Here is a 576716-nt window from a genome sequence, read left to right on the forward strand (position 1 = left end):
GGAAGCCAGACTTGCAATCAGCGAGACCACTGGCTGGCCAAAGGTGAAAGATGCTCTCAGCGCAACTGTGCCTCAGTGCATCATATACAAGAAGCTCACTGTATTTGTGTGTGTCTTTGCTGCTAGAGAGATTCCTACGACCAACAATTTTTTTCACAGCAGGAAGCTCACAGGACTCAGATCATGTTTGACTAAGCAGGTAAGTCCCTTGGATTAGATGGCATTTAGCCTGGACTTCTGAAGGGTCTCCAAGGTGAAGTTACTGAACTTCTGCCTGTGCAACACATTGAAGATCACTGAAAATGTGAATGAACAGAGCTGGCTTGGAAAGTTTCCACCACTGCAGTGAGATCCTGCCTTTCTCTTCTGCTTGAGTTTTATACATTCATCAAAGAACCTGTAAAAAGAAGTTTTAGTTGGCACACTGTAGCTTGGATCTTCCATGTTCAGAATGCCAACCTAGATGGACTATTACTCTAACCCAACAGGGTAATCCTTATCCTCTCAGACACAAGGTTTAAACTCTTGTAAATGTTTGCAAACAGAATGAATTCTATGATGCAGGGCGCTGTGCAGACTGAAGAGCTGTTGTGGGTTGGTGAAACAGGATGGAGTCTTTCTCCTCTTGGAGTCTACCTGCTCATAATGCAGATAAATGTTTATTCTTGTTTTCTCTGACTTTGTCTGGATGTTGGACAGAGGAAAAACTGAGAATTTACAGCTAGTTTCCCCAGATTAACAAATCACCAAATGCAATTTGCTTGCTGTTAAGGATTGGCAAAGATGCTCCAGCAAAAATGAACTTACAGAATCCTTCAGAGCAGCATGTGTTGTTAATCGGTGTTTAGTTACCTAGGCATTTCTTGAAAACAAAAATGACAGATGGTTCATCCAGTTTTTAGTGTACTGGTGGGGAGTTTTGATACTGGGTGGTGAAAGCAACTGGGAGGGAAACTCCTTAAAGATTTATTTCTTGCTAGTAGGAAGAGTTGAAAAGTTTATGCTGAGAGCAAGTAATATGATGGTGATCATGAAATGACACAGTCTATGGTGTGTCTAAGAGAATAAGAGGATGAGAATAAGAGGACAGCCAGGTCCTGGACAACTAGAAAATTACAAGACATACTAATAATTACAAAAGGGGAAACAGATGAATTATTTTTAACCAATCAGTTATGTTCTCTGATTAAGTCTGAAACAAATAGTTATGTGATATTTTGTAGGCACCCTTGAGATTGCAAAGTAAATACTATCCATTATGAATTTATCATGATCAAAGTGTTAAGCCAGTCTAATTTTTTGTTTTGCAAAATTGTAACCCGTTGGCAGGTAAGAAAGAATCAGCAGGAGCTGGCATTTGACACTATTTCACATGTATATATAAGTAAGCTTCAGAAAAACGGTCAAAATGAAATTATTGAGGTGTAGGATCAGAACTTATTGAGTACCCATTTTCTCAGGTGGCATCAAAGGTTTGTAATCAAAGTGATAGGATGGATCAGCTGGGGATTTGGGTAGTATATCCTGGGGTTTCCTCCTTTTAGGATCCCAAAGCGTTTTGATAACTTGGAGGAATTGCTGAGAAGTAGTTCAATAGAAACAAGTTCAAGGTACTACCCATAGGTAGTTAATAAATGGAAGCAGCCAATATTTACCCTGAGACAGTCAGCCAGCATGTGCACTAGTTGAGGCAGGGATGAGAAGGGAGGTGAATGCCAAGGTAGCAGCCTGCCACAAGAGGATCTGGGACTTACAGAGAAGCACAGACTGAACAGGATCAGCTCTCCATGTGAAGAAGGCCAGTGCTGCAGCTGGTGTGGGAAGGAAGGTGAAACACCAGGAATCAACCAGATACCTGCTGCTTTTTCTGAATAGGCCAGGGCAGGAGCTTTGCACCTCATTTTGGGTGATAAGCTTGAGGAAAAATGAGGACTGCCTGGAAGGATGAATGTGTAGAAACTGTGAGAATGATTAGAGGGCTAGCAAACATCACCTGCTGGGATGGAAGAATAGGGTAATCTGAAGCAAAGGGATGGAGGGGAACAAGGGAGCAGTTTCTGAATACGTGAAAGGCTCTTGCAAGGAAGAGGAGGAAAATAAAATATTTCCACAGTTACGGTACCAAGGGCAAGCGGTAGTGGTGTTGACTCTACTGGGAGTGCAGCAGAGATAATTCAAATAAGACATTAGGAAAATCTTTCTAAAATGAATATAGTAAAAGACTGAAATAGATTCCAGATCGATGGCAATGTACATTAGGAAAATCTTTCTAAAATGAATATAGTAAAAGACTGAAATAGATTCCAGATTGATGACAATGTTGGTGATGGTTCATCACTACAAGAATTTAGGACAGGTTAGCCAAATCTGTCCTGAAAAATATAGAGGTACAAGGTATATTCTGCTGTGGGACAGAATTGTTCTGAGACTCCATTTTCTTCCTAACCTATGTTGTTCTGACTTAGTATTTTTAAATTGAAAACCTTTTCTGTACTGCATTCCCTTCCTCTGTGCTCTATTTTGTGTTCTCTTTGATGTGATATGTTCTTTGAATAGAGTTGCTGACACTTTTCTGCTCATCTGCTTTACCCAACTCAAAATCTTAGAAATTGTTTGCATGACACTTTTATTCCTCGTTTGCAAAAACAATCTGATACCTAATGCAATAGTCACCTAGGAGCACAGTTGTTTCGATGAAAAGTTTGGCAAATAGTTAAGGAATTAGAAATACGTTTCATTGTTTGTTTTCTGAGTATACCTTGGCTTTTTCAGGATTCTGCCCTCTAAGTATTTTATTCTTTATCTCTTCTATCTATAACTGTTTTATCCTGTTCTCCAAAACTACTGAGTTTATCAGCAAGGCATTTCTTGTTTCTTTTACTTGCACAGTCCTGTTACCTCTCCATAAGTACACTGCTTCCCCCAGTGTTGCTTGGGCTAAGTAATGGTGGAACCTCATATAATTACTCAATGAAGTTGGAGAGAGTTTTATGTTGTTGTTATCTGGGACTAACTTAGGTGTTTGTTATACTTCTGTCTGAGCAGAACAAGTTAGATGGATAAAAAAATACTGTCTGGTCTCCTGTGTGCATTGTTTTACTCCCACGGAAATATTTTTCCTTTGTTAACAAGCATGTGCCTACCCACTCTTTCTGTCCCTCATATTAGGAGCAGACAGAGCAGTGAGACATGTTTCTCTCTTCTGTGGGGAATTATTGAACTTTCCACAAGGCTTTATGTCGTAAGATAGCGTGGTGAAGCATCTCTTTCTGTCACCATAACCTGGAAGTTTTGCCTGGAAAAACTGCTATTTGGTTCTGCTTCTGGAAAAAACTTTTCAGTTATGAGACACAGGGAACCTGTATGAGAGCCACCTGTTTGAAGTAGACTATCAAAAAGCTATAGGGGGGTATCTCACCACTCAAATGGGGTGTTTCAATTAAAGGATGAAATATGAATGGGACTTCCAATGAGCAGAGAGCACAGGCAGTCTGTACCCTCCAGCAGGCAGCAAAACCACATCCGTGCCTCAGGCACCCCAGCTACAGGCCTGGATGGATTGGGCAGGTGTTGCAGAGTGTTGGCACCAGTGGTCGCCTCAGCAGCCCTGGGAATAGACAGCTGCAGCTGAACCTCTGTGCTGATGAAAGATATAGAAGACAAAATAAGTTTACTGAAGGGCAGATGAAAAGATTTTAGTCTTAAAATATTTGCTTGTCCCTTCTGTCAGGGTTTCTCACCGCTGGAAATGAATGGGATATCCCAATGCGATTTGGGTTGGTTGCAAGAGCGACTGATTTTCACCTTCTCTGCAATCTCCATCACAGGGGCAGCAGCTCAGTAGAGGACAAGAAGACAGTTGTGCATAGAATAGCCAGAAACAGTTTTTAAACCACTGAAGGCCATGAAAAATCTTGTCTCTGTCCTGAATGTCAAAATCACAATCACCAGAAAGATGCCTGATCACTGGTAAATCCCTCTGGGTCCATTGCACGCAGTCTTTGCCCTTGGGTTTGGAGTGGTTGGTCAGACTGGCCGCTGTTTTCCTGGTAAGGCAGCTTTTCATGAAGGTGCACATGGGCTGGAAAGGGGTTTTATTCTCTGCTCGGTCCATTTGTTGTATAGCTACACAGAAAGCAGACCAACAAAAGATTCAATAGTGTGACTTTGAATGGAGAAAGGGCTCTGATGTAGATGTATGGTTGCATCTGTTTAGTCTTCATGCTGCAGTGGTAATGTTCATCAGGGAGTATGAACTGCTTGGCAGATGCTGTTGTCTTGGAGTAAGCGTTAACACTGATGTCTTGCTTATCGCTAGTTTTGATCAATGGTGACAGTAATAAAGCAATAAAGAGGAATCAGTGTTTATCCATTAAGATTCCTCTGTAGGGCAAAGTATGACAGACAGATAATAGGCCTTGATGGGTAGTCACCTTTAGTTTTCTTAATAAATGCAAATCAATTGTATTCCTTATCCAAAGACAAACCAAGCAGATAACTACAAAAGGAAAGGACTCCTATCCTTGCACCCCAAAGTATGCAGAAAGCAGGTTGTGCAGAGAACACAAGCACCCAGGTTGCTCCTGGTGGGAGCAGGGAACCATGGTGTGGGGCCAGGATGGAGTGAGCATGTTGATTGCACCATCAAGATGGGAGCACAGAGGCCAAATTGGTAAGATCTCATGGAGAGAGGGCGATTTCTGAGCCCCTCTTTTCCATGAGTCAGCTCTTCTGACTGTTTCTGTCTTGGGGGTGGGGGGGAGAAGGATGGTGGTCAAAGGCAGGAGAAATTAAATTATAGCAACTTGGGATAGCAGAGTAGCATTTGACATGAATTCTGAGGCTGAGATTCTTATAGAGATCACAACTGGCATCAAAACGTCTGAGCTTGGGGAAATGAAAATTATTTGTGTTGCTTAGTTCTTTGTGACAGGGAGTTTACTTCCTTACACTCTAAAAATAGGCAAGACCTCCCCCCTCTTTGAACAGCATCATTTTAACGTATTTCCCTTCACATAGCCCTATTTCTCAATGGAAGGATTTTCTTCTATAGATACCATTTTAACTTTACCATGCAAGAGACGTGTCAAGGCATTTTCCCTGTAACACTTATTATTAAATACGATTTGACTTGAGAAACCATTATGTGATCTCTTTAGCACTGAAGCCTCCTATTTCTTTCTCACTTTTTTTTTTTTTTTTTGAGAGGGGAAATACCCCAGATCATTCATGTGTTATAATAAGATGCTCATTCAATGATTTCAGACAAGCAAGTGCTTCCATTCTGAGGTTTTGCTTTGATTAGCACCCATTAGAATGCTTCTGTGCATGAATGCATTGTATTTTTCTTTAGTCCTCAAGAATCTCATGCTGTTTGGGCAGTGCTGTAAGAAAGAAATGGACCTCTTCTTTCAGTGTGTGCATTGAACGAGATAGCAGTGTTTTAAAGCATGCCTTAGAAAAAGCAAGAAGTCAGGGGACTCTGTGAATTGCATTCATAAAACCACGGGACTGGCACTTTGTGATGCTCTCTTCTGGGTGATCCATTACAATTCCAGGCATAATCCCTCCTGCTACCAATGCCATCCTGTGTGACTTATCTAGATCTGCTCCTATGCAGGGCTTGCTTCTGCCTATGTGAGAAAGGAATCAGGTACGAGTGTTCGGATTTCGATATAAAGAGAGCAATGGGCTGATGCAGAATATGGGTCTCAGCTTATGCTGTAAGGCAGAGCAGCAAGCCACTGCTGGGATCCAAGAGGGATGGGGAAGGGGAGTGTGTGTGCGCATGTGTAGGAAACAGGGACAACCAGTTATTTTGTAGGAGGACTGATGCATATTCAGAACTTGCTGACCTTGAGATGTGCTAGAGAGTCTGGAGGTTTTCCCTTCAGAAGCAATAGCACAGCCAAATAAAGGAACAGTATAAGCTTTTTGTATATATTTCATCACATTGAGACAGATGAATGGGTGAGGCATGCTCAAACCTCTGCAGCATTTCCCGCTAGCTTAATCCACAGGAAACAATATAGAGTTTTATCACCTTGTTAGTGGCCTTTAGCATCTCCTGTTTAAATTCCTGTATCTTACTTGTTTCTGTAATAAATGTGGTGCTGCATTTTCCAACCATGTTGGAAAACGTTCAGTGCACTGTTTAGTGCATTTTTTTACATCACAAGGAACAGTGCTTTAGACTTAAATATGTGCACTGAAATAATACGAACTATATATTGAGTCAATGACTCCTAAATAAATGAGGTTCTAGTTCCCACCCCTGTGAGTTATTAAAGATTTTTATATTCAAGACCAACTGTATTCCAGGCTTCAAGCTGAACTTAGTGCAGAATATTTTTGTTAGAGAGTAGTGTTATTAGATAAGTTACATGTTAGCAATAGGCTGTCAGCTTAATTATGGTAGCTGGCTGCTCTTAAAAAAACAGTGATGTTTTGTTTTGGATGGAAGTGTCTGTGTGATAACCTTCTCCATCTTCTTGTAGTTCTTGAAGTCAGCGCTGCAAGGCAGGAAAATGCCTGTGGCAAAACCCTGCTCAGATGCCTTATTTATAGGTTCCTATTAGCATTTTCTTTTTTGACATGTGACACAACCATTGACTGAATAACGGGATGAGCTCCACAGCTACTGAGCCACAGCTCTCTGACACGGCACTCAGAGATGCTCTGCCATTCACTTGGCTCAGCTGTTCAGTTGTTGTTTCCTTTTTATCAACCATTTCATATCAATGCCCTATGTGTGAACATGAGGTTGAAATGGTCACAAAGCAAGACTTGCATGAAGCTTCCTGGAGATATTTTTTGCTCACTGTTAGTTCTTTAAAAATACATTGATTCAAAAGTGAATGTGTGGCTTTTTTTCATGGACTTGTGCTCTGGGATTCACTAGCTCCTCAATTCAATTGCAAGTCAGATCCTCTGTCTGCTTCTGCACAGCCTCTTTCCTTGCTTGCTTCAAGGACCTGAGATGGAGATTATCTTTCTGGTAGGAATAACTAGGCTCTCCAGCGAAGGCCATCACCAACACTGGGTTTCTCGATAGGACTGGTAGTAGAAGCATATTGCACAAGCGTCTTATATTCTAAAGCAATTATTATAGTGCTGTTTTTAAATGAATCTTGCATACAGTCATCTCTTGCTTTTCAAGACTAGGGTTAAGGCAATAACCAAGAGTCACAAAACCTGACTGGAACAGGGTACCAGAGCCAGGGCAGTGGGAAAGGCACTTGGAGGCTCCTTCAGGCAAAGTGCTGCAAAGTTTGCTCAGGGAATGACCTTGTACTGGCTGCTTGACCTGCTATGCAACTACATGACCAGGCTAAATTCTCCTGACAAACTTTTACTTAATGGCAGCTTTGCTGTCTCTCCCAAACAGCGCTGAATGAAACCTCTCTGTCTTTGCCTCCTCTTCATTCCATTTGACCATTTATGTGAAAACATCGGGTTCCTCTGGCATTGGATTTCTCCTTCCTTCACTAATGTTAGTTACTATGGGAACTGCAAAATAGGAGAAAAATCAGTCCTTTCCCCAAATACAATATGAGACCATTTCAATGTTATGTTCCTGTTAAGTGCTGACTATCTAGATTCCTGAAGGATGGATATATGAGTGACAATTGTGTGAACAGCCTGTAAATGCTAAGTAAATGACGTGTTGCTCTTGCCTTTAATATATCTGGCATCATAAAAAAGTGTTCTAGGACTTTTGTTTCTGTGTAGTCTGTGTCATATAGTAGAGGAGTTTCCTTATGAAATCATACTTTACCTCAGTTTCAAAATACTTGTAATATGCACATATATTAGTTAGCTGTGACTGGCATTTTTAGGGTAATGAACAAATTCGAAGTTTCACAGAGAAAGCATACTCAGATCTTAACCAATTACTTGTTTTGACCTGAGGAGAGACAAGAGGCCAGTGAGACTCCCAATGGGTCCCTTGAATGTGGTGTCAACTGCTTTTATGTGGAGGATGGCACCAGGCCACTGTTTGGAAACACGAAATAACTTTTTTTTTTTTTTTTGTAAGTAGAAGTTACAAATGATTAAAAGAGATTTCAAGTGTGAAATTTCCACTTTTCATTAATGTGTAATTCATTAGTTTCCTTCTTTGGTGGTAGTTTTCTTATAGAGGGCAAACTAAACAGAGAGAAGAAACTGCTAGCAGAATTTTCAGAACAACCCAGCACCAAAGATTTTACCAGCTGAGACTGCTGGTAATCCTAAAGACTGGCTTCCAGGTAGCCAGTGGCTGGGTCATCCTGCTTGATGTGCTGAAGAGGAGCGGGTGCAGCTCTGTAGCTTGCCTCCTGCAGACCTGTGCCACACTACCATGAAGCAAGGTTGAGTTCTGTCTTTGGTGCCGACTTTGTTCAGACACTGATTTTAGATATGATACAGGTTTGGTGCATGCAGAGGGAGTTGAGGAGGAAATGGGGCATCTGTTGCAGTATTGTGGTTCAACCTTCAGCTTGCCCTTGGGGTGCATTAGATGTGGATTTCTGGTCTAAATTCAGGAGACGGTACTTATAAGATTAAAAAAAATCTCCCCCCTCCACCTCCATGTCCCAGAAAATACACATACACATAGAGAAAGCAAGCTGCAGTGGAGGAGTTTGTACAAAAAGCTCCCCAACCCCTCCCCAATATCTATACTAAAAAATGTGATTTAGAGGTCTGTTTTTTTCCAGCCAAGCAAAAAATATATGTAAGCTTTACCTGCTTGGCCCAGCCCTATTTCAGTTCTATATAGAATTTCTTCCAGCTGACCTTTCCCAATTCAGCATTTAGGTTTTGGGAGGGATTTTATATCTCCTTGAATCCCTCACCCTTATCCTGCCTCCTTCTGTCACTTACATCACACTGAGATGGCTAAGCCAGCATGGAGTCCTTTTTCCCCTCAGACTAATGGAGAAGTAAAAGTTGGAAGTTGTGCAAAATGCTGCTACTCAGTTTGAAAAGGCCCCACCTACCAGACCGTATGGGGAACAACGAATGATGAAGCGCAGGGTTTCCAGGTGGAAGTCCTTGCTCCTATCTGCCTGCTTTTTCAGAGGGCTGGCAGCTCAGGCTGGAGAGTTACTGCTGTGGCTGTGTTCATGGATGCAGGATGAGGTGCATGCCTCAGCTATTCTGTGGGGTTCCATGCAGGGCCTCTCAGTTTGTCTTCCCCAATCCTTCAGTGAAAGTTCCAAACTACAGTTCAGCCCAGGGAATTTCCACATCCAAAGAAAGTCATCCCAAAGCATTAAAATATTTCATTTGCCCCTTTTTGTTTCAGGAGAAGAAAAGATGCTCTTGTTTTGAGTTTTTCCAGTGTGAATGGCGATGGAGCATATCCTGGGCCAGGAGCATTTTTATGACCCCAGCTTTACCCAAATGTAGCCAGCTTGAAGGGCTGTTTCAAAATAACTATGAGAAATATTTGTGGGTTTTTTTGTTGTTGTTTTTTTAATTGCATCTACTGTAGAGAACCTTCCCATTGTCTGCCTCTGATACTGATATAAAGCTCCTCTAAGGTTTTCTAAATGTACAGTCTTTCACTTTTTATATAGTAAGAATTCTGATTGAATACTTCACTGAACCACAGATAAGATGAATGGGGAGCTGCTGGCTAAGAAAAGGCTCTCACAATGTGCTTTAGACCTTTAGACCTCAATGTGCTTCAGTCCCTGAGCACTTGATCTATTGATGGGTTTTGTAATGCTGTTATCCTGCTGATAGAGTTGCAGGATTTTACCTCATGCTGCAGAGCACTTGCAGAAGACAAAAGGGAGGAAGGAGTAGCGGTGACCCAGTTTTTCTCACGTGTGTGCACACAGTATGTCCTGGATGCCCTACAAGTCATTTTGGTGGACAGCATTCTTTGTGCTGGGGCTAGTCTCAGGGTTCGTTACTCCTACATTTATGAGGAAAAAGTAGCAGGACAGAGTGGGATGGTATGCTCTGTTTGAAGTATATCCTGTAAAGCTTTATTTGGAAATATCCACAGCTGTGGCCCTTGTACTACCTTGTAGTAGGTGAAACTGGATTTTTAGTGCTGCTTTAGGAATGTCCTCATTGAGGACATTGAGACTTAATGCCCCTTGATGTGAGCTGTGCAGAGAGAGGGAGGGAATTGGTTTTAACAGTCCTCTTAAAAAAATTGTGGTGGCTAACCATCAGAATCCTAATGCTGAAATTGCATTTAGTTTCTTCCAAATGCTTTCTCAAAGTATAAACTAAATATTCTCTTGGAGGGAAACCAGAAATATTTTTAACTAGAAGAAACCAGGCTACAGGGAAGGGGCATTTAACCCCAGGACTATGAGCACTTAGTGCTACTTCTTGGCTCCAGCCTTCCTGAAGGGAATTATTTGCCTTTGTTTTTTTACCAGTGGGGCGATACAGTATCAGTAACAGCCTCACTACATCCTGAAGTTCTCCCAGCCTATATATTTCTTTAAAACATAGACTTACTGGGCCAGATTCCAAGTAGTGTACCACTTATTAGATATGCACCCATATGGATCATTTACATTTCAGGCACTCTCATTATGCATTATTCTTCATGAAACAACTGAGAGAAAAACCAAAACATTAACTACTATCATGATATCCAAAATCTGTACAAGTAATGAATGTTTTGGTCCTTAGAGAAATCTGGTCTCATTTCACAGGCAGGAGCTATACTCAGTCGGACTCCACTGTGCAACATTTGTGGAAAATTATGCGTGACTGACCCAAAGCAAGATCCTGTTCACGTTCATAGCAATCTTGCCATTTATGTCAGTGGTGACAAAATTGCAGGGCTGATGTGTAGCTTTCAGTGTCTGTTAAAGTTATTGGGTTTTTTTGGGTTTTTTTGTCAGGTACAAAGTGCAGTTCATACCTATCTCAATGCCTTCAACAAGTTTTCACAGCTGGCATGTGAATACACATATATCAATCCTTTCTGGTAACCCTGGCTGGCTGCCAAAGCAGCTGAACACAGACATGGCCCTGTTTGAATTTGAACACCCATCTTGCATCCTCTGAGATGCTAATAAGGCATGAGCAGTTGCAAGAGTCAAACTGGAATTTATCTACCCTCTTGAAAGTTGTGCTTGGAGTTCTTCACAACTTCCCAGCACTCTGTAGGTTTTCTGTAGGGCTTCTTGGTGAAATGTTTTTGCAGGGGGCAGAAAATCTCTACACAATAATTCTGGGGTAGTGCTGTGAGAGACAAGTATCTTCACTAAAGTTTTATAGTAGGATCACTGGTTTGGTTGCAAAGCTGAACATCATTGTTGTTTGGTTGGGGTTTTTTTGTTTGTGGTTTGGTTTTTTTTTACTGCCTCAATGAATTGATGCTATCTGGTCCTAAGGTAGATGGCCAACAAGAGAGACCTATCAGGAGTCACTGGCTTGCCTAACCTTCCCTTCAGCAGCAGTGGCCTGGGACATCCAGATTTAGTGGCTCAGGACATTGGAGGAATTATATTATCTGCCTGGCTGGTCTGTCTGTACCTTAAACAGAAATACTTGCAACTAAAATTAGATGATGAGGATCACTAGGGTAAGTCTCTGTCATTGGCATTACATTTACATGTAGTAGCTGGCCTTATTCCAGAGAATATGGACATATCGTAGCACAGAAACAGATGTGTTTGAAAATATTTCAAAACTGATGCTTGCCAATATACGTGTTCCTTTCTGATCTAGACATCAGCCTTTGAAGTTACCAAGAGAGCTGAATGAGCTTTTCTTCTAAGTGGGGCATTTTTTAGCTTCCTTCTGTGGGGCTTCCCTGGTTTCTAATCAAATGTATATTAAGCTAGAAGAAGAAAAGGTCTCTTTTGTTTGTGGCTATTTATTATGATTATCTGTTTTCAAACAAGTGTAAATAGCTGAAAATTACTGAGACTGCTTAAAGGCATTTTGCTCTCTTGTCAAATTTTACTGAATTTCACCTGTGGGTTTAAGAAACCCATAGCACATACACACACACAGACAGTGATTGCACTGGCCGTGTTTCCAGGAAAAAATTAGACTAAAAAGATCAAGCTGTTTTTAACCGTGGGGTCAAACATCATAGGTTGGAAAATGTACTTCTGTTCTTGGTTTACTTCTAAATGAAGAATATTATTTGTTTCTAACTTCTAACAATTCCTAGCACTGCAGTGTTTCCCTACTTTATTTAAGGTTTTCTGCAATTAGAAGAAAATGAATAATGCAAAAATGATTTGCAAATTAATAGGTTGAATTTATGGTGCTAAAAATGAGGCCGCATTTTGAATTATTCATGTATACCTGAATAAGCATTAACTTTTCTTAAAATGTTTGTGAGGTCCAGAAGATTCAGAGTTTCTTTCTTCACCAAAATAGTTTTCTTGGTAGTCAAAAATAACAGCATCAAAATCGCATGAGAATAACAAAAAAACCCCCAGATGAAATAGATTTTATGAGTCACAGTCATTAAATATGTAGAAATGCAATGATCTGTTTTAAATACAGACTAAATTTGAAGGAAAAACATAGTCTAAATATCATACAAATCAACATAGATGTTAGTCTTTGTAGAAAGAAAAGGTTGTTAGAGGGTGTCATGAGTTATTTGTTCAGAAACTTATGTTAGGAGATGTTTAAAAAGGTTCAGTATATTTTACAAAAGAGCAGAAGCCATATTGCAGCACAACTAGCTGAGTGATACAGCCAGGTTTGGGATCTGAGAGCAGTTATCTATACAGTTCTAGCACACCTGGCTTCTGTCAGTGCTGGAGTCCCAGTCTGCTGTGTGCTGGGCAGTGGATGACAAATTGTTTTACATTCTAATGAAGCCAAGATACTATGAATGGACAGGGCAAACTGTTGAAAAGAACAGAGAAGCATGAATGGAAAAAGCAGCTGTGGGAACAGATGTACACTTGCAGACCAGAAGCAAATGTAACTAAGAGGCTTTGAATGATTTGTAGTACTTGCATACAAATATCACCTCTCTAACTTGCTTTACTCACTTTCTCCCTAGATGTCAGCATGTGGCCTATCAGATGGACACTGAAGTGGAATTTTGTACAAAAGGATAGAGGAAGTTCAATATTCTAATTTTGTTACATCTGAGAGACTCCTTACATCTGTTTTCTCAAACACTAATTTACAGGAGGTTTTCCAAGTAGGAAGAATTTGGTTGATGCCGAGTTATTGCTCTGTCAACATTGTGGGGATTTGAAAAACAGCTGTGGGTTGTATTTGAAGCTAGAAGGAGGGGAGAGGAGCAGCGTTAGCTCTGGACTGGGAACTACTGAGAAAAGCAATAATTTCTAAATCACTCCTTTTCTAAAATGGCTTCGCATTAGAGACACTAACTCTTTCTGAAACATCTCTGTTCATTTTTCCCTTTTGTAATACTAACCCATTTCTGAGACACCTCTTCTCTGGCTTCCTCCTCTCTCTCTCTCTCGTGATGTTTGTCAGTGCTTTTGCAGCCTTTGGCAGCTTCCCAGCCAGAGCAGGTTCCCTGCCAACAGCCTCCCCTCATGGCAGCTCGTTTTATAAAGGGCTCACTGCTTTGATGGATGATAAGGCTAAGTAGAATAAAGGAAAAAGGGATTTTTTAAATTTTTTTTATTTTTTTGAGAAAAAAGTCCCTCTCACTTGCATCTGAAAGACTCATTGTAAATAGAGTCAGTCAAAACCTTGCATGGTTTTATCTAGAGGGAGCCCATCAGGGGTGAAAGCCATTTCTGTAATGCTCTGTGTGTGATACCGGGTGTGGGAAGTAGAAACATTAAGGCAGAAAAGGTTAGGAAATTAAAAGGAAAACAAATTAGAATCTTAGGCTGTGAGAGAAAAATACAGTGAGTGGAGAGAAGAGGAAAATAATCAGTCAAGGGAGAAGACTGAAACAAAGAAGGAAAGAAGTTGGAAAGTAGACATGGAGAGAGAGAAACAAAGTCTGAAAGCAGAAGAGAGAAGCTGAAGAGAAGTGCTGGAGGAAAGCAAGATTGGTGGATATGCAACCATGTGTGCACACTTGGTAGAGGAATAGGGAAGAGCTGAAACTAGGTCAAAAAATAAATCATTGGAAAAGATAAAAAAATCTTTCTGCTGATCTCCCTTCTCACGAATCTAGCTTGTACCATACAAATGGAGCTGGTACTCCTCAATGTTGAATTACTATTGATGTTTATCTCTGCAGATATCTGATTGAGCCTTAAAGGTCTTGATTATATCCGTCTTGTGGAGATTTGCCTCAGTGCTCATAATTATTGCAGACACAGAAGGAAATACACATTTCAAATCAGTTTCCTTCATTTTGTGTGTCCTGGCTGGATTCTGATGTTGGCAATTAGTTCAACTTTGCTTACCTTACCTTACCAGTTATATCGTTTACCAGTTATTCGCATCTTAAGAACCTTCTGTGCAATGTGAACGTCTCTTGTGGACTGTTTTTCACACCCTCTGGCTGTAGAGGGTAGGAACATAAAACTGCACGTTCCCAGTGTACATATGATCTTGCAGCAGCAGCATCAGTATGTCACCTCATTTCCTTGTTCATTCCAACAAAACCGCTCTTGAATGCGGTTACTCGGGAGCATGTAAATTGCAACTTAAGGAAAAGACCTCTATAGATGTCTGGGCAGGGGCAAACCTGTCCTGTATGCTTGTTTGCTTGCGTAAAGCTCGCTCAGGTCTCAGTCTAGACTAGCTTACTACAAACTCTGCATTTCACATTGCCTTTTCCAGAGGCAATGCACTGCATATTAATGGTTGCTTTGTTAAAGACTTTTTCCTTTCCTCTCCTTTTTTTTTTATTTTTTTATTTCATTTCCCCCCAGCTGATGGGGACTGCAGGACTATCATTAATTCAGGATAGTGTCTAGTAATAGAGGTAATTCTGTCTTTTGAACACCTTTTTTTATCTACACTTGTAGCTCTTGGTGGTGTTCCCATCCCATTCACATTTACTGAGATAGCACAGAGAAATGCTCTCTAAAAATGATGCATCAAGTCTTCTCTTTTTCATGGTAATTTTTCTCTCTTTGACACTAGTTGTTGTGTTCTCTATTTCCACACTAAGTCAGTGGTATTGCCTATCTGCCTGCTGCAGGCTGTACTGTAGAGGTTGGCACTCACTCCACCGCTAGCCTGCGGCCAGTGGGAATGGCCACGGGCCCTACTCTGCTGGAAATGGCTGTAGCATAAGAAGGGAGCAGTTCCAGTAGAGAGGGATTGAAACTGGGTTGAAGCAAGCTGTACTTTTAAAGTACAGTGACTTTCTGACTACTTGTGTTGAATCTGGAAAAAGGTCCCATTTTTTAAGTTTTGTTTCCCCTCGGTTACTGATTGCAGTGTGTTACAGTGATCAGATAATGTGTTTATACCTCAGCCTGGTTTGACTCTCGTTATCCCCAACCCTCAAGATTTTGTCTCTGCTTTTGTCTTTGATCTATGCAAGTTTACAAACCAATTTCTTTAGGATATAGATAGGACTTCTGAGGTTTAAGAGGCAGTTATCTGCTCAGTTGCCATTGAGGTTTTATGGGCCCAGGCTCTGACCTGGGCTCTGGACTTCAAAACCAGTCCCTGGATTCTGATGAAGGTGACAGATGCTGACCCTTTCATGCTGAAATGTAGGCATTCCAGCTTGTTCTCTGAGTGACATATACATGCAGATCCTTCCCACCACTGCCTGGGTGCTGGAAGAGTCATGTCTTCTGGGATTATGCAGACTTCAGTTTCAAATGAGTTTGGCGTGAGCATCTAGTCTGACCTTCTATATTTCAGTCTTACTCCTATAGAGTAAGCCTGGAATAATATAAATAATGTAAATAAGTTTTTTTAAAAAAATCTAACAGTAAACGTGAAATTCTTTGTATTTTGCCTGTGCTTATTTTGTGGATCTTTGCTTCCTCTATCAATCAAAAAGAGATTACGCTTCCTCTCTTGCTTAATACTTGGTTAAACATTACACAGTCCATCGGCCCCAGATAAATGTGTCCCCAGTTACATGGGACTTCTACTAATAGAACTCGAATTAAGTAGTAGTCATTAGAGTAAATCAAATATCCCAGTAGAGTGGCCTTCAGCTGAAGTTAGGTGCATGCAATCATGGCCTTCAGGGCATGGGGCTTGATTGCTCATAGCCTTGCATGTTTCTTTCTATAAGTGCCATTTTCTAAATGAAAAATGTCTTTCTTTATTTTTGCTGTGGATCCTTTTGATTCATAATAAACAACCTGAAGTACTTTTTGAAGCCTCCTTGAGGGAATTCTATTTTTACTGGGATTTAAAAAATGGAAATAAATGGGAAAACAGGGAGAATTACTGTGTTTCATCTTGCTCACCAAAATCTCACCTTGTTTGAACTCAGCAGTCAGAGTATATTCAAGCATCAGAGAAGCAGAAAGTGTTCAAGTTTGTGGAATAATAGCTTTAAAAAATTCACAGAGTACTAAATATTGAATGATTAGCTGAATGAAATTTCCAGACCTAGAATGTGGAAAGATTAGTCAAACTTCCCAAAGGATATGAACTTTGTGCAGCTACACAGTCTTTCTAAGCTGCCTATCCCTCCTCCCCCAGGTGTAAATTCTGAGCCCATCAGTCACTTAAGCAGATCTGATAGAAGCACAAGGTTTCAAAAGACATGGAGTTGTTCCAGGTTCTGTGAAGATGGTTAGTCAGAGGGGAGGAATCAAAGAGGCTCTGCAGGAGGATAGCAGCTTCTCCATGCAGCACATAGGGCAGCAGATTCTGCCCCCAGTTCAGCAGCCCACAGCAAGCAGGATGAGGTGGGGGGATGTGGAGAGTTCCAGGTGCATGCGGGGAGGCTCCAGAGGGTCACTGCGGCTGAGGGACACCAGGCTGGAGGTGGAATGCTGTAACCAGGAGGTTGCTAGGACTGTAGAACATCAACCATCAGGAAACCAGCTTCATAAGTCTTTTCAGGAATGGGACAACTTGTCAATGTTCTGTGAAGGAAAGGAAAGGGGGAATGAACCTAAGACCCTGAGCTCAGTTGTTTAGAGCCTGGTGCTAATAACACCAAGGTTGTGGATTAAATCCCTGTATAAACCATTCACTTAAGAGTTGCACCTAATGATCCTTGTGCGTCCCTTCCAACTCAGAATATGCTGTGATTTTGTGATATGTGTGCATTTATATGGACAATTTTAATGTGTATTTCAACATCCAACGATGTAAAATATTACTTGAGCTTCCTTCAGTCCGTTCCCTGCTTCTGCTAATAAAGTGCTTGAGGAAGAAACAGGGATGTTAGAGCAGAGCAGGCAGGACTGGGAAGGCACAACTGGGACTATGCAGGGGGCACCCCAGGAAGGTCTGGGCACTGCAGCCCTCCTGCATCTCAGTTCAATGCTCCAGGGACACTGCCTGCACCATGCTGGGCCCATGGCTGCCACCAGAGTTGTCAACTGGTTACGGGGGTCACCTAGTCCCACAATCAGGACCTGTAACTGCCTCAGGGTTTTTTAAAAATCTCCTTCCTTGTCTTGTTTGTTTGTTTATTTGTGTTTATTTTGTGCATTTTAATTAGTTGGGGGATTGTTTGTTTATTATTTTGGAGGGGGGGTGGTATATGTTTTGTTTGGTTTTTATTTGTTTTGTTTGGGGGTTTTGATTGGTTGTTTTTTTTCCAGGGGAAGAGGGTAGGATACTGCTGCTAAGCAGGAACAAGATGCCTTCCAGTTACAGCTGCTCCTGCAGAAGCTCTGCCTGATGATGTTTTGTCTGTTATCTTCCCTGTGAGGACTGTGAGAAGCGAACCAAAAATACCAAGTGAGTTCTGTTTTAAGGGATAACCTCTATGATATCTCTACTTTTGCATCAGAAATGTGCAAATAGGAAATGACAGCATTATTTTCCTTCTCTTCTTGCTGCAGTATGGTTTCTACCCCACCTGGCACACTGATTTGCTGGAGAATACAGGCAGCAATTATTAAGTACAGGCAGGACTTGCTCAGCACTGCATCATGACAGGACTTTTAGCAGCACTTAGTTTACCCCCACCCCTTGAGATCTCATAGCACTACATGTGTAAAATAACATCACATTTCAACAGTGTTTCTTTTTTCAACATTTAGCCAAGCCAAACGACAATAGCTAACAAATAATCTCATCAATGTCTTAGAGAACTTCCTCATCCTTATGTGTGCAACACACATTCTTTCTCAAGCATTTTTGCATACTTGAGACAGCATGTCACAGTGCCAGGATATTCTGGTTGCAAGGCATTTTTTTATTTAAACTGAACTTTGCATAGAGCTTTACTGCTGCTGCCAAGCCTTGAATTCATCAGGAGAGTAGCCTAGAAGTTGTCAGTTAAGTTAAAATTGTGATCGTACTTTTTTTGTTTGTGCTCTTATTTCTGAGCCCGGGAGGTGTAGTCAAGCTTGCCTCCGCTATGAACTTTTTAAAAAGGTGCAATTCAGATAGAATTATAAAATTTTGGGGGAAGTAGCAAAGGAAAATTGTAGATTTAACACAGAACCTCAGAGGTGAGTTAATCCATAAAGATGTTGAAATTCCCTTACAGGAGAAATTTTAATGCTTTTAGAAGATAATATTAGTTCACCTAGCCCAGAGTGCTGTTTCTGACTGTGTCCATAGGTGAAGACCTATGAAAGAGTCTGAGCAAGACAAGTATGTGTGACACTTGATGTTCTCCCAGCCTTCACCTTTTTGAGCTCAGAAACTTCATGGCTAGATATGGTCCCAGGGCAGTTCCCCTCTGTGAGAATATATCCAGTCTTCCCTTGAAGCCAGAAAAACCTGTATCATCTGCAGTGCCCTTTGTCGAGGAGCTCCTGCTGCCCTTTTGGCTGTTATTTAGGCTCCTACAAGCTTTAGCTGATGACCCCATATTGCTGGTACTGTTAGGGAAGCAGACAACCAGTCTTTTTGCAGACTTTTTTCTGTATACCCAGAAGCCACCTCTTTCACAGACTGATGTGTCCTACCTCACTGATTTGTTCCTGGTACAGAAGCTTTCTCCGCCTTTGATCTTCTCTCCTGCCACTGTCTGAACTTTTACCAGTTCTGCTATAAACCTTTTGAGTGATTTTCTTGCTCAGTCGCGTATGATTCCTCTGTAATTCTTCACAGTTGGTGCTAGTCCTTACTATCCTGAATAACTTTGTATTCCTGGTAAGCTTTCTCACTTCACCCTTTCCTAAGTTGCCTGTAAATACAATGAACAGCACAGACCCCTCTTGAACTGTTGCTTACTCTTCATTGAGAAAATACTGCTACTGTATTTCTAATTGTGCAAGAACCTTCCATGGATGCTTGGTTTCTTCTAAAGCTTTGGAAGATGCTCTTTTTGAAAATCAGGGCAGTCAAAGCCAAACAAATCACCCTTATCTTCAGGTTTGTGGATCCCTTTGCAGATCTGCAGGGAGAGTAAGGAAGACCTTCTCATTATAAAAGTCATACAAACTCTTCCTACTGTAATCATCCCAAATAGCTTGTGCTTCTGTAGCTGCCCGCTAATTTTAGTCTCCATTACAGCTCCTCCTAATTGTCCTGGTTCAAAGGTCAGGCTACCTTTCTCATATCTCTTCTGGTGATTTTCTAAAAATTGGTGTCACTTCCAACCACAGCCATGACTCAGTGTTGTAATGCATCCTGGAGCTGAAGAGATGGTCTCCAGGATCTCAGCACCCTGCTGATGTTTTGGCCCCTTTTCTGGCCAGTATATGGGACACATCACACTGTTCTCAAATTTGTTCTCAAAAACTGTGTGCTCATAGACAAAAAAATCTTAAAGCATAGATAGGTAACATAGGCTGGGTGCTTACATGGCATGGGGGTGTTCAGTCCCTGCTGTGTCTCTCTCCCTGCATGTGCTGTGGGCATAGTGGTATTTTGCTGGCTCACAGATTCAGGGTTGGATAAATAGACTGCAGACAGCAAGAGCCTTATTTGCTGCTGGAATCAGTGCCCTAGTAGAGCCAAAAATAGGTGGTTGAGTGTATATACAGCACCAGTGAAGCGTCGCTAACCTTGTGTGACAGAGCGAGGGCTAACACGCAAGAAATGAATGTTGTGGGAAGGGAGTGGGAAAGCCCTGGCTGAGCACAGCAGGGTCAGCCTCTCCTGATGGAGAAGGTGCTGAGTTCCCTTGTGAAAATGTTGCCTTAGGCAGGACTTTTTAAACAGGACATTTTTTGTCTGACTTGACCCTTTGTGTGTGAACTTTTGGACCATGCTTAGGACTGTGAACCCATACCTTCAGACATGCTGATGATCAGAAAGAAAGTTATTCATGGTCTGGAGGTGAAACTGTAATGGTAGAAAGGGTCATGCCTTGTGAAGTGCAGAGCAGCAGGAAGGGACTGTCACAGACAGGTATGTTAGCCACGAGTCTGCGAAGAGTAGTTAAAATTGGCTGGAGTACAACTTTTCCTTATGTTGCACTACACCTCTAATTTAAAATTCCACTTGGAAATTACTTTCAGTGGTTAGTGATTTGCAGAAAAAAAAAATAAATTGTTACATTTGATATTATGAAAGTTATCTCAGGCTGTCTGAGGCACATCGGAGTGTGTGCTCTCCCTACTTCATGGAGTGTGCATTAGTCCAGCCACACCTAACAGAGGCATTTGCATGAGTAATTAACTGCCATTTCCTGCAAATCAAATTACTTGAAATTAGAATTTAAAATTACTTTCCAATTACTGAACCATACTTGTTAATGAGAGAGAGAGCAATGTTTTTATTGTGCCGCATTTAGAAAGGGGCAGAGGCTCTTAACTCTTTCAAGAGAACAACTATTTCTAAAAAGCACAGTGTGTCTAGGGATCCCAACCTTATTTGCTTTATGCTGCTAACAACTACTGGAGCTGATGATGCTGCTTTCACAACTGAGATAAATTAATTTGCTTCTTAAACCTTATGAGTAGAACACAATAAAATGTCCTTTATTAGTGTCATATTTCAAGGACAGTTTTATAGGCTTCTGTACAAAGTTGTTCTTGTTTTTAAAGTATACAGCAAGGTTGTTCAGAGCCTTTTCCTGACAGGCTATATGACTGTATGTGCAGCTGTGCATATAATTCTAAATGAAGATGTCCCTATTATCACTTATAGAATCAATTTAAATCGCCAATGGGAATGTTCCACTTATATCAGAGAATAGTATTTCCTAAGAATATTCTCTGAGAAGTTTACAGACCCTGAATTTCCTCATGCCTTGTGTCAGACGATGATCAGAGAGATTGTCTGTCTTTCTGTCTACCTGAAACACAACTAAATAATAAAAGGGATTATGTAAAGCTGATGAAGCTAGGACATCTTATTTTGAAGTTGTGCTATGGATTCTTTGGCTGGTATTCTACATCAATGCATTGAAGTAAATAAATGTATTCATGTTTCTTGGTTCCTGCAAACTAGATCTTGCATGTAACTTAAATGACTTCCTGGCTATCTATTGTGATTTCAGAGAGTCAAAACCTTATTATGAATATCTGCTTGAAGAACACAGTGCCCTTTTAACTGTTAATAGGAGTCAATGAATCCTGATTGATTAAGTGCCCAGGGAATATTTGATGTTCAAGATCATAAAATTTTACTATCCACTGCCTAGAAAAGGAATGGATTTAGTTAAAAGAAATGGATTTAGTTAAAAGGAATAGTAGAAGTTTTGTATTGTTTTTTTGTTTGTTTGTTTTTTATTATAGAAAAACATAATGACATTGTGTAGCTAACTTGAACTAACAAGAGCAATGAAAAGTAAGGTTAAGATTCATACTGCTCTGGGGGTACTGCAATGCACTAAGCAATAATACTATGGAAATAATGAGACCAATATAATTGTAAACCAGGGTGCTGGAAAAAGGAGAGCTTGACTAGAACAATCCTTTCTGAAACCAATAGAGGTCCCCAGATTAACAGCAACAAGAGAATTTGCCTTAAATTTGCTTCATCTCAACCCGAATGCCACCTTTAACTTATCCTATCAAGTTAGGGGATGGGCTTACTAGGTGACTGATGACAGGAGAGGCATTTCATTAGTACTATCTTCTTTCTTTTGCTCAGGGGAGGTCTTCTGCCAAACGGTGCTGCTCCGGGGAACCTGCAGCGCTTCCAGGAAGGCATGCATGGTATGGAGGTGACTGCTGAAGGTGAGTTTCTCTGCCAGCACCCAGGCAACTTGGGTTAGGATTTCTCTGACTCTTAAGTCCTAATTGTAAAGGAAGGCAATCTTTGGGATGTTAAAGAGTGTTTGGACATGTGACAGAGGCTGAAAAGGGAAGCGTGTTATGAAGTTAGACATTAGAATAAAAGGAGAGGGAAGAGGCAGGATAGCATGGACAGATGGAGCAGATGAGCAGGCAGACAGAAAACGAGAAGAGCTGTTTGCTGCCAAGCAGCTCCCAGAAGGCAATATTGGGGAAGAGAAACTTGTCTCTCTGAGGCCTGAACTTACTGCCTTCCCCTGGGCTATGGCTGCAGCTGTCAGCTCGTGTAAGCATGTTGTCAGAGTATCCTCAGGAGGATTTGATGCAAGTGTAATGAACAGTGTCGAAAAGAAACCTCTTCTTATGCCACCTACTAGCACAAGAAGCTCATCAACAAAAGTGTCATGGTAATTCAAGCCTTTGCTTTCTGAACGGAAGGCTGACATATTTTCAGAGATCACAGTGATCTGCAGGAACTGCTGTCACGAAAGGACCTGGTTTTGAAGGAGATGAAGATTTTGCATCATCTGAGGTATCTTGTGTCACCATTGCCAGGTTGCTGGAGCAGCTGAGCTGTAGCTTGGATCACCTCAGTCTGGTGCCTGTTCAGAGGCTCATCACACAGTTTTCCTGGACAATTAGCTCCCTTCTCTAACAGGAATAATGCCGGACAGAAACCAGACAGGACAGTGCTGTGCAATATATTTAGAGAGTTAAATGGTTAACAACAGAGCTCCTGTTGTGATTCAATCATGCCAGTAGCATAATGCCAGCTTCTGTCCTCATCTGACACTTTCATGCTGCTCAGAAGGAACCACTGGGGAAATATGCTTTAACAGATTGTGTACTGCCACATCCCTTAGAGCCTTGTGTAATAAGGTATCAGCTGAGGAAGTGGAAATAACCAAGTGCTGGTCACATACTACTTCTATTTTTGCTATCAGCACAACCTCAAAGGCAGCTGATACTGGGTGGGAGGTAAAGCTATTCAGAGGTCACCTCAAGTAACAGCAGATAAAGCTCTGCTGGTTTTACATTTACTGAGATGAACCTGACTAAAATGAGCAATTGGGTACTTAAGCTGCAAAAATCCACTGACAAACCTCTAAAGCAGGATCCTCTGTGTATGTGTGTACCTGGTGGCAAGCATGTTACACGATGACAGACTACCTCACAGTTAGCAGGGGCAGGGGGAATCTGTAGCACAGAGAAAACAGTATATAGGTCCTAATTATTTTTTAATTTTGGAGTGAAATCACGCTGAAAAACAAACAGTTGCACTCAATATTTAAAAATGAGCTTACTTATCTTTTTGGACAGAAGATGCTCTAGCACTGACTAACTGTAATGGTCTGCAGGGCACTGATTGCAAGGGTAAAATATGATTGATCACTGGTGGGAAGACACTTGATATTGGGGAATCACCTTGGTGACCTTTAAAAGAGCATCAGCCACGCGTGCAGAGCTGTCCTAAGCTGAACTCCATTTGAAGTAAACAGGGACTCTGTTGTTGCTGCAAGATATTCTGGGAACATCAGAAGGGCAGCAGCCTATTCTGTCGCTATATTGGTGACAAGGCAAGGTGAGGATAAGGATGCTGGCAGAATGCCTTGACCTCTGAGTTCATTCAGTCATGGTGCACATTGCATTTTTTAGAAATACCCATTCATAAACTTTTAAGTAAAATAACCTCTGTGGAGTCTAAGTTTCCTCTTCCTCATACCAATGACTACAGTTATAATATATCTGTGATGGGGCAGCGTGAGATCCTCCAGATCTTTCAGATAGCACCGATCATTATTTCTCTTTGCAAAGTTTTCCTCTGGTATCAAGGACCCTGTTCCTATTTTAGAAGGAATGAGAGAATACTTTTTTTTTCATTCAGAAAGTAGATCTCAAATGGCTGTCATGGCCGGAGCTTTTGTGTTGAGACAAAAAAGGGAAGATTTTCACAATGGGATGCAAAGTGGATTTTGCTTATGTAGTTAGTATGAACTTTTCAATGAATTTAGATCCCAAAGATCCAGAGGAAAAATTTCAGACCAACGCATTTCCGAGCTCTGTATGCTGAAATCAGATTTATGCCCATTGGAGAAACCACATGTCGAGTCCACTGGCTGGTGGAATAGCAAACTTTGAACAGTTTTGTTGTCCCATATAGTTGTAGTTTTTTGAACAGTCCATTAATATCCAGTCTTATTTCAGAGAGCAACTGTCTATAAAGAAGTGTTAGCTGAGTAAAGTGATTTGTTTGAACAGTGCTAGGATTTTGAACTAAGCGCCACTGTGAGAAAGGCTACTTTGTTTTCTGGACCACCCAGGTAAAGCTGCAGCTTCTTTCTCTTAGGAAGGAAGATGGTGAATATTAATCACCCCTTGGCAACCTGTCAGGTAGTGGACTACAACCCGAGAAGAGTGATTTACTGATTATCTGATGTGACAGGTTGTGAAATAAATATTTACACATAGGGTAAAAGTAATAGTAGAGTTGGGCAAGAGATCTGAATCTCCTGAAGTCTTAGATCAGCGATTCAGGCAGAAAAAATATTTTCCTTTCTGGTCTTAGGAAAAAAGGTGAAAATATCTTTATCAGGTTCTTTGTGGTGGTCCTTTAAATCTTATGTGTGTTTGGGATTTCTCTTTAAAAGGATCACTCATGATGAGAAGAAGATCTGTAATTCTGCGTCCCTTGGTATGTGACTTTCAAGCCTCAAGGACCCTTTGGAGCATGCTGACCTAACCGCCCAGCTATCCCACCCTCCCTGGATACCAAGATATTTGACATTATCAGACTCTCTAAAAACATCTTCCCACATTGTCTGGTGTCTCTGTGGTTTACCTGAGAGCTGGGTCAGCATATCTGCTGATCTAGACTTTGTGCATTGCATGGGCGTTTACTTCCCAGTTTCCTTTACAAGAAACAAATACTGGAACAAGGGAAAGAGAAATGCTGGAACACCATCATCCTTGATGCAGAGTCACAGTGACAATTAATGCTTGGCCACTATTGATACGATCAGAAAGGAGGAGGGGTTTCACTTGGAGATAGTTCCAAGGCGCTGCAAAGGCCCCTTAGGGAGGGAAAAGAAAGGGAGATGCTCACTATTAGGCTGGGCAAGGAGCCTGTGTGGCCAATCCACTGTCCAAGCAACACTGTGAAGGAGAGCAGTTGGAATTGGAATTGAATTGGAGCTAGTCATGGACAGACTCACCTCGAGGAAGAGAGGAGGCTGTGGATGCCCTTGGCAGTAAGGACAGGGCTTCAGCCTTGTGATAGATGTCTTCAGGAGGCTGGGAGATGAAACTCACTGAAAGCATGTAAAGAAGAGAAAAAAAAATTCAAAACAACCAACCCATAAAAGCCCCGAAATCTTTGAACACTGCTATTTATGATTTCATAGGAATTCAAGGCTTCCTTCATGTTCTAGGCTTAGAAACTGTTTTCCTAGATGAAGTTTTTAGAGGCTCAGATGTAATCAGGTAAGAAACTCTTCAAACAAACTAAGCCGTGTTTTGATTTGGTGCAAATAAAAAGTGAAGTAATAGGAATAGCTATTCCTGGAATAGTAGAGGCTTTGAAATGCTGATTTAAAATGTTCCATGCTGCCATTCAGCTGTCCTGTCATAATATTATGGAAGGAAAGACAATTTCCCTCTGTGTGAACATATGAAAAAAGATATATTAGCAATTGGAAATAAAAATCCACCTTTAAAAAGTAGGCAGTGTGTGTGTGTAATTTTTATCTTCTTATACTTTTATTCTTTTGTCTCCCTGTATTTCTTTTTCACATCAAAAAGAAAATTGCAATGTTTCTTACATCAGCTACAAAGGACATCCAGTTATCATTTCTCTACTGTTGTTACCTCACTTCACATCATGATTTGAAAAGTCTGATCATGTGGGACACGACTATAAATTTCCTATAAACACTTATTTTCCTACATCTTGAAGAGACGGGGAAGAGAGATCTGGGATGATGCCTGTGCTGCAATCAGAAGCCCAGGCAGAGCATGTACAGAGTCTGAACCTGGGGATGAAGGCTAGAGAGCTGCAGCTGGAGAGATGTCAGCATGAGGAGCTGTTTGAGTCCTTGCCTAGGGTAGTGACTAAGCTGATACCTCCTGCCTTTGACATCATGGAAACTATGTGGCTCTGATTATGGAGCTGGTTTAGGTCTACCTATGCTTATGCTTCAGCCCCACACCTCAGGCAGTATGGTCGTACAGAATCTGCCTTTTGAATTTCTGTCTCTGCATTTTGCCCTTGCCTTCCCTTCTTTGGCCCAATGTGCAGAGAATTAGTTTACTGTGATATTTTATCTGGAAGAGGCTACTCTCAGCTTGCTATGGGGGGGCCATTGCTAGCCCTCCTTCCTGTTCTCGAAGCATCCCTATTCTGAAGAGGTTATAAAAATCTTTATTAGGCTGCGCACTCCCACCTACCATGGGGCTATTCAGAAATGGCCCTTACTTTTCCCCATGGACTTGTATCAAAGGTTACTCACAGAAAAAATGAGATTTGAACATAGCCTATTATGAGTCTGTGTCTAAAAGTGATTATAGAAAAATAATATTTTGTCTTTATGTATTTATGTATCCCCATATTTGGGGCAAATAACTTTCAAGGTCTGTGTTATCTGCAGTCCCTTGGTGATTATCATGTAAGTTCAGTGGTTTTCAGGACCTCTGTTTACAGAGCTGAAAGTTTTAGTGAGTTTCTGAAAACTCACCCACACAGTTTTACTTCAATGAGTAGCACTACTATGTCCACCAGATTCCTACCGGGGGTAAACTCACTCCTACAGGTTCATGGTGGTAACATTGGTACAGCAACATCAAACTGCTCCTTCTGTTATGATTTTTGGGGTAAACTAATCTCTGGGTTAAAATCAAAGTTATTTTCTGAATTCAGGAATATTTTTAGGACCACTATTGTCCCGTTGAGCACAAGTAATGGTTTACCTGATACCACAGATCCTAATAAATGGATTATGCCATTTAGAAAGAGATTAATGAATCACATTGTCTATAGCTAGGTTATTTCTTCTGTCTCTAATACATAAACACAGGGAGCTTGCAACTTAAGGGCGGTATACTGAGGACAAATGGAAAGAATTGCTCTGTTGCATGGTGCACTGTTGTCTTGTGCTTTTGTTGCTATGGGATGTAATTGTATTACTCACTGTACTGTTAGATTTCAAAAGGGTAGTTCATAAGCACTAATAACATTTGTGGCAATCTGAGCTAAGTTAATGAAAGAGATAATCAAATCCAATACTACAGGGCAAGATATCTGATATCTCCAGGGGTCATAAAGAGATCATACAGCTGTCTTGGGGGCAAGGGGTGGTTGTATATGTGAGTGCAAGAAGAGGCAAGAGACAGCAGAAAAGTAAGGGTCACCTTGCTCAGAAGCACTGTGTGCTGGTCACTGGTAGAGGCAGGAAGGGATGTGCTAGATGAATCACAGAGATGGAGATGCTTATTAAGCTAATGATATTTTTAGTAATGCCTGATATTTTTAATACCTGATATGTAAGTTTCAGCTGATCCCAGACATTTGTCTCTATGTGTTTATGGAGAAAATGGATTAAGCAGTTCACAGGTGCTTCTGCCTTGCCCATAGCAGGTATATACCGAGTTGGGAGCTGACCATGCATGGCATTGAAATAGCCTTTGTTTGTTTTTTTCTTTTCAGTAAACACCAACTTCAGTCACAACCTTACTTCTGAAGACAATGTAGTATTTTATTGCATCTCTAGACAATACCCAGTGGTGACTCTTTCTTGCTTCTAACTATAAACACAGATTTTTGTGTGGACCCTTTCACCATCACATATTGGGATATCACTCGGAGTTCCTGACAGTGGCTTATGCACTGACTAGCAGCAGAAATAGTGCACATGTTCCTTATAGGTATGTAACTGATGATGTTCAGCAAGCAACGATTGCAACGGGAATTGCAGCCAACACCCAAAAACTTGTTTTCTCTCACAGACTTGTGCTATATTTATTGCAAGTACCTCCTTCACCCTACTCTGCACTCTTGTACATTCCTTGTTAGCATTCTTTGTTTCTATTACTGCTTTCTTTTATACAGATCTGCTTTTGACTACAGTAATACTTCTCATACCAAGTCCTAGCCATCTGAGGACATTAAGTGCTATAACCCTTGATGTGTGTGTACATGGCCAAGGATAGGTGATTAGGAAAAAAAGAAGGCTAAGGACTGCACAAAAAGGTCTCTCCATCCATATGTCTTCCTCAATCTCAGAGGCTTCCTATGTTAGGTGTTTTAACTACCATACTTTGCATTTGACAGTTAATCCAATCTGAATAGATGTATTGAATACCTTTTTGAATGTCTAGGTATTATTATTTTTCTCCAGCATCCAATAAGAAGTCTTAAGAGTTCTTCAACAAAGTACCAATGGAAAAAGACAGTTGGAAAGACTGTGGGGGCTGCTAGTTTTGGTTCTGCCCAACCATTTACAGTCTCTTTACCTGCTACCTCTGCGCATTTATGTAGCTCACATTCACCCACTGATAATTCTTTGATAATTTGTGCATTTGGAGGATCTCCTACCACTTAGGTCTTTTGTGTAGCTCTTCTTTTAGACCTCATATGCATGTAAGAACTCACCAAGAGACTTGCTCCTCCCTAGCCATGAGACAATCTCACAGTAATGCCATAAGACTGCTCCAAAAAGGATGAAAGAGGTATGCTGAGGTCTCAGAGAATGACGGGAAGAACCAGTGGGAAGCACCCAAAGCACAGGTGGAGCTGCATAATTTAGAGCTCACATCTGAGTGCTGAAAGGTGGTTTGGAATCATACGGTGCATCTACAGTAGGATGGTAAAATAGGAGAAGTAGTAAGTCCACAACCTCAGCACCAGAGTTGCATGAGCTTAGTGCAGAGCTAACATGGTACCAACTTAGGTAGGCATGTTTTAAACACTCTTAAAGGACACAGACCATAATATTAAAAGCTTTTGGATCGAAACTTCTTTTTTTAATATTTCCCATGAAATTCTGTGCATGGTTGTTGTCGTTGTTCTGAAAGAAAAAAATGTACTCAGTATCAAAAGTAAAAATGTGTGATGAGGAAATGCCATTTATAGGCTACAAATGTCATAGAATCATAGAATTAGCCAGGTTGGAAAGGACCTCTGAGATCATCAAGTCCAACCCTTAATCCACTACTGCCGTGGTTACTAGATCATGGCACTAAGTGCCACATCCAGTCTTATTCTAAAAACCTCCATGGACGGAGAATCCACCACTTCCCTGGGCAGCCCATTCCAGTGCCTGATTACTCTCTCTGTAAAGAATTTCTTCTTAATATCCAACCTGAACCTCCCCTGGCAGAGCTTAGGACCATGCCCTCTTGTCTTACTGCTGGTTGCCTGGGAGAAGAGACCAACCCCTACCTGGTTACAACCTCCTTTCAGGGAGTTGTAGAGCGTGATGAGATCTCCCCCGAGCCTCCTCTTCTCCAGTCTAAACAACCCCAGCTCCCTCAGCCTCTCTTCATAGGACTTGTGCTCGAGTCCCTTCACCAGCCTCATTGCCCTTCTCTGGACCTGCTCCAGCACCTCAATATCCTTCCTGAACTGAGGGGCCCAGAACTGGACACAGTACTCAAGGTGTGGCCTCACCAGCGCTGAGTACAGGGGAAGAATCACTTCCCTGGACCTGTTGGCCACACTGTTCCTGATCCAGGCCAGGAAGTCATTGGCCACCTGGGCACACTGCTGGCGCATGTTCAGCTTCCTGTCAATACAAACTCCCAGGTCCCTTTCTGCCTGGCTGCTCTCCAGCCACTCTGTCCCCAGCCTGTAGCACTGCAGGGGGTTGTTGTGGCCAAAGTGCAGGACCTGGCACTTGGCCTTGTTGAACCTCATCCCACTGGAATCAGCCCATCTCTTCAGTCTGCCCAGGTCCCTCTGAAGAGCCCTCCTGCCTTCCAGCTGATCGACACTCCCCCCCAACTTGATGTCATCTGCAAATTTGCTAATGGTGGACTCAATCCCCTCATCTAAATCATCAGTAAAGATATTAAACAGGACTGGGCCCAACACTGATCCCTGGGGGACACCACTAGTGACCGGCCACCAACTGGATGCAGCACCGTTCACCAGCACTCTCTGGGCCCTGCCCTCCAGCCAGTTCCTAACCCAGCACAGAGTGCCCTTGTCCAAGCCGTGGGCTACCAGCTTTTTCAGGAGTATGCTTTGGGAGATGGTGTCAAAGGCTTTGCTGAAGTCCAGGTAGACCACATCCACAGCCTTCCCCTCATCCACCAGGTGGGTCACCTGATGATAAAAGGAGATCACCATTGTAGATTTTGTTTAAGTTAATACCAAAGGGACTTACATTTAGCTTTCTTTCTTTCCCTGTTCTATAAGAGAAAAATTAATATCACCTTTAAGGAAGTCACAGGTATTCCAGAGGAGGGAGCAATTACAAAGTTCCCAGCATTCCAAATAGAGGTAGTTATTCCAAATAACATCATTCAGCCATCTATATTGCTTTTCTCTCTTTCAGCACAGACTTTTCTCTCCACGGGATGGAATCTCAGCTGCAAAACATCCAGATCCTAGTTTATGTGTATGTGAATATTTAAGGTTAATATATTCCATGTGGGAGAAATAGTCAGCACCATTCAGACCACATTCCCTTTCCCTTTCTTGCTACAGAGTGGGATGTTGAAAATGTGCCTTATGAAATTGCAGGTTCCTTCTCTAGTTGCATGAATGAATTCATTGTTTCTAATTAGAATAAGGTGAAGTACTTCTCCCCACGACTGGATGTCCAGAAGGCAGGACAAATGAGTTTAAATAACTACTCTAAATCAAAGATAGAGAGGATAAATTTCCATTTGTTTTTTTCCCCACGTGATAATTTTTGTCCTTTCTGTCCCTGTACAGTGTATGTGTTTTGGGGCTTTTTATATATGCAGCCCAGTATCAATGACTCAAGCATGTGTCCTAGGTCACAAATTGACTGGAGAGCAGGAAAGTCAAGACTCATGGCTTCGGTTATCAAGCAAGTCGTCCTCTTAGCCAGAGGTAGGTGCCAGTTTGTTGCCAACTTTACTGGATTAGATTAGAAACCTAAGCACAACTTTTGTATGTCCTCTTTATTTCATCTCCGATGGACTTGGGCGAACACTTGGCTGGTCCTGGGGCTGCCCCTGATCCCTGGGGATCTAGACAGATCCCATACATTGCCTGGAAGGACTAGTACCTACAGGGACCAGGAGCCTGTGTGTTGCAGTAGGTTGCACTACAACAGCAGTAACACATTTATTCTTTTTTTGAGCTGGGCAACTGAGAAAGCCCAGCCTGGGTACAAGTTGTGAGGTAGTTTCATTTTGCCTCTAAGTATGTCTGCACACTATGTGCACAGCTGAGCAATTTTCTTGGCCTTGCCCTTTTAATAAAAGGAGCATGACTGGACTGTTAGCCAGACTATCATTGTGTGTGGCCAACTGGCATGGCCACACATTCCTCTTCCTTTGCAGCAGCTTGGTCATTAATCTGTGCTTCCCAACACACAGACCAATCTTCAAGGCAGCTGGCAGTATCTGCTGAAGCATTGGAAGATAGGGAGCCTTTTGACTGACAATGTCAAATGGGACCAATGAGGGTGTGCCCAGTACTGCAAAAACAGCAGACTGAGAGATGTGAGTAGCAGGGTATGAACTGAGAACCTGTCAGGATGAAACCTGTGCATATCCCAACTTCTCTTTCCCCTGTGTGTCCTGGTTTTCACATTGAGGAAACCGGGAATGCTTTAGGCTTGACCTGCAATGCCCCCTGCAGGTGCCTGTTGCAGTGCGAGATGTGCCAGGGCCCTGGGGCTCACCATCTCATGGAATGGTTACAGCCAAGACTCCTCCCTTTTATCTCGGGTAGGCTTATTCAAAACGCAGATTAATTTGCCGTGGATTGGCATGGGATTAACTTGCTAGGACTTCAGAACTGACCTCCTATAGCACGGGATAAGGCTTGGCAGGGCTGGTGCTTAGCTGATGCTAAAAAGGGCTGATGGGCACTGGTGACTGCATGCAGTCAGTATCCCTTTACCCTGCTCTCCAGAACACTCTTCAGCACCTACTGACATCTGACATTTCATTATCCAGTATATCCCAACAGTCCCAGATAAAGACATCAATTCCATGCTGCTGTGTTGATTCAATTCCCAAGCAGCTGGCTGAAGTAAAAAATGGGTTAAACATTTAGACATTGACCATTATTGTATTAAACCAGGATCATATTGATTTTTAATCTTTGATAAGAATTTGATAAAATTTACTGCAGCCCTCAAATATTTTTTACTTTGATTCCCTGTATTCTTCTTTTTAGTTCCCCCAGAATATCCAGCACAAATACAGAGTTCTGTGAATCATCTCATTCATACTTTACACAGAGGAAATGCTACCACTGTTCTATTGACCTGTTTACATAGCCAAAGGTGGTGCTGCAAGCTGGTATTCAATTGGTAATATTCTGATTTCCCAGGACACATGTAATACAACTAATTTTATGAATTAAAAATTGAAGAGATGCCATCAGTTTTTAAAGTCATATTCCCACTTGGCTCTTCTCAGAATCATTGTTACAAGAAAGATTACTGGGACGACCATAGCAATACAAATAAGAGGGGAGAAACCTTTTGCCTTAGTCTGGGGTTTTGAAAGGTGGTAGGCTTTTAAAATTTATTTTGCACTGGACAGCATTTATGTGTTTGTATATGGTTAGTGCCTCTGCATGCTTTTTATAAACTGTTTCTACCCAGAAAATATATAAGCCTGTGTCTGGAGTTTGTTTAATGGCATGAGCTGTTTATTAACAGCAGGAGCACATTGCAGATAAGATTGTGGGGGAGGTGACTGAAAAGTAGAAGCAGGATATGATCGAGGACTGAACCTTGGGTCCACCCCTTTTTGCTTACTGCTGTTCTGCTCTTTCCTCTTTAGCCCTTCCTTTCCGTGAGAAACTACTGAACTTGAAATAAAGGCTCCATATTTCCATAGTCATGACACTCTTTTCTTCCCTCACCCCAGTCTTTATAGCCATTATATGTGTTTTGATTGGGGTAATAATAAAGAAAACTAATGGAGAGAAGGAAAAACGTGATGTTAAAAGCAAGCTGACACCTTGCCCGTGGGTGGACGAAGATTTAAAAGATGGTACTGACCACACCTTGGATGAAGAAGGTAAGAAAAATCTTATCCATCTGAACACTTCATTGTTTGAATTTTGTCTGCTGATATGAATAAAGGAGATGTAATCCTCTGGACTTCTCCACAGTGACAGTAATGTATAATGCTATTCTGCTACTGTGCCCTGAGCTTGTCAGCTCCCAGGAAGGAGGCAGTCCTCATGTCATGTCACTGTTGGTGTAAACCTCTAATTCCTCCAGGTCCAGGTCAGAGAGCAAAAAGAAAACACATTTTCAAAGACCCCTGTCTGTTCCTCTGAACAGCAGATCTCAAACCTATGAGGGACTTTATGGGCAATATAGGGAAAGAAAGGAGATCCTACTAAAGTCCCCCCAACCTCTTCCCAGGTCTTATAAGCAAAGGGAAGACCTGAGCAGACAGTTTATATCTGCAAGTTGATTTTGTAGACATCTCATCCCACTTTACCACCCAGTGCTACATATTTGGTCTCAACACCCCTAAAAAGTTGGAAATGGTTTTAAGTCCTCCATTTGTGGCTTATGAGAATGTCCCTGAGAGCTTTAGCTGAAACTAGAACCATTTGAAAGCTATGTTGATCAAATACTCAAGAACAGAATGTGGTGATGCTGCTAATCTGTTCACTCAACTGCCTATTTGAAACCGTACAGAATGACTCTTATTTTCAGTAGCTGTTTCTGATGCACAGCTTGGACAAAAGTCTAAACACTATATGTACCCTTCCTTCTTCTTGCTTCCTAACTATCCTCCATAAACTGCCTTTATTTCCTTGTGAAATAAAAATCTACAGAGTTCTATTCCTATGAAGCTTTTAAAGTTGTAGTTAATACAGCTCTCTTTTTTTTTTTTTTTTTTTTTTTTCCCCTTTTCTTCAAGCTGGCTTCAAAGGCTTTTTGTGGGGATTCTTTTTTTTGGTGCCGTATGACACATTCCCTGACTCCACTTCTAGAAATCTTGAAACATATTGTTCTTCTGTACATATACTTATTCCTAAGATCCATTATTTCTCTTCCTTTCTCAGTGTTCAGTGTACTTTGAGTTAGTGTTTTGTATCAGTTTCCAGAAACAGCTGATACCTGGAACATTTTAAACCATGTTGACTAATTCCCAAATACATAAAATTTCTTTAAAAATTACTTCATGTGCTGTATCCTCCTTTTTTCAATGCAAAATAGATTCTGCATAAAATTATCGCATAATTCTTTTGTCACTGATGGCTTGCTAGTTCAGTTAAATTGCTGCAAATTAAAATTCCTGAGGGTAGTTCAAATGATAATTTATGAATCATCATCTCGGACTATGCTTGTTTCTATCAGTTTAAAAATTTAGATCCTCTAAGTAAGCAAACCTATTAGTTCTTAACAAGGAGCCTCACTGCCACAGCTGCATATATAAAGTCATTAATTTCTGTGCTAGTTGCTTACCATTTTATTCAGGTGCTAAATTCAAAATTGTATTAGTTTCAAATTCCTTGCAAAAAATTTGACAGGTAGACATATTGGTGCTGTTGCTAAAAGATTTATTTATTTTTAAATAAAACCTTTCTCAATTTACCATGTCATTCAATGTTAAAATCGGTTTTCTTGCTATTTTGCTTTTAATAATAAATAATTATCTTTCCCTTAATGGTATGTGATTCAAACCATGTCTTTTATCTCTAGAAAAATTAAAATAATTTCATCATGCTCTGGGAAGTTTTTCTTCAGCAGGGAAAAGTCCAGCTTAAGTGAGAAGAGTAGCAATGAGAAGTAGAAGAGCTGGTAAGGAAATTTGCTAAGTAGAGATCAAAATGTATTCCCCTTGTTAAAATTTAACACTTGTCAGTGTTAAAATTTTCACTGACTGTACTAGATGCTGAAATGGAAACATGGACGTAAACAGAGATATTATAATAGTAAAGAATATTTTACATGCTGTGTAAATTCTACTTTATTAGCGTATCTTACGGAAACAAGCTCGTTTCTATTTAAATGTCTCGAGCTGGCTTGTATTTAAAGATAAAGTTCCTCTGAAGAGAATTGGAGTTAGGTGAGATGAAACATTCCTAAGGCCTTGTCTAAAGCTAGAATCTAGGGCTGCCCTAGGTGAACAAGCTGAATTTTCAATAGACTCCGGAACAAGAAGGGATAGCTTAAGATCAAGTTGTTTGATTTGTATCCATTACCAAAACAAGGTCTATTTGCCAAGCATGAGAAGCACTCTGTAAGAAAAGCACTGACCTTATTTGTAGATATCACGAACCTTCACTGAAGTGGCACCGTCAGGGATGTTTGACCTGAGAGGGGCATACCTTTGAGTAGGAGAGCATTTAGTGTAATTAGCTGAACTGCTTGGGCAGACTCAGTAAGGTCACTTATTGGCAATGAAGGGTAGAAGTGCTCTGGAGCTTATGTGTGTTCTGCTTTCAGTAGCTGAAGAGATGAGTGTTTCTTGGAGCAGATAAAAACCCAGTTCCTTCACTAGGTGCAAAGCACTCAGTCAATTTGTTTAATGCTTTAACTGGCAGCACTGCAGCTTTGTTTACATGCCTATCTGTCCTGTAACTTTCCCCTTCATTTATAAGATCCAGAACAAGCGATTGTTGTGCTGTGGATTGGCAAGAATGGTCTGTGTATGTATATGTCTGACTGCGTCTTGCACTAGGCCATTGCACTACCAATTAGATACAGATGAAAAAGGTGTTTCTTTAGCCTTGCCTTGAATGATGAGTCACAAGGACTTTCTAATAGTAGTGGGCATCTTGTCCCAAAGTGGTGGTACCTCATCTCCCACTGATTCAGATTTACACAATTAGATCTGGACTACTGAAAATCATGTCCAGTCTTCATGTATATCAATCACTTTCTTGATCATATATTCAGATCCGTACAAGTGATGGATAAAGTAAAGACCCAGTTTACAGCGGTGTGGAAGATGTGGTTGAATTATATTTGTATCCTTGTTATTCCGGGGATCAGTTGCACAGATTAATAACAAAGATATTTTATTACTATATATTTAATTGTGGAGACATTGGCAATACACTCTACTTAAAGAATACAAAGCAATGTAGGAAGTTCCAAATATTCCTTCTGAAAATGCACTGTTCATTGCTTGTCATACTTTTCATAATAGACCTCTTCCACTTAAAAGCATTTCTCTTCTCCCCAGTTTCAAAGACTTCCCATATCTTAATAATACTACTGACATGAATTAGGCAGTAGCAATTTAATTTTCCATTTCAATAACAGTTCATGTTTTGTGTCATTTAGGAACACAGGACTCAGATGTACATGATGCATTACTGTGTTTATCTTCCTACTGCTGCAGACAAATCCAGCCTTGTCATCAGCAGAATGAACATGAAAACTGGCCATTCATGACCCTATTTCTTTAACCTTGCTGGAAGGCTGGTCCAGAACTCCATGCTATAGGTTAAAAATCCTTCTCTACCTGCTTGTCTGCCCAAATTTATTTAATACTACTGTATACCCATTTTTCCTGTTCCTTCCTCTTCATATTTTAAAGGATACTCTTCCAGCCCTGGTATATATCCTCTTGTGGTTTATAGATAGCAATCAGATCACCTCTTAGCTTTCCATTTACTAGGTAAAACAGCAAGTCTTCTCTTTATAAAACAGCCACTCAATTTCTCTGAAGATCTTAAAAACCTTCTGTAACTATATTCCAGTTTGAGGTAATTTTCACAATATTTTGATTCTGGCTTCTTTCTTCCAGAGTCTGCCTCTCCACTTGCTACTTCTTTTGCTTAAGTTCTATAACCAACTCTTGGGGTTTCCAAGATCAGCCTGCTAGGCACTATTTATAACCCACTAGTAAGGCAATCCATCTCTTTTAGTTCTCTTTTAGCCACACACTCAGTTCAAGATTGGATTCACTACTGGGATTCCTGTAGTGGCAGATTTTGTAGCAGTCTGCCATTAATCAAGCAAAAAACCACAGGGTCAGTTACCCAGAATTTTATGTCCAAAGATCTGAAAGCTTTCTTTGCATTTATTTAATTGTTTTCCTATGCATCGTCTTTACACTGGAAAAGAGATTTGCAAAGGAATTTTATGCTTAGGAAGCAATTCCTTAGAGAAGAAACTGAAAGAGCTTGTTTGGAAAGTAAACGCATTCCTCTAGACTGAAGTTTCTCAAGGATCAGTTTCAGGACCATTTGTTAATATTATCTAGTGGTCTTTGCATAAAATCAAGGAGGACACGTGAAATTTCTTAATGATATACGAGTGGAAGCCAACAATACAGGGAAGTGTCAGTGTAGGTAAAATAAGTGGCCAACAGAAATGAAATGACAAGTTGTTGCTCTCAGTGTGAGCTTATGTTACTAGGAACTCATGGTAAGATTTTTTGCTACAAAATGAGGCAAAATTTATTATACGATTTGTAGGCTGATTATAACCTCCCATATGAACTGCTGAGAAGATCGCAGTCATCATCCTAAAATGTATCCTGAGAGAAATTTCTGATAGTTAGAGAAATAGTACTTCTAAAATGAGATTTCATTAAAACGAGATTCATGGGATGCCTGAGCCAAAACCATTTCAGATTTTCATAAAAGGCAGGAAGACTGAAGACTACTGTAAATGTACAATGGAATCGATGGCAATCTTGAGAATGTGGGTAACAAGGTAATAGACTTACCAGCAGGATGTCTGTTGTCCATCAAGTCATGGAATACACAGAGATGTAAACAAGACACTTGTAGTATTGTATAATGTGACCATACAAACAGGAGTATGTCTAAACACAGCAATTAAAGATATAGAGAGCATACACTAAACAGATGGTCCTGATAATGATTTTATCTTAGCATATGGATAATGTTAACTGCTAAGAATGAATGGTAGACACATGGTAGAGGAGAATAAATACTAGATGAATTTATTAAAAAAAAAATTGCCAGGAGAGTTTTGATTTTGTGTGTCAGTTCCCTCAATTCTGGGTTCTTCTCCTCCCTCTGCCAGTATTCCCAGTTGGAGGGTATAAAGGTTTTTCATTTTCACTAGTTGCCTCACCTTTTTTCCATATTCAAAATCTTTGAAAGTACATTTCTTTTTTTGCCTTATTATTAAGTTGAGGTATCTTGACCAAACAGCAATTCCACTTCTTTTCTTCTCTTCTTCTTTCATGGGAAAAAAACCTCCACACCACAAAACGAGCACACATTCATCACTACTTTACTAAATGTAAACCACAAAGGGAACATTAGGAAGAGGTACCTTTTTACTTTTCAGTTTGATTGTACAAGATGGTCACAAAAATAATTTTTACAGCAGGTCGCTGCTTCGCATTAACCTGGAGTCAGGTCCTTGCAGACTGTGACCAAGAGTGCTCAACAGAGGCATGAAATGCTAAACAAAGAGAATTCTCTGGGTATGCAAAATGAAATGTGTGTTGTTTGGGAACCAGAATAATTCTGTCTAAATTCAATGTATGAAAGTGGATTTATTTCACCCTCTTGCACATGCTGAAATACACTTGTGAATATTTCACTGCTGTTTATAAAATGAACAAAGAATCAGCCTAGTCTCTAAGGCAACTTCATACTACTAAAACACAGAAATAATTGCTGTTTGAATTTGCACTGGAAATTGCTATGATTCTGGAATAATAGACTAATGGTGACTGAAAAAGAACCGGAATATTTTTCCTGACTCAGCTCTCTGTTGCAAATTGCTCAATACTATCGACTAGTCAAAATGCAGCATTTAAATGGCTTTAACTTCCACATCATAGCTGCAAAAAATGCTATCTCTGCTGATTCTAGGAATAAAGGGGAGAAAGAGATCTCAGAGACAACAGAAGATTCATTTTGTGATATAAAAAACCCCAGAGAGACAGATTTCAGTGAAACGGGGAACCATTTAGAGTTCTTAATTTAAAGATAAGAAACACGTCTTATATTTGATATATTGTTATCCTAACTATAGATGCCTGTCATCCATTTTGTCTTATGCTGGAAGTGTTGGGAAACCAAAGAGCTTAACCACAAAGTCACATTTCTGCAGAGCTAAGACTTGCAGTGCTTTGGCTATGAAACATGAATATTGAAAAAGTTGACATTCATCTCTTCAGAGGAGATTTTTCACATAATGGTAGTTAAGCTCTCTCCTTAACTTCAGTAACTAGACTGGTTTTTTTTTTTTTCTTATTAGACTGCTCAAGAAGGAACATACGTATTCACATTTACTTTCTGAGAAAAGTGGGCTGAAGGCCTAGCCAGTTTTTCACTGCTGTTTCAGCTTGTAACCCATTTTTGCAGGCAGGCTTGCAGGCAGGCAGGCAGGCTTGCAGGCTGAAGTGGAGAAGGTAATGACTTCTTTGTGGATCACACTTGCAACAGCCAGCCAGGACCCTCGTACCTCTTGGTATTTAAACAAGATGTTTATTTAGCAGCTGGAGCTAGGGATCAATGAGTTGTGTCAACTGGAACCTCAGACTTTGCCTTAGGAGTGATGTAGAAGTAAAGTGTATGCCAATGCAGGACAAAGTGTGTTCCAGTGGTGAATGCCAAGGATATCAACAGCATTCTCCAGCAAAAAAATCCCTAACCACTTGTGTTTTCTTGCAGATGTTGATGAAGAGTGGCAAGGACTTGAAGAAAATGTTGCCCATGTCCCCTTCACTCCAGAGCGCTACTCTGAGGCTGAAATGATTAAAAGGTCACAGACATTTTATGAGCTTCTAAATAAGAGGCGATCTGTCAGGTTTCTTAGTGATGAGCCGGTCCCCAGGGAGGTTATCGATAATGTCATCAGAACAGCAGGTATGGTACTGAGTGGTTCAAGGTCTGAAAAAAACAAAAAAAGGATCACCATTGTTGTTCAACTGTGTAACTGTGAAAAGGTGGTGTGGAAAAGCCAAGAAAATTGGCATTTTGCTTATGGTTTTACCAGATTCACCTGTAACTGGAATGAATTAGCACCCATTGATCGGTCAGAAATTACTCAGCTTGAACAACAAACCATATGTTGGGGAATTGTTTGGAGCATTCCCAATTCCTTTGTGTTTGCAGTTCACCCATAAGGGAAGAAGAGCATTTCAACAGCATGAAGCAAAACACTTAATTTTCAACCTTTAAAAGATGTTATTTAAAATAAAATTTGTGTATGGTTTAGTGAGACATATTTCAAATAGAAATATTAAAGTGTTTTCTCTTAAAAATGTCAAACCATGTGTACTTCGCATGCTTTAAAATGCAATGCATTATAATATCCAGTGTGGGTTTTGATGTTTGGGTTCCCCCCACAAACATAGTGATGACATTTTCTTAGGCAAGCAAAATATTTCAGGTGATATAAATGGTTGGGGTTTATTATAGAAAAAGAATTTCTGTCTAGAACAAAAATCCTTTTCCAGTCCTTCTGACATCAGTCCAGATTCTTGTTGCATATGACTGGAGTGTTATGATGAGGACCCTGATCAAGGTTATTTGGTGGAACGTCAGAAATTGATTATTTTGTTGTTGTTGAGAATTTATGCATTTCAAATCATTACTGTCATGTCCTGGCCTAATCTCATCTCTGCTTTAGTAACATTGACTTCACCTAGAAGTGGTTTTGACCCTCATTATTTCTCTTATTCTCTGAGCCAGCTGCTCCTGCTGTAGAAAATATTCCAGGCTGCCTTAGAAAACAGCTCAGTGGCCTTTAGCAGGATTAATAATATAAAGATTCTCAACATTTGAGGTGCATTGTTTTCCCTTTAAAAACTGTAAGCAGCTTTGTTGCTGCACTGTAACGAGTCTCTGTCTCCCTCTAATTAACTAGGAGTCATTAAAACACTGAGCATGTTTTGGCAAAAGCAGCAAAGCGAACAAGCCTGGCGTGCAGATGAAGTACTTAGTAATCCTGAAAGCTTTGGGCTGTGTAGAGAAAAAGAAAACAAAATGAAGCATAAATGTCATCAGTTTTTACCCAAACCTGAGGAGAGGCAAGGTTCACAATAAAAAAACATTTTAATATATAAAGATAGTTCAAGCTGCTTATTCAGTGTTTCTCAAGCTAAAATCAGTCCTTAGGTAAGCAACTATTGTATGTGTTGAAGATCTTCAAATATTTTTGAATGTGTGTGAGGGATCAGAGAGATCTAAGCAGTCTTTTTAACCCATATATATGTGAATCTGTGCAGATAACTATATCCTTCAGCTTCTGGTTTTCAACCTCTAGGCAGTTAAAATATTCTCCTATGGTGGTGGTGGGTGAGCAAGTGCAGACTTTATATGTGCACATCTACATACACCAGCAGCCTTTGGGACAAAAAACTCAAAGCTGTATGCTGTATGGCAGATGTCTTTGTTGTGCAGCTCCTTATCTTAGTCAGTTAGTGACAGGTTCCTGCGCGTGGTCACTTAGCCATGTTTTCCTGAAAGCCACTAGTTTTGTCCTTTAGCTAAAATCAGGTCTCAGAGTTGGCTGCATATTCAGACAGTGCATTGCTTTCCATATAATTGCTATGGGCGTATGCTGCACCATGTTACTGTTTCATCATAAGAACCAAAAGGAACTTTTAGAAATCCTTAACTTACCCTTCCTGTAAGATTGCTGTATGAAAGGACTAATCTCTGTCCTTGAATGGGACTTCTCATTCTTTAAGAAAGAAATGAATAGGATTGTCTGCCAGAACTTGCCTCAGTCCTTTTCCTCCCGTCTCATTCACTTGCTTTCCCATCACTCTTGGTCAGCCTGAAAGCTCACAAGGAATAGCTAAAACCTCTCACTGCCCACCCTCCTTCCTGGGTCTTCATCTTTCCCTGTTTTTGTATGAAGGTACTTCACCTAGTGGAGCACACACTGAGCCCTGGACCTTCGTGGTAGTGCAAGATTCGTATTTAAAACGTAAGATTCGTGAAATTGTAGAAGAAGAAGAGGAAATCAACTACAAAAAAAGGATGGGAGACAGATGGGTTAATGACCTGAAAAGATTGAGGTATGAAAAGTCAATTGGCTAAGGAGTTTGAAAGGAGATATATTCTAGTCTAGGAAAGACTTATATAATTTTCAATTTCTTCTTCCCTCTCACTTTTAATATATTTCTAAGATTCACACTTGGAAAGAAAAACTTATAAATATGCATAGAATTGTGCCTTGGTGGCTGGTTCATAAAATTGCTTCCAGCAAAAGGTATTATATGCTCTTCATCTTGAAAGTTTTCCAAGCATTTGGCTCCATCATTATTTTTTCCTGTGTAACCTCTGTTGCTGAAACTCTTGTCCCAGATTTTTCCTGTTGTTTGCCAAACAGTGAAGCTCCCGAAGTCATTGGAAGCTTTGCTACTGACTGAGGTAGCCCCAAGGCTTGACCCTATCCAGGTGCTGAATTATGCAATATTTAATTGTTCCAAATGCCCTCCGAAGTCTGACTGACTTGCTTAACTTCTTGCAATGGGAAGATGTTTACTGAGTCTTGGCTTGTCAAATGAAACATATGCACAAAGCTTTGTAGGGTTTATGTGCCCTACCTATTTCATAATGTTATTTTACATGTGCTTAGGTGCTATGCAAATTTATGGGCTATGCAAATGACTAAACCCCAGTATTTTTTATATTTTGAGTGCAAACAGTAGAAAGTGCACATTTTCTTCTCTGAATCCTACATCATAATTAATATATTTAAATTTTCATTTAAAAAATTGGGAGCCAAATGAATTCTAACAGGGCTGAAATACTCAGAACCAAAGTAACATTTTTTTTTACCATGAGAATACATTTAGGTTTAGATCGAAGACAAAGAAGTTTTGAACTTTTTTGCCAGCAGTTTTCCCTACAATCACAAAAAAGTTGGCACTGCTAGTAACAAGCAAATCTGCAAAATTCCAGGAATTAAATAATCTCACGGGCAAATACCCATGAGGCCAGTCATAGATAAGAGGTAGCTTATTTGTATGCAATTCTACTCTTCAGAGTGAGCACATCAACTCCTCAGCCAAATCTGTTAAAATTGAGAACTCTATTCAAGCTTTTTTTTTCCCAAAAATGTTTCTATTTAAGCTGATAATACTTAATCCTTTGCAGTAAATGTTCTAAGCTTTAGTCTACTGCTATAATAGTCATGTACCTTTAGTCCCCTCTGCAGACTGTAAATGTGGCTTATGGGAAAATGAAAAGGTTGTAAAATAAATGTCTTAAACATTCTTTTGCAGAACAAACTGGATCAAAGAGTACTTGGACACTGCTCCATATCTGATCCTCATTTTCAAGCAGGTATATGGGCGGCTTCCAAATGGCAAGAAGAAGACGCATTACTATAATGAAATCAGTGTTTCTATTGCCTGTGGTATCCTGCTTGCTGCACTGCAGGTATGTTGACAGAACCAACACACTAGGAGTCAGTTTATTAGCTTGGACTACATACCAAGACTATTCTGCTCAAATGAGAGTGGAACCCAATTTAAATTTTAACATTAACAGTCCTCTGGAATACTCCAATTCCTGGCAATATGTCTTAGTTTTGAGTTTTAAAGTTATCCCATATAGGTCTGTATCTGAGAAGGTAATTCCTATCATCAGTACTGGTTAACAAGAAGAAAAATGTAATGTAGCTTCCAGAGTTGTCACTCTTTTCTAGGCACAGACTTCAGCTCCTGTGGTTTCTGCCTTATGCTAACAGGGCTGACAGGCTCTGCAAACTACCCAAGCATGGCTGTGTGGTGCCACACTGGCCCCTTTTTTTCAGTAATCCCTAAAAAACAGCCTGACACCAAATCACTTTTAGTACACAATTCTGGAAAAAATAAAAAACTAGGGACATACTCCACAGAACAGGCTGTACTATTTCAATCAGTCTTTCCAAGGCATTTCTAAAAGTGAACTGATTTCTAAAGCTCAGCATGTTTGACACCAGCCAGTTAGATTTTCTCAGTGGTTTCTCAGTGCTCAGTTCTGCTTCTTGTATCTGATGTACTCACACAAGTGTTTAAATAGCAAAGCTATTCTGATGGTTAACTTGGCCTGTCAGCAGGATAACAGTAAGGTGCCACCTCTTATATTAGGCCAATTTCCTACCAGGCACTGCCATTTCTCCTCCATTCTCTTTTGAATGACACTTCCTTTCATGCATTGCTGCTTCTCAGGCACCATTTAGCACCACCAGTATTAGCTCTTCTCCTCTTGAGAAGATCCTAGAGATTATGAAACATGAGACGTGCATTGCCTGAGCACCTTTCACTGGCTCACTTTTATATCTCAAAGACTCTCAAAATTCTCATATTACATATACGGAGAGACCGAAATCCACATATGCAGTTGTCAGGAAGTGAGTCAACTATGTGCTTATACCTTGGATGATGTCAGCTCTTTATTGTTTGTCAGATTTTTTTGGTCTTTTGTGAGATTTTGTATGAGAGGAGCACTGATATATAGACCTACTTTGCGGTTCTGATATAAGTTGTAACAATGGCCATTGTGAGAGACAGAAACAGACTCCTGTAGCAACTTTTGATACAGTGCCTGTGCCCCCTTTCCCTGTAGGGAGCAAATGTTCACAAAGCTGTAAGGCATCTTCCTGTCAGTTCTATGGAGGCAAGAACTGAAATATTTCTCTGTGCAAGCCAGGTCATAGAAGCAGAATAGTTTGGGTTAGAAGAGAGGTTTACAGGTCACCTAGTCCAACCCCCAACTCCATGGGATGATATTCCAGTAATATCCCCACAACTGCCTCTCAGCTTCAGTGTAACCCTGGGTCCCCCCCTGCGTGGAGCATTGGGGGCAGGCTCCGGCTGTATGGCACGCAGACGTGGCAGGCAGAATGTGCCTTTGCTGTGATCGAGAAAAGCTGCACTTTTCCATAAGCAAAGTAGGCTTCTTTTATGGTACCATTAAGGCTGTTAGTAAATCACATGTTCTAAAGACTGTAACAGGATCTAACGGAGCAGCATTTCTGGGCTAGTCAATAGGACAATACAGGTCTGGTGGGAACAACTGCTACACATACAGAGCACAGACCTCTGTCTCACTCTACTGCTGTCTGTCTTGCTGCAGAATGCAGGTCTGTACACGGTGACCTCCACACCCCTCAACTGTGGCCCCCAGCTCCGGGTGCTGCTCCAGCGCCCAGCAAATGAGAAGCTACTCTTGTTGCTCCCCGTTGGCTATCCCAAGAAAGATGCTACTGTGCCTGCGCTGACCAGAAAGCCGCTGGAAGACATCATGGTGGTCATGTGAGCCCAGTGCCAGGAGGAAGGAGTGCATCCCTGCTGACAGCTAGGAAGCAACAGCCTGATGAAGTTGTCATTGCTGTTTCTTTACATCGTCCCCCTATGTCACTGTTGCTCTGGCAGTTTACATCTGTATTTCTTTTAGTGCTACTAACAGCAGTGAGCAATCAAGTGTTGTGCATTTGACAGGTGCCGTTACTTATGAAACCAGGCAGTTGCTCCAGGAGACAATGGCATTTAAATGACCTTCATCGCTTGATTTTTCTCATGCAAATCTTTTCTTGAACTGGAATATATATTCTTCTTATACTTTTCTGATTGCCGTTACACAGTTATTTTAAGAATTTTAATGAAGGTTGTATTAAAAGATATAAAGAGGTCAGACTCAGCTGTCTCGATCACTGTTTAAATGCCCCTTCCCCCTCTGTGTAGAAGGATGCTATTTTTCTCTTATATGATAGGATCTCCCCACTTGGTTGATCTCAAATACCTTGTCTATACCAGGTATTAGACTGGGGAAAATGTAGTAGGAAAAAGTCATCCAAGTAATTTCCTTGTTACCCTTTATTTATACATGTTCCAGGCCCAGTTAGATCATATGGTAGCTATCAACCATGCCCCCTGTATTTGCTGCTTCCACTGGAAGCAGCCCAGAGGGAACTACTGTTCTGGTTATCCTGTTTATTATACCTACATCTATAACAGGTTAACACCCTGAAATTTAAACTGCTTTACAGACCCTGACACGTGAGAGGCGCTTTCATGTCACACCAAATCAGGCATAGCCAGGGATATTGCTTCCCACAAAAGCAACGCTCCTTACTAAAAGCGAGATGTGAGGGGCGCCAGCGGGAGCTGCGCCCTGGAAGCGCTGGTGCTGCCGATCCCTGTGCGGGCAGAGCCCCCTCGTGGGGCCGCGGGTACCGCCGGCGCTGGGAACAGCGCAACGTGAAAACGCGGAGAGCCATCGTTCCTGCAGGTCTCTGTTCTGCGAAACACTTTCCCACCCGGATCTCTGCTGCAGGCAAATTCAGCCAAATTGGCTTCAGCCCTCCTTGGGCGTTGGTCGAGATGACCCGCTGCTCCTTGTCTGAAGTCTAACCTGTGCTAGAGGAAGGTGTCCCTGCCCACAGCAGGTGGATTTGAGCTAGATGATCTTTCAGGTTCCTTCTAACCCAAACCATTCTATGATTCTGTAATTCCATAAGTCAATCCCATTTATTATCACCTGTTGTCAGCCTAGCAAGTGGAAGGGATAATGTTTTACACAGGTACAGATTTTAGCCATGTCAATGCCTCAGTCACCCAGTGGGAAAAATTATTTTTCTCTTTAGCAGACCATTTTGCTGGTATTTAGCAGGCATGCCTAAATGTGTTCACCTATTGTACTAATCTTGTTTCACATCCTCAGTGATACAGCTATGGCAGGAAGCTCTTAATGCAGGCCTAATCTAAAATGAGCTCTTATAACTAATATAAAATAAAATAAGGAAGTCCTGTGTCTACACACTTGCAAGGTCTAAAAGGTAGTCAGAGAGAGAGGGATGGGCTGAACCAGCCAAGGCTGACCAGCTACAGGTGCCCAGTTATCAGGAATACATTTTAAAGTCACTGTTGCAAGCTTTCCTTCTGTGCAGATGCTGCTCTGCCACATCAGGCCCCTTCACAAGCAGTTTTTACCTGCTGTAAAAACTATGTTTTAATTCAGAGTTCACATCAATAGAGGGAGGATGAATCTCTGTCTTGTTGCAACTTCTATAGCTACAGAAAAAAACTGCTGCTTCCTGGTCTCAGTCTGCAAAATAGACAACACTCAGAGAAGCTTTACCAAATGAATTCAGTTTCAAACAGCAGAATCTTGCATATATAAGACCATTTTTAGTATGATTTCATAATTAAAAAACAAAGAACTAAACCAGTTTAAAAATACACAGAAAATTGTCACAATAACAAGCATTGGTATATGCCATTTATACTTCTTTGCACCAAAGAAGATTAATGGTGTTTTCTTCCCCTATGTTGATTCTGGAAACTAAGATACACGTAGTAGTTGAAAAACTCAAGCCCTCACACCCTCACACCTACTAAGTCAAAAAGATTCTTCTTAGATCACACAGTGTAAGTAAAATAAGCTTCTTTTCTTTTTATTTTTCCGCTCCTGTACAAATGCTTATTCAATCAGAAATTCTTCAGTAGTATTACAGCTGCTGGTGATATTGCAGAATTTCTTGTAAATCATGCTAGTGTTCCTGTAGTGACAAGCCTATTTAGAATTACAAGTGTTCTCTAATAAGTGCACTGTCTTTACTTAAATCACAATTAAATAATAATAAATTTTGCCTTTCCGTACAGCACATTATTAAAAAATTTAAATTGTTTTACAATTAATAAGCAATACCTCTATGGTATTTGTTCAATTTCAAGGTAAAAAAATGTTTTTCTGCTATCTAATTGGAGTTTCTCATATTTCAACTTGTGTTGGTTGCCTCTTGACCTGTTGTTATGCATCTGCAAGAGAAGTCTGGCTTCATCTTCTCTGCATCTTCCAATCAGGCAGCTGCAGACAGCAATCAGGTTTCCCCATTTATGGGATCTTTCTTCCTTGAACCGTGTGGACAAATTTGTGTGCATTCAAGGATTCTCACTGTCTGAAGTTTGTCAGACAAACAGGCTTGAAGTCAGGTACAACACAGTGGGTTGCATCACAGCCCAGATGATTAAAGGAATAAGTATCACATGTTGCTGGAACCATGGCAAACTGCCCATCTCCTCCCTCTCCATGGATGGCTAAACTGGCATTGGTTTTAGTATGCCCTTGAATACAGAGCTGTAAGCTGTTGCAGTTCACCTGGCACCTCATTTGCAATCCAGCTGGCCATCAAGTGTGGCAGGAAAGCATTACCCCTGGGTAAGAACCCAGTTCACCATCTTCCTTTCCAGACAGGTGAGCCAGAACCCAAATGACTCTGCTTGAAAATAAATATTTTTTTAATCTTAGTGATTCAAAGGTCTGAGGAAACAGTTACACTGGTATATATGCTATCTCCTTCATAGCTTAGAACTCACCTATATGACTGAGTGCAAGATTCCCATAAACTAGCTGGGCTGTAGTAACCATCTAAGTGAACAGCTCTCTGCTTGAAGAAAATGGCAGGTTGTCAGCATTTAGCTTCTTTGCAAACAGTTTAAAGCTGTGTTGCTATCTTACATTTGACGGAAATAACTGCCCAAGAACAGCTACTGAACTGGTCTGAGCTGGTGCACAGGGATGTGCTGTAGTTTATCAGCTGTGTATTTGAGCACGGGTAGAGCCTTCCCCAAATCTTTGTTCGCGAAGCCTAGCCATGATGATGATGATTTGAGCATTTCTTACCATATAAATTTACACTAGTACAACAGAAGCAAAGCAAGGAAGTACTAACATGGTGCTCTGTAGCCCAGATGAACAGAAGCATGCAAGCTCCAAACTCAGGTTGTGGTTTTGCTTTGATTAAGTTGCAGCACTTCAAAGATATTTAAGCAAGTAGATGTGCAGTCAGCATCTGATTGATTTATTTGATTGCTACATAAACTTGGGCACATGAAAAATGAATCTTGAGAAATAATCCAGCTTGCACTCCAAGGCAGGATCACTTGTATTTGAATGCCAGGTACTGACAGAACATGAATTCACAGCACTAATCCACTGCTCCCAGCAAAACACTTGAAAGAAATAAAAACTCAAAAGCTAATTCTGCCAGCACATGCAAGTCCTAAGAAGTTTTTGTTTCCAGAAGGGCTCAGCCTTGGCTTCTTGTTACTGTCACTGATGAGACCTCCATGGAGATCATTAAGAAGAGGTTGGCTGCCGTATTTTTTTTAAGATTTCCACCCACCTGAGCTTAGCCAAAGAACAAACTGCAAAAGTAGAACAGATTCATGACTCAGAACTCTCAAGGCATTTAATTATTGTTTTGGCTAGCACTACCAATATCAGACATCTATGAGAGCCCAGTCTTTGCCCATACAGACAGAACTCTTCTGTGCTTGCGGATTGTAAATAATGAGAACACTTAAAGGCATGAAAGCTGGGCAACAAAATCCATTCAAATTTAAGATGGAGGAGAGTTCTTGAAGCTTGAATCAGTGCAGCAGCAAGTTACCAGTTAAATAGCACATGCTGTTACAGGTTTTGTGTGTTTAATCACTGTTAACCTTAGCTACAAGATTGGAACTGAGTTGAACTAGTTCTGGTAGAAACAACGAAGGCAGTCCAAGACTCTGGTGACACAGTCTAAGGCATGGGAAAAAAATACTGATCAGCGAAATGGGTAATGACTAAAACCTCAAGGCGTGAGTTACCAAGTTTTTCAAGACATAGCATTAAGAGAGGTTGTGTTTGAAGGATTTTTAAGAGGTAACCTATGAAGCTTGGAGTTTTTTATGAGGAGCTATCCTGTGTCTGAGGGTAAGTTCCTGTCTATTACTAAAGATCTTGTCATTGAGATCGCAAGTGACTCAGCTTGAAAGGGTGAGACCAGAGTTGGACAGTTTTGCCCTACAATGTGATAGTGTTCGTGAAGTTATCCTGAGGAACACCTCTTGCAAATACTAAGTTCAGAGTGTGTATATTGGGAGTCAGATAGCGACAAGCACAGCTCTGGAGACCCACAACAGTCACAGATATACTTCAAAGAGAGGATCTGCTTTAACAGGCTGACTTTTTTTCCATTGGATATACAGTAGAGACACTGCTCTGCGGATTATGCACTGGATTTTAAAGAAGTTTTTGTGTTATTGTTTTTGTAGTGCAAATTTTCTAAATATCAGAAGGCTTTTAGCATCTTCAAACTATTCCTTTAGCTCACTCATAGGATGGTAATTATTCATTCAGCCTGCAGAATTCTCTGTGCAACCAATGCCAAGGTACCACTCTTAGATAAAGAGAAATATGTTCTCTAGCAGCTTACTGTGAAAGACATCTCTAAGCAAGTAGTACTACCAGGTGTAAGGGGCAACAAGGACCTCCTGGGTTTACCTTCCTGGAATAAATAAATATGAGATGTGATGTAAGTCACCCCTTTTTCAGTCTGAAGATCTTAGGCTGCTTTCAATAACAGTGTAACCTTTGTGTAGCAGTAAACTTGTTTGTTGGGCTTTATGACAAGAAAAAAGAAACAAAGGAAGACAAGCCACAACTACTATGCAATGCATAAGGAGTCAAAGAGCTGAAAAGAAAAAAAAGCTTTCCTATGCTGACCAGTATGTTTGTTCCTGTTTGTAAGCTGGAATGTATAAAATTTAGAGCTCACCAAATTTCAGGATATTATATGACTCTTGAAAAATCTGTATCACTCCTGGAATTACGTGTAAAAGCTACTAATGAGTGATGACTTAGCTGCTGCCAAGCAGGATAGTTGTGGCACCACTCCTCTTTGGTATAGGGCCTTTTATTATTCAGAATACTTCTTAGACTTAATACAATACAACATCTCATTCTCTAATTTTGGTCTCTATTTCCCTTTTTGCTGGAAAATGAAGACGGAGCACATGAAGGGAGAAGAATAATTTTAAATTCAGTGAAACATTCATCAAAGCAAAAAGGTGGTATAATCAATAAGCAGAGTACTGGACAGTTATATGTAGCTTTATAAATTTAAATTTTAAATAATCACGTATTTTACACAGTTTTGCAAAATGGTAAAAAGTAAGAGCACCCTTGACTTTAAACCAGGGTGAATCATCAATAAACTTTAGTAGTAGCTGGTCCTGAAAGAGAAGAAAAACAAACTTCAAAATTACTAATTTAAACATTAATAAATACACTATCTATTTAGCAATCAAAAGCCACTGGAAATACTGACTCATTTTGATTAATTTTCAAAAAGCATGAAAAGAATTGTGATTATTTCCTTTCACTGCTTTGGAGACCAAAGCAGCATATGCAAGTGGAATCACTTGAAAGAGAATCAGGATCTGTTTCATGCTGAACTATATTTCAGATTGTCCTTGAAATGAGAAATTGTATTTCCAAGCTGTCTACTAGCCAGGATGTCAAGGCGACAACTGGTTATCTGTATGTGGGATTCCAGATTGTGTTTCAGCTTAAGGATATGTTATGTATTGAACAGGGCCTGGTAGCTCATTTCTGTGGCTCAGTGAGGTCTGAGACAAACGTGATGCACAAACCTTAAATACATTATGCCTTGCATGTCTCAGTTTGCTACAATAGCATCATAAATCAGAGGTGATCAATGGATGGTACCAGATGGAGATTTCTTGTTGTGACCACTAACTCTGGCTGTGCAAGCATGTGTAGGTGTGCACGCATAAATGGTGTATCTATACATATAAAGTATAGGTGAATAATGTGGCACAGCAGAATTGTTTTCGCCTCAAGTGGTTGCAGTTTTGCCACTTTCCCAGGAAGGAGATCTTAGGCAAAAAACAGACATTGCTGGTTTTGGAAAATAACAAATTAAGTCTAGGAAAAAAGCTCTAAGGCCAGAAGGACTGTTAAAAAGTATCTTGCATCTTACCAGAAAGTAGGAATGTTTTATACAGGATAACCCTTAACTACTGCTTCCTCCTTCTACACAGTACAACTTGAGTGCAGTCATGATGCTGTTTATTGTTTATCCATTTTCTCATGTTCTTGACCTCAGTTTCTTTTCTGTCCTTCATTTCACATCTGTCACATTTGCTATAGATACTTTTTGAGCTTTGAGCATGGTGTTCTTTTAGTAGAAACACAAAAAGTAGCATTACATACAAACCAAATGGTACTGAACATCTCATGAGTTTGACTACTTCAGGGTTCTGGAAGCTCTAAGGCTACTTGTACTCTGTTTACAGTAACTGGATTTCTTCAACTTAGCATCCCAGAATGAGAACTTGATCAGGTTGGATCCATGTTGTTTGTATGCTCACAGGTCTGACTTCTCCCTGCCTAAACATTGTGTTGTCTTGTTACTGACTAGATTCAGAACAAAAGCTGACATGTAAGAAATATGGGTAGGTCTTTTGATTCTAACCTTCAAGGCAGCATCTCTCTATATAGCTGCTGTTCTGTAATATCAAATAATACCTGATAGGGAATTTACTGCAAAGAGGACCAGAGCTATAGCATGATTCTTAGGTTTTGTGTTTGGGTTCTGGATACAAATCTCAGCCCTTCTGCATTACACAGGGTAACACTTCATGTGTTACCAACTTTCACTATGCAGCAGTCTGCTGTGTGTGGTTTTAATAACAGAGTAGAAATATCATCTTTTCCAAGCTATGGTAAGCCCACAGAGGTAAATGACTTGACCTTCTCATACTTAATGGCACTAAGGAGGGTTTTAGGAAGGATGCTGGAGGGGTATCTTGGGAAATGAAGTCCCAAAGTAGTCCCATGCACATGGGTAGTGAGATACCATGGTCAAGGGGTCATGTGTTGCTTTGAGGTGTATATAAAAGGTGATGTCTCATTTGAATAAAGAGATTTGGCTGCTGAACCCTCAGCCAAGCTGGGTCTGTATGGGTTTATTTATTTATTGTATTAATAAGCCATAATATATTGACTCCATTAGCAAAGCTGGTAAGTTGAGAGTTTCCCACATGTAACTTATTTCTGTTTAAAGGTTGCGTAAATTTACACTTGAAGCACACATGCAGAAACATTTGACAGAAAAAAGCATGGGTACTATGCAAAATGTGTTGAGCTGGCAGAGGAGCCAGGAAAACAGTAAGCACAGGTCAGTAGCAAGATCTTAACTTTTGTGTGCTTATTTCTACTGTGATTTTTCTCTCTATGTGGGTGCAGCATCTGAATTCCATTAGATATGTACCGAAAAGTGATTCTCACTCCCAAGTTTGTGTTTTCCTTTTGGCTGGATTTGTTATATTATCTGTTTATAATTTGATAACAAAACACAAGTAGAAGTATGAATCAGCTAATAAACAAAGGTTAGAGCAAACTGCTGTCAACTGTTGTCTATTTTAATTGCCACTGGAAATCTGGCAGGTACCTCCTTTCCTACAAATCCAAGCGAGTAACACACTCTGTAAATATTACCCTCCCATAATTTACTAAATTCTTCATGAACAAATTTCAAAGTTCAAGAATGTAATTATTTGGAATTAGTAGTGAATTTCTTTAACACACAATTGATATTCTGTGGAACATTTGATTAGCAGCTGAAAACAGTTTGTAATTAATGCTGTCATTAGCTAGCACAGTACTCACTCCATATGAGACTGTAATGTTATAAAGTTGGGTAGGCCCAGAATACAGAGCAATGCAGCCTGACTTCTAACTAACTTACACAGAACAAATGTTTTGTAGGAGAAGACTGCATGTTCACCTGCAGAATCAAATATAGCAGATTTGCAACCAGGTCTGGATCAGAAATTTCCTCAGATTTCATCTGCTTTTCATGGTGTGCTGATGTCAGCTGTCTGTGGACTTACAATTTTTGGTTTTTCATCTCACTAGAGGGACAGGGTAGAATGGACTAAATGTGGCTGATTTATGAAAATCCGCATGGAGAGCAGCCATGAATGGTGGAAGATCCTCTGCACAAATGCCTATTATCTGTGGAATGTTCTTCGGAGCATGACGGTCCCTCTTGACTGAAGGCTGTTTTTTTTCACCTGTACAATCATGCAGCAGACCTCTCTCGTGGAGGAACGTTTTTCCTTTCTGCCCCTTTGATCCAGTAGAGCAGTCCTCCTGTGAGCAGCTGAATGGGGAAATACGATTTTCTGCATGGATTATTCTGAGTGAATTGATGTAATAGGAGGCAGTTTTGCCTGCAGACCAGTATCCCTGCCCAGAATTAAAATACCTTGTGTAAGAAAAAAGTAAATAGTGTTGTAAATAATCTTTCTTTTCTTCAGATGTTTTAAGAACTGCATACCTAACCTGGCACTTGTGTTCTGCTCTCTAAGGGCTGGATACATAAATGCAATTCCATTGTTTAGCTTCTCAGAGTATTCATATAAAATGAGCTTTCCCTTGACCTTTTGTACATACAATCATCTTTTTTTATCCAGCTGCTTCTAATTGGCAAGAAAATACATTTAAGTGCTCCACCACGTTTGCTGACGTTCTCTGACTACCACTAGATGGCACGAGAATACCATGTAGGAACAAAGGACCTTAGCTAGGAAAAGAGTTGGCTCCTAATATCCCCTTGCTCCTGTTACCTTTAACCGTAGTCTGTTACCCAAACCACAGATCTAGGAATATGTATCTGCAAAGGACTACACAGAAAGTAAAAATTTGTCATGTACTTAAACGGCTTAAGAGTTGACTGTAAATGCAAAGGGCCAGACTCACTTATCCAAGCTGAGAGGCTTAGGTAGGTGGGATTTTTTTTCACTGTAGAAAGGACCCAATTTTATCTAGTCACATATTGTCATATGCTTTTCAATGATATAGACACAAAGTTTCACGTTAGTCATCCAGCAGGCTGTCATGTTCTCAGGTGTCTTTAAATAAGAAAATGGTCACAGCCATTTCCTTTCACTGAATTAATTCCCCATGTATTTCCCTTTCTCTCCTGTGGGTCTTCATACTTGCTTCCAGACCTCTGTAATCACGGCTGGCCAGCAGCTAAGGTATGACACTCAGGCACTTTTCTCTCAAGGAGCAGATCCAGCTCCAGTCTACTCAAAGGCTCTTGCTCATATGAAGCACAAGGCACAGTTTGTCATCTGAGTAAGGAGTGTAAAGATTTTTAATTTCTGCTGTTTACCTGAGAGAAGAGGGAGATCATTCACTTCTTCTTTCCTTTCAGATACAGATAAGTCATGAGGGAATTATGCAACGTAAACATGAGAAGAGCTGTGGAGGAAAAGCTTTCCCTCTGTCTTCTCCCATCTTGTCTCTGAAATAAATCTTCATTCACTCTCTATTTAAAGGATTTTGGAATGAGCTGTGTATGAAAACTAGAACTTCCTCTTTTTCCATAAGCAGTGTGAAAATTAAGCCTAGGACTTTAAATAAATTGTGAAGTACAAGTCACCTTTTAATATGGAGTGTGGTGGCCTTAGAAGCCTAATGGGAGATAGAAGGGCAAAAAGGTCTGGGAGTGAAACACAGATTTGAAGGCATGTCTGTAAGGCTGTGTTCAGGCTAGAGCTGTTATATTACAACAAAGAAATTACATACTGGGGGAAGGTAGGCAGGTGCAGAGGAGTTATTTGGTTGCCCAAGCAGCAAGTCAGTCAGATACTAACATCAAATGAAGGAGCATTCTCCTTATTGAAGGTTCAGCCAGGTAGCTAGAACCAAAGACTGGAACTCCTACCCGTCTAATAGTGGATAAATCACTTAACGTATTTTTTTCTGTCAGTGCATGAATGGTGGGATTTGTGCTGATAAACTACAAAGTGAATGAAGCTGAAAAATTACTAGAGCAGCCCATGATAACCTTAATCTGATAATCTCAAATTTACTGCCTACATCAGTTTCCCAAATTTCATATTCAGCTTATTAAAACTTATCTGTATTTGATCATTAATCATGAATGTATTCTTTCTGAAATAATTGTAGATGCTCAAAAGATACTAGGAAAGTCGGAGACTGAGAAAGAATAGATAAACACTGCAGAAATATTTTAACACTGGACAGCCTGGCAGCAGTGAACTTTGTGCACTTGAAGAAGCAAAGATTGTAGGTTTGAGCTTAAAATCTGTCTTGGCTTCTGCTTTCAGCATTTCAACTCCTCCTGAGGAGGATTCCAGGTTTCCACTTGAAAATAAAAAGTGTTCCCCGTTTTCCCAGATAACAGGCTTTTCCATATGTATTCTGTTCTCCTGTACTTGCAAAGAAGAACAAAACTTCTTACAAAGGCTAGGCACTAGACCACCTGCGTCTCCTAGAACGCTTCCATCAGCGCTGCCTCCGTACAATCCTAAACATCCACTGGTCAGATTTTGTGACCAATGCATCTGTTCTTGAGCAAGCAGCAGTCACAAGTATTGAGGCCATGTTGCTGAGAACACAGCTGCGTTGGGCAGGGCACATCTCCAGGATGAAGGACCACCGCCTCCCTAAGATCTTGCTCTATGGTGAACTTGCCACCGGCTGCCGCAAGAGAGGAGCCCTGAAGAGAAGATACAAGGACTCTCTGAAACAACATCTCAGCCTTGGCCATATTGATCACCATAATTGGTCTACTCTGGCCTCAAATCGGGAGGCCTGGAGACACAGCATCTATAATGCAGCTGTCTCCTTTGAGAACACACACAGGATCACTCTCGAGGAGAAAAGGCAATGCAGAAAGAACCGTGTTTTGCAGAATATACCATCTAAGGAGTCTTTCTGCTGTGCCTTTTGCAATTGGATATGTCTATCTCGTATTGGCCTCATAAGTCACCAACGTGCCTGTAAAAAATGTGGATAGAGCCTTCCTAAATCTTCGTTCGCGAAGCCCAGCCATGATGAGATGGAATATGCAGTGTGGGTTTTTTTAAAGATAGAAGACTACTTACTATGTTGTTTGTATAATGGTTATATAAATATGACTGAAATTTCTCCTATTAATGTGAATAATTTGTACTTCCTTGCTGTGTAACCTAATATGCACTGCTTTACACTTCTGTCACTAGAGGCAATACAGAGCAGTTGATGGAAAAGTAGACTTAAACAAAACACCTTTCATTTTTACCTTGAAAGAGTTGCTAAAGGGAAGAATTGAAGCAGAGGGAGCACAGTGACCTAGACAATGAGAGGGTCTTATGCATTCATAGCACGTGCGGGAGCGAGCAGTTACTGTTTTGCATTACTTGAGAGAAACAGTTCCACAGCGATCTTACCAGCTATTCTTTGGTATTTTTGTAAATTGCAGCAATATGAAATTATTAGCTGTATGTGCCCTGGGGGCAGTCACCCTGCATGTGTCACCTTACTGACTGCACCTGAAGCTGGGCAGCAAGCCAGCCCTGGCTAGTGTGGCTATGCTCCTTAAAATTAAGGAGGAAAAATCAGAACAATGCTGAGGATTGCAGGGCTGACCACAGCCTCACCCAGTCTAACCTGTGGCTCTCAATGATCGTGTGTGTGCTGGGTATCAGGCACCTATCAAAGCCTCTGGTAGTGCAAGGCAGAAGGAACGGTTCTCCCATGTGAAGAAAGAAAAATGTTTGGCTGAAGGAGGAAATAAATCACTGATTCCACAGTCTTTAAAGTTACACTCCCATGAAAGACTGAAGTGTTGATTATTTTTAGCAGGGGAGAGCCTAGGGGGAGGGCTTGTCAAAATAGATTAAACCATTGTTAGGAGCAGAGCAGAATTCTCCTGCAGCACTTTCCTTTCCATCACACCTGCATCCTGATGTGAAATAAAAAGTGTGTGCATGGTGGGGGGAAATGTGGAGGAGGGAAAAGCTGCACTTGGGAGAGCCAAAGTGGTAGCAGTTAGTGATGGAGTTGTTATTTCCTGTCACTGCTTTTACCCTATTAGTTTCTCTTATGCTGATTTCTTTCTGTTAATCCCCAGAATAGCCTCTGAGTGTTGTTTATCATCCTGGGGCAAAATGGTTCCAGCCTGCACTCACCACTCTTTCTTCCTGCACGAGGTGCTGCTGATATGTCTAAGTGTACAGAAGAGCCTGAAGACAGAGTGGGAGGATGTTTTCTCCTTTTCGTAATCTCTCCGGGCCCATTACTCTTTCTCAGCTCTGTTCTAGTTCTCCCTGCTTCTCCCAGGCACCCAGGCTGTGAGAAGCAGTGCTGTCATGCTGCAGCAAACAAAATGCTGCACAGCTGCCGGGGCATTCATCCATGCTGGGCCAGGTGCTACCTAAACTTCCCTTTTGGAATGCATGTTTGAACATTGTTCAAAGCAGTCTGGCCACAGTGGGATGGCATGGATGTGCTGGGCAGGACAGGGTATTATTCAAGGCTGCCATTTGCCAGCTAGGTTTTAGTAATTTCCTGGCTCTGCTGCATGACTTATCTCCCAGACTGGGACGTAATCAAACAGGAGAGCACGGTTGCTGCAGAGAGAGAAGGTATTTGGAAGAGCAGCTGGAGCTTCAGACAGGTGTTGTGGCAACACCTGGAGCAAGAGTGTGAGGCGCCTTCAGAGACTACAAATTATGGTACTACCCAGTTTGAGTCTGTCTTCTCTTCTGCACTTTTGTTCAATTGTTTAGGTCAGCCTTTTACAGAAGAAAATATTTTAGGTGACAGTCCTTCACAAAAGACTTCCGTAAATATTCAGGCCCAGTACCATGCACTAGTTTTGTATTGCCCTACAAATCCTCTGCTTATGGTCTTTGAGTCTAAAAGAGGAGGCTTGTACATAAAAGAACACTATATATTTCCTAGTAACTAAACTTTGGGGGTAAGGAAACAAGGAACTATACAAGTAGATAATCCATGTCTTTAGAAGCCTACCAGCATAAAAGTGGAGTCCACTGGGACCCCCAGCTTTGTACTTAGAGATAGTGTGACTGAATACTTTCTGAATACTCTAGAAAATGCTCCTTTAAACCTGCTCAGATGATCTTTCCTCCAGAAGGTCTAACTTCTTACATAACAGGTTAACTTGACTTCAGGAAGCTCTTGTACAGTCACATTAAAACTTTTTTGCCTTGTCTTATTCCCCCACCTACTTTATAATCTGAAAGGAGAGATGGGACTCCTCTACAGCCTCCAAAGTGCCTCCTGAAGGACCCAGTGGTCTTAAGTGTGAAAACCCTCTCCAGAAATGGTAGGTAAATGGCTGAGCTGTATGAAACTGAACTATGTTCTTCCCTGCCTGATGTAGGCAGCTTGTTTTTCCCTTTAACTGTGTGTTTTTATACAGTAAATTGCTTCCAGTAATCAAACAAACATTTAAAAGATTATGTATACAATTTCAGGCATCTCCAAATCCGTCACAGATGTCCTTGGGGTTTTGTATGCTCAAGGGAAAGCTTTGGCTTTTAAAGATGGAAGAAGCCGGAAGAAGCAACTCTTTCAGAGATGAAAGGGGAGAGACTAGTTGCTTTCACAGAAATATGGGAATTATCAGACCGAGCCAGACTTAGATTGTGTAGTCTGGCTTTGATACATCGAGTGCAGAAGGGGACTCTAATTATTACTCTTTGCACACACTGGTGGAGTACATGTCTTCAGTCATGTAGGCTCCTGGTGTCTGCATAGCTGAACTGTCTCCCTTTGGAGCTGGGATCCCTGCAAGCAGAACTAGAACTTAATTACTCTGGCTGTTCCTCCTGGGAAGGGATCCACATGCTGACGTCTGATAATAGCCTGAGCTAAGGGAGGAGCAGGGAAAGAGGAGCTGCTGCATTACTGTGGAACAGCTGCATTTCAGGCTCAGTGCCAAAAGTGGGGGAGGAAGACTTCTGGAGGCCTGAAGAGATAGAGAAAGGCAGATGCCTCCAGGTCTGAAGCTTCAAGAGACCAACGCTGTGTGTGGGCAGGAGCTGGGATGCTGTGTGGGAAAGGTTTGCAGTTTCAGCCAGAAGGAGAGTTTCCTCCCAGGTCTTCATGCAAACCAAGTCCTCCCTAAATCCCAGGCTTTATCACAGACTTAGTCTAGTACTCTGGGATGGGCTGCAGAGCTACAGGTTCCGCCCCTTTCCACAGACTGGCATCAGACACTGGTAACCTCTGGATTTAAATGTGTATTGCTTTTGCACAGAGGGTCTCAGAGCCGAAACCAGCAGTGGGGCCATCTCAACCCCTCCTTGGTAGCATGAAGCAGCACCATATGGGAAGCTTACGCTCAGGGCACAGAACTTGGCAAGTCTGTGTAGTGTAGCTGCCTCAGCTCTCAACCTTGCGTGCTTTATGCTCAGTTAGGTGCAGAACAAGGGTGTTCCAGTTGGGCAGGCAAATGTAGGGATCAGTAATAGTGGCGGCAGACTGCTTACTGCAAGATGTAGAGCATAAAGATATGGTCTTTGTGCATTATTTTTATTTCAGAGTGTTTAATTCAGAAAAGCACTTTGCAACTCTGCAGACATGCCTGTGCTTTCATTGACTTAATTTAGAAGTGTCCAGCCACATCTGGAGGGAGCTGTAAAGTGCTAGTCAGGATGACAGCATCTTTTGTAAACAGTGGGATTTCCTGGGATTATGTTTGAATGCTTGGTCCTCTTGGAGAGGGGGAGAATGTATTTCGTCTCTGACAAAGCCATGAGAAGACTTTCTGTGTTATGTCATTAATAAGGTCACTGACTACCATTGAGCCAACAACCTGCTTCAAACTGAATGGTTTAAGGTTATCTACATGGTTCCTTTTAATAAATTCAAGGTGCATGGGATGCAACTATATTAAAATCTTTAGTTAGTTTAAATTATGTCTTTGTCATTCTTAGTTTTGGTAAGCATAAAAAAATCTCCATAGTGAAACCAGCTAGCTGTGTGTTATTTGCAGGAATGTGTCATAGGATCGTGTTGTGACTAATCTAGGCACTTTTTCAATGTCTCCCAGCTTTCTGGTATATTCTCCATAAAACTTTCTTCATTTTTTGTATTCAAAATTTGTTCTGTCTTATCAGAACAGAATAAATACATCTTAAGGAACCCTATAATAAATATGAAGCTACTTTGGCAAACCAATTTAATTTTCATGAATCTCATTGTTAGTTGAATATCTTAAAAAAATTAGTGTGCATCCTCTTTGAGGGCAAACACTTCTTTTGAAATTAAAGCCATATTTTGTGAGCATAATGCTAAGCTCTTTTTCAGTAGCAGTGACCAGATAAACCATGCTGTTGTAGCTCTAATTTGTGGCATGTACAAGTTTTCTAACGTACACTTCAAGCAGGAAAGTACATGCTTCTTTGAATTTGCCTTGTTTGTTGGTGGAAATAGTTCTTGTGGTATTTGTCCAGTTGTGTTACTGAATCCAATCACTGCAGGAACTCACAGATATTTCCATTAATTGAGACCACTCAATACCATTTCTGAAATTCTGAGATGCCATTTTTAGGAAAAATGTTTTTTAAAGAATAGGTCTCACTTGCCCCTGTGATTGTGACTTCAGAGCATGGTGGCATGGCTGTTAGTATCATGCTGAAGTCCATGCTGATAGGGATAGGGAGCTAGGAGATAACTAGGATCTGTAGCATTGCCTATAATATTATTGGAAATCTGTTCTCCCTAGCATATACACTGTCCCATTCCAAGAAAAGTGGTTGGTTTTGATCTCCTAAGGTTATGCTGCTTCTAAAGTGGAGGACTGAAGTGTGCCATGGATGGGGTTAAAGTGGTTTTTCATTTTAAGCAGCCATTGGATTTCAGCAGTCAGAGAATTTTGGGGTAAAGACAGCTCCTTTGCTGTCTGAGCTGTATCTTTTCTGGTGTGGAATGCTAGAGATAAAATCTTCTTTATCAATATCATGAAAGGAAGTATATCTTGTTTAAGGTTGGTATCATCAGGAGATAACATTTGCTTGAGAACGAAGGTGTACTGTTCTAGCAAAATATCCTGTAATTTAAATAATTCACAATGCAATTTCTTCTGTGGTTCCAGTCTGTAAATTAAACCAGAAACTGGCATTTTAGCTGGGTGCATTCAGTTTCAAAGTACTGAATATCACACATAACTCAATAGCAAGAATTCTCATTTTCTTGCTTCATGTGATTTTCATAAGTAGGGATGCTACACTGCTTTCCTTCTCCATCTGAATAATGACACTGACTTTTTTTTTCCTTCATCATATTGGAAAGATACTGTAATATCATCATGTCAATATATTTGTCTCAGCTTACCTGGTTTTACTGTGCTATTGCCAGGCAGATGAACAAGCTAGAGTTTTGTCTTCTGAGGCAGAAACTGCCTGAGGGTACTTGAAGCTCATTGCTGCAGATTATAAAGAAATAAAGGTGAAAGAGCTTCTTCTGAGGACTGTGGTAGCAGTTGCCACAGAACACTGGAGTAAGGACCAAGAGAACATGAAAGACAAAAGGTTCAAAGAAAGGGGGTTGAGAAGAAAACTGAGTGAGATGGAGTTTGCCAGAGGTGCAATGATGTTTAGACCTTTCTCTGTTTCCTAAAGGACTCTTTAGGAAGCATCTCACACTGACCAAGGCACATGACAGAATGGTGACAGCCTTTGCTCTGTACCTAGATGTTCACTGAAGGGTAGTTTTCTTCCCTGAAAGCGTCTTGTTTAGCTGTAGTGGATTAATCATTAATCATTGTCAGTCTTGTCTCAAGGGATTATGCCCTTCCTCACTGTAGGTTTAAACTTGAGTGTGGAGACATGAGAGTGGAGTACTATGAATTTGAAGCATACTTCCGATGTGCAGAAGTAGGCATATGAATGTGGGCTTCAGAGTCAGCAGAAGATACGCTGCTTAGGGCACAGAGGAGCCGGCCAAAATCCCTGCTTTTACTCTTGCTTGGAAACTCACTGCAGAGAAGTGGACTGCCTGTGTCCATTCAGGGAAGACGACTGCCACTCAATCCTGCTTTCCTGACATGGGACCATGGAGGCCAACTTCTCTTTTAGCCTGTGCAAGCAGATATTTTGCTTGTTTGCTTCTCCAACCCATTAAGGCAGAAAAGGAGTAGAAAAGTAGCAAAATAGGCTAAAGAGAGCAGTACAAAATTAAGACAACTGAGAATGTGCAGTTTTAATGTGAATTTTAATAATGTTCCGTGCCCTTCCTAGCATTTAAGAGTAGTGTTTGCTAGTATTTTAGTTTTCATGAATAGCCTGCAGTAGATATGACTGCTGTGTCTTCTTGTGTACTTCTAGCTAATAACAGTTCTTTGAAGAAAGTGCTTTATGAACGCAGGTTCCTTCAGTGTGAAATCATGAATGATCCTGTTTGCAGAATAAACTTTTTATCTATGTTTTCTGACCCTTTCTACTCCAAGATTTTCAAGAGTATGTTTCTCTTTCAGCCCTATGTGCTGCCCTTTTACCTCTTCCATTATCTTTTCCAGTACGTCATTTTTTCTTAGTGCAACTTGATGTGGATCTGGTGATTTGTGTATATGCTTCCCTGCTGAATAACATGAGGCAGGAAAGTCTACACACTGACTAGTGACTGCTTGTTTCCTACTTTGCCTATTTCAGAGTAGGTTTAAGTCTGGTTTTTAATAGAGAGGGTTTATGCTGTGTCACCAAACTGAATGCCACTTTCACTCAGTTTTTGTGCAGGCTTCAAAGAGTGTAAGAAAACAACATGAGGAGACAGGAACCTAGCAGGTTTAGCCATAATTAGAGTTTTTTCTTTAGATCTATTATTACTGTTATAGTCCCCGTTAACAGACTACATGATACCTTCTTGTTTTTTGAACCAAGGCTTAGTAGTGTTTTGTTTATTTCCTGTGGTGACATTTGAGGGATTTACCATGTATGGTTGTACCATCTGAAAAAGATGCCAAGGCTAAAATGGATCTCGTATGTCACAGAGTTCACAGTCATCTATGTAATGTGGATTTTCCCACATATCACTGCTCTGCTCAGTGCATGGTACAGCGGATTTTCCAAGTAATGGTTTTATGATGGTACAGGCTAAGGATAAACCAAAACTGGAAGAGAAGGGAGTGATTCCCAGGTCCTGTGTAAGGAGCTTTGCTCAAGCTGGGTCCTGATTCAATTCACGAGCCAGCTTCCACATCTTTCTCTCCACATTCAGGTTCCCAAGCTTCCAGAAAAAAGAAGCCCAAGTGCATAGGCCTGAATCAGGTTTCGCTGTGTTGCAGTTAAACAGTCATGAAATTAAGACAACTGAACAAGCATTCACCCCACAGGCTAGATGTGGAAGCTATGTATTTTTTGCAAGAGGATTTTTCCCTCCGAGTAATTCTTTATTCCAGAATCAGAAACCTCAGGTCCCTTCTGAGTGGCATTCAGTAGGGTTTGGGCAAGATCGAAAGGTGGGAGCTGCTGTGCCTTCAAGGAGATGGCTGCAACTTCCAAGGATTTTGTGAGATGGCTGCGACTTTCAGGGATTCTCTGCTCCCTCCTTCAGTGGAGATTCCTGTTGTGCACAAGGTAATGAATAGCTTTGGCATATGGGAGTTGGGAGCCTTTCGTCTCTTTTTGTCTCTTTGAGAAGCAGTACGTGATTTATCTCTAGTAGGGGAAAAAAAAAATCTAGCGTGCCTTTCTGGAAAGGTTGCTGGGCCCTGACCTCCTTTGACCTGATTTAATTGAGGATTTTGCCAAGCTTATTACATGGGATGTTCTTTGGCAGCACTGACCAAACAAAACAGGCTGATCGCAAATTATCATTTACACGTGCACAGAATAAGGCATAAAAATAGCTATTTAAAAAAATAATTTCCTTTTCAGTGACATATGATAACCTTCCTTTAGTAACCTGTCAAAGACCTCAAGATCTGTATAACAAAACATCTCAGCTTCCTCAGTTTTGTCTTCCCAGGCACATTACTAACAAGGTTGAAAAATGCAAAAAATGCACATCATTTTTTTTTATTCTGTAGATGTACCCATTTTGTGTCTGCCCACCAGCAATGTCAGCCAATATTTACTGATGCACCTACTTTTGAAAAACACCTTTTACATATTCCCATGTATTTCAGGAAAAAAATGTCCTTTACATACACAAAGCATTTGCTTTGGAAGTGCTTACATATTAGTTAAATCAGGGGTGATAATGTCAAACAGAAAATAAAACATACTTGACCAATGACACTGAAACACTATGGCTTGAATCTCAAGTATCTGTTCTGACTCCATAAAATAATATATTTTTTTAAAAAATTAATACATTTGAAAAGCAAATACCTTAAACTTCCTGATCTACTCATAATCTGGCAGAAAATGAAGTTCATCAGCTCTGGGTAGAAATCAGATCGAAGAGGTTTAATTTCGTTTTTTTTGGTCAGAGGTAAGTATACTGCTCGTGAATGGAAACAGTCTGATACCACAGCCAAGAGGAGACAGTGAGTATGTAGTGGTGTTCCATCAGCAACACTGCCACTGATGGAGAGAAACAGCTGGATGTAACATATAACAAATGCTCCATCAAATTGGCAGTAAATAGTGTTTATAGGACTGATTCTGGAGCACATTGGATAAACATCTATCATATCTAAACAAAGCTCTTTGCAAGTATTAAACCTCAGGTTACTGGGCTGACAGCTACTTGCAGTGCAGTACATCACATTTCACAGCATGAATGAGTGAGACAACAGGACAGATTAAAAGGTGAAATTAGTTTTTAGGCAAAATATCATTTTTCCAGAATATTATTCATTAAGTGAAAAGGCTGTTCCACAATCTGAGAAGTAATACTTCAAGCTTCTCAACTAAGAAGAAAACAATGTTACACTGTAACAGGCTTTGGTTTTATTTGAAGAAGCAGTCCAGAAATTCTCCTTTTTAACGCCTCACCTCCTTGATGACAGTTGTGTCTCTGGGCTTAGGGCAGCATATAAAAAAAGCAAGTTCCTTGGGTGACATTTTTCATTAGCAATTTTTATTGCCCTCATAACAAATAAAAAGTGGTAAAGTCTCACAGTGACTCCTCTACCATTAACAGTTTTTCTATGTTTGAAAGCTAACAAGACTGGAGATTTTCACTTTTATGGAATGTTATTATCTACAAGACTGAATAATTTGCCAAATCTATGGAAGAAAATAATACTCAAGACTTAATGGCTCTTAGAGTTCTTTCTGGGATTAGCTTTGGTTTTCTTATTTAGGAGGTGTCTACATCTGAGCCAAGGTAACTGAGTACTGTATGTTGACATCAGTGGCATTCCTAAGTGTCAGGAAAGGAGACTAAACAATATTAATGGGCTGACAAAATTACTGAAGACTGAAATGAGAGCTGGTTTGCTTTTTTTTACCTCACCTTCTTTTTCTGCCATCTCCTGTTTTCTATTTGGCTGTTGCATGTTATAGAAAGAAACAGGTAAAGAATCACTTGTCTAGGATCAATGTAAGATTCTAAAGAGATATGGAAACAGGAAATTTCATGTGAATACAAGACTTATGCATTGCCCATCCATCTCTGCAATTTCACCAATAAATTCTAAATTTCAATCAAATTCATCAGAAGTAGAAGCTGATGGTACGTACCTAAAAAATGTCATGAAAATTCATTGCAAGGAAGAAGACAAAGGGGAAGTTTGACTTCGGTCCTTATCTTACCTCTATGATCTGCAAATGTTGCTGTCAGCACTCATGTCTAAATCAGCTGTGATGTGTGCTGCTTCTTGCCCAGTCAAACAGGTAACATTTGTGGCGGGGAAATAGGAGTATTGTGAAAATAAGGGCCAGAGCATGGAATAGGTGATACTGAGAAACTAGGCTGATTACTGTGAAAGAGTCTTTGGGATTTAAGAGCAATACGACAGTGCAGTGGGAGCTTCGATTAGTAAGATGGGGAGATAAAAGTCTTTTAGTGACTACATGGATATGTAGAAAACATGACAGCCTTGTGGTAGCAGGGTTCATGGACAAATGGTTCTCTGGCAGTGCTGTCTGGATAGCAGCTTGGATCTGTAATACTATTTCATTTTTTGCACATTTACCTCCTTAGTCACCCCATCCCTTTATCTTTTTTCTCCCTTTTCTGCTTGACAAATTTCCTCACGTCACAGCCAAGGTAGTCATAAGTCAGCTAAGAAATGAATAACTTCCTTCCCCTTGGAGCACTAGCATGCTGCTGCTATGAAACACTTAGGTTGCCTGTCTTCCCAGCAAGAGAGCAGCAAGTACACGATGAAATCCAACAACCTCACTGCATCTCTTCCCTTCGAAAGAGCCACTCAGTGGCTACAGGGATTGGGGGTTTTATATTCTTGATGAGTTTTGCTAGTTTTTACCTGTAGGATTTTTTTCAAGTAAAGTTTTCTCACAAACTCCATGTTTTCTGATATTTCTATAGAACCTTATGGGTTTTTTCTGAAACACTGCAATGTTTCTGAGCTGATGATTGCAAAGAAATAAGATATCAACAGCTCTAAAACTATGTGAATCTATAGAAACAGAACAAAACACAGAATCAAGGAGGAGTTTTAAAACAAAGTGAAAGGAGAGTTCAGAATAGAGCACAGGATCACAGCAAGGGTGGTAAATTTTAAGAAATGTAGGTTGCATAGCAAGTCTGGCCTCGAGATTGCATGGCCCATCTTGGAGATGTCAGTTTGTCAATCTCTGCGCAGTTTCACCTAGTTAGGAAAGAGGCTAGTACTCCTGTCTTCAGAAATGCAATCTTGCTGATTTAGCTCATCTTTTCAGAGCATTTTGTGATGCACAGCTAGAAGGCACTGTAGAAATGTAAACGACTGTTTGGGAAGTAGTATAGTTCCGTTACAGCTCCTGGGAATGAGTGCACTGAGGTCTCTAAGACAAAATGGAGTTCATGTCAGCTGTTGAATAAAACAAAGAAAGAATATAATGGCGGAAATGGATGAGGAGAAGAAGAAAGTATTCAAGGTATAAAGAAAACCATGAGTGAATGACATCTGCCTGAGAAAAAGAAGTTGGAGATGAATGAGGGAAGGCAGTCCACAAATGGAAGGGTGTACTCACGCAGTGGTACTGTCTACCTGTTCTTGGTGGCATACAAAGGTGAAGCTACATCTGAATGCAGAGATGGTGCCAGGTCTTGTCAGAGAGAGGAGGCTTCAAGTTTATCAGCTACTGGCACCTTGTTTGCTCCTTGGCTGACATGCAGCTCATGTGCCCTGAAACAGAAACAAATTGTTTTGTAGCCTTAGGCTGCTGGTGTAACACAGTGAACTTGACACAAATCTGTTCCAGTGTTACCAAGCTGGAGCAAGTAGGTAGTAGCTTTTGTTTTCCTATCTCTGTAGTTACTCTGCTTTCCTTCTCTGACTTGACTGGTAGAAACAAGATAATTAAAAAATGGGTCTAAACTTCATTCATGATAGACCTTAAGAAAATTTCCTGAACGTAAGTTGAGGTGATTTAGAGAGATCACCTTTTCTTAACTAGAGGTCTTTTAAGAACATGTTAATAGCATATAAATTAAAAAGGGATTGAAGGCTGGAGCTTTAACACCAATACCACAGGAAGACAAGCCAGTGCAAGATCAGGCAGATGTGGAACTAAAATCAAAGCGATGTCAGACTGATTAAGAATAAACCACATCAGAAGTGCAACTGGTAAGAGACTTAATCATTCAGTCAAATAAGGTAGGGAATACACCACTACTTGTAGAAATTTTTGTGACAGGTTCAAAATGGAAGAAAGTCCAGTTCAACATGCTGTGGTCCTCAGAGGAAAGATGAAGACTAGACTCATCCGGGCTAAATAAGAGCAGATATGGGGATGTCTAGTGGCTGAGGGTAAGTAGTTTACTCTTCTATAGCACAGGCTTTTGGGTTTTCTTCTTTTTTTTTTTTCTTTAATTTCTCCTTTGCCTTTGTTGCAGGAAGTGTCTTAACTACAGCAGTAGACTAGCTTATATTTGTATTATCCTTGTTTCATTCTGTTCCATAGAGGGCTGTGTTGTCAAGGAGCTCTAAAACATGCGCTCCACATTTTTCAGGATGGAGGACACTTCTATTTGTTGGTCTGGCAGCTGCTGTGTAAGCTTTTCAGTCCTTTTTAATCACTCTGCCTCCTGTAGCAAACTACTGTGAATTACTTCTTTGGGGCTCATTATCCAGACTTCTTTACTACACTTGAGAAGGAACAAGAGGTACTGAAGAAAACCCAAGGGGATATCCCCTGCCTAATGAAACTCTGCTGTGCCTTCATAGCCACAGCGCCAAGAGGAGGATGGAAGGGTCATGGCTGGGGTGTGTTGTGTTCTGGATGATAGCACATGAGAATGGATCAGAGCAGCAATGAAATTGCTTTGCATGACACTGGAAGTCAAGTTGGCTCTGAATGATACCAGGAAACAGAAGGATAAGGACACTGAAAACTTCCTTTACCCACATCCTCACTTAGTCTGCAGTGCTGAAATCACTGACAACTGAAAGAGCAGTAACTGGAAAGAGGAAGGAAAAAGTCCAGTATCTTTGCTTTTTCTTAGTGTTTTCTCTGATTCCAGGGAATCTGACCTTAAGTAGTATGCCAAGGCAGGGAGGTAGAGCTTTTCATAAGCACCAGTCACCCTAATTGACAGAAGGAAATGAGCTTGTATGCCCTTTTATTCCAATTGAAGGATATAACTTACCCAGATACTGCAGATTTAGAGTGAAGAGCTATCAAACTGAGATTTTGAATGAGGCTCTGTTTACCCCTCTCACTTGGCAGATATGGGGGCAACAAAGATCCTCACTTTTACAATGGAAAAAAAATTCTTCCCTGTTCTGCTTTGTGGTTATTGCATGCTGATTAGAAACCTGCTCAGAACAAGTTTTACAATATAAGGCTCTTCTCTATCATTTACTGAATCTTCTCAGTAAAGTGCAGGAAACAGTAGGAAAATTACGATAAATGCTGAAGCTTCCAACTCAACCCAAACCTCTCCATAGACTGGAGATGCATGGTGCTGTTCCAAGTTTTTTCTTCATTGAAGCTCCAGGAATTTGGACTCATTAAACACGCTAATCCCAAGATTACTTTTCAATTGTAGTTTTTAACTACCTGTTGCTCTATCAAAGTTGTGCTCACAGGGAAAAACATGAGAAAAAGAATGATGGAAAATCTGTTTCTGTGGTCTCAAGGTGTGGGGCAGTCACTGCCTGGAACTCTCTCGCTAGTTTAAGTATCCTGTGAGAGTGTGACAGACTAAAACAGTTACATCCGAACAGACTAGGCTGTGAACATCTTTATGAAGATACAGAGGTTCTCTTACAGGTACAGTGTGTTCTTGCAGCTAGCTGCATCAATATGAAGAGCGCAGAGAGGCACACCAGCTGTGCACAACTGCACTAAGTTCAGCAGCAGAGCATTTGAATGTGAACAAGGCCCTCATTTTGGTCTCGGTCCTTTCCTTCTCTCCCTGGTGAATTAATAAATCTGCTTTGTTGCTGTTTATGTGATACAAGTGAGTGAGAATTAGCGGTTTGGGTTATTAACTTGGGTTCATGAATAAACAGAATGATTGCTGCCAGAGAATTATGCATTAATTACCCTTGAGCTCTGCTGATGGAAGAATGATAGAGAAACAGCTAATATAACAGAAATATACTAAGAGCTTTTGACTATTGTTTTATTATTTACAATATTGCTAAAAGGAGCAAAACTGGAAAAAACTGCTTTTCTCTGGACTGTGAAGGGGACTGCAATTCAGGTGACCTCCTTTAGAGAGTGAACGACAGATGAGTTGTAGTTACTTTTCTTTTTATTATGATCATTACTAGCCACTCAAAATGTGCTTCTGGCTCCGCTGTGGAGAGAACAGATCCCATTCTGATATCTGGACATCCACTTGTCTTCCACAAAACTGGTAACTGAGGATGTTCATCTTAGTGCCAGCTCTGGTAATGAAGCAGTTAAGCAGACCTGCTGAAAACCCAAGAGAAGTGTACTGATTAAACACTTTAGTTTTATCTTCTACTGTTCTTCTTGCCTGGTCTTTTTCACCTTCTTCCGGCCTTGGCAGTCCGGGCTCTTGTGTTTTTCTGAAAAAGCTGGATGGGAAATTAGTAAACACTTCATTCAATTCAACATATGTAAAGGAAGTGGAAACAGCTGGGGACCAAAGGGAAAATGTGGCTGGCAAGGCAAGTTGTTATTTTTATACAGAGCTGACCTGGTGAGGTCTCTTTGTGTAGAGATGTCACTCGGCCCAGTTTTATCTTGATGCCTCCTATTAGTCCTCTTGCCTTCAAGCATTTTGTCTTACACACCTGTGTGTTTACTCACTGTGATCCACTGCAGCTTCTCCTTATCTCTCCCTTTCCTCAGCACTTTTCTCTTCCTTTTCCTCTTCTACAGCTGTTGCCACTCCTACAGATACCAGGGGCGAAGGGAGAGGTCTGGCCCAGCTTTGTCTGTCACCTTCCCAGCCCCTCCTCTTCCTGAGGGCAAGAGAGCCTAGGGTGAAAGCTGGTCTGAAGAAGAAGAGCCGGTCAACATCTGCCAAGTTTGAAGAGGCAAATCAAACATGAGTTGAGAGGAAATTACTAGGCAAGGGAGAGGACAGGGTGTCCATGATACTCAGGGAAATGGTCTCATTTAAATGATTACCTTGAAGTCATAATGAGACAGGACTGAAAACTTTATATGTGTGATATTTTCTACTCTCTATTATTATCTAAAATTATATTTATGTATTACATTATAATATATTCTAGAGTGATAGGTGATAGAGCAGAAACTCATAATCACCCGTTTTGTGAAAAGAGAGAGGCTTGAGTGATTTCATTAGGAAAACAGATATCTTGCTCTATTAGAAGAGAAAAAAGTAATGTAGTAAGTGATGCTGCATCAAGGCAAATAATAAAATCGTCTCCTCTCTTTTCCCCTGTATGTTCAAAAATTACCTTCCACTCTATTGCTGCTTATTTCTAGTAATTAATTCAGCTCAGCAGACTGACACATTTTTGCCTGTCTCACACAATGTGGGTGAAGCAAACAGATACACTTGGGCCTTGATTATACCAAGGCCACTTTATATGGCTAGAGGGATTGCTCTTGGTGTTTTTATTCAAACATCAAAGACCAAGGTCATTCTTGTTATTTCTTCCTGGTTTGCTAAGGAAAGTGATTTAACTGCAGAGCTCCTATTGGTGTTTTATTACTGTTGTGTACAAACCTTTACAAATTCCTGGGAACTGAAAAACACTTCCAAACAAAACATGATTTTGATTGTTGGCTTCTGTGTGAGAATTTTGTAGGCTAATTCCTATGTCAAAGATCACATAAGACTTATCCAGACTCCATATAACAAGACTTAACTATTTTTTTGCATCATTAACTCTGAACCCGGAGCTCAGCAGCCTTGTGAAGAGAGGAGAAATGAGGCCCAGAGCCATCTCACTGGCTCTGTTGCCACATGAGTCTTTAAAAAAGCCTTAATTCTGACAACCTCCCTGACATAGTTTCAAATCATTCCATTAAGTGTGTCACTGACAGTATTTCTCAAAATCTATTTTAATGTCTTCTAATACCTTATTTGTTGAAATATATTTAGTGTCTTCTAGAGCTCAGTAATAAAATTGCTATTTTTACTTATTTCATGTGTAAGGGTGGCCTTTTGGTTATGCAGTACCTTTAAGTGAATACAGGAACATTAAGTCTAATAGTCACAGCAGTTACTTTACCTTCTTTTTTTTAATGCTTTTGATGTGTTTACTTGTTATGTATTTATCATATGCAATCAAATGCCCCAAGAGCAACGAGCAAATATGTTAAGCTAGTGTAATAAGTAAAGCTAGTGCCAGTTAGTTTGCCATTGCTTTCTTTTAAGCTGGCATGGATCTTAACCCTGGTTGGTGCACTTCTTTTTTTTCTTTTGTTCTATTTAAGAATCTTAGGTTGCAGAAATGCTTTTGTCAGTAGGAATATGCTGTTGTTATTGATGCCAACTAATTGCTTCATTCCTAAATTCAGACGTTTTCCATTTTAGAATTCTTTGATTTCCTATCAGTCAGATGGTAAAAAGAAGAGAGAGGTTCTGTAATAAAACTTTCAAAGAACCAAAAGAAAATAAACCCCTTTAAAGTCTAACAATGTCTAACAAATTGTTGTCTTCTTTTTAGTTCAAAGGGACAAATTACCAGCAGTCTCTGAAAAACCGGAGAATGTAGAAGGCTTCATTATAGCCAACGATTTCAGGAAATATTGACAGATCTAGTTCTGAGGCAGAATTTCCTGCTTCCTGTCTTGATGGATAAAATACTGACACACTAAATTCATCTGTTCACTTTGAATATGTGCTGACAGAAGCAGTCTGACTTTCAGAGCAGTATACACTACAGGTGTACACACTTGGGATGTCCCTGATTACACAGGGCAAGACTCTTGGCATCCTGTTTGGCATCCCTAGGGTTTTACAAGAGGAAAGCACAAGCTGTCATAGACTCATGATGGCAGAGGTATGAAGGTGACACCCAGCTTTGTGTGCTTGCAGGAGAAGGAACATTGTCTCCTGCCAGCCTTAGCCCATTTCTGTCTGGATGAGAAGTTAGCTCAGTGGCTAAAGTTTAAAAGTGGTAGTACAAAGTGGTTTCTGTCACTTTCTCCACATTTTTTGGTCATTTGTTACTAACCATCTGCATCCTCTTGGTCTTCTTTCTTGAGAACTAATTATGATCATATGAAAAGCTTTTAAAGAAAGAAATCTAAACCTGGCTTGACTGTAGCAACATAATATACCTAAAAATTTATTGTGTTTTTTTTTTCTTTTGCAACTCAAATGGTTTTAATTAGTCCTAAAAATATCAGCCAACTTCTTACTACCAAAAGATTTTGGTTTTTTTCATTAACTGGGCACCAGTAGCATTGATTACACTTACCAGACTGTCTCACCCCAGGCTTTCACAACTCCCAACAGTTACTGCACGTTGGAATGATGGATCTGTTGGTGGAAACCAATGCTTAAAACAGAAGTGAGCAGGCAAGAGAGATCCCTCAGGAACATTTTCTGTCTGTAGGCCTTTAGAAAAACTTGATTTATAGGAAGTAATACATTTGCATTTAAGCTGTCTAGACATGGGTGCCTACTTTGAATTAATTTTGATGGGAGTTAGGCCCTGGGATGCTTTCCAAGTGCCAAAATACCAAAATACAAAAAAAAAAAATAAAAAAAAATGGCAGCTATGATTATCTTTCGGGGACTGTTAAAATAAATAACCTGTTCAGATATTGTGCTGACAAGGACAGTATTAAAAAAAACTAGACAGACTTTGACAAAGTAACGTGCAGCAAATGTAGTTGCGTACTTAGTGGACATACTAGAGGAGTATGGTTCTAGACTTGAGCATTCTGGGAGTGAAAACTTCCATAAGAAGATAACATTAAAGAAGCAGCAAAAGTTTGGGGTATGGCTGTGGTTGTTGACACTTCATGTGACACTTCATAAGCTATGCATCTGAAAGCCAGTCAAAATGCCTAACCTGGATAAGAGTGCCAAGGAATATTACTTTATTTGTTAACATCCTGGGCAGCTGTTGTTAGACTCTAAAGAAGAAGCAGAGAAGGCACAAAAAGGAATGAATCTAGATGTAATGTCTCTTTTGGACTGACAAATCCGTCCTCTTCTGCTTCTGAGATATTGTAAGCTTAACAAGACTTCAAATAGCTAAAAAGCTGTAATTAGAGCCATCTTCTGAAACATGCATTTGTTTCCCTGACGCTATGCAGGAGAGTTCCTGTTTTCCTGTTGTTTCCTGTGGCATAAACATTTATTTTAAATTTCTTTTGTCATCTTGGTAGAAGCTGTCTGGAGGAGACATGCTTTCATGTGACTTTCTTCCTTCCCACTGCTGTTTTTGTTGCCTCAAAGGCAAACGCAGGATATTCCTCTTCCAGTTCCTTCAATGCCTCTCCTTCTTCCAGTATCTCTGATCAATCAATCTGCAGTGATGTCAGCATTTCCAAAGAACTGATATAATTATTTGAAAGGTATGTAGAACAAACTGGCCCTGAGTTTCCTAGAAAAGACTGAAACATTCTTCAAGCTTGTATAGATTACAGAGGATTTGAACAATAATGTAAGTAAAGTATTTTAAGTACTGTAATGTAAGTATGATTCAGATGATAGTAAAATGAGATAAGGATGAACATCAAATTGACATAACTTATCTAGACCCCTTGAGGTCAAGAACAAGTTTGGCAAAACCCTCATGAGGATTTTTATCAACTGGGACAGTCCAGATAAAATTAACTCTCTTTGTACAATCTCTGATCTGTACAATCTCTCAAGTCCTTTCCTTGTTGTTCTTCTGTGACACTAAATTATATGACCCAAGTGGCTTAGCAGGTGCTATTCTGTATCAACACTAAGAATGTGAAAGATGAGAGAACTTCAATTAGCTGCTGGTGTGCACTGATAATCATATTTAAGATTCTAAGTTACCTTTCATACATAATTTCTTTATGGTTACACAGCACTCATCCATACTGAGCAGTCCAGTGGGTAAGCTGTGCTAACAAAGCATTAATGGGAAAAGTCTCATAAGTTCATAAACTGAGAACTTCAGAGAACCCACTTTAAAATTAGCTCACAGGTGTATTCCCACAAGAAGTGCTTGGTCCGATTTACCGCATGACCTAACGACTCATGACCACACGGTTAAACACTGTTGGATAATCTAGCTTAACTTTTTAATAGTTGCAGTAAATCATTTAAGTAAACCTTCAAAAAGGCAAGTGCAAAGAAAGAACTGCTCGGTTAAGGCTATTACAACCTCAAAAAACATGAAAGAGTGACATGAGGAATCCTGTCTTTTGGGATGACTTGTGAAGTCCACTTTAGGATTAACAAGGGAAGTGCTTTCTGAAGGCTGTTACTGATTAAAGCACAGAACTTTCAGGTCAGAAAAAGGAAGTTGGAGGTGGTGTGCTCTGTGTGTGCGCCTTACTGTGAAGAAATGGGCAGGAAGTATACTGACAGATCCTATGGGTTTATCTCCTATGAAGAATTTCATGGCTGTAGCTGACCTCGGCCTTCATTCGGTAATGCTCTTTCTTCTGTTATGCTGTTGGTGAATCCAAAGTTGGTTTGCTTCAGCATCCTGTGAAGCAGAGAAGGTAGTGGTAGAAAGGAAATATCAACATAGTAAACAGAAAACAGGTAGGACAGGTTTTAGATAGATGTACCCATGAGGAATTGAAGGGCATATATTAGAAGAGGTAGTGATCCAGTGATTTGTTATTAATTAATTAACACCTGTGGATAATTAACTTTTTTGCACAAAAGTCTATATTTCAATATAAAGAGATGCAGCCTGCGAAATAGAAGTGGATTTTGTTTGTGATGCAGTTATCTTGCAGCTGTTTACTACGGCATGAAGACTGTAATACGGAGGAAAGGTTTTATTTGGTCTTAGTCAAGGTTTCAGTACATAGCTGGTAAACCAGCTTGTATGATACCTGAGAAATTTTGGTTATTTTGAAAACCTGGCTTCTCCTTTTATCAAGCAATCTCTACCATATTCCTCTTCTCCTTCTGACCAGAGAATTGTCAGTATGTTAGCCTACCTTCCTAACTGCAAATGGAAGTTTTCTTTGTGTCTCTCCCCATAAATCAAATTTTCTGTCCCAGTTAAGGGCAGCTGAGGTGATAGCAAACTAACTATAAGTGTTCTTTTCCATAAAGATCTTACCATAAAGATCTCTTCTTGGGTTCTGACATTCCCACGGTATTTATAGCAACTAGCAGGGGTGTCTGGTCTTTCAGTATAGTCTGTTTTGGGTTGGGGGTGGACACGAGGCTCTGGTAGAGGAGGGCAGGGAATTGGAGGTGTGAGTGTGAGCAGTGGGGAGGAAAGGGCTGCCTATTGGTCTGCAAATTGGTGCTACAGCTCAAGGAGAAGAGGCAGCAGAGACTGAAGCAGTTTAGATAGTTGGGGTGTCAGTGGGCTGTTTGACCAGGCAATAACACAGCACCTCCATGCAAGGCCCCTTCAGTTGGGTTAGGTCTGAGTATTGACAAGTGAAGTAAGACATAAACACAGTGTGGGTGTCAGCTGCTCCTTAGTACCTGCCTGGGTACGTGTTCTTACTACCCGATAAATTTTATCTCTGTTTCAGTGATGATTCACTCTACCTGAAGGATAATGTACCTCATGTTTACTACAGAGAAGTGGTATGTAAATAAGCAGTTAATGCAAATTAGCTGGCAAAATGCAGTACTACTTATAACTTGAGAAAAGTGACCCTTTTCTTAAAGACTTAACGTATTTTTCAGTGCTATAGTGGTTGAAAGGTGTGTCTCCCCTTCCTTATGAGGCTTCTTTAACAGAAGCAGTAGGGTGTGGTTTTGCAGGGTGGAAGAAGACAGATGATGGAGTAGGAAGGAAAAGTCATTATGAAAGAGTTTATCTCTGTTGCTTCCATTACCAAAGCAGGTGAGTGTGCCATGAAGCCATCAGGTATCGGGTTCAAAATAAACAGGAGATAACATTTTCACACGCTGCTGCATGTTTAAGTTATGCAATCCTTGGCCACAGCATGTCTTGGGGTCCAGGAGTTCTCAGAGCTGCAGAAATGGGCTTTAAGGGTTTAGAGATAAAAAAGGCCTTGAGATTTAACAGGCACAAATATACCTACCATGGTTCAAGGTGTCTGTCATAAGCAAATCCCTAGAAACTGAGTACAAACTCATGCAGAATATCTGGGCTTTCTGTGCTCATTTACTTCTCCCTGGTATCTATTGCTGGCCACTGTTGAGCACAGGACATAGTACTAAATGCCATTTTTGATCCACTGTGGATTTTTTCATGTTCTCAACCACGCTGTTAGATGGCACATTTGTACTATTGCATCTATACTTGGAGAAGATGGGGGTATCTTGTACTGTTTTAAATGTTGTTATGGGAATCTGGTTTTCCTGTGTGAGTGAAGCTGCAAGAGGCATTTGAGTACCAGCATATGGGGTAGGAATAGAGCAACAGGGTGAATCAACAGTTCATTCTAAGATCTGAAGACAGGAATGTAGTAGAAAATATTTTTAAGTACAGTCTTTAATAACAAAATCAAAGTTTATGTTTAAATCCCATATAACAAAGAATACCTCTTCGGAAGAATTGCTTTTTTGAGAGTTCAGTGACTTGTTTTAAGCAAAGAAAAACACTTTAGATTTTGTATACATGGGAAAAAACAGAGGCATTCAAACTTGTCATAAGGAAGTTTTTATTAGTCTGTAGATACCCACTAAATTAATTTAACTGGGACTTCATATCCTGTTGTCCCAGTTGTGCAAATAGGAGAACAATGATGCTGCTTCTAAAGACTTGTTAAGAATGTTATCATTTTGACATGAGGTCTTAACGGTTTGCATACTGCAGGCATCAGGCTGGAAGAAACTTGGGTGAACCTGCTTCCAGACATAGAATAGGAGGTTTTCCAATTATTTTAAATGCAGGGTAACTAGGATGAAGTAAGATATTATCCTTTCTCTTACAGTTAATGGACTACAAGTCATTTTTTGCACACAAGGAGAGGGTGAAGAGGACAGTTGCACAGACTAACATTTCTTGGATCCCCTGTTGTGATGCAAGCAAGAAAAGTGGCAGATAAGGTCATGTGGTAGTGTCAGTTGACAGACACATCTGTCTTCAGGCTGGTCAGCAGGACACGTGCAAACTGCAGATAGTAAGTCTCTAAGACAGGTTATTGAATACCTTATCTCCATGCTATAGATCAGCTAAGGAGAAAGAAGCCAGGAAGGTTTTCTTGGGCTCTAGAGCCCTTCATACCTCTTGCCCAAGACCTGCACAAGCACCTTGCTGCCCCGTTGCCTTTTGCTGGGGTATCCTGTGTCCTAACTAGGACTTATAGTCCTAAGGAGGAAATTCTGCAAACCTGCACCCAACACCTTCCCTGGTACCTTGGTCCCGCATCTCTAAACAGCTTCTCTAAATGACTTCAAGGACCCTTAATGCCAAAATCCTGGGATGTAGTGTCCTGGGAACAATTTCTAACCACAAGAAAGAGCCTTCCTGTCCCAGGCCAATGCTGTTGCTGGTCCCTCTTTGCAGCAAGGTGGTGGGAATAGGGTTCTGCTTCTTTTACCTGCATAGTGACACAAACAGAGCTGCCGGAAAGGAGGCCATAAATGCAGCACTGATAGCTGAGGTGGGGAGTTCAAGAGTCTCGTTAGAACAGGAGTGCCATAGAAAGGTGAAGACTGCACTGTTCATCTCTCAGTCTTCTCGGAGGCAGCAGCCTTGCTTGAAGCTGAGGAGATCTGAACCTATTTGCTCCTGTGCAACACTCACCTCATTTTAATGTCCTACTTATGACTCTCCTATTGCTCTGTTGTTCCCAAAGCTCTGGATGCAAGTATAAGAATTAGGACAACTTGGGATAGGACAGGGTTGAGGGCTGACAGTTTAGGAAATTGTGAGAGCAAGGGGGAGGAGGATAAGGAAGGGTGACATCTTCTCAGCTTCCCTATATGCAAGCTTGCTAACAAAGCCCAGGTGCTAAATCAGTGATGAGGTTCTCAAACCTTAATGCTTTTTCTGTCTCCTTCTGATTCAGTACATGAGCACACAAGCTTCTGCATTACCGTTGGGACCATATGCTTAGAGCTGTAGAGTGAATTGGTTGTGAAGGAATACAAAAGAAAACAGCAGTTTCTAGACAGGAGGCAACACACAATTGCAAAGAGGCTCGTGTGCCATTCATTATCATGGTTCAAAGGAACCATGATGGGAAATGTGCAGGTTTGGTAAACAAACCAATAGCACTAAGAAAATACCTGACTACATATTACCAATTTTGACTCCCAAGGGAAACTAACTTCCAAAACATTGTCATTCAGCACAAATCTTAGAGGCTGTGCTGGTTTTGCTTGGTAAACATTCCCTTATTTAAAAAAGGCCATTACTAGTGAGGAAAGAAAAGGCCAGATATACAGTTGCTGTGAAGTGAAAGCCTGGGGGCAGAATAGCTGACGTTCACTTAAAACCCTATAATTCTGCTAGAGAAGAAAAGAAAATGCACTGAACTGGCAGATGAAAGGTACTCTTTTCCTTGTCTTCATGTGAAAGGTCAAGCAGAAAAAAAAATAAGGAGGTCAGAAATAAATAGGAACAATAAAAATAGTCTTTAAGACACTGCAGTGTTAACACAGTGCTTTTCTTCCTGTAGCCTGAACTCGCTGCAGAAAAAAGCCCTGGGAACATGCCAAAGCATTAAAAGCAATACAATTGCATTTTGAAGGGCAAGAAAAGCAGACTGTGTGGGTAAAGTGCTGTGCTGTTCACCTCTTATCTTTCTGACACTCACCCAAGGATCTTCTTTTCTATCATAAAGGGTGCCATTTTGAGACCACTTATGTTGCTTGGGAGAGTTATTTGAACAGTATCTATGCATTGCTGAGGTAACTTTAATTGGGTTGCTGTTTAGGTGATGCAATTAAACTATTGACTTTCTGATAGAAAAATATCCAAATGAAATAGTCTTGTTTGGGTAAGGGCTGTTAAAATGTATAGGGATTATACATAGTATTATTGACATACTTCAGGTTTATTGACCTAACCTTCTGAAGTTACCTTTTGTAATGCAGAAAAGCTCCTCTGTGCCTTGCATTCACTTCACAGTCTTTCTTACCCCGATTTGTCAGGGCAAGAGCTCAGAGCATCCTTTGCTCCCTATTTAGTGAGAGGAAGTCCCCCTGGAATTGTGCATCTCCAAAGAAATTCAGTTCTTCAGTTGAACCATGTCATAGGGTTTCATTTTAACTTGCAGAGCAACCTTTCAGCCATCTCTTTTAGGAGGAATCCCAGGTCAGATGCAGAGCACTTGATTCTCAGTTTTATATAAAGAATTAAGAGCAGCTACATTTTTCCCACAAATTAGACACGCACAGTTAGAAGAGCTTCTCATGCCACCTTGCTAGTTTATTAACACAGAAGTATTTGTGCGTTTACATTCGGTGTTCTGATCAGACATAGATTATTTTTCAGTACTTTTCTGTTTGGAGCTAATCTCCAGGAAGGAGGGATAGAAGGCTGAGACCTAGAACACGACAACAGTGTGAAGAGGGTTTGTCACTTCATAGCTATGACTGGCAGAGATTAAGACAAGCTAAATTAATTGACATTTTACTACCCAATATCTAAGGGCTACTTTCCATTCTCTACATTTTGACTAGCTTTTTTTCATCACTGCCCTGAAGATGATGTATGTGTCTCTGAAAAACACTATACAATCTAGTCTGCTTTCAACAACTATTTACCTGCACTTGATTCTCCATGGGAGAATCTATGAGCAATCTGAGGAAGAGACTTCTCCTTGGTCTCCTGTGTGCTAGAGCTGTTTGTCCTTTGTAATTTAACTTTTTTCTTTTTTCAAATCCTTGTTGTGGTGACAAATGGCAGTGGTTTTCCATCCTTCAGATATTGGGCATTTCTCTTGACCTGGCCAACTAGTTTGTTTCTTCCCTTGTTCTCCCTGTCCCTCCCCAAAACAACTCTTCTTGATAATTCATGATGCTTTCTGACTTCCTGAGCATGCCTGTTCCTTTTCCTGTGGGGTAATGAGAGCTTGTCCTACCTGGTCACTGTGAGTAGGCAGGACATAGTTTCAAGTCCTACTCTGAAGAGCTCAATTAAGGAGCTATTTTTTCTTTCCTCCTCCAACCCCAAGCTTTAGCGTGAGGCAAAAGGGAAATACGTCTGATGGTGCTTAAAATAAATTTGTAAATTTTTTATATCATACTTGCACCACAACAGACTTTCAAATCCTGTTTTTATGAAATGTATGGAAGTCTTCCAGTGGATCCAAGTCTGAGGTGAGTGTTAAACAAAACAAAATGTCAGAAAACAAAATGTAGTACGAGTTAGAAACAGACATCATCTTAAATGTTTTCTTCCCAGTTTCCTGTCAGACAGTAAGTTCCGTTGTCCCACATGTGAAACTTCTTATATGGCTGTTTTTCTGGAGAAAGTCTTGATGGGCAGTAGCCCTTTAAGTTCATGTTTTATCAAATCATTACTTGTGAATAAGGTAAAGTGTGTTTTACAACTCTAGTTTCCTGCCAGACTACCTAGGCATGAGACACAGTGACATGTCCAGAGGCCCAAAGCATTCCCCATAGTAGAAGACTCAATTCGGAGACTATGGACCACAAGATTAGAAAGAGTTTTGTCTTAGAAACTTGCCTCATTTTCCCCAAAAAGCTAAACTATGGAGTAGCACCAGGCTTGTTAAGATTATTCATCTTTTATATGGTCATCTTTTTGCTTACTCTATAAAAGTAATCACAGTCTGGAATACATATAATTTATACAACATGGAATTGGAACTCCAGGGAAAAAGATACTACTGTTCAGAGAAGAAAGGGAAGGTGGAACATCTGGACAAAATCAGACAAGGATAACCAGAACACAAGTTGGTAGAATTGCCACAGAAGTTTTATTTTGCAAGAATTCCTAGGGTGAGCTCGTGGCCTTATTCATTTGACATGCAAATTACCCTTGCCTTTGCATCTATTTATATTTTGGCCTCCTATGGTGGCCTAGGTTGAGAAACATAGTTTGAACCCCTTCCACACCCCCATTATACAAACCTAATCTGCACTGCCGGTCTGTTTTTGGGCCAGATGCCTGCAGCCAGAGCAGTGGAAGAGGAGTGTATAGGAGCAGCCCCTCAGAAAGAAAAGAATTGAAATAATTTCTGTACAACATTTCACAGGTCTTTGACCATTGCCAGAGTGGAATTAATCAGTTTTCAATAGCCCTGAAGAAATCAACGTGCCTGGGGCCTGAGCAGTATAACCACAGAAACTTGTCAGTGCAGGGGGAAGGCCAGAGCCTTCACACCAAGGGTCAAACAAGCAGCTCTGGCTGCAAGCACCACTGTTCCCCTGTGCTCCAGCTGCTCAAAGGCAAGTTTACAGAGCATATCTTCTGAATAACTCTAGACCCAGAGGTCTAGCCATCCATTGTAAAGTCACAGAGGGGTCTTCTCTGCCCTGACAGGCAGCACTGCACCCGGGAGAGCCCCAGGCTGTGGGCCTCACACAGCCCTGCTGGCTGCCCTCCCAGAGCAGGGGCTTGTGGTATGCGCTTGGGGAGTCCCGAGGCTGTTTGGCACTGGAAGCAAACTAATGCAAAACACAGTCAAAGTGCTTTCATGTGAGCTCCTGAGGAGAGGCCAGGGCAGCTGTAAAGAATATGCATGGCCCAGGGTTTGTTTACAAGGAGAGAGAGAGGGGGCTGTTGTGGGAAATGGCCACATCACTGTTCCCGTGGTGCACTGTACCTTGTTTATATGATAGTGCCAAGTGGCAAGCACAGACACACTTGTGACAGAGCACCTTCGGAACTTCAGGGCCTCCTTTTGATTTTCTTCAAATCCTGAAAAGGGAGAAAGTTGTTTAAATTTGTACTACTGTCACTGCTACTCAGCTGTTTGAACCTTTTCTCCATCCACTCATGTTTACTTCTCTCAGCAACTGTGAGTTTCTAGAGTGTATTAGAAACATCACAGGTAATGCCAATGCTTGAAATTGAGCAGCTGAGGTCACTTGACTTGTTCAGTCTGGAGAAGGAGAGACTTGACAGGAGACCTCATGGTGGTCTACAGCTTCCTTAGAAGGGGAAGTGGAGAGGCAGACACTGATGTCTTCTCTCTGGTGACCAGTCACAGGACCCAAGGGAATGGCATGAAGCTGTTTTTAGGGAAGTTAGGTTGGATATAGGGAAAAGGTTCTTCACCCAGAGGGTGGCTGGACACTGCAACAGGCTCCCCAGGAAAGTGGTCACAGAACCAAGACTTCCAGAGTTCAAGAAGCATTTGGACAATGCTCTCAGGTACATGGTGTGATTTTGGGTCTGTCCTGTGCAGGGCCAGGAGTTGGAGTTTGATGATCCTTATGGGTCCTTTCCAACTCAGGATGTTCTATGAATCTGTGAAATTCATGCTTGTATTTTCGGGTGGATGTTTTACTACTGAACCTCTGGGTAGTGTGATAATAGTTGTATTTGTAGCAATTTCTGTTGTCTGCAATTTTCCCTCTTTTAATGACACATTCATAAGTACTATTCCAGACTCAAATAAAAAGTATTTCTGTTCTTGTTTGATAAAAAAGTATCTCTGTTCTTTTTTAATAAGAGCTTAGCAAACATAGCACATTGTGTGAGCCCAGGAGTGTAAGAACTACTGGCTTTTCTATCCATACTCTGTGAATTTAATTTACCTTTTCAGATTAGTTTTATTCCCTGTAGGTACGTCCTGGACTCCTCTGTAATAATTATTTTTGATGACTCCACTAACGCCTACTGCTGAAGACAGAGATGATCTATTTCAGACTCCTCCGCTGAATGAATTTAGCCAACAATCCACTCATGACTCTGGCAGATGTTTTTGCTTTCTTTCTTTCCTTCAGGCCAGTAAAAACTTTATAAATCTTCACTCTATCATTCCAGAAATGTGATAACTTTCCCCCTTGACACCTGAAACATCTCACTGACCTTGTCTGCATACAGTAGAAATGTTTGTATATACTACAGACCCCTGAGTTTAAAATTAATAAAACCTCAACATTTAGTCTTATAAAAGCTTGATTTAGATTAGACTAGGACCCACAAAATTAGGTTTTCTTAAGAATACTTACTCCTGGTGCTCATATACCCACAATTCAAAACCTGTCAACTTGATTACCTACTGTAACAATTCCAAATATTTATGTTGGTTGTCCCTGCTGTTTATATAACATTGTATCTCCCCTCCCTAGTATGTGTGTTAGTAGCCATGAAGTTAATGGACTATTTTCAATAATGTCAGGACACGTTAGCCAAAGGTTCTACAGAAAATGCATGAGATCCTGCTCCAAATCAAGCCTGCGGCATGTTAACTACAATCCTTCCTTTGTCTCCTTTTCAAGATGCTAACTCATTCCTTGGTCTGCTTTCTTGCTGAAGAAGACCAGAGAGTTCAAAGAGGCTACTTCAGACTCCCTTTTCAAATGGTCTTTAAGGCTTATCCTTCTTCTGTTTGTTGGAACTAGAAAGCATTTAGATATGTTGATTATTTTGAGGGAAAGAGTGAGGTGAACTGATTATTGCAGTCCAGCTCTCTCTAGACTAGTGGACACATTATTTTTTGGAACTAAGTTTTGCTAAGAAGCCAAGGATTAATTGGTTATGGAGACTAAATTATCTTTTCACTTTATAATTTATTAGAAAATGTCACAGTGTTGTAACCAGAGGCTGTTAGAAGTCTTCATCATGATGAATAATTTTGACATGATGCGACATGTCTGAGGAGGAATTTTTAAAATTGCTCTAATATGAATAAATAAAATAGAGATCAGTATTCCAGAAAAAATATGCAAACTCAGAAAATTGTAAATGAAGACTGGCATAAACTTTTCTGGTTTGTTTTGTTTTTCTAAATTGTGAAGTTGTTGGAGTTTTTTCAAAGTAGTAACATAAGAATTTTTAAATTTTTTTTTTTTTTTTGCATCTTATTAGTACAGTGCTAACTGCAGCTTGTTTACAGTCCCTATAAAATAAAATTCCCATCAGGACAATACTCTATTTCAGTTTTCTTCACAAAGCAGGGGATGGTGATCTCTTTCTTCTGACAATCTCCTTGTCATTCCTATCTCAGTATAATTCTTTGTCTTCTGCTTCTCAATAAGCCTGCAAGTTGTTTATGCAGAATTTGCAATATTTGATTCAGCAAATTTGTGTTGTACTCCTTGGACATCTTACTATCTCATACTTCCCTGGGTGTTTTCTGTGCATTCTCTGCAATTGCAAATCCCAAATGCTTGTATGAATTAAAGGTTAGTATTAGTGGATCTATGCAGTGGATTAGTTCAGGTTCTGTGTTGTGCTGAGGAACAGCCATTAGTGTAAAACTCACAGAAATGAGAAAAATTATGAACACTGGCCAAAAAAGTCATTGTGTTTAAACTATCAATCCTCTATTAAGACTCAGAGCAAACAGCCAAAGCTGTAGGAGTCTCTCTACATTTCAAAAGGCACATTCTGCAGGACAGTATGCCCACTGGGAGACACCTGGGCAGCTAATAACCTTGAAATTGTCCATTCTAGGTCACCTATCCATAGGTCATTACTGCCTTAACTCACCTCCTCAGCAACAGCCTGACCACTTTCACCTGTTGTGGGTTTTCCTAGGCGTGATGACTTGTATTTGAGAAATTTGATCCCATCTTGGATTAATGGGAGTTTTATCTCTGACACCCATGAGGCAGAGTTGAGGTTTTGATGATGTGTGAGAAGCAGCAACTGCTTCTGTATTGTCCATCTGCAGCTTTTTGAAATGATTACCTAGAGAGGGCATGGGTGCTCTTGACAGAGAGCAGGTACGAAAAGGTTCTGCTTCTTTGCATCTACCTTGTGGAGAAGAACACTCCTTTAATGATTCCATAATTAAAAAGAACAGCAGAAGTAAGTCCAAACCTTTAATAGCTGCTCAGATTTTAGGCTGAGTGTTTGGGAATCTTCTAAGCCCCTACAAGTGTTTTCTGTGTCTGTCTGGCATAAGAAACTAGTAGTATTCTATCATTAATATTGTTACTGCAATCCTGTATTATTCGTCCATGTTTTACACAGGACTGTTCTGCTCCCTGAGGATTAGACTTTGGCTAGTGTTGCATTCTCATCAGTGAGGGATGGCTTGTACATCTGGGTTTTACATCAGAAATGCATGCTCTCATTTGTGTGAAACTCATTCAGAAAATTGACTGGTTTTTCAAAAGTGTGACTGTATTGTTTTATACCAATGGAGTGCCAAAGGACTTAAGTTCATGTGTCCTTGTTTCTGGTTGCAGGAAAAGACATCAATACAGAGCACATGTGAAATTCTATCTGTGTAATGAAGTGAAATTCTTTGACTACACTGTTTCCAGTGTAAACTACTGAACTTGCAAACACCAAGTTGCGTGGGAGATAAGCCAAGGTGATGAAGTCCGAGCAAGATGAGGAAGCACAAAGACTGTAAACACATTACCTTCTATTAAAGGAAACGTGTTGTAAACGTGTTGGTAAGAATAAGCTTATTTTTTTCTGATACAGGTGGCAAATTCTCCAAGGAAAACATCTACAAGAGAGCAGAGGTAGGCCAGAACATTTAACAAAAGCCTCATTATCTGTTGTTCTGTAAAGCAGAGGACCAAACGCTGGTCTCTTAAAATTAGTGCAAAACTATCTTTTTTAATGGCCTAGGAGTTTATCCCAGGTGTTTTGCTACCATAGTGACAGTCTTATCCACACATGTAGAGAGCAGTTGGTTTAAATTAAGAACTGCTGTTATCAAGGTGCAGTTTTGAAACCAAAGGACAGCTAGAGCTAAATGAATTAAATGTAAGTATTAAAAAATATATTTCCCAGTACACATTCTAGATGTAGACTAGTACTTGACAGGATACTGCAGGCATCATTGCAATACTTACGGATCACAGTAAATACAGCAAAAGTATACATAATACAAATAAGTTTTACTTTCAGAAACTTATGTCATCTAAGCCCACAAGGCTCAGTGAGCACACTAATAGAAACCAAAATAAATGTATAAATTCATATACCTATACCAACTGTCTTTAGGGCAAATGCTGAATAAATATACTGTTAGAACAGCCCATTTGTTATAAAACTATGCCAGGTATCAAGAATGGTAGATTTTCCTATAGTTTCCTTCACAAAGAGACTGCATACAAAAGAAAACTGTTTCAACTTCTGTATTGTGGGAATATCCTAAGTTCTTATTTCTTTGTGTTCTGATTCAATAAGTACTAGTACCTGTGCTGATGTTTTTCTTTACTACTTTTCAGAACAAGGCTGTCCTGAGCTAATTTATGCTCTTCATTGGAAACATTGATGGCTGGCACTGAGAGCAAAACAAGAAAACTGGGCAAATTCGGAGGATCCTGTTATCTTTAATATGTTTCTAGCAATGCCTTTCATGAGAATTTTAGATCTTCATGAATTTGAAAATAGAGGTAATAAACCAGATAAGTATAGTGAAAACTTGAAATAAAAGTGGGAATTTTAATTTGGTTCTGAAATGACCACTTAGACTAACATATTTTAAGATTTTGTATTAATTCAGTTTTATTTTCATGTCTATTTGTCATTAATTATACATAATACTGAATCCTACCATCAACTTCTGAAGCCTGTGGAAAGTGAAAGCCACAGTGCACTGATGCCTGTGGCTCTTCAGCTCAACCCATGCAAGCTACAGACACAGGTTTGCATTTTTTTTTTTTTTACTGTCATGGTCACAGGTATAAACTGAGCAAAATTGGATGTCGAGTTTTTGTGAGGCAAATGAGTCTTATTGACAGGTCTGTTTCCATATGATTTTGATTCATAGTGACTTTACACAGGCCACTTGTGACTTTTCCACTGCAGTTACTGGGAACTGATTTTTGATTCTTAGTTACTTAGTTATATTTGTTTCAATTTTTAAATAAAACATATCTTTGAATATGTTTACTGCTTCAGCTGTAAAGTCATTTAAATAGCAACAGTACTAGGGAGCATACTGGAGTATCAGACAAAAACAAAAGAATTTTGAAAGATCAGTTGAATTTTTTAAGCTCAAAAGCATCTATTTGATTCAAATCATACAATGTGTGACTGTGATATCATTAAAACAAATATCCCAAATGAGCCATCCCTCACCCTTCATACCAAAGGGGTGACATCATTTCTGTATATTGTATTGATAGTTTTTGTCATTCAGTACAGAGGTCAGGCAAGTAAGCTGGGAAAGCAAGTTGTGTTCCAAAAGGCCACACCAAGTCCCAGCATGAGCTTTTTATTTTCTTTGAATGTAAGATCATAAGAAATTAACTTTTAATCTGTTTTGTCCACCTGTGTTTACTGTAGCTAGGGGACCTATTGCTTTCCTATTGCTATTCTATTTATTTAAAGGCAAAATGAGAACAGAAGAGTATATGGGAATACTTCTAATAAGATTTGGGCAAAAGGAGCCTGTACATTGCCATCCCACACTGCTGTAGCTTCCGAGCAGACTGCTGGTTGCTTGCCTGGCTAATTTTATACTGTGCTTCTCACTTTAGGCTATGGATCCTACAGTCTCATACTTTACATGTTGTGGAAAATGGCATTTGCCTTGAAGTCAGTGATAGCTGAGTGCATACACTGCAGAAAATAAACACAAACATTGCTTTCATTGTCTCTTCCTTCCTCTATTATGTATGTTAAACTTCTACTATTGTTGTTTTTTTCCTCACAGAGATACCAGGAATACCATTGCAAATTGTCTTCCAGCTCCTTCCTTGAAGGAAGGACAAGGAATCAGTTTTTTATTTTTATGTTTTTAATAGTGGAAGAGTACCAAGTCACAATTCTGAAACTTGTTCTACTATGAAAATAGCCCTGCTGAGAACATAGCATGGCTTTGTTTTGCCATTCTGCAGGAAAAAAATCAAGAGGATGATGAGCAAATGCAAAAATATGTCTAAAAAAAAGGTCTTTTTCTTATAATATCTTACACATGTTTATGCTTAAAAACATTTGTACAAGATAGATGTCTTTTATTAAGATATGTCCTAAAACAACCCATTCACTGAACAATATATAATAGTTACGCTAAATGCTGTCTGCTTTTATCATAGTAGCAACAGAATGGATTTGACAGTGCCTGTGCTACTGTTTACAAAGAAACGCACGCAAATTCAGGCTCATACGGCTTGCCAGACACAGAATGCTTTCTTAATGGTGAGATAAATTAGTTTCCATTTTAATGCAAATTTTCCTGCTTATTGGCTACAGAGCTCTTCTGTTGTATTCGGAGGGAATGCATCTTAAGCGCTGGAGAGGCTTTGCGTTACTTCCAGATACTGCTGAGATATGTGGGGGGGTGAAAGCAATCAGAGAGAGAAATTAATGTCATTTCATTCTGTCTTCTCTGTATTTCTTCATTGAATGAAGAAACGGTGGGGTAAAAGAGATTTTGGCATCTCTAGTTTAAATAGTGTATTCCTCAGACCACTGTTATTCATACAGCTTTGTATGTAAATGCGTTCATCATTGTGTCTAGAAGATGCGAAAACCCCAGCAGAACCATCTCAGATTGCACTGTGTGGTACAGACTGTGAGGGAATGATGAACAAAAGTTGCTGTGTTCAACATAGAATGAGTTCTTTGCTGTTGGAACATTTTATTTTGTGATGTAGTAGAAGAGAGCAGAAGAAAATAGGAGAGGAATAGAAAGTCTGGCTTTAAAAGTTCTGTCAGAAGGATTGTCTGTTCATCTCACAGCTCATCTGTTGGAATACTGTCCTGGGATGCAAGTTCATGTTTCTCCTACTCCTGAAGGGATTTCAGTCACATCTTCTAAGAGATGCTATCACTTCCTAACGTTTCAGAGATGAGAGTCTTTCCCAGGCTTTGGCAGATTCCTGGGTCCTGCCCACTGAAACTGCCCCATCAGTGCTGAGCAAGAGGGATCTCAGCTTTTGCCCGCTCCCCTGGGAAGCAGGACTGTCAGGTTCCATGTTGTGCTTCCTATTTTGGATGAAGTATACATCAAAAATTCAGATAACTGTGCCATGTACACCTGTGCTCAGAGCCTTTCCTTGAAAGTTAGAAATACATCTTCAAGTTGACTCAAGCAGAGGAAGGAACGGATTTAGATTTCCAGTATTTGGGAGGAGGGTTTGTGTGCACAAGTGGGGGAAAAGAAGTTATGTGCAGTAACATACTTCTGTGATATTCCCTGGCTAGTCCGCAACCAGGTAAGTGTTGAATAGGAGACCTGGAATGGGAATCTAGAAGAGTTTTTCCTGCATGACTTCACCACATGAAAGCATTTACTTGGTATCATACATCTAATTTAATAAACCTTATGGGTTTATAATTATCTTTAAGTCTTTTAACCATGTTTATCTTTGACTGAAATGTTTCTACAGCTCCCCAAATGTTTGGGAGTGGGAAATCCGTTGATATAAGCCAGGTTTTCTGATAAAACCAAGAACCTCCTCTTCTACCGCTCTTACTTTTGTTGCTGTAACTCTCTTATTATTTTTAAAAAGCCTTTAGCACTTTTGGGGTGGGAGTGGGGGAAAGTATTAATTTGGCTCTACTGCCCATAGAATTTTTAAAAAAACAACTTCTTTCTTATTTTTAGAAGATATTTATAAATTACTCATATAGTATGTGAACTCCTGAACAGTATCACAAGATAATTATTTCAGTGCAACACAGAATTCCTCAGATTTATTAGCATTTTCTTTTTTTGACAGATTTTCAACAAATGCATGATACTCAGGTATGTCATTGATGAAATTTAAATGCTCACTATATTTTAATAGAAAGACACTCTTTTTTCCCCTATTATTAGGGAATAAACAAATTTCGTTTCCTTAAACAAGATCTATTACAGTATAATTCTAAGATAATTTCTACTGATGCGAACTCCCCAAGTGATTAGCAGACTCATCAATACTGTCCCTTTGTTTGGATTTCAGTAAAGGTGCTTTATGTAGACTGCTTCAATGGAATCTGTCGGCATTCGGCATTCGGTGTGGGGCTTGGTCCTGGCTTCAGTGCCGCGCCTGCCCCCAGGTCAGGGCCGGAGGGGGGGGGGGGGGAGGGCGGCCTCCAGGGCCCTGGCGGCCCCTCTGCCACCCTTGTGGCTCTAATTTCTACTACGACACAAGCCTTCTCTTCCAGCCTTTTAAATATGTAATTCGCAGAGGCGTTACCACAGCTTCTAATTGGCTCAGCATCGGAAGTCCCCTGGAACTAACCATGTTCAGCCCCAGGGGAAAAGACGAGTAAACCCATGACACTTAAGAAGTCCCTTCTGGAGATGTATTTTTAATCCACTCACAACTTTACATTGTTGTTTTTCTAAATTTGTTTTGAATATAAGAATAGTTATAGAAACCATCTGTCAGGTGATATAAAGCTAGATGTTTAAAAAAAAGTGTGGTCTACTTCACTCTTTATCATCATCCTTCTTATTGACATAATTACTCTGAATTTCATTTTCCTGCAATTTAAACTGATTATTTTTCCCAGGCCATATTTTTTGTTTTGTTCTTTTGTTTGTTTTTGGTTGGTTGGTTGGTTGGTTTTTTTGGTAGATTGAACTTTGTGTGCTATAGTAGAGATGGCAAACTGTTCACCATCTCACAGAAACTGGCCCAGTGTATGTGGCAGATCTTCATTTCCTCATTACATGTTTTCTCTTCTGAATTCTTTTCTATTTTTCACTGCAATCTATTTTTCATTGGCTTTTCTCTCATTAATACCACAAAAAGGTCAAACTGAACTTTCAATTTCATCTTCTTTTTTTTTTTTTCGGTGAGGTCAAAATTAGGCTAAATGAGTTTGTCTATCCCTACCTGAAAACCTCTTTTTAACATCTATATTGATAGCAGTGGGACAAAAAAATAGATTGGAGAGAGTTTTAAACTTTAAAATGTATTATCAAGTGAAAGAAGAACAGTGAAATGTGGAAATAAAAAGAAAAGCAAGAGGAGTTTCTTGTCATTTGTTTTTGGTAACTGGAGAATTGTCAGAGCTCAGAAAGACCATAAAGACTTCGTTGTGTATTTGAATCAAGTTTTAGAGCCAGATAGTTACAGGGCAAATTCATTCTCAATATACAGCCTCTGGAACAACGACCATAACATTAATCAGATGTGACAGAAATGTCAAGATCCTCATAAAGAAATCATTCACTCATCTGGGTTATTATATCAAGAGATTTTTTTGTGTGGTCTGATAAATATAGGGCATGGAAGGAAATGACTTATTTATAGTTACCTTATTATTTCATAGTGATAGTGCTCACCATCGCTCCCATACAGCTCCAGAACTCCTTAGCTAGGAAATACATAGAAATTACATGACCTGGGTCATCATACTTGCTACTAAAGAGGATAAATACAAAAGACCTGTATACAAAATAAGATCCATGCCCAGTTATGGTGCTCTGTACTCTCTTTGTAATATGTTACCATTATTTCTTTTGAATGTAATATTTAAATCCATTTAAGCAGAGATGTTGTCACTGGAAACTCCTGGAAGTACCAGCTTAAGCAGTCCCACACTGGTTGAGCATCCCATTAGCCTGTCTCAGACAATGGCCAGTACCAACAACTTAAGGAAAGAGCTTAAGAAACACAGCAATGATCCGTTCCTCTTTCCTTTCTTCTAGTGATCAGTGGTGCAGGCATTTCCTCCTCTTGATATAACATTAGGGCCGTTGTTTAGTTATCCTCGATGGACCTTTCTGCAAGTGACTTGCCTAATCCCACTTTGAACCTGTTAATACTTTTCACATCCTAGCTTAATTTAGCAGTGAGTCATACAGCTCAATATTTTGCGTGGGAAACAGTTCCCTTTGGCTTTATCTGTTTTTAAAACTGCCATTGGATAAATTAGTTTGTTTATATGGTGAGGAATGACGAACAATTGTTCCTTATTCATCTTCTCTGTCCTAGTTATGACTTTATAAACCTACTTTCCCCACACATGCAAGTCATCTTGAGCTGAAGAAAGCTAGCCTGCTTAGCCTTTGCATGAGCCGATGCTGAACCATACTTGCTCAGCAAGTGTCCCCCTTCATCCTCGTGCCCCTTCAGAATACTCCTAGTTCTACTGTAGCCTTTTGGATGGAGCGTCACCAGAGTTATACCAACACACTTGTCAAATGTGAAAAATGTGCAAGAACTAAAGGATTCCAGGACATAAAATAATAGGGTTTGTGGCTATCTACGGATTTAATGAGTAACTGTTTTGGGAATCTGTATGGTTTTGTCTCAAATAGAAGTGGGAATTTTTCCTCTCTGTTTCTGAATGTGTTCAAGCTGCTTTGCATTTGGACTAAGCAAGCTAGAACTTGGACCAGAATGTTCCCTTATAGAGGCAACCTGATTCAGCTATCCATTAAAAATTGTCTCCCTATCCTGTTATATGCCAATTTTCATCTATCAACAAACCCTCAATTTCAGAGTTTTCTGTATTTCTTTCACAGGAGCACTGTGTGGATTAATTATTGCACACTGTTGGTTGAAACTAATTAGTGCCAAAGTTTGGTTACTCTCAACACTAGTTGACTCCTATCCACAGATTGTGCAAACTAAAATTTTCCAGTCCTCTGGGATACATTTCTTATATGGGCTGTACACATTTCATAAATTAAAATGTCTTGGAGATTCTCCTTATCCTGTGAAATTTGTGTGATCTCGAAACCATAAACAAAAGCAGCAGTTCAAAAGGCTTCAGTAGAATACAGTCTGCTCTAGCAGAGTAGATACACAGGTCAGTAAACATCTAAGTAGCGCTCCTAAGTTGATACTAACTACTACTGTGTGTGCTATTTAAACAGAATTAAGAGATGAATTGCCTTCTAGAGTAGTCTCACTGTATTGAAGCATGCATATTGTATAACTCAGTGGCAGACAACTATTGTCCATTCAGTTCTGTAATGAAACATTAACAAGCTAAATGGCAACACCCCCCCCCCCCCCCCGGTATTTCCAGAAATTGACACTTGTGAGAAAACATAAGTGGAATCAAAATTGTCAGTGAAACAAATCTTTTTCTTAAGCCCAATGTCTAATGAGCATTTTCAGTTCAGTAAAATGTGGGTTTTTTCTACAGCCCTTGATGGAGTTGACTTTTGACTGGAAAGAGTTACAGACTTTACAATATAAGTTAGTGGAGTTCTTACTAGGTCCAAGGCTTTGAGAAAATGAGAGATCTATTGGATAATGAGCCAGGAGGGTCTAAAGGGACCTGGATTTAAGATCTAATATTGCTGTTGACCTGTACTATAGACGTGGTAATTTTTTACTTGTAATTTTATTCGGTTTCTCAGCTATAATGTGTTTGCAGAAGACAATTTTTGCCACAGATTTGTAGTCAAGCACAATGGAGTTCCCCTTCACTCTTGGATGTCCGCTAGTCAGATTCTCTGCTACAAACCAAGTAACACAGGTATTTCCCAAACTAAAGAACATCTTTATCCACTTTGTAAGATCAAATGTTGACTGAAGTGGGTGGCAAGTGCCTTTTTTAGCAGGTGAGGTGAGTGACTCCAGGAGTCCTTACTCTCTGACTCGTTATGTTGTTACATACTGAGCAGTAGTTCCTTGCGCAGCCAAGATGCAAAGGCGGATGACTCTTGTTCTTGCCTGTGCACATGCCACTCTGTCTGTTCCTATTCCTTCATTTCCAGACTGAGGGGAGTCTAGCCCACTAGCTCAGCAGGATAAATTACTCAGCAGAAGAGCTGAGCAGTCTTCTGACAGATTTGGGTAGCATCCAGAAGACTCCAAATGTCAAGTGGGTAGTGTGGGAGCAGAGAAGGGGAGAAGAGAAGCCAGGCCAGGGTGAGATTTTCTCTTTGTTGGCCACCATAGGACACAAGGTTTGCTCAATTGCCCATGAAACTGCAACTTAATAAACAGTCTCTTTTGATATTCTAGGATACTGATTTCCATTTTATCAACAGACTTTGTTTTGTATAGCTGAATAACATGAGACAAAGTTGAACTAATGGTCAGTTTTATGTTTACTACTGAGGATTTCAACCTTGCAGCTACAAGAGAAAAGGTCTTAAAATGTTGAAAATCTTTGAATCTGCGTAGAAATAATTACTGTTTCATAACCCAGTCATATCTTCCAACAAATACAAAGAGTTGCCTGCAGTTCTGACACCATGAACAACAATCTGTGTTCTTGTTTATTTATCTTGGTAAACCAGGAGGTTTTTTACAATACAGTGTGTATTTTGGCTTTTGGAATACAGCAAGAAGCACAGGAAATCATATGTGCTGACAAATGGATTCTGAAATTTTGTTAGGAGGAAACAATTTCAGAGCCACCACTAGGAAGACTCCACCCATCTTGATATATGTATTAATCATTATCTGTTTAATAAAAATGACTTATATGTTATCAAGGCTATGCATGTTTTCTTTTAGAATAATTTTGTGATTCAACCCCTTCTTATAAACAAAATTGCATGGATTTCACTAAATAAAAAACAGTTTGGGAAATGTTTCTGAAAAAAACCCCACCACTGTATTTAACTTCACTGTTGAGTTCTGTGTTTCTTCAACATAGAGAATTCTTCTGCTGTGTAACAGAAACGCTGCTTCAAAGTGATGACAATGATTTCTGTAGTATATAGCATGTGGTCCCTCCCTGTAGCATCTTCAAATAAGGAGAGGGTCTTTCTCAAACAGGGTTAACGTATGTTCTTACTAATCTATTTTTCTTGAAGTGATTTAAAGATGAAGGATGAAGCACTGCCAAGCACAGTGAAACAGAAGATTCTCTCTCATGGGTGAGGGACAGTCAGGAAGGCCGCTGTGTCAGGGCTGGGATTTCCCATCCATGCTGCATGCACTTGGCTGGAGCACTGACCATTGTTTCAAGTGATATGCTGTGCTGGCTCCCACACAAGGTGACTTTTTTCTATGTCACATTTACAGAACAAACTCTTCTCAGAATATCTGGGATACCAGTTCATTGTGGTTTCCACAAATATGGGGGAAATTCCTGGCATGTGCCAGGAGCAAGAAAGTTGAAGGCCCCTCAGTGACTGAAAATGGAACTGAATCTTTGTTGAAGGTACATGAACTAAAAATCTGAGAATAAAATTTACCTTGCTTCCCTTTGTGGAAAAAAAATAGTGCTGTCTTGGTCTTCTGTATGGTCTTTTCTTTAGGGCAATGTATATCTCATACATTTTTGTCACTATACAGTAAAAGTATGGAGCGATAGTGTCTGACATGGAACTGTTGTTCCTTCAAGTTTTCCTTATTCTGGAGTTCCTGATTTATAAAGGCAGCTGTATGAATCAAGGCACCCCTTCCAATGTTAAACTGTGAAAAACCCAAAAAGAGGAAACCATCAAGTGGTTTGGGGCTGAGGCTTCAAGGGGAAGGAGCATTAACTTCATATAGCCAATCTGCTTCTATTCCAGCATTGGCTTTGTCTCTTCGCTTTTGGTATATTCTTTACCTTACTCCAAGGAGAGAAATCTCTGTGGCAGAAATTAAGAAAACAGTAGAATAATGGACAGACAGTCTACAACTTTTGACTTTAGAATGTCATTTCTTATTTAATCTCACCTCTAGCCACCTGCTCTCTCTGTCCTTACATGTCAGATAAACTCTCAGGGGTCACATCTGTCATCTGATTTTGGGGTGTTGATCTCCTAGGACAAGGAGGTCAAATATATAAAGCATAATACATTGATCAATATAACGGTTGGCTGGCAAAGTTCAATTAATTAATAAAAATTATTAAAACTAGAATCACTCTCCTTATTTTAAGAATGACACTTCCATGGAACATAGAAGTCTCATTATATAAAGTTGCGGCTGCCTCTTGACCTGTTTCCTACTTCTAGATTTCCTTTTTAGCCATGGCAGGAAGATTGGGATTGTGACAAGAGGAAGGGGAAACACAGTAGTTAGTAGCAGTAAGTTTTCTCATGTTTAGAAATAGCCTCTGTGTGCAAAAACAATTGTCAGCAGCTTTCACCGATTTCAGTGATGGGTTTTGTTTTCTCAAACCTGACCACCCCCTGTTCATCAGTCTTTTCACATGCATCAGTCATGAGTCTGAGTCTCTCCGCATCCTCATGTCATTAATCAATCTGCACTCTGGAAACTGCATACGGCTCTCTATGGCAGGCAGAGCTTAGGCAGCAGGGACCAGCTCTGTTTCAGCTCAATGTAAGTACACTAAAGCTTTTCATTGACCTGTATAAGAGGAAGGATAGAAATGTAGGTTCTTCCAAATCATTTGTCTCAAGCTGCTGTCAGCCATTGCAGAGAGATAAATAAGGGAGAGTCAGGTCTGATGTACACTCGCCAGGAGTGGTATGTATACAATTATCTTTGAAGTCAGATGTAACTTTTTCATTAAGGTCATGCCTTATAACATCAATAGAAATTACTATGCAAGCTTACCAGTAGAGAACAGGGTAGTTCTGGGGATAAAACACACAGCTAGGAGTTCAGACCAGTGCTCAAATTCCAGCCTCATTACACTTTGAAATTCTAAGTTACAATTTTCTGTCATTAAACCTCTTCTATGGGTGGTGAAAGCTGAACAACAGTGAAGACTCAAACCATTGTGTCACATAGTGAACCATGCTACGCCAGGATAAAGTCAAACAATGGAATAGTAAACACATCCAAATCCCAGTAAGTTACAATGTCCACCAGTGGGACCGCAACTACACCATGGGATTCTGCATTGCAAGTCCTCAGTACAATTTTTTCACTTATTATATCAGTACAAAATGCTGTAGCGAGTGTCCAGATCAGTCATGCTTTTTCATAGCCACTAAGTTTTATAGGGTAGTGCTAAAAAATCTAGCATTTTGGTTTATTATATTCATATCAGAATGACCTACATCCTTCTCAGTTTGAGTGCATAAATGTAACTGCACGTCTGTTCATAGTTTTGATGCCTCTTGGTAGAAGAATGGTTCTGCTCTGCACAGTTCTCTCCTGCATGAGGAACCATCAACAACTTTATGCTGTGGTCATTACATGTAAAATGGAAGAAAACAATAGCTTCTTTCACACTCAAATGTAAAGTAGAGGTGAAAGGAAAGGTTTAGTTGCAGTAACCCTTGCTGCTTCAGCTGTCTGTACTAAAAGGAGTAAGGTGCTTGTGCGCATCTGCTTTTGCTTTTGAAGTGAGTGCTTCATCCTGTCTCCCTTTGGTGCTGGAGACTGGGTGTAAGGTTTGCTTTGTCTACAGGGCATCTGTCTGTTTTCACCTGTAATCAAAAGACTAATGTACCACACCCAAGGTCCTGATGAGAGCTGTCTTCCATCAGCGCATCAGACCCCAGGGAGATGTGGATGGAGTTCCTGAGTGTCAGGTGGGAGAGAGGTTACACCCAACCTAACCTGGTCTGTTACAAAGTTTTGTGACTTTGATTAATGAACTGTTCTGCCCCAAATATTTCTTGGATGTCTACATTAACATTTTCAATTGTACTAACTCAAACAAACCAGCAATCAATTAACTAGAATTACAGTATGACCAAAACTGTAGGCTAAACAAAGCCATCGTGATGAAACTGGCTTTCTGCCCAGTATCTGCTGATGATGGGATATGAAACAGCCTATTGATTCTGCAGCCCTTGAATTCTTGTACAAAAGTAGAAACAATGCTATTTGCCTTTTCAATAGGAAAAAAAAAAATCCCATTTTATTCAGTACCTCCACTTAGAAAAGACTAAGTATGTTAGTGAGCCAATTTTTAGGAGATTGTACAGAAAGTACTTCCAGCACATCAAGAAAACTTCAGCTTAGAGTTCAGTATTTTGAGCAATCCTAAAAGAAAGGCAAGAACACTAAATTTTAAACTATATTTGTATGTCCACATGTCAAAACTGTTGCACAAACTTTTTGAAGAATTTTCATCTTTCATGTACAAAGCCACTTGAGAAGACAAAACAGCTCTGTCAAGTTCCTATGCTGGTGACTGTCAGTTTATTGCTAATACTAGGATATTTAGTGCTTTTCGTTTGGCCTTGGATGACAGAACCCTTAAATGTATGAAGATCTCAGCTTTGACCTAAAAGTTTCTAGTATTCATGGTTTGGGGAAAAAATTTGGAAACTTGAAACAGACACACACAAGTGGCTTAAACAAGAAGACAAGTAGGAGCAACTGAAAGTATCACTTTCAAAATGCTCTTCTTTTTTAATTAATCCTCTGCTCTGGAGGAGCAGTTTTGTGGTTTTCCAATATGTGAGGGTTGCCAATATAAAAAGCGAGCAGTAATTGTAAAAGCAACCACCAGTCCAGCTGCATTCCCTGTGCAGAAACTGAGAGGGACAACAAGCCATAAATAGTGGTGTCACCGCCACTCTTTGCCTCAGTTAAGGAGTATTATTATTCTAAACACAAAACAAACTATTGCTTAGGCTTCAATTGGAAGTTTCAAAGCCTCATAAATCTGTCAGGTCAAAGCCAATTTTCAGTGGAATTTTGGAAAGGAACTTCTTTTCTTGGGAGAAATATCCAGGGCTAATTTTAATTTCCTTTTATTACTTGTTTTAGCAGGCTTGTCCAAAACCAAGGTTTTCTTCAAATGAAAAAATACTATTTTTCCTCTGATTCACCTCATTCTATATGTGCTGTAACTTAACACTAGTCTACTACATCAATCACAAGCAGAGTATCTACAATGACTTTATAGTTTCTTTTAGCTTGGATCTGCTGAGAACTCTCTTGGGGCAGAGATTGATTTTATGAGTGACTGCACATTAATTACTGATGGACTTTTGGTAGAACAGTGCCGCCTAAACTGTCTTCTGTAAGGTCCCAGCCAAGGCAGGTACATAACCTGCTTGGAGCTGAGTCCTGGAGGGGTCATGTTGGGTGGCAAACAGGCAATATGCAGCACATGAGCATCTCCAGTGCTGCATGACACTCAGCAGCCCAGACGATTCAGTGTCATAAAACAAAAGCAGAGCTCAGTGCAAAGTCTCTGTAGAGCAGGGAGGGGTTTGTGCAATAAAAGCTTTGGAACCGCTGCCACTGAGGAGAGTTGCTGGCTCCAAAATATGAAGAGGAAGGGTTTTATTATTTGTTTTAATAAAAAGGAAAAGTCCTTCCATGAGAGCTCAACAGACAGCTGAAGCAATTTTCAGAAAAGTCTACTCAAAAGGAAGGATGCGTGTATATGCTCACTCTCTGATTGCCCTTTCAAGAGTAATTTTTTGTACTACTTTTTCTGCTTTGGAGTATCTTTCCAGGTGGAGAAACCAGCGTTCCAGAAAGGGAGATGGAGCAGATCCTCCCTTTTCTTAAAAAATTTCTCTTCCATCCATATCCTTCTGCTATAATACTTAATTGTCTTCCTTCATGCATTAAGTATGTTCTAAACAGAAAACGTGCTTTCAGCAAAACCTGCTTGCAGCACAGTGCTTTCTAGACTCAGTATTTTATCTTTATAATATGTAGTGTTTTACGTTTGCTACATGCAAAAGAAACAAGATGGGCAATATAAGATAAAATCTGAGCTCTCTTTCTTTCCAGGGATGTTTATTCCATTTTCATGATTACTTCTGAAATTACGTTCTCTATCTGTATGAACAAATTTGGCCCCAAGCATCAATGAAAGCAGTGATAGAACAGACATGATTAGTCCAAGATCCCCACAAAGAACTTAAAAAATGGAAAAGGTGGCAAAAGGGTAGATAGCAGAGTGAGAGAGATAGATCAAGGTATTTGGTATTGTGAGACAATACTCTTTTTTTTTTTCCCTACTTGTTAAATCTTTTTCCCCAGACAGGAACAACTGATTTTAACAAGCACTTGGCTTAATTTGTTTTGTGGAAGATACAATAGGCCCATAGACTCAGCCTGTCAAAACACACGGTCCTGGGCCTAAAGAAAGGCGTCATAAAAGTGAGAGGTTTTTAATGAAAAGAAAAAGGTAGTCAAAAGGACTACTTTATATAGTTCAAGTGATTAGGGTAGAACAGAAAAATGTTCTGCCTCTAATATGGATTTCAATAAAGATATTCCTTTCCTTGTTGACTACTGTCAAAAGGGACCTGGTTCTGAGAAACATGCTGAAAAAGTGTTTCTTTGTCTGCTGTGCACATCAGCTGCCTGGTAGACAAAGAAGGATCTTTGTGATTAATTTGTTTTTATACAAAAAAGCAAATAACAGTATCTGCATCTATAGTTATTGCTTTCCAGTGAAACAGTTTAATGCTATGCCAGTCCATAAGATTTAGAAAAATAATTGCAATATCTGTTGGCTGTAACAACATATTGTGATTAAAACTGATCTTCATTCTGCAGGTAAAAAAAAAAAATAAAAATACACAGGCTGGTGGACCTTGTTTAGCTTTTTTTTTTTACTTTATGATATCAGCCCTGGGACTCTGTTTCTCCCCAGATTGATCCTGCACTTTTGGACTTGTTCCTCTACCAGAATATCTCTTAACCTTATTAACATAGGCTCTTAAAGGGAGCTCTGTGCAACAGTGTGCAACACTGACATGGCTGTCTTTTGGAAAGCACAGTTGCGAGGACCTTCATCCAGGAGTGGCAAACCAGATAGTTGTCGAGTATCAAAGCAAATTTAGGCTTCAGGCACGAGCACTTCTCACTTTGCTTTGCCTCAATATTGTGCAAGCTATAGTGGTGTTTTTTTGTAGGTGAAAAGAAATATGCAGTTGGAATGGTGTCAGAGCTTTTTCCAGCAGTATTCATGTCAATAAAACAGCCTGAAACTTTGTTTATAGCCTTGGCAAAGATATCACAGGCTGAATTAGTCACAGCAGCAAAGCTATCTGCTCACCAGTGGGGGATCTTCACGTTACAAATTTTTCGTATAAACCTCATGAGGTTTATTAGGAATTACTTTATATACTAGTAAAATCTATAGATTTTTACAGACTCTAGAGCTTGTTTGTACTCTTTCCAACACTTTGTAGAACCAAGGTGAAATCTTGTGGCTCTACACTCTCTTCTCTCTTAGCTTTTTCCCAGTTGCTGCTGCTAACTGTTCAGTCTGCATGGATGTGTCTGTGGCCTTTGCTGTAATGCAGCAGAAGTCAGTGGGGCTCAGGAATATTGCCCCCTTTCCGTGTCTCAGTGTACTTCCCAGAGTGACTGCCTCTCTAGTGAACTGTGTGGTTATGATCCCATAAAATAATTGAACAACAATGCAATTCCACAGGATAGTTTACAAATCTTTAAGATTAGTATTTTCAATTGGTTTCAAATTCGTGGACCCATATAAAGTGAATCTAAGTCTACCAAAGTAAATCTTCTTTTCCCAGTTATCTTTCCAGGACTCCTAAAAGTAGACCATAGGTTAAAGAGCATTTATCTAGAATAAAAACACCTTCCTTCCAGTGAAATTTTAGCTACATTTATTCAAAGATTCAGAACACACTCAGCTCTACTTAGATTGTAAATTCCCTGGTATAGGGATTGCCTTTTCCTTTTTTTAACAAATGCTGCAGTTAGCTCATTGGTCCCATGCCTTGTGAGCATTATTACAGTATAAATAACAAATGGCACTGTTATCTGGGGCCCTCGAAATATCACTTAGTAAGCAAGTTTCTCATCACTGTATTTGGAATATTCTGAAATTATTACTGTTAGATGCTCAGAGCCAGGATGTGTTTCATGATGGCTGCTAAACTAGAGGTATTAGGTAAACATTGTCATAGCTGACTGAGTTTGTGTGGTTGCACCCTAACTTGTACAGCTTTCATGAGAGGAGAAGCCAGGACTGAAAGGAAACATGGGAGTTTCATGGAGCACAATTTCAGTTGTTTATTCAATTATTAGCCAGTCCTGAAATGACTCACAACACAGCTGCTTAGATTTACAGGCAGTTAACAGACTTAAGTGTTCATTGGCTTTTTTGTTCAAAGTGATGTAGTGGGTCACTGTCCTGGGACAGATGTATCATAAAGTTGAAGGCTTGAGGAAAGAGAATAGACTTTTGTCTCTTTCTTGCATCAGTTGCTTTTTCTGTGGCTATGAGAAGGATGTTATGAAGGTGATTTCATCTGTCATATCTAAAGATAGCAGAGTAATCTAGTAACAGTATTCTAGTAACAGTGATAGCTGGGTATTATTGTCTCTGAGACACTCTGAAAACTCTAGGATTCTCTGATCTGCTAGTTCCAAATACTCCGATTTTTGATGTGACTTTATTTGGTAACTCTTGCATCTGTAATAATAATACAGTGTGCTGGCTCCTTGACTAGTGAAATTCTTTCAAAACATTGAAAACTGACACTCAATCACACTGTCTCAGAATTATTTGGAACTGTTTCTGTTACATTAGCATTCAGATTTCATGAACAGACAGAATAACCAGTAAGTCTATAGGCCATCTCATATAAACAAGTATTTAAAAGATGCTGCAACACCTTGCCTTTTCTAAATGATTGTTTCTGATTGAATTTTAGGTTCTTCTCCTGTACTAGCCTTCTGTGTTAACCTTCTGCGTTAAATAAAAGGAATTAACATCACCGATCGTAACACTTTAGGATTTTTGGTTTTCCTGTTTTTCTTTTTCCCTTTCTTCTATTTTTCTTCCTTATTTCATTATTTCACTGAGGTATGTTTTCTGCTCTCGATCCCCTTTGTCTGAGGTTGAGATACGGTCTTTTTTCTCTCTTCTGTTTAAAGTATTTTGCATTTTTAGATTGCTATATACAACTATTAAATAATCAAAAGCATCAATCCATACAGTAGGTAGTAAGATTTGTAAAAACTGTAAGAGGTTCTCTGTCTTTTTGTCAGTGACAGATCTTCATTTTAGGGCTTACATCCTTCTTCTGGACAGGTACTGACTGAGGTTAATGCAAGTTCCCATTTGGAGGTTAACAGCCTTGATTGCTACAACTCCTGATAAAACTTTGAGACTTCCTTTTCCTCTACCTTGTCTGCACTCATGTAGGTATGTGCAGAATGAAACCAGAGCAGGTTTGTTAAATCTTTGTCTGTCTTGATACGATCTGAAGTATCACCTCCCCTTGACCAGTCTGCAGTGGCTGAGAGCTTTTGAGTGTTAACTTGCCTGAGGGTTGTGATGAATTATACCTGCTGCCTGTGACCTGTTTGGCTTTTGCCATTCACACAATTTATTAAGAGATAGAAAAGCCTTTCCTCAAGATAGCTTTTTGCTCTGGTAGTAGCTTAGGACAGCACAGGATGCAGCTTTGATGAGGATTGGGATGGCAGAGCAGTTATCTGATAGGTGATTTGGACTGCGTGTTGCATTAGACAGCGATACAGCAAAGGAGATTACAGTTCTCTTAGCTCCTTCTTGGAAATTTGCCCCTCGGGATTCTCTCTGATCCATGTCCAGAGAACTGCCCTCGCAATCTGCCTGCTCCCTGATGGGCAGCAAACCAGACTAAATGCAAGGAAGAATCCAACTGTCCTTGAGAAAAATACTCCAAGGACTAATTGGTGGAGAGGTTAGGAGATGAATTTAGTTTATCGCCTAAAAAAAAAAGCATGTTTATTACTTATTACTGAGATGGTAGTTTAAAACAATTAGTCTAAATATTGCAGAGCATTGTGCTTTAAAAGGTACAGCTGAAAGTAGAGAACCGCAAGATTTTCATGTAAGTAGTAAAATATTTTTTTTAATAACCGGGATGAGTCAGAAGAAACCAGTGGTTAAGTGTTTGAAGAGTTTCCTTGAAGTTGGAGTCCTGTAATCAGATGAACTCATCTGCCATCTGAGCAACCTGCATTAACAATGTTGAAAAGTAACTCTTAGTTGCTGCTTAAAGCAACTCTAATGTATTCTTTGTTGTGCTCTTTAAGACCTCAGATTTGCTCTTGCCTTTTTTGCACGTGGACTCACAACAAAGAAAAAAAACCTTTTGAAAAGCATGATGTTGCAGTCCCTAAATCAAACACACAAACCAAAGGTCTCTTTGTGACATGTCTTAATACTCTTTTACTGAATAATCAATTTAAGCCAAAAAGAGGCAGCTGAATTTTGAGAAACAAGCACCTTCTGCAAGCCTGTTTGCTATGCAAGCAATGAAACAGAGAAAAGGGATTGGCTGCGTTCCTGCTCCAGCTTTATTTTGAGTGCTTTTGACTGTCCTGTCCAGAGAAAAGGGATAAGCATGCTGGAGGGGTTGCAATGGTTCATCCTTACCTGGTGGCTTTGGTATGAAGAGTATGGAATAAGTAGTGACTTTCTCCCAGAGTAAGACGACTGAAGGCCATCTTTGTCCACAAGTTTGAAATTAACTGCTCAGTTCTGGCCTTACAATCTAAAATACTCCAAAGAAAATTTCACTGGGAAGAAGATAAGCCTTTGTAAGACTGAAACATGTTTTTTGTTTGCAGGGGTGTAGGTGCAAATGTTTTCAGGAATAAGACAGAAGAAAAACTTTCTGGAGAAGAACAGATGGGAAGTGTAGAAGGTTATTATTCATCACAATGAAGAAAACGTCACTGTGGAGGTTGTGCTTAAGACCCAAGACTTCTAAGGAATTTGGGACCTGAAGGTGGTAACATAATTGTATTAGCATTTGAATTTACCAAAAGTCTCTTTCATTAAAATTGCAGCTGGTCTGTACGCTTTTTTAATGAAATACAGTTGCATTTGTGGAGGATCCAAGCAGTGCTGCTATGTGGAAAAGCAAATGATCTCAAAGATGTTTACTTCTGCATGGAAATACTCCCAGACAAAGGAGTCAAAGCCTCTCCTTAGAAAGATTAAGTTCAGTCAATTCCTTCTGTACAATATTTTGTTCTTTTCTTATGTTGACAGTCTTCATACTTGTAACCACTAAACTTCATCTTCCCACTCCCATTCTTTATGCACACTATTTGTTCCCCAAGGCAAGTGGCATGCAAAGTCATCTTGTATTTAAAGTACTTCCACTTAAACTTTGCAGTAAGATGGAGAATAAGATATTTTGAACTTTCTGTGATTAAATGTGTAGCAGCTGTTTCTGTAAAGACTTAAATATGCTTCCAATTTTTTTCACACAAATAGATCATCAACTTAGAGGTAATTGAATATGTACAGGACAAAGGCATAAAGTAGGTATGATAACATTTTATTTGATATTAATGATTTTACTGGAACATATAATTACTGGAATGATTGTGTACTCCTTGGCATTAGCATACATGAAAGAGTATATTCTATTAAACAGGAGCATAGCTCTAAAAACCCCACACTCAATACTTGCAAAGCAAATGAGCATACCTGTGCCTGCCAATTAAATTGTATCATGGGTGGAATAATTAATTTGGATGCAAGGCAAGGAGCATATTTATTATTATTATTATTATTATTATTATTATTATTATTATTATTTAAGCTGACTGAAGAGTGCCCAGGTTAAGATTATATCCATCTTCCTTGCCTTACACTCTTGTGCATGGCATGGGTGCAGCTGTTTGCTTCTACAGATCCTCTGTCTCACCAAACAATCAAATCTAGGATGTGTCTTTTTGTCTTTTAAGTGTGTGTGGAGGGTATCTTTACAAGTAGCAGTCTTCTGCTATTGTAGGGACAGGTTTTTTTTTTCTCCAGATTCTAACTTGGAACAGATAAACTTGTGCTTCTCTTCAAGCGAATGCTGAAATTCATCATCAGTCAGCAAAACTGAAGTGACAGAGATTTCTGTACCTCTAAAGGCATTGGTTACAGTTTTGCTGAGTTGCAGACAAAATGAGAAAAACATGAACACAATGATGGGTGCAATTCAGACCTGGTGATGTACGGAAATGCCGTGATGTTTGAGAACATATGTATGTGTACAAACCTATTGGTAGACTAGTTTATATAGTCAGACTTTCTAGGAGGAAAGAAAATCTCCAAAAGGGAAATAATGTTAAGTTATAGATGCCCAACTGTAGTGAGCAAATCACTTCCAAGTGGTACATGAAGGTAAGTCCTGACCACTGTTGTGAAAGACACCAGCTCAGTAGTGCAAATTTCTGACTGCAAGGGCAGCAGGAGGGACAGAGGTGAAGAGCTGGTGGATGAGGCTGTATCCCACCTTATGTATGGGGGAAGGCAGGGATCCTGCTGTGTGAGAGTATGAGAGATGCTGTGTGAGCGAGTAGAAAAAGACGTGCGCTGAAAAAGGTGAATGCAGGGGGAGCAGAGGCTTGCTTCTTGCCTGTACACAGGGGTGCTGCTGAGGGTGACTGAGCAAGCTGTTGGGAACCTTGACAACAATTTGTGCTCTCGCCTGTGCCACCGACCTTCTGGTGCACAAGCAATACCCAGGAGGAAGGTTTGCCTGCCTGCAGCCTCCTTGTCGTTCCCGCCCTTTCACCAATGGTCACCTGGATTACCTTCAAAGGTAGGAGTTCCCACAATTTGTCCATGTATCTAATTTCTCCAAAAATGGGTGGTTCTTCAGATACACTGTTTTGTGTTACAGTGTTCTAAAGCTTGACCTTTAAACCTCTCTCATTTTTTCTGCAACAATGATTGTACATTGTCAGTCAGTCGACTTTAAACTGAAGGTATTTGGTCAGTCCACTGTAATGCTATTTTTAGCACAAACAAGCAACCAGACAGGCTCATGATCAGTCCTTTGGGGAAACGGAGATAGAAGGATGAAGAGAGAGGAAGAGACTTCTCCTCTAGATTTTTCTTGTTAGTCATAGCACTGAGGAAAAACAAACTTCATATGGAACAGATAATGTAAGGCCTTTAAAACATATTTGCAAAGACTGTACAGTTTCTTAAAGGAACTTGAAATACTCTGTGGTTTGGGGGTTTTGCTGTATTTCCCATTTGAGGATGTGTGTGTATTTTCATTTGTTTTAATTTGGACCAAGTTAAATGCATCAACCAGTAGTTTGTTTTATTACCATCTTTGAAAGATCTATTAATAAAGGAAAAACATTCCCTGATCCCCCAAATGGGAAAGAGTTACAAATGCTCCTCTCCCAGTAGTTTCATCAGAGCAGCTTTGCTGCCTTTTTTCTTTTTTTTTTTTCTAATTGGCTTGCAAATGAAGGCTAACCTTTTGCTCCAGCACAAGGCCAGAGTGTAGAGTGCTGAGGCAAGTATGTGTGCTCAGCTGGATGGTGAATTCAGACATGGAGTAGCTATGCAGTGCAGGAGGTCATGACCAGTGGGCTAGGTTTAGTGGAGCTACTAGTCACATCTGAAATTACTTAACCTTTCCCCCTTTGTCCTTTGTCAAGTGACTTCGTAGAGCACCATTCCAGAATATTAACTGTGGAGTCCTCCCACGATCTGCCTTTCCTGCCTGATAGGACAGTGACGGCTCGCAAGGCAGTAGTGGGAGAGCAAGACTTATCTCTTGGTGGTAAGGTTTTTCACCCAGAGGTTGATGGTTGGGCAGTGGAACTCTCCCCAGGGAAGTGGTCACAGCACCAAGACTGACGGAGTTTAATGACTGTTTGGGCAATGCTCTCAGGTAGATGGTGTGACTCTTGGAGCTGTCCTGTGAAAGGCCAGGAGTTGGACTTGATGATCCTTGAGGGACCCTCCCAACTCAGGATATTCTATGATGCTATGATAACTATGCTCTAATTCTGCAATGTGAATAAATGTTATTGCAGAATGGCTGTCATTAAAACACTTGAGGTGTTTTTTCCTTTAGTTGAGAAGTTAATATAGTCCTAGTTGTCAAACGCAAAACTTTGTTTTGAAACATGGCCAAAATGAATTCATAAATGTGGTAATCTTTTAAAATTCGTCACTGGTCTGAAGCATGTTCAGTGTGCATGTTGGGCTTCCAAATCCATGATAGAGAAACAGACCCTGACCGAGTTTTGTTGTGTTTTTTTTTGTTTTTTTTTTTTTTTTGATTTTTTTGTGGTTTTTTTTTGTTTTTGGTGTTGTTTGGTTTGGGTTTCGGTTTTTGGGTTTGTTGTTGTTTGTTTTGTTGTGGTGTTGGTTTTGTTTTTTTTTTTAGTTGTTGGTTTGTTTTGGTTTTTTCCCTAGGATTCCAGTGAGAGCAGGTAAGATGAGGGCAAGCCCTGAAACTTCCTCCTTTTCTGAATTACTGCTGTAATTACTTGTTTTGACTTCTGAAAAGTATGAGTTGTTCTAGCCTCCCAAATTTCCTCACACTCCACATGCTGTATGTTAGCATTAGTAGAGGGAGAAACTATGTTATAGAACAAAAGTAACACAGCTTTACTGAATGTGAAATATGGAAAAAGGTTTTACAGGAAACCGAGGATTTTGTTACGGCTCAGATGAATGAGGACCACTGAACATGTATGAAGAATTCAGGCTTTATTTAAGCCATTTCTCTCTTTGTGTGTGTGTCTTTTTAATTTATTCTTTTTTTTTTTTTTTAATGTCGTGTAACTTTAAAATCACCTTTTCAAAAAAGCTGGCCCACCAGACTGCCAGGAGGCAGGTGTAGTCTCTACAACTTCTTTGAATTTTGCTTTTTATGAGTGTTTCAGGGTGGACTTGCCTCTGTGGCATTTTGGCAATTCATTCACAGAAGCTCTCTCCATTTAATACCAATGTTGTGCCTTCGATCATTGAATTTCAAACGTGGTGGCGGAGAGGAGCCAGTGGGCAGCTCGGCCAGTCGGGCATGGGGCTCGCAGCCGGGCAGACAGGCTGTACCCTGACACACGGGGGAAGGCAGGAGAGCCGAGCGCTTGTCCCTGCGCGAAAACAGTAGCGGATTTTTTTCCCCCTTTTTTTCTTCCCGGAGCTGTAATCCGACTGCTCTCTTTGGCTCGGTTCCAGAGACAAGTCCGAGTGGTTAATCTCTCTCCCACCCCCCTTTCCCAGCCTCGGAGAATGGGGGACGGAGGAGGGAGGAGAAGAAGAAGGGGAGCGGAGTCAGCTGCAGCCCGGAGCCGGGCCGGGCCGAGCCGAGCCTCCCCGGGGAGGGGCTGAGGCAGCGGCTGGGCTGCGGGAGCTGCATGGAGGAGGGGAGTTTCACAGACTCCTCTGCCCGGCCGGCAGGAGGAGGAGGAGGAAGTTTGGAGATTAAGCCGCTGCCCGGAGCACGAGCGCACGGAGGGACCGGGGCGCGGCCGTGGCCGCGGGAGCTGCGAGGTGGACACCCGGCCAGCGCCGCCGGAGGAGTTACGGGGCGGGGTAACCTCCCGCATTCCCGGCTCGCACCCCTGCGCCTGGATACTAAGCGGGAGGAGGAGGGGTGTGCGAGGGCCGAAGACGGCGAGAGGCTGTCGGTGAGCGCTGCCGGGGCAAAGCTTTGTTCAGTGGGACGCGCCGGGGAGGGGGAGGCGGCTCCCGGATCGGATCGCGGCGGGCTGGAGGTGAGTTACCCGGTGCCCTGCAGCCCCCGAAACCACCGGGAAGGAGCGGGGTGGGGGTCCGCAGGGGAGAGGGCGTTTCGTGACCGCAGCCTTTGTGCGAGCCCCGCCGCTCCTCGCCCAGCGGCGGGAGCAGGAGGCACCGTGCGCGGGGCTGCCATCGGGGCTGCGGCGGCCGCCGGCTGCGGATCGCCTCGCCCTCTGGTGCGCTTTGTGCTCGCCGGAGCCCGGGGGCAGCCTAGGCGCGCTGCACCTCGCTCAGGGGGTCTGAGGGTTTCGTTGAGTCGTTTTGGCGAGGGAGGAGGTGTTTCCTTTAAAATACTACAGAATTGCGTGGGGCCTCAGGTTTCGTCCGGATGCTTTAGCAAACCTGTGTCTTCTGGAAAAATCCGTTCCAAAAAAGACCCTCAGTCTTTGATATTTTGAAGCAACGTTAACGGGATTGTGATAAGTATGGACTAAAGAGAGTTAAAAATAAGGTCGATCTATTGTTAAGTGTCAGGAACGTTTATTCTGGGGAAGGAAGAAGAGGGAGAGGCAGTGGGGCAGAGCAGTGTCCTGCTGTCCTGTGGGACCCTGGATGCGTTTCCCCATTTCCTGCCTAAGTCTTTTCCCTGCTTTGCCCGTCGCAGTTCTTGTCCCTCTTGTTGTGGGGAAGCCCTTCAGAGCTCATCCTTGGGTTAGCGTTAACAGACACGAGGCACTCTTTTCCTTCTTTCTCGTCAAGCCACACTGTTCCAAGTATGAGGGAAGAGGACCTGAAACAAACTCAGCTGTACGACTGGCTTCCAATATAGTCTCTCTTTAGTTGGCTTTTTTTCTTTCTTTGATTATTAATTGGCAGACTCAGAAAGAGCTGTGGCCTTGCTTTTTTCTTTTAACATTTGCTGGTACTTCAGCAATTTAATATTGCTGCCTAGAGAACCTGATGACTTATAGGTGTTTTGAAAGCTGTGTAATAAGAGCCTACTAATAGTCATCTTTTACTAGTGTTTCATTCTTGGAGGGAACAATCTTTGCTGCTGGAGAGTTGCGGTTCAAATTTCCGTAAGCGTTTGTTGCCCATGCCTCTAGCTAAATTTATAAAGGAATCCTGTTAGCTTGTATGGAGCTAAATCTGGCTATAGCAACTCCTGGCTGTGCAGTTCACTGTGTTTGGCAAGGCACAATATGTAGTTTCCTTTAGATTTATTTTTAGGTTCTTTTTTTTTTTTTTTCCTGGTGTGTGTGTGGCACGTAGTTGTCATAATTTTGGGAACCCTTCATCAATATGTGTCTGGGTGCTTTGGGATGAAAATGTATGAGTTATACTAAGGTTAGAAAAGGTATTAATAGAGTGGTTGTCTTGAAAATATGAAAGGCAGTTTGAGCTCAGCTTCTTAATGAATATTGGTATTGTTCTTGGGTCCATGCAGATGCTTAGCTATTAAATTTTGACTCTACTTCTCCTCTGTGTTCTCAGTTGACAAACTCGAAATGGTGCAAAACACTCTCATAAAAGATTCAGTTTTACACGTGATCATTTATGGAAATGCTGTCTGTTTCTTACAGACCTAGAGAGCTCTAGGTAAACAATGCCGACTTGTGGCTGTACAACTGAGTTCATCTCTTCAAATGCATGTTATGATTCTAATACTAGGTGTTAATGTGTCATTTTTCTTGTTGTTACTATTTTCCAAAAAAGGGAAAGAAGAAGAAAAAAAAAAGGTGTGTAATCAAATTGGTTTCTAATTTATAGTCTTAATAACGTCTTGCAAAGACAGCAGTGACTTGATTTTTAAGTGGAAATCTTCAAGTCTGTTGGCAGCTCTCATGATTTCAGGACATCTGCTAATGTGTTCTTCTTCCTTGGGCAGGATGTGAGAGTAGAAGTTAACTGACTAAAGGCATATTTTGAGCCTAAAGTGGTTGATTGCAAGGCTGTGGTATAAACTGTACCCAGTAGGAAAGGTTTGGAGCTAAATGACTGAGCTCGATACCTTCCTGTGTGGAAGTGGGGTGGTGTTTTTGTTTAGGTAGGGGTTTTTTATGGGGTTATGTTTTGGGTTTCTTTGTGGTTTTGTTTTTTCTTATTTTATTTTGAACTTTCATTATGATCTAAAAAGTTAAAGCTAGAAAGGAAGTGAAAATATATGCTTACTTTTTTAATTAGTAAGTTAGGCGGGTTGTGAGTTTGTGGTAGTTTTTGCTACTGTTATCTGTGTAGGTTGTTATGGTTGAACTTTTCACTGGTGCAATTTTCATGTGGCACCAGTAATAGTATTTTTGTGAAGTCATTTGGAGCTGTGTGCCTGTCTGAAAGCTTTCTCGTATGCGTTTGTTTGGATTGAGTTGTGGTATACCTGTCCTCCTCTGCCTTTCTTACGCTTGTGATTTCTTAGCTCCAATTCAGGAAAGGTTTTTTAAGTCCTGCTAACCAGATAGGGCTGTAGCAACTGACAAAGGCTCATACTTGAAGTAGTGCTTTATTTTCTTTGAATGCAAACTCTGCAGTGCAGATCTGACTGTTTCTTTTACCATAGAACAATAACAGAACTGTAATTTCAATAGTGGCTTCTGTCATTTTACTCTGCTCTGTGAGAGCATCACCCATAGAACTTGTAGACTACGGTGAGTACTTTTGAGGTCAATCCAAAGATGGGGCAATTAGGAACACAGTTACAAAGTCTGCTATTAGTAATTTTGAAGAGTAGATCCACAGATAAGCTTGAGATACTGATATTTTAAAAAAAGTTTCTGTACAGAGGTGTTATTTCTAAAATTGTGCCTAAAAAAGACCAATCCCAAACCAAAACAATTCTTAGGGAAGGATACTACAAGATATGTGATGTCAGAATGGCTGGGGATTCTTTTATGTCTTAATTTTTTTAAGAAGTCCCAAATAACAATATTTTAGCAGATATTTAGCACAGCTATTAAAGTATGCCAAAGACTCATTCAACTATTGATTTTTATTTGTTTGTTTTCCTCATGTGCAATTGCCACTCCAGCAATTGCTGGGCACCAAGTCTCTCCTCAGCCAAGCCAGAGCTGCAGTTCTTGGTCTTTGGGAGCATGAGGTCATGAAGAAAGAGAGGCACCACATTTCTGGGTGGCAGCTAGAGATGACACTCAGCATGGCCCTGTCATGTACCCCAAGTCCATAGGGTCAGATGTACTGGGTCAGGAAATAATTTTAACATCCAAGGTGATGATAAAGGGAGCCATTTGCAGAACTCTGTTTGGAAGTGTTTCTCAGATTAGATGTGTGTAAAGCTGTGGCAGTTATAAATTAGAACAAAGGAATTAATCTGGTGTGTATTCCCTTTTGTATTCAGTCATGTTGAGAAGGATGATTGCTGTGTTAAAGAAACATGTTTACCGACACATTAAATTAGTTATGGCTTGAAGTTATTTTGCCATAAATTTCTTAGGGGCCAAGTGTAGTGCGCAGATATTTAGCTGGAATATATAATAGAAGATAGAATAATGAAATATGAAAGAATGCAAGTTAGTAATGTAACGTCTACTGAAGACATTTGGAATAGTTGTGATTATATAGGGCGGTCCTCCTACAATGAGCTGGAATTCTGGCTTGTAGGGACAATGAAGATGTCTTACCATTACTTACCCTAAACGGCATTTTGCTTTTCTAGTGTTAAGTGTGGGAGGTGGGGGAAAAGAATTATTGCATCCCTCAGCAAAGTCATGAATGGCCAAAAGACTTGCAGAGCTGTTGCTGAATGGTTAGTTCTGAGAACCTGCATTACTGTTGTTGCACATAAGAAAGTTTAGCTTGTAGGACTGTCAACGAGGAAAAGAAGTGGAATAAAGTGTTATTCTTGTAAACTTAGAGTGCAAAGGATGTGGAGGCTAGATTTCCCCCTCCCCCCTTTTTTTTTTTGGATTGCTTTTCAAAGCATTTCTAATAGCTGCTCAATTAATACTTGATTAAGCCTCTCATTCTGGGAGACTAACCAAAACCACCTAAAGAGCTGAGCTGCATCACTAGTCCTAAGCAATGTCTTCCAATCATGGCTCAAGCTTCCTGAACTTGTGTGTTTGGTTTGTTAGCCATTAATCCTGTAGTATTTTTCAGTTCCTTTTGGGTTTGAAGTCTATTAAAGTAATATTTTCCCATTTTTTTCGTTTTTGAAAGAAAAACTGAGATTCACATGAGATGTCATGCTCCAAGACTTGGGGCTTTAGAAAAACCTCACACATCAGAGCAGGTGGGTGAAACCACAAAACCAAGTTGACAATCAGGAGCAAAGCGAAAGAAGAGGAAAGTCAGTCTTAGTGCAGTGGCAACAATTACGATTGTGAGTACAGGAGCATTTTACATATGTGGTTAAGAATACAAGAGATGAATGTGAACTGATTAAATAATAACTAAAAGTATCAGCAAAACCTGTACGTGTTAATTCATTTTCAAAAAAAATGTGTGACAAACTATCTCATAGTTTTTTAAGTTTCTCAAATCACTTTAAGGATATAAACATTTTTTTTTTAGTTGTGGTTGTTGTATCAAATAGGTCTATCTAGTCTGATTCACCAATAGCTGAATTAATATGAACTTGGCCTAAAATAAGTTTAACTGGGAATTTGATTACAAGTGCAGGAAAAGAAAGGGGCCTAGTCAGGGAGGACTGGTGAAGGAAATAGAGGGAAAAACTACTGATACTTATCAAGGAGGCCTGAAAGAAGCAGTTGTCCAAGCAAAGTTGCAAACTCTTAAACCCACTCTCAGCTGCTGACTGAGGTGCCTTCTGAAGAACTTGGATATGGGGGTGATTCACTACCTGTATTTTCACTAACCACGATGCAGAGCATTGCTGTGAAAATACAAAGCAAGGTGATGGTTTAAAAATTTGTCTGTAAGAGATGCTTGATGCATCTGACTTAATTCTTATTTCACAGAATATTCTGAGTTGGAAGGGACTCACAAGGATCATCAAGTCCAGCTCTTAAGTGAATTGCCCATACAGGGATCAAACCCACAACCTTGGTGTTATTAGCACCGTGCTCTAACCAACTGAGGTAATCTCAGGGTTTTCTTTCTTCCTTCCTTCCTAGCCATGAGCTCCATGAGTCCTGCTTCCTAGTCCTCTACAGGACCATGGATGGTTATGCTAGTGGAAGTTGCATGTGTGTTTTATAAGTGTAGTGTCTTTTGTAAGTGTAGTGAACAAGTATAGCTTGGAGCTGGCAGCAGTTTCCCATGTAAACTTGTGACCGAAGCTATTAACTTTGAATCCTTTAAGTCTTGCTTACCTCCTCTGTCACTGAGTTTCAGACTGCAAGAGGTGCCAAACTTCGTCCTGTAAGCATGTGTTTTGTAGAAACTTGCATGTGAGCCCTACCCAGATGTTTTAAAACCTAACTTAATGATTGTTAACACGGAAATATTTGAACCTTCGTATCCATTCAGATGTTTCAGGATCACTCTCCAGGCATTAGTATCATGAAGCTAATGTTTTCTGCTGGTACGGTGTGTGTGTCCTTTCACTGGAAGTACTGAGCAGAGATAAAATGTGTGTCATGGGAACAGTGATTGAATCACCTGCTCAGTTGCTTACTCAGAGCCATTGTAGATAAAACCTTGATACCTAGCTTGGGAAGGAGACGGCTGTTTGGGTTGGTAAGGAGTGGTACTGGAGACAGCAACAGCCAGCTTCTTTTCATGGTCATGGTTGATATCTTTCAGCATTATCTGTAAACATAGGAAGTTTTCCTCGTTAACCCCCTGTAAACTCTGCTTTATTAAAGTATTTACTGATATTTACCCTCCTATATATCCCCTAAGATTACATATACTGTCTGCTGCAGCTTCGTTGTGATTTCTACATACTAGTATCAACTTGCTGTTTGGGATTTTTTGGTTTCGTTTTGTGTTTGTTTTTTTTTTTTCTGTATTTGTATTGCCTATCCCAGTGAGTCCAGGTTCATAGTTGAGGTCCCAATGCATTTCAGAAATGTAGTGGCAGAACTACTTGCTTTCGACTGCTGCCACTGATCTGTGGTACTTCAATATAATGTAACATCATGCTTTGTGTCCTTGATGCCTGACACAAAGGAAAAATTATAGTTCCTTCTTTGTAAATAATTTTGAAACTAGATGGGAGAGATGAACTACTTGTTATACGTGCCTGCAATCTTTAGCACTTCAGAATGCACAGAGCTTTCCACTTACTGTTTTAAACTGAAACCAAGTTAATATCTGGCTTGCAAACAGGTTTAGTACTGCCAAGATGAGCATGCTTCATACTCAAGTGTTTATGAAGCTTTGTCACTGTTTACTTTCCAATTCCTTGTCATTATCCTGATAACATACCTCACTAGTTGCTCAGAGAGGTGTCACACTGTAGTGTCTGAGTGATGTCATCACAGATTCAACCTGTTGCAGAAACACTGATTTCTCAGAAGAATCAGCAGTCTTAGCCTATTTGAATGGTAGACAAGGATGTATTTAACAGTAAATCATTATTGAATTTGGACAGATAGCTTACCTTCCCTCATTGTCTACCAGTTTGTAATGTCTCTTTTCCATCAGTCTATTCTGATAAATGTCAGTCTCGTGTTAGATGAATCTGAAGTGAAAAATCTCTGACTTGCTTTATCTTGGTCTTTTTGTGCTCCTGCTGCCTTGAGGAGGTTGCTGCCTCTGTCCTGCAAGAAGGCCCACTTAAAATCTTTGCCCTATCAGGTTGGTTGTGTCATGAAGGCTCTTCTCTCTTGTGGTATGAGGATATCATCTCCAACATCTCCTCCTGAGCTTGAACTCATTTAATCTGGTGAGTTTTTCCCAGATTTCCAGGGGAAAGCCACTAGCTTATTTTCTTAACATCTACCTGCAGCACCAAGCATCAGGCACAGTATAGGCTTTTTGGTAAGCCACTGAGGGCATCAATGACCCTTTAATCTCCAGGGTTTCTTTCTGATTTATAGGGCAGTATCTTGGCATGCCTCTGTTCCTCCATTGCATTAGGTGATGTTATTCCTAAATTGGTATTGGAGTTGTCTGTGCTAGGAGACTCAGTGCTAGGCCAATTTCTCAGATGAAAAGGACCAGGTTTTCTGAAGACATTCCTTTTCAGGAATCATTTTCTTCTTTCATTTAGTTTGCCAGTGGGGAAATGCAGACTAGAGCATTAAGAAAACTCCACTTTTCTTTTTGTGTGAAGGACAGAGTGGTTTGCCAAGGCACAAGCCGTACCGGGCAGATTTTAGAGCTGATTTCCTGCACGGGGACTCATCCTACTGATTTCCATTACTGCAGTCTGCACTTTGCCACTTTACCTGCAGCAGCACTCTTTGGTAGCGTGGCATGTTACCAGCACAGGCGTGCTTCCTCAGTAACGGCTGTGCGTGCTGATAATGTCATTTGAGTTCTTCAGTCTTAGAGCTAGGCTATCCTGCTGCTGCCACGCATAGTGCAGATCCAGAAGAAACCATGTTGAAGAGGTTCTTCCTACAACTCTTCAGCAGAGGGTCCTGCCGATAAACCATCCTTGTTACCAAACACGAATTTGACTCTTGCACTCCTCAGGCCCCTCCAAAGCAGTTTGTTCAGCCAAAGCACAGCATAGACACTGACTCAGATTCCCACAAGGTCAAAGCGGATTAGGGAATTTTTTTTTTCCTACTGTTCATTGGTGAAGAATTGATGTGATGGAACCTGCGATATGCACAGGTGAGGGATGGAGGAGAAAGGATTTCTCCCACGTACCGTTGCGTGCTGTTTGGGTAGGATAGGAGCTGCGTCTGCTTTTCAAGGAAGAATTCTGAAAAAACCAAAACCGTGACGATCTCATTTTCTGTCTTCAGAAGAAAAGCTGGTCATCAGCCTTTGCCGTGAAGATCTGTTGCTTGTGAGTCTCTTTCATTTCTAGGCGACAGTGCTGACATAGGTACCTGACAGATGAACCTGCCCAGCCTGGCTATGTGCATCATGCAACAGTTTGAGCTTCCAGAGGGATTTGGGTGCTAGGGCCATCTGAATGCATCTTCACCACTGACTTGTAGTGATGAGGAATCTGCCTGCTACATGTTGGTTTTGGGGTATTTTTTGGGTTCCCCCCCTTTTGATCTTCTTTGAATCAATGTCAGCGCTGCACGAGGAGTTCTTTCAATATTTAACAGAGTATCAGTGATGCCAGTATTCTAATAATTTCAGAAAAATGTACTGGGTTGGTTCCATTTGTTTTTTGGTTATAAATATTGAGTCATAGCAGGAGGTAATTAGTTCTGATACCTGGATCAGAGTTACATGTCTATGCCCATACTTGCCCAGTACTGACAGTTTGAGGTTATACAAGGGATGGAGGAGTTCTGGCAAAGATTCACTCAGCTGTTGACCTTCTCATGTAACTCAGCTTTGTGCTGTTCACTATTGCGAATGGGTAGAGTCAAAGAAACTCCAGGAGTGCTGCATGTTCTTAGTCCATGATATTGGCTTAATATATTTGGGAAAGCTCTCATCTGATTACACATGAAATAAATCTTTTTCCTTGGGATGCCGTACATTGTCCATCTGTGCATCAGTTATGTCGTGCGATGAGAAGGTGCTACAGTATGTGGCCTTCCCTTGATGCTGTAACAACAAGTTGCTTTCCTTGGCCACAAAAGTTGGGTTTTAAGAACTGGCACATAGCTCAGTAAAAAGTCATGCCAAATTTTTGCTTTACTGATTAAACTTGACAGTGGTTTGCTTTCTAAAACATGTGAACTTCTACAAATAATTTTATTCTGAGCTTTGCTTAGAGAATCAGTGTGTGGAATTGTTTCACAACAGTGTTTGTTTTAAAATGCTACAGTTGACACAATGTTAATATATCCATTGCACAATATAATCCAAGTTGTAAGGATGGAGTTTTCTGGATGTGAGGTGTGGTTGGGGACTAGGTGAGAGCAGGGATGACAATGAATGGAACAAGTGTCTTGACATCCTACCTGTAATTGAAGCAAATTCCCACATGTAAGTTTGTGGAACACAATTATACGTAATTAGGTGGCTCTGGCTTTAGTCTTTTACCCGAGCAGAAATAGGATAAGTCATCAATTGAAAGGTTTTGGAAGGCCATTGTGTCCTCTGGGGGTTAGAGAATACCTCAGGTTTTGGCTAATAATTTTACTCAAGAACTAAGAAACTGTTATTGATGAAGCTACTATTAAACAAGAGTACCCCTATAAAAATTTCAACTTCTTCAGGATTGTCTGGTCACCGATTTTCATTTCTTTATATATAATGTATGTATATATTCTATATACATAAACGTATGTATATGTTTATATATATATATATATATAGATATATATATATATAAGCGCATATATGCACACATGTATATATACTTACTCGTGTGTATATTTAAATGGTTGTGGTTGTATTGCCAGTTTATCTCTTTCTAGGGTTCTTAAAGAAACTGTTTTCTCAAGCACTTGAAATTGAGTCCTTTGACTCTGGAGGATTTGAGAGTAAGGAAACTTGCATGAACTAAATGGAAAGTAGGATGTTAATTACAGCTCACTTTGTATTTTTGTTTCACTTAATTTACAACCTGAGGTACAGTCAGGTGGTTGGGCATTTGAATGTTACAGCTGTGACAGTCTGATCACAGGAACCTGGTGAGACTACTCATGTATTTCCTCCTTCAGATTCATAGAAGTGTTAGTGTAGGCTTTTCTATATATTCAGTTATGAACAGAAAAAACCTAAATGAAGTAAATAAAATTGTTGTTATAATTGTCATTCAGTGATATCAAAAGAGAAAAAAATATACTCTTTTAGACTGTGAAATTGCCTGTAGTGTTAATTTATTGCTATGAAGATAGCATGGAGAGGAAAGATGTATTGATATTTCATTAAAAGAAAATTTCAGATGGAGTAGTTTTTGTATGTAAAAAACATCTGTAGATGAATATTATGCTGCATTAGCAAGATTAAATTGATGGTATTACTGTTGAAGTTGAAAGTAGACCAATATTTTTTAAATAGGTTTTTGAGACATAAAATTTTGCCCGTTTATGATTTGGTTCGCCTAGACCAAATTAACTTGGACACTCAGCAGGGACTCTTATTTATTCTGGCATAAGAACAAGCGTTGGGCAGAGCTTCCTGGTCTCAGAAAACTGGTGATGGTAAGAGGCCTCTGTACTGTTCCCAGCCAGCTGAATGCCTGAGGTATTTTGCCATACAGGAAATCAATTGCAGCTGAATGTGCACTGTTTCCACTCCAAGTATATAAACAGGCCTTATGATGATATAAAAAAGAGAAGAAAAAATTAAATAGTTTCTTGAAAGTTCAGAGCAAGAACATTTGATGTTTGGTTTCTGTGGATTGTTCGCTGTCAGCTTTGGCCCAGTCCATAGCACAGAAATAGCAAAGAAGGAGAGGTGAATTAATCTTGGGGTCCCCCAGAACAGGAAAATGTCTTAGAGAAATGAAAATAATAAAAAAGGTATCCTTGTTCAGTTCCAGTTGATATTCTGAAGTTGGGAAGGGTTACAAATTTAGCAAAGGAAATGAGTTCTTTCCCTCGTTAAATCAAGAATCCTCCATTTTTTAGGCTTTAAGGTGGATTAATACATTTTGCGAGAAAAAGCTGCGCCACAATTCTATCTAGATAGCTGCTTTTTGTGAAGTAGTAGAAGAAACATTATTTTCATTTGAATATTTATCATGCTTTGTTGACCTTGTAAAAATACCTAGATCAGATGGAGGTACCAGGCAGATCTTGGTGACCAATGTCTCTGATGTGCTTTAATGGCCACTGATGTTGCTTACCAGGAAAGTGAGGGCTTGCTTAAGTTTCCAGGGATTACAGATAATTAAGTTGAATATCAGTGCTAACAATTTCCAGAAGGAGTGTGGCCTGAAGCCCTTGAGGTTTAGCACCTGGGAATGCAGCAGCACTTCCTTGCTCCACCAGAGATGTACAGCACGACCATAGGCAAGCTGTCTGATCTAGATTTTTAAAGATATATAGGTAGGCAGAGGTGCTAAAGGCTCTTGATGGGATTTTCAGAATCACATTAGTGTCTAATTCCTATTCAAAATCTGACCCTTTAGCTTGTCTGAACTGGATTCAGCTCGTGCTATGTTTTATTCAGCTACTCTTTAAGTCAGAACAGGCAGGCGGTACATACAGCAAGCACGATTTAGGGGGTATACACCAGAGTGAGTGTGGACTCCCACTGAGCTGTGCAGCTGTGCTGCCTTTTATCCCTTCTCTAATGCCATAATTTCTACCCTCCTTTCTGCAGAATGCCAGAGATTCAACAGAGGAAAGGAAAAGTGACTCCACTTTGCCTAACCCAACAGTAATATATTTGGTGAGTGCTCTACCAGGTAAATTTTTTTTATTATTATTTTAACTTTTTGTTTTGTTTTTGTAATTCTAGATAGGAGATGATGTTTGCTGTACCTCTGACTGAGATGATTATTATTGCTGTATAGTGAATGTGCCTCAGGTTAACCATGAGGCTGCTAGGTATGCAAATCCACAGTAGGTCAGTGTGCTGCATGGGCCTGACATGTGGGTTAGCTGGGACAGTGGGGTTTTTTTCCTGTGCACACTAGTAGAGTTTTATGCTAATTAAATTAAATTCGGGTGGGGGCTAAGCAGTTAGGGGAGGTTGAGTCTTCATTTTTAGTCCTTGTTTCTGTAACTGAAATTTTGCTGAAGATCTGTAGCTGAAGTTTTGTTTGGTTGCTTAATTCTGTCCATTTGGAATTAAAAATGCCACTTTCATGAAGAAACAGTGGTCTGTCCGTGGGGATGGGGAGACTGGGAATGGGGAAATCTGGGATGACTGTTGTCCTGAGATTTCCTGTGTTACTCTGACATTTTAAGAAGAAATTGATGTTTCTTAGTTTATTTTTTAGGGATTTAATTTTGTTTATGTAATCTCACTGCCTGAAATTCTTGGGAGACTTGGGGAACTTCAGAGCATAGGAAAAGCAGATTTAAATGCCATGGAAATGTAACTTGATTGTAATAACCAATTTCACTCATTTGAATATCTAAAACAAATTGACATTCCTGAAATCTTCATGATAGGGCTGGCAGGAAACTCCACAGAAAATATTAAATAAGTGAGCTTTAGGCAACATCCCTTTCTCCTCCTTTCCTCCTCAGTGCTGCTGCCAACCTGAAGGAATCTTTTCTTCTCTCTGAAAAAAGCAGACATTCAGTGGGTAACAGCATAGACAACTGCTATTTGGAGAAACTTGATGCCTTATAAGTAACCTACTTCACTCCTTCCAATGCTAATGCTGAAACCAGTGTAACATGGATTAGTTTATAATTAAAAAAAAAAAAGTGCCTTATATTAATTGCTACTTGGGCTTCTGTGATCTGCAGAGGGAATACTAATATGCTATATTAGACTACTAATTAATAATTCTTTTACCTCCTGATGGTGGGGCTTTTAATATAATTTTGTATTTATCATCCAACTGTGTTAGAATTTTATAAAATTTTAGGAGAATGGCAACTTTCTTTTGGCTCCAGTGCTTTGAGATTGCATAACTGTACTAGAGAGACACTTGCAGGACTGCATAGCATTAAATTGAAACTTACATCTGACAAACATTAGTGAGATCTTACTTTCCTTTGGATCCAAGGGAAAACAGTAGGAAAACATTTTGCAGAGGCTGCAAGAGGAAAGACCAGAAATTCCTCTTCAGTGTTTTCTAAAAATAGCAAGATTTGAATAAGGTTGCATGTTTCAACATGCATTAGAGAAAAATAATTAGCATGACCTAAATTCAGTACACTAGTTCTCTGTGTTATTTACCGGTAGTTAATTACTAGAATATTTTTCATCCGTAAATGTGGATGGGCTGCACATTCCCAACTTCCACACAGGAAATCATTTTATTTATTTAGCTTGAAATTTGTGCATATCCAAATGCACGCAAAGTATTTGCCTAGTGACCTTAGAGTGAATTATTTGCACAAACATCCCCCCTTCCCTGATTTCCATTTAATTTCAAATGTGGTGCTTGGCCTTGGTTTTGAGTTGCAGTGATTTTATTGTGTTTTCATGCTGAACAGAAAAGCTAAACCAGACTGTCAGACTTGAAAAACCTCTTTTCTAGAAGCTGAAATAACATGGATTGTGTCTGTGGCCTAAGATGCAGATTTCCTAAGATTCTTTGGGATCCATGGAAGACAATCATTCACTGTGAAGTGCTTCAAAAAATTGTTGTATCAACAAAACTGGAGTATATGGGAATGTATCAACTAATGGGATAAGGCATTCAAGGGCTAGATGAAGTGCCTATAGTAAGGAATTAATTTCGTGGGAAAAAGGAAGAAACCTAAAATATGAGAAGTGGTGTTCTGTAAAAAGAGTAGCGTAATGGTTTAGGCATATACAGCTTTGGGGGACGGATGTTAAATCTTACCAAATAACCACCAATAATTTTGCAAAATTTGTTTCACATGTCAGACTTAAGTCTGGAACTTCTAAGGATATTTTCATTCTGAAAAACTTTTGGAGATGGTGGGGGAGACATTCCATGAAATTTGTTTATATTTTGCTATTATCCATTTGACTTATATAACAATATTGTCTGTTTTTAATTTTTTCAAGAAGTGAGTCATCAGCTCTTAAGATCATAACATCTGTTGTAACAGAGAAGGAAACATCAGGTCAATATACTTTGTTCTGACAATTCACGATGAGTTTTAATATGCAGTGTGTTTATGCTTAAAGTCAATACATAAAAAAATTCCTTTAGTATCTGTGCATCACTGAATGCTTTGTTTAGGCCATGCCTTTAATGGTATGAGGGCTTGCAAATCTCTGTGGGGGTGGAAAGGAATGATGCTATGCCCACGTGTGAGCTTTTCTGTAAGTCGGTTCTATTTTTGGTATGCAAGAAGCAGAGGTACAGGGCAAAACCAGGGATTCAGTTGCAATGTGGAAGCCTGTAAAAGCTTTCCTATCGTGGGAAGCGCCTAGCAGGCTTTTAGAGCCGTTGCATTAGTGTCCATGGGAATATTTGGGGTTTAATTTAGCATGCTAGATTAGGGCCTAATACCTTAATTAAGGCTAACAATTTTTAATAAGTTTCTCCCAAACCCTTTGTGGCTGACTACAGTTGTGAACCAGCCATAATATAAAGCCCATCTCTAGGGTTCTCTGTTGTTGGCAGTTTTATGAAAGCTGCCATTCTATTTCAGAGTGATGAAGCTGACCAGCAAATGTAATCTTTTTAACAGAAGGATCCACAGATCTGACTAGACTTCTTAAAAATATTAATCCAAATAACTTATGCCAGGGATATATTGAAAGTCTAAACATATAGTACATTTAGACTAACGGTTTTATAAAAATTGTGATAACTGTTTCAGAGAAGGCTTTGTTAATTGATAAAACAGCTTTTCCAGATGCTGCTTAATTCTCTTGTCAGCTCACATGTTTGGGATTTTCTGCTGTGAAAAAGATTAACTGAATCGTCTGGACAAAATCACTAATAATATAATTAAGATTTTGTATCATTTGTAGACAATGTTATTTGGTTTTTAAACATTTGTATATTGAAGTGTTGACTAAAATTTCTTATATTCATTTAAAAAAAAAATCCAAACCCACAAGCCCACTCAACCCTATCTTCCCCCCCACGGCCCCCAGCCATGCTTGCTCAGAGCGGTCGGGTCCTTTCCCGCTGCCATCTCCTATTGTTGTGGTCAAATGACCAAGGAAAAGTGTATACTTCCTTTTGTGTCCTGTAGATAGGGGTTCTTAATTGATGACCGCTGCTTTCTTTCTGACAGAAAGGAAATGAATGGGCAGTAGTGATTACAGCACATCTGTTGTTTTCTGGTGAGCATCCTGTACAGCAGTGAAACTGTCTTGAAGATTACTTTTTTTTTCTTTTTTTTTTTTTCCTGTTCAGGAGTAGTTAATAGAGGAGGTATGGGTGACATGTGACAGTATTGTTCCTTTGTCACAGGTGTAGCCAGAGCAGAAAAACAGATTGCACAATGGAAGAGAATGACTTGTTTTTAAATAAGTGTATTTTACAAAAACAACAACAACAAAGAAATCTTTCAAAGACTTCAGCAATGTACTGTGTTTACTGTGCTTGGTTGCAGGTTGTAGGCAACAAGTCTTGTCTTCGTAGTATGGTCTCTGCGTTGTAGAATTAACACTCCAAAATCACACTGAAAATGGCTTTCTCTAGGAAAGGGGAGAAATAAAATAGCATTCATACCAAGGACTCAAAAGCTGAAATATTCACGCAGCTTTCACTTGATGATGTGGTTTCTCAGTCTGTAATATCATTGTCCAACTCCTGCTTGAAAATCTTTTGCTTGATGTATTGCAGCATAGATCTTGGAAGTGCTGAGGAACAAACTGGGCAGCTCTATGGTGTGTTCCTGTCCTCCTGGAGAGGGAGGCTAGGGATGGATGAAGCTCCTTACCTGACTTTACAGGTGACAGAGAAGGAAGTTTTGGGGACAGATGAACGGTGAACTATAGATAAGGGTCTGGCCTGAGAGAAGAATGGGACTTGAAGGTAGGGAAGACAGATATCTGGGGAAATGATTGGGGAATGCCAGTAAAACAGCTGGGTGTGGTAGGGGAGTATACCACAGCTTGCCCTTCACATCACATCAGCCACAATTAATTTTTCCACAATTTTTTTTCTTTTTGACTCTTGTATTATAAAGAAGTGAAAGTGGTAGGTGCTCTATGTGTTCCCTGAGTGTGTCTTGAACAGGGGAACTTTTTGTTCTTTCTTGCCAAGAAAAGTGCTTGAAAAACCATTAATTGAAAGAGCTGTGTAAATCTGAATCCTTACCGCTTACTCTGTTGTCCTTTGTTCCTTCTTTTTGCTTTTATCCTGTTTAATTGCAGCGTTTCTTGTGAGCAAGGTGCTAGTACTCTGCTTTTGTACAGTCTGAATATATTGGTACTTAAACTAATAGAGTTATGTTGGGCTTTGATGAAGCTGGTGAACTCAAATCAGCAGACTGAGTAGTGCTGCCCTCTTTCTTGGGGGTTTGTGAAGTGTATTGGATAAAATTGAAGGTTTTTTCAGCCCCTTCCTGTCGCTTGGGCTATCCCAAGAGCTGCCCTATCCCTGTACTCTTAAGAGAGGATCTCCATCACTTAACAAAGGAGGTGTTGAGATGTTCAGCTTCCTATCCATAAGACACCATTTAGCTGAAAGCTTACAGCCTTCCTTAAGCTAAATAGATTTTTTAAATAACAGATGTACCTGGCCACTGTCGACAGGAAAAGTGAGGAAGAACTGTGCTGTAGGTGAACATCAACATAGCTGAATGCAAAATTAATGATACCATAAATGAATTGTGCTGTAATTAATGTCCCAGTGCTATACATGCCCTTATGGTACTGGTAGAACAGGCATCAAAACTGTGAACCTTCCTTTGACTTGATTTTCACCTGTACTCTAATTTGCACACAATGTGGAGTAATCAACTGTGTAATTGTCCATCATAGGTAAGGTTAAACTTTTGTCATTCCCTGATCAGAAAAAACTTCAGAAAATGAAAAAGCAAGTACCATAACCCCAAATTTAAATTTAAATTGAGTAGGTTTTTCTCCTTTTGTCTAGTGGTAAAATGAGCTTCGTTTTGGGGTTTGTGTTTGTTTTTTGGGGTTTTTTTAAACTTGTGAAAGAGTAATTTAAGCATCTAAATAACCCTTTTTCTTTTTGAGTGAGACACACAAGAGATCCTGTTCATACCTCCAAAGCTCTTTAAACATTTAGCCTATCCCCATAGGATTTCAGAATTATCTTACATCTGTTGGCAAGCTTTATGTTGTAGCTAAATATTAGTCATGGCACCAGCCAAGTAATACAGGAAAAACCCACAGAATCATTTGAAATCCATTTGCTCAAATCGTTGTAAATTCCATTTTATGGATATCTTAATACATGGAGTTTTATAAAGATTGCATTTTAAGTTTTAAGAAAGATGGTAAATTGTTAATTAGAGCTTTTTGCAATTCTAAGCACTACATTGATGTATTATTCTGCACCTCTTGAATGACTCATGAGAAACACTTGAATGTTTGTTTGGCAGTGTATTCGAATTGCTATATATAAGTTTGCTAAGATCTTTTTATTATGGAATCCTGGCTTTGGGAACAGATGTGACTTCTTTTATCATAAACTACAGATGCAATATGTGACTTGTAGCAGGACTGTAGATTGTTTTACAAAATTTTCACAGCTCTTTGAGTACATATGCACTGATGAATATGCACACAGACCAAAATCCTATTAAAAATTAAAAATACTTGTTCTGTTGAGGCAGGTATTCATTAGAGCATAATACATAGCTGTTCAGTAAAAGAAACTTCAACAAGACCTTCAACCTCTAAAAGAAAGATTAGCTACTGCTTTTATCATCACGGACATCGCTTTAAAGATATTAAATATCTGGTTTCCTTCTGGGAGAATTATGTTCTGTCCACTTGACCCTTTGTAAAAGTAAATATTTTTATTAGTTACATTATGTAGGAATTTGAAAAAATATTTAATGCATTTAAAAAACCCAGCCTTTGCGTACTTAGCTTCAGTTACATAAGTGCACTATATCAAACATTCTTTTGTTCTTGATTTATGAGTTTCTATTGTAATTAAAAATTATTCCAGTATGGACTTTGGTGAGAGACCTAACTGATTTTCCTTTCTTTCATTGTTTTCCTTTTTAAAAGAAAATATTCCTCTTTCTCCCTTACTTATTTGTCCCCTCCCAAGAGTGTGTTTTCATCCTGCAGACATTGCAGCCTGAACTCCTTTCCTTCGGCTGCAGCTGTAAACTGCACTTCAATGATAAATCCAACAGAATTATGCTTGTTTACCACATAATTTAGATGTGTGAAGTTACTTAGTAAAGAGTTGTATGTTTTGACTGTGATCAAATGCAGGTTAAAGATTATTAGAGATGTAGCTTCTAATCCTGTTTTCAAGATAGAATAGAAAATACCTTAATGTCATAATTGTTATATTTGTTTCTTCTATGTGGAAATAGATTACTTAGGAAAAATGCCCTCCATCCATACTGATTAAAACACAAATGTTGCTTGTTTTCTGCCAGTATGAGTGTGTGTATCTTTTAGAATACACAATGCAGCCTTTTAAGTAAGGTTAGGCATTGGATTTAATGAAATGTTACATTTCAGAAGCAGTTTTACAAGTGAAACCAGTTAGGAATTTTTCAGCCAAAATATTGTGTTGGAAAATAACAATTTATTTAAAACAGAACATTTCACACAAAACTATCAGCAAGAGGAGTTTTTGAGACTCGGGGTTGTAAGAGTGTGTTTTCAGTTCCATGGAAAAATAACAATGTAACTTAAAACTGAAGTGAATACTGTCTCTCTGAAAAGTTCTGTCTCTGCTTATTTTAATTATATTTTTATTTGAATTACAGTCCTTCAACGATCTCTACCTCTTCTTCACAAAGAATATAGCTACTTTCAAAATTCTACTTTTTATTTTTTTCCTTAAGTTGGAAAGATGGCTTGCTAGTTGATTCTAGTCTACTGATGTTCATTTTTGCAAATCGTTCCTGTGAAAAATTCTTCTGTTGTTTTAATGCAAACATTCTGATAAAGTCATTACAAATGATTCCCTCTATTCCTTTTTCATTCCCCATTTGACATGTACTAAAAATCTTACTGATGACTAATCAGTGAAGATCTACTCCAAATTCTTAGAAATTTGATTTGTCCCATTCATTATTATTATTGGTCTAAATTGTGTTGCTTGTGTAATAGGCACCATCAGTGCCTGTCTCTTTATTGGATGTGCAAATGTTGAGGGTTTATTAATCTTCGAGGTGAAATGAAGCCTTTCAAAAGACTGTGCTACTTTTAGTCTCATAGTAGACAGCTTTTGATCAAGTGGGTTGCAGGATAATTGAGGACACTTGTGCCAAATCTGTCTAGGATCTAAACCAAAAATACAGAGGTTTTGTGTTTATTTTGGGAATAGGTTGTAAGTTTGCTTTATACAGCAATATTTACGAGAAATTACATTGAAGTGGACTTTATAATATAAAATGTTATTGTATTTCTGAAGCACATCTGGTAATGCAAGATCTAAAGCTATTAATTTGGTCAGGACAATGAGTTCTTTATGAATAGGGGCTAGTCCATTGAAATGAGTTTGCTCCTGAATTAATGATGATGGAGGGTGGGGAATTCAAAATAATGACCATCTGCTGGGTTGCTGATGTCAGACTTCAAGAGACAGTGTGACGCCTGTGGTAACATGCTTTTGCAAATCTTAATATCTGTATTGTTACTATGCATAGAACAAAGAAATAAAAGCGGAATAAAACTATAAAATTCAGGTAAATTATGTGTGTGTCTTCTGGGGTGGAAGCTTACTATTATTCTCCGTTTCTGAGAAAAGCTTGATTTGATTCCCCCACCAGGAAAGATGAGAGGCAAAACACTCAAATGCTTTTTACTCTGGGGGTTGGAGGACCCCCACACAAGTGCTGTTGTGCTTCATCTCCCGTAGTGCAACAGTGCATGTGTGATAATCATGAGTCCCCAACTCTTCATCCCTGTTGCTACTTATTCCATGTACCTAGGTTACAACCCAAGATGTAGTTTAAATCCCTGAGACACTAATTCTCATAAAGCCATTTAACAGCCTTTCAGCACCGAGAGTGGTGTACGTTTCTCGAGACTGTCAAAGTCTATTTTGTCTTATCCGTACCTTTATGAGATGTAAGGATACAGATACTTGAGGAAATTCTGTAGTGTAAATAACTGTATAAATGAGGAAGGCACTAATTCCCCTGCAAAAGTAATTTCCTTCCCTGCTTGCTTGGATGTTGTTCTTCAAGGTGAGTGACATAAGCTTATTGAAAATGAGATTAGTAGCTGGGGTTTTTCCTTAAAATGAATTGGCAGTAGTGGTAGAAGAATGCATGCTTCTTTCTGTGTATGCGAAAAGCACAATGTAAACATTCATCTATTTATAAATAGGCATCATACAAATATTTTAATATCTCTATAATATTGTACTTCCTGCCACTGATCTTTATCACTAAAAGCAAACAAAAAAATTTTCCTTAATGATTCTTACATGTTAATCTAGGATTTACATGTTAATCTAGTAGGCAAACCTCTACTTCCAAAGATGTGGCTCATGGTTGATATCTTGAAAATGACAGTGTCCGTGGTGTTTTGATAGTATTGGGTGGAACGTTTCCAAAGTATATGTCATACTCCAGATGAAGTGTTACTGCTTAATTCATGCTGTTTGGATATAGGATTTTCACTGCAGTCTAGAGTAGTGGGCTCATACTTGAGAATAGGCAGAGTGCAGCACTCTTGGGGCAGGAGAAGTGGGATGTAAAACACTACTTGGTCATCAGGCTCTAAGTCTGTAAAGCATTCAAGTGTTCTTCTTAATACTTTTTTTTTTCCTTTACCTCAGTCGAAAGGTTGAAAACCTTTATTTCACTTGGTATATTCTTATAATCCTGCCAAATAAGCACTTTGCTGCATCAGTTAAAGTGGATCTTTGGTAGAGTTCTTGCAGAGTGGAAAAAAGAGCAAAACTGTAATAAAAGTCCACAAAACATTGATGTGGTGGAAATGGATTTTATTATCTATTTTAATACGTGCATAAATTGGAAAAGGAAAATTATGTTTCTGCAATTACTTCTCTGAAAGGTGGAGCAGTTCTCTTACTTCCTTAGAGAAATACTGAATCTTCAACTTATGAGATTTGAAGCTAGTAGTTACAGGCAATCTGTTTTAACTAGTAATTTTGATAGCAAATTAATTAATCAAATAGCTGTGTCAGTTTTGCTGACAATTAACTTCAGGAAAAGACAAAATAATTCTAGACATACGCTAATTCAACCCTCCAGGGTTTACATGATTCAAAACTCTTTCCTTAGTTTTGTGGTTTGGTTTTAGTTTTTTGCTGTTTTTTTCCACGTACCTATTTTGCAAGTAAAGCCATATAATAAGAATGATTTGACAGAAGCACCATGTGGATATGTGTTTTAAAATAGGCTGACCTTTTCTTACTTTTAGGTGTAAGACTCAAAGCTTTCAAAAATTACAGGTAATTTTGAAATTTGGTAGTTGCCTTAATCTACACTATAGTTTTATTAAGTATGCTGAGTTCCTATTTTCCATAAGTTGGGGTAGATGTTGTTGGATGCATAGGAGCTGAGAAGTTGCAGAGAAAGGTGTTGACAGGTACAGAGACAGAAAATTGTGCTCCTTTTTGAAAAGTATCTGATCTGTTTTAAAGGTCAGGACTGGATGGTAGACATAAACCCTGACGCCACCAGTGGCATATGCATAAGGGAAGAGTAGTTCAGTTGAATGTAATTATACTTTCTGCTCTCCAGAGAGCATGGTTGTCTTTTTTTTTTCCTGCCTGTTCTGCTTTTTATACCATTGAGTGCGTGTCTTTCTCTGTCTCCACTCAGAGTGCTTTAAGTCTTTGAAGTGTGTAGTGAAACTCAATTAAGAGAGAAATGTTCAAAACTATGTACCAGCAAAGTTTACGAGCATAGGTGGCCTGAGAGAGGAGTCCTGTAAGGTTCCATCTGTTTAAAATTCAGATGGGCCTAGGAATGCTGCCAGGCCTGGAAGAAGGTGGTCTGTAATAGTCACGTTTGCTGGTGTAATTTTTGGGAAATGATAGTTAGCTTTCTCCCCAGACCTTTTCCAGGCATGGCTCAGTCCCTAGTCCAGTTCAGTCACCACTTGTGAGATATGGCTTTTAGGTACCCTGTTTTGTAGACTAAGATTGTTCATTACCACAGATATGTGCTATTCTGTCCCAGCTTGCTTTTGTGCCCAGGAGCACTTGTTGGGTTCATCTAATGCATGAATTTAAGCATAGCCTTCATTTTTCCAATGATGAAACTGTGCAACATGAACTCAGCATTTATTCAGCATCAGAGAATCTGCAGGTTGGTCCAGAGATCCTGTGAGTGTCTTTACTGTGGGAAAAATCAAGTGTCACTTTTTATTTGATGTGAGTGCATCTTCTCAGTCAGCATTTCTCTGTAGACTTTTTAGTCCCTCACTTGGGTAAGTTTGCTTTACAGAATTGCTATTATTTATTTCAAAGTGAATTTCTGGATTGTTTGTTTTGTAGAGAGAAATGGAGGAGTTAGGAAGTGAGAAGGAGAAAACAGAAGAGTTTGGAACTGACTTGGCACTTGTTAAATTAACATGCCCTGGTAACCACATAGTGATGACTATTGGGCAAAAAGTTATAATAGCTTGGTGATACCCTGTGAATACTGCTCAGGCTGTGGGAACAGTGATGGGGTGAGAGGGAGATGGAGTAACTGTCATTGAGTCTAAAGGGAGAAAATGCTTCTTCTTCCACCTACTCCTCTTGCCTAAATGCAGTAAGCCTTGAAGGGCTGTAGAATCTCATTTGCTGTTCAGAGTGGTTTCCTGCTTTTTGGGGTAATATACCTAGCTCCTTGTGTGTGTTTGAAATACAACAGGGACTTTATCTTTTTTCCTATTGCCCAGCTGAATAAGATGACATCATCTCAGAGCCGAGGCATGGCCAGGTGGTATCCTTGCCTCGCTGGGCCTCTTGCTGGGTTCAGTGGAAACTTGGTGTTGTTAGTATGCGCCCCATGTCCCCTGTGTTCCTCAGAGTACAAAATGTGGGCTAGGCAGCAAGAATGGAGGAGCTGGGATTTTTGTGTATAAGGGATGGTATTACATAACTTGAAACAGCGTTATTGAAATACCTCTCTGTTTTTAATTCAGTATATCAGTACTTAATATTTGAATGAAACATTAAGGTTTATAAATGCTTGGTTGTGTGTCTTGGCAGTGCTTTAGGCTTATTCCCCAATTACTAAACTCGGAAGGCTGTTTTGCAGAAAGTTCACATAAGTTATTTCTTCCCTTAAAAGTGGAAGAAAAAGAACTTTCATCTGAATTCACCGGGCTTAGCTCTGAGAATTCAAAGGGCTTCGGGAACTGGCTGAAGCTCTTGGTACTGACTTGAGTAATATCCCTTTGAATATTTACTTTAATCAACCCTATTCAGAGAATCTCTCTCACACTTTGTCCTTATTTGTGTTGGTTTCCAGTACTAGATCCAATGATCAATGAAATATAAAGCTTTTTCTCTTAAAAATAAGTTCTTTGAGAGTTGTCAGTGGTATGAAATAACTGGAAATCTCTATTGTACTGCAGCAATGTATTGCCTTGCCAGTGGGAAAACATTGTAACTCAAGAATTTTACTTGTTTGGAACCACAGTGTTGATATACGTGTTATAAAAATGAAAGTGTGTCTGATGGTTTCTTTTTGCAATAAGATTTCACGTGCAGTTTTGCTATAGGATTTCATGTACAGTGGTTTGTTGTCTTATTTTGAAGGTGTCTCTCTTACCCTTTTAATACAGTGCATAATATTTATATGTCATTTGACAATTCTTGATGTCATTTGACAATTCTTGGCCTCATTTGGGTAATTATATTAATTTTAACCTTTTTAATTGAGGAGACCTGAATTCCTTTTTGTACCTGTTTGCTCTTTTTCATAACCTTATCTTTCTCAGGATAGAAATTAAGTACTTGATTACCCTTAATGCTGCCTTCTACTGTTGTTGAAGTACATGTGATCCATCTTTCAGTCTAGTAAAATTTTACTTGGTGGGAATAGATAGGGAGAGAGACACCCCTTTGTCAGTAATTCTGGCATCCCAGATAGAGCAGGGAAAGCTGACTGCTGAATGCATGATTTGTTTTTGATTCTCTACAAAGTGTGTAGAAGGAGAAAAAGCTTCACTGTTCACTGTGGTTAAAATGGAAAGGTAAGAAATGTGACCTTCATTCCTGGTACAAGAAGGTGGAGAAAGTGAAGAGAGGAGAATTTGGACTCCTTTGCTGGATGAAAAGTGTCTGTTCATGTTGAAATTTTAAAAATTTGTAATCTTAATACCTTCTAAAACTATAAGCTAAAATCATTGGAAACCCTTTATTGACTATCTTTTGATAACCTGTATTCAAACATGATGTTTCCTAATGATCATTATCCTTGAAATAACTTTCACCGTAAAGAGTTACAGGATTTGGGATGATTTTTCTCCTGTCTTGTTGAAGGCTACAAAACAACATGTAGGTCACCAAAATTGCTGTCTTTTAGCACAAACTGTGAGTTACTATAGTTGTTTCAGAATCTTGCAAATCTCTGAAAGTCTCAATGATTGCATACTCTAAGTGTCCATGAGGCAATGTCAGATTACTATTATTTCAGTACAAAATAGATATTTCTTTGTTTCTGGGTTTGAAAGCTAAGCCTAAGTTATTTATTTTTTTTATTTTCTGAGAAGGGGAATGAAGTCCTATCAAAGTGCACAATGGTTCAGACTCCATCCAGCTGTTGAGAATTACTTATAAACTGATTTGATCAAACCATGTCTCTTAGACTGATCTAGAAAGGACAAAAACATTCAGCTGAAGGAAATTACCTTTCCAACTATAACATTTGTAAGTGATATTATTTTTTTCCCCATGTATTTTTTTTCTGAATGGAACTAGTATTCTTGTCTGGGGCCAGTGAAAGTCTGCATTTGGCCGTGCAATGTTTAGTAAGAAATCCAGCTTTTCTGAGAAAGAATAATAGAGATAAGAAGCTTTATATGTTTATATAGGAGGAGTTTCTGTTTCTAGAGAATATTGCAGTTTAACCCCAAAGAAATGTTTATTCAGCAACTTGTCAGCTGCTTCTGTCAAAATTGTTATTCAAATTCCTTTGGAAATGGTGACAGGTTAAAGATTGTCACTGTTGTGGTTTCCATTTTGACAGTTTAAGTCTCCTAGGCTCTCTACTTGGGCTGATCATGGGTGAGTGAAATAATTTCCTTTCTATTTCTAGCCCTTTTTCATTTAATATTCCGTATGCTTTAAAATGAATATCTATATACATGTCTTTATGTATGCATATAAAAAACCTGTTTTGTTAGAGATTAAGCAGGAATGGAATTTGAAACTAAAGTTTCTCTATGCTCTGTATATGCAATTCAGTGACATAAAAGCCAATTTGACTAGGCTTGCAGTTACAGAACGCTGAACTGGGGACATGTTTTTCAAAGCTAATATGCAGAGAGAGGGCTCTGGCTTCTCCATAACTAGTTAGAGTGTTCTGTAGATAACTGCAAACTTTGGCTATAAAAACCATGTTGTTTGCAGGCCACACTTCAACAGTGGCAGTCTGGAGTGGCTTGATGAATAGTGGGGTGTTTCTACAGATGTCACAACCTGAGTTACGAGGCCATTCATTTGGGTAAATTGCAAGTGAATGTACATAGCGCTGTTAGTTTGTCTGTTACTAATTTCCTCTTTTTTAATGTATGTGTGCAGTATGTATATAAATGTATATACATATGTACATACGGATGTATGTATCCTCAAAGTAGGGAAGAGGAAAAGCTGGAGAAACGTGAAGTGGTCCTACAGTCAGCTAGCTGCCTAAGCCAGGGCTGGGAACTGGGAGCCTGGAAAATGTCAGTGCTCAGAAAACTTTAACCATTGACTCTTTTATGGAATTGGCTGTGTTGCTTTCTTATATTACATACTCTGTGATGAAAGCAACCCCCAAAATTTTCATTAATGACAGCTGACTGTAGTCAAAAAGTTAGATGGACTTTTTCTGAGGGCTGTGGATAAAAAAATGTGTTTCACGGGGCCTACATAAGTAACTTTGTTATGCATGGCTGTACTTTGGCTGGCTGCTCAAATGACAGTTTCTGGAAAAGCCAACTGAGTATTACTTGTCTAATAATTATAAACCCCATGTCTAAACATCTCATTTCAGCAGTAATGCCATACTCAGGCAATTGCAGTTGAAGGAAACACACAAATGGGCTTTGTAGGAACCCTTCTCCTGATGGTGAATCTGCGTCTGATTCTTTTCTTATAAATGTAACAGTGTCACTGTGCATTACGGAGACAAAAGTAGTGAAGGATCCACATATAAAGTGATAATTATCCATTATCCTGGTTTTAAGTAGGCCTCCGCTTCATGAACAAACATCAGCAATGCCACACCAAACATTCCTTTGTATCTTTTTTCCCCCCCTCTCTTTAGCTCTCCGAAAGAGTTTACAGTTAAGGGGAAAAATATCTTTCTCCCTTCTTTACTTGGAATTAACACTGTTTAGGAAAATTTTTAACAAAGTAAATGGGTCTTCTGGACAGTGATGACATTTTTGTCTTTCATCATTATGACCATATTCTGAAAGTTCTGTGGTTTTCTTCTACAATGAGGTCTAAAGTTATTTCTTTGAAAATACATAATGAAGCCAAACATATTAAAGAGATGAATCAGCCTAATTGGAATTGATGCATACTAATTTCTCTGTTGTTAGTGAAATTGGAAGAAAAATAACAGTGCTTTGAAAAATATATGCACGAGAGAATAAACTTGTGATTTTAATTTGGTGCAGAGCAGTATTTTGTGTTTGGAGTTTTTTCTTTTTATTGAGTTTTCAGAAAAGTGTTTAAGTGAAGAGAAGAAATACCCCTGAAACAACTGACTTTGAATTGGGCTTTTCTGTATTTATACTCTTGAAAAACATTGGGCTGTTCTGTAGTCTTGAGTATTTGCTTTTGGAGGCACCTTATCTCTTTGTCAAGCTGTCCATGAATGTGGTTTCAAGGTTTACATTGCATACTGGTTATGCGAGTTTAGGAAGATGTCATTCCCTATCTCAGTGCCTTGACTCTGGCCCTACACAAAGTTAAAATATATACAAATTTTGTTTGTCCCATAGATACTAGCTTTTATACTGACCTTAAAATATCAAGAATTTCTCTGTAAGAGGGCTACAAAACCTTCATTTAAAACAAAACAAACCCCAGAAACAGCTTCATTTTTATCATAGCCCTGTGATTTCAGGAGAGACTGCCCTTCATAATAGACACTGCCTGATGTCCTTACTAAGCAGATAGCAAGGTTGTTTCCCTTTTTCTGTAAAGTATGATGGAGTTAGTGATCTTGAGCTGGGTGTCAAGAAATTTCCTGAAACAGAAATGGAAATGCAGAAAGGAAGTGTCAGAAGGTGAAATGCATGCAGACATGGTAAGTTTGTTTCTCCCATCATAACTAAATTCTTTAAACACATTGGAATTCATTGATATGTTATCCATCACTTTAAGATTTATTCAGCACGTAGGACTGGATTCAAATCAATTTAAGGCTTTTTGTATTTAATAACCTTGAAAGTAAATTATTACTTGTTTGCTGTGACTGGATTCCTTGTCGTCCAACAACAGCTTTGCTTCCTTGCAGCCTGTTTTGGTTTTATTTTCTCCACTACTTGAACCTGGGGTGAAATGATGAATTTGCACAACAGTGGTCTTTTCCAAGTTGATGTTTAGTGATATCTCAAGCACAGGCATCAAGCAAAAAGAGAAGTGTCTTTGTAAGTGCTATCAGACAATATCTCTAATAGCAAACAATTTAAAGGAGGCTTACAGCCTGTGAAAGTGGGTATCGGGAGTTCTTTATTATGTATGCCAGATGCAAGACTGGAGGGAGCTTTTTTGTTTGTTTTGCTTATTTTTTCCTGTATAACAGAGAATTGAGAATAAAAATTGACTGTTAGGATACTAGCTGGGTTATTGCTCGTTTGCCTGGTTTTTTTTAATATCCAAGAGCAGCATGGATAACCAGCAGCAGCAGCCCTTGCCCTTAACCAGGAATCTTGAAACAGCAGCTGCTGAGCACTAGAGACTTGAATGGGAAAAAGACTAAAGAGGGACCCTGCATGTGGGCATCTCTGTGATTGTTTATTCACCAATCAGTGTCTCTTCTAATTGTAGCTAAGTTTAGAGCTTTGAAAGGAATTTGAGTAATTCTGAGATAAGCAATGCTGAAATTCTTTCCTCTTCAGTTTCCTTTTCTTAACCGTGTGCACTGTAAATCAATCTTTACTATTGAAGAAATTTAACAAGTTCATATCCAGCTGTGGAATGCTTTTTTCTTCATTTATTAAGCCAGAAGTCTTGACCCAGTGGTGAGGTTTATGCTGTGCACCTTACTAGAATGAAATAATAGAATGGCTTGGGTTGGAAGGGACCTTAAAGGTCATCTAGTTCCAACCTCCTGGTTGTGGACAGGGACACCTTCCGCTAGACAAGGTTGCTCAGAGCTCCATCTAATGTGGATGGAGTGTTTAATCTCCATTAAACACTTCTAGGGATGGGGCATCCACAACTTCTCAGGGCAACCTGTTCCAGTGCCTCACCAACCTCACAGTAAAGAATTTTTTCCTAATATCTAATCTAACTCTATTCTCTTTCAGTTTGAAGCCATTCCCCCTTGTCCTGTCACTACATGCCCTTGTAAAAAGTCTCTCTCCAGCTTTCTCATAGGCTTCCTTCATGAAGGCCACAATTAGATCACCCTGAAGCTTTCTCTTTTCCCGGATGAACAATCTCAATTATCTTAGCCTTTCCTCATAGGAGAGGTGCTGCATCCCTCTAATCAACTTGGTGGCCTTCATCTGGACTCATTTCAACAAAAAAACCAGGACTTAATGCAACTGTAGTTGTATTTTCTCGTGAGAAAGATGTAAAAAGAGGGGGTGCTAGTGACCAGTCCAAATACCGAATGTAGATTTGAAAAAAGAAACTGAGGACTTACCTAAGTATGTGACTTTGGAGGGGTGAGTGGTGAGCAATGCAGAAGTGCAGCTGTAAACCTAATAGCCAGAGGTTGTATTTAGTTTTACTCCCTTGGGTGACATGACAAAATGACTGTATAAATTCTAATAGTATCAGATTTGTTGAGGGAAAAGTCATGTATTCTTTTCTGGCAACTGTCAGGGTTCTGGCCCTGAATTTGACTGTTATTGCAATGTGGGGACTTGTACCCTAAAATCCTTTAGTTTCTTTAGTGCTCTATCTGGTGTATGTGCTTTTTATGCTATTTCTGCCCTTGATATATGCATTACTGAAGAGTTGCAACTTAAGGAAACTAGAAATAAGCTCTTGTAGTAAGGAAACTGTTGAACTGTGTGCTCTTGTTTGTGCTGAGGCATTTGGTTTTATTTTTAAAATGGGTTTGTCTCAAATTCAATTTTCTTTGTGTGGCCCTAATTAGCACTTAACAGTAGAACTAGTTTTACCTAAAACGTGAAATCAGAAAACACTGTAATGGTTAAAGTTAACATTAAACAGTTAAAGCTCAATTAAAATGTTTCATCTCCATCTTTGTAAATATCATTAATGAAAACTATGCTGTTGGTTTTTGCAGAGTACCTACATGTAGTGCATTACATGGGGTTCTTTCTTAATTGCTCAGAAAACAGTTCGCTTGGAATACATTGTGTGCTTCATTTTATGCTTGTTGAGTAGCAGATTTCTTTGAGTACATGACAACAGTATTTTGTGATAACAATAGCTGTACTTGGCAGCTATGACTTGCTACTGCTGTACTCATAACAGTCTGTGCTGAGACTTGCCTCTAAGTCCCTAAATATCTTGGGACTGACTTGCTTATCCTGCTTTTCCTTTTTATCATCAGAGTGTATGTCAGGCATGTCCTGTGCTGAGCCACCTTACCCAAGTCTGTCTGTTTTCTAAAGCTTAGATTCAAAAGAAAGTGTCCAAAATGACAGACCTGTATGTAAGTGAAACATGATCTTTTGATGGAATTTTTTTCTTTGTGTGTTTTTTTTTAACTTTAGAGAAGACCTGGAAGGGCTGCTGAGATTAACTGCACTTTACAAAGGCATGAGAGAAGCAATATATGTACATAATTTGAAAAATGCCCAGTGTTTTACAAAATAATTCTGTTCATTCTGGTTACAGGGAGTTTTGAACTAAATAAAAGGTGGTATAGCAGCTTAGCTGTCAGGCTATTCAACCCCAAATCCAGACTCGAGTGATACGCAGGACAATTCAGAAATCTGAAAGTCAGAAGGATTTATAGCCCTTGTTTGGCATGCTGATCAGGAGGGATAGACAGTTTCTGCTGCAAGCACTCGGTTTTGTCTGCCAGTGGAGCAGTGTGTGGCACCTCACAGAGCAGCAGCTAGTGCCACCTGTGGGAGCTCTACTGGAACCGGTGGCTTTACGGTTCAGAGATGCATCATCCCGGGAAAAAGCTGTCACGACTTCCCAGTGCCACAGAAGGAGGCACTGGGTTGTTTTCTGTCAGCTTTCTGTAGCAAAGGGTGTTTATATGCAGTGCAGGGTCGATCTTAAGCAAAGTATAAAAGAGAACATGTGTAGTAACTGTTTTCAAACATACTCATTAACACTTCATTATTACAGAAATAAAATAGCTGTGGTTAATGATACTAAAGAAATTTCTACTGCAATGAAATGTCTTGGGTTCAAAAGATGGCACTTCTGCTGAGCTGAGAAACTGCTGTGATCAGTACAGAGCTAATATATATGTGCAGGAAATACATGCATTTCACCAATTAAAGCTGACATCTTTCTGATTAAGCTTTGAGCTTATGCTTCACAAGGGTATTCTGGGAGTGTCAGTCAAAGTTTTCATCCTTCTTCTTCCTCCCAGAAGCCCCCATGGGGAAAGTTTCCTTTTTCAGTGGACATAGTAGCAGCATATGCTAAGTAAAGAGCCCTGCAATGTGGTTGGACACTGACCAAACACTGGGAATGGCTCATCTTTTCAAGAAGTTCATTCTATACAAAATTTGAACGAGAAAATACTGTGTCACATTCCCTTCCAGACCTCATATCCTGTGCTACTTTGTAAAAAATATGCTGTCTTGACTTGCAGGCTGAAATATGGTGATTAGCTGATGAACTTGATCTTTTAGTGGCTTTGGAAAACCATGACGAAAGTCTTGGAACAGCCCTGGGAATGGTTTCAGAACTATTGGAGAGATTGGAGGAGGGAGAAGACATATGCATAGCAGTTAAACCACAAAGGAGCCAGACAGCTCATTCCTTATATTAGAACATCTGTGATGTTTTTCACATTCAAACATGGCGAATTACAGGAAACCAGAATGAAAGTGACAAAGGGATTCTGTGATTTAGTCTTTGCTTGCTGGCAAAAAGTTATGTTTTTTGGATTGCAGTATGGATGATTAGCTTCAGAAACTACAGAGGATGCTGTAGATTTATGCTGTTTTGAAGGAGTGGGCAGGAGAGAGTGTGATATTAATATGACTTCCATCAATGGAACAAATGTGCCAAGAAGGTTTTACTCCTTTTCACCAATATAGATCAGATCTCATTTGGACCAGCTCATTTCTTGCTGCAGTTATCTTAAATGCCACTGTTACTGCCTTTCTGTGGAAAAGAAAGTGAAAAGGTGAACTGGTTTGGAAAAATCAGCAAAATGTGTAGCATCTTACAAAAAAACCCCCACAAACCCAAACTACAGCTAAACCCCCTAAAGTTGGAATGCTTTGAAATGCATTGGTGTGCAGTGGAAAAAAGTCTGGAAGATTTTTGTGGGACTTTGAAAGAGAGGATTGTTGAAGAAGGAAGCTGTAACTCACATCCAGAGTGCTGCTGGAAGGGAATGCAAGGAGCCATTAGAATTCTGTGCAATTTTGAAGGAATAACTATTAACTTGAAATAAGACTGGAATCTTAAACAAGTACTGCCATGTTACTTAGAAGGGCTGAGGGGTGGTGGTGAATAGGAGCAGCAGTGAGGCTTGATGGCATATAGTGGTTTGTGTCCCTGTTAACTTCTGTCCTTTCTGTCAGTGTTATTTAGGGTTTCTTTCAGTGTCACTTTTTGGTTCATGTGAAAGAATTGTGTTAGTGTTAGCATATAAACTTGTTTTTATCGTTCCTGTGACCTGGGATCAAAGCTATTCTATTGAGGTTCAGAACAGCAATGCATCTGCTCCAGAAGGGATTTTGTAGGCAAACAAATGGCAAAAACTAGATCAGGGACAGATGTCCTTATTGTCTAACAAAGATATATTCAGTATTTCACAGGCAGGTGTCAAGTTCTGGTCATGTTGATGCGTGTGTAAATTTTACCATAGCCATCCTTGGAGTCTAGAGTTCATCCTGCAACCTGAGATTTTGAGTGCTGGTTTTGAAGTTCTGCGAGTTGTTTTGCATTCAGAAATGCAACATCCAATATCATTCATCCAAGAAGGATGACTGTCTATGCAGGCTGTCTCTGGGCATCTAATTGTTCTTATTTGTTTACAAAATATTTTGTGTCAAAAACCCCTACTAATAGCCATTTTCTACCCACTCCTCTTATGCTTTTTTTTAATTGCATCAGGAAGAACTCATCCAAATACAATTTAAAAGTAAACCAGCAGATAGCTTTACTGTTAACAGCACAATATGTAATGCGGAACTTCAGGACTTCAGTTGTTTGACATGTATTTTCTGTATGTATATAGCACTAACTGTTTATTCTGTAAAAGGCTGCATTTAAAATTGTAATACAGTGTTTTAAGGGGACATGCATATTGACCATGAATAAAGTGGCCACAACAGAATCTTAAAGTTGGTTGTGCCTTTGAAAGATGGGGAAGAAAGCCAACCAACTTTCTTAAATATGATCACTTCCAGCTATTTGGAACAGATGTAGACGAGGGACCAGGGGTTTGACACAAAGGAGAAGGTTCAGCTTAGATTTTGGTTAGTGACGATCATCGTTCAACATAAATACGTAGTTAGACTCCATAGTTACAACTGCAAACAGTCCTGTGATGAACAATAGTTTCTTTCAAGATGCTTGATGCTTTTTTGAGAATACAGCAATAAATTGCTGAAAGAACAAAAATGGAACCGAAGTCTTCTCTCCAATGAAAATTTATTCCTGAAATTTTAAAAGTGAAAATTGTTATACTTCAATTAATAGTGATTTTGAATAATTGGAAAACCCTTACTGGTGTTTGGTTGGTTTTGCTTGTTGTTTATTTGTTTGTTTCAGCAGAGTACAGTTAATTTAAGAGACAAGGACTATATTTGTCTGTGAAATGCAAGTAATCCATATTTTTTGTAAGCATGCTTTTTTTAAAGTATTTTTTAGCCACTCATGCTATGAATTTGAATACTTTCCTTTTAAATCACCTATAGCATGCTGTTGGTTTAGATGCTGTATTTAAAGGATCTTTTTTTTTAAAGCTGATTTGCAGTTTTTAGCAGCTCAGGATTTGAAAGGCAAATCAATCTACTAGCAGGAACGACAAATTTCTTGAAGTAAGACCTCCCAGTATGCCTGTTTGGGTGGCCCTAGCTGATTATGGCCTGTGAAAATGCGTGGTCATGCATCTGAATGTTTTTGGTTGCTGTTAAAGAGTTTTGCTTAATTGAGAAATATAAACAGTATGGCTGTGTTTATTCATAAATTATGAATGCATATGTATTTCAAGTTCTCTTGCTAGGATATTCTGTGAAAAAGTTCTTGGAGTAAGCAATAGGTAGCATCTTTGACTGATGAATTCAGAAATATGAAGTACCCCATGGAGTGCTATAATAGCTGAGCCTGAGATTCAGGGACAATTAAAGCTATATCAATATATTGCAAGAGTATTTGGATTGGTCTAACAGGATTGTTTTTATAAGGTACTCTATATGATTGATCTTGAAATTATTGCAAACTTTGGGATACTACTGTGAATAAGATTGTCTGGATAAGTGGAAATTATTTGTATAGAAAGTGAGCATTTTTACATTTGCTAGCAAGCTTATACCCCAAAAGCTGCTTCTCTGCTGGATTTTGTAGGAGTCCTGTTTGGCCTTACTGAAGAGACACAGATTTACTTTCCTTGTCTGATATATTTTTCAGAGATTTCCTTCCTAGCTTAAAAGAAGGAACTTTATTTGTAAATAAAGGAAGGCTACATGTTGACTTCTGGCTTTTGAGTAATTCAAAACTTGGTATGTTACAGAACACAGGAGCAGAGTTCTGGATTTCCTTTTTTTTAAAGTTATTTAGTATATCCTGCAATTTCTAGCAACAGTGTGGAACTGGTTTGCATTAATGAGACAGAAGGGAGGAAAGCATACTTTTTAGATTTTAAAATATGTGGATTTCTATGCTTTTTAAAAAGTCATAAAATACTGTTCTGTGCCACAGTACTGGACCTCAGTTTTTAGATGTAATTTTATTTAATTGACAACAATATGGGAAAATGTTGAAGACTGTCTTTTTTGCATCTGGTTGAACTATTCTGGTGCTACTAATCTCCTATGTGATTTAGAAAACAGCCACAAATTTCAGACTGTTTCATTACTGAAAACCATTACAGACAGTGACAAGAATATTTGGAAAAATGTCTTCATGGAAAGGGCTGTCAAGCATTAGAACAAGCTGCCCAGGGAAAAGGTGGAGTCACCACACCTGGAGGTATTTAAAAGATGTGTAGATATGGCACTTAGGGACATGGTTTAGTGGTGGGATTGGCAGTGTCATGTTATCAGCTGGACTCAGTGATCTTAGAGGTCTTTTTGCCTACGATTCTAAGAGTTTCTAGACAGTGTTCTGAAGATACAATGTACTAGGCACAGAGGCTGACTTTCTTCAACCTGTTGCGACTATGTTAAGCCTCCCTTGCTATCAGTTATTGTAATGCAGAGCTGCTAAATTGGGTAGAAAACCATTAGTGGCACAGTAGTATTTAAAATTGTCATGGATTATCCAAATGAGCTCTTGAAACAGAGTTGTTTGTTGTTGTGGCAGGTCTGAACCTGTTCAATAAATACCTTGGTTCATGTGCAGTAATGGAATGATCCAGCTTTCAAGTTACTGTTCCTTTATTAAAAATGCCAAGAGTCATTCAATGCCCATTTGAATCTCCCTTGTTTTTGTGCTGGGAATGATAGGTCATGCTCCATAGAGAGGGATGAAGACAGGAACTCCACTGACTGTTAGTGTGTGTCTTACTTGTAGTAATAATGCTTTCTTGGTACTGAGTTTAGATAACACAAAATCAAGGCTATCGTTTCCTTAGAAAGTCAAGTAGAAAATTTTGGCCTACTTTAGACAAGGAAAAATTGGACTTAACATAAATAAAAATCAGGGTAGAAGAGGCAAGAAAAAAAGTCTTTTTTTTTTCTTACTTACATTAGTACCTCTAAAAATGTCAGTAAAGAAGCTCCAAATTATTTCTGAGACGACTGGTTTTTTGTCATTATCTCGTCAGCGAGTAACTCCTTGAACATTTTCATGGTGAAATTTACTTACATATTTATTTCCATTCTACACAATTCAAACCAACCAAAACCTGAAAACAAATATGTGGATATCCATGTAGTTCTCTGAATAAATGATATTAAAAGATTTATTTAAAATGTAAAATTTATGAAAACATTTTCTTGGATTTTGAAATTAATCACAGAAAGTAAATATAGTATTTATTGATATAATTTTTTGGTTGAATTGCGTTGTGTGATTAACTAGTGTGATTAACTAGTGTGTGATTAACTAGTGTGAATTGCGTTGTGTGATTAACTCTCCTAGGAAAGCAGTGGATACCTGGAATTTTATATATAAACTCATGCAATGTTCAAGATAATATATGGTGCACCACTAAATGCAAAGGCTTAGACAGGAGCTTGCCAAGTTTTAGAATTAGTTGGTGTATTTATTCTAACCAGTTGTTTAGTGATGATAAGCATAGATAATTAAGTTTGAGTAATCTGTTTGAAGAACAAATTTATTTTTTAGTTGTCTTCTGGACAGTGAGTTCTGTTTTACACAAGATTTATAAAGGACTTCAGGGACTACTATGAGTTTATAATTGTTTAAACCTCTGTTGCGGGCACACTTGTTTGTTCAGTTTGTGACACTGTCCAGCTGTGGTTTTTGAACTCATAAACTCAGACCTTCAGGTGGATAAGCATTATCACTATTAATTTTAGGAAGTTCGTGAACTAGCCAAGCATCTTCTCTATCTTAAGTGTATGTACTCTTGTGTGGATAAAACATGTATGTTAAGGACAAAGTAATTCCTAAGTAAGACTTGGTGGAATTTTATCTTGAGTAGGGATGAATTGGCCGATCTAGAAAATCATATGTCGTAGAGTTTCCATCAGCTAAATAGGAATCAGTTTCTACCCCAAGATGTACTAGTGGATTGTAGCCTTACATGTCTGACAGAAGTTTCTAGGTATTTGACATATATTGAGTTAAATATGACAAATATACCAGCCCTGGATAACACACCTGAAATACAATTTTGTGACTTAAATTGCTTAAGAAATCCTAGATATTTTGTATGGTTTGGTTTTAATGTAAACCCAAGTCTTTTATTGGATGCTAGGGCAGAAACATTTTCATTTTATGTGTAGTGACAGGATTCAAAACAAGCAATATGAATTTGAAAGCAAAATAATTTAAGAGAGAGGAAAAGAAGGCTATTTATTGCAGTTCAGTCTCAATTCTGCTGCAGAGTGATCCAGGGAGGTCTCCCATAACTCTGGATCTGCTGGCTGTCTGAAATCTGCATGCCAAATCTACTCTTTGCCTCAGCATTGTTAAAAACTAGATGATTGAATTATTTCATTAGGAATTAAGGGTGTACTGCTAATACTTCCAGTGCTGTGTATTCTGTATAGTGCTGTACACAGCACTGAGCTATGTGCATTGTCAGCTAAGGCGAAGTCTCTGCCCAATTGGCACACAGTCTCCTTCAGGCAGAGAATCCTCCTCTTTCTGATTTGTCTTTTCCTGATGCATTCTATCTGATTTGAGGCTTTTTTTATGTAAAATTGAATGTCAGTCTACCGGTGATGGGAGAATATTCAAAGGTGCTAAAAAGGAGGATACAAAATCTTAGTACGGTGGTAGCCACACACTGACCATCAGCCAGTACCACAGAGGGTACATAATATTGCTGTAAGAGGAGACAGGCTCACTGCCTTCCTGAGAAGCCTTTTCTTCTCTGCCCATTGCTGTGATGGAGGAAACGTTGCTGCTCTACAATGTAGTAAAGCCTTAAGTTAACAGGATTTTCTGTTTAATGCAGGCTGATGTGACTCTTTCACATGGTCACTCTCTTGTTAACTTCAGCAGTGTGTGAATGTAAGCGGCTCTTCCATCCCAGTTCACAGACCTCTCACTAGAAATTAACTGAGGGGGAAAAAAACATACAAAATCAAAGACAGATGTAATTAGGGTCCTTTTGTGCCTCCTACCTGGCAGTACATTCAGGTGAGAGTCTACTGAATGGTGTTGCAGTTAATCCTTAGTGAGTTTTACCTCTTTACACTTCTTACATACGAATACAGAAATGCTGAAATACGAAAATCCATGCTTCACAGGGCCCATGGAGCATACTGGCTTTGATGGAGAATGCTTTCTTTGCTTTGTGTCCATTAGGTTTTACTAAGCCTGTGTCTGAAGAGATGCCAGATAAAACACCAGGTGGTACAGAGCCTGTGCCCAGAAGTGAAGGTTAGTAGTTTTCTTCTATTTTTTGACTATTGAAAAAAAAGAAGCATTGTGATTTTGTGAAGAATTTTTCAAGTCAGAAAGTGAGTTTCCCTTACTGGCCTTAAATTTAAGGGAGAGCTCAATTAGTATTATATGTGCGTGTTTATCTAAATAACAGGAAATTTTCACTTATTATTTTGATCTCTCCGCCCCTCTCTAGCCCACATCCATGATATAACTAAAATATATATTGAGAGGGGAGGGCCAGTGGACTGATAGGATTTCAGCACTGAAGATGATGTTTTGTCCCATTTTGATAAAGAGATCTTGTTGACTGAGGCCAGTTTTTCATACAGAATACTTGAGTCTCACAGAACCCAAGCTAACATTTAAGGTGTGGGATGATCGATACGAGGAGGAATTGACGATGCATGATTTTCACTAAAATCAGTGGTGAAATGCTCAGTCCAATCACTTTTTCTTCTCAAAGTCCATTGACTTTAAATTCCCACATCTGAATGTTTGGTACTTGGTGTCAGGGAAAATTTATTCTTTAAAAACAATTGTAACCCTGCTAGTTTGAGTCCTTTCTCAGAATCACTGCTGGATGTGTCATTAAAATATTTTATAGAAATTTGCTATTTAGTGTGAATGTTGTGAGGTGTTTCTGACAGTATTGTGTCAAAACTTATAGTAACTCTTGTATACCCTTGTTTTCTAGATCATTGCTGTCCTCACACAAGGGCTGTATTAATTCAAATGTGTGTTTTAGTTAGACTAAAGCTTACAGCTGAGGCTGGTTTATTCTATGCCTCAAGATAGACATCTGAAAATTTAGTTTTAAATATTTTTGTGGCCTTTAAACCTCCATTTTGACATTTGAAAGGCATAGAAGAGCATACTCCAATAATAACTTCAAGAAGTGCGTCAATAACAGCAAAAAAAGGTATTTCTCTTCCTGTAAAGGACATTAAGTTATGCTTAACTGCAGAAATTTCTTTTTAAATTTACTATAAAGCTTAGCACATGTTATTAGGAGAACTCTCAACTCAAGAGGAGAAGCAATTACAGCTAGTCTTCAAAGACTAAACTCTCTCTGATTCTCATGTTGTGTGTCCCACTTATAAATAAATACATATGCTAAAAGCACAGTGATGAATCTGGTTAGAACAAAAGTCTACAATAAAATATAGCTAACTATAATGATGAGATTATTCCAAGTCTTCATTTTCACATTACAGTTATCATTGTATTCTGTTATGATAAGAGCTCATAAGAGCTCCAGCAACTTGCATAATATATGGTTGCTCAGTTGGTTAGAGCATGGTGCCAATAATGCCAAGGTCGTGGACTCAATCCCTGTATGGGCCATTCACTTATGAGTTGGACTCTATGATCTTTGTGAGTCCCTTCCAACTCAGAATATTCTCTGTGATTTGGTGTGCTTTAACAAATGCAGTGTTTAGTAAAACAAAACTTGATTTAACCTGGATGGTTTGTTTTTAATTGCTCTTTTGAAACTAATGTTTAGATGTTAAAAAAAGTAAAATAATGAATAAAAAGGAATCTTCACTGAAAAACCTATTCTTATGTCTTGATGAAAATACTCTATTATACATAAAACATACTAGTGTCTTCTAATGATACTAAATCATTGATGCAGGAAGTTCAAACTTTGAGAGTTTTTGCTGTTTTATTGTCATAAATACTTTCAAAGCTGTTATGATAACATTTACTGAAAAAAATTGTAAGACATATATGACAGTGGCTGCTGTAGCACAGACTTAAAAGATAAACTTCTATAGTTAGTCTTTGATAATATATACCTCTATTTACTTAGCATATATGCAGCTAACTAATATGTAGAAATGTTTCCGTAGTATGACTGAGTCAGAATTGAGAAGTGGGTTTTTAATTTCTCATGTTTAAAATATCACTGCTCCTTACGTGCAGAACTGTTTGTGGACTTTTGTAATTATTTCCAGGCATCTTATCTTCTTGTTACTATTTGGTTTTTTTCCAAAGAAATATTCTTGCAGTCGTTGGTTAAAAGAAAAGAAAAAGGTATATTTGTTGTTACAAATTTCTAACAATTAACCTTGTATGTTTATCAGGGTCAAGTTGGGTTGAGCAAAGTGTTGGCAAGTAACTGATTATCTGGAAACTTTTAAAAAGTCAGTGTTTCTTTAACCTATCAGTGCCCCTCCCTGCCCCTCACCCACTGACCCACTGCTCCATATACTCCAGTTAAGCCATGGAGCACACAGAAGCAGACAATTGAGAAAGGAGTTTCCTGTAATTAAGTTACTGTAACTTAGTCCTTGCCTGGAAGGTCCCCAGTGGGTGGGCAGACTATTTGCTTTTCTACCACCACTTCTGTCAAACCTTATAGAGTCAACAGTTACATTTATAAATGTCACTGCTTGCTTTATGTTATCAGGAGAAAAAAACCCAGGATCTGGAGATTCTGTTGTTGCAAAGATGGAAGTGCATGCATATCATACAGGGAAAAATATTTTTCAAGAAGCTTGTGTAGCTATCAAGGAGTGGCAGACAAACAAATTAAAACAAAAAAACTCTTACCATGATCCACGTATAACTATTTCTTAACTGTTTTCCTTCGGCAAAGCTATTATATTCCATTTACAATGGATACATTTAGAACAATGTACTGTGTCAATACCAGGAAGTGGACTGAGTGTATTTCTGTTTTAGCTTGCAAAGGAATTAGCATTTGTTCTGCTTGTGTTTGCTGAAAAGCCACTCTTAAACTTCTAGTATAGTTAACTGTTGGAAATTAGCCTGTGACAGGAGTACCCCACCCACTGCACAAATTCCTCCTCTCACTTAACAGAGAGGCCGCTGTGGTTCACGGTGGCTGGTGGTGATGGTATCTGGAGCTGGCCAGTTACTCATTTGCAAAAATTTAGGGGAGTGATCACAGATTTTTTTTCATTATAAATTATCTATCTTATAGGATTAAAACAAAATTTTTATAGCTTAACAAAATTTTGATGATGCTGAATATTTTTCATGAAACACAAGTGTTTCATCCCATGGATAGCTGATTTTTTTTGTCATGATACCTATGAACAGCTGTTCATAACATAGCTAAGCTTGCTTCAAAGGAACCAGATGAGGTATGCCTTTGTAAGACTCCCAGACTCAAAATTTTTGGGATATCAGTCAAATGCTACCTTAGCAGTAGCTTTGTGCAAAACACTAAGAAAAGATATATGGATGTCGGAACCTTTAATAAGTTTCTCCAATCAGCTTGACTGCCTGTTTTTCTGTGCCTTAAAAGTAGACATAGTTGAAGAAGATGTGAGGAAGTTAAACTCCCACAAATTCTTCTTCCTTTCCCTCTTCCCACACCACTCTTTTTGATTAAGCAAGAGCCATGACTTCCCACAGCTGGATCCTCTCTACTGACTTCATAGTTCACACTTGCATCCTGAAGGAAACAAATGTTACACCTGGACTTTATAAACAGCCACTGACAAACCCCTGTGGACAACAAGCTTATGTCATTGTAAAATATCCTATAGTAACAAGAGGTGGTTTTCCTTGCATTGTGTACTGATGGCACTAGTGGGAGCCTACCAGCTGTTTCTGTTACTGTTTCTGATATGAGTAATTCCGTTTTGTAACTCCTCTGACTTACGTTTGCATGCTATTTCTGCTGTAATACCTAACGCTGCACAGGAAAAACATGCAAGCACAGCCCAGTGGATCAAACGCTTCAAATGCAATGAAGAAAATAGCATGAATATTTCTACCTCCAACTTTTGCTAAGGCTGATTCTTTCACAGTAGGAATGCAAGGGTATGGTCATTTAGATTAGTAAATGCTGTGTGCTGCCTTTTGCCCAGTGCTCTGTGGGCTGTCATGTTTATGAAGAAAGCTGTTATGCTTTATTACTATGCTCTTTTTAAAGAAACACACAAGTAGATGGAAAATGAAGCATCTTATCTAAAGCTTTTTCAGATCTTATGTGCATGTGAAGTCATAGACAGCTATGATAATAGTGCAGTCTTACACTTAACGGTACATCACTGGGCTGAGATGGACATAAAAACATCTGTGTGCTGACACTAGATGGGTGAGATGGAACATAAAAGGTCTTGGCTATTTATTCAGAAAATGGTGGGTGTTGTAGACTTCCCTGCCAAAGGATATTGTGAATGTAAAAAAATCACTTGAGTTGAAGGGGAGACTAGAGAAGATAGTTTCAAATAAATGAGCCACTGTGAACCAAGGAAATAACTTTAGCTGAAAATGGTTGGAAGCTAAAAGAATGCTGAGGAAAAAATAGTACATGCTTGTTATACTCTCACTGTCCCTGGTAATACAATCTTCCTGTGCCAGGTTCTTATTCTTTAGTTACTATTCATAGCCTCATTTTCCAGCAGCTTTTAATCCCCCCAAAATCATAACTTGATGAAGGAGGAAGTGTCTGGATAAAGACAATATCTGAAATTCTTAACCCTAGTGTTTATAAAAGGAGGTGGTGAAGCCAAAGCAGATTCGGAATCTGATTGGAAATGGGAGAAATGCAAAGTGGAAGGGTGATGAAATTGGATATTCTGTTTCTGAGTCCTCACTAAATTGTTGGCCTCCCTCTGTACGCTGTGAGAGGGCGGCACATCTTTCTTTGAAAAACTGTTTGTAGGCTCTTGTCATAATACATAATGACTCTTGTTGTAACTTTCTTGAAATTTGGGCAAGCTCCAGTTCACTGAAGTTGAGTACTAGCAACAGCCAAAGGAACTTGCTTTGCTGCAGCCAGACTGTTTGCAGCCCCTGTGCTGTGCAGCACAGCTCATATTCTCTGCTAGTGCATGATGCATTTAACCACAACATTGAGTCAACTGACTATTTTCTTTTAAGCGTTTTGGTGAATTGTCTTAGTCCCTGAGCCATGCTGGTTGGGTCCCACTTTCTTTCTCAGTTGCCAACAGGCTGTAAACTGGATGGGCTTCTAAAATTCCTCAGCTCAATGAAGAGGAAAAGGACGTGGTGGCTCTCTTGATCTAGGGCAGTGAAGGGTGGTGAAAGATAGACTGTTCTGGACACTCTGAAATTTTTGAATACAGTAAAGCTTGCTCCTCATCAGAAGTGAAGATGCAGTTGCTGTAATGTAATGGTGGTTAAGTCACTGATTACAAAGGTTGGGCTATTAACAAGTAGAATAACCTGTTCTTCAAATGCCAAGCACTTTCCCTGGTGTCCTGGCTGGCTGGTATCCTGCCAAAGATCAGCGTTTCAGTCATTAGGGAGTTATATAGAGCTTATGTGGCCTGAACTGCTTAAACTTGAGGTTTGGAAAACTATGAAGGGTTTTTTATTATATTAGTGATACCATTTTTAAAGAATTACTTTAGCTTTTTGTTTCAATGGTAACTAATTCTTAGTTTTCAAGCAATTAAGAAGTGTACCACTTGAGTTTGATGCATTTTTTGCTTTTGTATCAATAAATTGTACATGATATAAAATTATGTGTATCATGTTTTATAAATAATGTGTACATATTAAAAAAATAATTATGAGTAGTGAAAAATAAGGAGACTAAATGTGGCTTCCATGAAGTAATCAAATGTGATGTATCTTGATAAAAAACAACTAGTTTCTTTAAAGCCCTTCTGAATCCTAATGGTCTTAATTTATTTCTAAATTGATGCTCCAAAATGAGAGAAATCTAAAACAATTCAAACGTTCCTGGAGGAGCAAAGGTTCTTTGTTAAATAAGAGAAAGAAGTGGTATACTGATTTGCTGTGCATTCTAGTGTAAAAATTCCTCTCAGTTGTATGCTATTTAAAACTAGTTGAACATGACTATCTCTGTAAAACTGTAAACTTTAAAAAAAATTATTTACATTTAAGCTGAAAACTGTAATTTGAGCATCAACCTGAGCTTGCTTATCCAGAGCTTGTTTATCCCAAGTTAAATATTGCCAGTGGAATTTTTAGCTATATGATTCTCAACTTTATCATATGAACATAAGAAACAACCCCACCCCCAGATTGCTCCACAGAGTCTGAAAGTAAAACACAGCAATGCCATAAATGTGTTCCCAGTGTCTGCCTTTCTGATTGGAACATAAATTTTAGTGGTCTGTTTGCATTGCTCAAAATTGGCTGTGGAGGCAGAGGGCAGATGCAAAGGGGCCTCAGCAATGCAATCTGCGTGGAAAAGGCAGGGAGCACCCAGGCCCCTCTCTCCTCCCCTGCTCCTGCACTGGAAGAACCTTCTTCCAATGATGGCTCACCCTTAGTGCTCTTTGGTGGCATTGGAAGAGGGAGCATTTCCCTTCGTGGCTGGTGTCCATCAGGAATGATAAACAGTGTTTAATTATTGAATTTATGAATTATTTTGATCTTACCTGTGTATATAAAATACTTGAAAGAAAATGATGGATTGAATACTCCTTCATAATTTTTTTTTTTCATAAATTGTTTGGTTTTGTGTCATGCTTAGCATCTGTCTTGATTACCATCTCAGAAATGTGCTGCTGATCCTAAAAAAGCAGTTGCATATTTAAATTCTCTATGTCTGTTTAAAAATAATTTGAGTACTGTAATAATTCTTGGAGAAGGCCCCAACCAGAGGCTACACTTGTAATACTGCAGTCTTAGTTGTGTGTGGCCTGGAGGGAAAATATAGAAGTACTATTTTGTGATTACAGATGTTAGCAGTGTGCTTTGCATCTGCTCTTTCTAGATTGGGAATGATAACCATTGCTTCTCTTGAGATTTTTTTTTTATGGGAAGACACTGCCATCAAACAGAACAGTTATTGTTCTTAAAGCAACTACTATGTGTTAAATTGCTGTTTCACCATACTTAGAACAGCCTAAAAAGACACAGTTATAATGAAAATCATGATAGAAATGATGATTTAAAGTAGTATCCTTTGCCAGTTTAATCATGGGTTTGGAGGTAGGTTTTTTGTTGTTGTTTTGAGGTAGGTTTTTTGCTATCATATATACCATGTTGCTGTATGGAAACAATGCAGTTTGCTGCAACTACACAGTGTTAATATACAGAAAATGAGCAATAGTAACAGTTAATCTTTCTGTCAATGTTAATACTGGATTTTACTTGCACTAATAGGGTGTAAAATACATTGGAGTACTGTAAAGTCAGAAATTTCTTAAAGTAAATCAGCTTTCATCCCAACAACTGTGTTTTTCCTCCCTTTTGAAATTTCCCCCATTAACTCTGTTTTCAGATTCATTGATTTCATCTTCTCCCCAGCCATATTTTTTCCAAAGCAACTTTAAGGACATCGAAGGATAAGAGGCAAAAATGGATTACTTGCTACCAGTTAAAGTGAGCTGCAACTCTAAAGATAAATGACATTGTCAAGGTTACATTCTTTCATCTTGGGCTGACCACATCCTTAAAACCAAGAGATCCAAAGTAGTAAAAATAAAGATACGAAGTCATTTTACCCTTTGAGTTGCAGCAACACAGGTACCTCCCAATTATTTACCACTTGATTCTGAAGAACTTTGATAGGTGCTATACAGTTAACATGTGACTAACTATACATGTTAGCCTGCTAATAGTAAGTGTGACCATTTTTTGTTGTTTAGTTACCCAATTGTATGTCTAGCAGTAATTTAAAACTATGCCACCGACATCAGAAGTGGTTTGAGAGGCCTTGATATATCCTAAATCTAAATTTGAGAGATTAATAAATATAGAGGAAAGCTTAGTTGTTAGGTTTTCCTTTTTTAATTGGCTCCCTGTAGTTTTATTTAGCCTAAAAAAGGGGCAAAATGCTGCTTGCTGATAAACCAGATGGGGAGGTAGCTTTGATGTTTTATGAGTGATAAAAAATTAATAGAAACTTTTTACATGTTTTGGAGCAATATGTCAAACTCCTAAAGTCAGCTTCTTGAAGAGTCAGCAAGCTGAGGGGGCAGGAGGAGAAGAAAAGGGAAGGAAAAATGGGTGGTTGTATCCATTAGTGGTGCAGGCAAAAGAGCCTTGGAGAGGTTGGATTTAGCATGCGGGAGACTTTTGTTCTTTAAATTAAAGCCACATTAGATTCTGGTTACCTCTTTGGTCAGAACATGCTGTAAACCCAATTATGCAGTTCAAGGCAGTAAAAGTTACCAAATACTTCGAAAAAATAGCTGTTCTTGGTTGTGGGTTTTGTGAAGTAGGTCTTAATATTAATTCCATTACACACATCTTGGCAGTGGTTTCCGCAACATATATTTTGTAGAATAATTGAAAGGGGACACAAATTCCAGGTGCAATAAACAATTTTTTCCCGTGTGCACACAATGTAGTCTGTCCTTCAAGTGATGAAAGGACTGAAAAATTGTTTAAGGTGATAGGAGTTTTATTATAACCTCTGTCCTAGCAAATCTGTACTTTCATGGTTCAGGAAAGCCAGGCAATCCAAATTATTTGGGTTCTGTTATGTCTAGTTTCTGTCGAGATAGTTACAAACCACATGCTTACTCTCAATGTCTGTTTGTTAAGAAGGGTGGTTATCAATTTATATATTTGTACTGTATAAAAATTTCACTGTATAAAAATTTCATGTTCATGGTTAAATCTTATCTCATGAAAGGGAATATCTTTCACAACGGAAAGTAATGTTTGAAGAATCAAGTTATATATGAGGCTAATTTATGTATGAGGCTAATTGTTAGGGAATTTTGCCTGATGTCTGGCCAGGAGATCGTTCTGTCTGGTCATGTTAGTGTTTCTAAAGATGGGATGTCCTGCCTGTCTTGAATGCTTTGTTTCCTATGTTAATGCACTTCATAGGCAAAAGGAAATCCTTTAGATTGATTTGCTATGACTCTCCCAGAAAGAAAATGGCTTCATTCAAGGTTTGACCCCAATTTTGATCCCTACCTGGGAGAGTCTTAGTATTAGATCCCAGCCATGAGTCTTAGTATTAGATCCCAGCCGTGGGAGCACTGTAGTCACTCAAAATGACACAGAGACAGGCTTCTTCAGACTGTAAATATAATTTGTTTAAATGGATTTTTTTCTCTCATGTCTCATGTCTTTAGTGTTTTGGGGATTTTTGTCGTTTTATTGGGGTTTTTTTCCCCAACTGAGTAGTAATAAAATACATTATTTTTATTTAATGACTGTCTAAAGTTTTGGAAAATCATAGGCTTTCTATTTTCGAAGAAGTGGCAGTATTATCTAGAGGCACTGGTCTATTGTAGCATTTGGCACTCAAATAGGAAATTGAAGGAGCCAAAAGTTGCCCTCCTCAGCCTGACCACAAGAACGTTTTGTGACCTGCTAAAGCAAGTAGAATATTTAAAGACTTGTTCCATTGACAACTGCTAGCTAGGAAATCCTTCCATGTGACATAAAGAAGAGTTTCTTGAGTGTGAATCATGAACTACTTGCTTATTTCTCTCCTCAGAAATATTGTTGAAGAATATCCTAATTTTATTTTAAATCCATATTCATCTGTCTAGTTCTGCTGTTTGCCATCCCCTCTCGTTTCCACCTCTTTAAAGAAAAAACACTCCCGCATCTTTTTATATACCTGGACCCCACTTCCTGAGACTTCGGTGTTAACAGAGCACTGTGCTACAAGCCTGGGAGGAGGTGGGTTCTTGTAATTACAGAGCAATCAGTGGGTTCAAGGAGCTTTATGCTGGAGTTGTGTTGCAGGACTGAGGTTTTAGGTTACATCTTGAAATGGTAATTTTGGGATATAGAAATAGAATCATTTGACTAGTTGCATATTTCTTGTCAATGTTGTGTGTTTGATGAAGTGCTCAGAAATACTTTCAGTATTTCACAGGAGAAATGCTGAAGGAAAATAATGCCTGCGTTTTGTATGGCAAAGAATACTGTCGAGAACCTGAGTTCTTGTGTTTGTCACAGTTCTTCAGCTCTTATTGCAAGATCTAACTGCAACCAGGATAGCAGGGACTGATGGCTTTTGAACAGGTCTTATGTTTATGCCTAATGTTTTCTAACAATAGAGTTTGTCTGCACTTCAAGGCTGCCAGGTTGCCAGTGTACTGGGAGTACTACTTCTTTGGCCAGCACCCAAGCTAAAGGGCTCATGATGATATGACAAGCTTCAGCTGATTTGGAGAAGCAGCAATGGAACTCACAGTGCTGTATGCTCCTGGGAAAACTGCTATGTACGCTGCTTCCAGAAACTTGTATGTCAAGTCTAGCTTTTTCACTGAGAACAATTGATTCTAAACACAGCTGTGTCTCTGTGATCTTTTGTTGTGAATTAAACTTTTGTAATATATATATATATATGGATGCTGTGCATTTATCACAGACTGTGATAAATGACTTGCTCATCACTTCAGGCCTGGCTGAAATCCACATTATTAATACAGCAGCTCCAGTCCATTTTGCCACACGTCTTTCAGACAGATGGAGAAACATGAATATGAATCAGATTATGCCCTTGGAGTAGTTTTGTGGTGTAAATCCAACCGTCCCAGCATGTTCCTGTGCTTTGTGCTACGCTCAGCTCTCTTGGCTGCCAGGGAGGAATGGTACAAACCTATCAGAGCCGGCTTCAGCCCCAGCTGGGGCTGTGTGTGTGTAATCAAGGTGCAGGAGAATGAGCCCAAACCACTAGAATTATCATGCATTTTTAAGTGCTGAGCCCTCCTTTTTGTGAACAGCCCAAAGACAGTGGTTAAAACTTTGTTTGGATACCAGCTAAATTCGTTCTGCCTGTGCTCTCCCCAGCTTGGTTGCTTTTGATTATTGCTTTGGTTTTTTGTTTTTTGTTTTTGTTTTTTTTCCATGAGCCCTGCTGGGGAGGATCTGACTCAGCTTTTTAGGTTCTCTTAGTGTTTAAGAAAGTACTGTTTTTAAATGAAAAAATATTTTTTTTGTTTTCTTCTGCTTTTTTTTCTTTGTATTTTTCACTTCTTTGTGGATCCTGAGCCTGTATTTAGATTTTCACATTTTTGGAAGATAGCTGGGCTGTCTCAATAGCTGGCTTCTGTGGACCCTTTCCTTGAGAGGTAGGGAAATCAAAGTCTTGCTAAGAGTGAAAATCTGTGCACAAACTTTTAAAATTCACAAATTTGTAAGTCCTGAAAATACTGCTGTGACTGAAGTAAGTGCATGATACCCAAAACCTGATTTGCACTTATCTTTGTGGGAAAATGTCACTGCATTGTTTTTACAATTGAATACAGACAAATAACTGCCTTTTATAAAATTGTCAGAGTTTATAGACATATTTACTTTACAACTACTTTTATAAGTTACCCACACCCTTCTCTGCATGTGAATAAAAGAGCTGGAAAGGCCACACTGATAATGTCATACCAGGAAATCTTTAATGTAAAATACAGAGAACATGGGAAGAAGGGAAGCTTGGGGGAGCAGGACAAATGACACTGAAGATAATGTATGTAGGGCAAAAATCCTACTTTTACTTCTGTGCCTTTTTTTTAATTTGTTTTGAGTTTAAAGATAAGAAATACTAGATAGGTTACCTTTGACATAAGCCAACAAATGTGTTTGTAAGCACTGATATACAGGGAGGCTTCTTGGTTCCATGTCTGAGCCTTTATAATTCTTCTAAAATTGAATGTGTATTAAAAAGATAGGGGAAAAAACACCCAGAAAACTACCAAAACAAACAAACAAAACCCCAAAAACCCCTAAATCTTGCAGAGCTGAAAATACTGCCTGTTGACCAGACCAGATCCTGCTTAATCTTTTTCTGCCAAGTTAGACATTCTGGCAAACTTCCTCAAGTCTGGATGCATTCAAGTACTGTATTTGGCTGACTTGTTACTTAGTAAGGATATGTGAAAATCCCAGTTTAAACATTTCAGCCTATACTTGTTTTACAATCTGTCAAGAAGCACAACTAATTGGTATTTCACTTTATACATCCGATACAGTTTTTCTACCAGGACATCTGTATTTGGAAGTACATTTTCCACTTAAATGTCAAGTTCTGCTACTATATATTTTTTCTGAAACACTTCATAGTTTTACAGGATATGTGCTCCTTCTACTCAACTATATATAGTAACTTTTGGTAAGTCACTAACTTTTTTCTACCTTTTTTCAAATTAATGACGTCTTCCAAATCTTGGCTTTGAAGTGATTAATCTGGCTTTAATGTACAGTCTGTCCCTGCAGAGCTGACCTTCATTGTCTTAACTTTGAGTTTATGAAGAACTACAAAATCATTACATATGAGACTTACTGTATTTGAATGGCATTATTTGAATACCTTTGATACTTGTGTCCCTTGTATAAAGCTAAAATTTAAAACTATAAAAGTAAAACTAACCAAAACTATATGGTTTTGATTGTATATGTTAACTAGTCTTTCTTCGAAGTCCAAAGCTGATTTCAGTTTCCACAGCACTAATTCTGCTTGTCAATAAAAGTATTACCTATTGGATTTGTGCATAAAGAAAAGTGGACATTTTTGTTTTCAAATGAGTTCTGTTTTAGCTGAGGAAAATATGTGAATTTCCTAATGGAAAGAATAAATACTAAATCTGTACCTGTTGGAGAGGTGTCTAGAAGTTTCTAAAGCCTGGAAGTAACTGCAGTAGGTGTGTGAGCCCATCCCCTGCATAATGTGGTCTTTGGAAGCTGAATACCTGAATTGCAAAGGTTTTGCTTCTGTTTAGAAAGAGATTTAGTTTTTAAAGCAAGAATTTATATTGTAGAATCGACCCTGACAAAGAGATTTTTATCCCTAATTATGCCATCAATTCAGTCCTGTTTCTAGACTGGACATGTCTGTGTGTTTAGCTCCCACTATTAAACTTTTGTTTGAAGAAATGGTTGTCACCCTCAGACAGGTACTTAGTGACTGTGTAAATTGAACAGATTGAACTTCTTTTACCTGTTGGTATAATGTAGGGTTTCTTACAGCATGTTTCTCATGCCTTATTTTGTAGTCTTTACAATTTTTGGGTTCTTTTTGAAATGTCAGATTTAGAGCTTGACTGTATTCAGATCCTGCACATCATCTTGTCTAGAAGTAGGCATTGTTTCCCTATTTCCACTTGATTAAGATGCTTAGGATTATTTGTAAATAAGAGAAAACTGGCCTCCCAAGCATTCATAATTAAACCGCACAGGCAGAAACTTGATGAGATGAAATAATTGCTGTGTTCCTAAAATAATTTAAAAGACTTTGTAAGAAAGGTAGTGTCTCATTAGCAGATTACAGAGTGTTGAACTTAGGGACACAAGTAAGTCAAAAGTTGATTTTCCTTATTTATTTCTCACAAGAAAACCACTTGGAACAGCAGTGCTTGTAATTGATGCAGATGTCAGGAATTCTTTTCTGTTGACATGGAATAAAGGCTAACCCAGGTCAGTCAGTACCTTGAAATTAATGCACATTCTTTTTCTTCTCTCTTTTTTTTTTTTTTTTTTTTTGGTGTGTGTGTGTTTTCTTTTTGTTTGGTTGTTTGCTTTTTGTTTTATCTTCCTTTTAATTTACTTGCATTTTTTTTTCTTTTCTATTCTTTTTTCTCCTAGGTAGGGAAAAGGGAGCAATCCCTGGTTTACATCTCTGAGCTGGTCTAAAGTGATTATAAAGGTTTTGAACGGAATGCAGATTACAGAGTAAAACTATGCTAAACTACTAAATAACAGAGCCCTTTTTATATAATTTTTTAAATCCAGAGGATTTCTTTATAGTGTTCCCTCCCCAAACCCTGGCCTTGCCAGTTTGTAGACAAGCAGTAACTTACAGCTCAGGGTGTTGGAAGGGTTAAATGGAAAGGAAGATAAAAGCTACTTTGTGCTCACTTTGTTGCCTTGAACTTTGGATGCTGTTGAATATAGTAGTCATCTGTGATCACAGGTATCTTAGCGGCTGTATAATTGAAAAGATAGGAAACGATCCAGTAATTAGAGGAAACAGTACTGAACCTGATGACTTAAAGTCACTTTCGTTCTTAAATCACACAGTTGTAGCTGTTAGAATTTATCCTGAGATCTCAGTACCTTGGCAGAGTACTTGAAAACACTGATAATCTGATTGGCTGAGTTAGAAAGGAGAGAAGGATTGGGATTGCTTTTTGTAGACCTCCATCCCCCCCACCCAAAGAAGCACCTCCTGATTGAGAGGTGGTTTTGCATAAGTAGACTGGGAGAAAGCTAGGGGGTGGTCTCTCTCGTTAACTAGATGCCTACTTTTCTTTCATTGTATGTGTTGCATTGCAAATATTAATACGAGTGCAAGGGCGGGCTTTGCGGTGGTTTTGTATACGTGCCACTGAAATCTAAACACCAATCAAAGCTTGAAAAAGAGCTAAGATTTTTAACTTGGAGGGGTTTCAGAAGAGAAAAAATGTGTGGCCTACATACTGAACAAATGGAAATATGTGTTTAATTCCTGTGGGTAATATAGACCTGAATGTTGGTGTTTTGTGGTTCTTGGGTTTTTTCTTTCATTTCCCCCCCCCCTACTATAAGAACCTTATGAAGTTTACTCAAAAGTGAAATGGGTTTGTCTTTAGAACAAAAAATCCCATGAAGTGGGATTTGGAAATTTAGGCTCAGAAGTCATCAGTGAAGTTGTATAAGAGAACTCTGTTTTCAGAAACACAAAAAACTCTACCACTTCCATGATGTTGCATAGTTGAATACTTGCTTATTTATGTATATAGGTATACACAGTATTATCTGCTTCTTCAAAGTACTCAAGTGCGGTTTTGCATTTTATGTCATGTGCACATGACTTAGTGATCAGAATAACGGCTCATCAATTTACTTGTTGGCTTGGTCCTAATTATGACTTACATTACTGAAAAATCTGTTGTCATCTCTTCAGATTCTCTCCCAAGAGATTATTCTTACTAAAATGCCGAGATTCCTCTTTATCAAAAGGGATAGTGAAAACAGTGTAGTGTTAATCGGTCTGACGCAATAGATGTTGAAATATACAGTGATTCACTGGCTTTATTTACCACCATGGTAAATAAAGGGATACACAGGTTATGGTTAAAAGTTCTAAGGATGCTGCATTTAATTTTCTTCTTAAAGTATGTCCCTTTCAAAGCACTAATATATTGCACTGGAAGCTGACTAATTTAGGTTGATTGCTGGATTGGTTCTTCTTCCCTGAAGAAACTGTGTACTGAAATAAATACGCACACAGGTAAAATCTGTTTGTTGTCTGTTTTTGGTCATCTGCACTTGGCTCACAGTTAGTCCAAGTTACTCTGCTGCGTCCTTGTAGCTACGGTATAATTATGATTAGGATCACAGAATAGTCTTCTGAAGTTTATTCAGTGTGTTTAAGATACTTTGAGATCTTCATGTTAAGATGTTATAGCAATATTTTGTATTTAAATGAGACATGGGAATGGAATGTCCAGAAAACTTATATGTAGTATGAATGCCATTCCTCTACTTAAAAAACAAAATAAGTTAATTTTGAAAGACCTCCTGTAAACTATGTTGCCAATAACAGCAATTCTAGTGTTAGCATAGAGAAAATACAATTTTAAAGTGCTTATTGAATCAGAATTCAATATATTTGGTCTCAGTACTACAACGTTCTCAGAACAAGACATTTAAGCAAGTTAGTGACTTTAAATTAATGAAGGATTCATAGATACAAAGAGGTTGATGTCCTCATGGCTAAGCGCTCATGTTACAATTCCCACCTTGCAGGACAAGAGCTATGATTTCATGATACAGCTAAGCAGATTTATCACTAGTAGCATAAGAAGGAACAGTCCCATCGTCTGTTTAGTTATATATTCACTTACCTCCACTTGCTCTCACCCAGTGTGCAAACCATAATGTTTCAGGAGCAAGACTAGCAGGAATGCAATTTTTTTCTTTTTATTTCCTTTGTTTGAGGGGTTTTTTTTGCATCTGATCTGATTAGCTGTCCCTGAGCCCACTTACCATTGGGCTTTGCCGCTAATCATCCGTGTTGGTTTTAAATACTTTGCAGGGTAAATCATACTTTGTGCAGTAGATTTTCCCGACTTTATTGAATGTGAAGGCTTAATTAAAGATTATTCAGGCCTTAGTAAGCTGTTCTGCTTCATGCATGCTGAAAAAGTGACTGTAGCTCATTTTCCCTTCTCTGTAGTGTTAACTCTGTTCTGATGAAATAATGGAATTTATGGACTCAAGCAATAAAAACATACTTTGCCTCTGAAGCAAATGCAGTGCTGTTTCTCATCCAACTCGGGCAATTCGATACTTTTAATGCCAAGTTGTGAAAGGATGTAAATGATAGGTTTACACAGAGCAACAGGCACAGCTTGCAGAGGAAAAGTGGCATTTTTGTTGGCTCCAGGATGAGACTTTGAATCCTGGGTCTGTTTATTTCTTTGCCTGCAACACCTAAGCCCCTGACTTGCCTAAGGAACCCGATAGGAACTTGACAGTGTTCTAGGCAACTCGAAGGGAAGAATTTAACCTGTCATCTCAGGGAAATTTTCTTTTCTCCTCCATGGCTAATACTTAATAATGTTTTACTGTGCCCATGACCCTTCTTTGTTCCGATTGTCCCCAATCTGGTCCCAAGGCAAAAAAGATGGTGCTGACAATCATATTTTTACAAAGTAGTAACTATCCACTGTCGTAAGGCTCTTTAACTCCTACTGCTTACTTAGTTACAGAAGGTGGTTGGTTGCAGTTGAAAGGAGGTAAGCTCTGACTAGGACAGAAAACTGAGGCTCTTTTTCAGGTGAACCTTCACCCACACTGTAATACAATGAGTTTGTCAAAATGTTGGCAGTTTTTGTTGAGAGATTATGGTTATGGATTTACAAAAGATGGTCATCGTATACAAATATAATCTTAAAATCATTTTTATAATAATAGTTGGATACTACAGTTTTCAAGCCTTCACAGGTCTTATCCACTTGAATTAAAGGGAAGAAGCATGATAGTAGAATTCAGAAGGATCTCTGCTGAACTGCAGATTACAATACAAAACAAAAAGCATGAAACGTGTTCTTAAAAAAACCAATCTCAGTATCATGAGCAGGAGAACGGCAGGTGTCATTTCACTGACAAATTAAACTGTCCCAGTTTAGAGAAGTCAATGTCCACATAAACACCAAGGAGAAAAAAAAAATAGTGTCTGGAGGTTTCCTCTGAAATTTCATCTCTAAAGGGTGGATGAAAGGAGACTGTCTTTACTTTAAGGATTGGAAAATGATGTAGAGAAATGAATTTACCTGTAAAATACACCACAAATGTGTGGGCTTTCCAAGTGTAATGCTACTTTTCAAAGTCCAGGGACTGTATTTACCAGTGATTTGGTATAATTATTTGGTTGTATTTAGAATGCAATGCTCAGACTAGCATATTCTTTGTAAAATGATAATTAATGTCATTATGATCTGTACTCCCCAAATCTCTAATCTGTCTAAAGAAGAGCAAACTGGAGCTCTGACTTTAAGGCATATTCTTGGTGGATTTTAATTTTTTTACGATATTTGCTCAGTGGTTGGTATAATCCTGTTTAAAAGTTTTTTTTGCTTACTTGAGCATGTTCTGTCTGGCTACCATTGTTTCATCCCTCATTCATAACTAAGAAACTTAATGCTAAAATCAAACAAGTTTGAGTTTCAAACCCAGACAAGGTTTTTGTCATCCTGTTTTCATTTTGCTTTGTGCAAACAGGTAGTACTTTTGTTGACTATTCTGTAGCTAGTGTCACATTGAAAGCATTTGAAGCCAATTTTTGTACAGAGTAAACATTCTGTGGTTAGAAGGGCTTAATTAGCTCAGGTGCCTTTACTGCTGGCATATGCCTCCTTATCTTGAAACTAGTATACACCAACTAATCCTTTATTTATGTTGAGCTTTGGAATTTCCCTTGAAATGCCTTTTTGTAACCTGTCCCAGAATAAATGGGAAGTGAACAGATTGTCGGGTAAACAGTGAGGTTGCCGGTAAGCAAATTAATAATACACGTGAATACAGGTTTCTTCTCACTGGTTGCAGGTTGGATGCCTGTGATTAACCTCGGGAAGAGTGCCGGTGATGTGCTTATTCCTGTGATACAGCTTTTGTTGTACCATTTTACAAAGGAAGCTTTTTCTTGTGTTTATGCATGGGAGGACTGAATTTGTTAATCAAATGTCCAAGGCTATGTTTTCAGTGCTCAAAAGAAGGGAATTGTTAAATCACAATAGCTAATTTGTGATAGCAATCGCAATGTGAAATCCTAGTGGGGCAGGTAGTTCTATTTGTCTGAAGCCAGCTGAGATCACAGTGTATTCTCCAATTCAGCATGAACAAAACGGCAGCCTATTTCCACTTTACAATGATGGAACTAACTCAACTTTACTCCCTTGGCATAAAAAGGTATCATTTTAGTTTGGTTTTGGTAAATTCTTAGCCCCATTGTGAAATGATCTTTTTGATTACAGGATTAAAGGTAATCCTAGAGAATCCTGATAGTGGTGGCTGAAAAAGAAAATCTGTAAAACCATTGTGTTCCATTTCTCAGGTTTCTGGTTTTATAATAGTATATGATTGCGCTGACAACTGGTTGAGACTATCCCATCATAAGAGGAGAACAAGGAGTATGGCAGAAGTTAATGCTTTCTTCTGTCCCATATTGAAAGAAAAATGTCCCGTCTGACACTTTTTAAAGGCAGTAGTGTAGGGGAAGTTGAATCAGTCAGAAGTAAAGAAATCACAATTTGGGCTTAACTATACCCTGCATGGTAAAAGAGACCTGTAGATATGATACCTGGAAAAGCTGCCTTCCTGTTCTTCCCTTTTTTTTCCCCAAGAACCAGGTAGTTTGCCAGTTCAGATTAGATCATGGTGTAGACCTTCCCTACAAGAAGAAAATAAATTCAATAAATTGTGTTTTGGTTTGAGTTTGTTCTGTTATTCTTATCCAATATACTGCAGCAATAGCAATATTGCTGTTAGTGTATAATGGAGAAAACTGGGCTAGACTAAGATGGTGTATCTCCCTTGTGCAGTGGAGCATATTTGGCTCTGTTTTTTTCTCTCTAATACTTCTTGCATTTAGGATCCGAAGGAAGGATTATATATGCCCTAACTGAAGACTTTTTTTGAGTTTTAAGGGGGTTAGTGGGAATGGAGCCTCAAGCAGGTGTCATGGGCACAGGTGTTTGAAAGTGATCACCCAGGCTCCAGCTGGCAGAAGAATGCAAGAAAAATGCCACTTTAGGCCCAATAAAAACAAGTGCTCATGAATATGTTATTTCTTCTGCAAGTTTAACATGTAACAGTAGTACAGAATATGCCTGCTCAGAGGCATGTAAGTCAGAATTCGGGGTTGACTTGTTCAGATCAAAGAAGGAACTCAACTGGAAGACTTGCTCAAATTTTGAGAGATCAACTATTTTTAAGTTTTTGAATTTTATTTTATTTTATTTGAGAATGTAACACTCTAGAGATCTGACTGTAATGCTGACCCTGCCGTAAGACTTAAGAATAATGAACAAATTCTAGGGGAAAATCAAAAGCATAATGGCTTTCAGTATCCAGTGTCTTGTGGAATGGAGTCGGAGATCTTTGTTTTTTATCAGAGAAAGGGTCATAACCTCATCAAGCATTCCCTCCCTTCCTCATGACTCCCCAAAGGTCCAGTACTCTTAATTGCTTTTGGCAGATAAAAGCTATGAGGAAGTCGGGGAATATGTTTTACTTTATGTTACTGTTATTAGTCTGAACTAGTTCTTAATCTAAGATTACAAAGACATTGTTTATAAGGATATATCTACTGCAGTTTGTATTTGTTTCTGCTCCTCTGGGTTACATAAGGCAAACAGTAATAGATACATGTTTAACCTATAGAAAATTGAAAATTTTGTAAAGACTTAAAATTCAGTAGTTACATATTTCTTTACAAAATTGTTCTCTGCATGATAGCCTAATATAGTGAATGTATTTATAGTCCATATACAACACCAACTACTTTTCAGATATTTTTACTTGCTGGGTCTGCGAAAGAATAAACAGTGAGGTGACGTGATGTGTTTGTAATCAATATAGCAAGGGAACTAAAAATTCAGAGCTTCGCTTAGCATTTGATCCTAGTTTTTGTGAAAAGACTTCATACTATCGAGACAGCAGATAATCTATATTGAATGTTTATATTCCATATCTGGACTATACTGATAGTATATGTTTAAATTAGCATTAAATACAGTCCAACAACGATGGTGGGGACTTGGTGGTCTTGTGGCTGTTCTTTCTTTAAGCTGAGTAATGTTAATGAGAGCTGGTAGTCTTCCTGCTGCTACTTTTGCACCTGGATGTTGTCAGTGCCTACTCAGAAATCAATAGCTAAGATGGTCGTATGACTGTATCTGTCTTTTCCTCAGTATGTCTATAAGTGCTGCCTTAAATTTTTATTGGTCTCTGGCCTTTCTACTTCTTTTAGGGAATCCTTTTTGTATTTTTACTCCCTAACATTACTCTGTAAAAATGTATACTTACATAAATAACTAAAATTTCTCTGCAGGATAATACAGTCCGCAATAGAGCTGTGATATCGTCATTGATGAGGCAAGTTGTGTAATCGTGATGAAAGAGCTTTTTTAAAAAAAAAACAACCTAGTAGAAATGTTGTGAGTGAATTAATGGACATATAAGTTCTAAGTAAGACACGTTTAATATTTAAGTGAGGAACTCTGCTTACGAAAAGTGAGATTGCTCTGACCTTCATTCTTTGCTCAGAAGAACAAAGTTAAGCATGTGTGATAAAGATAAAAGTGCACATTGCTGTTTGCTGAATTGGGGCCACTGTTAAGACTTGAATGTGGTGGCCAAATCCAAGGCTGTTAAAAGCGGGGAAACTTGGAACTGGATCAGATATTATGTTACAGAGGTGGTTTCTTTTTTGACACATGCAGCTGAATATCAAACGCTGCTTTCTCCAAATTCTTCATGTGTATTAGAAAGGTGTATGAAATATTTCAAATAACTCATTTTTGAACAAGTGTGATATAAAATATCCAAATTCTTGGATGCAGATTACAGTAATGAAAGAAACAAATCTGTTCCTGTATTCATACAGGAAAGAACCAAGAAGACAAATGCCGTATTTACTTCTGAATTTTTGTTCAGGATGATGTAGCTCATTTACTTAGTGCTGCCTGAAGGAGTGAGCTGGAAGATGATTAAATTAGTTTTCTGTTTGTTTGTTCAGAGGCTTCAAGTTTTATCACTGTGTCAAGTTTATTTTTCTTTTTTTTGATCAAAGTTGTTTGCAGAACTGCAAAGGAAAAAATTGCTATGCTGATGATGAGAAACAAGCTGCCTCCTTTGCTTCTTCCTCTTTGCTATCCCACCTTCTTTCTCCCCCATCCAGCCCTAAAACCTTCAATAATTACTTTGATGATTGAAATTATGGAAATGTTCCCAGCGGTCCAGACCTGCCAGGACTAATTAAATCTCAGGATTTGTCAGTCTTTTCAATTTAAAATTGGGTTTTGTAAAGCTCATCTGAAGACATGATTTCCGTTATCTCTCTAGGGGTCCTGACTCACTTCATACTTTAATATCATTTCTAGGGAGTAAAAGTGCTTTATCTTTAATTCACACAGCTGAAGTTTAAAGAAAATTAATTATAAACTTGTGTTAAATAGTCTTTTTCCATTTGCAGCCTCCTTGTTGCAAATTTTGATCAAAACACATGAAAGGGTTAGGTTAGAGACAGGTAGTTTCCTTGAAGCTTAAATGAAGAGGGTGTTGGCCCCCAGCCATGAAGTATTTTAATTAGGTTTGTGGGGTGTATTTTAATAAACATTGGGAAGTATGTAGCTGGTGATGTTGATAATTGCTGAAGTTAGTTCACTGTATTTTCCAGGGGCTTTCTTTTGAATTTACTGTTTGTCATGCATGGAATGACATAACTGTTTGACTAAATGTGGATGGAGCATTAAATTGCAGTTGTTATTCAGCTTAGCACTTAGACAGTGTGCGTATTGTCCTCCAGTGCAGTTAGAACTCACCTTGTAATGCTAGGATAATTTCAAGTAATATTTTGACTCTTTATGAACACTCAGCATGCATTGTACTGCTGATAATATAAGCCACGGTGATCAAAACCAGTGATAGTAAGCAATAATAGGTGTCTTGGAGTATGTGGTAATTGCACATCTGGTGTGCCCTGCCCTTTGAACAGCTAATTTATACTTCTGGGACCTAAACTCTTGTACTCTTTAAAGTTTTAAATTCTGTTTAATAGAAAGGTTAGTGTTTATTAAATGTCAGTGCTGGTTCCTTATTATGCATGGTGCTCTAGCCTTATCTTATTGACTGATATTATATACGTGTGAAACTGAGCTCATGCAATCAGCACGAGTGTGTCTTTGCTAGCAAATAGTACTGTAAACCATTGGGAGTTCCTCAGTTAATTTAGATCTCACTGAAGTTACAGAGTTAACTTTTTGCTCCAGATTTAAGCTCATATTTAAATGTTGCTTTTGTTCAAAATAATTTTAGAAGAAAGAAAATTACTGTTTCTTGCTTATATGGCTGTATGGTAGTAGTGTTTGCTCTCTTTTCCTGTAGTTTCTGCTCTTTCTCAAGGTTTGCAAGCTTTCTGTTTCGGATTAGGAAAAGAATGGTACTTCGAAAAATTAATAATTAAAAACCCCCACTCAAACAAAACAGAAAATAACTCTCTGCTCCTCCATAACTGTGTTTGAAAAAAAAAGAAAATATAGTAGTCATACACACCTTGGGGAAAGAAGTTAGGCTGATATATTTTTCTCTGTTTTTTCTAAAGAGATTTCCATGTTTGTGGCTTTGGTACTACTAGATAACTTCAGTAACTTAGCCATGTATCTAGAAGAGACAATAAAGAAAGAGATGTTGTAGATGTAATTATGTGCATTTCAGATGTTTGAGAAGGTTTTAGGTTTGTTCCTAAACTCTTATAATTTCTTTAATGTACAACTTTTTTTTTTTTTTTTCAGAAAATAGAATTTTTCTTCCCATTTCACTTGCCAGATTATGTAAGTCTAGCATAGTGATGCAGCGTGTATGTGCGGTGGGAATGTTACTATTTTAAAAAAGTCTTTTCCATCAGCCTTTTTTGTAGTGTGTACAAGAAGTTTGAGTTCTAGATGTAGTGCAAATTTGTCAAGAAGCATTTCCCAGGGAGCTTATGGAAAGCAATTCTGGAGGATTCTCAAACTTAAATAGCTGAAAGATACTGCTTGGTGGGCCTGCAGCTCTCTGAAACTGGAATGTAAAACAGGCAGTGGAATAAACGCACTCCCTGAGGAGGCTGACGATGCTGCAGAGCAGCAGACAGACAAGAGGAACTTTCCTCAAAAACACTTTCTTTTTTTTTTTAGCCATATTTGTCTTTGAGGCCTGCAGTAATGGCAGGTATCCAGCTCAGTATCAAAACTGTGGTTTTAAAATTGAAATGAGAGGATGGCTCTTAGCCACTCATTAATCCTGTGTGGAAGGTCTCCAAGAGAGTAACAAGTTACATGGCTTCTCAAGTGCAGGGGTGGGGGGCTCACTCTGCAGACGTGTTTCTGGACAGTGATATTTCTAGAATGTTTGAGAACAGCAGTATTCAATTATCTGTTATTTGTTGGACTAAATGAGCAGTGTCTTGTATATAGAGTTATGCCTTCAGTGAAAATGAATCTGCATTTACCGTAGGACAATTTTTTTGGGGTAAGCCTTTCCTTTTCTTTTACCTTTTCCATCTTTCTCACTTTTGCCTACTTCGTATAAAATTTTCACCAATATTTAGAGTTCCTATAAGATCTTAAAAATAGAATCTTTTATAAAAATTCTGATAATGCTGTTCTGTAAAAATTATATGTGGTGCTTTTTTTTGGTCATTTTTTGTCATAGACCAGCTATATAATGTAATGCAGTAAGCACTTAGGGACTATCAAGTCATTTAAAATGCAAAGTTTATTGTGATACTTCATTTAATTTCTAAAGTAACTTTATTTCCAAGAATGAAGTAGCAAGAAAAATTACAAAAGCTGACACCCTGTATTTTCATGCCAAAAATTTTCACAGGAGGGTCTTTCCTGAGTTGGTCATTGAGTCTAGCATCACTGGGATGATCAGTCACTTTGGCCACTGAAGTTTGTTCATCTCTGTATGCATGTGTTCTGTCATCTCAAGTCAAATGTCTTTAATTCGCTACCTGAGTCGCAAATGTTAAATGCTGTGGAGCTGTTTTGATTATCTTCATAATTGCATTTTGTATGGGTTGACATAGCTGTATAAGAATGAAAAGCTATGATACAACACTAAATATGTTATTTCTGGGTATTTCATTTGCCATTTCTCTTTGAGATGGGGGAAAAGAAGCAGGTGATACAGAGAGTAACTGCAGTGTTTGAGTGTTTCAGAGATGCTTCATGGTGTATTTATACATAAATCATAAAAGTGCAAAGTCTTTTTTATTTTGGTGTCAGTATAATACCCTATTCCTATCCCTATTAATGTTTTATCTCTAGAGATTGATTTGTGGAAGTGTGATGCACAGATACCTGTGAAAGCATAAATAGTTGTCATCTTTAGTTAAAGATCAAGCAGATCATGGTCTCACAAACCATTCTAGTTTCATTTTGAGATTGGAAGATTTTCTCTTTCTGAAAGTTGCTAGCTATTGAAAAAAGTTATTGATTAATTTTACTAAAACCTTTGCAGAAGCATTCTCCCTTTAACTTGCTAGCTTTCAGGGTAAACCAAGTTCAGTACCTTTCTATGGTTCAAAATAAGTCACTTTTATGTCTTGGTCTCCATGTAAGTGCTCTACAGAAGATGGATCGAAGTGAAGTTATACTTCTTGTTGTGGGAGAATGTGGAAAGAAAGGAATAGGATATGTTTAACACTGCCCAAAGTATCTAGCTCTAACAGGAAATAAAAGTTCCCAAAATGTACATCTGAAGTCACTGAGGCTTACTGCAACTCAGTTTTGTTTGAATTAGCTGATAGGAAGCGATGCCTGTCCAGAAACTGATGTGTTGTATATGCATTTCTGCACACACACACACACACACACACACACACACACACACACACATGCTGTTAGATTTCATAATTCCAGTTTAATCAATGAGACTGCATACCTGAAGCTAAAGTCTATATTTAAATGAGGATATAAAGAGGATATGGTCTGTCAGTCTGCCTGTCTGTCATCAGGTTCTTATGCTTTTTAATAACCCACAATACCTCCCCAAAGGTCCTTTGATAGGTAAAGGCACGGGCATGTATTTTAGTTGAACTTGCAAAAAACAGCTGTCCAGTCTTTAGGACAGCTCAGCCTGGTGGTTTGTACAGCTCCAGAGTGCAAGTGCCTTTGTTCTTCCAGAGGTTTCCAAACTTTGGTGCAGTGACAGAGGGGATGACCCTCTTCTCCCTGTAGTCCCTGGGCCATGTATTCCTACCACTCCCCCTCCCTCTGGCACTTACAGTCATGCAGCTGCCCAGCTTTAGCAGAAGCCTGATGCAGGTGAAAACAGAGCTGGGTGCCCTCAGGATCATTACTGCTGTAGTGAGCACTAATGGGGCTTTGAGAGTATGTGATCCGGAGTGAGAGGAGAGAGGCAAGCCCACTACTCGGCTTAACAGGCATTTAAAGTGACTCTCTGAGTGCTCTGAGACCAAACTGGTCTGAAAATTAAGATCATAAATGTATTTTTCTCACTGTCTGTTATATCCTTATAGTAGCATTTAATCATCTTGCAAGCATTTTAATTAGCAAAAAAAAATAGATAACTATTTTATTACAACCTGTCAAAAGGAGTAAGAAAATATTTAAAGAATATGTATTAAGAAAATATTTTTTAAAGATACATTTTTCCTGGGCCTTCAGAGTGCAGAGAGAAAAACAGCAGATGGGAAACGTGTTACATTAGTGTTTCCTATGTCTCAAATGACAAAACCAAAATTTGGGGAGGTATGTTTTGCCTGTTTATGATGTGGGGTTTTTTGCAATGCATATAAATATACTTTAGTTATGTTTGCTCGTAATGTTAAGATACTTAATGTATTTCCACAACCATGTCTGCATTTTGGAAATGGTCTAGGGAGTACATGTCCACTTATTGTAATCTTGGATAGCTTTTTTAATTCATTTATTTTTTGTAACCTGGGGCTTTCCACTGCACTGAATACTTGCTGACCTTTAATTTCATTTACTGGTGGGTGGGGAGGAAAGAGGAGAAAAGAAAAGCCTTAGGAAATCCCTTTCCCCACCCTGCAAAAGAAGGTAACTTTCTGTTTAAGGCTTGTTAGATTTAAAGGCTGTAAGCAGAGGGAAAAATACAGATCATTTTGCTTCCTTCATAAAAGCCAAATGTTGAAAGCACAGTATCAAATATTTAGGAGCATTACAAATTTGATACAACCTCTGTAATAGAGGAGTATGTGAGATTTATTAAATGTTTGTGGTCCATGCTGAACAACCTTTATGCTGATACATGATTATTACTAATATACTCTTGTTAGTATTTCAATAATGCTTAGTTAAACTGGGTATTTATTATAATGGATTTTGCTTTGTATTCATAACGTATACACCAGATCATATATCTGTTAAGAAGCTTTTATTCCTACTTCAAGATCATGTAGTTTTCCAGAATTGAAAGTATTTCTTCATGCAGTTGCTTACTTTTTTTGCTAGATTATTTTAACCCACTCCTTTATTTCCATTTTCAATCAATACCAGATATTTGGTTTAGTAATACTTTTCTCCTGTGTTCCGGAGGGTTGAGTTTGTCTTTTCTACAGCTGGAGAAAATCTATTTGTTCATTTCTTAACCTTTTGACATCCCTGTTTTTACAAGACCGGCTGTTTGTGATGCGAGATTGAAGTATAGGGTAACAACTACAGAAGGAAACATCTCTTGTTATGATCAGAGTGTAAACTGAGCCTAACGCAACGAAGAGGGAGTATGCTTACATATGATTTTTGCACATCAGAAAAAAAGAGACCTTCCTCTTCCGTTATGTGACTGCATGTTGAATTTTCATGTGGTGAATAAAAGGTGAATTTTTTTAAAGTTTTATTGCCATCTCTTAGACACATGACTGTAAAAATGACTTGCAATAGATTAGACCACTAATTCTTCACTGTAAAAGGAGGTGCAACGAAGTTGAGTGTGACAAGTGAGACAGGTCTGAAAAATCAAGAGCACGGACCCCTGTGTGAAGTTCCCAAAATGCCCTTATCATTGTAACAAGCAGGGAAATACAGGAGCTTAAAGTGTTCAGAGAGGAATTGGTTTACAGGATTTCTGTTTTCTGATGCTCTCTCTGACCCCGGGCTCAGGAGTGTCCCAAGTCACTGGTGCAGGCAGGTGCTGAAGAAAGAAGTAGTTCTATCTGTCTTCTGACTCAGGTATTATATCCATCAAACCTTCAGGCTTCAGCAACTTAATGCCAGTCCTACTTTTATCACACTTGGAAAACATATGTTTTTATTATATCAAAACTACTTAACCTTGTCTGTATTTTTCCAGTAAAAGTGGAGGGTTGCAATAGTGACAGCAAGTCGTTTTGTCCTTCTTTCTCAAAATAAGTTGTATCATCTGGCAATAGATGATTATTATATATATTATGCATAAATATGTGCATAAAGTTGAAAGATTTCTTTTTTCTCTCCTTATGTCATAAAAAAATATATCTGAATGTGTTGCAGTGCCCGAGGACACCACAGTGATTACATGTCATAAGGACATGTGAGGTGGCTTCTGCATTAAACTTGGGAACAGTTAAGGGCCTACCTACAGCAGCAAAAGTATCTGAATGAGCATAATCCTATTCTGGACCCTACAGATTCACTATCTGAGGCTTCTGTTCCCAGTGAGACTGGGCATCTGTGGTGGAGGAGAGCCAGCTGTGCTCTAGCTCAAGGGTACTGGCAGAAACTGGAGCATCGCCTGTGGGCTGCTTGTCTTTTAAGTGGGTGAAAAATTATTCTCTTAGGCTAATGATAACTAGTTTTCATATTAGTAGGGTGGATATTGTAGCTTCTGATTTCAATACAATAAATGTTTCCTTAAAACTCATATGGAAAAAGTCAGTGGCTAAGTACTTCTGAAATCTGAAAACCTCGACGTGCCCCATGCACATCCCTTCTGTTTTGCTTTGGCAAGTCTGAAGGTTTTTTTCATTTTCTTTTCTTTTTTTTTCCCCTTAAAATGAATTTATTTCAAATGAGAATGTGGAGTTGGGTAGTGAATTACCTTTATTTCAACTAAGTATAAGCTGTCACTTCCCACACCCATTCACCTCTGTAACAAAGGGGATAAATGGAAGGGGCAAGTGGGAGTGCTAAGGAGGGATTCCTAGCTACATCACTATGTGCAGAGTAATATTGCAGGCTCAAAGCAGAACCACCGGTATCAGCAATACGTTCCTAAACCAATTATGTTAGTTTGAAAAGAGAAAAGCAAACATGAGAGAAAGGAATGTCAATACCGGGAGAAAATGGTGGGCTCCAATATAACACACTCAGTGCATACTGCATAATTGTTTTCTTGTTTGCTAATGGTGATTATCAGGTCTTTTATCTTAAATATGCTTCTTGCCACCTCTAGATGTGAGAGATAGTGCTGACATAGTGGGACTTGGAGTTTGAACTTTCAGGGTATATGGAACCTGATAACGAAAAAAACCTTATGGTCCCCCCACTAACAAATATAGCAAATCCCTATAATACTTATTTTGCTCCCATGCCTGTATGTCAGTGTTAGTGTGTTACTGCTAAGAAAATCTATAAAATGGAAGACCTCAATTCAAAATCTTATAAATTGGCAGTGGTGACTGGTTAAGAGTGGCTAGGCATTCCATTCTTGCTTTCCTAGGCTTTCATCCTCCCACATTCCTCTCTGTGCAGTATTCTTCCATTGTAGAGTTACTGGCAGATGCAAAAGTGTAATCAACAAGTTATCAGCAGCATTACGACTTTTTAGTAGGATTTTCTGTGTTAGAAGAATATTCTTCTTCCTTAGGTATGAGTAAGTCAGGAATAAAACACATATATAACGTATATCAACATATTTTAAATGTAGTGACCAAACTGTATTAGCATTTGTACAGTCTTCTGGTAAGCTAAATGGCTTACTTCTAGAAACACAGTTTGTGTCAATGCCGGTCATTGAGTCCTAAAAATAACTTTATATTATTGCACCTTAAAGGGCAAAGGGGATTACTGATGTTGAAGCTTCTTCTTAATAATTCCAGTGGATCTGTGCTGTGCTTTTTGGGAGATGCTTTTTACCAGTCTCTGGTAATTTTGCCATTGAAGATCTCTTACCATTGGTAGCTTCTCTTCTGTCCATCAACATACACATACATGTTACAGTTTAGCTGTGAAGCTCTTTCAGTTTTTGATGTTGCATTGTTCTGGGTCAAGATCAGGTGTAGCAGTTGCCATGTAAAAGGCAGCAATATGATCACAGTCAGTTTAACTATTCTTGCTATATATTGTTCAGGCCTTCAGTGCTAGATGCCTTTGTCATTGTTTTCAAAGAACTTTGCTCTAATTTCATCAAGACAGGAATGTTTCTTCCAGATTGTTTTTCTAACCTTCAAAATATTTTGCAATGAATTTGTAATTGGCAGGGTCTGTACATAGTTTAAAGTGTTTCAAGTCCTTTAGTTTTACCTTATAAAGAACATGTATTTACTGAAAAATCATTGAGGCGGAAATTTTAATATCTTTTGGTGCTCTACAAATTAATACTGTTCAATGCAAAAGGGACATCTTTTACTCTCATGTTACTTTGCCTGGGGAAGGATATAGCCATTCTTATGGCCTACCGTATTGAGAGAGAGATGTTTTTGGATGCAGAAATAAATATAGCTGATTTCATCCAGGTCTGTATAGAGAAATTATGGCAAAAAAAGAAAAAAATGAGTAAACCCACCATTCTTCTGTTTTGCTGAATAAAGTTAATGAAATTTGCAAACTGATTCGGTTCAAGAATCTTACTAAATTGTTATGGCTGGTCATGTGTTTTCACTCTCTTACTGATTTAATTACATAAACATCACAAATCTTTTGCTGAAATTTTCGTTAATGAAACGCTTCAATAGTGACAGAATTTCTATATAACTGTAAAAGTGAAAGCTTCTTACTGAAATTCTGCCTGTGTGAGTGATACATTATAGGTAATGCCAAAGGGGAGGGGAGGGAATTGCCTAACTAAACTTCTTTTAACCTATGCCTCTTTGTAATAAAATAATGGTAGTCAGGGTTTCCAAAGAGATGAAGATTTGAAAAGTGAGCACGCCAGCTAATAGCTGTGGTAACAGGCTGAACGTAGTTGAATAATACCAATGTAGTGGCCTCTTGGTGTGTCTCTGCGCCTCAGGGCTCAATAGTGAATGCGCAGCATTGTTTAGCTGTGAAAAGTCGGAGCTCTTGGGATGTCAGGGCAGACCGAGGGAAACTGATTTTCAGCTTGTAGCCTCCTTGCAAGAGGGCTGGAAGAAGCCTGGGGGCAGTTAGCCATTGCTCCCGACTCCTTTGCTCTACCAGTTTCATGCTTGTATGTGGCGAGTCCCCTGCAGGGATCTTACAGCTCAGCAGTGTGCCCGTGGGAGAAGACAAGAAGGGGGGGGGAGGATTTTTTTCCCTCTTGATGAGTTTCATGGTTGGATGTTAAGTGAAAGCTTTCCCTGAGGGAAGGTAGAAAGTGACATTTGAATTTAAGGAAAAGCATGGACATAACAGAAGTTATTTCCCTGAGGATTTACAGCTTAATGGTCTAAATTTGATCACAGGTTTTGGAAGAAAATAAATGTTTTACTGTGTGAAGTTTTTTTAAAATAAACTGATGCTCTGGCTAAGTTGTGAGAACGGCTCTTAAATGAATTACCTTGTAAGGTCCCGTGTGTGTAGGGTATGGAGTTGAGAAAGCATTGATGTTCTCTCTATAAACAGGAACAACAAAAGGAATTGTTTTTTAGTGTGGCTTTCTGGGAAAAACCTGCATTTCCACCACAGAGTTAATACATCCTCCCCTCCTCAGCCCCTCCTCCCCCCCTCATATTAGACCACAAAATTAGCCTTTGTGGCCAAGTTTCTCCAAGTCCAGGCTGTGTGTTTTGGATTTGAGAATTTGATTTGCATTCCAGCTCTAATATTTAAATAAGGAAGGATTTGCTACCCCTTTTTCATGGAAAACAAGCAAGCGGAAAACCCAAACAAGGAAAATGGTGGGATTCAATGTCCCTATCTTGGAAGAAAGATACAGCATAAAGGAGAAATCTGAGAAAAATTACTCCTTTAGCTGTACTAACAGGATTTAAATAGGAGTCTAAGTGTCTGTTTTCCCTGTCTCTGATCTAAACATTGAGAAGGCTCATCTGAGTTGTTTACTGAATACTGGCAGTGTTTGGGCCACATGGTCGGCTTTAAATGTTGTTTATTATAGTTTTCAAGAACTCTGAAAACTAGCCAGTGTAGAAGTGTCTGAAGGCTGCAAAAGAGATGTAATATGGTACTGACTACAAAAGTCAGGAAAGCGGGAGGATGAAAGCAGACAGTTACCTGATGTCTTTCCGTGAATGTTTTACATTTTGTCTACCTTGCTGTAAAACACATAGTGGTATATTTTTAAGAATGAGGTTTCATGCCTCTCTCTTTTTTGTATTTGTCAGTTTTTCTCCTCCAGATTGACAAAAATTGCATAATAAATCCAACGTTCAGTAGAAATCCTTTTCTTGTTTACTGACTTTCTTTGTATGGAGTTACATGTTTATAAAATTCAATTAAAATATATCTGAATAGGAATGTTAAGAGAATTTTAATACTTTCAAGTCCATAGGATTATTTTTCTAAAGCCTGTTGGTAAAGAGGACAATAGGGACTCTGCAATATAGATAGATATATATATAGCTTTAATAAAATGACTGCTTCAAATTAAGCATTTTATTGTTCTGATAAGAAAGTACAGAGAAAGACTTATGACTCAGTAAGTCAGTTGTTGTGAATTGTGCACCAAATGTTCACTGTAACCAAGTCTAGGCCTCTGATCTGTTTGCCTCTTGCCCTGTGGCTTCTGAAGTGTGACTGTTGTCACTGTTAATCTTGAATACTGATATGTCAATAAATGTTCCAGGCATTAACACCATCTGTATATTGGCACAGAGGCTATACTGCTCTGTACACTGACATTGCAGTGATGTCAACCTCAATTCATGCTTTGCTTCTTGCATATAAAAACTCTAAGGAAAGTATTGTTTGTTTGAGATAGGAATTTTGTTCTCAGTGGTTTGTCTTCATGAAATAACAGCAAAAAAGTAGTAGGAAGTATAGCACACACTGCAGAAGGGCCTTAAAGCAACTCTGAAAACATTGTGAAACCAGTTCTTCATCACAAACACGGATCTATTGGAGTGGCTTTCACAGACACTCCTGAAAACTTAATGATAAGGAAGGGAAGCTTCATTTTCTGGTGGCGCTGTATGTTCTCTGTACTGCAACAGGTTAAGGACATTGAACAGGAAAGGTACAAAACATGATGCCCATACTTTAAAAGTGCAGATTTCCCTCCATATTCTAATGGGCCATTTAGAAGGATCAAATCAAAGTGAACAGCAGTCTGGATGTAATAGGTTCATCAGTAGAAAATAAAAAATGAAGATTTGGGGTACCTGCATTTTTAAAGATCCGTTATATGTGGCAGCAATAAGATACCTTTTGACTTTTCTGCTGTGACCAGTTATTTTGTTGCCATTTGGCAATCTTAGTCTTCTTGACCTTATTTATGTGAAGTTCCATACTTAACTGTAGAAGCAATATAGTGAGAAGGCGCGGGATGTTTTGTACTCCTTTGGACTTGAACACCTGCTTTATTTCTTTTTATTTATTTTCATTTAAAGGGTTATAAGATTTTAATATACTGATTATTTTATGCTGTAAAAATCTGTTGCGGTCCTTTATTAAACCCAAGTCCTTTAACTGCCATTGAATACATTCCTATCGAACTGGGTTTTGAAAGAGCTGTTTGCTTACTGTTGTAATGTCATTTTAAAAACCAAGACCTAATGTTCCCTTTTTAAGATGGTGAGCATAAGAAACCAAATGATGACTTGAATGCCAGGGCCAGTCTGTGGTGGAGGCAGACAATCAATATGTCTTAGTTCTAACCTGGGTAGAATTTAAAGATTCTTCTCCCCAAGATGTAAACATGAATACTGCATTCTGCAGCTTGTATTTTTATTCAAGAGAAGAAACACAGAAGAAAGCTTTTCTTTTATTGGAAATGTGAACAACTGTTAGGAGGAGTCTGCCGCTACTATTTCAGTTCTGCTTCAAAATTCTAGTCGCTAAACTTCCTGAGGTGCAGAGGAGGTTTCAGTAAGTGTCTTCAGTTGAAAATCAAATGGGAGAGATCATTTAGCTGTATTTAAAGAAAAACATCAATTATTTGAAGCTTCAGAACTCACTTCTGTTTGGCATCTAACAGTGTCAGCTGTTTCAGGAAACTGACTTTTACAGAATATCTTTTGTTTCATGTAAAGATTTAACTGTATTTAAATTAAACTGTATTTAAACTGTGTTTAACTGTAAAGATTTGGAAGTCAACAGAAAATTCAGTGGCAGAAGCAAACAACAGGCTGTTAAAATGAGTTTAAAAGACCTAATCTGTTTGTGCTAGGTACTGTAGTTACAAGTTCTTGTTAAATTGAAAGGTATGAGTTGTAAAAAGATGCCTTCTTTAGGGTCACACAATGAAATTTTCACTTTAACTAGCAAGAATGATTCCTAATGCTATGTTTCCTTCTACTGAAACTGTGTATCACTCTCAAAAGTGTGAATGTGACTTTACAGTGAGACAGATAACATTTTTTAATCTTAAAAACCTCCCAGTGTTCTTGGTAAAGCAACAAGTGTTGTGTGCTAGGGTGGGGGTGCCTAGCCAAGATATCCCATGTGCTCATGCTGCAGCGGGCTTTGAAAGGTTTTGAACTTGAGCAGCAACTTGAGCTGGTTTAGATGAAGTTGAAAACAGTAGTATGTTATATGCTGAAGTGATGGGGACATTTGCTCAGAGTAGTAGGTTAGAACAGGAAGAAGTAGAAACCAGACCTGATGTCCAAGCACTGTTACAGTGATATAGCATAGCATGGAAAGGTGCTAGTAATGTGCCAGCAGCAAGGCCTGATCCTGTGTGGTGCTGAGTGGAAAGAAGAGTCCATGTAGATTTTCATTCCAGCACTAAAGCTTGAGTGTAAAAATACTAAAACATTCACACAAGCATCATGTTGAACAGTAACTGTTTATGCTTCTTCACTAAATGACAATATGGGCAGAGAAGAAAAGGATGTAAAAGCTTTGATTGTTTGTCATCTAGGGTGTTACTCCTCCTTGTTGTCTATAGTAGTACTCCTCCATATGCATTCATACCTACAAGTCTTCACTAAATTTTCATTTGCTCTGATTTAGAAAAGATTAGACCTGTACCTTTTTTTTTTAATAGGAGAGAAGCAAACCGTCAAAATGCACAAGAAGATGGTAAACAATTCTTTTAAAAGGCCCATAAATGAAGCATTGGATTCATATGCTTTATTTGTGCTGCAATACATCAGCAGGATGTGATAGCTTGTTCCTTTTGTTAGGTATCTCTGCAGTACTGTATACAGATTAAATAGCTACTGCATTGCAGAGAGTTATTAATACACTACATTGCACTTCCAGGGAAGATGTCAGTGTGTCCTTTAGCCTGAATGTACCTTGTGGTTGAGTTACAGGGTTTTTGTTTTTTTTAAATTTTGCTGAGGATAACTTAATTCTTCAGTAAATCCTTAGCCAGTTGGGAACTATAGAATAACATAATTCTTCACTTCTATAAACCTATTGTTCAAGTTTAGAAAAATCAAAGCCTTGTTCCAAAATAAAAAGAGGTCACCCTTCTCAAATCTTAAACCTGATACACTAAAAGTGGGGTCTTATGCCACTGCATACAATTGGAGGGAGCAGGAGATGGGGCAGAGACACGCATACAACTCCTAAAATATAATGCAGATAAACAGAATATATGAAATGTTATAAAATCAGAAGAGAGGCCAGCCTGCCGCACATCAGTGTCCTGTTTCGTTTGTTTCATTAGTAAAATTAGAAGGCTTTTTTCATTTCTAGTCTTCCGCACTGATAGCTCTCAGTGCTATGTATGTTTAAAGTGATGGAGGGTGAGGGGTTGTTCTTGAGGAAGTCTCACTGTATGGGGGTGACTTCTGCTGACTTATACATGGGGATGGAAGGGAGAGCTAAGGTCAGATGTGGGTGTGCAGAGATGAAAAAACAAGGCAGAGAGAAATAAGGACCTTCTCTTCCCTCTACCCACAGTAATGCTCATGAGAGCTAACTCTGCCAGTTCAGACCAGTGGCTGAAGCTCACACTGCATTGCTGCAGCCCCTGCTTTTACCTAGCCTGCTGAAACAGATGTGAAACACTGTCACTGAGCCTTCAGAGCTCAGGTTTGTCATCACTAAATGATGAAGCTGTGGGTATTATTTGTATCTCATAAGACATACAGATAAGAAAAACTCTGTAGGCAAGGTGGGCACAAGGTGTGAGGAAGTAGAGGTTTAGAGGAGTGAGTCATTAGCTTCTGACAGAAACATGTGTGAACGTGGAGCATAGCAAATGTGTGGTAAATTTGCTACATTCAATTGATTTGAGTACCTGGGTACTGCACTGTGGGTACTGAGAACTTTGGGGCTAGCGTTGGCCATCCTGCACCTGCGAGTGTGTCCGAGACTTACAGATATGTGGTAGCTTTGTCTAAAGTATTTTGCACAGATCTTGCAAAAAGATCTTTTAATGTAAATATGTAAGTATTAACAAAATCCTCAAAAACTACAGGAGAATATATGCAAGAGAGAGTATGTCTCAATGATCTGAAATGTGTCAGCATGGCAACAGGCTGTAAACACCTGATCTTTTAGCCTGGGTAAAAGGGACTTTCACCCCAAGAGCCCTGACGTTCAGATCAAAGTGTTTTACAGCTTTGCAAATGGTCTCAAGGCTGTCTTCATTTCCTTTTCTACCTCCAGTTTCCTGCTGAAAGGCGTTGTTCAAGGACTGTGCTCTTTAGGAAAACTCTGAATGAAGCCGAGGCCATGTTATATACAAGGATAGAGGTAGTGAATTTCAAGTGTGATTTTAAAGATAGAGTGCCTCTTTGTGGGCTAGGTTTGAGCACGCAGCTCTGAGAACACACATGGAAAGTAGTGCCAGCATCTGGGAACTCTTCTGATTTCTTTTGCCTCCTAGCTCCAAGATAGAAATGCCACCACCCTCTCCACAGGCCAAGGAGATGTCAGCTTTCTCACCGGTTAGCACCAGTCTATATCCTTTTTTCTCCTTGTCTCTGTTCTTCAGCTTTTCTCCTGTTTCTCCTCTCACTGTGTCCTCTCTCCTCATTTTTTTCCCTTTTACTTTGCTTCATTGTGATTTAGCACAGAGCACTTGATAGTTTGATTTTCACATTTTCTTCTGAAAGTCTTTCCTCTTGCTCTTAAAAAAAAACCACTGAAGCATTGCAAGCACTCTGCAAAAGCCTGTTCCTGTTTATGTTAGGGCAGAATAAGATCCAGAATGATTCTAGTGCTGAGGGTCATCCTATTACACTGCAAGTTCATGGGACTTTTTAACATAAACACAGAAGTTTCACAATACCAGTGGGTGATTTATTTGCTTTACATGTGTATCGATATTGTCTGCAAATCAAGGAGAAAAGCGTAATAAATGCTGTGGAAGTGGGGACTCTATTTGATGTTTTCACAGTGTTGTGCCTGGAAAAATGGAAGTTAATGGGTGTTGCTCAGTGAAGTGTGCATTTAAAGTTACCCACAGTGATGCCCATTGTCCTGTCCCTGAATTGCATGATGTCATGTTTCATTTAAAGCTCTTAGTGATGCCGAAGACTGTCGGTGCACTGGGGAAAAGGCGGTGAGAAAGTTGTGAATCAGGTTTCTGTAAAGCCTTTGTGTTTAGAGTTTTGATAGATAAAAGCTGACTCATGCAATATTTCTGGCGAAGGAGCTGTACAGACTAGTAAGAGCTTCTCATTTTACCTGAGTGCCCAGTGAGCTAATTCGGGAACAGCTGAAGTCAGAGCCCGCGCCTCTCCTCTACCACACAGGTAGGTCGTGGGTTCTTTGAGAGGATTGGAAAAATAGAGGGGACTTTTTAATCCTGGGTGCAAGGAGCCGGAGACATTCTTCAGTGGTGAGATACTGTCGCAGAGGATTTTCCCTTGCGATAATGTTCTCGGATATTAGCATGCTTGATTGTGACAGAAGCTATTCTGCTTTAAGTATTGCAGGGAGCGGGGGCGGGGGGACAGTAATTTGACAGACAGAAGCACATTAGTTGGTGACTTTTTTCCCTTGTTGTGAGATTTTTAATAAATGAGATTTCTGTTCCTCAAAGTTCAGTTAAAATACTTGGCAGAGTATCATTTGTGACAGTCCAGACCAGAGATGTAATCCTGCAAATATTGTAGCTCTCTAATGTGATTTTGTTCACAGAGGGTGTTAGTTTTAGAACTGATATGCGTTCATATACAAAATTTAGTGATTAAAATCTACTGACCTTCACTTGGACAGTATTCAGAGCAGAGGATATGAGGATATGTATTTAAAATAATCTGAGATTCCTGTAATTTAATTTAATCTTTCTCGGTCAGGAGTCTGTAGAACATTTATGTTTGTTTCTAAATTCCAGTGTTGCATTTTGAATTTGATACTGGATGTAGAAATTGTTCTGGACAAATTTGCTTAATTGTATCCACAGTATGAATGCTTTGTCTGAAATATGAAAATATCTCAAGGGAAAAACAGGAAAGGTATTTCTTGTAGTCTCATCACTTTTTTTGTAGCTAAACTTCCAAAGGATGTGAATACTGTAATTTCTGGTAATGTTGTCATTGTAGATAACACCTGATGTGCTCTTTTTCATGCCAGGAGAAAGACAACAACAATGCTAATCATGAATATAAATTGACTTGTGAGTTTTTTGTTGTGCGATTCGTATTTCTTAAAACATCATGTGCAGTAAACAACTTGGAGGAATAAACACCTATATTTAGATAGGACTTGAGGATCTTTAAGTCAATTTTATATTTAAATACAAAGAACTTTATCTCTCATTGTATGCTAATGTTCTAGCATAGCCAAAGCTGCAGAGATAATGGAAAACCATTTATCATTACTATGAATATAGTTACAGGAAGAGGTTAAAGAAAAGCAAGTAATAGAAGAAGGGTATGCATTTTTGGTGAGAGCTTGTTTATGACTGCACACTGAAAACATGAGATATGCCAGGATGGTTACTTTGCATGTGCTTTCAGTGTTGTAACTAATGTTAGAGTTACCTGTTGGGATGAAATGCAGGTATTTCTTGGCCTTGCATGTCAGTAGAATAGGAACATGTCATTGTTTTTCTGGGGAGTGCTCTGGGGTCGTGCCATGCCATTGTGCGTGTGTGATGCAGGAGCAGGGAGGTTTGCAGGGTCTGGGAAGGGGGAGAGACTAACTGAATTAATGCAAAGGCACAAACAAGAAATGACCTTGTTTGGGGAGTGTGTTTCCTTCTGAGTAGGGACAAGTAGTAATTATCCTCCTTTCAGTGCTGAACTAACAAGTAATTACTGTTATTCCTTAATTAAAGTATGCAAATTGAATATTTCTTTTTCTTTTCTCCCCAGACTGAGTTAAATACCATTATTCACAACTGACAAAAGTTCTCAATATTATTTTGGTTCATCCTTGAAAAGGTTCAGTAACCAAAAGAAAGCCTAACAAAAAAAGCAGTGAACCGGGCCAGATGTGGGTCATGGTATACAAGACTTGCTCAGAGCATGTGCCTCTGCAGGCTCTGGGGGTACCTACAATTACACACACTGTTTGCAGCACTGTTTTGATGAGTGCATCTACCCACTGGTGCTGCTGCTGAAACTGGGGGATTAGAGGGAGGGGGCTTGTAAGTCACTTCCACAGGATATGGGACAAATGACTTGCTTTATATAGTATGAAAGACAGAAATTTGTAAGAGGTTAAAGGGTTTGCAAAGGCACTGGGTCAGGTATGATTCATAGAGAGCCATCCTGAGGGAGACCGTTTACTCTCCCCTCACTCTCATTAATTCACTTGCAAATTTTTCACCAGCCAGCTAGCTGGTACAGACCTTAGGTAGCTGGTGCAAGAGTAAAGTTACTTTGCAGTACAACTGTGGAGTAAAACTGTACTAGAGCTCTGAAAAGTCAAATGTACACCCTGAGAGAAAAGAGGATGGGCACGTGTCTGTGGCAGTGAACTCAATTCAACTGCTGCCTTTTCTGATGCACTGATGACTGCAGAAATCATCTAAAAACTCTGTTCCGGATTTTAACAGCGGAGGGGGTGGGGGGTGGAGGGGGGGGGGGGTGGTAATCATAGAGGTTATTTTCCAACCTAAATGATTCTAAGATGATTGAGTCCAACCATTAGCCCAACAATGACAAGTCCACCACTAAACCATGTCAACAAATGCCACATCTACATGCCTTTTAAATACCTCCAGGGATGGTGACTGCACCGTGTCCCTGGGCAGCCTATTCCAGTGCTTGACAGCCCTTTTGGTGAAGAAATTTTTCCTAATATCCAATTTAAATCTTCCTTGGTGCAACTTGAGACTGTTTCCTCTTGTCCTATCACTTGTTATTTGGGAGAAGAGACCAACCCCCGCCTTGATACAATCTCCCTTCAGGTAGTTGTAGAGAACGATAAGGTCTCCTCTGAGGCTCCTTTTCTAGACACCCCCAATTCCCTCAGTTGCTCCTCTTCACCAGCTCCATTGCCCTTCTTTGGACACACTTCAGCACCTCAGTGTCTTTCTTGTAGTGAGGGGCCCAAAACTAAACACAGGGCCTCACCAGTGCCTAGTCTCAGAGGGGTTTCTGAAGATGAATCTGTGAAGCCTTGGAACATTTACAGATCCTGTGTCATTGGGAAGGGCTATGGATTTGTAACAGCTGCCTGTACCTGAGGCAGAAATTGAGAGGTTGGCAGAGCCAGTGTGTCCCCAAGTTCTGATTTTCGCAGGCAGGGTGTTTGGTACAGGACCTGCTAGCTGGGGAAAAGGAGCTGCTTCCTGGTTCTGTGACATGCTGAAATCCCCAGTCCCCTGTGACCTGCCTTTTTGCCAGGTGCACCAGCTGCCTAGGTGCCTAGCTGCTGCTCTGCAGGAGCACTGGACTTTTGTGCCATCAGACTGGACCCTGAGAAATGTGCTTTGCTGGTTGGAGGTATAATGGACAAAATTTTAACAAAAGTTCTCCACAGAGAAACCGAAGGACCAATTTACACCTGGCTGGGAAAGGAATAAGAATGAAGTAAAAAGTAACTTTTGAAGTTAATAGTCAGGATGAGGCTTTGAGGACAAAACAGACCAAGTAGCAAATACTTTGGTGTAATTTATATAGAAGCATACAGGAATATTAATTTGTATAAAAAAATGGAGGAACTTGAGTCAACCATGTTGCATGCCTGGGTTGCAAGCCCATTTTAACTATTACAACTAATTCTTGTTTTTTTTGATGAAGAACGACATTGTCATTAAACAAGAAAATAAGTGGGTTTGTTTGGTTTGCTTGTCTAAAACATGTTAAGATCTCCCAATGCTTCTGGGTACGATGCTTCTGTAAAACTACTTTTAACATTTTTTCTGATTCTAATGTCATCGACATGAATTGTGTTTTGGGTTTTTTCATATTAATGAGCCTGACAGTACTTGCAAAGCAAATGCTACATATTAATGCCTTCAGGTTATTATCTGAGAGGCAGACCGCATATCAGTGAAACAGGATGAAAAGAGTGTGGGGTAACAGAACTTCACAACAATCCTTTATTTCCCCCCTAAATGTGGCTAATCAGGTGTTTCTTTGTCATATAATTTTAGCAAAATATCTTGGAGTTAAGTTATCAGAGGGGTATCCCTATTATCTTGTTTGTCCTGTGCATTTTTCAAGGGGGGCATTTTTCATTCATCTGCACAGCAACATTGTGCTTTCTAACTTAAACGTGAAAAATAATCCAAAGCTGATAGCAAAACTACATTCTTTCTTTTCAAAAATGTATTCTTTCTTATCGCAAGTAATAGGAAGGTGAACATCATTGTCTGTACCCCTTTGGAAACATGAGAACTTCACTGCATTTTCAGTTTTAATTTTTTTCTGGGTTTACTGCTTTATATTTTATTTTGGAGTTGGTACTTGATGTGGTTTATTGAAAAAGGGTAAGAAAATATGCTTCTATGCTGCAAAGCTGGAAGAACCTGGCACAAAGAAAGGCTATAGATTTTTGGACTACAAGGTAAAACCAGGGGTACAGAGGTGCCAAATTAGTTTTTTAATCCAATGGCCAATTTCTAACCCATGTAATGAGCAAATTACTCTGTTTAATTCCATGCATCACCTTGGGGGCAATACTTCTTAACAGAAAGCTAATACCATCATCACTGAAATGGCACTATTAATTACTCACATACAAATAAAATCTTATGCATTCAAGATAGGCCAAATAAATCAAAACATGCTTCTCTGGGATTTTATTTCTGTTTGCTTTGGATTGATTTTGAAAAATGAGAGAGTTGCTTTCTGCTTTGAATGAAATTCTCCCCCTGCTCTGACAGTTGTATGAGCCGTATGTTCAGGAGGTTTCTGCTTGTAATTGCGTAGCAAGTCTGCCTCAGTTCAAGAAGGACCACCTTAAAGGTTGGGCGGGTTTGATTTGCAGCTTTAGGGTTTCTTTACTGAAACTGTTGTCTAGAGCTGTAATTGCTGGTATGATTTTTGAAAAGTGAGGTTGTCACTGAACTAAAATAAGGACTAAGCTACCCACTCTGTGGGTAGGTTCAGTATTGCTTTTCTTCCTAAATTGTCACAAGGTTCCCTTTTTCACAGAACAGACATTCTGAAATTCTGAAAGTTGAGGCAAGATTTTTTTGGGTGGACAGTTCTTACAGAAATGAAGCCTTGAAGTATTGATTTTATCTGCAACTGCTTTTGTAGATTCTCATGCTGCATCACACACAACTTGGCCAGAGACAAATCTGCATTGCATTGTGGACAGTGTCCTGCAGGGCATTTTGGCAATGAAAATAAAGCAGAATTGAAATGCCGACAGGAAGACAGACATCTTATTTTGTTGTTGCACTGATCTGAAAAACAGCTTTAGGTCAGTTCAGCAGGGGATAATATTCTGGCTTGAGAAGAACAGTTTTAGAATGATTTATTTTCCCAGTAGAAAACTGAATTATTTGGCAGTACTCTTTCCTGCAGGGACTCTTTCTTCAGAAACTACATTATTTTCACTGGGAAATCATTACACTTTTAGTGTTTTTGTACAAGCCACAGAGCTGGTAATTCGTAACTGTTTTTAGTTTTTGTTTGACTGTTGGCCTTACAGGATTCAAAACAAAAGACACTTTCTGGTATCCCTGTGTGTTTCTTGAGTTTTCCAAACCTCCCAAACCATGATCAGTGCTCAGCTGGAGACAGCAGAGACTGCTCCCAACAGAGTCGAGTGGGTTTTTTAACTTTAGGGAAAATCCGTGAGTCCCATTTTTCTCCTGTGCTGAGCCTGAGCAGTGCCTGTGCTAGCAACAAGCCTAGCATGCTGGCACAAGAAGGATGTGTCAGAGACATACATGTGAACAGGAGGGATGTGATGCCTCTGTTGTAGCCCCCAGTGGGGGATCCCCGTCACCTAAAAAGCGTTAGAGTCACAGTGACCCCCAAATCATATTGTTTTGGTTGTCTTTTAAAAAGTTAAAATAGTGTTGTGGCAGTTTTTTATGCAAAAGGCTTTAAATGGTCTGCTGGCAACTTCTGTGTTATGTGGGGCAGCACCAGTAAATTCACTTCTGTTTGTTTATTTAGATGACTTCCACTTGCCTCTTGATGTTGTACCAGCTGTGACAGAGGCACTTGACTCCAAGACGAAAGGGGAAGATTTGCACAAGGAGAGCAGACCTTTCCGCTACTGTGAAAAAAACACCATGGACCTGTCAGACAGTGACCGTCCTGTCAGCTTTAGTTCCACTTCCTCCTCTGCATCCTCCCGGGACAGTCACTGCTCCTTTGGAAGCAGAATGACCTTGGTTTCCAACAGCCACTTGGGTTTGTTCAACCAGGATAAAGAAACTGGTGCCATCAAGCTAGAACTGGTCCCCGCCAGGCGATTTTCCAGCAATAAGACATGCGAAAGCTCCACTGTTGAACAAGAGGATCCTGAGGAAAGCCTTGAAAAAAGGCCAAGCGTGCCAAGGAAAGTAGAACCAAGAGGAGCGAGCAAAAACTGTGCAATGTCCCTCGTCACAGAGCCCACCAGTCCGAAGCTTCTCTACGTAGACAGAGTTGTCCAAGAGATTCTGGAGACAGAGAGGATGTATGTGCAGGATCTAAAAAGCATTGTCAAGGTAGGGGTCTTGGTTAGAATGGTGTTAACTGTTCCATAATGCCATTTTTATATTGTTTGATTTCACAGCAGGACAGATGGTCTTGACAATGGAACTGGCATTTGTTGATCTTTATAAACCAGTGTAATGTCATTGTTCTAGTGTATTTCTAGTTTTTATTTGATTAGATAATTCTAAGCTGTTACTATAAATTCATGAAAAAATAACGGAAAAAAAATCCTACAGTTGGCAGCCCTAATGAACAAAGAGTAATAAACTCTGTGCAGTAACAAAACTTTTTATGCTTACAAAAGAATGTATATTGCTCTGTATCCTGGAATATATAGCAAGAAGCAAACAATACAGCTGTAAATGCCCCTTTAAAGGCTTTACCTAAAGGGTCTTACTTTTTGATTATTCCATCCCTCTGCCTCCAAGTCCTAGTCCTGCAAGTTCTTTCCTGCCTTTCCCTCCCTCCATTTCATGCAGCTCACGGCTGCAGTCTGTTCTTCCTGTGTCCTTGACCTGTAGTATTGAATATGGAATTTTTATTTGCTGAAAAATACTCTTGTTTGACTGTTATATGAAGGAATTGTTTTCTGTAATACTAATTCTGAAGTAATGTTGCTAATAAGTGAGTGTAGCATTTATTAGCAACAATGAAGTTTTTGTCCAATCCCCAACCTAACAGTACATTTTATTTCCCCTTTCTAGTACAGGAAAAAATATGGATGAGTCCTTCTGTGGATTGTTGTTTTCACTCCATATACTCATGGTTGTGCCATCTGAATCACGTTGTTTTATATTTTTGAAGATGACAATTAAGTCCCTTGGCTATTGTTAGTAGTCAATGTACTTAGCCCACAGAGAAGGGTTTCTTGGGAGGCTCATGTTTAATGCACTGTTTGTAGAACTTAGAACTCTAGGTAGGTATATGTGGTCACCTGAAAAAGGAAATATCAGCCAGCCGGAGATACTCTACCCACCCACAGCTCCAACCCACCTGATCTCCCAAGCAGTAGTGGGGAAAGCTTTGATAACACAAATGCACATCATGATTAAACACCCCAGCCCCCTAAGTTCACATAAAGGTGGCTTTTTCTGCAAGACTGCATTGGTTTCCATAGCTAGTGCTGTTTTACTACATTCAACTGTTGCCCAAGTTTCATTTTGAAGTGTTTAAAGTTGTCAGATGCTGCAGAACCAAGTCAGCTTCTATGTGTAGTCACTAGTCACCAGGCATGACTTCCATGTAAGGTTTTAGAAACCTTAGCCCTCACTCATCCACCTATGCAGTAAACTGTACAACTTGAGAAACTGAAAACAATAATTAAAATCTTGAAGCAGATTTTCTGTTTACAAGTAGGAAGACCAGTAATTGCTTTCTAGAAAATAGTTTAAGCATCACTACGGTAGATGTAGATTAAATAAGGCAAATGCACTTCTAATTAGGAAAGAATTGGAGGAATTATGAACCTGTGAAATGCCCAAGCCTATTTCCTGCAGCAACTAATAATGAATCTTGAAAGCTTTGTGTGGCACTAGACAGCTTATTTGAGAGATGGAATAGTTGGCAGTGGGGCTTTTCTTAGGTAGATGCTGAGGATCCAAGATGTTCAAAGGAGCTGCTTCCCAGATGGTAAGGACAGTGGGGAACCAGCTGCCTCAGCCTGTGCAGAATGTTCTTCTTCTCGGGTGTGACTGGACATTACAGAAGAGTCCATTTCATGTGTTTCTCAGGATTCCTTTCTCCACAAGTTACCTTAGCAATGCTGCAGTAATTTACCTAAGCAAGGGTGGAGGTTGTGAGGAGGTTGGGAATACTCCACAGACATCTGTAGAAGTGCTGTAGCCTTATAGGGCTTGATTATCTGCACCTCTGTGACTTGAGGCCATTTAGTTTGGCAGGCAGATACCTGGTGCTGAGCCAAACTAAGATGAAGGGAAGCAGCTTCATTTTCCAGATAAACATGGATCAGATTTGGCAGCTGGTTAGGAAATGGGATGAGAATGGGAAAAGGGGAGCTGGAGAGAGGTCAAAGGGCAACTGCTGCCCTAGGAGTGTGTCGGAGCTGAAGAGATATATGAAGGTGAGAGCTGGTGGAAGAAAGCATAAGCAAGTGAATCAGTGGTAAGTGGAGAGAGAGAAAATCATTAGAGGGAAAACAATATAAGGAAATTAGGGAAAACCCAGGAAGTGGAAAGTTAAAATGCAAGATTGGTTGGAACTGGAGCTCTCTAGCAAGTTTGCAGCTGACTGCAATAGAATATCACAGAATGAGTAATGTTGGAAGGAACCACAAGTGGAGGGAGTAATTTGGTTCAACCTCCCTGCTCAAGCAGGGTCATCCTAGAGCGCAAGGCACAGAATTGTCCATATGGTCCTTGAATATCTCCAGTGAGGGAGACACCACAACCCTCTGGGCAATCTGTTCTAGTGCATAGTCACCTGCACAGTAAAGAATTTCTTCTTTATGTTCAGGTGGAACTTCCGGAGCATCAGTTTCTGCCTGTTGCCTCTCGCCCTAGTGCTTGGTTCCTAATCATCTTCGCAGCCTTCTGCTGGACTTGCTTCAGGAGTTCAATGTCCCTCTTGTACTTAGGAGCCCAGAACTGGACACAGCACTCCAGAAGTGGCCTCACTAGGGCTGAGTAGAGGTGCAGGATCACCTCTTTTGACCTGCTGGCAATGCTCTTTCTAGTGCACCCCAGGATACCATTGGCCTTCTTGGGCACAAGGGCACACTGCTGTCTCATGGACAGCTTGTTGTCCACCAGGACCCTTGAAGCTTATGTACACAGTCTAAATATAATAAGGAGGGTTGGGTTTTTTTTCAGGGTGGTTTTGGGTTTTTTTGGCAGAGGGAAGAAGAAAGAGAAGCAGGACAACCCCCGTAAGAGATGTCAGGATGGCATAAGAACAAAAAGGGAAAACCAAACAAGTACCATTTTAATCACCCTCTACACCCAGCTGAGAACTGTCAGTATAGATCTAGTCTATTGCTTTTTGTCCTCTGGTAGAGGGGATTTGGGAGATGTTCTCCATAGAAAGTGGAAACATATTCAAAAAGAACATGTTCTCACTGTTTCCAGCACTTTGAAACAGGTTTTAGAGCTGGAACTGAGAAGGTGTCAAAACTCACATCCATGAATCTACGCTCTACATTTCTGGGGTAAAGCAAGTCATGTTCACTTGTCACAGTCAAGGTTTTTGGTTTGTTTTTATTTTCGGGAGTGGGGTGTTTTGTGGGATGGGGGTTATTTGTTTGGTTTTTTAGATTTTTGAGGATTGGGAAGATTTTTTGTTTTAAATTAGTTTCGGGGGGCTATTGGTTTTTTTTTGGCTTAGGCTTTTTTTTAATATATTCATACTCTTTCCCATTATCCAGATCATTAATGAATACATTAAACAAGACGGAATACAGTACTAGCCCCTAGGGTATGCCACTAACCACTGGCCTCCAACTAGATTTTGTGCCTGTGAACACCACGCTCAGGTCCTGTCTGCTTAGCCAGTTTTCAGTCAAACTTAGTGTCTGCTTATCCAGTTCATACTTCTTCAACTTGTGTGTGAGGATCTTAAGAAGTTAAAAGCCTTTCTGAAGTCAAGGGAGGCAATATCCACTGCTTTCCACTGATATACCAAGCCAGTTGTTTTATAGTTAAAAGGTTATCAGACTGGTCAACTTTCCCTTGGTGAATCCCTGATGACTGTTCTTGATTACCTTCTTGCCCTTAGTGTGCCTGGAACTGGTTCCCAAGACTAGCTGCACACAAATGATCCATTAATATGGATGATGTGAAATTGCATGTAGGATCCTGGTACTAGTCATACTGACAGAAGTCAGCTTGGTAAGAGTTAGCCTAGCACAGTTTTGGGCAGTGTCCTTTCAACCTGTGTTGTCCTTAGAACATGGAGTTATCATGCCTGAAGTAAAAACAGAATTTTGCCCTTTTTGATGCTTATATTGACCTAATGGTGTTAGGTCATTGATAAATAAATAAGTAAAAATAAACTAAAAAGACATAACTTCCAGGCCTTTTGAGTATCTGGGTGATGTTGACAGTGCCAAGTTGGTAGACAGAAGTAGAAATTGACTTCATGGGACATGGTTAATGTGATTTTTAAATTATACTGGAGACCTGCTGAAGTTCTGCAGCTTTCTTTTAAACTGCTGATAAGAAGTATTTAATGGGCTTAAAAATGAGTGAGAGGAGGCTGCACAGGTGCTATTTGGCACCCTTTGCTCCAGGATATGCATTAAAACTCAACTCTTTTTCTAGCCAGTACAACCATTTTGTGTATGACCTGCATGAATTATGATTGTTTTGAGGCACACTGCCGTGACTCTTGCACAGGCAAGCATTTCAACAAAGATAGAACTTTTCCATCGTTTGCTATGTTTTATCAGATGATCTGTTAAGGATAATTAAAGTTTTCAATGAGTGCAGCTTGAAGCTTGTTTTGGGCAAGTTTGTGATGAGAAATCGGATATCTCTTCTTCCTGCTTGTGTCATTCTGACAGGTGTACTGGCCAGGGCAGAACTCACTGACCTTCTCCTCTTCAGGACCTACCCTGACTTTTTCAAGTAATCATGTAGTTACAATAGGCATAACCTTCCATTAGAGTCACTTACTTAAGTAACTTTTTTTTTCTCCTGAGTAGAATGCTGTCTTAGAATTTATAATAAAACTGTGTTTTGCCCTTGCAGTTCATAGGAGTTAGAAGCCCACATTGGTAATTTGTACAATGGCTAGTAACTGTAGAAAGACATCCACATTTCTGTTTTATCTTTGCAAAATGAAGGAATAATGCAAATGCACTATTACAATGCTTGCATCTGTCGTTTTACATTAAATACCTTCATAGTGATATCAGCTCGTTGAGAACATCTAGATCCACAGCATGGACCTCAGTCTTGGTACAAGATCCGCTATCAGTAAAATAATATAAGTAAAAAGTCATCGGTATCTGTACAATAGCCAGAGGAGAATGAAGCATGCATTGTCAGTGCGTTTCACAAATATCTGATGCAAACAGAGGTTGATCTTCAGGAATCTTGAACTCAATCTGAAATCTGGGAGACTTCATTTATGTGAATAAGTTCCTCTACCCTGTCATTCCAAATAAGTCTTTTTTTTTTTTTTTTAAACCATCCCTACTGGACTAGTTGAAGTCTTTGTCCTATCTCCCTTTCATATCTTTTGTCCCTGGCTCCATCTTTTTATACTTAAGACTCCTCATTTGAGAAAGTCCCATTCTCCTCTGCCCCGTCTTCTGCCTACGATCTCTCTGCCTATCTGTCGTAAGTCTTCTCTCCATAAATCCCATCCTTATCCCCTGTCAGTATATATTGTCTCATTTCCTTATGTGATTTTTCACTTTTTAGTATTTCTCTTTCCCATGTTTTTAGTCTCTGCTGACTCCAGATCTCTCTTCATAGTTCTCTTGGCAGGTCTGACAACATTTTCATCATATTCCTAATTTTTCTGCCCTCTTAAGTTCTGTTAACATTCAGTCTCCATCTTCTGGTGTCCCCCAAGCTTTGTTCCCATTTTGTTCTTTGCATCTTTCTGGAGTATTCCTTTATGTCTCCTCTGCCCTGAAATTGCGCAGCATGTTTCTTTGTACAGTGTAAGGTTTGCAGAGAGTCACTGAGACACAGGAACAATCTTTTCTTATCCTCTTGCTTCAGAGGATAAGATCTGAAGCAGATGTCACTGCCAGCACCTGAGAATGGCCATTGTGGGTTAAACCCTTGTGAAACCTGAGCTGAACCTTGCAAAGGACCATTGCGAGAAATTGCTGTTGACGATATGTGAGTTTGAGGGGTTTCTCCTCCCCATCCCATCCCCCTAAAAGGTAAAATATAGGGGAATTTACACAGACAGCAAAAGGCATATTCTCAGAAACAAAGTCTCCATTATGTTTGAATCTGCTACTGTCCCTCCTTTAGACGTGAGGATATGGTTCATGTCCCTGCTAGTCAGCCTGGGAATGCTTGTCTTCTCAGGGGAAAGGTCACCAAAATTTTTCAACATGAGCAAAAAAGGGCATTCTTTCTTTAAAAGCCCCAGGGGAATGCTTTTGCTGAAATCTCCTAGAACAACTCATCAGGAAGACAGGTTTCTGGTGTGGAAAGCTTCTTCCAAGTGAACATGTCTGTTGAAATTATATACCCTTTGGGGGGGTGGGCCTTTCAAGGGGAAATATTGGATGTTTGAGGTAGATACGTGTTGTGGCACCCATGATTAAGGGAAACCCTTCAGAGAGGAAGTCAGTGTTGGAATTCTATTGTTCCCAGTTTCCTGTCTCCCAGTGCTGCAGTTAGAGGATGTCTACTTCTGCGTTTTAGGCAATCAGTTAAAAAGAGTGTGCGCATTGTCACTTGTGAGGTGTTAGTAAAAGCTTGTGCACTGGGTTGCTGGATAGCATAACTCTGAAAGTTAATTCTTTCTAGATTCAGAAGGTGAGAATCCCAATATAGCTAGGGCATGCCATAATGCTGCATACCTGAGGAAGATACCTTTAGGTTGCTGGCATAAGTTGCTTGTGAAGATGTTACTCTGGGAAAGTGCCTCTGTTTTACAGCGCAAAATTCCAGCACCCACCAATAGAAATGGTTAATTAGCAGAACTGCTCTTTTTGAGCATTTTGTAGATTAGAGTGCTTCACAGAGTGCTTCAATGGAAAGTTTATTGAATGTTACTGAGAAAAACTTTGATATGTGAGGACGTTCTGATCCGTCCTATACAAGCATCTTGAATTTTATGGCTCTGCTGTAACCATCAGACTGTAACGATGGCATTCTTACGAAGCATTTTCATCTCTTCTGTTTCACTCAGTATAGGATGCATTGATGCTCGGTCTCAGAACTAGCATTTTTCTTCAGTGTATTAAAGCCAGAAGTTAGCATACCATATGTTTTTAAAGCCATGGCTGAAAATCTCAGCTTCATGTACAGGTACTGCAGTTTTGCAAGTCTGCATGACGAAGACTGCTGACATAATTTATTTGTCTTAAATCTTGAGCACAAAAGAGAGAATTCAGGTGATAGCTGAGTGATTTTTAGGCAGTTTACTTTTAGTTTTCTCCTAAACAGAGTGACAATTTAGAAATAGGCTTGCCTCTCTTGGGCCACCTGCAGAGCCTGTCCCATACAGAGAGAAGAGACATTCAGTTTAGATTTAAGGCAAAACAATGATATTCAGAGTGAGAGTCTTCCTTTGAAATTTGTCTTGCGTTTAAAGTAGCTTAGCACACATGGTGTCCTTCATGACTAGGAATTGAACATTATAAAATTTGCTTAATGAGCTTTTATAAAATTTGGATGAGCAATTTAAATTACCTGCAAAACAAATATTGTGGCCATGACAGCGATAAGTTTAACTGTGATTAGTATTTGTTACACTATTGAGCTGAATTTTCTCACTGCTCTTTTGTCATCTGTGAAGAGTGAGCTGTGTCAAATTCTGATCAACCTCCTTAGGGAAAGCTTGACTTAAAAGCAAGGAAAGTTTTCTCCAATAATATTGAGATACAATAGCTGAAACTAAAGCACTCAGTACATATCAAGAGGCCTTCTCAAAGCCTATGAAGTTTAAGCAGAGTTACAGCAGTATAAATCGGAGCACAAAAATGTTCCACTTACAAAATCTGTAAGGAATTTGTAAGCAGTTGTATTGGAGAACATCAGTGTTGTGTTTCGTTTCTGGAGTTGCTGTTTACAAATTAGGACTAAAATCCCCAATGCAGACTGCTGAAAAGTGAGATGACTAAGAACACCACAAGGTAAGTTACCAAACAGGTATAAACAGCTGTTCTGGCTATCTTTAAAGAAATACATAAAGTAAATCAGATTTCTTTCTTCTGATGCAGTGGGATAGTTCAGTTTTCCCTGCAAACTTCTTGCTTCCTATATGTGAGCCATATTAAATAGCCTAAAGCAACCTAAAGTAATGGAAGTATACACAAACTGTTGTTCATGTCTTAAACAGTTTTAGATGTGATTGTTTCTGGAATACCAGCATCCTGAACAAAAGTGTTTTGCCAGATACATATACTGTAAGCTTCTCATCATATGTGTCCTTTAATGACACCTAACAAAAACAGAAACAAAACTCAAACCTTGTTTTGCTGGCTAGGAAGAGAATGATTCTGGGCTTTGGAAAAAAGAGGTTTTAAAGATGTACAGTAGGAATATATTGTGTTGTAGACAACCAGAAGTAGCCTAACAAACAACTTACTTTGTGTAAACATCTGCTTATGTTGTGGCATGAACAGGGAGCTGTTTGTAAACTAACTTCATAGGAAACACAAAAGCCAGGGTTAAATATACTGATGTATGTTTTTTTTCTTATCTGCCCCATCACTATTTCAGTCTTATTTCTGCTGACAACATTCATACATTTCTTTCATTCAGCGTGTTCCGAAGTACATGAAAGATACTGAATAAAATATCATTGCTGCCTTGTGTTTCCTCCACCTGTACTTTGCATCCAGTTCTTATCTTACAGCTAGATTGTAGAAACTTGTTGGGACAGAGGCTGTCAGGTGATTGCAGAGCTTCACTGTTTGACTGGAACTGCAAATGTTAAGACAGTACAAATGTATAGCCATAGCTTTGTGTTTGTTTTAAGGTCAGCTCTCTATTTGGATAGCACAAAAGGATGAGTTATACTGCAGTAAAAAATGATCCACCTATAAATGTACAGCAAGCCTTTCTTAAACTGTGGGTGGGAGAGAAGTAGCAGGGAGGGCTGCTGCTCTTCGAGAGTGCCACAGAATTGCCAAAAAGCCTGGCTGCTGTTGCTCTTCTCCTCCCTTGTCTTGCAGCAGGACGTAAATCAATCCACCATGCTGTTTGCAACCTCCTACCCACTTTCTGAATGTGAATGAATATAGATAAAAGGATGAAAGTTAATCTTCCATTCCAGAATGCTTTTTTTTTTGGAGGGGGAGCAGGGAGGCAAAGGGAAGATGTAATTAAATATGGGGTGTGCCATTTAAGAGTGCTGGTGATAGGCAGGAGGCTTCAGAAATGAAACATCTTTTGACTGTACTGAGGCTGGAGCGGGAGGTTGTATCCCTGGTTAGTGGGATATATAGAGGCGGGATTCAGAAAGTAACAAAAGAGAGGTCTGTTCACCTCCACCCTGTGGCTTGATGTTGCTTATTGGCAGCAGATACGGAGCTCCACAGAACAGAGCAGCAGCAGCTGCTTCAAAAGCAACAAGTTTATAGAGCGTGGGCAGGAAAACTGTGAGGAATAGGTCTGAGAGCTAAGAGGCAGGGAGAGGAAGTGCAGCTTGTGCTGCAAAATTTTCAGTAAACATTACAATGCTTTAATGAGATGTTTTGGGTTTTTTTGGTTGGTTGGTTGGTTTGTTTTGGGGTTTTGTTTGTTTGTTTTTGTTCCCTTCCCCCCCCCCCCCCGATGACTGAGATTTTCTGTAAAGAAATTTCAGAATTTGGAGATGATACCTTAAAGGCAAACAAGTTTCTGCATTTCCAGCCAGGCCATAGTTTCTGGAGTTTTATTGGCTAATTATAGCCATTTCAATTTTGATCCATGGAAATATTTGACCACTTTCAAATTAGTTATATTGTTTTTATTAAATATTATGTGTCAGTGAACAGTGTTCTAGTAATCCATGACCTTTAAACCTGAGCATTTAACAAACCACATACCGGTGGTCTCTCTTTTCTGCTTTTACTATTCCTGTAGATGAAGGTGTGGAGGTAACTGCTATTTTTTGTGGTTTCAGGAGAAGACTGTTTTGCAAATAAGACACTTTTAAAAAGTTTTTACTTGCAAACCACCCACTACTATAAGGTTCCATTTCATTTCATATATTAATAATAAAAGCCATCCATAAGTCTCTGGGATGTGGTTACTAAGGTTAAGATAAATATGTGTTTAGGATGTGTGCAGATTTTCTTCATTATGCTGGGTTTGCATTTTCATTCTTTGTAAAACAGACTCAGTTTCCCTTCTTGTATTTTAAAATAAACATCTCTCTTCTGGAATGTCTCATTTAACTTGTAAGCATATTGAGATATCCTTTAAAAAATGTTAACATTCATTTGCCTTACAAATTGAGGAAAGTTTATTTAACCAGGTGAAGACCTATAGCACAAGACTCAGGTTCTTTTCATGGGTGATTCATACATTCAAAGGCCAAATATGCCTTAATAATTCTCAGTGTTTTGTTTGACTATGGGTTCGATAAGCTTATAATCAGACCAACTAAGCTGTGTTGTAAGAATTAATTTATAGATGCCCTGATGAACTTTGAGAGTTTTTTTTTTAAATTACAATTACTAAACACTTTAAACTGGTACTTTTTTGAAAAAGCTTGAGATTATTGAATGATGATGATGATTGGCACCAATGATGTGGATTTAGAACACTCTAGAGCACTTACTTCATCTGAATCTCGAACTATTTGACATCCTAATTACTGTTGAATGTTTTCATTCAGCTGGCCTCATTACTGTTGCTTATTTCTTCTGTGTTTCCTCTTAACCTCAGGAAGTCACTAGATGAGGGCCTCACATAACTCCTTAATGAAATGTCAGTAAACTACTGATAGCATTTGTTATCCCATGATCTCCACCTCTGCTCTTAACTTGCTTCTTACCACACCTCTGAGCAGCAATTTTGAGTGCCAGCTTCTGGAAAAATTAGTGTATGTGTGATTTAGCAGTGGATGCTGGCTGATAGCTGAAGATAATTATGGGACATGGTTTTAATCAGTGGGTTACAACTTCAGTAATTTAGTGTGCTGAAATGTCTAAGTGGGGTTTCATGTGAGTTTCCATTCCCAGTGATTTACCCATATCATCTTTACAGATGATAGATTATTTAGGAGACTTCTCTATGTACAATCCAGCTTGAGTGCTTTTATTGCACCTTTATCAAATTACAGTTTGATATAATTGACAGCCTACCTTCCAAGGTGTCTTTTTAAGATGCGAGATTTTAGCATGAAATTCCTGCAGTTGAACAAAGGAATATTATTGAACTTTGACTGTGTTTCATTAGAGCAAAAATTCTCTACAATTAAGAAAGCAAAAATCCATGAAAGCAGTCCATCCGTGCAGGCTGACAGTTCAATGCTGATTTGACTGGTGCCAGATTTTGATCCTCCAGGGAGCTTTGTAGGCACAGCATTCCTGCTAAAATGGCTCATGGGACAGATGACGGAAGAAGAAAGCACGCACTGGGCAAAAAGAAAGGACGTAAAATCCTGGACAGGTGGAGTAGGCATTGTAGGACATGTGCCTCCTTCCAACCCAGCCCTAGAAGGGGGCTGTGAGTCGGTGCTGGAAGCTGATATGGGCATCTTCTGACAGTGGGACAGGGGCAAGAGGATGTGCAGAGCTTGTTTTAAAGGCTCAGGGTCTAAAACAGTGAGGGGGAACCCACAGCTGCAGAAAGCTATTCTGCTATCTCCCAGCTCTGCATACTGGTGAGGCTGTTGTCCTTGCCCAGGATAGATTCGGTGCAACAATGTTGAGGGACCTCTCACTGTTTTCCAGGGCAGATTCTTTATTCATTTCCTGAGACTAGCTGTGCTCTTACAACTTGAAGTCCTGTGACAAGATCTCCTGACTGTTATGTTTTTGACACTGGTGTGCCCTAGAAATTTCCAACTTTGTATATAGCCGTGCCTGTGCTCGTGTCTACGTGGACACAACTGTTCAAAGGCAGCCTAAAACAAAGAAAGCATGTGTTTTCAAGGTGCAAGGCATAGTGTTAGGACTCAGGAACTCCTCACTGCTAATTCTGGCTGACACGTAACTCCTCCTCCTGTGGCTTTCCATGCATGTGGATGAAGCCAGAGGGACCTACGAGGGGTCACTGCTTCCAGGCCTTGATAGCTATGAATGGGACAGTGTTTTAACACCTATAATATAGGTGAGGAAGTCACATTGATTATCAAAAATCTATCACTCAAGAATAGCTACATGGAAAAAATATTTTTTCCCCTCATTCTCTAGGTAAAATTTAAATTAATACTGTTAACTTTAACTTATTTGCAGACCCCTAACTGTGGGGATGTGTAGAGAACTCCGTCATGATCACCTTACTCTGCAATGCTAAACGGTGGAAAGAGAACTTAAATGTGCTTCTCTATTTTTAGTCTTTCTTCATACCATGTTCTCACGAGTGCTCTCACCATCAATCTTTGCCCTTTCTACATGCAGTCAGTCAGCAGAGTATCGCCTTACTGTATCACGCTTTATTGCTGTTATCCGCAGGCTGCGTGTGAGCCAGCTGCACGTGTAGATTGGGCACTTCTGAGGAAGCTGGTTGTAAGCACAGGTGAGCATGGTATGGCTTCCTCCACCATCCGCCTGGGGGGAGGGCTGATGCCAGGGAGGTGGCCTCCTGCCAGCTCAGAGACTCTGCTCTTCTGCACGGACAGCAGAGAGGAAAGAAACTGATCACAAACAGCATCCAGTGACAGATTATGTAAAGCATATGGGTTATGTTGGCTGTTCCTATTTGGAGGCTGGCTGGCTACCGGTGCTGGGAGGTGTTCTCCGCTCCTCTTCCCTTGGTGACAGGGTCAGTGCTCTGCAAGCATGTAGGCAGGTACTTCGAAGTCCAGCTGCAAGGCCCGACAGACCCATTTCCCACAAGAGCAGAGCTTTGCTACTGCTGACAAGTGGCAGTCTTATGTACAAAGTATTTAGAGATGTAAAGCAAATGGAAAAGGAGAGTAGGAAGCGCATGGAGCTCAGGAGCTTTCTGCTTATGTTGCTGAAGTGAGCAGAGAAGGCTGTGTGTCCAAGTCTGTATTGTCCTGAGAAAGACCCTGGCTTTGGCTGTCGGTCAGTGGCAGGACCATGCCATGACATACTGTGCATAGCCCTGGGTAGGTGCTGGTATTTCAGACCTGTCCATGCTTTGGCCTATGTGTGAGGGTTTTCCGGCTTCAGATGTCTTTAAAAGAACCCCACCAAATACCAATCCCCAACCCCTCTGCCCCCTCCATTTTCCAATAAAAGTAGAAAGTAGGAAGATATACTTGCAGAAATTTTCTTCTTTATTTAAGTTCCTGGGTTTTCATATAGAGAATCTGTATGGTGAACAGTGCAAGCATTTTTTGAGTTTTGATTTCCGGGCATCATTAATGTGCAACATTTTGGACAGAAATAAAGTATGGTTCTGATTTTTATGATGCTCAAATTGTACATCTACAGTTAAAAATATGTGTATTAGTTAACTGTAAGAATTTAGTTGCATTAGCCTACTGTATGACAATGTGTGTTGCTTGCAGCCTGGGTTAGTGGTTGTGGTACTCGTGGGAACTGGAGATAATTGCTGCTAGGTAGCAAGGAGATAATTGCTGCTAGGTAGCAAATTATCACCGTTACAGCAAAGGGCGTTTGTAAAGTTCCTCCCCTCTCTGTTCAGTCAGTACAGGTAGGACACTAAAGTAGAGCTGCCACTTCTGCTTCTCCTACAGAGGAGTTTCAGAAGTGGAAGATTAAGGGCCCGTGGATTTCTGCCTGCCACATGGAAGTGTGCCAGGCTGTCTCTGCATGACTGAAAATGACGAGGGCTTTGACTGGAAATGGGAGGTGGGAAATTGTTTCAAGAGCAATTGGGAAAGCACATTCACTCTCATAAGGAAAGGATGATTGCAGTCAAAATGAGGCTGCTATACGCATGTGGCCAGTTTTAACTGATTACAGAGACAGAAGAGGAAAAATATGGAAAACAGAAGATGGGGAGAGGAAAAAAGTCAGAAATCTGTTAAGATTGGCTGCATGAAATGTTTTGCTAGAGGTGTCTCCAGATAAACTACTGTTCGGATTACAGGAAACCTGAACTAAAATAGTGAGCTTGTCTCCTTCCGTCACAGAAGGTGATGACAACAATGATAATTATGTGTTTTATGGAGAAATCCTGACAATAGGTTTTGATATGGGAAGAAGATGAATTTGATTGAGGTTTCAGTCAGTCCTTGGACTCATATAGCCAAAGGAACCAGAGAAAGAAAGCAAAGTATGTTTAATTTACATATGCACATTCACTTTGCAGGGCACAGCTGTATTTTAAATAATTGGAAATAGCTGCAATGAGCTGCTCTGACCAAACTTCAGCATTCTTGGGCACCTGTTGTGTGTATTGCATGCTATTTTTTGACCCACGAGGCATTCAGAGTATGTTGCTGTGCAGGTTGAATAAATTAATAAATAAAGTCAATAATGAGAAAAAAATAAATAGAAAAAAGAATCAGACAAAAGGCGAATTGATACATTTTATAGTTACCTATGTAATTAGAGAATAAGCACTGGGGAGCATGTTATAGTGGCTATTCTGTTGTACATCTGTTGCCCAACTTCCTCTTTTTTTATAAGTGTGTAGCTAGTTTGGGCAGCATGGCTCTAGATAGCATGCTACCAATGGGATCCACTTCTGGCCTGCAGCCTTTTCCTCCAGGTGGTGTGGAAGTAGTGCTTAGCTGGCCAAGGCTGATGAGCTCTTTCAGTGGTTCCTCTTCTGCACAGCCATCTGATTTTGGCCAAACACATCTTTGTTGGGTAGAGGGGAATTGGGCAAAAATATGCCCATGCATATGGTATAGCACCTAGGAGTAAAATTGCTTTACTAATAGCACAGATCTAGGGACTCTCAGAAAACCGAGGTCTGGGTGATGTCATGGCAGTGCCTGGCTTAGGTCCTGATTGTTTTAATATTACATATTCCTCCTCAGGCTGCAACACTACTAGAAGCCACTGAAGTTTTGATAAGTCAGAGACTAAGGCTTCGTGATGTAAGTCCTCAGCTCTTAAGCCAGTGTGTTGCTGAAATCAGAGACGTACAGCAGCTTTGCTTTCTCCTACAACCTGTGTTTAGGCATTGGAAAGCAAAGTTTCCTGATGGGTAGAATCTTTTTTTCTTCTTCTTTTTTGGTATTGATATTTAATCAGATTTTCAGTGTCTTGTGTGCCTGCCCCTTGGTAAACACGCAACAACACTGTTCTTTCAACAGTTTTGCTTATCTTTGGTGGTATTCTTATATGCACAGTCCTGCCCTATAAAGGGATTACTAAGGACTTCAATAATATATATGTTTCTTGTAGAGCAGGATAAAAATTGATTTTTGTTTAAGGAGGCAATGTGGCTTTTACCCATTTTTAGTATTATCATATTAATATTACCATCAACATTACCCATTTTAATGTGTAATTTTAACATTATCACATTAATAGCTGACCTATAATATGGGCTGAACAACAATAGATAATGTTTTTAAAGCTGTTTATTTGTTCTTAAAGGAAAGCTTGGTGGCTAGATGAAAAAGTCCCACTAATTTGCATTTAGTTTCTAAAGTTTGGTCATGGAAAATTTATTAGTATGTGAAAATATTGTTCCTCACTTTGTTCTTTTCTTGACAGTTTTCTGTCATTTCCAATTCATATATATGTTTTTTTTAGCCTCTGAGGTTAGTGTTTTCATTATTTTATTCCTCTAGAGATCTTGCTTGTGTGATTATGAGGAGGAGATGGTAGTCAGGACATTCCTTCTGATGGATTTGGCATGATGAAAGGCAAATGGGGAGAATGTCAAACCCTACAGGGAAGGCAGGGCAGTCTGGCAAGACTCTTTGGGTCTTTGGAGAGTTTCAGGAAATGGGAGGGGAAAATTGTGCAATACCATTAAAGCAGACCTTGGTCCATAAATCAGTCTAAGGAGACTGACATTTGTGAGTAGGTTTTTTCTCATATAAAGTAAGCTAAATGTTTTTGCCGTAACTGCAGAGAAGCAATAAAAGGCTAGGGAAGGCAAAGGTTATAAACAAAGCATACTGTGCCGACAGAGGGCTCACAGATGATGACAAGAAACAAATAAAGTGAATAAGGCCGGTACTCTGTTCTGATAAATTTCATTGATTTCTGCACAGCGTCATTATGGTTGCAGCCTGCCCTGTTATATTGTAGCTCCAAACCTTTCATTATGGCTTCATATGATAACAGCTGTTGAAATGCAGCAGGAGGTTGCGGTGACTACCATGGGGGTAAAGTACCATTTGCTAAGAAAATAATTAGGAAAAACCCCACGTCTGGGTAGCTTTTATCTACCTGTGGTGGTGTCCTTGCAGAGGAACATTGTATGCCAATACTGCATTTGTTTCCTGGATGAGTTCATGAAGCCTTCGTAAGAGCAGAGGTGCTCTATAAAGCAGTATAATCAGACAGGTCCCACTTGCTGAGTCAGTGCAAATGGTTTGCTGCTGTGCTCTGCCTTGACTTCATGAGACCGCTGCGTGAAGACTGTCCAGTGTCCCTCTTTTTCACCTGAAGCTTTTTGCTGCTGTGACTACCCTACTGTCAGTGCCACACTAAGCAGTTTGTGCCTAGATCAGGTATCTGCTTACACCAATAACACTAACTTAAACACATCTGTAGCCATATTTAAAAAAAAAATAGAAAGCTAAAACAGGAACTCGGTCCCCAAATGCTGTGTGATTTCCTAACAGTATAAGGTGAGGTACAAAGTAGCTCCAAATCCCAAGAGTTTTGACCAAATCGCCCCTTACCCTAGGTAAGCACAAGTCCATCCATTATTTTCTTGTTTGTTTCTGATCTGATGCTGAATGAGGAAGGGGGCCTGAAACACAGTCTTAAGGAACTTTTAGCAAAAGAGAGCCCAGACTGGGGGGGTGTGGTATATAAGCTGATACTGGCGTATGCTATGGGAGTGCAGGAAAGCTGCCAAAGCACCTGCAGGCTACTGCTTGGCAGCAACATCAGAAAGGTACCTGGTTCCCTCTTTTTTACTAATAATTGGTAAAAGACCAAGGAGAGTATGCATATGTGGAGAAAAAAATGGGATAAGAGGACAAAAGGAATAAAAACCGGGTCATGTATCTAACACTGCTTACAATACTGAAAATAACTGTGGACTGTTAGTTACTTTGAAGAAACCCAAGCTCCAGCTATGCAGAGATTAATGAATTGGAAAGGAATTCATCTTTATTCATTAAATGTACTTTAAATGTACTGCCTGGAGATACTTATTGTAAGATTTCCATTCCTCTGCAGCCCACCGTGTCGTATCAGCTCAGGGTGCTGCAGTGTTCCTGACTCTAAAATATTTTTGGAGGATGGCAAATCCTTCCAGTTGGAGGATGGAGCTTTTTTTTTCTTTGCATTTATGTGATGATGATGTGTATTTGTGGGCAGAAAAGGTTATTTATTTAATACCATCACTGGAGTAGCACTGAATCTATCATCTACTTCTGCCTTTGACCTAGTATATTGCTTGCTGCAGTCCTGTCTACCTCACCATCCTGAACCTTTTGCTCTTCTGCAGCTTTTGAGTATGAATAAAAAGCCAAAGACAAGTGCAGGGAGTCTCAGGGATGTGGCTCCAATAACTTTCTGCAGAAATATATTTCAAGGACTGGTGTGGGCTGTGGAGCTGCTGTCAGCTAGGAGGGAAGGTAGTGTACAGGCCGGATGCCATCACAGAAGAAATGACATGGCTCTCCAGGAACCTGCCTGCTTGCCTGCCCACCGCCACTTGTTGCTCTCCTTAAAGACACTATGGTTGCCTTACTTGCTTTCCCTGGGAAGAAAATAGTGCGTTAGGGGTGTGATAAGGGATAACTTTGACTGGAGGTTGTGCAGGAGTGTGAATTATTGAGCACCTGGAATAGGGGAAGGGGACAGGAAATTCTTCTGGTACCTAAACCTGAATCTTGGTTACACCTGTGACTCTGCTGACACTATTTCAGTTGGAAAGAAGGATATGGGCATGGAGACTCAACTGCTGTAGTTCTTAACCTTCCTTATGAGGGCATCTAAATTCCAAAAGTCAGGTCCATCCAAACCCTTTGTCTTCACAAAATTTACATAGAGAATAAATCTTGGCCAATGTATGTGTTCTGTAATACCTTTTTCTTCACGACTGTGGAACACAGTTATATCTTAGAAGTTTTCATGGTCCCGTTGACGTTTTGCAGGGTTCCTTTCTTGCAGCACCATGGAATGCTGTGTTGCTCTTGGGTAGTTGCCACACCACATTGTCTAGCCCTAGGCTAAGGGATTTTATTTATTTTTATTTCACATTGTTTCAACTGTTTTCACTTTTATTTTATTTCCATGCTCCAGCAGAATTTCTTCATGAATATGGCAGCACATCAGGTTTCTTGGTTTATGAGTTGTAGTTAGTTAAATAGCCTGCTGGATTTGTTTGCCCTTATCTGAGAATTTTCATACTGTAGCAGCAACAGATTAAAAGGTGACATTGAACTCTTACCAAAGTGAGGGAAGAGATTGGAAAGTTGCCAGAACACTGCTGATCTGAGCTTTTTCTAGATGTCATGTTCATGTTCAATTGAAGTCCCCAGATGAGACACTATCGCTCTTTTAAATGCAAAAAGAAATCTTTGCTAGAGTATATAGCAATGTAATTTGGAATGTAACTCTATGCATGGTAAATTGCATGGACGTATGTACATAGAGATCTGTTTTCTACACATTCTGCGTTGTTTGGTAACTATGATTTTTAAAAAAAATATTTTTTTTAGTGGTTGCTTTTCTGAGCCTCTGTTGTTTATATGCTTTCTGGTCTTCATTATATAGGTTTTCTGTTACTAAGACTGCATTCAATTACATTCTTCATCTCTTTCTTTTACATTTTTTTGTGTTTAAGCCAGTCAAATAATCAACTAAACTGTCACTATGAATGAAATCTGAAAACATTTGTTTATCAGTAGCAAGAGAAACATTGGCTGTCACATCTAAGAGGTATAACTTAGCTTTCAGTCTTTTGTTATTTTCTTGGTTTCAGTGAACAGATAAGTACTGTTACTGTTCATAATAGAGTGACTGTTCACAGAGGGGCTACTGAAGGCTTTATTGTCATAATAAGGTGAAACTGATATGAAGAGAGTCATCTTGTGCAATAAAACATAGCTCTGCTTACTGATCTAGAAAAGGAGGAAATGTCTGAAGACCTCCCTCTCATATCTCTTGTAGGATTACCTTGACTGTATCACTGACCAGACCAAGCTGTCCCTGGGGACAGAAGAACGATCAGCCCTGTTTGGAAACATACAGGATATCTACCATTTCAACAGGTAAATTCATATTTAACTAAATGAAAACAATTCAATAGCCTATACTAATGGGAGGGGGAAAAGCAACCAAAGGTGCTTTTATGACTCTGATATGGCCAAGATATATAAATTGAGAAATTATCTACTTTTGATTCTAAGCAAAGTTGAGTTGCTGAGATCAGATTTTTTTAGCTGTTTATTGGATGAATCAAGTGTGGTCTCCATTTTTGTTTTTAGGCTGAGTATTTTTATGAATGTAAGCTTAACCTAGTCTGTGCCTTAACTGAGCTTAATGCAAGACCACTGTGAATGAAACTCTTGCCTTAATAAAGAGATATTTTATTCCTGCTATATAGAGTCCTGTGTACCTATGTACATCACCCAGATCTGGGATTTGTACTACTAGGGACTCCCTGAATTAACTCCCGAAACTGTGTTGAACTGTGAACTGTGTTGTTCGTTTATTGAAGTCTTCTGTTCAGTATCTTTCCAGCCTTCTCTAAAACTCTGCAGATGGGATTCTAGTGTATATTGGGGGCCTGGAGTAAAATTTCTTGCTTGTATAGCTAGTGCCACATTGTGTAGGACCTCGGTATCTGCAGTTTTAGGAGCATGCTACTGCTACTTTTGTCTGAATTCTCTGTTACTATAAAAACAATTAACTTATTCAGCATTTAAGGAAAATCTGAATATTTTACCAATGCAAGAAATATATTGACGTAAAGTTCTCACATCTTTTATATCCCAGTGTTCCTGTAAAAACAGGAACTTTTAGCTTTGCTATAGTTGACAAAACATCTCCCAAAATACTGTGTTTTTGAAGAATAAGAGACAATTTAATTGAATCAAAAGAGGATTCTGAAGTGGAGTGCTTGTATCAAAGAGCATCTTCAGTGTTTTTCCATCATCATGGGAAGTTACTTTAAAGTGATTTAACTGCTGGGATCTCTGTTCAGTGTCAAAGGAAAGAGTAAGAATGGATCTATTCAGAATTTATGGACAAAGATGAAACCTAAAATCTTTTCCTGAAACTTAAAATAGCTACTGCAGAGGAATGGAAATATGCTTAACTAGAAAGCCACTGTGTCTTGCTTCAGCTGCAACAACTGACTTGACCAAATGTCTAACAGCTGGAAAATACATGGTGGGAGCCTGCTAAAACAGACCATGAGCCTGTTTTAGAGCCATGAGGCAATGATTGTAAGCTTACAGATTCTCAGGATGGAAAAACACAGTCCTGACCGTTACGTTTTCTGATCCTTCAAAAGCTAGAAAAATGACGGACTTGGTAGCTAGGACACATTTATGCCAGCATCATCGCAAATATTACCTAATAAAAATACCTCCAAGTATGATCAATCATTATACAAAATAATTGAACTGTGGAGAGGGGAAAAAAAAAGCTTTGCAGTGGTTAAAAAGAAAAAAAAGAAAAAGAAAAACAACAAAAAAAGCAGTTTTGGGCAATTTTAGAGATATAGATATTTTAGAAAGGTTAAAACTCACCTGAAAGTTGTCCAAAACATCTAGCAAATTATTTCAGGCCTTCTGATATAAAGTTTTGCATGGAAATTGAGAGTTTTTAGAACTGAACACTCATTGTAGATCAGTATAGCTTCAAGGATTAAGTTTACTCCTGTTTGAAATTTGGCATATAGCTTCTGGGTCCTAAATGTACTCAAAAGCCTTTTTATTTATTTTTCCTGTCAGAAAGATGTCCACTTGGCAGTTCTACATTAGTATTTTCAGATGATTTTTGTAAGCATGATTTTATAGTTTTAGAGTTACTTTGTTTTTCTGAGCTTTGAATTTGACCATTAATCAATGATCAAAGGTTTTAGTCTTGGGTTTTTACACAGACTTTCAGATCTGAGAAATTTCACTTCAATAAATGGGAATTTCTGTCAGCTAAACTACTTAGGATTTTCAGATGTTGTGCTTAATGGCAAAAATGATGGTCCAGATGGTAACTGCTAGTCCCATGACTCTGATCTCTTTTTGGAAAGCTATTTCTTAAAGCAGAATCACTGACTGTATACTGGTCCACTGATCCTACTGTCCCTTGGGAAAAGCTCCCTCAATATTGGTTTATTTATTTGGAAGGGGGAAGTGTTCTCTAAGTCAGCATTTGCTGCCTTTCTTCCCTGGCTTCCCTGCTGAGATTCTTTCCAGTGTCCCTTTAGGATAAATTGTTCATGATACCATGACTCAGTTCTGAAAAGGAAACTGCAGAGAAATATGCTCAGGTTTAGTACTTCTGCCAAGACTTAGGAGAGGTCAAGCTGAAACTTCTACTGCTGACACAGATCATCCTGCATGGTCCTTGACCATCGGTGACTACTGAAGGACACAAATACAGTGAAGGAGCCGTTTTCTGAAACTGTCATACTGAGCAGTTCCTGCACTCTGAGTTTCAGTGGTAAGGTCTGGCTGCTTCTTCTGAGAAGCCTTCATAAAGAATGGAAGCATCCTAAAAGGCATTATAATTTGACTTATTCATTTGGTAAGATAATGAATACAGAATTGTCGGTCTCTTTATGCTTATCTCTCCCATCCCAAAAGAGTTAGTATTAGCTCTCTTTGATGATCATACAGATTCAGATTTTCCCAGCCCATAATAACCCAAGCTATATAATTCAGTTCATGGTCTTAAGTGGCAGTGGCTCTTTTATCATGCTTCAGTCTGAATTTTGTTAATGATTCAGCTGAGAGAGCATGAAGTTCCTCTAATGGTGCTCCCTCGTGCTCCCTTCTGGCCTAGGTGTTTGGCACAACTGAGTTGCAGAGACCAAGAGCTGTGAACAGCATAAAACCTCTGTATATTCAGGTGAAGGGGACTAATGTTTTTTTCTATTGTTTTTTCTGCCTCCTGCCAGGTACTTAAATGTAGTCTATAATAAAAGCCCTGCTTTTTCACATGTCAACTTGGTATTGTAGGGATTTATTTAAGTTTTTCAGGATGACTGAGCATGACGGATTTGCTTATTTTACAGTGGCAGACTGCTCTTACCAATCCCAGTCTTGCCAGCCAGGTGAGACAGAAGAGAGTGCAGTATAGGTAACAAAATCTTTCAAAAAACAGCCTTTATACTATGAGCCTGTGCTGAAGACACAAACCATTAGCCTATTTACTGCATAAACTTGGACTGATTGGATGAATATATAAAATCTTTAAGTGTTCTTTACTGTATCCCGAAGGAGAAATAATGTGGTTTTATAAAGAGACCAGTAGGAATAAAATGACAATCAAAGTGCTACGTACTCTAAACCATCAGGAGAACCTCTTCCTACCAGACAGCAGGAATTGTTCTGAGCCTGTTTGGCATGTTTGATGTTATTTCCAAAACTCATGTGTGGGACACAGTCAGTATAACTAATGGCTATTGGTCACCACTGCTACAGCTTGCTTCTTTTCCTGATGTAAACGAGCTTCATGACTGTGGGGTATCAAGCAAGGGTTTTATTTTTATTCCTGTTTTGATGAATGGAGAAATTGAGGTGAGGAGGTGAAATTGTTGCTGTATAAAGTGACTTAGTTACCACTGAATCTGAGGTTTCTGCCTGTCTTTGTTCTTTTTAACTGTTTTCTGATTTCTCCCTTTCCTTCCTCCAGTAATTAGAGAAGCAAAGAAGAAGGCAGGAAACTCTTCAGGTTTACTCCTTTTTGTACATACAGACAGAAATTGTGTCTGCTTACAGGGGAATAGGGTAGTTCCCTAGTTACAGGCTTAGGAGCTCTTAGGCAAAACTTGCTCAAGGAACCAGCTGTGAATTCAGAGAAAAGTAGCCCTAAATGGAAAATCATCTGTGGGAGCTGGGGGGGAGAAGGAGGAGAAGAAAATTCTATTAGAGCACAATTTAGCAGAAAACTCAGTTTCTTCTCTCATTTTTCTGAGTTCATCTCAGTGAGACTGAAGACTGTTCAGATCAAGGAGACACCCTTGAGGTTTTCTTCTCCTACTTGAACTCTTTCTTTCACTGAATTTGCTTTTGAGAACTGAGTTTCATACAATGGCAACCAGGCTTCCTTAGTGCTTTGCTCCTGTTACAATGAATTAATTTCCTTTTTGGTATGTGAAAATTATAAAAGTATCTCAGTGAGGTGTTGTTTTCATGCATGTAGAATGTATGTATTCCCTTCCAGAAAACTTTTTCCAGGCTAACCATTTTTCTTCAGTGAAGAGACAAACTATAGGTCGACAAATTTTCTTCATTGAGCTTCTTAACATTCTTCTTGTATGTGTAATACATCCCTGGTTCTCACCAGTATTTTTCAGGGCAGCTCCTCATCTCCCTGGGTCAAGTAAAGCTCCTAGAACATACAAAGTCTTCATAAGACAGTGCATGTGCTTCAGTAGCTTTTAAGTTTTCTTAGTTTTAAATCGTGTTAGTTGATATACAAGCTACACAACTGTTTGACCACACCGTTATGAGTATTGTAGAAGAGCTGTCATAGAATCATAGAATAGTTTGGGTTGGAAGGGGTGCTTAAGAGTCATCTAGTCCAATCTCCCTGCCATGAGCAGGGACATCTTCAACTAGATCAGGTTGCTCAGAGGCCCATCCAACCTGGCCTTGAATGTTTCTAGGGATGGGGCATCTACCTGAAGGAAGGGGCTCAGCTTTGCTTAGTGGATCACCAGTCCATGGTCATTGTGATGACTTGAATTTTTAAGTATGTGGAAATACCATTTACTTATAGTTCTCCTCTGTCTACAAATAAAAAACCCAGTGGCTGGGGAGTCCTTTTTTAGGACTCCCTGTGTCATTAGGTACTGCCATGAATGGTGAAGCACTGTCTGGTTCCAAATAAACCGGTGTGTTCATTTCAAGGTGTGCCATAATTGTCCTACCTTTTCCTGTTCTTTGTTTTAGTGAACTTCTGCAGGATTTGGAAAACTGTGAAAATGATCCTGTGGCTATAGCAGATTGTTTTGTTTCCAAGGTAAGTCCGCAGCATGACACCAGTTTTAGAATGATATGGATGGAGGAAATAGGTTTAATTTATTAGCTTTTGAGACCTAATTCTGATAGATTATGTAACATCAATCAAGAAAAGCCAGCAAATCTATGGAAAGGGAAGGAATTTCTCTTAGTAATTGATAAGGATATGCCTCTGATTTGCATTTCTAAAAAAAAACCAAGAAAAAGGTTTCATTTGAACTGGTGTATCTTAAAAACAACTAGAGAATAAAACTTGCTTGCATTTTTAGAAAAGGCAATAATATTAACATACTTGTGGCCATATTGTTTTCTGAATCCCGCAGCTATACCTTTAATTTTCTTTTTAAATGAAATGGCCCAAAGTCTAGCCTTAAGATTCAAATCTCATCTCTCTGAAATGCTTTGAATTTTCTGAACATGGATCTGACATCTTTATTCCGTTGGGTAGTACTGAAGCCAAAAAATATGGAGGAGAAGTTGTTGGGTGCAGGAGAATCAGAGAAGGTGACTTTCATTGTAGGAAACCCAGAGAGCCAGTCAGGGAGAAGAGGAATGGCTATAATAGGTAGGGCAAAAAGAGATTAAATAATTTGGGCTATAGATGATTCTAGTTCACTGCAGACTTCGCCACAGAATCTACATAGGCCTTGAATCTGTAGAGCCCAAATGTGTTAAGAAATAATGCCATCTCCATGGTATTTCTAGAGGAATAGGAGTGGAAGAGGGGTCATGTAGTTGTTCAAATTTGGATAATCCCTATAGATGTTTACCTTTTTGTATTTAAAACCAAAACCAAAACACCAAAACACACACACACACAAAACCAATAAACAAAACCCACACAAAAAAACCCCAAAGAAACCAGAAAACCAGACCCTGTCATGTTTTATACTTTGTCCTGAGCTCAGTATTGCCAGCATCAAGCATTCAATGTAATACGTCTAACACATGGTTTTAGGATTAACTGAACACCCTCTCATGGTGGCCTAGTAATTTGTTTGGCACTGTTGTGACACAAGGGATTTTATCGTAACAGGGAATGATGATACCAGCTTAGTGCTGCTGTTTCACCAGATCACTTGCTTCAGTTGAGTTTGAGAAAGCTGTTATTTATCTAGTAATTGATCTTTTGTAAGCATTGAGAGACCTTAATGTTGGCACCACTACCACAAAAGTAGAATGTATTTTTGCCCTATTGCAGTGGGGTTTATGGCATGTTGTTATTACTACAGATAGCCTGGACTGAATTGAAGGAGAAAATGGGATAGTGCAAAGTCCTGCTTCTGGAACAGAATAATCTGATGTGCACACTGGGTCTACCTGACTAGGAAACAGCTTAGCAAAAAAGATCTGGGATCCTGGTGGGCAAGAAGTTGTGTGTAAGTCAGCAGAGTGCCTGTGCGGTGAAGGCCAACTGGGAGGCCTTCAGGATATTTACAGATAAAATGGTTTGGAGCTGGTAGATCTTTCTTCTGTATTGCTTGCTTATAACTGGGACCACTGGGACTACTCCTACTTGGATATGAAACAGTTGGTGCAAGTGATAATAGTAAGTCCAGGAAAAAGTTGTGTTATCGTTTGAATTGGCCAACTGAAAGGGCTTGTCTGGTAGACTTTCTGGCCATTAGTTCTAAAATCCATCTGCATATCATTGCTTGTGCTTTTTGTTCCCTTGTCAAATGCTTTTAGCATTTGTATTTTTGGCAGGCAACTGCCTGATGGCTCAGAAATTGCTAGAGATTGCAGTCCTAACAGGCATTTTTTAGCTTCATCCAGACAAGTGCAAACACTTAAAAGCAAAATCAAACAATACCAAAATACCCCACAGTTCTGATTTTGGCCGTGAAGATGTCATTACAGCAACTGCTGACTGTCTTAACAGACTCCAGTTGTTCATTCTTGGTTGCTTGTGTCTTCCCGGCAGTGAGTAGTGGAAATAAAACTGCCTTTTTTGGCAGCATGCAGTCCTTCAAGTCTTACGGGACTTTGGCCATTTATTGTTTGATTGCTCCAAGTGTGTTAGATCTTCACTGTGCGTTAAGAAGCATGGGAATATCATGATGCTGAAGTCATAGCTCACAGCCTTAGCTAATGGATGTAGCTCTGCTGGAGCTTCTTGAATGCTTCCAGTGGAACTGTGCGTAGGTTATACGAGCTGTGGATCTAGAGCCATTTTTTCACCCTACTGGTTCAGCTGTGAATACTGTAGTTTTTGGGAATTTTAATGTATAATCAGGTTTTCTCTGTAGGTACTGTGTTTACTGTTTGCACTCTATGAAGCTCAGTAACTACATAAAATAAAAGTAATTTCTTTCGTAGAATTCACATGAAATGACACAAAGTTGGTTTGCATGTATAACAAAACAGTCCTCCCTCTTTGTCTAGAAGACCTGTATTAACTCCAGTACATAAAAGGTCTTGGAGACATTTTGCTGGTAACCATAATTGGAAGCTGATAAAAGGATTCTAGTGCAAGCTTAGCCATAGCTTAGTTATTCACACAGAAGACCGTTCATAAATTTTTTTGCCAGTTCAGTCTTTCATTTTCCTAGTAACGATACCAATGTTCATTAGAAAATTGACTTCAGTATTCTACATGTTTACATGTAAGTGAGTTAAAAAGGAGAGCTAAATTCTGGCATGTTGCTTTTCTCACTCAGCACCCCAGAAATTCAGAACATACATTTTCTGACAGACACACTAATCAGCTTAACCAAGGAGAAAGAGAGAATTACTCTAATCTAGCATCTCAGTGAAGAGGACATCCAGGCAATTTACTTCAGTTTGCACACTGACTCCACTCCTTTTCTCAGTCTTCATTTTCTTCTAAAGTGCCTTTTATGGCTGTAAAAAAGCACAGTGCACCAAGAGTTGAGGGAAGATCGGAAATGTATGTGGAGGAGATGCACTGTGAATTGATTCCACATTGGGGACCAGCTAAGTATATATAGCTGGGATATGCTCATGCTTGGCTTTGCCTTGAGAATGACTTGCAGTCAGTGCAGATGAGCTCTTGATTTGAGTCTTCATTTTTTTGCAGCCTCTACCACAACAGTTTTTGGACCCCAGATTAGAAATGATCTCTGGAGCAATTCCAGTCTGTGTGCAGAGATCAGTTTTAATCTGGTCTGAAGACAGTTGATGCAAACAAAACGACAGTTTAAAGATGTCCAAAGAAATAAGGATGAGCATAGCTGGTGTTTTCCTTACATTGTGAAAGTATTCAGAAAAATATTGAATCCATCTTAGTTCCGGTTTTTCTTTTGCTTCTGAACATAGTTCACAGCACTAGCTTTAGCCTGCATGGCTTGTGCCCTGATATGCTCCCAGTGACATGGTGCTCTCTGAGGAATCTGTTGTGAAGTAGAGCAGACCAGCTGGGTATGGGAACTGAAAGTCCCTTTGACCATGCAGATGTGCCAGGTACCCAGGCAGGCACTGGGAGAACAGCCATCCTGAGTAGTGTGGTTTTGTCGGGTCAAGGAAGAGCCTCTTTTGGAAATGGCTCTCTTGGCCGCTTTCCCAATGAGTTCACACAAATCCAACCAATGCCTAGGCAAGGTGTATTATGTTGATTCACAAGAGATCTGCAAGTATGAGTGCATATGAACAATCTTATCCTGGAGGCAGAATACATGTGCTTGAATTTCTCCTAGTATTATGCTCGCATTGCTCAGTAAAAGTAAATGCTCTCTGATGGTTTTGTGTGATGAAATGAGCTGTGGTGCACTGAAGTGAGTACACATGTAAGTGCAGTAAGGAATTTGGTGTCGTGTCTGTTCAGAAAGCAGGGATAATTGTGAAACCACTCTTACAGTTTAGAGGTATCAAGGGCATGAGAAACTACCTTTTTTTTTTAATAAAAATTTGTTCCATTTCATACCTATACTAAAATTCTTTTAAAACCAAAAAAAAAAATAAAAAAATTAAAAGTAATTTTGACCTTGTGTAAAGAAACCCCAAAAACCGAACCAAAGAGGGATAGTGTGAAAAGGCTCACAGGGATTTCAGACACGCTTTTGATTTTGAGGGGAATGTGCACACAGTACACTCTATAACCCTGAAGTGTTTGGCCTTGTTTATTTTACAGATAGTGTTTTCATTTGTTAAAATTTCACAGCAGATATTCTTTTCCTTTTTATTTGAAAAGCAGAATAATGACGTGACTATGAGTAAAATATATATATAAAAATAAATTGGCTGAAAATGTTCTGTACTCTGCTTATGAAGTAGTTCTATAAATTGCATTATTCTGTTATCATAGCCATGGGAATATATTATAATTTATATGAAAAGCCCCCAAACGTAAACCTTGAATTAATATATGCATATATAAAATAAATCACAGTTTTTTGCCATACTGAATTTCATCCTGATGTTCTCTCTTAAGCACCCTGACTTATTATGTGTGCTAACTAGTTTGGTAGTGATTGCCATAGAAAATTACACAGTGTAATGTCTCCAGCGCTCTGAGGTTTGTTAATTTTTCATTTTGAGTGGAGATGGTTTGGAGCTGTGACTGTGGTTCCAAACATGGACATGAACAGGCTGTGACACGGGCTCACTGTCTCTGGGTGTGGACATGGGGCATAAGTACACTGCCATAAAAATTAGCTGCAGCAACAAAATTAGTTCAAGTGTGAAAAGCCAAGCTAAATTATTTAATTGTATTTGTATCAAGACTACATTTTGTTGGTTTCTAAGAGAAGAGCAGTTTAATAAGCTTACAGCCCGCCAGTGAGTAAATGGGAATCACAGTCCTCTGGAGAAACATTTATTAGAAGTTTGCTTTAGTTAGTTTTTTCAGAACATTTATTACTGAAATCCACTAAGACATATTGAAATGGATTGCAATGACTTGTACTCATGCAGAGTAACATCGTATTTATACAAGGTCCTTATGGATCACTGCTCAGTGGAGAAATGAATGGCATAACTTGCTTTACCCCTGTGAGAGTGGTACAGGACTAGTGCTGTTGGAATTGGAGAAGGGCACTGGCTCTCCCTGATGAATGGCCAAAGGAAAAACAACCAAACCCAAACAATGAGAAACAAAAGCCACAGCCTGCATCAGCCCTCTCCCCAGACGGTTGTTCTCCTCAGAGCAGCACTGCCTTCTGTGAAGGCAGATGTTTGGTCTTGCCATTCACCAGCAATGACCTCTGGTAGACAGCCCCTCCTGGAGCACAGCTATTGTGCTGCAGAATGCCAGAGCCCATTCTGAAGATGTTTTGTGTGGAAACTGGGGTCTTATTTACTACTGGAGGATTTCATTTTATCAGTCTAGGGCTTAGGAAAGAAAAAATTATTGATTTTGGGGACACTTTGCCATTCTACAGTGCTTTCTTAGTCTTTAGAACTCCAGCAAGCAGCAGAAATTGTGTATTATTTGGGATAGAAGTTGACAGTCAGGTGTGGATTTAGAGCACATGGGAGTGTTTCTGGAAACCTGTTCTTCCATAGAATTAAATGATGATTATTAAGAAAAAATTAGGCCAGGGAGGAAAGAAATGAAGCTCAAACTTTAGCTCTGAGAAGCTTGTCAGCATTAAGTTTGAGCAATTGCACTGTGACAGGCAAGTGTGGAAACCCACCCAAATCTAGTTCTAACTTGTTTGGGTAATAGCTTTCTGCTTTCGCATAATTTACTTTAAAAAAAAAGATCGCTTTTGTGGCTTCTAATTTCACGCTTAGGCTGTGCTCAAATGTGAAAGTATTTATAATTGCTTGAAAATCACATGCCAAACATAAGCTGCAAAACTTATTTCTCACAGTACGTATGTCTGGCACATGGTGTGATTCTTGGGGCTGTCCTGTGCAGGGCCAGGAACTGGACTTCAATGATAGTTGTGGGTCCCTTCCAACTCAGGGTATTCTACAATTCTATGATACATGTGTACTATAGCACACAAAAAAATTAGATATGTGCAAGCCAGCTGTTTGAAGGGGATACGAGTAGTGATGGTATTTTGGTTTGTTTTTTGTTGTTTGGGTTTTTTTTAAGATGCATAGATTTTCATGAGGTACCTTGGAGGCTGTGTTGCAAAGCCACTTGTTTTATCTCTGTGTAGATTTCCTTGGTTTTTCCTTCAAGTAAATGAAAAATTTCTCCCCTCCCCCCCATAAATAGTGAAATTAAATTCTGGTTGTTTTAGGACTATCACAGTGAAAGCATTGATCAGGAACTGGAAGTGTTGTCTTGGCATCATCATCTTTATCTTGCACACATTAGCTGCTAGTTTGACAAAATCTCAATATATGCAAACTTTTCCTCCCCATGCAGAGTGAAGATTTCCACATATATACGCAGTACTGCACCAATTATCCAAGGTAGGAATTATGGGTTCCCTTTCTTTGTTTGTCCTTTGGCCAATTTAAGAAGTACAAGTTGCAGCTTATGCAAAAACAGAACAGCTTCTCCCCCTCTTAAATTCGAGGAATGGTCAAGGAGTTTACCTTTTCTGTAAAAAATTTAAAAAATGCAATAATTTTTTAAAAATACTCATCTAAAATTTTGGTTTTACTGTTCTTGTTGTTCATTGCTTTATCCATCTTTAGAAAATGATGGTCTTATTCTGCTACACTGCATATATAATTCCCAGTAAGAAAGAGTAGTTGCAGAAACAGCAGTGATTAGAATAAGAACCAGCTGCCCTCTTTTACAAGGAAATAAGAAAACAATTCTTGACTTTACCTACAAACTTACTGAGACAGTGCCCTAAAGGTATGTATTGATGTTTTCAGGTCAGTGGCTGTGTTGACAGAGTGCATGAGGAACAAGGCACTGGCCAAGTTCTTCAGAGAGCGGCAAGAAGCGCTGCAGCATTCTCTGCCCCTGGGCTCTTATCTCTTGAAACCTGTCCAACGCATCCTCAAGTACCACCTGCTGTTGCATGTAAGCACACATTAGAAATGTATTTTGTTTAGGGCTTCTGCATGTGGGAGTTCTTGCCTTTGGTACAAGGCTTGATGGTTAGAAAGGTTCTCGGTTTCCTTAAATGCTCTTTCATTTGTCTTCGCCATTTCACACCATATGCATGTATTTGGGATGGGGAATTCATGGTAATTGTTTTAGACACATTGAATCAGTCTGTGCATAACAAATAATTAGCACTTTTTTTGAAAACTGGTCTGTAATTCTAAAGTTCTTCAGAAAATTCTTGTCATGATTAAACACTTTTGTACACAAATTTATTATTCCAATGAAGAACAGCATTGTTCCACATATTGCAATGTTGGGGGTGATTGAAAGAAGGATTACATACATATAAACACCCTGACTACTAAGAATTTTGTGTAGAGGAATGACTGAGGAAGTGGGAACTCTTTCCATATTCAGTGAATTGAGTTAAGCAAGTTTCAGAAATTCCTGCTTTACTGTTAGTGTTTTCAACATATGTTTCCTATTAGAGAGTCATGTTCTAGTGAAGTATAAAGACACTGATCCTTATTTAAAATGTCTGGCACTATTCTGCTCTCCAGCTGTAAAGTTATGCCTTGTGTATTTCCATCAGGGTTTTGTAAGTGTGTAGATATGTTCTGTGTTTTAAGAATGCCATTAAATACTGTCTGAAAAGATCTCCTGTCAGTGTGCTGCACACTCTTTCTGGGCCTCTCTGCTCACATCAGCTGCTGCAAGTGTAGTCACTGCTAAACTGACCATAAAGGCTTGACTTCGTTAGTCATCTTGTGTTAATCAAATTGATAGCAACATGCAGTAGTAACAAAGGCAGGAACGTTGCATTTGAGTGATTGCAATGCAAAGACAAAATAGTACAGATGAAAATATTGTATTGTGTCCAGCTAGAAAAATTCATTTAGGAATAATAGGCCTTTTTTTATTTTTTTTTGCTTCTGTCTTAGGAAATAGAAAACCACCTTGACAAGGACACTGAGGGCTATGATGTGGTGCTAGATGCCATAGATACAATGCAGAGGGTGGCATGGCATATAAATGACATGAAAAGGAAACATGAACATGCCATCAGGCTCCAGGTGAGTTCCCAAAGAGATTTTATGGGTGTTTTTGACTGTTGTTGTCAATATATATGCAATTAACATTTTTTAGTTTATCTTTTCTTTTAATCTTTGTCAGTCATAATTTAGTCTCCTGTTGAGCATGCCCGTGGCTGTTCGATCTTGGAAAGCATGGTCATAACTGCTCCAGGAAAATCTCAGACATCTCTACCCTACAAGCAGCATCCTGTAAAGCATTTATTTTGCAGTAATATGGAACTTAAGATAACTCTTCTTTCTTCCTTTCCCTCAATTGTACAGCATTGCTGTACAACCCTAGGGCATGGCTTTGTTCAGAAATCCTGTGGTTTCCGATTTCTCCCCTTTGTGCTGATTAATTTTGTTTTGAGGCATTTTTTGTGCTGATTCTTGTTTAAGCACTTTCCTCTTGGGCTTTTGCAGACTCATTATCAGTTGCTTTTGTGAAAAGCATGAGCCTAGAAACATGATACTTAAAAAAACCTTAACTTTGTTTCCAATGAAGAATTTTTGAGGAGAAAAAACAAAAGCTACACCCCGAATAACTTTTGGCATCAAGAGCAAGCTCTTTTGTAGAATTTTTACCTGCATTCTGTTTCCTGGTTCTGAGTAAATCGTGATTTTAGACTACACTTTCATCCGAAGTATTTATGTCTCTCTAAGAAAACTGGGGAGATTTTTTTAGTTTGCAAAAGGGAGTAATAGGCTTATATAATTTCAGAAATCTATGTCATGTTATTCTTTGTCCATTTTTTTTCTTTTTAACATAGATGAAAATTATTTACCTTTTTTGTGGTTTTCTTTTTTTTTCCTGGGGTTTTTAATGTTTTGTTTTGTTGTTGTTTATGTGTAGGGAGAATAGGGTTATATTTGACAATGTCTTGCCTGCAGCAGTGTAACCTTTTTCCACATGTTGCTGGAAATGCATGTTAATGACTTTTAACTACAATCTACTATAAATTTGAGTAATTATATTTGGCAATAAAGAAGGTTAAGGGCTTTTGGGAAAAAAGATTCTTTTGTTTTTTTAATTTATTGAGCTCAGCTGGCAAATGTGTGGGGTTGTGGAAAATGTTCATGTTCATAGTTACCCTTTAAAAAAGTAAAATCTGTTTCTGTAGCCATAAGGATAGGTCTTCTGTGGGCTATCACATTGCCATGTGGTCTCTAATTCTGCAATTACTGTGACAGCAGTTCCTGCGCAACATCTCCCTCAACAGAGGTGGACATGATCCCTGTGCTGTACCCTGATTTATTTACAAGTTCCTGGAGAGATCTGATAAAGTGATAAAGTGCAACTTTTTTTCATTTATGTTTGCTTTTTTTTTTTTTAGTAACAACTGTGTGCATAAACCAAACTAGAGAGCCAATCTAGAATGAGGCAATCTGTCCCTGCTTCGCTTATGCTGCCAGGTTTAAAATCTGATGGATGTTTTTAAAGATTTCTCTAGTTAAAGGTTTAGTCTGCTTTTAGAATTTGCTGTCCCATGCTTCAGTTCTATGTTATTGCCACTGACAGAAAATGCAAGCAACTCAAGGAAACAAGAATAGCCATGGTTAAGTGACAGGCTTGTGAAGATGTTCTTAGATGTTGTTCCAACCTTTTTTTTCATTTTCTTAATTAATAAATAAGGTGAGAAATATCTATCTTATCTATACCAAACATTGAAATACAAGCAAATCTTCAGATGTTCAGTTGACCAAATCACTCCTGGTCCTTTAGTCTTCTGAGAATCATCTCTTCAATCTGAACACCTCACAGAAGTGTCTTCTGTGATGGGCCTACAGGACACGGACATGGCATTATAATTCATTCAGTGGGAGACCACACAACTTCAGGAGGATACCTAGGGTGAGAGGCAAGTGTTAAGAGGAATTGATTAGGGATGTAGAGGAGAGAAGGGAACAGACATGAGAGAGACTGATGACTACATTACAAAAGATTTTCCATCTCTGAGAACACAAGGAGACAAGGTTGCACTCTTTCATTACAGGCTGCCCCAGGGAACTCAGGGCTCTTTGCTGGGTCCATGCAGAGGCAGTAACGAGTAGTCAGGCCATATTCTAGTCTGGGCTTTGCAATAAGTCTCCAAGCACCTGACTGCAATGCTGCACATAACCTAGCAACCTCAGTACTGCTGGGTTGTGACTTTCCACTGTTGGATGCTGAACATTATGTAGAAGAGTGGGAATGGCCTCAGCAGATCATTTGGGTCTTTGTTTCAGTAAGGTCTCTGAAATGAATGTTGGTTGTTCTTTTTTGATCTTTTGCAGGAGATACAGAGTTTGCTCACTAATTGGAAAGGGCCAGACCTCACGAGTTACGGGGAGCTGGTTTTAGAAGGAACATTTCGCATTCAGCGAGCTAAAAACGAGCGCACATTGTTCCTCTTTGACAAGATGCTGCTAATTACAAAAAAGAGAGATGAAATGTTTGCATACAAAGCTCACATACTGGTATGTCAGAGAGCAGGTGGTAATGTGCTGTGTACAGTTCTCTCCAAAACTCCTCTGTGATTCACATCATTGCCTCTCTTTGTTACAGTGTGGAAACCTGATGCTAGTTGAAGTAATACCAAAGGAACCACTTAGTTTTAGTGTCTTCCACTACAAAAATCCCAAGATGCAACATACTGTCCAGGTATGACAGAAACCCCTCTACCCAGTGGGTAACCTGGATGATGTCCATATGCTATTTATGACACTGCATAGTGCAGGAATGCATTTTTCTCATGGTGCTCAATTTTTTTATCAGGCAAAGTCGCAGCAAGATAAGCGTCTTTGGATTCTTCACTTGAAGAGGTTAATTCTAGAAAATCATCCTGCTAAAATTCCTGCCAAGGTAAAAAAAAAAAAAAAAAACAACAAAAAAACCCCAAACAAAATCACTAACTTAAAGCAATCTTGTTAGCTGCAAGATGCATGCAATATACAGAGTTTAGGCTACAGCCGGTTAATTAACATGTTGTTTACTTATGTCTTTAAAAGTTCCTCAGAATTAATTGGAAAGTTCCACTATAATTATCTGCAGGGATTGGTACAGGAGTAGAAGAACTGAACTGGGTGAGCAGCATTTGTCTGCTAAGACATAAGTAATAGAACTGCAGTGTCAGAAAGCTTGACTATAGGAGCATATCTTAGCTTGATACTGCCTGTCTGCAGAGCAGCATGTGCAGATGTTACCAAGCTAATTTTAATTGATCTTGGTTCAGTATCATAGCAGTGAAACTGTTGCCAGCACACACTTTACTTGAAAACTACACACACCCATCCTGAACCCTGCATCCTTAGCTGGGACATCTAGGCCCTTTTTGGTGAGATAGCTAGCAAGCTTTGTGCCAGAGAAAATGAGGCACCAATACCATGTTCATAGCTATAATATCTTGGAATAAGGAAATTTGGTCCTTTTATTTATGAAATCCAGTCTTAGAGCTTCAGGTGATGCTTCCCAGTGTAACATATACCACCTCTCAGAGGAGGTTAAGCCTAGTTAGCTCTTGCCAAGACACAGCAACCACTGACTCATGTGGAAACAGGATTTCTTTCACACTGAGTTTATGGTTGGTTTTTTAGTTTTCCTGACTGTTTTTTCACTGAGATTTTTGCTGTAATTGCTAAAAACTGTTAACTGTGGCTGATGTGTGCACTGTACTGTACTAACTCTCAGTTCAACAGTGCAACAAAAAGAGAATTATGGGAGAAAAAAGCCCTATCAGTTCCTAGTGCTAGTTCTCCTCTTAATTCTTTGTTGACAAAGTCTATTGAAAATATAATGTTTATGCTAGTATCCATCCTTACAATGTAAATAATCGCTGCAACTTATTAGGTTGTAAAAAAAAATAAAAAAATTGTAGCTTGATCTCAGCTTTTGTATCAAATTGCTTTCTTACTTCTTATTCGATTTTTTTTTTTTAATCTGTGGAAGAAATGCATAACTAAAAATATTTTCTGCTCTGAGAAATAATGGCACTTTAGAAAGGAAAAGCCTAACAAAATAAATCTCTGTGATTATCTGCACGGTTTTTTTATTTTATTTTGTTTCTGACAAACCAGTAGTTGGTAGTTGTGAGGCTTCTCTCTGCCCAGCTTTTGGAGAATTTAACAGTAGTCCACATGTGACGCCCGGTGGAAGATTACTGAACTGCACCTCTAGAAGGGCAAGCAGGTTAGATGTGGTGTTTCAGCTTAGTTTATTTTCTTACTTATTAGCTGATACGCTTGCTAAAACATTCAGATTTTTTTTTCCTATCAAAAAGGGGAAAAAATTGAAGCAATCATGAGACACTTTTTATGCTGCTTCAGTCTCACTTGAGCCAAATTATGATTATTCTTTTTTAATAGCTTTACCTCAAGGAAACTCTTGAAGGAATGTTGATAGCATTTTATGTGCCAACAACTTCAGAGTAAGAAAATAATAAGGGCGTTAAACTATTTGATTTTTAGGGAGGAAATGTTCTGTGAATCACCAAAAAAATATTCCAGAGCACTATACTCCAGATACTAGGGCCAGTTTTTTGCTAATCCTAGCAGGATATGGCGACACGGATCTATGGCTTTAAATTCTGGGCTGGTAAGCTCCTGCCAGCAAAATTCTTCTTCACATATGTAACACGTCCAACATACAGAGAAAAACAAAAAAATACAAACCAAAAAATAATGCTGCTAACTATTTATTAGTTCAAAAATAAACTTGCCATTATTTGCATATAAACTCACTACTATCTGTACTATGCAATGCAATTTGTCCTGCTACTAACAGATTAACTTTTTCATTCATTCATTTGTTACTTTTACTCTTCCAGGCTAAACAGGCAATTCTCGAAATGGATGCCATACGTGAGTTGGTTCTCTTTCACTTCTGTTTTAAAAAAATAATAAAACCATCTTCAAAAGTTTGGCTTTAGCTGTCGATTTCATTTGAGATGGAAGAAGGTCAGGCTTATGTTCCTTGAATTATGATCTTGCTGGAAAAGGCAAAATTGGATGTAGATCCTGTGGAGCTCTGTAGGCTTTGGGCTGATTGGTCTGCAACCAACAAGCTGATGAGCAAGGAATAGGCAAATAAAACCCACTGTAAACACTGGTCAATCTCTTTTGCTTACTCCATGCTGACTAAGTATGTGATCTTTCCTGTGTTGTAGTATAAACTTCTTCTGGGTAGTAGCACTGAAGGGCTAGCATTATGCAAACACACCTTGAAGAACTACATAGCAATGCTATGACTTCTTCATGCTGGCAAACCTGCAACTAGAGGATAGTGACGCTTGTCTTCTTACATCTGAAGAGTTTATCTGTGTGTGTCCCACAATCCAGCACAGGAAAGCACGTGATGCTGCTGTCTGTGCTCTGAGCACAGCCCCATATGCACAGTCCCTACTGTTGCATCTTCTCCTTTCTGCCTTTACTGGTGCAAGATGCTTCAGCTCTTCATGAATAATCCTTAGCAGTGTAGGAGAATGAGAGCAGTAATCCTAGGATATAAATGCTGAGGAAGTCTTGGAGTATAGCAGGCTTGTTATTTATTTACACAGTTGTTGTAGAGTTGGTCAGAAAGGCTCTGACTGAGAAACTGGCAAACAAACACGATGGTGGCGGATAAATGTTTCTGGGTTAGCCATCTGGAGGCAGGCACAACTACATGGGCAAAGCATTTCCCTGGCTGGCTGGTTAACAGCTATCCTAGAGCAGCATATCTTGCTTGTGTTGCTCCAGGTTCTGATGAGGTGCCACTGTATCAGTCATAAAGGGATGATGGTACTGCCTCTAAAGGGAGCCAAGGCATGTGAAGTGCCATCCTTGTCATTCTGTTATTCTTTATGCCTCTGCTTGTTCCCCAGATCACCCAGGCTTCCACTATAGCCCTGAGGGAGAAATGAAATCATCGTATCAGCCTAAGGAAGGCACTGCTCCTCACAGAGTGAGAAGGAAATCAGGTGAATAAACTCCTTTACCATCCAGATGACAAAAGGAAAACCACACAGGACTGTTTAGAGATGAGTGAGGCTGGGCATATGCAATTAGTTTTTAATCTGCACACTGTGCAGATTTAACATGGCACAGTATCTCTCAGATGTGGGTGAAGCATCTTATTAACTATTTGTTGTTTCTGTGATTTGTGGTTTTTATCCACTCTTTGCATTTAATGTAATGAACCTACATTTTTAACGGTGGATGCACAAAGAACAGTTGGTACTTTCTAATGGATAAAAGAAAACCAGTCACATTATTTAAATCTGACATTTCCCCCTCTCTGCAGTAACTTGTCTCAGAAGTGATTCCATCCTGATTATGATAGGCTTGTTATTTCAAAACATGATTGCTATCTATACTTAGTGTAATGTCTGCCTTATGGATAATAGAGATTTGAGAAATAGTTATGCTGACTTTAGAGGGTGTTCTTCCTTCTAGGTTGAACACATATCCATAATTACTGTTAGTTTCCTCTCAAAGACACTACTGTCTTTGTAGTTGTGTGACTTCATATTGCAGTCACTGTGTTTGTCTCTTTGTCTCCTTGAAGACCTTTCCAATTTGGAGTGTGTAACACTGTTTATTGGGAATGACTTCAACAAGACCAATGAGGGTATTGATGTAATATTTAACATACATGATTTAACATGTTAAATATTTAACATGTAATGATTTAATATACAGTAGCATTTATGTCTGAAAAACAATCAAGCTCTAATTACGTTTCAGGTATCTTCCTTTGTTTCTGAGGTGTAGTATTGCATTGGTGCTGGTCTGCTTGTGAAAGGAATAATACAAAATACTGATCAAATGGCCTCCTATATAATGTTCAGCTACCCACACTTTTTAAGCCCTCTTAAGTTGTTGATACCTCATACATATTTCGAACAGAAAACCTCCAACAACTTAGTGTAACAACAGAGATGACCAAGTCTTTTGAAAGCAGGAATCTTAACATGGGATAAAAATTTATGTGTGCCTTGTTGTATGGAGGGGAGCTTATATTGCACTGAGAAACATATATGTTCTTTGGTAACAGCTGTAGGTTTGGCACTGCAAGAAATAGTTCGGGGTTTTTTGTGAGGAGATCGGGGGATAAAGAAATTAAATTCTGGCTTCATTGCATGGGCTCAGAAGCTTAAATTTTGATATCTATGTTATAAAAAGTTGATGAAGATGCCCCCAGCTTTCTTTGGAATGCTGGAGTGCTTAAACTTGGTTTTGTCGTTTTCAGAACCCTCATCTAGAGTCCATAAAGTTTTGAAATCAAATGGTAAGCTACTTTGTCTACTGTTTATTGACCTAGTGCTTCTGTACTTCGTAGAACAAGTAAAGATGGATTCTTTTTTCTTATAACTGTCCCTAAATACATTGGGGGGGAGGAGGAAGTTTAAAAGAAAACAAAATATCAGTGTTTAATGTCTGCTTTTCCAAACTTGGGGTTTGTGTAAACATCCTAGCAACTGAACACAGAGAGTCTTGGCCATCGTGGATGGTTGCTCATAACAGCAGTGTTGCAAAATTAGGCCCTAAAGTGGAACTCTGGTAAATCTCGTGCTGTCTGTTTTGTCACAGACCCTATAGTCCGTTTGTTCAATTGCTGCTGCCTTCAACACCCCTTGGGAAATTTGTAATTGGGATATAAGTGTCGCATTAAAATGGGCAAAAACTGATAACAGTTTGATCATTTACTTATTTCTGTTTTCAGATATAAGTCCAGATATGCAGAAGGTAAGCCATTTCTTGTATTTCTTGTTTTAGCACATTCCTTTGACTTGAAGTACAGCATTTACTGAAGAATCTGCATCTTCTTGGTTGTGTTGACTTTAAGAATGGAAACAAACCTGTAAATGTTATTTAGCATCTCAAATAGGATTACTGGAATGAAAACAATAGAAATACAGTTTACTATTTCAGGAATATTTAATAAAGAAAAAATTACCAATCCATATATTGTTGTGGTTTATAATACAGTACAATCAATTACTAGGGCTATAGAATACTTAAAAATACCACTAGAATCAAGGAAGTGCTATGTATAAAGATAGTGTTTATTCTTTGGAGCACATTATCTCTGCATTTATTAAATAAGACTGGAAAGTTTCAGCTCACTCTGAAATAAATATCGTATATATAAATCCTGACATATCACCAAACAGAGCAGATGCAGCTTAAGCAGATAGAAATGAGCATTTCTAATTTGTACATTTCCTGTAAGAATTTGTAATGATATTGCCAGTACAGTTGGAAAGTCTCATGTGGAATTTTCAGTCTTAGGGTTTTATTTAGAATGGAATTTAAAGTGGGGATGTGTGGAAGTTTTATAAACAGGGTACATTAGATATGACTTCACTGTCATGCCATAACACTGAAGGTCATGATTTGGGAGGTGGGGGAAGTGGGGATTTGCATATATTTTTTCTGCTCAAAATATTGTAGGGGAAAATACTTATTGTTGTACTTATGCCTTTATAAATCTCATTTCAGTGCAGCTAACTCACTGTAGCTTAAATATTGCCTGTAAGTAAAACAATGTGTTACAAAAATATAGAATCTCTATAAACTTCTAATCAAAGTTTTGTGGTGTTTTTTTTTTAAGCGGATTGGTATTGAGGGAGCTCTGTTATCTCAAGCCACCAAACTAGGATCAAGTGAAGCCCTGCTGAATTCTAGGAAGAAGGTTGCATTGGAATCCAGTGGGCTGGAGAGCCAATTTCAAGAGTCTATTGAACCAGCCTACAGCAGCGACCAGGATGAAAATCTTCAGACTTCTGCTACAGAACAGATTGACGCTGATGATGAAGAAGAGTCTGAGCAGGTAGGAAAAAGAGGGGAAAAAATAAAATCATTTTTTCCTGGGGAGGATGGAAGAGAGATTAAAATTATCTGTAAAACAGCCATGAGGAAAGAATGCGTTGCAAGTGTTTACAACTTTATCTTCTTAAATATATTTTTATTTAGACTTCACACAATACTCTCTTGCATTTAACAGAGAAGATGTAAAAGTAGCCACTATAGAGAGGGAGAAATTCCCACTGCTTGAACGAGATTTTACTTAGTCCTTTGCAGTCCTCAAACTTAGTTCTGACAGAAAGCTGTTGTTTTTACCTGTTGCACACAACTGGCTTTTCCTTGCTTCTTCATCTGGTGCCATGAAAGAAACCTTTTTAGGCCGCATGCAAAGACAGTGCCTTCAGGTCTCCAAAGCAAAGACTTGAATATTAAGATTCAGGCACTGCTGCAGGTGATGTGATGTTTCTTGATTTATGAGCTCCTGGCAGTAGCTAGGAATGTGTAAACTTAAATATGAAAAGTTTTGAGTAGAATTTCTGAAAACGAGAGTCTTTATCTGTTACTACTGCACAGAAGGTAGTGTTTCCCAGTCTGTATGATATTTCTGCACGTATGTAGTACCTTTGAAAGACTAAAACCTCAGCTTTGAAATAGGCCTGTATTGAATTATCTAGATTTTCAGTTTATTTTGTTTAGTTGATACTGAGGTCATATCTTTGTGCAGTCCATTTATTTTTTTAATTATATCAAACCAATTATTGAAATTTTTTGAAGCTTACTATGCATTTCCTCTTTGAAATTACACTATTTGCATTACAAATATTTGACAAAATAGTATCTTATATGAGCGTAGTGCAGTGTCTTCTAGTTCTCCCCCTTGCTTGTACAAAAGAATGAGTAAGTACAAAAGTATGAGTAAGCCCAAAAGAATACCACTGTAAAAGTGTATACTAGTAGCTTAGTGTTTAATACTAGATGTGGCAACAATACTTTCACAGATATTCTAGGCTCTGAATCATTGTTGTGGCAGTGCTCTGATGACTCATGAGTTTATTAATCTCCCAGTGTGGATCCCTGACCTGTTCTAGCTGCTAATAATTCCTGTGATCAAGACTGTACAAAGAACTGTAGATTTTATTACCCCTCCCCTGCTTTTTTTCTTTAAAATCACAGGGAGTACAGCAAAACTCACTGCAGAAATCAAAAGGGGGAAGAAAAAGACTTAATAGCCAAGCTGCTGAAAATGTTGAAAAACGGAGAAGTCTTAATGTCAACAAGTGTGAAATGCAGGTATGTAATTATTTTTACTTCTATTTTGCTATGCATCATATATATGTCAGAGAAATCTGCTTTACCTAAGTACGTAATTTACAGTTTATGTCATGTATTAGTATTCATATCATTGAAATATTCATCTCTATGATGAAAGGCTGTTCTTTTTGGGGCTGGGAAAGCAAGCAACTAACCAAACCAATCAGCATTAACTTAAGCCAAAAGGAATTATCTTTCCCTCTCTCTCCCAGCCTCTGGCAATCTCTGCAGCATCATGTTGGCATAAGCATGTGGCCTTGCTGTAAATTAGATCTGGATGAAAACTTACTCTGAAAAGAAAGAAGAAATTTTCAGTGGCATATGCTAAAGAGCATAAGATTTCTTTCTGCTAGGGTTATAGGCAAGGGGAAAGAGAGGAGAACAGAACTTTTGGCACAAGCCCAGAGTCAGATTAGCTTAATCCAACTGTAAAACTGCAGAGTTAGCATAAAAGGTTTAATCTAACCCCTGCCAAACAAATTTGCCTTTAATTACTCATGCATTAACATAAGCTACTGTCTTGTATTTGAAGTAAGATTTTATTAAATGCCAAGAGTGAACTCTGAGCCATGGTAAGGATTAGAAGACAAAGTAGTCTGGCACTGCCACCGTTGGTCCCTGGCTCTCTATTGAGGAGCCTGCTTGCCCTGTCCATCTGCACACGATTATATGCTGCAGGACCCACTAGTGCTATGACAGTTCTGTGAATGGAGGGAATTGCTGTATTATTATAGGGATATGCTAATGTTACCTGCACATTTGAAATCTTCACAGAGCTCCAAGGACCCCTCAGATGAAGAGTCAACCCAGCTGAATACTGACCTTCCATTTTCCTGCACAGCTAGACAGCCACAGTCTCCTAGACAATTCAGCACAACCCAGAGCAACTCGCTAATCATGAATATCCTGGGAGGAAGTACCTCTGTCAGAAACATCTGGACGGACCATCAGATCAGGCAGGCATTGTTTCCCAGCCGGCGCCCACCTTATGAGAACGAAGATGATGAAGACGATTATCAAATGTTTGTACCATCACTGTCTATGTCCAATGCAAGCTCAGCTGTCAGTGGAGAAAGGAGGGGTTCTTCTGGGCGTCCATGCAGCTGGCATTTGGGGGTAGTGCATCAAAACGAGACTTCCAGCCCCACTCGTCACAAAATTGTCAGACGGGCCAGTAGTGCTGGTGAAAGTAACACGTGTCCAGCCAGCACAAGATGTAAAATAGTGGAGCGTGGTTCTCAAAGGGAAGTGAAGATAGCAGAAGTGAGCAGTAGGAATGCATATCCCGAATCTTCAGAGGAGTTGACTATTGATGATATTGAACATGTTTATGATAATATAAGCTATGACGACTTAAAGCTGATGGGTCTGACAAGAAGGGAGGAGACACACCGTGGCCCCCAGAGATCTGCTAGAGACTCTCTCTATGAGGCTGAAAACAAAACCAGCTTAGATTCACCATCCAAAAAGAGGACAGCAAATCAAAACAGGACCTTCGTTTGTGTTGGTAGGGAGGAGATACTACTCAGTAAAGAAGCACCTACTTCAAGTTTGGATGAGCTTAGGATTGTTGAAGACAACATCTATGACACCATAGTGCTTCCAGAAACACCACTATTGAATTTTAAATGTGACCCCTTAAAAACCTCTAAAAGGAGGAGTTTTTTGGAAAAAGACTTTGCATATTGTGACAATCTACAACATTTTGTTTCCGAAGAGAGTCTCCAGTTCAGTGAAGATGAAAGTCCTTACCATCGTGTTCCCATTGACAATGACTATTTGAGCTTAGTAGATAGCTCCTCCAACTCTGATTCTCTGTCCCATAAGTCTGCAGCAGATAAACTCTCAGAGGAAGTAGATGAGATTTGGAATGACCTGGAGAACTATATCAAGAAAAATGAGGAAAAGACAAGAGACCGTGTCCTTGCAGCCTTTCCTGTCTGTAAAGATGATATGCAGGAAAGGCTGCATTCTGGTAGTACACCTGAACTGAGTAAAGATGTAGAGTATTCGCTGTCTACTCTCTCTCTGCCAGAAACTCCTATTTTCCCTAAAACTGTGAAGCCCAGGGCTGCCACCATTAGTGAGGCGAATCTCAGGCTTGAAGACACTACACCATGCAAGAACTCTTTTATGAGTCTGAACAGATCTTCCTACTCCAGTGAGATACCTCTTGTAGATAGTCCATATGAACCTGCCAAAAATGTTCTGTCCAATGTGTGTGCAGAGAGTGTGGAAAATGACTTGGCTGTTGTGGATAAAACGAAGAACAGAGTTTTTATGATGGCAAGGCAATACAGTCAAAAAATTAAGAAGGCTAACCAGCTTTTGAAAGTTAAAAGTCCAGAGCAGGAACAGCCAGCTAGCAGACAACAGAAACTGAAACACAAAGATCTTGCTGCTATTCTGGAGGAGAAGAAACAAGGGGGTCCTGCTATTGGTATGTTAAAAACGTTTCTACACGGATACATTTTTTGAGTAACTTTCAGTGAACTCTGTGTTCTGAACTGGAAGATTATGAATTTTCCCCACCTTATTCGTTGAGTATCAGTATCATATTTTCTGTGTTACCACTGAGATGAGTTTTCTGGGACTCCTTTAACATGAATAGTCCCTTATATCTCATTTCTTGTCATTGCTTGATAACCGTGGGAAGAAATAGCAGAGTGGTATCGGGAAAGAGCAATTAGCTGAGACTGGAAATAGAAATCATGCTCAAAGCACTATTGGCCTCTTTACAGAAAAGCAGTTATTTTCTTTAATAGTGTGATCTCCAGAGTTTGACTAAATTGTTCATTTTCAAGATGGTTCACCATCTGATAAGTCATGTACATTTGCTCAGATACCATTCACAATCACACCCATAAGCACAAGGAATGGGGTCAGATAAGAAAGAGGTGGTGGTCTTGTTCTGTCAATGTGCAAAGTCATGGATATGCAAGAGTTCTGGAACTATTTTTGTCCATGGTCAATTGAAACAAATTGAGAACATGGAGCCAGCAGACTCCATGCACTAGAGTGTCATTCTTGCCTTCTTGTGATATTTATAAAAGTCCCTAAATATCTTATTAACCAGGCCATTTTTAGAATGTTATTTTCCATTTTAATATGAAACAAGCAGCATATTGTTGGAACTATGGGCTGCATTGTGTTCTGCGTGACTGCTCACCATAGCAAGATACTTTATGTTTCTTTTTCTCAATACAGTGTACTGAAATGCAATGCAAAGGGTCTTTCAGCCTCCATTGTTTCGTGTTACTTTGTTGAGGCCGAATATATTCGCACAACTTGAAAGATCTTCTCTTGACTGATACTAAGCATTTTGAGATTTTTAAATTTTCACATGATTAACTGGAATGGATTCCTTGTCTCTGCTAAGTTAATTCTCTCTCCTTTCTAGGTGCCAGAATAGCTGAATATTCCCAGCTCTATGACCAAATTGTCTTTAGAGACAGTACTCCGAAGGTCCAAAAGGAAGCCTGGGCCACTCCTCAGGAGCCATCAGCTGGGAGGTTTTCCACACCCGTGGCCACATCACCTCCCCATTCCCAGCCTGCCAGCGAATGCCCAAGAGCAGAAGATTGGCTTTTGCATTCCACGTACAGTAACGGCGAGCTGGCCGACTTCTCTCCGTGGTCTGAATCCCAAAACCCAAAGTCTAAGAACTCATATACAGAAGCTGGTACAAAAAGTAATTCAAAGCAGTTGCTGTCAGCTGGATCGGTGCCTTCCCTTCAGATTTCTAACCGTTTACATGTCCCAGCGCAGAGGTGGAGTGCCATTATAAGCCAACCGAACAAAGAAAACTTACATCAAGATCACATCTATAATTCACTTGGGAGGAGAGTAAGCAACGTAAAACCACAGGCATACAGTAGGTCGCAGTCATCTTCCTCAATTGTGGTCAACAGGTCTGGAGAATCAATTGTATATACTAATGAAATTGACAAGAAAAAGCTCCATTTGAATAGGAACTTCCGATTCAACAATCATCAAAGTCCTGGTATTGCTTCAGCATGTACAGGGCCGGAGATGAGAAAGCAGATCCCTGAAAACTGTTCAGATATAATTCTGCAGGATTCCCAAAAAGTCCTGAGAGTGAACAGGGCCCCCCCTCTGACAGCACAGATGGCCACTCAGAACTATTTTTCGAATTTCAAAGATTCTGAAGAAGGAGAAGGGGATGATGATGACTATGTTGAAATAAAGTCTGAAGATGAGGGATCTGACTTGGAGACTTCTCAGAACCAAACAAGGAAATCAGATCCTAAACTGCGTAATGCAGACGCTGTTCCTTCTGAAACGCTCTGTGGCAAGACTGTCTCCTGTACTCCTGCAAAGTCTGCCAACAGCAAACAGGCACTTACCCCATATCTGACTGCATATAGTGATTCAGATAAACTGAATGACTACCTGTGGAGGGTACCATCTCCTAATCAGCAGAATATTGTACAGTCTTTAAGGGAAAAATTTCAGTGCCTCAGTTCAAGTAGCTTTGCTTGATGCTTTCAATAATTTCTAGCTGTACTGCCTTATTATGACAGAGTATATACTAGGACAATCAGTACTGGCATCATGTATTTCCACAATATTACACAATCAGGCATTATATCACAATAATATTGTAAATAGATGTGAACTGTATCTTTTTTAAAGTGGTTTAGAATCCTGAACATAAAAAAGGCCATATGTGCACTGTCTGGAGTCCCTCTCTGGAGCGCAGGTGGACTTCTCATCTTGTATTGGATCTTTGCATCTCTTCCCTTGTTAGGTGTCATAACCACCTCATTCTTACCATCGAACCAGGTCTGATACCATTTGATTCTTAAAGCATTTTATCATGTGGAAACCTTAGTATTTGGACTTTCCAGTTGGTTTCCAGTATTCTGCCTCCAGAATACCTGCGTGAGTACTCTGCCTACATACAGGAGCATTTAGCTGAGTAGCACCCCTCCTGTGGCTGGGCAAATTTCTGAGGAGGGTTCTCGTAATTACACCAACAGACAATGTGCATAATTGCACATACTTTTTTGCACGTTACTTTTCATCAGACAGATTCCAAGTGTGTGGGACCAATGCATATGCTATATTACTTTACAACAAGCTTCTTACATTTTAAACAAAATCTAGTCCTAGTGCTTGATAGCCTCTTCTACTTTCTGGAACTGCATAGTCAGCAGAAGACAGGCAGTGGTGGCTTTTTATGAGAACCTGTGGATGTGACATAGTCCTCGTCTGGGGAATGGTTCTGGCAATAGAAGGGGAGCTCCACTTGTGAAGAGGACTAGACCAGTTTTGGAACCTCCAGTGATGGTGGTGTTTGTGACACACAAGGAAAATTTGAGTATCATGTAGCTCAGCATCCAGCAGTTGAAAGCTGCTGTGTGAGAGTTTGCAAAGTAGCTGTGACCTGTTGGACCTTTGTTCAAGTCCCAGTGTCAGTAACCCTGTGAGAGAATGAGGCTTGACCAGGTACTTGGGTGAAATACTGATCATGGAGCATGTTTAGCCCATAGTGTGGTTCAGTGACACTGGTGGTTGAGTGACAAGCAGCCGTACCCAGGGCATGCATCTCCTGTACTGGGAAATAACCCTTCCTGACAGAGAGAGGTAGAAGATGTATTTGCTAAATCAGCCAGGGCTAACTCTAATCCAATTTGTATACAATAATAGTAGATTAAAAAATGAGAATACATTCCATTATTTTACAAATAATTTATCGAATAAATGCTGCCATTTAGAGCAAAGACAGGCTTTCCAATATCATGCGCACTTACTCCTCTTTGTCATCTTTGTTGCACAGCTTTGGATTCTGTTACTTGAAAACATTGTACTTAAAGGAGAGCCTAAATACGTCTACACTGATCATTTTGTGTGACTGTTGTTCTGTTTTGGTGCTTAAATTCTTCAGATTACATGGATAAAGCCAGTACCGAGTTAAACATATCAATAAACAAAGGAGTTTCATAGAAATGTTATTTTTACTAACCACTTATCACTCCCCTAAGCTACAGAGCACTGTACTTCTGGAACAGCTGACTGTTTACTACGTTGGTTACCATGAGGAAAACCTGAAGTTATCAGTGTACAGTTAACTACTTGTCGACTAAGATTTGAGGACTTGAATTTATTAGAATGGATTAAATTATTTACCACACATATCTTGCATTGGCTAGAAATTGTTATTTTGAGGGCTGGTTGGTCATGGTACTTGCTAGCTCATACCACAGGGATACTTGTTACAGTCAGCACATCCACTGTGATAGGACCCGTATCTCGTAAAATCTGACTGAGAAATAATGTTGTACATATTTAAGACGCTGAGGTGTAGCAGAGCCCGTATTTATTTAATATAGCTTGTAAAGTACTGTAAATATGGATAGAAGGTAAATATGTGCGCGCACGTGTCGATTTGTTTAAATGGCTTAGGGGAATGTTTAACTCGCATCTCATGCAATCGGTGGAGTTGGGAGGGAGGGGTAAAAAAAAAAAAAAACAACAAACAAACAGAAAAAGGGACTTCTACTAGCATTGTAACTTCTCCCAGGGGCCATTTCATACTATTTTTAATAAACGTTGAGTATGCAAAAGCTTTGGGTGCTGTTCCTTGGGGAGGGCGGGGGCGGCAGGTGATGGGTTCTCCCTGTCGGAGCTGATGTTTGGAGGTGACTTGGACGGTGATATTTTGTTGCAAAAAAAGCGGAAGCGAAAGCGGCCGAGCGCCGGGACGGGGAGCGGGGCGAGGGGGCGGGCGGAGCTGGAGCACCGCCTGCCCTCTCGCCCCGCTCCCCGTCCCGGCGCCGCTGCTGCACCGCCGCTGCCGGAGCGCTCTGGAGGGATGAGGAGCGCGGCGCTGCGGCGCTGCCTGGCTTCGGCGCTCCCCGCCGCGCCGCCGCCGAGCCGCGGGCTGTGCGGGCGGCACCCCCGGGGCGGCGGCGCGGCGGCGGCCGCTCGGTAAGAGGCGCACGTGGGGAGGCAGCGCCGGCTGATGCAACCGGGGGAGGGGGGGGTATGATGGTGTGAGCATGGAGGGAGGAGTGGTAAAGGGGATTTGGGGGATGCTTCCTGACCGGGTGCGTCGGGTTGGGTTCTGAGGTGGGTTTTGGGGGCCGTCGTAGTGAAATGCCCCCCTTCCCCCAGAACCACTCGGTTGGGTTGTTTTTTTGCCATGGCTTTTGGTTTTGTGGCATTTTGAGAGCGACCACAGCAGCCGTTATGTAGTGGTGGTTCAGGTGAGGCTGTGCGCAGATGAGTTCCTGGAAAAACGTGTCCCACGTCGCCCCCGCCTCACCGATTCAACCTTGGCCAGGATAGTTTGCCACGGCATTAATTGATCATTGGCTTTTGCAAGGGGCACGGTGCGAGGTATCAAAAAATCCACTCTAGGCTGTGTTTTCCTCCGTTTGTCTTGCTTGCTGTGGGGAACAAACACATAGACGTGTTTCCGGGGGTCTCCTCCTTCCTCTGCTGGTTAAGTGTCATCTGTAGGTGCAAAAGGTAACAGGAGAGCCGACAACCACTTACCCAGAAATTTTTTCCAGAAAGCATTCCCAGTGCCTGGCTGTCACCAGTTTTTCCAAGAAACAGTGTGTCAAACAGAGCTCCTCTGTCTCCCTTCTGCCAGTGGTTTTGAATGGCATCCATGAAAGTGGATGGTCTGCTGCTCTTGGGGCTGGTGTTAAGCTGTGCCAGACCCAGGTGTAAAGGCTTCTGCATCTGGCCGAGAGCGTATGGAAAAAAAGGACCCACCTGAATCGAAAGTGCAGGGTGGTTGTTCCCTGGTGCACTTCCTATGGTGAGGCTGGACGAGCCTTGTCATGAATTATCAGTCTAGCTATAATGTTTTGGGCATGTCGGAGCAATGACGCAAATAGCTGTAAAAAAAAAAAAAAAAAATTCTCTGTACCTATGTGCTGAACACTAACCCTCAGAGTTTACATCCAACCATAATTTTGGTGATTGAAAGCATATGTGCCTAAGATTTATGTTACATTGCTGACTAACATAAGTTTCTGCTGACTAATGTTAGGAAGGTTTATTTTGTTAAAGATTTGCTTGTTATTGTGTTGCAGCAAAATCACCGAGAATGCAAAGAAATCCTTGGCCTCTCTTAAGAGACAAAACCCTCAGCTTGAGCCAACACTTGCCATTATTCAGGTAAAGTACCTCCGTGTGCTCACTGAATCTCCTTTGCTACCACTCATTGTGTGAGACTTCAGAAGCACATGATGCAGAAAGTAACTTTTATTCTTTTTTATAAAAAATATTATCTGCTTTATTATAAAGCAAAGCAATAGGAGGAGGTAATTCCACTAGGCTGTAGATTGCCCTTTTCTTCAGTTCTGAAACAGCCACAGCAAACTTCAGACTGTGGGAAAGCTTTGCAAAAGAAAGGGACGATTTTATCCCTTCCTCCTTTTGCTAATGTAGTCTTCCCCACTGTGAGTATGGATAATTTTTTCTCACAGCTCATCTAAGTTGATTGGCATAGTTGTGTTAAAGTGATTGTCCTCAACCTTTATTTAGCTGGAAGCTTTTTTTGCAATCCTGAACAAAGCGTTTATGTGCCTGAAAACAGTGGGTGTCCCTTCACCTCCCACCTCTGAAATAACATTACCAGGGTTAATGAAAGACCCTATTGCTTCCTGTCAGCCTTGTTACCTTTGGGCAGCTACAGCTTATCACTGTGTTACTGCTGTTCTAAGGAGAGGAAAACCATTCTGAAAAGTCCCGGTCAGCTCAGAAGGGCCCGAGTGAAGTAAGTGTCTTGTGTGAAGAGTCAACATCCTGTAGAAGCAGCAGCACTTTGTGATGTGAAGGAATCTTGCAGTAATTGAAAGTTGTTGTTTTACTAATGCTGTGAAGAGCTTTCCTTTCCATCTCACTCAGGCAGGTGATCTTTCAGACAGGCAATCAAAATCAGAGATGAGGATTGCTATCCCTGCAAAGCTGAAAGATGTTGCTCTTTAGATTTCTTAAGGTTTCAAAGCCAAGAAACTAGGGATGTTTGTCATTCAGAGTGGGACCCAGAACCATGCAGACAAAATGCCTTTGTACTGTTTCCTAGGATAGTGGCATTGGTTTTGAGTGGGCACACACTGAAACTCTGATCCAGTAGGTTTTAATTTTAAAACCCAACTGTGTTTTCTAAGTACTCATAGTGAATCTAAGTAATGAAACAACAGCTTTATTTCAGTAGGTCTTCTAGTGAGGCTGGCTGAACAGGCTCTCCCGTCTCTTACTCTCCCTGGTAATTGCATTTAATGTTTTCACAAAGCCTTCCAAGGCTATAAGCTTAAGGACTTCTAGAAAAGTGATGACCCATCTTTTCAGTTGTTTTGTCTTCATTCATGAGCTGGACTGGGTCTGTGATCCAGCCTGAGATCACAGCCTAATCCAGCTGCAACTTCAGCCTGAGAAGTCTAAAGAGGCTTCCTTTCAACCACGTTCGTCCCCTAAGTCTGGTTTTCTGCATGGCCACATGTGTGTTTTATGCTGACACAAGGAAAGGGATGTCCCTCTTGTCCCTGTATATCCTGCTTGGTTTGCGTCATGAGGTGGCTGTAGGAACATGTGGCCAGATCCTTCTGGAAATTCAACCAAGCCGTGTTCTCCAGCTGTCAATCACTCTAGCTCTAGTCTGGTTGTAAGGACTGAAGCAGAGCTCATTCTAAATGTGTATTTGGTGGTACAAAGAAGACTTACTTTAGTCTACAAATGCTCTTGTGTGCACTGCTCTACCAGGTAATGTGGGCAAAGCCTTAGGATTCATGCTGCTCCCCATATGCCTCATTGCACCTAGAGGAGCAGAGGGAGGGCAGCGAAATTATCTCCTTTGCCAATCACTCCTTGTTAACAGCAATTGGCATCACATGGCACCACCTCTTCAGAAGTACTGAGAATGAGGATTTGTAGACTGAGCCTGCTGTGGAATGCTTTTAGGACTGTTCTTTTCCTCTTGAGTCAACTGAACCTGAATTGATAACGGAGGTTGATACCTGCATTGCTTATTATTCATATTGAACCTGTGTTGGATCTTTGCAACAGATTGTTGGGTGCTGCTTAATTTTGTTGAAGCTGAAAACTACAATGTAGCATCAGGATCCTGTTTAACAGTGGAACTGTTGCCCTGCAAAGCTCAGTGGTCCCCTGCATTCCCCTGTCCTGCTCTTATGCTATGCCAGCCCATGTCCTGAGCCCTGGCCTCACCTGTGCTGTTCCATGGGTTTGATAGGAGCCAGTTCAGGGCAGGTTTCTGCATGCACACAAGATAACTGTTCACCTGCCAGTACTGCAGCATTAGGGACATTACAGGCGACGGTGTGGTATCACCAGTTGCTCCATCCCAGTTAAACTCTTGAGCAGTCAGTATGGGGGTACAGTTCCACATTTACTGGCATAGGGGAGCAGCTGCTGAGCTGTCCTTTGACCTGACTCTTTTCCCGGTGTGAGCTCTGCACAGTGTTCCCACTGCAGCAGCCTCTGTGCTGCCACTCACCTCCAGCTGCCAGATTTGAGGAGTGGGATGCTGGTAGTGCGGTACCAGGAATGCTGGTGGTTCAGGGAGGGAGCAAGGGGATGGAGGGCAAGCCCTCCTTCCCACACAGGAACTGCTCCTTACTGTGAAGCCTGTCCTTTTAAATGCTCTTTTGTTCACTGTCATCAGTCTTGAACTCTTTGGGAATAATAGGGATGACCTTCTGCTTCTTTCTTAGAATTACTAGGCTTTTTATTTGTTCCAGTACCAGTAGACACAAACATCATCACTATGTTTTTTGCACAGACGTGCATTAGTGTTTTTCATTCATTCATGGCTTGGCTTCGCGAACGAAGATTTGGGAAGGGCTCTACCCACATTTGCTACAAGCACGCTGGTGGCTAAAAAGGCCAATATGAGATAGACAAGTCTGGTTGCAAAGGGCACAGCAGAAAGACTCCTTAGGTGGTATCGGCAAGACACGATTCTTTCTGCGTTGTCTTTTCTCCTCAAGGGTGATCCTGCGTGCTTTCTCAAAAGCATCAGCAGCGTTATAGATAGTGCATCTCCAGACCTCCTGATTGGAGGCCAGAGTAGACCAGTTATGTTGATCAATATGGCCAAGGCTGAGATGTTGTTTCAGGGAGTCCTTGTATCTTCTCTTCGGGGCTCCTCTCTTGCGGGCAGCCGGTGGCAAGTTCACCATAAAGCAAGATCTTAGGGAGGCGGTGGTCCTTCATCCTGGAGACGTGCCCTGCCCAACGCAGCTGTGTTCTCAGCAACATGGCCTCAATACTCTTAATTGCTGCCTTTTTAGAACAGACGTATTAGTCGCATATTCTGACCAGTGGATGTTTAGGATTGTACAGAGACAGCGTTGATGGAGGCGTTCTAAGAGTCGTAGGTGGTGGCAGTAGATGACCCATGAGCATTAGTGTACTCACATTTTTAAATGTATTATTTTAAAACTTGGTTTCTGTTTTGTTCCCAAAGGCGCATAATGATCATTTGATTCAAGAAGCAAACAAGAACTTTGCCAAAGAGGTAAGCTTTAGCTGATACATCTGTTATTAATCATGAGCTACTTGCCTTTGGTAATTTTAAGTATTTTCTTTCGACAGGTTGGTCTACGCATTATTCACATCTGTCTCCCTGAAGGTAGCAGCAAGGATGAGGTAATTGAAATACCTGAAGGACTCTTCCTTTTTCGCTTTTGTCATAAACTTCTATTTATTGCTGACACTAATTATTACTTTGACTGACCTCCGTTAACTCAAATTAGGTTTGGAATTGCCTTAGTTCAAATAACAAGTATTATCTTCCTTACTGGCAAGAATGGGGAAAAAAATTAATGGGTTTGTCTGCTGTCCCCTGGCAAGCTGGAGCAGAATCAATAGAGTAACATTTTGGTTTTGTGTCTGGTGTTTAACTGCAGCATCCCCTCATACCAGCATGCGTATCCTGTCTCCTGCAGTTGCTCTTGTGACTGTACCTAGTTCTTGCCCAAGTTATTCAGGGAAATTAAAGATTAATGGACTTTTTTATTATTTGGGGGAGGGGCAGGGAAGGAAAGGAGCTGAATTTGTCTGTTTATTGGTCTTTTAATATTTAAAGTATGTGTTTAAAAACAAACATCCACCCCAAATCACTAGAGGGCTTGAATTCTTTACCTTGTTGAAGGCACAGCACTTAATATCAAGTATGTTTTAAATATAGCAAACCATCTGAAAGTAAAACCAGTGAAGGAATGTATAGTAAAAGATGCCACTGTTTCCACCTGGATTCCTTGTACTTCGCGAGTTTGATAATCCTGCACCTTGGGAGTTTTGTATATTGTTTTTAAAATGTTACTGGCTTGCAGTGTAAGATCAAGAACTGCTTCCAGGTACGTTGTGAGTAATTTACTGTGAAGTTTTGTAGGTTATGGATAGTGAGATATCCATTTAAAAAGAGTGGGCTTTTGAAATGAAGAACATACACTTTGTTGTTGATAAATGTGTTTTAGCTGCTGAATAACACAGTTTAGAGAGTAAGTAATCAAGAAAAACTAGTACAGTCTCAGATGTCAAATGTGACCAATTATAAACCACTTGAACTTGCATCTGGTTCAGTATTTGAAATTCTTAAACTTTTACCTTTTCAACATAACAATACTTCACCAGACAATTTTCAGCTCTTGGGATAAGGGTGTTTTGAGAAGAAAAAGTGGTAATGATATATACTGGTTTAATATAATTAATTTTCTCTTGTAGATTTGGTTTTTTAGTGTTACAACTTTTTATCCATGTTCTGTGCTGGGACGTGATCTAGTCCAATTTCGAACTACGTTTTAGCGAAGGTGTCTTGTTTCTAAAACATCTGCTGAAGCTGTTACAGTGATGAGCTTTTGCTGAGATTTGGAATGATGAAAGAGCAAACGCTTTCGGCAGCATAATGTCACATAATTTGTGTTTATTTTGCAAGATGTTTAGAATAGTCAGGTAATTTGGTAAGCCATGGAAATATAAACCGAGGAAAGCAGGTTTTTGCCTTTTTCATTTAGAAGTTGCAGTAATATGCAAGGGAAGCAAAGGTGGCTCTGAAGTAATTTTAAAAAATATACAGGTTTTACCTCCTTCTAACTAAATTCTCCTTTTAACTGTTGTTCTGATTTTTAATGCTTTTTATTAACTTCCTAGATTGTCAGTGAAATCTTGAGACTTAATGAGGATCCTAACGTGCAGGGCCTTGCCCTTGACCTCCCAGAAAGCTTATATAGCAGTAAGGTATTAAATGCTGTGAAACCAGAGAAGGATGTGGATGGGTAAGTGAAGCACAGAGAAATAATATTAGCAGACATGAGGCTGATGGCTCTGTAAAATCAATTTTCCCCTGTGCTTATCGTTAATGGATTCCTCAGTTAATGTGTCTAGCTGTGCTATTGAGCAGTGATAAAAGATGCCTCTGAATCAATGAGAAGTCTTCTGCTGAAGTAATTTGATCATTATCTTTTTAATCTTTACATAATGTATATTCAGGACATGGTCTTTTCAAAAAATAAAAAGTGATTTACTGATGATACTTAAGGTATTTTAGTACTTCAGTCATGAAAATGGTAGTCACAAAGTGCTGAATTTTCACAAGAAGGATTGATGGAAAAATTGCAGAGAAGGTTTTTACTTCCTTACAGCACTCTCTCATGGTGAGAGAGTAGGCTATAGTTTGGACCCATTAACACAACTTTCTAATCAGTGTCTCTCTCTGAAGAGACCGCTGGTGTAATTTAGGTGTCTTGAGTTGCCATCTTGCTGCTCTTGCAGCCTTCCTGCTCTGAACTGCAGACTATTACCAGATTTTTTTATCCCTTTCACTTTTTTTTTTTTAATGTCACGAAAAAAATCTGAAAATCTTTCAAAGTAGTTAGCTTTCCATTGTCTGGAGTACTGGAGATGCAGAAAATGGAAAATTTGGAGCATCCTTGTGTATGAGAGAGAATGCAGTGCAGTGTGGAAACACTTGAGTTGCCCCCATTGAGCCAGCCTGAGCCCAGAAGGATGTGCTACCTCTGGCTTGGCTTGGCTTTGGCAGCACTGGTCTGGTCTCACTGCAGCCACTGAGGTGTTTTGGCCCGATGTGCCATGGGTAGCCCATCAGGACAAGAACTGCCTGTGTATCGTGGGATCGTGTTACTTATTCAAACTCAGAGATCCCTTTCCTGGCCTCTCTTGAGGCTCAGTGTTTGTCTAACTGGGATGTGGGATGATACAAATTAGCTGCAGTATATGACTATCAAAGGATTTGCTTTTATGAGATGTGTTTGCTCATGGGATTAGCTTTTAGCCATGTTACAAACATTACTGAGGATTTATTTTACACAAACTTCTTTTTTGTTAAATTGCCATGTTTTTCCACTGCAGATTATCCAGTGTAAACCTAGGACACTTAGTATGTGGTGATGTCTATGATTGTCTAGTTCCTCCTACAGTGTGTGCGGTGATGGAGCTTCTTGAAAATCTAGGTGAGTACTACTATCATAAACATGAATTAATTTTAGCATAATTATTTTTCTCAGTTTCAATCCTGACTGGGAGTCAGATATAATCTGACTTGTGTTTTCTAGTTTGTGTTGGATTCCCATCTGACATATATTTGTCTCCTGCTAGTGAGGAGCCTCAATGAGATCTGAATGTAGCATTTGCAGAAATGGGTCTCAGTCCTACAGATTTTAGATATTAGGTAGGGATTAGCTACCATCAGCAGATTTAATCTCACTAAAGCTGCACAAGACATATGAGTCTTCCAAATGAAAAATATAAACCTTACTTGGGTATTTCACTTGACAGTTTTGATTAGTGTGAACAGCTGGGGAAACTCAGGTCTGCCTGTAAATTGCTGCTGAGCAAATCTTTTGGTTTGGGTTTTGTTGCGTAAATACTGACACTGAAATGGCAGATTTTGAAATGGCAGATTTAAACAAGCGGGTTTACAATGTGTGAAGACGCTGTTAGTTTAAGGCACTGTGTCAGAAGTTATCTCTCTCTCAAAAATTCATAAGTGTTGAAATGAGGATTTCAGTAACAGAACTGTAAACACCAGGTCAAATGTACTTAATAACAACTGAGAATGAAAGAATTTGTGCAAAATACCAGAAGAGTAGTACCAGAAATCCAGAAGAGTAGTATTTGCTTACTAGAATTTGGGAAGTTATCAGGAAACAACTTAAAACCTGTGGTTTGTGTCACTGCTCCGAAAGACTTGCCACAGGTGCTGTGGTTGTGCAGGCACACAGCTCTGTCCTGTCGTGAGCCGCTTTGCTGGCACTTCTGGAGGCCTTTGGCAGTGAGTAGCCTGGTCAGAGCGGAGGTCCATGTAGCTGCTCCAGCTCTGTGCCCGGTGGAGCCTGGTGCTTGTGCCTTTGCAGTTGAGGGCGGCTGAACAACTTGCCTTGTGTTGTGCAGGTGGAAAGACGGTGCTGCTGGTGGGAGCTGGTGGGGCAGTGGGTGCTGCCCTGCAGAGCATGCTGCAGAGGGAGGGAGCAGTGATCGTCAGCTGCCCGTGGAAAGCCCCACAGCTGCAGAATGAGGTGAGTGCTCTTCTGTCTGCCCAGGGTCATCCTGCATCCCCACTAGCCGGGCATCCCTGTCGGCTGCTCCCCTGGCACTGCTCCCCTTCACTGCTGTTGCCAAGAGGGAGACTCGTTGCAGTCACAGGTGGCACTGGGTCTCACTGGTAGCCAGTGTGGGTTAGGATCTTTTCTCCTTCCTGCTTGCTCAGAAATGGTGCAAATACTGGCCTCTACCCTCTACCAGAGTTCAGAGAAGGGCATTGAAGCTGGTGAAGGATCTGGAGCACAAGTCTTATGAGGAATGGCTGAGGTAGCTGGGAGTGTTTAATCTGGAGAAAAGAGGGCTCAGAGGTGACCTTAACACTCTCTACCTGAAAGGAGGTTGTGGCCAGGTGGGGAATCATCCTCTTCTCCCAGGCAACTAGTGAGAGGACAAGAGGATGCACTCTTAAGCTGCACTGGGGTTGGACATTAGAAAGAAGTTCTTCACAGAAAGGATGATTAGACATTGGAATGGACTGTCCAGGGAGGTGTTTATAGAAAGACTGGGTGTGGTACTTAGTGCCATGGTCTAGCTGAAATGGTGGTGTTCAGTCGTAGCTTTGGCTCAATCATCTCAGATGTTTTCTCCAACCTAATTGATTCTTTGATTCTGTGAATATTACGTGTAATAGCAGCTGCTGTAGTTTTCATTATTTTACACAAGGAGCTGTTAGAGAATGAATTTAAAAACAAATGTGTTAGCTCTCCCTTTTACTTTCTCCAAGAGAAATACCCTCTTTCTTCTTGTCCTGTGATATTGTCATCTTTGTGAATTTACTGTCATTCAATTTGTGTCTTAAAGGTTTGCAAATACTACATCTTTTGGGACAAGGAAGATCCCAGTCTTTATCTTTGAAGAGAAATGTAAAAGGATTCAAAGAAATTCAAGAGCCTTAACACGAAGGATTTAATTTGCATGGTCTCCCTGGTTGCTTTTTGCAGAGCTTTTAGCTGCAACTTAGAAGTTGGTATGACTTCCTGTCAAACTTCTCAGTTTGTTCCTTAGTCCCAAATGCATTGTCCTTGGGGCATATGCAGTGGGGTTCAGACACTGGCTGTGGGAGTGCACATTAGTCCAGGGCCTGGTTTGCCAGTGGCTGTACGGGTGAGGTGCCCGGGACAGCTCTAGTATTTGGCAGCTTGTACCACAGGGTGGCAGTCAAGGCAAAATGATTGTGTCACACCTCTGGGCTTTGGAGGCAAGGACAGGAGGAGGAAATAAATTTGAGCAGCTGTGATAGAAAGTTCTCTGGCAAATTCATGTTTTCACAGCTGCAGATGTTTTTGTCAGGCTTGTCTCAGCTCTGGGCTTTAAGTGACTGACAGCACTTAGGAAACATATGCCTCTGTTGGAGACAGAGCACTGTGAACTTGATCCTTGCCATGTCTCATTCTTCAGTTATTTCTTGTTGCTTAGGGTTGTGCTAGAGGACTGCTTTGGGCTGGATGGTGTGGGTGACAGGGTGGCCAGAGGTGTTTCCACTGGTTCACAGCAAAAAATCTGGATTGAGCCTATAGCTGCTTGTGCAGTGCTGTCTATAGCTGGAGAGAAATCTGTTTCCTTCCATCTACATACTTTCCCATAATCATACTTTGCTTTTTGGCATTCCCCATAGCTTACCTTTTGCAGCAGGTCACTGATGGAAAACAGAATGAGAGGCCTAAGTTTGAGGCTTTGCACATCAGTCTTCCTAGGTTCATTTTAACTGTTGGCAGTAAAGGAGTTCGTGCTTTACCTTCGGGACTAATCAGCAGAGGTCAGGGGAAACCTACCTTCCTCTTCCTTGCCTGTAAGCCTGGAGCAGCATGTCACCAGTAATCCCCAGAGCACTGCTGAACTGTCTGGATATACTCTGATAGTTAACTCTAGCTCCTTGATAAAATCTAGTGCGTTCAGGGAAAACTGTTTCATATTCCCAGAAGCTGCAGTGTCAGAAACTGAGCACAGGTTTCCTACTCAACAACAAGGTACTGCTGTCTCGTGGCAACCTGTATTTGAAGTACAATGTTTTTAGATAACATGATTATAGCTGGTGATATGAATATATGATATGATATTCTTCTGCTTGTTTAAAATGCCAGTTAAGTAAAAACAGTTTAAAAGGTTCACAAGGTTTCTTCTCATGAGGTTTTTTTTTCATTTGAATTTCAAATAAGAAAATATGTTAGTCAATGTTGAGGCTTTTCCAAGATTTGGAAGAATTAATTAGTGTTTTGTTTTTCCTGTACAATACACTAACTTCTCCTTTCTCTGAATACAATGCCTCTACAGTAGCAGTCTGCGTGCTGTTGTTTGGAAGTATTACCTGTTGTAGCATAATAACTTCACTTATGAAGTGAGAGATGAACATACAAAGAGTATAAACTTTTTACTGGTATGCATTTGTTTCACAATGTATAATAGGAAAGGAAAATTTTATCTTAAGAGTAGATGTATATTATTTGTATTAATCCATTGGCCAGGACAGTTTGCACTGAAGCAGTAACTCTGACCTTAATGATGTAATGCCTTTCTTAAGTGGGTACTAAATTACCTTAGACTAGTACTGCTGATTTGTTCTTCTTTTTAAAAAGGACAGCATAACAACAAGTGTTTTCTTTAGAAATTCTTTCAATTTAAATGAGTCACACAACACTAAGATTGTTGGGTTTTTTGGGTAAGGTTTTGTGTTGCTATGGACTTGTAATTACTTCTATTACTCATGCACTTTTGCAAAAATATTTTGACAATGATCAAGAGGAAGGTATGTTTTAGTCTACCTTAGAAAAGTCTAACAATGTAGGGATAGCTCTCCTGGCAAATAGCATAATGCCATCTACCATCTGACTTAGTGTGCTCCTTTAAGGCAAGTCTTTTCTGTCCTATGGCAGGAAAAGGGAATGAAATAAATAACAGTACTTTTCATTTCCTTGCTTTGAGATGAATGAATAGTGGACCCACTTTCAATGTTCTTTTCCCTCCTCACTTCACATTTTGTTTAGGTGAGCAGATATATCTCTTTTTGTTCCATTTCAGATTTGCTTGACTTCATTTCTTAGAAATAATCATCACGGCACAGCTGAGCCATGTCCTTCAGCACTCTTGAGCTTCCTGGCTTTTCAAATAAAATTACAAACGAAAGAAAACATTTCAGAAGGTTCTGGCACATCTGTGCATTAGTTGCCATGAGGAAACGTTGTTCTTTTGCCATTGATATGTTCAGTGTAAAAGAAAATTATGAAGTAACAGATAGACATAAGCATTTTGGTGGAAATTGTTAAGATGTTATTGCTCTGTTAAGTTTTGTGTAGATAACTCTTGCAAGCACATTCACTGCCTTGTGCCTGAAGAATGACCTAGTGACATACTTTCAGGAACATCTCCCTTGTAATGTTCAAATGGGAGTACCTAAAAGTTGATTGAGTATTACAGATAAAGAATGGGAACAGATGTGCTTAATCCTTTATCATGGTAGAATTATGCTTTCTAGTTTGAAAGGAGGTTATCAAGTAGATTCATATTGAAAAATACAGATTATTTCCTTGCCAAAACACGGGTAATACTTAGTACTTGTAAGAAAACAGAATTTTGTTTCAGTCATCTAAATTCAGTCAGTCATTATTTCAGCATGTCATCTTTAACATAGCCCCTATGTGAACCACATTGTACCTGTTTTGAGAGAGCTGCTATCCTACAATTTTATTGTAAAAGAACTGAAAGTTGGTCTATCTAGGTATAATTAGGAATAGAAAAGTTGTTTGCAAAAGCCTGGTTGAGGACTATAAGAGTGGTTCAGCTGGAGTGTTGAATGGGAAGTTCCTTTCCAACTTGAAAAAGAACTTCTTTTGGCCACAGTCTGCTTTTCCTTAGAGCCAATGCTTAAGCTTCAAACTTTTAGACATCTCTTAGCCATTTACTATCCTGCTTTTGCTGTCTTGATAAGAGCAAGAGTCTTGGTACGAGCAGAAAAATGCACTTCATGTTGTAAGCATGAAAGAACATGAGACAAGGTATATGGATCCCGTAAGAGGAGAGGAGAGGGAAGCTGCATGAGAGTTTCTAGTGGTGATGATGTAGACAAAGTATTTCTACTTCAACATTTTACACACATCACTTCTGTTCCTTGTAATTTTGAAATTTTTCCCCCTGTCTGTAAGCTAGAGGAACAGTTGCTAAAGCAGTAGGCTTGAGCCCACAGTAGAGGTGTGGACTTGATTTTCATGTGCACTATGTAGAGCAAGTGCATTCAGGCCGATGTGGTAGGGAAGGGGTGGTCAGTGTCTGGGCAAGAAGATGGTAGCAGGGAGCTATTGGCCGCTTGCTCTGGTTCATCCCTGAGGAGTCTGGCTGGGTGGGAAGGGATCATGCATAGTTGTTCTGCTGGGTTGCTAATGATTTGCAAACCCTGACCTTCTTGAGATAGAGGTAGAGCTGGAAGAAACCACATATGGAGAACATACCTTAGTGGAAAAAGTACCTGAAACTAGTCACTGACTTACAAAAATTTCAAGATTTCAGGAAGTAATTAGAGTTGCTGTGATGGAAGTAGAACCTGATATGTAAACTGATGTGAATAAAGATTTTTTTGCTAAAGAGAGTTGGGAAAAGACTTTTAATCAGGTTCCTATTCCTCATCCTATCTCTTAAATTTTATATGGCCTAGCTTCATACCCAGGAAACAAGGACTTTTACATTTCAAATATTCATTTTAATTTTTATTTTGTTTGATCATGTATTTAAAAATGGCTTTTTTAAACTATGGGAAAATGAAATTTTTATGTGGATTTCACAGTAAAATGGAGTTTCAGTTATCTGTAATAGACAACTACTTTGTGCCATTATCATTAAATACTTGGCTGGAAAGTCTGTATTGTTTTAACATTTGGTGTTCTGTCTTGTGAATGGGTGGGGCTTCTTAATCTGCTTCTACTTAAATCTTGGTGGAGAGAATCATATTTTGTTATGAGGTAAGGTTTCAGATTATTTGTTGGCACAACTCTTCCCAACTGAAAAAATATTTACTGGTGAGAAGGCAAGATACTACTGGACTATTTGCTTACTTTGTCTTCAGCCTATTGCCTAGCACATTAAGGAGGGTTTGGCATGATGCTTGTCATTCCTTCCTCTAGCCAGCCTGGTGGGACACAGCCTTGCTGTCCAGGGAGCATGGGGCAGTCAACCATGTGTTATCCCTTGTGGGTATCTCCTTGACCTTCTGACTATGGCTACCTGTAGCATCTGGTTCCTGTCAGGTGTGTCCTCTGTCCAGGGACTGTGTGGTGCATTTGCTAGGGAGGTTAAATGTGATGATTTCATAGGACTTTTCCATCTCTAATGTCTGGGATTGGTTGGAAATAACTCTGCACATGCATCCCAAGGCTTGCTTCTTGCTTTAGTGACTACACAGGTGTCAAAAGAGAAGGGCAAGGGAGAAAAAAAACAGCAGAGGAGGTATGGACACAACTTCTTGCAAGTGAAACCAAAGTTTGATGGAGATCACATAAAGCTCTTCCAAGGACACCCAGAAGTCTATAAACAACTATTTTGCTTTCAGTGGACTTGCTCTCCCAGTTTTTGGATATACTTTTTAAAAATACTTTTCACAGGGGAAAAAAATTTCTGTAAAGCGTTTGTGATATATCTTTTATCGACTCTGCAGGAACTTGTTCAATAGTTGCACATAAAATATTATTTTCTTTGTGAAATAAGGAAAAGGAAATCACATTGGGGAAGACTCTGAGAGATCAGTGTGTTTTCAACCCACGGAACAACTGTTTTGCTGCCATATGGTACAACCTTTTTCATGGAGGAGATGGGGCAGGGCAATGAGATAAAAGGTTCAGCTGGTTTTCTGGTAAATCTATGGGTATGTGTGATGTTAACTATCCAAAACAGTTTTAACGTTGGCTAGAAAAATAATTGTGTTCAACTGTTAAGAACATTTTTCAACATTAGGGTCAGTACTCATAGAGATGAGCATTTGACCACATCACTTGTTTTCTGGCATTATAGTTACATTGAATCAATTCTGTCATAAGTATGTTGGCTGAACATTCATCAAAATTATTACTTGTTGCATACAGCTCTCAACTGGTTCATCAATTCACAATGCTAAGTGGTGTGCAAAGCTCTTAGTCCTTGTCCCAGAGGCTTTGCATGGGAAGGCATCCTGACTTTCAGTATGTGATTTCTTACCAAAAAAATGCTGTGGTCATGTAACTGAGAAAAATCCCTGTTTTTCTCTGTGTTGATGTTGACTATTGCAGCAGAGGTTGCCTCCTTTTGCAGAGCAGAAGTGTGCCTACAGCATAGTATTCTTGGTTCACAAGTCATCAGAGCATCTTTTTATCCAGATTTGCTTGCAGATTTCTCAGTATCATTTGACTTGTTGCTGGTCAAGCATTATGACTTATGTGGCCTTCTAGGAGTGGCATGTAAGCTGATAGTCTCACCACGCTCAGGAGTGAGAGCAATTTGGATAAGGCTGAATGACTGCAGGCAATCACAGGAGTGTTGTGAAACTTGTGACTGAAGCCTGAATCAGCTCATTGCATTAGTCATTTGTCAAGCCGGTAAATCTTCTCCCACACTTTTGGCTTTGTTTCCACATGTGGATCTCTAAGGAGGGTTAGGCCATCCTTGCATCCTCTGAGGGGAAGATGGAGCTTTTTTTGTTTTTTGCCTTTTCCGCAGCAGTTATGCTCTTCTTCCCTCCTGGATGCTCAGCTTTGCCAAAAACCTGCTATCCTGACAGGATTTGTAGCTGTTCTTTCTTGGCAGGAGTGTTGGGCAGGGTTGCGTCAGAGCGCTTTTGGCCAAAAAAGAAGCTGGAACGCTTGTCAGTCAGAAATCAATTTGTGAGGCTCACTGAGTTTGTTACGCTTGGAATTAATTTACATTTGTTCAAAATATTACCAAAATCACTGTATCTCTGAAATAATTTTTACATTCAAACACAGTGCTGTGACTTTTTTAGTGGATTTTTATACATCTGCCTCTGGTGCTGTCCCTTACCTCATGGTGATTCTTATAATTGGTACAGGACCCTGCTTCAGAGGAGGTGGGGAAAGAAAGGCACTTTACATTATAACTTTGGTTATAAGAATTTTTGTCATAACCGTTTTTGCTCCAGCATCTGCCAGGTTGAAGTAAATCACAGGCACTGATTAGCAAACATGAACTGAGAAGGAAAAAAAGATGCTTTAATTGGTATTCTGCAAAAACATTGATGTTTGCAGATCAGGTCATCTTGCATTCCCATCAGCTGACCTGGTTTTCTACTGTCTGATAATCTGACTATATGCTTTATAATTGCCTATTTACTGTCATTCAACCCTTCTTTTTCTTAAGTTGCTCCAAGTTAGCTTGGTCTTTAGGACAATGATAGAACTTTTTATTTGGAAGGATGTAATCCCCTTTTAAGTATTATTGATGCTGACTCTGACCTCACTCGCCTGATCTCACAGTTTGTTTACCTAAATTCATTTTAAATGCTATTGTTCTTAAATTTCATGGAGGGTAAGAATGAAACCATCAGTTTGCATCTTTTTTTTTCTTATGTTCTTGTTGTCTGTAAATGCTTTGCTCAAAAGGCTATTGCTGTATATGTCTGAATATCTTTATGATGCAAATTAAAGTATGTATTTCTAACATTAAATGCTTGTTTTGTCTCTGGGGGGTGTTTTGGGGTGTCCCTAGCTTCATCATGCAGATGTGGTGGTATTTGGCAGTATGAAACCCGATGATGTTCCTGTGAGCGGGATAAAGCCTGGAACCACCATTATCAGTTGTTCTCATGACACGCTATCAGGTAAGAGGTGTTAAAGACAGCAGTTCCTACAAGTGATGTGCAGTGAGTCCTTGAAATGTGTGTGGCATCTTCGTGATGATGCAATGTGGTTAAAAGCTGCATCTTTGGGGGGGGAGCCTTGAAAGGTGTGTGTTTGTGTACAGGGTATGTATACATGTTTCTCTGATGTATAAATAGGAAAAAGATGTCAGGTGGGGTAAGAAAGGTTGGAACAGATTGTTCATACCAGGATTGTTAAATAAGTGATGATCCTATGGATTCAAAGACTTCAGAGAGAAGACTTTTGGGTCATAAGATGAACTATTACTTAGTGCTGTTTTGTACAGTGTGTTATCCTATGACTTCTGTGGTCTCACCTGGAACATGCAAAAAAGAGAAGGGAAAAAATGCCAACTCTAAAGTGCTGTGAAGCTGTCTGCAGAGAATGATGCAGGAGGGAGTAAAGAAATCATGTGCAGCTAAGAAGAGGTAGAATGTCTCCTGCAGTAATTATTCCTACAAAAAAGAGTTTGAATTCACCTCCCTCCTCCCTAGTATAACATGGTCTTACATGAAGGGGGAATGGAGGAGAAAGATAAAGGGGCAGAGAAGAGAGGGAGTAGTGTTACAGCGGTAGTACCTATAAATAAATAAATGAAAGGGAATCTCCCCTCCTCATTTAATGCTTCTAAGCAGAAACCTCTTGTGTGTCAGACTTGGGGCAGAGGTGCAGGTCTGTTCTGGCAGGATGGGGATAAGCCAGTCCTTGCAGCCTGAGCGGGCACCACTAGTGACTGGACTCTCCCAGCACTATGTGTTGCCCAGTGCAAGTCCCACTTTTGGACACCCAGTTCTCTCCTTCTGTTGCAGAGGGAGTCTGAGCCTTCAGAGGCCTAAAAGTTCTGCAATATATACTATGTCTTGAGACTTAAATATCTTCATGCCTTAGTTGCTCTATAGAACTCTAGATAATATTAGTGTTTCCCTTCCCTGAAAGAGTGCTATTAGAAAAACTGCATTACATATCAAAGCAACATTCCTTTTTTAAGCATGAAATGTAAGATTTGGCATAAGCATATACATTTCTTTGCATTTTTCAAGTTGTAGCAGTGGGCTGTGTTAAGTACTGGTTTTTTTTTTGTCTTTTGAAAGGCAGCATGAGATTTTTATAATGATAATTTAAATAGAACTTATCTACCAAATGTCTATCTGTCTTTATGATTATGCTTTTGATGTTGTCAAAACCTTGCAGAAACTCCAAAATTGTAGCAGAAATGCATTTTAGCAGCTTTAAAAAATGCTGGTCTCAAAGCTTACTAGAGAGGTACCTGAAAGACAGGTGTCTGAGAGGAAGAATGCACTTAGTTTAATTGCAAGATGTTTATGAAAAACCCACTGTGGAGCAGTTATGACCTTGGAGAAACAACTGATTCTCCACTTTCATGAAATCTGGCAGAGGTGCTTGGAAATTGTTCTGGATTTTTTCTTGCTTTAGAAATGTCCATCTTAACATCTGTGCGATCACAGGAGCTAAATGAAGCCTGAAAGCACTAATGGCCATGAAGTAACTTTTGTTCCTGCTAGATGGTGGCTGGATTTCTATCTTAAATGAGCGTATATGTAGTCTAACACATTTGCTTGTTTTAAAAGCACTCAAAATTTGCAAGGACATAGGTGAACTGGAGAAATATAATGATGTAAGCCAGGAGAGTAGAGCTAAAAGTGCTCACTGCAAAGTGACAAAATTCTTTTTCAAGTATTTTTTTTAATCCAAGCAAAGATTTTTAAATTATCACAGTTTTAAGATGGTCTAGCAACATTTCAAAAATTTCAGAATTTTCTAGCAGTACAACATCTGCTGCTGTTGCACTAAGGATCTTGGAATCAGGTGAGTGCTGGTAGTGTCTTGCAAGAATATACTTTAAATATGAATGTATAGAAATGAAAATAAGTTTCTGAACGAAACTTAAGGATGCCAGAATTATTTGGGATTTGATATCCAGTTTCTTTGGGGTCACTTGACAGCTGAAGCCTATATGGTTTTAAGTATGTTAGTAGGAAATTCAACCATTTCCCCACCTCTTCTCTATTCTAAGCTGCATGAGCAGACAGGTAGTACATGACAGCGGCTCTCACCCATCTGCACAACAGGGTACAATTCAGAGGAGGGATCGTAATGTCTGTAGCTGATCTGACCGTAGTCCAAAGCAGAGCGCTATTCCAGCTCCCATCTGGAAAATTTATCCTAAGAGAGCTGTTGCAATCCTGTGATTGTCTTGCTAATTCCATGTGTGCGTGACTTTCACCTCTAGCTTCGCCTTCACCCCTGTAAAAGCCTGGTTAGTCATTTGTGGGGTGACTGTGTAGCATAGGCAATCTGGGAGAAGTAGTTTATTGAAGGGAATTGTCTAATTCTGATATGTATTTACACACATGCTAGCTCTACCCTGATAAAAAAGTCATATTAAGCCAAATAACATAAAAAGCCAAAATGTCTCTGTAAAGCACAGCTGTCTGAAAGGGGGTTTTAAACTCCATTTTCCCTACTTCATTTATGTTTGGCAGCTCTCCCAGCCTGATCTCAAAGCAACAACAGTCAGCTTATGACTGTGATAAACTGTTCCAGTAAAACTCTTCTGTCTGTATCTAAAACTGAACATCTCCAGAAGATTTTGTTGTTTCGTTGTTTGTTTTAATAGCAAGTGTAAATGTAAGTAGAAGGATTTTTCCAACATTTTCTTAATTAGAGTTTAATATCAGGACTGTTACTTTCTGCTTGGTTGCCTTTGTCACTGATGTATAGGTGCCTATTGGCAAGAAAGTTTGAGAAAGGATTAGGATACACACAGAATGAGACTAAGGGTGTCTGCAGAGATGGTCTCTTGCTCTCTCAGTGATGGATGTGACAGAGTGAGCTGGAGCTGGGTGGGGGTGGTGAGGTGCTGGCTCCTCTGCCTACCTCTGCCTGCCACGCTGGCTCCAGTCTGAGTTCTCTGTGCCTCACTGCGACTGGGACCCTTGTCGGGAGGGGTAATTGTGCAAGACAACATGAGTGTTTTATGACTAGTACGGATGGGGTGAGTAGAGGGAGAGCTTGACCAGGTCAGGGTTTGCACTTCAGTTCCCCTGTGGGGGAAAGGTTAAAGCTGTCAGTGTACAGTTGTTATTTTTTTATTACAGTTATGTCTACGCCCTTCGGAATGCAGCTAGGGCCTCGATATGCCCACAGAGACTAGGATGTGAATTTTGGAGAAATTGTGTCTAGATAAAAATCAATAAACAATAACAGAAGAACAAGCCAGAAGAAGGATCACAGCAAAATGACAAAATAATTTGTTTGGTTAGGGTAGCTAATGTATGATTATTATTTGATATATTGCCACTAGAAACAATGATAACTGCCTCTAAAGTTGGAGTCACTCTGAATTGTATAGATTTTTTAGAATATCTACTTTTAATGTCACATTGATGAAGATAACTTTTGCTGCTCAAAAAAATTTGCATATTCTGTTTCCAGACTATAAATCCCATTGGTATTTTGTGATCATTTCATTGTTCTCTTTTGCTGTAATAGGTGTGTTGAGAAGACAGTCTTTACCATGTTCATTTACGTGTTCTGTTTAAGAATATGTATAGCTTTTCAAATCCTCACAGCTGTGTGTATTTTCTTATGTGTTTGTGTAATGTGTTTCAGAGCATACAGTTACTCTCTGATTTTCACAGTATATCCATCCTTTTGGGGGTGTCATTTGAAGTATTAAGTAAGCCACCTATAATTTTGTCAGTAACATTGTTAAATTTCAAGTCAACATTCAGAAATTTTTTATTTGGACATAACTTTAAAATACACATGCTCCCACTCACAAAAGCTTTGTGATTTATTTGTGTAATACTTATATTTTACAGAGAAACGCAACTATGGTCAGCAAAACACCTCTGCTGCAGAAAACGCTGTTGTTTCTCTTGCAATAGCAATGAGAATGCAGGTTAGTGTAACTTTTGTATTGCAGATTTATTGCTCTTTCTGTAAGCTCTAGAAATTGCTTCTGTAGTTTAGATTTTAACTTTTGTTTTGCTCTTTTGAACATCTTACCTGCCTCCCATTTTAATAGCAACTCTTAATCAGATTAATGTAATGCCTGCTACATTTAATTAGAGAAAGGTAAATTAAAAATGAAATGTTATAATTCTGGTGAATACAGTAAAGCTTGGCAGAAGCACTTGTATCAATAGACTAATGTCACTTATTCTGGTAAAACAGTGAAGATTAATTATATCTGTCCGTACTTTTGTGTCATCATGTATAGAGGGGTTCAAAAGTTTGTTACTTTATATGGAAGCAGCATAAGTCAGTCAATGAACAATTAGTATCTTCCATTATTTTTGTGGTGTGAGAGAAGACTAGTAATTCTCCATCTTACCGGAATAAAATCTCCACGTGCCTAATTAGAGACGTTTTTCTGCCCACTTACGTGTTAATGGAGTTTTGTTTTGTTTTGAAATGTGGTCAAACAATATGACAGTGGTTTTTATTTTGTCCTAAAACCATGAAATGGAAAAATTTTTAAGTTTGGGGTTTTTTGTTAGCCTTTGCAGTAGAAGTTATTTCAACATACTCTTGAGATAGTTTGAAATTAGTGTTCAACATTTATGATGCAGCTGGTGTGTGCTGTTTCCTTGTTTAAAACCAGAACATGGTAAAAACCATGGAGCGATGGATCCAGTCCCATCAGTACAGGAAGTGGAACCTGCACTGCTTGAAACTGCAGCCCCTCTCCCCAGTGCCCAGGTAATAAGTGCTTTTAAAGAACTAAAATTTAATAAAATATTTACAGCGTGGGCAAACGTTACATGTAACAGCGTTAAACGTGACAAATGTAAAAATGGTCCATGCCTAATTAATTTTTAATGTTATGTGGACTACATGTTGTGCTATTCTCTCGTATGCCTCATTGGGACCATATCCTTCTGTTTTCTATCAATTTTTACTTTTATGATGTACTTCTATGGAGTGAGCTTTGTTTAAGGAAGACCTATAGCTGGAAGGTTTTGTTGAGGAAAGGAGTTGAAGCTTTCTGCAACATCAACAGAAATAAAAAATATGTGAAGTTCCTAATGGCTTAACCCTAATGTAGGGAAGGTGTTTAGTTAAGGCTCAGTAATTTCAGTGTCATTTGAGTTTGTATTTATTTCCTTCCCTCAGCAGAAGTACTTTCTTCAGCATTAGACTTTTAAATTCCTCTGTGGGTGTGAAAACCAGGAAGCATATTTATTCTCATAGCCAGAATCTTTTCAATCAGTTCTTGTCATTCACCTCCCAAGGCCCATGTCAGGCCACAGGGATTTCAGGTCTGCCTTGGCACAGCTGCTGACATCTCTGACATTTAGAGCAGCCTGAGCCCTTTACTGTGCTAAAGTGCTTTGCTACTTGTTGGTTATGTTGGCTGATGGAGGGAGGAACTGAGTACTTGAGGTGAAATTCTGCCATGCAGGAGAGTGTTGAAATTTTTTTGTGCTTATTTGTATGCCTGCTTCTTGGCCATGCAGATGCTGAAGGGACCTCACTTCAGAAAGTCAGAGAGAGCTGGGACTGCTTAGCCTGGAGGATAGGAGGCTCTGAAGGATCTTATCAGTGTGTATAAATACAATGTAAAATAATACAAAGAGGACCAAGCCAGGCTCTTTTCAGTGGTGCCCGGTGACAGGACCAGGGGCGATGGGCACAAACTGAAACACAGGAAGCTCCATGAACATCAGGAAACACTTTTTCACTGTGAGGGTGACCAAACTTTGACACAGATTGTCCAGGGAGGTTGTGGAGAGTCCATCATAGGAAATATTCAAAAGCCACCTGGACACAGTCCTAGGCAGCTAGATGGCCCTACGTGAGCAGGGGGGTTGGAGCAAATGACCTCCAGAGGTCCCTTCCAACCTCAGCCACTCAGTGATTCTGTAATTCTGAATCCTGCTGCTGTATTTTGGGAAAGCTGAAACAAAATGTTTTCTTCTCTAAGCATTTTGATTCGCTTTTCACTGTTTTCTTACAGCAGTTGAATGGCAATGGACACAGTTGTTTGTTAAAACAGAGATGCCGAAAGAATGAGTTTTCTGTTGTATCCAGGGGCACAAGGGGGCAGAAATGCTTGTGCTTTTCCTGGGCCAGCATGTTCCATTTCTAGAACTAAAGCCAGAAAAAACTAACCTTAAATAATACAGTTAAAAGTTAGATTAAAGTATGTGATGTCTTGAGTATGATGGTAAAAAAAGAGCTGGAAAAACATTATTCCCAACCCTCTCTACAATATTGTGTGTTTAGTACATAAATAATTACATAATTAATATATAATGGCATATAATATAACCAGTAATAGGACTTGCATTTTTCTGTTAACTCTATAACTTTATGTCTTTTTTTCTTTAAATGTAAAGAAACCCTTCAGATGGAAAGTATCCTGTAATAAAATGTAATCTTGCAGTAATAAACCACGTTGTGTGGAAACAGATGGAGTTTTCATTGAAAATGAGGCAAAGTTGCTTAAGCACTAAAACTAAGAACATCTGCTTTTTGATTTCTGTGAGATCTGGGTGTTAATTGAAGTATTTCCAAATCTATTGGATGTGGAATGGAAAATTTTCTTACAAATATGCAGTAAAAAAAAAACCAGCACACAGGTGAGTAGATGTAGAGCCTTCCCCCATCTTTTACGTTTTCCTGCATTTTTTAAATTATCACTTACCATTGTCAGTGGTGGACTTCTTGCATAACAATTTTCATTCATGCAGAAGAAACCACTATTGCACATTTCCAGCAATACTGAATAATGTAACTTATTGAGTAATTCTGTTATGTCTAATATAGAGAATATATTGTCAGACTAAAAGAGCCATCTACAAATCTAGATTTCTAAATGCTAGTTGTAACCAAATCTTTTAATTTCCTGTGTTTTAGGAAAAACATTTACCAGAAATAATAGACTAGATACAAACATTTCATATGTTTTGTATAGCCCCAGTAGTCATGGCTTGACTTCGGGAATGAAGATTTAGGAAGGCTCTATCCACATTTGTTACAGGCACACTGGTGGCTTATGAGACCAATATGAGATAGACATGTCTGATTGCAAAAGGCACAGCAGAAAGACTCCTTAGATGGTGTATTCTGCAAGACACGATTCTTTCTATGTTGTCTTTTCTCCTCGAGAGTGATCCTGCGTGTGTTTTCAAAAGCATCAGCAGCGTTATAGATGGTGTGTCTCCAGGCCTCTCGATTGGAGGCCAGAGTAGACCAGTTATGTTGATCAATATGGCCAAGGCTGAGATGTTGTTTCAGGGAGTCCTTGTATCTTTTCTTTGGGGCTCCTCTCATGCGGCAGCCGGTGGCAAGTTCACCATAAGGCAAGATCTTAGGGAGGCAGTTGTCCTTCATCCTGGAGATGTGCCCTGCCCAGCGCAGCTGTGTTCTCAGCAACATGGCCTCAATACTTGTGACTGCTGCTTGTTCTAGAACAGATGTATTGGTCACAAAATCTGACCAGTGGATGTTTAGGATTGTATGGAGACAGTGTTGATGGAAGCATTCTAGGAGACGCAGGTGGTGGCAGTAGAGGACCCATGATTCGGAACCATATAAGAGAGTAGACAGCACAATGGCTCTGTAAACACTGATCTTGGTACTTTTCTTCAAGTGTTTATTATACCGTAGTCTTTTGTGGAGTTTTCCAAAAGCACTATATGCCTTTGCTAATCTGTTTTCTATCTCCCCATCAATCTTACCATCTGAGGAGATGAGGCTACGTAGGTAATTAAACTGCTGGACTGATTTGAGCTCTGATTGGCCAATGGTGATGTGGGGATGATGGAAGACTTCCTGAGGTGCAGGTTGATAGAGAACTTCTGTCTTCTTTAAGCTGACTTCCAGCCCGAAGAGCTCAGCAGCATCTGCGAAGCAGGATGTTAAACGCTGCAGAGCTGCTTCTGTGTGGGCAACAAGGGCAGCGTCATCAGCATAAAGCAGCTCCCGGACAAGATGGTTTAAGGTCTTAGTGTGGGCCTTCAGTCGCCTTAGGTTGAATAGGCTTCCATCAGTACGATATCGAATGTAGATACCGTCCTGATCATCGAGGTCTGCCATGGCTCTTTGGAGCATCATGCTGAAAAAGACTGTGAATAGGGTAGGAGCGAGAACGCAGCCTTGTTTCACACCATTCTTAATTAAAAAGGACTCAGAAAGTGTGTTGTTGTTGTGTCTGACTTGGCCGTGCTGATCCTCATGGAGTGAGATGATCATTTTAAGGAACTTGGGGAGACAACCTAAATGTTCCAAAATCTGCCACAGACCTTTTCTGCTCACAGTATCAAAAGCCTTGGTGAGGTTGACAAAGGTTACATAAAGACCTTTGTTCTGTTCCCTACACTTCTCTTGCAGTTGTCTGAGAACAAATACTATGTCTGTGGTACTCCTGTTGGCTCTGAAACCACACTGACTTTCAGGTAGAATTTCTTCTCCTATAGTGGGTATTAGTCTGTTCAAGAGTATTCTTGCCAGGATTTTGCCAGCAATGGAGAGCAGAGTAATACCATGGTAGTTTGAGCAATCTGATTTAATTCCTTTCTTCTTATACAAAGTGATGATGACTGCATCATGAAAGTCTGATGGTAGTTTGCCTAGTTCCCAACAGCGCACTACAAACTTGTGAAATTTGGTGTGGAGTACAAGGCCCCCATGTTTCCAGACTTAACCCCAGTAGTAGTTAACATATAAATGTAAATTCATTGTTAAATTATGCCTTTTATCATTTTATTGCTTGTATCAGTGTTCAACCTGTCATTAAAGGGATTCTAAATTGTTAAAAGTCTGGTTGCCTTGAAGGTTTTTGAGGGAATTTCAATGGGAAAATGATGACAGCAGTGGTTTTACCAAGGGATAACTGTTAGCATCCACTGTCAATTTTACTTGACTTCTAAAAATATATCTAATTTTAGTTTATCTAGAAATTCTTTACCTTTTAATTTATTTATAAGTGTTCAACTTGGTTAGTTTCACTTCTTCCACTTTTTGCCGGTACTGGTACCTCCAGACTGGGAAAAGCCTCGTTGATTCTTCCAGGAGAAGAGGAGGAAGAAATGAGGGAAATAGGAAGGGCTGAGGTTGCTGCAGGGAGTCCTGATAGTCTGGCCTGAGATTTGAAATAATAGCTTCTGTCTTTTAGTAAAAGGCCAATATATTTAATAGGAGCTAAAAAAAGGCAAATTAACTTTGTCATTTTAGTCTACATCCCTCTCCTCTTGTCAAATGCATCAATTACTTGATGAATAGAATAGTCACCCTGAAAATTTTCTGTGCTTAAATCTTTAAGGGATCACACTGTCATCAACTTACCAGTAGTTTTCTGGGACTTTATATAGAAAGTTCTCAATGAAAACTTGAGATATTCTTTGCCATGTGATGTTTGAAAGCCACTCCATCTTCTGTTCATGTTACATTTTTATGGCTAGTTGTGCTTGAAGTAATGCATAAGAAAGTCAAAGGTATATCCTTCTATGAAAGAGGATGAGCTTAGTATGTCTTTGAAAGAAAGTGGATTCCAGGTTAGTGCTGTGATTGAGCAACTTCTTGTCCTGTAGTACTGGGTTATGTCATTGCTTGGATGGATGGTTTCTGGATTTCACTTAGCTGCTGCAGGGTGCAGAAGTGGGCTACTTGAGAATTATAATTGAATAATGGTCCCAGTTTAGGATGTCCTCTGAGAATTGCAAGCAATTACATTGGCACAGACTGATCGTTTGCTCGTGGATGCAGAAAACGGCCAAAGTCCACACACAGAGCTGAGATCTGCCAGTAGTTTTGTGTTCATTGGTGGATACTTAAGGTCTTGCAGACTGTTTGAAAGTTCAGGACATTAGCTTTGATGCCATTGCCAGATTCTATCTTTAAAAATACTGTAATCAACTGAAACTACAGGAAGGAATTTAACCTGGTTAGGCTGAAAGTATTTTTTAAGTTACCGAAGGAGACAGCTCCTCACATCTTGTGTGCTGGGTCCTGGGCTTCACTGCTGCAGGAGCTTACTGCTGCCAAACGCTTATGTGGACATAATGGGCAACTAGGCCAAGCTCCCAAATGAAAAATCCATAAAGGAGTATTAAATCCAAAGACCCCTGGTGGTTTAGGTCAGGAATTCCGAATACAGTAGTGTCCCCTAGCCTACAGCCACCTCCCCTCAGGTAATCTATGATGTGTGCTTGCCTCAGCTGCCACTCACAGTCCTTGCTGGAGATATTCATAAGCTCACTGAATGTCCTGTACTTTAGACTCCTCCTTTGTGGCCATGCTTAGTTTAGCTGTGTTTTAGAAGAGCATGAATTGGTCTTCAAATGCCTTGTTTCCTTTGGTGCCCTCATGGGGGAGTAGTGAGGCTGAGCTTACATGGCGCTCAGGTATAGCTAATGTGTTTGTGTGACTGTTGGCCAAGGAATGTATGCACTTTTCAGTAAATTGTATGCGCTGAAATATGCTGCAAGGGAGGAGAAGAGAAAGAAAAACAAAACTGGAAACATCCATTCCAGTGGGGCATGCTTGAGCATCCAGCAGACACGTCTCTAGCTTGATATGAAAGCATTATGTAATATTTGGAGTCTGATTAAACGACAGAACTCTGTGAAATGGTAACAATTAAAAAACACTGCACGTGATTTTCAATGTTATATTAGGTGTTAGCTAATATTTAGGTTTGATTAATAAAATGTGAGGGAGGATTGAAAAACTCGTTACAGTAACTCCATTGTTGGATTATTTGCTGTTGTTTTGTACTCTGTTGTCGACCACCTAAGCTGAGAGAAATCTCCTGTCTCCTATTTGTTTTCCTTTCCAGTGATATTGAGATTTCCCGAGCACAGAGTCCAAAAGCTGTTGATGTACTTGCCAAGGAGATAGGATTGCTTACAGATGAAATTGAGATCTATGGCCAAACCAAAGCCAAAGTACGTTTGTCCCTGCTGGAAAGGTTAAAGGATCAACCAGATGGAAAATATGTTCTAGTTGCTGGGTAAGAATGCACTGTAACATCATTAGTGTCCACTCTTTCCACTCATATTAATATAAACATGCAACTTACATCTTTTTTTTATACACTGCACAAATAAGAATCCTGAATGTTTTCATCTGTATGTTGCTCTGTTCTGAAAGTGAGCAGATTTTGAACTTACTGTGTTACTTTGAAGTAACACAGCTTTTCTTCCAAACTGTTATTACTGAAGTAAAGTATATTTTATAAAAGGTAGTTTGTTCTATGATTCTGTGAAATGTTATCTGTTGGTGCATGGAGTTTTTCTTACTGTTTTATCAGAATTTTAATTGTTTAACTTGGATATTTAAGGCTGCTTGTATTGTGTCTGTTTATAAACAAATGTTAACAGAAGCTACATGCTAATCTGTTGATATTAACAATAAATACTTTTATATTGAAGAACAGATTACAAAGTTTAAAAAGCCATGTTTTTTCTCTGAAATGTAGACATGTCTCCAGGCAGGCTTATCCTGCTTGCTGTTCCCACGATTATAGCAAATGCTAAGCTCAGCAGGAATTATGCACTTCTCTTCTGAAGAGCTTCGGGTTTTTCTTGCGTTCAGTGACACAATTTTTTCATTCACCTAGTTTACTAAGTAGAAACTTCTACCTGTGAACAAATGTAGGTTTTCATTAATATTTAAATTGCAATGTGTTGTTTATATTCTGCATTAATCTATATGGTTACTTCCTTTTAAGTAAAACCACTCAGGTTTAAAATACAGTTTTAGGCTAATCCAGAAGGAGAAGACTGTTCTTAACTGCCTTGATCTACTGATTCCTCACCTCGGCTAGTGTTTCACAAACTGTTTACTGTGTTCTTGCGGAGACACAGTGGATTTCTGGCACTGTCTGAGATGGAGGCATTGTAGACTGAGAGACCTGACGTTACAAAGCTGAGGCAAGCTATGAGGCTTTCTTCAAAGCTGTGTGATAGAAGTGCAGCATATAAAGATGTTCTTGGGGATGCTGGAGCAGTTAAGAGAAGGAAGTAAATGCTGGTTGAGCTTGGTTTCTTTTGGTAGAGTTTTATTTTGGTTTGGGGTTTTTTGCTGCATTGGAGAAACAAAAACGTGTTCAGCATTTGGTTGAGTTTGAAGAAAGTTGCTACCACGTATTTTCATGCTTGTGTTGTCAGCGGCATCAACTGGGCACCATGCTGCAGGCTGAACCAGGCTTCTTTATCAGCAAACCTCTCGTAGAAGCAGAGGTTATTCGAAAATGTCTGGAGATGCAAGATAGCACGTTGCAATGCCCCATTCAAGTGGATTTTAGTTGTGTCAGATTGCGCACACAAGTGCTTACGTTTCTTCACACTGCTTTGTCTCCCTGTCTTCTACAAAGAAGGTGTCTCAAGCAATTTTTGTCACAGAAGAAAGCCTATATACATGTGGAAGAAATGCAGAAGTTTTGACTAGCAAGATGAGCAGATGGCAACAAATAGAAAACTGTATCTTCTCAAGTTGATATAACATGTACAAATACTGAATGGTGTTTCACAAACAAGTGGCTGAGTTTGGTGCCTACACAACCTGATGATGCAATATGTTGCTATTTTTAACGTCTCTGAAGTCATTGAATCTGGTGGGGTTAGTACAAAGCCACATCTGCTGCAGGAGGAGTGCTATGTAGCAAGGTAGCTATGACAGTGGGAACATTCTTCTGAGAGAGTTCAAAGCTTGACTTTGAAATATGTTACGTATAAAATATACATATAATGTGTGTCTGTATGCTCTCAGCTGTTCTCATTTCCTGAAATAACTGTAGCAGACAACAATGATGTTAAGAAAAGCAGGGAACTCTATCTGATGAGGAAATGTTCAGTACAATGAAAATCGAGTATCACTGAAGTGTGGAAATCAGGGAATGAAATAGTATCCTCTGTTGCCTTCGTTCTCTGCCTGCCAAGGCAAGGTCAACCAAAACCTGCCATTTGGATTATTGTGTTTGTTCACAATAACCAAAGATATTTAGAAATTCTTTTAGAATGATGCAGTATAGGTCTTCAGAATAAATTTTCAGTGGTTCAGAGGAAACATTTAAGATATATGCTTATACTTCAGGTTATTTGGTCTGGCAGAAATATTTATAATGTATGATGGGAACTTTGCATATGTGAAGGGAGTGTAAAGTGTATGTGTGTGTGTATTCAACAAACTACAAAATCTCCAACCTCCATCCATGATGCAGCCAGCAACATTTGAGCCTGTAATTGCACATTTGGGTTTAAATGTTTCACAGTGTCTAGGAATTATAAATATTTGCTGCAAATGCTCTTCTAGTTTATTCCTGATATACTAGAGACCAAACTTGGTGTTCTGAACAGTAAAATGCAACTAAAATGTACCTCTTTATCTGTAAAGATGGCTGTATTTATGGCTTTTTTAAAAGTTGCTGCTAACTTCAAAGTATTTTTTGTTCTTTCTAAATGCAAATGAATATATTTTAAGTACCTCATCCAATACAAACTTGTATGCTGAAAAATTGCAGTTTGATTAACAGATCGTGTCACACAAAAATAGGATGAAGACTTTATTTCTTCATAACTTTCATTTTGTTCTGTATAGAGAGCATTTCTTTCACTTTTTTCATTCTTGCTTTTTTATTGTCTCTGTGTTTGGCTTGTTATAGGGCTCGTGTTAAGACACTGTAGGGACAGAGTCATGAGTTACCATGTAGTAATTGGTTCTTGGGCGTTAACAGGCTTTTAGTGTGCTAAATAGTATGTCGCTGGATATGTTGACTCAAACTGCCTCCACTTATTGCAAGCTGAGAGCATGCAAATGAATGAAGCTTGTGCATGACCTACTAGCTAAGTTTAGTGCCCGAAGTAACTTAATCATGCATTCAAGAATGTAGATAGCATATTTGCAAACACAATATGAAATTACAGCTAAAATTTGTTAGAGTGTATGTGTGTATATATTGCAACATTTTGTTTCTTAATGCTCTAGTGGTGTGGCTTTTACCAGATAATTCTGGAAACTCATTCACTTCAAAAATGCAAGATGAGGAATAATAGAATGTGGGAAAATTATGAAATATGATGCTGCTTTTAGCAAGAAGTGTGCTAGCTATTGAATGCTGGAAAATTTAAAATCAGTACTTTTCCCCTAGCAGTAGTAGATTGTTCTGTGATGAACTACCTTTTCAGTAAGGTAGGAAAATAAATATTGACTTAATGCCTTGTACAAGCTGCGTGATGGTAAATACTTTGGGGATACAATTTTCAGATTTGGAATTGCGTTTTTAACTTCTGAGAGGTATGTATTGGATTGTATTTCTGTTCACTCTGTTTCTTGGACCACAAGGCACTTAAAAGCTAAGAAAAAGGGAAAACATATAATAAAGGAAAAATACAGGGAAGAATAAGAGGGGAAAATAGCCCTCTGTTGATGCACTGAATCGTCTGACAGTCCAAAGCAAAGTCATAGTTGAGACAGTTTGTCAGGTATTCATCATGTCAATGCACAACTCCTGATTGGGATCACCTTGGATGAGGCTTTAGTGGCTTTTAAGAGTTTGTAGTTGAGGATTCCTCAGTCTGTTCCTGTCTTTGTTCAGTCATTTTAGCTTCACAGTGATATCTGTGCTTTTATATTTGGAAGTTCCAGTCCCACATGAGGATGCCACTGCAATGGTGTCATAATGTCACCTCGTTGAGGTGACAGTAGTTGCAACGCTTCTGTGCTCAGAAATATATTTCTGACAGTTGTAATCTTGGATGGGATATGTATGTAGGTGGGAACTCAATTGCCCGTGGCCTCCATAGGCTGGTTTCCATGTGGATCACAGGAATTATGGGCTTATTAAAATCTTTGAAGCTGCTGATACCTATAAGTCTAAGGTAGGAAATTTAAAGAGAATTGTCACATGTCCAGTAAAGTTCTTGCTGGAGTCACAACGGCTGGCATAGCCCTTGTGAGGAAGTTACAGAATCTCCCTGTTTGTTTATTTTCTCTTTGGGAGACCTCATGTAGCTTTCCCACAGAAACAGCTCTGCTGTAAGCTAATGTGATGTATAACAAACAAACAAAAAGTCTGCATATTCTTATCTTTGTTTTGGTATACATAAAGAGAGAAGGCTTTCAGTGTTATGGAAAACTTACTTTGCCAAGGAGCTGATGACTGCTTGGTAGATGGCAAAGTAAGTTTTAAGGAGGAAAATGATGATGGGGTTTCTATGTTTTGATTGAAAACATATTAAAGAAATTTGAAGAATAATGCAAGTAGCTGTAAAAGTCTCTTGAAATTCATTAAAATTTACTGCATTTTAAAGAAGATTTCTCCTGGAAATCTTGCACGTTGCACAACTGAGCTAAAGTTAACCGTTGGCCGTTGTAATTTTATACCCATGTGAGTGAGTGACCTAAGCTACAAGAGTGTAGGTTCTGTAGTGTAGCCAGCAAAAATATTTCAGTGTCCACAAAACAGCTTAAGTTGATTATTGTATTTATAAAAACTGATCAAAGTAGACCAGGTACAAAAGGAAAGATGTTTTAAATAAGCATTCCAAGGGAAATTGTTGGAATAAAATTTTCTTTTAATTTCAGAGTTTTGTTTTGTTTTTCTTTGAACTAATATTTAAAGCTGAGGTTTAGAGCTGGTGCAGAGTATATCAGTGCACTGGAAATTCAGCAGAGGCAAGATTCAGTCAGTTTAATCAATGAGCAATGGTGTGTTTCTCTTTTTGGTTTTTGGAAAAAGATCTGTCTAATAGAAAATTCACAGGGCTTTCTGGCTAATTTTACCTAGTCATTTTAGAATAGGCCAGTCAAGTTACAAGAGCATTTTCGTAATGTTGCACTTGATTGTGTGTTATCTTCTGTGAGAAATAGATACTATCCTTCATGCTACTACCAACATGCCTTCTTGGTTATGTATTTGTCTATTCCAATTTCCTTTCCTTTACTGGATAGGTGGCTGCATCTTTGATTTGGCTTGTTTCATAAGAGTTGTAAAGAGTCCCTGCCTTGCTGTGCATGCCAGCAATGCAGGCATGCACATACATGGTCATATAAGAGCAGTTCAAGGTGAAGAGTCTTAGCTCAGGGGTTCTCTTATAGATGTGCTAAACTCCATTGATTTCACTGGAACTTTAGTTAAAACAGTACTTTTCTAAATAGGAAAATCTTTTCCTAGAACAGTATAAAGTTGTTAATTTGGCTTGCCTCCTGTTGCCCAAATTTTTCCAGATGTACCTAACAAAGGTTTCTTTTTTTCTTTTTTTTAAAAAAAAAAAAAAAAAAAAAGCCCTGGATCTGATGCTGCTGTAAAAGATAGATTTGTGAAAAGTTAATGTTTCTCATCTGTTTACATTTGTGGGACAAAGAATGGCTTTTGCCAATCTGTGAACTTACTGAACTAAGCTGAATCTTATGATTATGCTAATGCTTTTATGCCATTTGAATTGTGATCTGAGGCTAGCAATATCTTGGAAAAATTATTGGTTGGGAAAGGAAGTGTTTCTAATTAGATCTAGATGTTTTAGCTCAAATTTTGAAGAGGTCATAGGATAAGGGTTCCCATTTCACTACGATGTGTGTGCATGCTTGTATTTCCTTGGGAATGAACATTAATTCTTAACAGCAGCTTCACCAAAGTACTTCTCTGCAGGTAGAGAAGGCAGCAAAGATACGAATGGTTACACTTTGCCATACAGTAGGCTTTGTGAAAGTGGTGTGAGTGGAAAAAGGACTGGGGTGGGACTTTTGTCTTTTGCCAGTCAGAAAAAGAAATGCTGTGCCTAAAATGAATCATCTGAATGCATTTTGGAGATGTGTTCATACTTCAATGAGGAAAAACAGAAAGAGGAGTAAAACCCTAGCACCCCTACACAATTTTAACATGATCATGGCTGGGCTTCGCGAATGAAGATTTAGGAAGGCTCTATCCACGTTTGTTACAGGTACACTGGTGGCTAATGAGGCCAATACAAGATAGACATGTCCGATTGCAAAAGGCACAGCAGAAAGACTCCTTAGGTGGTACATTCTGCAAGACACGATTCTTTCTATGTTGTCTTTTCTCCTCGAGAGTGATCCTGCATGCATTCTCAAAGGAGAGACAGCAGCATTATAGATGGTGTGTCTCCAGGCCTCCCAATTTGAGACCAGAGTAGACCAATTATGGTGATCAAATCAAGCAATTTTAACATGGATCATAAACAAATGTGATGATGTTGGAAGTAGGAAGAACATCACTTAAACTGAGATGTCTTTCATTCACTGAAGGCTGATAAGTTTTCTACTTGCAAAATCAACTGTCATTGTCCCTTCATTAAAGGGGCAAGAATCGAGTGTTCTCTAGGGACAAGAGTACAGTGGAGGTTAGAGTCTTTGATTTGAGATTAGATATCTTTCTAAAATTCTGTTCAATTTGGTCTAGATGTGGGAGCTGTAGCATGATGCTTTTGAGCTTTTGTGTGGACTATGATTGTCATTGTCCCTTATCATCCTGAAATCTGCAAAAATATCATGAAACTCAAGTGTAAAATAAATCATGTTAAGTTGAATATAGTGAATTTTGTGGCCTGTTTTATTTGAAAGGCAATTGATCTGTCATTGTTGAAGGTTATGATGACATGGAAGCTGGAGAGGGATAGTTGAGCTCTGCAAACAAAAGTGTTGGTTATTTAATTTAAAATATTGTATTATTTCATTCAAAGTTTGAGCAGTGGAAATAGAAGATCTCATGCATTACTACAGAAGAGTATTAATACATGCTTAGTGTATTGTGATGGATGGTTTGTTAATGAAACTGGTGAGATTTTTGTACTGTAATAAAAATGTCTAAATTCAATATATTCTTTTTAGAACTTTTGCCAAAATAATCTTCTCTTTTTCTGCTATCATAGTAAATTGCTTAAATAGAAGACACATGTATATTAGCATTTCAGCTTGAGCTAGGGGCTAACATTGTGGCAGTATTTTTGTGAAGATAAAGTAATCTTATTGAAATTTGCTGTACAAATATTCTTCATTGAAATCAAAAGCTTTAGGTTCAGATATCCTTAGCCAGGCTGACATCAGCAAAGAATTTGATTAATCTTTTTTCTTATTTTTCCAGAATAACCCCTACACCCCTAGGAGAGGGGAAAAGCACAGTCACAGTTGGTCTCGTTCAGGCACTTACTGCACACCTTAAAATTAATTCCTTTGCTTGTCTGAGACAACCTTCTCAAGGACCTACATTTGGAGTTAAAGGTACCTAACATTTGCAGAACCTATGACCTCTTTCAGATTAAAAGGAGATACTGCTTTTTTGTTTTTTCTTTTATTTCTTCTCTTTTAATTTCCTGATTACTTACTTCGGTGGATTGCCCGAGTGGTAGTATATTTGATTTTTTAATATGTATGTAACTAATAGCTAAAGGTGTCTTGCATGCAACTTCCTGTGCAAGGTTCATATCTATGTTCATGCACTCAGCATGTATTGATAATGAAGATAAAGCCCAAACGTAATGAAAGGAAGAGGAATATATTAGCCAGGAGGAATTTTGTGTGAGTACACACCCTTCCAGCCACCCCTTCACTTGGAGACTCTCTAAATATGTTCATAAATGTTATTGTTTAATTATTCCTTGAGGAAGAGTCCATACTGGATATTTCCAATCAATACAACGAAATCAGCAGTTGTGCATATGGTTCAGCTGTGTCAGCATCATATGTGTGGCTAGGTCTGAACTTCTTCTTTCTGTTCTCCTGAGCTGTCACCTCTAATCATGGCCTGCTGCCTTTTTGCCTAGAAACCCTGAGGCCTGAGGGCCAGGTAAGACCAAGCCAGATTTCGAGCCTGTCTTCAATGCTGATAGGAAGTAATGCAATCCTTTTTTTTGCCATTTCTTAGCTGAAATTGGTGCCTAATGGGCACTCCCCATCTGCTCTACTTTGCTTTGCTGAAGTTTAAGTTAAAAAGTTTGATTTCAGCTGGAAGGCTCCTGGTACTTGGTGCTTCTCAGCTAAGACTGGTGCATGTGAGTGCTTTAATCCCTCCACTCAACTTGTGCATAGGCTACAGCAGATTTCTTTGCCTGTACCCTCAGAGGCAGGGGGGAAGGAGCACTCAGGCGAGGGTGTGAAGATTTCATTCAGAAGCAGTTCTTGCTTGTGACTGCTATGTCTTTCCACCCAAGAGCTGCATGTGCATGACTGTGTACTAAATCTGGGCAAGAGCAGAGGGTAGCCCTTATGTAGCCAAAGCCTGTGCCAGCCATCACATGTAGGCTTTCATTTCAGATCTAGAATTCCCTTTTTACTATCTGCTGAAAAAAAACCAGCAAGGTTAAGGAAATCCCGTTTGTTTGAGAACATCACTGGTCTTTTTTGATAGAAATAAAAATACTGAAAATATGTCATCAACACTGTATGTTTCACTTCGTTTGTTTAAAGATGGGTTTGTTTTTTTTTTCAAAACCAGTGGGAGTCTGATAAGACCATATGCTTTCCTGTACAGGTGGAGCAGCTGGTGGTGGATACGCTCAAGTGATCCCCATGGAGGAGGTGAGACAGCCTCAACTTGCATTTTGTGATACAGTTTAAGGAGCATGATGAAGGTCTGACTTGATGATTTTGGAGGTCTTTTCCAACCTTAATGATTCTGTGATATTCACAGGGCTTGTTTGGAAATGTGTAACAGTTTCACCCTAAGAGAAGTCAACGGCTTGCGCTGGTTGCTGTCACTACTCCTCCACAGTAGGCTCTGAAGTGTCATTAAAACTGACTTTCTGACCTCCTCTGTCAGATTCATAGAAATGCAGTACCTGTGTAACACAAGTTTTAATTTAATCTAAGATGCTGATTCTGGAGTTTTCCATAAAGCTTTTTTGGTCAAACAATGTCCTGCCTGTGAGGTTCTAAGCTGTTCTGCAGCTAGCAGAAAGCTGACATACCAAAAGCCCCAAAGCCAGCATGCTTGGTGTGCTCTGGGGGAGATTCAGCAGTAATCTACACCTCTGGTCCAGGTCAATTAGTAATTACAAGCAGTAAACTGATTTAATATTAATTATGTGACACTGTAGCCCTTGGCTTCTCATTCTTGAATAATTTAGCAAAGAATGAAGATATTTGTGGCTTTGTTTGACTAAGTTTAGGGTAGTTTACCACATACTCAGGTGGGAACAAGTCCTTCATATGGCTCAGTGTGTTTTCAGCCTGGAAATATTTAATCTACACAAAGAGGTGACTAATCAGGGCTGCAGCCTCAAGCAGATTGCTGCTGCTAATTTGTCTGAGATTCATAAATTAAATTAAATGTTTTCTTAAAAAAAGATCTTGTTGCTTTCACCTTCTAGTTCAATCTTCATTTGACCGGAGACATTCATGCTATAACTGCTGCAAATAATTTACTGGCTGCTGCTATTGATGCTAGGATCTTGCATGAAAACACTCAGTCTGATAAGGTGAGAATTATTTTCTCATATCCACATGACATTTTTTCTTCTTGGTTTTTCAATAAACTGCATTTGAAAGCAAAACAACTTGTTTATATTTTTTTATTTTCACCATATGAACAGGAACTATTGCTGAAGCCATTCTATGTTCTACTGTGGAATTTTCCTTACAGAACACATTTTTCTGGCAAATGACTATCATAAGGTAGTCTTTAAGATAAGGATCTTATGCCCAGAATATTGACAACTATTTCAGACTGTACTAAATATTGTTATTAAGGATGTGTTCCCTATATATAATATTATACTTTTCAATAATTTGTAAACTCCACTTAAAATTACAAATTATTCTTCTGATGTGTAGTTGGATATGATGTACCTTAAGAAGAAGGACTTGTGGGGAAAAATAAACTTTCCCTCTGCTAAATCTACTGTGACCTTAACACAAATGCTAACTTGAGTCTTCAAAGGGAAGGAAGAAAGAAAGGAAGGAGCCTCTTCTTTCTGGCTGCAATGTTAAAACTGAGCAGAGTTGTCATATTCCCTTTACTTGGTACAACACAAGCGTACACTTTGGCCAGTTTGCAAATGTTGATTACAGTTTGAATAATTTGGGCCTTGGCCAAGTTTTGAGAGGTTCCCAATTTCAAAATTATTAAATTTTTTTTTTGGTAAAACATAGAAACCTAGTAATTTTTGGTAATTGGATTTTAGACATAGAGATTGCTCAGAAGCCTTCTACCTTATCAGAATTGATTTTTAAATGGCTAAACAGAAGTCTGCAACTTATGTGGCTGGAAAATTCTTACTGAAATTAGGTGGAATAAATTTGAAAAGAATTAGCTTTTTATAACTTTTTCTTCCATTAACTTCTTGTGTGTTTTTTCTAGTCTTTGTATAATAGGCTGGTTCCAGTAGTTAATGGCATGAGAGGATTTTCTGCTATTCAGCTTGCCCGTCTGAGAGTAAGTTGTTAATACAGTCTCTCCTCAATTATAATCATATGTATATATATAAAATTATATACATTCTCTCTTCATAAAATGGATTCTCTTACACAACTTGTTTAAAATTATTTGATGTATGGGGCTGAGTTTATATCAACCCTCATGAATTTATCAAGTCCAGACTTTTTTCTGAAAGCAACATCCTTGGAGTAATAGGATCTGGGCCTGATATTATTTTCATAACTAACATTTTTGCTATTCTTTTCTCCTGAAGTAAACCAGTAATGTTTTTAAATGCTGTGTCTTTTCTGACGAAATATTAAAGTTAGAGGTTTTAAAATACTTTTCCTATTATGGTAGAGTCAGGTTTGAAAGCTCATGTTCTTTGGTTTTGCAATATTTTCTGGTTTTAAAATTTATTATAGCATATACTTCTGGGGTTTTATTGATGTCAATTTGACAGTTCACTTCGTTCAAGGGGTAGAAGTACATTTGTACATATAGTGTATTTTTGCATCCCATGTTGCTTCCTAAATGCCTCCAGAAGAGCTTCCTGTGCAATTCATGTATGAATAACATATCTGGATTTGAGAATGCCATTCTGATAAATACCTAGAGAGCAAAACAGTCCACTAGTTTAGGAGAAAGAGAATTTGAACCCCTTGAATATAACCCTTAAGGACAGCTTCAGTCTTCTGTGTCCAATTTCATGTTTGTTGTTGGCTTATAACTCCTGACTGGTGTTGTTTCAGAGTCATTGGATGGCAATGGACAGCTGCCATGTGCACACGTGGTATTGGGGTGTGGAAAGGGGGATAGAGGTAGTACCAGCTTCTGTTTTGGGAAGGGAGGAAAAGAAAGTTCTCATAACACTGTAAGCTTTTGTGCTGCTCAACTGAATATCAGTAAACTAAAATGTGGATGATACCTGCTTGACTCTAAAGCAGAGTCCCTCTCAGATTGTTCTATCAGAATTTTGGAGTGTTTTTGTTTTGTCTTCATTTACGCTGTTACAGGTAACAGGCTAGGGAAGGAGGGGAAGTGTTTCTGTTACTCATGACATACTAGTTATCTCTGCATTTGAAATGGATTTCTCTCTTCATATAAGCTGCAACTAAGTAAAAAATAGTTTGGCTTTATAACATTCAAATACATGCATCACAGTTTCCAATATAACTGACTTATTTTGCTGTGAATGATTCTTAGTATAATGATTCCTTATATCTAAAAAAAAAGTCCATTGTAAAAAAAAAACTTTTTGTGTGTAGAAGCTGGGAATAAACAAGACTGATCCTGAGACTTTAACAGAAGAGGAGATCAGCAAATTTGCACGCCTTGATATTGATCCATCTACCATAACATGGCAAAGAGGTATGTAGTCAGAAAGCCTCACTTCAGCTTGGATTTAATAGCTTATTTCTTATTTTGCTTAATGTTACCTGAATCAGAGTTGTTTCTGCTCTCTGACTGTAAGAATAACCAATTTGCAAGTGTGAAACATAGGTGCATAACAAATGTGAGTGTAGCATATTGCTCTAAACTTGGCCAAATATCTGCAGTAACTCAAGAGACTTTGCTAAAATTCTGAAATACAGGTTTCTTTAAAAGTTTAAATTCATGCCTGGTCTCTCTCACATTAGGTAATACGTCTTCAAACACATGGAAGTGTCTTTTCTGTGCATTTTACAAATCTTAGCCATTCTTTTCATAACTGTATCTATTATGGTTTTAGATTATTTGTAATTACTCTTCTTGATTTTGGTCCCTCATCCTCTCCAGCTCAACAGCCTGGGTAGCTCGAGAGATTAAATAGGCTTAAGGGATTATGTGTTTTTCTTATTTTTGAAGTGTCTTGAGTTGTTTGCTTCATTAGGAAGAAGAGCTAAAAGATGTGGTAAAGTTGCCAAACAAACTGATATCCACCCTTAGGCAACTCCCTCTGCTTTTTCCAGTTTTAGTGCTGGGTCAAATTTCAGTGTTTACCTCAACTTCTGTATCTGTCTTTTTTAAGGAAGTAAATGATGCATAAAGTTCTGAGCTAAATACCACTGAATTTTATTTCCCTCCTTAGTTCTCAAACACTGAAGTTATTAGTTCAAAAATTATTGTTAAATGGAATGTATTGTGATGCTTAGAGAAAAAGGTGAATCTGTTGAGAAGGGAGGAGTCTCAGTCATGCTTTACTGTGCCCTTTGTGTGCATGTCATCTCAAACTTGGGGTATTTTTCTCAAAATAATTCTGGGGATGTGGCATAAGATGTTTTTTATTAGTCACACAGTGTGTCTGGAAGAGACCTGTATTAGGGTGAAGGAGTAATATAAATATTTAATGTAATATGACTCGTTTTTATCAGCATGGGTTTGGGAGGAGGCAAAATTGCTCAACAGCTGTTAGCCTCAAGTGAGTTATTTAATTCATCTCAAACAATGTTAGTGGAATTTCTATTCCACAAAGCTCTATATGATGTATATACCTTAAACATTTCAGAAAAAAAAATACTGGCTTTAGGAATGTTTTAGATAACTTGGAAAATGTTTTATTTAGGACTGTTTCCACAGTCCATATGTCTGTGAAGTTTGTTACGTACCAGGGAATTTGTGGGGAAGAAGAGTAAGCTATCAGATTTTCTGAAAATTAATTTTAATCAGGACCTGCTTCCATAGAAGTGTCACAAGCTTAAAGTTCATTGTCATCTTATACTAACTTGAACACGTACAACATGCTGAAAAGCAGGAAAGCTTCCCCTTACTTACCCTTCCCCTGGTATTTGGATTCTGTTTACATTTCCAGAGAATAAAGAATTGGATACATTAAACCTAGCACTTGTTTGAAAATAAACTTTTGTGAAACATTTGCTTTAGATAAAGAAAGAGGGAAAATTTAGAGAACGAAAAATTGCTTTTGTGGCAAAACAAGTTATTTCTTATTTTATTACTACTTAGTGCAGTTATTGGAATCTTCTTGGAGAATGAATGACCACAGTGAGAAAGTAAGTATATCCCAGTTACCAGAAGGAGTTGCAGGGGCAGTTACAATTCATGGTAAGGATGTTCAGGTTACATGATTTCACTAGGAAGGACCAGATAAAAAGCAGCCCACTGGCTGTCCAGGCTGGTGGGAAGGCTAGTTCCTGCCCTCAAGCAGTGTCTGGGTAGGCAGGAAAGATACTTAAGTCTGCTTGTGAGACTGCGCTTCCTAAGAGGAGAAGGGAAAAGTTTGTGCTTGAGAGATTAGCTTGCCATATGCCTTCATGGTGGCATATGGTACCACAGCTTGGTACAAAGCTACGACTTCCATGTCCCAGGCTCTGTCCTGTAATTTCTGCCAGTATTGTAGTATTTTAGAGTATGACTGTATATAAATAGAAACCAAACTGAGTTAGCTGAATCTGTGTTGCACCATCCCTTAAATGGAATTCCTGAAGAAATTAGAGGCCTAAATACCATGTAGTGGAAAGAAGGCATGTATGGTATTTACAACTGCCCCAAGAGAAATGTCCAGGAAGGGGGGAAGTGCCTTTAAACCTTGTTTTTCTTCCAGCTCACTCGCAACCCTGAATTGGGGTTGAGTAAGATTGAGATTCAAAGTCTCTCTTGTTCTTGGGTGATTATGTCATCCTTTTCTGTACAGACAAATTTGTTAATTTCTAAAAGCAGTGGAAGGAGCTGATTTGCACAGACCTTGAGTACAGAGAACTTCTCTCAAGGTTCCTTGATTCTGCTTATAAATGAACACAAGTCAATCTTTTAGTAGATGTAGATTTGAATGCCAAGCTGCAGGCTGAACTGTTTAAAAGTGTCTTCCTGCTTTATTTTAGGGTTGACGCAAATTGAAACATTTCTAGGACTACAGAGCCTGTAAGAAAGAAAGACTCTATTTTTGCGTTCTGTAGGGATTGACATGCCTTCTTGTCCTATCACTACATGCCCTTGTAAAAAGTCCCTCTCCAGTTTTCTTGTAGACCCCTTTAAGTAATAGAAATTGCTACAAGGTCTCCCTGGAGCCTTCTCCAGGCTGAACAGTGTCGACTCTCTCAGCATGTCTGCATAACACAGGTGCTCCATCCCTCTGATCATCTTCATGGCCCTCCTCTGGACTCGCTCCAACAGGTCCACCTCCTTCTAATGTAGGGGGCCCCAGAGCTGGACTCAGTGCTACAGGTAGGGTCTCATAAGGGCACAGTAAAGGGGGAGAATCACATCCCTCAACCTGCTGGCTATGCTGTTTTTGATGGAGCCCAGGATACTAGGCTTTCTGGGCTGCAAATGCACATTGCTGGCTCTTATCAACCAAGTTCTTCTCCCCAGGGCTGCTCTTGATCCGTTCTCCACCCAACCTGTACTTGTGCTTGGTATTCCCCCAAACCACATGCAGGACCTTGCACTTGGTCTTGTTGAATTTCACGAGGCTTGCAAAGGCCAACCTCTCAAACCTGTCCAGATCCGTCTGGGTGGCATTCCTTCTCTTCATCCAGCACATCAACCACACTGCACAGCTTGGTGTCATTGGCAAACTTGCTGAGCATGCACTCCTTCTCACTCTCCATGTCACTGCGAAGATGTTAAACAGTGCCGGTGCCAATACTGAACCCAAGAAACACTGCTCATCACTGGTCTCCACTTGGACACTGAGCCATTGAATGCAACTTCGAATGTGACCATCCAGCCTGTTCACTGAGTGGTCCATCTGTCAAATCCACTTCAGAGACAATGATATTATGCAGGACATCCTCCTAATGTTTCTTCCTAGGAAGCATCCTGATCAGTTCTCAGCAGATGAGAGCTCTTCGATTATTCTCAGTCCTTCCTTTTGGCTACTACAAAGGCAGGTTTGAAGTTGAGTGTTGTAAGTGCAGAACTGGAGAACTTGGCTTGCAATGATTGTTAGTGAAGTTTGCAATTCTGCAAGATGATTTGGACATGCCCTTGCAACACCAAAAGTGTTTCCAGGTTAGAAATACAATTGTCTGAAATTGAAGTTGTATTAAATAGCAGATGGTTTATCTTGACAGTTGAAAAAAAAAAATCTTCCTTTGAATGCAGTGCAGCTCAATGTGGAGTTAGTTACTGTGATGTGTGTGAAAGAGACTTGTCTAGAAGAAACAATCTGACAACATAATCATCCTTTAAAAGAGAAACAGACCAAGTCTAACCTACAACATGCAGTCTTAAAATCAATTCCTAACAAGTCAGTGATGAGGCACATGATTTGAAGTAGGTCTGGTACATTGTATTGACTGAGGTTTATCTTACGTAGGTAAAATATTAAGTTGTATGTTAGAATATTAAGAACCTGTTATCTCCAAATACTGTTCAAATAAATTGTACTTGAGTTGTTTCAACCTGTCATCTAATAGTATCAACTAGAAGGGAGAAAACCAAGTCAGTGCCCACATGTAGGAGTGAGGCTGTCTGGTTACACAGTTTGAGTAGTTGAATCTTACATGTATAGCAAGAGGTATGTCTTGAAAAACCCAGGTCCCCAAGTCCTTGTTAACTTGTTTTGCTTTTCCTATTCCCTTATTTCAGTGGTGGATACAAATGACAGATTCCTGCGCAAAATAACAATTGGACAGGCAACTACAGAGAAAGGATTTGTCCGTCAGGTATGTAAAGGCAGTTACTAGATCACATTCTGAACACTTTGCTTTAGAGGCTGAGAGATGTTTCTGCAATTCTTTCAGCATACTTTGAATTGCGATGTTAACATCTGTTGCTGTTCTGTAGTAATCTTGCAGCGAAACTGATTATGTCAGAGTAACTGAGTCTGAAGTTTCAGAAACAGAAACCAATGCATATTCCTCAATGTGTTGAAAGCACTTGAAAAAATTGCATGTTAGGGGCTTAACATTGTCCTATGACTATAAGAGGTGCCTTTATGCCTTCATAAGGTTGATTTGATTGATTTTTCTTACTTTTCTTAAGTCTCTCTAAGACTATATGTAGGATACTTGTAATTTAAATTACATTTAAATTTAATGTTAAAAATAGTTTTAAAATTAGCTTTTTATTCAGAGTTTTCATTTCCCTCTCATGCATCTCAGCTTTAGAATCTAAACTGTAAGAACCTTGAGCATGTGCTTGCTTTTACTATGTGGGCTTTAAGGGATAGTTCAGCAAATGAGTATATGCATACTTTTCATTGGTGTAAAAAGCTAACCTATGTTACTGTCTAAAAACTTCTGGAGATTTATTGAAGAACTTACTGATAAATTGAAAGCCAGATTTTTCTAACACCATCTGAAGAAGTATTCTGGTGTCATGTAGATAAATCCTTTTCTGAAACAGTAAAGTATGGGATAGCAGTGTCAGGTGGAACAAACTCATTGTGACCGTATGGAGTTGCTCCTAATTCGATGAAGATCTTGTAATCTAATATTCTGGATCATGAAACTCATGAGGGTTTGACTGTTTTGATGTGAATAGCTCTTGTGGCAGAGATAAGGCTTTCACGCATTTTGGAAATCCTAGCTTTAATTTTTCTTTATCATTTCAGACCTCTTCTAGGCCTTGTGCCTAAATAGAGATCAAAACATAGTGCTATTTTTTTTACTCAACTCAGCAGGTAAAGCAGTCAAATTGGAGAGAACAACTTCAAAGAGGAATCGTAAAATCCTAGAGTGTTTGGGGCTGGAAGGGACCTTAAAGATCATCTAGTTCCAACCCCTCTGCCATAAGCAGGGACAACTTCCACTAGAAATGCCTGCTTGTTTTGGTTTTGAACACATAGAATAGAAATTTTTCTGTCTATAGCTTACAGGAAACTCAGTATTAGCTAATACTCTTCTCTGATAATGGGCTGGGACTACAAAATATTTTACTTGATATGAGTTCCTTCAACACCTGAGACCTTTTCATATATTTAGATTTGTTTCAGTGACTCAATGTGATTATTAGCTTTAAGCCAAGTTTTGCCAGCCTTATTGTGCAACATTTTTGCCATCTAAGGAGTCTTACCATCTAAGGAGTCTTTCTGTTGTGCCTTTTGCAACTGGACGTGCCTATCTCGTATTGGCCTTTTCAGCCACCAATGCCCTTGCAACAAACGTGGGTAGAGCCCTTCCCAAATCTTCATTCACAAAGCCTAACCATGATGATGATGATGTGCAGCATTTTACCACCATAATTGTACTGCTGAGTTAAACGTGGGCTATTTTATTAATGAGTTCTAGTTTACATATGTCTGTCAAATGTTGCTTCTGTACTGTTTGGGCTAAAATTAATGCTTTCAATATTGATATGTTGGACTAATGCATATCCATTCACATTTGAACATGGACTTAGTGACTCAAGAAATAGTTAACAGTTAGGAAAACTCATTTCAGAGCCTAGCCGGAGATCCAGAGAAAACAGGACTTCATAGTTAACAGATGCATTTTATAAATATTTGGGGTGATGTTCTAGCACTCCTAAAATCAATTACACCTGTGTAAAATGGCAGCGCACAGCAGGCACAAAAGTCTGAATTTTAATGAACAGGGATGCTGTGGTTTCTAAAGAGTATTACATGACTGATGCCCTTGATCCTGCAATTGAATCCATGTGGGTGGATCCTTTCATCAATAGAAAACTGACTTTACAGCTAAGGCTTCTGTCAGCACTTCATAGGTGTATAAAGGTTATTAGAGTTAAAATAGCACCTGCTACCACTGGGTTTTGTGCCTGTTTTTTCCATTAAATTTTATGTCACTCTTTGAACATCTACTTGGGATCGTTTTTCCCATCCTTTTGGGTTTATATAGAATCAATGATTATAAAAACTTTTAGGGGGTGTCCTCTGATAAACATTCTGATAAAGATAGACTATGTTCATGCAGGTTGGGCATAGATTTCTCAGGCTTATTTCTTGTCTTACATATGCTGCAATGACTTACTGAGGACATTCTCTACTTCAGAAAAGATAGTAGTATCCATCATCACAATGCCAACAATGTTCATTGCATATAGAACTGCTTCCAGAGAATACAGAAAATCTGCTTTGTAACTTCAGCATTTCATTTGAATCCCAAACTGAAAATTACTTTTCTTTTCTGTGGTATGTATGTCTCCCTGCCTGTGCCCAATATAGAAAAGTGATCAGGTGTCTTCAGAAGTTTTGACTAAACATGCAGGTACATATAGGTCAGCCTGAATAGGGATGCTCTGGGCTGTCAAGACAAAATCTAAAAGCAGGAACATAGGTTAAAAAAGGGCAGAAGCTCTTAAAGCAAATGGATAGGAGTGGTGGATATGTGTTGAACAATTCTGTATGTAGGTGCTTCTTAGAAACAGGTAAAGCCCTCGATTGAAACAGATTCCTCTGGTAATAGTCAGACACATGTATAGGATGCATCTGGTAGAGGTCTGACAGAAACAGTCCTGGGGCTTTTTTCTTACATAGATAGCAGTAGGATGTCAACGACTAAATTGTTGTGTAGACTTTAATTGTTAGAGATTGAAAGATTGCTAAAGAAATTGCAGTTCTTGATCCATGCCAACATTGCTTTCCTGTCATGCAATACATTAGTGACTTTTCCTTTCTTCTCTGTTTATATTCTGACAGCATGCGACCTGAGCTTGACTAATAGTAAATTAGTACAAATACTACTAATGTATGCTGTAAGTTGTTAAAGAAAAATAAATACTATTGCTTATCATATAAGTACTGAAATGCTGCACAGGATGAATATATATCTACAAGAGTAATAGAACAGATGCCACATATAGTTCTTGGCATTTTTTAACTTCTGTATTTGTTTACTGAGAAAAAAAAATGGGGCAGAGATATATATCTAACATTTTCATAGGTCAAGCATAAGACCTAGCAGTGTAGACTCTAAATTTTGAGTCTATGTAGAAAAAAAATGATCAAATGTAACAAGAATGTTTTTGAAACCAGAGTAAAAAGCTTTTGGAGATCATTAGAGGGGAAAAAAATAATTAAAACAAAACGATAAAAAACCTCTAAAATGCTTTGTTCATGCCTGTAAAACTCAAAACACATCTGGTGATTTTCTTTTTTTGCCACATGAAAAAATCTTGGTCCTTCAGGGAGCTTCTCTAAGGATAATGTGAGGCAAGGGGCTAAGCAGTCTGATAGACTGCTCCTCAAGTAAATGGAATGTAATGGAGAACATGAATGAGGGAATATAAGATGTTTGAAGTTCACAGAATCATACAATATCCTGAGCTGAAAGGGACCCATTGAAGTCCAACTATTGGCCCTGCACAGGACAACCCCAAGAGTCACACCGTGTCCCTGAAAGGATCATCCAAATGCTTCTTGATTTCTGGAGGGCTTGGTGCTGTGACCACGTCCCTGGGGAGCCTGTTCCAGTGCCCAGCCACCCTCTGGGTGAAATACCTTCCTACTATCAAACCTAAACCTCCCCTGACACAATTTCAGGCCATTCCGTCGGATCCTGTCACTGACCGCCACAGAGAAGAGATCAGTGCCTGTCCCTCCTCTTCCCCTCACAAGGAAGTTGTAACTGCAATGAGGTCTCCCCTCAGTCTCCTCTTCTCCAGGCTGAACAGACCAAGTGACCTCAGCCTCTCCTCATACAGCTTCCCCTCAAGGCCCTTCACCATCTTTGTTGCCCTCTTTCAGACACTCTTTAATAGCTTAATATCTTTCTTATACTGTGGTGCCCAAACCTGCACACAGTATTCCAGGTGAGGCCACACCAGTGCAGAGCAGAGCGGGACAATCCCCTCCCTTGACTGACTGGTGATGCTTTGCCTGATGCCCCCCCAGACACAGTTGGCCCTCCTGGCTGCCAGGGCACTGCTGACTCCCATTCAACTTGCCATTGATCAGGACTTCCAGGTCCCTTTCCATGGCACTGCTTTCCAGCATCTCATTCCCCAGTCTATATGTACAAGTTACTCGAGTCTGAGTAATCTCAAAAGCTGTAGATTACAATTTAGAACTTTTTTGAATTCCAATGTGAAATTTATCTTTCCTGAATTTATTCCTGATGACCCCCTGTGAGTATTTGAGCTGATTGTGATTTGATTCTTGATGCTCATTTCTGCTTTACAGGCTCAGTTTGATATTGCTGTTGCAAGTGAAATTATGGCCATCCTGGCGCTTACCACCAGCCTTCAAGATATGAAAGAGAGACTGGGGAAAATGGTGGTGGCTAATGGCAAGAAAGGAGAACCGGTTACAGCGGAGGATTTGGTATGTTCAGTGCTGTAGAGACCTGTGAATAACCTCAGATGTGTTTGTTTTGCCTCTTGAATCATTAAAAAGGCAGGTACATGCCAAGGATTTTGCTTTGAACAGCACAGTCAGATATCAAAGAAAGATCATCTTCTGGACCAAAACCTGCTTGCAATGAGAACAAGATGTAGAACTCATTTCTGCAACTCTGGTAACATCTGATTCAGGAAGTCTCTGGTCTCCATAACCTACTTGGATCGTTTTCTGCAATTTTTAAGGCAAACAACTTTGGTGCTGGAGGGAGTCGAAGTGCAGACTCTTATTTGAGAGAGCTGATAATGTTTGCTACTGTACTTGCGGAGTCTGCTCAGATGTTGCAATGATAGTTACCACATTGAATGCCTATACCACTAAATCAGAATGGAAACAAGTTGTTCTTAATTCAAAGGTTGCTGATATTGCTTAGGTTAACTCTTTAGATCAATAAATTTTTGGTTTTTTTCTTCCTTACTTCAGTTTCTGAAAGAAGTCAGTATGTTTTTTCTTTAAATCACATTCTAGCCCTTGTAGCCAGGCTGTGAGTCATTGAACAGTGGCTGGAAGCTCACACGTGGTTGTGTATGGCAGGTTCTGGTGCAGCCAGAAGCTACCAGTTAACATTTGCAATCAGCTGTATGCCAGGAGTAGTCTTATGCCAGCCCACTGGTGATGGCTACCTGTATTGCACAGACAATGTGTATTTTTTCCTGGTTTTACTTTTTTTTTTGAACATCTGCACAAAACTCACTGTGTTTTTAGAATGAGTAAAGTAATGAGTAACTTGCCTTGTCAGGAAAGATAGCAAATCCACAACTCAGGGACACCTTCACAGCCTTAATGGATTCCATTTTAATAAGGAAATGAAAAAGTAGTATTTAGCTTGCGGGATTAAAAATAAGGTTAAAAATTTCTGAGTAAAGTCATCATTAAAATTCAAAGCAAATCAACTATTCTCAGTTATGCAGGAGATGTGAAGAACTACATATAACATTCCAGCTGTTGAAGTTTTGCTTTTCCTTTTTATTTGTATTACTTTGTCTTGGCCAAATTGAGGGGAGTGGAGAATCAGTTACGTTATAAGGCATATGCATAATTCAGTGTTAGAATTAAAACTGCATTTGAAATGCATGTCCTTTATCTTGACACTGCTTTTGTATAAAGAAGTATTTAAGGTATATATGTTTAATATATTAATACTGCAAAATATTTAACCTGCCTTCAACCACTTAATGCTAATCAGCTTGATGAATGAAAGCATCTGCTTTTCTGTAGAGGGAAAAGAACTTAAAAAATTTTTCACAGTGTCCCTAAAATGAAAGTAGGGCTCAGCAAAATGTCTGCTACTAATTTGGTTTTCTTTGGCCTTTTTTAAAACAAACTTTCTACGCTTAGCATCTCAATAATTTGATAGTGTTACTTGTGCTGAACATGTGTTTCTAGTTGTTCTTTAAAGCAATGTTCTGTATTATATAACAGAAGAACTGCACAGGAAAAAAAATCATCACAATCTGAAGGATATATGTTATGAGCATCTGCACTATGCTGCTGCTTTCTAATTCTTCTGGAGGGTCTCCAATACCATGCACAGGGAGGACTTGGGTGCATGTCATGATTGTGCAGTGCAGAAACTCCAACTCCTTTGTTCTGCAGTGTGTTACAAATGAGTATGAGAACTATGGGAGTAATAGGAACATGATATAATGATTAAGGCCCTTTGGAGAACTGAATTCTATTCCTGTGATTTTTTGCAAAGCTTGTGTGATGCTGTGTCCATACAAACTGATTCTTACAGTACGTAAGGAGTTAGACATTCCTCAGTCTGGTTTAATACTAGGGACCTAAACAGATGAAAATTGTGGAAAGAGTGAAACTTCATCAAGAACTTTGAACCAGGAGAAATTATTTCATGTTGTTTCAGGTCAAGCATCCAAAATGGGTGAATACTTTTGAGTTTGATTCTTGTGTGTGCAGGTTTCTCTTCTGAAAACAGAAAAGATTGTTGATTTCTGCAGACTTATTAATATTGGTGAAGAAGTCAGATGCTCTGGTGTTGACATTTAAAAAATGTCAAAATAGGAAATTAGTAGCGGGTTTTCTAAAATTTCTTTATCAAATTAAATACTGCTTATTTGGTACAATGGGGGAGAGCTTAAGAATAACTATACTGCAGTTACTAACTGTATTGCACTGTGAAACTGTACTGTATAAAGTTGAGTCATCTGGAAACAACAGCAGGAGAAGTATAATCAAAGACTGTACTGTGCCATAATTCATATGTATGAGGAAGATAAATTTCTGTTCTGTTGCATAAGATTTCATCTCTGTTGCTGATTTGTTCCCACAGGTGGTCAGTCTGTTAGAACAGCTTGCAACTAAACCTACTGTTTCTAGACTTTTAGCTTAGTGTCTGTTCCCCCTGCCTGTGTTGGTAGAATCCAAGGATTATATCTTGAGCAGATTTTCGTATGTGTCAAGAGGTTTGATGTGAAGCCATTCTCCCCCTGAATTTTCATCCTCCTTTCAAATCAGTGTCAGAGAGGAGGTAAAGCTTTATAGCTCAGAAAGGAAAGATCTCAAGACAACCAAACATAGGAAAAACAATATAAAAGGTTTTAGAATGCTCTCAATTCAAGTTCAGTAATTTTGACTTAAATTTTTGTAAAACAAAATCGAGTTTAAAAGCTTGAATCTGTTATAGTCCCTTGACATGGAACATTGTAGCCCAAAGAACTGCAGGCAGCTTTGTCATGGGAAGTACCACACAACCTGAATAATGGGTCAATCCTACATGTTACTGAAAAAAATTCTGGGGTTCATGTTTTATATATCCTGTACAGATTGAATTTAAGTTTAAATGTTTGACAGTAGTCTTTAGTTCTTTGGAATCTATGTGGAGCAACACCACTAAACCCTTCTCCATGATTTATTTCCAGATATACACACAAAGTATTTCACAAAAACACAATTCCTCTGCATTTTGACTTTGTATGCAATATATTTATAATAATACAATAGTAAAACCTAAAATACACATTGGCAGATATAAACCATATGCCATGGTTTATATATGGGCTAGGAGTAATAGAAAAAAAGATAAATTGAATATTTCATGAATTGAGAAGAGTCCTTCCACAAGAGTAATGGATTAAATGTCTATCCTCTGTAATGGAATATGCAGAAGTCTTTGCCAAAATGTGGTGCTCATTGTACAGTATTTTGAAGACTTAATTGCTTTTTGGCTTTTACAGTGAGGTAGAATTCTGATGGACACATGCCATATTTTTATGTGACACTAAATGGGTATATGTGCCCTAGATCAGTATTTCAGCAGCTATGAAAAATATTAAAAAAATATATCACTATTTTTTTAAAATAAGACTTCTTAGCTTACTTTCCATGCCATACCATTAGATTTCAGTGATTACAGGACCAAAAAAAACCAACTCCATATTTACTTTTATAAATGAACTGTCAGCTGGAGAGATTTTATTCCCTGGTTCATCAGAAACATTGTGTACATAGTTCATTGCAAATAAAAGGCATTGCAGTTCTTCTCAGATTATGGTTTTAAGTTTAGTTCTTTACAGAACTAAAATTGCAGAAAATATTATTTTGTTAGACAGTATAGTTTCAAATGGAGGTAAGTTACAGGTACTTCATTATTTTTCTTATAAAGAAAAGGGTTTTTCTCTACCCTTCAGTCTGTGTAACTTCAGTCACAGTAGTTGCTTTCAATCACCTTCCTTGTCATTTACTACTGGCTTTCATTTCCACTCTTGACAGATTTCAGAGACTGTTCCACTGGAAGTTTCTTTAAAAGTATTTTGGTTTTTCATCTAAGTTTGCCTTTTCTGTGTCATGTGTATAATTTTTTTTGTGCTCTATGATCTTTGCTGTCCTGTGGAGCATACCTGCCCCGATGGCTGGTGGATAGATGGAAGGAGTATTATTTTCAGAAGTACTTGGGATCATTTCCAGGAGGAAATCCAGAAGTGCTGAGTGTCTGTATACATTTGATTCTGATAGTGAGTTAGTGGAAAGATAGTGATCCTTGGGCTGTCACATGCTTGATTGGTGTGTAAGTCTCTAAGCCTCTAATTCTTTTATAAAATTCTTTTATAAAAAATTCATTTTCTGAATTGGAAATGGGAACCTGATTCCCTAAATAGCTTTGAGAATCACATCCAGGACTTGGAGTGAGCTGGAGGAATTTACTAGATACTTGGAGGATTGAGGATATGAAGAAATGAAAACTTTATTCTCGCAGAGTCATGTCAGATAGGTAGGAAAACTTTGTTTAGCTTTTAAGGACTGCTGTCGACACCAAGCCTGTTTAAGAACCACAGATGGCAGATAGACATGAGGTGTGCCAATTGGAGTATTTGCATCTTTTTTTTCTTTCCTTTCAGCTTCAGATAGAATAAGTTGTTGTGTCCAGAATGCATATCTAATATTTCCCAAATAATGCATAACTAATATCTCCCAAAAAGTTAAAATACAGAGGAAGTATTTGGATTACGTCATTATTTTTGTCAGATTGGTGAAGAACTATCAGAAAGCAAAGGATTTGACCCTTTATTATCTAGAAGGGGCAGGAGAGGAGGTTGGGGAAGAAGTGTCCTGATTTTGTTTTATTTTTTACTTCCCCATCCCTTAACTCTTCTTTCCAGTCGCTGTGTCTCAGGTCAGCAGATAGATGTTTGCATGCTTACTTTGAGTGGTCTGGTGGCTACAGTTGGCATGAATTAACATTTGTCATTTAGGGGTGATCTGTGGCTGCTCAGGTAGTTATCCTTGTATGTCGACCAGTCGGAAAATCTGATGTAAAGTTTTCCATTTGACTTTTTTTTTTCAGAAATAAGAGTATTTGGGTATATAAACACCATAGCACCAGGCTGCTTCTATAGAAGTGATGGAGCCTCACACATTCTGACAGAGCAGGCATGCTTATGTTTCCTTGTGTTTCAATCCTAACTTCTAAAATTAACTTATTAAGAAACAGCAATCTATTTTTTTGCTAATTCGAAAGATGAAAAACTATATTGTTTTGCTACCAATTTCTCATATTATGCCTCTGTGGATCTATTGGGTTTTGTAGATAGTGGGAGATGCAGAGAGAGAAGAAAAATCTTCCCCTTTTCTCTCTCCTTTATAGTCCTCCAAGGAAACACTTGCTATGCTTTAGTAGAAACCAGTTTTACTATTTAGGTTTCAATTCAATTATATCCAAGGCCAAATATTCTGCTTCATTTTCCTCTGAAGTCCATGCTCAGATGTGATGCTCAAAGAGGGGGAAATTTAATTTTATACAATACTTTACTTATATAATCACCACATACTTTTATGTCTCTTATCTGTTTGACATCAAAATTTTCACACAGACTTTGATTGTTCAAATTTTGGATTAGTTGATAAAAACTGTGTTGAGAATTATATAGGAACTATTTTCATTGCTCTTCTTTATTTGAATATTTTTGTTCATGCCTTAATAGGCTACTCAGATAAAGTACCCATGTTTTTCAACCTTCATTTTAAACAATTTACAGCAGCTAGGATTTTTGTTTGGTTTTAATGTTTCTTTTCAATACAAAAAAATATTAAATTCATTTTTTGTGTTCTCTGGCAAGTCTATGAGCCACTCTTTATAACATTACTGCGGTTTCTTTCAACCATGATCTAGTTCTTTCAAAACAAAACACATCATCTCAAAATCAAAGTAATTTAGGAAGAAATTTGAACATATGCTGGTGGTTTATAGACAGCACTCCACATATAGTCTGACAGTGATGTGCACACCCTGTAGCCCCTTTTTTTTTTTTCTAAATGGGCATTGAGTTTTAGTACAGAGGGATGTCATGACTTTTATTGATTTTAAAGTCAGTCAGTGTGATATTTATACTTCCAACAAAATTTTTAGGGAGGAGTAAGATTTCTTGAGACCAAAATGCAGCAATTCGCTCAGCTCCTTTTGTGCTCTTTTTATGACATCAGGCACCTCTAACTTTTAATCTTATGATGTATTCATTATCTACCCCTAGTAAACTCTGCTTTCATCCTGTGTCTGTTATGTGTATATTTGTACAAGTCTTGGAAAATATCCTTTCTGGTTGTTGGTAGCTATTGATTCATGCTATTGATTCTGTCATGGAAGACATACATATGTCATTTCTTTAGCCAGTTTTAACAAGTTATTGCTTTCTTGCTTTCTCATCTCTCAGTGGCCTTTACTTCCACTTCATCTTTTGTTACCTTGAGCGTCCTCCTGCTCGTCACTTAATAACTGTTTCTGGTCTCTCCATGAAATGGGACAAATAATTACCTGCTACCTTTTAAGTGTATTCAGAACACAATCATTATTGTTTCTGACACATTCTGTAAATACCGTATCTTAGAAGTCTTAAGGTAATATCTAAATAAATTCTTTATGCAGCACTGTAACACTGCTTATCCTTTATAGTTTATGAGCACACTTTTCTTTTTCTCTTGAACTTCGGCTGTAAGCTTAAGTGTAGCTTGAAAATTTTGCACCTTAGAACTGACTTCCCTAAAATGTTCACTCTTTTGTTTTTTAGGGAGTAACAGGTGCTTTGGCAGTTTTGATGAAAGATGCAATTAAGCCCACGCTAATGCAGACATTAGAGGTGAGTGGTTTATAATGCCTGCCCTGCTCTGACTTTCAAGTTCCATATTGTGCTGATTGTGCTTCTCTTCAGCGACTGTGCTTAACTTTCAAGGTTCAAGCCTGGGTCAGATCCATAAAGGCATTCTAACAAATGTTCATTTGTTTATGTTAACTAATCAACTCTATCTGCATTTATACCTTTGTGGCGATTTTCTTCCTTTCTTTGAGACTCTGACTATAATCATAATTTCACCTAGTGTTGCAACACTGTTGAACTGCTTCTGAGCCCGCTGGAAGGCAAACTGGTCTTGAGTCATAGACTTACTACTGTTTTCCACCTTGCTCTTCTGGGGAAGTTTACTTCTTATGTATTTTTTTGTATGATTGTTCCCATGATGATTCCCACAGCCCAGCATTTTGTGTGGGAAGTAGATGCTTTGCTGCGGCCATGCTAGTCTGTATCACAGTTTATGCCATTCATAAACACAGGAGAGTGCTTTTACCAGTTCATGTTTTTTCAAAAGATGGCTCCCAGCCACCTAATATTGCCATAGTGGGTTTAGGGACTAAACGAAGCTTTGCTGGGCTATGACAGGAATGGTTTGCACTTACCCTAGTGAGCTGTCTTCCAACAGCTTAAAGAATGCAGAATTAGTACAACCTAACTTTGTGTCTGGGCAGTCTAGTATTGCCTTTTGCATGGGAAGCTGAATGATGAGCAACATTCAAGTTTAGAGGGAGAAAAAGAAAAATGAGGAAATAATAAAGCAGATTTGAAAAATGCACTTGGAGAAAAATTAGTTTGTATTTTTGAAAGTTTGACCATAAAAATTACATAGCTGGAACATTCCTGGTATGGTGAAAAGTTAAAGAATGTAGAAATACATGAGTTCAATTGCTGGTTAGCAAAAATGTCTCATTTTCTAAAACATGACAAAGTGATAACTACCTTTTTGCTTTTGTGTTTAGATGGGGTCAAATTCCTGCTCTTGGGGAAGATTTAGAAAAATAGAATTTAAGTCTATGTTATTTTATTATAGCGGTCTAATTATTTTCTCCTGCAAAGAAGATCTGTTCTTTCATGTGACTGTATGAAGAATGTATGTGTGTGTCAGAATTCAATATAACATCCAATAGCAGAAACTGGAGGTCACATAGGATCAAGAATGTCATGGCCAGAACTGTGTATTAAATCACCACTTGGATAACCTTGTGTGTGATAAACGTCACTGACAATGTAGCTTTGATTCTGACTGTTTAGTCTGTGTCACTCTATTTGCACTTTGCATATCTGTTAGAAAATAATGTGGTTTTGTTGCAGTGTTCTAAAGGACAATTATAAATGTCAGAAGGGTTTCTTTTGATTGATAGGCATTTGGTTCTGGGACTTGCATACATTTCTTTTTTCACTGCATTTCTTTATACTCACATTTCTATGCAATAAAATTCCTGCCTTTTATGTGGTATTCTTTTCTGGTCTAATCTATGCTATGGCTGAAACATATGCCAACTTTCATCAAACACTATTGCTTGTTAGCAGGACCCTGACCACAGTACCCAAAGATATATTTTTCCCCAAAATTATCTCATAAAGTTATTTTTAAAACAGCAAACTAAAGCAGCTCAGAAGACTGCTTCATGCTCTGGTCCTTCAATTTGAGTCTTAAAGATGATTTTTTGTTACTTTTTGAATACCTGTTGGCTTTCAGGTATGAGTCACCTATCCAGGAATGGAGATCTTCAGCTTACGTAAATGTTTTCCAAGATGGTGCTGTGCTTTGGCTGATGTCCTGTTGGACTGTGTCATTGCTCTTGTGTAGAGATGCAGTGACCTACTCTGTTACTGCCTGTGCTGTTACTGCTGCTCTTGGGCCTCAAGCTTATGTCATATTCCATTTTGTGACTAAATACCTTTTATTATTTTTAATTATTCATCTGAATAGATTTGAGAGGTGCTAATTTTAATAGCTTCAGTTAAAACGAAAAAAAAAAGGGAATAAGGAGGATACTGTGTGCTGCACACTTGAATGTTCTGTAGTGATCCGTTTGTGCGTTTAGAGCCTAAGGGTGAAGTACCTTCCTACACCTCTCCTGACACAGTTTCAGGCCATTCCCTCGGATCCTGTCACTGGCTACCACAGAGAAGAGATCAGTGCCTGTCCCTCCTCTTCCTCTCACAAGGAAGTTGTAACTGCAATGAGGTCTCCCCTCAGTCTCCTCTTCTCCATGCTGAACAGACCAAGTGACCTCAGCCTCTCCTCATACAGCTTCCCCTCAAGGCCCTTCACCATCTTTGTTGCCCTCTTTCAGACACTCTTTAATAGCTTAATATCTTTCTTATACTGTGGTGCCCAAACAATCCCCTCCCTCGACTGGCTAGTGATGCTTTGCCTGATGCCCCCCAGGACATGTTTGGCCCTCCTGGCTGCCAGGGCACTGCTGACTCCCATTCAACTTGCTGTCAACCAGGACCCCCAGGTCCCTTCTGTGGCACTGCTTTCCAGCATCTTATTCCCCAGTCTGTATGTACATCCAGGGTTGCCCTGTCCCACGTGCAGAATCCAGCATTTTCCCTTGTTGAGCTTCATATGGTTGGTGATTGCCCAGCCCTCTAATTTGTCAAGGTCTCTCTGCAGGGCCTCCCTGCCTTTGGAGGTGACGTTTGAAAAGTGACTAGCAGTGATTGACCCCAGCACCTGCAAAAACATTTTCCCAGGGGACCTTCCTTACTAATTCCCTGAGCAGCCTGAAGTCTGCTTCTCTTCATGTCCAGAGTTCAGGTTTTGCTGGTATTTTCCTCCTGTCAACAGAGATTTTAAACTCTATCACTTTGTGGTCGCTGTGGCCAAGACAGCCACCAATCTCCACTTCTCTGACAAGATCTACTCTGTTGACAAACAGCAGATCAAAGAGGGCATCTTTCTGAGTCATCTCCCTTAGGACCTGTTCCATAAAGTTGTCGTCTAGGTTTTTAGGAATCTTCTGGCCCAGGTTGTACGAGCTGTGTGATGCTCCCAGTTGATTTCTGGCAAGTTGAAGTCCCCTGTAAAGACAACACAGAGAACACCAATGCAGCTCAGAATGTGCTGTGGACCTGTCCTGCAAGTAGGGTGAAACTGTTCACCAAAGCAGGTCTTTCAGATCACTTTGGTTTTGGGGAATGGCAAAAAAACTACCAGAGGAGATATCTTCTGGGTGACTTCCAGCTGATACTGACACTTGATTTAGCATAATTTGTAAGTCATAGTGTCTGTGGGTAGCAGTGCCTGGAAGTAGCCATTGCAGAGACAGCTGCACTCCTCTGTGATCTGGCCATGAGCCTGTAGAAGGGAATTGTGTTAAGCTGTGGAAGTCTGAGGAGTTGCTTCTAAGGGCCTGTGAAAGGGGAAAAGAACAACTCAGTAGATTTGCACCAGCTTTATATGTATGTCTGCATGCACTGGAGAAGAGGTTCAGAAGGTCCTAAATCAAAAATAACCAAATGCCAGTCCTGCATGGAACTGAACTGGCAACTTGTGTCTGTGCATTTTAATTTGCTGGTTTTTAAAGTGATTTCTTGGTGGATTGCTTTCCATTACAACCCTGCTACTCTGTCACCAGAAATGCTGCCTGAAAATATTAGTGATTGACAGTGTTTTATATGCAGGAATGACAGTGAAATATCAAAATGAGAGATGTGAGACACTCCACCTACAATAACTGCAGACTTTAGTAGAACTTATATCCAGTGCTGTAGAATCGAGATTACTTTGTTTGGAATGTACATCATGATTTCATAGTGTTTATCCATGTTTCTCATGACAGATTTGTTCTCTCATCAACTGATCCCTTAATGTTTAGCATTTATTTATACCATGAGTAACAGAGCAGCTGCTCTATGGGACAACTCTTTGTAGTTGCAGGCTGGCTGCTCTGGGATGGTTTGTTGTATTACGTTTGAAGTGCCACTCACAGTAAAGATGAGAGAAGGATGGTAATAAGTATTATAAACATCCTTCTAATGGCCACATAACTTCAGATATTTATTGACATTCTGGGTTTATTTTCTTTTACTGAAACTTGGATAATAAAATTTTCTGTACTGAAAACAGTCGGCAGAATGCATCTGTTTGTTTCTCAATATAGTTTATTAAGAGCGTAGCAAAACTAACTGGCACTCTGCAGAGTAGGGCAGATGGACTGACACAGTCACTAAAACTGGCCTGAGAAGACATTGTTGTCTCTGTTCCAAGGTGTGCCTGAGGCTCCCGAGGTCCTGCTAGAGTTCACTCCCTTTGGTACCCAGACTTTACTTTTCTGCCAGGATTGCTTATGTCAAAAAACCATTCTAATAGGTCCTCCTTTTCTTCTGGTGGATTTCAGAGCTCCAGGGGAGCATCTGTCCATGCCAGTGATTTAGTAGTGTGTTTGGATTTTAAGTTAGTGGCGGGAGGCCTCTTGACTACCAATGGATCCTACAGTCTAAATTTCCTCCCTATTCATGTTGCGTGGATGAACTCTTGGAAACACAGTTGCACAAGGAATGTTGTGGGAGACTCTTCTGGCACCTCTCTTTGCACAGCTGCCACAGTATGGGCTCAGCTGCCCCCTCACTGGTTGTAGTTGTGCTTCCGTGCATCACATGTGCCCATGTGTGTTCTGGGCTCTAGCAAGACCAGCCCTGTAATTGCATGCCACAAGAAATTATGGCTTGGAAGACTAAAATTAAATTTAGTGACTAATAAAAGATAAATTGGAATAAATCCTATGGATTTGAATCTGGTAGCTGAAAACTGCAGTCTTACTTATTTGATTGCCAGAAGCGTAAATGCTGGATTAAAGTAGAAGTAAAACTTAAGTTTTAGTACAAGGTTGAGTGGAGAAGTTGTGTAAGTTACCTACAGGTTGAGCTACTGTCTGTTACCTTCTATGAATGAAGCAGGTTCTGACATCTAGGCCTGTCAGTGAATGAGGTCTGAAGCATCTGAGATGTATCTAGAACCCCTAAACTGTCTAACAGCACTTCCGTCCTGTATGTGCTTTGATTTAGGTATCATGTTGATTAGTCTGCAGAAGTATTGAGGTTTTTACCTAATGTGCTGGTTTGGACTGGGATAGGTTTAATTTTCTTCACATTAGCCAGTATGAGGCTGTGTTCTGGATTTGTGCTGGAGACAGTGTTGGTAACACAGAGATGTTTTTGTTATCGCTGAGCTGGGCTTACACAGAGTCAGGGCCTTTTCTGCTTCTCACCCCAGCAAGGAGGCTGGGGGTGCACAAAATGCTGGGAGGGGACTCAGCCAGGATAGCTGACTCCAACTGACTAGAAGGATATCCCATGCTATATGGCATCATGCTCAGCATATAAAACTGTTGGAAGAAGGAGGAAGGGAGGGACGTTTAGAGTGATGGCATTTGTCTTCCCAAGTAACCGTTACACGTGATGGAGCCCGGCTTTCCTGGGGATGACCTGCCTGCCCATGGGAAGTAGTGAATTAATTCCTTGTTTTGCTTTGCTTGTGTTTGCAGCTTTTTCTTTACCTATTAAACTGTCTTTATCTCAATCCATGAGTTTTCTCAGCTTTTGTCCTTCTGATTCACTCCCTCATCCCACTGTTGGAGAAGTGAGTAATGTGTAATGTGGGGTTTAGTTGCTGGCTGAGATTAAACCATGGCATCTATTCATTGAATTAATGAATATATTTTTTATTATTCAGGGAACACCAGTATTCGTTCACGCTGGACCTTTTGCTAACATTGCACATGGAAATTCTTCTGTTTTGGCAGATAAAATTGCCCTTAAATTAGTTGGAGAGAAAGGATTTGTAGGTAAGTAATTATTTGGTTTATTTTGTTATGATTCGTTGGTAAAATGGCAAACAGTGATGTAAGTGAATGGAAAAATTAGCAATGAAAGGTAAGAATTCTATTTTATTATTATTATCAGTGTAAAATAATCTTAAAATGAATGTGTGAAAAGCCAAAAGCACTTCTTCTCTTACCCTGCCCTTTGTCTCAAGTGATCCTATCACCGTGTTCGAGACTCTATAAGGTGGCTGAACCAGTCAAATGACTGTATAGTATTGAAAGAGTTGTCCTGTTGTTCATTGTATTAGTATCCATTTGACCTCACTTGATAACCAACAGAAACCATTCTTTTTTCCTGCTGAATTATTTCTCTGCCAGTTCAGCAGACTCAGCCAAATAAGAAGTCAGATGACCATGAGCCAGTGCAGAGGAACAGCGGAGGCAAAGTGGTTGAAGAAAGAGTAATACTACCTCATTTTGATGACTGTGAGCCATTAGGTTGGTCCAGCTGCATTGTCAAACCTTGTCATGAGGCCCTTAAGTTCCCATGAAAGCATTTGGCTGGGTGGATTCTTTTTATATTAGGAATTCAGGCTGGACAAGCAGCAATACACATATAGAACTTACGGTTGCAGGCAAAAAAAACTTGTGGCTGAACAATGAACTAGCTTTAAAAATTGTCATGTGTGTTTAAACCTTAGAATTAATAAAATAAAAGGAGTGTTGCTGCTTTGCAGTTGTAATGACTGCACTGCTGCAGCCATTCTCTTCTGTGTCCTGAACACCCAGATTGGCTTCCATTAGTCCTAAAGTTGGAGTTCGAGTATCTGTGAACAGTGCTCTTGAAGAGGTGCAGTAAAGTGAAACATGAGGTTTCTAATGCTAGCACACTTAAACTAGTAGAGAAACATTTATATATATGCTTATGTCATACCTTCGCATTGCTGTAAATGACATAAAGAGGACCAAATAACTTGAAAGTAAGTTTTTAAAATAGAAAGTCTGTTCTATTTAAATTCATTGGTAATCATAAAAAAGATCAGTTGTTTGCATTGTTATAGAATGTGTATACTTTTTGTTATGATACAAATCAACCTATATATTTACAGATTGAGAATAGAAAGGTTTCTTATAAGAAGTTATTGATTACTGAACAAAAATAGAGAAGGAAATCTTAAAAAGTAACAAAAATTTAAATAAAGCAAAGTAAAAATAAAGGATTGAAACCTGTAGTAGATCATATTGACTTTGAAAAAATCCCAAAGAAATATGTCATTTTGGTATTCTCTGAATAACAACAAAATGGGTGTACAAGTAGAAATTTTATTATTCAATTATCTTGAAGACTTTCTTCTTTTTAAACAGTACTTGTTGATTTTCTATTTTCTGTTTTACTTGGTTATCTCTATAGAAGTAAGTTTCTGATCTCCCTAAGCATTCTGTGCCTTGAATTTTTTTTTAAAGCCTTGGGTTTTTTTAAATGGAGCAACAAAGTTCACACAATGATTTTTAAATCCTTGTTAGGATATTTTTAACAAAATTAGTTCTTAGAGTCAGTTTTTGCTATCCTCTGCCCTTCTGATTCAATATAATTTGCAAAGATTGTTGCATATTTGCGTGTAATATTTTTTTAACAAAGAGTGTTGGGAAAAGTTTGATTCAGTATTCTGCTCTCACTTCTTTTGTTGAGGTTGGAGTAGCCAGGAAAATGCTGACCTGTGTAAGAAAATAGATCATTACTGTTAAGGTGATGAAACATGAGCTTTTCAAGGTAGTCTGGACACGTGTTATGTGTTTGCATTTCCTTTTTCAAATGCATGATCATGTCAAGGGAAAGGGTTGTTTTTTACGGCGTTACTGTTGTACAACTAAAGGGTCTGTTTATTTTGCTCTAATATAATCAAACATCCATTCAAAGAAGAACATTTTGCACTCTGAATACATTTATTTAATGGTAATCAAATTGATATTTCACTAAACCGTGTTTGTTGTTCCATGGCTCTGTGGAATGAGGCCTATAAGCATTTAGAGTAACTAATGTTTTTCATAAGCCTGGTGAAGTGACTTTGTTTCTGCAGTGAACTATCTTTTCAAGTGGGAAGTCTGTTTTGTATCACTTGAATGAAAGTGTGTTGGCAACAGTCTTGAGTCTTAATACAGGTTTTGGAGCCTGAAATATCACCTTGGATTTGGATTCCCTTCCATTCAGCGTGTCCCTCAGGAACTAAGAACGTATCCTTGCATTTCTTGCTTTTTTTTGGTCTTACCCACCTGTTTGTCTTTAACACTCTTTTCTCTTTTATTTGTCTTTGGCCTGAGTTTCTCTGTTGGGAGACAAAGCAGCTTAGCTTCAATAGAGTAAAACCTTTGTGCATTGCCAGCTAAAGGCTCTTGTTCAGATTTTATTCTACAGAACACAAATCCCTGTGAAACTGATTTCAGAACAAGACTACCTTTGCTCTGTGGAAGAAGGAACTTCAACATGATTTGTAGATCCTTGCTAGATTATTAAAAGCAATAGTTCATAGAGTGACCTACTTAAATAAACTTTGCAGATAGTCACAAGTGTAAATGTTTGTTCTAATGGTTGTAATTACTGTAAGCTTTATGGTTTCAAAAAATACATTTATTCTGGTAACTAGTCAGAGCATGTGGGCAGAGACCACATGTAGGACTCACTGACTTATTAAATACTGTCCTATTCTACCCTACAAAATTGGAGTCTGAAATGACAGCTACAAAGTGTCCCACATTGAAGGTCCCATCCATACAAACAGACAGCCCAGTGCCTTGTGAATTCTGTGTGGCAAAGCAGTTAGCAAGAAACTCCACTGCGTTCCTGCTTAGTGTGGAGTTTGCCTGAACCCATTATGGCCATTGAAACTGTGTGGGGAAAGCTGATCCTGCAGTTAATTCAGACAGACAGAGTGCAGACCAGCTATGCTGCAGTTGGATAACTACCTGAACAAGTTTAGTTACTCACTCTTCCTAAAAGTAAAAATTTTCACTGTTCCACATTTCCCTGGTCACTGTTCTCATGCATTGGATCTGACACTCATTAAATCTTGTATGAGCGATTACAGTTCACATTCTGCTATGTAGGTTACTTGCACAAGCTCATAAAAGAAACTAAGAGGCACTAGAAATAGCATAGGGTAGCTGGAAGAACCATGTGGCTGGGAGAGGCATTTTAGGGAGCGCAGGCTAAGAGACTGGCTCTCAGCCTTATGCAAGTGCATCCAAAGCAGGAACATAAGATGCATAGTCTGCAATTAAATTAATTTCTTGTATAGTAGAATAAATATCTTAATGTATATGTGTTATCTCACCATGAGATGGGATGATGATATATAAATCATATATATAATCTCTATATTTATTGGTTTATTTATTTAGTATTTATATCTATTTTTAATTTATTCTTTTATTTTTTACTTTCACCATAGTTATTTTAGAGTAGAATCTCCTGCTAGTTTTGTAGACTATTAAGAAGAATAACGTGGCTTGAACTTGCAACACAGTTTTACAAATACAGACTTTTTAAATTTTCTCTCCTGGTTTTAAGCACCCTCCTTCCTCCTGCTGCTTGTTTACAGTCCTGTGCAACCCCTCTCTTTCCCCAGCACACCTGTTCATAGCTTATCCATGTGATAAGCTGAACTGGAGAGTTCGTCTTGACTGAAAACAACTGCAACAAAAAAAAAAATCTCTTTCTTTCCCCCTTGCAAGACAGTGTTTGGGCAAACAGTTTTGTGTGACGGGGGAAGATGAGATAATGTCACATAAGATGGTATTTTAGCTGAAATAAATATTTATAATATTATAGTCTCATTTGGAGGTCTAAAGTCCCAGTAAAACTACTGTGGATGCACTAGCTAGTCAGACTGAGCCTGCGTTGCCAGAGCAGTTAAATCTGTCTCCTTTCTCAGCCTTTGCTCAACTGTTTTTGCATGACATCCTGGCAGAAACCTATTACCCTTTTTGTTGGCTTACTTTTCTGCTGACTTAACACAGAAGCAGTTCAGCCCAGAGTCACAAAAACACCAGAGCTGGTGCAGGAGAGGGTGAGTTGGGACAGCCAGCAGTGAAAAACCAATCTGTCATGTAGATCCCACTGTTTGTGTGCCATGGCCAAGGCAAAAAAAAAAAAAGAATCCTCTCAAAAAGTTCTTTTTAAATTTGTTTTTAAACCTTACTTTCTCTCTCTGGCCTGCATTGCCTGTTTCTCTGCTTGCTCTGCAGCCTAAATTGCAGCATGCTGTGCCTTTTGAGTAGTGTCAAGTAGCAACAATGTAGACAGTCTGTTTAAAAAAAAAAAAGTAAGCAAAATTTAACCATTGAGTCCTGTTGTGAACTCTCCCTAGTTGAAGGCATTCCCTGCTTCAGTTTCAGGTATCCAAGTGAATCACAGGCCCTCATTAAGTTTTAGATAGCTTAAGCCTTTTAGCGCAGCTTGTTCTTTCTCTCTTCCCTGAGCCTTGTTGCTACGTACTGACAACTGAGCCTTTTTCTCTAATTTTGAGTTCTTGGTACGAGTTTTGCTACTGAACTTTTCATGCAATACCTTGGCTGGTTTGCAGTTGTTTGTCTTGTCAGCCTTTTACTGCTTGGGGCCGGTTTCCCTGCAGATTCCTCCCCACCCTTGCTGCGAGCAAGTGTGTCCCATTGAGGATGGGTGCATGATGCAGGCACCCCCTGCACTGGAGAGCATCCTTGCTCATGGCCCGGGAAGTGGTACCCCGGGGAATGTTGAGTGTACCCATCATCACAATTGCCATCAGAGTTTTGTGGTCTCTTACACACCTCTTTAGCCCCTCTGGCAGCAGCCTGAAATCTGTTTCTGGCATTTCATTTTCCTTTTGTATGAAAGGTTGCCTAAACTGGCCTCGTTAACTAACTCTATGTCACTTGGTTTTGATGCACCTTAATTCTTAAACAGTGAAGAAAGCTGACATCTCAGCAGTGGCAGGGAAAGGAGCTTGGCATTAGGGCTGAATCCTGTATTACAAATAAGTGGAGAAGTATATATGTATTTAAGGAATTACTTCCTTTGTGTTTTTTATTTGTTTTGTGATATTAACCTCTCTCATTCCGCTTTTGTTCTTCCTCACTTCTCTAGTGGGAAGTAACTCAAATTCGTGGCTGATCCATAGGAGTTGTTCAATACTGAAGGCCACACCTGGTGTAAATTGCAACTGAACCCTAAGCCTAACAGCATGTGCTGAGGCTGAGATGCCCAGCCCCATAAGTGACCTAGATGAGAAAGATGTGGAGGGAGTAATGTTGGTGCAGTGCTGTGCTACCCTTAGCATTACTTTTGCAGCTCCTGTGTCCCTGAAGCTCTAGGTTTTGTGGCTCTCTGAACTCAGGGCTGTCCTGAGTTGTATTTGTCAGTGTGTCAGAAATTATTGCAGTACACAACAGATTGCCCCATCCATCTCTTTAATCCCTTGAAGGTATTTCAGCTAAGTAGAGGAGTTGTAAATCAGAAAATAAGTGAAATGTGAGTATATTTTTGGAATCTTAAACCAAAGTTTTTCTGAAGTTTGTTTTTCAGGTTTGGACTTTATTTTTGGTAATTGCTTTCTTTCCTACTCCTAATAAGCCTGTTGCATTCAATGCCAAGAGCATGCTGTGCTAGGCAACTTTGTCCTCGTGCGGTATCAGGTGATAAGAGGAGGATTGTTGCAAGCTATTGGTGACTTTCTTAAGAAAGGTTCACTTTCTGTTTCTTTCTTTAGTTGGTGCACTTGGTGTAATTGGAAAGAATTTGTCACACTTTTTGAATGGTATAAACTCAAGTAGAAGCAGTAAATTTTTATAAGCTAAGTAATTGACTCTTTTTATTGTGTTGGTACTCTTGTTAGAGTAAACTAATGATGCTAGCTGCTTTATCTGTTCAGTACATGAAAAGTTGTATTTCAAAGAGTATCCATTTCACGTACTCTGAGCAGACATTGTATAACAAGTTTATAAAGCACCTTATAAAAATTGTATGTGTTTAGTACACTAAGCAAATAATTTTCAGTAGATTTTTTTCAACGTCAGAAGACAACTCAATCCATTTTTAGAAGCGATCTTTTTCCAAAAAAGGAAATAAAGCCCAAATACTTCGGCTAAACTTCTTTTGGCATGAGTACCCCATGGGATATTATTATATTTAAATGTTGAGTTCAAGGATTTATTTTCATATTTTTTCTTTGCTTGATACCATTAGAAGGGGGTTCCATGCAGTGATCTTCCAGAAAGCTTTAATTTTTAAGAAGCTGCCCAGCTTCCTTCTGGCTTGTGTTATTTAATCTCTGACCTCCTAACTCTTATTTTCACAAGAAACAAAATGTAATGTGATTGCATTCCAATATTTTGCTCTTTGAACAATGTGGTTTTTCTTGCTAAAGGAAGGCTAAGGTTTCATGGTACAGGGTGATTGACTGCTTTATCAGTGTAGGTGTTATTTGCCTACTCTGCTATCTGTGTACTACAAACTAGATAAAGGATGTTCAAAACTTTACAGTGTTTTCTCTGATCCCATTCATAGTGCAGCTGCTCGAGCAGCTGTGCTAGGAGCAACTGTGACGGTGATGGGGGGAACGAAGATGATACTGTGTTAGTTGGTATTGCTGCAAGGATCTTAAAGTCATGGTTTAATAATAACATGAGTCAGTGGTACCACAAACTGCAAAATAAGGTGCCATTACTGCTAGAAGATCTGTGAATCTGTGCCATTCGCTTTGTGAGTGTTGATGCCATTCACATCCTAGGTGCCCTTTTTATTTCTTTCTTCACAATTGCTGAGGTAAAAGTAAACTCCATTTCTTTCATGTGTTGTAAAGTGGAAACAAAAAAATCATCATCTTCTCCCTTCTGCTTTTAAAATCGTAGCAAATTTTCTTATCAGTAAGCAGGAAAGTCTTCAGAGATGAGATGTAGTGCAACACATTTTTCTTCACTGACAGGAAGCCAGGGTTCCTGAGAGCTGAACTTACTTATTGCCTTGTCATAAATAATCTGGGTGCAAATCATGCTTGCTTATGGATTGCTTCAACTGAAAGTCAGGTGACAATGATCGAAATTACTTTCTATTGCAGAAAGTGCTTAAAACAGTCTTGAAATAATTTATGAATTATCATGTCAAATGAGAATCAAATCTTTTCTTATATATTTGTGTGTTCAGAGTCCTTGAGAAAGTTCTGACTCCACATTGTCACTGCATATTTCTTTAAACTTTTTCTTCTGACCTTCAGGATACATTGCAAAATAAAACTTTTCAGAAGGATTGAGTAGAAGAAAGCTGTCCTGAATGTTTTTATGTGTCAGGAAGCATTCTAGCATTGACATCAGTAGCATATGTCACTGTATTTCAGAGTTGAACTAATTTGAAATCTTATAAATTATGCAAAAGTAAACTCAAAACTGAAAGTTGGTATTGATCGTGAACTATTGACTTATGTCTAACCCATATGACACTTGTCATAAAAAAGTGGTGTTTGGCCAATTCAGGGGAGGTGGTGCTATTTTGAAGACAAAACCTCACAAATTAAGTACTGTGTTGTGAGATTTCACCTTCTTCCATTTTAAAAAAATTATGTCTAGAAAGTGTTAGAAATTCACTTGACATTTCCTTGCTACAAAATGTATTTGTACATGTTTGTTCCCAAATCTGTTGTTTATGTCCAGAATTATGAGGGGTAATTTACAGGAACAAAATAATATATGATTATAAACCATTTAGCATGACTTCTCTGCTTTATCTGACAAGCATATCAGGTGATCTTCAGGAACTGACTGGACTCTAGTTTGAAACTAGCTAGGATTTTTAACTCTTGCTGCTGTTAAGCTGCCTGGGTTTCCATGGCCAATTTGGACTCATTTGTTCTTCTGTAATACTGTGTTACAGCTTTGTCTTCTCTTTCTCAAGTGATAATTTTTATACTGTCTCTAACTATTCAAGCACACATTTTTTATACATCACTGTGATTGGTTTAATACTGCTAGGCTCCCTGATTCTTCTCTGAGGTTTGCAAGTATGAAGTTCCCAAATTGTAGGTCATATTTTTATCCTTTTTCTCCAGTGGCAGTAACTCTTTACCAATAACTTTCATTCTGTTTCTCTTCATTTCTTCCTAAAACCGCAGAAACTTTTTCCTGTGTGGTATTCTTGTTCCTCTCTATGATAGCAATGCTTTCAAGCTTTGGTATTGCCAATACACTCTATCGGTGCTCCTCAGTCTTTCTAATGAGGTGGTTTAACAAACAGTAAATGAGAGCCCTCAGAGCAGTTCTGTCTCCTGTCCCACAGTTCTCCTGTTATGGCTGCCTATTCTTCTCTCTCTTAATCATGTAGTTACCGTTTTCTTCTAGCCTTGCTAACAGACTCCTTTGTATTGCTATAACAGGCTTTTTTTCCTGAAGGCCAACTTCTTGAGATGATGTCACATTTTCATTACAGGAGAAAGCTTTGTATCTGGCATAGCCTGCCTCTGGTAGATAAAGGTTATATTTCTTGCTTATTTCAATTTATTTTTTTATAATTATTCTTTTCTTAAAAATCTGTGAAAACTATCAAGCCTGTAGTCACACAGATTTCTCCCCACTCCTCCTACATTACTTGAAAATAGATTTTGATACTTTTCAGGTACAAGGCACCAAGAGAAAAGGAACTTATTTGAAATGTTGATACAAACTTTATGGTTTGGGGTTTTTTTTCTTCCGAGATTTTGGAATTTCTGATTCACTCTCTTTTAAGAGCAGTGCATCCAGCTCTTGTGTACTTTGGGGTTTTTTTAATTCCATCTTTAATATATCACAGTAGCCTCACTTTATTAGCTACTAGTTTTTAATTTGTGGGGCTGAAGACCCTTGCAATTTGCTTGCATTTCCTTTGTAGGCTCAGACACTCATTCTCTGTGTAGCAGCTCACTCTGTCTTTTCCTTTCCTTTAGAGCCTCTGTAATTAATAGTGAAGCATCTTCTACTCACCAAGTTCACTCTGTAGGATAGCAAAACTGTGTGTTTGACTGCCTTTCCTCCTTGTGGAGGAGGAGGACCAGGAGTTCTGTCCTGTTCTCAGGCCAGATGTCACATGAGAGACCAGGCATTTTAATTCGTACATTCAGAGAAGTTTGCATTAATGGATGAAGTGATTTAAGTATGAAGAAAGCAATTCAAAAAGTAATGATGACATGATAGAAAACAATTGAGAGATACCATGGCCTTGCCACAGTTATTTTCAAGGTTTTTTTTGAAATTTTGCTGGTGGGTGGATGCTGCTCTGTGCCTCACTGACAAAGGAACTAAATGATTTTCTTACAGACTAGGAGATGTGATGCGACACGTGTGTGTGTCAGTTGTGTGCAGAATGAAGTGTCACACCATAATGGAGCTGGCTGGGTCTGAAACAAGTGGAGAACTGGACACACATAACTTAATTGAGAAAGCCCTGTTTTCTTCTCTTCATATGGGTTTTCAGAGTAGAAGGGAGTGTTTGGGATGGGATTGTGTGCCTCGGTAATTTGCTATGATGATGATGTGGAGGCAGGAAGGTAAATGTTCCTGCTGGCTGGCTCCTGAGAAGTTGGTGTCTTGAGGTAACCTGTCCTTTCTCCTCTTTCTTACCCAGTAAAAGATAAGGAGACAAAGCTGAGTCCATCACTTGTCACCAGCAGCACACAATCTCTGATGGAGAGCTCTCGGTCTGTTGCATATCTGGCACTGTAGTGCGTGTCAGGAGGCATACATCTTACTGCCACCTCTATCTTTGACTAGCTTTCTGGCCTTAAGCAAGTAATTTCAGCCTCCATGCCTGCATATGTAATCCTGTTCTTCTTGATGTGTTTATTCAGTTTATAAAATTTCTTGGGGGCAAAAACTGTCTCACCATAACAAATGGGGAGATGCCAAGCACTACATTAATAGGAGCTTTAAGGTAACAGGGCTTTTGCATGGCAGCTGCCAATACTTAAACATGCATCAGGAATTTACTTACAAGCTGACATGGTATTTTAATGTCCTATATGCTGACCTTTTCTGCAACATGTTAGAGCTTAACGCAACTCTTTCCTCTGCCAGTGACATTCATAAATTAAATGGAGGTACAACTGTTAAGGGCTATCCATTATTCTCAGTCTCAGGATGGTTACCCAGAGGTAAAAATAGATAGAAAGGATCTGTCATTCATTCAGAAAGTAGAGGCACTGCCCAGTTCCTGATAAATAAAATACCATTCTACTGAGCAGAAACTGATGACATTGCAACTTCTGTCCTGTTTATTTTCCCTTCCTTCCCCAAGTTAGCGATCTCACCTAGCGTTAAAACTCTCAACACGTAAGAAGCAGTTCCTTTTGTTCTTTTGTTACCTACTGGTTGTATTGCTTTTATTTATAAGAAGAAAAGAACCAGGGGTTAAAAATATGCAAACACTAAAATATCATGTGTGCTAGGAAGTCCTCTTAATTCATCACTTGGCAAAGGAAATAAAAGCAGGCTCCATAGCTAACAGCGTTACTTTTGCTTAGGGTTATTTGGCAGAAAATCCGTCATCCTCTCTCCGTTTGTGAGTATTTCGTATTGACTTACACCCTTTAGCAAGGGTCAGCAGGGCAGAGTATGCATAAAGAGTTCAAGTCCCATTTCAAAGGCCAAATTTTAATTTTGGCAGATGGTTTATTTTTAATATCAGTTGCAAATGTAAGCTCTTTATTAGATTTTTGTTTGTTTGTTTTACTGACCTTTTGATACTGAAATCTAATGTTCCTTTTATGGACAACTTGTATAAGAATTAGGTTTGTTCAGATATTTCCATCATGTTGTGAAAAATAGTTTTTGGTTTTTATTTTCTGACTCATTGTTCTGAATCTACAGGCAGAAGTGCTTTGTTTTCTGAAAACTTTTATGATTAAAATTGTTAATAGTGTACACATATGGAGGGGGCAATGTTTGATTATTTGCTTTGTGTATTTACTTTTAGGATGGTTGACTTCATGGCTCCAGAGAAGTCAATACAAATGTGAAATGTGGAAAGGACATAAGTACATGTATTTTTGATAGTGGTAATTAGAGTTGGCAAAGTTTTAATATAATTTAGTACAATTTTATATTTTGTGGAGTTGGTTTTCTGTTTTCCACTAGTATTCCATAAACACATGCACACTGAGAGCCCAGTTAACAGGTGTTTCAGAAAGAACTATTTAAAGCTACATTTTCTTATTCGGAATCAGAACTCTGCAACGTTTTCTTCTCATCCTGTGCTACCCTCTCTACCAGCCCAGTTAAGATAATGTGGTTTAAGGGAAAAAGTTAAGGTGTGTCTTTAGATGTTCCTGGAAGAAAAATGCTTGTGCAGAGCATTCCAAGGATTTTATTTACAGATGTTTTGTTTTGCCTCAAAAATGTTATGAAGTACTCTATGAGAAGACAGTATAAAAGAAAAATACTGTGATTTCTCTGAAAATATGCTAACTTTAAATTGTTGGTTTGGTTTGGTTTGGGTTTTTTTTAATTTTCAAGCAACAAACTACATGTGTTATTGTGTGCTGGGAATTTTAAGAGCAAATAGTTATTTCTTTTTGAAAACAATAATTAGATTGCTTACATATCTGACCTTATGACTTAGTGGGTCATTAGCTTTAAAGAAAAATTCAAGAATTCATGACTAGAGATATAAATTTGTTTCTAAACTGTTTTTAAACATGTTAATTAGATTGCAAATAATGCCAGGTTATGTATGGCCAGTATGATTTGTTAATGGAAAGAGTGTTACTTTGGCAAATAGCCAAAGTGCTTTTGAAGGTCAGATGTTGATGATATTTGAAAGTGTTCAGAGGCTGTTCTCTGATTCTATAAAATAATACATTAAAAGACAAGATTAATATCCTAAATGGCATCTCAGGGTCAGTTTGCTGCTCTGACCTTGTAATTTAATTTTTGCAGTTTTATAAAACTGCTGTTTAATTAATTTGATTTGATTGAAAAAACAGATTAGATTCAGATACAGTAAGAGAAAATGTAGGTTACAGCCTTTTTTAAATTTTGAGTGGCCTTTTATATGGTTGTTCTGTTGTTGGTCCCTTTATCCTTGATTTACTATGCTGACAACTTTACTGAACCTGACAATCTCAAACTCTTCAACTGTGCTTCCTACAGTAGTAAGGCACATATTTCTAATGTATCTTCAGCTTAGCTCTGGCTGCAAGCTCTGAGTAGGAATGAAGCTTCAGGGACAGAGCAGATGCTTTACATGCATGAGGACACAGCATCTACGTGCTGCCTCCCTCTACTGCATCTCAGAGCTCCCAAGAGAGTGAGTAACAGCATCATAAATCAATGGTTGCAGGTTCAGCTTTTCCTGGAACCCATTAGGAATTCAGTGTATGGTTTGGTGTTCTTCACTGCACAAGGAGTGAGAAATCACAAAAATGTGGGGGAGGGCTAAGGATGATAGAGTAGCTGAGATGACAAGATGATGGGCAATTATGAAAAAAGAATTAATAATTTATAATCTGTAGTAAAGAGGGATCAACTAATAATGTAGAAATATTTCAGAAATGGTAATGAGTAGTTTGCAATGGCAATTCTGTTGCCTTGATTACATAAATTGTGTTTAAGTGAAGAAATTCACAATAGACAATAAAGAATTCGTCTATCCATGAGCAGCTGAAAGGATTTTTCTTATAAACTAGCAGAATTATAGTTTGGTTTGACTTTGATTTTGATTGTGTTCTTAATTGGGAAGTTCCTGTAGGAAAATCCTTCTCTATGTGTGATTTGTTGGTGTGTGTCCTTAGTACCTTCTCTCTCCTTAGTTTGTAATTCTTTCTATAAGATAGATTACTCATGACACATATACAGTCCAACAGTTATTTTCCACACCATTTTTTACCAGTTGAGCTCTTTTTCCTTATCCAAAAATTATAGGGAAATAAGTAAATACATATTAATAAGTTTGACACAAGCCATCAATCTTACACTTTGAGTAACGGTTCAAATACCAGCTTTGTACAGTTTATTTTAAAAGTATAGATGATTACAACTAAGCTAATGCCTACGTCTGAAAAGCTTCTGTGATTTCCAAAGTTGCTTCTGATGCATTTCCCCATACATGAACTATTTCACAAACTCTGTACAGCACAGTGGGCTTTACATGCCTGCATCTTTTACCCTCCTCTGCTCTTTTGTGGCTTATGCTGCATGTTCTCACCACTAGGCATTTTTTCCTGTCTCCCAAAATACTACTAACAGTACCCAGTATTTTCTGTCTCTATGGAAAGTCTTCCTGTTTATTGATATCTTAAATTTTGTATGCATTTGATAAACATATTACACTCTGTGTAGTGTAATTTCCACTCTCACAGACCTCTCCAGATAAGCCCTTGGGATGGTCTTGTAGAGTAATTTACAGCCTTTGCATCAGATTTTTCAGTAGGCCATCAAGACAAACTGCTAGTGCAGGGAAATACTCTTCTTCCTGGGGATTTGTAACAGGAGATGCCCTTTCCCATGCATTTCTAAAACATGGTTCAGTAGTTTTGTCAAGAATAGTGTTGGCGTCCTCTCCCAGACCAATCGTGAAAGGAAGGCATTCTGTCTCCTAGCAAAGACTAAGTGGACTGAAAGAAAACCAGAACCTGTTTGTCCTCCTAAGAGAGGGATTCACTACATGTCTACACTGAAAAGGCAGTGTCTAAGTCATGGGCAAAATCATTATCATAACAAGCAAGTATTCCCTAGGATTTTAGAAGGGCAAGGTGGAGAATACTTCTCAAAGTATGTGCCTCGGTAAAGAGCGAGGGGGGAGTTTTAACAGGGCTGCAGCCCAGGGCGAATCGTTGCATGCGTTGTGGGGTAGGCTTACACTTTAGTGATTGATGACTCTGTGCCTGGCATGCTTCGGGTGATTGCGCCAAGTGACAGGAGCATTGATCATCACAATTCAGCGGCAGCTCTTTGTTGTGTGGCATCCGCCGCAGCCTCAGCCAACACTACTCTTCTGCTGTCCATGCACAGATGCTTCTGTTCTGTGATGAGAACGAGGAGAAGCGTGTGTGGTTGGCAAGGTGTTTTCCTGACCTCATGGCCTCTCACAGCCATTCCCATCTGAAGGCATGCAGGAGTGCGTGAACGCTCACAGCTCGGCATGTGGTGGTGGTGGTTGGTTAAACAGATTTTGTCTCTGAGTTGTGATAGGCTGTGATGGTAGCTTGTATGGCTGCAAAAAATTCTGTATTCATCATTCACTGCCAGTATGATCACTCATTTCCTCATTGTATTTCTGCTGCTCTTTAGAAAGTATGTCATCTTCCAGGGCATATACTGAAGTGATGTTTTGTCTGAAGAATAAGATCTTTTGCATTCCTTCTTTCCTTTTTTTACAAAACAGTTCAATATTGTTACTTCAGGACCATTTGATGAAGTGGTTAGAACTTTACTAGGGAAGAAATTTTCAGGCTCTCTGCCTGCCTCTTGAACTTAGTGTTTTCCAGATGCTTGTGACATAATTTCTCAAAGCATGTTTAAAGTCCTTTTTTTTTTTTCAAGGGGGGTGTAGGAGGACCCAAAAACTGAGAGCTCAACAGAAAGCACTTTCATTTCAATGGGAGGTGTGTTTGTGGCAGGAGCTTCAGCCAACTGCATTGTTTAAAAGTGAAAGTAAATGAAAGTCTGGTAGTGAGATACACAGAGAGAAACATGGTTTAAGTGTGATGAGATTTATTTTAAGCCTTTAGGGTAATACTGTGGGTACCATAAGTTAATCTACTCTTTTCAGTTGCAGAATTATAGGGGAATGGCCTAAAATAAAGATCCATCAGTGATGCTGTTAATTATTCCTTCCACAAAACTCTAAATAAAAAACTGGTGAGGTTTTAATTTTGTAATCAGCAGAAGATTAATAATTCTTTTGCCAAAGGCCATGATGATCTTTTAAGTATGTAACGAAATTGCCTTATTTCTGTGCCATTAATTGTGCTCCATTTAAAAAATGTGATCGGTCATTTGTCTTATGAGCAAATGATACTCTGTTACCTCAAAAGGAGATGTGTTATGAATGGTGAAAGGATGCAATCTAAAATTCACAGTTCTTTTGTTTGAATTTTTCTAGTTAATATTGTGACAGAAGGAGGTTACAAAAGTATATATTTGGTTAGTATATTCAACTATGCATTGCAATTCATGTCAGGACCCAACACTTAGCTTACGAGCTATGGATCTTTACGTGAGTCTAGGACACAGAAGTTAAGAGAAAGTGACTGTAAAACCCCGCAGGCTTAGCAGAGGGATTCAAAGAAACATGTAGCCCATGAAGCCACATACAGCTCGCTTCATTTCGATTAGAATGACTTGTTTGTGGCTTGTAAGAACATCTTCAGGTTTTTAAATCTCTAGCAATAAATCTAAATAATGAGTTCATTACTAGCGAGCTGCAAGAAAATGTCAAATTTTACATTCAAAGCATTGGAGTATGGTTTGACAAGGTGACTAGGGATGAATTAAGTTTTCTACTTTTGAAATGCATCTTCCTTCCTTCCTTGCTTTTGCCGCTTGTTTGAACATGTTCAGACTTGTAAGTAAGACTTCAGCTGATTCAAATATAGCCCAGTGGAAAAAATTATTTTTTTTTCTGAGTTTTTGTGTGTGTTTGTTTTCTGTTTAGCAGATACCAACAGTTTACCTTCCAATTAGATGAATGCCAAAACCTGCAGGAAGTCTGGGCAGCAGGGAAGGAGCAGAAAAGAAAGGTGGAAGATTTATGAACAAGAATTAGCCCTTCAGCAAGGCAGGGTGCTCATTTGGTTCAGACACAGTGTAAAACCATGCCCTAAATTGGTACTTTGTAGGCAAGAATCACTGCAGCTGCACTTCTGTATATGTTCAAGATGAGGAGACAAGCAGAGCTGTGGAGATGTGCAGAGCATGCTTTCTGTCACACAGTGCTATCCCTGTCAGCTCCCGGAGTTTTCAGTTTGATTCCCACCCTGAATTTAAAATCCAGCATCTTCAGCATACGTATATAAACAGGCCTTTAACACCCACAAAGAGGAATTGTATCCTTAATTGTCAGAGAATTGAGATTTAAGGGTTTTCTTCCCCTGTCCGGCTTGTACTAAATAAATGAACTTTCTGCTAGTTTTTTTGTCTATAGTCTGGGAATGATCTGTGTGAGTCATTGTGCCTATTCTTTCATTTAATGTATGAGATGCTCTTGGAAAGTTAGCAGCAACTGGTATTTAAAGTGAATAACTGTGAGAGGTTATGTGGTGAACTTCAGTTTTTCATTTAAAACTGCTCTGCATTTCAGTGTTAAAATTAATCCCTTATGGAAAAATAAATGTTTCCAAGCAAAAGATTGAAATAGCTTGTTATGGGGTCCCAAGGGAATCAGCACTTAATTTAAGTGTATTCCTGGGAGCCTAGTTTCCTGTGCAGCCCTTGCTGCCAGGAGGCAGTGACTGTCAGTGGAGGCCTGAGACTCTTGACCAAAGGAGGTAAGTCTCCTTTGAAGGAAGGTAGTGTGAATTGACTGCTGCTGTCATGGGTTATGATGGTAGGGTACTTGGATGTAAATCTTTGTCTTCAGCTGACATTTTGTTTTTGTGAAGAAGCTGAAAATTTCCAGGAGACTTTTTTTTCCTCCAAAGAAATTTATATTAGGAGAGGTTGCAAGCTGTAGACCTTCAGTACTGCAACTTGGAGGGTATGCAAGTGGAACCAGAAACCTCATTTATAGCATATTTCTCTGGGGATGCTTGTGCAGGTGGACTGCTCTCTGTCCATGTTTGGAGACTCTTCTACTCAGAGAGTCTCAAGTGAATAGCAATCTGCTGTGGAACATAATGTCATATAATCTGCTTTCTGAGAATAAAGTTTATTTTGGTCAGAACTTCTTGTGGAAGAAAACCCATTAAATGTGTGAACCTTTTGTCTTAAGAAGCCAGGACTGCCATATCTGCTGGTTCAATCAAAAGCATGGATTGATGGTCAACAATCAAAAATCTCCAGTGCCCAGACCTCTGCAGGGCACATACTGCCCTGGCACCTTTCTTTAGCGAAAGGTGAAAAGTACCTATTACCTCTAATTAGCTTATGGTCTGTTAAACTAAGCAGCAGATATTTTTCCGATTACCTTTTTTTCTACACCTCAGAACAACAATGTAAAACTTTGATAATCAGTGCAAAGTATTTTCTTCATGGCATGAAAAATGTTCAGCCTTAACCTATTCATGTGTCGTTTTCTGCTGGACTTTGTGTTTTCTGCTGGACTGGTAGCAGAGAGTTTCCTGCTACCAATTTTTTGACATCTGAGAATGCGTCAAAAGAAAAATGAACAGGAAAACTCCCTCTGTTAGGAGGTGAAGGGGTGGGGGGAGGGGAGGAAGAAAAGGGGGAAAAAAGTATCTGTTACATTCCAAAATCAGTCATAATAATGAAAGTTCACTCAAATAATTGCCAGAGTCAGAATGGACAAACATCTGGCTTATTCATCCCTAGCTATACTAACAAAAATATGATATCCTGTTAGAAAAATCACTGATCATCCTAGTTTATTTTGGCAGTTTTGCACCTTGGTATTTTTCCCTTAAATAAGAACGTATCAGTACTTTACAGCTAGCATGCCTCCAGCTCCAGGTTCACAGTTCATGTGCTTCTGTGACTTTGAACTCTTCTTTTCCTGAGTTTACCAGCAGACAGCTGCACCAGAACAGAGATGTTTACATGTGGGGAGTAAATGGCAACTTGCAGCTCAGATTTTCCATTTCCTTTTACATTGTTCAGGAATCCAGGCTCACAATTTGTGTCCTAAAGCTTTGCATCTGACTTGGCCTTTCATAGTACGAATGTTTTATTTTGACATTGATTTGTTGATAGAAAGGGCTGACTAGGGAGAAGCTACTTTCACTAGAAATTACCCTCAGTATACACGAAGTTCAATTGTGGGTGAAATAGCTTTTTAAGAAATATTCTAAACATCACTTTCTGTAAGGCTTTCAAGCACTATGTAAATGTGAGACTAATGTGGAACCACTTTATGCAGCTTCAGCGTGATAGATGTATTTTTAGATGGAGAAAAATTACATTTTTTATTAAGAATGATGATGAAATCTGATCATCTGCTTAAACCATGACACTGTCTATTTAAGCTATTGTCATGTGTAGGTGATTCTCAGATGTGCTTGGCAAGGCAGTAATTACATGAAGGAGGTTGTGATAATTATAAACAAGAAACAAAACCATCAGAGTGATTTGTTCACTTACCTGAAGTGGAATTACAAACTCCAGTGAAGAGTTCGTTCTGTCTCTACACAACCCAACAGACAACAGACTTGTCTCTATTGCCTGATTTAATATTTATGGGCTTTTCCTTTCCCTTTTGTACCTAATTTTGATATTTTGGGTTCAGGCTCTGAATGAAAACTATTGATGATTTTGTAGCAGGAATGAGTGAAATAGATGTTATGTCAGTGATCTGTAGAAAGACTTATAGTAATTGTGTGTTGTGTTTTACCTACTGTTGTTTTGAAACAAGATTCTGCAGTTACTCTGATGTGTTAGAACATGCTAGCTTTTGGTCACCCTGCATGCAAGTTTTATGAGAACAAATTATTTGACCTTATTGGATCATTTTGGTGCAGTTTACTTCTGGTAGTGTTTATTAATTGCTAGGTTTAACCTATGGCCCACTATTAAAAGTAATGTAATGGGAATGCACTGCTGATACATGAAACTTTAATTTTTAAACTTCATTCCCAGTGTTCCTTATGATACTTGGGCTCTAAAATTGAAGTATAAAATCAAACAGCAGAGTATTTGTAGAATTAGGTTTAGCCCTTTATATCACTACACAGTGAGAGAATCCCAAGGGCCCTATTTACTGAAAATTATATTTTAGAACTTGTCCAGATCATCGTCGAGTCCTGTAGGTGCAAAAAGGGGATTCAGAATGCAAAGCAGGGCCTGCAAGTGTAATATCCCTGATCTGAGTCTGCATATGTTTGCCATGGGGTTGTGTTCTTAGGCTGGCAGTGCAAATACCTGTGTGTCTTCTGTGAGCTCGCTGAAGGCAAATCAGTTACCTCTTTACTTTTATTAGAACTGCTTTAGAACTCTGCTTGTGCCTGGGAGATGAAAGCAAGCAGTTAACATCATGCTGATATCTATTACAAACCTCCTACCTGCTTGCAGGGCAGCAGCCCAGGTAGCCATGATTCATAGGGGTGGAAAAAGGCCACTTGGCGGGGGACAGGATAAAGAGACATCTATGGAGGGGAGCTGAAGCTGGGCAAAAACTGTGTGCGCAGGTAGCAGTGGTTGTGTTATAAACTTTTCTTCAGTTGAGGTACACAACTGCTTAAGTAAATGTTTGTTACCCAAAATCTGTCAGGTAACCTGTAATCTATAATTGTAATGTGTTGACAAAGTATATATGAGAAATCATAATCAAAATAAATGGCCCGATTTCTGTTGTTACATTTAAAGTGATTAGCTGGTTTATCTCATGATCTCTAAATGTAGACTAGCTTGAAACTTCCTATTCATAGTCTGTGTTTTTCATTGGTGCTTTCATTTGAAAGCAGGAAACAATCTGAAAGTAATTGTATCAAGTGTTTCAGCACAAAGATTTTAAATTATAATAGCTTGGCATATTATTCTACCTTCTTACTATTCCTTGGAGGAAATAAAATGGAGTTGCAACTTTCATCCAGACAGCTTTTCTACTACATCCTGTTTCCTTCCGCACACTGGAGAAAGCACTGACGTCTCCCTTTCCTCTGCTTCCAGTGAAAAAATTCCATTCCCCATGTTGTAGCACACACTCCGGTGGAAACTGGCGTTGTGTTAGCTTTTCACATGTCAATACAGTATTTGGGTTTTTTTAGGCAAATGCACATTTTGCCCTCCCTATCAAAGGAAAGCATTGCAGAGAACAGATGAATATGCACAGCTGCTCAGGTAGGTGGCCCCCCTCACAGCTCTCCTGGCCATTTGCCCTGGCTGCCTACACTGTCCAAAGGGTGGCTTGTACCTCCTTGAGAGAACCATGAAGTACTGTGTGAGCAGTTGCTGTATTTACTGGAAGACTGACATCTCTGCTTTTCTCCCCCTGAAAGGCAGACTTGCAATCCCCCTTTCTCTAAGGAAAATTGACCCTTGAAAAGGCTTGGCATGAAATGGATTAACTCCCTGGAAACTTTGTTTGGAAATGTTAGTAGACTGCTATGTATATACGCTGGCAGTCTCTGGAAGAGACAAATTATTTTCCCACCCTCTCAAGCACTTGGTAGTTTATCTGTTGTTTATATTAAGGATTGATCATGGTTATATATTCCTGATTCAGAGTTCTCATTAATCACCCTATGCCACATAAGAGATTGGAGAAGAAGAATAGAGGTTACTGGAAAGCAGAAACATGATCCCTGGCTCTGCTTTTAATATGACTTACCCTGACATTAGCTTTGCTCCTATGAATTACTGTGTTTGTGTAAACCTCTTTTTTTTTTTTTTTGTTTCCATGTTTGCTATGTCTGTTATTCTCAGGGCTATTCAGAAAAAGATGATATACTTATTACAATGATTTAGGACAATATTAATCATGATACTTGCCATGTTACTATTTCAAGATGTCCCTGCCCCCCTCAGCATACCCACCTCCTTGTTTGCTAACACTTGCTTCCTCTCCCAGCCCCAGCAGCCATTTCCTCCCTCAGAGCAGATCCACACAGGCAATTGTTTAAGCCTGTGCAAAATGAAGAAGAGGTGGAAAAGGACTGCTGGGGTGAGGACAAATGCCCAAAGGCTGTGACTTCCTAAAGTGCATTGGCTGCCAACAGAGAGATACTTTCTGCCACAGCAACAGAGCAGATCTGTACCTCCTCCTCCTTGACCCTACTGAAGGTTTCCAACCCTGAAATGTTCTATCAGCTGTTGTGGTCACTTCCCCTCCTAAGCATGGGAGACAAAACTGCTGGCAAGAGGGAAAGAGAAGGGAATTTACTGATTTTTATAAGTTGATTATGAGGGTTATGAGAACACGTTACCAGCCCTGCTTGGAGCCAAGTTGAGAAGCCTCTGGAGCAAGTATTTTCCCACCCTAGCTTGTCAGCCTGAAAGTCCCTTCACATCTTTCAGAGGCATGCATTGAGCCCAACTCATTAGTGTGTTCTGGTGGGAAATTGTTACATTGGCAAATTTTCAACCAACGGGAGATTTAATCCCTTGAATTTTTTTATTTGCTTTGTGCTTGTGTTTGTCTAATAAAAAGAAATTATTTGGATTTTAAAAGAAGCAATTGAAATAATTGCTATTTGACAAATCAGAGCAAATGCTCTCTGAAGAGACTGATACAATTTAATACAGATGATCTTCTCTTTATTTGTAGCTCCACTAAAAATATTTTGCCAGGTGTATCCTAATTCTGGAGAGATTTTTCTCTTGAGTCATGTTACATTCATATCTACCTTCTTTGGTGCAAAAGCCCACTATTAAATTCACTGTTTAACAGCATATTCAATACTATGACTGTAACTGCTAGTTTGCGTTTATAATTAAACATTCTCTCCACAAATGCAAGAGATGATCAGAAGTTCTGCAAACTTAGAAGAATTTAGGTCCATTAGTTGTGGTGAAAACACGTCTTCAGTGAAATCGAAAGAGGAGAATTAAAATAGGAAAGTCTTATATCTGTGAGAATTTGCAAACATTTTAAATGTAATTGCACAGAAACAGTGATTTTAGAGGACTAGATTTTTTTAAATACTTTGATTCAAACTAATTTAGATTGCTTGGATTCTTTCCCCCCATGTGACTACTTTTGATGACATATTGTACATATCAAGAATAAGAGAACTTATTTCTGAGTTGGCAATAGGTTTTTAATCAGACTCTGTAACGTAAATAGAACTCTATTTGAAAGTTCATTCAAAACTGAGTACTGGTGTATATTTAAGTGCACTGTATGCTAAAGTAGAAATATCCCCCAGTGTTTAACCAAAAGCATGTTTAATGTGTGGTTTTGTTTTGTTTTTTTTAATGTTTAACAGTAACTGAAGCTGGCTTTGGTGCTGACATCGGGATGGAGAAATTCTTCAACATCAAATGCAGGGTGTCTGGCTTGTTTCCCAGTGTGGTTGTACTTGTTGCTACAGTGAGGGCTTTGAAGATGCATGGAGGTGGGCCAAATGTAAGTTTTTGCACCTTTCTTGGAAAATAAAATTGTTGCTAATATTTGAAATAAGTAAAATATCTTGATTTAAGAAATATTTGGGGTAGCCTAAGGGCTAATATTTAAATAACCCTTCTGAGATACCTCATTATATAGATATTAGCTCTAAAGTTAATGCAAGAAAGGCACAAATGAAAGAAGAGGGACAAAAGAGCTCTGAAGAAGTACTGTATCTTGCTGAGCTAGGAAAGTTTGTTCAGATGAAAAAAAAGCTATAAGATATAAATATCTATATTCTTTTTCCTACCTTTTGAAATAGCATTTTAAAGTGCATTGAAGTAGTCATAGGCTGGAAAATTTGGCAGCTGAGGAGGAATGAGAATGAATTCGGGTTGCAGTGTGTGAGTGGAAACAGAGAACATTGTTGGTGAAGGTTTTGAGATTTCTTTTACTCCAGTAATGGGTACCCATTACCCCTTCTGTCTTTTTATTTTGTTCAGGTTAATTTCCTCAGAGATGCTGAAGTAACTGTTAAAATTTTGCAAATGTTTTTCTGGTGTACCAAAAGTCACCAGTGTATCATTTTTTTGCTATTTAAGCCACAAAGAGACTTGTACCAATTACTGGTTGTAGAAGTGCTCCTCAATCGTGCAGTCAGGTCAGACTCTGCTAGCCAAGTAGACAGACACTGAAATTAACTCCTGGAAACACTTTCATCTGCCCAGCAGCATGCTAGAGAGTGATGCTTCCAGGGAAACAGTCTCACTGGGTGAAAATACCATAGCTGTTTCCACAGCCACAAAATTTTGGAATGCATGGTCTCCCTTACAGCTAAACATCTCTAAGAGTTAAAGCTGAGCCATCCTTTTTCAGTCTTTCAGGTTGATATAATTACAGGACTTTCTGTAATTTTAGTCCACTTCTAATGCACCTTCTCTTTATTTTTAATTACATTCCTCCTTTCCTTACAAGGCAGGTGTATTGTCACACGTGTTATCATTCAATCTAGCAAAAATAGGACTTAAATATGTCTTAGTAACTGTTTCTGTTTTTGTCTGAGTTGCGTCTTTAGAAGTTTAAAGCTTTTGTTTGTTTACAAATGCAATGCATTCATCACAGAGGCATGTAGAGTACCAGATACTTTTACTGGGAGGTTAACTATAAAACGGACCAGTGCTAGAGACAAAAGTGAGTAAGTCCAGTGCCTGAGATTGATGTATGTAGCCCTTGAAGACTAAATATAGTACCCTGGTGATACTCTTTGCATGTATACCTTTGTGCTTTCCAGCAAAGTAAATTACTTGCATGCGGTTCCTTGCCCCAGGCAGCAATTGCAAGACATTAAAAGATGATGTTCCTCTTCTGGTCATCTGTGTTGCTGTTATTTCTTCAGCCAGCTGTTGGAGGTTGCTGTCCATTGTCTTTGTACTGCTGGTGTCTTGTAAAAATATGTAGAATGAAATCCAATTAGCTCTCCTTTACTGCATCTTTTGCAACTAGTTCCTAAGTCACTACCTGTATCTTACTACCCAAATACAATAGGAAATGTTGGTATTCTTTATGTACTGGTGAAATAAAACAGAAGCTGCAGACAGACTATGGTGTTGTGTGCAATGTATGTGTTAATTGGCAGTATAGAAAGTAGGCAAAAGTGCATTGCAGACCCTCTAGGGTTATGACAAGTGTCAATCTGTGATGACTTTGTTTATTATCCCAGGTAACTGCTGGTGCCCCCTTGAAGAAAGAATACACAGAAGAGGTAAGAGGAACGGTTATGAAACTTAGGAGAGGTTTGTTTAAAGGAACAAAATAATGTGGCATATGGAGAATCAGAACTTCTCGTTCCTCTGGCTGCATAGTGTGCAGCCTCAGGTTTGGCAATAGCACGTTCTAATGCTGACATTCAGTGAACATCTTTAATAGGCACTGCCAACAAGTAAAGCCATCTCATCCTCCCTCAGCCCCTTTCTGTTATCCCTCTTGGATGTGTTATTTGTGTGACTGCATGACGGATTGTAGTGAAGAACTGAACTAGCTGAAAAATAACCTTTTTTCAGTAGTTTTTCTGGGACTACTAAATTTTCAGATTGATCAGCGTACAGGCATTTATAGAAGGAAGAGAGCAGAGTGGTGTAGGGGTCAAAGACATTCCCTGAAACTAATGATAGCATAACCTGTTCATTAAACAAGTTGAATCTGTGTTTCACGTTTGGGCTTGGATGTCACTCATCAAACAAGTGTGAATTCTACTGGTTTGTTTTCTTCGTCACTTCACTGTAGCCAAATTCTGGTCTTCTGCTTGTATGAAGCTAAGAATATGTGTTTTGTTATAATTAAGACAAGGTCTACAAAGTGTGAGGTAAAAGAGTAAATAAGGAAATCCAGTAATGTGCTTTTATCTGGGGTATGTATGTATATATAGATTAAACTATATATCTAACACATCTGTATGTCAATCCCCACCCCACTACTTTGCAAACGAGAGACTAACAGGTCTTTCACAATCATGACAAGGGACCAGTCATCAGCTGTACCGTCTTCTTGTGTCCCAGAAGAGAGCAATGGTTTCATGTACAAACTTTGTACACTGATAGTTACTTAAATATGTCTGTTGCTTATTAATTGAAATAAGAATTAATAAGGGTAAAAATTCTTTTGTCTGGAAGCTTTTCACTTGCCTGCAACTGTCATGATCAACACTGTTCTGTTCACTTTAATTTATGGAAAATTCTTTGGCTGGAGAAGTCTTTATGTATGTTACCATTTCCATTAATTTTTATTTAATTGCACAGAACCTCCAGCTGGTAGCTGATGGCTGCTGTAATCTACAGAAACAGATTCAAATTACTCAGCTCTTTGGAGTTCCTGTTGTGGTTGCTGTAAATGTCTTCAAGTAAGTCTATTCTTTGATTACTTTTGTGAGTAAATACACAGCTTAAACTTCTCTCTTTTCTTGGTTTTTAAATTAATGAATTTTGGCATAAAGAAAAGAAGCTATTAAAAAATTTCCATTTTCATCATGAATATAAAGGTATTTAACACCTTAGCTTGTTCTTAAGGTTTTAAAACCAACAAAAAGTATATACTATTATGGAACTGACAATCTTCCATGTTAATTAGCTATAACAATCACAAAGAGTTTTCTTGCAACATGTAAATATGTATACTCTGTATAAATGCATTATGTATATGGTAAAATTTCTATATTGCTTTACAATTGCTGATGGTGGAATAAGGCTAAGTTTATAAGGTTATAAAAGAGTACTAATTAAACAAAATAATGAGATGGAATTGTTTGCCTGGCAGAACTGACTCTCCTGCTGAGGTTGATCTGGTGTGTAAGATTGCAAAGCAGTCTGGAGCATTTGATGCTGTACCCTGCAATCACTGGTCAGCTGGTGGTAGAGGAGCAGTAAAATTAGCTCAAGCTGTGGAAAAGGCGGCCAATCAGAAAAACAGTTTCAAATATCTCTACAGCTTGGAGGTAAGAATTTTTATTTTTTTTTTAATGAAAGCATTCTGCATCAGAGTTGGATTTAAAACAAGAAGAGCATTGCAACGGTTATCCAATATACTTGCCTTGATTTAAAATCACAAAAGCTGGAGAGAACAATCTGTGGCTTGTCTAATCAAAGAGCAGGATACTTGCTAGTAATGATTGTTGTTTAGTGCACTGAATGATGTTTCTGATGCTTCCATGTTTAATGTAAAAGTATGTATGCAGATGGAACATTCAAAACTTATTGAGAGACTTCTCCACAAAGATCTCACAGTCATGGTATTTTTCCTGTCAGTCAGCTAAAATGAAATGTAATTACTGTCTCACAGTGATGGGTATTGCACCACATTGTGGCTTCCTGAAGCGTTCACTCTCCGTACAAGAACGATGTAACAGGTAGCATGTCCTCGCTCATCCTACGTCTACCCAGCCCAGCCAGGTCAACACAGAGAAAAAGCACTGCCTTTACCAGCACCTTCTTACACAACACAGCTCTCAGATGAACCTGAAGAGCAGAGGTGACCCAGTCCTGTTCCTTCTCTCCTGATGATCAGATTGGAGTCTGCTAGTGCAATATGGCACACATATGTGGGTCACTGCTGCTGTTGGCTTTAAATCCTCAGTCTACCCAGGAACAGCTCCCAGTGCCCTTGCCTTGCTCCAGCTGATGGCACCAGAGTCCACAAGCCCCTGAGTTTCATGGCTTACTCCAGCTGCTGGCACTCAGACCTTTCCTCCTACTCTCTAGTGCTCATACATACACATCTAGAGCAGAGAGCACACCCGCACAGAAGGGAGTCAGAAATCAGATTTAATGAGAATAGAGCATAGATTGTTGTCCTCGAGCACAGAGCTCAGTTAGTCAGACTACTGACAAGGCAGACACCTTTACACACAACTGATGCCTTCTTCCTCGTTTCACTCAATTTTTTCCCCACACTTGCTCCTTTTCGATCCACCTTGATTACTCCCTTTCCCCATCTTTGCTCCTGCTACTAAACAGTCTTTACACATTCCCATGATCCCCTTTGAAAATCCCATCCTAAAGTTTACACAGTCCCAAAATCTGCTTGTTCATACATCCCATAGAGTCATGTGCTGCTGTAGGCAATCACTTGCTTTCATTTACAGTTTTCTGATCAAAGAGTCTCCCCATTGACTCACCTTGGTGCATTTCACACCAAGGACAGTAGTCTCATCTTCCCCTTGGATAGGAAACAGGCAATTCAATGTGCTCTAATTTTCACTGATTAGGTTTTTCCACTGATTATATTACTAGGGTTCCTCCACCTATCATTGTTCCTCTGATCCTTGCTGTGGCTTTGTGTCTAATTTGCTTAGCCGTTAGATAACCTAACAAATGATAGTGTAGTCCAAGTTTCAATCCTATGTCTGCCAGAGATAGTGACTCTTTTTCCATGTCTTGGAGACTTTGTTATTGCAGTTGTCTGGAAGGTAACATCACAGCATTGTGACCTGTCAAGAGGAGTAGCTTGCAAAGAAGGATTGCTTGGGCCCCTGGAAGCTCCATGCTTGAGTACCACTGTGGTGGCAGAATACTTGGAGGGACATACTGTCAAAAAGGTTATACAAATGATTTCTCAGGACCTTCCTAGCTATCCAAATGTGGGTGGGTTTAAATCTGGGTAGCCAAACAGACTTCTCTGGTTTCGAGGCTTTGGAGCCAATTTGACAAGGGCTGTCAGATTTCAGATCCTGTGCCCTAATTGACTGTACTACTTAAGTTTCTTTAGAAAATGTCTGAATGATATTTTTTAACAAGAAAACCTCAGTTTCATTCTTTTAAATGGCTGAAAGCTCCTGTTTTGATTCTTCTCTCCAGAAAAAAGTTCAGCTTGAGGTAGATATGCCCTACTATTGTCTTCCATTCTGCCTTCTCCTTGATATGTATACCCTGTATGTATTGCACCCATTTTATTTCTTCTTTCCATGTCCCCTGCTGTTTTTCAAAATGTCAGTAATCCAGACAACTCCTATCAATATTAACCAGTGCCTTGACAGAATAGAGGTAAACACATTGGGAATATTAGTGCTGCGGCATCTACTCAAGGCATTTTGCCCATGCAATTTTTTACAGCTAAAAAATGAACAATGTATTTGCCTTTCTGAGTTTGTCTCTTCCAAGGTGCTCTGAAAAATGAAACTATCATCTTACTGAGCTTGCGTAATAACACAGAGAAAAAAATTCTTTGAAAAATATATGCAATAGTTTTAACCACTGAACACTTGTCTTACAGAGATAGGACATTAGCACTGGCCAAGTCACATCCTTAGGCTCTGATGTTACTAAATCCTGTGTAGTTTATAATCCTGTGGTATGAATGAGTAAAAAGGATTGGTAAGGATGGACTCTTAAGTCTAGAGAAAATGAGATTGGTTTCAACTTTAATGTCTTTCCCAGGCACATCATTTCATGCTGTGTTGCATGAACAGCATGATCTTAAGCACAAAGGGAATGAATCACAACTTTACATCAACTTAATATACCATAACTTCACAAAAGTATTGTAAGTCTCAAAAATATATTGAAGGGATTTTATAAAAACATATAAAGATTTTTAAATACTGTAAAGAAAGTAAATTCAGGCCAACAAAAACAGTAAAGTTCAGGCTTCTGTTTCATTCTTACTGTGCAAAGGATGGGGAATGAAGCAGTTGGAGTAGGAGACTGAAGCAGCAATGCTGTTACTTGTACAGTATGTAGGTCAATCGGTTACTAGGCTCACAGAGAATTGAAGGAAAGCCACCTCACCCAAATAAATCTGCCCAGATATTAATCAAGATTGTAATAAGATTTTTTGGGGGGGTATGATTTCTACTGTTCAAAGGGGTAAAATTAAGAAATTTAAGAAAGATAAGAGATAGTAAAGCGCAATTCAGGCAGATGATTTTCCCCCATCGTTGTGCCTAAAGGATGTGTAAGTGAAAGGACATAATTCTATCCCTCATCTAACTGCTAGATTTGTCCAGTTACTTGAATACTATTGCATTCTGGTTGCCTCAAGTTTGATGGAATTTGAGCTGTTGTTGGCTTTTTTCCTGTTTTCTTTCCCCTTTGGAAGGTCAAAGAGGAGAAATATCCTGTATAAAACCACTACCACGTCATTCATATATCAGTCTGTCTTTATGAAATTACTCTTCCTTTTACTATGTCTCTTTAATCCTTTGATGTCTATGCACCTTGTTTTCCTGTCTGGAAAACTAAATCAGAATTTGCTTCTAAAACTGGCTATAATTAGAACAACTTCCAACAGTACAGACCACTATAGCCAAAACAGGTTCATTCAATAATTTGATGTTTTGTTAGAAAGCATCACCCTGGCTTGAAAAAAAAAACCTTAAAGCCCCTATATGTAAAACTGATTTATATCCTTTTTAACTACGTAGAATAAAGTTTGCAGTAAACTATTTTATTAGCATACAGTCAGAGATTTAATTAAAGGATAGTCCAGACCAAGTGTGCTCTCTTTGTTTTGGTTTTTTCCAAATGGCATGCATCTCTCCAGTGCTTTATGTAATTTCCAAATGTATCTCTGAAAACAAGGGCTTCCTTGAAAGGTGTTTATAAATGTGTATAATATGAGAAGAACAAGAAAGTATTTTCTAGATCTGTTAAATACTGTTTCTGAACATAAAATCTGTTCAATAGGTTTCTGAATCCTGAAGTATGGTTATACATTTATACCATTTTTTTGGTACCCAAGCATGCACTGAATGAGCAATTTTAGACATTGGGCACAACACAGTTGTGTCAGTTCAGGACTCAGGATCTGCTAAACTGTCCTGTTTGGTATCATAGAAAGCTACTCTACTTGTAAGACTGTGCTAACTATATTCCTTGAAGCATCTATTTTGCTCTGTTTAGATTTCCTTGGGTTTAGCTTTGTGACACATTCTATACTCACACTTTTAGACAGCTTTTCAGGTTCTCTTTATTTATTTCTCTAAGTAGGCAAGATTTTATTTTTTTTTAATCAAGTGGCTCATGCTTGTAGTTTGTATTTTTTTTTGGTCTTGATTCTAGCAAGGATTTGTTTGATATTTGATATTAGATGAACAAGTATTTTTCGGGAGTTGAAATGAGAATAGAATAGCTTATATATGGTTTTGGGAATCTGTATCTGTACCAATGTAATTTCATGGACAGAGTACAAGATGTGACCTTTGACAAGTATAGACAGCACCATTGCCACTGTAGGAGTGTAAGAAAATGACATAAACAGATACAGTGTACCATGAAATGCTTACAGTATTAGGAATTGCACGGGGTGGGGTGGGTTGTTCAAGAGCAAGGATGAGTTTTCATCTGATAGGCTCCAGAGTTTATAACATAGTTTAAAAGATTACTGGCAGTAATTGAAATAAATACTACAGTATTGTGTGGGTTTAGCATGGATTTTTGTCCCCTCTGCACAATAACCTCTCTTAATTTACTGTTGAGTTGTTTTCTTGAAGAGTATTTCCCTTCAGTGCTTGAAGGATAGGTTTGTTTTAAAGGCCTTCTGAACTCTCTATGAAATAGTCTGTGGTGGTTTATTTTAACATATATTCGTGGTACATATGGAAAATATAAAAATATCAACCCTCTTATCACTGTTGACTTCCCTTCTGGGTTCACTTTTCTTGAAGTATGGGTCTTTAAGTTGCAGCAGAAAGCTATTACTCAAAATAAAGTTGACTGACCCATTAAAAGTAAGTTTAGATAACCAGGGGGAGGAAAGGAGAGGATGGAAACATACGCATCCCATTCCCAAATTTCTCTGGCCACTCTTGGCCAGGGGTTTCTTGTCTGTCGAGTAACCTGCCTTCTTCCGCTAACCTGGTCTTCTTTTTTCTCCTGTGGTGAACTCTTCCTTGACTAACAGGAGCCCTCCTCAACCTGGGGCAGGAAACAGAAAAAAGCAGAAAAAAGAAGGCAGGTATTAGGTTTTTAAGAGTTACATTGCCCCTTCCTGCAAGACAGCTGTAGTGCAGTGGGCTGTCAGGAGATAGAAGAGCGGAGAAGGATAAGTATATGGCAAGAGGCAGGATCAGCTGGCCAACAAGTTAGCCTTGTCCTCTTAATAGAATGACACAGTAACCTGACAAGTATTATTGAAGAGCCTCAAATCACCTGATTTATGCTGCGTTGGAAAGCTAAATTGAGGAGTGTAAAGGCCACAAATGGGAGGGAGGAAAAGGGGCTGTTTCAGTTTTCCAAGTTTGTCAGATGACACCTTTTTTTGACAGTGCTCTGCCTTTAGGTAATATCATGATAAATGAAAATACTTTCAGGTTATACTGTCAAAGTTGATTGCACAAATATTTTGGATGAGTGCAGTGTATTGCCTGACCTGCCCTGCAGAACAAAGGCGAGCTTTCTCAGCTTGGGGCCGTCCACTGAGAATGAGGTTGAGTAGCTTCACTTCTCAGGGAGGCATTCAAGCAGTTAGCTACCTCAGCACTGGTGTTTTTCTTCCCCTGCTGGGAGCGTAATAATAACTTGGGCAAATCTGGAGCATCTGAGCCCATAGTTTGGCTACCCCTGTGGGTAAGCACAACCCTGCCTTGGTTGTGCTGTGGCAGTATGGTGGGGGCTGTCGCTTGTCTCATTTCTTCCAGTCTTCGCTTCAGCTGTCACAGACAATGGGTCACTCAGAGGGGTCTAAGGGTAGCATTGAAACAGGAAAAACTCTGCTGGGAGCTGTTCTGTGCGTTGTTTTCTCTTCCACCCTCTGGCCATGGTCTCCAATAGCAAGAATGAGGTGTGAGTAATGAAGGAGGAAGAGCCCTGTCAGTGGAGAAGAAGGCTCCTTGGTCTATGTACTAGGAGAGGAGGAGAGGCTCAAAGAGGAAGGCACAGTCAAGAAGAGCTCATGTGGGCCTGGGTTTGAGGATGCTGACCTCCTGGGGCACAGTGTTTCTCATCATTTTTACAGTTGTCATCTTTTCAATTGCAGTGATTGAATGGGAGGTGTGTGGGGGGGGGAGTGTCAGGGTATTTTCTGTTTCTTTCACTAATACCACAAAGTTGTTAAGCCATCGTGTGTTTGCTGTCACATCAACCCAACATACCTCTGCTCATTTGCCTAGGATGCAAATAGCTTCTGTGTTTTTCTTATACAGCACAGAGTTCAGTCACATGTGGACCTAATGGAAAGTCCTTAAGCATTACTGGGATAGGAATAAGTAAAATTATGTATGCTCCTCACTGAAACTTTTCCTGATAATTGATGGAGATCATTTCTCATCTTGAAATGCAGGCTGTGCTGCCCTCCAGGGTATGCTAATCTTTAAATTATTTCCCCCCTCCCCTCTACTGCTAGTGAGCCATCTAGCAGTGAAGCCACATTAAAGAGGAATTCCACAGGGCTGTACCACCCACTCATCTCACTCCTATCAAAGAGATTTCAGTGGCGTCTGGACACTTCTTTCACTGAATTGAGTGCTCTAGGATTGGAAGCTATCTTCCTTCCACTCCATCTCTTTATTTGTGGATATAGGCTCTTGACGGTACTGCACTTTTATGTTTGTTTTCATTATTTCCCTATTCTTCGTTTAAAGCAATTTTCTTAGGCACAGCTGGGGTTTCAAAGTTGGGGAAATGGAAAATAAATCTCTAAGGCCACAGGCTTAGGTGTTGATTCACAAACTGTTTAACTTGACTGAATACACTTTTCCACAAATTAAAAAACAAACTCTTGTCCTGTGCCAACAAAGGAAGAGCAGTGCTAAAGACTTGGAAATCCTTTTGTCAGCCACAGATCTTCTGGAACCAGAATATACAGATACTTTAATAAATGTGTTTTTATTTTATCCGAGGGAAAAGCTAGAAGTAGGAGTTTGAATGTGCAGAGTCAGCTATTGTTTTAGCACTGCACTCTGTCACCCCACACAGCACCTTCAGCCATACTCCCATCATGTTTTCATTTGGCAGCTTCCCAAGAAGAGGAGTGAGTGATGTCTGCATACTGTTTCACTTAGCTAACCAGTGACTCTTTTTTATTGCTTTCAGTGAATGTGCAAGTTAAAATTTAAAAACAAAAATGTCACTGCCTTGAATTTTGAATTATTTTAAGAATTTCTGTTAAAACACAAGCAACTTAGTTACAATAAGCCCAGACATTGTTACCTTATAATTAAACTAGTGATCTCATAATTAAAAATAGACAGTGAGACTAAAGTGAATGTTTAAAGTATCTGAAGTATGTGTAAGTTACAAGTGAATAGTGCTATTGTATATTCTCTTGTTTAAACACATGTTTTTTCAACAGAATCTTAAGTTTTGTCAGAGAATACAGTAGTTTTAAATATTTATGTTGTGTAAATGTGAAGACATCGTTTCAGGCAGTGCTACACACGTGGGCATTCACTTACAGTTTTCCATTTAAACTAGATAATACCAGCACTTCTCATAGTAGTGTGACTTAGCTGCAACCTAGTGGAATATAGTATGACTGGGGACTTACTGCTATTGTCTCTGACTTTTCAGAGATGTTTTCTGTTGGACTCTTTTGGTGGGGAAGTCAGGGAGAAATGTTTAAAAGCAGAAGGAATGAAGGAGGAAGGGAACAGAGGTTATTTTCAGCAGTGTCAGGGATTGGCTATGGGGAGTTAAAAAAACTACTTCCTTTTCCAATAGCCAGAGAACTTAAAGAGTCAGGTGTCCAAATTAGGATGCAAAAGATGGGAATCTCGAGACAGTACCAGACCAGATCCTTGCTAATTTGCATGGTTTTGGCTTTTGTTTCACTTAATACTTAGCAACAAGACTGATTTTAGGAATCCCAGCCAAGCTGTGTGTCCCTGCCCCAACCTGCTGTTTCTGCTGGTACATTTCAGTGATCAGATTTGAACAGTTTGAGCAACTCTTCCTGCTTTATACTGGCTTTGCCTTTACGGTAAACTGGATATGTGAACTGATATGGGATGCAATATGTATTTTTTCCTACATTATTATTTTAGCCTGGATCACTTTCTCTGGTATGTGCAGCTGCACGGTGGCGCTGCCCTCTCAGTTGCACTGGCACGTGGGTGAGTGTGAGCAGCAGAGGAAAGGAAGGTGATGGAGGGTCTATGGAAGCTGGTCTGCTGTCCATGGAAGCCCTATGTGGAAAACTGATAATCTGAAGTCTGCTGTTATAGCTGATGTAAGAGCTGAAGAGTGAAGGAAATGTGAGAAAAGACTAGCAGAAATGAAACACTATTAAATTACGTTTTGGTAAAAACCTTGCTGTTGATAGCATTGGAAGAAAGAAAATTGTGTAATAAATGGCACCAACATGCACTAATATCATGTCTTGCAAGTGAGGTGGACTGGAAGTAGCAGTATGGCTGGATGACAACACTAGTACAATTTCATCTTAGATAATCAATTCAGTCTTGAGAATGAGAGGCTCTCCTTTTTATCAATGCCGATTGCGTGGATTAATGATTCTCTATCAAGTAGTGAAATATACAGCTGCATAGATACTGATTTTGTGAAAGCAGTTTGTGCACTTCTGCTTTAGCACTTGTTATGTTTTAGCCACAGAGAAAATCCTGTTTATGGTGTGCGTGCTTGTGCTTGCCTCAAAAGAAGCATATGGCTTTGGTAACTAAATATGTGAGATTTCAGAAATGCACATTGTCTCTGGCAGGCCTGACGAGATTGGTTGTTACTGAGAGGAATCTCAAAGCTACTGAATTGTCAGCAAATAACCTGTGTGACCCTGTAGCACCTTCTCATGGTCAGTGTAAATTTACATATCTATAAAAGTCAGGTTTTATCTAAATCCATACTGTCTGTTGTCTATCTGTTACCTGTTCTTCACCTAAATGTACTTAGTTGTGTAACATTCACAACATTACATCAGGGAAATGAGAAGAGGAATAACTTTTATTGCTGATTTTAAATCTCTTGTGCTTTTGACACTCTGGATATTTTATAAATTTCATTCTCACCCTAGCTGTCCAGGTAACAGAGGTGCTGTGGAATTAACTTGTTGTTCATATGGGTGCACTGACACATCATTCAGATGAGACTTTTCATCCTCCTTTCATTAAGGTTGTTTTACTTATGGCCTGCAAATAGGTGCGTCAGCGTAGATAAGAATTGGAGTTTGCAAGTGGGGATGAACAAGTTGTTCAGGAATTTCATAGGCCATTGTAGAAAATTCTCAGATTCTCAGACAAAAAAAGTGAGAGATGTTGTCCTAGTTCCAGCCAGGACAGGATTAATTTTTGCAGTAGTGGGAGTGGGCATGGTTAGGAGCCTGAGGTTTTCTATATGTTTTCTATATGTCATTACATCGTTATAGGTGTGGGAGAAATGGAGTCTCTTATGGGCAGAAGGGGTTCCAGTCTGGTTGAGTAAATGTGGCAGAGGGAGCTGTCCAGTTTTGGCTTTTATCAGGGTTTTTTTTCCTCTGTGAATCATTTCTTTCCTTCTATCCTCTGTCATAAGTATTGTAACTGTTTGTTTTCTTATTTCATTGCTGTTTCCAGTAAATTGTTCTTATCTCAACCCATGATTTTTGACTTTTGTGCCTCCAGTTCTCCTCGCCATCCCACTGCAGCAGGGAGGGGGCAGGGAAAGTGGAAGGAACAAGAGAGAGCAGTGTGTAGTTTGGAGAGTCTTAGTGGGGGCACTGAATTGGGGAGTACCCTTCCTAAACCATGACAGATGTGAAATAATTCTTTCTTTTAAGTATCTGAGATATGTGATTTCTGCTGGCAGGTATTTTACCAAAGTGTGTGAGATAGAAATAAGTAGCTCACGTGATTTACTTTTTTTTCTAGACAAGTGGCATCAGGTGGAGCAAAAATCAAGCTTGAAATCCCTTAATGGTTTAGTTACTTGTGCAATGTCCCTCTTATTTTTCAGCCCCTTTGACTTCAATGAAACACTTTTCCATGTGAATTAGCATAGTTAGTACATGTGGTGGATGCTTTTGCCCATCAGTGAGAGTATTTTGATCATTCATCATGACTAGGCTTTGCGAACGAAGATTTGGGAAGTATTTTGATAGTAAAGTGCTGAATAATCAAGTTTTGATGAAAACCTAAAGCTAAACTTGCCTTTAAAGGTCAGATAAGAAGAAGTAAGAACTATTCCTATAAGTGTCTTGTAAATATCCAGGCTTCTGCTATGGCATATATGTAAAATGTCTCTTGAATTAGTCGAACTTCTTTTTGCATAAGTTCCATTATGTCACTTTCAAGCAAAATGAATTTTTATTTCTCATGTAGAGCACTAGGTGTTTTTTCTTTGAAAACTCTTCTTTAAATTGAAGTTTCTCAGCAGTGTTAGTTGATAACTGAAACACAGGAAACCTTTCAGCTTGAAATGCCCTGTTACACTCTGATTCTAAGTAGGTAGTGCCTTAAAAGTTCCACTAAATACTAGGAAACAGGTGGATCCTTAGCATAGTGTAGTGTACTCCTTTCCCTACTCCTGGAACTTCAGGAAGGAAGCATGTCTGAGAGTGTGCATGTGCATGGGCTGTGTTAATGTGCATAGTGCATCTGTGCCTCCCTACCGGTTTGTGTCTGAATTTGCCTCAGCCAGGACTCATCTTGCTTGTGTTGTGAGATTAAATGGGCTCAAACTCCCCCCGACACCATGCACATGCCTCACCTGCTTGTATGTGCATGCCTTGCAAATACAGGTGACAGTCTCAGAAAACCACTTTAGTTTGCCATTCACACTCCCACAACTCCTTCCCCAGTAACCAAATGTAACCTCTTCTGAGGTTACATTTGCAAAATTCGAGATGTGGGTACTGACCTGAAAAGTACTTGACATTCTGGTTTAAAAACAAAACAAAACAAAACAAAAAACCAACCAAACAAAAACACAAAAACAAAACCAAACAAAACCACAAAACCAAAAAACCAAAACAAACAAAAAAACCCCCACAGATGCCAATAAGCAAACCATAAATCCATAAGGATACCATTTGACTGTCCAGCTCAGACTCATACTCAGCCATGCAAGACGCTGCACACATCCTGGGAGGAACAGAATGCTACCACTGTCATTAAAGCAGTCTCTTCTGATACTAGCCAGAGCTCTGCTGGATTTTGTTTGGAAAATACAGCTATAGTCATTGGAAGGGGGCTGAAGGCACAGTAATTATACTGCTGTCAAAGTAGTTTGAAATATTTTGACACAAATGCAAGTTGAATCTAAATGTACATCTCCATTTCAATGAATTTACTGAGGTTTAAGCTGTTAGTTTTGATGCTGGCCTACTGACAACAGAGAATGGAATGCCTTTTGCCTTTCCATTTGCCATTGCTGTTAGTCCTTGACTGTGAGCAAACAGCACCCAAAAGGCAAATTAACAGACATGTTTTGCATTTCTCCCACTGTGTTCAAAACTGCCATGGATATGAATGTATTGAGTAATCACCCTGAGAGAAGTTTTCATCTCATGATGGCTATCCATGCCACTAAGTATTTCACTGAGCTTACTGCTGCCAGGAATTATATCCAAGATATTTGCAATGCATTATCTCCAATTTTGATTAGATTTTTTTTGGACTGGTTGGATTCCTGTAAAAAGCCTGAAGTCAGGAATGTGACATTATTCCACCCAATTAAGGTGCAATATCACATAGTGAGCACATTCAGAAAGCAACCTGTGGAACTTTAAATCTCTCTTTGAAATTTCAAATCTGAGGGGGGATTTTATTTGAGCCTTAGTAGCTTTTAACTGCCTTACATTTAAGCCACTTGAAAGTCTGGTGAGCTTCTTTCTTCTCTTGTGATGTCTCTGTTACTGGAGTTCTTTATTAATGTAAACTTTAATTTTTCTAAAATGCAATCATAAATACAAAAAAGGTTGATCTGACACAAACCCTTCAACTGATGTGTCTTTGCAGAAAAACCATTACTTCTAGACTGGCATTGCAAAAATGTGATTAACTGTGGAACTTCCTATAAATGCAACAGATAAAATTCATTATTGACAAATTACTTTCTTGCCCGTGTTAGAATAAAATGAAATACTTCTATTTTGTGTTCTGGTACTTTTTATATTGCTTGAGATTACCAAGTCTTCTTCCCCAAGAGGTATCTCTTTAAATTTTGTTCAGCACTTCTTCCATGTGTTCTTAATTAAATATGCTAGACTACAAATCACTGGTGGCATATTCCCTGGAGTATTGCACACATCTCTGGCCATCTATAGTCAGCACTGAAGTAGCTGAACCGGCAGTATGATCCTTCCTCCATCATCCTGTTCCTATTGAAAGAAGTCAAAGAGGATGGCTAGTGTAAAATAGGCTATAGGGCTTACAGTTGCTGTCTCCAAAGTCACTCAAAACAAAAGGAGAGAGTTGTTTACTCTAAATACACAAAATGATGGCATGAAAACTAAACGCCTGGTCTGACCACAAAAAACTGTTTGCTGAAAATCTGTTAAAGGATTTTTAACAGACTGAGAGTCTGCATCTGCCTTGAAAGAGAAGCCATGAGGCAGAACATATGTTCAGTTTGAGCTGAATAACATGATATGAATACTCTTGGAGACTGAGATTGAACTTAGTGACTTGAGGTTTCGAAGTGAATCCTAGAATACTTTCATATTCTTTCTTTTTTTTCCCCCTTTAAGTGTCCAAAGTGCTTTACAATATCAAATCTACAATTCAAAATATGCATGTCAGGAAGGATAGGAGGTGAGAATAATAACAAATTTAAAAAAAAGTCACAATCAAAGAAGCAGTGATGAGTCTGGAAGTTTCTGCTACACTTCCTCACTTCTCAGAGGAACCTTCCCTGGCTGCCTGCTACCTCACCTTGTCCACTCATTGTATAGGTTATCTTTATTCTGAAATGATTTTTTTTTTTTGCGCAGAGATCCCTGTTAACCCAGTAGAGCTTACTTCCTCATATCTGCAGTGAGGGTTAGCTCTTGATTCTTAAAACTGCATGGCAGTAATTTTCTTCCCCCATTGTAGGCAGGGGTATAAGCTCATGTTGTCAACTCTGTAATGCACAAATTGTGCAGCTTCTAAATGATGTAATAGCTGAAATGGTGGTTGTAATTCATGTACATGTCACTGAATATCATATCTGTCACCAGTGCCCTTTACTTTGTTTCATGCTTTAGCAAGCCTGTTTAACAAGGATGACTCTAAACGAGAGATTTAGATATCTCACACAGCAAACAAGATCCTAGTTTCTCTTGGCTAGTGTTCATCCTTACGTTGTTTCCTTGTCTCTGCAGCTTCCCATTGTTGAAAAAATAAGGATCATTGCTCAGAAGGTGTACGGAGCTCAGGATATAGAGTTGTCTCCTCTTGCGCAGTCACAAGTTGATCGTTACACCCGGCAGGTAAGAACACCAGTGAATTATGCTGTCAGGTATCTGCTGGATGAGAGTCTTAGGAAACCTCAGACTGTAAAGTGTTCTCAGATTGGAGTGTTAAGTCAAGCTTTGCTAAAAGGCATGATACCCGTGATACTATACTGTGGAGGTCAGTATGTATTGGTTTAGATTAGATAGAACAGAATGGTTTTAACCTTGAAAGCTATCTCCAGTGATAGATGAACAGTGTTCAGAATATTTCTGAGATTGCTCATGTAACCATACTTTCTATGCAGTGTGATAATTCTGGGTTACCGTCTTAAATGTGACAACTACACATCTGCAGAATTGGCAGCTAGCATATGAGTGTTAATTTGTATGTGCAAAAAAGAGTTTGCAAACACAGAAAGACCTGTGAACAGCTATGCACATTAGTAACAAAGCTCCCAATACTTGTAAAATCTTTTGTTTTTCTTTCTGTTCATATTATTTTCAAGGAGTTATGAATACTAGAAGGTGAAATACATCTCTGATCCTAAAGCATGTGGGAGTGGGCTTTGTATCAGTTTGAAAAGTTCAGAAACCATGCGAAAAGGTGAATGCATTTTCTGTAGTGGAATGACTTCTGGACATAAACTTGGCTGGAGCCTTTCTGTCAGAAAGTAGGAACTATGAATGATCTGTCATGGAAAAATACCTGAGTGTACTTCAGCACCTTGGTCAGACAGGCAGAAGTGTAGCCATCTTCCCTATAATGCAAACTTCCTGAGAATTAATTTGATTTTTCTAGATCAAAAAGAAGATGAATTAGTGTACTTAAAGCAAAATAATCCATGCCTTTATGTTTTCCTGCTGTGATTCTCTAATGCATATTTTAGTCTACATGTTAGTAGTATTAGGAAATATTTTCACAATGTCATTAAGGGATTGTCAGCACTGAGCTGCAGAGTCAACTCCCTACAGTGCCTCCTCTCCTCCTGGCTTTGTGAACTGGCCCTGTTTGTCAAGGAATTGAATAGATGAGTGGAAGGTGCCTGACTCAAGATTAATCCATGAGGGGAGCTGCTGAGGGCATTTCCCTGATTTTCTCCAACATTTTTGGTAACTACTTCAGACTCTGAATCCTGGACTCTGGTCTCAAGTAGGTGTCTAAGTAGGTCATTAGAGGCCAGAGGGAACTGCCATACTGGAGTTCTATTAAGTTGGTGTAGGCTTCCTGTTCAGTGTGGTACCTGTTGTGAACACTTTCTGAAAACAGCACACTTTAACTGGTGCATAGGCAACTTTTGCACCTAACTCTAGACTGAGAACCCACTCCAGAAGCTGGGTATCCCTACAGCCAAGTCTCTGGAGATAGACACCTGAGCTGAGAGAGAATAGTGTATGAAATACAGTATTCAGTCCATTTCTGAAATACACTACATATCTGTTATGAAGCTGAGGTTAACTGTTGCTATGTGGATTTTAGGGTTTCAAGAAGATATTGATAACAAAACAAAAACGTAATGTGTCTTTACTGTAATCTTAAAAATGTTTTTATTTTCTATCCCCCTTTTGTTAGGGATTTGGAAATCTTCCCATTTGTATGGCAAAAACTCATCTATCCCTCTCCCATCAGCCTGAGAGGAAGGGTGTTCCCACCGGTTTCATTTTGCCGATTAGCGATGTACGAGCCAGTGTTGGAGCTGGATTCATCTACCCTTTGGTAGGAACGGTGAGTGCAAAGTATTCAGCTTGATCACTCCCCTTTGACCCAGCTTGACAGGGAAGTGCATTTCCTGTTTGCCACTAAAAATAACATGTAGAATCAGGTGAGTTCTTGTTTTTGAATAATAATCTTATCCTCAAACTTATTGTAGCTCCAGGTTGATAGCAAAAGAGAATTAGGAAAATGTAATATCGTGTAAGAGCTTCAACTATATGGTCTGAGAGAATGGTTCTTGCTGTTGTTTCTGTTTCTGTTGTTTTTCCGTTAGTCTGGTATACTTATGCACCCTAATGCTGCATAAAAAGGAATTTACATGTCCTTTGCCTTTTCTTATTCAAATTACAGCCCATAAATAACTAATTTGATGATTTTATTCTAAATATTAAATCATTTCATTTGTCATTACAAACCACTGTAATATATTTAGATGAAAGGAATGGTGTTGGGGAACAGTGTACGATTAAAATGATTGCTTTTCAGCTAATGAGCCTGATCTGTTTGCAGTCCTTGTGAATATCACTACTGGTTCTGTAAAACTAAGTTATGGTGGGAAGGGGTAGCTTTGTAAATGCAGAAGTAGTAGCACACTCTTTTCCTTTTTTAGAAATTTAAACGATGAGGGGCTTGATGGCAGCAGGCTAAAAGGAGGCAATTGTCATCCTTTCTACCTACATGTCCTTAAAAGTACAGACTCAGATTAGGAAGCTCCTGATACTTTTTTCTCTAACAGGGCTTGTCGAAATAGCTGAGAAGTTAGTTAGGTCATGCCTTTTGCCAATCAGCACATCTTAATCCAAACAGCAGTTAAACTGCATCTGACATCTCATAGCTAGAGTTATTGCTAATATGTAGCTGATTCATGGGATGGTGTTAGAGGAGGGATGCAAAAGCCATTGCATTTCCGGAAAGAGTACTCTCCCAATGTTATCTCATCTTCCCAGAGCATGGCCTGATTTCCTTGTGTAGCAGTATGCTTAGGAAAGGTTGAAAGTTTCTAATCTATTGTTTTGAATTCCCTCTGAAACAATCAAGTGTTTGAAACAAGGAAGGAAGTACTTTCTGACCAGGAGGGTTCCTGGAGTTCAGGAAACTGTGTCACTTTAACTCACTGGACTTGGGGATATGCTTTCCTTCTGCATCACCACGTTATGCGCATCTACCAGAAACAAAGTGCAGCTGTGTATTTGAATTGAGTAAGACCAAATTCCAATTACTGGTGACAGGACAAAATTTGTCAGAACTTCTAGTATCTCTCCTTCATGTCCTGGATTCAAGTTTGCACTGTAAGTTGTGTGACATGAAGTTGTGAGAAGGAGTGCATGTGAAAAATGGACAGCAACTAATTCAAAACCATGAAGAAGCTATTCTGTAGGATGTCAGAGTGAAATGTTCTTGGGTTGAGCTTTCTGAATGAGCCACACTCTGCATGCTTCACTGTGAACTAGCTGCAGTTCAGTGTCATAAATCCATAGAAACTGTCTGTAGGAGCACTATACACCAAACAAGTTAAAAGATTACCTCTCATTTTCTGTTTCCTTCTAGAACAAAAAAAAAGGGTTCTTATGAAGGACTTTTTATATATGGGATTTCTTACTGGAGGAGATTGTAAAACATATATCCAAGTTAGTTAGCCTGACTTGGGCAAGAGGCAGTATTAGCCATGGAACTTCTGCCATATCCTGCACTGGGTAGGCAGTATACTCTGTGTTAAGTGTTCCAAGAGAGTTTGGAGGGAGAGGTACTGTGTGAACATAAGATCCCCAAGAGCTAAAAATGTGAATAGATAGACATTGATCATTGGCTGTTTGGAAAATATTGCTAATGTTCAGGAATGTTCCAAGAACACTTCTTGGAACTACCACACTTGCTACAAATCAGGATGAATGAATGAATTAATATGAATGTGTTCCTAACATCCTTACCATTCAATTCCTTCTTTAGAATTAAATTTATGACAAGAGGTCCAACTTGCTAACTTTCAGAATTGAGAGTTGTGATCATCATGAAACAAACTCTGGTAATATAATTGTACTACTTTCGAGATCACTTTTCTAATTTGCCACTTCAGATTTTTGTGTGCATTGTTGTCAGCAACTAAGTCTTAGGGTTAGTGTTGCTTTTTAAGTCGTGCAAGAAGGAATATTTTTGATGTCAGATTTCAAAACTGAGAGCCTTCCTTTGACAATTCTCTTACTAATAAAGCTATCTGAAAATGTCAGCAAGAACAAAGCAAATATAAAAGGGCATGTCCTGAAGGCTTAAAGTGGCTCTAAGTCAGATGCTATGAGTAGAGGGATTACAGATATCCTGGTGACAGCATATGGTGAAAGCATCCAGTCATGATGGTGGATTAGATTTCTTTGTATAGGAAAAAAAGAAGGAGAAGCATACATTTTTTTCCTTTGATTACTTGCTAGCTAATTGTATTAATGGAAGCAGTCCTTAATTACCTAAGCTGCTTAGAACCTTCTTACTGCTAAGACCTTTCTGATGGCAGAAAAAATGCTATTTTTCATTAAAGTTGTAGTGATAATTCTGATGCTAATTAAATGTCAAACTCCATTCTCAAAGCGTAATTGTACTGGATGAGCTTCTCACACTCTAACCTAGCGGAATTTATCAGTAAAGCAGGTTGTTAGAATTTTGCTCCTATTTATTTGGGAAGAGCATTACAAATGCGAGAGATAAATAGTGCTGAAAGATAATAAGCTATCTACAGTAACTAACATTTGTAGTTTAACCTTGTCACTAGCACATGTAGAGTAATGAGATTTGTATTTACCCCAGCACTCATAGGCAGTGATTTTATTTTTTCAAAACTAGATATTTAACATGTTGTCTTCATATTCTCTAAGCAATATTTGGTTTGTGTTATGGTTGGCTCCGGTTCTCTTACAGCATGGAAGTCTTTCCAGGAAAAATGAGCTGAGCCTTATCGGAGGAAATCAGCAGTGAAACAAGAGGTGTATTTAATTAACACTGGCACAGCTTTTATCCAAGTTCTCTGCGGCCATGACCCAGAGGGCTACATCACTCTCACAGGTGGACTGTTGATATCATTGCTTGGCTTAACAGAGTGATGGCAGGAAAGCTGCTGGAGTATATGTAGGAAACCAGTGAGGTCATTCACTAGCAATGCTTGGGTGGAGAAATATTAGATTTTTGTAATATGTGTGTTTCTCTCCACCCCCACCCAAAAAGCCATAGCAATTTGGTGCTTTCACATTCAGCCATACTTCTATTGTTCTCTTTGATGTGAGTTGCAAGAATGCAGGAAGGTCTTGGAAGTAAAACCTGTTGTCTTTTGCCTATGTGAAGTGATGCTACAAAATCACTTGTGCACGTAATGAATCTGTGTTTAAATCACAGTGAGATTTTTAAATATGTACTATGCTTTTCCAGCTGTGCACTTTCAGTTTAATAGGTTAAAATTACAGGCCACTTCTCTTTGAAAATATGTGGAGCTTTTCGGAGCTTCCAAATTCTCACAGTGAACTGACATCCTTCATATATCAACATATCTGAAGGTCAGTCTATTACAGAAGTACTTTTCTCCCCATACAGAAAGAAGTTCAAGTCTCTGGAACTAGTGCTAGAACTATATCCTCTGGGAAGGAACTCTTGGGGTGACCCAGTCTAGTTTGAAATCAGTGTATGGGCGCAATAAAGCCCTGATTCACTTGTGACTGAGAGCATGGACTGTCCTGCCAAAATATTACCTGAATATTGTAAGAGGGAAATATAAATTGAATATAAATATTTTTATGAATACTTTCAGAAGGAAAATGTTGTTGCCTATTGAATGAATTTCTTCTTTCTTGGTTGTTAAGAGCTTAAAAAGTTTTGAGAGTTTCTATTGAACATAAGATGGAGTCCAGGCTATCTGAAGTGAAATTGCAATTTCCAGTGCTGCATGAGGCCCAGGTTGTCTCCAAACTGTCATTTTGCCACTTCTCTCAGGTGCTTTCATGGGACAGATGAATAGTTATTGGTGGATTGTCCAAATCATCCTGATGATCTTTGTAACACAGGGTGATGTTTCAAAAACAAAAATGATGTTGAGATTTATATTTGTCTTGTAAAGCATTTAGCTTACAATTCAATTTTATATTGTTTACAAAGGAGTAATGCTCTGCTAGGTATTCTGATCTCTCTCAGTCCAAAAAATGTCCCTGGTGATGTGGCATTTGGCACTTGCCTTTGGTATTGTATGGTTGCTGTGTTGTAGCAGTGCTCATAACAGCTGATTATAAAAACTAGGTGTTCACAGTCTCTGCAGGCTGGTTTTGAGATAATTGCAATAAGTGTATAAGCAGTAAGAAAAAAAGGAAAGCCATGAAGTTAAACTCACATAGGAAAGTAGTTAAAATTGTTTAGTTCGAAATTGAAAAATGGTAGCAGGAAAAGAAAAGCCCATACTATCTGCTGTTAGATGATGTGCCTTCATATTTCACGGGATCAACTAGGTTGGAAAAGACCTCTGAGATCATCAAGTCCAACCTGTGACCTAACACCACCATGTCAGCTAGACCATGGCACTAAGTGCCACTTCTAGTCTTTCCTTAAACACCTCCAAGGACTGTGACTCCACCACCTCCCTGGGCAGCCCATTACAATGTCCAATCCTTCTTTCTGTGAAGAAATTCTTCCTAATGTCCAACTTGAACCTCCCCTGGTGCAGCTTAAGATTGTGTCCTCTTGTCCTATTGCTAGGGGAGGAGAAGAGACAAATCCCCACCTGGCTACAATCTCCTTTCAGGTAGTTTATTAAATTTTTTACTACAGTAGGTGTAATCCTTCTCGGGAAGGAAGAAGAGAGGTTTTCTGAAGTACACAGGGTGCATTGTTCCTGTACAATGACTGGGTATGTACATATGAAAATGATGAATGATGCTACACTTGGTGGAAGGCTGATAAATTATTCAGGGTAGGGTTGATGGGCCTGTGGTGACCTCAGCACATCAATGGCTGGAAGTGAACATGAGGACAGTCAACTTCAGTTTGTTGTGTTTAAAAGCTAAAGGCTGAGAGATGGTGAGTGTAATAACAGGAAATCCACTTGTGGTCCTTTGTGGATTGCATGATGTGGTTGCGATGGTATTTGATTGGCCAGAGAGGGTCTCTGTAGATGAGGCAAAAATAGCTCTAAGTGAATGATTTAGCTGAAGAGATGAGGATAAAGTTGTAGATTATAATGGAAAGTGGTATGTGGCAGCCTTTGAAAATGTCCCAAGCATGTGGACTATGAGGCAGTTAAGGATGGCCTGCTGAGAAGATGGGAATAGAAGACTGAGGGAAGGATTGGAAAGATGAGATTGGCTAGAAAGGAAAAGAAGTTAAACTGAAAGTTATACCAATGGGAGGAGATACCTGTGAAATTATTTGAAGACACATCCAAAATGTACGTGGAGAACTGGAAGAGGGCACTGAAGTAAAAGCCATGAAGGTAAAAGAGATTTGAAGATGTTCCAAAAGCATTAGTTAAAACAATGACCTCAAATCTGGCCAGGAAGAAGTTGTGGGTGTAATGGACGTAGTTACACAAGAGCAGAACATGCCTTGCTGATGACTAAGGATTTTTTTAAATTGAAGAGAAAAAGAGTAGAGTTCAGCTGGCTTGAAAATATTATTATCTTTTTTGTAACTTTTGAAAGTGCATAGAAAAGAATGTATTTAAACCACAGTCAGAAATTTCCATGTGGTCTGTGCATTTGCTGTTTACTTTATGTATTTTAAGCTGATGTGGATAAGCCAGTGCTTGTTGGAAATACAGAGTAAATATACTTTGCTTCAGATCACTGTACCTCCCATAGCTGTGATGCAGACATATGGTAAAATGCCCTCTTACAACCTGAAACAACACCCAGGAAAAAAAAAAAAAAAAAAACAACAAAAAACCACAAACCAAAAAGCAGCCTCTCTTCTTCCTCTGACGTTTAGAAATATCTTGGCAGATAATGGAGGCAAGGCACTTTAACTTAGAGTCTGTATAGTTCATGCAATCTCTCCTGACTGCTGTTTGCTAGTAAACATTATTTAACCAACATCATAATAATGTACCATATATTGCCTTTTCTGAATGAAAGACCAAGTCCCATTGCTGGCCGTGTCAGCAAAATTAATTTACAGCTTATTACTGCTTTCTTCAACCTAACCTTACATTCCTTTAAGGGCCAGCACTTGTAAAGAGCTGAATTAATGGCTTTGCTCTCTTCTCTATTGAGAAGAAAAAAGAAGTTTTAGAGTTGTGCGTGTTATTTCAGCAAACTGAATAGCTGAAAGAAAAGTTGTTTTGGGACAGGATGAAATCATTAGACTTCATATCACAGAAGAAAATAGACCCTGTGGTTTGGTAAGCTATTTAATGTTTAGATTAGATGAGATTTTTTCTTAATACCACCTCCATTATAAGCAATTTCAGTATTTCTACTCTTGTAGAATTATTCCTTTGTATCCAGGGTGTCCATGTTATTTTCCCCTCTTACCATATTTTAAGCCTTGTCAGAGAAGACTTTTTTTTCTATGCAAATGTTTAAACTTGGCTCTAAACAAAATTAACTTTTTAGTGACAAAAGTGTACCTAGTGTATTTCTTGTATCAGTCAGGTTTCCTGGGTATAAAAAAAATATTTATTTTAAAGACATCTATAGAAATGTAACATTATATTCAAGCTTTCAGACGTGTCACTGTTAACTTAAAATAGTTTATCTAAATAGATCCCTTGAAACAAATGCTTGTTTACAAGTACAAAAAGTGACTTTCAAGTTTCACTTTAGTCAGGAAAAGTATCAGGCTGATACCCTAAAAACACATTTTGATAGCCTCTCACCCCTTGTGGGAATTTTCCCTACCCTCCTTTGCTTTGCATGTAAAAGGGCAGAGGACATGGTTAACCATGCTTCCTCCATGGAAGGGATGGTGGGTTAGAGCTGCTGCAAAGGAATTTCTGAGACTGGTATGCCTAGATCACAAGTGCTTGAGCACATGTTTTCAGTTAAGATTAGCTGACTTGACACATCAGCTCAGGCAGTATGGATTCATTGATCAAGGGTAGTGCCTGGCTAGTGCGGACAAGTTTAAGCGATGTTGGAACAAAGATAACTCATTATGCTCTGAAACAGTTTTCTCCAGTGTAGTTGTTAATGTCTTGCCCTCATCAGACCTGAGAAGTTGTATGTAATGAACTCAGTGCAGCTGTCTTAGGCTTGCAGATGCTGTTAGTTGTAGGGAAATAAAATGAGAATCACCTGTAGCGTGCGTATAGCCAAAGGGGGAACCTCTCTGAAAGCATCCTGTGCTCAAGGCTCTAGAGGGTCTGGGAGTCATTAAGATCATTGCTGTCTGCTCCAGTGATACCTAACTGTGATCATAACTGGCTTGTGTATGTCTGTTTCATTCCCTTGCCTCTGATTTACAGTCCATGATCCCAGATGAAAACAGATATGGCTACATCAGTTAAGAAAGGAAAAACTCAAGAGACTGATATTCCATATGAAGAGCAGGGCTCTTTGAATGATGTACATTAGCCTATTTGCATGGGGCTTACTATTAACAAAGATGTATCAGTTAAAAGTGGGAAGTGCAATTTGGATAGAAGCCAGCACCAGTTTTGAACTGCCCTTAGATTTTAGGCATGATTTCAGACAAGAAATAAGGACATTACAGTGGAAATGTAGGCTTGTGCAAGTTTGAGCAGTTAGTGAATGTCTTGCTGGCTGTTCTCCAGGGCACAGAGGGAAGTGGGTGGGTGAATTATGGACTTTATGGTGCAGCAGTGCTGCCTGCCCACCTGGATTCTAGCCTATAGCTCTGACTGTGCTGGTTAGCACTCCTGTTGTGTGTCCAGAGCAAATAAATGGGTTTGGTTAAGAGCTCATTCAGCTCATTCGGCCTGTGTGGACTTTCATCAAATGCAAAGAGCTCCAAAATCAGTTTACGGATTGTCTTGAAACAGTTTTAATAGTTCATGTTTTGATTATGCTGTCTGTACAGAAGATGTACAGATTTGAGCACTAGAGAGGGCAGCTAGGTATTTACTTCCCTCATTCATGGTATTTTGGATGATTTGCTGTATGAAGAGGCTGATGCCGACAGACGCAGGGATCAGTGAATCGGATGGCTTTGTGGCTGGGTGGGTATCACTACTGCCTGTCATGGTTCAGCTTAGTAGCAGCAGCCATTCTTTGTCACTTCCAGTTTTCTGCCGTTCCTCTATATAGTGATGAAATGAAATTATGTTTCATGCTCCCTATTTTTGTTTGTTCAGCCTGATAACCTTCTTCAGTTGAAGAAATTGCAGTTTCTGCAAAGGTTCCATGTGGCTCAAATGCAAAATTTAGAGATTCAGCCATTCGCTAAGAAAGCAATAGTTACGTTTTTAAAACTCTTGTCTATATGCAATTTTTTGACACGTTATCTAATGCTCACTTAACGAAAAAAGCATTGTCCCTTCAACAATCTTACAGATGCATTTTTCAAATGCTGATTTGCAGATTTTAAAAGCATTGATTCCTTTGTAAGCAGCAAAATAACTTTACAGTTTGGATCGAATAACTGAAATTTTCCAGACTGTCCAGTAAGACAAACTATCTAGCAGATGTAGATAACTGTGTATCTGAGTTTGGCAACTTACTGTTATTGCAACTCTAAAAATGATTTAAGGCTAATAGCAGAAACCTAACTGGAGGCTGCAAGTCTGTGACTAAACAGTTTTATTGAGTTCTGGATAAATAAGGTGAACTTGCTTTCTTTCATTAAATTGGGAAATATAGAATGAATAGTGTGCTAATTAACATTGAAGAGGAACAAATATTTGTGCCTTCTGGTCAAAGGATTATCCTTGTTAAAACAGGAAATGGACTTTGATTTCCTTTTTTTAAGTATTTTCTTCATAAACTTTGCATGAAAATGTGAGGTTAGAAATAGGTTATATTTTACATAGTAAAATACATGTCTTAGTTAACAAACAGCTTTTATAAGGAAGGAAGGGCATTTTCCAAATTGTTTTATATTGAAATAAATGCATCCTGCTTTTATTATGGAGAAAATAGCATTTGTTGAGAAATTTGAAACTGAGCTTCTCTAATTTATTACATTGTGGCATGGACTTTATAGAAGCTATAATACTTTTAAGTGCTATCACTTTGTATTAGTAATTTGTTAGATAAAAAAAGTTTTGACTTTTTTTTTTAAATAAGGAGTCCAGAGATACAAACAGTAAGGTCCTCCTGAAAAATCTGGGACAGGACCACAAATAAATTCATGTTTTACTGGCCTGCAAAATCATGAGATGTTTATGTCTAAGAATGTGAAGAATCAGCATGGGGTATTTCAATTGTAGTAGGATGACCTACATTCTGTGGACAATACTAAAAGATAAAGTTATACTGCTACTCCTTCTCTACTCCACCCACCCAAAAATCTGAAAGTATTTCCTGAGATACTCCTTTTGTCCTTATTTAAAAAAAAAAAAGGTACAGTGTCTCAGTTTGAAGAGATTGGAATGTTTGCTAAAGAGGATGAGTTATGAGACAGACCATACGAGTAGTTGCTGAGGTCACACAGATTTGTTCAGTGTGGAGGAGACTGAGGGAAGACCTCTTCACAGTCTACAACTTCTTCACAAATTGAAGCAGAATGGCAGACACTGATCTCTGTTGTGACCAGTGACAAGACCTGAGGGAATGGCCTGAAGCTGTCAGGATAGTATTCCCAATAAAGCACACTGGATAGTGGTGCAGCCTGGAACAACTGCAAAAGATCTGAGATGTGGCATGAGATAGGTGCAAACTCTTAGAGCAAAGTTTGGCTTCTTTGAAACATTTTAAACTCTTATCTCTGTAACTATCCAGGGGGTAGTAATCCTGTGGCTGCTATACCAGTGCTTGATACTTTACAGGTTAGTGCCTGGCAACTGGACATTCAGCTTTTTCTTGAAGTGATATAAAAATGCCTGATATAAATGGAACATTCTCTTTAACTGGTTTCACATTTTTAATAATCTTTTTTTAATACCATGTCAAAGTTTGGAGCTAGTTGTAGGCTAAGCAGTTTCTCTCTAGGGACTCTGGATTTTCTGAAGATAAAATTCCATAATTGCATGATATTTTAGACTGGAGTGCCTGACCACAGCATCTTTCTTTAATAACCATGTTTCTTTAGACAACTTAAGGAACTGGGCTTTGCGTTTAATAAGAAAATGTAGTGACATGAAGAAGTTCAGAATGAGCTATTCAGTCATATAGGAATGTTGCAATTGGAAAAAATAAACTTTAGAAATGTTAAACTTCTACATAAGCTGTCCTACTTAAAGCTTAGCAATGCTCTGAAGACTTTGAGTCTAAACTTAACTTCAGAGTACATACTTTCAGGAAAAGTAGTGATAATGGGGTAATCGGGTCATGGTTTCCTTTTCTGGACAGCCACTCGGGCTATTTTTCAATGTCACTTTTAAGGCTTTTACTTCACTTTTTTTTAATTGGGCACTACATATCTCTATCTCTGGTTTTATAATCAAAAGCATTCTCTGAAGAAACATTGGGTACCTGTCAATGAGAAACCAGAACTGTTGCAGATGAAGGGACTGTATCTAGCAATACCTATTACTGAGGTGGCAAACCTTTTTTTATGTAGTCAGGCACCTAGGAGGCTGACACCCTGCAATACTGAATATTGGGTGGGTCTTGAGGTAGCCTTCTGGTTTCAGTGTTGCAATCAAATAAACATAGCATGAATGAAAGCAGGAGAGGAATGTGGATAATGTGTTTGCCTTTTAGTAAATCATCGGTAAACTCTTGTGCTGAGACAATCTGTTTTTGTTACTTGCTCCCTCAACAGAACCAACCAGTAGACTGAGGCCAGAAAGACTATGACAATTTGTAACCTATAGAAACCTGTTGTACTCTTTCTAGTCATTTTTAAGATTCATTTAGGTAAATAAAATTAAATCTCCTGACTTCATTTTACTCTTCATTTATCTTTTTCACAAAACAGCATGAAATTCAACACCACTTACAGTTCATGCTTGGCTCCTTGATCCTTATTTTCAGTCTGCTGTGAGGAGCAAGAGTGCTGCTGGAGAGGTGTCCTTGGGGACAACCGAGGTTGTTGTACTCAAACTGTAACTTAAAAGTTGTTTCACAGAAGGACAATGTCGAATCTCAGTGGTGTTCATTTGTATTATGGTTTTTTTCTTTTAGGCACATCACAGTGTGACAAATGCACCCCCAAAAGGGCAAAAAAGAACTAGTAAACATCATATAGGTGGTATCACCAAGTTGTTGTCCCCAATTCCATTTGCAACACTTGCCCCTTGTTGCTCAGAAGTTACTGCATTTGCACAGCTCTCGAAAACTGCCAGTGCTCAGAAATTAAATACTAACCTGGGAGTTTGTCAGAAAAGCTGTACAACAAAAGCTGTGACTTTTACCTTTCTTTGATCCATGAAATAACCCAAAATACAGGGATCTATGGTATTTTGCTGGGGGGGGGGGGAAAGCTGGTGGAGTTGCATATCTGACATGTAGTACTGTTCGTATTATGAGATTCTAAATGCCTGGTTTCCCTGCTCACAGAGGAGTTCCCCTGTGAGCATCTCCAGGCTTCATTCAGCCAGTGGTTGTTAAAAAGGCTGTTCCACAGATTTTTCTCACTGTCTGACTTACAGGTTTGGCCCAGATTCAGTCTCAGGTTTCTGACAGTGTTAACTACTATACAGAATATGTGCCTGTTTGAAAGGATTTTCGTAGTGCTCCTGCTCTTCTATCTCTTTACTCTTTTCACAGAATCAGTTAGGTTGGAAAATACCTGAAAGTGTTGAAAGTGTTTTAAGGATTTCTGTGTATTTATGTTAAAAAGGCAGTTGGTGGAACCCATCAGTTTATATGTTTGACTTAATTCATAGTGTTATTAGTGAAGGTAGAGCGTAATGAATGGAGCATCATTATATGAGGTAAGAAGAATTTCCTTGTAAGTACAGAGAAAGTTAAATTGTGAGAATTAATTCATTGATAAAAGAATGCATTTAGTTTGATCATCAGGTGTTCGTGGAAAATTTCTCTATAACGGAACAGGAGAGATTTCTGTTGACTGTCGAGTATTAAGATTCATCATTCTGTTGTTTATCCACATTTTGTTTGGATTGTGAACTGCATTGAAAATACGTGCATTTTTTTACGTATTGCACTAAACCACGCCTTTGTTGTATTCAATTTTACTACATTTCATTGCAGCAAATTGATATGATTCCATAGATGACCATCATATCTTCATGATAATGGTCAAAAGCCTAACCTTTTTCCTCTCTCTTTTTTCGTTCTCCTTTTTTTTCCTCCTCTTTTTTTTTTTTCTTTTTTCCTCCTTGGAGCTTTTTTGGCAAGTGGAGACCATTCTTATTTTGACACATTTGATATAAAGTATAGAATGTGTCCAGTTCGGGAAGCAGAAAAGCTAGTGGAGGAAAAAGAAATTCCATCATTTTCTTACAGAAATGAAGGGTATTGTTTCTGGTCCTTGAAAAAGAAATAGTTTTTGATTTCAGCTCAGGATACACATGAGAATAAACTGCAATTAAAGGGCCTTTTTTAAAGGGAGAGAATTTTGCTATGTTGTGGGCACCATAAAACTTAACATTTTATGGATTAAAAAAAAAAACAAACCTGTTTACGGCATATATTAAACACAGAATGTGTAATTTACAACCAAGCCAAGAGGAGGTTGTATATTAAAAAAAAAACCAATAACCACATACATGCTGTTATGGGGATCAGTCCTGGACTAAAAGGCATATGTATCCAAATGCGGGATTTTTCTGTGTGGTCAACATTTCAAAATGAGCGTGTCATTGAATGGTCTTGAGTTCATCCAAACTATGTAGGTGTTTCCATGTGCTGCAACACCTGTGCAGAAAAGAAGGAGTATGCATAGCCCTAAAATGTGTGTTGCTACCTCCTTTCCTCTGCCTGTGCAATTGTAAAGGGGAGATTTGCTGGTGTAAAGGGGAGATTTGCTGGCCTCATCTCTGTGTCACTCAAACCCGCATTTTACTTCTTGACTATGAAGTGTTACATCCCTTTGCATTAGTGTCACTATGTCTTGTTCTTCCAGGCTTGCCAAAAAGAATAGAGGGTGGGGAGGGAGGTCAATTAGAGGACTCCTGGCTTCTTTCAGGGCCAAGTGAGCCAGGGAATGTACTGAATGAAAGGTGTGTTCTTAATGCTACTTGCTTGAGCAGTAAGCAGCTCTTACAACCTAAATTTAATCTCAAAAAGCCCTGAACTTTCTGTGATATTCAGCTCTCTGCTCTGGCCCTCTTTCCCATCTTGTGTTACTGCTGGCTCTGTATTAATTCAGATATAATCTCTGGAAACCATGGTAGTCTGCTGTATTAGGCTCCTGTCAAATGGGATCCTTGGAAAACAAGATTTAGTTCTTGCCACAAAACAAACTTCCACTTTTTAAAATTGTTCAGGTAAATTGTACTTTGCCTTCCAGTAAGGTTTATTCTGTAGTTTTATGAAAACTAACAAAAAGAAAGTGGAAAGGCAATTTATGTGAACCCTCAAGGAGTTTATTATAGGTAAATTCTGAGAAAAAACTGACAAATTAAAGGTAAATTTGAGAAAAGGTCAAGTGCATAAAATGCATTTGCTTTAATTGTAAAATTAATTCAAACCTTCACCTAAAGCCATTTTAACTGAACTGTAAAGGTCTCTCTTGTTTGGGCTAGTGCTGTGAGTGACCTGTTGGTTGTGTTGCATTAGTGTGTCATTTTGTAAGAGGTAAAATTATCTATGGATCACGTTAAATTGAAATGGGAACATTCATTTATAAAGTGAGGAGAAACCACCAGACACTCAGAGGAAGACAATCTGAATTTGTATTCTTTTGGTGTTGTGATTAGATCTACTTTTCTAAACAGATGAGTTAGTGTGTTCATCACTAGTGCAAGTCATAGGGAAGCATTGCCAGATACTTCATATTAGTTTTGTTCTACATATGTAATAAGTCTGATGCAAGTTACTGCAGTGAGAACTTCAGAAAATAGATGTACTGAAGCAATGTTAAAAGCAGGTGCTATAGGAGGGCAGTTTCTTACAAACGATGAACACAATTGCTGGAGCTGTTATAAACCAACAGAAGACCAACAAAACTCAAAGGATTTTTGCAATTTCATGGAAAACAAACCAAGAACTAATTGACTTTTTTGGTGTTTAAAGATAAAATGGGGAGGGGCATGCCTGTTTAACCTGAATGCATCTTGGACCCATCCTTTTCTGCTTTATATATCTTGTGATGAACTTGAGCCCAACTGTGAAAGAAACTGTAGGAGGAATAGACTTAGAGAGGAAACTAGCTGCTGAAATGGTTTTTAAAAATCCGTAGAAATAATGGAAGAAAAGTATTTCCTAAAAAGGGGAAAACAGGGAGATCAGGTGTTTCTGCCTTTTCGTAACCTGTAAAGAATGTTATTTTCAACCCTATATAATTCTAGCAGCTCTATATCATTTCCATGGAAGAAAAGATTAATTACGTTTAAAATTATCTGGCTTTGGATGCAATGGCATATTGATTCTTAATTCCATGGAGAATGGGTTTTAAGATGCTTATGATAAATTCTTAATAAGTAGTTCCTTATTACTGCTTTAAACATGCATTTCTCAGAAACATCTTTGTATTCCTTTCGTTGTTTGCTTTGACTATTTAGACTTCGAGGTCTTCAAACTGGGAATTCTGCCTAGTTCACAGGCACCAGGGCAGAATTTTTCCTGAAGTTAAAGCTACTGAGATGGATGTTGCTTTACCGCATTAGAGATTATACTTGTTCTCAGGCCTCAGAGAGGTATGATTATAAAGGCTGTAATATCATTACTGCTGCTTCATTACTTCTATCTTTTAGCAGGTGTCTTCTGAAGTCATGTTCCTCTGTTCTTTGCCTTTTACTGATGAGATCTGTCTGTTAGTTCAGCTAGTCTTCCTCTACTCCTGCTGGCTATGTTTTCCCTAGTGGCTTTGATACCATCCCTGTTTGCACAGGACATATTTTCCCCTTGGTTTTCCAGTCCCTCTCATTCTCCTTCCAACATCTCTTTCTTCTCCCTCTACTGTTTTTCCATGTGTCCTTCAGAGAATAAATACCTTTTAGAGATAAAAAGAATCGACAGCAAATCTTGAGGGAAAATCAGGAAGTGAAATAAAACTAATTTTCAGTCACTCTGGCTGTCTTTGTCACATACTCCCCAGCACCAAGACATACCTATGCAGGTCATCTGCAGCATTCAGGTATCAAGGTGTGCTTATGATCTGTTCAGGCCTTGTTGCAGTGACAAATCTCGTCACCTCTTTCATTAGTAGGCATCATGGGTTGGTTCTGGGTGTGCTGTTGTATACCCTTTGGCAGCAGACAACAAATAGTCTTTTGATTCTCCTCCCTGTTGGCATCTGGAGATTCACAACATCTGGTTGTTTCGCTTACTGAGAAGGGCTCCTTAATTACTTACCCATTTTGTGTATCGTTTCATAGGTGGCATATTATTTTCTATCCTGTCTCCAAAGTCACGTTCTTCTCAATGTTTGGTTTTGTCCTTCCAGCTGCTAGACTTTAAACGTTTTGATTTTTCTATTTAATAGGGGTTGTTTTACATCTCCAGTAACCAAAATCAATAATACTTTTCCAAACAATGTCTTAGTTCTCTCCTGAAATGAATTTTTGTATTCATTTGAATGCTACGTACATACTTAGCTGTTTTTTAGTCTTTCTCATGCATTCCCTTTGGATTAAGAGTCTTCTCTGAATAATGCCTTCAGCTGATAGTCAGGAACTGTGGATATTTACTGCAATTTGCAGACTCAATTATCTAATTGTAAAAGTGGTTGTTGATTTCTTAGTGTGCCTATTTATGCATTGAGGCATTCATGAAAGATAAATAAGGTTCGTCATAAATGACCTTACATTAAGGAGAGTGGTTTGGGGGGGGGGGGGTTGCATATTTTGAAGAGTTTAACTTATATCACAAGTTAATTCATGTACCCTTCGATAAAGGGTGTGAAAAGTATACTTTGGAAGCTGTCCATTAATTGATATAAAATCTGTTGTCAGTGGGCAGACAAATAAAATGCCAAGCAGTAGATGTTTATTGCACTGTGGACATCCTTAGCAACTCCCAAACATACTATTCAAAATTAATTTGCAGTGCCATTCTTCCCATTTGATAGGCTGTCATATATTTGCAGTAACCCCATGTCTTACACAGTGCTTTTCAGTGGCAACTTTCTGAAATGTTGCAGTGTAGACATAAGAGACATACAATCTCTGTACTTAGATGAGAAGGAAATTGTCCATCAAAAGCAACAGCATTGGGAAATTACCTGCATTTAGTGGAAATCAAGCTAGTACTGCTAGCAGTAGTATGTGCCACTTTGGACATTGTTTGAATGATAGTACAACCGGACTCTTGAAATCCTTTGAGATGTTGAAGCTTGTTATATTTATTCTGAAACATTTCCATAAGCACAGATAAGCCACTTAACATGTGGGACACATTTAATGACCCACATGTTAACTGGGTAACAAATGCCATAAATGTGAAGATACTAGAAAGTTACTGACCTGAATGTGTATAGAAATTCAAGCTTACAGCATCAGAGAAAGACTTGCCAGTCCCTCGTTAGCTTACACAGAGGTGAGACAAAGCTCCTGCAATCCTACAGGACCAACCCTTTGGCCATGGATGAGCCAGAGCAGGGCTGCAGTCTGCATGGGAATATGTGTACCTGTGCCTAGGGGAAGCATCATCCCCTTTTGGCTGCAAGGAGATGGAGCCTGGAGCCCATGGGCAAAATGGAGAGTTAAGTATAGGGTCGGAAAGAGACCAAAGTGGAGAATGCAAACTTGTGCTAGATTTTGCACTGAATATCTATTCTGTATTACTGTTTTCCAACCTGCTGATGCTAATACACATGGGTTAACCCTTTGTGCCTAAGAATGGTGTAAGTTGTTGCTTTGGGTTTTCACTTATTTTTAAGTGAATATATATAAATAATAATAAAATATGATAACTAGAATCAAGAACCCCATAAACAGCTAAAAAACCCCCACCTTAAATTGCTTGTAATTTAAAGTTTAGCTATTTATCTGCAATCTTTTGGAGGGTTCTGCCAATCTTTTAGCAAAATTGAAAACAATATCTTTGTATTTCCCAGCAGAAATTTTTAGTACCATCTGAGATGTATGTTTTGCTTTCGTTTTATGTACTGATCCCATAATACATCCTCCAGGCCAATCAGCTGCAAAGCCTGTTTTTTAAAATAGTTTATGAAACACCACTAATATAGATGATGCATTAGGACATAATGATACTCATGGAGTATCACCTCTGACTCCTTGTCACTTGTTTAGTAAAAACTAGCTCTTTTTCAGGTCTTCACTTCATCTTTTGGAGGTTGTTCTTTAGGGATGATCAGAAGGTAGAGCTACTGGTTCAGCAATGTATGTAGTATCTTAGAATATTATTATTACCCCTTGAGCAAAAAGAAAGGTCTTTGCTGTTTTTCATCTGGTTTGGAAGTGTTTAGAGTGGCACCTTTCCCTCTCTGGCTACAGAGTATGTGCAGGAGGTAGATTTACTTCTGGTAAATCTTCTAGCATTTACTTTTGAATCAAAAAACTGCCAGTAACATGCTCAGAGGGCTTGATCCTGTACTGATAACTGTGTAAAGAGTTATAGATATAGTGGAATTGCTGTTTGAGTATCAAAATGAGAGACATTTGCTAACTGACTCCAGCTGCCTTAACAGAAAAGATAGAGAAGTATGAAGTCTGGAGAAACACAAGTAAACTGAAACATGTGTGCATTTGTATAACATCAGTTAAAGAAAAATATTGCACCCATTTGTTTTCAGGACTAATTAAATGAGCCTTAATGCTTTTGACAATAGATGAGGCATTCCTTTTTACTTCCAAATATCAATTCTGTTTGAAAACTTAATTAGAATTTCAGCAAACCCCAGGTGCCAGGAAAGCTTATGTTTTAATAACCTTCGCATATTTCATTTCACATTGTCAGTTTTATCTCTGCCAAAGCACCTATCACCTCATGCTGCCAATCCATTTTGGTGCTGGAAACGTTGGGAAAGCTTTGCTTTATAGTAAAGACTTGCCCTTCCTTCTAAAATCCCTGTCTCATATTTCCTGTCTTCAGACTACCCATTTAAATTCATTCTTGCTCCATTGCATTTCAGTAACCAGAAGTTTTGAGAGATTTAATGAGTCTTTTCTTTTGGGGAGAAAACCTTCTGAAGCAAGTTAACGTAGAAAGAAAAAGCAAACATTTTGTTGTGTATGACAGTGCTTGGAGAAGTCCAGTCAGTGTTTTCTGATTTCAGCATTGCTTAGATAATTCGATTGGATTACACAGTTGTTTTTCCTCTGTGTGTTGCCCACATTTTGAATTTGGTGCTGTATTGCTATAGAGCGTGCTCTTTCTTAACAGAAAGAGGATGAGAGGAGCAGAGGAAAATCCCGAGTTTTGCAATGCTAAGGATCTTGAGTTTGCAAGCTGAATTGTGATGTTGATGTGTACCATAGACCAGGTCACTTATATTTAATGGGCTGCAAATCAGAGAATTTGCTCCTTGGGCTGCTGTTTGAGAACTGGGTTCAGGTAGCAAGAGTCATAGTGCCACCAGAGTCTCATCAAGTTTCTTTGAGTTACTGGGGATGAACAGGCATATAGCAAATGCTGCTTCCTTTCGCTTACAACACCAGCCACCTTATGTGCATTGCTGATACACGTGCAGAAATCTAAGATGTTTGTACTGTGAGTAAGCAAACGTATACCCAAGTGGTGGCCGTGAGGAAGATGCAGCTGGCAGCTGTAGTGCAAGCTGATGAGGGAGTCCGATGTGGCTTATTAGTCCATGCTGAAATCTTCATTGCTAGTGTTGTACCTTTTGTGTTAGAACCCACACATGTATGCCTACCATGCATGGTAGGCATTGGGCATGAGTTACATCCTCATTTTTGCCACAGAGGTCCTGTCTTGTACTATTTTAAGTAGAATTTGGAATTAGCAATTTAGTCTAATCAACACCTTTGGAAAATATGACATTGTTTTAATTTTTTACTTTTTTTTCACCCCTAGTATCTAATGTCTTAGGCTGGAAGCAATGTGTTTTCTTCTTTGTTCTGTGTAAATTGCCTATTCTATATTAAATTTGCTTTTATACAGCCTTACTTCTTTTGTAGAGTTTTGTGTTTAGTCTGTCTTTGGTGCTATATTTAAGATTAAAGTTTGTAATGTTGCTGGCATTAGCTTGTAAGTTCAAGCTGGCAAACAAAAGTATTTGCTCCCATTCCATTTCAGACCATGTAAGGATTTATTTAAAGCGCACCTTGCAGCCCTACCCACTTCCTCCTCAGAAATAAACTAGGATACAAGCCAGATTATCAGTACCAATGTGAAAGATCATGCTTGTCTTCCATAAAAGTTTTCTTCCTTAACATTTACTCTTCTGTCTTACTCTGGAGATTACAACATTGAAGATAAATGTTACTTACAACAGTGAGCACAACAGTATTATCTGTTTTTCTGCACAATAATTGTTTGTTATCTTTCAAAAAAATGTGTGTTGACTAGCCAGACAGCAAGCAAATGCCGTTTCATACACCTGTATGCCAGATGTTTTACAGATGTGCATTTACTGCTGCTGCTGAACCTATAGTGAGTTCAATTTATTCAGGAAAAGTATGAATTTTTCTCTTGGGATAGGCTGAAAGGACGGTGAAGGTGACAGCTGCCAGTCAAAGGAATTGCATAGCACAATCAAGGAGCAAATCTTTTGACATCTTGTTTGGGAATATTGCTGACACTGAGAGTTAGGAAGATTTTCTCTGCCTTCTCACAGCTAAAATATTTTCCACAGACTCTCAATGTCTAATGAAATTAAAGTAGGAATTACTGAAGCTTATAGGTGGCATATAGGTGAACGGATTCTACTAATGAAGGGCATAGAGTCAGGTTTTATGAATCTAGGTAGGAATTAACAAGTATAAAATTTGTATTATTTTTAAGGGTGGCTAGATATCCAGTTACAAAGTTATCTAGTGTTACAAAGTTATCTAGTGTTACAAAGCTTGGAAAATCTTTTTATTGAACTTTGGTTTTCTATTCCTGGAATGGGCCTTTTTATTTCTTAGTTCTTAAAACTATGGACAGTTTGACAAAGGAAATGGTCTTATCATCACAATCCTAGTCCATTTTCTTTCTTTCTGACTCCTACAATGATTCTCCTTTACAAAGTACTTTGCAGCATTGATTTGAAGTTTGCAAATTTCTGTAAGTAAGTAGGTTGTTTCTACTATTGTGTAATCTTCTATTTATTTAGCAATAATAATTCACTGCTTTGTATGTCAAAATGAAAGTTCCAGGAACTGATATGCGGCACATGATATTTGTAGCCAAATCTCAGTGTAGTTGCAGCTGGATTCTGTGTCACATTTTTAAAGAGAGGAAAGAGGATATCACACACTGCTCTGGGAAGGGGGCCAAGGTATAGACATAAAAGTGGGCAGACATATGTGCTTTATGCGGAGAGCAGAGGAAGGAGTGTGGTCCTGGAAGTCTGATAGGTGTAGATGTATTTTGGTTGCTTTAGAAACCAACTCTCATTTTGGATTAGCAGCTGTAGTCTAGTCACTCACCCAGAGCTTTTAAGGATTTTGAAAGTGTTTTTAAGGTGATGGTTTCAGGAATTTGTTTACTAGTGTCCTCCCAATTTGGCAATGAAACAGTTTTCTGTTTGGTTTCTTGCTTGGCTTCCCAATTCATGGAGCTGGGCTGCAAGTATTTGATGTGGAAAAGAGAATTATAGCCACTGCTATGATCTAACTTGATTTTGAAATGCAGAAGTGAAGAAAAATTATGTCAAACTAGCATCATGATAACCCAATATAAGAGACATTAATTGTTTGAAAGGAGATGGCCAAAATCTTCCTGCTAAAACACAACCTTTTCCATAGCTCTGTGGTTATGCCTTTTTAACTCTTTCATCAATTACCTTTTTGGTGCTTTTGAGAAGCATTGAAGGTAGCACTCTACTAGGCTATGGAGTGGGAGGATCCCATCGCATGCTGTGCAGTGCAGCATGAAGATCTGTGATGGTACATCACATGGCATGGTGTGCATGGGAAGGACTACCTGTGGCTTCAAAGTTGGTAAACTTTGGCCATTGGTAAAAGTTGGCCATTAGCAGTGCACTGTGCCTAATGAACACCATGAGATTAGCTCAGTTGGTTAGTGTGGTACTAATAAAGCCAAGGTCGTGGGTTTGATCCCCATATGGGCCATTAACTTAAGTTCTGGACTCAATGATCTTGTAGGTCCCTTCCAACTCAGAAGATTCTGTGATTCCAATAAACACCCGTTTGCTCAGTGGCACATTTGTCTGAATGTGTAGCTATAATTTGCTTCCAAAGATACTGGGGATATGCTTTGCCACCTTTATGTTATGTTGAGCTGTGTATTGGCAACATGAGCATAATGAACAAGCAGGGAGGACAGCAGTCCTGGACAAACATACAGCTAGGGGCAGGTCTTCCCTTAGGTTTTGGGGAATATTACCTGTGGTGCTGAGAAAGCAGCTCACACTTTCTGCTTGCTGAATGGATATTTCTACTTTCACATTGTGCTCTGGAGTGTCAGGTGTAATATGCTTTTAGTGGAGGGATTTCCCCCATGATTGTTTCCTGAAGTAGTAGATCTTCCTTCACTTTTGCCAAGGATCTTTCTTAATAAAGAGTCTCATCATCAGTTATTACTTTCATGTGACTGATCTGTGAGACACACAGAATTATTGAAAGCTATAAAATTTGTGTTAGCTGTTTTCCTACATCATGATCCAAATGATTTAAGTAACGTCTCAGTATGTTTGATCATATAAATTTATTCCTCATTACCCACAGTAAACCAAGAAGCTGCAACGATGTGACTAGAGCTCATATGAACTTATCCATTTATATACAAAGTAGTTCAGTGAAAAAACAGCTATAAAATAAGTGTTCATTTTAGTAACAATTGCTTTGGTTTTATAAAATTTTTTTTGTAGTTACTACTGTCCATAACTTTTAGTCAATGTTAGTAACATTAGGTTACAACTTCATTTAATCATGTTTTTAATCCAAACAGCAAAAATGTAGATACTCAATATTGCTCTGCAGTGAAGTGAGAAAGAAAGAACTACTGTGGTAGAACAGTGTGCTATTAATAACACCTGATGAACTAGCATAAAGTATCATATTATTAATTGTTTTAATGAGTCCTTAGATCCTATGACATTTGAAAGAAGGTTAATTGAATTCTTACAACATAACTTTAATGAACTACGTTTAAATGCAACATTTGATTATCATTTCCTTGAAATATCCACTTCTAAAGTTTTCACTGCCCCATTCACTCCCCAGCCCCAATATTCGTAGTTCCTCTTGCACTGAAGCTTTTTAAGAGCGTTAGCTCAAAGCACAGTGTTTCTTCCTTCTTTACATCCTTTGGGGTTAGGTGTAAATGGGTGCTATGCTAAGCAGACTCCTCTCCTCTAACTAAGCAGAAACATGACCATCTTGGCTGACAGTTCAGGTGCCAGGTATTGCTAAAAAGTGCTTGTCTGAAATGCATGATCAACTGTAATTGGTTTGGCACTTTTATATTCTATATTAGTTTCCTCTTGCTTGTAGAGACCATGTGAAGAGCAGTCTGGAAGTGTCGCAATTTTATTGGTTTTCATTTCATTCTGTAAAATAAAGTTGTTTTCATGACTTGCAAGGACGAGTGCCGGAGGGATGGTCCCACTTCCCTGAAAGGCTGTATTGAACACAGTGCCTTGCCTTACAGGCAGGTTACACTACTGCAGTTGGATGCTCTGGAAAGCCCTGCCATTAAGAGAAATGTGGCTGTGGAAATAGTTGTGCTGTAACTCTAAGAAAAGCAAGCTGGGGCAAACTCAGCCCACATGCTCTGTTCTCAGTGCTAACTCTCTACAGAACAACCAAGCAAACTTACTTGAGGTTTCTGTTCTAAAAAGACAAAGTACTGCATTGTATATTAAAGGAAAAGTTTTAAGCTGTTTGGCTTCATCCCCAAATTCAATTTATAGTACTGGAACATAGAGGTGGGGCATACATGGACTCTGCAGCACACACAGTGACTAATGTGCTGTGAACTACAGGTGCAGCAAGCCAGGGATGGTGGAAGGGTTTCAACATAGTTGACCTTGTCAACTCATCATTTTGCTTTGCAATAGCTGATACCATAAAGAAAGAAAGAAAAGTCTCATATAAATTAAAATCATAAACTGAAAGCTTATATGTACAAGAGGGCAAAACTTCACAGGAATTTTTGAATAAAAAATGCAAAGCAATTATTTTTAACTAGTTTCTTTTTTACAAGGAAACATTTCATTCATAGATACTCAGGTTAGTGGGAATACCTACCCATACATGACTGTCTATATGCACACTACACATCCTTAGTGGTAATATACAATTAAGAATGCTTCCACTTCTGGATTTGTATATTCAGGATAAATTAAGTAATTTAAACCAGATTTCAGAAACATTCACAGCTAGGTTACATTGTCAAGATTCTGTATGCTTTGTCTAGAGTAAGAAGCATTCATGGGGATAAAATTTCTCTGTGTATGCTAACATTCATTTTGATTGGCAAATAAGTCATATTTCTTAGTGGCTGCCTTCCTGATCATAAGGATATCTTTCATCCTTCCTTCTCCTTTCATCTCTTTTCCCCACCCAGTATAATGGATGTGCTGGAATAGAATTAAATACAAAAGTTGCGTCTATATACTGTGTAATGTGTTTGAGGATTTTTGCATCTTTGCTAGAAAACAAAACACTTAGGAAAGCAGGAGAATTATTTCTCTGATGAAATGTTGAAGATTGATTGATTTATTATTTAGACAATCCTTTGGGTATTTTCATCCATAGCCTTTCTTAACTCTTACTGTAGAACTATGACATATTTTACAGCCTTGTTCCTCAAAAAAATGGAAGATGTTATTTTCATTAGGAAGAAGAAGAAGACATCAAGGATTCAACACTTGCATCCATTATACCTTTCTGCTTTCCCTATTTTTAGCTTCCCTCTTGCCTCATTTAGAAAAAAGTAGCTGTTTCATATTGTGTATCAGATCACATCCTTTCTAACAAGCAACTTTAGAGCATCCTTCCTCAGTATTTTGAGGGATGCAGAAGAGACTTACCAGTACTGTGCTGCTTCTTCTCATTACACCATCATGAACTTGTAATATGTCATCTGTGTGGTGCTGCTCTGTATTGTCAGAGGACTAATTTAATTAATTTTTCTTAGCTGTCCCTTAATTGAATTTTTGGAAGACAGATACAATTACAAACACAGCACAGGAAGAGCATAGGAATAATGTCTGTCACAGCTATACAAATAGATTTATTGCTTCAAAAATTCCCCTGCTGTTGAACAGGCCATGTAATCTGTAAAGATTTATATGTAAGAGGGAGAAAGATACTAAGAGTAATACTGAAACTTATTCAAGTGGTCAAAGACAGTAGAAAATAAATAAATAAAAAAAAAAACATCAGAGACATCAAATCACATGAGTGTCTTCAAAGTGCAGTGGCTCCTCTCCCAGGCACTCAATCAAAAAGAAGATAAAAATTATCCTAATGCTCTGGTGGAGGAAGAGAGAGGCTCCTTCAGGAGAAAGAGCCACAGTGGCATTACAGCCCACAAACTGGAATCCCTAAGAGATGGGCATAAAAAAGTGGGCATCACAAGCAAATAAGGTTTCCTAGTAGCTTCAGTCATTCAGTAACACAAAATGCCCATGTTGCATAAGGATCATCACATCCCATAACTGTGTTTCCACTGAGCTGGAGAGTTGTTTCCATTCTTGAGTTGCCACTTTGAATTCCTGTGGATCTGTATTAGGATAACTTGCTGGTAGAATACACTGATATAATACCGTTAAAGAATACCTGAATGTGGCCTGTCTTCAAGAGCTCCTATCCCTTGGCTTATTCAGCAAGTTATCCTAATTTGAATGTAGAAAGGCCATCTGCACAAGAAACCTTGGTAGCTGAGCAAGCTGTGACAGCCAGTGACTATGCTTCCTTAATATTACTGATAAATGTGCTGCTGCCACGTCTGTGGTAAGAACAGATTCTTTCACCTTTTTCTGAAGGAATCATTTAAATGCCTTTTCCTATTGCTTTACATGCACTTTAGAAAATGGGCACAACTGGGAGACTTGCTTTACTCTCTAGTTAGAAGGAGAGAAAGTGCAAGGGGAGAACTGGTGAACATAGACACAGACACCCACCACACACATGCACATGCTGGAATGAGGTACTATTAAAATTTATACAGAATGGCTGTAAGCATTCTTAACCCATTATAGAATTGTTTTTTTCTAGGTAAACTGAATCCACTCTGAAATGTTAGCCGAGCCTACATTTACTTTTGCAACTGGAAAACATTTGATACGCTTTAAAATCAAATTTTCTAAAGGGAAAGTAACTTTTTTCTTTCCTTGTGTTGTTTAGGCCAAATGGACCATTTCATTGAAGATATGTTCTGAATTCTGTTTCCCAGACACAAAAGCTGTGATAATCAAAAAATGTGCTTTCTTGTAGGTCTTTCAACATGATTTCCAGTACAGTTTAAAAAAAATAGTAGTATACGAGATGAATCCCAGATAACTGCAGTGTAATATCTAGTGGTTTCATGGGGTACCATTTTCCAGGGATATATTCATAAATGTTCATCTTTAGTGGTCTAAAGTAATCCTCATTTTATGGGACAGTTAAAAACTTCTGGTTTGATGTTGTCTACTATCTTATCTAGGAGTGATTCAGAACAAAATACATATTGTAGAGGAAGGTTCAGCATGACGGTTTGCTGCTAGCATTTTTTGAGGGGAACTGCAGTATTCTCCCAGATGGAAAAGAAACTTACAAGGGAGTTTTATTTTTTATAGGTCTATATTATAGCTAACCATTCTTCTACTTATCACTTCAGGTACATGGAACACTGCCTGGTTTTGGAGTCTTTCCACTTTATAATGTACAAAGTTATGGTAATATTTTTTTGACACTTGAGTAAGAAACATTCTTACATTTTATCAGATTCAAGACAACTGACTGCCCTTTGATTATTTCCAGACACATATAATATCAGTCACAAAGGTAACAGAGTATTAGATTTAAGGTTCTGACAAATGTGTCTGCAAATGAAAATCATACTGCTGAAGCTGTATCAGCCCCTGCCTCTCCGAGGGTTGGTCGTGCCTTGAGTGGAGGAACATCTGATCTGCTTGTGAAGCAGCTCCACAGTGGTTATAGTTTACTTTATTTGTTGTTTTGTAGGTAAGCCTCTGTTATTTTCATTTTGCTTTGTATCGCTCTAAAAAAAAAAAAGTGGTTTTCTAGAAGCTGTTTGAGAAGTGACTGAGGTACTTGGGCATCAAGAGCTAAGGGAGAGGGATGGCAGAAGCGTCTGTCTCATCTCTTGCTCCAAGTCCCACTGTGAACCAGAGAGTGGTCAAACAGGGAGGGCTGCAGACATGCCCCTCTTGGCAGCAATTTGGGTGCAGGTGCCTATGCTCTGGAAGCTGTAAATCTGTGCTGCCTTGGGGAGGAGCCTGGGCTCCCAGTCCTGCCTGCCTCAGCCCTCTCTGAGGGGACAGCAGTATGAAGAGTGCCTTTTGCTTGCTTTTCAAGGGATCTTCACTAGCAAAGAGAACAACATCTGAATGAGCTAGGCAAGGGTCAGAATCTTATGAGAGGAAATTAGTAATAAGAATGTCACAGACCATCTCCTAGGTTATTTGGAGTTGTGCCCTGGGTATGTCATCGTTTTCTCTTCCCTCTCACTGAATCTTTTTTTTTTTAATAGTAGCCTTAATGACAGTGAAATGGATCTGAGTGCAGTACCTTTAAGTGCCAGCTTCCCCTTGTATGGCATCCATCTGTGAATGCAGTTGGAACAAACATCTGCTCCCAGAAATTACTTTCTGACCTATGTTGGTTTTTTCAGTGTCTGCCAGGCTTCTCATCATCCTTCTTAGTAATCCCAGCAGGTCTGCAAAAAAAGTAAAGATCCTTATTCGTATGACGTTGCAGCTACTTCAGCTGGCTTGTTGAAGCTCAAAAGTTATAACTGAAGGAGCAATGCAGTCCTTTTCATAAGAAAGAGAAAATTTTCCAGTTGTGAAGGTTATCATGTTTGCTAGGCATACATAATCCAGGTTACTTCTTCATTATAATCTGGACCCCACAAAAATGAAAATTTATGTAAAGTATCTTTTTCAGCTAAAATTTGAATAGGTGGGTAGATAACTAATCTTTAAAAGCAGAATGTTACAGAGACTGTCACAGCCACACATTAATATGTGGCCGTATCCTTCTGAAACCAGGATGCTGAGCTTGGTTTTAAATATCATCTTGCACATGGAATTATGTGTAGTATTTTGCACAGGCTTGCTGACTTAAAAACTGTTTTTAGAGCTAATTGATGTTATCAGAGCTCTGCTTTTATCCCTGAATCAGTTTGGCAATAGGTTCGTTTTCTTTAGCAATTTGACCATTTTGTTTCTCTCCATTTAATTAAAACTTCTTCAATCATTCTGTTTCTTCACATACAGTTTTAAGACTCTTGACGTGTTAACATGTTTTTAATATTTGAAGTATTGAGAAAGCCAAGAATTTGTAAGTTGTCATGTTCATATAAAATTTGCATCTATAACATCTGAGGTCTTGTGAATTTCATAGACTTGTATTTATACCCATAGCATGTCCCTGTGGTGTTAGGCAGAATTCAAAGGTTATATATTCTGCTTGGAAACTAGTTTTTCTTTAAAAATATTTCTTCAGTCTGTGAAGACATTGTTGCCAGGCATCTATATTAATACCTCTAGAAAAGAGGGAAATACTTTCTCACATGTGATTAAAATGTGGTAATCATTAACACAGGAAAGCCATTGAGTCCAAAAATTTAACAAGACTTCTGAAAGGTTATAATCATCAACAATATACAGGGCTTTAATTAATATAAGTAAATAATTTGGAAAAAATGCTAAGCGTAGTGTTTAAGGATCCAGTTGGTCTTTAACTATCAGCTCCCAGTTGGACAGAGATTGCTTTGTCAACCTCCATAGTTTTAGCTTTTCTCTATAAAGCATCTGGCACCAGCCACTGTGAGAGACAAAACCCTGGGACATGCACATTTGCTCTGACATGACACGACATGCTCCCTGCCTGCCTTCTGGCTGATTTAAAGCGTGTAACTTCTGCATTAATTGATCACACTGCACCAGTTTTCTGTGCATACACAATGCCCTGCTGCTCTGTACATGTAGGAAGCAAGGCACTAGGAGCTTTTATTACTAGGCTGGATCAAATGAAGGTCAAAGATGGTGCTTCAGAAACAAATACAGCAAAGTAGATCCAGACACTTCCCATCTTCTTCTAGCTTTGACAGCTCTTTCTCGTTCCTGTGTTTTTCAGCTGTGGCCAGGCCAATGCTGAAAAACATTGCAGGGTCACACACAGTTGCAGCAAAGCAGCAGGAAAGCAAAGGAGAGAGAACATGCAGTGGTGCACAGGGAGCAGAGTAAAGCCTTTTTCGTATGCACCAGGGAGAAACAACATTGTGCTGCTGGCACTGCATATGTCAGATTTGCTTTTGTGTCTGAAATCCCAAATGAGCCGTACTGACTGTAGAACTCTGCTCTAGACGGCAGGAAAGAACATCAATGCCATTTTATTTGGCACCTGTAGTAAAGATGTGATGCAGTGGGTAGACATGGAAAATAAGCGCTCTGCAGGTAGTCTGTCCAGAATGGGATCAAGGCATGCTTGTGACAGCACAAATAAGCTCCCTCAGAGTTTGTTAAGCTCTTTGTCTCTTTAATTTATCTGGGAAAGAAAAGAAAAAAACTAGATTTCTTGATAGCTTTCACCAAAAAAATCATTTAAAAATAGCTTCACGGTCAGTATTTAAGCAGTATGAGAAATGTACTGGGAAAGCAAAGACAAAGCAGCATTTTCCCACAAATAAATAACAAGTAATTTTCAAATGAGAATAACTGAATGAATTCTAACTGCTGGAGGGGGTGCTGATTTTGTGTTGATATTGAGACAGCAGCAGGATCCATGGCTCCATTCAAGGGCTTTTGCTCACCAGCAGCTTCTCTGCAAGGAGAGTGCCCCACCAGTTGGGTAACAACACACCACTGGGGCATTGCAGCTCTTCAGGTGAGTTTGGTGTGCCAGTATGGGGCGGCCTTCATTCGTGGGGTCACTGGGAGGGAAGGAAGAAGGCTGAACATAAGCAGATGTGTTACGGGTAGTGTTTGTTATGCCTTTGCTGAGCAGTGGAATTGTAAATGATTTGTTTGCCAAAACTGAAAGTTCATTGCAGACTGACCCTGTTTTGTTTGGAAAAGCCGGGGGGGGGGGGGGCTATACCATAAGAGTAAATCAAGCTTATGGCTTTGCCTGCTAATTTGTTCATTTGGCATTAGAGAGATTATATTCTAGGTGGGTTTTAATTTCGGTGTTAGAATTTTTTTAGTCTTTTTAGGATTTACTCTGTATATATGAAAATAACTTTCATGTATGAAATAAACTTTCCATGATGGTGGCACTTTTACACATTTTTTAATGCTTGAGAAGTTCCCATAGATTGGATCTGTACTAGGTTTTGTCAAAATAAAAAAGAGTTGTGCTAATCTGTTTTGTGTTGGGATGCAGAAATTCATTACCTTTTTTTTTTTTGTCCTTTCATATACTTCATTTGGGAAAAATACTACCCACAAAACATCTGTTTGGGGGTTGGTTTGTTTTTCAGACTGAAAAAAAATGTGTTTCCAAATACAGTTGATTTTAATTGAATGGTTTAACAACATTTTTGCCACTTATGTGAATATATTATTATCCCTTGTTATATTGCAGAAACTGTGGTTAGGAAAGTGTCTTACTACAAGTTCACACTGAGCAAATTGTGAGAAATGGAGAAAGTTGTATTTCATTTTAAAATGCTGATACAGCATTCATTATGTAATAGAAAAAGATGTTTCATGCAGTGTTACTTTTGAATTTCAGTTATGTGAGACTAAGATGAGAATCAGTTACAAATTTCAAGTTCTGTTCTCCTAGCAGCACCTCAGCTCCTTTTGGCAAATCATTTAACATTTTCTGCCTCCTATGTCACTCACAATTTGGAGTGGAGATTTTATTGTATTTATTTCCCAGATGTACTTAAAGTATTTAATTCATATATGTAAGTGTTTTGAAAATAATTTTATTTATACATAAAAAATATATCAATCTTTATTATATTATATAAGGATACACATTTGTAGGATAAAGATTGTGCTCCCCATCAGTGAACAAAATTTTGTTTGGTTTCCTTTGACAATTGAATCTGTCTGGCAGCTTGTTAACTCATGGTTCTCTCAGTAAACAGAAATTAGTGGTTTAGTATCTTGTTAGAGAAACTTTGAAAATCAGTATTGCCATAAGAGAGTTAAGTCACACATTCATAGCTAGAATTTTTTCCTGTCTCCTTACAGCTGTTACTGCAGTTAAGAAAACTTACAAAGGAGCTGGCTCTTCTGAACGCTCTAGTGCATCACAAGTCAGCAGCTTCCAGCCTTTTTCAAAGCATTTCTATGCTCCTCCATTTTCCAGAAGTGTGAGCTCCAGCATAGGTTATTCAAGGCTAGCTTTTCTTAGCAGCCTTGTGAAAACTTCTTAAAATAGTAGTTCAATAGACTATAGGAGGAAAATTGCTGATCTAACTAATATCCTTCTCTTTTCTATTTTGTTACTTGTCAAAGGAGACCACAGTACATTCTGGTATGATTTTAGAGAACACACAATATTTAATAATGTGTACTGCCAGAGTTCTGTGATGGAGTTGTGACTGAGAATATCTGATTTACACAGGCAGTTTAACAATTTGATGTCCTTGTATCCATCCAAACTGGATCCATTCTGGATCTTCTGGGTCCCAAACAAATAGAAAGGAAAAGTTTTTTAATTCCTCAGTGAAGCTAAGATAGCATCGACCAAGCATATTGAAACAGTAATTTTTTTGGAGAGCAATGAGGTGAAACTGTGTAGGGTTAGAAAGCATCCACATCCAAAATTACAATATAAGGTGCTTCTTTGTCATTGTCTATTTCTTGTTTGCTTCAGTCCATCACAAAATTCTGTGTTTAAGCACTACAAAGAGCAAATAATTTAAATTGCTTATCCAAGCAACAAGTGACTTGAGAAAGTAGACATAGAAACTTGAACTAACAAGATTAGAGATGCTCACAGGTCAAGGTTGATACATGATGACAGTGATAGTGGTTGATGCTGTTGATAACCACCACAGTTGATCATTCTTTGGAGATAACCCTCCCAGGCTCTTCTTTCTGACACTTCCCATGATATCTACAGACCAGAAAGCTGAACTGCAACTGTGAAGTGTATATCCTAGGTTTTATTGTTTCCCACTCCTGAAAACAAGATCACATCTGCTCAGGTGGGATTAGTAAAGTATTGACATCTCCTCTTCCATTTTTTTCAACTCCAGTTGTTTTGAGGTATTTTCCAAAAATCTCATACCCTTTGGTATTATAAAGGTCATCACTGGCACTTAGTTTAAATCAGGTAATGAGACCGAGCCAGTTTGTCAATTTAACAGTTAAAAAGAATTAATTTTAAGGAACCCTTTGCTATAATTCCTTTATGTTCTTTAGAAGCAGTTCTTACACACACACATCATCTTTGCCTGATATGATGTTTCTTAAGAAACTTTATTTACTCAGTTGTCAGTGGATCCAGTTAATTGTAACCAAGAGGGCTAGTATGGCAGCAGTTAAATGTGGTTTTATTCACCATAGTAATACAATCTTTTCAGATATCTTCATGTTGTAATTTGCCATTGAAATGACTGGATGATGCTCCTGATACTCTTCCTAGCATGGCATACTGAGAAGGGTAAGGTTTGTTGCATGTTGAGCGCACACAGTTGCTTCACATAATCTACTGCTGCCACCATCTCCAGATTCTGGGCTGTAATTGAGGCTTTCTGAAAGTTATGAAGCTTTTAACCAAAATGACGTAGTGAAGATCAGCAGCACAAAGTGGGGCTTGCTCCCAGGTTTTGAAGAACAGCACTTCTAGAAGAACACTTGGTACAAAATAAACAGGTTGCAGAGGAGATGAAGGGTGCACAGTCCCTGAGCAGCTCAGATGAATCACCCAAGACCTCTCCCCGCCATCAAATACCACAAAACCTGCTCTGTTTTCAGCAGAAACTGAGCTGCTGGCACAGCTTGGACACCTCCTTCTTACCAGGAGACTTGAGCACTGAACAAAGCAGGAGAATTATGTACCTATGAACACCAGATACTTAAAATACTGTTGCTGAAACAGCACATGAGAAAAATGCCTTTATCCTCTGGAATTATTCTCTCAGAGGCACGTTTCCAGCACTGTCTGATATATTGGACACTTGTCAAGAATGGGAACAGCCTTGGGAGCATCTGACATCAGGATTGAGCTGAAGGGAAGGATTTCTTCTGGCTGAGGAGGTGATTTTGTACAAGAGGCAGTGAGCAAAAATCCTCTGCCAGGGTTTCTGTCTAAAGCACAAGGGGGAAAGAAAAATCAGGATGTAGGCCTTGGCCAAGGGAGCAATTACTTCTGGAAAAGGATTTGAGTGGGCTGGAATGAAGGAAAGTGTTTTGGAACAAATCACCTGGAATTTGTAGTCCTCTTTTTTTCTCTACCCCTTTATTTCCTCCATGAATGGTTGTTTTTTGGGGGGAGTTATTTGATGAGGGGTTTTTTAGCTTTCATTTTTGTGGTTTTTTGTTTAGCAATTAACCTATCTAAAGCAGAAAACAGTTCTGAATATGTGAAACATGCTGCGTTGTGGATTATATAAAAAATAGTACACTCAACTAACACCATCTAACATGCTACCTCAGAGAGGTGTGTTTTTCAAGGAAAATTTAGAATATTGATTCCATTGTGCTGTTATCACGGGGACCATTTTCTTCTGCTTCAAGTGCGGTTTTATAAATTCTAAGATGAAAATTAGTTGAGAGAACTCTGCCAAGAGGACCTGCAGTCATATAAGTGAGTCATAAATGTTTTACTTAATTGGGGAAATTGCTCATTCTTTTACAGATTACATCTATTCCTAAGCATTTTATTTAATAGCTAGCACAATGCCCACTCTGGGTCTTCGGTGCTTCCCTGCATCACTAACAGCAACATTTGAGTTTCAGTGGTATTACACTGACCCATTCACCAAGAACTTAGCCAACCAAGCAGTGACCGCTTCCTTTTGTTCCCTGCTTCCTTTGGGATATGCGCCCACAGGTCTCTCCAAAAGCTGTACTGGACAGATGTGGACTGTTGTATGGGTTTTGTTTTTCCCTTAGGGAGCCCGGGAGATCACTTTTGGTTTCAGACTATTTCTGCTCAAGATGAGTAACTTCTCAGATCCTGGTAATCCCTCAGAGCATGTAACAGGGCACAAGTTACTTCTGCCTCACTTAAGCACATGGCAGCAAGGTCAATTAGGGTTGTATAATCAATATTCAGTACTTTTGTAACTTCATCCAGATGCTGAGAGCAGAAGAGCAATATCCATGTATTTTGTTGTTGTAAATCCTTTCACAAAAATTGAACAATTGCCAAGAATGTGTAAACATTAAACTAAGCGGCAATTATAATAGAATAATTGATGCCAGATGGACTTCTGCACCTGATATCAGTCAACATGCCAGTGAAAAAGAGCCATTTATTGCAAGGAATACTACAGCATATGTCGGGGTAACATCAGCATCTTTTCAAACATTATTTTGATTATCTTGAAAGCTGCTAATGTGTCGAGTTTCTTGGTGTGATTGTTCTTAGGCACTGCAACAAGATCCTTTTCTGTTAAAGATTTCGTGAGAAGGAATATGATCTTCACTCTCCCTAACTCCTCTGGCTATAATCAGGTTTGGCAAATTTTCATTAAAACTTATAAGTAAATTGTTATTTAAATACTGACTAAAGATCATTGCTTAGTCACTTTAGAAATCCTTGTTAATTTCAGGCAATGAAAAATAATGAGATAATATTTTCTTAAGCATTATGTAGCTATTAAAGTAAATTTCTAAAAATTATTGATGTTTCCAAAGCTGAATTTATTGGTTTGTAAAGGTTGATATTTTTGCAAGGAAGCACCAGCTTGCCTCCATTATGCATCTGCTTTTCCTGATGTGAGAGTTGGAGGTTTGTTTGCTTTTAAGAGGTGGTGAAAGTTCACTTGAGCATCAGTTCAGGCTTTGGTATGGTGTCATTCCCCTCTGTAATACATGAAGGGTGGGTGAGATGTAGACTATATTGAGCACGTTTTGTTTTGGCAGTTTCATTCTGGTGTGTTTCTTGTAATTATGACAAAAAATGCTTTTCTCTTCATTATTCTTTTTTGTTATTTTCATGTGATTTTATTTACTTCCATCATTCAAAACCTGAGCTACCTCTTAAGTGTCAGAGCTCTGCAGAGTGGAGGAATTTTCCAGTTCTGTAGAATAAGCTTCAAGCTGATCCTGGAGATACTTAGTATATGCTGCCTAATTTTTCTGCACCCTTTCCAATGCACACTGAGTGCTTCTATGTGCTGTAGGACAGTTCAGTTTGAAGATGAAATGAGTGACTACTCACTGGAAGTATTTGCACAGTCGCATCCTTCAGAGTGCTGTAGTCCTACCCACTACCCTCATTGCATGGATACTCTCATAAAATGGGGAATGCAGGGACCTTGAGGCATCCAGTAAAAAGATCTGCACTCTGCACACACTTCTCCAGCCATGAAATGCAGTGAGGTGACTATTAATCTTTTTCTTCCACTACATGGACTGCAATTCCCTTTGTGCCAGCTTCCGGTGCATGGCCAGCACCACACATGTCAGTGGGAATAATCTGCCACTCAAAATAAAGAGCACCTAAAGGCAGGCAGAGCTGGAGACCAGGAGAGATTTCTTCAGAAAGCTCTTCCATTCAGCTTTGCATGTGCTGAGATTGACAGATGCACTGAATGGGAGCAAAATTCTGGTTGTTGATCTGTCTTCCAGAGCTCTAACTCACACTAGGAAACATTACTGAAACCCTGAAGCATAGCTCATTCATGCCATGCGTCAGGATTTGAACAAATTCTGGCATGTTGACCATAATGCATGCAGGTTTATAGCTCTGTTTATAAATCTCTTGAGTTTCATCTTGTATTGTTTCTTGCTGAGGGAGTGTGGGATGTGCAGTTCATGGCATCAGATTTTATTGAGGAGTTATCCGCAGTCATGTGTATGCTGGATTCTCTTGAGAGACAACATCTGTTTTCTGCAGTATTTCAAGTTTGAAATGGTTGTGGGTTGTCATAGCTTGTTTAATTAACAAAAGGATACAATTAAATAATGGGAATTACTTGCATTTCTTGTCTATTGCAACATTACCTCCATAAGCCACAAAATAGGGATGTTTCCTTGGTAAGCTATTTGCTAATTTTTTGGCATCTTCTAATCACTTGTTTTCCCTACTTTATGTAAGTGCAGATTCCTCTGGTTTTCTTTCTCTATTTAGAAACCATGTTATGCCTGTAAAACAGACACATCTTGTCTTATAGGGGAAAAAGACACTAAGCATGAGTTGGATGTAGTCCTCAAGACCATCTGTTTTGCAAGCTATGCTATTGTGCTAACCCAGTTAAGGCAATCTGAGGTTCTATAAGGATTTTTCTTGTAGATAAATAATATATATATATATGTGTGTGTGTGTGTTTAGGTGGATGGACACACTTAAAGGCAGGATATGTCGATGACAGATGGACATAAGTATGATAAAAAAGGAAGCTAAGCAGCATAGTTCTTCTTGGGACCATAACAAACGTGTCTAGCAGAGTCTTGGTGCTTGACACGTTTATTGTGTTTTTACACGGTGCTGTGTAACTTTTATGTGGATCCTATGGCCAACTAAAGTTACAAGTCAACACATAACTGTAATTTAAATGAAACTCAACTTAGTCACTCTTTCAGTGACAGTGGATGTGTTCTTGGAGAGGGTGTGGAACAACACTTTTGTATGGCTTCCTAGAAAATAACTGGCATTTTCATTCAGTCATGTAAATAAACTGAAAGATCACAAATGCCTACTATAACACTAGCTTAACTAAAATTGTGGTTTATCTTCCACCAGTTGTGCATTTCCAGGAGCATAAATTATCCTCAGGATAAACTGACCCTAAGACTTGCTGCTTTTGCCTCCTAAACATAGAGTCCCATAGTAATAAAAAGCCAGTGTATGCTTCACGTCACCTCTCTGCAGTTGATTCACTCTCATGGATGCATGGACAGTTGCACAGTTTGTAGAGAAAATGGTTTATCCCAGTGAGTTCCTACAAAACGAGTTCCTGTTAATTCGTAAATGATATACTTTGGACAGCAGCTGGATGAATTCTTTGTAAAACCTTTTTTTTTTTCCCTGTATAAAGCATTCATATGAATTGCATAAAGTCTTAAGGTACAAAGTTTATGCTTTATATTTTCCTTCTCCCGGGGAAAGTGTAATAGTAGCAGTTTTGGTCAAATTAAATACTGATTATTTCAGCTATCTAAATTTAGTCTGTGGTTTTCAGTGGATAATGTGCTGTCATTTGCTGCTTCTAACCCTGTTCTTTTCTCAAAACCGTACTGTGCAATGTTTCATAGCTACCAGTCCATAACCCAAATGTTGTTATATTAGAGTGGAGAGTTGTGCTGATCTCTGTGCAATATACAGAGGGTGTGTGTTTTATGAGATGCCTAGCAAGCTACTGTAGGACTGTAAATTTCTGTGGGTTTTTTTCATGCTGTACATACCTGCTACTTACCGAAGTGATTTATGTTTTAGGCACATTTTCTTTTTCATTGTTCATTCTAATTTTTTTCAAGTTTTAGAACTGAAGTAATTTTAGTAAGTAGTTATCTCTTAAGTAGTTATCAAGAAAGCCTGGAGAGGTGGACGTAGTCTGCCAGCTGCTGTGCAGGTGCGGTATGTGCTACAGCTGGGGGGCAGGTTAACATCTCCCCTCCACGCACAGAAATCTAGGCTCTGACTTAGGTCAGGGAGAGGGATGCCTCTGGGTCATGCCTACTGAAGTAAAGACCAGCCTATGTACTCACTCCTTAATGCCTTCATCCAGTATCGTGGAAAATGGTGAGAGGGAAGAGGATCATTCTGAGCCACATTTTCCATGTGGAAAGCCAGTCAGCTGAAACCTTGATTCAGCCTTGCAGATGACTGAGCCCTCTTTTCTTTCCTACCTGTTTGGTTAAAGGAAAGAAATGGAAGACTATAGAGGGAATAATCAGTAGTAATCTCCTCAGCCAGCCATCTCCTCCTATTGACCTTGAAGTAATGAAAAAAGGATAGATTCTGCTGCATGTTACCTCTGTACATCCAGATAATGAGAGCAGAGAGTAATGATCATAAATCTACATGACTTTGCCTGTTTGGAAGTCTGGGCCATGGGGAAAATGACAGTATGTGTTTTATTTTCACTCTGTAATTCACATAAGTATTCTTCAAAAGTGTTTTTTCTGTGTTTGGTTTTTTGTTTTTTCCTTGTACTTCATTTTATCAAGTAGTAATTTTAATTCAGATGAACCTATTCCCTTTTGTTGACTTAAATTTTTAATCTGAGAATAGTTGTGTTCCCTGAACCATCAATAAACTGATTTGATATTCATATTTTATAGATGTAATAGTTTGCCGTTAGTTAATACAGAGGACTTACACTGGTGTAGAACTAGGCCTGTGAAAGAAAAAAGAAATCCAAAATATGTATGTAGGGCTTTTGTTTTTAATATTTCTTTTTTTAAAATGGGAAAAAACTCTTAAAGTATCTATATTAGGGGGAAAAAAAAGAAAGAAAGAAAAGAAGAACCTGGAATTTGGGAGTTTACTTTCAGTTGTCAAACTGCTATACACAGAGTAACCAGAAAGTTGTCTTTGGCAATTTGTTTATTCCCCTCCCAGTGAGATGTAATTCATTAAGGCAGTTCCTTTTCAAGCATTAACTCAGAAACCAGGAGGAATCTGAGACAGAAAGTAATTCAGTAACCCTAATAATGTAGTAGTCCACCTAGTGTGGCCAATGAATAAAGAATAGTAGCAAGGTGTTTTAGTACTTAGCTAAAATGCTAAGGCAATGTCAGCCAATAAATGATGTCATGCAATCAGAGGCAGGGTTTGGTCAATGTAAACTGACAGTTTTGTCTTTTAATCCTGCTACACACAATAACAAAACATCAGGAAGGACTATATTTAAAAACAGAGGAAATGTAGTGAGTCCACTAGAAGAGCTCGTTGCATTGTTTTTTCTCAGAACTAGATCCCAAGTGAGATGATGGCTGGACCAGTACTAAGCTCCCCGAGGCTCCTTTCCCCCTTCTCAACATGAGATTAACCTCTGAAATGGTAGTAGAGCTCTCTGGAGTTAATGGGACTGTGGTGGGGAGATATTACAGTTTGCTTGTATTTCCACGTAGAGACATTAGGTAAGTGTTTGGAGTGAAGCTGAAGCATAAGGCAGACGTTAACCCCATCTCTGAATACGCAGCAGATCAGGTTGGCATAAAGAAATGCAGTCTGATCCAGGGCAAGGGGGGCCTTTAAGTCTGGCACTCTGGAGGAGATAGGATGGTGATCATGTGTTTTTCCTCTTTTGAGGCCAATTAGCCTGTTAGAGCTTGCCTTTGGCCAGAGAAAAGATGTAGCTGAGCTGTGCTTCTTGGGGAATTAGGAAGGATGGAGGGAGTAATTTGCCCAGCCCTGAGCTCTCTGCTGGAGAGCTGGAGGTGATGGCTGACCGCAGCGTACTCTGGCTGCTCCCCTGCAGCCAGTGGCCTGGTGGTGATCTGGTCATGCAACAAACAGATTTAATTTATCAGCCAACCAACCCTGCCCACAAAAACATGTATTTACATCAGTTCAGTGTGTTGAATAAGGCTGGCTGCAGTAAGGGGGGGAATCATCCCAGAGGTTCACAGGGTGAAACTGTCCCCTTTCAGCAATGCGCTTCAGCTCACATCGTGAAAACATACCCTAATCTGACTCCTTCTGTAGGTTATGAAGTTTGGAGTGTTTCTGGTACTCAAGCCAGTGTAATCTTTTTCTTTCTATACAGTCATGTTTGAAGGTCACATCCTGTGGTCAGGTTAACCACCAATTTTAATGAGCTCTGATGATATGCCCTGGCTAACAGTTTGTTCCTCAAAATCTAGCATCTCTTAAATAAGTTTTAATGCTTAAAGACTCTTAGCCAACAAACAGTCGAGCTAAGTTGAACTCCAGGTTTGTTTCCAGAGATTGTAAGGTCTTTTATCAATTTAGGTATTGCTACAGGACCTAATATAGCAGGGCCATTCTCCACTTGTGAGCTTACGATGTCGAAAAGATTTAAGGAGTCATTTTTATAGTGCCTTGAATTAGTATAAATACAGTGAGATATTCATGGCTTCTAACTATCATTTTAGGAAGACTAAGGGTTTGAATCCAAAGCGATCCAGGTTGATCCAAACCGGTCCTGCCTTAAAACTGCCCCACAGTCACAACCTTTACCCTATGCCAGTGCTGGCACTGGTGACAGGCAAGGTTTCCGTGTCACCTTCGTGTCTTTAATTGCTACTAAAATGCCAATTTCATATAATAGTTATAAGTAGCGTGAGCAGAGCTGTAGTTATCTGTATAATTTAAGTCCATGAAACTATTCACATGTTTAAAAGTATGCAGATGCTGGTGTCTTATGCTAGATCAGGATCTTAATTAGGCATAGTTTGAGATAATTGGGTTGCTTTAGCTTCATATCTCAACCTTCTAATTCTAACTACTAAATTAGGATTCATCTGTAACCCCTGTATGTTTAGTTGAACTATTTCAATTTGTTCCTTACATTAGGTAAGTGTTGCAATTAATTCTGCTTCTCTGTTCTGGTTTTCTGTGGGAGAGGTCTGAGTTAACAAATTTGTATCACCGGGTGAATTCAGACAATTATGTCCTTGCCCTTTGCTGTGTGATTTTTTTTCAGGAGATATAAATGGATAAATGTTCTGGATAAATACTTTGAGGAACAAGTAAGTCCCAGGGTTTTCATTTTGTTACGGAGTTTATTGTCAGGTTGCTATTCTAGCCTGTATTTTGTGGCTTTTTTTTTTCTCTTTCCTGTCTTTTGGAAGCTAATACTTAAAAATTAATCAGAAAAGTACCAAGCTTGACATTTTTAACAAAAACAAAAAATGTGGTGATGATCACATCTGCAGACAAGTCCATGCTGAACAATCCAGCCTTTCTCTTAATCTAAGGTTTACATGGGTGGAGTGATTATCTGCTTACAGGTGCACTAGTATAACTTAATTTCATTGTTTCCACAGATGAGCACCATGCCAGGACTTCCCACAAGGCCATGTTTCTATGACATTGACCTTGACCCCATCACAGAGCAAGTGGAAGGATTGTTTTGAGAGTGAGGTCCAAATTCAGGTCAGTCAACAGCCTCTATTTTCCTGTTTCAGTTTGGGGGAAGATGTTTGTTTCTGGCATGTGTATGGAAAAGGTTGTCAGGAGTTTATCTAGGCCCTAGTTTTAGTAAGGACTTCACACACCTTGGGGGGATTTGAGGAAATGTTTCATAATGTGCACTTTATCCATGGGTTTCTCATTTGCTGAATGGTGTCTGACACTTTGCTGGTGTACACTAATGGTGCCTTGGATTTTGTGGCACTGTCAGTTTGGCTTGAGGAGAAGCCAGCTCTGCAACTATACTGCTCTTGGCTATGGAGAACACCAGTCTGAAAAAATCTTGTCATCTTAGCTCAAAAGAAATAATCTTTGATACTACACTTGTGTGGCAGTGTGTCATTATGTTCAGCTTGTTCATAGCTCTGCTTTGTTTTTTCATGTTTTGTTTTTGTAACCGCTGTCATCTCTCTCAAATGGTAATAAGCATTCCAGGAACACAGAGCTGTCCTCTTAGCCTGTTTTTCATGATGGATTCGCTCCCTTTTCCTCGAAGGTTGCACTTACCCTCCCACCTCCTCCCCTATTCTAAGTACTTAATCTTCTTGGTGTCCTGCTATAATTTTGTGTAGCACGTTCCTCACTTAAAAATCCAAGATGTTATGAAAATATTTCATGCTACTCCATTTTAACCTTGTAACATAAGTGGACTAAGAGAGAATGTAACCCTGACTGAAACAAACCATGTGTGCCTGTGATGGGATGCTCTCCTTTCATCACTTAACTCTCTCCTTTCCCCCAATAAATTGGTCTGGAAAGCAAAACAGTTTCTTTTAGACTGAACAACAATATTACTATGAGCTAACAGGACAGTGATGGGACCCCACATCAGCCACAGCCTTGAGGTGGATGTACCCAGGTGCTTCAACCCTGCTCTGGCAAACCTTTACTCTGGTTTGAGCAGACCGGCTCTTGTTTTGGTGTTGCTATGGATTGTTCAGAGGAGGGGAGAGGTTTGTACAACCCAACCAGACCAAGTTAACTGTTCGCTTGCCCATAATTGAATGTCACAGTATTTACGTAACATCTGGTGAGAGCAGATTCTGCCAGTTTGTGTGTGCCGATCAAGACAAGTAAAAAGCAGTTAGCTTGAAAGTTAACCTGCATGCACAGGTAATTACTACCCTAAGTGCAAACCATCACTGACTGTTCTGTTTCTGGGTAGTGTTATGCATACTATTTCTTGGCATATATCCCATTCTTGTTACCGATATGTGTTATAAGTCTGGCGGCTTGATGCATACATATTGATTCATCATGTGTCAGTCATGTAATTACTTCTGACTCATTTGAATCACTGTAGAATCCTAATGTAAAATCTATATGCAGATTCACATAGCCTGCTTAATTGGGTGTTTACTGACTAGTCTTACACAAATCCATCCAAACCATGGATTGGTGAGTTTTGAAGAACAACAGTAATTAAGCAGACAAAATACTCCATTCCAACTGTGAAGACCTTTCATTGGAAGTTGTGCATGAAATGAAAAGGTTAAATTTGTCTTTTAGTTAGTGATGGTGTTTTGTCAGATGTAAAAAGAGATGCTATCAAAGTCACAAAACATAATAGTGACGTAGGAAATAGCATACATATCCCACTGTTAATAAATAATTTTAATTTCATTATAGAGGTATTGTTGGCATCAGACAGATGAATGATTCAGTAAGTTTAAGCCTTTTAAAGAAAAAACGGCTTGATTATATATATTTTTTTATCAATATAGGTACATACTCATGTGTGTTCCTACTTTTAACATTCTAAATAAATGCCTTGAGAGTATTTTAATACCTAGTGAGCTCCACACAAAGTAGTCAAGTGTTCATGAGCTCTAAAATTCATCTGGTTCATGTGCTAGATTTGTACATTTCTAATTCTGGATGAAAAAAGAAACAATATTCCTATGTAGTCTTTACCTCCAACTTTCTGCAGAGAAGTTTAGTATTATTATTTCTTTTCACACATTCACCAAAGTGAACCCACACTGTAGCTGATAGCACACTATGAGGTCTTTGTTTCTATGATGGGAGATCGAGGGATTTTGTTTTCACTTAATTTGAATTCTTTTCATAGTGATACAGTGTACAATGTAATATGATATTGTGCCAACTCATTAGGACTGATTCAAATCTTTAAGATGTTATAATTGAAAAATATTTAGAGACTTGCAGAAGAGCTGCAGATGTTTCATTATAAACACGCCTGCAGAGCTGAGAACAGTTGCTTTAGTGTGCAGTATTTATCCTCCTCCGCAATGCATATTGTCATCAGACTTGTAAAAGAGATACAGGCAAAAGTTCCTGCTTCTCAGGATGCTGTGTGAGGCTCTGACTGAGCTGAAACATTGGTTGTCTTTAGTGTGTCTGATTTTTTCTCTATCACTTCACTGCATTAATGGAGCAGATGACAGTTCTCACAAAAATTTGCAGAACACCAGTCATTAGAATATGTGCTAAAAAAGTCATAGAACTTTATCATAAAAGTCAACTCTGTTTTTCTCTGTTGACAAATAGCCAATACATGGACACACAGTATTGCAGTCTCGCCGTAGGAACAACATGATCTATCAAAGAATGAAACATTAATATCTAGAAATGAACCCAAAGGGATCTGGCTAGTTCTTCATCGCTGGCCTCTGTCCTGTTTAAATTGTACTTCCCAGTTCATACACTAAGGAAGTTGAATTTGTTTCCTTAGAAGCTGTCTGTAGAGACCACCAGTCAGAATAAGACTTACATGGCGACAAGTCTGCCAATAGGAAGAAGTATTAAAAAAAAAAAAAAACAAACGAAAAACCAAAAAAAAAGTATTACTTGCACAGCAAGGGGAATTCATGAACCTGACTCACTCTGCATAAGTAAAGTCTGTTAAGGACCCTTGTGAGCTCTAAGGATCCCTCGAATTTAATCAGTGGCAATAGATGCCTGCTCTTACTAGGCCGGTTTGGCTTTGAGTATTTGGGTGGATGGGGGAGTTGGAGGTGGGCTGTTGTTCTCCTTGGTTGGTTTTGACTTAGTAAGACCCCCACTGTCCACAGTGACAGATATATTCTTGCACTCTTCTCCTCTTCAAAAATGGCAGAGCATCAGAATTATTTTAATACACATCATGGATACTTTGCCACCCTTGGAGCTTTTCTGTGTGTGAGAGGAATCCCAGAGCTTTACCTGTGGGCATTTTCATGGCCATAAAGAAGTCCATGAGAGTAGGACACCAAAACTGATATTCTAAAATTGCAAACTATCTGTTAGATGTTTTCATCTTATCTTATTCAGAAATGGATAGAAAGTGTTTGAAGACCTTTCCTTTACATCCACAAAACTGGATTCTATGAAACAAAAACAATGACTTCTTTTAGTCTCATTCCCCAGTATTGAGTTTCAGCAATTATTACAGTAATGTACAGTCTGAAGTTTGTATCATACTGAAATATGAGTACAGATTTTTGCTTCTCACCTACCAGGGTTACACAGATAATAAATAGAGGTGCATGTGGCATAACTAACCATTTTTGTTTATTATGGTTAAGGCAAAAATATTCAATTTCACTGAACCACTGCTTTTAGATTGTGATGCTTCTATTTTTTTTTCACTTTAAAGAAAGCAAAGATGTCTTGCCTCAGTGTATAAATTCTTTATCTTTCTCATTTCAGAAGCCTGAAAATTCAGAACTGCAACTTTCCTGTTTCCTTCAAGTAGGAGACAAAAATGAATCTGAAATATTCCTGTTATGTGTCTCTGGAGGAATGTCAAGATAGACCAAAGAGCAAAAGTTTACTCTTTCTTCAAACTAGTTTTTATGATGAAATATAGCTTTAGGGTTAAAAAAAAAAAAATCACAAAAAAAGACCAGCAAGCTGAAGTTTTACTCGCTGTCATGCAGGTTATGCTTGTTTGTGGATAAAATGACATTGAAAATGAGCAGGTTTTCAACTTGGAGTTTTCCTCTTTTCTCAGAAGAGTTTACAGAAGTATTTCCTTTATCTTGGCTATCTAAAAACTTGTGTAAACCTGATTATGCTGTGTGACCAAGCCTATTTCTCTCTGAAAAGTACGTTTTTGCTCCTGGCATTCAGGAGTTGAAGCTACACACAGATTAACTGCACATTTTTGAGTTATCATCAAATGTTGCTCTGGATGCATTTGGGCAGCAGCCAAGCTTCGAGCAAGGAAGACATTAAACAGAGAAAGAACAGAGAATGTATTTTGTAAAAGTTTTTTAAAATATAATTTGTTTCCTTGTTGGGCAAAGATCTTTTGAAACACTTAAGCCATAGCTGTCTTGTATCCATAGGTCTGCCTTTATCCAAAGCATGTGTTACAGGCTGTCCAGCTGATTATGTGGTTGTTGTGGTGACGCTGATTGTTCAGAGAGGGCACTACTCCTTCTGAAGCACTGTTTTGCTCCCGTTCATGGCTAATGAAGCCTCCTGCTGTGCTGGCTCCCGACTAGAGTTTTTCCCTAGCAGTACACAACGCCCAGTAACAACAGAAGAACGTCCATCAAGCAGGGATGCGACCGGGCACAGCTTTGTTCTGCTTCATTTTGCAGGTTTTAACCACCATACTTGCAAAACTGGAGGGTATTTTTATCTGAAGGGGGTATTCAAACAAGCTGAATTGTAAACCGTGTTCTTAAATTTACCTCAGTAACTTACCTTTCCTGGTTTTTCCTAAACCTGCAGCAAAACAAGCCTTAGGCATAGGATACTGCATTTAGCTTTCCAAGCTGCTACTCCTCAGGAAACTCACTCACTGACTGTTGGTTCCTTCAATAACAAAAAGTGCAGCAGAACAATAGGGTGAATCGAGACAATAGGCCATTGTTTTTTTAGGTAAAAAGCAGTGAAATACTGATGAGAGAGTTTATTTTCCTGATGACGTTTTCCATCCTGTCGCTTTGCTCTGCTTACGCACATCTGCATGTTATGGGCTTTTGCAGTGTAGTTTTGGTTCCCTTCTACAGAGCCACATTTGGAGACTTAATTATCTCAGGAACTCTGTAGTAATTGAGGGGTTTGTTTTGGTTTTTAAAATCATGCTTCGTTATTTATAAACTCAAGACTATAATTACGGACAGTAGAGCAAACTGGGGGCAATTAATTATCTGTGCCTTCCCTGGAGTAGCCCGGAAATGTCTGTTGACTGCATTTTAGTGCTATTCATAGCATGGATCTCCAACACCACGGGGATTGCTGTGAAGATAAATTTAAATGTAAAAACTAGAGCAATTTGATATTTTATCCTTATTAGACAATAGAGCTCGTAATGGCCTAGACTGGATGCTTTAATTACACTGGGACTGCATGACAAACATGATAAGTAGAAAGTAAGATTCAGGTGTGGCTCTCACAGCTGCTGGGAAGAAAGATTTCTGATATAGTCTATTAAACTGTGCAACAAAATACAACCACGCTCTTTATACACATAGCAGCATTGTAAATTAGTCTTGCACACACTGAGCTATCTAGCCAAGAAATAGCCAAAGAGTTTTGGAAGAAAATAAGTGTGGTTTCTGGACATAGTTTTCCTAGTAGCATCCTTACAAGAAAAAGAAATAAGGTTTTCCCTCCATCTTGTCCAGAGAAATTCAGAAAACCATAATTGTGCCTTACTAGGGGTCATCACTGTGGTTCCCCTGCAGGTGCCCTGGAATTGTCCCCATTCAGTGTGGGATACTAAATGTGGCACTAGCTGACTGCCTTGTGAAGCTTCCATATGGATGTGGATGTCTAAGCAAAAAGTTTTATAAGTCACCTCAAACTGCTGCTTGATACCTTCTATAGTGTCATCTCCATATTATCCCTTCAGGCCACGCACACTGAGATTGTTTATCTGACCCATCAGTCTCTCCCTAAAACACCATTCCAGCTCATTTAGTTGAGAGTTGACAAACATCCTGTACTTTTTCTATCATGTGCACAGGATTTGTTATTTTGTTTAGATAGCTTCAGTAATTCAAGAAAGGTGGAATGGCCCTCTCTTCTTTTATCATAGCTTTTCCCCCACCCCATCTAGTTAACTAGCTGCAAAAATCTCTCAAGCTGTTACATTTTTGGTCCTTTGTCATGATGCAAAGCATCGAGCTATTGGCCACCAGCTAACCTGCAGAAACTGCCACAGTATATTTCCTGGGGCTCCCCTGATACTGAGGCCTTCATCCAGAAGAGTTTAAAATGAAATCTTTTTAATATCAGTGTTATTGTTAGGTTTATCACTTGTTACATGGATGTGACTGTAGGTATGGGACCCTACCTTTGCATCTACAGTGAGCAATGTTATCACATGGCAGAACCACGGCTTTATAAGGCAGGTCGCCATGCTTATCCCTTCATATGCTAAAGTGTTTTAAGTACCATGTGGTTGTTTATTATCAGATCTGCTTTTTGTTGTGGCTCAATACTTTGCTACTGCTGAACTACTTCTGTAATGACATTGAAATACTTCAGACTACATGCAACTGGTTTCATTCATTTGTATTCTAAAATTCAAAATCCCAGAATTTCAGTTGCCATAAACATGAAAATAAAGTCTGTGTGTGTACTAATGTTTAGTTCGCACACATGGTGTCTGTCTGAAGTCTGAATTAATTAATAAAATACATCCATTATTTAATATTGTTCTCTGTCTCTCTGATCTTGTCTATTTAAATAGCAAATTCTTTTTTTTTTTTTTTTCCATAATTCCTTATAAGCCATAGAGCTCTGGCACTGTGGTTGAGCGCCAGATGTGAGCAAGGCATGGTACTCTTACCTGGCTTCCCAGAACCTAGGAAACTGTTTGGTCCCTGGCTGTTGCCACAAAGGGCCATGCACTGGAGGGTTGTCCACATGTCCACAGGATCTTCTCTGGCAGTACAATCCTTTTGAACTTGGTTTGTGCTTGGGGAAGGACACACTAGGCTAACATCCTGTCCTGGTCTCAAAATATCTTGCTGTTACCTTTGGTCCTCGACAAGAAAGGCTGTATCAAATGCAAGGGTCAGTTGGCCACTTTCCACTTCTCAGTTGGCAGCTGGATTTGTGTGAAGCAGTGTCAGCTAGAAGAACATATATCTGTGGGCTTCTCAAGGTGGGATTTAAACACGAGTGATGCAAAAGCTTCAGGAACTATGGGTGTTAAATCAGCTGGGCCACAACACAGCAGAAAGCATGCCAGGAGCAGGAACTAATAAAACGGGAAAAATGGGGGAAGAAATTGAGCATTGCAGGCCCATACTGGCCAGTGCTTCTGTTTTCTAAACAGCTAAATGAAATGAAGTCTCAACCATATGACTTGTATTAGTACTGGTTTTGTAGTGTGCTTCTCATGGCTAGATTTCCAAACAGCTTTTCAGCTTCTCTACAACATCTCAGCCAGGACCTTACCCATACGGAACAGGTCTCAAGCACTAGGTTTGCTCTTCAGTGTTCCCTGGGTCTGCCCTGCTGATGGCCAACCAACCAGCTACGGTGAGCACGGGAGGCATATGCAAACTCTCCCTCCACTGAATTATTGGGGTGGCGAGGGAGGGTAACCAGTTTTATCCCTTTAAACGGGTAGTTTTTCATAGAATATTCTTTTGAGAAAATATTTCTGAGAAAAATTTTAGGGCCAAGGTAGGACCCCCTGCTTGGGGGGGTTGGAATGGAAACACTGAGAACCCCTTCAAGCATTTCTCCTGGGAACAGGACTGCTGTGCTATACATGTTACCATACAATGTGGGTTTAAGGCCAGAGTGTTTATGTAAAGTAAGCTAAATTCAAATATTTTCACAAGTGTGGTCATAATAATAGTTCCCTGCTCCATGCAGCTGAGTGTAATATATTACGTATATGCAAGCATGAGCGAGAATTTATTTCTGCATGCAGTTTTTATGTAAAATCTTCAATATCTGCTTCCTCAGTAAACTCTTAAACTTAGACCTTTTGAGTAATGAGTGGGAAGAGCTAGACAGCTACATTCCATCATAGGCTCAAACAGGCAAGACCTTGACAAACCTTTTTAAGTCAGCCCTGCATTGGGTAATTTCCAGGTCCCTTCCAAGGTAAACTGTTCTGTGCACGCATGAACTGTGATGCTAGTAGAAAAAGCTGGGACTGAGGAAACGTAAAGCTGAAATATACACATGCACACACACTATAGACACCTTAAGAACTGAACTTTGCAGAGTACTAATAAAAAAAGAGGATGTATCAAATACAAGTCATGCCCACTTTTGTGCAATACACTAAATCAAGGTTTAAGTTATGACATTCTAAAAGCTAAATTGTTTCCCACTGGGCAATTTCATTGCAACTCATTTACCATCAACATCTGGTCAAAGTTAGATTCCTAATGCCAAAGAAGACTTTCAGCTTTTCAGAACACAGCCTGTTAGTTGCCCGTACAATGCAGCCCCTGCATGTTATCACATGCACAGTTTATATTAACTCTCCAGAAAAATATAATTATGGCTGTATTTGTACAAAGCATGTATTATATACATGATATGTATATGTGTGTATATATATAAATATATACACACCCCACGCTGTGAATTCAAGGATATTTCCTTCCATTTTCATTTTTGAGGGAAGGCTCAAGGGGAAACCTGAGAGAGAAAAATGTCTGACTTGCAGCAGCAGACCAGCTCCTACACAGCTTTCAGTCAGACAAAATCTCTGCAAGGAGACAACCTCCCCGTATTTGCTGGCCCCATGCTTGGGTGCTACACATATTCCCACACAGCTCGAGCTCATCTGGATCACTTTGGTGTCTCCATTGCAGTCAGAAAGAGTTATATTTGCCAACCTGTTTTTTTCTCAAGTGTTAGAGGTAAGTGAACTCTCCCTGAAGAAGATTTTTGGGGAGAGCAACAAAACCAACATCTAACTCCAATCTGCTCTTTATGATGTTAGCCTAAGGTATCCATTGTTGATTTTTCCCCTATGTTTAGAAAGTTCAACCACTGTCATTCAGTGATAGACATTAGTGCCTGGCAAAAGCTTGTTCATCCAGGGTGAAACCTGTATCTAATTCTGCTTCTTGAACTACTGAAAATCAGACAGCCTTTAGATCCCAGTTTGTTAGTAATAACCAAATATGCAAGTTATTTCATTCTTAATAGTAAGCGGAAAAAGGAAAATAATAAGAAAAACTATGAAGATGGTAAACGAAGAAACAAAGTACAGGAGTCAGTTTGGCTCTTTTGGGACAGAATTGCCTGAAAGCAATTGTAAATCAAGATGAGTCTGAGAAGCAATTTCACTAAATCTCACTTTAAAAAATTCCTTTAAATTGAGCAGTATATAACTTACCACCAACAGTTTTGAAGAAGGCTATGTATAACACCAAAAAAAAGTACATTTAACTGCAAATTGCTACTGAAAAGGGAACTTTTAATGTTAATTTTGTTTTACATTAACTTTTAGTGTTAATTTTGTTTACACTAAAACAGCACAATGTAATGAAATGTTACTAAGAAACAGTAAATAGATGAGCAGCAAGTGAAAGATGTCATTAATTTAAAAAAGAAGTATAAAATATCTTCTGAGAAAACAATACACTTGGAAAGTTGAGGCTACTGGAGCAGACCCAAAGCCAATACATAGCCAGCGAGCTGTTTCCCATCACTTCTTCACAGTGTAGACTACCAGATCTTCAGGGACAGGAGGAAGATCTTAGGTTGAGCTTTCACCTGGCATCACCTATAGCAACTGCAGGAAATCAGCAGGGTGGCAGCAATTGCCCTGGAGCCCCGAGATGGGGAGGGCACCTGGCTCAGATTCCTATATTTACTGAGTCCTCCTCATAGGTGCCTCTTCTGTGGTGGGTCACTGCTACAGATAACCTCACCTTCTGCTAAATTTGGACATCTCTATCCCAAGACTGCATTTACTCAGCAACAAACAAACCACACACCAGCTTGGAAGCAGAAATGGAAGAGTTATACCCAGTATGATTTAAACACGTCTGGGACCTGTACAGACAACCCGCAATTATCAAACCAACAGTTTCACAAGCTGTTTAAAAGACAGATGGTCTGTTTTTCTAAGCCTTCAGAAAGGACCAACAGCATCATCATCCAACACTGTGCTGGGGGAAGAAGAAATTGTGTGCAAAAAAGATACCTTAAAACACTACTTTTCCGCTGGTATTCCAGTTTTGTCTCTTTAAGCTTCAACAATAACACAAAAAAGCCCCAAAACCTCAATCTCTCCCAATGAGAGGATCCCATCAAATATATTTATCCGCAAATGGATTTTTACCCCAAACATCTCTAATGCTCAAGTTTTTCCACTGTTTGAAAATGAGTGGTAGGAACAAACTGACAGGAGAATACACTGTTTCATCCCGTATAAGGGATGATGAAGTGAAACCTAAGAGCCATATCCAAACATCTGTAGATACAAGCCTGGATGCACAAGAGCAATTAGGCTTGCATACTCAGGAAAACATGTTTGGGGAAGACCTTTTCTGTTCATAAATCCTGCAGCCCTTCCAGCTGCAGGGGGGAGACAGATGCTGGAAGGGCCACACCTTACCTAGTGCAACTGAAATGAAAATGATTCAAGCAGCCGTTTACTCATCTGCATAAACTTGAATCTTAAATTTAGCAGTGTTTCACCTTTTGACCTTGAATTTCACATTCCCTTAACCAGCTTGACTTGAGCCTGAACACCTACAGAAGGGTTTACAGCCATTCACTGCAGCAGGATTGAAGAAAACCTTGAAATTGAAATCAACATTGGAAACAGTTTGACTCACTGCAAACATCTGCCACCACACCACTAAGTCCCAGGGCTGGCTAGAGCACCCCACAGCATCCCACACTACAAACAGGGCAAATCCTGCTCCCCATAGCCCACCACCAGGTGAAGACACAGGTGCTTAGGATGTGGTAAGAGGTACACGACATTTTTTTTAAAAAAACAAACCTCTCCCAAGATTTATAAATTTAAATGCTGGACTCAAAAATTCAAGCACACTTTTTAAATTCTACATGTTTTGTTTAAATGCCAGTGCCCAGCAGGCAAATAGATTTTTTTTAGAAAAAAAATTTTTCAATAGAGATGAGAACTCCAATATAAAATCAGCAGGTTATAAGTTTATAGTTATTCTAATAAAAATATTTTAGATTTAAAATATTCAACTAAACCGTCTATTCAGATCTGGTACAGATACTGTCCCTAACCATGCTGTTTATACAGAGCCACTCAGGGTGTAAAAGACCTCTGGAGGTCCCCAGGTCCCACACCATGCTCAAAGTTCTATTTATTAGTAAACAAAATTTCTTCAAGTAAATTTGTGCTTTCATATACAGATTTAGGAATTAGATCACACCTTGTAGGGTTGCTTACCTGCTGTAAGTTGGAGGTCTTGCTCATTCATTCAACATGCTGAAAAACCAAAGGCTTGCTGCAAAGATATGATGGCTAGAATCAACATGAGGAAACAGTCCAGCCACTCCCCTGGACCACAGAAGCATGACAGCTATTTCCCTACCACCACTCGAAGGGGCCACATGAAGACCACTAACCTGCTCATTCATTTGAATGGGTTGTCATAGTACAAATGACATCCTGCAGATTTTCAGAGCACTGACCTAGTCTCTTATTTCAAAGCACAAAAGGGGAAAAACAAGAACAACAAAGCCTAAACACCCAAAGAAAACAGCTCTCAGTCAACTCCCCCAGATCTCAACTGTTTTAGGTTTCTCTAGAACAACCAAGGTGTGGCAGCTGCAGGTGTGCCTACCCCCACATCGGTCCTCACCTGTGAGTTTTGGTCTCCCAGTCATTTGTTGGAATCCCTCCATCGGCCAGGAAGATAGTAGGTGTAGCCAGTGTGGCTGAATCCTTCCTGAATCCAGCCAGCTCTGCCCTCTGTGCCAGCCATCCTGGCACCAGCTGGCATCGACTGGCATCATGATGCTGTGAGTCACAGCACCACATGCACCTGGACTTACCCTGAGGCAAATCATCCCTCAGCCCAGCCTGGGCAGGGCTGCCATCTGTGTCTCTGGGGAAATGGCTCGGTGTACCTGAGGAGATGGATGGCCTCGGAACCCTGAACGGCATGGGGAATGAGTATCAGGCCTTAGAAATCAGCATCCAACCACAAAATATCTGGCATACAGGTGTTTGCAAAGGTGCTTCCACAGCAGGACTCACACAGCACCTGGCTGGTTTGCAAACACAGTGTGCTGTTATTTCACTACCACTTGTAGCCTGTTCAATAAACCAGCGGTGCTCTGCCACCAGACCATGGTAAGCTTTCCTCAAGGCTCTCAAACTCTGGGAAAGGAGCAAGGAAGGGGGAAGAAAACTGTAATTTACTCGCAGTAGTGTGCTTTTCGTCTGAAATCATTATCCCTCTGCAAACTCCCTTGGCGTTTGGAAAGTATCTCTGTTTAATCCCTGGTCTTGTTCAAAATGCAAAGTACCTCGCCTTGAGACTGATAATTTAATCTCCTTTGGATAACTACTACCAACTAGACTAAAAGCTAACAAAGGTCAAGTCATTGGTTATTCAAAGCAGGATTTCCCCCAGCTTACAAAAAAACTTCTACTTGATCTTTGACTTGTCAGCTGCAGCATGTGATTGCTTTAGCCACTGGTAATCACTGCACATGTGTGCATCTATCATACACACGTGGACACACATACACGTTTCACATAAATGTGAACTGGAAGTGGCCAACTCACTCGAACCAATAGGTGATACTACAGATTGCCTCCAAAATAATGTTCAGCAAAATTTATATCCCTCCGTGGCACTTTGTATACATTTACATATATTAAATTATCCCAAGGCTTACTGAGTAGTGAAAGGAGCTTCTTAGCTTTATTTTTGTTCTTTCCCAAGAAAATGGATTTTATGTGACTGTGGTATTTTTACATGTTTGTCCAACTCCTGATATTGAATCAGTCCCCAAGCAGTAAAATGACAGACAAGTAAATTACTATAGATTTCATGAAAGCAGGGAGACAGTGGGAGACAAAGGAGTGAAATGGAAACAGAGGAGATCCTTTCCATGGTGATATAGATATTTATAAGGAACAAACTTTCCAATTTAACTTCTCACCAGACTACACTTTCATTACAGGTAGTATTTTAACTATCTCATAATTCTGCTTGTAATTCAATTGTTTTATTTTAAAATCAGGAATCATACTGACTTAAGTTTGTAAATCTGTTGCAAGACAATATAATGTTCATAAAATCCTAAATTGCTACAACCCCACGCGTGAGGGCCTTACTCAGAACTGAAAATGGATACGTGAACAGGAGATAAACCAGTTGGTCTTTATTGCATCTTACCAGGAGAAAATCCTCAAAACAGGGCAAACTGACTTCACTTATTATTTTTCAACCTGTACAGACTGAGAGACTGCAAAAATTGAGTTCAGGGGAGAAACTTAAGCTCAGGACCTCAATGCTGCTCAGATACTCACATCCCATCCAGTTTATTTTTGAGCAAATGGATGCAATAGCAGGTACAGTTCTCCATTAAGGTTTAAACAACATATAGAAAATGTCTCAGTTTCCAGCCATTCATTGCCCATACTGGCAGGAGAAATTTAGGGCTTCTATTGTAAGTCCTTGGAGAGACACTAAGAACCTATGGTTTCATGGAACAAATTAAGAAATTAATCTTGGCATCATTTTTCAAATTATTGTTTTCCCCAACCCTAGAAGGAACCTGCCAAAACCCAGCCACCGAGATATGACTCTCTCACCTTTCCAGACCGGCAGCTCAACTGCGTTATCCCCCAGGGCTCATTCCTCTCGCATGTCCTGGCAACAGGACCTCCCTGTGACCCTGTACTTTCTTCTTCCCCCCAGAGAAGCACATGGCTGCTGGGACAGCTCCACAGGAGCTGATGGGCAGACCCACCTTCTCACTCCTGGTCACTCCCTTCCGTTTGTGGCCAGGATGAGACATCCACAGCATTTCAGTGGTGCAAGGCAGCTACAGCGGGGAAGGAGTAAAATCAAAGGGGTAACTCACACACTGAATGTGTTATAGGAGTAAATACCAAATAAATCACTCCTTGTTCTCTCCAAGGAAACAAGATTAATAATTACGTTTCTTTTCTTGGCATATAAGAGAAGATCCATCCATGCTTATCTGCTCTGTGGTGCCTGGGAAAGCAAAGCTGATATTATTGCTCTCTGGTCTCTCCAACATCTCAGCCATGCCCTGTGCATTTCCTGTGTACATGGAGCAACCAACCAGGCAGCTCCAAGGGCACATATCCCTGCATGACCCATGGATCCCTCTTTCTGGGGAGGGAAGACCTTGGCCAAATGCAAGAAGAAAGTGCTTCTGTTGTGTTAGGGAATAATTTATAAACACCATTTCAGCCTGAACGTTTTAATCATGGAAATGTGTGTAATTAGAAATCTTTTACCTGTGATCAATACATGGATATTATTAGGGCATAACACGATAGCTTCTTAGAGCTCTGGGTAAATGCTGCCTGGAGGTTCAAGAGCTGCAGTGGAGAGAGACACTTTGGTTGCCTCTGGTGAAAGGCTCAGAAGTTGTTTTTTTTAAAGAAAGGTCAGATTACCTCTGCACCTGTGGGTGTGCAAACGTTTGCAGCTCTTCAGAACACTCTTATCTCTCACTTAAACCATCCAAGATCTGCTTACTACTACTACTGTAACAGCTACTACAAAAAATGTTGCTATTTACAAGCCACACACAAAGAAAGGTAGGAAAAGGCAGATCCTTTAAGCTTGGAAAATCCTGATGTGTTGCTAGATCGGGTGTGCTCTGTGGCTCTACACTGAGCTAGAGCATTGCCATTAGTTTACTGAGGACACAGAGAGGGGGAAATATTTTCATCTTAATTACAATCCTGATCTTTATTGCAGAACCATTTAGTGACTGTGAAAACCAGCTTGACAAACACACACTGTTCACAGGACTGAAGGACTGAGGAGACAGAATGGCAAAGAATTAGGCCCAGGAGAATTGCTGAAGGAGACAAAATGCAACTATTTCTATGCAGCAGGAAGAACCAGAGGCACAGCACAGGCAGGTTGGTGTCTCTGTGTATTAGTGCATACAAAGCAGTGGCAGGTTCATTTCAGTTACCTCTTGAAATGGCTGGGAGTAAGAGAAATTTATAAATCACCTTCCTGTGGTTCAGTGTCTTTGCTGGAGCACAGATTGAGAGACGAGAGAAAAATTAAAACGATGACACAAAATTTGCAAAATTCTTCAGCAGAGGTGGGGGTTTTATTTTGCACCCAATAGCGTGCAGCAAGAGGACAGTGGGAAAAGAGTTTCAATGGGAAGTGTTCTGACATCAGTGGAAGTAGATGCACTGAGCATTACTGAAGTTTACACCTCTGATTTATCAGTTAAAAAAAATAATCAATAAAGCAGTACTTCTGGTTCAAAACCATTTAAAATAGTTTAAACTATTTAAAATATTCTGGCAAATTAAAAAAACATGTGCGTAAACCTTGGAAATTTGAAATGAGGCTTTTTAAAATATTTTAAATAAAAATTTGTACATTTCCAAACCATACCCTGGAGGATAAAACACAGTTATATTTCAAATACTGAAAGGCAAAGGTAAATTGGAGTTTTGACCGACATTTTCAGAGTGAAACAAAAATATTGAAGGGTAAATTATGTATATCTTTTCCCTATTTGCCTAGTTTCTGTAATAAAGGTGACATGAATACACCCTAGATGTTACCTAAAACCTTTTACTACTGCCCTGGAATCGCCTATAGCCTGATTCAAAGTCTATTGATCAGTTTGGAGCCCTTCCCCTGACACCTGCCCAGCTCTAATGGGACCAGGGGAAGAAAGGAAGGTGGGACTACAGACAAGGTGCTTAAAGATAAAATCAATGGCAAGGTTACCAGGAATTAGGACTTTTGTTTGAACATAGGGGTCGTTGGCAGGGATCAGGCATGTGGACAACTCATGGTCTTTCATCCTTCTACTTAGATTTTGACCCAAATCCCTTGTGAATTTTGATCAGCGCTTTGATAAAACGTATGAATTTGATAAAAGACTTATGTTGATTTTTACTGTATTGAGCCAAGACTCTAAGATAAGATAAAAATATATTGTTCTTGAAAGATGGAAATGATCCCTTTCCAAGAGATACCTCAGTCACTGCTGGTAGGTACGAGGTCTTCATTATCAAAGGCACATAAGAAACATTGGTGGCACATATGAAACATTGGTGCTTACACAGGCAGAGTCAAAAGTTTGAGGGGTTTTTATTTAGAGAAAATGTGTGACTCAAGAAAAAGCATCTGGAAGACAAAACATTTCAGAAATTTATTTTTCAAGATGAAAAGTCTTCAAATGTTCATTTCAGAACAGGGGGAGGATTTATTTTCTCAGCTTTTCATGTTTTCCACAGGGAAACGATAGGAAATGGATGGATTTCTATCACTTTTTGAATACTCTAGAAAACATTTTACTGCCTGACATTAATGGACAAATAATTGAACAAGATAGAGAAGAAACTAAAATTCACAATGAAGCCAAGTTTTTTGTTAGGGCTCAAGCATTTAGATTTTAATTTTTCCATTAAACTCAGGAAAGACTAAGATATTCAGAGTGCAGAAAAACCCAATCCTTTTCCTCAGAAGAGGCATGATGAGAGTTCCCATCAATAGCTCTGGGCAGAATGACACAGGGGTGAGGGCAGCTCTTTGGATGGACACGGCTCAGCCAGTGACTCCAGGTGATGCTAAATCCTGCTGCATTACCACCTCCAGACACCCAGTGAGACTTGAACACAGGCAACATGAACTAAGGCAAAGCAATTTTCGCTGAGCTCCACAGGCCTGGGAAGGGTATCAGTGCAGACCTGTTCTGCACTCTTTACATGCTCCAAGTTTATGAAAAGAAAAATCAAGCAGATCCTCCTTCCCTTGCCATGCTTAGTGAGACCTTAAACCCAGCCAAATCAATAGTGAAACTCCTGCTCCTCTCAGTGGAGGCAGGATTTCACTCAGAAATATTATTGAACTTTAATTCGAGAGCAAAGCCCAGTGACTTCTGAAGTGCTGCTGTTCACTGATCGGAAGTATGGAATTTTTTAAAAGAAAACCCATCCCTTGGGACATGTAATGAATGTGATACACCTATTTCACTCCTAGCCCTGAAGGCCACAGAAGGGTTCTTTCCCCTGTTATGCCAATAGCTGCAACAGTTCTGCTTTCCATCACTGAAAAATCTGCTCTTTGAATTTATAAGTTCCTGCTATTGGTCCTTGACCAACTGTTCATTTCAAAAGTAATGCCGTCATACGAAGCTTAATTTACTGAATATAATGTTTCCTTTCCTTTGTCATATTGAATTACTAGCAATTATGGCTTTAGTTTAACGTAATATGAAACTAAGGCCACATAATTTATCCAATGAGCTGCACCAAGAGTGGAGCAGTACCAGATCTGCAGTACTAGATCCAAGACTTAGATCAGTCTGGGGCTTCCTAAAATGTTAGTAAGTAAAAGGTACTACACTGTAGTGGAAAAACAAATTTAAAGTTCACCATTTTAATATGCAGCTAAAAAAAAGTAACCAATGGGAGTATGAAAAATGTAAGCCAATGGGACTATAAATAAGTAAGCCAAATTTTAGCTCATGTTGAGTGGTACCTCTTAATTCCAGCCAGGTGTTATAAAGATATTTCCTTAGGAGATTCTCAAAAATACTGAATAAAATCCATGAAATCTTTCTGAACAAGGAGCTCCAAACATCTGGTATTACTACTGACATACCACTTGGTTTTCCAATCACTGAGCAGGGGAAAAAAAAATAAATGGATTATTATTCTTGCTCACAGTAAATATCCTAAGTAAAGAGTCACTCATCATTATTCTCTCTGATATTTTCCCCTACCAATTTCTTTACTACCACTAAGAATTGTTCAGAACAATAAAAGGATGGAGACAGATTCACAGGACCTGTGTCTGCAGCATCCTTCAGAGCTGATCTAGGACCCGTGGTGGTACATAGCCTCCACAAGACCTGAAGAGCTTGGCAGGCTGTAATGGGGGTGAGTTATTCTTTCTATTTTGAAATAGCTTACACTTTAGCTTAATTTCCTCTGACAGAGTTATAGCCCATATTCTAAAACAGGCAAGCTTGTAAAGGTTGAGAAAGTTGACTGAGGACATGAAATTTTAGATACTTATTCAAACCTCTTCTGAAAGCAGAGGGCTCTAAGCACATTCTAGTGTTTCCTTATGTCAAAAGTATTATAGGAGTGACCTCTCACATTGAGTTCCCTTAAATCTGGGCCAAATTTCCAAAGTGCAAAGACTCACAAATAAATGAAGACAGTTAAACATTATAGTTTTGAGCCTTTTTGCAAGTTTGGGTAAAGATTTAGTATTTCTTGCCCACTCATTCTGCCCTACTCAGGTAACAGAGCACATTGCTGCAGGAAAAAAAAAGGCAAATAAAAGGGAAGATGTCTCAGTTGACTTTCTAGACAGAAAGGAATTAATATCACAAATACTTTTTTCCCCTTTGCACAGATACTGATTTGATACTTGAGTGAACACTGTGAACTTGAGTTTTGCAGGGCTGAAGCAACTCACTTCCTCGGCAAGATGTGCCAAGAAGCCCAACTACAAAAGGACAAATGATTCATTTAACAGGAGTTTTCATCATGTTGCCACGCTGTCTGACCTCTAAATGTGCCAAGATGCTACAGTATCATTTAAACTGGGAAAGAACGCCTCTGTGTTATCATGAATGAGATTCACGAGAGTCCCATTATAGCTACCCAGCGTGTGTGCAGTGTTAAAAAACCCCAACCAATACATAAAATAACACAGTCTAACTTTAGCCATTATGGTCAATCAGAAAAACCCAATATTTAAGGATAAAACAAAGCACATGCCCATATGAAAAATTATTACTGTCCATAAAGAAAAATTTGGGTTCAAAATTCAAATTGCTCAAGATTTAAACCTTGCTGGTGCTGATAGCTGTGTGCATGCAAGAGTAGTGGCATGCAGAAGAGATGTAGGAGAATGATATCACCCATCCCAGGTCTACTTTCCCATAGCCCTCCAAACTAAAAGACTTTTTTGTCGTGTTAAATTTAATCTAAACGATGTTCTCCCCTAACTGCAGGATCACTCCTGCTTGGAAAGGGTGGTCCTGTCCTCTCCTTCTCCCTCCCTTCTCCTCACAGCATCTCCCTTTTTTTCTCTGCTTCACCTCTTGCTGCAGTCCGTCTGGTGCTCTTGTCTTCTATAAACCACTGCTCTTCTTCAGCTGGAAAAACAAACCCTGCTCCTGTCTAAGACACCTCAGCTATGCACTGTCCAGTGCAAAATCCATCACTTGGTTTTGCAGGCTGCAAAGTATCTAACAATTCCCACAGGGCAGGCTGGCAGGATCAGGATCCCCTCTTATCTCACAAGAAACAAAGGAAGGAAGGACCCTTTTTGTGAAGACAGTTAATCAGTATTGATCACAGAGACTTTATGCAAAGATGCACTGCCAGGGAAGGAGGAGAACAAAGTGTAGGCAGCACTCTCACATCCTGCCTTATAACAGACTAAAATGGGTAAAGTTTCCCCCTCCATTTCTCTTCGGGCCAACCTGAGTTTGCTATCAAACCGTTCCATCAGTAGGCAGCAGCTCTGTCCCCGGCTATGTTTGGGCTTTAAGCACCAGCCCTAATGTGTTTTAATGCCCTACACGTCCACAGGACCAAGCTCACCATTCAAGTAGAGGGGGTGGAGCCCAAGTGCTGGGATGGTATTTAATTTCCACTGAAGCCTGCACAACGCAGTTTTAAATCCTCCCAGCCAGGAGAACACTGACCTTAGGCAATCCTTTAACAACACTGGCATTTCTGAAGCAGTTTAAACCTTATCCTCTCAGAGTGCCTCAGAGACAGTGTTTTGTTTAACAGTGCATTTAAGACCAATAAAAATCCCATATTCCCGTTTTGCTGCTGCAACAAGCAAGAACAAATGGGTAAGAGCTTTGCTTATGGCGGTGTAGTGAGTCCACCACCAGCTGAGAATTAATCATCACCTCTTACTTAGCTTTATAACCAAATCTCCTGCCTCAATGCAGCAAAAGTAGGTGACCATCTCACTTCAGGGAAAGAAAGTTGCCAGCATGTCAGCTTTTTCTTCCTTGTCAAACCAGCAGTGCTTGCTTGCTTGCTGGATCATGTGATAAGCCTGCTGTACATCATCTCAGGACATGAAAAAGATGATTAGTTTAATGCTCAGTTACCTAAGGTAGCCATACAGACTGACAACATCCCCATCTCCCACCGTTAGTGGTACAGATCTCTGCAACACAGCATCTATGAAATACACACAATAGCCTAATAAAACACAGGCATAGCTGTAAGTAGACACAAAAGACCATGTTTGCAAAATGCAGCGATTTTGATTTGTACCAATAAAAGCCACAGGACACCGCATTTACAGGGAAACATGCATGCATATTTCATACCAGGGAATGTGAAGGGATGCTTGCATATGGCTTTGCCAATTTGCTGGAGTAACCACTTGTCTACATAGGCACATGCATCTTTAGATATGAGATTAAAAAATATCCCCCGGTGTCTCTACCTATATTCCATTTCTTTTCCCTGCTCTCTCCATAATGCCTTATAAGAAATTCTCATAAATCTCCACCTTTCTGTTGCCTTCTTTCCTCCCACTGCTCTTTTTATAACCAGTCTCACAGGTCTTTATTATTCTTTGTGGCATTTCTAACACTGTTTTCTGCAGAGTGACCTCAGACTTTGCTATTTTTAAATAAGTGTAGATGTGATTATCACTTAACCTGATGATCCTGAGCCATATTTTGACCACCTTGTGCAATGCCACTGGGACAAACCACCCCCATACTTGGTGCCTACAGTTCCTACAGAGTCTCTCTTGATTCAGACTCCTTGAATTTGCCCACCTTATGCCGGCAGGGCTGCAGCTAAAGGCATGAAGGTGAGTAGGGATGTTGCAGGCCTGTGTAGGTCACAGTACCAGTGGCCTTTGGCCTGCAGAAGTGGTAAAGTCACTTTTGTGATGTCTTCCCTCCATTCATCTCTGGCCAGATATATTCTTTCATACAGCCTTTAATGTTAATTTGTGCTTGCCTTTAAATATAAAAACCCCAAATGAACAAATTTTTTAATCTCATAATTGAAAAAGTTTTGGTTTGGGTAATGACCCATATTTCCATAGAAACGCAGCCAACTACAGAATGGGAATCTACTTAGCATTTTCTCAGCTTGGCTCTGTACTTCATTTAACAGGGCATTTTCAAACTTCGAATAGTTGTAAACAATGCAAGCAGTGGGTCTGGCTGATAAAAGTGCTGCAGATGATAGTACCCCAGGCAGTAAGCGTGAATGGGTATGCCAGTCACTGCTTCAAGTATTCTCAAGGGATGAAGGACTCAGTATGATGGCTATCATCTCTTTAATCTGCATATTGCAGACCCAGGGTAAATGTTGCCAGGGAGGCTGTGGACTCAGTACCGCTTTGCCAATAGCTGAGTGAAGGAAGAAATTAACCATCGCTCCCCTGCTCCAGGATTTCAGTGGGGTCCCTGACCAGAGACATCCATGCCCTGTGTTCACGAGGTGGGTCAGAACGTCAGTCATTACCTCCCTGCATCATTAGGTCACCTGGACGTGCAGACTTATTCATATCATATTTCTGTCACATTAGTCAGAATAGACTGTTTATGCTCCATCAGCTCCTGGAGGCAGTGCACTATCCAGCAAAAGCTTGCCTGCCATCCCTTAGAGAAAGCTTTTGGAGAAGGCTGAGCTGGCAGCATGGACAGGCACCAGTTCATGGCCCTGCACCATGACACTGACGTTGTTTGGCCCAGCACCAGCTGTCCAAAAACCAGATGAGCCATCTGATGAAGCTGCAGCAGTAGGTCTCTGCAGTAGGTCTTTAGAGAGAAGCAGGCAGAGGGGTTCCTGGAGGTGGCCAGCTGTGGCAAGCCTCCCCAGCATGATGCATCCTCAGTATTTTAGCTTTTAGTCCCCTATATATGTGTACATATGTGCGTGGAGATAAAGGCAGAAAAGGCACTGCAAAAGCAAGGAGGAAGGCAGAATGATGTTCAGTCCTTAGAGGACTCCTCATCCACCAGCATTTGGAAGCAACTCACCTGGACACAGAGTTTAGAGAAAGTTTTTACACAGTATATTGTGTCTGCAGTGGTGGGTGGCTGAAGGGAATGGAAGCTGAGGAAAATAGGGAAATCCTCTGATCTCTAGTACAGATGCTGAGGAATGTGTACCATAAACCAAATCCAGATGGGCTGAATGATGAGTAAGCGCTATCTTTGCTTCTTATCTCTTCAGCTTTGTGTTTCACCAGCATGCTAAGTGGCCCCTATCCTTGCAACTACCCTAATGATTACTTTCTCCAAAGGGTTTAGGTGTGATTCAGAAACAGAAAGGTGACTCCTCACATCAGATTGAGTTATCCATCTGTGTCTCACACACACACACACACACACACACACACACACACACACACTCTCACTCTCGTTGGCTGCCAGCACTGCTAGCAGAGGGTGACCACTGGACATGCCTAGGGACGGGTACACTCCACAGCCACTGCAGCCACTGATACCCCACCAGCACAGGTGTGTGCCCACTGCCCCTGTAGATATAAAGCTGCCAAAGACAAATATGATAATGGTTTGAAATTAAATTGTTTTCCTTCAGAACTAGAGCTTTGTGGATTTTATTTTCTTATATAAAAGTATGTGTCACTTTGAAATGCTATAAAAGTGTAATGCTTTTATGTACAAATGTTAGACATCTTCACTGCATGCATTAAAAGGTAGTTTTGTGTCAAAGCCGAGCAGGCTGTACAGAGAACCGTTAAGTGCCACCATTTCATGTACCTGTGGATGGTTTAGTCAAGGGCAAGAAATTGGAGCTGTCAGTAGGGATGAGCCATTCGAGCTGCTGGCACTCAGCAGAGCCACATCCACAGCCATGACATGGAGGGGGAAGAGGGGAGTGTTTGGCTCTCATTTATCTCTACTAATTTAGTCCCCATGATGAATGTAAAAGGAGATCTTTGAATTTGGGCAATACCTTGGCTCCCAGAGCATAGCAGGTAGAAATGTTTCAGTGTAGTTAATATTTGTGAAACCCTTTTAAGATGTGAACAAGATGCTAAATAGATTTAATAGCACCACTCCCTGGGGATGCAATAACTTATCTGCTTACAGGTTTTATCAGTCACATATGGCACTTCTGAGTGGCTGATCCCTTCTGTGACAACACTGTTGTCCTACCAAGGGCCTGGACATGCTCCCAGGCAAAAGGGAGGCCCTTCTTCATGCTTATCTGGACAGCATGGACCCTCTGCCAGACAAGCCACCCAGACAAGCCCAGTAAGCCCCAGAGAGTGCTCATGCCCATGTCTGGATTCAGGGCTTCATCACTGGAAGTCCCCAATGGCCATGATGCCTGTGGATGTGGCCCTCCTGTCCCATAAGCAGAAGAATTCCTAATCCTCCCATCAGCAACAGCTCTGTGGCAGTTGGGGTACCGGTACCTGTGCACGCATGTCATGGAGCTGCCAGAAATTCACGCCTGGGTGTCATATGGGGGGTGGCCATATAGCCACCTCCCTTTATGGTGGCACTAGCAAAATACATATGGGGTTAATCATCAATGTTTTTCAACTACTTTATTTGAAAAATGTAACTTATCTATATCCTCTCTCTCACATGCAGGCACATGCACACATGTGCATATACACTCGCATGGTCTTTCCAGAAGAAGGCAGAAAATAGGCCAGACTACATGAATAATGAAAATTATGGCACTCCCCAGGGCCATATTATCATACAGCTGTGATCATAGTAACTCCATTACGAAAGTATCACCTTATGAATTCAGACATTTTTAAACTCTTTCTTTGTAACTGAACTGCAGATTTATGTTTAAATCAAATGTTAATGCTTTTTCAATTGTGAAAATAGCATCATGTCATTAGTTTGGACTTTCATTCCCGAATCCGGGGGACCCCCATGTCCTCTGCTAGGCAGACTGCTGACTCGGCAGCACTCTCCTGTTACTGTCTCCTCTCACTATCCTGTGGCCCAGGAATCTGTTCTGCTGGCAAAAGGAGACCTAAGAGACCAGGAGGCAGAGATACCACATGGCCCCTTCTCTCAATGAACAAAAATTCAGCTGAAGAAATATTTTATAAAGCTTCTCCTTCTTTTTCTGATTTCCAGTGGGGAATATTGGCTGGTGTAACAGCAGGGTTGCTTTGAGGTCAAGATGGAGAGATCAAAGGCAGATGCTCTGGTGTGCAGTGCCTGGGTCTTTGGGATGCTGCCAGGAGGGGGGCAGGCTTCTGGGAAAGCTCCCATGGGAGAATAAGGGTGTGCTTGCCTTCCTCCCTCCTCTCAGATGCTGTACCAAATGGGCTGTCCCTTTCCACCACTTGGTTGCAGTGAGAAAGGAGAAAGGAAAGGAATATCTCACTGGAATCTCACATTTTTCCTTGCTTATTAACCTTGCTTTTAACCTTGCTTATTTGCACAATAAAGAGTGAGACTTCATTTCTTTAAATAGTAGGCAGCTCCTAGGAAAGCACTTGCAGCTGCTGGGAGGGACACTGCTCCTCTAAGCTTGGCCACCTTTGTTGTGGGCATCACCGCACTGTAATGGATGCAAAAGCTGCATGCAAATAGCAGGAGCAGAAATGCATCACAGCATAGGCTAACACACTCCTTTGGGTATGAACTGCATCCAGCCTTCAGAGATCAGACTCTCCCTTACTAAGTGTTCCTGCTGCCAGTGATGCCCTTAAGAGGGGAGCAATTATGGGTCCGTTATCTCAGCCGTGACACAGCTATGAGCGAGCTAAAATCACATGCTAAATCAATTTAAGTAGATCAATATTAACTTGTGTGAGCACATGGACAGGACTCCTCTATACACTGACACATTTCCAATAGGACTGCTTTGCCAGCACAGGAACGTTTTAAATCCCTGGGAGCTTCACTACCAAAGTTGCTTTGGCTTTGAACATTTTTTTAAATCGTACAGTACATTGTGGGTAAAACAACCAGCCTCTCCTCAAGATGAAGAAACTACCTCAGTAAACATGACGATGTGGCGGCGTGGCTTGTCTGAGATGCTTCTGCTGACACAGGGATGTTGATGTGGGTTCACAGCTCCTCACACCCCTGGCAGCTGCAGCCATCGTCCTCCATGTCTGGAAGGCAGATGTAGCTTTTACAGGGTCAGATACAACTGAACGTGAATGCTGGGGATGAGACTGCTCCTTTATGTGCTTATAGGGACACAACGTGCATAAGAGGGTTGGGAGTAGTGGCACCTCCCTTCACCTTCCCGTGCTTCAGTAAATCCCCATCTGGCCACTGTACCCGCACTGTCAGAGCAGGTCAATGCCAGGGACAGAGTTTGCAGGTGTAGAGGAGTGTTGACACAGCCACCAACACAAGCACATCACGATGGGAATGCTTATGTCTGCAAGAAAGCTTGTATTAAACCAGGTGTTTTAGCAAAAGGGAAATCAAACTCTAAGCCTCACTAACCAAAGCAGTTACATTGTTACGAAGCCCACCTGAAATCATATGAGAGTGACTTCAGTTCAGCTTAAACCAACATCTACCTGAGTCCAGCCAAATCAAGCAAGTCTGGTTCAAAGGACAGATCACAATGATTTTACACTAGCTTAATTAAGTGGTTTCAGGTCAAACTGACAGTTGAGTGATGTAAGGTAGGCATGAGACTATTATAACAATAAACATGAAAGAAACAGGAATAAGTATTTTCTCTTGTGAACATGGGCTGTATAACAATTAGTAGAGTTTGTATGATGAAAAACCTGCTTATCTTTTCTCCAGTAACATTTGTTAGTAAAATGAAATTGTACTTTCTCCCCACAACGCACAGTTTGCTTAAACTCTTAAAATTATCATAACATAACAACTAGCAACTACTATATATCATACAAGAGTATAACAACATATGTGGAATAATAGTAAAAGAGTTAATATTTATCTGGACAAGCTAATAAAATTAAACTGGCCCATAGACAGATATTTATGACATGGAAAGACAGGGCTGAAAGATATCTGCAAAACCACATGGTAATCTTCCTCATACATCTCAAAATGTTGCCTGAAACTAGCTGTAGAAACACTCGTGTCCCCTTCTGCCCCTGTAGTTGCCCCTCTGTAGGATGTTTTCTCATCAGCTTTGCCACCTGATGGACTCTTTCCCACTTGCCTCCAGAACCAGGCAAGCCCTTCAGGAAGACAAAAAAATCCTGAAGAAGGTTGGGAAGCCCAGAGGATTTTCTCAGAGGAAAAAATTCTCCTAGAATTTAATTTGGAAAGATCATCCTGAACTTTTTGCTTTCAGAACATATTTTAAAAGTGGTGAAATCCTGCTTTTAAAAAGAGTCATTAAGTGCTGATGTTCTGAATTATACATATCCTAATACAGACAAGACAATTTATCCTTTCTCTTAATGAACCAGATTTCTAGTACTCTGCAAGATGCAGGCATTAAAAAAAGTCTTTTTGTCTCCCAGGTCTCTCATACTGTTTCAGACACACTCTGGTCACCTCTTCTGAAGATAATGAGGTAATTATATTGAAGTTTGTGCAAAAGCTAACTCTCTCAGACCAAGATGTAATACCTGACATTTCCAGCTTCACAAGATGGTCATGCTTTGTCTGGAATGCCAGATTTATCTCATGTAATTCATATTTCAGATATCTTCAAACATCTGCCCTGCTTTGGTTAAGCTATTGACACATGTAATGCTTTTCTGCATTTCTGTATTGCAGCAGTACATTCCTGAGTAGAGGAAGTGCCAGATTAAAAAGAATTTTTTAAAAACTTTGTATTACTGGACTATTAAAAGTTAACTAATCTGACAGTTTAATTGCTATGTCATAATACCCTGCTTTTACTTTTTGTATTTTGCCTAGATTCTGTAAACAGACATCAGGTTAATTTTTATTTGTAGAAGAGGTTTTTGCAGTCCCTGCCAATTCTGTCTGTCTTGCCCCAATACAGTATTTCAGTGTGAGCATTTGCAAGTACAACAAAGCTTGTTAAAACCTAAACAAATAGAATTAAATTAAAAAAAAAAAAGAAAAAATACACCTTCAATTTTTAAAAAAGTCATATTGACACTAAATTTCATGTGGCACTCTCTTACCATGTTTGATTACACAAAACAGTAAAATTATAAAGAAAGCCTTCAGAAAATAATGGTCACTCAAGAAAAATTACGTAGAACAATATTTATTCTGTGCATTCAGAGTTTAATTTTTCACTTTAGCTTCTGTAACAATTGGATCAGAGCTTATGAAAAGTTTTTCCTCTGAAAAACTGGTGGCATTATAAAATCAGAGCTCTTACAGGCACTAATCAAATCCTTGCACTGAAGATTAACTGCATCTGTAGTAACCCCACATTATCTCATGTCTCTACTGTCTCCAGAGATCCTACCCCACATCATTGGAAATACTTTAAAAAAAAAAGTTTGATGATGTTTGTAATGACCAGGAAGAATAAATATAAAGAACTCAACAATTTAAAAGAATTAAGGTTGCTTTTGCAGAGACCCTCCTGAACAATGCCTTTTACTCATATTACATATTTGTAGCAAAGCATTATCTTTTGCTAGAATTCTTCTCGGCTGCATATTTTTATCTACTGGAATGCTCAAAAGTATTTCCTCCCTGGACACAGACCACGGGACATTACACTGGGACATCACACTGTAACTAAGGATGACGCGTGAAAAGCAGGGTATTTAACTGTTTGTTTTTTCACCATTTTACTTTCATCTTGCATCGGGTTTCAATAACCGACAACTAAATTATTAATCTGCTTCATGCGCTCAAGTGCAGAGCCGTGGAGACTCCTATTGAGTCTAGACATGCTGGAAAACTGGCACAAACTGAGTAAACATTTGCTGAATCCACCCTGCCTTCCATCTCGTACAACCTAGTGGCTGAAGAATTAAGGAATATAAAAATAAACACTTATGTTAACCCATCCATTAGCTTTCCTCACCTGAGCAACTCTTCTAGCTATACTGCAGTTCTTATTCAGAAGAGCAGGGACATGCCTAACAGTTAAGGTTCTTGGAATATTTCCTTTCAAACAGGAAGTTCTGTGGTATTAAAAATAAAAATAAAAGAAGCTTTATTGTTTTGAAAATCTCCAACAAAACCCTTTTGTTTCTGGTCAGAGAAAGACAAATGTCTCCGATCCAGGGTACCTGGAAAACTAGCAATAGAGACATTGTAGAACAATGCTGGGACCTGGAACATGATGGCATTGAAAGTAAAACCAGCAAAGAGAAAATAAGTTTTACTTCACAATTTGAGATACCACATTAGCAACACAATGTTCCCTCAGTTTGGATAAGAAAATCATGTGTGATTCACAAAGAAACATTATGAGCATAGCTGTGCTTGTTAATCTCTGTATTTATGGATCTGAAAACTCTTCCACTGTAAACACCAATGCTGAGAATCAGATCTCTGCTGCTAAACGCTGCTGCAGAACTAAACATCACCAGCAAGCATCACAGGCAGGGCTTGAGGGCAGTACTCTTTCTCTCTTTCCTAAAACTGTGTAAGTTAGTTCTGCTTTTTGTAAGGTTATGCAAAGCTCAACAGAAAGGGAAAAAATAGCAAATTCAGGTACTCAAAAATACCTCAATCATTTTGAGTTGCTAAGATCAATGGTAATTTAAGGTATATTTAATAATAGGTTGCTTCATGACACAGACTAGCATCTTTTGTACAAAGGATCTGAAATTCAGGCTGAGGCTCAGACTGGTCTTTGTACATGTGCATGAGAAAGGAGTCCACGAAGCATAAGTGTAGAGTGCTTTTTGGAAGACTGAATGAAGAGTAACAATACCTCTAGAATATCCCAATTAAGACCAGCTGTTGTTACCTGTTACCTGGTGAGTAATGTGAGTTACAGTCCTCTTTGATGACCATTTTCCCTGGCAGCAAACCCAGTGAAACCACTCTGACCCTTCTTCGCTAGACACCATTCCCCTCCCCTGCTCCAGTCCACAATCCCTATTTGCCACTGGCCAGGGGAATTGCATGTTTTAACCTTATGCAGATGGCCTCAGGGATCCAGTTCACATCACAGTCATGACATCAAGCTGAGAGGGAGCAACAAACCATACTGTGGGGGACAGGCAGAAGAGATCGGGGAAGAGGGAGAGTGGAAGTTATAAACAAGAGTGGTAGTACTGCTTTGAAGCACAACCTGGGAGCAGAAAATCTTTTTTCTCTCTTTTTCTGAAGCTCTCCACAGGCTCTGGCTAAGACCCCTGCCCTCCTGCAGAAGTGGATGGGGTGCTGTGCAGACATCAGGTCCCACTGCGGTGTGTGAAGAAATTATTTTAGGAAGCTGAAATGTTTCCATCTCTGGCTGTCTTTGAGAACCAGGCGGATGAGCAGCAGTCAAGAATAGCTCAGTTACAGCTGATCCTCCCTTGGGCCAGGGAGGCAAAGTCAATGATTTTATATGATTTTTTTCCACTCTTATGATTCCATGGCTTAAGCAGGGTCATGGTTCAACAGGGCACCATAGTTAACTAACTTCCTCATTAACCAACACTATACACATAGTTAATCATCGTATGCATCTCTCAGCTGGTGGTTTCCATTTACTCTTTCATGCAATATTATCCTACATCTACAAAGTCATTAAATAATTAAACTTCTTTCATATAATAAAAAAAATCAGTTCTTATAAAAGCTAGGGGCACTACTTCTCCACCCCCACAAAAATTCCAAGAACTAAAAAATTATGCTTCCAAGGAGAATGCAAGAGAATTAACACATTTGTATGAGAATGCTCTAATATTGAAAGTGCCACTGATGCTGTATGTACTGCTGTGCTGGAGAATGGGAGCATGAGAGAAGGGAATCCTTTTGCCAGCACTGCCTTACTTGTAGGGAATTTCTGCCTCTGCACCACCATCCATTCCTGGAAAAAATATTCTTATTGCTGATGGATGGGAAGCCCACAGCAGCTATATAAAGGCAATTAACTCCTGCAGCATTTTTGACCTTCAGAGGGGAACAGACCTCTTGCCTGTGCCTTTTGGGGAATCTGAAGAAACGTGTCTCTGGGCAGCTTTACATGGCCTTTGGGACTGATACACACACCCCATTTGATTCAAAGTGATCAGATAATCATGGGGAAAACGCCTCAGGACAGATGAGTAATCTGACTATTTGTTTGATATTGCAGTATGGATGTTCAGACAGAAGAAATATTACTAATCATCTGGCTTACACCCCTGTTTGACATTACTTTTGGGGTATGACAGGTAGTGCTTTGGGGCAATGATCATGGACTTGAAACTGAAATAACACGCAAAGTAGTTTAATCAGATTTAGTGGTCACTAAAATAGAGATTAAAATGACAAAACCATAGCGTTAGATGGAGGGTGGCTAAAACCCTAGAAAATGTTATCACTTTTTCCACTGTCAGGTTTATTTCCTAACACCACAAAACCACAATCTAAGGTAGTTTCCAAACATATTTATTGTTTCTGGAAACCAGATTTAAAATACAGAGTAAGGGAGATAAAAAATACAAGCAATGCTTTATTCATCAAGAAATCTACCAGGTACTACATAAGAGAGCTTAGCAAAACCATAACCTATGAAACAGAAAGCAATTTCATAATCATTCATCAAGAGATCTTTTCCCCTGTAATAATCTGGTATTGAACAGTATTAATGCCACACTGCAGACCTGAACGGACTTTAGTCTGATCCAATAAGACAGTGCCTCTGCTCTCATCACTTGTGACCTCAGAGCCACAAGCTGATACAGGAGTTGGCTTTAACCTGTAATTTTCGTCACACCGGTTGATGCCAGTCTATAGCTCCACAGGTGCCACACAGTCACACAGAGGCTCATAGCCATCATTTGCAGGGCTCAGCCCCTGTGACATAGTGTGGGGGCCCAGCTTCACATTTGAAAGATGTATAGAAGGAAAAAACCCACACAAAGCATAACTTACCATCTCTGACTTCCAGGTGTGCCCAGCACTTCAGATTTGAAAAGCGTAACATGCTTTTAAAAAGCAGCTTGTCTCTCTCTCAAAACTAAATAACTTATTTCAATATAGGTTGGGTAACTTCAGCACTGAGAAGAGATCACTGACAAATAAAGCAAGCATTAAGTGCTCAGCCTCCAGCTAGGAATTGTGCTGGTGGCGGTGGAGAGGGGACCTTCCCGGGAGGCACACACAGCTCTGCCCACACAGGGAATAGGCATGGGGAGACCCACTGCCCCACTGAGGGGGGTTGCATGCCACGTGTGCACCCATTTGTGAAGAGCTGGTGCTAAGAAATGCCTGCCAGGCACAGACCACGTCTCTAATGCAGCTGAGAGTCCTCTGGGAATGCTCCTGTCCCACAGTCACCTTTTCTGGGAGCAGATTCAGATCAGTACTGACTGCTTTTGAGAGTAAACTTCGGTAAAGTCCATTGAAGTTTTGTTCTCATGTTGTGCCCATGCTAACTGCTCCTGCTCTTAATGCAGCTGTTTGCAGGTTGTCAGATAGAGTGGCCAAAGCAATTTACTGAGCTTCTGCATGATGCCACTTTTATCTGAGGACAGGTTTAAAAATCAGAAGAATTATACAAAAGGGCTGCTTTTAGGCTTTTCCAGAGGGTTCATATTGCACTGGAAAGATTTATTTTTTTATGCCACCATTACAGGATGAGACTCAAACATGTACTGACAATTGCAGCAGTGATTTACAACTTCTAATTCAACAAGAAATGAGCTACAGGGTAGTATCCATGCTGGTACAAAATCTGGCTTTCCTCAGAGGGATGCTGCCACGCCTGGAGCATGCAGCGCTCCTCTGAAGAAGAAGTATTTCTCTGAGACATCTCTGGTCCCCAACTAATCGCCTCTGCAGTATCAGATGGAAGTTAGTTATGAACCACTCAAAGGCCAAAGCCCCCTTCTGCCTTCCCATCTGGGCTTTTGCCAGCACCCACTCCCCTGTAGGGACAGAGGAACACAGCTGATGCTCCTCTCCGTGGATTGACAGACACGACCCTGCTTTTGAGTCTGACTCTATGTGTTTTGAGAGACTTTGACTCCTTCTAGGATAAACCCTCCAAATTGTCTTGCTGGTTCCTGGAAGGACATCTTGAAGTTGTTGATTGCGTTTTTTGAAGACCTATCACCTTTAACGAGTATTTTCAGCTTGTTTAGTCTTGCAGCCAGAGTCAGGCCAGATAAAGAGGGACTAATTTCTGTCAGCATTATCTTCATCTCTCCCCACCACCACACAAGGGCAGGCGCTTAATGAGGTGTCAGCCCATCAACCTGGCAAAGGGCTATGAGCACACTGATGAAGCAACAACTCCTGATTTTGTCCAGAAAGTGCCCACTGATACGACATCAGTTTAGGTTAAAACTCTGGGGACTATTTTGCATTCATTTTTCAAACCAAGCAATATTTTTGAAAAAGGCTGCTTCCTTTCCCCTCATTCCTTTATCCTCCTTGCTCCTTCTGGGCTCCCACTGATTTTCATTGCCTCCTCCTACCTGCCCTTTGCTTCATCTGTCTGGAGTCCATAACTATCATCCTTGTATCTCTTCTGATTTCTTCCACTCCTGACTTTTTTTCCTCTTTCCTCCTTGCTTTCTCTTTAGCTTCTCCTTTTTAATTTCCCCTTCCTTCCCTGTTTGTGAGATGCACAAAGATTGATCTCCAGATGAGTGAGGCATTCCACAAAGGGAAGGTAAACTAGGGAAACAATTCTTCCAAATTATTCTGAGTAGCTGCTCTTGCTGCTGTAGGCAGAGAAAAAAGGGGTGCAACTCCAGTCTGTGACATGTAAAGTGACATATGTGAAGTCAAGTAGCCAAATGGAAAACTCTGGTCAATGCTGATCTTCAATGATTTGTGGTCACCTGCTGACTAGTACAGTCTCCTTCCTTTCTGGTACTGTACATCCTCCCCAGACATCTTCCTCAGCCAATCCTCTTACTTTGCCAGTCTGCTCTAAAGTAAAGACTTCATAAAATTGTCTCCCTTTTGTTTTCAAATCATGTTTCCTCAAAACTATGTTCTTAAGTTCAGTACTGAAAAAACCTCTAGTATTCTGGCATCCAATTACAAATTCTGGTGGAGCTAGACATTTTTGTAAACATGGCTGGACAATGGATGTTGTGCTTTGTTCAGGCTCCTTTGTGACCTCTGGCAAGCCGCTCATCCAGTGTGCCTTGGTCTCATCACATCAGGACTTTCAGACTTTGCTACTTTTTATTTGAGGGAACTGAAGTTTTAAAAGACTAGGGGGTAACACAGTATTATTATTTTTTTTTATCCTTCGCCTGCCCCTCTGTTTCTCCTGCTGCCTAGCTTCCATGCAGCTGTTGAACATTTAAGAAAAACATGTCTCCCACTGAGCAAGTTCCCTACAAATGTGAATTGAGCTTCAGGCAAGAGGAAATGTGAGTCCTGGGGTCATTCCTGAAATCAAGCTCTTGCTTGGCTGCACATAATTCTGCTGTTGTGTTTTAAGGGTGATTTAGAAAAGAAAGTAGTACATATTTCCCACAAAGAGCATAAAAACAAATGAATACTGGTGATCATGAGATGATCATATGATCTTTCAAATTGTGCTGTTTTTCCGGTATTTTCAGTTGTGCTTTTTGAGTCGGCTGCTCAGATTCAAGCAGAGAGGGGGAGGATGTGGGATTACAGAGAGAAGATGACCTGCTGGTGCTGACCGGAGTTAATACTGGGAGGCCCCTGTGCACTCCCCACTGATGACTGGAGAAGACCAAACTTTTCTTTCCACTTAAAGATGCTGGAGCTACACCCCCTTGTTCACTGGGGAGTAGTATTTCTGTCAGATATGAAAACGGTTTCTAATCTGCTCTGACCTTGGCAAGAAATTCAAGTCCAAATGTAGTAACATAGAAGCTGACAGGTCAGCCTGAAGAATTTGAAGTGGGGGAGGCTTCCTTGCCTTCTTTCTTTCTGTCTTTCTATCCTTCTTTCACTTGAAATCTTATCAAGGATCACTTCAAGTGCAGTGGCAGCCTGATCAGCCCTAGAAATTACACCAGTTGGGTCATTGTCCCTTCTGTTACAATGGAGGTGCAGAGAGCATTTACTGGCTGGGCTAACTGCATGCTATTATTGTTATAAATTCATAAAGGTGGAGACCCATCAAGAAAAGCCTCATCTTACCTTTTTGTATGTAAAAATTGGAAAAGTTGATCTAAATTTTACGTCTGTATGTGAGGCCTTACTGAGAGACTCCTGTCTCTACTCCAGAGGCTCTCTACTTTCTGTTTTCCAAGACAAATACACAGACCCACACAGAGGTTGTAGATGGTTCTCACTTGTTCTCACTGCTGCTGAAGATTTCCACCTGTCAGGTGTGTTAGTGCCCTCTTCTAAAATGACTAAGACAAAACCAGGACTATAGAAATTATCTATGCTTGCTCCACTTCTTGCATCCTTCCCACATCAGTAATCTTTTTTTATGTGCCTTTGCAACAAAGGGGCTAAAAATGCTTTGAGCTCAAGTCCCAGCTCAGGAATTATTTAGAAGTCTGAAAGATGATGGTTATCTTTCTGGCTATCTTTCTTCTGGTTATTTTTCTGGAAGCAAGCTTATTTTTGACCACACTGACAGAAGGTTAAAAACTTCTGCTTAAAAGTTTGGGTGTTGCTTTGTACTTTGTCAGTTAAGACTAATATTTCTATGGACTGCTCACAACAAAAAATATAAATTATGAATGACTAAGACCTATTTACTATTTGTATTACTGCAGAAATAGGCACGTGGAGTCACAGCAGACCCCCCCTCTCCACATATCAGCATTATATCAGCCAGAACAAAAGTGTTTTCCTTGCATCGGAAAATTTACAATCCCACTACAAAGCAGCGGAAACATCAGATCTCGCGGCTTCCCCCAATTCAGTGGCCGTGTGCACCAGTCCAGGAAAGGGAGGAGGCATTGCCCAGCCGGGGACCACCGGATGGCTCTGCCCCCCTGGGCACAAGGTGCTCTCCAGTGAAACCCGTCCGCTGACACGGACACCCGACTGCTCTGTGCCTGGACACCCCTCGCCAGCCTGGGGCTGACAAGACACCGTGCAGGCGTGGGGGTCAGGGCAAAGGGCTGGCTCTCAGAGGCAAAGCCTGACGTGTCTGCAACACATAGGGGTGGGCCAATGGAGGGATACAGGGAAGTAAGGAAATAATGTTTTTGAGTAATCAGTAATCATTGGTCAGCCACACTGCTACCTATCTCCTGTCCCATCTTCTGTAGACAACATGTCAAAGGCATGATTTAATGAAGGTTCTGAAGGACGTTGCCTCTAGGCATCAGAAGCAGCACAGGGCAAAGCACAGAGGCTCCTGTTAGAACATCTCAAAAGCAAATGAAGGAGGGGGATAGCTTTGACCGTTATCAATACTGAAAGACAAATTATAAATATGGTGGGGTTAGATGAGGAAGCCAAAGACAAGTAAATCATGCTTGATGGAGAGCCAGAGGAATGCTGCAAAGAAACAGGTCAGGCAGTAACAGGGTAGGGATACTATTCTGGGTAAGCACTAGCAGACCAGGATGGTACTCGCTCAGGCCAGAGGAAGAATATGACAGTATTAAGACACAATCTTGGTGGTGTCTGTGCTTCCTTTTAAATTTGTTTTCCTGCTCTGTTTGCCAATGTTGTCATCCAGAAAACATTTTGCCATTTTGTACCTGCAGCTATAAAGTTTTCCTGGTTGATTGACTCTGCTCAGGTTGGGCCTCTACACATCAGAGGAAGAAGGATTTCATGGCTTATGCAGTTTCCACACTGCTCAGCCAGGAGACACAAAACATGACAGAAACTGCCAGGGGGCAGGTAGTCTGGAGGGTAGGAAGGGTGCACAGAGCAGCTTCACATCCCGATTCTCATTTCTGGGACTGGGCTCCAAAGAAGGGATGTATCTGTCCAGGTGGGCAGAGCTGGGTGACTGTTGGGGTACCTTCAGGGAAGTACAGCCTGCCTGTGGCACCAAGACTTTGGGAGAGGAGATGGGTGGGCAGAGACTGCTGGGGCAACCGGCAAAGGGCAGGCATCTCGGGGTGACAGCCAAGCTTGTGAAGGATGGGGATCACTCAGCAGCGGAGACTGGAAGCATATTGCTGACGGCAACAGAGGGAAGGTGTTTTCTTCACCTGCCTATATGCACATAGGGGGCAGGCACTGGCAATAGAACTCCCTTGAACAAAGCCCTAAGCAGCCTCATCTAAGGCTGAAGCTCACCCTGCTTTGAGTGAGAGATTGGACTAGATGAACTCTGGAGGGTCCCCCCAGTCTAAATTATTCTCTGAGTTCACTCTAGATTTCAATTTAATTTTCCAAGTGGTGTTTTAGCACCTGTTGCCTCTGAACCCTGCCATTCTTGATAACATCAGTAGTGCCAAGGCATTCCTAAACAGTCAGTGCTCTCAATCCCAAGCCACAGGGGTTTCCTCCTGAAGACAAAAGAGCCTCACTCACCTGTTGCTGGGACAATGGGGTAATGGCATTAGGGGGACCTTCTGTGCCTCTTTATCTCTCTCCTCTGGGCATTCCTTCCTTGATGAGGAATTTCCTCAGAGCACTGACTGAAAGGCTTTTTGGGTGAGATGCATTTATCTGTGCAGCAGATAAAGCACTGCATCGAAGGTCACATTCTTCCATCTTTGCCATTGTAACTAAGCTTGCCTGTGAGCTAGTGTTCCCTTGCAGCTGCACACCACATTATTTATTCTCCTATTACACTGCATGACTACCAAACTAATAACATGAAACTAAACTACAGCCTGGGTATAGCTTTTGCCCCCTCAGCAAGAAAGCCAACCACTTGGTATTAGAGGGGAATGATGAAACGCAGTCCTTTGAGCTTATTCCTTCTCTGAAAACTCATAAAGCATACTTTTTCTTTCTTCTTTATAAAGCCAAATGATTTTTTCCCCCCACTTAAGAAAAAACTTTCAGCCATTTTTACTCTTAAGTTTGAACACCAAAACATTACCTCCTAGAAACACCTATATTTTGATATGGACAGATCAGAGGCTGTCCAGTAACCAGAGCCCTTACAGGTTTGATACAGCATCATTTGGGCAGTGACCAGACCATGCTGTGCATCTCTTCAGTCAAACTGCCAATGGGATGGACCTTTGCAGTCTCTTGCCTTGTCCCATGGCCCTGTGAAGGACTGTCTGGGGGAAGGTGATAACAGTTAGACTACTGAAGCTTAACATATTTGTCCAACATCTCCTAGGAAGAACAGGGTAAGTGAAGAACTGGTGAGGAGAAAAACCATAGAGAAACTGGTTTCTTTGTGAAACTACAGGGCTGGGTAGTAGAGGGAGTAGTAGAGAGGTAGTACAGAGAGGCTGGTAGCAGAGAAACTGCAGGCTGGCTGGGTCTGTCTGTCCTGAAATGGCTTTGGGATGTCTGGCAGTGGTCTCTGGGTGCTGCAGTAACGTGCAGCTACATGCTGGATGATACACTTGCTATACTAATGTATGGCCTTTATGTAAATAATCATCAAATTCAAGACTGGAAGTCAGTTTCTGCTACTAACATTATTTTTAAATTGCACAGATGTGTGTCTTTATTCATGAATAGGTCTTTTCTGATACAGATCAATTCTGTGATGTAAACATACTAGATGCAGAGGTTCTGTTTATTTTGTTTCAGTGCAATTTTTCTGGGGTATGTGAGCTCCTAAGAAGTAAAGGTCTTCTTCCAGCTAAATTTGCAAAACGTATTCCTTTTTTGTTGTTTCTTCCTATGACATTATCAATGCTGCTTGCAAGCAAACTACTTTTATATGACTATTTTTGTAATTTTCTTCCTTTTATACTCATCAGTATTTTGTTAGGCTGATACATACTGGCTTCTTAGGCATATGCATGTATTTCTAACAGCATCCTAGAATTTCCTATCACAGCTGGACAAAGAGAGGGGAAAAAAGCTGAAGATTGCAGTAACTACAGCTGAGGTGAAGTCAGAGCACTACATTCTCTATCCAGATCTAAGGTATGTTCTTAAGAGCTTCCCATTTTGAGAACACTTACATGATATGTCTCCACTTAGCTTTTATGCCAAAAATATCCCAATGTGGCTCCACCACTGATAAAGGCAGCAAGAGCGTTCGTGTAAGCAGGGCTCCAGGCAGCTGCCAGTGCTCCCAGTCACCATCTCAGACAAACCTGTGAACAGCCAGCATGGATCAGATATGGAGGAGGCCCTGGCATGCAGGCTGGGCAGGCAGCCCTGCTCCCCATCGCAGATGCTGGGGACTAGCCCTCCCACGCCCACCTTGCTGCTGACTCCCCATCCACCCCGCTGCTCCTCAGGAATCAGCCAGAGCAGCCGACAGCAGCAAAGCTTGTGGTCACTTGCGTGGACCAACAGAATCAAAGCTGCAAGGAGTGGATGGGGAGAATCATGAATGGGGCAGAAGACAGCAGGAAAATAATTCACCAACACAAGCTCACAGTCTGAGATACGTGGTTCATATCTTCTGTACAAATGCATTAGCACCAGTTACATCAATTATAAATGCTTTTGGAAAAGGAGCAATTTTTAAAAAGTAAGTAAATTAAGCCCTGTCTACAGACTCTACATTATAAATATGATTATGAAAGTTACCCGGGTTTCAGGGGAGTTTAAAACAGCCATGTGATAGCTGCAATGCTAAAAGATTGTCCTGCCACTTGAAAGGTCTGTGCTTAGATCTCTTAATAGGGGTTTCCTCAAAGATGTTTCTCTGGAAATAGTTCTAGATAACATGCCAGCAGAACTTTAATTATTATCTTTTTTGCTTCCTTGGTTTCATCCTAAAAAGTGTACATGCATGCTTCTGTCAATAGCTTGAATATTCTTGCCTCAGCATCAGCACTTGGTGACTTTGGAAGAGGACCATCCAAAGCATATGTGACTCCACTTCTCTGGAAAGGCTGCCAAGAGAAACAGATTTAGTGCCTGAAAAACACTTCCATATAGCAAGAGGCAGTTGCAGCATTCAGGGCAAGGGTCTGGGCAATAACCACTCCAGCTCACAGACAGAAGATAGAGAAACACAGGCTGACACATGCCAGAGTCAGACCTGTCATTCATCGTGATTCCCTCTGTACAGGCAGGGTACAGAGCACCAAGAAAGGCAAAATGGGAACTGACCATCCTGTGGACAAGACTATAGATGCAGGATATCTCTCTTAAAGTTCCTATGCTAGATGTATTCCAAGAAAGAAAACAACAGCAAATAAATAAGTGCAAGAGGAAAGGAGACAGAAGCTGTGCCCATTCAAGGGATGGGACACCAGCCCATTGCTGTCTACACCACAAGTGTGCAGAGACATGAGGATTCAGAATGAGGACAAGTTACAGGTGTACACACAAGCCAGCCTGTGCTGCTTGACCTTATCACCAGAAAGCCAACCCCATCTCACCATATAGATGTAGCCAAAGACTTTCAGACAAAAGGAAGTAATTTGTGTTCAGAAAATGGCTGGTGGATGGGTGTTGAGGGGCATCTCAGTTGCAGCGCTTGCAGTATCTGTGCTCTAAGACTGCTGGGCACAGAGCTGGTGCCGCTGGGTACAAACAAAAGGACTAAAAAGCAAGTTTAGATGGGAGGAAGGAGGCTATGTTCTAGCTGCTCGCAAAGAAAGCATTCTGTGGTCAATGAGCAGTGAAAAGAGAAATGATGTGGCAAAGACCTTGAATTATGTCACATTTCCCTTCTTGAGAAACTCCCTGACAAATCCCTGATCTCCCCTGCCATCACACACGTGTTCCCAGCTTCTCCAGATGCCATTAAGCCCCATGGCTGGCCCTCCCCTCTCCAAAGCCCAGGAGACCTCTGTGCCGGTGCCCAGGGTCCACAGCTGAAAGGGAACCCAAGATAGCCCTGCAGCAGAAGGGCTGGCCTCAGTTCTCAGCAGCAAAGGAGCAGAAGAAGGCAGGGAGAAAGGCAGATTTGGAGGGGCATGGAAGTGGTGCCAGCTCTTTCTCCACCATCAAAAGATGACAACCAGGAAAGGCTGCTAAGGGGCTCCTCACTCACCTGTTGTGGGTGCTGGCCAATGGATGATCCAGAAGCATTGGGTGGCTATGGGGAAGACCTACTACAGGGACTTGGTTAGACATTATTGAAAGCTCAGACCTGTGTCTCCTCTCTCATCTGAAAACAAGGGAGACTAAGCAGAAAGGGAGAGATGTTGATTCCATCTGTATGATCCAGGACACCAGTTTTGTTCTGCTGAACACCAATGATTCCAGTAGGTTTCATATTAGCTAAGGGGAAAGGCTGCAGAGGCTTTTTCAGTCATTGACTTAATATGTCTTGATTTTTTTAGGGAAAAAACTGACCATCATGTGGAGATTGGGCCATTCGTAGAATGGATTTTTAAGAGAATGGATTTTTTCTGAATGAAACTGTTTTGGTGGGTGAGGAGTGGTTTAAATGTTCTAAAGGAAATTGTGTACGGTTCTCTAGTATGTACTATGAACTCTTCAGATCAACCCTGATTTTAATCATGAACTCTATAGAGGATGGATATACGTATATGTTTAGAAAAAAAGATTTTATACTTATGGAGAAGAACAGTTAATGGATCCGTTTGCTACCCTTTGGTACACTGTGGTTGGTTTATTCTAATGTATGTGCTATTTCACTGCTGACACTTTTTGAAAGTACCAGGTAGAAGCGTGCCTATGTACATGTTGGTCCTTGTTGGTCTTGCTTTTGTGGCATGGTAAAGACACTTTGTGTGTTCTGGGCTACGAGAGAAACTACCCTTTTCTTGCCTTTGCGTGGTTATGCCATGTATTAATAGAAGGGAACCTGTCCTCCATGACAATAAAAAAAAAAAGGCAGGTTGATTTCCCCCCCCCACCCCAAAGTTGCCTAAGACATGGGATCTTACATTTCTGGATCAGCTGAAACCTGGACGTCCTTCCCTCAGATGAGCCCAGCGTGGCTTAGGTCCGGGAGCTCCGGGCGCGGAGGGCTGGCGGCCGCGGAGCCGAGTCTCGAGGCAGGAGCCCCACGGGGTAGCGCAGCCAGGCGGGGGGCGCAGCCCATGCGCCGGAGCTCCCGGGGGCTCGTCCTGGCTCCGGCTCCGGCCCCGGGCGGGCGAGGAGGGAGCTGAAACGCTGAGTCAGCGCCGCGGTGCCGCCGCGGAGGGTTGAGGGCCGGGGGCCAGGCGGCGCCCCCGCCCCGGCGGTGCCCGGGAGGGGCGGGGAGAGGCGGCGGCGGCGGCGGCGGGCAGAGCGCTGCCCCCCTTGGCCGCTCCTTATCAGCCCGGTTTGATGCTGCAAGGCGTGTCCGCGGCTCTGCTCATGTGATGGAGCAAGAGGCAGGCAGGCGGGGGGACCAGGGGAGGAGGTGATTTTCCTCGCTGCCTCTCGCTAGGGGTTTTTTTTCCCCCTCCCTTTCCTTTTTTTTTTTTTTTTAATCTTTCCCCCCCACCCCCCTTTTCTCCTTTCGCTCCGTAAAGGAGTTTGCGGAGAGCCGGGCTCCCTCAATTCCGGCCGCGCCGCCGCCCACCGCCAGCCCCCGCCCGCGGCTCCGCACGGCCGCGGGGCAGCGCCATGGGCGCCGGCAGCTCCGCCGAGCCGCCCGCCACACAGGACGGGGCCGGGGCCGCGGCCGCCGCCGAGCCCCCCCGCACCCCTCCGGAGCCGCTGCCGGCAGAAGACGCGGTGGTGCCCCAGCCACCGGCGGAGCCCGCCAAGGTAAGGCAGGAGCGGCGGGGAACCGGGGGAGGGACACGCGAGGCGGCGGCTCCCGCCGCACCCCCGGCCCGGGGAAAGTTTCCCGCCGCGGCTGTGGGCACCTGCCGCGGCCGCGGGCACCCCCCCGGGCCGGGCGCGGCGGGGCCAGGACTGCGCCACGGCCGGCGCCGCAGTCATAAAACTCCCGCCGGCGGCAGCAGCGGGGCGGGGGGCGAGGGCGGCCGCAGGGGCGACGTCGCTTTTGTGTGGGGCCGGGGCGGCGCGGGGGGGGGAAGAGCCGCACCCACCCACGGCGAGGTCTGCGCCAAGGAACCTCCTGACTGCGGTCCTGCGGCCGAATCTCCGCGGCCCCCGCGGCTCTCCGCAGCCCCCCCCACCCCCCGGCTCCATCCTCTCCTCTCCCGAGGGAGCAGGTGGGAGGCGCGTCGGGGCGCGGCCGGCCCGGCGGCTCGGCAGTGCCTTCGGCTGGGCGCCAGCTCCCGTGTGCCCCCTCCTCCCGCCCCATCCCGACCTACGCCCCCCGCGCTCGGGCTCACCTGAGCCGCCGCGGGGAAGGGGCGGCGGTGCCGGCGGCTGGGCTGTATATCCATGGCTTTAGTGCGCCCCGGTGTCATACCGCATAGGGGGGGGAAAGGGGAACGGCTCCCGAACTCCCAGCCGGCGGGGAGCGAAGGAGCTCTAGGTATGTGTTATTTTAAATAAAGACGTTGAAGAATTAAAAGAAATTCTTTTAAAACATGTCTGGTGTTTAAAAATAGATTATGAATGAACCCATTTATCCCTCTGGAATAGGCGCGTTTAGGGGATTTGGGGACTGAAAGGGAGGTTATATGCATCTGCGTGTTTACATAGCGTTGCTTTGGGTAGGCGTGAGTTTGTGAGGGGAGAAATAATACCACGTTCTACCGAGATCCCCTTCTTTCGGCTCTTCAGAGTTTGGGTGCTCAGAGCAGGGATACTCCGAAGTTTCTGTGACTGGTGCGTGGGTGTGTTAGAGCTTGAGAACTGGTTATGACTTTGTTTCTTTGACCTTGTGGTTCAGATTTAACTTTCAAGTTGAATTTCCCATAGTTCCTGGCTGCTACTAGACCTCCTTGTGCGTGTTTTGACAGATTTGAAAACCACATTGCGAATGAACTTTAAATTAACCAAGATTTATTTTATTTTATTTTTAACCAAATAAGCGTTGGGGATTGGTGTTGGTTAACAAAATATTAAGCAGTTGTGTTGGGCAATTTTAGAATTCAGATGCTGACATTATATAGGGCGAGCATTTGGCTATTGTGGTTGTTTAAAAATGGAGATAATGGGACTTCGACTAAGGGGCATAATATTCATAGCCATGTTTATCCAGTTATGGGAACTAAGACCCTCTAAATAAAGGGAATACCATTAATACTGTTCTCAAGTAGAGATTATTTTTTTTACTAATACCGTGTTTTATGTCTTCTAAGCTTTAGGAAAAATGTTTTCAAATAGGTTTTTACCTTGTTATTTCAGTAGAACTGTTTAGAAGTGGGGAAGTTCTATTATCATTTCACTGCTATAAGAAGCAGTGTATTAATGCTGTTCTTCTCAAACAGCTATTTCTGCCTTCCATTACATTACATAAAAAGAAAAACAATTTTTAATCAAGTTTGGTCATACTTTTTTTTTAATATCTCATTTAGTCTGCCTTAATACAGTAATGTAACTTCATGTAGATTTGTGACACAGTTTTTCATCATTATTCCTTCCAGCACTTTGAATTTGAAGATTACCAGGTCCTGTGGTGCCCCTGGAGAAATCTGTTAGAGAGCTAATTTGTTTGCAGAAGGTACAATGGAGATGTTTTGAAGGGTGGTCTTATTTCTTGCATTTTCCAAATTAAAACGCTTATCACAATCCCGTCTTTTAGAAGAAAAACTTTGGAAACTGACTTTAGTGGAATCCATCTTCAGTGAGCCTTGGCAAGTCAATAACAAACTGTCTTGGCAACTAGTCTAATGCAGGTTATAAAATCTCAGAGCAGTTGTCCTTTTTTGTCACATGAAATTCCTTGAAATATTTAATCAAGTTTCTTTCACGACGTAGTTGTATTCTTTACAAGATGAAAAGCTCCTTGCCTTTTCTTCTAGAAAGGACCAAATTTATAGTCTTTAAGCTGTTTTATTGTTCACATGTGACACTTTGGCCAGATACCAGCTTTGAGGTGTCCTGGTTACTGAAAGGGAGGTTATATATTTTAGTGTTTCTCCCTTCTACAGTCTTTCTGCTTTCTACAGGATCTCTCTCTGTGAGAGGTCCTGGAAAGCACTTGGTCTAGAGAGTGAGGGATCTCTAGGGGCCTTTGGGTGCTGGCTCACAAGCACTACAGGTTAAATGTGGGCTCATGGGGTTAGGACCTCAGCTGTTGACCCCATCCTTTCAAAAGTTCATGGTGTATTACACATAAAGCAGCTCCAGAGTTTCCAGCCCACTATGATAGTGGAACTTGAAGTGGGTGGATTTCTTTACTGTAGCAGAGGAGACTGAAACTCTGTCAGTGGAGGAGCTGCTCCTTATCTTGCATAGCCACCCCTCTAGGGGAAGCTCCCTCTGCCAGGGAATGTGAGGGATTCTGTGGGCACTAATCCATTCAGCTGCCTGAAATGAATTCATCAGATTTGTGAATTGATAACCAAGGTCCTGTTGAAAATAAGGGACAGGGTGTGGTTCTGGAGAAGGCTATCTTTCTGATGGTGTTACCTCCCGTGCTGTTTGAGTAGCAATGCTCTTTTTCCCCTTCCTTTTCTTCCTCCACTATTCCTCTTCCCTGTTGCCCCAGGTGACACAGCTTCACTTGGTCCTGTGTCATGTCCTAACCTTACCTTTCTGTAATCAAGTTAAACTCACTAACCTTCTGGAAACAGTGAAATTTATTCTTTCCAGACGATTTTGCTGATCTTGTGAGTTTGTTTGACTTCTGCGATGCAGAGGTGAGACCAAGAGCTGGCACAAGGCAAGCATCTGCAGCAGGGCAGGAGAGGAAATGAAACAACTTTCCCTGTTGGTGGCTGTCAGCTGGCAGACCCTGTCTGCTTTGTGAAACCTCCCAGGCAGACTGCCCTGAGCAGCACAGAGGCCTGAAGCTTGGCCTGAGAAGGATTTAGCAGATCTCAAGAGCACTAGAAGTAGGAATGAGATCTTTTTGGTCTTGGACCAGACAAACCTTGGGTGTTCTGAACTGACAAAAGCTATGGGGTGGTTCCTGTGCTCCTGCTTCCTCTCCAGGACAGCTTTCCCTTGTTGCTTCTGGCACTGTGCAAGCTCTTTCAAAGAGCTAACCCCCTGGAAAGCTGTTTTGACTCTTTGGTAAGGTCATTCTGTGCTGATTTAGCAAGATGTCTTGGCTTCTGGGATTCAGCAGAAGCTGCAGATACAGGGGAGCAGGCAGGACCTTGCGATCGGATCGGACAGGAAGCTGGGTGAGATGCTTCTGTTGGTGGCAGCACGTGGCTGGATTGGTTTGGCCATCTCCATCTTGTGAGCTCCCTCTCTGGTCATAGCAGTGACGTGCCTTTCACCCGACTTTCCATTTTGATACTGAGCATCAGAGAGATGGAAAAAAATGCCAGCGTGGTGCCCAGCTATGGGGCAGGAGGTGACTTTGAGCCATGTGGGTGATGCAAGGAGAGCTGCGTCATCGTACCAACGCTGCAGCTAATGCAGTGTTACATGCTACAGTCACGCTCGTGCCACTTTATTTTATTTAGAGGTTCAAGATACCAGCTTTAATACATATTTCTTTTTGTGGCCCTGCTGAGAGAGCCAAGCTGTGATGAAACAGCTACCTGAAACAATGTAAGGGAACTTCTAAAGAGAGAATTTGGAGGAACACTGGCATGTTAATAAGCTGTTCTTGCACCATGATTGAGGTTTGTTAGAGAAAATCTTTTATGGGGGTTGGTGGCTTTAAAGTGTTATGTGGTGGATTCCTCACTTGCTTGCGTGCAAGGGCTCCCACTTAAGCAGGGAGCTGTTCAAACAGTGCTTTTGGGATGATTCTCATTTCTGAGTAGTAACTTGATTATGCTACCTGTGTTGTAATGAGAGCAAGTGTATGCTAGACAGTAAATATTTGGAACTGTCTCTTCTAAAGAGGTTACCAGCTGAGATGTCAGTGTCTTATTGTCCAAGTGCCTGACAAATAATAGCTGGGACAAACTTACATTTACTTTTTAAACAACTGTGTTCTGGAGAGTCAGCCTGAAAATATTGCATTGGCAATGGTAAAACTAAGCTTATTCAAGGAAAAGTCCCTAGACTGTGTCTCTTAAGAGCCCCAGTTTGAGGCATTTGGTCTGAGGCTGCAGGGTTACCCTGGTTCAACCAGGGTCTGATTCCCTTTAGATACTTCTGTTCCAACTGGGGAGGAAGAGTGGTATATTTCAGTGGTAAGGTTTGGAGGTCTGACCATGCCTGTGGGGTGGCTGAGGAGAAAGCATAAAAATGTGTAGTTGAAAAAATGCACAAGGGAAATTGGTGTCACAGGGGCACCAAAAGCGTGAAATACTCCCCCAATCCTATAGGAGATAAGAAGGGCTGGTAGAAGGAGTGTCCAGGCACTTTGAAAGCCGAGGCAATTAGCTTGTGTTTGATGTTGTAGAGGCTAAAGAGTTGCAAAGAGGAGCTCGGGTCTTTGAAAGTCCTCCATGTTGGAAATGCAAGCCTGGTAGTTGCTGAGAGGAGAGGAATGTGCTTTGTGCTCGGCCCTTGTTCTGACTGATCCTTAGAGCCTGGGTGAGCTGTCCCTGTGTGAATGCAGTAGTAAGGTGGTGTCCGAAAGAGCTGAAAAGTATGAGACCTGGAAGGAGCTCAGGTTGGATCAGGCTTCAGGTGGGACCAGAATGACAGACTGCGGGTAGTGCTTCTTTCACAGGTTGCAAAAAGAGATCACAGAGATGATGTAGGTGCAAAAACTGTCTGTTTTGTTTTAGCCATGTGGATTTTGAGGGTAGTCATCCATAAGGAGGTGTCACAGTGAAGTCAGGCTGAGAGTTAGGAGAGAAGCGGAGTAGATCTGAGGGGATGGAACATGAGGAGAAGGTTCTTGGCTTTGTCTTCATGAGTTGTTATCCAGAAATAAGGTATTGAAATTGTGTTGTGTGCCTTACTGAGTAGGGCCTTGTGTTTTCTCCACCTGGCGTTCGCAATGTCCCACAAACCTCCAATGTCTTAGCTAGTGTAAAACAACGCAAACTGCTGTGAACAGAGAGTTGGAGTGATCTAATTTCATTTTTTTTTCCCAAATGCTGGTGTTTGAAGATCTTTTTAATGAAGCAGCATGTGTTAAGAGCAGACCCCCTGAGCAGGCCAACAGTCTTTCCCAGAGTTTCAAAATAAAACTTCAGGAAAAATATTAGAGACCATTATGTTAGTTTGCTCAGTTGTTCAGACAGCTGGATCTGGCTATTTTAGTAATCTAATGTAGAATCAGTGTAGCAGGATTAACAGAATGAGGCAAAATTAACTCTGGTGCAGTTTGGGCCTGGTGTGAGGAATCTGTGGAATGATTTGGGTCTGGTACAAGGAATGTTGGGAATGGTGGTGATTGCTAGTGGGGAAAGAGGCTGGGTGCTGTGAACCCTTCCAGAGCAGTGCCTGAAGGAAGCATGCACTAATGTACAGTGGGAGATCAGGGACGTGCTGTTCATCCACGCCTCATGTAATTCCTTGTGTTAGTTTTCTTCATCCATTTTAAATTCTGTAGGTGTTTAATGTGGTCCAACAGTTGGACTTACTGCTGTGTGCAAGATGGAGCAGAAGCTGCTGTTGGTTTGAGTGACATGGGCATTTTATTCTCGTTAGCTGTGTGTCTGCCCTTTGCTTCCACCTTTGTGGTGGATGTGAGGCAAATATTTAAAAAATACGTGCATGATGTATAGTAGTGGCGTGAGAGAAACTGGAATGTTGCTTTGCTAATGGTCCTTTGTTTTGGGAATGAAGAAGCTGAAGGAGCAGTGAACTGGATAACCAGTTCTCTTTTGTTTCTCCTGTGTTTATGAGACAACATGTTCATAAATTAATAATCAAAGGACTGTGGTGAATGTGTGCCATAAAAACCTGATAAATGTTGATGAACCTGCCAACTGTAATGTCTTGTTACTTGTAGATAAATACACAGAGATGAATAACGAGATTCCTAATACTGTTAATTTTGTCTTTAAAGTTTTCACCCATCTCTAAACTCTGACATTATATTTGTCTAAGCTTTACAACTATTCTCAATGGAATTAAGAACACTGCTCACCAAATTAGACATAATTGGACTAAACTGCAGTTTAGATCCCTTCAGAGAAATGAAGCAGTTAATGTGAATGAAAATTGAAATTAGTTTCTTTTGAGGACTAATGCAGTGGGACAGACTGCAATGACCCTCATAAAGAGCCTGAGCAACTTTTTTTAGAGCAGAAATTTTTTTTTTTTTAATTAATGATGCTGTTGTGTCTCCTTTCACATTTCAACCTCCCCAAAGGTTTCATCTCCTTTGTGTGCATTTTAGTTTGGAAAAATACTATTGTTTTATTAATTTTAATTATTCAGTTATTTAGAGCAGAACGCTTGATTTGAAAATCTGAATTTGTCTTCCTATGGCCAAGAATCACATCAAGCTCTTTCCCAAGAGACTGAGGTAAAAAGGTCGTGGCAGGGTGGGGTTATACTGCAGGTCTGATCAGATCTGAAAGTAGAAATTTTCCATGTATTTACATTTTTACTCAGTTATGACTGATGGGTCCTACTTTCAAAATTGAATTTATGTACAAGGTGAACAGGGATTATAATTATACTAGCTGGTTGTAAAAAGCCATTTACAGTCTTACATTTAATAATGTTTTGTATTTAATTCTGTTTCTCATACTGGAAGGTATCACAGAATTTAACAGATCCAAAGGGTTGTCTGCTAGATCCAGTGACTTCTGAATTTTGATCCGAAATCACAAATCTTTGGGATTATATAGAGTCACTGTTCTCCTGAATGCATCGTGGCTGTAGAATAAATTCAGAGCTGGGGGGAATGTTAAGTGTTACCATAGTTAGTACTTTTTAAATTGAGGCCAGACTGTTATGATAAAGGAGACAAGTTGTACTGCATTGGGGTACCAAATACCTTTGTACGCTGGTTCCTTGCAGAGTCCACAGATGCTTATTAGGCACTTAGGCAAATGGTAGACTTTATGTATCTGTACATAGGACTCTAGCTTTAAAACAGTGTGCTGCCTGGGGGAGGTTTGGAAAGAGAGGCGAAGAAATCCTCGGATAACGGATAAGGTGAGGAGTGCTAAGATATTCAGTGCTGTTGCCTTTCTTGTGACTTCAAAGGACTGTTGATGCTAATTCTGAGGGTGTCATCTTCAAATAGCCTCCATGGCTTTTCCTTCAGGTAGCCAAATGCCCTGAGAGCCAATCAAGTTAAGGTTGTTCTTGTGTTTGCAGGCCTAGCAGTTGTCTTTCAAGAATGAATCAGTAAAACTTCTTATTAAAAAAAATAATAATGGTCTGCTAATAAATTTGTACTGAAGAATCTCAAAGGCCTTTAAGAATTAAGCTGTTATTTTCTGCACCTGATTTTCTTGCTTCTCTTTAATGAGTTACTGCCATTCAGTTAATGCTGTGTGCAACTGCAGAGGAGCTTCCCGGGGTTTACGTGCCTTTGTTCGGTGGTGTGGCATCTTTATCCCTCCTGAGTTCCTGTGTTTTAGATTTATGAGAAGGATGATGTGAGAAGCGGGAATGTAATCTGAGTGTTCAGCCACTCTGTATTTCTTCTATTTAATATCTGGTCTCAGCATGTGAAAACTCTGAAGCCAAATTATTCCATCTGTGGTATTGGCAGTGGAGCAGAATGGGATCCTTTTTCGTGAGGTGGATTATGTGGCTGTGAAAGGCAGCTTTGAGGAGCGCAACAACGCCGGGTGGAAACAATTTGGCTTAATTAAGGGCTTCTGAACTGAAAATCGGCAACCTAAATGCACACACTTCATTGCCTGTGTGGTGCTTCTCCCAGATCTCACCCAGCATGTGAAAAGAGTTGGATGATTAAGAGGAAGGCCCTTTGCCTGGCACTTTGTTGATTTGAAATTCTGTTGCAGCAGACTAATTGCTATTAAAAATAAATAAATGGATTTCCCCATTCAGAAGCTTTATTTAGTGGGGTTTGGAAGAGAATCATCAGCAATGTGGCATCTTTCTGATCCCAGTTTGGTGCTTCAGGCATTTGGATTTTACATTATGCTGAAAGATGGGATCTATCTCTAGTACCTTTGTTTAATTAACGGGTCTTCAATAGCAGTATGTTGGGAGTACAAGGAAGTCATAAGACAATGATATGTAATTAAGGTTTGCTGTTCTACCAGAGGAAGTTTAAACCTTCGCTTCAGGAATAGCAGTTAATTAGTTAAAATGGCTTCTGTTGGAAGGTAATAGAATTGGTTGGAGAGCTAAATAAACAAACAATTAAAGGGTAATTAAGTATCTTTTAATGGCCACAACATAGTTCATACTTCTAAAATAAAAACATGCTTTTGAAAATACATTTCTTGTTATATGGCAAGCCAGTACAAATTCTGAAAATAATTCAAATGTATCAAATGTGGAAGCTGAAAAAGAGTTTTTGGGGGGTTTTTTGCACATATTAGGAAATCTAGAAAAAATAGTTAAAATGCTATAGTGCAGAGTCCCAAAGATTTGCAAAGCTCTTTCCTCCTATAAGAATAACATCTGCCTAATAGCTGAGGTCCAAAAATTCTAGTTTTAATCTCAGTTTCATTACATTTCCTCATGGGAGATATACATGTATTCTGATTTTTGTCCTGAATAATTCAGTTTCTTTGTAGTTGTATTGTTGGTGATGATAAGATAAGCACATCAGTAGAGAAGCAATACCAAAGACTGTATCGTAGACAGGATTCATTCATATATCAGAGAAATTGTGCCAAGCATTTTGAATGAAGAATTTCTTTCCATCAGCTAGATTTACCTTATCTTGGAGTTTTCTTTCATGCAAAAAACCAATTTCTACACAAGGTTATAGGCCATTGTCTGTAAGACTTTCTTCTTCCACATGTTTCATGTGGGAGAATGGTGAGATAAATAGGCTCAGATTATGTTGGGGTTTTTTTCTCACAGAAGTACTTTGATTTAATAAAGTTAAAATGCTTGCATGTATATATTCAAAATGAGGATGAAACAACAATATTCTGTGGGGTTGGTTGGGGGGAATGAGCCTAATCTTGATGTTTTCTTTTTTTTTTTGTTTGTTTGTTTCCCTTCTTGCCTTCTCCTTCCCTACCATTCTTCAATCAATACTCGACCATGCAGGTTTTAAATGCAAGTTTACCAGTACCTGATGTTAGTGAAGACAATTTGAAGCATGATGGCTCACCACAGGATCCACAGCAGCTAGGAGGAGCATCTAAGGAACTGGATGGGCAGCAGCCAGAGGTGGCTTCACCCCTCCAAGAACCACCCAGAGAGCAAGCAGAGCCCACTGGAACAAATGGTAAGTAAAAACCTGCATTCAGTGGACAGATCATAGAGGCTGGGATGCTAAATGGATGGAGAGGTAGAAATGGGGCTCAACTAGTCATCTCCTAGTGAACAGGTAGTTACTTAAGTGATCTGCTGTTGCTCAAGTGCTTCTTCTAGGGCATTGTTTCATGGGAGATGTTTTCTCTGTAGGAGAATTCAGATGACAAATGGCTTGTGGACTGAAGCTATCAGTGTCAGTGGTGGGGATGTTCACCTGTTCTCCCCTTAGGGGTGTTTTTTGGCTCTTGGTGCCTCTGCTTGCCTGCTTCTCATCCCAGCCCTTCACCTGTAGGAATAGCTCAGTTTCCTCTTCCTATATTGGAAGTTCCTGCTGCCTAGGCTTGTCCCTTCCTTCATAAGGCAGAAAGCCTTTTATGTTAATTCCTTAGTGATATTAGTGATAAATGATTTTGAACACACTGGAAGGGGCAGGCTGCTAATCTGTTCCCTTTCCTTCTGCTTTTAACTGGATTTGCATTTTGATCACAGAACCTTTCTCATCATAGACATCCCTGTCTGTTCTGTCTTCAGAATCTCTCCTTGCCTTGCTGCACAGTCAGAAATGTGCTGCTGTTTCTCCTGGGTGATCTTGACAGCCCGCCTTTCCTGCTCTCATCAACCTATTCTTTCTTCCCTCTGTTCCTGTTCACAGGCATGCAGTGAGATCTACTTCGGAAATCCCGCTGCTAGCTGACTGTTTTGACAGGATGGCAAGATGGAGGGATAGTTTTCAGTCAGAGCAGGCAACTAATGCTGGTGTTGGAGAGCAGGGAAGGGATGGGAAGAGGGTAGGACGAGGCACAATATTCAGTGTCAGCCTGCAGAGCAGCTTAAGGCATGTGTGTAACCCTTAGTGTGCTTTAGGGTCGGAATCCTAATAAATGCGATTCTTGGGCATGTCTTCAGATTAATTGCTGTAACACTATTATCCCAATAGAAGATTATTTTTCCACCCATTACTTCTGTGAACCACATATTTAGGAAATATCATTAAAATCCACATTCATCACACGACTTCCACTTACATCAACAAAGACAACCAACCAAAACAAAACATAACAAAAATTCCCCTCACAAAAATCAAAATAACATCATCACAACACCAAATGAAATTGGACAATTTACAATTTACACAAAATCCACCTCTTGACCATTCACCACAATTACCACAAAAATTTCATTCTCTAACATGGTTCGCTACTTGTTTTGCCTGTTACCTCTCCCAGTTACTATCCTTATCTAAAAATTCTCATGTTCCTGGATTTTGGCACCAAAAAGACTGTAGTGAGTTGACCCTGGCTGGACTCTAGGTACCCACTAAGCCACTCTCACTTTACTCTGCAACTGGACAGAGGAGAGAAAATGTAACAAAGGGTTTGTGAGTTGAGACAAAGTCTGGGAGAGGTCACTCACTGATCAGTGTCACAGGCAAAGAGACTTGAAATGGGGATATTAATTAAATTTATTACCAACAAAATCAGAACAGGAGAATGAGAAGTAAAACAAAATTAAAAACACCTTCCCCCCACCCCTCCCTCCTTTCCAAGTTCTAACTCCTTCTCCCCCAGTGGTAAAGGGAGACTGGAATGGGAGATCACTGTCAGTCATCTCAGGTTGTTCCTGCCACTTCTCAAAGAGAGGAGTCCTTCCCCTGCTCCAGAGTTAGGTCCCTCCCATGTGAGACAGTCCTTCACAAACTTCTCCAATGTGAATTCATCCCACAGGCAACAGTTCTTCACAAACTGCTGCAATGTGGGTCACTTTTCCACAGGGTCAGTCCTTCTTCAGCAGCAGCCTGCTACAAGTGGGTCCCCCACAAGGGCAGAAGTCCTACCGGGAAAACCTACTCCAATGTGGGCTCCTCTCTCCATGGGTCAGCACGTCCCTGACAGGACCCTGCTCCAGCATGGGCCTCCCATGGAGTCACAGCCTCCTTTGGGCATCCACCTGCTCTAGCGTGGGCTCCACCACAGGCTGCAGGTGGATCTCTGCGTCCCCATGGTCCTCCATGGGCTGCAGGGGCACAGCTGTTCTACCATAGTCTCCACCAAGGGCTCCAGGGGAACCTCAGCTCTGGCACCTGGAGCACCTCCTCCCCCTCCTTCTGCACTGACCTTGGTGTCAGCAGAGTTGTTCACATGTTCTCACTCTGCTCTTCTCTGGCTGCAATTTTCATCTGCCCAACAACTTTTTTTCCTGTTCTTAAGTATGTTATCACAGAGGCATTACTATCATTCCTGATTGGCTTGGCTTTGGCTAGCAGCAGCTCCATCCTGGAGCTGGCTGGCATTGGCTCTGCCAGACGTGGGGGAAGCTTCTGGCAGCTTCTCACAGAAGCCAAAAGCTGACCATGAAAACCCAATACAAAATCACATCGGTAGGGGCTTTAGACACTAAAAATAGGATGTGACATGTTTTAGCTTTCATTCATGAAACTTTCCTCTTTAAAATTTTACTGTGTGTTGTTCCTATTTTTATCAGGCTTTATGTCACTGTTAATGGAACCAAGTCTACATGGTAGCATAATTTATGTGAAAGGGAAAATAGTTCTGTGTGTGAAAAATCACTTTATGAAGGTGACACAGCATGTATTTCCTGGTAGCAATAACTGAAAATGACATCATCTATAGAGACAAAACTTGCCCTGTCAAGCATTGGAAAGATAGCTCAAGTAAATGCTACATTCAGGTGTTCATAACTGTTTATATCCTCCCCTCTGGACCTTACAGAGTCTGGTTCACTTGTCTTTAGCAGAGCAATAAAGGTGGGGAAGAGGTATCTCTTCAATGCTCCATGCAGAGAAATATCTCCACATCGAGAAATACACCATTTTAGTGCTACACTTCGTGTCCTCTACTCATTCTTTATTTCACCCTGATTGCAAAGTCTATAAAATCAGAAGTAAAGCGTCATGAGCACTGAGACAACACTGGTATTTGCCTAGAGTAAAGTAGTGTTTGAAGGCTTTTTGGGTGGGTTGCTTGGTTCTGTTGTTGTCATTTGAATGTCGCATTCAGAAGACCATTTGAGAGATGACCCAGACTCAGTAAAGTTGCCACTATCTGACTAAATTAACCGGTAAAGTCTTGTAAATTAACTGGGAAGTTGGTGCTGGCAATCAGAGCCATAGATGAAGGCCCATGTATCATCAGAATTTTGGAGATATTCAATGTAACTCATAGAAGTCTTGTTGCTATAATAGGAGGTCACCTATATTAGGTACTGATCTTTTACATTTTGTTTTATCATATTGCATCCGTTTTTACTACCGGTAGGAGCATTACATTACTATAGTACAAGTATCCAGAGTAACACGTTTCTGAAACTGTTGACAGCAGCCTTTGAGACAATTTATAAGTAATTATGTTGTAGAGAATTCCAATTAAAAAACCAAGCAAACAAACAAAAAAACCAAACCAAACAAAAAAGACCAACCTAGCCCCTAAGTGACAGTTAATAGGCAAAGGAGCAAATGTTTCAGTGGGGAGAAACAGAAGTGTTTCATATGGTTTTATTTATGAGGGGTAAAATGCTTGCGTCTTTTAAGCAGCATCTGTTGAGGTTTGGTGAGGATGCCTTGTGGGAAGCTGCATCAGGAAGGCATTACAGCAGCGGGAACTGAAGCGCGCGGCTGTGTGCAAAGCGGCAGCCGGCGCCTCTTCCCTTCGGGGCAGAGAAAGATAAAGGCTTGAAGGGGCAGTTCCAAGGCGGACACGTTGAGGCACCGCTACTGTGCCGTCCAGCGGTGAGAAGAGCCGAGCCGCGCTCCAGGGCCGGCAGGGCCCGCCCCGGCCGAGGGTGGTCCCGGGCGGGGCTCGGGGCTGTCCGGGGCTGGGGGAGCGGCCGTGGGGCGCGGGAGGGAGCCAGGCGTCCATCAACTAGTCCTCATTCAACCAGACTCTCCGTCCATCCAGCCAGTTGCCGGGGCGGTGGAAGCGCGGCTGCCGCCCGGCTCCCTCCCTCCCTCCCTCCCTCTCGCTCCCGTCGGTCGGCGCTGCCCTGAGCCCGTGGGAGGAACCTCGGAGCGGGAGAGGGGTGTTTGCGGTGGCCAGTGTCGCTTCAGCCATGCTGGGGACAGTGACGATTGCGGGTAAGGCGGTGTGGCACTGCCGAGGTGTCGGCACACGCGGTTTTAGCCTCTGTGGGCTGAGTAGCGCCCGGGCTGTGCGTGTTTGGGGGGTGGCCGCAGCAGCATCCCCGGGGCTGGCGGTGATGCGCCTGTGTGGGGCGCCTCCGGGGCCTCGACTCCCCCAGCTTTACTGACTGTGGATTTCCTGGCAGGGCGTTAGAAGTTAAATGGTCTGGCTTAGGTATTTTTATCTCCGTGAGAGTGGTTTCCAAGCGAAGGTTGCTGAAGCTTCTAAGAAGTTTCATGTCACCTCAGTGGGACCTTCGATGTGGTACCTGCAATACGAGGCTATATGAATGTGGAGTTGCTAACTGGGTGTTTTTCTGTAGGACCAGGCTATGACCTGGTATCTGAAAGTGAGGAACAGAAAGAAAAGGTAGTGACCGCATTGAAGATGCTGTGTTACGTTAATCAAGTAATAAGGCAATAAAATACCTTAAGAGCTAAACTAGGTGAAATTGGAGGAAATATAGAAGTTAGCATTGTTTATAAGCTGTAAAAATATTTGCATGAGAGAAATAAAGCTGTTACCGTATAGCTGTTTTACCTTAACAAAGCAAAATTCAGAGAGTAGCACCGTGGCAGTGTGTGTGTGTGCATGAGGGGCAGCAGGATCCCAGCCTGTGATACCAAAAACTTCATGCTGTGTGCATTGAACTCCGCACATTTTACTTAAGGAAATAGCACAGGAGCCACTGAAGTCTGAGAGCTAATACCATAAACTAAATGTGCTTTCTGAAAAGATAATAAGTTTTGGAAGAGCAAGGAATTAAAAGGAAAAAACGTTGTCATGCACTGCTGAGCTTGCACAAACCTATGTCTTTCTCTGGGAGATAAAGTGGTGTTATGAAAATTTAAATACACAAGCACCGATTTTTTTTTTGTTAAGATAACTAATTTGCATCAGAATTTCTCTCAGAGTGATGGTGAATGTCTTTAACCATCTAGGAAGTCTTTATTTCGTTGTATTAATTAAATAATTATTTACTCTCGTGTATTTTGTTTGCTTGAGCCAGTGAATGAATTCAATGCATAGGAGGAGTTTGTTAATGCAAAATACTTTAACTTTACAATACATATTGACAACAAAGCCTGCAGAAGTGCGGCTCCATTTAAAATGGGCCCTGGGGAGGACTGTACGTGATTTGAATCAGTTAGTAGTGGAGGAGATATCCTACCGCTGTTTACAATAGGGTTTTCATTAAACTCGATGTTTAATGAGCTTATCACATGCTGAGTCTCTTTCCTCAAGGGTTCTCTATTTTTTTTATTTCCTTTTATTGTTAGTAATTAAAGGTTAAATTGTTTTTCAAAAGCAATCTCTTTATAGGGTTGCACAGTTTGATCATTTGAGGTTTTCCTTATTTAATAATTCCTGTGGAAGAAACTTTGGATTTTCACTGCAGCACAGCAGCTGCTTCTATAGTTAGTATGTTTTGTGAGAACTGCACCTAGCTCATAATGCGAGTTACCATTTCTTGGAAGGCACTGAGTACCTCTGCTTGTTGGTATACGGGAGTGTTTTAAGCTGTCCTGTGTCTAATGCGTGCAGATGCAGCTTCATCTCCTTTGTGGTGAGTTTGCGATGTTTACATTAGTCTTTTTGCGGTCGTTTTGTTAAAGGAAAAATTCAATCTGTTTTTCATTGTGCATTTTCATTATTCATTAGGGGTTCTTGAAAATGTCCTAGCATTAACTGACCTATATTGCTTATTCTGCCCCTGTTGCTAGCAGAGCAGATATTTTTTTTTTTTCCCCTCTCAAAACCCTAAGTGCTAGTGTTGCATCTCTCTTACGCTTAGTGAATATGTTTTATTTTAAGAAGCAGAACCAAGCCACTGAATGTGAGATGTGGACAGCTTGTCTAACCATGAAATTTCATAAATATTTGTAGCTTGCTGGTTTGGTTCCCAAACAGAACAGCTGGGCTGGTCTGAGAGCAGTTTATTGTTGTGAGTTCATTTAATGAAGAATTTTTAACAGCAGTAACTATATATCTAAGCCATAGCTAATGACTCTTAGACAGTTTTAGAAGGACCTTATGTTTTCTGATTTTTAGTGATGTTTCTTAAAACATTGAAATGAAAAAAGAAATATCTTAAAATCTTGAATAAATGAAATACATAACCTTCCTTGCTGGAATTTGAGAAGCTGGTCTCAAATTTGGAATTTGAAGCTCTGAGCTGGAGCAGACAAAATTTACTTTAAATTTTGTTAAAATAAAGATTTTTGAGGAATGTTATATCATCATAGCAGAATTGATTGTACTTTTTTTTAAGTTACTGTTCTGTGAGGTGTTTTTCTAGGGACATTGCTTTTGCTTTCTAAAGGAGTTCTAAGCCATTAAAAATTATAGCTATTCTGCAGCTTATTCCTTTTTTAAAAAATGGACACAAAAGTGTGTGAAATTTTAAAACTTAATTCTTCAGTTGTCACCCAAGTACCAGAGACTGAGGACTGAACTTAATGGTACTTGTTTCAAAAGCTTTCAAATAGCAACATGGTTGGAAGGTTCATGAATTGCATGTATGCACTGTGAGATTTAGTGCAGGAAAATCTCTGTTAATCCGCCCTCATTATTTAATTATTCTGAAAGAACTCCCTCCCTGCAATTAACATGGCAAGTCAGTCCTTAGAAATAATTGAGTGAATAGAATGGGGAAGGAAGTGTAGTATGTGCTTCCCATTGAAGGGCTATTAGTACATTAAAGCAGAACCAAATATGGTGTATAGTAGGAAAAGGAAGGAAGAATTTGTGAAATATGTTGTTAAGAAGCAGCAATGTCACAGACCTTAAACCGTGTAGTTAAAAAAAAATTTAAAATGGCTAGAAGGGTAACACCTGGGCATATTTTTGTATTACTTTGTTACTGCAAAATGAATAGCGTGTTTGTTTGATTTATTAAACCCAACCTTCTGAAGCTTGTGGTTAAAAGAATCAGAATTTATGGTATAACTCTTACACTCTGCGATGAAAACCTAAAAGCACGGATTGGGTTTTTGTTGTTGTTTTGGTTTGTGTTTTGTTTTGTTTTTTTAAATGCTAAAGTATTCAATTTCACTAATAATTCCAAATATCTACTTTATTCTAAATAAATCTGTTCAGGACAGATTTTTCACAGATATTGTAATTTCAAACTGTGTTTCGATTTTAGTTACTTGTCTTTATCTTGACTTTGTCCTTAAATATTTCTGATAATAATTAGAATTGTGCAGTGAAGAGGAAACTGCGTTTGACAAATACAAGTTTGATATATTGTGGACACTTGGTTCAAACTTTTTTTAAAATGTCTTCTATTTGTGTCATGTGAGTTTTAGAGCAGTAGCGGGGGGTTTTTTGTGTGCTTGGTTGGTTTTTTTACAAGTTGTATTCATAGCAAATCTAGATAGAATAGAGGCAAATGATTGTAAAATATCCCTTCAGCCTTATGGTTTCAGCGTTTGTTTTTGCTCGTGCAAACCTACTGAGAGTATTGTGTATGTGACTGAAAGCACAGTTTGGCCCTAAATACTTAAATGCCGAATAAATGAAAACAGCTCAAAGTCCTCTAGAGCCTTCCAATGGGCAGTGGAGTTTGCGAGGTGGGCGCTGGGTGTGTGTCACATCCATCTGAGAGATTGAGAATGTAGAGAATTCATGGAAAAAATCGAGCGCTGTGCTGCAAATCCTTAGGGGGAAAAGTCAACCAGCTCCAGATGTTGACATGGTTGACTGTGAGCACATGAAGTGCTGTGGATTTAACTCTTGCGGTTAGAGTGCTTTTTTTAAACTGTTTGGCAGCTACCGGGGAGAAACACATTTTCACTTCTGGAAAGAGATGAGATGGTGGGAGCAGTTAGGTTGCATTGCCAACAGTGTCTATCAGCCTACTAAAACAAAAGTGATATTTATTAATTTCATTTTTAATTGAATTAGACAGGAATTCAGTCATTCTGAAGATACTGATTTTCCAACATCTCATCAGCATGCCTCTAATAAAACCGAAATAAATTCTTACCATGGGCTAAGTACCTATGAAATTGTGAAATCAAGCACCTTTGAGGCCCTAAGACTGTCAGTTTCATATGTTTCTTTCAGAATAAAACAGAACACTTGCAGTTATTAGGACACAAGGAGCACCTTGATTCAATTAAAAATGTTTGAAAGGTTAACTGGCATGTAAGTAGTTAAAACAGAATTTTAGTGTTGGTTCTTAGCCACAGTGGATTTAAATAGCAAAGTGTATCGATTTTATGATACCATCTCAATCTTTATCATTGCCTCTGGATATATTTTTATTGTATTCTGTTCCTTGACTGTCACGTGGTTGGTGAAGTACAGCCTGCTCAGGAAAGACCTAAAGAAATTGTATTCATATCAGTACTTCACTATTTTTTTTGTTGGTTTGTTTTCCCAGTAGCTACTGTGATGAGCCTCTCTGGTATTTCTTAAAGGTGCTTTCAAATTCACTGAATTAATTCAGAAAGTGCTAGTTGTCCTGCCAGAATACCTGTGGTAGTGACATGCTACAGTACTCTGACCAGCAATACTTTGTGTAAATAACTTCCAAACCTTTCCAAACTACGTGTGGTTTGCTTTGCGTTCAGAAGTGCACTGACAATGTTTGGGCACTGCAGTGTCATTTATAAAAACATCATTAAGGAATCCAACTGTTAAATATAAAGTTCAGGGTGTGCAGTTGACTTCTCTGGTCTTGTGTTTCTGTTGTGCCCCACTGAATATAAAAATGCTCTTCGGGATATAGGTTGTGAAAGTACAACTTGGATATATGTGGCATTGGAGCCTTGTCACATGACACTGCAGCCTCCTCACAGCATGCAGGCGAATTTCTTGAATGGTATATCTCTCCTCAAATTCTGAGGAAGGGCACTGGAAATTCAGGTTAAAAGACTCTTCCAGGGATTTAAAATGTGAAAGAAGGAGTCAAAGTAGAGACTGGCTGCAACAGCAGCAAGTCGCTCAACAGCTGGCACCAGAATGTTACCTTTGGGATGAAATATGTTCTGGACAGGTTAAAAGCTTTTTGTGGGGAAGTGTGATGTGTGTAGCATAGTTGCAGCTTGTCAAACTGGTATTAAAAAGTGTTCAGTTAGTTGATACTTTTGTTAGTATTTCCTTTTGCAATGTGCTTAGTGAAGTTTTGCGAGGCAGCATGTCTGCTGGAGTTGCAAGGAAGACCTCGTTGCTGTCAGCCTGATTCAGTAGTTTTGCAAGCTTATCATTTAGTCTCTAAACTCTATATTCTCTATTTTAATGATTGCATTTGCTATCTTAATGTTAAATGATCAGTGTTTAATTTCATAGCTGGTTCAACCAGAAAAATCATTTTTAGTGTAAACAAACTGAAGAATATATTAAAGTACCTGTTACTAAATAATTATAAAATATGTGATATTTTGAAGAGAGTCTTTGAAGAAGTGCCTCTAACTTTGAATTCCCATTAAGCCTTTAAAATTTTATGTTAAATTACAGAATTTTATGGAAATGACAAGGACGTTATTTCTGGACATAGGAATAAATGAACACAAGTGCAAAAGCAGTTCCTCAGCTTTTCCATGTATAGTCTCAGCACAGGACTATATAATGTTTGATTGATAAGAGTTAGTTTTGCTTGTGGGGTGTTTTGGTGTTTGCAAGAGTTGTATTGCCAATGGAGTAAAAATCCTGGCTTCTTCAGAAAAATGTCTATTTCTTCCTACCCTTCTCCCTCACAAATGACTCAGTTCAAACATCTCCATTTTAAAATGTTCAAATGTTCAGGGAGTTAGGCTGTTAGCAGAGGTCAGGCTTTAAAATTAATTAGGAGTTAATAATTGAGGTAAATAATTTTAAACTGTTAGATAAAGGGAAAACCAAAAAGATTTGCTTCTGTTGACTGAGAAACACCAACTAGTAGACTGCTGATAGTGAAACATAGTTTGCCCTCTACATAGCTATTAGAAGCCAGTATCCTTGTAGATTTTGTTTTGCTTATTATGTAGTTAACATTTCAGTCTTACCGAGACCGCATTGTCTGTGCGTTTCTGAAGAAGCAGCCCTTCCTAGAGGCGACACAGCCAAGCAGAATCGTCATCTAGGCTGTGAGGGATCTCTGGAGATCAGGTGGTCCAGCAAAACAGGATGAACTGCAGAGTTAGAGGCAACTTAAAGGTGGTTCAAATAAAAACTGAAACACTTTGGGGAGTTTGATGATACACATACGTTTGAAAGCTGTCTCTTTCTGCATTCGGATGTTGAAGTAGAACATGTACAGCTTAAAGAAAGGCGCCGTGCCTTCTCCTGGGATGTTGCTGTTTAACACTGAATATTTTTTATAATTTTATTTTTTCATCCTGGCACTCGAAGAAGTTTGATCAGAGAGAAGCATACGTTCCCTCATGGCCTTGTACTTTCAACTGTTGCACAAAATCAAGGGTTAAGAACAGTATTAAACTGAAATGCTGGCAGCATCCAAGCCCAAGAATCTTTTGGTGTCTTGAATGTGCCATAGATTTAATTTACATGCCAGTCTGTGAAGTTGGGTAGCTCATGACCGGAGAGAGCAATACCTTAAATTGTCCCAGCAAGACTGAGAGAGTGGTTGCCAGTGACCTGAAGGAAAAACTCAAAACTGTGCCCATGAAAGAGATAATGCAAGCACAGACCTGTGAGCAGTGGAGGATTTTACCTTCTTGCATAGTAACAACCTCATGAATTTTAAGCAATGTGGAACTGCTGTAGATGAGATTTGTCTGGCCATAGTGGTGATGTAATGTATGGGAATATTCCAAGATTCATGATCTTTAAAGCAATATATTGCAATGAAAGTGTTTTGTGGAGCTTACAAGTTTTCAGAAAAACAGGTAATTTTCCATGGGTGTTTTCACATCTTGCTTTTCTTTTGGGACAGAGCTATAAAATGAGCTTTCTTTTCTTGTCATCATTTTAGGTCAACAGGCTTTTTTGGGTGGGTTTTTTTGTGGTTTGTTTTTTGTTTTGATTTGATTTTTTGTGAGGTTTTACTTTGTTGTTGTTGTTGTTGTTGGGGAGGTTATTTGTTTGGGGTTTTTTCTTGGTTGGGTTTTTTGTTGTTGTTGTTTTTCCTATTTCCTCAGAGGTGTCTGTCTGCATGGAAGTCGTTACTGAGCTTTGCTTCAGGAATAATTACATATGTTGTTCTGTATAGTCTATGAGTAATGATATGATAGAAATAAATTTTTTTTCTGCATAAGTTCGCCTTACAGTAAAATAAAACAACCTACCAAACCAACCACACAAAAAGAGCTGCAAAATCAAGTAAGAGAAGAAGAGAATATAAGCTTGAAAGGTGCATTTGCACCTTTGGAAAGAATCCTACAGTGATATGAAGAATTAAAGTAATTATAGTAATCATAGAACAAAAACTAGTCCTTAAAAATGTACTAGTAGCACATAGAAGAGGCACACTGATAATAGACCAATTATGTTTATGAAATTAATAAAAATGAAAAATTATATAAACGTGTAATATTAAATTGAGAAGAAAATTAACTGGATTTTTTTTTGTTGTTGTTGTTGTTTAAACAGTTGGACAAACAGAACATTCCAATGTAACTTTGAAGGAAGACACTGAACCTATGGAGACAAATCCATCTCACCCAAGCACCAAGGACAGTGTAGATGCTGAGAAGGAGGATGCTCATTCAATTAAGCAGTTGCCAGCTTTGGAAGAAGACACAGAAGAACATGTGTCTGAGCCACAGTCTTATGATCTGGGTTTTAAAAAGGTTTTTAAATTTGTTGGCTTCAGATTCACAGTGAAGAAGGAAAAGACAGGAAAATCAGAACCAGTTCAACTACTTACTGTAAAGAAAGAAACACAGGTCCCTGAAGGAGATGATGATCAAAAGGGAGTCAACTCAGAAGAAACAGCAGTGCCCGAGGATGCACTCTCTGCAGAAGACACCACCAAAGATGCACTGAAAAATGAAAAAACAGAAGACGAATCTCCTAAAATACCAGAAGCAAATGAGATTTGTTCTCAGTCAACTGCCTTAACTGCTGATACTGCGTCCCCATTAAGAAAACTGTTTACTCAAGGATGGACTGGATTTAGAAAAAAGAAGAGTTTTAGGAAGCCTAAAGACGATGAACAACAGTCTCCTGTGAAAGAAGAGGAGCAAGAAAAAGAGGGGACAACATTAACAACTGAAACCATTGAAAAGGAGGAGAAATCTGAGTTTGAGAAGCAAGATGAAGAGAGGAATGTGACAGCAGTAACTATTGAAGCACATGAGAAGGAGCAAACTGAAGGTGAAAAGCAGGAGTCAGAAAAGACTGTGGCAGCCATAGGAGTAGAAGAAAGTGGGGAGGAAGAGCTAGTCAAATATGATGAGCAGGGACAAAAAAAGAATCTCGCGGCAGCAGCTGTAAAAGAAAGTGCAGAGGAGAAAAAAGATGAAGATGATCAAGAAAGGAAACTGGTGGAAGTCTCAGAAGATCTTGATAAAAAGGAAGAGAAAACTGAAGAAGGTGAGGTGACAGAGAAAACACTAAAAACAAAGTCAGTGGTGTCTCTTGTCACTGACAGTGTGAATGGAGAATTGAAAACACCCTCAGAAGTCCTACCCGTGGGAGAAAAACTGGAGTCCATGGAGAAGTGTGAAACAGATGACAGAACTGAAATATCATCTGAAGAGAAATTTGAAACAATTGAAATTTCTAGTGAACCGCTTAAAAAGTCTGAAGAAAGAGAAGGAGATAAACCTACTCCACTTGGGAAAGAGACATTAGATGAAAAAACAGAGGAAGCAGAATTGAAGATGTCGCCTAAAGCAGAAGACATCACACAAGGAGAAGCTCTGGATAGAACCACAGACAAGAAAGAATGCAAAGAACATGCTTTGAGTGCTCCTGGATCAAAATCCTTTTCTACTTCTGAACATTCAGTTGACACAAAGGATGGTCAACGGTCAGTCAAACCCAGTGAGGAAGGGCTGCAGGGAAAAACTGGCATAGTTATGACTGATACTGACAATCCAGATGAAATAACCATAAATTCTGAAGATGCAGCTGGAAAAAGGCCTCTGGAAGGTATCACAAATGAAGCTGAAGTTCTGTCTTCTCAAGAAAAGACTAAACTACAAGGCAGCCCTTTAAAGAAACTCTTTACAGGTACTGGATTAAAAAAACTCTCTGGAAAGAAGCAAAAAGGCAAAAGAGAAGAATCTAAGTTAGGGGAACAGGGCGAACCAGTTCAACACTTATCAGATTCCCCAGATAGCCCAGAGGAACAAAAGGGGGAGAGTTCTGCTTCTTCTCCTGAGGAGATGAATGAAATTCCTTCTTTAGAAAAATCTACAGATGGAATGCAGGTCACTGAAAATGAAGATGCTACAGTTCCAGATGTGGAGCGAAAAAGAGAAAGTGTTACACCCTGGGCATCATTCAAAAAGATGGTGACTCCCAAGAAACGTATCAGAAGACCTTCTGAAAGTGATAAAGAAGAAGAAATTGATAAGACAAAGAGTGTTTCAGTGTCTGCAACTGAAAACCTTGTTGATGAAAATCAGGGAGAAATAAAAGAAAATGGGATTGACCAGAAACCAGAGAAAACTACAGAAGAACCCAAAAGAAAGGTTGACACTTCTGTGTCCTGGGAAGCTTTTATATGTGTAGGTTCTTCCAAGAAAAGAGCCAGGAAATCATCATCATCTGATGAAGAAAGCCAAAAAGTAGAAGAGTCTGGACAGGGCAAAGAAACAGCAACAGATGCAATTCTTACTAGTTCTCAGGAGAGCGATCAAGGACAAGGCAATTCTTCCCCAGAACAAGCTGGAAGCCCATCTGAAAGTGAAGGTATTTCAACATGGGAATCATTTAAGAGGTTAGTCACTCCAAGAAGGAGATCCAAAACCAGAATGGAAGACAGAACTGAAGATTCTGTTGTGGGATCTAGCCTGGATCATTCAACATCGGATGGTGAGCCTGGAAAAGATGAATCATGGGTTCCATTTAGAAAACTGATGCCTGGACGTAGGAAGAAGAAGTCAGACGGAAAGCCAGAACCAACTCATCTTAAACAAGCAAGAGAAGACATGACAGAAACAGCTGAAGAAGATTCTGATATTCCGGCTGTTGTTCCTTTATCCGAATATGAAGCAGCAGAGCAGGAGAAAATTGAGGCCCAACAAGCGAAAGATGCTGAAGCGATGAAAGAACGAAGCTCAGAGGGAGAAGGAGCAGGAAAATTAGAGGAGACCCTGAGAATTGAGCAAGGATATGAAGGGCTGGTACATGCAGTTGCTGTTACCGTTGTGGAAGGAGAAAGGGCAGTAACCAGCATTGAGGAAAGATCACCATCTTGGATATCTGCTGCTCTGACAGAGTGCATTGAGCAGGCAAGAGAAGAGGAAGAGAAAGAAGCTCTGAAAACAGCTGAATTGGATGTTATTGTGGAAGATACAGTGGTAGCTGCTAAGGCAGTGCCAGAGATGAGAAGGGATGTAGGTGATGACACCACAGCGAGTGAGCTGGAGCTAACCTCAGAAGCAGTGACAGCTCTGGAGACAGCAGAAGCTTCCTGTGCTGAAGAAACAATGGAAGTGTCCCTTGCCGAGGAGACAACTGAGATGGTTTCTGCTGTTTCACAGTTGTTGGAAACCCCAGATACTACAGAGGAAGCTACACCTGTACAAGAAGTAGAGGCCACTGAACAAAATTTGAAAGAATTAGACGAACAGACGCAAAAAGTTCTTCACGAAGTTGCTGAAAGAGTAAAGTCAGCAGACGTAACACAGCTGGTTAGTGCAAGAACCGTGACAGAAACTATAATTACAACAGTACAGGGACTTGAGTCAGAAGTAGAAGATGATGCCAAAGATGGGAATGTTGTAGGCCAGGAAACTGTTTTGCTTGAACAGTGCTTGGAAAAAGGAGAACATGAGAACTTCCAGCCCCAGCAGAGTGCTGGGAGCATTCAGGACCAAAACAGAGTTGAAGAGAGTGTTTTACATGAAGGTTCAGAGAAAAGTGAAATAGGTGCTGAAGTGGAAGAAAGCACAGAAAAATATGAAAATGTGGATATATTGAGAGATGAAAGCCAGTGTCAGGAATGTGAAGAAGCAGTTGTAGAAGGCCATGAAGAAGTACACGAAGTGCAGAGGACAGTAGAGGAACCTTCATCACAAGACAGAGAGTTTCACAGCATCAAAGCTGTCACTCCCAAGGAAGAGCTCTTTGCAAAACAAGAACCTTCAGAACAAGAGAAACTGCCCGTAACAGAGTTGACAGTAGATGAGACAAGAGATGAATGTGCTCCAGAAGTACAGACTGCAGTAAGTATTACATAGAACCCAAAAGTTGATTTGTCAAGAAAATCAGCAAGTGTTAGATATTTTACCTAATTTAGAACCAGGTTATGGGCATATTACTGTCAAGGACCTTCCTTGTGCAGCCTGAGACAACCAAAGTTCATTTCCAGTGAGACACACGCACAGATCTCCAGAAGCAGCAGCCATCGAAGCTTGTGTGCAGGGTGGGGTGGATGCGATGCCTACAGAAATGGAATGGGAGATTGTGTGTATGGATCTGAAGGTGCTGAAATGATTGCCATTAGGGCTTCTGTACAGCACAGAGTGACTGAACAGCTGAGATACAGATGTGATCCATGCAAGACCATACATGGTGGTATGTTCAGTTGCAAGCAGAACTATAGTTGTAGCTGAGGTACCCCTGCAAAGGGAAGACATGAAATGACACCACTATCTCCAGCTTTAAATGCTGTAGTTATTTGCCTGATGCGTTCCTACCTTCTTCCCTACTTCCCCACTATCTTCCTGGCTTAGTCTTTGTGTCAGGTGCTGCTGGCTGTCCCTTGCTTCAGACTGCCCTTTGATTAATGAGCTGTTCTCAGAAACTGAACACAAGCTGGGATCTTGGTGAACCACTGATCTCAGTGTCATCCTGAGATGCTCTTCCCATAACTCTTGTCCTTTTGGGTGTTTCTTGTGCTTTTTCACCCAGAACATTGCTGGTCACTCCCCGCTTGTAACTGTTTTCACAGGTTTGTTGCAATTCTCCGCAGGTGCTGGACAAGACAGGGGATGAAACCTCTTCCTTGGGACTTGAAACTGAAGAGCCTGTGCAGCTTGAAGGAGAGGGAAAAACCCTCACTGTGGTCCCTGTTAAACCTGAAAGACAAGATGAAATTCCTGACTTAGAAGAGCAAGTTTGTACTAAGGGAGTTAGCAGGGCACCTACTCTAAGAGAAGAAGAGGAAGATGATGCTGTGCTCATCGGAGTAAAAAGCACAGAAGTCACAGTTCCTGAGGTTCCACTGCAGAACGAGGTAAAACCCTCTGACCTTTCTTCAGAAACACTTGGCTCAGAATCAGCTGCAGGTGCTGAGCAGAGTGTGAGCAATGGGACTGACAGGGACATTGCAACAAAAGATTCTGTGCCTATCCTAGAGCCACAATGCAGGGAGAAAACAACTGAAACCTCCTCCCAGAGGGATGAAACCAAAGGTGACAAAATAGAAGATTCTATTCTCAAATCTGAAAAATGCTTGGAGAACCCTACCACTGTTGCTGAGGCTCCCACACCGATTAAAGCAGACACTGTATCTAATTTAGCATCAACATGCTCAGATATTGTTGAAAATGGAAGCGCTGTCATTACTGATGTAAGTCCTCAGAAATGTGAAACACCCAGCAGCTTGGCTGAAGAAGAGACTCTGGGAAAAAAACAAGAACTTGTAGAAACCTTGTACTGTCAAGGCTTCCAGAAAGAAGATAACAAAAATGAGCAACTGACAGAAAAAGCCAGAGAAGTGTCTGAACATGGAAAGCAGGAAGCTGTAAGAGATGATGAATGTTCAACTGCTGTCCAGCAAGAGGTTTTAACTGTGCAAGAGGGAGGCTCTGACTCAGCCTTCCCACAGGCCAAAAGTTTGGAGGCTCTGAAAACACCTGTGCCTGCAGCAGCTGCAGCAGTTGGACAGCATGTCGTGGCAGAAACTGTGACACCCGCAGACATGACAGCCAGAACTGTACAGCCATTGGCAACCACACCGGAGCAAATGGCTTCTGAAGAGGTCCCAGTTACTACTGTAGATTATTCAGGCTGTGGGACTGCAGGGCTTGATAGTGCAAAGGCACCTGAGCCTAGAGTAACTTGTGCTTCTGTGAATGGAATATCAGAGGAGCAAGAGAGGCCCCAGAACACAGGGCAACCCAAACAAAATGGCATTCCTTTCAGTCACAATCTGCCTCACAGCCACCCAGAATTTGAGAAGCATGTTGTTCAGTCCGTGATTATAGAGTCCCAGAGTACGAAAATTGTATTGAGTGCCATCGAGTCTGCTGTTCACAAACTTGCAGAAACAGAAGAGTCGGCTGCCTTTGAGTCAGAGCAGAGCATTAAGTCCATAGGGAAAAGCCTATCGGATACAAATAGGCACGAACTTCTGGGAAGTATACAGGTAGATCAAAAACTTCCAGTAAAAGAGGAAGAGATACGGAGTAAAGAACAAGAGCTCCAGCAACCAGGAATAGTGAAATCTGCTACCTTAACAGAGTCTGCAGAAATTCACGCAACTGTAGAAAAAACAAAAGACATGCTTTTAACTTCTGAGATGCTGAAAGATGGACAAAGTCAGAATTCCTTAACAGTTTTGACTAGCCCTGAAGACATTCCAAGGGGAAGTGTGATACTTCAGAAATCAACACTAGAAGAAAGTACTTCAGAAGATTCAACCAAAGACCCGCTAGACATACATCCACCAAAATTAAGAGAAAAAGAAGTTGGGCACATAATGGAAATCTCAGACCAACATACAGGCCAGCAGACACGTAGAGAAAGTGAAGAACAACAATATCACCTGTCAGTGGAAGATGGGAAAACACAGATGTGGGAGGATGATAGTTGCCAAGAAGGAACACCTTGTGATAGACAAAGTCAGAACTCAGTGGCTGTGACGCCTTGAACGTAAGTAGCATTTTTAGCCAGTAATTCATTTCTTTTTCCAGATAGTTTGTAGTGTCTCCGTAACTTCTCTCTGATGTGGTGGGGGTTTTTTTGTTTCTTTTAATCATTCTGCTGAAGGGCTACTCTCACTTCAGTGGCCTTTGACTTGGCATGTAGTTGAGTGTGGTATTTCTGGGAGGTAGAAAATTTACTTTCCAGTTTTCCTAGATAGGAAACATGTCATATGACATGTTTAATATATGGGATTTAATCCACAAACACGCTTCTCTAACAAAACTCTTTTTAAAATCCTAGAGGATATGAGTGTTGCCTAAAGGATATGAGTGTGGTAAACCTGGAGTGCCTCATGTACAAAGCTTTTTACACTTCAGTGAAATCTGAATCAGAAATGATAGGTATAGCCTCTTCCAAGGATATATACTGCACTTGCTTTGCTAAGTAACGAGACCTTTATCCCTATCTTTGAGAACTGTGTGGGAAAATAAGATGTTCTTGAGAGAGCAAGTTGTTATTACTAAAGCTTGTTTATCGTTGTCTTTCTTTCAGATACGCGAAGCGTCCATGTGGCATTTGGAGAAATGCCAGTCCTAGAGAACAACTGACAATCCTGTGACAGAACCAGGAGCTTTATTCACTACCCTTTATTCTTGGATGTTAACATCTGTTCTTTTGAAGACCTCACCTTGTCATTTCTATTGAAAAACAATGCCTTTAGTGTTGGCTATATCCACACCTGTGTTCCATCCAAAGGTCATTTGTCTCTGCCCAAAATAATCCATTTAGGCTGGAGTTGCACCACTGAGTGAATGGGCAGACCACTAGAATTTGTGCCACGGTTATTACTGTCCCCTCACTTTAAAGTGTGTCCTGTCTGTCCCATCTCCTTGAATCCCTTCACTCATCCCTGAATCCCTCTCCCTTCTTTCTGCAGTCTCCCTTACCCCCCACATCTTCCATAGCTGCCTTGATCTGACCTATAAGTGGCTGTAGATGCTGTTCAGCTTGTGTGTGAGGGGAAGGAGGAGGGCTCACTGATGAGAACACATGAGACTTCTGGCTGAGTAGCAGATGTGTCTATCAGACAGCAGGAACTGGATCACGCACAAATTGTTGAGCAAGATGCTCGAGTTTGCTGCCTTTCAGTCCCGTTCAGGTATCTCTGTCCATCCTTCGGTTGTATTTGTGTAGACGTTATTTAGTCAGAAATTATTTCTACAGTGTAGCTTGAAAGGAGATTGAGAAAAACCCTTCTTCTGTTGTTTCAGACTTCAGGTCTCAGGACTGGACTGTAATGTATTGAATATTTATATGTATGTCTTAAACCCAGTTCTGATTTTAATGTAGAGCTATAATACTTATGTACTATTTAGGTGTACCCTTAAATGAATTTTGTAGAGTAGCCCGGAGAGGAAATTGATACTATTGGAGCGGAAATTGATAACATGTCATTTCCTATTTATTGTTCCAGGTTTTTCCCCTTGTAAAATCTCTCAAAAATTTGGCTGTCTCGCTTTGAATATTTATATATATATCCTAAACCCAGTTCTGATTTTAATGTAGAACTATGATGTTTCTAAAGACAAAAGGAGAGCCCTGACCTGTGTCAGATCCACCGATCACTTCTACTTGCTGTCCTCCCTGGTTTCTGAGAACCCCCCAGACTTACCATTTTGCTGTCACCTTGTTCTTGTACTGCAGCCTTTGTATCTCACCTCTCCCATTCCAGCATCTGCTAATTTCTAGTCATTGCCCCATCCAACCCATCCAACACAAGTCTTTCCTATGCCTACACTGTCTAACATCTTTCCTGCATACAAACTTCCTCCTCTCCCAACCCCCACCCAAACTGCTTTCCCGCCCAGCATTTTCAGAGATCCTCCCCACTCCTATCAATTCTCTGTCTTTTCTGAGGCAGGAGTAGGAAGGAGGGTAACGGCTTGGTGGTGAGTTCTGCCTTCAATTGCAAAAAGCTGATGAGATCTTTTGGTTGTCAGTCCAATCACATAAGGTGGATTGGACTGACAACAACTGTAGGCCAGAATGAGCAGGGTGATAGAAGGATGGTTAGAAGCCCCAAGCCTGAGAGTCCTGGGATGTCTGTCAGTTGGTCCTCTCCTTTGTTTACCTTAAAATCAAACAATGGGTACAAGTCTGTACTTTCAGCCCTGATCTCTAAAGTGAAGGTTACAGGTCGCACGTTGTGAAACCAACGCCCACCAAGCTGAACAATGCTCACTATCATACCTGTATAGTAATTTATTTTAAAATCAACTTTTAGTGTACAAATGCTCTTGTTACGGCAGGTCCTTGCCTCTCCTCAAGGCTACACGTCCAGCAAGCAGTGTGACTGATTGCACTGGTGTGATTTTTCCTTACCTCAGAGCAAATTATATAAATATTTAAAGCCAAACAATGTGGTTTCAAACAATCCAGTCTATCTCTGTCCATCATTAGCGGCAGCTTTCCCCCTTAGCTTTGGGCAATTCCAAAAACCTCGGTTGATTTCCACACGTTTAAGTTGGCTTGCAAGGTAATGATGCTCTTAATAACACTTCACAAGTGCAAACTTGGCTGAATTTGTACAAATTGTATACCTATGTACCTTAAGCCATATTGCAATAACTGCAGCAGGTAAAACAAAATAACAATAGCATGACCTGTGTAATCCCGATTCTTACGTTTGTAGCTCCAAAGCTGTTAATAATATGTAAAGTTAATTCTTGTCTGAACCTCATTTAAATAAAGCTAGCTTTACCACAATGTAAATTGTCTGTTGGTAGTAATTGGCCAGGCAAGGACTTTAACTTGCCTGTTTTCTCCATTAATCCAGGGCCTTTGGTAAGCAATGCAACAAACCTAACAAACACAAAAGCTTCTTATAACCGACAGCTAAAAGAGCTACCACACCCAAACCCACGCTAATGGTGCAAGGAGCATGCCTCCACAAAAAGATACTACTTTGTACCAGCGTATTGCTTTGGCCTCTGAAATTCTCCTTTGAGACTGTGACTTCTGGCTTGTGCTTAAAAGCTTGAAGCTTTCTCTAATCCAATGTATGGGGTTTCCAAATTTGAATTTGTGTTTTTAAGGTAGATTTTCATTGAATAAATAAAATGCAACTGCAAATTTGTTCTAACCTGTGTATGTGGTGTGTTTTTTTTTAGCTTTCTTGGTTTAAATTATTTTCTGATGGTAGCTTCATCTTCAGAAAGTTAGATTTGTTCCTGAGAATTAATTTGTTGTTGACTGACATTCAGCTTTTGATTGGAATTAAAGGAACTAATTACAGAATTAAATTACAATTTGGCTCTAAATTTCTATAAAATGTGCATCCTTCAGAAGAAGTAATAAGGTACTTAAGAAGACTGAAGAATAAAAAAACCTTCCGTTAAATTCAAGATAGGTAACAGTATTCAGTGAGCCAGATTATTAAATCATATGCCTTGCTGGTGCGACTAAAGTATAAAAAAACTCCAGCAAAGTAACAACACAAATGTCCACAGAAAGTTTTTCACAGATTAGTAGAGTAAGGATCTTGGGCCCATAACTGGTATCTTCTAAGCTCCCCCTCTTCTGCTTAGCCTCATGGCACCAAAAATCTGGACATGCTGGTTATTCATGTTCACAGACCTTGGACTTCAGACATTAAGTTTTTCCAGTTCTGTATGTTCTGTGGCTGAGAATGATTGGCAGCATTTGTATCAGAAGACTTGCGTAGATTCACACCTGAACTAATTTTGTAATAATTTGTTTCTTCCTATCTCAGCTAAGATGCTAAATCCAGTATCTGCAAATATTTAGCTGCACTGGTCGCAGCAAATGCAGGGATGTTGGGACACTGCAGGATGCCTGTCCCTCTTCTTGTTTTTGCATTGTGTCAGGCAGCTCACACTGCAAGTGACTGATACCACTGTCCAACTCTGGCATCTGGAGGTACAAATCAAACCAGCTTTTCCCACCAGACATTGTGGTCAAGGTGTACACAGCCTCTGCTGGTCCTTTTGCAAGGTTTATGCATTTGTACTGTGCTGTTACTGGTTAGTATGAAATCCCTAAACAGGCATCTAACTAGGGATTGGAGTCCAAGCCTTTTGCATCTCAGGGAGGTTTGTGTGCTGTTTTCTCTTTTGCAGGGCTGTTTTATTGGCAGTAGCTCAAGTATCCTGCCTGTTAGCTCAAGCTATGGAAGCGGATCCCATGCAATTCAGAGCATATGGGAGGCAGCTGTGCTCGCTGAGCAACCTGCACAGCTTGGATACAAGCAAGTGCCTGGGGATGGGCAGGCGGCTTGCCAAAAGCTGAGAGGATTCCTGAGATGATCATGTCTGGATGCTGAGCGCTGGATGTTTGACATTCATGCCGCCACATGGGAGGGGAGCAGGCCTGAGGAGGCTGAGGCCCTGCAAGGAAGGATGTGGCTTGGAATGAGGAGCAATGTGAAACAGAAAGCCAGTAGAATTGGTGGTGTGGGGTTTGGAGTCATAATTTTGAGTGGCTGAATGAGATGCCTTAAAGGAGGATGACTCTTATCTCTGTGAACATTTTAAGATGATGCTAACAAGATGGAAGCTTAGCAACCACAATGCTAATACCTGTCTTGGAGCTGATGTCATCTCTAGCTGGACACTAAATTTAGTCTTTACAAAAGTAAGAATGAAAGATGGGGGTCCAGTAAAGGCCTCTGTCTGTTCTGTTCCAATGTCCTCTTGAGAAAATACTATCAGCTCCTTAAAACAGGAATAACAGTTTCAAGAAGCATATCTTCTTCCTCCTTGGAAATGTCATCCATTTCCAGAGCTTGAAAAGGTCACATAATCATAGAATCATTTGGATTGAAAGGGACTTTAAAGATCATCTGGTTCTAACCACCCTGCAATGGGCAGGGCAAGGACTGATGATATGATGAAATGAGGGAAGCAGAAGTCTGATATGCCATGGGAACTCTGCCCTGAGGACAGTTTCTGTGGCAGCTTGACCCTGTCCTCATAATCTGCTCTACAGATATGTCTCTGTCCCTCCTACAAAGGCACCAGACTAGGAAGGATAACCAACACAATGCTTTTTCTTCTAAGCAGCTAGACAAGAGGGAATTGTAAAAAGTTGCAGGGCATTTAGAAGCCAGCTGCTGTTCTGGAAGGCAGACATCCCAGGAGGCAGCCCCGCAGAAATCCCTGCCTCCTCCCCACTGCAACTGTCCCCTTGGGGGGTCTTCTATTCCCTTCAGCCTTGCAGTACTATGGCTTCTTCTCCCCTGCACAAGGTCTCTGTCTCTCCTTTGTAAGCAGGTTCCTTGTACTTCCAAATTAATTTCTGGGAGATGTTCAGCAGACAGTCCTAGGGTCAGCGTGACAGTCAGTGGTGCCTGTCATTTCCCATAAAAACACCTCTATGAAATGAAAAACCTGACACACAGCTGCTTGTACTAACACATCTCCCACCATTCCAGGGGTAGCCAGGAGGCTAACAAACAAAAAGAAAGAGAAAAGTGACGCTCAGCCGGTATTTGAGGGTAATGCATGCCCAGACTCTGGGCAACACAGGGTCCCGTGCTTCCCCCTCTCCCTACAGCAGTGGGAGTGACTGTAAGTGTTGCACACTTGTGCATCTGGCCCCGGCCACCAGCACTAGGATCACCTGTTGTGTGTGCCGAGACCCTGTGACAAGACATCAAAGGAGGAGGACAAACCTTGGGGGAAGGCTGACTGTGGGATTTGAAATCCACCTGCTTTTGTAGTAGAAAAGATGGCCAAAAAAGAGTAGAGTTTTCAAGGCTGGCTCACGAGCGCACAGGAGCCTGGAGGGTTACTTAGAGCCCAGAGGGGAGGCTGTGCTCGAGGAAGATGGGGCAAGGGGGAAACATCAGCCAAACTGTTTGAGAGACTGCCTGGCAGGGTAGTCATCCCACAGTCCCTGTCAGCCACGAGGGTATTTATTCAGAGGAAGCTTTTCTTAGCCCAAATCCATTTGGGTTTTTTCATCTCCCAGCTGGTATTTTCACTATCATTTCCTGAGCACTATTAAGAATTATGAAGACAAATATAACCTGTCTATTATGCTGCAGCCGACACAAACTCTTTCAAAATAGAGTATTTACTGCATAATCTTGAAAATAGCATTATTCTCTTCGGCATTAGTCTCCCTGCTGGGGAAATGCTTTTATTGGATTTTTGCATAATCTGTTTTGATCCTACAATTGGATTCTGGTTCATACATCCTCTCTCCTCCTTAATGCCTCACAGATGCAGGGGAGGAACCTGCATCAGTATGAATGATGTGGCAAAGACCGGGCATATTGCTTACATTTCATCATGCAATAGCATATTTAATTAAAAAAACACCCAAACAACCAAAGCAAACAGACAACCCCCCTAAACCATTATTGACATCAATTGGTAGAAGTAGGCTCATATTCACTGTGGCATATATTGACTGTATTGAAATTACTATTTTGTTTTCTTTCACTCATAATAGTAGTTGCTCATGAAAAGAACAGATACAACACTTCTTTCTGTAATCATTCTTCCTTGAGATGTCTCAAGGCTCTAGACATTCCTGTTATTAGTTATTTATTTTTCCGATACAAGAGACATCATATTTTGTTTTCACTTTTCCTATTAAGAGCTTGGATCTCTTGGGTAGCATCAAAACTTACAATCTAAGCTATTGAAATGATTTTGCTTAAAACGTCCCAAGCTCCATTTTGAGTTTTGACTAATGCACAGGAGCACAGTGGTGATGTGCTATGGCAAAGCAACCTGCTATATTTTTATATCGTACTGTAGAAACAAGGAACCTTGGGACATCACTGAAAAAATAATGTAACGCCTCTTGAATTTTGAGTTGTAAACTATGTAAGGTATTGATTAATTGTCCTCATTGAGAGACAAGGTACAATTAGCAGGAAAATGGCAGTGTGTCATACTGACAACAAGCAGGGAAGCAGAAGGAGGACTGTAGGAGCAGAGACTAACATGCATCAAGTGATGTAAGATTCCTGCTACTGAAAACAAAATGTTTATTATGACAAACTTGGCATTAGAAAAAAATTAAAGAGGCTTCACAGTCCAGAAAAATATTTAAATGAGTTGAAAAACAATGATTGCTTTTACTGAACATTAATTTGTGACTTGTTTGCAGCAATACAGATAATGTGTCCCCTGTGGCTTCTCAAGGATGAAGTCCTCATATGTTCATAAGAATATGTTCATACATTCATGTGAACGACTGAAGTGAGAGTATCTTCACTTTAAAGATAGCTCATAGCTTTAAAGTAGCAGCAATGAACCAAAAATACTATGAAGCTAATGCTTTCCCATTCTGCTGGAGGAAAAGGGGGGTAAGAGGGTTTTTTAAAATTTACTAAAAACAAGAAACATGAAAGTATATGGTTAAAGTGTAAAGTTTAGTGTAGCTCAGTTTTCCCCCTCATTACCTATTTTCTTAAGTAATAGAGACACCAAAACCATCTACCTGGCTCCTACTCTAGATACAGCATACAGACCGAAGTTTAGAAGGTTATGTTTGAATTTTAAATGGGCTAGACTGAAATATTAATGATTCCTCAGCTTAGAAGAGCCTAAAATAGATTGTCAAGTGAGCAGTGCTGAGGTTAGCCTGTTCTGGGAAAAAATCTACAGCTCTTTCTAATTCTGTTGTGATCTCAAAATGTAACCAAACCACAAGAACTGAATGTCCCTAAAGTGAGAAGAAACTCTGTTTTTTAAGTGGAGAAAACTAAACAGAGGGAGTAGTACTGCTGATGCTTGAAGAATTAACATTTCTCACCCCTTCCTAGGTTGGCGCTCCAGGCCGGAGGAACAGCTGGACATTTCTGTATTTTGTGTGTGTGTGCACACATATCTGTGCATACACAGACCCTCCCTCTGGAAGGACACGCTCAGGCTCTGTCTCCTCTCTGGATCTGGGGACAGGGAACTTCAGCAGCTGCACTGAAGCCCAAATAATTGTTTCCCCTTGGCCTTGTACTTCCCTGGTGCAGCTGGAACATGGCGTGCATGGAAGTGCTGGTGTTTCTGTCCCAGTGAAGTTTCTCTGCCACTTGATTCTCAGTTCATGGGTCTCTCCTGGCATTGCTGCTGCTGATGGAGTGCGGGGGACACAAAGCACCCTCTCAAAGCTTATTTCCCCTTGTCTACCTGCCCCTGCCAGCCTTGGGACTCGGTGCCTTTGGGTGCTCTGCAGCCCACCATGCAAAGGGCTCTATTCTCTGGGGCAAGCCTGCTGTGAGACAGGGCTGCCAGACTCCCTTCTGCCCCTTTCTGTGGCTTCCCAGGGCAGCCCCTGGGTATGGGGATGCTCTCTGGGGTGTGCAGTGGCCGCCCCTGTGGAGGGCAGGGGGACAACGAGGTGGGAAGCTCGGGAGGTTGCACTGGTGTGACTGCACCATCTAGTGCTGTCCCTGCACAGCCACCGCTGGACACACGGCCTAAAGGAGACTCAGCTGGGATTTCCTCACAAGAAGAAACTAAAAGAAAAAACGACCTAGGTTGTACCTCAAACGTGAATAGAACCATACATCTTTCATAACCCCAAAATCCGGATAAATTGATGAGTCAAAGGCAGTAACTTCTAGACATTGTCTTTCCAGTTAACTTAGCTTCCATCCAGCTTAGGCAGCTGTTAAAGAGGAAAAAGCAGGACACAGCACTAGCTTCCATCAGTGATATAGATGCACAAAACACACACATGAAATAATGAGCTGCTTCAGTGGGCTCTAAAGGGAAAACTGGTTCAGTTCTAGATCACTGCTGTATTCAGGACCAGCCTGAATAAAGTCAGAAAATGATAAGGCAAGAGCACAAATAGAGCCCAGCCCAACAGGAGCTGCTCACTCTGCTCCTGCTCAGCACTGCCCTAAGGCCTGCCCAGTGCTGGGAGAAGCAACTGTGGCAAGCAGGAAGAGTGGCAACTGTGCTCGCAGGGGGGCCAGAAAGAGATCAGTTCTGCTGTGCCTGCAGGCTTACAAAAGTAACTGTCTTGTAGCTTCTGATAAGTCTGAAAGTCTTCAGGCCTCCGAGCTGGGAGTCAGGAATACACCATTTTACCCTTAAAAGCCTTTGGCAGCAGGTCCAGCAGAAGCTGGACTGCTGAGGCTCTCCTGCTTCCTGGGGTGACAGAGGGAACACCCGCATTGTGATGTAAAGGAAGCTGAGCGGAGCACTGGAATCATTAGCCTTAGCCAAGGTTAAGGGGTAATGCCTTTCAAGAGGTTCTCCAGAGCATGTTTGCAGATATACAAGTATATACCACAAATGATAAAAAATAGAAGAGAACCTCAAGTAAAACAAAGGTAATAGAAAATAGCCTGACTGTCTCTATGCGAAAAGGAGAAAACAAAATGGGGACATAGAAGAGCATCACTGAGCATAAGTGGTTTTGGACAATGTACTGAGATAAAAAGCAAACTCTGAATCAGTTAGATGTAAAGATAACACCTGTTTTACAGCAATTAGCTGAGTTTCTCTCATCCACTCTTCATGTTAGTACTCTGGGATCTATACCTGGAGACAGTGGCCTATATATAGACAGTACGACTTAGAAAAAGTAATTGTTACAGCAGAGGATTTTAGGCATATGGTCTTATGGATACCCAAATGGCAAGTGGCAACTAACAGCAGACTATGGAGGCCTGACAGCTGCTGCCAAACCACTCATTGCCTCTGTTCCCAGTAGGGCTGATATAGTCAGTCCTCTTAATGATGGAGGGCATCTACTGACATGAAAGAAATGGTTTTGATGACCCCAGCACCAGGGGCAGATTGGAGGAGGTTTGCTTTCATCTGGCAGGGACTTCACAATACATTTACTCGTCTATCCCAGATCTTAAACCATAGCCCTAACATACCTGTAGCTCGTGCTACATTGGCTGAAGAGCTGGAAATGTCAAAATTTCCACAAGAGGTCACTGTGAGGCAGTGCATTGGGGATGCCTTAAGAGGTGGCCACTTCGTAAAACCTGTAAAGACTACAAACACTTGCTACCCCCACAGTCAACTGGGGTAGAGATACCAGAAGAAGGGGAACAAGGACCCAATCACAAATTCATCTTTTGGAGAGTCAGATGGACAGGTGGGAGAAAAACATATGCTACAAGAAATCCAGTAGTTACCCCTGTCCCAGAATAAGAAATGAGTTATGCGCTGTGCTTGGAACTTCAGGATCTTGGAGGGCACATATTCCAGGATTTAGCATAATAGCCTGACTACTCCATAACTTATTAGAGAAAAATGCAGTTTGTGAATGGACCCCACAACGTAAAAAGGCTCCTAGAGCTGTTAAAGAAAATCATAAATGTGTATCAGTCACTAGTGTTCATCTACCCTATGTGGCCACTCTCACTACAGGTCCAGGAGAGAGAGGAGGGATATTGCTGGGGACTAGAGCAATAGTGACTGCCTGGATCCATGCAACATCACATTACTTTGGGTTCCAAATCACAGTAGAAGATTACATTTGTGTAAGAATGCAGTCAGACATAACGATAAGACTATTATTAAATAATTATGAAAAGAAAAATGATTTTGAATAGGAAACCAGAGATTATGACTTTACAGGAAGATTGGGAAGCTGGGCAGTGGGGTCTTGGAGAAGGCAAATACACTTCCCCTCTAATGAAGCTTTTTGAAAGTTGAAAAGAGCATGAGTGTTTATTTCCATGGTAAGCATGGAGTGCCTCACTCCAGCTCACAAAGCTTTTTGCATCTCAGTGAAATGCATCAGAAAATATGATAGGTATAGTCTCTCCCTAGACCATTTTCTGCACTTGCTTAAGTGAGACCTTCGTTATCTCCATCTCTAAGAACTGTTTGGGAAAGTAAGATCATCTTGAGAGAGTAAAGTTGTCATTACTAAAACTTCCTCAATTGTCTTCTTTCTGTCAGATACACTGAGCATTCATGTGCCATTTGGAGAGATGCCAGTTTTGGAGAAGAACTGGCAAGGCTATGGCAGAGCCAGAAGCTTTATCCACGAGGCTTAATTCAGGGATGCTGACAGTTGCTCTTTGAAGACCTCACCTTTTTGTCATGGTTATTAATAAGCAATGCCTTTAATGCTCAGTATAGCTACGCGTGTGCTCCATGCAAAGGTCTGAACAGCCAACCCAAGATCATGGCAGGTATCTCAACACAATCCCCTCACAGAGGGCAGCAGGGACTTCCCTGCCTCCTTCTCCCTTTTTGCATCAGGAAACAGGGACAGAAAGAGGAGTATCTCCTAAGCATGCTCTCAGGTGAAAGAGAAAACTGATCCTGAAACTATGGAAGAAAAGACAGAGAGAGAAGGGGAGAAAATCATATTCTGTTTAGTACTGCAGTGTTTGAAATATTTGTTTGGTGCCATTCCAGCTGAATAGGCAGTGTCTTATGCCTGCTCTCTCCATCAGAGAGAGAGCAGACTTTTTGCAGGCTCCCTCTTCCTTCGGCAGTTCTTTTGCAGCCCCAATGTGGTGAGAGGTTCCCACTCTGTTTCTCTCCCAATCCTAATCCTAATCCTTGCCCTGGTTTTGGCTGGGATAGAGTTAATTTTCTTCCTAGTAGCTGCTACAGTGCTGCTTGTTTGGATTCAGTATGAGAATAATGTTGATAACACAGATGTTTTAATTGTTACTGAGTAGTACTTACTTTAAGTCAAAGTTTCAGTTTCCCTTGCTCTGCCAGTGAGGAGGTGCATGAGAAGCTAGGAAGGAGCACAGCCAGGACGGCTGACCTGAAGCAGTCTGAGAGTGCTGGGGTTGTGGCCTTCTTGACAAGTCCAGCACGGCTACCACACTGTGTGGCTTTGTCACCAAAGGCCCTGTCAGATGGAGAGACAGTGTGAATCCTGGACGTAACCATTGCTTCAGCAGTTGCTTGACTTCCCTGGCGTCTCTCTTGGGTTTCTGTGATTCTGAGCAATTCACCCATGTAATCTTAATACATTTCTTGTTGCAGAATGATACCAAGAAATGCACCTTCTTAGTTCCTTTACACACTGAAGAAGAATTTTGCCACTCAGATGGTAGTTTTTAAACACAAACTGAGGAACTGCCCTCATCTATAGCATTCTGCAAGCTGGCACTTCTGCAAAACCACCTACATCACTTCAGTCAGAGCATTTCAGTTCTATCCAGGAGACCCCTTAAACCCTGGAGTGTTAGTACTCCTTATGCTCAGTGGCAGACATCAGTGTTAAGTACCACTGGCCAATGCCAGTAGTAGTAGTATCTCTATGTTCCAGTTTTCAGAGCCATGTTTAATCGCATTCCTTGACAGCAATAGGAAATAGATGTGCTCATTTCTCACGTAAGAGTCACCACAGAGGTGTGGCACTGCAAGGGAGTACTGCTACTGGCAGCTACGTGACAGGGCAAATAAATCCTCTTGGCAGCAGCGGCTGCACTTTTTTCCTCTCACTGTGCAAAACCTCAGCTCCTGTAAGCACTCTGGAGGAGACCACCAGCATGGCCAGACGTAGAGTAAACCATCACCTCACACTTCCTTGCTGTAGTATCAGAGGCAGGAAAACGTTTTCTATGATGTTGCAACACTAGCTGACTTTCTCATGGGTCTACCAAGGACTTGTGCTGAGACACAAATACAGGTCTTGACAACTTTTAATTTCTTCAGGGCAACTTTTCTAGAGCAGAAAACAGTTCCTTTAGGAGAAAGAGGATCGATCTATGATACTTTCTGAAGGGGGAAACAGCATCAATACAGCCATCATTTCCAAATTCCTAGCATGATCTTCTTTTTAAGACAGATACAAATCCCATGCTGAGAGATTTCTGCCCCTCGAGCTAATGAGAACTGAAGATGGTGCTCCCATTCTTTGGGGAAAGTACACTGCATCTGGTAGCACTTTCTTTTGCCCTGCTGGCAGGAGCAAGGGGAAAGCACTAGCCCTAAGAGAAGAACTATCATCAGAGTGCTGCTACCCCTAGGCTGGCAGAGCAGAAGCCATGTGTTCTCAATTCCATTGGCGACAGACACTGAAAGGCAGAAGTTCTTGCTTCCACCCTTGTTGTAAGATGGGGGCATGGACTGCACAGAACCATAGAATCATTTAGGTTGAAACTGTTGTACTTGAAAGCTGCCCAAGTGACATACCTGCCTTGCACAGTTATTGCAGAAACCTCTGCAATGTCAAAATCCTCTATAAATGTAAAATATCTCTGTGTTACATCTGTGCCTTGGAACCTTTCCACTCTTTTAAGAGGAAACTATTAATATAATGTAAAAAAATCCCAAACCTAAACAAAAAAAAACCAAACCCCACCCCCAAACAGGAAAGGTGGTGTCCTTAGAGTCACGGTCACATCTTCACAGTTTAGGTGGCTACTTCCTGAGTAACTTCTCAGTTGTCTTTCAGACTCTCCCCATTTAGTCTGAGCTGCTGTTTCACTACATGTTAGCTCTCCACCCTGCATGGCACAGCTCTGCATGCAGATGAAAGCTGATCCAGATTTCAGCTGATTTCTTCTGCTGATTTTTGCTTTTGTTCCTCTTGCAGCAGATGGAACTCAGACAAAACAAGTGACATCGCGGCCCTTTGCTCTGAGACACTTCCTATATGACAGGAGAGTGATGCAACAGTCACACCCCTCAAGTCATGCCTGTGTTATGTTTTTTTAAAATTAATATCATACTACAGCTTTGTTGAAAAAGAGTAAGAAAGGCATGAATATTTTGAACTTGGTGAACAAGAATGAAGTTTCTCTGAATGTTCTTTTTCAGTTCTTGTAGACAAACCAGGACTTGTCCTGGGTCTCTTTCTGTTATCAATATTGCCAAAGATGTCTCAAAATGAAAAAAAAAAAAATAATTCTGCATAAGAATGCAATATCAAAGATGATGATGATGATGATGATGATGATGATGATGATGACGATGATGATGATGATGATGATGATTATTGAACAACTAGGACCATGCCTGTGTGTGGAGAGCTGTGTGCCAGCAACTGGAGTAGTGCTGGTTGAGTGATATGGCATCACCTTCCTTTCCTCATTAGCTGCAAATCACATGCTTTGAGTAACTATTTTCCTTTACATCCTTCAAGTGCTGCTGTTGGGGTGGAAGGACCTGACCCTTTATGTGTGTGTGTGTGTAGCCCTCCCCATTTTCCAGACTTTCCTCTTTTGTAGGACAACCAGGAAAGACCTGCTCCTGCTGGAAGGGGAAGCTCATGCTGACAGTTTAACACCAAAAGAAAGGTTGTAACCAGTGTCCCTATTCAGGGCTGCCTAAAAGCCTGCACTTGTCCTCATCTAGGGTTGCATGAGCAGTGGCTGAGTAACAATGTTCCCATGAAATCGACTCAATTTGAAGTCAGTTGCTTCTGGGAGGAAATGGTCTTGGTCAGTTCTAAATGGCAGATGTGACAGTGTAATATATATAAATAAATAAACATATAATAGAATATAAAATTTAATAAAATTTTAAATAGTATATTTTCTTGTCAGTGAAGATGTGAAAAGGTCCCCCCTTGTCTACCTGCCCCTGCCAGCCTTGGGACTCGGTGCCTTTGGGTGCTCTGCAGCCCACCATGCAAAGGGCTCTGTTCTCTGGGGCAAGCCTGCTGTGAGACAGGGCTGCCAGACTCCCTTCTGCCCCTTTCTGTGGCTTCCCAGGGCAGCCCCTGGGTATGGGGATGCTCTCTGGGGTGTGCAGTGGCTGCCCCTGTGGAGGGCAGGGGGACAACGAAGTGGGAGGCCCGGGAGGTTGCACTGGTGTGACTGCACCATCTAGTGCTGTCCCTGCACAGCCACCGCTGGACACGCAGCCATTAATGGGCAATAACGAGCTGCTTCAGCAGGCTCTGCGGGGAAAATGCAGGTTCGGTTCTAGATCGCTGCTGCATTCAGGGCCAGCCTGAATCAAGTCAGGAAATGATAAGGCAACAGCAGAAGTAGGGCCCAGACCCACAGCAGCTGCTCACTCAGCTCCTGCTCAGTGCTGCCCTAAGGCACAGTCCCACCAAGGTTTGGCCTGTGCTGGGAGAAGGGCCTGACAGGGAGAGCGGCATCTGTGCTGGTACTGAGGCCAGAAAGAGGTCAGGCCTGCTGAGCCTGCAGCCTTGAAAAAGTAACTAGTTTGGTAGCTTCTGACAAGTCTGAAAGGCTTCGGAGCAAACTGCAACAAGGCACAGGGAAGGTGCAATTAGACAAGGTTTCCAAGCTGGGAGGCAGGACTACATGTTTACCCCAAAAGCTTTTGGCAGCAGGTCCAGCAGAAGCCGGGCTGCTGAGGCTCTCCTGCTTCCTGGGGTAATAGAGGGGACACCTGCAGCGTGATGGAAAGGAAGGATAAGCACCCTCTCTTGCTCATAAGCATGCTGGTTAGTAATTTTCTGAGTTAATGACTATGTGAATTGTTGAAGCAGTACATTAGAGAATTGAAAGATCAGACTAGTTTATCAAAAGAGGATTGAGCCCTGGTTTGATTTTCACCTAATAAGGTCATGAAATAAAGCTTGACTGACAGAGTACACTGCCCTGTGAATTTAAGAGACCCAAATGAAACATAGCAATCCATAAAATAGTTCACTGCTGAAACTAGAATTACACAATACAGTAGTAACAAAGTAGAAAATGCTTTAACCATGTGGATGAGAGATTAAGGATCACTGTAGAAGGTAACATGGATTTATCAAGAAGTTCTCTTAGAAAGTGTGGGAGCTGCTTCAAAATGGGACCTGACACAGTCAACAGATCGGAGACAGTCTCTGGATCTATGCTGATGCATGCTGGAGTGGTGGGTACCTCCTCCACACTCCACAGAGCAGTACAGTAAGTGAACTTCTGTGTTAATGTGCATTTTGTGGCTCTGCTTCTCTCTTCTCTGAGTAGATTGCCTAAGCTTCAGTTTTGGCCCAGGCAATCAGCATGGATTGAATTAGAGGAAGTCCTGCTGGCAGCTCCTTTGGCACAAGGGCTACAACACAGGCACTGCAAAGAGTGACAACAGTCACTGACAGCTGCTCCAAGCTCCGCATCTTGGCACATGTGACCTGTTCAAACACACAGACACCATGGCAGCGAGGCTGTACTGCAGAGGAAGTGTGTTTTGTGGTTTTGGTTAAATTTCATCAATATCTGTCCTTTTTAATGGCAAGCTTGATATAAACCTATATTTAAGGACAGTCAGTTTCCCTTACTTCTAGAGAGGATCACAGATCATTTGGTAAATACACGTTAATGAAGGGTGCTGCAAAAGACTTCTTGCCTTTTCCTGTTTTGTTCTCCTATTCTTTTTGTTTTGGGATTTTTTTTGTTTGTTTGTTTTATTTTGTTTGTATTCAGTGACCTGAATACTCCTACTTCATAGCTATGAAGTATCTTGCCACATGAAAACATTTGTTGACTTTTAAGAAGCACTAAATAAGAGAGTCAATGACAGAATTCCAAAATTAACTCTTCCCTTATTTCTGTGTAAAGATTAAAAGGTGTGGAAATACAATCAAGGAAAATTACTTTAACGGTTAAGAATTAATCAATTTGATCTTCAACTGCGTGGGCTGAAGACATCTAAAGAACTATATTACTCTCCAAAAATGTTAAGTACCCAAACAAGGTAATCCTGCTGTTAAGCAGATTGGGAAAAAAAACTGCAAGGGATTGTGATGCCACTGGGCACCACAGCACCTGCTCTTGTCTAACCAGGTTTCCTTTAATTAATGAAAAAAATCTTGCCATGTCAAAGAAGTTATTTAAAGCTAACAGAGAGAAATCTACTTTTTTTCTCTTGCAACTGACCATGTTTTGTGACTGAGGCTGTTATTTTATGGATTTGGAGCTCAAGAGCCAGCCGGCAGATTTTCTAAACATCAGGACAGCAACTGAAGGCCCTGCAGTGTAAACGGGAGCACAATTCTAAGTATTCAATGTTTGTAACACTAGCATCTTCTAATAAATTCTCCCCCTGCAGAAGCAGAATGATTATCAGACCAGGGATCAAGAAGATACTTGACACAAAAATATTGACTGCAACAGACTGCAAACTTCACTTTCAGAAGTGATAATCCTCTGTTCTTCCTACGGAGCAGATAGATTTGTAAGTGTTTGGTACTTCTGAAGTTGAGGCAGAGATGTCTTGTCAAGTGACATGCCTAGGAAATTAACTTTGAAGGTACTCCTTTGGAAAAAAATGGGGCTGAAGTTCAAGCCCACAGCCTTGAATGATGGCAGATTTTCACCAGACTTCCTAGCAGTTGCTTCCAAGCTGTCTGGTTTCATTGGTAGAAAATTCACAACTTCAGCAGGTGAGCAAGACTGAACGAATAACGAGCAAGTCAGTCACGAATTTCCGAGTCAAACGCTGAAAGACAAACCCTCTAAGAAGTTATCTCTACCTGTAACAATAATTCAGAGCATTTTAACAAAGAAGCTTGAACAAAACTGTAATTGCGCTGTAATTATGCAGACTCTTGATGCAAATGTTAATAACCAGAATATACTGTTCCTGATTTGTTGTAGAGGAAAAAAACTGCTCGAGCAGCTGAAAGGTAATGACTTAAACATCACTATAGAGCATCAGACAATAAAGGGTACTTAAAATAAACCATTATCATAGCTGAACACATATTAAAACAGTCTCTTTATTGTGATTATTTTTTCTTTTTACCCGACAGTGTTATTTCTTAAGAATAAATATTAACAGGTGAAAGTATCTCTGCTGGGCCTGCAAATTCACGTTCCTTGCAGCAGTACTGTCATAACCAACTATTTTGCTGGCTTCTTGTTCCCTGCCCTACCTTGCTCCTTCTTTCTGGGCAGTACATCAGCTGCAAGGCCACCCTGCCCACCAGGTGGGGGACCTGCCCAAGCGGGAGTCACCACTTCCAACCTTCTACATCCTGGATATTTCCAGCAGTCACACTGGCTTCAGTAACCCTCTTCCCTGTTCATCTCTGCCCTTGCACAATCCATTAATTGCTCAAAACCTTCAGCAGAGCTAAAATAGGGAAAACATTTGACAGAAAAATAGCATTTTTTAAGACTAGTTGTTTTTCACTTGAGCCCATTCAACATGCAAACATGTGGATCTCCAAAAAGTGGACAAGGAGCGATGAGAGCAGGAATAAGGTAAAGGGCTGATGAATGTCTCACAAAAAATGGTGCAGCCACATGTACCCACAATAGAACCAGCCACCTGGGGAGCTGAGCTAAACTCTTGTACTCTGCCATAGAGCAGAGCTAGAGCTCTGGGGAAAATAAAAAAAAAAAGGAGAAAAAAGAAAAAGAGCATCTGATTAAGCAGTAACTAGCAGCTAAGGCAGCAGCACCTTGAGCAGCTGCAGCCATTTTGGAAATGAACTTGTCACTAGCCCCTAAACCACAGACACCTCAAAAGCTGACCTTACCCTGAATTAGGAAAGATTTATTCTTCTGTTTTTCTACTCTGAGAGCATTTCAGACTAAGTAAGATGAAATAAAAAATGTTTTTAAAGAACGTATATTGGTAGATGAAGATCTTAAAAAAGTTTTAAAATGGGCAACTCTAAAATAACTCTATGTTATTTTTTTACTTCAAAACACTTCCATACTTTAAAGCAAAATCAATTGATTTTAAATCTATTATTCTAATACAAGGGAGATAATAAAATCAATACCACTTTCTTTACGATAGTTGTCATGTTATAATAAACTGGAAAAAAATCTAGTATGTAGTGACTTTTTGTGCTAAATCCACTGTTTTAAGTTTTAGCAAGCTATTTGTTCATCTGTAGGATGATAAACAGAATACCTCACTTGGCTTTTAAACCAATTCAGCAAGAGCTCATCCAGGAAGATCGGAAACCAACAACCTTTCACCTTCAACTCAATAAATCATATCCCATTTAATTCAGTTTTTATTCAATGAAATAATGTATAAAAACTTACAAATCTGAGAACTTAACTATACACAAAAAGATGATATTCAGTTTAAACATATACACAGAGAAGAGCTGTGGTTTGTGACTTGCCCTCTCCCACCCCTCCCCCCAAAACACACACTGTCTCCATTTATGACGGGGCACTTTTTCTGTCCACTTACACCTTCTATTGGCCCAGTAATTGCTCGGTGGGCTTCACTGCTGCCGTCAGTGTAGGTTTTTAGGCTACCAGCAAAAAATCTGGGCATCTATTTGAAATAATAAAAAATCAACAACTTGATTTTTAACACAAAGATGCAGTGCGACCATCAGCAGTAACCAAAACTACAGAAGTCATCCTCTCACTTTTTGCAGACTTTGTCTTGGCTTTCAAAATAACAGGGCTCTCACAGAGCAGAATTTGCCAGCCAGCACTACAGATTCACTTTAAAACAACCATGATCACCTGTTGCTAGAACACTGTTTTTTCTCCCTCTTAACTCATGCCATTAGACCAAATGAAATCATGGACACTCCTTGCCAGAGTAAGGGAATAAAGCTTTTCTCTCTCCTTTCATCCAGAATGACTCAAACCTATAGCTAACAACACATGCATGTGCTGCACTAATGATGGTGCAGTGCTCACCAGTATGTCACCTCTCTAGTTTCCTTGGTAGCTTGGGTGACAACACTTACCTATTAGCTTCTCTTCAACAGGTCAATAAAAATGCACACAGCCCAGGACGTTTTAAATTTGATTAAAACTAACCTGTGCAATGACTAGTTTTACCAAATGACTAAAAGACATTCCAGGCTGAATCTGAGAGTAGGTGGCCAGTTACTTAAAAAGGATGTGTGCATTTATTTACCTGTACCAAATATACACACAAACACTTTATATATATATATATATATATATGTATATATCTTTATACATATACAGTATTTATATATATAAAGATTGCCATCACATTACTATTATAGCTACTTAAGTCAAAATTTGGCTAAGCAGCTACTTTGCTTGACTCCAAAACAGATACCCAAAGGCATACTTGAGGGAAAATATATGGCTAAAAGAAACCCAACTCCTTCAGCTCTTTTTAACTCAATGAACAGAGACTTTTGCTCTCCTTGAGAAAAGTTCTGAGGGCTTTAGGTTATAACCTTAATCAACGTGCATGTGGACTTGTAAAAAGCACGGTGTTTATTTTGCCAGATCTCAAAATGCCTTCTACCAGGGAAATTAAAATTCATATATCCTTCACTTACCAAACTGATAACTGTTTCTCGTTACACTCATCACTGTATCTAAATACACTTTTAAGCAATCTAAATTTAATTTAAAATCTATGAAATCTGGATTAACTAATACTATCAACATAGTTAGCTGGATTATTTTTCACATGTTCCTTTGTATTAAAATCAATTTCATTGTGGTTTGATGCAAGAGCTTTTTGTTTGTTTTGGTGGGAGAGGCAAAGTCCAATTTCCTAATGTGCCAGTACAGTTCTGGTTGCTGAAGACAAAGGGTGGAAAGGATGTTGGTGGAAAAGATGGAAGGGGTAAGTGAGGTAAGAGGTAAGGGAAGGAAAAAATTGATTTAATAAAAAATGAGTAAAGAAACTTTAAAAAATTGATATAGGTTTCACATTCAGTCTAACAACACTGCTTCTTGCTCCTTTTTGATGGAGGCTAACACTGCATTATCAGTCTCTGTGGCTTCTGTGTCCCCACCACCTAGCAGAATGGAGCGATCTTCTTCTAGTGTAAAGACAGAGTTTTGATTTTGGCACGAATGCTTGACTACTTCATTCGGAGTTGAAAACGTTTTGTCACACAAGTTACATTTGTAGGGCTTGTTGGTCTGTACTAACATGTTGTCCATTTGACTGCCTTCCTCAAAGGTACAGAGTTCCAGAGTCTGTTTATCCACCATCGTGTACGTGTCCATGCTCTGGTTTAGGCACACGTGTCTGGCAGCCTGGTTAGCTCTACAAAAGCTTTTGTCACAAGTGCTACACTTGAAGGGCTTGCCTGTGTGTATGTACATGTGCTCCCTCCAGTGGCTTTTCTGAATAAATTTGCGACCACAGATGGAACACTCGTATTTCCGTCTCTTTACCTCCCTCTCTTGGTCTGCCTGCTCCAAGTTGTCAATGTCTGCGATATCAGAGGGGGGAGGTGTCTCTGACTGCTGCTGCCCATCAATTATCGGGGAGTCTGAGATCTGCTGCAACTCGCTGTCACTAATCATCCCTGCTTCAGGCACTTCCATTGCATCTTTATCAGCTGTGTTGTTACAGAGAGACAAAGAAATATTACTTTCTCCCTGCTGGCTAGACGTGAAGGGAACTCCCGTGTGGATTTGCAGGTGCTCACGCAAACTGCTTCGTAAATTGAACCGGCGACCACAGAGGTGACAGGCATAGTACTTTGGGAAGCTTCCGTTCCTTTTCATAATGCTTGGCTTGACATGTGCTATTGTGAGTGAGGCAGGCTGTTCATCTGAAGAAGATGCTTCCATGTTGGCCTCTTCTCCTGCAGGTGAATTATTACCAGCAGCAGATACCAATTCTGGAGATAAAGAAGATGGCAATGGGTCAGAAGTGGACATATTTGTCCGGGTCACTTGTGGCAGAGTTGTGGCTAACTGCGAAAGCTGTGAGCTTTCAGAAACCTGCTCTTGGTTCATCCGCGATGTCTGTGGCCTTGGTTCTCGCCCGAGTTTGTCAGTCGCTGATGTAACCTTAGTGGGATGTCTTATCTGGTGATCTGCAATCTGAATGCCATATAATGAAGACGCTAATGGAAAAACTTGATCCGGGTGAGAAAAAGTTCCCTGACTTGCGAGGCTGGCCTCTTGAATTAGTGGATATGCATGGAGAAACTTTATTCCCTGTTCTAGTCGAACTGGGTCAATGAGTTGTGGTGCCATCTTCCCAGTGTACATCAAATGCAAGAGATAACTGAAGATATCTGGCTGTATGTCAGTCGCTTTCAAACGGACACATTCACTGAAAGATGAAACAAATATATATTAGAGAAATGCTTTAATGTAAAAGAGCTAATCTTATTGGCCACTTGGAAGATGACTTTTTGCCTCAGTGAAAAGACAAAGCTGTCCCATTGCGATCTGCACCCTTCTAAATTACTGTTATGTTATAGATGTGTTGTCACATATTAATATATTCTATAAATTGCAAAGACATTTTTCCCCTTTTCTTGGTTGGATTCAAACACATCTGTAGCTAGATGAAAACCTGCTAGCACTGGACTATAAATTCACAGTTCATTAAACTTTTCTCAGTACTCAGTACTTTTCTCCCTGAAAACATCTAAAATTTATCTGGCACTTGCCCGTTTGCCCTCTATGTCCTACTAGGGTATATAGCTACAGTTCTGCAAGTGTGTGGTATCACCTTGTTTCAACTGCATTATGATCCAGAAACCATGCAGGACAGGGTGTGAATCCCCTGGAGGTCTGATGCAACAGGTATAGCCTGAGCACATGTAACCTGTGGAGTCCAGGCTCCTTAACCAGCAGAGCAGTAGCTTCTTTCCTTGAATAGGAAGGAAGGAACAGGAGCACTAGTGGTATGCCTGGCCAGCCTACAGCATTCAGTAAAGGGAAATGCTTTGGCTGTGATGCCCCTTCAGCCTAACAGAACCAAAACCAACACCATCCTCCAGCTGAGAGTGTGCCCAGTGCACCGACCTTTATGATGCTCTGGGACTGAAACACCCACCATGCCTCTGGTGGAAGGTGGATCTCTATGCAGAAAGTGAGGCATGGCTCACAGAAGAAAGAAAATAGGGAACACCTTGGTTAGGTCAGTTAGCTAACAGGAGAGGAACTGGGATTCTAATTATTTTTCAGAAATATTTGTAGCTCCTGTATTAAAAACAAGCATTAAACAACAGAAATACAGAAATGGACATGACTGCGTGCTGTGGTCTGAATGCTCTAACCACAGTGTGCTACTGAGCCAAGGAGGAAATTACAGCCAATTCTTCCATTTCTTGAGATGCACCCTTCTTGAGCCTTCTCTGTGACTGCTTTCGAATTCAGATGTATTACTCAAAAGTAAACTTTGCAATGTTGTCTTCCAAAAATAACTGTGTGCTCTTGATGGAGCATCAAGACTGATACATCTACCTGCAGTACTGTTTCAGAAGTGCAAATGCACTTCTGTCCTAGAAGTTTTGAGATAGTTCAAATATTTGGGAAAAAAAAAAGAAAAATCTTTAAACCAGTCTTACACTTCGGTTATCTTTTCAATGTCCTCAATGTAAGGCTCTGGTACAGAAAAAAAAAACCAAAACAACACCAAAACACAGAAAAGAAAGTAACACAAACCCAATTATTTTCCACCACTATGTAATATCTTATTGTATAACTGACTTTGATAAACTGCAAAAAAAAAAAATAAAGTACATACACCTCTTTTTAAAGTTTATTTCTCAAAATCTCTTAGTAAATACTTATTGGGTTGTATATACTGTTATGGAAATGTCAAGAACAATGTCAAGACAGAGCACAAGGGAGAAGGAAAGTGCAGGAGTGAAACAGGATCCTTCAAGTATTCAATTCTAGAAATTCTATGATTTTTTAAGGATAGAGATTTTGTGCCAAATTATAAAATTAGTGTTAATGAATCACAGTTCAACTTTAATTTGTTTTAAAGTGAGGTTCTAGTTTGCAGATAAGACTGGATTCCATACTCCTTATGACACAGCAAGAAGCAAAAAGAATGTTTTCAGATTTCAAAACTGAAAGTTAAGTTAAGGAAGTCAGTTTTCAGACTTCCTTAGCTCAGCTAACTGAACATTTAAACAGTGCACCTTTTTACAGTTACCTGGTTTGATGAACAAACAACATCTTGAAGTAGTTGGAGAAAGAAGCAAGGACTGATTTGTGTGCCTTGAAGTAGACATCACCAATGGCAACAGTGCAGTCACACAGGAAACCGAACTCTCTCTGAGCATTTAGTTGCTGCAGCAGAATAAGTCCATGGTTGGCCAAATCCATTTTTTTACACTCTGAAAAGAAAACGACTTTCATGTAAAACTTAGCAGTAGAGGCACAGATGCAACAGTAGCTGTCTCTTAACAGATATTTTCCTCTAATATCTGTATGCCTTGCTTTAGTAACACCTCTTAATCCCAAGTTACTGTATAAAAGATATCTTACACATAGGCAATGATCACTGTTTCATGATGGGCAATGCAATTCACAAAGGTGCAAGTGATTTGCCAGGGTTAAAGAGCAAAGAAGAGCCAAGATGAAAAGTTCTGAAAAGGCATGGGGTTGGGCTTGGATACAGAAATATAAATAGCTAAGGGAGAGGAAGATATATTAATACACAGTAAGAACACTATATTCAGTGGAAAAAAGAAAGTATTTTGGTTGCCGTTTGTCTGCTCAAGTAGGAAAAATAAATTTCCTTACTGATGTCAGTCACCCTCATCTCAATGGGTGGGAGAGACAAGAGCACAACCCAATACAAGTTAGACACTTTTAACTGATGGTTATGCCCTCTCCTGGGAAATATCAGATAAATACCTGAATCTTGCCAGAGTCAAACAATTTATTCTTGGTATCAGTAAGCTCTCTGCACTATCAATACAGAAGGGCCTTTTTACCCAACAAGTCTTTATTTATTTATTGAGACCAGCTACAACAGAATTTTCTAAGCAGCCTGTGTGTCTCATGCCCACCTAGCAAATCAAGAAACTCAGGGGGTGAGAGGTGCAGTTCCATCCATCGCTGATCATCAGCACAAGGTGGAATAACTAACAGTGAAATGTGGCACTGACCTGAACCCTCCTAAACCAGGGTTTCCACAGTCCTCACCCTCCCTGGCATTTCCTTGTACCAGCTGCTGGAGGCTGCCCAAAAAGAACTACCTAAGAGCTATAAACCTTTTCTCAAGGACTCAAATTCAGCCTTGGAAGCAAAAAACAATAACTTTGGGGAAAAAAATAGCCAGGAAAACACATTAGGACAGTTACGTATGGTTGGATGGATGAATACAGGGCTAGTAAGATCAGTGAGTGGATACAAACTTAACCAAAATAAATAGAGCTTTGAGCAGAAAAAGTGAAAGTACGAAGTCATGTAGATCTGTACTTAAACACGTAAAACAGCAAAAGAAGCCAACAAAATTCCTGGCCATGTTATAGCCAGAAAAATGAAGAAGCAGAACAGAACAGAAAACAAAGAAGAGGTGAAACTAGAAGTGGACCAAAAGGTTTATAAAAAGTCTTAAGCATTTTCCCCTCCAAACTTAACAGAAAGCTATTGAAATTTTAAGTAAAGTAAAAGCAGCTTGTTTCTTTTATATGGTAAGAGCATGGTTTTTTGGGAAAGAGAACAAAAGTGTATTCCACATGTATGCTTGGTCCTTGAAGGAACAGGTATTTCTACTTGTTGGACAGTGAAGAATACCCTCATATTTAAACCAATAACCAGGCTGATCAAATGCATTCCTATGCATCCACAGGAGATCAGAACTCATTCGAGTCGGGCATAAGCAGAAAAAGAAATACACTATACAATACAGTTGACTATGTTCTTACAGCTAAGAGAAAAAAAAAGGGTGCAGCTCTCTTAAGGTCCATATTCTTTTCCTTAAACTTTTTGGATAATTACATTTTCGTTGTACAAATGGAAGATTGTCTCCCTCTCTCCACAAGAGGGAATACTCGCTGTCAGCAACAACAAAAATCATGTTTGGTGTTACTTAATCCTGCAAGATGCCCCACACATGCAGACTTTGTGATGTTACAGAAAACACACTAGATTTTTTTTTTGTTAGCTTTAATTTAGATTATTAATGTGTGCTACATTTCTAATTCATCAGTGCTAAGTCTGGTTTGTACTTGGACAGCAAAATTTGTCAGGCAGAGCAAACCATCGACATGAGGGCTTCCAAGCCAGAAAGGCATTCTTTCTAGTTATTATCATTCTAAGTTTGTTTAGCTTGAATTTTCACCCTTACCCAAACAGCAGTCACTGTGGCTGCTGAAGCCAATGCCCTTCATCACAGGCCTGAATTAATCTTTTCATGAAATGACACACGTGCACAACATTGCATTTTGAGTGTAGCTGAATGATATTTAAGTGCCGTAACTGAAAGCACTAGAAGAAAATCGTAAGGCAGACGACAGGAGCGAGGAAAGCGCTTTGTACATTATAGGTATGTGTGAACTCAGGAGTTCTACCCTTAGCTAAATAAAAGGTTTACCCTCAGCTAAATAAAGGTGATTAACACCGGCAAGGCCGTATTAGTGCTGACCGGTGCAACAACTGTGCAAAACATTTCTTGTACCCTGGAACCTCACTGGGACAGTCCTTCCCTGGCCCGGCTCCGTTCTGCCACGGTTTTGGAATTACCTAATCCATTCAGCGTGGAAAGCCACGCCGGGGCGAACCCTTTCGGGAAGCGTGTGCTCATCTTGCGGACCCCGCAGGGAAAAGGGGGGGACACGAGGCCAGGATGAGGCCGGGAAAGCGCCGGTACCGCACAGCGGGAGAAGAGGCTGGGAGCGGCGACAAAGGAGCACCGCAGGGCGACGGAGTGCCCGGGGCGGGGGCGGTCGGTCGGGCCGGCAGAGAACAGCTCGGGCACGGCCCGGCGCAGGCGGGCACCGATCCTCGGGAGCACCGAGCCCGCGGCGCTGCTCCCGCTCCGTCGGCAGAGGGCACTGCCCGGCCCAGTCCGCTAACAGCGGCGCAGCACCGCCAGGAGCGGGCGCCTCCACCCTCACCGCGGGCGGTGGGCAGGGACTCGCGATGGGCCCCGGGCTGGCCCCGCCCGCCGCCACCGGACGGGACCGGACGGGACCGGGCTGCGCGCGCCAGCGGCGGCGGGGCGCGAGGCAGGGAAGGGGCGCACGCCGCCGGGGCGCTCCCGCCGCCGGGGGGCGTGTCCCGGCGCGCGCCCTCTCCACTCCCGGGAGCTGCGCGCGGCCCCCGCGGCAGCGGCGCACGGCGCCCTCCCATTGGCCGACGCGGCAGAGGGCCAGGCGGGCGCGCGCCGCTCTCACTGGCTGCGCCCCGCCCCCCCCCCCGCCCCTCCTCCTCCTCCCTCCGCCCGCCCGCCCCCCCCGCGCACGCCACGCGCGCACGGACGGGACGGAGACGGCGCGCGAGACGCAGCGCGAGCGGAGCCGCCAGGGCGCGCGAGACGGGAAGAGCTGCCGCTGCCGCCGCCACCGCCAGGCCCAGCCCATCCCATCCCAACCCGCCGAGCGGGGGGGACAGGCGGGGCAGCCCCGCCCCGCCTGCGCCGGATCCCGCCGCCGCCGCCGGAGGGGGCGGGAGGGAGCGCGGGCCTCAACCGGCCGAGCCGAGCCCCGCGCCGGGCGGCACCAGCCCCGCCGCCCCCTCCCTCCTTCCCCGCGACCCACCGACCCCCTCCCCTCCCCCCCAAGCCCGGCCCTCCCCTCGGCGCGCGCCCATCCCCCTCCCCGCGCCGTGTCCCGGATGGAGCCGCCCGGCCCGGCCCGGCCCGGCCCGGCGGGGGTTCGCCAGGCCGGCCCCACCTCCAGCCCCGCGCCCCCTCGGCCCGCGCAGACCCGGGGGGGCCCGGGGTGGCCCTCGCACACAATGCGGAGGTAGGGCCGCGCAGGCCCTGCCGCGCCCCCGCCGCCGCCTCAGCCCGGGCCGCGGCCGGCGCGGCGGAGCCGGGCGCACGTGCGGGCGGCGAGGGCCGGGCGGCCCCGCGGGGCGGGCGCGGCGCGGCCGGTGCTCGCTCACCTGGGGGGCGCCGGGGCCGCCGGGTGGCGCCGCGCGGGGGCCGCCGCCGTCTCCGCGCCCGGCAGCAGCAACAACGGAGTCAGCGCGGCGGCGGCGGCGGCGGCGGCTTTTCCTGTCCGGTTACGTTCGGGTCACATGACCGGGAGCGGAGCACAGAGGCTGCGGCGAGGAGCCCCCGCCGTGGGGGAGGGGAGGCGGCGAGTGCTGTGGCGGCAGCGGCAGCAGCAGCGGGAGACACCCAGCCCCCGCCCCTCCCTCCGCGCCCGCCCCACCGCCGGCACCGGGCACGGGACCGGCCCTCCCGCCCTCCGGGCACCCCCGGACGGACGCCGCCGCCCCCATCCCAGCGGGGCGCACTGCCCCTTTAAAACTCCCGGGCGGCGGGGGCCAGTGTGCTCTCCGCCACCAGCGCTGCGGGGATAACGGGGACTGTGGCGCCGTGCGGGGCCGGGATTGGGATGGGATGAGATGGGGCGGTGCTGCGCCCGCCGCCGTCTTCCTGGCGTCCGCCTGGCCTCGCCGCGGCGGCAGAGGCTTCTCGGTGCCGCCGCCGGGGGCCACCGGGCGGCTCCCGTCGGGCGGTGCTTGGCGGCAGGCGTGGGATGGATGGATGGAAGCCGCCGGGTTCTGACCCCGCGCTCGCTCCCGGGGAGGAGTGGCGGGCGCAGGTGCGTCCCTGCGCTTCCCGCGGAGCCGCCGGGGATGTGGGAGACGGGGACCGGCCGCCGGCGGCGGGACGCGGCGTCCCGGGGCTCTCGGGCACAGGCTCAGTGCCGGTGCCCTCCTCCGCGTCGCCCTGGCTGCGCTCCAGGTGTCATTTATAGCAAGGTCTCGGTTCGGTGCGCTGGGAAGGGGCGGCGTGGGGCTGATCCCTGTGAAACTGCCCTGGGCATGGCGTGGCTGAGCTGTCAGACGGGAGGTTACAAGTTCAGTTGTCAAAAAGACTGATTCAGAGTACAAAAGTGGACAGGTTGGGTTCACTTCTGATCTGTTCAACAGGACGCAGGTTATTTGAACTGGCTATTCTTAGCATGACTTTTTAAGGGGACAGTATAGTTGTCTTCAAAAAAACCCCCACATCTGCAACTTCCCACAGTGGCAGATTTGGTTGCGGTGGAGTACGGACAGAAGGTGGCTGTAGCCAGGCATCATTTTATCCAGATCTAAGGTGTGCTGTAGAATAATCTGTGGATGCTTATAAAACTGCACAAAGGAATGCACCAACAGACACTGCGATACGTGGAAAAAATTGTCGGTCTTGCAGAAGTTACTTAAGTCAAGAGCTGTTAGTGTGGAGCAGGGATATCATCTTCTACAAGAGGCTGGCAAGTCCTTGGGTGTGATTTCTCCAAGCAGGGAATCAGTTTGGGCTGTAAGGTGACATCTGCTAAGTGGAGCAGTGGCACAGACAGAAACGTTTTCAGAGAAAAACTTTGTTGTTGAAAACCTCGTGGGAAGATATCGGCCAGCAGTAGTTAAAGGGGGTTCCTTTGCACCCCCTGCCCTGGAGGCCTGCTCCTGCTGTCCTTAAGTGTGCTTTTTGTTGTTCGTGAGGAACAACATATGCAGCAATGCCAACAGTTTGAATTAGGTCCAGATAATGGTAATAATGATTATTACCTTTTTTAAGGTCCTTATTTAAGCAAGTGTTTATTGTTAAAGGATTAGACAAGTTTTATGTAAGTCTAAGCCATCTCCCACTGAAATTAATAGATGTCTTGATAGGCACAGTTTGAGACTGTTTGGATCATATAGCTCATGAATATTAATTTATTTACCCAAGTTAAACTGCACATGAAATCTAACTAGTGAAGTCTTAAAATAACCCAGCAAACCAACCCCAAAGCCCAACAACTTTAATTTTAGTGGAGCTGAAATCTTACAGTCTGTTTGCTGCTGTTGCAGTACTTTGAATAGAGCAGCTGAACAGAACTGCATCTTTAGGACCCACGTTGAGTATTGAGATATGCTGAACTACAAGGGTCATGTTTTTAACAACTCTGAGTTCTGCTATGTGAGCATGTGGCAGAAGTTCATAGAGTGTATTTAGCCAGTCTACTTGGCAATTTTTTCCCCTGAATGGTTTCCCTTACATTTCAGTTCTGCAAACTAAATACAAAGTAAAGAGAGTAGATGGGCATTTGAACTTAAGTTGCTTAGTGGTGGATCATTTGTCTCGTTCTCATGAAAGATGGTGAAAGTGATAGAATTTTTAATTAAATTGAGTGGGCTGTTTAGGAAAACCAGTGTGTTTCTGGCAGATATATGGCAGGCTTTGTGGTCTCTTTTTTCTCTTTTATGTTGCACTTTAGTACTTGTGTATTGGCATTTGTGTGGGATTCTCCTCTGTGCTCTCTATGAAGTTGGAGCAAAACTTAGCTATGGTTTATTAGTAATAGCTCATAATTCAGCTTTAAAGCACTTTTATTTGGACCCCAGTAGTTTAATCCAGCAAAAATGCAGTTTCTAATTTAGAAGGACCTTGTTGGAATCTGTAGAAAGATTGCTGTGTTGAGTGTAATGCTGCTGAACTTCACACCTTCAGTACTGACATCTGAGACCTGTGTCGCAGGGAGTAATAATTTGTTCATCTGGTGCATTTTGGACACCCAATTTACAATGTGAACCTAAAATTCTACTTCGAACTCATCTGAGTTTTGGGGTTTTGAGTTTCTGGAGGTACTTGATTAGGACTTTCCCAGTTTATGACTTTTTGAAAGACCGTTCAGACTGATTCAGCTGTTCAGACTGATTCAGATAGTGGTACTCATCTGGGTGCATTCTTAGTTAGGTGTGTTTCTGTTGATGACAGGATCAGTCCCTAGGTTTTTGGTTTTGCTTTGGTCTTCACGTACTTGGATTAAAGGCAGAATTTTACCTGCTAAGATCATATTTTGCATTGTAAATGAACATACTGTTGATGATTTAAGTGTTAATAGCATGACCAAAGCGTCTTCTAATCTGAGTAAAAAGTCACTTGAGCAGCACAAGGAACTTGATCCAGTCTCGAGTTCCGTGTGTCTTTTTGGTTGAGTTCAGTTGAAATCTGGAGTTGAATAGCAGATGTTTTTATTGTTATAGTCAAAACCTTAACAGCTTTAGTGATGTTAATCAGGCTCAAAGTGCCAAGATTTTTAGTGAGATTTCAAATTTCTCAGCATTTTTGAAAAATAAGAGAGCGGAGTCCCTCTTCCGAAGAGCTCTTTGCTCACTGCTCCCTGTGGCACTGCTGGCCCACTCCCACAGGACTTTCTGCTGAAGCTGTGGGGATCTGGGAGTTGCATATCCTAGGGAATGGGTAGGAACCCTTCTCTGAAGATGTGGGACACTGCTCTCACGTGGGTACAAATATAGTAAAACATGAATTTATGTCAGTGCTGTAAATCTGTTTTATTAGCACAGCTGCCATTTCTAACACTTCCACTTTTGATTCATGCTAGCAAGGCGGCTTGGTGGGAAGTGTGACAGCTGCAGTAGCTCCTTGCTAGAATACTATCCCTCTGATAGTCTCCAGCCTTTTAATCCAGGACTCTGTCCTCCCTCTCTTAGAATTTTTCACACATTTGGTCCAAATCTCACCTGTCTTCCACACAGCACTGTAAAAATGTAAAAGTGATCCCTGGGAAAACCCCAGATGTAAGGATCCAGCAGAAGTTGTGGAACAGCTCTGCTTTTTCTTGGCTTCCTTGCCCTGGGGAGGCTGTTGGGGCACATGGGTGAGAGGTGAGTTGTCAGCCCCCAAGGAGATCTGACCTTTCACAGTTTTTTTGGCGGTCCTAGAAGTGGAGATCTATGGTGTGTGAGCCACCTTTTGTGTAGGCTCTCTGAGGTGCAAAGATGAAGAAATGGATCTTTGCTGTTCTGAAGGCTAAGCTGTTTTTCTGGTATTGGTATGTTAATTAGGAATTGTTCCTACACCTAGTGAACACAACTAGTTGAGTAGCTGCAATTTAGACCAGGAAAAATAATAACAGGCCAGTCCTTTTGTTAGTACAATGTATATTGTTTAAGGAAATCGTTTAACTGTGTGTACTTTTTCTTGTTAGGAGTCTCATCTCCATCAGGAATTGTTAGTGTAGACCAACTGACACAGCTTCTGCAGTGTAGATTAGCCCTCTCCTCTCTGGCTTTGACTTAGTCCCAGATTAGCCTGTTAACATGGGCTTTGCCCACTTTTCACTGGTAAAGTTCAAACATGGCTATGTCCTCTTGGCTGGAGTGACATTTTTAGTGGAGCTTGACTATAAAGTTACAGCACTATATGAAAATGCATATGTTGTTTTCCTTATAAAAAACCTGATTCAAACTGCAATGGTGATGAGTGAAGTTTTAAAGGCCATGCAGGTGAGGTATTCCAGAGAGGAAGCAGCTCTCAGTGACAGAGCTCTAAATGAGTGTGTGTATGTTACAGCTTATCCTGCCTGCAGGATTAATTTATTGTATCTTTCTTTTTTTTCCCCCAGGTGACCCTTACTGGTTAGAGTAAACCCATTTTGGTGAAGACTCAAACAGCAGGAACTGAGTAGTGATGATAGTTGTTTTCAATTACACTATGAAGGCGTGTGGTGGATGAGGCAGGTGAAAGATGAGTGTGTTCTCACAGCTAAAGCAGTTTTGTGTTGCTGCTGGAACTGAAGACTCATCCTGCCTCTGCCATAAAACTTCCTCCTGGTCAGGCCATGCATACACACGTGCACAGGCTCCCCACGGGATCCTGTGGCTTCCTTGGCCAATCTCAAGCGTGAAGCAGAGATTGTAGGCGGGGAGTTTCCCACGTGCTACATGGTTGCAGAGGGCTCCGCTCTCTGTGTAATCGTGCTGTGAAAGCTCTTTAGGTTCTTGGTGCACTCAACTTCCCAGCTTGCTTCTCTACATGTAACAGAGTGAGGATATTCTCAAACAGATTAAGGGCCGTGAAAAAAATGGATACAAAGTTTTAACATACAGTAAAGCTTAACTGAACTTTTTTTAAAAAGCTGTGAGGAGCCACTCAACACAATAAGTGGGGTTGGGGGCTTGGCAGGAAGCAGAGAGTGTGACTTTAGTGGTTGTGATTTTATGTGCCAAGATAAACTGATCTACAGTTTCAAAAGTAACTGTGCTTCTCTTGTTTTGAGGTGGTGGTTGCTCTTACAGTCTCAAAACAGAATGCTTCAGATCAAGCCTAGACACTATGCTTTTAAAGAACATCCAGGAGTCCTCAAATATTTTTGTTAAACCACTTTTCCTGATAGATGCAGCTGGTCTGCAAATTTACATTTTCGCTAAATTTACAATTTAGCAATACTGAAACATCAACTGTGAGATGAAATGGGAACTGATGCTGAATGTAAGTATTACAAGCAAATGGGGTGGGGGAATCCTGAAAAATGTTTGCTAGAAAAGTTAGAATTAAAATGTAACCCAATTCTTGTTACTGGAATTAAGTGGTGCTTGGTAAGTTTTTCTGCTGCATAAAAGAAGTAATGTCCCATTACTTAACAACCCTGTGTAGGTCAGGCTATTGATGCAGAGCTGTTTGCACTGTACTACGAGACTGTCACCCAGCTGTTCTGCTGACTGACTGATTCACTTCCCTGAGTGGGGCTTCATGCTTCAGACCTTCTCAGCAGTTCAGAGAAGTCAGAGTTGAGCTATTCTAAAACCAAGACCTCGAGGTAGGATCTGTTCTGGTTACAAGGAGAAAAATCTTCACTTAAGAGCAGTTGCTGCTTCTTAAGTAGCTCCTATGACACTGTAACGTAATTTATGGCAAAAGGATGGGTTTGTAGGCAGACGTTTTTCCTGTCTCTGCCTGACTTTACTCTTTTCTCCAGTGGGTGTGTTTGATGTATTCGACAAGAGTCCAGTATCGCACTCAGAAATACTGCTCTCAGGGGATGACAGAACAGTAAGCTACTGCAAATGGATTTTGCACTTTTAGCCAGAATTTAGTCACTGCAGCTTGTCCATGATGCTGCAGATGCTTGTAACAAAATTTTTAGGTTATGTTCTTAAACAATACACTGGACTAAAGTGACTTTGAAAAAGGTGATAAAACAGCAGTTGTGTCATAATTCCTGAAAACACATTTAGAAAGAGAAGTTGCTGGGGAAAAAAAATCCCTTCATCCTCTCATGAGGAAGTGGTAATATTCTGTAGACTAGGAATAAATTAAAAATAAAAAAAAAAACTTTTACCTTAGAGGATAATTAAGACATCTTACCCTATGCTAACTCCTTGCAACTTGTATTGATAAAAATCAAATAGCACGATAATTTGAACAGAGAAATTGTGTGAATCTTACTTTAGTTTATCATTCTGCTACAGCTTCCTGTGACCTCAGATAAAGGTCAACTCCATTCCCCTTTCACATGAATACTAAATGTAAAAAAAATAATATAAGTAGTACTAAAGAAATGTAATCCCATACAAGTATGTAAACACCTTTTTCTGATGGGGTAGAACATAACATTAGATATACCTGCCACATATACTAAAATCATGCCAGATAACTTAAGGAGAACAAACAGTAGTGCCATTTCCAAGCTTGGGACAGTGTCATGGCTGTACAAGAAGGAGCTGGGGAAAATCAGGGAAAATATTGTCAGAAATGCACAAAGTAGCACTCAGCATCTTTTTAGTTGTCAAGGGGACAAGGTAGTAGAATCCTTCACCAAATTAATACAAGGATCCACCCTTCTGTCTTTGCTTATTAAGAAGACAAAACTAAACCTCTCTCTGCATTACTCCTGCATGTGTCTGGGTCCACTTCCTAGAAAACTTCCCCTAAAAATGCATCTCAGCTTTACACTAGCACATTCATAGATTAAGACCTCTCTAGCGTCACTAGTAAGTACAGCAGTTGGGAATGATGTTCAGAGACTGATTTATTATTTTTCGGTTTTTATTTGAGTAGATTTACAGATTTATCAAGAGACATGATTTCACTCTTTTCCAGAAGGATATGATAGGAATTTTCCAGGCTGTATGGTCTTAATGATTTTTGTCAGTTTTCTTCCTGAGTTTCTTCTGTCATCAGAAAACTACCCTTGCAAGTTCAAACAGAACCTGGAGAACAACAAACAGTGACACAAATTTTTATTTGACTTAATAATCCTTAAACCAGTTTACACTGTAGATCAGATAATCTGAAAAATAACTGTAGCTGCAATTTGAAAAGTTACTTGTAAAGAACTGAAGACTAATCCCCTTGTACAGTACATCACATTACTAAAATAATCTTAATTCTCAAATTATGAAGTATATAAATTGTGCTTGTTATTACATGTTCAGTGTGACAGTGATAAGAAATGCTACTAACCTCTATGGTGATGAGTATTACTATCATCCACTCAAGGCGCAGAGCGTGCTTTTCATTCAGGTGATTTCGCATTAGATCTGTCAGCTCCATGCAGTGTTGAAGCTTTTCATTCATTACCTGCAAGTGATTACAAACATGTGGCAAATCTGGATTCCAGAAATGGAATGAGATCACTAAATACGGGAACACACTCCACAGAAGAGCTCAATGAACAGAACTAGAAAGCTGTTAACACCACTGCAAAATAAAACAGAAAGCTCTGTAAGGGAACATGCACAAGCAATAAAAATTTCAATATAAACGAGCGTGTTATTTCAATAGGTTCACAAAAATAATACAAATCTAGATATGCATTTGCAGGTACTAAAGTGCTTCTGGGTGATATCTACTCATGAAAACAGGCACAAGCAAAAGATGATGCAGCTTTTTGGAGTACCTGTAAAGTAAATACTAAAGGCTGCTGTACCACCAGAAGTGGTAGTTTTTGTGCTTCTTATTCTGGTTCAGCAGTAAGCATTATGTTGCCCTTCAAGAACAGACCTGAATGACCATGTCAGTAAGAAGAATGCTTCACATCTCATTTTAATTTAACCTGTTTTCTTGCACACATTTCAGAAGAAGACTTTAATCTCTTCTTGTAACTCCTTAAATCCTAATTTAGTGGCTCAGGAAATACGCAATCCATTCATGTGTGGCAAGTTAGCCTAAACTGGGTAAAGGTGCAAATGGGCTATGAACACATGGAAAAGGGACAGCGTATAGCATCCTATTATTTATTCAGTTTCTACAATTAATAGAGACATTCAGGGAGCAGTCTGTGGCCCTGCTGAGCCAAAGATGACTGATCTAAGCATGGAAAGTTCTCGTAACAGTAAGACACCTACCTTAACTCTGCGATTAATGTTGAGAAACTGGCACGTCTTGTCGTAAAGCTCTTCCAGTTTTTCTCTATCCCAGTAGAAGTCAGGTGTTATTAGCAGGTCTGAGCTCAGATTTATACGGTGTCTAAAAAGAATGGGTACTAGTGTGGTTCAGGCTTCCTTTTGGTGAATATAGGAGCAAATATTTACATAGCAGTCAAAAGAAACAGAAAAAATTTCCTGTAATTTTGAGTAAAATATGAAAAGAATCTTCTTTCAGAGTAAAAATACAATTGCAGTGATTGTTTAAAATTGGTCACATCTGAAACTTTTCTGGCGATACTGTACCGTGAAACAGTTTTGAACATAAATGACTTCTGCCTTATAGCAACATTGCATCCTCAACCTGTCACCTTCCTTAATTTTTGATACCTGCAAAGAAGTCCTTGACTATGCTAGTAGCTCACTGAAACAGTACACAAAATAAAAATAAAGAACTTCTAAATGTGACTGGTACTGCATGCTGGATGTGTGAGCACAGCACACCCTTCAGAACCAGGCTACAGTCTCAGCATCATAAAGGCTAAGAGCTAAAATCTCCTGCCTTCAACCTACTGCTAAAATAAACCTTTGGATATTAGGAATATCACTGTTTATTACTGTAGAGTCCTTCAAGTAAGGATATAAACCCCAGTGTTTAAAACAGGAATTGCTTTTTAATTTAACTTTGAGGGGTTTTTTCTTTTTTTTTAAGAGTATGTAATGCTCTGTATTGTTAATGGCCAAATTTCAATTCAGGGAGGAAAAGCCATTAAATCTGTACATTTTAGCAGTGGTTTCTGAGTAAGTCAAGGGAAGACCAGAATTCACAGAAGATCTACCTACCTGTATTTCCCCCGGTATCCTTCACATGCTCTAGTATCTACTGTAATTACCAGTTAAGAGGCATGCATTGCTGGACCTAGGGAGGGAAAAGGGTCTGGAATTTGGTCCTTTACGATATACTGCCTAATGCCTGTCTATAGTTAAAATGCCATAATGTGAGTGGTGAACCAGTTGGTCTTCTGACTAACATAAACAGCACAGTCTCCAGCCAAGAGAAATTTGAAGGAATTCCCCCACCCGCTGCCCCATCCTGCTCTATTTAGTGTGTAGTCTGGTATCACGCACAACATAGATTTTAAGTTCCGTGTAATACGTCTTGGGTGTAACCAAAAAAGTTACCTTAGTGCAAAGAGTTCTCCAATTTTCTGCATCACATCTGCATGAGAGAGTTTTACCATCCTTCGTGACTTTAGAATCTGCAAAGTAAGAAGTTCTTCACTGCTTGATCAAGTAACAGGTACTAGCAGTTAAGAAGCCCAGAATTTTACAGCCTGAAGTAGGAATACGGATTAAAATCTGAATGTGTACTGTCCTTATTAACATTTTAGTTTTGTTTTCTTAGTGCCTTGGTTTTCTAGCTTTCTAAGAGTATCACCATGCAACTGTTCATCCAGGTTTTTCAATAAATCACTGAGTATGTCATCAGTATCTGTACAAAATCCTGAAGCATTTTCTATGAATGATTTCTGAACAAGAGATCATTTGGTTTTCTTCCTACTATTGTTAAAGTCATGACAGTGTTCTTTTACTTTGTCACTAGTTAACCTTTCTGTAGACATTTTCCTTACAACTATCAACATATTACCATTTATTTCCTTTATATAAAAATAATAAACCCAATATTTTCTCTTTTGAACCCTATGAATCTCATTTTTATATGTGACATCATATGGGCTTTGTACTTTTAAGTTTCATGAAAAACTGTAGTTTCAGTAGTTCACTTAAACTTTTAATTATATTAAAGTTAAAGCACCTTATTTTCAGCTTAAATTTCCACATACTGTTTGGCCAGGTTTTTTAAATGCTGTTACACGCCCTGTTTAAATGTCCTGTTACACGTACACATTCACCAGTGGCAGGTGACAGTGACACAACATGGGAAACATCATTACAATGCAGAACCTCACTCCCAACCCTTTAAATGATGATTTCTTGTCCCACCACTTTTCAGGTGTTCTGAGCTTCTCCACATTGATGGCTTTACCGCCAAATGCGTAAAGCATTCAACTGCTTTTTCCATATCCTCAGCTGTATCTGGACTGATGTTTTACAAAGCACATGAGAAAAGGAGGGGAGAGATACGAACAAGGCCTCACCTCAGGAATTGACTGGATAGATTCCACAAAGTTATCCAATAACGATTCCCAAATAGCCAGCTTTACTGCAACACAGAGGTGACAAAGCAGAAGACTGTGAGAGGTACATATGTTTTCAAGTAATCGTAACTTTAAATCTGCCAACAGGCTGCTTCAGGACACGTCGATGCTTACAAAATTACTTGCAGCAAGTTACCATTTGTATTATACAGTCAGTGTTCATATACCAATACATAAATCTGGGCTGGGCACTGACAGCTCTGCATGCAGAACCACCTTCATCTTGAGCACAGCTTTCTTCTCTAAATGATCCATTAAGATCTTGATGAATTTTGCTTCAGCTCTAAAGCTGTGTGTCTTGGTGTTCTCCTGCAGGTGAGAGGCCTTTGCAAACTACATTCTAAGGAAGCTGGAGATATAAGCAGTGCCTGGGTGAGGCTGACTTCACGTGTGACTCATTCAAGAGCCTCCACTGCACTTCTAGTGTCCTACACAGCTCTCATTCTCCATTTGTCCAGTATTGATCCAGTGTGCTCCTACCATGGAGAGTTAGCTTGTGTAGACACACCACCTGTACTTGTTAAAGCTAAATTCAAACTTAAGCAATCTCCCGTTTTCTTTTTAGGTGAGTGTACTGTTTACTGGAGATGTAACTTCTCTTCTATGGAAACCTGAGTTCAGCACAGGCAATGGCAACACAAATTCTACTATGCCTCAGTTTGAGCCTGGAAAGATGTTTCTACAAGATAATGATATAACTCAGGCTTTGTTCTTTAATCCACTGATTCCCAGGCAAGAATGAAGTAGCAACAGATAAAAAATTAACCCTATTCGATCAGAAAAAAAGAATTATGGAAGGTTTAATTGTCAAAATGAACTCTTTTGTGGTAGTAATTGATAGTATCATCTGGTTAGGACACTGACAGTAAATCCAGTGCTTAGCATTTGCACATTCATCTTTTGAATACAGAGGCCTACTCCAAGTCATTGACTTAAACTTCTAATTTAGCCTCTGAAAAAAAAAGCCAGTAAGCATTTCAGCTATCACCTGTTATTTGACAGAGGTTGGTTTCTGCTGTGTCGTAAATTTGACTTGGGGCTACACTTGCATCCTTTATTTTTACTGAACATTTTTATTGAACTATTTTTCTTTATGATGTGCATGTCTCCCACTAACATAAACTGGTACCAATTATCTCCTGGGAATAAATCCCTTGTTTCCTTTTATATGGCACTATTCTCCCATACAGTGGCTTTATGAATAGGAAAACTACAGAGAACAATAGGCGTTTTTTCTCAACAGCTCTTCCTTCGACAGTCAAAAACCATTTAGTTACACTGTACTCCTTGATCAAATGCTGTAGCACCTCAAAAACATGCCTTCTGTTTCTTGATGTCTCTCCTGTGTAAAGGGGCACTTCCCTAAATATTAGTAGAATCCTATAATTTACCCTACAGGCAATAGGGGTAGACAGACCAGACTATCTTTGAAGACCTTTCCAAGAACAGCCTTACTGCTGCTAGCTTCTACTCCCACTTCATCATTCAAGGTCTGAAGCAAAAGAGAGGTGTTATTTCCATAAGCAGCAGCACCATTGCTGAGTCTGACTTCTTTGAAGTGCCTCCCACTGTCTCCGACCATGGCTAATAAGCCTGGAAAATATTTTATGTGACTCCGGTCCACACATCTGTTACTGGTACACCTCCCCAGCTGGGAATCGCTGCTTCACATCACTTCTTTAGCTGGCATCTAGCTTTTTCTGTCAGAGGAAATGATGGCAGGATGAATTATGCAATATTATTGAGAGGTTTCTAATAATGGCCTATATACTCATTGTTATTCAGGGATACTTCTCAAGGGTGGGGAACAGGATGCTCAGAATAATGTGTATCTTTTGCAGAGCATGTTTATTAATGTGCTTTGTTCATCTTTTAAACGAGTTATATTGAATAAGGCAATTCCAATTTTTAGAAAACACAGTAAGTACATTAAAAACATCCTCTCACTGAAGAACAATCACTCTTTACACAGCTTGCCTAAACCAGACACCAAGTTGGCTCCAACCTGTTGCTGTACAATGATCTATAATGACATTTCACAAAATGTGTAGCATAGGCTGATAGTATAAACAATATTAACTTACCGGAAAGACAAAGAGCATTTGAAAAGGCAAATTTCTGCAGAACAACTTCATCATTATCCAACTCAGAATTTAAAAGGATTTGTCCTTTATGGAGCTTTGACTGACCTCTGTTAAAACAAGATTGAAATATCTTCATTGACTAAGCCACCAGCAAAGGAACATTTAAAGAATAATCAAGAATGCAAGAGAGGTTTGGTTGTTTATTTAGATAAAGCACACGGTATCTGTATGGCTATCATCCCCATCCTTGCGTTTCCCTCACATTCAATCTGACAATAACCAAAACAAATCACTGAAAATTAGTTCCTCAGTCTAAGACTAATATTATGACCAAATTTTCTAGGTCTAAATGAAAGCGCAACAAGCTGTGATGGTAACTACAGCATTACTACAAACACACAGAAAATTCAGAGTAAGCAGGATGCTGGCCTCTCTCCTCCTCTCTAGCTCCTCTGTTACCTTTCTGTTTGTTTTCCTTTTCTGCTGTCACTCTTACCAACCTCGCTCCATCCCCACTATGGTGTTACTTTCCCTGAAACCTCTATTGCATAAGGGGCGAGTGACAAAGAAAAGGAGGAGTAAGACTCGTTCAATTTTTCATGTCAATCCCACTAAGAAACTTGCATAAGCACAATGGAATATGTCCAGAATCACAAATTACATAACCAGATAGTACATGCAGTTTTCAAATGGCCAGAAAAAACCCAAACACTTGTCTCCTTATCAGGTTACCTTAAATAAGCTCAACCTCATTAGTTCAGTCCCTAGGGTTAACGGTGTCCTGTCTAGGAGTGGCTTTCTGGTGGCATCAGTGTTGGAAAATTACAGATAATTTATATAATCATTTTCATTGAGAAATATTTCTGTAGAGATAATTTTCTCCCTGGGATGAAAAAAACATTTAACGAGGAATGACAACTTGCCAGGTTTATCATTACACAATATTCAAGTTGTAACTTTCCTAGGAAGTAAAGTATGTGCAGAATTATATCCTTGTATATGAACCTCAAGGGCAATAAGGAAAGCTTATACAGAGCATCCTCTTTAAAATCAGACTTGTCTCAATAATGCTTATTAGTTTCTTTTCCCATGAGGTACCTAGTTCCTGTTCAGGATTGCTGAAGAACATGTTCAGTTATGTGGGCACAGAGCTTCTTAATTTATAAAATCTATAGCATAAGCAAATCACAAAGGCCACTACTTGCAAGTTTAACAGTACAGCAAAATTTGTCAATTTAGATTTACTGTTTTCTTCTTTCCTTATTTTACTCATTCAAAAAAAGTGTAACGACAAGTATATTTTTACTAGCTTTTCCTTGAATTTGGTTAAAGTGCCTATTAACTTTTATATACCGAGTGCCTGAAGATACTTACTCCCCTAATCTGTAGTTCATTTCTTCATTCTCCCAGTGGACGAGTGCAACTTCATATGGCTGAATTTCATGCTGTTCAAGCACTCGCATGATATTCTTCATCTAAGAAAAAGACAATTGCAGCAAGAGTTACCACACAGTACACTATGACTCCGCAAAGAACTTTCATATAGCAGGCTGGTAATTGCAACCTTCATGCTGAACTTATTTAAATAACAATGAAGAGGTGTGCTAAATAATGAAATTATTAACATAGTTTACTTCTGAAACTATTTGTAGCTTCAGAAGAATTTGTGGCTATGAACAAAAAGGAATCTGAGAAGACTAAAATGTCATTTAATGTCTGCACACATGAAATACGGTAAGGATTAACTACAGCAGCAGTAAGGACAATGCAGATGTATCCAGCATTGTAACAATGAACTGTACAAGACTTTGGCAGATGTCTGAGTGTGGGATGAAAATCTTTAGGATAAGTACATCGGGTGGTTGTTTTGGATTAAATTACTACTTTGCTGCTAAATCAATAGTTTTATTTCTGGTTGCTGCTGAAATCAGTAGTTTTGTTTCAGCTTCCAGAGGTTGGGTGGTATTACAGAAATCCTTTAACACTACAAAAATCTGGAAAAATTGATTCAGCTGCCACATTCAACCCTGTAAACAGTTAAATGTGCAATTTTAGTCACAGAAGTAATCTCACTGCTCTCTTATTCTCCAGCACACTAAAACCTGATGCAGGAAGAAAGAAGCCTTTTCTCTCACAAAACGTTCTCCTCTGACATCTGACTTAGGATCTCTCATCCTTGTTCCTTTTAATGTGCTACAAGGCTCCCCTCATAAAAATCATCTGCAATTAGAACAAATTTTGAACTAAAAAGAGCACTCACCTACAAGTTTTTAAAAGGCATTTAGCTACACAACAGCCAATAAAAAATCCAAACCACAAAACCACAGTACACTTTTGATGCCTAAATTCTTTAAACAGTTCAATCTTCTACTAAGTCATACTTAAGAAACACACTTCTTCAAAATAAAAGATAACAGTCAATCTTTCAGCACAAAGCTGTACAGTAGAAAATTTTTCATGAAGCATAATCTCCAGGTTCGGTACTGTAAAATGATCTGTTGGATTACCTGCAAGAGGGATGTTCTTTGCAGCCCTAGCTTTCTTCATTGCTTTCAATGATTTTAGTGATACTATCTATCTATGTAAGACACAGTAACATTTTTCACCGAATAAAACCCCTCGACCCCACAGCTACAACTGCTTGTTTCATAATCCCGAATTTAATATTAGCATAACTAGTACTTGCCATATAATTCAAGTCTTGTGGTAAAAAAGCGTATGAAAACTTATGTTCATTTTTCTTAAGCAAGGAAGTGTCTGCTCTTAGGTCAGTTACCTCAGCCAACCAGCTAAGCTGTGTCCAGGGACAGCTCAGCAATGCAAACCCCACACTGCTTCTAGGCCTAGTCTAATTTTATAGAAGGGACTAGCTATGACACAGTAAAATTAATCAGTCGAGATGTTCTTGATTCACTAGATTCAAACTCCTGCTATTATGGGCGCTTAGGTCATACAATTTCCTTTTAAAAAAACCTCAAAGCTGGTTTTGCTTTTTGCCCTCGCTATTTTAGTAGAGGAGCTGTTGTACAACCTTCCTATTCAGGTATTTGAAAATGGTATTTTATATTTTAAATTTCTTTCTGTGATTAGTCTGTATTAATTACTTCCCCTGGAAAGCATTTGTTAGTTTCACATAGTTTTTCTTCTCCTACTAGTGATTCTGGAGTACTTTGAAAAGCCATTTTGCCCATTCGCAGTGATACTCTACACTTTGTTTTACTGAATTACTTTCAGTTTCTGTTCCACAGACCAGTTTGGGGCTTTTTCCTTTCCTTTCATTTCATTAAAACATGTGCATAAAATTACTTCCTCTATTTGAGCAAGTTGTTTGGCAGTTAAAACTTTGACTATGATTTCACGAAGCATAAAAAATAAAGCTAGCATGGGACCAACTACAGTTACTAGTACTGACAAGTAAAACACAGTATCAAATTTTCAGAGGTACTCAAGCGTGTACAACAAAATGAGAGTTTTTCAGAGTACTCCAGTGGGCTGAAGTGTCCAACTCAAAGATCATCATGAGTTGAATCAGCTAGTAATACCTGAGAATCAGTAGTGTAGTTACAACCATAGCATCCTAAGTGTGCTACAGGGAGAACTACTATCTTTTTGTGGGACATCTGATACACTGACACCCCCTAAAACAGACAGGAAATCAGGAATATTTCAGGTCTGAAACAGAAAAAGTGAACTTGAATCCAGAAACTGGTCACGTCTGGAAACAACTGCTACGTATTTTCATTTACTGTAACGAAAATCCTCCTGTGAACTTCAGTGTATCTCAGTATCATCTATTTAATACACCATTTAATTTCACATACTCTGCCTACAGATAAGATCAATACTTTTTGTATCTAGAATCCAGTTTTACTTAACAACAGTAATAAAAATACATTAAAAATATTAAATTTCTATAAATGTAGTCATTAAAATAGATATGCTTCTGGCATATCCTTCTTGGTCAGCATGCTGAGGTTTGTGGGACTGACAAAAACACCTGCTTATATGCAGTTTTAACACACAGTTTTGCTTTACTTACACTTTTCTCTTCCACATTCCAAAACACAACAGCCCCTTCCCTGTGAATTCAAGGAAAAACTGAGGTGTAATCATACTGTTTTAAATGCATTTTAATGCAATACTCAAATTGTACAGTGGTAATTTCTGTCACTCTTAATCAAGAAACTTAATACTATCTTCACAGAAACTATGTAATAGTTGCTTTTTAACCATACTTTAATGAAAAAAACGTAAGAAGGTATTTTTTAACCATTTAAATAATTTGATTTTTTTTTAAAAATCATCCTGACTGGACAGTTATTCCTTGAGTTTCATCTAGCAAGCTGCACTACTTCCTTCACACCATTACTATTAATAACATAATGTTTTGAACACAATTTATAGTTTACCTGAAGAAAAAAATCATGCCAGGATCATCTTCTTTTGCAGATTTCTCAGTACGGACCACCAAAACATTTGCAGCATCTGGTTTGAAATAAATGAAAAAAATGAACTAATAGTCAAACTTCTAACTTTGATAGCTTATAATTCAACAATTACATACTGACACATTAGTCAGTCTCATTTTATTTTTCTGATGGAAATGCTTGCAAGGAAACAACTACAATATCAAACTACACTGCGTTTATGAACTGTCACACTCTAGACAGACTCAGCCTTTATTGTGAACTTCACTGGAATGTTCAGTTAATGAAATGTAACACCTTCAAAGAACAAAAGACTTAGGAGAAAACTGATGCAGGCGTAATAAATAACCAGGAACAGAATACAGAAGTGGACATACAACGTGAGAGAACTATGGAAGTTGCCCACAGCTGCAAAGAAATTACCATTCAAATCTGCTTGCCCAGATCTTTCTCTTCTCTACACACTAAGGGACTAATCTGCACTCAAATTGTGCTGACCTTGCTTTGCCAGTCAGAAACTTGAAAGAGTGTACCCCCAAGACAGAAGAGTGTGCACCTGCATTTCCCTTCAGATCAGAAGCGTTCTTTTGAAACAAATCTTCTATCCACCCTCCTTTACCACACTTCTGATGTGCATTGCAGAATAGTATACAAAATGCAGGATTTTTTTGCATCAAATTAAACTGAAAGAGGAGCTCCAAAAAATGCCCCTGTAGTACTCCAACCATTAATAAGGCATTTGTTACAAAGGACCACACTAGAGCTAATGCAAGTAGAGTGCCCCAAACTTAAAAAATGTGGATGCTGGGTTCTCAAAACAAGGTTTTGGTTTTTCTTCTCCTACGAGTCTTCTCCACTGTAGTACTTGCTAATATGGATAAAGTTTTAGAAGTCCTGATGTGGTTCCAAACAAAAAAGTTTACTTTCCAGCATGACTCATTTTGTTGCAGGACTAGTGGAAGCTAGACCAGAAAAACCTCCTACTTCTATAGTAAAGCAAGACTCCCCAAAGATTTTGCAGGGCCTAACACTTAAGCTTTAAAAAGTTAAACCCATTTGCAGGAAGATCCCAGGTCAAGTGACAAGGCGTCAAATTCTGGCTGTGTACAAATTCCACCTTCTGCTTTACTGGTCAAGCCACAGAAGCCAGGTAAACTAAGGCAGCACAGTGACCAAGTATCAGAGATACTTCTAATACCTGAATTGAGACCACAGGGTTGGTCTGAGCCCTTTAAAGACTCTTCTTCCACTTGCTAGTCCAGTTCAGAAACATGTAATTGGATGAAACACTAGAGCAAGTTTTAGGTGTGACGTATGATATCACTGTGAAAGTAATATTTGCCTACATATGAAAATCACAGCTGTTCCAGGGCATAAGATTCTTTAAGCTATAAAAAGCTCCATTTGTTTTTCTCTTGTAGTATACTTTGGCTATTTCCAAGCCATACTTTCCCCAAGTCTTCAGAGATACTTTATATGGAAACCAGACCAATTACTTTGCTGAAGCCTATCCAAGTGAAGCATTCAACATTTGCTATGATATACTTGGACCAATAAAGAAACCCTATCAACAGCATTCTCTTTACTAGAGTTAAGCATTTATGTGTTTATCTTTTTCATTTCACTTAGTCAGCAAGATTCTCTCTTGCATGCCTTCCTCTCTGACCCTCAATGATTTACATTAATAGAAATGTGAATATGGAACGAAGATGCAACACTTCAAATTACAAAATTGTTTTGACAGCTGAAGCACTGCACTACCTCACTACTGAAAGATTAATTAAAATAAAACATTCAGAATTTTCTCAATTAGTGAATTTCTATAGAAATTCTCTGTATCAGTAAATTTCCAAAGTTATTTCTCATGCATGCACGTAATTTTTCAATACTTCTAGTGTAACTGTAACGTTGGGAAAAATTATCAGAGAGTAACAGCAAATACTGGTCATACTGCTATTCTGAAAGGTTTAGTTGTGGGGATTCTTAAGCACATGGAATCTTTAATCAAAGCAGTATTTTTAGAGGCAGTAAGATATAGTCCACGGTATTACCAGAACAAGAATACATAAAGTTATAAAAATTATATACCTCACCCATATTTTATTTCCCAAGGTATACCATTGCTTTTAATATGTTTCAAAGATCTACCTCTAGGCAAACTTGTTATTTCAACATATCCATGTGAAGTCAGGTCATGACACAGATTACCAAGATGATATTCATCTGCTGTTGCAAAGGCTGTGCACTGCATCAGATTCTGTGCCAAAGGAAGAAAGATTTGAGTTAGGGCAAGGCTGAAGCAAGATGTTAATAAGAAAACTGTTTGCCTCAAATTTATTCAGAGAGTGACAATTTTCATTTATGCACTCTTTTCTACGTTATCATTGCCATGCTGTCCACCTGGTGTACAAATACTAACGAGATTACTTGCTCCTTGTTAAGCGGGAAAGTGAATTGTACACTGAGAACAATCCAGGTGATATGAGTTAAGGTGCACCAAAAATCTTTGTGACAGAGCCACAAAGAGAACTCTTCTTCCCTGAATGCCAATCAAATGCTTTAACAGTAGAGCTGCACTTGCTACTGCTCTTCCATCCCACGGCTTTCGACATGCTTGGCTGACCACTGAAACCAGAGGCAAGACACCCCCAACACCAGTTTTAACATCCTTTTTTTTAAGATAAATGGAGTTCAACTATCCCAATCTGCTTATCAGGCACAAAGTCGTTCCAAGCACAAACATGTTCCACAACACACCAAGCTCACTGCTCAGGTGCTCCCAGGGTATGAGCCACTACGCACAGAAAGTCACTGATCCTCCAAGGCCAGTTGTAGGTGCTGCTCCTCTGCCGTGTCCCTCCTCCCGCCCCCAGCTGAATCCTGCACTAACAACATGCTCTCAACTGACACCACAGCTGAACAATACATGACAGCCAGAGTTTGTCTCAATATTCCACAATCTTAAATAACTAAAATGCCATATTCAAACAAATAACTGGAAAAATGATGCTGACTCGCATAGTGACTTGACTTAGGCATGGCAAAGAAATCAGAAAACCATCTGCATAAAGACTTTCTTGATTAATCAAACAAGTCACATTAACCTGATTTGCAAATTCTATTACTTATTTTAAGTGTATTTCTTTGTTCTGATACAATGTATGTCCTACAATAATGTTTTTCAGTACAATGTAGTGGAAGATGTCCAGAAAGTAATGTCTCATTGTGGATCAGTCACTTCCCAGCTTTTTGTAACAAATACAAATGGGGATGTAACTAACAACAAATGAACAAAAGAACTGTACTCATCTGCAGGCATTTAGACCCATAACACACTTCAACTTAAAATCCAAATTACATTCTTGCAGCACTCATACACAAACAGCAAGGCTTACAGAGGAGTTCTGCTCCCTGCAGGGTGTCCATTGCCAGTCATCAGATTCACAACCACACATGTGAACTTCTTTTTAATGTCAACGTTCTGCTATCACGTCCAAAGCTTTGCTTATACATCGCCTTAATTCAGCAACTACTAACAGAAAATAAGCTTTAAATGTAATAACAATATTCAGAGAGCAATTTTGTAGGCATATTCCCACAAGTGTGCTACAAGGCTGAGTTAACAGTGGAACAGAACTGCATTTTCAGTTCCCTTGCAGCATCAAGTTGCATTATCACAGTTTCATCTGTACAATCCATTCTCAATCTCTAAATTACCAATACCAGTTATGTATCTGAATCTGAAGATTCTTCCAGAAAGCTCTGATGATTAGAAGTACATGTGCTCTGCCACAAAACTCTTCTGTCAAGAGCTAAAGGAGCAAACTCTCATCTTCTAGTTAGCATATAATCTGAAAATTTGTCCTTCTCTATGCTTCCCATAGTTTATTACTTGTGCTATTCTTCATTTCAAGGTAAATGCACTACAGAATCGACTTTCTGTCTTAGTGCTGCAATTTTAGTTCCAATGCAAAGATTTCACATTTAGTTAGAACCAGAAATTTTCTGCTAAGCTATATGTCTGAAATAGCATTTTGGATATGAACTTGTTCGCTTGGGGGTTTTTTGTTTGGTTTTGTTGGTTTTGGTTTTTTGTTACAATGTACTGTTTCACTTACATTTCTATTAAAATCTTGCTTGATGGAGAACATTTGGATTCGGTATAATTTGAAATTAAGCCACCTAATAGATGTGTCCACAGGTGCTCCGAATGTCTAAATCCCCATAACTGTTGGTGAGACACAGCCAAAAAATCTACTCTAACCCGTGACTCAGCTAATCCTAAAACTGACAAGTCAACTGGCTGATCAACCTTTATGCCATGCTTTCAGCTACATCACTTTCACCTGCAAACTTAAACCCCCCCAGAATACAGCCCTTGTACTGGCTCTAGAAAGAAACTCCAGCTCCTCACCACCCACCTTCTTTCTGCCTACAGCTGGGGCATTATTAAGATTCTACTCAGTGCACCACACAGGATAGCTGCTCCTAAGGACAGCTAAGTATCTTGACAACTTATGTTCTGTATCATCATGCCTCCAACAACTGTACAGGCTCATGGAATCCTAACTCTCCTTAGTCCATCCGTTCCACTTTAAGCATGCAAAAATTTTTAAGAAAAAAACCAAACTGTAGGATGAACTTTAATCCTCATATTGCCATAGGAATCAGTCTTTATCTAAAGTGTAGTAAGTATTACATCTTTGCTTGAATTTCAAGCTATTTCTACACTATATGGCTATAGCAAAAAATTAGCTCAGAGGCCTTTCATGCCACCAGACCTTACAGATTAACTAAGTAGTGGTACTGCTCACTGATGGACTGACTAAACCAGTTAACTGCTTTCAAGTAACTCCTCCATCTATCCTGAAAAACTGGTTGTACAACCAGTTTATCACTGCTGGTACTCAGCACTCTGCCTGTAAAAACACAGGAAGACTAGTGCTGGGGAGGGGTGGGAAGGACATCATTCTCTGCAAAAGAAAAATGTCAGCTGTCAGGCCCTCCCAGAGAGAAAACACCAGGGATCCCTGGGGTTCCTCTAACTAAGAACCTCGGGAGTGGGCCTACAACTACTGTCTCCAGAGGCAGGCTAGGAAGGAGAAGATGCCCTCAGGCAACTGCTCTGACAATAGGGCCTGCAATACTAGAGGCTCCTGGCTGCCTTCAAACATGCACAGAAGACAAGATCAGCATTTTTTGTGACACCAGGACTTAAAAAAAACAGATGGCATGCTGAAAAAAAACCTTCAAAGATTCTCCATTTGTGCTACTTTCATTAATCTCATAGAAGCCATCCGCATCTCTAAGTTATTTCTCTATACTACACAGCTATAAGAAATACACAGGTAAAAAAAAAATCCTGATTCCAAAATACTGTCAGTCTGCAGTCAACGTGATAGCTTGTCTGTACCCCTGCAGACAGGGATATATCTGACAAACATGGGATTTAACAAAAGACAGCAAATGTTTCTGCTAGGTCTGAGTTTATGTGACTTCTGGCCCAGCATTCTGCCATGTGGAAACTTCCTCAGAAACTATATTATTATTTCAGTATATCAGGACGTATTTTCTCCATGTCTTCACAACGGAAGAAAGTAAATATAGCACTGCATATTACTTACATATAAATATAAAAATGTCAAACAAAGTTGGCATTCTGTTAAACTGTTTGCATTCTATGCTGTCATTTAAAGCCTCAAAAATGTTGTCACTTCACCCAAAACCAAAAAGAGTCAAACTCTGAATGTAATGCCATAGCAAGACTAAAAAGCTGGAAACATTTCAGGACTAATATTCTTCACTTTCCTCTTTCAAAGCAACATGGAAATACGAGTGGGAACTAAATTGACTATGACTACACAAAGGCACACTCCTGCTCATCACACAAAATACTAAGCAGAAGCTTAGATGATAAGGCAAGCATTAAAACTTCTCTGTGCTCACATTCAGTAGATCATGTAACAGACATATTTTGCAGTGTGTAAACTATTTCTGAAAGCACAGTGCTTATTTCAGTCTCATCTATCGTACTATATTACTAACAATACCCAGTTGTTGCTGTAGCTTGAGAACAGTAACACTTCTGACACCAGGATTCACTGTGGAAATCCTATATACAAGTATACTTAATGCCTGTCTTGGCTAAGAACTATCTTAAGGAGATACAACTACAAGTATGCACTGTTTCACTTCATCATATCTCACTTTATCTAAATCAGTTTGTTGTTGCAGCTCCTCTGCAACAGACCTAGGAGTCTGGAAATTAAAGAACTATTTCTACACATGGAATAATCTTTCTCAACTAACACAGGCTACACTTGCACATCCATTTCCCATCTGAAACTTAATCTGAATATAAACCTTATACTTTTTACCTTCACCTTTACTTCTGTTTGAGTGAAGCCTTAAAACTGGGTAGATTTGGACAAGCAAGGATATATATGTAGGGCATTATTCTGATAGCTCAATATTAAATGTGATATGAGAGCACTGGTCAATACTATTTTTAATGGACTTTACCTTTCCACTTATCTTCCTTCCACTTTTGTTTAAACATTGTTAGTATACTTCCATTTTACCTTCAGAATACCAGACACACTAATTTCTATCAAGCTTGCTTCTGTCTGCAGAGCTCCCACACTAGGGTAAACAATGAAATCCTTCTCACCAAATAAATATATTAATTTAATTAAAATGTTAATCTAAACCTTAATGTGAATATAAGTTAAAATTTCATGCATTCCCTTAATGCCATATAGACTGTAAATGTTATACATTACCTCCATGTCTGAGAGAGGCAGGTTTGTTCTGGATGGCTGCTTGGTCCTCGGTGCCTTTGGTGGCCTCTTGACTGGCTGGTTATTGTGTTTTGGAATAATTTTACCAGCTGATACAACTGCGTAAAATCTTGATGACGTGTTCCTGAGCTTTTTGGTATGTTCCGTATTGAGCCTGAAGTTTTGAGTCATCATCACACCCCAGCATCTCCAGGAGGGAAAAAACCCCTCCCCACCCTGATAATAAACACTTCTTCCTAAAGAGGATACATATCCTTGGAGCAATTGCCAATTCTTGACTTGCACACATCGACTTGTCAACCAAGGGAATGCAGTTTTCAGAGCATAAAAATTCCAAGACTTTGCTGTTCTCTGAGCTGTTCTGTCAACTTCATTATCCAGCTTTAATAGCAGACATCCAGTTTTATTAAAGTTTTGGCATCGACATATTGTTGTTAAAGCATGGAAAGACCTAGTCTGGAGGCGCAGAAGTTTCAGTCTCATTTCTTCCCTCCGAACTGTATGTTAAACAAAGAAACAAAATCATTCATCAACATTTTGGAAAGGAAGAATATTATTTCTCTCTTGTCTAAAAGGTGACCCATACTACTTTTGCATGTGTTAGGATGCCTAAGCACATGACACTGGTGGGAATAAACAGCTTTTTTCGATCCTATGGAAATAGTCTAAGATCAAAACACACTATTAAGCTGTGTGCTTGCAACATGTGGTAAAAAAGTAGAACTGGTTGCTATGTCAATATGAAAGCAGGCATCTGTTCCTTCTGCTGCTCATTCTGTGCAGCAGCCTACACTCTCAGTAACTCCACTGCTCACCGAGCAAGCAAACACACACCTTAAAGAGGACATCAGACTCTGTGAATCATTGTGTTATACATAAAAACCCAACAATTTAGATTACTACGTGGCTGTATGGGAACAGCACCTACAGAATACACACACTGCTCGGCATCAGCTCAGACTCCTGTGCCAAAAACAGCTCAGCACAGATCCAGCCTCTGTCATGTGTCCTGACTACAGTGAGGACAGAGCCGAATTACAGCCTTGCTCCTGCCAGTACATCCTAATGCAACAGTGACCACCAAGCCTGCCTGCAGACCCACCAGTGCAGGTGGAAACACAACACTGTCCTTATTCCGGTTATTTCAGACCAGCAAGCTTACTGTATCTACCCTATGTCATGTGAGCTAATCAAATAAACTTTAAAAATATTCACAAGCAGTAGGTTGAATACCTCAGTGGGTGTGTTTCATTTGCCGAAAAATCCCATGTCAAGTCCCTTCCCACATCTGATTTTCCTAATTTCCCTTAGGACATAAAATCCATCTTCAGTAAATTATTAACAAAAAGTCATTAAGTTGTATAGCTCAAAACCCCTGCCTGTCAGAATATTTTTCAAAAAATAAAGGAGTATCTCAAATACCACAAATACGCTTAACATAATATTTCAAACAAGTATTTTCATGTGAGAAAAATCATGGTGTGTGCCGTGGAACAAGCCCTCTGTCCTGACAAGGATACCTGGATGTTAGCACAATACACACACAAAAAACCTCATCAAACCACACTCTGACATAACTTAATGGAAGGGGAATACACTAATTCTGGTGAAAGAGGTATACAATTAAAAATAACTAACTAAATAAAAAGGATGTAGAACACTTCTAGGCTGCCACAGAATAAGTAACTGATCTTGGGCATAACTTCTTATCTTTATATGTTCTTCACTTATACATTTCTGCCCAATTTAAAGCTTGTTATTGCCATACTTACTGGAATAAACCCAGTATTATTTTAATTTTAAACTTTTTCTGTATTTATAAAACAACCCAGAAGACTCTGCCCAGAACAAGGCATGTTTACCTTTTAAAAGGCTTATTACCGCTGGATAATCAAAAGAGCTGAAAAAAACCTCAGCGACTGCAGCCCAAGGCAGTGGAGAGCCAAGGCTAGGGCAGAAGTCTCCAGCACTGCGGGGTAACTGGCAGAAAAAGACTCACAAATGCCAAGTAAATCCTCACTTTCCTAAGCAAAAAACCTCATCCCGAATCAGTCATGCCAAGGATCATTTTTCAAGTGTACAGGCTTAGAGCAGGTTACAAGGAAAGAGAGATCATATGGGCTGAATTCCATCGAGGGGTCTGAGCGTCAGGCCTGTGGCAGCAGAGGCAGCCAGCCAGAATGAGCGGAACAGAGCAATCCAAGAAAAGCGGGATGAAGGACGACCAGAACAGGACAGGAGGCGCCACCCCCGAGCAGCGGGCACAGAAGTGGGATTAACTTTCCAACGTCTCTTCAGGCACGGCACGGTTTAGCCATGCCCGCTGCCTTCCCAGCCAGAGGCCCAGCCCGCTGCGGCGGCGGCTGCGACCTGCACGGGGAGGGCGGGCCCGCTCCGCCCGCGGACGGGCCCGACCGGCAAAGACCGGCTCCGCCCGGCCCCCGCAGCCTGGATGCCCCCAGACTGCCCCCGGGGCCCGCCAGCAGCCGGTGCTGGGACACCCCACCCCTTCCCAGCCTCCGCATTCCCGCTCCTTTCCCCGAAGGAAAGTGCCTCGGCAGCGCCCCTGAAGCACGCGCGACTTGGGGGGGGGAAGGGGCACGGGAGAGGCGAGCGCTCCGCTCCTATTGGCTGCCGGTGGCGGGGGGGGGCGGGCACAGCGGGGGATCAGGCGGCCAATCGGGAGGCGAGGCCGCTCCGCCCCCGCAAGCAACGCGAGTCCCCGGCCCCGCGCAGCTCGCGGGCGCCCCCGGCGGGCGCGCGAGCTACCGCCGCCAGCGCGCGCGCGCCCCCGCGCAAATGGGCCCGCTGCCCCCCCCGTCCCGGTCAGCAGCGCGCGGCCGCCGCCGCCGCTGCTACGTCACCACCGATCGGCGCCCCCTGGAGCCGGGGGGAGCCGGGGCACCACCCGGCAGCCGCCCCGCAACTGCCGCGGCGGGGGCAGCCTGCAGCTGGGGGCGGTTCGAGGCAAGAAATCGCCCCTCGCCCGCAGTGCTCGCCCAAAACTGCCTCCTCCTCGCGAGGAGCCTCGCGGTGCTCTCCCGCCTGCGGCAGGATCGGATCCGGCGGGAAGGGCGGCCGAGGCCGCCCGGGCTCGCCCGCACCCCCTTCGTGGGTGCTGCAGAAGCCCCGCCGCCGTGGGGGCGTCTCAGGAGGAGCTGCACAGCCCCTCCTGCCCCAGCACGGGCTCCCGCCGCAGCCCCGATCGTGGCGCAGGGCCGCCAAAGGCACCCGCAGCGCCGCCGGCCCGGCCCGGCCCTGCCCTCCTTCCCCTCCCCCGCCCCGCGCGCGCTCCCGCCGCCGCCGCCGCGGGAGGGGCGAGGCGGTTCCCGCCGCCGCCGCGCGCCAGCACTGACCTGGGGGAGGGGGCGCGCCGCTCTCCGCCGCGCGAGCCGCGGCCCCGCCCACCGCCCGCCGGGCCTCGCCAGCGCGCGCCGCCCGACACGCCCCGCCCGTCCGTCGCCGCGCGGCGGGGCGCGGCCCGCGCGCCAGGAACGTCCGGCTGCCGCGCTCCCCGCTTCCGGGGGGCGGGGCGGGGCGGGGCGGGGGGCGGGGAGCTGGCGCGCGGGGGGTGGAGCAAGATGGCGGCGGCGGTGCCGGCACTCCCCGTGTCCCTGTCGGGCAGGTTCAAGGGGTCCGTCACGGCAGCGGGGCGGGGGGCGGAAGGGAGCCGAGGGACCGGTCGGCGCCCCGCGGCCGGTGAGGCGCCGGGCGGAGCCGGGGGGCGGGTCTTGGCCCGGCGGGGCGGGCGGGGGCCGCAGTGCCGGCAGGCGGCGCTGTGGCCGCGGTGCCGCCGCAGGGAGCGCCCGGAACGGGCCGAGGGCCGGTGTGGAAGCGTCGCTGTGCTCCTGGTGTCGCTGCTCGGCCCTGGGACTCCGACTCGCCGGGTGGAAATCTTGCAATAAAAATAACTCTCCAGGCCATGTTGGCGCTCTCTGTAGGGCTAGTTACGTTCTGCTTGTTGTCCTCCTCAAACATAAACGGGCTTTCGGGGAAATGTAAATGAAGTACGTAGTGCAGAGTGCGTGAGTGTGGATTTTCGTGTCGGTAGGAGATACATGTTAAACTTTTAACATGTCTCTGTCCTTTTAATTTGATATTTCCCTGACTGCTTCGGGGCAACCGAACAATTAAAGAACACGTTTTAGCATTGAATTAGCTGCAATTTTTCTCTGTTTTGGCAGGACAAATCATTTAGCATTTTCTTCCTTGAAAAGACTGCTGTTTTTCTTTAAAAGCAGACCTAAGAACCTGACCCATTTGAGGAGTTTTTATTACTGTTACTACTGTCCACTGCTTTAGAGGCACATAAAGTTACTTTTAAGACTGTTGTGTTTTAACCCCAGCTGGCAGTCAAGGACGACACAGCTGCCCTCTCACTCAGCCCCCCAGTAGGGTGGAGGGGGACGGAATGGGAAGGGTAAAAGTGAGAATACTTGTGGGTTGAGATAAGAACAGTTTAATAATTGAAATAATATTACATTATAATGGAAAGAAAAAGAACAAAGAGAACCTAAGAAAAACAAGTGAAGCCAATAAAAACAATTGATCACCACTAGCTGACTGATGCCCAGCCAGTACCCAGGCAGTGACCCCCCAGCCAACTTTTCCTCCTGGTTTCCACTGCTCAACATGACACCATATGGTATGGGGTGTCCCTTGGGTCAGTGGAGTCAGCTGTCCCAACTCTGTCCCCTCCCAGCTCCTTGTGCACCCCCAGCCTGCTCACTGGTAGGATGGTGTGCTAGTAGGAGAGACAGAGAAGGCCTTGACTCCGGGTAAGCCGAACTCAGCAGTATTGAAAACATCCCTGTGTTATCAGCACTGCCTCCAACACAACTCAAAACACAGCCCCATACCAGCTACTGAGAAGAAAATTAACTCTGCCCCAGCCCAAACCAGCACAAAGACCTTGCATTTGTTTTTACAGAGGGAAGCTATTTCATCATTTGCTGTCAATAATAAAAATTTGTTCCTTTTATCCCTTTTAGATCCTTTGCATATTTTACAATTAAAGACAGACTGCCACAGATCCTCACAAGAGTTATTGATACTCTGCATCGACATAAAAATGAATTTTTTGAAGAACATGGTGAGGTAAGAGTAAGGTCTCTTCTTTTCCCTGATGTTTTTCCTCCCTAACCCTTGAGACCCCTTCTCTGCCTTGTTTTTACTGATTTCTTACTACAGTTGTTACTTGTCTGTCTCAATCTTTTTGTCTGTTTGGTTTTTTTAAAATCATCTCTTTCTTGTAGATGTTTTTGATTAGTTCTGTATTTCACTTCTCTGTCTAACCTTTTTGTGGTCTGTCATTTCTGCAACGGCTTCGCTTCCTTGGGTTTTTGTGTTGATGTAGCGTTTGATAGACTGTAGCACTTTCTGTGTTTCAATACTTTCTTCCTCTCTAATAAGCAAAAAGTCCAATCTAAAAAGAAGTTCCATAGGCAATTCATTTTAGGATGTTAAATCTAAAATGAGCTTTATTCACCAAAATATGTTTTGTTGAATCAAGCTCTGATTTGTCAGGGACTCGCCTTTGGCAATTAAAACTTACCACTTACATATTTAATGAAAAGTTGATCTGTGTCTCTACAGGAATAAATGTTCAAATAGGAACTTTTGTTCTCCGCTTGTTTCAGAAGGGTGTTGAAGCAGAGAAGAGAGCTATATCTTTCCTCTCCAAACTGCGGAATGAACTGCAGACAGACAAACCAGTGACCCCTTTGGAAGATGAGCTGCCTGATGCTGCGCTGTGGAACCAATACCTGGACTACCAACGAAATTTATCAAATGGAAATGGAGAACCAAGTTGGTTTCAGTCCCCTTGGTTGTTTGTAGAGTGTTATATGTATCGAAGAATTCATGCAGCATTAGCACAGAAGTAAGTATTTACTAGCTTGGTATGCCACTTTGAAAAACATTGTTCTTTCCCATTTCTATTTTAGGAGGAAGAAAGACAGCTGAGGAGTAAGATAATGGAAAATCTTAAGCTTTTACCATATTCCTTTTCCCTTGTCTCATACTTCAATTAAAATTAATACCTTTTCTTCTTCCATACAGCAGAATTTGCTTCAGTTTTAAGGAGTTGATCTACTTGAAAACTCTTAAGCTTGACTATAGCCTGACCTTCTTGCAGACTAATCTGAATTGAGATATGAAAATCAGGTAGCATTTCTAAAAGGTTTGTTAGCCTAGAATTCTCTCTTAAGCCTAAAACAGGGAGTGTGAGAGCCACAAATCTGTTGAGAATTCTAACTTGTTTTGTTGCTTGAAATCTGAAGTTACCATTTGAGAACTGTTTTTATAGCAGTTTACCCACCTTAAGCAGCCCCGTTGTTCAATCTACACCAGCTTCTTCGTTACAGCAGTGCACACAGACCATGTGTTGCATCAAACTCTGGGAGCTGATCCTGGTTAAAAATAACTCTGCAGGAAAAACTTGTGCTTGGTACTGTGGAGAGGTGCCAGTACAATGACATGGGGTAGGAGTGAAAAGTTTAAGTTCCCATTGGTGTCAAAAGAATTTGAAAGCTCCATGAATACTGGATTTACCCATAGTATTGCAGAGATGCAAACACAGGAATGGGACTCAGTTTCTACTGGTATATTGTGTAATTTGAACTCTTGTATCAAAAGTTTCAAATATGAGATGGATCTGCTTGATTGCTCTTGAAAAGGTGAGTGGATACTTTTCATTAGTAAGATTTAAGTTTCTTGATCTCCATTATTTATCTCCTCTTGAGCATATGCTTTGATGGAAGTTCAGTCATTTGTTGAAAGGTGTATGTGCAAATATGTCTCATGATAGATTGGTTTATATTTCTTATATATTACAACATTCTCATCTTTGTCATGTTAATTTTCCAGAGTCCTAGTAAAGACTTTCACAGGAATAACTTCCTATCACTGTAAGAGAATCCGGTATGGGAAGTAACTTCAGCACAGAAAAACATATTTAAAGTTGGGCCAGCAGTTCTCCACATTAGTTTGCTTGTATGTTACAGTTTTAGTTATCTGTGCCTGAAGGTTGGAGTTCAAAATGGTCACTGTATGTGCAGTTCCCAGAATTGTTGTGACTGAGCACTTGTTCACTTTCAGAATATATTGCTGGAAATAGAAAAATGTTTTGCATAGTGTCTGTTCCAGTGAGATACAACATCAGGCTGCTACTGAGATTTGTGAAAGTCTAGTATGACAAATGAGAAATGGAAAATCTAACTAGGGCCTGTAGTACAGCATAAAAAGCTGACCTTTGAGCTTCATTTGCATGTACTGTCATGGCAAGTATGTCAATATATTTGTTCTCTTTTTAGCCCACCTATTGACAACTTTGACGTATTTAAGGAAGGAAAGGCTCAAAATTTCTTTGAATCCCAAGAGGCTGTTATTGCCTTATGCACTTACTTTCAGGAACTTCTTAAGAACATCAAGGATCTAGATGAAAAGCAACTTAAGGAGGAACTCTTTAAGCTATTGCAGGTAAACTACTAGTGCTTAACACAAGAATTTAAAATATCTCTCCTGTGAAACAAACGAAAACTTGAGGCTGTAAATAATTGAAATTTCATATGGAAATTAAAATATAGCTCTTTTTTTTGTAAAAAATGTGATGAAATCCTGATTGATAGCCATACTGTATTGCTGCTACTGTGGAAATATTTATATTTTGGTTATTTGTCTTAAATGCGACATTTTCATTAACTGCTGATCTTTATTGTGTATTAGAAAACCCAGCAATTTTCCCTGAATTGAGTATTTCTCGAACATTTTAAGTTCAGATGACCTTTTTGGTATTTAACTATAGTTTTTTAAAACAGTAAATTTTAACTGACACTTTAAACATTTTTAAACTTCTTTGGAGGAAAATTTAGAAGTCAGTCTGGGCCAGAAGTTGTTTAAAAGCTTTATAATGACTATAATGCCTTTGGGTACAATATCCAAAGTATCTTAAGATTACAAAGAAGTCCATTAGCTGGCAACAATTCGATCAATCTTTATAAAGAGATCATTAGTGAGTACTTAAAATATATATACTTAAAATACTTATTTGGCTGCATGTAATAAGAAAAATAAACCTGCTTTAATATTCCTTTTTCTGTGTTACCACAGATATTTTTTGGAATTGCAGTATGGAGAATATTTGTGTTTTAAGCTTTGTCATCAGTGTATCTGTGTTGATCTAAATCTTTCATCTTTGTCACTTCTGATGCGTGTTTCTGATACCTGCAGAAATACAGAGCATTGTTTTGTTTCTTCCACAAAATCTCATCTATGTTAAGATATCTGTATAAGAAGCTGAGTGTGGAGTCAGAGCCTTCACTACCTAAACCAAAAAGAAGGAAACAAAATCTTTAGTGTTTGTGAAGTTCAGAATGTAACTACAGTGAGACTTAGCAAATGTGTTTTGTTTTTTTCTTCCTTCTAGGTGTCATTGTGGGGCAATAAGTGTGACCTTTCTTTTTCAGCTGGTGAAGACAGCTCTCAGAAATCTAGTCCCTTACAATCCTTGGAAAACATGGTACCTTACATCTTAGTGAATGATATGGAAAAAGTTTGGTCATTACTTGTAAATGCCAAAAAAAATAGAACAGAAAGAAGTAATGTTAGAGTTGACATAATCCTGGATAATGCTGGATTTGAACTTGTAAGTGATCTTGTGTTGGCTGATTTCTTGTTATCGTCAAAGCTAGCTGATGAAATCTATTTCCATGGAAAAAGTATTCCATGGTATGTGTCAGATACCACAAAGCATGATTTTAACTGGACTCTTAAACAACTGCAGTCAGCTAATCATATGTGGATGTCTAGGTGTGGGATAAACTGGGAGGGCAATTTGAAAAAGGGAGTTTGGGTTTTCTGTGACCACATGTTTTGGACTTTGCCACATGACTTCTCCAGTATGGGTGGAGTTGCTCCTGACTTGTATGCTGAGCTACAGAAGTCAAACTTGATTTTTTTCAAAGGTGATCTAAACTACAGAAAATTAACAGGAGATAGAAAATGGGAATATAGTGTCCCGTTTCATCAAGCCTTGAACAAGTTTCATCCTGCGCCTCTCTGTAGTTTGAGAACGCTGAAATCTGACACTCAGGTTGGCCTAAAACCTGGACAAGGTGAACAAATTCAGGCTTCTGAACCCGAGTGGATGGTAAGTGGGAAATATGGGGTAGTTCAGTTTGATGCTGGTCTCTAGCTAAATCATTCTTAATATTCTGAAAGAGAGATTTAGTCTAGTTACTTTCTCTATTCCATGCTTGGCTTCAGCAAAGATTCTTTCTTGTTTGCACTTTTTCCTCCCAAGTGATTTGTTCTTTTTGTACCACAAAAAACTTTAATGTCGTGCAGAAATTTACAAATGGTCTTTGTATATGTAAATCATCTGTATTTCGATATATTTTGTTTTCCTAATGTCCAGCATCAGCAGATCTTTAAGATGAATATGTAGTTGTCCATAATATTTTTTTTCTTCATTAGTGGGTATGAGTCTATAGTTTAACAAGTGAAAAATCTGCTTCAGAAACAATTTCCTCAATCCCACATTAGCGTGTATTTACTTATTTCAGGCTAATTTGTGCTCCACATGCCAGGCATTGCATGAAAGTTATTATTTTAGAGAAGTCACAAATTAATTCCAGACAGATTCTTTTGATGTTTGATTATAGTTTGCTGTACATTACGTGCTAAGTTATTGGGTGACAGCTTGTAAACATTCGTGTAGGATTGAAAATGAAATTTAAATTTTAAGATACAAATGGATGTTGCTGGCCAGTTTGCCTGTAGGAGGGGAGTTGTCCCATCTTGTAGAAAGATTAGTGGGAGAAAGGAAAATCTCATTTTAAGAACATTGAACATATTGTTTATCTAAGGACCTCTACCAAAAATAAGCACACAAAACCCCCTCCCCAAATAAACAAACCAATGAACAGTTGCATTAATTGGATTTTAGATTTAATGCGGACTTGAATTACAGATGGCCTGTCAGCAGTGTATGTGGTTCAAGCACTGCTGCCTCTTTCTGTGTGGTAATTCTCTTTATTTGTCTTTATTTGTTTTTTATGTGTCTGTTGTTTTATGAAAGATGCCTTACTTTTGAGGGGGGGAAATACAAGTCCGGTTGCACTGAGAAGTATATGCTAGAGAAGCATATGCCATACAGGTTTCCTGCTAATTGGAATTGTTAGGTGCCCAATTCTTCTCTTCTACCCTGGTCTCAAAAGCTGCTGCTAATTATGTTCATACAGTAAATATCTGTAAAATGGATAAATATGGTCTAGATGCAGATGACTTTGATTATTTGTATTTGTGTTCTTCTTAAATCTAAAGAATATTTTAAAGTTTTAAGGTCAAGTGTTCTAAAACAAAGATGAAAGGAATTTCATGAAGCAATGTGATAGTAGTAGGTAAGGTTCTGCTTTTGAGACCTGGGTTTAGTGCTCTCATCTATTTGTATCTCTGGCTTAGTACTCCTAAAGGGTGAATTTATGCTCATCCTTAGGCACCTGATTGAACTGCAGAAATTAGAAATCCAGTCAAGGCAGCTGAAGGTCAGACTGCTGAAGGTTTCTTTGACTGGAGAGAGCTCAGCAGGCCTCTCGCTTTAGTGCTTTGGTTAAGTACATAAACAACACGATGAACCTGGGCACTGGAGCCTCAGTTTCTCATCTGTGAAATGCAGTTGTTTTAAGTGCATTTTGAAGCAACAACTTTGGGTCAAGAAGGGAGGGGTGGAAACTGTAGAATATATGGAATGAAAACTTCCCGCCTAGTTCAGACATGAAATGAACAGGGGAAGAAATATGCTTTGCCTGTGGACAGATTGTTTGTAAGGTGCTGACTTAATTTGCTGGAGAGGTTTGAAAGAGTGTAATGGACAAGAAAAGGATTGTTTCACTGTTGAGGCCACCCCTGACGAATGCCCCTTACACAATCCTTACAACATGCTCAGAAACTTGCTTTTGTTTTTCAGTGGTTCTTAATGTGTCTCTGTACCCAGGTGGCTTTCAAGCTGTTACTGCTGAGAACTCACAGTGCAGATCATTGAAAATTAAAATTATGAAGTTATGAGAAATAGAATCCTACAAAATACTAAATCACTTAGGAGATGCTGTGGTATTTGCTCAGTTAACTGAATTATCCCATTGGAGATTGTGCATTAATGTTCGTGAGGAAGAGTGCCGTGAGACATGTCATTCGTAGGTTAGCATGTGCATGCTGATGTAAGGGATGATGTCATGCTGAAAAAAATAAGTTCTATTATCCAGTTTATTAAATGAGCACTTCTCATCTTTTGCCCCTCACAAAGAGAAGTTTATATGGTAATACACAGTATGACTGCATGGCTACATGAGGAATGCACAGCCATAACTTCCAAATGCTTGACTTCTATTGCTGTAATTGCAAAGTGCTATCTCCAGGCAGAATTGAATGTGGAGCATACTTTTCTGTTTGTTGGTTGGCCAGATTTTTGTAAAATTTAGATTGATTCTGTGGAAAAAACTTCCAAACATAAATGGTGCTAAAATGCCTGTGTTACGTTCTCCCATGCCCCAAAGAAGCAATGAAGACAGATACTCTGATGAAATGCTGTGCTCTGCTGATGGGTTTGCCACAGTTTAGTTGAAAATAGGAAATGCTTTTGTAGCTACTTGGTGTCAATTACTTGTGTAATATAGCTTCATGAAATGGCATCATGAGCCTGCTGCATTTAGGTGGAATTTACTACTAGAACAACATAAAGCATGTGTTATAACAATAGCATGTGCAGTAATATAGCATATTTTTTTCCCTGAGTATTGAAGAAATTGGCTTCTACACATCTGTATTGCAACCGATTGTCCAAGATGCTTGTACAGTATAACTCAGGAGCTACTGATTTGTACATTCACCCACATTTTTGGGAGTTTCACTTCCTATGCTATTTGAATACTTATGGCAAAACCCAAGGGCATTTTCACTAATTCGGAGGACCACAACAAAGCAATGGTTTTTACTTCTATTTTTGTCTTATACTTTTTGAGCAACTGTATTTCCAAGCAATTTTTGATGGTGATGACTTTCACTGCTGATGAAACAAGAGGAAAAGTAATGTCTAAGGCACAGTGAAAGCCAGTACACACTTGATAATATTTGATAATTCATCATGTAAGATATCTACAATAATTTCTTACACATATAAGGCTCCTTAAGATAAACTGATGTGGAAAATAAGTTGATTGTATGACTGGAAACTTGAAAGAATGTTGAAATAAATTATATAATTTTGTGCAAAAGTCAAACATTGTTATTCTATTTCAGTAACTGGGGAAGCCAACTTAAATTAATTCAGTTTTTTTCTCTGAAACAGATTTTATACAAAAACCTGTAAAGCATATTTATCCAATGAGGTTTTGAAAACTACAGATGCAAGAGACAGATATCGTAAAATATCCTTCTATATCAAGACAGGGCAGTAATAGGGAATTTTCTAACTTGTTACTCTATTCATATACCTGTTCAAATTTGAAAACCTTAAAAATCATTGAGAATCTCTGAAAATGTATCTGGTAATTACTTACTAAGGTTGGTGCAGGTGATGGCATCATTGTCAGGATCACTTCCAGAATTGATAGGTGGGCCATGCGTTCTCAGCAAAAATGGAAATACTTTAGTGTTACACTTGCTGTAACTAAAACATTTCCAAACCACTTTGGTTTACACACCTTGCTGATGTCCCATAAACCCTAACTGTTGGTGTTGAAATAGTTTCTTTAAAGTTCATAGTGTATTTGCATTTGTGATTGAATTAAACAACTTGTTCCATGTGAGGCACATTTATCTCCCGTGCTCTATCAGACAGGAAGAACGTTCACCCTGTTGCATGAAAATTACCTCATGAAATGATTTTAATCTAAAAAAACCCCACCTTAATCATGTATAAAATACAAATTTCAAAATGGAATCTTGTACAGAACTGTTAGGGGTTTTTTCACTTAACAGTTTGTTTGCTTACCAACCTTCTGTTTACCCAAAATTACAGAAAAAACCTTGTGATTGTTTTTTTTTTCAAAGCAATAACTTAAGTCCAAAATCAGCTAACACCTAAGGATCTTAAAATAAAACTGTGAAAATGTGCTGGTTAAAATGGTCCTTTTCTTTCTTTCTCATATGCCAGGGGCAGAACACATGTGAGGAAAAAAACTTCCTATACCATGGACTGTTTATGTTTTCTTATTTAGTTCTGAAGTTTTTTTCCTAAAAAAGATACATTTTTGTTCTTGCTGATATGTTTCTATTTCTAACAGACCTAGAAATAAAAAAGGCCACTTAAACACATTTTTATATGAATTAATAATTAATTTATAGATTATTTAATCCACATTCTGCCTCAGCTTTGCTGTTGTGAATGCTGCAGACGTATTGTGAGAAAGGTTTTTATTTACAGTGCTTTTTGACATTTGGCTCATCTGCCTTGGTTGTGACTGGGAAAGAAATAAAAAATGCCATATTATGATAATTTGCAATGAATAAACATATTCAGTACTTGTGTTCTGCTTTTGTTGTACCACTTTTCAGTAAGTTACATCATCTAGTCTTTCAGACTTCCTGTGAAGCCAAATTTTCATCCTCACAGAAACTAATTTTTCCTGGGATTCCACTTACTTCTTCCAAGTCTCATGAAGTAAAAGATTAAAAGCTGAGGTAAGATGTATCAGGGTAAATTTTTTTTTTCACTTTCTTAATGTTAACTAGTTCATTAGTCTTATACTATCATGGTAAGGCCGATGCTTTCCAAGTGACTCCAACTGATGAGAGGCCTGACGATACAGTTAGTTGCATCTTTCCACATGCGGATCACAGGGAGTTTTTCTCCCCTCTTACCTGCTAACATACAGAACACTGCCCAGGAGGTAGTCACAGTGTCCTTGAAGTTCAGCAAGGCTTAATCTCTACAATGCTTGTGTATATTAATGCAGCAGAGAAGGACCTGCAAACTGGTAAATCCATGCTTTCCTTCAGTGGTGGTGTGTACAGAAAGGCTGTTCAGGAAACAAAACCAGCTTTTAACAACCATTTGTGGCCTGGAATAGGTTTCAGCTCTTAACTCCCACTTCCCAAGAAAATATCTTAACTGTTATAGGTCAGGAAGTGCACTGTGTTCTGATCCTAGATGGCTTATAGGCATACATAATTGTTAATTTTGGTCTAGGATCTGTGTAAAATGCAGAACAATTCTGGAAAAAGGGCTAGAGTCCAGGAGCCTTCCCTCAAGCTAGCTGAAGGGACTCTTCACCTACTTTTCTCCTGTCCAGTGACTCTTGTGTTATTTGCATTACAATCCTATTTCAACCCAGGGAATATGTGTACCCATGGCCTAAGGTTAGGGAATTAGGAGACAGGTAAATTCCTCAAGAGAGAGAAGGGCCTACCACTTGCAGCAAGGGTTCTCTGTGACCAAAGAACATCCCCATTTTTCCATAGTTGGCTGTATTCTTGTTTTCAAGCGATCCTCATTAGAGCTACACTTGAATGCCTTTGGCATTTGTTGGATATGGAGCTTTGACTGCATCCCTGGCCCTAGGAGGTTTTGCTGCTATTTTGCTGGGTCCTGATGGAAAGCGCTAGCAGGAACTAGTTGTGCAGTGCATATCAGGGAGTTAAAAGATTTTTGGGGAAAACAGGACTCTTATTTTGGTTAGGCAGAAGAACAGATGAATTTAATCAGACTAGGTAATCCTTCTTAAGATTGTCCACTATCAGATTTACAATAGTAACTGTTATCAGACACAATTTACCTACACTCAATTTACACATCTTAAACCTTGAAGTAGGTAAGATGAAGATATGAAACTCCTCAAGAAAGCTCTCCACTACAGGATGATACTAGTGATCTGAGGGAGTAGAGGAGGAGCACAGCTTGGTGGGACATACTCTGCTTTTGGAGTGGATACCTTCTAGAAAACGAGCAAATTACTACCTTGGAAAGTAATGCCCATGAGCTTTATGCCAAATATTTGTTAAAATGTGGCCGTTCTAATTATTCTAGCTGAGTTAGGAGATAATTTAAGTCCTGTGGATTAATTTTCCCCGAACCTCTTTCTATTTTAATGTTGCTAGTGTACAGTTCTTTCTACCTCAGCCATAGCTGCTTTTAGGTAATGAGTGTATATGTGTTCAGGAAATCATATGGAATTCGTGTACATGAAAAAATACAAATACTTCACCTTCTCAATATGGTGCTGATGCTTTGAGGTCAATAAATTTTTTTTATAGTGTTAGTAAAAAAAAGGAAATGTTGAGTTCAAAACTAATATTAAATATTTTGATTCAGTCTTTTAATCACTTGTTAAAATAAATTTAAATTACAAGATTTGTGAGCAGTAGAATTAATGAACATCGTTTTAGCCTTTGGCATACTAAGCACTTTGAAAGGTGACTTCTGCTAATTTGTGTCACATGCTAAGAGAATCTCTGGTTCAAGTGATCAGAAATTTGGTACCATTGGGGTACTTCAGACACTTCCTCTCCATCCATCTATATCCTACAAGATACAAAGGACGTCTCTTTCATCGAGTGAGGGGCAAGCTGTCCACATCATCACATGGCTTTTAGCTTTGAAATTTTTCTTATATATCCATTCTCATTTACATACAGAAAATTCAGTTAGGAGCAGATATTTCAACACCTGCAGAATCTCAACTTGTATATTTTTGAGTGTACTGGGTACTGGGTTTGGGTTTTCATATCCCAGGTCAGTTTTAGCATCTTTTCTCAATACTGAGCATTTTCAGGGAAGGGAAGGTTTAGAGTAATTTTTTAATTCTGTTTCAAAAATTAGAGTGACATACATATATTCAAGAAATTTTGCATCATTCTTTGCTCAGAAAAGCTGAGAACATCCTGTCCATGTAGTTTCTATACCAAAACATGAATTTGATTAATGAAAATGACTCCTTGAAATTATTTATAATTAAAAATTCTGAAGTAACCCTTCCTAAGTCATTATTTCCTGTCCCTGTTAAGGGAAAAGAAATATGGAGTCCTTTTGAGAACTCTACTTGTGAATATTAGCACAAGGGTAAAACACTTTTAAGTGTGAGCATTGTGTAATAAGATACTTTTTTCTTAGTCAAATGGAGCCTCAAACTGCCCCATTCTTCTTTGGAGTGTTACATGAAATTTCTACGTCATTTTTTTTTCTTACCTCTTTTATTTTTACTCTTGCTGCAGTTCATCAGATTCAGCATGCTTTTTTAAAGCCAAATAACTTCATAGGTCTATGGTAAGATACAGCTGTATAAGTGGCTGAAGTATAGCTCTTGAACCAGCCGTGGCACTGCAGGACTAGTGATGGGGAAGTGTGCTCAAGCACATGCTTAGGCAAGTTAGGAAAAAGTTTCACAATCATTTAATTCTGCATCTGCATGCTGCTCCAGTAATAGGACAGTTTAGGCTGTAGTCAAATGCTGGGCAAATCTAGGATGATATTTTTATTCAAATTTGCAGTGGATAGTAAAACTTGTGCCAGATTTATGCTGGGTTTATGTAAGACCACAAGCACAAATTTAACCGGTTAAAAACACTTAATAAATGCAGAATGAGGTTACCCTGGAGCAACATTTTGCACCGTGTGGTGGTAGCAGCTTTGCTGCTTCTCTGCACCCCCATCTGCTCTGTCAGCACTGAATAATCTTGATTCAGTAGTGCCCTACTGGGTTTCACTCCTCTGCTACAGCACCAGCATTTGTGTACAGTAAGAACAATGGGGTTTGTGAAACATTTTCGTGCCCCTATGCCATCCTGTGTGGCTGCTAGCTCACCCTTCACCCCTGAGGATGAACTGGAAACATGCCACCAAAGGAGCTGTCGCCACCCCACACACCAACAGCAATTGTCTTTCCCCTAACACTTAGGAAGATGGAGGCCAGTGGCTCCTGCCACTGCTGCTGCCTGTGCTGCACAGCCTTAGGCCCATGTGGGTCTCCATTTCCCTTGACCTGTTCCCAGCACTCCTTCCTCACATTAAGTTATTTTTCTCCTGTCCTTTATGAGTTTAGTGGCAGATTCCAGCTGAGGGATGGCACTGTATACCTCTGCGATTTCAGCAGTGCAGCCATTTAAATAAGGGTGATGACCCATGCTAGCACCCCTCTTGCTTGGGTAGGCGTTTTCTCTGTCCTTGGCAGCAGCAGTGAAAAGGCTTCAGCCACACAGAGACGAGGACAAAAAAAAAAAAAAAAAAAAAAGAGTACTATCCCTAGCTTTTCCGTGTTGTTTTCTGGAAAACATGATTAAGTCAGCATTCCTAGGAAAGGTGAGGCACCTTTTGACTTGTGAGTACAGAAATGGTGCAAGATGGCACTGCGCCCAGAGGCACGGGGATGAGCTGATTAAACAGCTCACAGGCTCTTCAGAGAAAATTATGTGCAGCCTCGATGCACCCGCAGGTTTAATTTTCTTTTACTGCTATCTTCAGTTTCTCTCCTCCCATGTTTAGCCACTTTATTTGGGTGAAAGGTGAGGAGGAAGAGGAGGAGGTGCTCTTTCAGCTGGAGGTACTTTAGCGTTCATCAAGGAAGGCTGCTGTCCCGGGGCTGCGGAGGTGTTCGTTTCCAGGTTCTGAGGGGAGAAGGAAAGCCTGCCCGAGGAACAGCAGCTGCTGCTCAAGTGTCGTCTGCTCTGATCGCCTCTTTTGACTTTTTTGAGGAAAAATTTGAGCCAATTTCTTCAGGTAACGTTTATTTGAAGTGAAAAAAAAAAAAAAAAAACAGCAAAACCAAACAACAAAAAGCCCCACGTTTCTGTGAGCATCTCTTCGTAAAGTCTCTTCACCTCCACACACCGAACACTCTCCCGCCTTCCCTCGCCGCGGGCCCCACCGCGGTGCCCCCTCCGTCCTTTCCCGGGACGCGTTGCCAAGGGGATGGCGGCGGCCATGAGGGCCGGCAGGGGAGGCTCGGCGGGCTGGCCCGGGCAGCAGCGCAGGTACCGCGGTAACAGAGGGACGGAGGGCAAGGCAGAAAGGGCAGAGGGTCTTGGTGTGGTTAGGGGGTTTGTGGTTTGGTTTTGGTTTTTTTTGGGTTGTTTTTTTTCTTTTTTGGGGTGGGTGGGTGGGTGTTGTTGTTTTGTTTTGTTTGTTTGTTTGTTTTTTAATTCCCCTGTTAGAAAATAAACCCCTGTTTTTGGAAAAATGCCCCCTTCTCCCCCCACTCTTCAGTAGCTTTTTCGGTGTTGCTGTGGAGGCTGACTGACCCTGAGGCTCGTTGTAAACCCCCTCTACAAGTCATTTTTTCAATTTTCAATTTAATTTTGCCTTTCAAACACCCCCCCCCCCTTCTACCCCTCCCAAAAAAACCCCAAACAACCACTTTTGACTCAAAAAACCAAACCCCCAAAACACAACTTCTGCAGGTGCAGAGCTGTACCCAGTGACCCACATGTGGTGCAGTTGAAGCTCAATGAACTTCACCTGATCATTACAGCTTATCTTTATACACTCAAGGTCAAAAAGATTTTTCTTCCTAAGTGTTGCAGAAGGGAGTATCTTTCACGGAGTAGGAATTTATAGTAGTTATCTAAGAATTTCTTCTTTGCATCTCTTCTTCCTTTGAAACTGGTTTGCTGGCTTTGATGTGAATTTAAGGGAGAGAATATTGCTTAGAAGGATCAAACTCTTTTGTACTGAAGATATAGTAGAAAACTTGTAACAGCTTTGTATTGCAAAAGATAAAAAAATTATTTTTGTATGAACAGCTCGGTACCTCCTTAACAGTTGAACATCACTTTTGTAATGAAGTTATGTTGCTCTGAGACAAAAAATTACAGAATTCTGGTAGTTTGTGGTGGCAAACAACTGCTATTATACTAAATACAATTGTTATGACCCCATTACAAAGTTTTTGTTAGCACTGCTTACTGTTAGAGATGGCAGCAACCTGCTCCACCTTCTACCTATCTGAAGTCAAATAGTTTGTGAATGTTGCTTTTGGGACTCAGAAGCACCTTAGAAACTATGTATTTATAAAATGTGGGTTACAACTGGTAAAGCAAACTACAGCACTAATCAGTCTTTAATTGTGTATATACTAGCACACTTAAATATTTCTAAAATATTTGTGTTTTCTTGATTGCTGTATAATAGGCATTGTAGGAAAATTGCAAGCGTTGGCATTGCAAGAGGGTCTGTTTTTTAAATCTCGCATCTAAATTATTCTGTTGCAGAAGTTATTTAACTCTATTCAACACTGATAAAGCAAAAGCAGTAGAACAAGTTGTTTGCACAAATCCCTGCATAAGCACTTAATTTTATCTTAGCAATTACCCTTTTCATTGTTTTGGAAATAAACACAGCAGCTTTTTGTTAATAATTTTGGAAAAGCTGTGAGAGAAAGTGTCAGGAGAGTGCCATATTACTTAATTTATTCATGCAGACAAAAGATGAAGTAACTCAGAAAACATGTTAAGCAACGTTTAGAGTAGGTGATGTGTCTCTGTAATTGCTTTGAGATGAGTGCTGTCTTTCATCATTTTAAATGCATTTATTACATATAAATGGAAAGTCATCTTAACAGAGAAAAATGTAAGATGAAAACGCTTTAACTGCTGCTTGTAGTAGTAGCGGGTAAGACTAAAATTTTTATTGTGATGAAACTTTAATTTGGGCCCGTTAATCAAGCTTGAAATTGGCCTCTTAAGTAGAGGAACACGAGAGGGTGATTTTTATCTTCAGTAATACCTTTCAATGATTACTGCAAAGGGAGGAGAGTAGACTTCAGCAGTAGCCTTCTGAAAGGAATTTAGAAAATCTCTTTGGTAATTTATCTGAACTGCTGGGAACATTTAGTTTTACATGCTTCTGGAACAGTACACTAATGCAGAAAAACTTCACAGACATATAACAATAACAAGAAGAGAACTTTTCAGAATTACACAAAATGCAAGCAATGAATTGGGTGTAGTTACAAGGAGAAATCGGCAAAGGGGAAATAAGACTTTACTGAGCAGGAAGTGATCAAAAGTAATTGGTTATTTCTGGCATTTTAAGATGTGCAAGAGCAACTGACAGAATGGAAATAGTTGTGAAATATTATGTGCAAATTTTGATTTATGTTAATAAGTCATTATCAGTACAAACATTTTGAGATTCCTGACAGGCAAATTAGGCAAAATATTATCTATAAAGAAGTCAACATTACCCAAAATATACATACAAGATATTTAATTTGTGAACTTTTTTCTCCCTTGAAGTGACTCCAATTAATTTTAATATGTTTTTGCATCTGTTAACAAAATCTGAGTCACTATGTAATAGTGTCTTACCCCTCTCATGCGCATTGCTGCGTGTAGCTGCTGTGGCTTTTCTGAAGCAATGTGCATGCTGGATGGCTGGCTAGCTGCTGCTACCAAGAAAAATCTGCTGTAGCCAAGTGCTGCCTGCCTTTCCTGCATTTCACTCAGAAATTAATCTCTAAAAATTGTCCAGTGCTTGATTTTCATGTTACTTATTAAAATACGATTTGCTTTTTATCCTGTAGATTTTATGAAAAGAAATGTATTCTAAAACTTGTTTTTATAGTAGGATAGATTATTTTCCAAAAAAAAAAAAATTATGTGTTTGCTGCATACTGAAGTAGAATTTTCTTTTTAGATCAATTTATTCAGAAATTTAAGCTGGTTAGGTTGTGGATGGAAACAAATTTTTAATACTAGGTTTCTAGCTGTAGGTAGAATAGTGAGTATCAAAACAATATTCAAGATCCCTTTTTCAGCAGTTCAGCCCATACAGAATGAATTCCTCCTGGTTCCTCTTGTCCTGGAGAGCACCTTAGCCTCCAGACCCAATAACAAGTTTGAGGACTAACATTTCTTTGTGATTGCTTATGGAGATAAATTCTGTGTGGAAATTTTTCAACTGCCCATTCTTCCCAGTACTTCATGTTGGATGTCTTCTTCTTACTTGTTGCGGCAAATAATAATAATAATAAACTGTGCTGTTGAATTGTGTTTTCAGAAGTTAGAACAATTTTCATCCACATATGCACCCATGAGCATTCATTTGTCTTGGGAAGAAATATTACAGATTTGGGATTTGTCATTTCATTTGTTTTCAGAATATGAACAGTTATGACACTGGGAATTATAGAAACTGTTGAATATTGCACTGTGTCCAGTCAGTTTAAGTTAGATCATGTGTAATTGCTCAGATTTTTTTTTTTTAACTTTGAAATATGTCAGTGTAGAAGACGTGCAGGACAAAAGGAGAGATGAAATAAAACTTGGAGCATGTGAAAAGCAGTGGCAAAGGAAGAGATCACTGCACAAAGGCTGACTGTGTAGCTGAACTGATGAATGTGACCTTGAGAAGTCAAAGTGAAGGTGTCTGTTTTAGTTAAGTGTGTGTTTGAATATTGTGGAGGCCATCAAAGTACACGCAGCTACTAGAGAAACTTTCCCATGGTGTTCTGCTTTTATGCCCAACTTTGCTGATGGTAACCTATGAAAAAGTTTAGTACAGCAGGCCTGTTAAAAATTAATGTCATGTGCCATCATATTGCAAATCTATTTAATTTTCAACCTTTCTTCCCCTTCCCTCCCATTTATTCTGTAGAAGCAAAGGAAGAATGGATTCGACAAAGGTTCGCGAGTCATCATTTTTGGTATGTCAACCCCAATGTGATTAGATGCTTTGGGAATGGGAAGAAGAAATCCCTGCCCTGAGGAGTGTCCCATCTGCTGTGGGCAAGAGGCAGTGCACTGACAAGTCACTCAGGGTATCAGTGGTGCTTAAAGGCTTATGGAGGGCTTTCTGTTTCAATAAAGACATTTTTAAACATATGGTTTGGCAAAGGGCTAGAGAGAATGTGTGCAGGCAATGGCAGCGGTAGCAGCATTTGCTAGGGCTGAAATAAGAAACACTTCAGGAAATAAAAGCTGCCAAAAGCAGAATGGGAGTGAGTGACTTGAAAAGTTGGCTGATTTCAAAGTACATGGACAGGTGTAAAACCACTGAAGGTTGTTGAAGTTTCATTGTTCCTTAGTCAAATGAAGTTTGCCAACTAAAAGCTGACTTCCAGGGAGGTGAAGGTAGTTATTTGGTAAAAAATCAAAACAAAAACGGGCAACAATAACAACAATGACCATATATTGTTGATTTTCTAAAGAACATTTATTGCTAACAAAGCCAAAGGTCCAAGTAGATACTGCTCTTACATATAGTAAATATACGTTTAGCTTCTGTTTAGCATTTGATGTTAAATGAAAACTTCATTTTCTTGCAGGTAAGTGGAAAAGGATCAAAAAAGTTAATAATGTGAATGGGAGAACCACCCAAAACCTAGATTATTTAGAGTGGATTGAGTGATAGTATATTAAGGCTTCTCCTGTCTACTGCCTCTTATTCTTTTAACACTTAATTAATTCTATTTTATTAACAGTAATCAGTATAGACTACAGAGTACTTATGAAAGATCACAAATCCGAATTTTTCCAGAGATATAAAAGTGCCACATCCCCATTACAAATTTTGTCCCTACGGTAGAGTCATGCCAAGTTAATTGAGTTGTCTGATAGGTCTTATTAAAGATCAGACTTGCTACTGACTGATGGCAAAGCATAAAAACATAGAAAAGTATTAATACTAAAGCATGCACTTTTCCTGCCAAAAATGATGGTAATGCTAACTTTCCTAGTGTGATGCTACCACGTGTGATTAGCTTCATATGTGCTAAGGCACTGGAGTATGCAGAGATCTGCCTCTGTAAATCTCACTAACACTGTAGATGAGTGAAATGGTAATTCCCATTGACTTTTACACTTGGCTTCATTTTAACCTATTTTTTTTTAATCCTTTTGGATGTGTATCTGAATCTTTAAAGTGCTCATCATTTTAAAATCTAGATTTGTATGAAAAACACAGATTCTGGAAGTTGCAGCTGCAAAGCTGTTACATTGGTTGTTGCTGCTGAATGGGGGCTTCTTTCTTCATCTATACTCTGAAATGTTTTTATTTCATCAGTTTTGAGATGTACTCCTTCCTTCTGTGAAGTCATAAGTGGCTGTGTTTGTTTAGGGAAGAAAAAAAATCTATGTTAATACAGTACTATAAATATAATAACATGCATAAATGGCATACAGCGTTACTGTTTGCAAGCTCCATCCATGGTTGTGGAGCCCTGGTGTATTACAGAATGAAAAAACACTCTCTACATCAAAGAACTTCATGTGGTTGTACAGTGTGAAACGAGTGGAGCAAAAGGGAGACAAAGTACCAAGGAGGTGGCACATGCCTTTCCTCACTCCCTCAGCAGGGTGATAAAGTGTTGAGAACATTAGCAGCCCTTTTATCTTTGAGATTGTGTTGTATGTGGCCGTGAGCTTACTCCATGTATCTGACTGGCTTGGTGAAAGTGGCAAGTCCTTCATGAAAGAGCACAGCTGAGTGTCTCTGGGGGAGATGAATGCAATTAAACTTGATGGGTCTAATCCAGCGTCTACTAGCACATTGAAGAAAGATGAAAACAAAGAGTTGGCAATATTATAGCAACTAATCCAAGGTGATTTATCTTCTGTTGCAGTCTTAACTAGTAGTTTTACCTTATTCTCCAGGGATCTCTCTGTGTGTTTCTTGGTAGAGATTTATTTTACTCACTGTTAATTTTTTTTTCTGTTTAGGATGGGTAGGAGCTGCACTTGTAATTTGTCTCAGCCTGGAAACTGATGCTGATGTAGAAAAGCATGAAAGGAAGACACCTTGTCTCTGTCTCTATTGGGATGCCTTGTTCCAACGGCAGTGATTGGCTGGGGGAGTTTTGCATTTTGAAATGCATACCCAAATGCATGAGGATTGCAGTCCTGTGTGAGAGCTGATGGATTAAAAATATCACATTCGATCCTATGCCATGTGTGCTCCCAGCATAATTTAAACTTAGTTGTGTTCTGAAGAGGTTGCATTTCATTATTTTATAGTTACTATCAATTGAAAAAAAGGTTCCATCTAGTAAAACTCACGTCAAGACCTCAGGTCAGAATTTTCTTCTTGAAAGACTTAAGTAATAAAGGCCAAGAAATCCATTGCATTCCTGCTCTACTCTAGAAGAGCAGAGGAGTGCAAAAAGGAGAAAGCCTGCTGTAGAATCTAAAGGGCACAGCTGAAAGAGTTGTGCAAGTGGTGTGAAGGAGACTGTGCTAGAAACACAGAGGCAGTGCTTGCCATAGAATCAGGACTTGAAAAAGAATGAAGGGAAGTCATCATGGTGATTGCTGGGGATGAGAACACATCAGTCAGAAGGCTGAAGTTGTATCCTAGTGATGAAGTTCTAAAGGACCTTTAGCCTTGACAGGTTAGAAGTAAAAGAACAAATGGCAAACCAAAAAGTGACTTGGAGGGGCAGGTACAAGTATCCGAGTAGATATGGACTCTTCAACCTGGTAGAGAGACTGTGGAGGTTAGATATGATAGAAATCGGCAAAATCATGACTGGCACAGAGAAGGTTAGTAGCCACTGCTTTTTTTTCAACAATTCTTCCAAAATAAAAATGAGGGGACAAGCAGTGGAACTGAAGTCTAAAAACCAAAGTGGTTCTTTGCATAAGATACATCCGAGGACTCCCATTGGGTTAAAATTTACGTGAGTTAAAAGAGTGACTGGATAGCTTTGTCGAAGAGGGACCTTTTGAATGTTGCCAAATACATAGAAACTGCTGGAAATAGTCAGAGCTGAAAGTAGTGGAAGGCCATGGGATTGTTGAGGGGGAATATCTTACAGGCTGTTATACTTTAGCACTGATATTTGTGGCTAAACTTACAGATTAAAGTAGTGAGTGGCAGAAAAGTGACTGTTTAACCTATTTTTCAGTAAGGGCATGCTACTCTGGGAATAGCGTATTCGGAATAATGTGCTTTATCAAACTAAAAAGCACTGCGGTAAAAATGTTCAAAAGTGCAATCTCCAATGGTTTTGTTTTCATACTGTCTTCACAGGACTCTCATGATCATGTTCTTTTGGATATTCCTGTCACTAGAGAGCAGATGAATCACTATCGAGCTGCAGCTGAAGCTGCTCAAAGTGAACTTGCAGCACTTTCAGTGAAGTATGATTGTGTCGAGTCAGAGGTACATTTAAAAGCATTTCAAATCCTTCTCTAAACCTAAAAATTCTTTGGGGATACTTTATACAGAGAATGGAAAGCTTGCAGAAATCCCAAAACTTGCTTTTGCAACAAACTTTTGGGTTTTTGTAACATTTTTGTTTTTAGAATTTGTGTGATTTTTACTTTGCTTCCTTCTGTGATCAAGCGCTAATTATGAGTTTCTGTTTGAAAGATTTGAAGCAGTCTAGCTTTTTATCATTGTCATCTAAATTCAATCTTTATTTTAAACCTGAAAGTTAGTATTTTTAAATTGGGGTTGTGTAAAAGTTCTAATAGATGTCCTCCTGTTGTTGCTGGTGAGTTAAAATATGGCTGCTCATCTTTACCCATTTCTCCTCTTTATTCAAATCACAGCTCCACAAATTTGCTTTGCTTTTATCATCAGTGAAATTTTGTATGTACTAATGAGGTTGATTGTAACTAGAAAGGCTGAAGAACACGTACACATACTTTGCAGCTCTTCCTGCTGTCTAGACGGTGCTTCTCAGGAGAGGTTTTATTACAGGATATTTCCACAAATATTTTTTTGTAGGGTATGACTGACTAAAGTTGATTTGATCAGTCAAAGTCAGCAGTGTGGGCACTGGTCAGTTTTAAAATGGAGTAAAATTTGCCTTTAGAAGACATGAAATGCTTATGTTTATTTACATATATTTACAGTATCCAGACACAACTACAGGAATAAGTGTCCATTGGCTGAGCTTTAATTTGATGAGTTGATCCTGAAATGACTGCAGAGTTCCCCTACATTTAACATCCATCCAAGATCAGTGCTTTAAATTTCAATTTTAAAAAGCCATACAGAATCTCATGTTCTCATACAAAGAATTTATTACTGGAAATGTTGAATGACTTTATTGCCAGAACGACTGAATGATTTATAGATTCTTTCAAGACTGCGCTTGCAAAAGCAAAAGAATAGTCAAGAAAGCAGCTGTTCATGCTCTTGTTAATAAAGACCTTCATGACCCAGCTGAGGTCAGAGCCTTGTTCTGCTGAGTGCTCTGTAAAACTCATGATATGGGATTATTCTTGCTTTTTCTACTATTGGAACTGACCACAAAGACAATGGACAGAGGAAAAAAATATCATATGGGGAGTTGAACCACAGAGAAATTTTAAGGTTATGAACACTCTGAGATACCAGAGTTTGGTCCAGCTGCCAAGCAAAGCAGTTCTATTGTTCCTTTAGCTGCTCATTTCCTTCCCCACACTGCCCCACCCCTTGTGCCGGCACAGTTGTATGTGTAGTTTTTATGATGCACTGTTTTGTCGATGCAATTGAAAAAATCATTCCTTTCCAGTTGTGTTTTAGCCAGATCAGTTTCCCAATCTTATTTCACCTCGTAGCTGTATTAGTGCTTCTGCTAGCACAAAGAACAGGGTGGAGTATGGAAATGAAGCCCATGAACCTGGGAAAAGGCCAAGCTGCTTTTCTTAAAGTCAGTGCTGCTTTATGTCAGCTCCAAGGTGTCTGATAAACCAGCACTTGCATGTGAAGCATAAGCTTATTGAAAGTTGTGCTGCTGCTGCAAGGGTGATTCTCCTACCTGATTTCTCAGTGTTAGCCTTTTCTCTGTGATGTGGCCAGCTCCACTTCCTCTTTCTCCCCTGTGAGAGGAAAAGTGAATTCTTTTCTGACAGCTGTTATTTAAATTGTTTGTGGAGGAGTCAGACAAACAGAGCTGGTGCAAGGTAGAGGACAGGCATGTGTGGCTGGAAGCAGGAGAAGCAGGACCTCTCTTTTCCAAGGCAGTTGCTGTTCAGTTGGCTCACCAGCCTCTTGAATTTCTCTGAATATTCCTGGGTTTGGTCACACTGGAAAACTCTGGCAGAGCAGTGAATTTTACATTGTGCTGAATTGCAGTTTAATGTCCTAAATATTTTTACCTTAAAATGTTTTCCACAAGTTAAAAGCCCTACCACTCCTCATAAAGAGCAGTTAATGTGGCTTAATTATTTGCCTGTTAATTTTATGTAATAGGAGAGGAATGCTTTGGATTGCATCTTGCTGCTTTTAATTGGAATTGTCAGGAGATCTGAAACATGCCTTAATGCTTTTTGTGATTAAAAAAATCAATTTTAAATTATTTATTCCTTTTAACAAAATTGCAAGGAAATTTTATTTGCTTGGTGTGTCTACCTCAAGCTCAGTCTCCTCCAGAAGCTTGTAGCAGAGATAGTTCAATGGAAAATTGTATTTTTAACTAAAAGAGAGAGGAAAGCCAAAAAACTACATTGAATTGGATTATCAGACCAAAAAATAGCGATTTACATAAGATGAGAAGAGGTTGCCTACCGCACAACATTCCAAAGATTTACTTGCCTCTGAATATGTCACAAATTATGAAGAGGCTCCATACCCCTACAACAGGGTACTTTGCTGTTACAGCTTCCTGCAGCTTTAGATTTTCTGTGGAAATTGTGCACCAGACTTGGAAGGAGGCAAGTGGCAGGCAAAAAAGAGGGAATAGTGGTGTTAATAATTTTATTGTAAAGCAGATGCATGCAAGACAAGGTTGTACAGCAGAACTTAAGGTAAACTTTTCCTAAATTTTGAATTATTAAATAAACTTCCTGTAAGATGTTATCGTGAAAAATTGTATTGTGTTACCCCACAGTAGCTTTTGTTCTTACAAACCTTTTCTGTTACTTTTTCCTAGTTATATGAAAGTAAAGTTGTATCCCTCCACTCAGTCTTGTAGTGGTAGAAAACTGAATCTTCTGTTCCAAATTGTGTTTTTTTGTCACATTACTGAGCTTGTAGTACAGTCATGTTATTTCACAGAATCACAGAATATGCTGAGTTTGAAGGGACCCACAAAGATCATTGAATCCAGCTCCTGGCCCTGCACAGGACCATCCCCAAGAGTCACACCATGTACCCTGGAGTATCATCCAAATGCTTCTTGAACGCTGTCAGTCTTGGTGCTGTGACCACTGCCCTGGGGAGCCTGTTCCAGTGCCTAACCACCCTCTGGGTGAAGAATCATTTTCTCATACCCAACCTAAACCTCCTCTGACACAGCTTCAGGCCATTCCCTTGGGTTTTGGTCACCACAGAGAAGAGATCAGTGCCTGCCCATCCTCTTCCCCTCACAAAGAAGTTGTAGAGTGCAATGAGGTCTCCCTTCAGTCTCCTCCAGGCTGAGCAGACCAAGTGACCTCAGCTGCTTGTCATACAGCTTCCTCTCAAGGCCCTTCACCAGCCTTATTGCCCTCCTCTGGACAGTTTCTAAGAGCTTAATATCTTTCTTATATTGTGGTGCCCCAAACTGCACACAATATTCAAGGAGAGGTTGCACTAGTGCAGAGTAGAGCAGGATAATCACCTCCCTCGAACCTGGGCAAATTATTCTCCATTAATTTTCTCTTTTTCTGTCTATAGCTTCTTGAACTCAGGTCCAGCATAATCTCTAAAGAAGCTTCTTTTCAAGAGCTGAAGGCTGAAGCTGAAAGCTATAAGGAGAACAATGCTAGACAGAAGTCTCGCCTCCTGTCTTTGCAAACACGAATCCAGGAGATGGAGGAAGAACTGTGTGTGCTCGCCACTTCTAAAAACCAGGCTGAGCTGACAGCTCAGGTGGCATGTAAGGAAAACTGGGAGCTGAAGGAGGAGCTGCAGAATCAAAATACCAAACTTAAGTAAGAGTCATGTAAGATGAGAATTAATTTTTGTTCGGGATGACAGAATGGTGCAATTGTCAATGCAGAAAAATATTTTGGTGGACAATCTTTATTTCAGTTCTAAATTCTGTTACAATGTCTTGCAAAACTGTTGTACCTGAGAGTGTGGAAGGTGTTGAAATTTGAATTTTGTTTTGAGTTGTTAGCCCATAAATAGGATTTTGAGTGTTTTGTCCTTCAAAGGTGAAATGATGATATAAGTCAGCTTGGTGTAACCTCATTGTTTACAAAAAAAGAAGCACAGAGGACTGTTACTCTGAACACAGTAGAAGTTATACATATGCTTTCCTCATTTAGGTTATTTCCATGTGTGGCACTGAGGCAAACTTTGTACAGACTGGTGCCCTGGTCTGTCCTTATTATATGCCATCTTTTACAGACTTTTACCATGGGCATACTGCATAGACTATGCAGTGGTGAGTGACTGTGCTCCTGCACCACCCCAATCTGTTTTCCCCTCTTCTCTGTCACAGCTGGAACCAGAACAGCATCAAGTGAATTTCTTTCTTAGTGTAAAGCTGTCTGTTAGGAGCAGTCTAATGAAGGAAATATGGTATAATTCCTAGTTAGTAGCATCCTGAAAGGAACATGTTAATGTTTGTACAGCTTTCGGTAATGTTAGCTTTCTCTGACATTGCTTCTGCTTTCTTTTGGATGTTGCTGTGTGGTCTTGTTTTGTTTACTTTTTTAATGTGCATAAAACTGATAATAAAAGGCAGTGTCTTTTAACTATACTGTTCTTCGCATAGTGTATCAGAGCACTGATCTGTCAGTTCTCCATAATTGCTCCTATTTCTGTGGGAGGGACACTGATAGCAATGTTGATCACAAATCAAATTGCTGTGAAAATATTCTGAACACTAAAATTTGAAAATCGGTATCAGTCATGTTAATAGACACCTTGTAGACTTTTGTAATGGATTTTTCCACCCATTGGCAGGCTAATATTCATAATTCTCTCAATACTGTCTAGTTAAGAGCAAGGTGAGTGTTTGTCAGGTGTCTGTATTTCCCAAAATAGTATTTTGCACAGCTCTGCCAGGCTTTGTGTGTTAGAAGTGAATAACTAAGTTATTTTAAAATCTAGAGAAAACCATTGCGGCGCACTTGTTTATTACCAGCCGATTTGCCAAAAGTTCTGCCTAGAGAGTGCTTATGTTGATTACCAAAGATTTTAGATAGGATCCCAGTATAAGTGAGGTTATAGTTAAGTCAAGAAGTGTATTATGCATCCTAGCAACATAAAAGGCATCAATCTCTGACATAATAACTATTAAGATTCTTTAAAATGCTATTTCTGGTGGGGAAAAAAAAGAAGAAAAAAGGGAAGAAAAACCCACTATCCCATTTGCCTAACTCGCTGGGAGAAAACTGCTGAAATATTGTGTATCATACTAGCCTATCATTACAGTGATATGATCGATTTTATGGGCATAAATCTCTGCTGTCACTCCCAGAGCGGTCCTGGCTTCTCTCTTTGACCCATGAGACTTGTGTCATCAGTTCTCTTTGTGTTGCTGCATGGTGATCAGGACCAGGTGACTGCTCCAAGAGAGAAGTGAGCAAAATAAAATATTGATTTCCAGCTCTACCGATCCCAGATCTGGTTCACTGTGCACCTGGAGTGGACCACTGGACTTCTGGCAAAAGGGAAGGGGTAACAGGAGATTGAGTCTGCTCATTTGGAGGAAACAAAGATGTTGGATTGGTCATGAATGTGCAGTGTTTGCTTTCCAAGTTTTTTCTCAACCCCAGCTAATGGTTACATGTGTCACTTAATACTAACCAATGTACTGACTTAATGAGCTTCAGTCACTTAGTCTAACCACCGTGGTAGTACGTGGCACATGACTAGTCCTAATTAGGTATTCAAAAAGATTTTCACTGAACATTGCTAATGAAATGGAAGAGCAAGCCAGTATGTAGGAAATGCATATTTGCATTCTGTACCTGGGGATAGACTAAGAAATGTTTGATGAATTCTGTGATTGGCTTCCAGGATGTGCACCTCTCCTGTTGAAAATGGTGCTTTTTTACTCAACAGATCTTTTGCCATGGCATATTTAGAGTGTGAACTGTGAAAAGCTTTTTTTCTTCCTTTTCCTTCCTTCTCTTTGCTCATTAGTTCTAAAGAGCTAGCAAAGCTGTGAAAAAGCTGTGTTCTACTTTTTTTTGTACCTGATTGCCTATTTTCTGGGTGCTCACACCTTTATGGCCCTACTGGAGGTAATTAGGTTATTTGTAGAGTTATCAAGTACGTGCTTTGTACTTCAGATTTTTTATTTTTAGAAGCAGACATGGTTCTGTGTGTGGATGCCTCATTTTTTTAGAGCCACAGGACAGTTGTGGGATTGGTGGTCAGTCTTATACCATATTCTAACATATAGGCATACACATATGGCATCTCTGGAACCTCATGCCTTTTCACTTGTGGCATACCTCCCTCTCAGGACAGCAGTTTGGTGACCAGCAGTTTAGTGACCATCTCACAGCTTTTGCTGGGGCTATAGAGGAAAGGAAGGTGCCTGGAAGTGAGAAAGCTGTGAGGTGCTTGTTTTCCAAGGACCAGTGTCTGCTGCAGAAGGCAGAGCTCTTTTGGCTCACAGTGTGTGCTGTACAGTAATTATGTGGAACTACCCTCATAATGTCCAGAGCAGTAATTAATGTTATTAATTTTTTGTTATTCTACAGTTCTCTTTCGCTTTGCAGCATTGACAGCAGCTGTGCTGTTCTCCCTTCTAAGGCTACACCTTAAATATTTTCATGAACCATCTGTTTTACTTACTGATTTAAAGCCATTTAATGTACTGTGTTTACACTCACCGTGCATTTCATACCGGAGTCTCGTGCTGCTCTTTGGTTATGGAATGATGTTTTGTTTGATTGCCAACCTGGGGAGGAAGAAATCAGAAATGGAAAAGAATGAGTCCAGAAATGACTACCATGCCCACCTTGAAAGCTGAGAGTAGTGCTATACTCTAATAAGCAAATGAGTTTCAACAAAATATTTGCTTTAGGTAGCTGTTTGGTTATATCTCATGTCTTAGTTTCTTCTAGTGTGAAGAACTGGCTTTAGAAAGTACCTTGTTTTTCAACTGGAAGCATAATAGCTTGTCTTCCACTCTACCACTAAGTACCTCTCTTGTGTTATCTGAGAGGTATTGGAGTTGTTTTTTGGATTACACTAATGGTCATTTTGAGCTTTGTTTGGTTGGCTGTTTTTGTTAATCTCATTCCTTGTAGTTTTTCATAAGTGATGTGTATTTCAGCATCATGAGCAAGATTTTTATCTGTTAACTACCTATGCAGATTGTGGTGGTTCTTGTTTGCTGGACTTGTCTTTGTCCCTGGCAAGGGAAGTGATGTAACCGCATTTATACTAATGAGTTAAACTGAGTGCTAGTTTAGTTGGTTGGTTGTTCTTATCTGCCATTTACAAACTGATACCTGCAGTTAAGGCTGGAATACGTATTCACACGATAAGCACCTGTTCAAAGTTACGAAATTGATGGCAAAAAGCTGCTTTTTCTTCAAACTTTTGTGTTAGTCCTTAGATATTTTCTTTTTTAATCCATCCATTTCATTGATAGTGCTGCACCACAGAAGACTGTGTAGCAAAGCAGTGTCTCCCATCTCTGCTTCTGTTGGTAAATTTCCCTTCATGAGGTACTCTGGATGTCTTGCACTTCTGTTAGTCCAGAGAGGCTTCTCTTTCCTTGGAGTTTGTTGATCAGCACTGTCAGCTTCTTTAGAGGGGGGATGTGGAGTGCTTTCAGCATATTTTTACTCAAAGTTGATTACTCTCTTCCCCCCCTTACCTTTTCTAAGCTTTTGCTTGCACTTTCTCCTGCTAGTGTCTTGAGGGCACTACTTATTGGTGTCACCTGATTCTTGTGTTTTATTTAAATCTTGTGCTGAGAATGAGGTTGGGATCATAGAATATTCTTTGAAGCGCCAATCAAAAGCAAAGATAAATGTTTACACAAGGGAACAACAAAAGTTATATGTATTAAATAACAGACCATAGAAAATTAAATGTAACTTTTAAAATTCATTTGCTGGTATGCAGAAGCTAGCAATAGTCTTGGGATAATGTCTTTTGCCTTGAATTCTTTTTCAGAGAACATTCATCCTGGTATGTGTATTTTTTTTCTGTCTGACTAGTAAATATTGGAATAAAAGTGAAGAAAACATGACTCAAGCTTCTAAAATCAGCAGGAAGTATGAAGAGCTCCTTACACAGCTTTCTGGATTCTTGGACACAGACATCAGAGAAAAAGAGAAACCACAAGAACATTTAATGTCGAAGGTGATTATGTGAAGCCAGGGGGTTCTCTATAGCGATTTAACGGAAAAATATTTGATTGTCGCAGAAATAAAGCAAGTGATGAAGATGAAGATCTTTGTGTTTTATAATAGTTTGCAGACAGTGCTGTCATTTAAGACAGACTTTTTTTTTCATGTTGGACTAATTTTCAAAGGTGCTGAACACTAATAGACCTCCGTGAACTCAGTCTGCTCTTATCTGCATAAATATTTTATCACCCGAGTTCAGCCCTGATTAGATACTTGGTTGAAAGCTTTCCTGAAAACATTAACGCTGGGAGTCACTAGGTGATGTGTAAACATATGGCACTAGATCTTTACACTTATCTCGGGCTGACATACCATTAAATAGAAACATCTGAAATGGCATACTCTAAAGCAACCCTAACTGTGCCCTGTAATAAAGTGCTGTAAATAACTTTGTGGTGTTTCTGAGACTTAATCATAAACCACTACTATTTCTCTTCAGAATACTTCTGAAGTTCCAAAAACTAAGTTTCCATTTAGGAAAGGAAAATAGTTTGGATATTCTTTTAACCTCTGTCAATGCTGTTGAAAGACATTTTAGTCTAATTTTATGCATTTTACTTGTCTTCTGTCTAGTCTTTGATATCCCTGTTTTTCTTTGGAGCACATGAGGTATTTGGGGAAATTCTGTTTCACTATGTTCACATTATTGTAAGAGTTCTGTCTTAATAAATTAAGATTATCTAGGTATGTATCACAGTGATTTCTTAAAGTACTTACCCTCATAATATTACACAATATTGCAAGCACATTGAAATTGTAATAGGTGCTCTAACAAAATTTAGCTAGATGTTATGCAAGAGGCATAACTCTTTCATACTTTAATAAATTAATGTAATTAGTAATTGGAACTTTAGAAAATCTATGTTGATGTCTTTTAACGATGTAATAATAAATGTAGTTGGGAAATCTAATTGTCCTGAAAACTGTGTGCATTAGGAAACCTTAGCAACTCATTTTTCTTGAGTCTTGGCACATCTGTTTAGCTTCTTCTCCATGTTATGGTTTTATTTAAGACAGAATTGATCTGTTCTAGTCTTAACAAATGTCTTGCCAGTAGGAATCAGGGTATGTTTTTTACTCACTCTTTGAAGTGCCCACATTCATTAATTCCAGTTATTGGAAAGAGCATAACGTACCAAAACAGCCCTAGAATACTCCTGGAAAGGACTCCTTTTTCCAAGGTGTTGGCAGCTCATAATGGCAGCACACCATGTATTTGCCCCTGCCCTTGAATTACTTATGAAATATCTGCTACTAACTCAAATCTCCTTTGCCTAAAAAGTTTTGAGCGTAAATTGCAGCTTTCTTAAAAAGCCAGGCTGAAATTGTCTGCTTTTCACATGAAGCAGTTACGTGATCTTTTTTCTGACCTTCCTGTCAAGCATGGATATGCAGCAGCAGTAGCTCTCCACCTGCTTAATAGATCATAAAGTTTGTGTTGGAGTAAATCTGACCCACTTTATACTAAGGTGGGGGTTTATGGTGAAAATACGATTCTATGATTTTAATTGTCTTTCTACTCTTTTATAAATGAGTAGCAGAGTGCAGTTATAAATCTGACATAGAGGTCACCAGGAATACCATTTCTTTATTGGGATGATTAGGAACAGGTATACGGGGATGAATATATGTAATTTTTAAGTGCTTTTAAGAAGCTACTAATGCTTGAATTATTTCTCAAGGTTTCTGAAATATGTAAAGAAAATCTGACACTAAAAGACCAGGTTGCTGCTCTTCAAGAAGCTGTGAATGTCCATGAGATGGAGTCTAAAGCTAGCAGAGAAACTATCATGAGGCTAGTTTCAGAAGTGACAAAGGAGCAAAAAAAGGTGGCAGGATACTATCAAGACATGGAAAAACTTAGTAAGGTACATAATTGCATTACTTGTATGTTTGTCTAGTTTTCAAACGTTTTCTTGACATTTCAAATTAATTTTCAATAGGAATTGTATGACAAAAAATGCTTCTGAAAAACTTAGGTCGATTAGGGTCTTTTCTAAAAAAGGCATTTTTCTGAGGGTATTCTCAACTTTTTTGAAGTTTCAGAATATATAGAGATGAAACAAAAACATTTTGTAAAATAGATTTGATGCAGATTTGATGTCTTCCAATGCTGTTTGCAAATTTCTACTTTTGCTTTCTTGGTATTGTTGTAGCCTTTGTTGTGCTTACACAAACATGTAAATAAACAAATGTGCATAGAGTTAATGAGTACATCTGAGGCACAAGCATGCAGCAATGAAAAAATGCTCTTTTAAATAACATTTATATGATACTGCAAGTTTTCTGAGTTTTTTTTTACTCAGTTTCTTCAAAAATTCTAATGAGAAATTGAAAGGAATTGATAAGACACTATTCTTTCTTTTAAGGAATGGAAGGTAAAGTGTCTTGGCTTCCAGACACTCTAGATTATCTTTTCACTGCATTATAAATTTGTATTTCATAACTGTTGGCTCCTACCCAAAAAGTTGTAGGCAGTAGGATGGCTCTTGCAGGAAAGCACTGTTTTACTCTTGGGGAACCATAGAGGAAATCTCTGCAGCAGGAAAGATGCTCAAATGAGAAATGTAAATTAAGTTGTAAGTCAGGTATTCACCAAATTCACCTAGCTATGATTTGGAAAGGAAAAGTACGTGATTTAAAGATTTGATTGCTCCAGGAGAACTTGCCATTAAGAGTTTGTACATCTCAAATGATGGACAAACAAAGAACATTTCTGTAGCTGTTTTCCTCATTGCTTTGTACTTTGAGTGGTAACTGTGGAAAGGAAGCAGCCCATAAAGGAAATTTCCCACAGGTGGAACAGTGTGTTTAAAGCTGATGGCCAGAACTTAAGAAAATAAGGGATGAAATTTAGACTGCCAGATATGTAGCTGAGTTGTGTGCAATTGAGTTGAAGAAATTTTAAGCATAAAGGCAACCTTGTGCAAGTGAGTTTTCAAATGTAATACAGCATTTTCCCCACCCCCAGCATTCTTTTTTTTTTCTGAACAAAAGACCGCCACCGTACACTTTAAAGGATATAGTGTTCTGATTTGGTTGTAAGCAAAATACTTAGGAGATGAGAAATAGCTGGCAGTGTACTCTGGAGAAGAAAGAATTTGTTGTGGGGAAGATAAATGTTAAGTACCACAAGGGTCATAAATTTTACTTACTGCTGAAAATAGTTCTTACCAAGCTGTGTTAAATTTTCTAAGACTCAGTGAAACTGAGGGAGAACCTGCACAAAAACTTAAACAGGTCCTTTTTGAGAACATTTTGTTCTCATACTTCATTTCAAACACAGGTGTGTGAGGAAGAACAGAGTGTAGTTTACTTACTAAGTAAACCAGAATCAGGAGATGTTTTAAACCAAGATTAGGGCTTCCTTTGTGACTTGTTTTGCAAGTTTGCTCTGACTGCCAAAGCATTTACTAAGTTGAGCTAGTTTTACAAAAAATATTTTCCTATCATTATTGTGCATATGCCAAATACATAATTTATTTAACTAATTTTACAGAAATGTCTTCCTAAATTATTAGCATTGCCTTTCAAATGAAGTGTATGCCATTGGGGCTTATCTAGAGGCTGAAGATTCCTCCAGCGCTTTTTCAGTTTAGCTACTTACGTTAGCAGACACTGAGTAAATCTGTTTGTGTCTGAAGGTTTTGTGTTCACAAAAGCATAGTAAGAAATTGGGTATTGAAAAGGTAAGTAAAAAACCCAAAAAATACTTAAATCCTCACATGTAAAGTGTGATGTATGGGATCCCCTGTTGCGTGGATCAGTGTCTTAGTAGGTTACAGGGAGGGCACCAGCAGCATAAACTCAGTTGGACTTTATCATATACTTTGCTGCACAGTTTAAGCACATGAACAGAGTTGCACATGTTGTAAAATGTTCCCCTGTAAAGGCGAAAAGCAGAAAGCCATACTGTTCTTGTGCCAGAAGACTTGTACTCAGCTGTGTGTTTCTGGGCTGTTTTCTGAACTTAATTAATGGAATTGCCTGTAGCTGAGTTTACCCAGCAGAGGTTGAATACAAGTATGCCTGTGTGTGCCCGAAGCTCTCAGGACCAGACATTTTGGCCATCTTCAGTGAGATGGCAGCCCATTTCCGCCAGTTTTCTCTTAAAATGTTTTCTAAGCATATAGAGACCATCACACTGTTCTGTCAGTCATCTCTAGCAAGAGTCAGACACTGCATTGTTCCCTGCCACTTCTCTGAATAATTGCCAGTTTTAATTGCCAGGTAGTTTTCCACCCCTGCTCCTTATGATTTCTGTGAACTCTTTCTCTTGACCAGGTGCTTTTCTTTATGTCCTGGAAGGAGATAGCTGTCTATATTCCAAAATTCTTAATGAAGAAAATGAAATCCAGTTGGTTATGTTTTAAGGTTAATACATTCAAAATGTTCTTAACATATTTGATATGTATGGGTTGCAGTTATTTGGGTTTAATTCAAGGAACATTAGCAAGTGAACAATAATTTTATCTGTTCCCCTCTGTCTCACTGTATGACAATAGCAAGCAGCAAAGAATAAAAACCAATACAGTCTTGAAACTGTATATAAGTAAAATATTTAAGTAAAAAAAAAAGGCAATCAAGAAGCTATTTTTGTTGTAATGTATTACTGTTCTTTTAGAATTCCAAACTTCTCACATTTCTGACAGAGTATTGCAAGAGTTTGCTCCTAGAAATCTGCAAATATTGTGCGTACCGTTATTGTGGCTGTGCTGGATATCAAATTTGCATTTGATGAAAAATTACTTTTAAATGCTCCCTAGATTTCTAGAATGAAAATATCTGTTCTTTCTTTCTGTGTGTCCAGACAGTGGTTATTGATTATGCTAATCATAATTACAGAATTATAACACTTTTTGAGAGTGTCTGTAGGTCCTTTAAAATGTCTTATTAGTTCTAACAAAGTTTCTTTCTAAAATTTAATAAACTCCTCTGCGGTATTTATCTAAGGTATAGAAAAGGATGCATATATTCTTCCAGATTATAATTTGCCCTTCATACAGCATTGCCATTGATGAACCACAAAAACTAGTGGATTATCTTGCTTTATTTCACATCTCTGCTGATGATTCAACCTGGAAATACTTGTGATTTCACTCTGAAGTGCTGTTTCAAACGTGTTTTGTAAAGATGTGCGCCATGCAAAATCTTTAAAGAACGTACTTGAAATATAATCAAGCAATTATAATTAATACAAATATTCTAATGCAAAAATTAACCGAGAAAATACTCTTCAGTATTCAATATTGTCTTGTATTGTTATGTTAGTGAATAAAATTTACCCAAGTAGTTTCTAATCAATATGCATTTATTAAAATAAATTGACTGTATAAAACCAGTTAATTAAAATATAAAAATATTATTTAAGGAAATTGATTAAACTTGAGAAACATGGCTACCTAATATAGCCATTTTAAATATACCCAAATGCTTAGACTGCAGGAGAGACAAGCACATGATTTTAGGTTTTTCTTGTCCCAACAGACAAATAAAAGAATGAGTTTCTCAGAACCTGGATTTTTTTTTCTTTTTTGTTTATATGATGTCATTAAGAAAATACATATTTGAGACAGGTTTCAGCAGGCATCACAGATATTTTCAGGTTGAAGCATCAGAGAAGATGAGAGCAAGCTAGTTTACGATCCTTATGGTATAACAGTGGTAACGAGCTGCAGGTGGTGTAAGAATTCATCTAGAAAATACCTGCATTCTCTTTTGTGCCTTCTTATTACTGTTAATGTAATGTGGGTTCTTTATATGTATGTGTAGTTGACTTACTGTATTGAAACCCTGATGCTGATTGAGGTGCTGGTGTTAATAGAATCATAGAATTATTTAGGTTGGAAAAGACCTTTAAGATTATTGAGTCCAGCTGTTAACCCAGCACTGCCAAGTTCACCATTAACCATGTCCCTCAGTGCCACGTACACAGGTCTTTCAAATACCTCCAGGGATGGGGACTCCACCTCTTCCCTGGGCAACCTGTTCCAGTGCTTGAAAACCCTTTTAGTAAAGAAATTTTTCCTAATATCCAATCTAAACCTCCCCTGATGCACTATGGGGCTACCATTTCCTCTTGTCCTATTGTTTGTTAGTTGGAAGAAGAGGCCAAACCCCATCTGGCTACAACCTCTTTAGGCAGTTGTAGGGAGCGATAAGGTCTCCCTTGAGCCTCCTTTTCTCCAGGCTAAGCAACCCCAGCTCCCTCAGATGCTCCTCAGCAGACTTGTGCTCCAGACCCTTCACTAGCTCCATTGCCCTTCTCTGGACGTGTTCCAGCACTTCAATGTCTTTCTTGCAGTGAGGGGCCCAGAACTGGACACAGGATCCAAAGTGTGGCCTCACCAGTGCTGAGTACAGGGGGAGAATTGCTTCTGTAGTCTTGCTGGCCACACTATTTCTGATACAGGCCAGAATGCCACTGGCCACCTGGGCACCTGCTGGCACATGTTCAGTGAGCATACCCAGGTCCTTTTCTGCTGGGCAGCTTTCCAGCCAGTGTTTGGTGGCTTGCACTTCCTTATTTTATATCTTGATCTTTTGATTTGACTGTGTTTGTTTTCAGATATTCACAATTTAAACAAGATTGTAATTAGATAAGATCCCTGGTACTGGCAAACTAATTTAGCACTGCCTTTCTGGAAGGAAAAATACACACTGCTGAAAACTGTAATTGAAATAAATTACACTTTATTCTTTGCTGTAATTACCATAATGTAATTCTGAGCACAGGTGGGAATTTCCTATTAATAGGACTTGTTTAGAATAAAAAAGAGAAAATGGCAAGGAATCATGCCAACATGTTTCTAAAACAGTTATGTAATTACTTTAGTATTTAGTACAATTACTATAGTAAAAAATAATGTCCTAAATGACAGGGTTTGGTTTTGTTTGTGTTTTTACATGTTTCCCATTTTGAAGCTATTAAAAATTTAATTATTTTTAGAATCGTATGTTTATATTTGGTTTTCTAACGGTGCTCTGCAAACTCCCCTTTTGTCCATCCTCCCTGCTGATCTATGTAAATGCTCCCAGATCTGCTCCTTGATTGGCACGTATTCTATTGATACAAATGACTACAGCAAGCACACATAGACCCTGAGAGACCCTTGAGTACTCACCATATTCATCACTGCTCCAGAAACAATTCTTTAATTCCAGTGTACACAATCTTAACTCATATCAGTCCACTTACTGAGCCTCTGCTAACCACTGAGACTTCCAGAGGAATTCAATCACTCTCTGTAACTATGCTGTCATCTGTCATAATTTTGTGTCTTGGGTGAATTAATATTCTTTCCTTTTGTGTCATGTGTGAAGTAATATTCTTTCCCATTTGTTCTTTTCTATCAGATAATGCCTCTAGAAATGAAGACTTAGTCTTTGTTATACTTTTAGTTGGTTTCACTGCAAATATTTTTCTTGTATATGAATATGTAGGCACTCTTAATATTGGTATTGTGGGGAAAGAGATTCACAAGGTGACTGAGAGAGATTATTTTCTCTTTCTGTTTAGATGGTTATTTTTCTTTAATTTTTCTTTTGTTGTTTGTTTTGGCATCCTGGGTCAGGATACACAATTCTGTCTGTCTACTTTGCCCTGTTAGGTCAGTATTTTGTATATAACTGATATAGATATGTATGTACTGGCTATATTTCATTGTTTCCTAACCAAGCCTTTGTTTGGTCCTTCACTTCCCATTTCTGTGTATAGATAATCTCAGGAATTTTTGTCACATTAAGTAAGCTGATCTGAGGGATCACCTCTTATCGCTATTTTCAGACAGATTGTGTCTATTGTTTTGGTCAACTCTGAATTGCTCAGGCAGCTGGAGTTGATCACCACTGCACGTCCCTTCCAACTGAAATATGCTATCCTATCCTATCCTTTTCTATCTGAGTTGTAGTACTTCGGCTTTATTAGTGTTACATCTTGTTCACTGTTTTTCAGGTCATATTGTCTGAATGGAAAAATAAGATATCAATAGTTTTACAATTAAAAAGTGGGGTTTTTTAAACCTGCATATTTTATGCATATATTCCTTCCTGCAGGCCACTACCAGAGGTTAATCTGTAGAGTGATTACTGCAGACTTTGGCCTTTTATCAATTTCAATAGCAGTTCTATGAAACCCTGATGTTGAATCCATATGAGCGTTATGGGTCCTAGTTTCTCTGTCTGCAGAGAAACTTTCATATGTGTATGGTGGGGAGGGGTTATAACTGATTTAAAAACTCCTGTTTAATTTTTCATGCATTTTAGGATCTTGACAGCGCTATAATAGAGAGACAGAGTTTAGAGATGGAGATCAGAAACCTCCAAGATAAACTGACTGTTAACCAGAAAGCCTTGGACACCTCAAAGAGGGAACTGGACAGTCTGAAGAAATCTTCCTGCGAGTTAGATGGAAGCTTGAAGAGCAGCAGAGCAGAAGCCAGGACTGCTTGGAGTTCTTTAGAGGCTTTTAAAGAACAAATTGCTACCCTGCTCAGCAGTGGATCTGCAATAGTTGAACCGTCCGAGAAGGCCATTTTGGAGAGAATTCGAGAAATAAATTGTAAAGAGGAGAGTAAACAAATAGTAAGTCAGCAACTACTGCACTTGCCCAATGTGTGTATTTATTCTCTTTGGATCCTGTTTCATTTTTTTCATCTGGTAGAGTTTTGGTTCCTTCTGCTTAGGTTTTGAAATTACAGAAACCTTTAATTTTGTTGTCAGTTGATTTGAGGTAATAGGTGAAAAGCATCTTTTTTTTATTAAGTAGGAAGAGTTCAGAAATTAAATTAATAATAGATGCTGTTAGGAAGAAAAGAGTTGGAATGGTCTTTCCGCTAAAATATTGAAATTTGATTTCAGTGCTGGCAGACATCAAAAGTGACTATGTGGTTGTGAACAAGCATGGAGGCATGGATTTGCTGCTACAATAGTGACTTCTTTCTCAAAGCAGATAAAATTGATGAGTTGTCCCAGGCAACTTTTTTCCCTATAATCCTCAAAACCTGCATCTAAAAATAAAGAAGTATTTTTACACTTACAGTTAAACATTGTTCACCATACAAGGAAGGCGGCTGGCTTTGGCTTGAGGCATTTTGGCTGGTAGTGTTTGCAAAGCTGTGTTTGAATGTGCAGGTAGAGAAGGGACAACTCAGGAGGAAGTCAGAATGTAATCTGACCAATATCAGTATCCTGACACTGCACTGAGGTTTCTCGCTTGCTTGCTTACATGGGCATTTATTAATTTTGTCAGTGAGGACTATTATCACACATTAAATCAAAAGGTATTTTGTAGCTGGCTACACACAGGGCCACTCTGAGGGCTCTGGATTCTCTAACAGCAGCACATCTCTGGGGGAACAAGTTACTGAAACTGGTTTTTTCCTGCTGAGTGATTTTTGATGCAAAAAGCATAAAGTATGTGTGTGGGTTCTTGCAGTTTTATTATTGTTTAGTTTTTTCTACTGCTGTACAAGCAGCACTAATTTCTCAGTGTTTTTTTGGCAAGTTGGGTGCAAACCGTTGTTTATATTTAATTGCAGTTTGAATTGGAAACCTTTCAGTGCCAACAAAATTAATGGGAGCTTTGTGTGCCTATTGTTCATTTTATTAGCAGGAACCAACCAGATGCTTAAAATGAAGAGGCTGCTTGGAGATGAGTGTCTGAACACTGAGTTACAAATGCAATATAATTGATTGTGTAACCAAATAATTTATATGACAGTTAGAGAAGCAAGCAACTTTTGGGATAGAACTGCCTTTCAGTATTTGGCAATAGTGTAACCAGATGCTTTCAAGCATCTAATTTATAAGTAGTTTACAACTTTAAGTCCATTACATTATATGTAGGTGTTGTAAACAGTATACAGCTAGAAATGTTTTTAAGATTGTTGGTCTAGTTGCTTGTTATGAGATTTTATCCTTTTATCCTTGAGCTCTGGCTAGATTACAGAAATTATTATTACTATCTTTTTTTTAGCAAAATCTTTTAGTTAAACACTCTTTTACAGTTAACAATTGGGAAACACTCCTGAGGCTTAGTTATCCATATCTACATTCTCCCCTACGTGCTGCATGTATTTTCTAAATCACTTATCTGTTTTTTTCTACTCAGCTCCTTAGTAGACTAGTGATTTTATTGGCTTGTTTTAAAGAATGATAGCTGACTACCAGGTATTGCTGCTGTGCTCACATCTTTGGAAATTTTGTGTCTGATTAGTTTTTATTGGTTTTTTTTAATAGCAGTCCCTTTTACTCATTTGACTCATACATGGTTTCTGCTGTTCAGTTTTGGATGTCTCACATGTCACCGCTTCTGCCATTTTCTCTTGGTAGTTACAACAGATTTTTCTCTTTTTGTCTTTGTAAATGCACACATTTTAAAGATAAGTATTTCACTGTATTTTTAGTAATTTGATGGTGCATCTTTCATATCTTTCTAGCATTTCCACACCCACCTAACTCCATATGTTTTGTTCATTTGCTTGCTACCTAGATGGTATCTCAACTTGAAACCCAAATCGCTAAATTGACTGAAGCTTTGGAAAATCAGACCAGATTGTACCACAAAGCTCTGGAGAGGAGCAGGAAAGCTGAAAAATGTTCTGAGAGTTTCCAGGATCAACTGAAACACTTGGAAGAAGAATTACTGACTACAGATCTGATGCAGGATGATTTGAAGCTTGAGAAACAAAAAGTAGTTACACATGTTATTTAATTTTGGATAATAGTCACTAAGGACAGATACAGCTGATTGTATTGCATTGGTCATCTGAAGCATTACTCACAATGCTCCAAATAATGCAAATTAGCAAAATCAGACATCACGTAGAGGGTAGTAATATCTTTTCTTTGACCAACAATTGCAGTTGGGAAAAGCTAAGCTGTTGAGTTCCAAGTCCATTATTGTGGAAAAAAAACACCAGTCCAAAAGCAGCTTAAAAGAAGTCTCTGTAAATACATCAGAGCTCTTTGTATGATTCTCTGATTTCAAAGCATTCTCTGATCTCTGTATATCATCATCTGATGTATATCATCCAGTCTGCAATCTCTCTTGCAGTCTTTGTTTCTTTTATGTTCTTGGACAATCATGGCTACCAGGATTTTTTTATTAATTGGATGAATGAACACACTGTTAACCTATAACACATTCACATACTAAAAGTTTGAAAAATGGCGTGGTACCCAGAAAGCCAAACCAGCCATCCAATGCAGCTAAGAAAGGCAAAGTTATGGCATGTTGCTAGGCCAAGGTCAGCGATTAGAAAGTTGGATTTGCAAAGAACCAACAGTTTGGTGCTATTTGTTTTGCCTTAGGCTGTAATACAGCAACTTTTATGAATGAAACTGCCACCCCACTGGGAGAAAACCAGACAAAGGATCTGTTTCTTCCTCTCTACATCCTCTGTTAAGAGCATTTGGCCCTAGATTCTAAAATTTGCCTCTAGATTGTGCTGCAATAAAGAGTTTCTTGTTATGATTTTTTTCCTGTTAATGCACAACTTCAGTGTTTTCTTCTGCTGATGATGTTTTTAATTTTTTGAAGCAGAAGCATCACAAAACAAAAGGATATTCTTGCTAATGAACTAGTAATGAAACTGGTTAGTTGGTGGGTTGTTTTTTTTGTTTTGTTGATTCTTTGCAAAGATTATGGTCTGCAAAAGAAGTAAGAGAAAACAAAGGGAAACATAGTTCTTAGTCAGAAGGATAGCTTTAGATTTTGCAAGAGAGGCTAATTGAGAGCAGGGAACTAATGCAATTTTTAAAAAACTAGCAGAGCAGAACAAAGAAGGAAAAAACAGATTGAATAATATATCATATCTGTATGTGTTCATCACCAGATGGAGATGAAATTAAAATAATCATAAAAACAGTTTTTATACCAGCAGCTGTTATTTCTAAACCTTACTCTTCCAAAGAACGGCTAAAGACAGACCATGTTAATATTCCTGTGTCTTCTCAGACTACATTGGGTGGCATCATTGGTATCATTTATATCTGTTTTAAAAGTCACAGTACTGGGCAATCTCAGCACTTGCAGTTATTAGTTAGGATGTAGCTGTCCTTTCTAACTTTCCCTGCCCATGCCTATCCATGTAAAGCAACAGAGCTCCAGACAGGAACTGGAGTCAGAAGCAGACATACCTAGTGCTGCAGAGAAGCAAAAATGAATCTTGTCTTACTAAGAAGATAAATACAGTAGGTCTAGGGATTTATGAACAGAATAAATTGTTGGCTAAATAAGTACATATGGAGAATTTGCAGTTGTGTCAGGACTGTGTACTGTAAACATAGCCTTTATTATTTCTGGTTCCCAAATCTTCGTTTGTGAAGCCTAGCCATGATGATGATATTTCTTGTGGACCGTGTACTTTGCTGTATATTGTTGAATGCCAGTGTAGGGGGGATTGCTTTTAAATTGTACTTCAAGACTTTTCATGAGGTTTTATTATTCTTTCACCCACTTTTCCACACCTTATCTTAGTATCTGAAATTTCTGGAGCAACTGAACGAGAAGATGAAGCTGGATAGTCTAGCAGCAGAGTTTGGATTTGATATGAATATGGATGCGATTCTAGCCCGGGTAGAGCAGTTAGTGAAACTGGAAGGTGATGCAGTGATTGAAAACAAGACTGTGGCACACAGCCTCAGAAGGAAGGTATGCAAAAACGACATACCTTTACTATTTGTTTCAAAGATAAACATTACTATGGCTATATTTCTGTAGTGGTTTGCTAGAAGCAGCAGATTGTATATGTACAAGGAATTTCAAAGATGTCCATTTCATAAAAAGAAGACGGCAGATGTTTGCAAACTGTGCAAACAGACTGCATATTAAAACAACTAAACCCACCAGTGGGTTGAACACATGATATGTGTTTGTGTCTACTTTTTAATAGACATTTATAACATTCTTCTGTAAACAACTACCATCAATATTTAAATCTGAAAGGATCTGCTGGGGAGGGGAATATATAATAAAAACTTCTCTAGGAACTAGCAGGGTGATGGTTGTACTTCACCAAGAATTTCAGTGTTTTCAACAAGAACTGTTCCTTCAGGAACAAATCCAAATCTGTTCAAATTTGGTCAAACATCCCTCCATAATCGTGTTATAACACAGTGAAATCTTTAGGGTTTAGGCTTATCAGACTGGTGAGGAGCTGAGAATTGGAGTCTGTTTAAGGTTTAAAACAATAATGTATTTCTTTTTTTTTTTTTGTGAAGCAACTGCCTCTCTAGCAGGGAGTATATGTATGTCAATACTCCTCAGATGTTCCAGAGTAAAGCCTGGCAGCTCAGTTCAGATAAACTGAAAACAAGTAGCTCCTTCAGCAGCAAAATTAAAAAACTAAGCTGCTGGACCTGGCATTGGAGCAGTGGATGAAAGATTCCTTATTTCTGTATGTTGCTTCTCCTTCTGTAACAACTTAAACTACCACCACTGAAACCACTGTCTCCTTAATGAATCTCTCTTGCATCTTGCATTTGACTGGTGTCTTATACTTCAGGCAATCTCAGATGTTATGAGTGATGCACAAGTATTTATGTTCAAATAGGATGAAGTCTCTGTGTAAAATCATTCTAAAAGGCAGTGCGCAAATTCAGGGATGGAGAAGCACAATGAATTGGTAATATAAGGAGTATCAAGTTAGTGTATATATACTGATACTTCTTTACACAGTTTTCAAGAGAGGAAAAGGAGTTCAGGTTATATGTGCAACACAGGGATTAAATTTGCAAAACAATCTGTGTAGTGCCACTGTCATTCACATATATTTTTTTAAATATCCTTGTGTTTGGAAAACAAGTTGAAGACTCAGAAGGAAAAACTTGAAAGCAAAGAGCTTCACGTGAACCTTCTGCGGCAGAAAGTAACCCAGCTGGAAGAAGAGAAGCAAATCAGGACTGCCTTAGCTGTGGAAAGGGATGAGGCCAATCTTGCTGTCAGAAATTTACATAAGATGATAGAGAGGTTACAGAAGCAGCTTGATGTGGCAAGGGAAACGAATACTGATCTCAAAGCCAAGCTGTGTGAAACCAATGAACTTAAGGTGAGTTAAAAGGTTATGTTTGTGCTTCTTGCCATTTTTCTATTCCAGTTGTATACAGCTGGAGTTCATTTATAAATGTGTTCATAGAGAACTGCTCAAATGTATCTAGGTGGCAAAAGTAAATATAATATTAAAACGTTTTGGTATATTTTGCAATTTTTATTGATACACTAAGAAGTGTCTGTAAAGCACAGTGTAAATTTTCAGAGTAGTGTAAGAAAATATGATATATGCATCCTTTCATTTTCCTGTTGATGTGGCTGTAATCTTCTCTTTTCCCGTACATTACATGCAGAAGATCTATTCATATAGATATGGGGGCAAAATGGCTTTTTTTTCTTGCATACAACAGGCAAGATGCTAAATTTTAATTGTTCCTGTGTACATGTGATTTGATCAAGAACCCATAAGAACCCACATTAAAGTGCTTATTTGTGATTGCTTATTTGTTCACATTAGATGAAAAAGTATGAAAAATTTAACGCTTCTTTATCTTATTGCAGATCAAAACTTTGGAGCAGAACAGAACAATAGAAGAACTCAATAAGTCTCAAGGCAAATTGGAAAGAATGAAAGAAAAAGCTGAGAAACAACTTAGATCTGTCAAATCAGAACTTCTTTTAAAGGAACGTAAAGCTACTGAAGATAAAGAAAAAAACCAAAATATATTAGAAGCAGTTACCAGTGAAATGAAGGTGCTTAAAACAACCCTTGCAGAACTAGCAAAAAGAGAGAGACAGGTAGGTGTATAGGTATTTGATAAGTGCTAGCGGTCCCTTAGAATATCAGGATGTGGTATATGTGGAGCAGCTATCCAACTGCGCTTAAAATTGTTCTGAACATCATTAAACAAGGAAATTTTAGCTCACTCTTGTGAGTCAGAGTGACAGTTGTGATTCTGAGAGGCAAAGTTTTGCAATAGAATAATAAATACGGGCAATAAATACTTTGTTCATCACAAAATATTATATAACCTTTTAAAGAGCTAATAAAATGCTTTAAAATCATGGGATCTCTTTTAACGTAAGTCTTTTTCCAGATATCTTAGGCATAAAACTTACCAACTTCTCATCCGTTTCCTTTCATTTCTCATTCATGTCTCCTGGACATTCTCCTTGACAACTGTGTGAGACTCAGCAAGGCTAAGGGATAGGATGGAAGGAAGCAGCTTCAAGTTGTGCTGGGAAGGTTTAGATTGGATATTAGGAAAAATTTATTGACTGAAAGGGTAGTCAGGCATTGGAATAAGTTGCCCAGGGAAGTGGTTGAGTCACCAATCCTGGAGGTATTTAAAAGATGTGTAGGCATGGTTTAGTGATGGACTTGGCAACGTAGCTTAAATGTTGGAGTTGATAATCTTAAAAGTCTTTTCCAACCTAAATGATTCTATGGTTCTGCATTACTGTGTATAGGCCATAAACTTAAAGAATGTTGAAAAATACAAGAAAAAACCCCAACTGCATGCACACCCCCCCCCCCCCGACTTAATATTGAATGTAACTATTTTGGATCAATTTATGATATAAACTTTGTTATTTAGGTCAGAAAAAGTTTTGTGGTAATTTATCCTGGGGAGGGTGTAAGTAGTTTGTGGCAAATGTATTAGTAAATGTGTTCCATTCTAATTTCAAAAAATTGTGAACCGTGTATGTTATTACTCTGCATATTTTGTTTTGTAGCAAAGTTATAGATGGCATAATTGTTGAAAGCTAATGGGATGCTTCTTCAAAGTAAAAAACTTATAATTTTAAGTTTTTTGTTTCAACTGCTTAGAATATTAGGTTTTGCAGCTAAAAATTTTATGCCATATGTCAGCCTTAACAGTGACTCTGGATGAAATTTAAGAATGTTATTTAAAAAATTAGTCTAGAAAAATATTTTTTTTATTTACATGGAGAGAAGACTAACAACCTGGGCATCTTTTTTCTTGGAAATCTTTTTACTTCCCCAAAGCCTGGCCCTGCAGTATCTTGGGTTAATGCTCTAAATTGCATTAATTTCATGATTTTTTATTTCAGATAATTTTACTCACTGAATGGAAGGTGCAAAGAAAATTTAGCAGGAGTGCTCACTGCTGTAGCATAACTTTGGTTTTGGGTCTTGAGTGATGTTTATCTTTTCTTATTTCTCTTGTTTATTTCAAATTGTGATTATCTTAGGAGTTTTTCTGAAGAAAACCTTAAATAGAGAGGTGGTTCTTCTGTTAGATTCTAGTATTTCAGCAGAGCTGTTGTGTTTTTAATACCTTTGTTGCAGCCAAGAGCAATGCTTCTCTTTGTCAGTTTATGTGGAATATTTCTTTGTCATCAACCCTTTTTCTGCCTTTTCAATGAACTACAACTTTACCTGCACTGTACTTTATATGCCACAATGTAATAAAAAAGTCTTTCTGTCTAAAAATTCACATAAATGAATGGCTTACATGCTTTCTTTAAGGGCTCTCTGTGCTTTCCACTTTAGGTTATTTGCTGATGAAAGTCATTGAATTCTTGATGTGTTTATTGTCCCTTCAATATAGGTACGACCTGCTTTTCCCATCAGAAATAAAGGGTGAGGTGATTGTGTAAATGTTTTACTTTGTATCTATTCCCTTTGGCCAAATCCTGCCAGATCAATAATCAGTGTCAGTGCATCAAATTTGATTTGATTATTACATTTGTTACATGGTTGTAATACAATTTGGTTTAATCACAGTTGCTGTAATTAAGTTGAACAGCTTGCAGCAGCAAAGATATGAGAGCAAGAAATTTAGTGCTAAGTGCAGACCCTAATGTGCTCATGGAAGATCAGTTGGGTTTGCTGTATAGGTTCTTTCGGGAGTGTACTTAGTCCAAAGGCTGGAACAGACAAATTCCAGCTTTGCTGACTGCTCATCCTGTCTGTGATCCAGATGTTTAAAAATATCTTTAGCTTCTGTTATATGGTACTTAGCACACTGCCAGAGCCCAGCATCAGTGACCTCCTGAATTGGTTTTGAAGATAATATCTGGGAACTTAAGGGGTTTTGGTGTTAACATTGTTCCAACATTTCATTGAAGACATTGCACTGTCTTGGTAATACAGACAGCTGGGACTGAATTCTCAAATCATAAAATCATAGAATGGTCTGTGTTGGAGGGGACCTTAAAGATCATCTGGTTCTAACTCCCCCACCATGGGCAGTGACACTTTCCACTAGATCAGGTTCCTCAAAGCCCCATCCAACCTGGCCTGGAACAATCCTAGGGATGGGGATGCACAACTTCTCTGGTCAACCCGTTCCAGTACCTCACTACTCTCTGAGTAAAGAATTTCTTCATAACATTCCAATCTAAATCTTCCTGTTTTAGTTTAAAACCATTTCCCCTTTTCCTATCCTATATGCTTGTGTAAATAGTCACTCTCACTCTTTTTTTATAAGCCCCCTTTAAGTACTGGAAGGCTGCAATGAGGTCTCACTGGAGCCTTTTCTTCTCCAGGCTGACCAACCCCAACTCTTCCAGCCTGACTTCATAGCGGAGGCGCTTCAGCTCTCTGATCATCTTTGTGGCCCTCCTCTGGACTCACTCTAACAGGTCCATGTCTGTCTTGTGCTGAGGACTCCAGACACCAGTCCTAGACTGTTGTGGTTTCCTTTTTGTGTTTCTGAACTGATGGCAGCTCCTCAGGGTTTGTACTGGGATGAACCAAACTGTCTTTGGTAAAGTCTTGGAACTGAGACCTTGTTTTCACGAAAGGCTTCAAAAACCTTTCCTCACAGGTGTTGTATAACTGCTTTAGAATTCTGCACAGTACTATTGGGATTGGACACATATTTCAGGAGTGTGTCTATCTCCTTAACGTTAGCCCTTGGCACGACTGGTGGAGTGAGGATGCTGCCGCACCAGGGCATGAGTCCAGTTTCTGGATGGTTTTGATGATACTATGACATTTTCAGTCACTTTCATGTTTAGGAATGTGGATCTTGGCATTCAAATAGATAGCAAGACAAGAATATTTCCTCAAATAGGAACATTTCCCTGTTTTGTGTGCTGATGATAAGGGGTATTAAGGCATTTATGATTTTGACTGTGTAATGCATTGTCCATTGAAGAGGCATTGCAGTTTGACTTGTAATCATCCATATTAAGAGCTGAGAAGAGCAAATCAGCATTAATGTTCAACTGACCTTAAGTTTTTAATCTAGTTACTGGTGGTGTCACTAGTGATGACAATTAGTTGCGGATGTCTGTCCTTTTGGAACTGCAGAAAGTTGGTGTCTTGAATTACTTTGTCAAATTCCTATGATATATTTTCAGCAGCTATGCAGAGAAGAAAAACAAGCATTTCCCAAGCTGCATCTTGAATATGGGCTGTATCCTGATTCACATCAAAGTTAGACCAAGGAATGTGCCAGACTTCCACCTTTCTTCTAACTTCTCCCTTTCTTCTGTGTTTTCCACAAGAAAGTGCAGGGTGGAGAGAAGCAGTGGCAAACAGTGGTCAAGGACCAGGATCTTAGCCTGTACTCTGGGTTGTGCCCATCAGAGTTTGCAGCCGTCTGTATACCTTCTGGTCATCTGAGTCAAGTACAGCTCCTCTGCCTGTGTTTTCCTCAGCTTTTGCAGTTGAGTTAGCAGGGAAGATATGCCTGTGAAAGATACTAAAAACACTTGAAACTGTGCTTTTTGTTTGAGATACTTAACATCTTGGCTGTTTATGTGTTTTGTGACTTGACGTGTGCCCCTAAGTGGCTTTTTGCAGCCACCTCTGCTCTTTGTATTGAGCAGCAGCAGAAATGCCTATATTTTGCACTGAAAATACAAATGCTTGTGTTTGCATGTATGCAAATATGTGTGTGTATTCCCAGACATCTCCTCTGCTTGCTATTTGATTTATTCCTTTCTGTTTACTCTTGCAGCTGGCAGATTTCCGAGAGGTGGTCTCGCGGATGCTGGGCCTCAACATTGCCAGCCTGGCTCTTCCTGACTATGAAATCATTACATGTCTTGATGAGCTGATTCACTCTTATCAGCACCACTGCTTCCCCTGTGTCTGCCTCAAAGACGTGGCAAGGGCACCAGAGGAGCAGCAGACAAATGTACAGCTTCTTCACTGAAAGGAGACAGAACAAAGTAAAATTTTCTTTTTGCTTAAGGCCTTACCTGCTACACATCCACAGAAAAGAGATACTTATTTCTATTCCCTACTCTACAGACACCAACTAGGTCTGATTTTTTGAATTTCGATAGGGAGACTGAGCCAAATAGATAGAGTAAAGCCAGGAGCCTAGAGATGGCAAAGAGAAAATCTCTGGCCAGCATAATGCTTCAGTTATGAAAATGATAGGCCCTTCAGTTATGATCAACGATACCCTCCAGTTTCATTGCAGAGACACTGAAGTCACCCAAGGTCAATTCACAGTTTTGGGAAGCACTTGAGAAGTTAGTGAATGTCCACTTTAGTCTCATTCCTTCTGATTTACCTCTGGGTGTCAAGGATAAAATAAAGTAGGGGTTGTCCTGCCACTGTTTCTCTTGCCAAATGGGACCTCTCTGTGTTTTTACGTGTAAAGACTTTAGCTTCAAGATAGTTATCTGGATAGTTAGAGGATTATCTCAATTTTTGAACACGGGATTTTTTTTTTTTACTTCTGTTGTTTTCCTTTGTCTGTGCTTGTGCCAAAACAAGAAGCTTTGCAGCAAAGGCTTTTTCACAGGCTCCTGTCACGTGCCTGATGTAGATATATTTGGTAAAATTGAATGGTGACCTTGGTCATGATACCTTGAAAATTTTTCTTCTAGCTGCTGTATTCCTTGGGCAGTTAATCCACAGGCCAAATAAATGGCGATTGTTCTGAGTTAAGGAAATTTTATAATTGTAAAATGCTTGTCCGTTACAGAAAATACATGAATTACTTAAGTCTTTATTTTCAGAGAAGCAATGGTGAGGTGTACAGAACTACCTCTTAATCATAAAAACTTTCTATCAACTTTTCTGAGTGTTGTTAAACTTTATGATTTTTTAAAAGAAGTATGAACAGTAAATCTGTTTTCATAGCACAGTCAACTTCATTCTGTGTTTTTAGTTTTTTGTTCCTATTATATGTTTTGTATGGATGTTTAGAACAATAAAGAAGACTAATCTATTTATGTCTGACCATTTGTGGGCTTTCTACAGTATCTCAGCAAATGATAACCCACTCAGTAAAACTGAACACACTATTTTAGGAAAAATTACACTTTTTCAAATAGGAGTGGTAATTTTGGTATCTGGCTACAGACTCAAAGCATACTTTTATTTCACTTGCTTCTGAAGAATCATTTCTCAATGACTTGTTTGTAAAATAAATCAGTCATTTGGGGAGATAAACTAAATAATATTTTCTTGTGCTCCTGTGGCTACCTGGATTAAAAACAATATAATTTCTTGTTTTATCACGTAACGTTGTTTTGGAGGGAATGGCTTCAAACTGAAAGAGAGCAGGTTTAGATTAGATGATAGGAAGAGATTCTTTTCTATGAGGGTGATGAAGCACTGGAACAAGTTGCCCAGAGAAGCTGTGAATGTCCCATCCCTGGAAGTGTTGAAGGCCAAGATGGATGGGGCTTTGAGGAACCTGGTCTAGTGGAAGGTGTCCTGCCCATGGCAGAGGAGTTGAAAATAGATGATCCTCAAGGTCCCTCCCAGCACAAACTGTTCTATGATTCTGTGATTCTTTTTTTTAAGGTAAAGTTTAATAAATGGAACAAAGAAAAAAAGCTAACATTAAATTATATAGACTTAAACTTGGCACAAGAAATTGCAAGTAAAGTAAGAGATTGAAATGTTTAAGGCATGATATCTTGGTTGGAAATTTAGTGTGGAGATGGATGCAATACTTTTCTAATTCTTTGTGAGATAATACAAGTAGTTTCAGTTTGTGTTTTGCTGGTTTTATAGGCATTGCTGCTTGAGTTATTACTCAAACAACAAAACCTGTTTTCTTCATCAGTGTTAATAAATATCATACAAAGCATGATTTGCCATAAATTGCAAGTTAAGTAAATTACATTACAAATTTAGGTCCACTCAGTCCAGATAATACATTTATAACTTTAAGAAATAATCTCTGAGAGTGCCCATCTTAAAGTAAGTTTGCATATTTGTCCAAATTTTATGGTTGTGAAATGATTTCCTAATGTCTACCAGCAGACTTGAAATCTCCTGTCATACTCATCAGCCCTGTATCCTGCCACCGTGTGACCAGCCCCTGGCACCATCAATGAAGTTCCAGCCCCAAAGAAGCCACGAGAAAAGTTCTCCAAATTACTTCAGAGGAGGCAGATTTTCACATAAATCATAGAATGTGCTGAGTTGGAAGGGACCCATCATGATCATTGAGTCCAACTCCTGGCCCTGCCCAGGACACCCCAAGGGTCACACCTGTACCCAAGAGCATTGTCCAAATGTTTCTTGAACTCTCTCAGGCTTGGTGCTGTGACCACTGCCCTGTGGAGCCTGTTCTAGTGCCCAACCACCCTCTGCATGACAAACCTTTTCCTAATATCCGACCTAAACCTCCCTTGAAACAACTTCGTGCCATTCCTCCCGTGAGTCCTGTCACAAGAGTGAAGAGATTGGTTCCCTACTCTTCCCCTCACAAGGAAGTTGTAGACTGCAATGAGGTCTCCCCTCAGTCTCCTCTTCTCCAGACTGAGCAGACCAAGTGACCTCAGCTGCCCCTCATATGGCTTCCCCTCAAGGCCCTTCACCATCCTTGTTACCTTCCTTTAAAGGGACATTCTCTAACAGCTTAATGTCTTTTATACTGTGGTGCCCAAAACTGCACACAGAGCTCAAGGTGAGCCTGTGCCACATAAAGTTGGTAGTGATGCTTGATTACTGGCTTGTGGGTTAAGCCAACAGAAAGTAGAATTAAGAGTTTTCTAATGCCTTTTTTTAAAAATTATTATTTATACCGTGGATCTGTATTTTCCAAAGTATTAATGCTCATCATGTTCATAAAGGAATATGACCTATTATCTTACTATTATTATTCCCTGTATTTGTTTTCTTTTTGGAGAAGTACTGACATCTTCCTTCATTTAGCCAAAGCAAATAAATAAATAAAAAAAAAGTAAATAAGTAATTTGATGCGAACAAAGTTTAGGTGATTTTTGACCCATGTAATTTAAGTAACCCCTGAACAAAGTTTAAACTGACTTGCAATCTCTTTTTAAGGTTTGTTTCATACAGCATTGAAATTACTCTTTTGGAAAAAAGATGAGAACAGGCTCATGAATGTTTTCAACATTTGTTTCAAATGTTTCAAGATGCATTCAACACAAGAGAGGTATGATAGAAACATTAAAATGTGGATTAAGGTTGTGTCAACAGACACCCCTCTTCCACTAGATTATTTTTATTGGGTTTGTTCATATTAATATAAGGTGTAGGATTAAGAGTTTGCTGTCTGTTCATAATGGCTTTTATTGTGGTAAAGAATTCTTGATTTATCAACAGAATGTGTTACAGAACAGCACAGTTACAAGGCTGCATTTTTTTCTCCAATTAACAGCTGAACCAACTCCAATTAAAATAAATTCACTACTAAGTGTTATGGCAGAACTCAACAAATTAAAATGTTGCAATTGTAGATATTGAAATGAAACAATTTACATGCCATAAACATTGTAATAATAAAATCACAAAGCAAATAGAAAAGTGTGTGTTACAATGTTATGAGTGTATTAAAATACATGCAACTGAATTTTTGCCTATGCATCATGTTGTTGATAATACATTCTTTGCAATAGAGTAGAACCATGCATGAGAACATTAACGTAGTAGAACCATGATTTCTCGAAGAAGTAAAGCGCAAAAGTATTCAAGTACTTTGCTGAATTAGAATTAGGAAGCATAAAGGCATATCACATTAAATTACTCCTTGACTTATGTTGCTGTAGAGTTTATTATTACTGTATGAAGAAGTTTGCTTGCTTTTTCACATTTTCTTTCTATGGATGTGTGCATCATCCACATTTTCCTAGGGCCTGCTCAGTTACTGGATTATTTTGCACATTATGATGCTGCAGGAGAGGGTAAATATGGGTGACCCAAGTCATAATAGATTTTAAATTAAACAAAAGGCAGGTGGGGAAATCAGTTATATTTCTAGTGAAAAAGTAATGTATTCTCCCAAATTCTTCATATGAAATAGAAGTATTTTCTAAGACTACAGATGCTGACCATTTCTCTTGACCATCTAAAAGAGAAAGGTGAGGAATGGAGCAAAATGATGTGAAATTCTCTATGAAATTAGAGAAAAGGAATATCTGATACTACTGAAGCACATAAAATTAGTTAACTATGTGGAAAATAAAAAAATGATAGCTTACCGGAAGAGAATGTTCAAAGATAATCCTTTTCAAATGGAAGATTTTCAGATTATTTTGCTTTTGTCAAAACAAGTAAGAATCCTCAACGACAATGCTTTTTCTTCTGGAAGAAAAGGAGGATGAGTTTATTAGACTGCACTCATAATTAGTGAGGAATAACTGAGTCAGAAATGAAAAGTCTACAAAACACAACAGTTTGTTGAATAAAAGAGGTGACAATTTTAAAGTCAGCTAATGAGCCCTGAGACAAAGAAGAACACTTATTTTCAGAAGGAAATAAATAAAACAGTTGAGGTATGGGGGTTTTTTATTTTTTTTTTCCCTGTCACTACTTACTTTGGATAAGTAGGAGAAACAAGACAAAGAAGATTGCATTGTCAGCAAGTGGGCTTCAAACAGTTAGCTTCAAATTGGTCCCAACTAGAGAAACCAAGTGTCGGATGGCTTTTGGAGAGCAGGAAGTCTCACCAAGCTGGGAACTGAATAGGTTTTGGCCTTGTGGCATGTGTACTTTTTACAATTTTTGTTATAAATCTGTGTTTTTATAAAGTGCTTTGGGCTTTTTTTTTTTGTAATGGAATGTTAATGTGTTGGGTGGGGAGGACAAGTGCTTGGTTATAAACAAAACATTAAATTTTCTATTAATACTAAAATAGGCTAATGAGTGCAATTTAATCTGAAAAAAAGAACCTTGACCCACAAAATATTCCTGTTACCATGTCTTAGTAGTGACAAATGCTCTTTGGGGTGCTGATCCTGTGGTCAGAGGATCAGAGCTGAGTTTCCCCTTCCAAAATCAGGATGCTAGGGGCAATCGTTCCTGCTGGGCAGTGCAGCCAGCCCCTGCCTGTGCCAGGCAGGCAGCCCTGCGGGCAGCAGAGCCCCTTCCCAAGGGCTGCCTGGGTCTGGGTGGCCTGGGCTGGGTGTGCTCACACTTGTGCGTGCTGTCTGTCTCCCCATCGGCTGCCAAGTCCTCTCCTCAGCTGTGACCCTGGCCAGCTGGGGTGCTGTACCGCTCCTCAGGCCACACGCTGGGAGCTCTGATTACAAAACAAATACACCATGGTAGCTGTGGGATGCTGGAAGACCTTCCTCAGTGTTGCTGTGAAGGCAGCAACATGCCAGCAGAGCTGACTCAGCCCTTTCCCTGTCTGGTCATGTCTCCATGCTGTGAGGAAGAGCACGACCACAGCAGCTCTGCAAGCTGTGGCAGGGCATTAGGGAGAGCCTTGCAAATGGGGCTGTAAATCTGGGCAGAGCAAAGAGGCACCTCTGGTCTCAACAGTGAGTGTCTGCAGTCTGTAACCTGTGCTTTGGTTGACGGCAAGGCTCCTCTTGGGCTAAAGCTGCATGAAGTAAGAAGCACTAAGACTATTTCACTAAGCATTTCAAAGCATTTCTTCTGTGTATCCTTCATACCACAGTAACAATGTAAAAATATGCAGTACAAATTATAAAGTAGCAGTATGAATTGATATGGCCAGCCACTCTGACTGGCTTCTTGACCTTAGAGAAGATCAGAGACAGGCATCCCAAAGGACAGGCAGAAATACGGTACTAGCAAACAACTCTCAGACCTTTCTCTGAGGACATTTTCTTTCGAAGTTGCCACATGCTCCATTAGATTTGCTGTCATTCACAATATCTTCCTCACCTTGATCTTTCACAGATCACTTACCTGCAGCAAAGTCTCTGTGGCCAGCCCTGTTCTTCATCTGGCAAGGTTTTCAAGTCCTTCCTTGCAAGGGCTGTGGTGTCAGCTGGTTTGTGCCGGGTTGCTGGAGAAATCTGTCCACACTCTTGCTCTGCTGCCACTTTCCATCGCTCAGACCTGGCAGCCTCCTCCTGCACTGTGCACTTCACCTCTAGCCAGGGCATGATTGGACCTTTGCAGCGTTGTGTGGCATTCAGCAGACATCAAGCTACAGTTCACTTTCTTGTGTAAGACTGCAGTGTCTTTTAGTCTACACTTGAAGAGGTTTCATGCCCCTTTTAGGCAATTTTCTGGAGCTGCTGGGGTGAGGGCAGTCAGTACATGCATGTGTGGGTAGAAGAAAGAGCAGAAAGGTTTTGGTCAACCTAAAGGGATCCTTTGAAGTAACAAGCCTGTGTCAGGCATATGGCCACAAGGGGACAGATATATACTGCTTAATTGTGGTAGGGAGGTGGAGCTGCAAGAAAAATAGTGTGAGGGTAAAATGATGGCAGCAGACAGACCAGGACAGGTGCAGGTGCAGGTTTTTGTGAAGCAGACTGCAACAGTTTTCATAGCCGAAGTACTATCCCCATCAGTGTAGGTGGAAAGAATTCTGCAGATTATAGAACTTTCCTTAGAGACTACTCCAAACCAGGCTAGAAAAGCGCTAGACTAGTGCTGAGATTATCACATTAAGATCTATGCCTAATAATTTTGATATTAGACCCAGCCCAGGCCACCCAGACCCAGGCAGCCCTTGGCGAGGGGCTCTGCTGCCCACAGGGCTGCCTGCATGGCACGGGCAGGGACTGGCTGCACTGCCCAGTATTAAAGACATTTAGAGTAATACTTCTGTGGTGTCAGTTCAGCATGTGACACCATTATGTAGGCCTGTCTGCCTCTGAGAATATGGATTGAGAATAGTTGAACAGAGGACAGACAACAGTGCTGGGAAGTGTCCAACAGGAGTGGAGAAGTAGTATGGCTCATATAACATTTATAACATGATTCAAGTGGCTAAAAATATGCTTGAAGATATTTTCCCTTTTTTACTATTAGCAACTATTAATCTCAACAGTTCAAGACAGGAGGCCATGGAGAGTGTAGGAATCAAAAAAATAAATATTTGAAAAAGCAACCAGTAAACAGATATGGATTTAGACTAATGACCTAAACAGAAAATAATGCCATGGGTTCAGAGCTGCACAGACTAATCCTCTGGTGATAAATCTTAACTGTAAGGCTTTATAAACTTCTCCTGACTTGTGGGTGAGCTTCAGGATACAAACAAGAGGAGCTAGTTGCCCTTGGAAATCTCCCTGTGATGTAGAGGGAAAAAGAAAGCTGGAACAGGAGGAAAGACTGGTTAAGTGCCTGCTGCCCAGCTGGTTTTTGAATCAAGATAGGTAAGCTTCCTTTCAGTCTCATGAAGCTCTAGGAATGACAATATCTGTGCCAGCAAGTGACAGAGATCCAAAATGCCCCCAATTAGGATAGCAGTTTTTCACAACAGCTCTTTTACTCTTAAGTAGTGCACTTTCAAATACTCTTTCAAATAGTTCTTTATAGTGATTTCCTGACCTGAAAGTCAAAGAAGAGGTTGTATTTCTCCAAAAATGTTCCCTCTGTGGTTTTCCTAAGAAACTCTTGACTGGTTTGGGAGTTCAGTTTCTACGTGTGTCTGTAGCAGCAGTATCATTGCCCCTAATGGAATGTGAGGCTTTGCTTTTATTTACAGGAGTGAAGTCTTCCATGGCAGCTGACAGAATTTATTAATTTGAAAATTCAAGGCAAAATAGTTCAGACCTTCCTAAGAACAAGACTAATGGAAAACCCATAATTTTCCTGTATCCATAAATAAAAATCTAGCGATTTGGAGCAACTCAGGCCAGAGTCAAAGCTTAGTTTCTTTGTAACAACTGTTTCTGGCTTTCCCTGAGCCAGAGCGAAGGTTGACACATCTCTCTGTTCCCAGTACTCTTTTAGTTAGAAATAAGCAGGAATGGAGGGAGTGGTCCATCTCAAAGTCAAAAGGAAAAGTGACAGACTTGGCAAGGAGCTAGTTATGGCAGGTTTCGCAGGGAAGGGAAGAGAAAGGAAGTTTAATGGATGTGATATGGGAAAGGTGGGCTGTGAAATAAAAAAAGAAAAGGGAGAGGTGTGAGTAATTGGGTAGGGATTTGGGACTGAGCATTTGGGAGAGCTGAAGCGCAGGTAGCAGTGAGGATGGGAGCACTTCAGAACTCCCTGGTCCTAGACCAGGATGAAGGACAAGGGGGAAGCCAACAGCAAGAGACTGAGGTTGAGACTGTTGGGTGCAGTAAGGGAAAACCCCAAGAGCGGTATGAGAAATCAGTACTTGCATCTCCAAATGAAGTAGGAAGAGCAGGAGGAAGCACGGTAACATAGGGTGGAATCAACTATACAAAACAGTGTTCTGTTGTGCTCTTTAAGGGCCTTCTATCAGTATTCCATACTGCTGGACTGCTGTTTGGCAATTTCTTTTTGCTTCCCTGTCCATTTCTCATGGAAACTGTCTTGAAACAAATCTGTATCCATGAGCAGAATTGCTCCCAGCATTTCACACCAGAACATGCAGTCTTTGTGAAGTTCTTCCACTGTGTTTATGTACATGCATTCTGCATATGGGAAGGGCTTTAATATCTGGTTTTTGGGTACAGAGAACCCCGAATGACTCTTAAAGATTAGCTGGAGTTATGAAGGTGAATATCCTCCAAAAATCAGGGACAGGAGTTTGACAAACAGATACAACCAAAACTAAACTAGCCTTCTGCCTGCTTCTGGGAGACTTCAGCAATATTGTCAAAATGAGGGGGAAAAAAGTATGAAGAAAAAGTTGGTTTGAAATGGTCTAAATGCAAGGGAGAAAAATAAGTTTTTGAAGTGTAGGAATTCTAAGACAGAAATAATTCTATTTCTCTCACTTAACATTTTCCATCATCTTGCTTACTGTAATGGCAAATGCTGTTTCATTTTGAGAAAGTGTGAAATCAGTGGGAAATCCCTCCTATTTCTCACTATCACCATGAGGAATCTTTCACCCACTAATCCTCAGCAGATGACTAAGTTACAATTTTACTTTTTGCTAGAAGTGTGCTGTGGTCTGACTCTCTCCAGCAAGGCTTCTGGTCCCTGCCTGCCATCCACTGCTTGCTCATTGCAGATGAGTCTCCCAAGGAGCTAAAATACTGGTGCATCTATTTGGAAGACTGCAAAATGCTCAGAAGGTGGCCTTTTCAATGAAAAAGAGTAATAATGAAGAAAAGTCACTTTTCCCACTCTTAGAGTTCTTGATCCTTTCAAGTTCCAGTGGTGGGAGAAGGTGGGGAGAAGCCAGAGCGTCAATATGTCACTTTGAGCTTGTGGCTCACATCTCAGGGAGTTTGCCTTGGCTGGATGAAACACTTCACCAAGGGATCTCCATTCAGTATGTTGTGAAACCCAGAAGACTGGAGGAACTGCAGGTTTGGATAGCAGCTGAGAGTCCTGGGTCTTCTCCATATGGTAGGGAAATTGATTTTATAGTTTCTAAATGAAACAGGATTTAAGAAGTATGTTCTATGTGTATTCAAAGAAAGATAATTATAGTTATACCAGCACAAAGACTTTACTCAACAAAACAGACTAGTAAATGTAGTAAATTAATGCTTCCTACAGAAAGAAAAAATTGCTGGTGATTACTGCAAATCCTTAACAGCATCAATGGTGTAGTACTCCCAATATACAATTATTGTCTGCACTACTGTCTTGAAAAGAAAAATTTAATGAATATCAAGTATTGTTCCATTTTACAAATCCCAGTGCTCTAGTAACTAGACACATCCCCTTTGCCATCCCAAATCCTGCAAGATTGTCACGTTTTATTACTGATTAGCACTTGCATAAATCAGATTCTGTAAAACTCTGTGAATATCAGAATAATTTTAAAGGTAGAAGAATTTTTTTTACATACATCTGTATGTATCATACATACATCTCTTTCATAGTTAAACCTCCAAAATACATTTGCAAGCTTTTTTCTTGCTATGGAAAAATCTAATTTTTTATACTAGGAGAAGATTCCTTTCTGTTCTATGGTTAAACACTGATGTTTTGATTTTGTTTAAAAGATAGTTACAGTTGCCCACCCACCAAATTCTTTAAAATTTTCATAAATTAAGCACTACAGGTCATGATTTTATATTTGATTATAGAAAAGATTCCCTATAATTTGTTATTTTTTTTCTTTCGAAAAAATCATAAATACCATACAATGTTATTTCTTTTTAGTTTTGCATTTAGCTTAAAGTAAACTGTAATGATATTTATTTCTAAGACAGATTGTAAATTTCACATCCCCAAAATTGCAATCTATTAATGTTAAAGAATCTTTCAGTCAGCTGTCTTGAAAAGTCTCTTATGGAGACTTTTGTCCACATTCTTTCAGTGGGAAATTGAACTACCTTGGAAATAAATTTCTTAACATAATAAATAAATATTTCACTTTACATAAATATTTCACAAATGAGACTATGCTTGTCTTACAGTTGTAGTCAGAAGTTAACCCTTTCTTGGCTTTGCCACTCTGCTGTTTCTTAGCTAGGCCACAGGTTAGAAACCTTGTTACTCAGTGTTAAACAGAAAAAGCTTTCTCATGATAACATTCATATTTTATCATGTGAGTGAAAAATTGCAGCAGTTGTGCAATTGCCCAAACTTCTGACATTCCTTCTTGTGCTTTGGGAAGCTGGAATTGTGTTCCTGGAGAAGAATAAAGGGACTCAGGTGTGGCAATATTTTCCTTTTAACCATCTTGATTACTTTTAAGAGCCTACTGTGAAAGCAACTCTCTAATTCATGAACATCATGATAATGCTGTCAAATTCTTAATCATTGCATGTCCTGTAGACCTTAAATGCAGGTTTAGCATCACTGCCTATATGCAAATTAAATTAACATTGTAAAGGAAAGTGTCAGAATACCAACAAAAATACTATGGCGTGTTGAACAGAAAACACACACTGTGTTGTCCACCTAATAATAGTCATATTGATAACAAAAATGAGTATGCTGACTCATTTCTATTAAACACATTTCTTTGTAAATGTTTCAACAAAAATTACTAATAGCTACAAATATAATTAATATTAAATACCAGCAAATTTAATTAGTTGTTACTTGTGATTAATTAATTAATAAGACTATGCTCCAACATAGTACTTTCTACAGTAGGATCTCAAAGTGCTTGACAAAGGGCTGCTGGCCTCTTGTTTCCATCTTTACATGCAGAGAAACTAAAATGAAGTAACTTGCTGAAAAATGAAACAAAGGATAAGGTGGATAGATCACTGTATCTTCCCATTCTGCCCTGATGCCGAGCCGCACATCTGTGCTGCATCTGGACCTGATACTTCACTGCTTTTCCTGTGCTCATTTCTCAGCTGCATTTCCTGATAGAGCACGATTGTTGCTGAAGGAACTGCGTTTGCTTCTCTGAAATGATGCATTTCTTGAAGCACATGAAAAGCAGCTCAGCTCAGTTGCAGTTTGAATGCCATCACTTAAACTCCGGTCTGTTTGATAGACCATGTAGAAAGGGGGTTGGAATTATGCAGGAATCACATTTATCAATTTCAAGATTGTTTTCACCCTCCCTTGTAAAATGTCTGAATATTATTGTCACAAATACTTCTAAATAATCCTAAATATGGGATGCTTTTTGATATCAGTAGGCTCAGAGAAATTAGAAATAAAAAAAAGAAGTGGCAGCAAGAGAAAACTTCCCTGTGTGGGATGGTCTTAGCTGGAGCCACCTGTTATAACCTACATTAGGCGACTTTGAATTTCTAATTAAGAGTAGTTAAAATATCAAAATCCCAGATCTTCTAATTATCACAGAATATATTTGTTTTTGTCTCTCCTGGAAGCTCTACTATAATTTTCCAGCTGGGCATGTTGGTTTTCTTAGTTCCACATGAAAAACAACATGAGCTCTAAAAAAAATTGCAGAAGTCTCAATTTCAATTTAAAGGAGGGGTTACATCTTTCACCCCAAAATGTGTCTATTTTTTCAGTATATCGTGATGCCCTATAGTGCTACATCCTGCCACTGAAGGCAAATCACTTAGTAACAGTCAACTTCTGTTTCTCTTTAAAAGATTATTAGTAGAGGAATGGTAACAGCTTGCAAAAAAAAAATGGTAAAGAGCACATGGGTAGGCCAGTAACACACAAGCAGAAAAGGAGGGGCTTATTTGCTGAAATAAGGTAAATAAGGTCATTAGGCTGGAAAAGTCTGTCACAGAAACTTGTGGTAGTAGCTGTGGTCAAGATTTGACAGGACTATCAGTGGGACAGATGTGTACAAGCCTGGAGAGAATCTGATCATTCCTGTCATAAGAAAGGGACTGGAATAGATGGAGTTCAGGGGTTTTTTTCCATCCAGAAGTACATAATTATGTATCAGAGATCTATCAAAGGTTGGTAATATTTTCAACAATATAAATAGCTATAGAGCAGTATTTTGCCTTATTGTTTGCAGTTAGAAGCTATAGTTCAGTATTTCATTTGTAGTTGTTTTTTAAACCTTATCTGTAGCAGACTAACACTGCAGTTTTTCAGAGCCACAAAAAAAGGCTGAAAAACTAAAAACTAAGGAAATTATATTCTAGCAATAATTTAAATGCTTTGGCTACTGTGGAATTTCATATTTAACTACTTCTAAGTGTTTTTTCCTCTGCTCAGAAGTCTAAGTATAGTCCAAATTAAGTGAAATAAAAAATACCTTAAATTTTCAAGAGCAATTTTTTTATTGCATTATATTGCATGTGTACTTGTATGTTTTAGTCTGTTACTAAATACTAACAGGAAACTAAAATGGATACTTACTGCAGATGTTTTCTTTTACTGGCTAGGCTATTGAGAAGCAAGGAAACATGCTACTAAGGTAAGAAATAATGAAGAAAGATGAATGCCAGTGCATAATATAGTTTAGGAGTTGGCTTTGTAGGCAAAAGCCTGAGAACACTGATCTGATATGTTTTCAGAAATGGTGCATACATTTGTGGCAATTATTTACCAGTCAAATAAACCAGCCAACATGTAAGAATCAGCACCATGCTTTTATTTGGGAAGCACTCTGCAGCTGTCAGGGTCAAAATGCAAATTCAGAACAATGGATGGGAAAATATCAACTGTGTAAATAAGGAACAGCCAAAAGAATCATGAAGGAAAATGCCACCGCTGCTGTTGCTATTACACAGTGAGACTTGGAGGCTGTTGCCAAACAGTCTCGTGCCAGTACTCCCGAAGATGATCTATCAGTGCTTCAAAAGGTTGACTTACTAATTCAATCAGTTGGTCACTGTCACAGAACTAAAGAATCAACATATTTTACATGATCTATCAAGTAGCTGCCTTTTCTGATGTCATTTGGTTTAGATCACCTGTCAGATGCAAAGAGACGAGTCCAGCATTGTTAGCCAGCAGTGGCTGGCCACTTAGTGCAAGTACCTCTGGAAGGAGGAGCATCCTTAGGAGCTGAATGTGTTCAATCCCAAGAGGATCAGAATTTGCCCTGTTAGGGCTAGGTGAGTTTAACATGTTGAAAACATTATACTATGTTTAGTATCAATGTAGACATCAAAAAGAGTCCCATTGTGGAGTCGTGTTAATTGTGCTAAGAAAATGTGGGCATTTATTAGAATGTTGTTAGTTATTAGTGTAGAAATTCCCTTTGAGTACCCTGCAATTTTTAGTCCCTCTTGGTAATAGCTCATAGAACTGGGTTCTATTTATAGCTTTAGTATAAATTTTCTGAATGCAATTATTGATTTCAATTTAGTTTAATTTTATTGCTAGTAATTTAGCTAAATAGCATGGTAAAGAGACTCGATTCCACCATCACCAACAAAAGGGTATATAACTGAAATAGGGCCTGATATACTGTTAACCAATTAACATTTTTATTCCTGGGCCAAGAAATACACATTTGCCTTTAACAGAATGACCGACCAAATTGCTGTCAGTCAGCCAATCTGATAAAGGTCAACTACTGAAAACCCAGGCTGTCAGTACACAAACTAAGTGACCTGGGCAGTCATAAGTTCATTTGTTGCTTTGAAAGGAAAATACACTGTTTTAATAGATGCATCTGTTGTGCATCAATTACTAAACTTTTAATGAACTTTTAATGTGCAAATAGTAATATCAACTTTCCTAGTGATGCTTCTTGTTCATTGGGGCTTCTTTGGGTATCTTGGCAACATAAACTTGGTATAAATAAAACTATATATTTTAAGCCCTTTAAAATGTTGTTTACTTTTACTTTAGTCAAACAACTCTTCTAAAAATTTAAGCTGGCTGATTAAAACTGACGCTGTTCCTAAGGTAAGCAATTATTTTGTGTAGAGATTTACATTTCAGATTGTAGAATAAAACTTCAACTGTCGTTTGCCTGTTTTCAAATTACCTAAATCTGACAAGGTTTTAAGCACATTTACTTTCTTCAGAGTGCTGACCTGGCAAACCTGGCTGTGGGACTGGCTGCAGGGGAGCTGACCGATGCTCTCTCATGGTGATGGTCACTGAAAAAAAGGGTCAGGGCTGGGAGCCACAGACAGGAGACACCTGTAGAGTAACTTTCTTATGCAAAGAAGTTTGCACAGGAAAAGCTTATCAGTCAGTACAAAGAAATTCCCTTATGTTCTTGGTTAGGAGTTGTTTTATTTATCACAGTCTTGTTTATATCCCTTTTAAGAAAAGAATTAAAAAAAGATGTCATCCTCTAAATGTGATTGCCTGCGATACCATCGGCTGGACACATGTTTAATTCTGGAGTCAGCTTGAATAGTTGCATCACTACACTGATCTAAATCTCTCCGTGCCGTGTCTGCCCTGAGGGAGTATTTTGAGTCTGTTGCAGCATTTCTCGTACCAAAGAACAAACAGCATTTCAAGATGTAGGTAGCTTTTGTTTTTGTAGAAATTTGAGGAACTCACAGCTCCCAGTAAAACTATTATGAAAACTAGATGTTCTGTTTTAATAGGCAAGTTGCATATTTTTTCTTTTAACATCCATTTTGCTTTTCTGAAGTAACAGAAATGTACATTATTTATTTGAAAGAGGGAAGCTGCTCCCCCTGCTAAGCTGTGGGTGTCTTAGCCATGTCTTTTGTCCTCTCACTTGCCACAGTTCTGGTGTCCGTTATCTGCAGTCACTTCTTTCATAAGGATGATGGCTTTTTTACATCCATGATCTCCTTTTCAAATAAAAGTGAAAACCACTGTCATGGTTTTCCACAGACCTTAAAGGAATTAAGATTTAGTCTGACTTTAATGTAGGATATAATAATTTCTTAATAAAGATGGGAGTAGCTTGTTAGAATATAAATGCTGTGTGAAAGCACTGCACAAAAATCCTCAATAATAATGCTGAATATATCTACTTACACAATTCCTATAAATAAATGAGTACTGAAAATGGCTGCTGATTATTCTGTGCTCAAATAATGCCCATTTCAGAAGCTTGAAAAACCAATTTATTATTGTTTGTTAAATCCTGATTTTATGCTTGTGTTTTTGTCTACTTCTCTTCCCTTATTAAACTGCAGATGAGCAGAAGTATTTCTGGTTTATGTGCTTGTTTGAGCAGAATAAACACTAATGTCAGCATTACTGTAGAGAAGTGTAGTTGATACCTGCAGGCTGCCAAACAAGCAAGATGGTATTTTTTCCCCAGTTTATATAGCGAACTGTACTATGAATGCATACGTGAGCATATAAGCACATATTAACAACACTTGAATACATATGTGTGACACTCAGAGACTAGTGTGTGTGAAGCTACAGTCTTATCTAAGGAGATGACAGCTTCTCCAAAGTGGTTTGAAAAAAGTCAAGCTGGCAGTATTTTGGGGCCTGAAGCCTAGAGTTTTAGCCATCACATCAATCTCTTTCTTTCAACGTCCCTGGAGGATACAGAGGATGTTTATCTGGCAGCTTGTTCTACCGCAGTTTTCCACTGTCTGACAGACCTTTGGGGGTTTGTGCCATCATTCTTTCTTTCTTTCCCATCTTTGTCCTTAGTGGCACCAGAGGGATGAGGAGAGAAAAGCTGAATATTGGCACACTGATTCCTGTCCCATGAGGATTCACCTCAAACAGCTGTGAAGGAAGGGCTTGTTCACCATGATCGATCTAGAAGAAGTTGGTTCCTTGGACTAATACATCTTTCCAAATACAAGTGTATCTCCCTCACCAATCCCAGAGGTTCAGAAAAGTGGCCTCTCCAAAAAGTCCTCAAGTGAGAAAGGAAAATGAGCAACAGCACAGAAGCTCCTAATTATGCAATTTTTTAGCCTGATTTCTGATTTCCTTTGGAGTGAGAGTGCCTAAGAGGGATGATGGATGTTGCAATAAACTACAGATTTGCAACAATAATCTTGGGGTGGTGAGCATAGTCGAAATAGTTTTAAAGAAAGAGTTAAAAAATGGAGGAAGATACACTTGAGTTTTTATTCCTCACCCCCTTCTGAACTTACCTTGCATTGAGCAGACATCAGATAATATCATTATGAGATGGAATAGCTATTTCTTGCTCTTTATTTATCACAGAGCTAAATCTAATTTTTTTTTTTTAGTAAGGAGGAGCAAACCAGAGTAAGGAATTAAAAATATGACTTTAAAAACTTTGTAGAAGGGACATTTATTAGGTCATTTGGACAAACAATAGTGTCTCGATAATGGAAAAGTTTATCAATGTGTAAGCACAATAGAAATGTTTCTATTACATCTATAAAGAATAGTAATTGTAGAGCTATTTTTGTCACACATTAAAGCATTTCTCCTCCAGGGCGGTTTTTCCTCAAAAGTGGGAAAAGTTTCATGCATCAGTTTTTATGAATTGATTTGATGGCTGTCATCTGTAACAGCTACATCTGTTGCTGAAGAGGAACAAAATAAAACTAGCAGACAGCAGAGAAAGCAGAAGCAAATTAGATTTTAAAATTCTACATCAATTCTGAATCTCATTTGCACTTTGCAATGCAGGTGTCAAAATCTATTTCTTAACAAGTATCTTTCAAAATCAGATTGTGCTCCTTTAAATTACTTAAATAAGATATGTGCTACTTTTCTGCTTCACAGACCTCCTTTTTCTTAGAAGCGAACTTAAGTTGCTTCAGAAATGGAAACATCATGTGACAGTGGGGAAGGGCCATGTTGGCAGCAGAGAGCTCATCCCTTCCAGGGTCACTTCACAGAAACCCGCATTTCTGTGTTGGGATGAAAAGGCACAACAAAAAAATATGTGTTTTCCAGGGGGAAAGTAGTTGTCCTGAACTGTCTCAATCCCCTTCTTTCGGTCACTTCTAATACGTGTTTAGCTCTCAATAATATTTTTGTGTCACGCAAACAAACTCACTTGTTTGAAACTGTTTCTACATATAAAGATTTATAGTGCTGGGAATAAAAATAATCGTCTGGACTTCATTAAGATTTTCCTGGCAAGTAATTAATGCTGAAAGCATGTTTTGATTAAGCATCTCCAATAGCAGCAATGCTAAGTGAGTTAAAAGCAGCTAGCATTATAGAAATAGGTCTACATGGTCTCCTAAAGTTTCTGCTAGTTTTTCCAGCCCTCAGCAAATGGTGGTGCTAGTACCTTATTTTTCGTTCACTGTGTTTCCTCATTTCATGGTCATATCAGCCTCTTGGTGACTGCCAATGAGCAGATCTCATCACAGCTGAAAATTCAGGAACATGTGCAAAGAAGCCACCCAAATGGACAAGAAATTTGAATATTCTTTCTCCTGGCTTTTTGCTTTAGAATGAGAAGCCTGCAGGTAAGAATCTGTCAAAGTAGGTAATTAATTATTTTTTTGCTTTGTTTCTGTTTTGATTTGTATCTGTTGTGACTTAATTGCATGTCTATATTTATATGTACAGTAAGTCAATGTAGGTTTTTCTGTGCTATATGTATTGTGCATTTGTGTTCTAGACTATCAGAGCAGGACTCTGCCTATGGCTGCTTTTGGGAGAATTGGCTTTGGAGCAATAAGCAGTAAGATGTAGGGTGCCCTTTTCCCAAAGCAGCAATGACAGCTTCTACTGTACTCCAAGAAAAATACATAGTGTACTGCTCCCTGTGAAGTTACATGTTGCAGAAATCCAGAAATACCCATTGGCACCAAAATAGTCTTTTACACAGTGCACTGGGCTGGAGAAGTACCTGTGAGATAACCTTACCCTTAGTAATAAATAATAACTATTGTCTAGATTCAGTGTGGTTATTGAGTATATTGAAAACTATCAGCTACAGGTTTAGGTTTGGAGAAATTTCCAGAAAGTACTGATGACTTAGAACATATAATGTAGCAGCAAGTGTACAACTACTGTTAATTTCACCCATTGAAAATTACAAGCTGGAAAAGCCGTTATGAGTTGTTTTGAGAGGTTCGTGTTTTATCATCAGCTTGAAATTGTGCTTCTGGCTGTTAGTCGCTGGGCTGCCAAAATTCAAGTGGCCTGAAGTGTGGGAGCTACTGAACCTGCAGGGCAGTAACGGGAAGGAGGTTATTTTATGTCTGATGTCCCTGCATATGTAGTGTGTTTCCCTATGATAAAGTGGTTATATCAGCCCCACCTATTAAAGTTGTCTGACACTTCCCATTACAGTCTGTTTTCAGATGCTTATAATACAGTCAAACTATAACTGTCTGAGTTGAAATCTGACTTCTCATGCTGGAGTGCTGAAGTGCTTCATGTAGAAATTAATCAAAATTAGTCCCCCATTTTTTTTTTTTAATAAAGCTAGAGAAATCTCTTCTGTATGGAATTCTAAATGTAGCTGTGGGAGCTTTGATCTGCAGGTCATGATTTCATGATCTCATTAGTGGGAGGAGAGTTAGTGTAGGCTTTATATTAATGTAGAAAATGTGGACCTTAATGGATTTTTTTCACATAAACTTTGTGGGCTGCCAAAGGTATTTTCAAGTCCTGTTTGGTTCTCATTAAAGGAAACTTTCTTGCCTGAGTGCATCTGTGTTTTGAGTGGAGACTTGACACGTGGAAGAGAAGTGGCCATTGGCTAAAGGACAGCTTTTATCTCTGCAAAATCGGACCAAATCTGGCAAAGCTGTAAGCTGCTTAAAGAAAACATAATTCAAAAATGCTCATGCTTGCTAGATGTTTTCAGCCTTATTCCCCATAGTTTATCTCTGTGTGCCCAGGCTGGGACAGTTCAGGGCTGAGCAGATGTCTCCTGTAACTGAAGTTCTCAAACTGTTGCTGGCTATGCTGACTCTGGATATCACTACAAAGACCAGGGGCTCTTTTTCTTCATTGTCAATGCTTTATAAAATTATAATACAACAAAATAAAATTTAAAAGAATAACAGAGGAGACTCTGAACTTGGCCCAAGGACCAAGGCAAGAGACTAGGACAAAGGATCTGGTTATAGAAGACCACAAAATACAGGAACTGGGGGCTTATGGGATAGTGAAAACAATATTTGGGTTACTCTGCTGAGTAAAAACACCCAAGATTTAGTGGTCTGGATCAGCTGGACAAAGAGATTGGGGTAAGGAATGAGAAAGGGAGTTAAGGCATAGATAGGAAGGACTGGAATGGTGAAAAAAAAGTTCCATTCTAGTGTCTGTGAGAAGATGAACTCCAATCACAAGGCTAATCAGTAAACACTAAAACTGGCTAAGAAAGACAAAATAGGAAGAGTTATGTGTGAAGAAGCACCAGCCTAAGAAAGACTGTGTAAGAGAAGGGACAGAAGATGGTTTTGTAGTGGATCCATATTTCTTAGTTCTTCATGTGAATCGAGAGATCAAGAAAGCTGCACATAACTGAAGTTTTGTGAAAGGAAGGATGTTAGTTTGTTTTTCAAACAAAAAAAAACCTGTACACAACATCTATTTTAAACGCATTTGCAATTGTGGAGCATCAGAAACTCAGAATGAGTAGATTCCAGAGATAAAATATCCCCAACAGCCTTAATTTTGGCCTTGTTTGTTTACTTCCAGAAAATGTTTCTCTTTGCCTAACACATGCCCAAAATGGGGGGATTGAATGGTCTGTGAAAGTTCATGTCACAGTTATTTTAATGTTATGTAAGGCCAACATTAAGGATTTTAATAAATATATCACACTGGCTAGTACAAGGCCCCTTGTTCTGAGCTAAATAGTAATTCAGATTTTAGAACAAATTATGAAAGAAATAATTTTTAAACCTGAGCTATTCTGTTGGAACCAAGGGGAAAATGAAATTTGTGTTAAGAAGTATGCAGCAAAGTGGCAATGCAAAGGTACAGATGTGAACAATAAAGATAACTAAGTTTAGCTTTGCTGTTGCTTTACTTTGAAAGTTTGCAACTCTGTTCTAATTCTTGTGATGGAGGAAATTACTTTGTTTTCTCCACAAGACAGTCCAGCAACATCACAGTATGCATGCAGAGTGGATGATGCTGGACCAGTACCCAAGAATGAAACCAGGAGTCACTAAACTACCCCTGTAGACATTACCTGAAGGTGTGTAAAGGCTGTGCATAGCTTCTACGTGAATTTGAATTACTACCACAAAGTCCGGTGAGTATTTTTTCACCACAAGATCAGTATTTAATTAAAATTACACACATAAAAACACGGTGCTTCCCCCCCCCCCCCCCCAATATTAGCACATGTGCATACAGGTTTATTTTACTTCTTGAATCTGCTTGGAAGAATGAAATGTTTTGTGTATCTAATTTTTGCAAGTTTGTTTCTGTTTGAAGATTTTGCCTGCTTAATGAGCAGTAAATGAGCTTCCTGACAGAACAAAACCCTCACACATTCCACTATTCTTTACCCGATGCTGGCAGCTTGGACCCAGAGAAGGTTCATTTTTGTTTTTAAAGAAAAGCACTTAAATTAGGTGCCTGTCAGGAACGGTCCCTGGTTGTCTGCTCAATGGAAAGGGTTTAACTCTTTTCACTAATTAGATAGGCAGTGAAAATGAGATATGCATCTCTAGAATAAAGTTACATTGTCAAATTAAATTCACCAGTGTGATATCTCTCCGTAGTCACCTGTCACTATTTAGTGAGACAGTCTTGTTCACACTCACCGCTGCAGAGCTGTCATGAGAAGGCCTTAATTATGAGCCTTGTTTTCATTAGATGCAACAGCCAGCGCTCATATACTTCTGCTTGCAAAATCAGAGCAAATTCTACCACAAGCAAAGTGAAGGTGTGTGATTTTATAATTTATGAAGCAGATGGTGAATTCTGGTGAATAAGCTGAAGCTTGAGCTCCCATTAGGTCATGGCAATTGTAATGTTAAGAAGAGAGAGACAACAAACTAAAAATATGTTTTAATTGGAAAAAAGTTGTGATTATGCCTGTTACTAAGAGCAAATTCTGTGTTCTGTCCTGATAGCCCCTTGATGCAATTTTGAATTTGGAATAAGAGCTTCAATTCTGT

General features: G+C 39.8%; 8 protein-coding genes and 2 long non-coding RNA genes across 34 annotated transcripts; 8 read left to right on the plus strand and 2 right to left on the minus strand.

The window, feature by feature from the left end:
- Positions 1-33092: 33092 nt before the first annotated feature.
- Positions 33093-45990, plus strand: IYD (iodotyrosine deiodinase). Its single transcript, XM_032684327.1, has 5 exons — positions 33093-33395; positions 39955-40149; positions 42152-42311; positions 43524-43680; positions 45361-45990. The coding sequence occupies exons 1-5, from the start codon at positions 33215-33217 to the stop codon at positions 45541-45543; spliced, it is 876 nt and encodes a 291-aa protein (XP_032540218.1). The 5' UTR covers positions 33093-33214; the 3' UTR covers positions 45544-45990.
- Positions 45991-86806: 40816 nt separating this feature from the next.
- LOC116784751 lies at positions 86807-88046 on the plus strand. The gene is made up of 3 exons (XR_004356230.1): positions 86807-86968; positions 87047-87087; positions 87802-88046. It is a non-coding gene; the product is annotated as an uncharacterized LOC116784751 (long non-coding RNA).
- A 22330-nt stretch (positions 88047-110376) lies between these two features.
- On the plus strand, positions 110377-240176 carry PLEKHG1 (pleckstrin homology and RhoGEF domain containing G1). Of its 5 annotated transcripts, none has more exons than XM_032683854.1 (20): positions 110377-110676; positions 122006-122090; positions 148047-148121; positions 190966-191504; positions 210494-210594; positions 215449-215518; positions 221801-221847; positions 222262-222412; positions 223381-223512; positions 225787-225969; positions 226058-226153; positions 226268-226354; positions 228315-228348; positions 229350-229445; positions 230717-230755; positions 231191-231213; positions 232082-232300; positions 233443-233565; positions 234361-236026; positions 236987-240176. In XM_032683854.1, the coding sequence occupies exons 1-20, from the start codon at positions 110404-110406 to the stop codon at positions 238087-238089; spliced, it is 5142 nt and encodes a 1713-aa protein (XP_032539745.1). In that variant the 5' UTR covers positions 110377-110403; the 3' UTR covers positions 238090-240176. The 5 variants fall into 5 exon arrangements, with proteins under 5 accessions (XP_032539745.1, XP_032539746.1, XP_032539747.1 ...); XM_032683856.1 differs by having other exon boundaries at positions 110647-110676; positions 122006-122074; XM_032683855.1 differs by lacking the exon at positions 148047-148121.
- Positions 240177-241608: 1432 nt separating this feature from the next.
- Positions 241609-388827, plus strand: MTHFD1L (methylenetetrahydrofolate dehydrogenase (NADP+ dependent) 1 like). Of its 4 annotated transcripts, XM_032683983.1 has the most exons (27): positions 241609-241743; positions 245057-245107; positions 245185-245238; positions 246742-246866; positions 247960-248060; positions 249001-249125; positions 256828-256939; positions 260825-260904; positions 261610-261707; positions 267790-267963; positions 275053-275189; positions 276439-276485; positions 277277-277384; positions 278266-278340; positions 279591-279693; positions 283852-283928; positions 288347-288487; positions 295081-295149; positions 300827-300938; positions 322946-323085; positions 324785-324826; positions 325860-325960; positions 326374-326551; positions 339781-339888; positions 341423-341575; positions 382070-382178; positions 385866-388827. In XM_032683983.1, the coding sequence occupies exons 1-26, from the start codon at positions 241609-241611 to the stop codon at positions 382157-382159; spliced, it is 2736 nt and encodes a 911-aa protein (XP_032539874.1). In that variant the 3' UTR covers positions 382160-382178; positions 385866-388827. The 4 variants fall into 4 exon arrangements, with proteins under 4 accessions (XP_032539874.1, XP_032539875.1, XP_032539877.1 ...); XM_032683984.1 differs by lacking the exons at positions 241609-241743; positions 245057-245107; positions 245185-245238; positions 277277-277384 and having other exon boundaries at positions 246762-246866; XM_032683986.1 differs by lacking the exons at positions 241609-241743; positions 245057-245107; positions 245185-245238; ... (5 more) ...; positions 261610-261707; positions 267790-267963 and adding an exon at positions 275732-275754 and having other exon boundaries at positions 275155-275189.
- Positions 388828-423806: 34979 nt separating this feature from the next.
- AKAP12 (A-kinase anchoring protein 12) lies at positions 423807-454781 on the plus strand. Of its 3 annotated transcripts, XM_032682371.1 has the most exons (5): positions 423807-424019; positions 433359-433539; positions 445244-448992; positions 449742-451645; positions 452192-454781. In XM_032682371.1, exons 1-4 carry the CDS (start codon positions 423876-423878, stop codon positions 451641-451643), a joined length of 5976 nt encoding a protein of 1991 aa, XP_032538262.1. In that variant the 5' UTR covers positions 423807-423875; the 3' UTR covers positions 451644-451645; positions 452192-454781. The 3 variants fall into 3 exon arrangements, with proteins under 3 accessions (XP_032538262.1, XP_032538263.1, XP_032538264.1); XM_032682372.1 differs by lacking the exons at positions 423807-424019; positions 433359-433539 and adding an exon at positions 437456-437658; XM_032682373.1 differs by lacking the exons at positions 423807-424019; positions 433359-433539 and adding an exon at positions 439104-439271.
- A 6051-nt stretch (positions 454782-460832) lies between these two features.
- LOC116784601 lies at positions 460833-465241 on the plus strand. Its single transcript, XR_004356163.1, has 3 exons — positions 460833-461050; positions 462547-462782; positions 465155-465241. It is a non-coding gene; the product is annotated as an uncharacterized LOC116784601 (long non-coding RNA).
- Positions 465242-469222: 3981 nt separating this feature from the next.
- On the minus strand, positions 469223-479281 carry ZBTB2 (zinc finger and BTB domain containing 2). 2 transcript variants are annotated; one of them, XM_032684052.1, is made up of 3 exons: positions 479259-479281; positions 475354-475537; positions 469223-473511 (listed from the first exon to the last, which is right to left on the minus strand). In XM_032684052.1, the coding sequence occupies exons 2-3, from the start codon at positions 475524-475526 to the stop codon at positions 472149-472151; spliced, it is 1536 nt and encodes a 511-aa protein (XP_032539943.1). In that variant the 5' UTR covers positions 475527-475537; positions 479259-479281; the 3' UTR covers positions 469223-472148. The 2 variants fall into 2 exon arrangements, with proteins under 2 accessions (XP_032539943.1, XP_032539942.1); XM_032684051.1 differs by lacking the exon at positions 479259-479281 and adding an exon at positions 477894-478143.
- Positions 479282-486126: 6845 nt separating this feature from the next.
- On the minus strand, positions 486127-506418 carry RMND1 (required for meiotic nuclear division 1 homolog). 5 transcript variants are annotated; one of them, XM_032684562.1, is made up of 12 exons: positions 506350-506418; positions 502976-503490; positions 498342-498450; positions 496176-496251; positions 495806-495845; positions 493141-493241; positions 491767-491873; positions 489623-489687; positions 488646-488722; positions 487446-487566; positions 486562-486678; positions 486127-486308 (listed from the first exon to the last, which is right to left on the minus strand). In XM_032684562.1, the coding sequence occupies exons 2-12, from the start codon at positions 503474-503476 to the stop codon at positions 486276-486278; spliced, it is 1347 nt and encodes a 448-aa protein (XP_032540453.1). In that variant the 5' UTR covers positions 503477-503490; positions 506350-506418; the 3' UTR covers positions 486127-486275. The 5 variants fall into 5 exon arrangements, with proteins under 5 accessions (XP_032540453.1, XP_032540451.1, XP_032540455.1 ...); XM_032684560.1 differs by lacking the exon at positions 486127-486308 and having other exon boundaries at positions 486335-486678; XM_032684564.1 differs by lacking the exons at positions 486127-486308; positions 486562-486678 and having other exon boundaries at positions 487487-487597.
- A 126-nt stretch (positions 506419-506544) lies between these two features.
- ARMT1 (acidic residue methyltransferase 1) lies at positions 506545-515268 on the plus strand. Its single transcript, XM_032684566.1, has 5 exons — positions 506545-506627; positions 507985-508090; positions 508633-508874; positions 510307-510472; positions 511419-515268. Exons 1-5 carry the CDS (start codon positions 506575-506577, stop codon positions 512184-512186), a joined length of 1335 nt encoding a protein of 444 aa, XP_032540457.1. The 5' UTR covers positions 506545-506574; the 3' UTR covers positions 512187-515268.
- Positions 515269-516552: 1284 nt separating this feature from the next.
- On the plus strand, positions 516553-557545 carry CCDC170 (coiled-coil domain containing 170). Of its 11 annotated transcripts, none has more exons than XM_032684548.1 (13): positions 520890-520954; positions 524577-524625; positions 527949-528080; positions 531507-531763; positions 535970-536114; positions 537844-538029; positions 544427-544744; positions 546654-546854; positions 548643-548816; positions 549970-550212; positions 550716-550952; positions 555092-555305; positions 557365-557545. In XM_032684548.1, the coding sequence occupies exons 1-12, from the start codon at positions 520893-520895 to the stop codon at positions 555287-555289; spliced, it is 2202 nt and encodes a 733-aa protein (XP_032540439.1). In that variant the 5' UTR covers positions 520890-520892; the 3' UTR covers positions 555290-555305; positions 557365-557545. The 11 variants fall into 11 exon arrangements, with proteins under 11 accessions (XP_032540444.1, XP_032540441.1, XP_032540448.1 ...); XM_032684558.1 differs by lacking the exon at positions 557365-557545 and adding an exon at positions 526640-526644 and having other exon boundaries at positions 520898-520954; positions 555092-556773; XM_032684554.1 differs by lacking the exon at positions 557365-557545 and adding an exon at positions 526640-527595 and having other exon boundaries at positions 520899-520954; positions 555092-556773.
- Positions 557546-576716: the final 19171 nt, after the last annotated feature.

Source organism: Chiroxiphia lanceolata, chromosome 3 (assembly GCF_009829145.1).
Source record: "Chiroxiphia lanceolata isolate bChiLan1 chromosome 3, bChiLan1.pri, whole genome shotgun sequence".
Taxonomy (NCBI): Eukaryota; Metazoa; Chordata; class Aves; order Passeriformes; family Pipridae; genus Chiroxiphia; species Chiroxiphia lanceolata.

Coding starts and splice junctions, on each gene's coding strand:
- RMND1 (XM_032684560.1), bottom strand. CDS start 503,476: ATGAGACTGAAACTTCTGCGCCTCCAGACTAGGTCTTTCCATGCTTTA. Junction 496,252..498,341: donor AATAACAAGTTTGCCTAGAG/GTAGATCTTTGA, acceptor ATTTCAAACCAG/ATGCTGCAAATGTTTTGGTG. Junction 486,679..487,445: donor ACATTAATCGCAGAGTTAAG/GTAGGTGTCTTA, acceptor AATCACTTGCAG/GTAATGAATGAAAAGCTTCA.
- MTHFD1L (XM_032683983.1), top strand. CDS start 241,609: ATGTTAGGAAGGTTTATTTTGTTAAAGATTTGCTTGTTATTGTGTTGC. Junction 276,486..277,276: donor AAGTGATCCCCATGGAGGAG/GTGAGACAGCCT, acceptor TTCACCTTCTAG/TTCAATCTTCATTTGACCGG. Junction 278,341..279,590: donor TTCAGCTTGCCCGTCTGAGA/GTAAGTTGTTAA, acceptor TTTTGTGTGTAG/AAGCTGGGAATAAACAAGAC.
- CCDC170 (XM_032684548.1), top strand. CDS start 520,893: ATGGCGGCGGCCATGAGGGCCGGCAGGGGAGGCTCGGCGGGCTGGCCC. Junction 538,030..544,426: donor ACATGGAAAAACTTAGTAAG/GTACATAATTGC, acceptor CATGCATTTTAG/GATCTTGACAGCGCTATAAT. Junction 544,745..546,653: donor AAGAGGAGAGTAAACAAATA/GTAAGTCAGCAA, acceptor CTTGCTACCTAG/ATGGTATCTCAACTTGAAAC.
- IYD (XM_032684327.1), top strand. CDS start 33,215: ATGACACTCTTTTCTTCCCTCACCCCAGTCTTTATAGCCATTATATGT. Junction 33,396..39,954: donor CCACACCTTGGATGAAGAAG/GTAAGAAAAATC, acceptor GTTTTCTTGCAG/ATGTTGATGAAGAGTGGCAA. Junction 40,150..42,151: donor TAATGTCATCAGAACAGCAG/GTATGGTACTGA, acceptor TTTTGTATGAAG/GTACTTCACCTAGTGGAGCA.
- AKAP12 (XM_032682371.1), top strand. CDS start 423,876: ATGGGCGCCGGCAGCTCCGCCGAGCCGCCCGCCACACAGGACGGGGCC. Junction 424,020..433,358: donor CACCGGCGGAGCCCGCCAAG/GTAAGGCAGGAG, acceptor TCGACCATGCAG/GTTTTAAATGCAAGTTTACC. Junction 433,540..445,243: donor AGAGCCCACTGGAACAAATG/GTAAGTAAAAAC, acceptor TTGTTTAAACAG/TTGGACAAACAGAACATTCC.
- ARMT1 (XM_032684566.1), top strand. CDS start 506,575: ATGGCGGCGGCGGTGCCGGCACTCCCCGTGTCCCTGTCGGGCAGGTTC. Junction 506,628..507,984: donor CTGTCGGGCAGGTTCAAGGG/GTCCGTCACGGC, acceptor TATCCCTTTTAG/ATCCTTTGCATATTTTACAA. Junction 508,875..510,306: donor CATGCAGCATTAGCACAGAA/GTAAGTATTTAC, acceptor TTCTCTTTTTAG/CCCACCTATTGACAACTTTG.
- PLEKHG1 (XM_032683854.1), top strand. CDS start 110,404: ATGGAGGAGGGGAGTTTCACAGACTCCTCTGCCCGGCCGGCAGGAGGA. Junction 191,505..210,493: donor ATCTAAAAAGCATTGTCAAG/GTAGGGGTCTTG, acceptor TATCTCTTGTAG/GATTACCTTGACTGTATCAC. Junction 230,756..231,190: donor TAAAGTTTTGAAATCAAATG/GTAAGCTACTTT, acceptor TTCTGTTTTCAG/ATATAAGTCCAGATATGCAG.
- ZBTB2 (XM_032684051.1), bottom strand. CDS start 477,954: ATGAGCACACGCTTCCCGAAAGGGTTCGCCCCGGCGTGGCTTTCCACG. Junction 475,538..477,893: donor TTCCACGCTGAATGGATTAG/GTAATTCCAAAA, acceptor TTTTCTTTTCAG/AGTGTAAAAAAATGGATTTG. Junction 473,512..475,353: donor TTGTTTGTTCATCAAACCAG/GTAACTGTAAAA, acceptor TTCATCTTTCAG/TGAATGTGTCCGTTTGAAAG.